Source organism: Canis lupus, chromosome 4 (genome assembly GCF_003254725.2).
Source record: "Canis lupus dingo isolate Sandy chromosome 4, ASM325472v2, whole genome shotgun sequence".
Classification (NCBI taxonomy): Eukaryota; Metazoa; Chordata; class Mammalia; order Carnivora; family Canidae; genus Canis; species Canis lupus.
This window is the reverse complement of record NC_064246.1, coordinates 5564619-6141334: the sequence shown is the minus strand read 5'-3', so window position 1 is coordinate 6141334 and position 576716 is coordinate 5564619. Positions and strand designations below refer to the sequence as shown.

Below are 576716 nucleotides of genomic sequence, written 5' to 3'. Positions count from 1 at the left end.
CAGGCAGAACCACGTTGAAAACCAAAGTTCGGGGCACGTGGGTGGCTCAGGGGTTGAGCTTCTGCCTTTGGTTCAGGTCATGACCCCCGGGTCCTGGGATTGAGTTCCACATTAGGCTCCGCGCAGGGGCCTGCTTCTCCCTCTGTCTATGTCTCTGCCTCTCTCTGTGTGTCTCTCATGAATAAATCAAATCTTAAAACAAAAAAGAAAAAAAAAAAAAAAACAAAGATTTGTAGAGAAAGAGCATGATGCTGTCGCAAATGGCTTGAGTTCATTCGGACAGTCAAGGGTTGGCCGGTCCCTCTGGTAAATATGGGGATCTTCTAGTGATGGGAGAAAGGTAGTGTTTAAACATACCTTCCTGGGGTACCAAATATGAGGTGGCTTAGTGGTTGAACGTCTGCCTTTGGCTTGGGTGGTGATCCCGGGGTCCTGGGATCGAGTTCTACATAGGGCTCCCTGCAGATAGGGTGTTTTTCCTTCTGCCTAAGTCTCTGCCTCTCTCTGTGGGTGTCTCATGAATAAATAAATAAAATATTTTTTAAAAATAAAAATAAAAAATAAACATACCTTCCCCAGTAATGTTGTTTTTAGAGAGTAGGTTACAATGACAGCAAATATTCAACCAAAGTTTGCCAAAGGTATCAACATTTTTTATCAAGCAGTCATAGAAACATCAGACCTTTCCTGTAAGTTCAGCAAAGGCCTACTCTGTTTCCAAGCACTCTCTAGGCATCTTGTGCTAATTGTTCTGAGGCAGAGGCAGCAATATTCTGAAGGTAGGATCGGCCAACTTTATGCTCATATCAGGTGCAGTCATCCTTCACTGACCAGCAGGAATTCAGATTTCCAGCCCTATTCTGAACGTAGTAGGCTAGAGGGCCTGCCTACTGTTTATATTTGTTCTTCATGTATAGGCAGGACCTGGAGAAACTTTTTAGACCATCAAATGTTTTCAGCACCACCTATTTATCAGTAGAGAAATTATTTCTGATATCCTTTCTTCCAATTATCAAATCCTTTGAATATGATTTTTTTTTTTTTTTTGGAGACAGAAAGAGAGAGAAAGTGTATGCACTGGTGGCTGGGAGGGGCAGAGGGAGAGGGAGAGAGAGAATCTCAAGCAGGATCTATGCTCTCTGCAGAGCCCAGTGCAGGGCTCAATCTCATGACCCTAAGTTCATGACCTGAGCTGAAATCAAGAGTTGGAAACATAATCAACTGAGCCACCCATGCACCTCTTGAATATGATTTCTATAGCTATCTCGGAAATACCTAAGCAAGCACCTATAGTCACCATCAATTGTGATCAGATTGTGGGCTTTCTCAAGGCAGGTGATTTAATTTGTTTCATGCATTGGTCTATCCCCAGTTCCTAGAATAGTGTCTAAGTGATTTTATGCAATCCACATTTGATATTTGAATGAATGAGTGAATGTTAATTATGGTTAGAGTGCTTTGCATGCTAACTAAGTTAAATCTTCACATCCAGATGAAAGCTAATTTGCATACACACATCACATATTTATGCTAAAGAATTTTAAAGTAGTTACCACAGTGACAATATAGCAGCAGCACTGTTCAGGAATGGCCTCAACATAAATGGGTAGTGATATGATAGTAGAGATGAGAAGAAAAGCTCCCTGACTCTGCACAGGCATTAGAATTTTATTTATATGCTTTATATCTGGATTATCACTCACTGCTTCTCAGACATGGAGACATTTTTATAATACTGTGTTTAATACCTGTACGTAGTTCCTGCAGGAACCCTTGAGCGATTCTAAGAATGGATCTTCCCCAATCCAATCCCTATTTCTGACTAATCTCTTAAACCTTCAATTATCTGGGATGCCTGGGTAGCTCAGCAGTTGAGCGTATGTTTTCAGCTCAGGCTGTGATCCTGGGGTCTGGGATCGAGTCCTGCGTCGGGATCCCTGTGAGGAGCCCGCTTCTCCTTCTGTCTATGGCTCTGCCTCTTTCTCTCTCTGTGTCTCTCATGAAAAAATAAAATCTTAAACAAAAAAACACCTTCAATTATCCACATGTGTTCATATTCAGCAAAAAGTTGATAACCATTACTTCTGATATTGTTAGTTCTTCAAAAGTATAACTTACAACTATTTTTAACACAAATGTACTGTATTCCTTGTATCCTGTGTTTGGGCAAAAGCTCTTCAAAATCATCTGAAAAAAAAGGTGTGCTTATCACATGCATTTTGGTTGATTGACACTTCTCCACCTACGCTTGCTCGTAATTATTTTGAGAATCTGTCAAAAAGAGCATTTCTCTTCCACATGCTTAATCTCTCTGTTTGCAACTGAAAAGCTGATTCCACTATTCCATGTATTCCAGAACCATCTATCTCATTTTATTTTAACAAGATGCATGCTAATTAAGCAGGAACAGGGCCAGACCGAAAATGCACAGCAGCTTAACCAAAGTGTCGCCAGAGAGAGGCTCCCCCAAGGGAACAGCACCATACATCCCAAGTAAAGAGATGGGCTCCATCATAGTGAGCACCTGACAATCCTGTTCTGATGTCTCCAACCCCAGATCTCTCCATCTCTCACCAGAAGCCCCCAATGGGTAAAATGTGTTAGATATGTGCCGACATAATGGTGAGTATTGCTTTTGTTCATCCGTCTATTCATAAGACAAGCACTTTTGAGCACCCATTTTGAGCACTGCTATGAACCAGCCACTCTGAATCAAAAATAAATAAAACCCAGTTATAGCCCTGAAAAAACACAAGGTATAGTATGGGGGAAGCACATATACAGTGTGTGGTGACAGAGGTATCCATAGGGAATTATGAGACCAGTGAGGTGAGCCACAAAACCAGCTTGAGGAGGCAGGGAAAGATGCCCAGAGGCAATAAAAGTGGTACTTTCCGAAGTTATAATGTTTTTTATTTCATGGAGATGACACTAATGAGGGGACTGTCAGGCAACAGGAGAGGTAAGTTGAGTAAATATTTCAGAGAGATGGGGAATTGGGATGACTCTTATATCACAATATTTGAGTGGTGTGTCTTCAGCACAGAAATAATTCTTTTGAACTCATATAGATCCACAAGAATTGTAGATTCTCTGTTAAAGGAATAGAAATTTCTCAGCATGAGGTGTTTTTTTGTTTTTTTTTTGTTTTTTTTTTTGTTTTTTATCTCAAAGCTGAGCTGGGTCCACAGTAGTACTGAGCTCTTCCCTTCCCAGCTTGGTAACCAGCAGGCATTTTATTTTATTTGCTCCTTTCTGTCTGGCTTGCTGGGACCAGACAGCAGTCTGCTATTGCGATTGTTCTTTTCCAGAGAAGCCCGTGACAACATGCCCTCTGATGGAGAACCAAGGGTGATAATGGCAAACACACCCCAGGTCAGCCCGTGAGCAGCACAGACTGGGGAAGACCATGGTCATGGCATCTTTCAACACCATAGTGCTGCCCCTGAGCTGGGTGCACGCCAGGATTTACACGTTGGCACTACTTGTAGAGAGATTCACTCCTTAAAATTTGTGTTGTTTTTATTGTTTTCTGGGGAAAAAAGTAGTTGTGGTAGGGTTACCATTTTAATCCTAAATTGTGTGTTCCTCTGAGGATGCAGGCATGTCAGATAGATCTAAGAGGCTGGTGACCAGGCATCTGGGTGGCTGAGTCAGTTAAGCATCCAACTCCCAATTGTGGCTCAGGTCATGGTCTCAGGATTGTGAGATGGAGTCCTGCATCAGGCTCTGCATTGACTATACAGCTTGCTTAAGATTCTCTCCCTCGGGGGGCATCTGCGTGGCTCAGTGGTTGAGCCTCTGCCTTTGGCTCAGGTTGTAATCCTGGGGTCCTGTGATTGAGTCCCACATTGGGCTCCCCGAAGGGAGCTTGATTCTCTCTCTGCCTATGTCTCTGCCTCTCTCTGTGTGTCTCTTATGAATAAATAAAATCTTCAAAAAATTAAAGATTCCCTCTGCCTTTACCTTCCTAAACAAATTAATTAATTAATGGCTGGTGATTGGGGCCCCAAAGGGCTTTATTAACGTGATGCATAAAGAAATTGCTTGAGAAAATGAATTACTTTAAGACACTTGAGGGCAAAGGTATTGGAGTTTATGATGGAAGGAAGCATGAGAGTGAAGGATGATTTTGTAAATAGTATAATCTTTGATAAGAAGAATCTCAGGACAAGACAGCTACCAAAATAAAATGTGTGACTTGGAAACAACAAAAACAAACAACCCCATTAAAAGAATGGGCACAGGAATCGAGCAGACATTTCTCTGAAGATACACAGATGGTCAAAAAAAACCACGAAAAGATGCTCAATGTCACTCAACACTAGGAAGATACAAATCAAAACCACCATGAGATAGCACCTCACACCCATCACAATGCCTACTATTGAAAAGGCAGAAAAGAAGTATTGGCAAGGATTGGAACATTTGTGTACTGTTGGACTGTAAAATGGTGCAGCTGCTATAGAACACAGTAGGGTGGTCCCTCAAAAAATTAAACATAGAATTACCATATGATCCAACAATTTCATTTCTGGATATGTACTCAACGAATTGAAAGCTGGATCTCAGAAAGATATTTGAGCACTCAGGTTCATAGTATTATTCACAATAGCCACAAGATGGAAACAGCTCAGATGTCCATCAATGATGAGTGGATAAACCGATTGTATACATACAAGCAAAGGAATATTATTCAGCCTTAAGAAGAAGAAAATTCTGACACAGGCTACAACATGGATGAACCTAGAAGACAGGACAATAAGTGAAATAAGCTAGACACAAGAGGACAAGTACTGTATTCCACGTATGAGGTACCTAGGATAAGCACATTTATGGAAACAGGAGGTAGAAGGGTGGCTGCCAAGGGCTGGATGGAGTGGGAGAATGCAGTTACTGTTTGATCAGGACAGTGTTGCATTTTCCAAATGTTTCAGGTGGTACATTTTATGTTATGTGTATTTATGTGAGTAAAGATTAAAAATAAAATTTTTGAAAGGTGGGGGAAGAGAAAGAAAGCATAGTAAATGCATATATGTAGTGAGTGAAACATGAAGTATCCACAGTGATTGGGGAGCCATGGGCAGGACACACCACACTGATTCGGATCCCAGCAAGGAACCAGCAGACCCTAGATCATGTGGCTATTAGGTGAGTATATCAGGTATGCAAAAAACTTTGTTTTCGTAAAATCAAGTACATTTGCCTTCTAGGACTGTCACCTCCCACATGGCTGCCCTAACCCCAACCCAGGAGGGAAATTCAGTCTCAGTGATTACTGCTGCTCCACCCATGCCTATCCTCCACCCATGCCTATCCTTGGGGCCTGCAGGTTTACCTAGCCCTGTCATTTCTCTGGCCACCCCCCAGGCCACACTGAAGAGATTGCGAGATTGCAGGAGCCCTGCCCCACCCTTGGTCTGCCCTACATGATCCTTTCTTATCCAGAGGCCCTGCCACTGCCCAGCCAGGCTCCAAGAGGCAGAGTTTCTGGCAAAAGTGGGAGTCCCATAACTGAATCTGATTTCCCCTGGGGATTATTCCTTCTCCCCAGAGGCCTTGTCCCCTTGTAGACACATTGCCAGAGGACCTGGAAAATATCCCCATTGATCAAGGAGCCTGCAGATCTCCCTGTCTATTCCTTGTTATTTTGCTTTTCAGAAGCATTTTTGGATCAGGCTGCTCTTGGCTTTCCAAAGCGCTCGAGTCTCTGAGGTAAGAAATTCCAAAGCCTGGTTGCTTACTTGGTAAGGGGAGAAAGGGGCAGGTGTAGGGAAAACAGTTGGGCTTCCCAGAGAGTCAAGATTTCATGTCACAGGAGGAAGGGGCGATAATTCAGTTCTTAAGCAATGTTGAGGACCCCTCCCCTTTTTTCCTAGGATCTTCCCCCAAGGGGAAGCTCAGTCGACTTCAGAGATATGGCAGGAGAAATTGCCTTGTCAACAGGATTACTTCGAATCTACCACTGATGGTTCATTCAATATGGTTAGGATACCTCCTGTGTTTCAGGATATAGACTTACTTCTAAGCAAATAACCTTATAAAATGGAAACTCCTTGTGCTAAAGGACCACTTCCCCGAAGCCTTCCCCAGAGATACCATCACTAGAGGATAAGAAGTCTCCTCCATTAGTGAACAGGAATGGCTCCAGTGCCGCCCAGCTGCTGGCTGTGCCTTTATTGGTGACTGTTTTTAGATATTCAGTATCTTGCCAAAGAAAATCTGAACCTCAAGAGTACCTATCCCTGTCCCTTTTGAATCTGTCAGCACTAAAGAAGTATTTGATGAGTGAAGTGAATGAAGGTCCTTAGGGTTCATGCATTTGTAATTCTATTCAGGCTCCTTATCCTACCTTTCCAGACAGTTTCCCAGAGCGAAAAGAGCCTCTCTGCCTGAAGGGATCATTAACTCTCTCCTTTGATCTGATTTTCCCTCCGGAATGCACAGTGCTAAGGACAAAATCAACCAGCCCCCGGCTTGAATGTGACATGGATCCTTTCCGCGCTGGCTGCCTGGCAGACTGTGTTCCCGCTTGGCTCATCTGCAGAGTAAGAGGGTACCTCCCAAGGGCCCCTGTGATCCAGTCATTGGGATTCTGATGCTACAAGGAAGCATTTTGGATGTGCTTAGGAAATCTCAAAATTTTGGACATTTGGTCCACAGGCAGAAACCTGGCAAGTATCTGTCCCCATCCCTTCTAGACAGTCATGAGGCCCCTACACATCTAGATGCCCCTAAGCTGCATCTTCTAGTTTGCCTGCCACCAGCACCTTGATGTTCTCTAGGAGGAAGGAACTGGCTAATAGCAAGTTATGGTTCCATGGTTCAGTACATGAGACAGTCTGTTCTGTTCACACAGAGGAACGGTTTGCCATGCATGCCTAGGACACAGGTGTTCCTCAGAATCTGGTAGTGCCTGCCCTGGGGGAGGCCAGGGCACTTCTGCACAGTGGCCCCGTCTGCTGGTCATGGGGCACTGCTCAAAATGCCATTTCCCCGCGTGCTTGTCTCTGTCTATATGACTCTACACAACTAACATCTAAATCCCTCTGAGTTCCTTGAACTCATAACAACCATCTACTATGTGCTGGGCAATTCCTGAACCCTTTCCATGTTCTTAATTCACTTAATCTTTAGAACAACTCTAGGAATGAGTGTTATAATATTGTCTTTTCTATTACATAGAGCTAAGTAACTTGCCCCTTATCTCCCCAATGATGGACATGGGGTTGAATGAGGCCTCTAGATACCAGAGCTCAGGCGCAATGAAGCCCTGCCTTTCCTACCTGTGTTTCTTTGTAAGTTACAATGTATTTAGTCCCATAAGGCAAGTGGAGGAGCATGTAGCACACATTTTTAACCTTTTTTTAAAGAGTTATTTATTTATTTATGATAGAGAGAGAGAGAGAGGCAGAGACACAGGAGGAGGGAGAAGCAGGCTCCATGCACCGGGAGCCCGACGTGGGACTCGATCCCAGGACTCCAGGATCGCACCCTGGGCCAAAGGCAGGCACCAAACCACTGAGCCACCCAGGGATCCCCTAACCGTTTTTGTTTTTTTAAAAATATTTTATTTATTTATTTGACAGAGAGAAAAAGAGAGAGAGAGAGAGAGAGAGAGTGCACAAGCAGGGGAAAGGGCAGAGGGAGAAGCGGACTCCCTGCTGAGCAGGGAGCCCAATGTGGGGCTCCATCCCAGCACCCTGGGATCGTGACCTGAGCCGAAGGCAGATGCTTAACCAACTCAGCCACCCAGGCACCCCCATTTTTTACGTTTATGATCAGCAAGCTTTGTCTACCATGGTAAAGATGCTTGAACACTGTGCAGTTCCTAATCAGGTTTTTCCCTTTATCCTCATACCCAGCTCAACCCCTTGGCTTCTACAGCCACTGGTTTTCCCCAGCTTTTAGGGGTGAGCCATGAGATAGACTACAAGACAAAAACTAAACTGAAGAGAAGTAACTGTCTATTTCCAGTTTTTGCCACTACCTAAAGGGACCGCGAGAAGTGATATGTAATGGTCCAGAGCAGCTCTGCCCAGAAAGTCTGCTTTACAGCTTACAGGGAACTGGGTATCATTAGGAATGATCTGCCCTTTCTTTGCAATGACCCATCATTTTGTGACAGCATCCCTATTTTGTGTGGTCGTTTCTCTTCCCATAGTGACACCCTTTTCCCTTGAGATGCCTTGATACTCATAGTGACACCATGACATGGGCTCCCAGGTTCACTTTGTCCATAAAGCCAGGTTAGCCACTCCAGCCTGCTTTCAGGGTTATATGGTGGCCTGCAGGGCACTTATGTGTAGAGGCAACATGTACATGATTAGCTGTGGTCATTCTCCATGCATATGTTACTAATGATCTGTTTTGATTCCAAACAGGTCCTTGAATCCTCATGTAGTCCAGAAAAGATGATCCTTTGCCCTTGGCAGTGACTGGCAGGTCTTTTCAGACACTCGGAACAGCCAAGATTGCATTTTTAAAAGTGCCACTCTATATTTAGCATGCCGAACTATCTAAGGCTCATTCTCCCTTTGTATTAGCACCACCTAAAAAAAGCTCACCTTCACATGCAAGGTCATACAGATCGGACACACATTGATTTCGCTGCCCACGGGACCCAGAATAACTCCGCTATGGGAAATGCCATTCAGGGGGACCAACTGAAAAAAAAATGGATGCCAACCCATTCAATTCTGGCAAAGCATGGAGCAAAAGAGAATTTTAGCAAGGTTAGTGCAGAGAGGTCCTGGCTTACCCCGGGGAAGAGGATTCCAAGTAGATGTCAGGCCAGAACCAAGTCTCAGGATCAGCCTGGCAAAGTGCCCTGGAGCTCCCATTGCAACTTTTCTATCTCCTCTTGTAATCTCTTATTTGTCTTTTATGATTGTCCTCTTCTTATGTTCTCCTCCTTTCTGTCCTCTTTCTCTTCCTTTCTTCCTCCCTCTTTCCCTCCTTCCATTCTTTCATTCCCTTCCTCCATACCGTTCTCATTTATTAAGCTTTACAGTACTTTGTGGACCAGTATTATTACCAAAGGTTATTAGACCAGACATTACTGTGCCCACTGCAAGAGCAGACACAAACAAGGTAATATGGCCCAGTAACAGGGTGCCACAGAGGGAGGAAGGGCACTCAGCTGGCCTCAGAGGTGCCAGGGAAGGCTGTGCTGTGAGGGAGACACCAATATGAGTGACTCCTCACTCCAAAGGATAAAACCGGTCCAGTCTTTTTTTTTCTCTCTCTTTTTAAGATTTTATTTTTATTTATTTTCAAGAGAGCAAGCTAGTGGGGGGGAGGAGCTGAGTGGGAGGGAGAGAGAGAATCTCCAGCAGGCTTCACACTGAGCGTGGAGCCCAATATGGGGCACGATCTCACAACCCCAATACCATGACTGGAGCTGAAACCAAGAGTTGGATGCTTCACCAAGTGAGCCACCCAGGCACCTCAAAACTGGCCTAGTCTTACATCATCAGATGCAGAGGGGGAACACCTCCCTTACTTCTCCTTCTAAACCCACAAGGTAAGTAAGAAAGCAATGTTAGAGACACTTATCCTGCCGAGCCCTGTCTCCAGCTAACTTCCAGCTTCCCTTCCACTCCTCACGTTCTGGCCTGTGGTTGGAGAACTTGCCCCTTTCCTTAGAGGTTAAGAGAAAGTCTAGAACTCAAAAATCACAGAATGAAAAATAGTCACACTCCATTATATGAGAAAAAATATTTTAAAATCTATTACCTTCATTTTCAAAGAACGAGAGCTCTGAGGGCTAATGGTGTGCCTCATGGCTGCAATAAGCAAAAACCTGTTTAAAGGGTGAATAGAGATCTCTAGTACTAAGTAAGCTTTTTTTTTTTTTTTTTTTAATACAGTGAGGCTTTTAAATAAGAGAGTTTGCCCTTGGCTGCTGTCATGAAAATTAGAAGATGTCTCAGGGTGTCTGTACACTTAGATCTAGTGTTGATAAGAACCTGGGACCAGAGTCTCCCACATCTTGTGATTCTGCTAGAGAATTACTATGTGGATTATCACACACATAGACAAGAACTTTATTTTCTGAAAACGAAGTGTACTTAGGTCTGAAGGCCCCACTTAATTCTGCTTGTTCAAGGAGATCTTTCAGGTTAGATCTCCAGGGTTTTCAGTTCATCCAGGCTTTAAACTCTATCAAACTCAAGTTCAGATTCTCTGCGATTTCTGTTCTGCCCCAGTCTCCCAGGATGGTTTCTACATGAAGGGGCGCCCGGTTTGCGTGCGTTCACCTGGGTCCACTGCCTAGACTTCAATGCTTGATCTTTGCAAGGGGGTCTCTATTCCTACTGCGTGTGCCATGGACCTCCCCAGTCCCACCTGGCCTCAGTGAGATGCCAGCACCTGCTGCTCAGGTCCCTTTCACTGCCATATCTGGCAACGTCTTCTTACCAGCCCCAGGTGCCTTCTAATGCCTAGCCCCTCTCCTGACCTGTGATCTCCACTGGGCATGCAGGAATATCTGCATCTCCCATATGGCAGGGCACAGGGTCTAGGGTGCATGCCATATCAAGCCTTTTCTCTCCACAACCCACCCTGCTGCCACTGTCTGAACCCATGATAAGATTGGGGTTCCTTCTGAGGTGGTTCTCTTCCAAGACTTCTGAATAAGAAATAGGGGGCACTTGCTCCTTACCCATTTTCTGCCACCTCCACTCCATTCACACACCTACCCATACAGACATGAGGGTGGGTCAGGCACTGGGTCTTGAATCTCTTCTACATCCTTTCCAGGCCAGGAATGGTTTGCACGTCTTCCTTTGAGCAAGGGAGGTTAACGTATTTTATCCCCATCTTCATTACCTATGATTCAGTTTATAAACCTAGACCCCAAGAAGTCTGGCCTCACTAGATTTGCAGATCCCCTTTTCACCTAGAAAAGTTTAGTTTTACCTTTTTGCAACTGTTGTCTCTGAAAAGGGCTTCAATGGCATTTTTCGAAGGCACAAGGCACATTCCTTTGTTCTTGTTTGGATCTTGTCCTTCCTCCTGAAGCAGAGGAGGCTGTCTCAGTCTCAATGTGTGGACAGCCTCAGGGCTGCAAAAGTGCCAAGAATGGAAAATGCTCTCAGATCATATATCAAAATATCTGTCAACTGCCTGCAAGCTCTCTATGTGCTCCCCCTCTATGGCTGGGTGACCCCTTCCTCTTGTCCCTTGACACCTGCTCCATGGCTTCCCAGCCACAGGCAGCCCTCCATTCAAGGGAGAAATGGCTGTGGTGGCAAATGTCCATTCCTGTACTTAGCAGTATTTCCTCCATCAGAAGAGGGAAGGGAGTGTCAAGGAATGTCATTCTGCCACTGTCACAGTTTTTATCTAGATCAAAATTATATCTGCCTCCCATATGTGAAGGCAAAGTTCAAAAGAATAGGTTTGATAGAAAGCTTGTTTGATTTAACTAACCAATGGGTGGGCCAACAGGAAGAGAAATAGGGATATATATACTCACTTGAGATAAGAATGGATAAATGAGATCGCTAAACTAGATACAAGTTAAAAAAAAAAAACTCTGGTGGTAACTTCTCTAACAGGTAATCAACATCTATCTTATCTTTTCCTAACAGGCTATTAACATAACTCTTACCTTTCCCTGAACTGAAGTAAGCAGTAAGTGTCTCTGTCAGCTGGGAATTGATACACAAACATATCTTGACAATACAATGAAATGCCACTGGACTATTAGATGATGGCCAATTCACAAACAGGAAAATCCCAGTTTCTTCAAAGTGGCTTAATCTAGCATGGTATGAAGCAAAGAGTTTTTCTTTTTTGTAAGTTTAGTTAACATATATTATCTATCTATCTTTATCTCTATATTTTCCTTCTCACATATATAAAGGTTGAATCCCTTAAACATAATGAATCTTACTGTTGAAAAGAAGCAAGTTACAAGCAGACAGATGTCACCCTTCTGAACCTGCACATCTCAAAAATCTCTTTTGATCGGTTCACTTTGAAAGAACCCTGTGATGGTCAGGTGCTGATTTGTAAGTCAGCTCTCTTTTTTTCTTCTGGAAAATTCTCCTTCTTTTGCTCCAAGCACATTGATTTAGTGGGAAGGAAGAGAAGAGGGCTAAGAGTGCATGACCCACTCCAGGGCAGAGTCCTGTTCCAAGGTTTTCCAAACTGGAGCCGGAGAAAGAAATTTAGTCTCTCTGGGGATGAAGCTAGGAATCTTCACTACTTTTCACTACTTTTATCTGTGTAACCTTGGGTGAGTTGCTTAACCTTTCTATACTTCAGTTTGCCAGTCTATAAGGATAATAATAGTATTTACCTGATAGAGTTGTTGTGAAGTTTAATTAGTTAGTACATCTAAAATGTTTAGAAATGTGCTTGGCATATAACAAGCCTACAATAAATTTTGTGGGAAGTGAGAGTTGCCAACATCCGTGTTCCTTGACTATTGGAGAAAGACAGCTCTAAGAACATGACATATCAGATAAAGGGCTAGTTTCCAAGATCTATAAAGAACTTATTAAACTCAACACCAAAGAAACAAACAATCCAATCATGAAATGGGCAAAAGACATGAACAGAAATCTCACAGAGGAAGACATAGACATGGCCAACATGCATATAAGAACAGCTATAGGTAGAGAGAACAGCAGAAGAAAAGAAGGTAGAAATAGTCCACAGGGTCTCCTGAGTGCCTGGATTTGCTGTTCCCTGAGGCCAGGCTCATGACTGTCTTTTGTGAGGCTATTACTGGACCTTCCATAAATTTCTGCTTTTGCTAAGGTTTGCTTTTTTCTTTCTTTTACTTTGAGTCTACTTTTAACTTCCAACCCTTTTAAATATGTCAGTATTTCTGGTGGGTTTCTCATAGGCAGCATATAGTTGAATCTTGCTTTTTTTTTTTTTTTTTTTTTTAGCCTGTAGCCATAATGCTACAACTACCTAATTGTTCTTTTATACTATTTGTTCTATGAGCTTGCGTACATACTCCTTCATTTGATCAGAAGACCAAGGCTCAGAATATTAACTGGTTTGCTGAAGAATTTGAGCTTATCTTAGTGCAGCTAAGACTAGAACCCCAGGGCTAGAAACGCCATTTGCTCTTGTGTTTTCCCAGGATATAGTCCTTCTTAAAGAAAGGGTGCCTGGACCTTGGAAAGCAAAAGTTATTAGGTAGAAACCAATGGCAAAGATTCCAAGAGGAGTTTACTTCCATCAGGAAGAAAGGTGCCACTCATTTAGTCTCTCTAGTTCTGTCCCACACCTGGGAGAATAATCCTCACCCTTCCCTTGCTGGCTTCTATGTGCTAACTTTTGTATCACTGGGCCCAACATACATGTTAAGCAAAGATCAAGTCATGTTCATTGTGGAGCGTGTGGAGAGTTTTTGGTGCTGCTTATGTTTCTGCGCCATATCCACCTCTGCCCCTGCTTTTCTGATCTCAGATATGCCCACCAGGGATTCCACCAAAGAAGAAATTATAAGAAGTTCTTCAAGACTATTCAAGAAGCTAGGTATAGTTGGAATTGTCCTTGACCTGCAAATTAAAACCATTCCAGGAAGATTCTGGCATTTCTAACTCTTGCCCCCTGGCTAACACTTCTGTAAGAATGATAATATTTTCATTTATTTTCCCCACTCATGTTAACTGAGTACCTGTTATATACACCAGGCATATTCCAGGCACCAAGGTACAGGAGTGAACAGGAGAGATATGGTGCCTGCCCTCACTGACTAGGTTCATGCCCTATTTAAATAAATATTTAATGAACTACAGTTCACTCAGAAGTGTATTGAGTATGTGGTGCCAGGCACTGGTTTAAACTGTGGGAATACAACAGTGGGCAAACAGTCCCCTCCTGTCACAGAGTGACAGTGGTGATAAGCCAGCAGGGCCAGGAACAACACAGCACTTCTCTGCCCCCTGCCACCCCTGTGTTCCTCTCCTGCCCACATCACCCAAGCACTTGGAAAACTACCTCTAAGAGTTGAAATGAAAAAAAAAAACCCTTTCCAGGGTTTACATGGTCACTAAGGATGTTTAGTAGGTGAAGGGGGAGGACTCTGAGAGCATTTAGTCCAATTCTTTCATGTTACATTTGTAGAATCTGAGATTCAAATGGGTTGTAACTTGGCCCTAAATCATTACTGCATGGTGCAGCCAACACGAGGACTTAGGTTGCCTGATTTCTATCCTTGAATTCATTCTACTTGGTCCATTGTTTGTGTGCAAACAGCTGATGATCACTGTATTTGTCATAAATGATCAATGATTAACCTTTAAAATAACAATGGACTTTTTTTTTATATGGAAAAGTGTTTTTGACCAAAAATTAATGAGGTGTAAAAAAGGTGAAAGTTTGTAGAAACACTGTTATCTCTAGAGAATATTAATAATCAAAACTTACAACTTGAAAATCATCATGATTGGGACGCCTGGGTGGCTCAGTGGTTGAGTGTCTGCCTTTGGCTCAGGTTGTGATCCTGGAGTCTGCAGATCGAGTCCCGGAGGGAGTCTGCTTCTCCCTCTGCCTATGTCTCTGCCTCTCTTTCTCTCTTTCTGTGTCTCTCATGTATAAATAAATAAAATCTTAAAAAAAGAAAAAGAAAATCATCATGATTTAGACTGTCTTTTGTAGTTGTTAGTTGGTTGCAGAAAGTTTAGACAGGATATATTTTCCGGAATTAGGTCATTGCCAGTAAAAGATCAAGCCTAGTATTAAAAATTTGCAACCTAATATTCTTGGGTTTGGAAGGATGTTATTATTTGTATATTTATCTACTCATTTAAAGAATTATTTTCCAACTTATTGAATTCAGAATTGGTACAGAAATCCCTGGAGCATCCTTACAGCCACCTAGAATTACAACAGCAGCAAGAATCTAGCATCATAACATGTAGACGAAAGAAAATGGGCTAAGAGGGGCACCTAGGTGGCTCAGGGGTTGAGAGTCTGCCTTTTTTTTTTAATAAAATAATTTTTTATTGGTGTTCAATTTACCAACATACAGAATAACACCCAGTGCTCATCCCGTCAAGTGTCCCCCTCAGTGCCTGTCGCCCATTCACCCCCACCCCCCGCCTTACTCCCATTCCACCACCCCTAGCTCGTTTCCCAGAGTTAGGAGTCTTCATGTTCTGTATCCCTTTCTGATATTTCCCACACATTTCTTCTCCCTTCCCTTATATTCCCTTTCACTATTATTTATATTCCCCAAATGAATGAGACCATACAATGTTTGTCCTTCTCCGACTGACTTACTTCACTCAGCATAATCCCCTCCAATTCCATCCACGTTGAAGCAAATGGTGGGTATTTGTCATTTCTAATGGCTGAGTAATATTCCATTGTATACGTAAACCACATCTTCTTTATCCATTCATCTTTCGATGGACACCGAGGCTCCTTCCACAGTTTGGCTATTGTGGACATTGCTGCTAGAAACATCGGGGTGCAGGTGTCCCGGCGTTTCATTGCATTTGTATCTTTGGGGTAAATCCCCAGCAGGGCAATTGCTGGGTCGTAGGGCAGGTCTATTTTTAACTCTTTGAGGAACCTCCACACAGTTTTCCAGAGTGGCTGCACCAGTTCACATTCCCACCAACAGTGCAGGAGGGTTCCCTTTTCTCCGCATCCTCTCCAACATTTGTGGTTTCCTGCCTTGTTAATTTTCCCCATTCTCACTGGTGTGAGGTGGTATCTCATTGTGGTTTTGATTTGTATTTCCCTGATGGCAAGTGATGCGGAGCATTTTCTCATGTGCGTGTTGGCCATGTCTATGTCTTCCTCTGTGAGATTTCTGTTCATGTCTTTTGCCCATTTCATGATTGGATTGTTTGTTTCTTTGGTGTTGAGTTTAATAAGTTCTTTATAGATCTTGGAAACTAGCCCTTTGTCTGATATGTCATTTGCAAATATCTTCTCCCATTCTGTAGGTTGTCTTTGAGTTTTGTTGACCGTATCCTTTGCTGTGCAAAAGCTTCTTATCTTGATGAAGTCCCAATAGTTCATTTTTGCTTTTGTTTCTTTTGCCTTCGTGGATGTATCTTGCAAGAAGTTACTGTGGCCAAGTTCAAAAAGGGTGTTGCCTGTGTTCTCCTCTAGGATTTTGATGGAATCTTGTCTCACATTTAGATCTTTCATCCATTTTGAGTTTATCTTTGTGTCTGGTGAAAGAGAGTGGTCTAGTTTCATTCTTCTGCGTGTGGATGTCCAATTTTCCCAGCACCATTTATTGAAGAGACTGTCTTTCTTCCAATGGATAGTCTTTCCTCCTTTATCGAATATTAGTTGACCATAAAGTTCAGGGTCCACTTCTGGGTTCTCTATTCTGTTCCATTGATCTATGTGTCTGTTTTTGTGCCAGTACCACACTGTCTTGATGACCACAGCTTTGTAGTATAACATGAAATCTGGCATTGTGATGCCCCCAGATATGGTTTTCTTTTTTAAAATTCCCCTGGCTATTCGGGGTCTTTTCTGATTCCACACAAATCTTAAAATAATTTGTTCTAACTCTCTGAAGAAAGTCCATGGTATTTTGATAGGGATTGCATTAAAGGTGTACATTGCCCTGGGTAGCATTGACATTTTCACAATATTAATTCTGCCAATCCATGAGCATGGAATATTTTCCCATTTCTTTGTGTCTTCCTCAATTTCTTTCAGAAGTGTTCTATAGTTTTTAGGGTATAGATCCTTTACCTCTTTGGTGAGGTTTATTCCTAGGTATCTTATGCTTTTGGGTGCAATTGTAAATGGGATTGACTCCTTGATTTCTCTTTCTTCAGTCTCATTGTTAGTGTATAGAAATGCCATTGATTTCTGGGCACTGATTTTGTATCCTGCCACGCTACCAAATTGCTGTATGAGTTCTAGCAATCTTGGGGTGGAGGCTTTTGGGTTTTCTATGTAGAGTATCATGTCATCGGCGAAGAGGGAGAGTTTGACTTCTTCTTTGCCAATTTGAATGCCTTTAATGTCTTTTTGTTGTCTGATTGCTGAGGCTTGGACTTCCAGTACTATGTTGAATAGCAGTGGTGAGAGTGGACATCCCTGTCTCGTTCCTGATCTTAGGGGAAAGGCTCCCAGTGCTTCCCCATTGAGAATGATATTTGCTGTGGGCTTTTCGTAGATGGCTTTTAATATGTCGAGGAAAGTTCCTTCTATCCCTACACTCTGAAGTGTTTTGATCAGGAATGGATGCTGTATTTTGTCAAATGCTTTCTCTGCATCTAATGAGAGGATCATATGGTTCTTGGTTTTTCTCTTGCTGATATGATGAATCACATTGATTGTTTTATGAGTGTTGAACCAGCCTTGTGTCCCGGGGATAATCCTACTTGGTCGTGAATAATTTTCTTAATGTGCTGTTGGATCCTATTGGCTAGTATATTTATTTTATTTTATTTTATTTTATTTTATTTTATTTTATTTTATTTATTTATTTTTTATTGGCTAGTATCTTGTTGAGAATTTTTGCATCCATGTTCATCAGGGATATTGGTCTGTAATTCTCCTTTTTGGTGGGGTCTTTGTCTGGTTTTGGAATTAAGGTGATGCTGGCCTCATAGAATGAATTTGGAAGTACTCTGTCTCTTTGTATCTTTCCAAACAGCTTTAGGAGAATAGGTATGATTTCTTCTTTAAACGTTTGATAGAATTCCCCTGGGAAGCCATCTGGCCCTGGACTCTTGTGTCTTGGGAGGTTTTTGATGACTGCTTCAATTTCCTCCCTGGTTATTGGCCTGTTCAGGTTTTCTATTTCTTCCTGTTCCAGTTTTGGTAGTTTGTGGCTTTCCAGGAATGCGTCCATTTCTTCTAGATTGCCTAATTTATTGGCGTATAGCTATTCATAATATGTTTTTAAAATCGTTTGTATTTCCTTGGTGTTGGTAGTGATCTCTCCTTTCTCATTCATGATTTTATTAATTTGAGTCTTCTCTCTCTTCTTTTTAATAAGGCTGGCTAATGGTTTATCTATCTTATTAATTCTTTAAAAGAACCAACTCCTGGTTCCTTTGATCTGTTCCACAGTTCTTCTGGTCTCGATTTGGTTGAGTTCTGCTCGAATTTTAATTAACTCTCTTCTTCTGCTGGGCGTGGGGTCCATCTGCTGCTTTTTCTCTAGCTCTTTTATGTGTAAGGTTAGCTTTTGTATTTGAGTTCTTTCCAGTTTTTGAATGGATGCTTGTATTGTGATGTATTTCCCCCTTAGGACTGCTTTTGCTGCATCCCAAAGATTTTGAAGGGTTGTATCTTCATTCTCATTAGTTTCCATGAATCTTTTTAATTCTTCCTTAATTTCCTGGTTGACCCTTTCATCTTTTAGCAGGATGGTCCTTAACCTCCACGTGTTTGAGGTCCTTCCAAACTTCTTGTTGTGATTTAGTTCTAATTTCAAGGCATTATGGTCTGAGAATATGCAGGGGACAATCCCAATCTTTTGGTATCGGTTCAGACCCGATTTGTGACCCAATATGTGGTCTATTCTGGAGAAAGTTCCATGTGCACTTGAGAAGAATGTGTATTCAGTTGAGTTTGGATGTAAAGTTCTGTAGATATCTGTGAAATCCATCTGGTCCAGTGTATCATTTAAAGCTCTCGTTTCTTTGGAGATGTTGTGCTTAGAAGACCTATCGAGGGTAGAGAGAGCTAGATTGAAGTCACCAAGTATAAGTGTATTATTATCTAAGTATTTCTTCAATTTGGTTATTAATTGGTTTAAATATTTGGCAGCTCCCACATTCGGGGCATATATATTGAGGATTGTTAAGTCCTCTTGTTGGATAGATCCTTTAAGTATGAGATAGTGTCCCTCTTCATCTCTCACTACAGTCTTTGGGGTAAATTTTAGTTTATCTGATATAAGGATGGCTACCTTTGCTTTCTTTTGAGGACCATTTGAATGGTAAATTGTTCTCCAACCTTTTATTTTCAGGCTGTAGGTGTCCTTCTGTCTAAAATGAGTCTCTTGTAGACAGCAAATAGATGGGTCCTGATTTTTTATCCAGTCTGATACCCTGTGTCTTTTGATGGGGTCATTAAGCCCATTCACGTTCAGAGTTACTATTGACAGATATGAGTTTAGTGTCATCATGATATCTATTCAGTCCTTGTTTTTGCGGACTGTTCCACTGAACTTCTTCTTAAAGGGGAATTTTAAGAGTCCCCCTTAAAATTTCTTGCAGAGCTGGTTTGGAGGTCACATATTCTTTCAGTTGCTGCCTGTCTTGGAAGCTCTTTATCTCTCCTTCCATTCTGAATGAGAGCCTTGCTGGATAAAGTATTCTTGGTTGCATGTTCTTCTCATTCAGGACCCTGAATATATCCTGCCAGCCCTTACCGGCCTGCCAGGTCTCTGTGGAGAGGTCTGCTGTTACCCTAATACTCCTCCCCATAAAAGTCAGGGATTTCTTGTCTCTTGCTGCTTTAAGGATCTTCTCTTTATCTTTGGAATTTGCAAGCTTCACTATTAAATGTCGAGGTGTTGAACAGTTTTTATTGATTTTAGGGGGGGATCTCTCTATTTCCTGGATCTGAATGCCTGTTGCCCTTCCCAGATTAGGAAAGTTTTCAGCTAGGATTTGTTCAAATACATATTCTGGCCCTATGGCCCTTTTGGCGCCCTCAGGAACCCCAATTAAACGTAGGTTTTTCTTCCTCAGGCTGTCGTTTATTTCCCTTAATCTGTCTTCATGGTCTTTTAATTGTCTTTCTCTTTTTTCCTCAGTTTCTCTCTTTGCCATCAACTTGTCTTCTATGTCACTCACTCGTTCTTCCACCTCGTTAACCCTCGTGGTTAGGACTTCTAGTTTGGATTGCATCTCATTCAATTGATTTTTAATTTCTGCCTGATTGGATCTAAAATCTGCAGTCATGAAGTCTCTTGAGTCCTTTATGCTTTTTTCTAGAGCCACCAGTAGCTGTATGATAGTGCTTCTGAATTGGCTTTCTGACATTGAATTGTAATCCAGATTTTGTAACTCTGTGGGAGAGAGGCCTGTTTCTGATTCTTTCTTTTGAGGTGAGGTTTTCCTTCTAGTCATTTTGCTCAGTGCAAAGTGGCCAAAAACAAGTTGTATTGGAAAAGGAGAAAAAGAGAGAGAGAGAAGGAAAGAAAAGAGAAAAAGAAAAAAGGAAGAAAAAAGGAAAAAAGAGAAAGAAAAAGAAAGAAAGGTGAAAAAAAGGGCGGGGGAAGCAATCAGAAATCAAAAAGAAAAAAGAAAAAACACGGGGGAGTATCTTCTGCTTCTGTATACTTTAAGTCCCTCGACTTCCCCTGGAACTTGTCCGTCTAGCTGGTCTTCTGGGGGAGGGGCCTGTTGTGCTGATTTTCAGGTGTTAGCACTTGGGGGAGCTGCTCTGCCCCTGCCTGGTGCAGGGCTCAGTGGGGGTAGTTTACCCCGTGAGGCTGCAGGAGGAACAACCCCAGTGGCTGCGGCAGCTCTGGAGCCCTGGATTCAGCTCCCGCAGGAACTACTCCGTCTGCAGGGCCTGGAGGCTCCGGGGCGGGGCCGCTGCTCTGCTCAGCTGGGGCAGGAGCGTCCTCGCTGTCCTGGGCCCTCCCGGCTCTGCCTGTCCCGGGGGAGGCCGGATCCTGGGCTGTGTCCCGGCGCCCTGTGCTCCGGGGCCTGCGCTGTTGGATTCGCGCTCACGCACCTCAGCCCCCTCCGCGGAGCCGCCCCCGAGCCCCCCGAGCTGCTCCCGCCCCGCAGCCCCCTCCGCGGAGCCGCCCCCGAGCCCCTCCGAGCTGCTCCGGGTCCCGCGTGCGCGCTGCAGCCCTTAGGGAGCTCGGCGCACTCTCCCGGGGCGCAGGTGCCTGTTAGTGTCCCCGGGAGCCCGAGGGCATCCCCGCCCTCCTGGATCCTGCTCCAACTCCCTGCGAGCCCCTTTCCGCCGGGAAGGTCGGTGCAGCTCCTGCTTCTCCGGGACGGGGCTCTCCTGTCCTGGGGACACTCGCCCCGGCCTCAGCCCGGCTCCTCGGGGCCCCTCTCCCTTGGAGGCCTTTTGTTTCTTTATTTCTTTTTCCCCGTCTTCCTACCTTGATAGAAGCGCGAACTCTTCTCTCTGTAGCGTTCCAGCTGGTCTCTCTTTATCTCAGGCCGAATTCGTAGATTTTCAGGATGATTTGAAGGTTACCTAGGTAATTTGGTGGAGACAGGTGACTTGGGGACCCTACTCTTCCGCCGTCTTGCCCCTCCTCCGAGAGTCTGCCTTTGGCTCAGGTTGTGATCCCGGAGTCCTGGGATCGAGTCCTACATCAGGCTCCCTGCAGGGGAGGTTTCTCCCTCTGCCTGTGTCTCTGTCTCTTTCTGTGTGTCTCTCATGAATAAATAAAATCTTTTTTTTAAAGGGGGCTAATAGAAGATAAGAGATTGGCATATGTTTCAGGCCTCATCTCTGGTTTTTGTGACATCAGGGAAACCATTCTCAGCAGAGATTTGCCTTTCTGGGGAGATAGATAATAAACACAGCAAATGGGAGTGATTGTGGAGCTGAGCTGCTGAATGACAGTGACTGTGGTAGAAGTGTAGTGTGTGAATGCTCAGGAGACAGTGTCCTCTTCTCTGTATCTCAAAACATCTGTCCACTTCGGGGGGTTGGCATCCTATTCTTCTCAAGCCATTGACTCCATTTATGTTGCAAGACAGAGAATAAGGCACAAGTAACAGATTTTAGTAATTTAACTCTTTAACATACAATGTTTAGGAGTCTAATTGAAATATAATAAGATGCACCCATCTTGTACCAGTGAATTTTTGCCACATGTATACATCTGCTTAGCCACTATGCTGTGAAGACTAAAACATTTCCAGAAACTTTCCTCTCCAGTCTTTGCATTCAATTCACTCACTCGAGTCGGTTTCTGTTCTAACGATATAGCTTAGTCTTGCCTGATCTAATACTTTTTATAAATTGAATCAAAGATGGACTTTTTTTTTTTTTTTTTGGCCTGGTTTCTTACATGTGGCAGGACGTTTTTGAGATTCAACTACATTGCGGTAGCGGTGAATTATTTTTCACTGCTGAGAAGAATTGCACCTGAGGCCTAGTCACTTAATGTTCACTGAGGTGTTCTCTAATTTGGGGCCATTATGAATAAAGCCGCTATGACCATTCTTCTACAAGTCTTCTCAGAGATGTGTCTCTTTTTTTGAAGAAATATCCAAGAGCGGAATTTCTGGGACACGGGGTACATATGTAACTTTTTTTGCTAATTGCCAAAATTTCCAAGTGGTTGTGTTAGTCCGTGCCCTGGCCAGCCATGTATGAGGGTTCCGTTCGCCCTCTCTGCAGCCTGTCAACTTCTGCTGTCAAGGCCGAGTTTCTGCTTCGGTCTCCCGCCCTTCTGGTGGTCGGGTAGTACCACCTCGACGTCTGCAAGGCAGCAAAGAATCCCGAGCCTCTTTCCTTATGCTTATAAACATTTTCACGGTCTTTTGTGTTTAAGTTTTTGTTCAATTTGGATTGGGTTGTTTCTTTAAAAAAAAAAGATATTTTAATATGGTGAAGTCCAATTGTCCTTTTTTTTATGGTTCCTGTTTTTGATGGCCTAAGAAATCTTTAACCTAGGGTGGCACAAAGGCCCTGTCTTAGTGGTTTCCGCCCCCTCCGGGCCCGCCTACCCGGCGTCCGCGCCCCGGGCCGGTATCCGCAGCCCTGACTCCGCCGCCGCCAGGGACGCCCCAGAGCCCGAGGGCGTGCGGGCTCCGGGAAGGTTCTGGGCCCTGCCGCGGGCGCGGGGCGCGGGGCGCGGGGCCTGCTTCCCGGCGCGGGGCGGGTGGGCAGCCAGCCTGAGTCTCCCTCGCAGACGCCTCTTCCTTTGTTGCTTCACTGTATTTTCTTTTAGGGACTTTATGGCTTTATGCTTACGTATAGGTCCTACCCCAAGTTAATAATTTTGCATTAGTGTAAAATAGGAGTCAAGGTTCATATTTTCTGGTGTTTATTCATTATTTCAGCTCCATTTGTTGAAAAGACTTTTTTTTTCATGAATTGCTTTGGTTTCTTTTGGAAAATTATTTTTGAATATGTGACTCTATTTCTGAACTTGGTTTTTTTTGTTTGTTTGTTTTGTTTTGTTTTAAATTTATTTTTTATTGGTGTTCAATTTACTAACATACAGAATAACCCCCAGTGCCCGTCACCCATTCACTCCCACCCCCCACCCTCCTCCCCTTCTACCACCCCTAGTTCGTTTCCCAGAGTTAGCAGTCTTTACGTTCTGTCTCCCTTTCTGATATTTCCCACACATTTCTTCCCCCTTCCCTTATATTCCCTTTCACTATTATTTATATTCCCCAAATGAATGAGAACATATAATGTTTGTCCTTCTCCTACTGGCTTACTTCACTCAGCATAATACCCTCCTTTTTACACCGGTACCATTCTGTCTCAAATATGTAGATTTTAATGAGTCTTGGGATCAGAGTTTGTTTTCAAGATTGGTTTAGGTGATCTAGGGCCTTGGGCCTTGGCATCTCCATACAGACTCTAGAATGAGCTTGCCAATACCTACAGAGAAGCTGCTGGGATTAAGTTTGTGTTGAACCTGTAGATTTGGGAAAAGGGACGTATTAAAAATACTGTCTTCCAATCCCTGAATATGTTATATATGCCCATTTCTTCAGAACCTAAAAAAAAATTCTTTCTGCAGTTCTGTGGTTTTACTATATAGATCTTACACTTCTTTTGTTAAAGTTATTCCTAGGTGAAATTCTTTATAAACGTATAAATTGTATTATTTTAAAATTTTATTGTAATTACTTATACCCATTACGTAGAGATACAATAGACTTTTTGTAGGTTGACCTCATATTATGCAATGTATGATGCAAGGTTCACTTATTTCTGTTGATTGGTTTGTAGACTCCTTATGTACATCATCATGTCATCGGTGAATAATCATAGCTTTATTCTGTTTTCTAATCTTAATACCTTTCATTTATTTTCCTTGCCTTATTGTGTTAAGATATCCAGTGCAATTTGAAGAGAAGTATATTTGCCCTGTTCCTGATCTTCTGAGGAGAGGGTTTTGAAGGGTAGCAGAATATGCATGCCACTTTGATATATGAGTCTTTTGAGCTGTAGACACTTGAAAAACAGCACATGCAGGGAGATGCTTTTTTCTGAACTCCTCTTATATGCCTACAGACAAGTCCTCTAAAGGGAACACAGGTGACATAAATGCCTTCCTTGGAGAGTTTCTTCATCCAGGAAAGATGGAGTCTTGTAAGAGTAGAGGAGACTACAGGTCAACACCACCCCCAAACTGTCATACCTACTGTCTGTTCTTCTGCAGGCCCATCCACCTTTCCTAAAAATCATTTACATCCCCTTAATAAGCCTATATCCCTCCTCCTTTTTCCTTATTAAGATGGTATATAAATCTAAATTCTGAGACAGAGAGCTGCTCATTTTTCCTTAAGTATCTCCCATGTATACATGTTAATAAACTTCTGTTGTTTTTCTCTTGGTAATGTGTCTTTTATTACAGGTGTCTCAGACAAGAACTCAGAACAACAGAGGGAAAATTATTTTCCTCCCTTACACCATTTTGTGTGTTGTAGAGTGCTGTAGAGGCAGGTCCTTTAAAAGAATGAAGAGTCCTATCCCTGTTTGCTAAGGAATTTCATTATTCTCTACGAGAATGTATTTTTTCCCAAATGACTTTTCCTGTACCTGTTGAGATTATCCTATGATTTTTTTCCTTTATTCTCGTATTTGGTATGTTAATCTGCCAAGTTACATTGATTTTTAAATGTTTAATTAATCTTGCATCCTTCAAATAAATCCCATGTGGTGGTGATGTATTATCTTTTAAAAATACTTTTTTTTAATAGTTATTTATTTATTTATGATAGTCACAGAGAGAGAGAGAGAGGCAGAGACACAGGCAGAGGGAGAAGCAGGCTCCATGTACCAGGAGCCCGACGTGGGATTCGATCCCGGGTCCCCAGGATCGCGCCCTGGGCCAAAGGCAGGCGCCAAACCGCTGCGCCACCCAGGGATCCCTAAAAATACTTCTGTATTCTTTTTGCTAATATTTTGTTGAGAATGTTTGCCTCTTGTCGTGTCTTCGTCAAGTTTTGGTATCAGGGTTATACTGACTTTAAAAAATGAATTGGAAACTTTTCTTTCCTCTTCAATTTATGACTTTGTGTAACTCTGGTTTTAATTCACCAGTGAAACCATTTGGTTCTGAAGTTTTCCTTGTGGAAAGATTGTTTATTTGATTAATTGATTTTGATTACACATTTAATTTCCTTACTAGATGTAAGACTATTCTGGTTTCTGTCTCTTCTGAGTCAGTCTTTGTGAGTTGTGTTGTTTGGGGAATTTGTCCAATTCAACTAAAATGTCTAATTTTTTGACATAAGTTTTTCATTATATCTTCTGTTATCCTTTTAAGGCTGATGGGTTCACAGCCCCTCTTCATTCCTGATATTGGTAATTTATGTCTACCTTGTTTTTTTCTTAATCATTCTAACTAAAGGCTTTTAATGTTATTGATCTTTTCTCTTTTGTTAGTTCTATTTTCTGTTTCATTGATTTTTGCTCTTATCTTTAATGATGTGCTTTCTTCAACCAACTTTGAGTTTCTTCTATTCTCTCTTTTTTTAAACTTCTTAAGATGAAAACTTAGATTGTTAAATTTTACCATTTTTAAAAAATATGGACATTCATGCTATAATTTTCATTTCAGGCACTGTTATAATTGTATCCCCCCACATTTTGATATATTTTCATTTTCATTTATTTCAAACTGTTTTCTAATTTCTTGTGTGATTTATTCTTTGACTTATGTGGGTTATTTAGGAATATCTTGCTTAATTTTTTTAATATCCTGCCATTTTCTGGATATCTTATTATTATTAGTTTCTAATTTAATACTGTCATGAGGAGAGAACATAATTTTTGATCCTTTGAAATTTATTAAGATTTGTTTTAGAACCCAGCATGTAGTCTGTCTTGGGGAATGTTTCAAGTGGATCTGAAAAGATTTTCCAGTTGTTAGGTATAACATTCCATTAAATATCAATTAGATCAGGGTGGTTGTTACTGCTATTAAAATCTGTTATATTATTACTGGTATTTCTGTCTAAGTGTCCTATTAATTATTGAGATGGAAAATGTTTTAAAATATGTAATTGAGGGGACCTTGGGTGGCTCAGTTGGTAAAGGGTCTGACTTTTGATTTCGGCTCAGGTAGTGAGATCAAGCCCTGTGTTGGGCTCTGCACTAAGTGGGGAATCTGCTTGATATTCTCTCTCTCTCTCTCTCTCTTTCTCTCTCTCTCTCCCCCTCTCCTTCTACCCCTGTCCCCCATTCATGTGCATTCTGTCTCTCAAAGAAATAAATAGAAAATTTTTAAAAAGCTATCCAATTGCAATTGTGTAATTGTTTCTTTCTCCCTTTACATCTGCTAATTTCTGCTTTATACCTTTCATATTAGAAATATGTACACAGAGAGTTTTTGTACGTTCTTAATGAATTCAACCTTTATTATTATTAAAGACCTCTCGGGATCCCTGGGTGGTGCAGCGGTTTAGCGCCTGCCTTTGGCCCAGGGCGCGATCCTGGAGACCCGGGATCGAATCCCACATCCGGCTCTCGGTGCATGGAGCCTGCTTCTCCCTCTGCCTATGTCTCTGCCTCTCTCTCTCTCTCTCTGTGACTATCATAAATAAATAAAAATTAAAAAAAAGACCTCTCATTGTCTTGAATCTTATAAGATTTGGTTTTAATATAGTTATATCAGCTTTTTTATGCATTGTTTGCATGGAATATTTTAAAAATTTTACTTCTGGGGTTGCCTAGGTGGCTCAGTCAGTTGAACATCTGACTCTTGGTTTCAGCTCAGGTCATGATCTGAGGGTCAGAAGATCAAGCCCCACATTGGGCTCCCTGTTCAGCAGGCAGTCTGCTTCGGATTGTTTCCCTCTCCTTTTGCCCTTCCCACTCATGTTCTCTCTTTCTCTCTAAAATAAATGGATAAATCTTTTAAAAATTCATTTTTTTCTTGTGATTTCTTCTTTGACCCATGGGCTTCTTTTTTTTAAAGATTTTATTTAAATAAATAAAATGAATAAATATTCATGAGAGGCACAGAGAGAGAGGCAGATACATAAGAAGAGGGAGGAGTGGCAGGCTCCATGCAGAGAGCCAGATGCAGGACTCAGTCCAGGGACTCTGGGATCACGTCCTGAGCCAAAGGCAGATGCTCAACTCCTGAGACACCCAGGTGTCCCGACCCATAGGCTTTGTAAAAAAGGTGTCAATTTCCAAATATTTGGAGATATTTTGGTTATCTTTATGTTACTGATTTCTAACGTAATTCTGTTGTAGTTAAAGAACATAGTCTGTATAATTTCAGTCCTTTGAAATTGCTAGGACTTGTTTCATAGCCCTGCCTATTTTCTCTCTTAGTGATAGGTTCGTAGAGGCTCTTGGTCTTGTGTAGGCTCTTGGGTTTAGATTTTGTTAAAGCAGGTATCTTTCTTGTTTTTAGTGGTAGGGTAAGGAAAACTACTCCTGAGATATGATCCTTATTCCTAAAGCATGGCCCTTCTGGTGTCCAGTGAAAGCAAAGTGGGTTTCCCATGCCTCTCAAGTAGAGCTAGACCCAAACCCAAACTCAGTTAGTATGGCGCATTACTGAAATCTCTATGCAGCCATCTCAGCCTTTCAGGGTAAATTCTTTGATTTACCCCACACATGTGCAGTTCAGGTATAGCCAAGGACTGGGGCTCTTCTTATTATCATTTTTTCTGTTCCAGGATTTAACCTCTAACTTCCGTCTCCTGCCCCCTCAGACCAATATAACTAGGTCTTTCTACTTGAGTTCTGTTAAAGATTATGCAGACCTGGAAGTGTCTTCAGGGGAAAAGCTATCTAAATGTGCATTTCATAGAAGTGGTTCTCTTCTTTGATTGCATGATCTCCATTGTCAGCTTGCTTTCTTTGCTCATCAGTGCCTTCAAGTATTGTCTTCAGTTTTTTATCCAGCATTTGTAATTGTTGTTTACTGGAGGGTAGGTAAGTATGTTTTTATTAGAAGTCTGAACCTGTGATTTAGTTTAAAACACAAATGGAGTATGGATACTGCATTTGGAATCTTGATCTAGACCATCTGTGTTTGCATCCTGGCCCTGTCACATTACCTATGGCACCTTGGCCAGTCTTGCTGCACTCTAACATTCTTACCTGTAAAATGGAGGTGATAATAGTCACAAGGTTGTTGTGAGAATAAAGTGAGTTAATTCACACAAAACTCTTAGAACAGTATCTGACTCTGATGTTTAATAGTTATTAGCCATATCTTTTTGGAGGCTCCCTGCTTTTCCATTATGAACAGAAAACATTGTATCTTTAGCTACTTCTCTTTGACTTAATTCCAGAATGTGATTCCAGTTAATTAAGGTCATATTAAATTCTACAACTTGGCCGGTTGTCATTCCAGTGTATTGCACTTGAGGTAAATTATATTTTATATATACTTTTCATGCCAGCAGAGCTCTTATTAATGATGTAGGTAGTTCAGTGATTTCTTTTATAGACTGAAAACTTAAGATTTAGTTTCCAATTGAAAGTATATTTAATGTGCTTTTCTCTTCAAAATATGTATTAAAAGATCTTCAAAGCTGACAGTTTATAAATAGCATGCCAAAAATAAAGGAATGATCATATTTTTGCTGCCTCATTTACTTTTAAAATAGAATCAAGGTAACGTTTTTGAACTCTATTATCTCAATGCCATGTTGGGATTTTTTATTTTTATCTCCAAACAAGCATTTTTTTTTTCTTTTGGACCAAACTTAAGTAGCAATGAGTCACCACACTAATGGAAGCAAGCTCTAAATCCAGTTGGATAAGGCAACAAAATACGCTAATGTGGTAGCATGTAAGCGATAGTTGGATACGTCGTTCCAAAATATGGTTGAAGGAGTTCAGGATGTGCCACCCCAAAATATGCTGCTTTGGTATATTGATTATTTTGAACTGTAGGCACTTGAAAAACAGCAAATGCAGAGAAAAGCTTACCTGCTAAAGACAAATCCTCCTCAAGGAAGTAAATTGTCATAGATCCTCCTTGGGGAGTTTTATCAACCAGGAGAGATTGCTTCCTCTCACATGTGAGGGGACTAGAGGTCAACACCACATGCAAACTATGTCCCAAACTATCATACCTCCCATCTGTTCTTCCGAGGGCCCACTCATCTTTCCTAAAAATAATTTACTCTTCTTTAAGAAGAATTTATTTTTACTTGAGTATAGTTGACACACAATGTTACATTAGCTTTAGGTGTACAACATAGTGATCTGACAAGTTGATATGTTATGCAGTGCTCAGGGCAAGTGTATCTACCATGTGTCACCTAAAGGAATTACTCATTTTCTCCTGAGTATCTCCTATGTAGACATGAAGTATATGTGTCAATGAATTTCAGTTTGTTTGTTTTTTTCCTTGTTAGTCTATTATTACAGAGGTCTCAGCCAAGAACTGAGAAGGGTAGAGGGAAAGTTATTTTTCTTCCCTTACGCATATAAATTATGTCTAGCTAGAAATCAATATGAAGTGCCTTGTATTTGACTATTTAAACTGCAAAACTCATGGGAGGGATTGTCTTTTTACTTTGCACATTGGAGGAAGATATCAAGAAGGTTGTAGAGATCTGGTGATAATCTGACAACCCACCATAACTGGCTATGGCAGGCATGAAATTGTATGTGTGGAAGGATGCTAAGTGAAGATGCTTCTCTAATGTATCCTCTGACAAATTGGGAACTCACCTTCCCTAGGAGCCAGTGTGGTCAGATGGAGAAAGCCCCAGACTGGACATTAAGAGGGAGTCCCTTTGCTATATGATATAATATTCAATATATATATTAGGACATTCAAACTGACCTGTAATGACTTCAAGATTGATAATAGAAATTAATGGATGCAAAATAACTTCTCATAAGACCTTTGTGAGGAAAAAATGAAACAGTAGACACAGCAGGTACTGGGATGAAATATAAAGCCCAGTGCAAACATAAGACAGTGTAGTTACTCATAACTATAAAGCAGTAGTTTCTACTTTAGGAACTGGTCTCATTTCACATCTTCATCACTGTCTTCTGTTACAAAATTGTGCATAGTCATGTCCTAATATCTGGAAAAAAAGTTAATCTTCCTAAGTCACAAAAAATTTAGTCATAGAATCAAATATACCATGAGATTTCTCTTTCTAATGTCTAATCCTTTCACTCCACTAATTTTGGTGGTGATTTGTAATGTAGAAATAACTACTTGGTACAAAAACTGGTATCCAGAAATGAAGTGCTGCCATAATAAAACTCTAAAATATGAAGCATTGGCTTGAAGACTGTTAGACCAGTGATCACTCTTTTTAAAAAAAAATTATAAAGATTTTATTTATGAGAGAGAGGAAGCACTAGCAGGGAGAGAGGGAGAAGCGGTTCCCCACTGAGCGGGCAGCCCAATGCGGGGCAGGTCACCAATCATCTTATAACTCTGAGTACTTAGAATAAGCCAGGCCTTGGAAATTGAGGAAATAAGTAGCTGACTCTCCATCTCTACTTTCCCTCCACAAAATCTTCTTCTGAACTTATTATGATCACATATAACCCATCCTTCCAGAAATCAGCAGCTAGAAGGATGAATAAGAAAGGAAAGGCCTCTGGAGTCACAAAATTTAAAAACCAGCATAGCAATGGGATTTAATTAGATTGTTTTCCTAACATGTAATATAAAGGTGCAGGGTGGCTAGATCAAACCTGAATGAAAGCTGTCATGAGAGGAGGTAGAGACTGACCAGCCAGAAAGCAACAGTACTGCATGGACCATGAAGTAAGGAGGAGAGTATGGTGGGCACCAGGGAGCGAGAGATCCAGAATGGAACATGTGCATGTGCCAGACTCAGGCATTTTTCAGATCCCATCTGCTCTTTCTGTCCTCTGCGTCCTGGCATGTTCTGGCTGGAGTGGTGAGGTGACCATATGGGGAGGAATAGACCACTGTTGGAGAGCTGGCTGTGTGCTGTTGTTTAACCAGAAGCCAGACAGGAGACCAGCAGAAGTCCTGAGCCTAGCCATTCTTTGTGCAGCTCTGCACTGACAATTGGTAGGCAGAACCTGTGTTTATGGGGGTGGACTGTGAGATGAGGTCATCAGAAATAAATTTTTCTCTAATAGCAAGTATTATCTCTGTCTTCTTTGTTATCGTGGAAATCACTTTCTAGGCTACTTGTTTGTTTTTCCTTGAGGTTTTCCTAGAAAATTTTAGATTCCTCTTTGCAATCTTGGAAAAAGGTATGACTCAACAGTTTTGTAAAATGTGAACCCAATTGTGTCTGTGGAATCTGTCCCTGTGATAAATTCAGAAACAATAACAAAAAGGTAGGCCTGAAGGATTGACAGTTTATATGTCCATTTGCCCCAAAGGCTTTCAAGCTAGGAAACGAGTTAAGATCTTTCGCTAACATAGCATCAGCTAAGGTACAAGAATGTCAGATTCCAGTCAGATGCTTCATGTTTGTGGCTTCTGGGCCCTGTTTTTGCAACAGTCTCTGTTATGACCTCTCTTTATCCTTTACTTACCCAAATGAAATTGGCCATTTCCAAGAAAGTCAGGTCCCAAGCTGGCTCAGAGCTTTAAGAAGGAACATGCATTGTCATACCAGGCAAAACTCAGCAAAACGGGGCATCCTCCTGGTCTGTTTTTCATTGACTGCATTTTCAATTACTTCCATTTTGCATCTAGTCCAAGTGGAGAGGAAATTAAAATAAATATAAATCACACTACTGTAGTTTTAGGAATTAGAAGAAATAGCAAGCGTTTCATTATAGCTCTATGTCTGTAAAAAGAGCAAATTCTCTCAAAGCACAGACATTGTGATGTCTTTGATTCTGTAAAATAGTAATTGATAATAGCCTAGAGAAAAATTTGAGAATGAAGCTCAGCTCTGATTGTGCTTGCTAGAGGCTTAATGTGACAGCACAAAAGCTATAAAGTGGATTTAAAATCCTAAGACACGTGAAAAGTATGTTCAGTGTTATTATTTTAAATATACTTCCGTTGACAAATTCCTATATGCATCATATGCAAATCCACAAACCTGTCAAATCCCAAATTTGTAGAATGCATTTGTATTCTCATTCTAATGATGCCTGGTTTCTGAAGGTTTGGAAACATGGAATGTTTTTGCAGCCTAATAATTTGCTCCTAACAGTGGGAATAAATACAAGTTCTTTTGGGCATACACCTAGGAGTGGGATTCCTGGGTCATAAGGTTCTTTGTTTCAGAATGTCCTCATTTTGAGGAATTGCCAACATTTCTCACAACAGCTGCACCATTTTACATTTCCAACAGCAATATGTAGGAGGGTTCCAATTTCTCCACATCCGTGCCAACATTGTCGTCTGTCGTTTGATTATAGCCATCCTAATGGGAATGAAATGAAGTCTAATTGTACTTTTGCTTTGTAGTTTCTTCATGACTAATGGTATTGAGCATTTTTAGGGGTGTGCTTATTGACTAGTTGTATACGTTCTTTGGAGAAATGTCTGTTACAATCCTCTACCCAATTTTAATTGGGTTATTTATCTTTTTGTTACTGAGTTTTCTCAATTTTTCACATATTCTCACTATAATTCTCTTATCAGATACATGGTTTGCAAATATTTTCTACCACTGTGTAGGTTGTACTTTCATTTTCTTTGTATCATTTGCAGCACAAAGCTTTACATTTTTATAAAGTCTAATTTGTCAGATTTTTTTTGTTACTTCTGCTTTTGGTTATTTGTGCTTTTGCCTAAGGCAAGATCATAAAGATTTACTCCTATATTTCCTGTAAGAGTTATAGTTTTAGCTCTTTACATTTACATTTACATTTACATTTACATTTACATTGATATCTGTAATCCATTTTTCTGTGTGTGCCATGAGAAAAGGGTTCAACTTCATTTTTGTTTTTCATTTGGGTACCTACTTGTCCCAGAACCATTTGTTTAAGAGGCTATTGTCTTGGCACTCTTGTTGAAAATCAGTTGACCATAAATGCAAGGGTATATTTTGGGATTCTCAATTCTATTACAGTGGTTCTGTATGTCTGTCTAGCCTTAAGTCACACCTTGTAGTCTTGGTAACTGTAGCTTTATAGGAAGTTTCCAAATCAGAAAGTTTGAGCCCACCAACTTTGTTATTTTTAAAGACAGTTTCAACTTTTTTGTGTCCTTTAAATTTCTATATGAATTTTAGGAACAATTTGTCAGTTTCTTCAAAAAGGGCAGCTGAGGGTGGCGCAGCGGTTTGGCGGGGTGGCGCAGCGGTTTGGCGCCTGCCTTTGGCCCAGGGCACGATCCTGGAGACCCGGGATCGAATCCCACATCGGGCTCCCGGTGCATGGAGCCTGCTTCTCCCTCTGCCTGTGTCTCTACCTCTCTCTCTCTCTCACTGTGTGCCTATCATAAATAAATTAAAAAAAAAAAAAAAGGGCAGCTGAGTTTTTAATAACTTCAAATTGCTTTTAATCTGTATATAAATTTGGGAAGTACTACCATCTTAATAATATTAAGTCTTCTGATCCAAACATCTGAGATGCTTTCTGTTTATTTAACTCGCCTTCATTTTCTTTTAACATTTTGTAGTTTTCAATGTACAAGTTTTACACTTACTTAAACTTATATTTTTTTCTTTTTGGTGTGATTATAAATGCAGTTGTTTTCTTAATTTCATTTTCAGGTTGTTCATTGCAAGTGTATAGAAATAAAATTTAGGGGACACCTGGGTGGCTCATTTGGTTAAGTGTCTGCCTTCAGGTTAGGTCTTGATCCCAGCCTTGTGTTGGGCTCCCTGCTTCTCCTTCTGCCTCTTCTCCCTTGCTCCCCACTCATGCTCTCTATCTCAAATACATAAATAAAATCTTTTTTAAAAAAAGGAAAAAAAATTAATTTTATATATTTATCTTATCTCCTGCCATCTTTCTGAACTTATTTCTCAGGATTTTCTAGGTAATAGCCTGTGATCTCCAAATTGAGATAGTTTTAATTCTTTCTTTCCAATTTGGTACCTTTTAATTTCTTTTTTTTTTAATTGACCTATGAAAAACCTCCAGTACAATATTGCATGGCAGTGGTGGGAGCAAATATCCTTATCTTTTTCCTGATATCAGGGAGAAAACATTTAGTATTCTGTGGTCTTGTAGATGCTCTTTATTAGGCTAAGAAAATTTCCTTCTATTCCCACTTTGCTCTGTGTTTCTATAGTGAAAGGGCAAAGCCTCATGAAGAAATGTTCTTGCTGTTTGCATGCCTTCTTCTTTCTGCCTATAACTTGGATTCAATGCTGGAGTTACAGCAGCTATATTTTAACAATGACCACAAAGGCTGAAAGCTAATTTTTTAATTTTATTATTTAAAATAGGTGGAGCCCAAATACTTGATGGCATTTTTGAGCAGTTGCACTTGCCCTAGATGATCCATCTCTGAACTTCAAGCCATGATAGAAAATCAACTGGAATCTGAAACTCTTGGTAAGATTGGTTTAAACCCTTAGTAAACCCTTGGTAGGGTTGCTTTTATTCTTTATTTTTTTATTTTTTAATTTATTTAATTTTTTTCCATCATGATAAATGTACTCTTTAATCTCCATCCTCTATTTCCCCCATCCCCCAACCTACCTCCTGTTTATTCTCCATAGTTATGAGTCTGTTTCTTGATTTGTCTCTTTATCCTTTGCTCATTTTTTCTGTTTCTTAAGTTCTACATATGAGTGAGATCACAGGGTATTTGCCTTTCTCTGACTGACTTATTTTGCTTAGCATTATACTCTTGTTGCAAGCGGTAAGATTTCATGTTTTTTTATGGCTGAATAACATTCCATTATATATATATGTATCATATATATATATATGTATATATATATATATATATATATATAATCACTTTATACATTCATCTATTGATGGCTACTTGGGCTTCTTCCATAGATTGTCTATTGTGAGTTAGTGTTTTCATTTTCTTTGGGTAAATACCCAATAGTGGAATTACTGAGTCATGGTATTTATATTTAAATTCTTTGAGGAACTTCTACAGTGTTTTCCATAGTGGCTGTTCCTATGTATAGTCCCAAAACAAGAGTTCCTTTTACTCCACACCCTTACCAACACATGTTATTCCTTGTCTTTTTGATTCTAGTCATTCTGACAGGTGTGAGGTGATTGTGGTTTTTTTTAAATGATTGTTTTTTTTAATGATTTAATTTATTTATTCATAAGAGACACAGAGAGAAAGCAGAGACACAGGCAGAGGGAGAAGCAGGGACTCCATCCCAGGACCCCGAGATCATGACCTGAGCCAAAGGCAGATACTCAACCACTGAGTCACTCAGGCATCCCTGATTGTGGTTTTGATTTGCATTTCCCTGATTAGTGGTGTTGAGCATCTTTTATGTGTCTGTTGGCCATCTATATGTCATTGGATGTCTATTCAGGTCATCTGCCTGAATTTAATCAGATTACTTGGGTTTTTTTATGTTAAGTTGTGTAAATTCTTTATATATTTTGGATATTAACCCCTTATAGGATATGTCATTGGCAAAAATACCTTCTTCCCTTTAGTAGGTTGCCTCCCTGTTTTTTGTTGATGGTTTGCTTTGCTGTACAGAAGTTTTTATTTTGTTGTAGTCCCAATAGTTTATTTTTTCTTTTGTTTCCCTTGCCTCAAGAGATATATTTAGAAAAATGTTGCTGTAGCCAGTGTCAGAGAAATCACTGCCTGTGCTCTCATATAGGATTTTTATGGTTTTAGGTCTCACATTTAGGCATTTTATCCATTTTGAGTTTATTTTTGTGTATGATGTAAGAAAGTGGTCCAGTTTAATTCTTTTGTAGTTAGTTGTCCAAATGTTACCTTCTCTTGATAGAAAGGTTAATGCTTCTTGGGAAGAACTGGTTGAGGCTAACTTAAACTTTTTATGTGTTTTGCATCTTTACAGTGGAATAGAAGAAGCAGTAGTGACTGTGATTACTATAAATTTGTTTTTATGAATTGAGGTTTTGTTTGTCAAGCCATAATTTATCCACCCTTTTCCACAGTCCTGCATTCAAGGCCCTCCCCAGGGCACCTCATTAAATCTTTGTCATTGCACTGACACATGAACCTATGTTCTAGCCAACAAATACTCTCTACTCCTTTCCCAAGTGCCCACCCATTGCACATGATACCTTCACTTTCCAAATTCATGTCTATCTCTCTGTCAGGTTGTTAGACCATGAAATATTTAACCATTAGCCTGAAACACCTAGCAGAGTACATTGTACATAACATTTGTTTAATAAACACCTGTTAAACGAAAGAATAAGTGAATGAGAGATTTCTAACTCTTCATTTATTGTCATTCTATTTTTCGCATATATATTCATATAAATAATGTTTTTAAATTAAAGAAAACCTGATCTAGTTTGTTCACTCACACATAGTATATATAATAGGTTAAGTGTAAATTGAATAATTTCATTCTTTAAATCCCTTTTATATTCATACATCTGTTAAAGGAAGTCTACAATCCAGTTAAAACACAATTTTTGGTTTTGATATAAAGAAGGACGCACTTTGCATGGCAAAATATCCTCAAGATACAAGGTTTCTTTTTTTAAATATTGTGCAGACAAGCATTAAATGGACAACCTAAAGTTTCAATGTAAGAAGGTAGAAAAAGAAGAGCAATGTAAACACAAAGGATGTACAAGGAAAACAGTAATGAAGAGCAAAATTCAACACAATAGAACACAATCAACAAAGTCAAAAAAGATGGTTCTTTAAAAAGATCAGCAAAATTGATCAACTCCAAAATAGATTGATTTAAGAAAAAAAAAAGAGAGAATGCAAATCACCAATATCAGGAATGAAAGAGAAGCTGTCAATCTAAATTTTGCAGACATTAAAATAAGTTAAAGGAATATTAAAAACAGTTTTAAATCAACAATGTGATGAATTAGGTGGACAAATTCTTCAGAAACTAAAATTTACCAAGATGAAAGAGAAAATTTAGATAGTAAATTTAAAGAAAGAAAAATTGAATTATCAAAAATCTTTCCAGAAAAACTGTAAGTCATGAGTTTTTCACTACTAAATTCTATCAAATGTTTAAGGAGAAAATGACATCAATCTTACAAAACCTCTTTTAGCAAATAGAGGAACCTTTTCCAACCCATTTTACGAGACTAGCATACCAGTACCACATAGCAATAGTTGACAAAGACATCATAAAGAATAATAGAAAAGAAAAATAAAATTACAGTATTCCTAGTATCACTCAGGAACAGAGAAGGAAAATTGCCTCAAAAAAAAAAAAACACATACCAAATCAAATCAGAACATAAAAAGAATAATACATCATCACCACGTAAAGTTTGCTGCAGTTATAGAATGTGGGTTTGATGCTCAAAAATTAATCAATATAATTCATCCTATTAATAGAATAAAGGAGGAAAATCATATCATTTTAATGGATACAGTAAAAAATGATGAGCAAAATACAGCATCCTTTCATGACACAAGTGCTCCGTAAACTGAGAATGCAGGAGACCTTCCTTATTCTATTAAAGATCATCTATAAAAGTGTATAGCTGGGGCACCTGGGTGGTTCAGTTGGTTGAGCTTCTGACTCTTGGGTTCAGCTCAGGTCATGATCTCAGGGTCAGACTCTATGCTCAGCATGGAGTTTGCTAGAGGTTATGTTCCTCCCACGGCCCCTTTGCTCCTCCCCCCATTTACACACTCTCTGTAAAATAAACAAATAAAATCTTTAAAAATGTACAGTTAACATCATACTTAAGGGATGTCAACCTAGATGAATAGGTAAACTGAGGCAGTCTTGAATTACTAGGAATTGAGTTTATTCAAGAATAGCAGAGGAGGGTCAGCCCAGTGGATAGAGTGTAGAGTGTGCAACTTTTGATCTCAGAGTCATGAGTTCAAGCCCTACGTTGGGTGTGGAGCCTACTTAAAAAAACAAAAAATAAGAGAATGCCAGAGGAATTGCAATTTGGGAAGTGCATGCTGTAACAAGTTGTAGGCAGTTCTGTTGATGGGGCAGGTTATATTTATGGGCAAGGGGAAGTCCAGCCAGAGTCCCAGGGGTAAATTCATTGGCTTGAGGATGGGGAGAGATTCTTTGTGGATGTTCATTGGTCAGGAGATAAAGGTATTCTGTAAATCAGGCATTTTAGGAAAATTAATCTCAATTCTTAAGTTCTTTTCTTCTGAGGGCATGTGTATGAGATTCTCCATTTGAAGGTCCACTTTAGATTGAAATCTTTCACATGGTAAAACAGTGAACCTTCCCCCTAAGACTGGAGACAAAGCAAGAATGTTCGCTGTGACTCCTCCCATTCAGTGTTGTGTTATAGGTTCTAGCTGGTGTGATAATGTAAGAAAAAATAAATAAAAGACATGAGAGTCAGGAAGAAGTAAAAGAAGTGAGGAAGGGTCAAGCCTCTATTTGCCTATGGCATCATTGTTTATACAGAAGGGTCTAAGAAATTTACAAAACAAATAGTAGAACCAATAAACGAATTTAACAAGGTTTCAGGACACAAGGTTAAATGTATTTTTATATGCCGATAGCAAAAAACCTAAGAAATAAAATTGAAAAATTATCTTCAAAAGAATTAAAAATTAAATTACTAAGGAATACATTGAATAAAAGATGTGCACTGAAGACTGTGAAGCATTGTTGAGAGAAATGAAAGAGGAACTAAGCTAATGGGAAGATGCAGCATATTTATGAATTAGAGGACTTAATACTGTTTATATAATGGAGGTCAGTTATTCTCAGCAACACAGACCTCATACATTGTTGTTGGGAGCGTAAAATGATACAAACCCTTTGCGGTTTTATAAATCTTAATATATTTCAAATTCTATCTTATGTTTTATCTAAGCGAAGTGAAAATATATATCCACAAAAAGGCTTGTACAAGAATATTCAGAACAGCTTTATTTGTAATAGCCCCAAACTGGAAACAGCTTCAATGTCTATCAACAGCAGAATTGTTATAAATTCATACTATGGAATACTACTCAGCTGTAAAATGGAACAGGCTACTGATTGACACAACAGTATGGGTGAATGTCAGAAGCTTGCTGAGTGAAAGAGTACTTCTTGTATGACTCCGTTTATATGATGTTCTCTGATAGGCAAAACTATTGTATGGGAAGAAAAAAATTAGAACTTTGAGGGAGTGGGGTTGGAGAGTTACTGGGAAGGCATAGAGGAATCTTTCTGCAGTGAAGTTAATGTACTGTATCTTTATAAGGGTTCAAGGTTCAAGTGAGAAAAGATTTGTGCATTTTATTTATATCAATTTACCTCAAAAGAAAAAATATGTAAGCAGATATGGAATTCTAATTAATGATATGCATGCTGGAGCATTTTGAGGAGGAATGTCTGATGTCTTCAACTTACTTTGAAATGCATAAAAATAAGATGGATTGATGTTTGGATAGAGTGATGGAGAGATGGATAGATCTGTAATAAGTCAAGGGCAGAAAGTTTAGTCGTTGAATGTAGGTGGTGGGTCTTCAAAATAAAGTTATTTCAACTTTCCTGTATGTTTGAAAATTTTATAATAAGATAGATAATGCTGGGATGGTAAAAACTACTTGGGTATTTAGATTCCATAGGATATAAAAGATAATGTAATAATTATTTCTTAAAATGACAATATGCATAATGCTCCAGAAATTATAATCTTTTTAACCATGTACACTTAAAATTTTGTTGTCAATCTCACAACATGCTAGGTGATGGATTTTTTTCTTTATTTATTCATGAGAGACACACAGAGGCAAAGACATAGACAGAAGGAGAAGCAGGTTCCCTGCGGGGAGCTCGACATGGGACTCCATCCCAGGACCCTGGGATCATGACCGGAGCCAAAGGCAGACACTCAGCTGCCAAGCCACCCAGGTGCCCCAAGGTGATGGATTTTAAACATCTTTCAGGGGCACATAGGCAAAAGAGTTGTGAAGACAGGTACGCAAAACCCACCTGTGGCTAGTTGTGTACATTCACCATCACGTCTGAACCCATTCCCTCTCTGCAAAATTTCATACCTAGGCTATCGACCCTCCTGCCCAATTTCTATTACCTCAGGGATACATGCTATAATATAGCAGTTAATGCATTCAGTGTATGAACTCATGCTGTGCCGGTGGCTCTTCCAGGTAACATGCATGTTCTGCTATGATGCTGTGAAGAAAATGTGTTATCCAAACCAGTGACTCTAAGAGTGGAAAGCTAAAGGGTCTTGGAAACCAGTTGGGGGAGATTCTCAGGGCCAGGCGGAGCCCAGAGAAGGCTGGTTACATCAGTGTGTAGTAGAAATGTGCATGAACATTTCATTGTCACAATCATTAGGGACTCAGGTAGGTATCAGCATTTAGATGTAGGTCAGGAATGCTAAGAATCCTTCAATGCATGGGAGGGTCATGCTCATTGAAGAGTCTTCCCACACATCCTACATGATTGTCAGTGAAAATCTGACCTATGTTTATGTAAGTGCATTTTATTTGTAAAATTTCCTTTGGTGTATAAACACAAAGTATTTTGGGGGAGGGTTTAAATTTTTTTTAAGAATTCTGCTGTAAGATTCAGGAGTGATTTCTGGTTTCAGAAAATTCTGTTGCTTCCATCATTGTCCTCTTGCCATGTGATTTGCTAGTGTAATACACACCTACACACTATTTATGTAGCTGCTGCATTCCTGGTGACTCAGCAGAGACGTGCAAATATCCAGAGGCTGCACCACATCCTCTAGCGTGCTCATACCTGAGCATTTACAAGTGGAAAGATAGACCATTTTATTACAAGTGACTTTCCTTCTAGTTTAACTTATATTGCAATTATAATGGTTTCCTTTATTGAAATTCTATGTGTAGGTGGTAATATTATTTATAGATTTCATTTCCAAATAATAAGGAGAATGTGACAACTTATTTGTTGGAAGAAGGGAACACTGGTCCAATAGGATTGAGAGAGTCTGGCCTGTAATGCCCCTGGAATGTGGCATACCACACTTCGTGACCCTCAAGATCATCGCTTCACCAGTTCATGTACTCAGAGTAACAACCATATGGTGGTTGATGGTTCTTGAAGGATTTCTTTGACGCCCCTGCAGGACTGTGGGTCAGTGTGGTCAGCATTTTTGTATCCCTGCCCCCTCCTATATTCATATGTTGACACCTAACCTCCAGTGGGATCCTGTTAGGAGGTGGGGCCTTTGGGAGGTGGTTAAGTCCTGAGAGTGGAGCCCCTGTAATGGGATTATAGAGAAGACAGGAGACCCTGCTTCCTCTCTGTCTGTGAGGACACAGCAAGATGATCACGTGCAAATGAGGAAGCAGGGCCTCAGCAGACAGGGATCTGCTGGTACCTTGATCCTGAACTTCCAGCCTCCGGGACTGTGAGAAATAAATTGACGTCTAAACCATCCAGTCCATGATGATCTGTTATAGCAGCCTGAACAGACTAAATGGGCTTAAATCCTGTGATGCCTTTTTGGCAGCCTCTGCAGGTGCTTGTAATCTGAAAGAAAGCCAGAGAAGTGCTTTTCAGCACCAGTAAGGCCCTGAGAGCTGGAGCCCAAGATGGTAACAGTGCATGAAGTAATGCAACAATATGCCAGCCCCCAGGCACAGGCACGCAATTCCCAGACAACCCAGTGAGGCCCACTGGGAGGGAAACAAACATGCAAATACAGAGCAGTAGTAAACACAAACACATCTGCTTGTGGAACTTGTGACAAAGGCAGCCAGGCAGCAGGCTGTCGTCTGCGTGTGTGTACAGAGAACGCAGGGTGAGGAAATGAGGGAAATGTTTGATCTTATTATGCTAACCACTTGGCCCCCCGCCAAGCTCCACACCATAAGAGAAAACCAGGTCACTCCTACCCGGCAGCTGTGACCCAGGGTTGAGACTGAAGTGAATGAATCTGGGGACCTCATGAGAATCGTGGTGCCATCTAGGGGTGGAGGCTGAGTAGTCCCTGGGAGCCTGGAAGCCCTTTGTTCAAGTTGTCCAGGATCTTACGCTGCAGTATTTTGCTTTGCAAGCACTATTATTAGGTTTTGCTCACATGAACTATTAGCTCTAATAGTATTACATGTTTCACTGTTTTCTAGTTTTTTTTTTTTTATTAATGCTATTTGGATAGGTAGTACTCATGCATGGCATTAGATGTAGAAAGTAAAAAAAAGATATCAGAAGACCCCCTTAGCTCTCTGGTCCTCTAGCTGTGTGTGATTCTCCTATCCAACAGTGTTTTATGTATTTTTTCAGAGTTTTGCACAACAGTATAACTATTTTTACACAAATCATTGCAAACTATATATACTGTTCTTCACCTGTTTCCCTCTTCCCCTCCTCCATTTAAGAAGATATTTCAGAGGAGTCTTAATATTAAAAAAAAAACAAAAACTAGAAAACAGTGAAACATGCAATACTATTAGAGCTAATTGTTCATGTGAGCAAAACTTCTAACTCTGGGAAACGAACTAGGGGAGGTGGAAGGGGAGGAGGGCGGGGGGTGGGGGTGAATGGGTGACAGGTACTGAGGGGGGCACTTGACGGGATGAGCACTGGGTGTTCTGTATGTTGGCAAATTGAGCACCAATAAAAATAAATTTATTATTAAAAAAATAATAAAATAAAAAAGAAGATATTTCAGAGATGACTCTGTGTCAGAGTATATGGAATTGATTTGCTCTTTTTAATGATTACATGGAATTTTACTGAGTCATCAAACTGTGATTTATTCAACCCATCCAATTTGGATGACTAAACAACCTAAATAGGTTATACCAAGTATTTTTGTATCATAAACGATGCTGTGAATTATATTCACATCTTCTCTGTGTGCGTGTCATTTTGCACACGTGTACAAGTATGTCTGAGTACACAGTCTGGGGAATGGAAGTGCTAGGTTACAGGGCATGTGTCTTTGCAATTTTGAATGCTTTGGCCAAAGGTTCCTTCAAGGGAAGTGGTAACAGTTTGCATTGCCAGGGGCAGTGTATGTGAGTTCCTGTTTTCCCAGTCCCTACCAGCATAGTGCATTATCAGACATTCTTTCTTTCTTTTTTTTTAAATTAAAAAAAATTTTTATTATCATTCTTATCTTTGCTAACATGATCAGTGAAAAATACTATCTCCATAGGTTAAATTTCATTTACAAGATACCATTACAAGCACCTGTCTCTCCTAATCCACATCACCACCCTGTTAGATACATGTAATTTTATTAATTTTGAACATCTTACTGATGAGAAAACCAAGGCTAGACAGGCTGAATGATTTGTAGAAGGTCACATAGCTAGAGTTAGAACACAAACCCAGAGGTTCTGCACCCAAATGCAGCTCTTCCCACAAGGCCAAAGTTGCTTCTGGATAAAGTAGCTATGGCCCAGGAAGCAGGGGATTTTGGTTCGTTAAAAAAGAAAACCACAGGCCCAGAATGGCGTCATTTAGGCCAAGTGAACAAACCAAGACTTAATACCTAACCTAATTGTAGCTTCAACCTCCCCCAGAAATGTGGTCTTAAGCCACCAGCCTTAAATCTTCTGATGGGCACCAAAGAGGGAATATGTCACTTGGCCCCCTGCTACCCCACCAGAGATAATCTGCATGGTAAGACCTGAGCCCTTCCCTCTTGCTTTTCTTTTGCTCCTTGCCTCACCCTTCTTCCTGTAAAAACCTTCCATTTTGTACACGCCTCCGAGTTTCCCTCTACATGCTAGATGGATGCTGCCTGATTCAGGAATCACTTAATAAAGTCAATTAGATCTTCACATTTACTAATTTGAATTTTTGTTATTTAACGGGTTCTTGCTGGAAGAAAAGCCTAGATGCCCCAGTGGAGACACAGGTTATAAAAGCGAGAAATTGGTTTCTGGAAACAGTCTTCTGAGACCTAGGGACTACAAGCTCTACCCACAGCCCCAGGACACTCAGACCCCGGCATCCATTTACCTGAGTCAGAGGGCTACACAGATAGCACTCAGAGAACATTGAATACTTCCCGGGGAGCCAGCTCTCTTCAGGAGAGGATCCCCCTCTCAGAAAGTAGAGATTGAAAGATTGTACGTTTTCCAGAAGTGAGGGTGCAGTAGGAACCTGGAGACCTCTGAGAAAACAGATCTGCCTCTACAACTTCTTGTTGGAGACTTAATTGCCACTCTGCCCCTGTTGAGACCTCTGGAAACTCCTGTAGTAAGAAGATATGATGGCTGATAAGGAATTGCCAGTGCTAAGGAGCTGGGGTCAAGTGTTGGCTGATCTTAGTCCAGTTTCTGCCACATGATCCCTGAGACAAGGGGCTTAAGTGCAAGTAGTTGTCTTGAGAGATACAGAGAAGACCAGGAGGGGAGTGGGGAAGTGACCTAGGGATGAGAAGATGGCCCCTAAGGGGGAGTTATTAAACCAACTCCATCTGCATGGATGTGGGGGACTCTCCATCCTTTGGAGGGGGACCTCTGGGAAGCTGTATGAAAAACACATCTCAGAATTATCCCAACTCATGGCTGAGGAAGCTTGAGAATACACCAGTTCTCAAGAGTCGCTGGTCAAGGTCTATTCTCAGGGAGGTGAATTCCCTAATGCTCTGGGCTCACGGTGCAGGAGGGCAGTATGACTGCCTACATTCCAGTAAAGGGCCTAGACATGCCAATCATGGCAGTTGCCAACTGGCAGGAGTGTATGGAAATGGCCCTGTGAGGGACAAGGGTGGGGCATAGACAGGGCTGCAATGGCTGTGCTCTGTACTCTGCACCCCTGTCCTGATCAGGGTTGAGCTGAATCTCTGTTAGCACAGTTTTCCCCACCCCTCATCTCTACTCCAGACTTAACCGTTCCTGTGAATACCACTGTTGAATGTTCACCCTCAGAAGCTCATGAATCATTTGCGAATTTGATGAAAGTTAAACTTGTGGCCCACACAACATTTTGAATACAATTGCAAAGGTTTCCCCAGAAGATCATCTCTGGATCCCTGGTAGGTCCTTTGGAACCTGAGATCTAGATCTACCTTCCATCTGAGTGTGGCACCTGGCCAGTCTAGTGGCCATGCAGACCCTCGTTCTCTTTCCTCCTTGTCAGACACTCCTGATTACCTTGTCCTTAAAGTTGATGACAGTTGGATTGAATTGCAAGGTGATTGTTTTGAAAGGTTTTTATTTTTTTCAGTTTCACAATACAATTCTCGATTTCCACAGTTTCATTGGGGGAAATTAAGAGCATTTATGCAAAAGTTCAGCCAGGAAATACATGACAGCTTGTAATCAGATGTAGTCCTAGCAGTCAAAGACTTGAACTTAATTAGTGTTCTCCTGTTTTGAATTTTTGTAATGTGCATTTGGGCATCTTTTTTTTTTAAATCATCTGTGCTCTAATTATGCATTACTTGTGTTGATTTAGGTTTTTCTTTAGTGCCCATGTCACTACAATTATTAATCAAGGCATGTGAACTACTGATCTTCTAAGAATTTATTTACTGGAATAATATGCTAATGCTGTAGTGCTACTGTGCATGAATAATTACTGGATTGCCGGAATTCCCTTAGCGTGCATGCTGCACCTCAATTTCTCCATCTGTATGTATGTATGTATGTATGTATGTATGTATGTATGTATGTATGTATTTGACAGAGAGAGAGCACAAATAGGCAGAGCAGCAGGCAGAGGGAGAGGAAGAAGCAGGTTCTCAGAGGAGAGCCTGATGCAGGGCTCAATCCCAGGACCTCGGGATCATGACCTGAAGCCACAGGCAGACGCTCAACCACTGAGCCACCTAGGAACCCCTCTCCATTTGTAATTCTGGATGAATACTCGGACTTAACTCTCAGGAGATTTAATTAAATCACTTTTTAATTTTCAGGCTGCGTTTTCTGGCCAAATCAAAGAAAGTCTGATTTGGAAGAAAAAACTAATTATTGTAATGTAAAGCCTTAATCATTTCCCATGTTCCACATCTCTCCTGAAATTTGCCTCTTCATTTTTTTTTCCATGGAGCCCACTGGGAACTTGGAGGGAAGGCAGGGACTAGCTGGATTCTGTCTGAAAAACAGTGAAGATAGAAGCAGTTCAGATTTCAACCTGGGGCATGGGTCAGGGATACAGACTGTACACTGATTTTATCATTTAGTAGGCTAGCCTTTGAAGGGGATAGTGGATAGTGTAAAGCTGGGGAGGAGGGTGAGCAGGTATTGGAGTAGCAAGAGTAAAAAAAGCCTGGCCACATGCAACCCAGACTAGATCATTGTTCACAGTTCCCACTCCTGGGGACTGAGAGATGGGAAAAAATAATCAAGCATTTATCTCATTGGAGGATTTGTTTTTGGAATACAGAATCCTAGATTATCCTATAAGTTATATTGATTTTAACTCTGTATCCTTTTTGGTACTACACAGAAGACTTCAGTTTCTTCACATCATTAAGGAATTAAGTAATACCTGAACATGGCAAATGATTCTCAAGACTGTGTGGAAGAGAAGATGCCTAAGAAGAGTAAAGACAATTTTGAAAAAGATACCCTGTGATAAAACTTGTCCAATAAGATGTCACAATAGATTATAAAGCTAAAGTAATTAATGAAATGTACCATTGGAATAGGAATAAAATAATGGATAATGGAACAAAGTAAATGGTAACACGTGGTTCCCTGCATGTTGAAATGTTTTTCCTTATGTTTAAAATGAAAATTTTCATCTTTACAATATGCAAAAAAAAAATCCATTCTGTACAGTAAAGTTCTAATTTTATGGAAAAAATCATAGAGAGTCCTCTTATGGTTTTTAGGTAAGAAATTATTTTTAAATTAAAAAGTAAGGATCCAAAATACCTACAAAATTCATATAAGTCAGGAGAAGGACAAACAATTTAGGAATATATTGGAACAAAGTTAAGAATCAAACATTTCACAAAAGAGGTTACCTAAATAACTCAAAAAATATTTGAAATCTATGCCCAAACTTACTAACAATTCAAACAATGCTAATTATGACATTAATGCTATTAACAAAGTAATGACTATTAAACTTATGCTTCTACTCAGCAAATTGGATAAAATGAAGAGAATGTTCATGGACCATGGACAAGTCCTGTGATTCTTGAGACAAAAGAAATACAGTGATCCAGTCATACATCCACCCTGTCTTTCCACTCTGTGTCTGGAATGGTGGCTCCAGGAACTAGAGTGTGAATGTAAGAGTAGTTGGTAGAGAAAACAGAGATAAAATTTCAGGGGACTTGGAAGTTCTGACTGCTAATTTCAACAAATGTATTATCTCTGTTTCTGTTTCAATTTTTTTCCCGTTATTAGTCACATTTTATGGCTTCATTGCTAGTAATTTTTTTTATTGTAGGCTGTTATGAATACTGCATTGTTGAGAACTGGATTTTATTGTCTTCCTATAAAGAGTGTTGAGGTTTCTGGCAGGCAGTCAATTTGCACATTGGTGTGATCCTACAGAAGTCTGTTCTTGGGCTTTGGTAGGTAAGTTCTAGAATAGCCCTTACTGTAGGTCTGGGCATAACCATTACTAGGTCTCAACAGAATACCCAGAGTGTTCAGCAAGCTCTCTCTACTGAGACTGTTTTGAATTCTAGTATCTCCTTGGATTTAGGACCTCAAAAACCTCTATCCAACTCACATCTCCTTACTCGCTGTTTTCTTCCAAGCTTTGCCCTGTGTTTATATGGAATAGTAAGCCCAAAGATGCAAGGATATTTTATACAGATTCCTGTAGTTCTTTCTGCATATAATTCCTTCTTTTTGGAACCCTGACTTGCAAGTTCCAGCCACCTTAGCACCACTGAGTTTTGAGTTCAGAGAGGGCAGGCAGGAGAACTGAACTATGTCCACAGAAAAATGTTCAAATTTGGCAAATGTAAGTATTGAATGCATGAGTGTTGGTTGTGAATATCCTCTTTTGTTTCTCCATTTAAATTCTCTAAAGATTTGATTTCTTGATTAACAATATATTTTCATGGCTCATAGTTCAAATGATGCAATGTCATATAGTAAAAATTTTATCTTCCAACTCTATTCCCTGGCCACACGTTTGCTTCCCTGAAGGCAACTAGTTTTACCAGTTTCTTACCTATTGTTCCAGAATTATTCTGTTGCATGTTCAAGAAAGCTATATGTTTATCTCATTTTATTATTTACACAATGCATAGGATTTTATATGTTACTTTGTATAATTTTTTCACTGTAAATTATCTTGGGGTTTATTACATATTTGTACATAAAGAACTGCCTTATTTTTTATTAGCTGCATAGTATTCCATTTAATAATGACAATAATGTATTTAACCTAATTATGAACTTTTAGATTAGCTCTAATATTTTTCTATCCCAGAAAAAGGTATAATGAAAAACTTTATACAAACTCATTTCATCTGCTATATGTGTGTATATTTGTAGGATAAGTTTGTTTTTTATTTTTAATTGAAATACAGCATTATGTTAGTTTTAGGGGTACAACATTATTATTTGACAATTATTTATGTTATGAAATGATCACCATAAGTGCAGTGACTGTCACCATACAACATCTTACAATATTATGGACCATGTTCCCTATGCTGAACTATTCTTCTCTGTGACTTACTTGTTTTAGAACTGCAACTTTGTTCCTCTTACTCTCCTTCATCTGTTTTGCCTATCCCCCTACACACCTCCCCTCTGGCAACCACCAGTTCTCTGTATTTTTGAATCTGTTTCCATTTGTTTTTTAGATTACACATAAATCACATGGTATTTACATTTCTCTCTCTGATTTATTTCACTTAGCATAATACCCTCCAGGTCCACTCATGTTGTCACAAATGCCAAGATTTCATTATTTTATATGGTTAGTATTCCATTGTATATATATGCACCATGTTTTCTTTATCCATTCTCTATTGTTGTACACATAGGCCACTTCCAAATCTTGACTATTGTAAATAATACTGAAAAATACATAGCGGTGTATACATCTTTTCTAATTAGTATTTTCATTTTCTTTGAGAATGAAATGATTACTGAGTGAATGAAATGAATAAATGATTACGAATCATATGATAGCTCTATTTTTTATTTTAATTTTCATGGTGTTTTCCTAGTGTGAAAGCACCAATTTACATTCCCATCAACAGTGCATGAGTGTTCCCTTTTCTCCACATCCTTGCAAACACTTGTTTCTCTTTTTGATTCTAGCCTTTCTGACAGGTATGAGGTGATACTTCATTGTGGTTTTGGTTTGCATTTCCCTGATGGTTTCTTTCCATCTTTCCATATATCTTTTGGCCATCTGTTCTTTTTATAGAAGAAGGTCTATTTAGGTCCTCTGCCCATTTTTAATTGGGTTATTTGTTTTGTTGATGTTGAGTTGTATAAGTTTTATTTATATTTTGGATATTAACTTCTTATCAGATATATCATTTGCAAATATTTTCTATTCAGTTGGTTGCCTTTTCTTTTTTTTAAGTTTCCTTTGCTGTGCAAAGCTTCTTAGTTTGATGTAGTCCCAATTATTTACTTTTTATTTTTTTCTTTTGTCTAAGGAGACAGATCCAGAAAAATATTGCTAAGGCCTGTGTCCAAGAGTTTACTGCCCATGTTTTCTTCTAAGGAGTTTTATGGTTTCAGAACTCACGGTAGGTCGTTAATCCATTTTGAATTTATTGGAGTGTGTGGTGTAAGAAAGTGGTCCTGTTTCCTTCTTTTGCATGTGGCTGTTCAATTTTCCCAACATTATTTTTGAAGAGACTGTCCTTTTTTCATTGTATATTCTTACCTCCTTTGTCATTGATTAATTAATCTATACCATACATTTCTAATTATAGAATTGCTTCACTTAAAAGATATGAATTTTGAATTTATAATTCGTAATTCATAATATCTATGGATCTACCAAGTTGCCCTCCTTAAAATACATACCTGTTTATATTCTCATTAGCAATACATGAAAATGCCAGCTTTCCTTTGAAAAGCAATAGCTACAATGGACAAGATTTGGTAACTTACTTTAACATATGACATATTTTATCATTTATAAAATCAAAAGAATGGAAACCTGCATTTTCAAAAATAGAAAATGCTTTAAAGAAATTATAATATATCCCTCTAACGGTATGTCATACAGTGATTAAAAATCAAGCTGCTAAGAAATATATCTGATAATGAGAGAATACCCATAAGGAAAGCTAAACACAAAAATTGGATACAAAACTGAAAGGAGATCTCAATTTTGCAGTGTTACACCAAAATATTTTTTAAGGAAATTCACTGAAATATTAACACCATTTTATTAGTTATCTGTTTTCCTGAATGGTTGAATTATAGATCATCTTAATTTTTGCTTTACATATTTCTAAATATTCTAGACATTTTTCACAAACATACCATTTTGTATGAAGGAAAAGCTGAACGCTTACATTAAAAGGATGAGTTTTGGTTTGGTTTTGTTTTTTAAAAGATTTTATTTGTTTGAGAGAGAGACAGAGAGAGCATGAGGGGGTGAAGGAGAAGCAGACTCCCCACTGAGTGGGGAGCCCAACTCAGGGCTTAATCCCCGGACTGGAGATCATGACCTGAGCCTCAGGCAGACGCTTAACTGACTGAACCACCCAGGTGCCCCTAAAAGGATTATTTAACAAGAACTGCCAATTCCAGTTTGATATCTGTGACTTTTAAGTCATGGCTATTTTTACTTATCTGTCTTCAAAGCTAGTTTATCTGTAAGATTTTCTAAATATAGTTGAATTATGTTACCTCTGGAAAAGTGATTATGGTACTTGTACAATGCAAGGCAATAGCCCTGCTTGATGGAAAATAAGTTCTGGAAGTGATGGAAATAAGTTCTGGAATTATATATAAGTACTCTTAAAAAGCTTTCCAAAAACCCAGACTGTTTAACTCTTTTACTCATTGAACCCAAACCAGTTTTGATTCTCACTGTGTCTGTAATTGCACAGACCCACCAAGAATCTGATTTATTGTCTAAGACACATTAAGTGAAAGCATTCTGAAAAATCTGTTTTTATTTAAAGTTTCTGCATTTATTTCCCAAAACTGTTGCAGTATATGTCTTTTTAATGAATTTATATTCAAAAGAAAAAAAAGGCAAAGTTACACTGTTTTGTTTATTATGTCCTTTTGAGATAGAAAATGTGCTTTATGGACATTAATTAGTTAATTCTCTAAATTTTGCTTTAACTGGATGTGGGCTAGTGTTTTTGACTTAAAGAAAGGAAAGAATCATAAAAAAGGAAGGTGACATAAAATAATGGCTAAGTTCAGTAATAATTTGTCCTTATTAATATTTTAAAGCAAAATTTCTTTTAAAAAATTCTTCCTTTAAAAGTTCACCTTATGTTCCCAACAAATAGAACTTTTACTTCCAGATTATAACCATCTTCAATGTTTAACTAATCATAAAAGCACAGTGTTTTGCCCAAGCACTGTTTTTCTAAATAGCAAGCACTTAAGTTACCCTTCTGTAAGTACCCATGACCAAAATTCACGCCTCCTTTTTTCTGATTGCTCTGGGCCTGTTGCTTCTTTCCTCTTCATCTCTGTTGTGCCTTATGGGGTAGCAGCCTTAACTCAGAAGCAGCTGTCAGCTGTAGATGAGAATAAAATATAGCAACCATGTCTGGAAAGACACTCACAGCCTTGAGTTTTTTGACATCTGTTGGCATCAGTGGAAGCCTGGATGGTTTATAAACTGTTGACACCTATTGAGGCACATTTCTGTGTGTGCATGGTTAGATGACACAAGCCATTGTCAAAAGAGAAGAGCCATAAATCATTTCACCTGGGTCTGAAGAGACCACTGTTGCTCTTAATAGGATGTAACACCTGCAGTGAGCCATTTTAGCCAAACAGAACTTATTGCTTGCAGAAGTTAGCCAACTTCTGCAAGCAATACTGTGATTGGTCCCATGGAATGTTCAATATTTTTCATTCTGCTCTCCTTCCCTCTGGCAATGTAAGAACTTCAGGAGTTAGAATAATATGCTTTTAAGGATATGGAATAGATAGTGATCACATTTCTAGAACTGAAATCTGGCTTTCAGGTATAAAAAAAAGGAATCGTCTTGTAGAATATATAATGCATTATGGTATCCTCAGTAATGCAATTAGTAATATCAATGAAACTTTCTTTAAGAACAGAATGACTCAAGAGAAAACGTACAATTATTGTTAATAGTCCCTGAAAGTATGCCTCTCAGAATGTGCTGAGCATTTAGAAGAAAGTTTTGGTTCTTTTTAATTTTCTTTTTTTTCTTTTCTTTTCTTTTCTTTCCTTTTTTCTTCTCCTTCTCTTCTCTTCTCTTCTCTTCTCTTCTCTTCTCTTCTCTTCTCTTCTCTTCTCTTCTCTTCTCTTCTCTTCTCCTCTCCTCTTCTCTTCTCTTCTCTTCTCTTCTCTTCTCTTCTCTTCTTTCTCTTTTCCTTCCTTCCTTCCTTCCTTCCTTCCTTTCTTTCTTTCTTTCTTTCTTTCTTCTTTCTTTCTTTCTTTCTTTCTTTCTTCTTTCTTTCTTTCTTTCTTTCTTCTTTCTTTCTTTCTTTCTTTCTTCCTTTCTTTTTAGATTTTATTTATTTATTTTAGAGAGAGTATGCACATGCAAATGTGCACGTGAGAGCTAGGGGAGGGGTGGAGGGAGAGGAGAGAACCTACCAACAGACTTCCCGCTGAGCCCAGAGCCAGATGCAGGACTCAATCTCACTACACCTGAGATCATGACCGGCGCTGAAATCAAGACTTGGATGCTTAACTGACTGAGCTACCTGGGTACCCTGGTTCTTTTTAATTTTCAAAAGAACAGAACCACCTTTCATTGCATAAGAGGAGTCTCAACAATATTATTCAAGAAGAAAAATTTTTATTTTTTTATTTTTATTTTTTTAAATAAATTTATTTTTTATTGGTGTTCAATTTACCAAGATACAGAATAACACCCAGTGCTCATCCCGTCAAGTGCCCCCCTCAGTGCCTGTCACCCATTCACCCCCACCCCCCGCCCTCCTCCCCTTCCACCACCCCTAGTTCATTTCCCAGAGTTAGGAGTCTTTATGTTCTGTCTCCCTTTCTGATATTTCCCACACATTTCTTCTCCCTTCCCTTATATTCCCTTTCACTATTATTTATATTCCCCAAATGAATGAGAACATACAATGTCCTTCTCCGATTGACTTACTTCACTCAGCCTAATACCCTCCAGTTCCATCCACGTTGAAGCAAATGGTGTGTATTTGTCGTTTCTAATGGCTGAGGAATATTCCATTGTATACATAAACCACATCTTCTTTATCCATCATCTTTCGATGGACACCGAGGCTTCTTCCACAGTTTGGCTATTGTGGCCATTGCTGCTAGAAACATCGGGGTGCAGGTGTCCCGGCGTTTCATTGCATCTGTATCTTTGGGGTAAATCCCCAACAGTGCAATTGCTGGGTCGTAGGGCAGGTCTATTTTTAACTCTTTGAGGACCCTCCACACAGTTTTCCAGAGTGGCTGCACCAGTTCACATTCCCACCAACAGTGTAAGAGGGTTCCCTTTTCTCCACATCCTCTCCAACATTTGTGGTTTCCTGCCTTGTTAATTTTCCCCATTCTCACTGGTGTGAGGTGGTATCTCATTGTGGTTTTGATTTGTATTTCCCTGATGGCAAGTGATGCAGAGCATTTTCTCATGTGCATGTTGGCCATGTCTATGTCTTCCTCTGTGAGATTTCTCTTCATGTCTTTTGCCCATTTCATGATTGGATTGTTTGTTTCTTTGGCGTTGAGTTTCATAAGTTCTTTATAGATCTTGGAAACTAGCCCTTTATCTGATACGTCGTTTGCAAATATCTTCTCCCATTCTGTAGGTTGTCTTTAGTTTTGTTGACTGTATCCTTTGCTGTGCAAAAGCTTCTTATCTTGATGAAGTCCCAATAGTTCATTTTTGCTTTTGTTTCTTTTGCCTTCGTGGATGTATCTTGCAAGAAGTTACTGTGGCTGAGTTCAAAAAGGGTGTTGCCTGTGTTCTCCTCTAGGATTTTGATGGAATCTTGTCTCACATTTAGATCTTTCATCCATTTTGAGTTTATCTTTGTGTATGGTGAAAGAGAGTGGTCTAGTTTCATTCTTCTGCGTGTGGATGTCCAATTTTCCCAGCACCATTTATTGAAGAGACTGTCTTTCTTCCAGTGGATAGTCTTTCCTCCTTTATCGAATATTAGTTGACCACAAAGTTCAGGGTCCACTTCTGGGTTCTCTATTCTGTTCCATTGATCTATGTGTCTGTTTTTGTGCCAGTACCACACTGTCTTGATGACCACAGCTTTGTAGTACAACCTGAAATCTGGCATTGTGATGCCCCCCGATATGGTTTTCTTTTTTAAAATTCCCCTGGCTATTCAGGGTCTTTTCTGATTCCACCATTAGCCATTAGTCAGCCTTATTAAAAAGAAGAGAGAGAAGACTCAAATTAATAAAATCATGAATGAGAAAGGAGAGATCACTACCAACACCAAGGAAATGCAAACGGTTTTAAAAACATATTATGAACAGCTATACGCCAATAAATTAGGCAATCTAGAAGAAATGGACGCATTCCTGGAAAGCCACAAACTACCAAAACTGGAACAGGAAGAAATAGAAAACCTGAACAGGCCAATAACCAGGGAGGAAATTGAAGCAGTCATCAAAAACCTCCCAAGACACAAATGTCCAGGGCCAGATGGCTTCCCAGGGGAATTCTATCAAACGTTTAAAGAAGAAACCATACCTATTCTACTAAAGCTGTTTGGATTGATAGAGATGGAGTACTTCCAAATTCGTTCTATGAGGCCAGCATCACCTTAATTCCAAAACCAGACAAAGACCCCACCAAAAAGGAGAATTACAGACCAATATCCCTGATGAACATGGATGCAAAAATTCTCAGCAAGATACTAGCCAATAGGATCCAACAATACATTAAGAAAATTATTCACCATGACCAAGTAGGATTTATCCCCGGGACACAAGGCTGGTTCAACACTCATAAAACAATCAATGTGATTCATCATATCAGCAAGAGAAAAACCAAGAACCATATGATCCTCTCATTAGATGCAGAGAAAGCATTTGACAAAATACAGCATCCATTCCTCATCAAAACTCTTCAAAGTGTAGGGATAGAGGGAACATTCTTCAATATCTAAAGGCCATTGATGAGAAGCCTACAGCGAATATCATCCTCAATGGGGAAAAACTGAGAGCCTTTCCCCTAAGATCAGGAACATGACAGGGATGTCCACTCTCACCACTGCTGTTCAACATAGTACTGGAAGTCCTAGCCTCAGCAATCAGACAACAAAAAGACATTAAAGGCATTCACCTTGGCAAAGAAGAAGTCAAACTCTCCCTCTTCGCCGATGACATAGAAAACCCAAAAGCCTCCACCCCAAGATTGCTAGAACTCATACAGCAATTTGGTAGCATGGCAGGATACAAAATCAATGCCCAATCAATCAATCAATCAATCAGTGGCATTTCTATACACTAACAATGAGACTGAAGAAACAGAAATTAAGGAGTCAATCCCATTTACAATTGCACCCAAAAGCATAAGATACCTAGGAATAAACCCAACCAAAGAGGTAAAGGATCTATACCCTAAAAACTATAGAACACTTCTGAAAGAAATTGAGGAAGACACAAAGAGATGGAAAAATATTCCATGCTCATGGATTGGCAGAATTAATATTGTGAAAAAGAAAAATTTTTAAATCAATTAGTTTCAATTCATGAATACTGTTGGGTATGTGCTATTTATGTGTTGAAGCATAAAGGGAATGATAACAGATTAATGTTTGGTCTTCACGGAAGCACTTGGTACGTAAACTGAGTAATCTAGGACCTGTCAAGTGTTTTTTTTTTTTTTTTGGAAAATGTTAATATTTTTTAGGTATGAAAATGGCATTATGGATAGGTTCTTTAAAAAAAACCCAAACCTTATCTTTTAGAGATCCATACTGAAATATTGAAAGATGAATTAGTACAGTGTCTGGGATTTGCTTCAAAAGAATCTGAAGGAAAAGGTAGACAGACTTGATGGGGAAGAGACAAATCCCATTGGCCATGAGTCGATAATTGTCAAAGCTAAGAGATGTGTACATGGAGTTCGTGATACTGTTTTCTCTGCTTTTGTTTACATTTGAAATTTTCCATAATACCAAGTGTTTAAAAAAAAGATTTTCTTCAAGACTTATAGCTAGTGACAACTAACTTACAAAACTCTTGGAATGTCAAGCATTGTTTTAAGCACTTTACCTATTTGTGTAACGCTTACAGGAATCCCAGTGAGATAAATGCTGTTATTTACTTCATTTGATTTTAGGGGAACTGAAGGCACAGAAAATTAAATAATTTGCCAAAGGCCGTGTGCTGACTAACTGGCAGAGCAGAGACTGGCATCTTGGCAGTCTAGTGTGGGGATGGGGTGCTTCAGCCTCTTGGTAAAGAAACATTCTGTCTTGTTTGGCACTGATGCATGACAAAGGCCCGAGTGCCTGTATTGAGACCTAGTGCTACACAGCTCCCTCCCGATGCTCTCCTCCTGGGATACTCCACTTCTGCAATCTCTCTTCATGGTAAACTAGTTCTAGTTTAAGAACACATTTTGAAGGACACCTGGGTGACTCAGTGGTTGGGTGTCTGCCTTTGTCTCAGGTCGTGACCCTGGGGCCCTGGGATAGAGTCCTACATCAGGCTCCCTGCAGGGAGGCTGCTTCTCCCTCTATCTGTGTCTCTGCCTCTGTGTGTGTGTCTGTCTCTCATGAATAAAAAGTAAATAAAAATCTTTAATAAAAAAGAACACATTTTGAAGGACTCATTTACAAGGGCTCTATATTTTTATATTTTTTCTGCTTACTTATTTTACTAGGATTTTTTTTTTTTTGTTAAATAAGTCTTCTGTCACCTTGGGTTGTGTTTGGGCTAATGCGTCCTATAGTCCTGATTTGTGACACAAGGTGCAGAGGTACAGGGGAGGAGGGTGGCACTGAGTAAAAGGATGACTTACAGCACAGTGATGGAGAAAAGGCACTGGGATGAGGAAGAGAGGGAAGATGGGCATGGAGGCTGAGTCAGATAGAAGCCGGGGTGTTCATCACAGACAGATGCTGGCACAAAGGAGACTGCAGAAGGTGCCCACATCATTTGACCATAGAGATTTAGAGAATTGGACATGGCAATCACCAGCTTGGAAGGGTCGATGCTGGGGGCTCGAAGCCCGAGGGGCTCATTTGGAGCAACCACGGTTGGCAAGTGCAATGTAAACCGGAAATAAATCTAAGAGAACCAAATGGAATGAGAGGCAAAAAGATCAGCAGGGAAATTAGGTTGGACAGAGATAATGACTCTGTGAGTATCACTAATGGCAGTGGCCACACGTCTCCTGCCTTTTGGACACATCTCCTCTTTGGCTCTCCTTCCCCTGCCCAGTGTGTGATGAGAGTTCACAGATGGTCCGCCTCCAGTGTTTCTTCTCTCGTTTATGCCCTGGGATTTGAGTTATTGAGAAACTCTGGTCTGATGATATCCTCAGTTGTAGGCAGAATCATGCCATCACTGCCTCCTTCCTTCACACAGTAGCCTGCTGTGGCCACAGTTTTCCTCCTCTGATGACCCCCCACCCCCACCTCAGCCATCCTGAGTTCTCCTAGCATCCTCAAAAGCAGAGGCTTGACTGTGTTGGGGGAATCTCAGAGACCCCTTTTTTTTCTATAAGATTTTATTTGTTCATGAGAGACACAGAGAGAGAGGCAGAGACATAGGCAGAAGGAAAAGCAGGCTCCATGCAGGGAGCCCGATGTGGGACTTGATCCCAGCACCCTGTGATCTTGACCTGAGCCAAAGGCAGATGCTCAACCACTGAGCTACCAAGGTGCCCCTAGAGATCCATTTTTGAGAGCTGCTATTTCTTTAGGCTGATAGGAAGGAAGTGAAATGCTCCACCATGTCCATAGCCACTGTCTCACTGGAAGCACAGTTAGTGGAAGGGGTGATGCTACTGTAGATGGAGAAACTAAGTCTCACAAATTAATAGTCACATAACCATTCAGCAACAGATCTCAACCTAGAAACGCCAGATTGCCTGGCTGCTTGTATTATATTTTATTTCTGTTGGTGGTGGTGTTTACTTTACTTTTTAATTTTAATTTATTTCATTTTATTTTGTTTTATTGCAAAAAGGACCATTTGAATTAGAGGCAAATAATAATGTTCTTCAAAATTGTTACTACCAGAGCCAATATTTAACATTTTTGAGAGCGCGAGCTTGATAGAAACTGTGTTCCTACCCTGACTGTAAAGATCAGATTCCCAGGAGCCTAACTAAAGCATTAAGGTTTGCTTTCCTCAGAGCTGCTAAAAATTCAACACTGATTTGCATTTACACAGCTCCCCTTTCTTTTGGGGCCTCAGGGCCTATAACAAACATGCACCCCTCTGGTTCCATGTGAGACAGTGCCCCCCTCCCAAGGTTCCGAAGGCAGTTTGCATGTATTAATCTATCCAACCAACCATTAAAGCAGTGTGGGAGTTAAGTTTAAGGCAAGATAGACTCCTGAGGCTGCTCGAGTTTAGGAGCATTTGATCCTTTAATGTGAGAAGACTCTCAAGCCAAATTCAGGTTAGATTTTCATAAAGGTGTTACCCAAGACAGAAGATCTTGGGACATGGAGCTTGGTGGCACTCAAATAGGGTCAGGAGACCACCCATCTTAGAATTACCTGGGTGCCCAGTTAAAATGCATTTCCTTGTCTCCACCTCAGACCTGCTGAATCAGAATCTCTGAATGGCCGGATCTGGAATCTGTTAACAAGCTCCTTTGATCTTTCTGTGGCTCAAATGTGAAAACCCCTGATCCAATTTATCCTTTTATTTCAAAGGCGATCAAAACATGTCAGCTGCAAGTGGCTGTGCTCATCCTGTCCCTGCTGTCATCACAGTATTTGCCGGCTGAGAGCCTCAGGGACATTCTCCATCTGACAGACAGGCATCCCGTAGTTTACAACTGTCTGAGTCTTTTCCAGGAATTTGAGCCTTGCCATATTCCATATGTGGGGAAAAAAGCCTTCTGCCTATCAAGGTTTATTCGAGCTACTAGAAATTATTATACTTTATTACGGGGAGCTGCCTACAACCTGGCCTGGGCTTACTCACTTTATATGATGGATGATCTCACTGAGGGTTCATGATAAAAATTCTACACCATGGACACCCTCCTCTCCATTTATAAGTTCTTTAGTGAGCTATAGTGAGGTATAGTGACTTATTCTGGAACATGCAACTCTTCGTGGGTAGCTGAGCTATCTATTTGGACGGGACCCCCTTGTTTCTCAGATTCAGCCTTCCTCCTTAAAAGACCTGATCCACTGTGGTGACCACTTGGTCAGCAGGATCTGTCATCGATGGTCACTGAGCACTTCAATTTCTTCATTGAGTTCATCCCTGACCTTCTAATTAAAGCAGCCACCCCCACACAGAAAGGCATGCACCTGTGCATGCATGCATGCACACACACACACACACACACACACACACACACAACACCCTCCTCATTCTCTAGTTTCTCCCTGTTTTGTTTTGTTTTCTTCAGGGAATCTGTCACAAATGGAAATGGACTTACTTATACCTATGTTCTTAGCTGTGCTCACCCTGGAATATAGGCACCATGAGGGCAGAGTTTTTACCTGTCCTGTCCACCATTGTATCTTCTACACTTAGAGCAATGCCTGGCACATAGAAGGTCCTCAGTGAATATTTCTCAAATCAGTTAAGTGAATGAATGCTTCATCTTTGGTTTTAGTGTTTAGGTGCCGGACTTGATCTACTCTTTTTACAAAGGTGGATTTTGACCCACTTTTCATTCCTGACCTTCTAGGAGAAAAGTGTACAGCATTTTAAGAAAGCCCATGTATATGTGATGGTTATCCTCTCTTAACACTTAAGATTGCTATTCTGTCTTCTGAAATCCTTTGATGAAATAGGTACAGCTTCCTATTTGTCTCTTATCCCTGAATTTACAAATGTATAAGTAGGGTAGATTTTGGTATTGTTGTCAGCTGCTCTGGAACCATCTTTAGATCCATAAGAGGAGCCCCTACCCTAAGCCCCAAAGTATAGAGACCTTTTCATGGTTGTGCCTCTTATGTTAGAATGAGGAGTCTGCAGGACCAATGAAGCATGTCCTCCAGGACCCTGTGCTATCCCCACTAGACTGTGCTTCACGTATTTAAAACCTGGGAATTCTCTGCCCAAATTGTTCCTCACCTCATGGCGTGATGAGATCTGCATCTGGATCCATTCTCCTCAAAGTGCACTGTGTTGCTGGCATGCGTGCCACACACCCCCAGGCCCAAGGGGCAGTTATGCACTAGGGGGTGTTCACAGAGCATGGCTGTGCTGCTGAGGAGTTTCACACATGCATGTAAGGCCTTTGCAGGGGAGGAAGGAACCAGAGGTGGGAAGGGGAAGGGCTGAGGCCAGAGGCAGCCAGCTCACACTTCTGAGCATCCTCAATACCAGCCCGGTCCAGATCATCATGAAGGTCTATATGGCGAGGTAAGAGGAGAGAACATATTGTAGTTAAGTTTGGTGACTTAGTTTCTAAATTTTAACTATGGTAGTCTTCTGGCATGTAGTCTCTATTTTTGTCCTTGTTCTGGGTCCTGCAAATCTGAGTAACTTCTGAAAATTATGCTTGATAATAGCAGTATTTATATGTTCCATGTGTGCCTCTTAATTAATTTTTAGGTGCCTCAACTTAATTTTTAGGTGTCTGTGTGTCTTTTCTTGCCTCAGTCATGCCTAGCACTTTAATATTTAATGCCTGCTTCTCCAGTAATGACCAGATCGATGTTTGGGGAAACAAGGGAGCCAAATCCATGGTGAACTGGAAACTGGCCTTTAACGTTCCTGACTCCCAGGTCAGGATGCAACATAACGTTTCCACAAGCAGCAAGGCCGATCATGTGAGAACTCAGTCGTATTTATGTGCCTCCCGACTCATGCCTGCTCGGGGGCGGGGGGTGCCATTTGCAGCAAACACATTTTCTGTCCTCAGTTTTTCAATCATTCTCATCGTGTGGATGGAAATGGTATCACAAATTCATGTGCTAAATGAGTATACAACCCTCTTAATGCAGACACATTTGTACTTATTTTTAAATGTCTTAAAGGATATTTTTGGTTTTGTCAAGTCAAGCAACTTATGGAGCATCGTGCAGGCTCCATTTACAAACCCACAGATGTGGATATAGGGCCATGCCATTTGAAGGGAAAAAGTAATTATCTGGAGGGAGCCCTATAACTTCAGAGAGTCAAGTCTGCTTCAAAAAGTTTGTGTCCCGATAGAGATGAAAATGTTTCCCCCCATCCTCGAATCTGTTGATGCCTTATTTACCACTGAAATAGCTTTGGGACCGGCAAAACATTCCATTGGCCTTTAGATTTACCATATCATAAAGGCATTGTCATATATTTTCATTAGTGTTCAGAAAAGTGAGACCAAAAAAACCTCGGAATCCCAAACTCAAAGACACAGAGAACATATGGGTAGTTGCCAGGGGAGGGTGTGGGGGTACAGTAGATGAAGGGGATCAAAAGTTACAAACCTCTAGTCAGAAAATAAATAAGTCCTGGGATGTAATGTAAGCATGGCAGCTATTATTAATAATGTCGTATTGCATATTTGAAAGTCTCTAAGAGTAGATCTGGAAAGTTCTCATCACAAGAAAAAAACCCTTTGTTAGATATATGTGGTGACGGATATTATTAACTAGACTTATTACGGTCATTTGGTAATATATGCAAAATTGTATACTTGATGCTAATATAATGTCAGTTATACCTGTCAGTTTTTTTTTTTCTAAAGTGAGACCAAAAGGGGGTTAGATATAGTCTTACAAACACAGAGACGCTGATTTCTCTCATGGGATTCCTCCTCTGACTCTCTTGGCCCAGCCTATACATGTGGCCAGTTCCTTCTCCATTTCTTAGGAATAGCTTATTTTCCACATCATTTTCTTAAAGAGGTTGACATGGAAGTGATTCCTAGTTAATATCTCACAGTATAAAGATACTAATAGCTATTACCCCTTGAAGTATGTAAGACCTCATCAACAGGAGTTTAAAAAGAACCACCAGAATCCTAGGCAGTCAATATCTACGGAGGACCTACAAAGTAGATCAAGTTCTGCTACATTGCCTTCTCCTATGTTTCGTCTGGATTTTGAGAAAAGAGATCAGGACATAGGCTATGAGTACTGACCATGGAAGCAATGTACAGTTAATGTGCTGACCTGTGCTCTGCAGTTCGCTGTGAAAGGCTCTCTGTGCTGCTGGAATCTATTGAGGATTCTGTACTTCTGTTTCTAGCAGCTTTGCTGAGGTTTGATTAACACACAATAAAATCATCTAATTTTTTAAAAAATATTTTATTTATTTGTTTGTTTGTTTGTTTATTTAAGAGAGAGAGAAAGAGCTCAAGCAGAGAAAGGAGCAGAGAGAGGGACAAGCAGACTCCATGCTGAATGCAGAGCCAGACGTGGGGCTTGACCTCACATCCCTGAGTTTATGACCTGAGCTGAAACCAAGAGTTGGAAACTTAAGCAGCTGAGCCATCCAGTTGCCCCTAAAATCACCTACTCTTTTAAGCGTTAAGTTCAATGAGTTTAGACACTACGTAGAGCCATGTAATCACCACTGCAATCCAAAATCCAAATCTAGAGCATTTCCATCACCCCTAAAAGTTCCCTTTTTGTCCCTTGCTCTCCCCTGATTTGGAAAGTGGGATAACAGATTCAACATTAATCAGTATTAGGGCTAAAATGGAACCACAGACCTCCATTGCTGGAGTGTAGAGACAATGTTGTTTACCCAGTTCTGTCAATGGGAAAAGAAAGATCACTGCTTCACACTAGAGATTTCTTTCTTTTCTTTGAGAAAATAAACATTAAATGCCAGAGGGCCAGTGTTTTTTTGTTGTGTGTGGATATTTGGGTTTATTTGCAGTGCGTGAAATAGAACTCATCCGAGGTGTTTTGAAGTCACTCTTATCTGGTAGACCCATGGGATCCTTCATTGCTCCACGTAGAGTTATTTTGGTCAGCTGGGCCCCTCAGAGCACCCTGAGGATGAGGTTGTAGGTGGCAGATGGAGCACAGGCCTTGGGAGTCAGGCAGATCTGGGTTTTGGTCCAAACTTTGCGGTCTTCTCTCTATGTGACCTTGAGAAAGTTATTTATTTCCTTTGTTTTCTCCTCTGTGGGTGGTAATAAAAACATCATCTCATTATATTATTATGAGAGCTAAAAAGTTTGACATGAACCTACCACAAGGCCTGGCACACAATACGCCCTGCAAGTTTTGTGTCCTAGCAGATCAACTGTAGATAATATGTGTGTCTCCAGGTGAGGCCACTACCTCCACCATGAAGTCCACCACCCGGGCCATGTGAAGGCAGCAGCACTCAGAACCTTATTGCTGCTTCAGGGGAGGCAGATAAGCAGTGCTCATGCTGCATTTCCAGCCGTGATACCCTTATGTTATCAAGCCACCACTGTCCATCTGAGCCCATCCCTTCACCAAGCCTCTCAAGCCTTTACTACACAGACACCACCAATCACCCAGAGGTGACCCTGGAGATGAAACCTGTTTGTATTCCTGGGCTGACTATGAGTTTTCTGTCTGTGTGTAAAACCTACCATACATTTTTTTGGAAACAAGACTCAATTTCATTCATTTGTGATTTGAAAAAAATACAGTTTCACATGTAGAAATTTACAGAAAAGCACATGTCAAGTGGCTCATGATCTCAAGACCCAGAGGAACCACTTTGATTTAAGGGTGACTCTTTTAGGACAAACCAGCGAGAAAGAGCAGCCAAAATGCAGCAGCAGAGTGCACACAGGATACGTGGGAAACACTTCCTGTGCCTAGTCCTGGACCATGTGTGACCTCTCTTTAATATAGTATGACTCTGAGGCACAGGAAACCTAACAAGCTTTCATAACATGCAAAAGATAGAAACTTAGCCAAAATGACAAGATGGAGGAAATCTCCCCAAAAGAAAGGTCAAGGAAGATATCAGAGCCAACAAACTAGAGTCCAAGGCCTGATGGCTTCCCAGGGAAATTCTACCAAACATTTAAAGAAGAATTAATACGTATTCTTCTGAAACTGTTCCCCAAAATAGAAATGGAAGTAAAAACTTCCAAACTCATTCTATGAGGCCAGCAATACCTTGATCCCAAAACCAAATAAAGACCCCACTAAAAAGAAGAATTACAGACCCTGATGAATTACAGGTCCCTGATGAACATGGATGCAAAAATTCTCAACAGGATACTAGTTAATCATATCCAAAGCACATTGAAAGAATTATTCACCATAATCCACGAAGTGGGATTTATTCCTGGGCTGCAGGGGTGGTTCAATATCCACAAATCAATCAATGTGATACATTACATTAATAAAAGAAAAGATAGAAACCCTATGGTCCTCTAAGTAGATGCAGAAAAGGCATTTGACAAAATACAGCATCCTTTCTTGACAAAAAGCCTCAACAAAGTAGGGATATAGGGAACATATCTTAACATCTTAAAGGCCATATATGAAACATCCACAGCTGATCTCATCCTCAACTGTGAAAAGCTGAGAGCTTTTTCCCTGAGGTCAGGAACATGACAAGGATGTCCACTCTCACCACTGTTGTTTAACATAGTACTGAAAGTCCTGGCCTCAGCAGTCAGACCACAAAAGGAAATAAGCATCCAAATCAGCAAAGAAGAAGTCAGATTTTCACCCTTTGCAGACAACAGGATAACTCTGTATAGAAAACCTGAAAGACCCCACCAAAAAATTGCTAGAACTAATTCATCAATTCAGCAGTCGCAGGATATAAAATCAACACACAGAGGTGTGTTGCATTTCTATGTACCAGAAATGAAGCAGTAGGAAGAGAAATCAAGGAATCATTCCTGATTACAATAGCAACAAAAACCACAAGATACTGAGGAGTAAACCTCTGACCAAAGAGTAAAAGATTTATACTCTGAAAACTAGAAAACACTTATGAAGGAAATTGGGGAAAACACAGAAATGGAAGAACATTCCATGCTCATGGGTTAGAAGAACAAATATTGGGATCCCTGGGTGGCGCAGCAGTTTGGCGCCTGCCTTTGGCCCAGGGCGCGATCCTGGAGACCCGGGATCGAATCCCACGTCAGGCTCCCGGCATGGAGCCTGCTTCTCCCTCTGCCTATGTCTCTGCCTCTCTCTCTCTCTCTCTCTGTGACTATCACAAATAAATAAAAATTAAAAAAAAAAAAAAAAAAGAAGAACAAATATTGTTAAAATGTCTATACTGCCCAAAGCAATCCATTATCTATCCTTTAGATAAATACCTAGTAGCACAATTGCTGGGTCATAGGGTAGCTCTATTTTTAACTTTTTAAGGAACCTCCATACTCTTTCCCAGAGTGGCTGCTCCAGTTTACATTCCCACCAACAGCATAAGAGGGATCCCCTTTCTCTGCACCCTCACCAACATTTGTTGTCTCCTGTCTTGTTAATTTTTGCCATTCTGACTGGTGTGAAGTGGTATCTCATTGTGGTTTTGATTTGTATTTCCCTGATGATGAGTGATGTTGAGCATTTTTTCATGTGTCTGTTGGCCATTTGTATGTCTTCTTTGAAGAAATGTCTGCTCATGTCTTCTGTCCATTTAAAGCAATCTCTATCAAAATAACACCAATATTTTTCACAGACCTGGAACAAACAATTCTAAAATTTGTATGGAACCAGAAAAGACCCCGAATCGGCAGAGTAATGGTGAAAATACCAAAGCTGGGGGAATCACAATTCCAGACTTCAAGCTCTATTACAAAGCTGTAATCATCAAGATAGTATGGTACTGGCACAAAAACAGATGCATTGATCAATGGAACACAATAGTGAACCCAGAAATGGACCCTCACCTCTAAGGTGAAATAATCTTCAACAAAGCAGGAAAAACTATCTAATGGAGAAAAGACAATCTCTTCAAAAACTGCTGCTGGGAAAATTGGACAGCCACACGCAGAAGAATGAAACTGGACCACTTTCTTACACCACACACACAAAAATATCCAAAATGGATGAAATACTTAAATGTGAAACAAGAATCCATCAAAATCCTAGAGGAGAATACAGACAGCAACCTCTTTGACATTGGCCGCAGCAACTTCTTGCTAGACACATCTCCAGAGGCTAGAAAAACAAAAGGATAAATGAACTCTTGAGACATCATCAAGATAAAAAGCTTTTGCACAGCAAAGGAAACAACAAAACTAAAAGGCAACTTATGAAATGGGAAAAGATATTCACAGGTTGCCTATGAGATTAAGGGCTAGTATCCAAATTCTATAAAAAATCAAACTCAACACCCAAAAAACAAAAAATCCAGTCAAGAAATGGGCAGAAGACATGAGCAGACATTTCTCCAAAGAAGACATACAAAGGAAAAAAAAAAGAAGACATACAAACAGCCAACAGACACATGAAAAAATGCTCAACATCACTCATCATCAGGGAAATACAAATCAAAACCACAATGAGATACCACTTCACACCAGTCAGAATGGCAAAAATTAACAAGACAGGAAACAACAAATGTTGGTGAGGGTGCAGAGAAAGGGGATCCCTCTTATGCTGTTGGTGGGAATGTAAACTGGAGCAGCCACTCTGGGAAAGAGTATGGAGGTTCCTTAAAAAGTTAAAAATAGAGCTACCCTATGACCCACCAATTGTGCTACCAGGTATTTATCTAAAGGATAGAAACAAAAAAAAAATATAAAGGATAGAAACATAATGATCTGAAGAGGTACATCCACCCCAATGTTCATATCAGCAATGTGCACAATAGCCAAACTACGAAAAGAGTCCAGATGTCCATTGACAGATGAATGGATACAGAAGATGTGAGGTGCACACACACACTCACACTGGAATATTACTCAACCAACAAAAAAAAATGAAATCTTGCCATCTGCAACAATGTAGATGGAACTAGAGGGTATTATGCTACGTGAAATAGGTCAGAGAAAGACAAATACCATATGATTCCACTCACATGTGGAATTTAAGAAATAAAACAGAAGATCATGGGGGAAAAGAGGGAAAAGTAAAATAAAATGAAATCAGAGAGGGAGATAAACCATGAGATTCTTAACTATAGGAAGCAAACTGAGAGTTGCTGAAAGGGAGGGAGTGAGGGGGTGGGGTAACTGGGTGATGGGCATTAAGGAGAGCCACATGAAAAAAAAAAAAAAAAAAAAAAAAAAAAAAAAAAAAAAAAAAAAAGGAGAGCCACATGATGGGATGAGCACTAAGTGTTATATGCAACAGACGAATCACTAAATTCTACCCCAAAATTAATAATATACTATATGTTAACTGACTTGAATTTAAGTCAAACCAAAGAAATGGGGTGACTCTTTTTTACAACCTTTTCTGAGAGTAATTTGTACAAGTATATAAACAATTCTTAAATCATTATATGTTCTTTTAAAGAAACTATAGTGGTCAATCAGTTTAGTAAATGTTTTTTCAGTCCCTGACTCTGTATTAAAAACTCAAAGGAATAGAAAAATCCAGAAGTCTTGGTCCTCCCTGCAAGGAAGTTGGAATAAGTGTCAGGGAAGCTGTCATGACACAGGTCAGAGACAAGCAGAATGTGATAGGAGCTCCAACAGAGCAAGACGGGCATAGAACGTGGACATATTAATTCTAAGTTGATGACATGGTGGGGCAGCTAAGTAAGAATTCCTACAGGAGGTGACATTTGAGCTAGATCTCAGAGTTGGGTAGAATTTCACCAGGGAGTGAAGGGAAAGAGAATGTGGTAGGAACATAAAGGGGACAGACAAACACAATGATATGGATTAGTCAGTGTGCAGGCTGGGTTTGGGAAAGCCACCTTGTCTGCTGTGGTTCCAGAAGAGGGTGGGGGGAGTTTGGCAAGAGGCAAGGCTGGTTAGAGAAGTTGGGGAGGCCCCTAGGAGACAGAATGTGATAAGGAGAGTCACCTGAAGATATGCACAGCTTTACATCATCACCCGGCAGTGCCAGAAGAGACCAAATACTTTGATGCGGGGCAGGACTGTGAGAATGTGTGTATATGAACAGAGTTCCTTTACTGCTATGCACTCTGTTATTCACTGGGGCGGGGGAACATCACTGAGGCAGAACAGCAAGTGGAGGTCATGGGCAGGTAAAAGAGGAGGCACGTGTCCATATGTGGCCAGGCGGTGAGTGCAGAATTCTGCCCCGACCTGTATCACTTACCCTGCCTTGTTAATGTCCCATTGACTGATCATCTTGTCACCTGAGGGCCTGTGGGGTCTAGCCTTCCTTTCTCTCTTCTTGTGTGATTGTTCTTTTGCAGTGTTTCCAACCCTCCCCTAAAGGGAAACACTGAATTAAATTTATTTATGTATTTATTAATTTAATTTCTATATAATGAGGGAAAGTAAATGCTAAAGAATAAGACTTTTTTGGGTAGAGTTGAGCTTTCACAGGTCACAGACATTATTATAATATCAAAATTTTTAACCTCCCCCCACCAAGAGCCAGTTTTCATCACCTTGGTGGTGATATCACCCTCATCAAAATGCATGTCCTTTTGAGTGTATGTGCGAGTATAAATAAACAGACACATATTTTATTATAAACCATTCTAAATTTTTCTAGAAATAACTTCAGTATAAATTATAATCTTCATTTATGACATCGGTGCAATAAGCTTTCTTAAAGCAGAGGCTGAATTTGAGATACTAAACTTAGCCAGTGGGCTCATTTACAAGGGTAACATTAGTCCGGGAGTGATTTATTGCCCGCGGGGGGCTGTGGACCTTTATTTCTTAATTGCTCCCATACAAAATGTTCTGGGACTTTCAAAGAGCATAACATAAAAATAAAATTTTAAAATGGCAATGCCATTTTATAGGGAAAGCTGGGATGTATATCGGTAATATGACAGTATGAGCTGCTGATCCAAGACATTGGCCTGAAATTCAGTGAAATTAAAGGCAAGGATAAGATGAAAAATCATTACTTAATGAGAATTTCCAAGACACTTCTAATAGAAAAAATTTGAGTTGGGATTCTTTAACTCCAGGAGAAACCAAACGGAGCTTCTCTGCCATGTGAAACCCATGACATGACTTAGTTCCAGAGCTCCTGGACATGAAGACGTCAGGGACTTTAAACTGAAGGATCTCAGTGTAAAAAGGGTGTTTTCTTTGCAGACTGCAAGAATTAATGGTTTTTTGCATGCATTTGTTTTGACTAATTTTTTCTTACTGTGTTAAAATGTGCATAACATAAAATGTAACTGTCTCAGCCATTTTTAAACGTATAGTTTAATAGCATCAAGTACATTCACACAATTGTTTACCCACCACCACCATCCATCTCTAGAACTCTCGTCATTTTGCAACACTGAAACTCTGTATCCTTTTTTAAAATTTATTTTTTATTTCTTTTAGAGAGAGTGAGTGGGGCGGCGGGGGGGGGGGGGGGGGTGTGCAGAGAAAGACAGGGAATCCCAAGCAGACTCCATGCTGAACACGAAGCCTGATGCAGGGCTTGATCTCAGGAACCTCAGATCAAGACCTGAGCTGAGATCAAGAGTTGGACACTTAAGGTACTGAGCCACCCAGGTGCCCCTGAAAATCTGTACCTACCTGCTCCCGGTTCTCTCTCCTCTCAGCCTGTGATCATCACCATTCTACTTTGTTACTATGAGTTCACATATACATATACATGTAATTCTTCTTTTCCACCCACAAAGAAGTGAGACCCTAGCAGTATCTGCTTTTCTGTGGTCTGGCTTATTTCATTAGTATAATGTTCTCCAGGTTCATTCACGTTGTCACAAATGGCAGGATTTCCTTATTTTATTTTATTTATTTTATTTTATTTTATTTTATTTTATTTTATTATTTTACTTTTAAGTGGGCACCACGTGGGGTTTGAGCTCAAGACCTGAGCTGAGATCAAGAGTCAGATATATAACTGACTAAGCCACCCAGGCGCCCCTTGAAATTGTTTTTTAAAATTGTATGAGCTGAGAAGTCTAGTTTTATATTTTATAAATGTATATGTTTTCCCCAAGAATTGAGCAGTTCCCCTAAATCTAAATATTAATCCTCTCTTTTCCACATCTGCTCATTCAATGTTTGAGAATTTTAGTTATACCACCTTTTGAATTGGCTATTAGTACTTCAGATGAGTTAATTAAGTCATACGTAATGTTATACCTTCCCCATTGAAGACTCAAGTTCCGGAAAATGATTTGACCTAAGATTTGGAGGTTGTTTTTGTTTGGAATGATTCATAAAAATTTTCTTCATTTAAATACCAATGAACCTGGACGTGGTCAAACCAGTGACCCAGTCATCTCACCTTTGAAAGCTTCTGGAAGCCTAAAAGAACATTTCTTGGGCAGCACAGGTGGCTCAGCAGTTTAGCGCCGCCTTCAGCCCAGGGTGTGATACTGGAGATGCGGGATCAAGTCCCCCTTCCGACTCCCTGCGTGGAGCCTGCTTCTCCCTCTGCCTGTGTCTTTGCCTCTCTCTCTCTCTCTCTCTCTCTCTCTGTTTCTCTCATGAATAAATAAATAAAATCTTTTTTTTTTTTTTTTTTTTTTTTAAAGAACATCTCTGGGATCCTTGGGTGGCGCAGCAGTTTAGCGCCTGCCTTTGGCCCGGGGCACGATCCTGGAGACCCGGGATCGAATCCCACGTCGGGCTCCCTGCATGGAGCCTGCTTCTCCCTCTGCCTGTGTCTCTGCCTCTCTCTCTCTCTCTCTCTGACTATCATGAATAAATAAAATCTTTAAAATAAAATAAAATAAAATAAATAAATAAATAAATAAAATGAACATCTCTTTGTTTCTTGATACCAATAATACAGCCATTCACATGACTTGGTGCATGCTCCTTAAATCCTCCACACTGGTTTCTTCCCTTGTAAAAAGAGGGATAATAAAGAATAGCCTAGGGGCATCTGGGTGACTTCAGGTCAGGTCAGGATCCTGGGGTCTTGGGATGGGGCCCCATATTGTCAGGCTCCCTGCTCAGCGGGGAGTCTGCTTCCCCCTCTCCTTCTGCCCTTCCCCCTGCTGGAGCTCATGCTCTCTCTGTCTCTCTCTGTCTCTCTCTCTCAAATAAATAAAAATCTCAAAAAATAAAAAATAAAGAAGAATGGCCTGCTTTTTTATACTGTTGCAAAGACTAAATGCATTATTCAGAAGGCATCTAGTACTGGGCCTAGCTGCTAGCTGTGATTAATGCTTATTAAATTTCAAAATCACCTATAAGTTAAGACAAAATTAATTAATAAATTTTAATTTAAAAATATTACTATTTCATTACTAATCAATAAAATTTTATACTTAAGGCCTCAGTAATCTCTAGCTGAAATCCATGCTCCCATCATACTAAGCTACCTGCAGCTTCCTCAGTGTGCTTAGTCTTTCATAGCTCAGCATCTCTGGACATGACCCTCCCTGTGCCTGCGAGGCCCCATTCTGCCCCTGCTGCACCCTCTTCTTCCTGGACCCCCTGCCTTCCAGCCATCTTTGAGGGCTCAACTCAGGTCTGACCTCCTCTGAGATGCTTTCCCCAAATTCCCCCCAGCACCTCCTCTCCCCAAAACTTCCCCTCAGCACCTTGTACTTCCTTCTGTTATTCATTCACTTACTCATTCGTTAATTCATTCATGTAATAAATATCTATTGAGGGGCTATCATGTGCCAGACACTTCCTGTACCACCGTACTACCAACCGCTGACTCCTGGTGGGCATGGTATGCAAACTGGCATATTAAGAACTCAAGGAATGATGACTACATGACAAGATTCCTTCCAGTATATATTCTTAAATTTTGTTTCCTGAACTCCGTTCTTTACTCCATCAAGATCCTTTTGGGGAATTCTAAAGTACTCTACAGTCTAATTTGAGCTTAAGAAGGAAGGACGCTTCTTACTAGGAAACAGATGAGAAAGCGATAATGTAACTTGGACATTCTACTATCTTCCTGGGAGAAATAAATTACTTAATCAATTTCGCTAAATGAGTACAGACAGTACTTCATAGGAACCAATTTTAGATATTTTAAAAAAAGCGTTCCCTGCTGCCAACCTCAATGGAAAACTCTTTGTGATTATTAGGATTCCCAGCTCCTGATCTGGTAGGAGGCAGTGGAAAGAATTCGACCAGTCAGAACCTGTTTCCTGCCCTGGAAACACACACACACACACACACACACACACACACTCCCCTTTCTGTAGCCCCTCTGTCCCCATGGGTGCTTACCTGGATTCTACATCAAAGAACTCACAACCCCTGCCCCTGCTCAGGGAAAGGGGCTTGGGAAGAGGCCCTTGTTGAGAGCTGTGCATTTCTGGATGCTCTTGCCCTAAAGCTCCAAAACTAGGGTCAAGTCTGGTATCTTCCTGTCTTTCTCTGGAGTTTCTAGGAAGAGGATGCTCTATAATGGGAAACATTGTCTTCCTGGTCTTATGATTAACTACCTCGCTTAGTGGTTTTTCAGCACAGACACCAGGATGGAAGCCTGTGCCGTCCTCCCGAATGTAACTGCCTGCATCCTCAGAGGCGCCGGGCTCTGGGACCCGCACGTTAGTTACGTGTGCTCCCTCTAGTGGCTCTGCAAGAGCACAACACAGGTGTTCACGTTGCAGTACGTGGCGTTTTTTTCTTTTTCTTTCTTTCTTTTTTTTTTTTTTTAAGATTTTATTCGTTTATTTGAAAGAGTGCAGAGGGAGCAGAGGAGGAGAGAGAGGAAAAGAGAAAGAATGCTAGGCCGATTCCCTGCTGAGAGAGGAGCCCGACACTGGGCTTGATCCCAAGACGCTGAGATCAGGACCTGAGCCGAAACCAAGGCTTGGATGCCTAACTGATTGAGCCCCAGTCCATGACCCTAATGCACTTTGTTTTCCTGGTTGGGGTGAGCAGGTGTTAAATTGTTGTTTATTTCAAATTTTAAGGACAGCAGGAAAACCACACCTTGTAATTTAACATTGAAGAATAGTCAAATTTAGTTTGGGCTTCCTTCTTAAAAAGATTTCACTTTTAAAAAGTAAAAGTCATAGGGTACCTGGGTGGCTCAGTTGATTAAACATCTGACTCTTTATTTTGCCTCAGGTTATGGCCTCAGGGTCCTGGGATGGAGCCATGCATCCAGCTCCACCCTCAGCACAGTCTGAGATACTTTCTCCCTCCCTCTGCCCCTCCCCTCACTTGAGCTCTCTCTCTCTCTCTGTCTAAAACAATAATAATAATTAATTAATTAATTAATTAAAAGTCATAATTTGAAAATAATGCATACAGTGATGCAGAAATTCTCATTCATACCCTTCTCTCTGAATTTCAGTTGCTCCAGAATACAATACAACCTGCTTCTATAGTATGCTTTGAATAAAGTGTGCCAAGGCAGGAGGGAGCTGTCATTTTCGGCATGGCAAACTGACACACTACATAGGAACAGAGAAGTTGAAATCAATGCTCGGTCAGAGCCATGCTGAAGCTCCGAATGTGACCATGAGTGAGTCCTCTGTTCCTCCACATGTCACTTGCTGCAGAATCTGTTGCCTTAAAGGCAGCCCAGCCATGCATCCTTGATGCCTCCTGGCCTGGACAATAATAAACCAGCAAGGCCAGCAATGGTTCCTGTGCCATAAGGTGGCACACTTTATGGTTCTGCCCTCCTTGTTGTCGTGTGATTTATCTACCTCTATGTACTGTGCACTGCTTGCTCCTTTTATTACTTTGCAGAGGTTTGAAAATAAATATACTCTTCCCCAAGCCAATTGCCACCACACAGATGGCTGGCCTTATCGTACAGCCTTTAGCAGTTTGAGCAGGGCTCACACTACCTATGCAGTGGCTACTTTTATGTAGCAACTTGACTGGGTTAAGAGAGCTCCACATTGCCAGTAAAACACTGTTTCTGGGTGTGTCTGAGAAGATATTTCTGGAAGAAATAGCATTTGAATCTATACAATTAGTAAAGAAGATTCACCCTCAGGGGCACCTGGGGGGCTCAGGGGTTGAGCGTCTACTTTTGGCTCAGGTTGTGACCCCGGGTCCTGGGATCAAGTCCCACACAGAGCTCCCCAGAGGAAGCCTGCTTCTCCCTCTGCCTGCATCTCTCATGAATAAATACATAAAATCTTAAGAAAAAAAAAAAAGCATACAACTCAGAAACAGCCAGATGGAGGAGATGAATAGAGCATGGTCTGGGAGTGGGGTTGCTCAGAGCTTCCATGTCCTCTCCCAGGGGGCCATTCTCCCCAAATCTCCATGTGTTCAGCTTCCTGGAAACTCTCCAAACCCTCTCCTTTTGGGTTTTTATGGAAGCTTCATTACAGAGGCATGATTGGCTAAATCATTGACCATGAGTGATTGCTCCAATCTTCTCTCTCCCTAATCTCTTCCCCAGAGGTGGGGGTGATGTGGGACTGAAAAAATTCAAACCTTCTAACCATACGGTTGGCTCCTCTGGCAACCAGCCCCCATCCTTAGATACTTTCCACAAGCCACTTCATTAGTATAACAAAAGACACCTTTTGGCTCACATCAATTAGGAAACTCCTAGGGTTTTCAGAGTACTGTCCTAGGAATAGGGACGAAGACCCAATATATATTTCTTCTTGTAACTCACAATATCACAGGTTTGTTAAGAACTTCTTTACAAAGTAGCAGTGACTTTAGTAATTTAAAACTTTTGGAAAGATTGGTGTCACTTTGTAGAATAGAAGGTTTTGGACACAGTGGATTGTGTTCTGAGACTCAGTAGGACTGGTGGTATCTGTGCTCTCATATTCAGATCCCTGCGTGAAAGGGCAGAGTTAATTAGAATAGAGCACATAGTAGTAGAATAGTGTTAGTGGCATTTACTGAGAGCTTACTGTCTGCCAGCCACTGCTCTCACTGCTTGAAATGCATTAGCTGCTTTCGCTAACAGGCCATGAGCTGGGTGCCTGACTGTCCTTTGACTGTCCTCTGCCTGACTGGAGCATGGAGACTTCAGTTTCAAGGTCACACTAGTGGAGATCTCAGGATTTGTACATAAGCTGTCTGGTCCTAGGTCCTAGGATCCTAAGAACCTCCCATTTGCACCCCAGGGCCTCTCCCAAGGCAAGAAGAATCACTGACTTTGGTGTAGTGAGGACATCTGGTCTACCTCCTCAGAGACCAGGGCAGGAATGATTGCTTTCAGAAAGTTTGCTCCATAGTATTGTGAAGTCCTGCTTTACTAACTCCATCTTTTGGGCTTTTGCAACTTCTTTTCTTGATACTGGTATTAGGATAACCTTAAAGCATTTTTAACTCAGTGGTATCTCCTCTTTCACCTGCAGGAGAGAGCCATAACTGTGGAATGGGCCATACAGCAGTTTAAGTGCTTGATGTTATCCCAAGGATTAAGACGTCCCCTCTGAGTGCATAGCTCTCACCTCCCAAGGGAAGATCAATGCCATTCTGCAGGCACACTGCAAGGTAAGATGCATCTAGGCTTGGTTAATTTCATTTCTCTAATAGATGTGATCTCAGAGAGAGAAGCAGCCTGAGAGAGTGAAAGGATGTTGAAGTTAGTCTTTGAGCCCCGTTTCAACTCACCTGTTTACATAATGACATGACACTAGCAGGACCATTAATTTCCCTGAATCTGAGTTTTCTCAGAGCTATGCACTGCTGGGCCTCTGCTTGCCCCATTCAGCGCAGACCTCACACAGGAGAGGTGCTCAGTGAATATTTGTGAAATGAGTGAACAAATAAATGGTCAACATAGAATACCTGGCAAGCATAGGGTACAGTCAATGGATGATGGTGACCTTCACTTTTCTTCCTGCCCCTTCTTTGGTGTCATTCTCCCCTGGTACCCTTCAGGGGTCAATAGAGCCTGCACCGACATTCAGAGATGATCTTTGTTACCAACAAGGTGAGTTGTACACAAGTACTCATCCAAGTTGAGGAGCCATAGCCCTTACCAAGAGGCCAAGTATAGATGCTCCAGTTTGTGTCTCTCTGAATGCCACCAGGCCTGGTTTGGGCGAGGACTTGGCTGTCAGGGAGAGGAAAATCTTTGCTGAATCCCTGTTAGGTAGCTCTCCCAACAGGGACACAGAAAGGCAGGTTTTCCTACCTTATAGTAGAAGTGCCCTAAGAGGGCCATGCTTGTACTCTTTCCAGTGAAGGGGTAAGGGTCCTGTCTCACAGCCCTCCAGCTCCCTCACCCACCATTAGCATTTGTCAGCAAGAAGACCCACACTGATACCCACCTGCCCTCATGGGTTGGCTTCAAAGGCTGCTGCTCACTTTAGAAAGCACGAGTCCATTCTGTCTTCCACCCAAGGTGGTTCGCTTTCGCAAGATGAAGCATGGTGAGGCCCATGGTTGGTATGGAGATAACACTGAGAAGTTGTAGAGGGAATGGTCAGTAGGTCAAGATTCCTGCTTCCCCTGCCTCCACAATACATCAGACTCTTGGGACATAGCTTCCACAATGAAAAATGAAAAGTGGCAGTAGTTGCCCTAGCTTGCTTTGCTTCTCTGTGTCTTGAAGAATGTTAGAGAGCTATTAATTGCAAAACACTTAAGGCTGTTTTAGGGACATGTGCCTGATGCTCTTTCCACATAAACATTTATGATTTGGGAGAATTTATTTTAGCCATGCAAATTTCAACTGGCCAACAAGAAGTTAGGGGAGGCTTAGACAAAGTCATTAAAATCCAGAATAAAAAAAAAAATCCAGAATAAAGCAGCTACTTGGTTCTTCTCAGATTTTTAATTGCCTCTTCCTGCCATGCATCCCATCTGCATCTCTCTGCTCAGGGCCACCATCAGGGGCAGCTGCTCCCAGGGGTGGGGTCCCATGGGCTGAAGCATCTTAGCACTCCTGCATAACTGTGCAACTCCTTTCCCAGTGGCTTCATGGCCTTTCCCTTCCTCCTTTCATGTTCTCAGCCTCGGAAACATTTCTCTTCCATATTTATGTCTTCCTTCACATTTCCTCCCTCCTCCCAGATTCATTAGTCACTGCAGAGGGCAAGCCTGGCTGTGTAGTAAGGCGTAGCTTTGCCACATAGGTGCCTTTAGTGCAGGGGCGAAAGGCAGGAGATCTAATAGTGAGATTTTGTGGTACCATCGAATGATCTAGATAGGTGTTGGGAGATGGATGGAATCCCATCACAAGGATACTTCCCATGTCCTGTAAGACTGAACTACTTTCCAGGAGTGGTGAAAACTGGGTCAGGAGTCCAGACCTATTCTTAGCATCTTTCCTCATGGTACATTGGCTCCTCACAACCTGTGATCTTTGACACTGAGCCTCCTACTGTAGTTAATAATATTTCTTGTTTTTTACTGTGGCCTTGTAAAACCACAATAGCCATGGATTTAAAAAGCCTTGAATAACTGTATGTAATCTGGTGACACGGTATAAGACAAAACAGAGACTTTTTTATTTTATTTATGTATTTTTTAAAAGATTTTATTTATTTGAGAGAGAAAGAGAACAAGAGAGAGAGAGAGAGAGAGAGGAGAGAGAACTAGCTGGGGGAGGGGCAGAGGGAGAAGCAGGCTCCCTACTGAACTGGTAGCCCAACATGGGGCTCAATCCCAGAACCCTGGGATCATGACCTGAGCTGAAGGCAGATGCTTAGCTTACTGTTGGGGCCCCAACTGATCCAGGGGTCCCAAAATAGACTTTTTTTAAAAAAAAAACCTGTAATAAAGAAAGACTTAAAAGGAATCATACTAAACTAGGTGCAGCCCAATCTGTTCCTAGACTGGGGCTTCTGAGGCTGACTACTTCTGGCGTGGGGACATGTGTTGAAGTTTGGTTATTGCAAGATTGTTTTGTTAGAGCAGTCCTTGGGGGTGTGTTCAGTATTCCTGTGGGGGTGGTTTCACACCACCATTTGTTCTGGAAAGAAGTCACTGTTATGCCAGAAAAGAAGCACTTAGGGGGCCACTCTTAGACTACAAAAAAAGGAAAATCCTCCTCCTTTATGTGGCAGTTGGAATCAGTTTTGCCAGAAATCTAAGTTAGGGGGGTACCAGGTGCCCTTCGGGCCATGAAGGTGTGAGCGCTCCTACATCCAAGAGGAAGGTGAGTGAAAGCAGAGCAGACAGTCCTCCTGAGAGGGGCCCTGAACTTGTGGCCCTTTGTAGCAAGTGCAGACTTACTCTGTATTGTAATTCCCTTTGGTCACCTTTTATTTAGTGGTTAAAGCCAGATATATCTGACAGCCGCAGTAAATCAAAGAGAAGAACTTCATTCTGTGGAGGGTGGAAGGAAGGCTCTGTGTTTTTGTAGCATTTGCCAATGTCTCTGGTATAAATACTCCCACTGTGGCCTATTTCAAGCTACCAATGGTTTAATGTCTGGCTTCAGAATTCCTCGTTACTTAACAGCATGTCCTTGTGAGCCAGCACAAGTCGAGCAGGGTCACCTCCTCCTGACTCCCCTCATCCCCGCCTCTCCATGCCTGCCAAAGTAGACACAGCAGGAGTGTAGGTAGGGGGCAGATGGGTCCAGAGGAGCAGCCCCTCATGAGGGTCATTGTTAGGGGAGACAGCAGAGTTGGTCTGAGATGAGGAAGCTGGAACAGGTCACGATTCTGGACAGTAGAACTGTTGGGAGCTCATGACCCCGGCCATACCCAGTAGTGAGCTGTCACTGGCTCATACCAGCTCCTGAGTTTGATTGTTAAATACTTTAAGGAAGAACTCTGTCAGCCTGTGCATGTCACATAGGTAGCTTAAAATCAGTCCTCGCTGGAGACCTCACCTAGACCTGGAAGTCAACAAAAGCTACAAAGTAAGGCCTTTCGTTCCTATGAACACACTGCTGCCTAGAAGGCAGGTAGAGTGGATGGAGGATGTGGCTTCCCAGGAGTCACGGTGAGATAAATATCCGATGAACAAAAAGTATCTCTTGCACACGAAAGAACCACTTCACACTTGTATTATTCCCTTTAATCCCTGCAACAGTCTTGTCAGACACTGGGAGAAAATATTATTTTTTCCCATACAAACGACTAAGGAGTAAGAAGAGAAAAAGAAAGGATGCCAAGGCTTTTTAGAAGCCAGCTTTATTAAGAAGAGTATAGAGCTCAGGTGGAGAGAGGGGAATAATTGGTATAGAGCTGGTAACAAGCAGCAAAAATGGGAGAGGTCTGGGGTGTGAACAGATGGGGTAGGAAATGATTCAGTGGGAACTAGGTCAACCTGAAAGCTTGGAAAGAGAAATGCTGGAGCCTTGTTCAGGAAGCACTACAGAACACCAGGGAGGGTCCCCCAGCTTGAGCTCAGTATCACAACACGTACCTGGGAAGATGCCCGGGTGTTCCCTCCAATCTCCTCTCACCTTCTATGGCTTAGAGAGGGCCCTGCACTGATTTTCTGGGCACTGACTCCGTGTTTTCTCCAGAGCTCTGCATGGTTACAGTTCAAGTCTGGAGAAGTGGGGACATGGTGGCCTCATGATCAGGACTAACACAAGTTTATTAGCACACTGATTTTTGCAAATCATCCTAAAGCTTCATTAATTCAGAGCCACTAATCTGGACTTGCAGGATGATTTAGCCAGACGGAGATTGGCCTTATCCCACTGGACTTTAAGGAAGTGAGTGAGATCATGATGGGGAAGTTTCACTCGAGGATGTATTTTAAAGAATGTCAGTGATGCACATTCCGACAAAAAACCATCAATGTGCAGAATACACTTTCCGTAAAACAGGCTCAGAAACCGTATGAGCTGAAAGCTCCTGATCTGATGATAGATATTATGTAAAAAAAATTCAGTTTGAAATGGTGCAAAGGACATCTGGGTGGCTCAGTGATTCAATGTCTGCCTTCGGCCCAGGGTGTGATCCCGGGGTCCTGGGATACAGTCCCGCATTGGGCTCTGGAGCCTGCTTCTCCCTCTGCCTGTGTCTCTGCCTCTCTCTCTGTGTCTCTCATGAATAAAATCTTTTAAAAAATGATCTGCAATTTGAATTCTCACCATTTCTAGCTGGCCTTTTCTAACTGCTCAGGCTGGATTCAGTTTAATCAGTAGATGTTAGAGCTAAGAGAGCCCCCACAAAAGCTAACAAATGAGTCCTGCCTATTTGAACCCTTACCTGTATTGATCGTGAACATGTCTTAAACCTCTTCTCAGTCTTTGATCTGTGATTCATGTTTTCTCCCAAGTATCTTTAATTCTTCATTGGTAAAATAGGGAAAACTATGAAAAAAATTACTAAGAATTTTTTTAATTTGTACAGTATGGCACAAAGAATATTTTAATCTGTGGAAGTGCTGATTGACTATAAACAATGGTTGGGAAAACAAACCCTTCTTTCCTTGAGAAAGGTGTCTCATGGCAAACAATTATGTACTGACTGGAATCTGATCTCTTGTAAGCTCCAAAGGGAACTGAGAGAAAAGAGAATTTAATCTTTATTCATGAATTTCTTTCTGTGAGGGAAAAAAAGGTAAGAGGAACCGAGATGAAATTTGTCTTCTGGGAATGGTTCAGTACGATGAGTCAGATAGGAGCTCTTCTTTTGAACATTGAGGCTCTGTTGCCTTAAAAGCACTGTACTCTTTACCTGGACGGGAACATGAGTAGGTGGGCCAAACGTTTATTGAGCAGCTCATGGTTATTTTCCTTCACACCATTTCAGAATCAGAGTAGTGGTTGGTAAATGGATTCTGGGCATTAAGGACAAAAGGGATCACAGTTTGGCATGTCTGATAGCCCATCTTCAGGATCCAGCATGGATCCTCATTGATGATGCAGCTGCCATAATGAATGGAAGGCCACAGAATCTTCCGGGTCTCACATCCATTGGCATCCCCAGCAACCTGTTCATTTCATTCCACTTCACAGCCCCAGTTAAAGAAATGCTTATCTCTCCAGATTTTATCACTATCATCAAATATTTCTTGAGGAAACAGGCAGGGTCTGCCACTTTACTAAATTGTTTCCAGCAGAGATCCTTAGGATTTCTGTTTCCTGGATTGCACACGTACTGTGGGAGCTCATTTTGACCAGAGTTTCTTCTCTTCTTCCAGAGAACATCCCTTTCACAAAGATGCTCTCTGAAAGTTTTACAGTTTAAGTGAGAAATATAGGATTTAGTCCTTGGTTGGTAATGAGAACTGCTTGCCTCTGTTTGAGCTCCACATCTTCCTCCATTACCTGCTGCACATTTGCAACAACTGTATCGTATCTGCTCTCATAGTTGCTTTGCTGACTACTCTTCTTCCTGGGATCTTCCACATGATTCTAGAAAAGCTGAATCTGGATAACCTGACAGACAGAATGGTACTACTTCCCAGGTCTGACAGTGTGTCTTGGACTGAGTGATGACTTGCATGCTAAGTTTTGCCTGTATTTGTCAAACAGTAAGCAGGAAACATTACCTTAATGCTGTAACTAGACAAAGATATTATAAGAAAGAAAAACTGTAGGCCAATATATCCCATGAACATAGACTAAAAATCCTCAATAAATGATTAGCAAATAAAACCCAACAGTTTATAAAAGAATTATATACCATGACCAAGTGGGATTTATTCCAGGAATGAAAGGCTCCTTCAACATTGGAAAAGCAATTAATGTTATTAATCACATCAATAAGACAAAAAAGAAAAATCATTATATAAATGGATGCAGAAAAAGCTCTTGACAAAAATCCAACATCTTTCATCGTTAATAAAAGGTATTATAGGTTGAGAAGGTCAAATAAAACTGTCTTTGCAAATGGCATGATTGTCTATGTAAAAAATCCCAGAGTCAATGAAAACACTTTTGGAACCAAGTAAGTAATTTAGGATTCAAGATTAATATATAGAAGTCAATTTCTTTTCTATATACCAACAATGAACAATTAGAATTTCAAATGAAAATCATAATACCATTTATATTAACATCAAAGAAAATGAAAAACCTCAATATAAATCTAACAAGAATAAGATCTTTATGAAGAAAACTATAAAACTGATGAAAGAAATCAAAGAACTAAATAAATGGATAGCTATCCCATGTTCATGGATGAAATGATTCAGTATAGTCAAGATGTTGGTTCTTCCCAGTTTGATCTATAGATTCAGTGCATTTCCACTCAAGATCTCAGCAACCTGTGGATAGGGACAAAGTGTGTATGCAGATGTATTGATATGTATATTTCTAGGAATTTATTTATTCTAGGTCATCCAATTTGTTGACATTTAATTGTTCAGGTGGTCTTTTATGATTTTTTTTTATTTCTGTACTATCAGTTATAACATGTCTTTAATTTCTGATTTTATTTATTTGAGTCCTCTCTTTTTTTCTTGATGAGTCTAGCTAAAGGCTGGTCAATTTCGATTGTTTTTTCAGAGAATCAGCTCTTAGTTTCATTGATTTTTTCTACTGTGTTTATTAAATCCCTAATTGTTTTATTTCTGCTCTAATCTTTGTTATTTCCTTCCTTCCACTAATTTTGGGTTTCATTTACTCTTCTCTTTCTAGTACCTTGAGGTGTAAAGTTAGGTTCCTTATTTGAGACTTTTCCTGTTTTTTGGTTTGTTTGTTTGTTTGTTTGTTTTGAGGTAGGCATTAAATTGCTATGAACTTTCCTCTTAGAACTACTTTTGCTGCATGCCACAAATCTTAGTATATTTCTATTTTCATTTGTCTCAGGGTGTTTTTATATTTCTCCTTTATTTCTTCTTTGATCCACTGATTGTTCAGTAGCATGTTATTTAATCTCCACATAACTGTGAATGTTCTAATTTTCTTCACATAACTGATTTCTAAGTTTCATACCATTGTGGTTGGAAAAAATGCTTGGCATGATTTTAGTTCTTATTAAATTGTTTTGTAGCCAAACATATGCTCTATCCTGGAAAATATTCCATGTGCATTTGAGAAGAATGTGTGTTTTGTTGCTTTAGGATGGAGTATTCTGCATATATCTGTAAGTCCATTTGGTCTATTGTTTCATTTAAGGCTGATAATTCCTTATTGATTTTCTGACTGGATGATCTATCCATTGATGTAAGTGGGGCATTAAAATCTCCTGCTCTTAATGTATTACTGTCAATTTCTTTCTTTAGGGCTATTAATATTTGCTTTAGATATTTAGGTGCTCCTATGTTGCATAAATATTTACAAACATTGCATTCTCTTGTTGAATTGATCCCTTTATCATTATGTAATACCCATCTCTGTTTCTTATTATAGTCTGTTTTAAAGTCTATTTTGTGTGTTGTATTATTACCCCAGATTTTCTTTTGGTTTTCATTTTCATTTTCATAGAACCTTTTTCTCCCACCCCCTTCATTTTCAGATTATATGTGTTCTTCATCTAAAGTCAGTCTCTTATAGACAGCATATGGTTGAGTCTTGTTTTTTTTTTTAATCCATTTGGACAAAAATGGATTTTTGGATTGGAGAATTAAGTCCATTTACATTGAAAGTAGTTATTGATAAGTATGAACTCATTGCCATTTTGTTAATTGTTGGCTGTTTCGAGCTCCTCTCTGATTCTTTCTTCTCTTGCTTTATTATGATTTGGTGTCTTTATTTAGTGGTATACTTGTATTCTTTTTCTTTATCTTTCCAGTGTTTATGATAAGTTTTTGCTTTGTGGCTACCATAGGGATTACATACAACAACTTATATCTGTAACCATTTAAGTTGACTAGTGATAAAGTTTGATCCCCTTCTCACACTCAACATTTTTACACTCCCCTTCAATGTTTTATGTTTTTGTTTGTTTGTTTGTTTTTAGATTTTATTGATGTATTCATGAGAGACACAGAGAGAGGCAGAAACACAGGAAGAGGGAGAAACAGGCTCCATGCAGGGAGCCCGATGTGGGACTTGGTCCTGGGACTGGGGTTGCACCCTGAGCTGAAGGCAGACGCTCAACCACTGAGCCACCCAGGTGCCCTTACCTCTAGTGTATTTTTCAGTCAACTCTGTGACTTCTGTTTGGTACTTTCTTTTTTTTTTTTCCAGTTCTTTGTTGAAGTTCTCACTGTGTACATTCATTCTTCTCCGCAGGTTGGTGAGCATTGTTATGACCATTACCTTGAACCCCTTATCAGGTAAATTACTTATTTCTGTTAAAGTTTTTCCTGAGACTATTTTGTTCTTTTATTTGGCACATGTTCCTTTGTTTTATTTTGCTTGCCTCTCTATGTTTGTTTCTGTATAGTTAATGAAACAGCCACCTTTCTCAATCTTAAAGGAGTAGCTTTGTATAGGAGATAAACCTTGTCATTAAATCTCACCTCAGCTCTTTGCTACCTCTCAAACCTCTGTGCTGGTCCAAGCGGTTTGTATTTTTAATAGCATCCAGTAGTCAAGGATGTGCCAAGACCTGTCAGTGTCTCTAAGGGGAGGGTCTCAGGACCTAAATTCAGATAATCTGGAAGCCAGACCCTCAGGCAGCAGCTTTTAGTAGCATGCTTATGTAAGTGAAAGAAGCCCCACTGGCCAAGCAATCTGGTTGTATCCCCTGGGCTGCAGTTCCAAAACTTGGGGCTCCAGGTGGATACAAGTGTTTCCTAGGAGATGAGTGGGAGCAAGGTGGTGGAAGAGCTCCACGTTGGCACCAGGGCCTGTGTTCCTTGAGAGCAGTCCCATGGTCCACTAGGTGTGCACCAGATCTGAAGCCTGCCCCTCAGGCCAAAGCTCTAGGACAAGCAAAGAGGCCTCCTTTACAGAAAGACCTGGGGGCTTTGCTTCAGTCTGCTGTCTGCAAAATGCTATTGGGGTGGCAACTTGCCACAAATGTAAGCCCCATTGTCCACCAGAGCCAGGCCATCTAGAGTTGTTTCTAGCAGCTGCTGAAGAAATCAGGGCACCTGACAAGATATGAGCTCCTTCCTGAGTGACAACAATTATTATGGTTACATGGGAACAGGAATGCAAAGTTCCTCCCTGGCTTCCAGAGCCAGGCAGTCAAGAGGTGTCCCTTAGGTGTCATCTACAAAGATCTGGGCACAGACTATGTGTGAAAGCTTCTTTCTCAGAAGTACTGGTGTTCTGGAGCATGAAGCACCAGGATAGTGCCTACCGGTCTTCTTCCTGAAGTGTTCCAGCAGAGATATGTGTGCAATTAGTCCCTAAGGGCAATGTTTAATATAAGCAAATGAGCTTCCCCCACTTTAAGTCTGGGCACCATCCATCTGAGCTGGGCCTTGGGGTGGGTGAGTCCAAGCGTGCAGGAACTTTAAGGGCCATCTCACAGATTGCTCACAGTTCTGAGGGTCTTGGGATGTGAGCCCTACTTGTTTTCAAAGTTAGGTGTTTTGGGGACTCCTCTCTCAGGTACAGGTCCTAAAAGTTGATGTGCCCAATATGGGGTTCAAACCCTTCACTCCTCAGGGAGAAGTTATTGGTTTTGAGTTTTCTCCCAGTTGTGGGTCACCATGTGGGAGGTGGGGTTTATGGTTAGATTGTGTCTTAGTCTCTTCTACCCACTTTAGTGTGGTTTTCTTCTCATTTGCCCAATACGTAGCCATCTCTCAGCCAGCTTTTGGGTTTTGAAGAGGAAACTGTTCCATATGTATAGCTATAGACTCAGCATGTCAATGGGAGGAGGTGAGTTCAGGATTTTCCTGTGTTGCCATCTTGAACTGAAACCCCATCAAATTTATTCTAAATATTATATGAAAAGCAAAAGATCCAGAATAGCCTACACGATATTGGAGTTGATGAGCAAAATTGGAGGACTCACATTACCAGATTTCAAGGCTTGCTCTAAAGCTGTGGTGATTAAGATAGTGTGTATCGGTGAAAGAATAGACAGATGGATCAGTGGGACAGAATAGCAAGCCCAGAATTAGACACACACAAATATAATCAACTGATCTTTGACAAAGGAGCATAAGAACTTCAATGGAGAAATGATAGTCTTTTTAACAAATGATGCTAGAACAACTAGACATTCATATGCAAAGAGGTCCAAACCTTATATCTTACCCCCCCCCAAATTAATTCAAGGTGATTCATAGACTTAAATGTAAAATGTAAACCCTGTAATTCCTAGAAGAGAACAGAGGAGAAAACCTCGGTAACCTAAGGTTTGGTGATGACTTTAGATACAATAACAAAAGCATAATCCTTGAAAAAAAAATCATTGATAAGTTGGACTTTCATTGAAGTTAAAAGCTTCTTGAAATTCTGTTGAAAGATTTCACATTGGGAGACGATTTGGTAAAAAGAAAAAGGGGGGTGGAGACAGTTTGGCAATTTCTTACAAAACTTAAGAAAGATACTCTTAGCATATAATCCAGCAATTGCATTCCTTTGTATTTACTCAAGGGAGTTGAAAACTTGGGTCCATACAAAAACTTGCACACAAATATTTATAGCAGCTGTATTCATAATTGTCAAAGCTTAGAAGCAATGAAGGTGTCCTTTAGTAGGTGAATGGATAAATAAACTGTGCTTTAGACAATGGAATATTTATTGAACACTGAAAAGAAATGAGCTATCAAACCATAAAAAGACACGAGGGAACCTTAAATGCATATTACTAAGTGAAAGAAGCCAATCTGAAAAAGCCGTGTGCTGTGTGATCCCAACTATAAGGCATTCTGGAAAAGGCAAAACTGAACAGTAAAAAGATCAGTGGTTGCCAGGGGCTCATGAGTGGGGAGAAGGAAGGGATACATTGGTGAAGCAAGAGAATTTTTAGGGAAGTGAAACTATTCTGTATAATACTGTAATGGTGAATATAGGTTATTATACATTAATCCAGACTAGTAGAATGTATGATATCTAGAGTGAATCCTAATATAAACTATGGAGTTTAGTTAAGAATAATGTATTGGGGCACGTGGGTGGCACAGTTGGTTGAGTGTCAACTCTTGGTTTTGGCTCAGATCATGATTTCCAGTCGTGAGATAAAGCCCCGCATTGGGGTGCTCAGCAGTAAGTCTGCTTAAGAATCTTTCTCCCTCTCCCTTTGCCCCTACCCCTATGTGCTCTCTCTCAAATATATAAATAAGTCTTTTAAAGAAAAAGAATAATGTATCAATATTTGTTCATCATTTGTAACAAATGCACCACACCAATTGAAGATATTAATAATAGGAGAGATTGGAGGGGACAGAGGCAGCTTGTGGGGGTGCTCTGTACTTTCCACTGAGTTATTCTGGAAATCTAAAATTTCTCAAAAAAACAAAATCTACGAGACGAAGGAGATTGGTACCTAGTCCTTATGTATCGCTGTACCTTTCATGCAGCCCTTTGACGATTATATGTACTTTTAATCTCTTCTGCACACACAGATGTAATCCTCCTCACTGAAATCATGTTGCTGCTGCCATTTTTACTGATTATATCAGCATTTCCAATAAAACAATAGAGTAAACCAGCACAAATAATTTTTTGTGCTTTGTTAGGCATGAAGTAACCCCTGTGTACCAGCCATCATACATGTTTTCTTGTAATCACTGTGATGTCTCCTTCCCAGAGGTCCAGGGAAGGCATTCAATCTCTAGGATGATGTTTCTGAACTTTCTTGTCTCAGTATATAGTGAGAAATGCAAATATTACCATTCTCCTTGCCCTGGGAACTTAAATATGTCTGTAAGTCCCCGTAGCAGGGAGTCTGATTGGAGTGTGCCAACAGACAATCCTGTTTGAGTTCATTCCCCCAAGAAAAGGCCTTGTTTTTTCATGGAGAAATGGAATTAATATTGGAAATAGAGTTAATAATCAACCATGCCTTCATGAGGAAGCCTCCATAAAATCCCAAATGTGCAGGGTTTGGGGAGCTTCCAGGCTGGCAAACATATCCATACCTGGAGGGAAACACATCCCAACTTCATGGAGACAGAAGCTCCTGTACTCCGGGCTCTCCCAGACCTCACCCTGCGTATCTCTTTACCTGGTTGTTCATCTGTATCCTTTATCACATCCTCTAACATACTGGTAAGTGTAAAAAAAAAAAAAAAAAAAAACCCAAGTTAGTTTCAGCCTTATTGTTTAAAAGCTGATATGGGGCAGCCCCGATGGCCCAGTGGTTTGGTGCCACCTTCCGCCTGGGGTGTGATCCTGGAGACCCGGGATCGGGTCCCATATAGGGCTCCCTGCATGGAGCCTGCTTCTCCTCTGCCTGTGTCTCTGCCTCTCTGTGTGTGTGTGTGTGTGTGTGTCTGTCATGAATAAATAAATAAAATTTTTTTTAAAAAGCTGATATGATCTTTTTATGTGTGTCTATTTTTAACTTTTATTGATAAATGAATACCTTTCTTTTCTCCTCTGCCTACAGAAGATCTTTTATTAAAGACCATTCCTGACTAGACCTGACTAGATCTTAAAACTGATAAAGGGCTAAGATTGTTTTTATAAAGTATCTTTCAAGAGATGAGATTCAGTTTTTTTTGTTTTAATTTGTTTTTTGCATTTTTAAAAAAGATTTTTCTTTATTTATTTGGGACAGTGAGAGAGAATATGAACAGAGGAGAAGGGCTGAGACTTCCTGATGAGCAGGGACCTGGACCCAGGACTTGATCCCAGGACCCAGAGATAACACCCAAGCCAAAGGCAGACATTCGACCGACTGAGCCACCCAGGAACCCGTTATTTTTTTGTTTGTTTTACCGTTGCCTCCCTTGCACTAGAGCTGGAGATAATAGACTGAGAATCTTCCCTTTCACCACAGAGTTGTAAATTGGAGGAAATGGATAAATGGATGAAGCAAGAGGTCAGTGTCTAATATTCTAAGCAACAATTGTACTGTTTTCCCATTTGTGCAGATAGAAATATCATGAAAAATCTTGCTCTTCAAAATATCACTGAAGGGCAATGGATAACAGAGAAAACACAAGGAGAAAAGTCAAATGTTTACAATGAAACAAATAAATGAACCTTGTAGAGTGCAGCTTATGGGACTCTTTCTCCAAGGTTCTACTGCTTTTATTTCTGTTGCATCTGATCTGGGGACTTACCATGGCTTGCTGTTTCATTTTTAGTTGTTTAATATCCAAAAGATGTGATCTGTACAATTCTTGACTGAGAGCTATGTCTGTGCTACTGGTATATTCCCTGAAGCCCCTGGCAGAGCTCATGTAGACAAACTCTGGACTGACTAAAACCATCTATTCAGTGTTCAAGCCAAGTCTGATTATCTGCTTCAAAGAGGAGAATATAGCTGTGAAGCTGGAGCATGGGGAGAGCTGGCAGGTAACAAAAGGTGCTCCTCTCTTTTTCTTTTTCTTTCTTTTTCTCTTTCTTTTTCTTTTTCTTTTTCTTCTTCTTTTTCTTTTTAAAAAAATTCTCCATAAGGAAATCTTCCACCTACCCTTCAAAATGCATTTTAGCTGTCACCTTCTCTGAAACCTTTTCACATCCCCAGGTAAAGAATTTGCTTCACACTTCTGTTTTCACATGTAACTCTGTTCCAGCACTTTTTATATTGCATTGAAATTATTCTGTTCAGGGCACCTGGGTGCTCAGTCTGTTAAGCATCCAACTCATGGTTTGGACTCAGGCCATGAGCTCAGGTGGTGAGATCGAGCCCCATGTCCAGCTCTGTGCTCAGGGTGGAGTCTGCTTGTCCCTCTTCCTTCCTCTGCACTCCTCGCCCACTTGTTCCATTCGTACTCACTCTCTCAAATAAATAAATAAAATCTTTTTAAAAAGAAGTTATTTGTATTCAAGTTTGCTCCCCTTCCAAGGTAAGTCATTCATCTTCATGGCCCTCATAGTAGCCCTGGCTTGGCACGAACAGAACTTCACTGAAAGCCTTAAACTAATGAATAAAATAGTGCAAATTCTCATCAGGACCTAGGAAACAGATTTCACCATCACATGACCAGTCTGTCTTCTCTACACCTCAGTTACAGACTGTGCCTCCAACCCTACATGTTCCTAACTGCAACCAAGTAGCTGGTATGCATTCTTAAGAGATTGTGTATTTTTCACTGAGAATCTGTCAACACTGCTGAAAAAAATCAACAAAAACCCCCAACAAAACCCAGTATTGACAAAAGACAGCAGCGATAAAAATGTTGAGTGAATGTTCTTCTAAACGACAGATCAATAGTGCCATCTTTATGGAAGCAGAACAGGTTATACTATTTATTTAAACAATCAAATAATGTTGCAGAAGATTGAGTGATCCTCAGTTCTTCAGGACTTCCCAGACTGTGTGTAAATTCCATTAAAATGTCACTGCTTCCTGCTCCCACTCACCATTGTGGACATCCCTCCTCTTCTCAAAGTCCCATGAGGCACTGCTTCAGGTCTCGAAATGCACCTGTCCTGTCAGGCCCTATGGTGATGTCCACACAGGAGGAGTCCCTGGGAGCTGGTGACCAGCTGCACTGTTGTGGAGGCCATTTGTGGAGGCAGCACTGACTCCCAGCCAAGGGCCTGTCCTCTGAGGTCACCAGTGGCAACCCGCCACCCCCAGTGTCAAGGCAAGGCCACACTCTCTGCCACCTGCTGGGACCTGTATCCAGGTGGAGAGATTTCCCTGCCCCACATGCATCATCCCACCTTTGTCCCCTGGCTTCACTGAGCACCTCTTGAAACTCTTTGACTTTTGCTCACCTCTTGCTGTGGGGATCATTAAATAGTTTGTGGAGAAAGCTGGGAAGCAGGGGGATATAGGTTCCTCTACAGGTCTCATCTCTGTCAGTGGGAACTCGTACAACATTCATCTTGGAAATAATTCTTCTTTTTTCAAGATTTTATTTATTTATTTATTCATGAGAGGTACAGAGAGAGAGACATAGTTAGAGGGAGAAGGAGGCTCCCCACGGAGAGCCTGATGCAGGGCTCAATCCCAGGACCCCAGGATCACATTCTGAGCCAAAGGCAAAAGCTCAACCTCTGAGCCACCCAGTTGTCCCTTGGCAAGACTTATGACACCTAAATATGAAACGTCTTTTGGCTGCTGTCATGTCTGAATCCCAGTGTAGTCTCCATAAGGACCTCTGTGACAAACAGAAAGTTTACTATGTCCTTATGTTGGAATGTATGGATTTGATACTCCTAGGTGTCATAATCTGAATACAAGCAACATACAACTAGGCCTTGTGCCTCCAGCCTTGAGGCTGGTCTCCTCCTGGTGTGGCACCCAGAAGGAGCACAAAACAGACCTAAGAGGACTACTGAGAACCAATCTCTACCTAAGATTGCCCTGTGAGGAGTGAAGAGAGTGTCTGCACATCACCCACCAGGACATCTAGAAAATCCACTTTACACAGCTCTCCTTCTTCCCAGTTCTCCTCATGGAAGTGGTTGTCTCTCTACTCTGGGGCTGGGGCTGGGGCTGGGGCTGGGGCTGGGGCAGGCTGTCACCTGCCATAGAGCTGGCTCTCAAAACAGGCTCACGTGCTTTGGCATAAGCAAATGAGGAGCACTGAAATCCCTTTTTTGAAAAAAAAAAAAAAAAAAGAACCTTGGTAAAACTATACCTTTCTTAAAATCACTAATCAGTTTCCAGAAACCCCACCATTTAGGTGGAAAGTTGTTAATTATTTTTAAACCCCAAATTTCAACAACACAAAGTATGGTACATTCCATTCCCATCCAAGATACCCAAACAATTTTCACAATATAACAAATATAAATTGCATACCGAGCCTGGGTAGCTGTCTTGGGAAAAACACACTGTGGAGGGTTCCTGGGGGGAGCTGTGGGTGTCTTTGCCTGCTTGCAGGGGCTAACATACTGCCGGAGAAGGATGAGGTCTTCACAGAGTTCTTTCCACATGGATACAATCTGCCACCAGATGTTTCTTGTCATCAAAACCATGTCTGGTACAAGCGTATATCCATTGTCCAAGCCCCAAGTGGTGTTGAGTTGCTTAGTAAACACATTCCCTGAGTTCTAGGTCCAGTGAGGCACCACAGGCTTAGTGCTCAGATGTTCATTATTACCTCCATCACCTGGAAGCGAATCAGAGGCATTGTGTATGATCCAAACCTGAAGATGGGGGTGAGGTGCAGGGAAGATGAAGAGGGAAGGAAAGAAGGAGTAGGAGAGGCACTGATTAGGGCTGGGAAACACTCTTACTGTCACTTCCCTTTCAGGTCTACACTGCCAGTTTGGGCTCTAGTGTTGTCATTTGATCTTATTTTCTGAACATAGACATTGCTATCTCTATCTAAACCAGTTTTGCTAGTGTCTAGAATTCACATGGCTCTTGGAGAAGCTTACATTTTTAAAATAACTCCCTGGGGTGCCTGGGTGGCTCAATTAGTTAAGCATCCAACTCTTGGTTTGGTTCAGGTCATGATCTCAGGATGGTGAGATCATGCCCCACATCGGGATGCATGCTGAGCATGGAGCCTGCTTAGGATTCTCTCTCTCCCCTCCCCTTGCCTTTTCCCCCTCCCTCCATCTCCAAAAAATAAAATAAAATAACTCTGGAATATAAATTGCTCTTACAGTAATGTGATACAGACATGTCTAATGTTCCACGCTGGTTCTAAACCTGAATCACCGCCCAGGCAGCACAGTGGTGGCCTCAGCTAGGATACAGAGCAGTGGCCCGAAGGGAGTCAGATACCTCTCCCCTTCTTATGAAGTATTCAAACCCTGTAGAATTGTGCCTCCCAGAATTTGGGTGAATCCTGTGAATTTGTGAGGAATCTTAAGCCTCTCCCAGTCAGAAAGGGGCAGATTCATGTGAAGGGTTGGTTTCCTGTGATACATGCAGGGGTTCATAGCGTGTTTTCCCCAAAACTGTAACTGAACTCAGCGTAGTTTCCTCTGCTGCTCTTCTACTGCGGTATTCCAGGGGTTGAGGCAGATTGTGCTCGTTACACCCTCAGGCCCCTCCATGCACCAGTCCGGCACCTGGGAAGTTATGAATTCACTCTCTTGGCTCACTTCTAGGTTGGGGTTCCAGCCAAGGTATGATTAGGAATCTAGGCCCCAGTTCCTGGCTGGAAGTCCCCCTCTGCTCCTGTGCTGAAGGCAGCCTGTGCATGGAAGAGCATCCGGAAGACACAACATCCAACACCAGACAAGCATTGCCAAACATTGGTGTTCTCGGAAAGTTTCTTGGGGACGTGCAGAGAGCATGAAAGTGAGGTGGGGGTTTCCATCATAAGACACATGAGAGGCTCATGGAAAACCTGTTTGTCTCTTTCTGCAATAAATCACTTATGTTGAGGACTGTCCCCAATACCTCTGCCCCCAGACCCTTCCAGGGCTCTTCACTGCTTGCTCATGGTTCTCTCACTTTAACTGAGCTTCTCTCAGCCCCTCCACACCTTTCAAGTTGTTGGTGGTGGTATTTGCCCTGGGAATCTGTTCTGAGGACTTTCCTTCTGCCAGCCCAGCCTTCCACATTTCCTCTACCTCAAATGCTATCAGAGAAAACAAGACTAGTGTGTGAGTGGGGAGAGAGCGAGTTCTCCTCTGGAAGACTCATAGGAGAGTAAGGTTGAGGCCACCAGTGGTCAGCATCCCTGTCCCTGTCACACAGTCAGATTGCACCTCAGTGGAGGGCTGGTAAAAATGCTCACAAGCTTTTCTTTCCCTTGGGTGGCTCACTCTGTCTTGCTGTGTCTAGCTGATGAGAAATAACATTCACCACACCCACCCCCCAACTTGGCAAAAGAAACTTGCCCAAGCACTGGTTTACACTTTGCAGCCCTCAGCTCGCTTTCTGCCTCATGCTTTTCCTACCAAAAAGGATGTAATCAAGTGTTCTGGTTGGGAGATGCACTCTGAAACTCCTGCCTTTCTTTCTATGTTCCATAGGGATGTACACAGGGATGGAGGCACCAGAAATCACGTTCCTTGAGAAGTGGAGCTGAAAATGTTACATAGGAGGAGACAACAGTGTTCGCAGTCACAAGGCCAGAGCCCAGGAAAGAAATTGTGTGAACGTGGAGTTCCATATGTCATTTTGAATGCAGCTGGGATGCTGGAGGGACCTGTTAATAAGGGCCCTCTGGGATTCCATTCGGACATCTTTGTGGAGGTGGGTTTTGATTACTCTCTCAAGGAAATAACATTGTATTTTTAAAGAAAGAGATAGAAACAGGGTTTCAAGGTAGCTGTGTCCACCCCACCTGAATACTTTATGTAAAATCTCTACATCTCCCAGAATGACTGACATGTAGGAGGTGGAGGGGATGATCATTAAGGGAAGAGATTAGTCCCTGGGATTCCACGTGGTGTGCTGATTATTCACCCCTGCTCCTAAAGCTGACAACTACCAGGTACAGGGATAAAGGAAGAGACATTCCAGGAGGGACTTTTGATAACTGTGCCAATGCCAAGAAAGCTTCTAAATTAAACATATTGCCTGTTTATCTCACCTCAGAGGGACACTTCCTTGCCCTCGAATGCAACTACTGAATTCTTAACTTTCTGGATTTCAAGACAAGACTTTTAGAAAAGGAATGATGTTTAAGAGGTAAATGTGAGGGCAGCCCAGGTGGCTTAGTGGTTTAGTGCCGCCTTCAGCCCAGGGTGTGATCCTGGAGACCCAGGATTGAGTCCCACGTCAGGCTCCCTGCATGGAGCCTGCTTCTAAAAAGAAAAAAAAAAAAAAAAAAAGAGGTAAATGTGAGCGATGGAAGTAAGCGGAAGCTTGTGTGGGAAGTGGGGTTGGGTGAGTTAGGGAGAAGGGATTGGAGGGAGTTTGGTAAAAAAAAAAGACTCTGTGGCCCATTTAGAAACTCAGTACTATAGGCTGCTTACAATTTCCTTCTGGCTTCTTCTAAAATATTAGTGTTAGTGCCATATCGGTACAACTATTTCCTAATAAAGAGAGTAAGAATAGAATATTGATGTAGATAAATTTTGTTCAGCCTTTGCTTTCTTTGCCATATTCTAATTATCTAGAATATTTCAAGTGTTGATAAGGTGATTGGTGATATTCACATTTCATTGCATATAATAATTTTGGATACAATCATAAAGTGGGGGCACCTGCGTGGCTTAGTTGGTTAAGCATCCAGCTCCTGATCTTGACTCAGGTCATGATCTCGGGGTGATAAGATCAAGCCCCACGCAATCAAGCCCCACGCATCGGGCTTGCACTCAGCAGAGTCTGCTTGAGATTATCTCTCTCCTTCTTCTGACCCCACCCCCAGTTTTCACTTTTTCTCTGAAACAATAGATAAATAAAAGTAAAATTAAATAAAGAATCATGAGATAGCCTATGGGTAATAAGGAAAATAATGAGTGTTTTGCTGGATGCTACATAGAGTCTGTGTGTGTGTGTACAGTTTGGAAATGCACACACAAGTCAGCCTATGTGTGGCGAGTTTTCAAGGAGACATTTTATTGCTGTGGTTATAGAGTTGTCAGTTACTTGTTTTCCTTTTCTTTCTATTTTCTTATTATGAACCTATTGGAGATTGAAACTCTTTCCCTTAGATGTGATTTTCCCCTCCTTACCTCATCTTTTACACCACACAGAGGAAAAACTAGGTCTTTACTTGCATCTATGTCTGTTCCTGTCCCCACACCAATCTGCATCCACGTCTGCACCCATCCTTACTGCTGTGGCTCACAATGAAAACTGTTATCGGAGATAAAAAAAATGCTGCTTTTATCTTCTCACATTTCTACATTATTACCCCAAACCAGTAATCTGGTGCTACCTCACCCCTTTCAAACAACCTTAGCTTTCTATTGTTCACTCTTGAGAGTGTGCCCAGAAAAAACACTAAGAAGGTAAAATCTGGAGCCAAGAGCTATAGATGAAAGCTCACTGAGTCTGATTGACAGTGTGGCAATAAATGAAGAACCACCAAATGAGAAGAGGCAAAGGCTGTTACTGAGAGCTTGCTACAGCAAGGGAGTCAGCCATCACTTGCGTTTCGGTAGAGACTCAAAGGCAAGCAGAGGAGTGGGAAAACTTTGCAGTGAACATAATGGAAGTTTCCACGTATTCCTGGAGTGGATGCTGTCTTGGGGTGGTTGGAGGTGGGCTAAGTGGAAGCAGGACATCCAATGTTATTGGTTAGGGAAACATACTCGGCTTTCTCTGGTTGGTCCTCAGTCGGAAGCAGGAATAAAAATTAAGGAAGCTGTCAGTTATTATTAGTCAAGTCCTGGCCACTTGGGGCCAATTGTTACAGGGATTATGATCTGGCCCCCTGGATTGTTACTAGAGATAACAGCCTGACTTCCTAGAAGTCTGATTTATAGCAGGCTGGCTTCCTAGGTTGTTTGTTGTACATAGGGGTCAGTTTCCAGACCTGGTCACTGCAGTTTATGGGTCAGAGTTTTATTTTTTTATGCATGCTCTAGCTGTCGCCCATTTGCATTCAGTCTCTCAGCAGTACTGCAAAGAGCTGGAGGTAGAGCTTGGCTGAAATTTCTGAAGGCACAGAAACTCAGTCTGGATTATTCACCAATTTATGTCACCTCATGTATCAGCAACCAAAGCACCACTGAGGCTTCAGTATTGGGATCAAGCCCTCCCATTGACTCTGCCATCCCAGACAATTGCTGGCGACTGTGGGCAGGAATTGTCTCTGAGCCACACTCCCATGCTATGTCCTGGGTCCCTTCTAGTCATTGTGGCAGGAGCAGAGAGGGAACACTCCCCTCCCTTGGGCTGTAATTGTTCAGTAAGTTATTCAGAAAGAGGGCACTGTGTACTCACCATGCCAGACAGAAGCATCTGAAAAATATCTGCAGACAGTGGGCGTATTAAATTTGGCTCCTGATATTCCCATCCATCTGCATGAGGTCAGCGACAAAGTCCAGCTCCCTGAAAATGAGACAGTGAGCTGGGGAAGCTGTGGTTTTCCTTCCTTTCTTAATTTGATCTGACCTACATCTTCTTCATTCCATGTCAAACTCTGGGATTCCAAGGTTTTGAACAGTAAAAGCAAAGGTCCTTTTGGTGCTGGAGATTGAGGATCTGATCAGATGGCTTCTTAAGGAGCAGCTGTGAAGCAGCTGATGAGAGACTCATTCAATAAATGACTGAATGGAGAATGGAGTGAAGAAATGCTTGAGTTAAAATCCATCTTGAATGTCACTGCCTCCAGGAAGTTTGCCACGCAGCCCTGGTTGGAGTGCTGCTCTGTGGTCTGCTCCCCAGCCACTGGGTCCTGTACCTCATGCAAAAGGACTTGCCCAGTTAATGGTGATGATGTCTACTACCTCCTCTCTTACTCTTTAAGCAGCTTGGGGTGAGGACCATCCTTACCTCTGCCCTCCAGCACCTGTTACTGGACCTGTGCATAGCTAGGACTTTCCTGGTATTCACTGAAGGAACACAGTATGAGTATGAATACCCCACAAGAGGAGGTTGGCATTTCGGGAATATTGGAGAGAATGTTCAGAGTATCATCATTCCTGTGCTCTTTTCCTTTAATGATCAGCCAAATGTTTTTAAAAGTTTTAGTCTAGCATGCATGAACTATTCATAAAAAGTTACCAAATGATACGATATTACCTCATCTCTGTGATGCATTTGGTCTGAGCACAGAGTCAGACTACGTTGATAGATTTAATCAGAATTTGTGCCCAGTGAAGTTCCCACATAATGAGGCAATTGTCAAGTAGTGAGATGTTTGAATGGTGTGGGTGACAAGGGGGTTTCTAGCAGAGCCATCATGGTGGCATCCGAGGGACTAGAGAATAAAGGTTATGTTATGGGGTTTGGGCAATGACAGCTTTGGGCATGGTGAATTGGAAGTACCTACCAGACTTCCTCCTAAGTGGGACTCAGGAGAAAGGTTCACACTGAAAATATTGATTTGGGAGGGATCAGTAGCACAGAAATGTAATTGAAATCTCTGAGTGAATCCTGTCCAGGTACGGTGAATAGTAGTAGAAAGATTAGGATCATGCCCTGGAAAACATACATATAATGGACAAGAAAAGAGAACTTCCAAGAATACAGAGAAGTATCTAGAGAAGTAGGAGGAGGTAGGAATAGAAACCAGGTTGCAGAATGTGTAGCTACTGTGAAGGGAAAGACTTGGAATCATGATTTTTAAAATGTCGGAGGTCAATCCTGACCCTTATGAAGAGTTACTTATATAGGTAACTCTGTGGAGAGAAGAGAAATGAATGTCTTCTTTTAAAAAATATATATTTTATTTATTTTTTCATGAGAGACAGAGAGAGAGAGAAGAAGCAGAGACATAGGCAGAGGGAGAAGCAGGCTCCCTGTGGAGAGCCCGATGCAGGACTGGATCCTGGGACCCCAGGATCACGACCTGAGCCAAAGGCAGATGCTCAACTGCTGAGCCACCCAGGTGCCCTGAATGTTTTCCATTTTGAAGCCAGAGAACTTTTCCAAAAGCCCAGCAGACGCAACAACAGAGACGATAGTTTTGAGAATAGATGGACATACACAAGTTTTCCTTGCTTGCAAAATAATAATAAATAATAATAATAGCAATCACCTTGTACTTCCAAGGTAACCTATCAGTTAAAAAAGATCCTGTTTCTTTTTAAGCCACAGACAATAGTACAAAGTATCTGGCACCATTTCTATAAACATGATTAATCCAGATATTTTGTTAAGATCCAATGGTTTATGACACCCATACTGCCTGTAAAAATTGTGTTTCCTCAATTCAGTTCAGAGACTGAGTGATGTTTGCCTGGAAAAAAGGCTGACCCAGAATAACATCCTGGTGGAGGCAGAAGTCTTCTCCTATGTCAGGAAGCAAGGAGGAAAGTATGGAGGAGGGTACAGTTAGGATTGGAGGTGTGGTAGTAAGAAGTCCAGGCATTGTTTTACTGAGAGCTTCTAGAAGGGGAGGTAATTTACTGAGAATGAGATAGGAGAGGAATGCCAGAAGAGAATATTTGGTGGAGAACAGAAAGGAAAGTTGACTAGGGAATGCGCAATCTCCAGGTAGTTAGTTTTGGATGGGCACCCCTTTAAACGTTCTTTTTTTAAGAAAAAACTATCCTAATTCCTTTTATCTGAAAGATCTTAATTTTGTCTTTTTTTTTTTTCAAATAATAGTATAATAGTCACATGTGCTTCCATTTACGAATAGCCCTTCTGCCAAGGCACCTGTGGCTTCCTTCTGACAGTTCATGATGCTTTTCTTATTTTGAGCACCTTCCCAGTACTGCACAGCCTGGTGCTTCTCCTCTTGCAAGAGCTCCCAAGAGATCATAATCTTAATGATTGTGATACAATCTGTCCCCACAGACAATATGCCACTCACATCTTCCATCTTTGGGGGCCATGATGACTGTCATGATTCCCTTTCCATGTACACAATAGTCTGTTACTTGTTCTGTGTATGCCCCCCCAAATGAACTGTGAATGAATCAAGAGAATTCCATCCTTAGCTATCATTTGCTAATCCAAAATCTCTGTCACTTCACCTTGGATGCTTTCTCAAAGATGTTCAGTAATCTTGTGACCTCACAGAATGCTCTGTTGGCTTCCATCTGGAATCCCACTGCTGATGTCTGCTGTTGTTGGTTTGTGGAAACCATTCAAGTGTGACAAGTCTTGTCTATAAGGCCACACTTCTCTTTTCATTATAAGGACTCTCTGTAGAGCTCACTTCCCATGGATTATTGCTTGAATTAAAATCAATAATTATCACCTGTTTTCCACCTTTTTGAGTCCACTAAACCCAAAAGCAGAGAATATCACCATATTACCAGAAAACATAATCCAGCTCTTCTCAAAAGTACCCTTCCTATTAGTTACTGACCAGGAACTGATGACTTTGACCCATTGTAGATTACCCCTCAGTGTCTTTGTTTGGGGCTTGCTCAGAAGAAACAGGGATGTTTTACCTGAAGTAGTCTACTCTAGCCTTCAGTGACCTCCAGGGATGTCACCCCCATTGATCTCCAACTTTCTTCTCCTCCAATTAGAGAGTAAGGTGTTTTGTGCAAATTAGGCACATGGGAAATAACAATAGCCACTGCTGTGAAACCAACAGCCAATAGGGATCACATGCTTATATGTTTCCCTGTATAGTCCATGTTCATTCATTAAACGAACATGCTTCGAGCCTGCTTTGACACACAGCAAGGGAAGGGAGTGAATGAAATATGGTCTGTCCCTCCACCTCTGTCCCAATCTAAAGGACGAGATGCCATTGTGACATTATCTAAACCATTTGGCAAAAGCCAGAGTAGCAAGTCATCCTTTAATTTAGAGTGATAGGACAGCATCACAGTGTAGGGGTGTGAGACTGAACTTGGCCATGAAAATTTAGGGGAGTTAGGACAAAGGAAGGATCTAGGGAAGACCATGTGCTCCCTGGGCATTGGATAGTGCAGAGGGAGGCACAGGGGTAGGTAGATCAATGAGAGGTGAGTTAGGCAGGCTATGTTGGGTTGCATTTTTTTTTTTTTTAGTGGCTTGATTTTTATGTTAAGGAATTTGGTATTTTGTGTAAACAAATGAGTAGCACTTAAATATTTTTAAAGCAGAAAGTGATGAGGTTTGACTTGGGTTGACAATATTGAGGTTCTTTTATGTTTTCCTTGTGTTGTTTATGTACTTCAGTGTTGCCTGCATTAATCTTAAATCAGCTGGCAGCAGGAGCTGGATATGTGTGACTTGATTTCTACAGGGCTTAATAGAAGGTCAGGCACTGATGTTTGCTTTATTTCAGTATCGTTTGATGGTTACTTCTGGAACTAGATGATCTCTCAGGCTCCTTTCAGGTCTGAAGTTCTAGAAGTCTAAGACATTAACTTTTCATTACTGTATTATGGTTCTCTAGAACCAATAGAAGACATTTAGATAGAGAGATACAGAGGTACAGAGTTAGAGATAGGTATGTATAGAGAGAGACAGAGAGAGGGGGGGAAGAGAGAGAGAGACAGAGACAGAGAGATAGGGGGAAGAGGGAGAGAGAGAGACAGATTCATTTTAAAGAACTGGCTCATGGGATTGTGGAAGCTAACATGTCCAAAATCTGCAGAGTTTTCCAGCAGACTGGAGAACAAAAAAAAGAGGTGATACTGCCGCTCAAGCCCAAAGCTGTCCGCTGGCAGAATTCCTTCTTGAAGGAGGTCAGTCTTCTATTTAAACCTTCAACTGATTGGGTGAGGCCCACACACATTATGGAGGACAACCTGCTTCACTCAGCCTACCCATCTAAAGGTTAATCTCATCCCAAAACACCCTCCCAGAAACACCTAGAATAATATTTAACTGAGTATCTGGGCACCATGGCCTAGCCAAATTGACATATAAAATCAGCTATTATAACTACCCATATGTGAAGAACAATGATATTATGTTGATTTCATTTTATGTAAAAATGAATCAAATATGTTTTGAGATTTAACTGGAGATTTTGGTGGTATATTGTTCATTTCTATTTAATATTGTAGATAAATGAACCACATAGTTGTGAGTATATTTCTGTTGATATCTTCCACAATGCTGCACTCAGGGAGCACAGAACACTGAATGATGATAACAGTGTTGTCCTTGCCATTTTGAAAATCATTCAAAGAGCAGGCAGTATCAACTGTGAATGCAGAGAACTTTCACTTTTAAGATGGCATGTAACTGGTGAATCCTTTGTGACCTCTCTCATAACCACACCAAAGTGCTTGTAAAAATAGAGAAAGGGAGAATTTTTATTAACTGTGAAGTTTAACACCTATCCTCAAGCTGTTGCCATTGTGTTTGATGCAAAAATGAATGTAAATTCTTAAAAAGTGTGAATTAGTAAAACTGAATCAAAATTAAACTGGAAATCTAAGCAGAGAAAAATGTATGAAAGATTTGGAGGAAAAGGTAAGCAAATTTTTCCTTCTCTTCTGGTCTTTTCAGTATTGAATTTTCATTATGTTTAATATTTTATGTATACTATTGAATCTCCATGGTTGGTTCAGCACATAGATTTCACAAACTTAATTTGATTTCAAGAATCCATTGTAGAAGCTGTGTTCATGAGACAATTTGGAAAATTCTAATATAGATAAAATTTTACTATGGATATATATAGGGCAATAATAAATAAAATGCTAGGAATTTAAAGTATAAAATACTTCAGAGGTGGTTTGATGTTAGGCAATCTATGAAGTCATCACTTCAATTGGTCCAACAAAAAATTATATGATAAGCTCAATATATTGTCTAAAATTGAGTAAAGTTTAACATTTATTCAAGATTTTTAAAAATCTTTAGAAAATTAGGAATATAATGACATATTTTTCTGTGTTCAAGAGCTTTATCTTGATCCAATAATCCATTTTGTTCTTAACTATGAAATATTGGAGTCATGTCCATTGAGATCAGGAGTAAGTCAAGAATACTTTCTAGAACCATCATTATTTAATACTGTTTGAAAAGTTCTGGCCAATGAAATTGTGTATGAAATAGAAATGAGTAACTCTGGGGGTGCCTGAGTGCCTCAGGTGGTCAAGTGTGTGACTCTTGATTTTGGCTCAGATCATGATCTCAAGGTCATGAGATCAAGTGCCATGTTTGGCTTCATGCTCCGTGGGGTTTCTGCTTGTCCCTCTCCCTTTGTTTCTCCCCCACTCAAACTCATTCTTTCCTGTCTTTCAAATAAATAAATGAAATCTTTTTAAAAACAGACTGCACCTAAAAAAAGAAAGAAGAAAATTTAATTTTCTTACAGCTTATGCAATAATATATCTAAAAAACAGAAAGTCTCCTAAAAATAGCTTATAAGGATTCAATGAGTTAGCTGAAAGGGCAAAGCACAAGCTAAATATATAAAAACAAATAGTTTTTCTTTATATTATTAATAAATTATTAGCTGACATAATGGAAATATATTTCTTTTATCGAAGAAACAATGAAAAATGCATCGTATATCTAGAAATATTCTGTAAAAGAATAGGTTTTTTTTAAAGTTCTCACTTATAGGTAGAATTTTGAAGAAAAAAAATTATAGAATAGATTGGTGGTTGTCAGAGGCAGGGGGTGGGGGTGGAAGGGGCTCAAAGATACAAACTTCTAGGTATAAAATAGTAAGTCCTGGTGACATAAAGTCCAATATGGTGACCATAGTTAATAACACGGTATTGTATGTTTGAAAGTTGCCAAGAGAGTAGACCTAAGAAGTTCTCATTGCAAGAAAAAAAATTGTACCTGTGTATGGTAACTGATATCAACTAGACTTATTGTGATCATTTCACAATGTATACAAATAGTGAATCATAATGTTGTACACAAGAAACTAATATAATATTATATGTCAATTATGTATCAATTTAAAAAAAACTCCTGAAAACTCTAATAGACATTTTAAGTAATTACCCCCTCTTCATATAAAAAGCTTTCATAAATAATTAAGAAAAGTATTCATATCCCAGTAGAAAAACTGGGCAAAAGCCATAAAAAAAAACTCATCAAAGAAACATAAATGTTTAATAAATGTAATAAAAATGTTCACCCTATTAATCAGAAAAAATAAAAATGAAAACACGATGTCTATCAAATTAATATAAATTTAGATAATTTAAATTATAATACTCAATATTGTGAAGGTAAAGTAAGAAGAGCATTCTGTTATACTGCCAGTGGAATTATACATTGGGACTACTTCTCAGGAAGGAATTTAGCAATGTAAATTAAGAACCTTGAAAACTTCCTAACCTTTGATTAGTCATAACTACTTCTAGCAATCTGTCCTAAAGAAACAGTGAAGGATGAAGCCAAAGAGTTATTTGTCATTTCTAATAGCTGAGTAATATTCCATTGTATACATAAACCACATCTTCTTTATCCACTCATCTTTCGATGGACACCGAGGCTCCTTCCACAGTTAAGCCAAAGAGTTAAATGCAAAATTTTAATTGTAATATTTATGACAAGGAAAACTGGAACTAAATGAATATACAACAAAGGAGAAATTATATAGTAAGTTGAGATACATGCAAAAATGTAATATCATGTAGCCATTATAATTAGGTTTCTAGGGAATCTCAGTGGAAATTAATATAATTATATTAAAAATTGCTATATAAAGCCATATAAAATAATATATTAATCAAAACTTTATTCAAAGAGCATATTTGCAATTAAAATGTTAACTCTTTAGCTAGGACAGGAAATAAGATTTAAATTATATTATTTTTATTCTTTATACTTGTCTGCACTGTATGAATTTCTAGAAGCACATGTAACACTTTTATATAAGTGGGAATGTGAACTGGTGCAGCCACTCTGGAAAACTGTGTGGAGGTTCCTCAAAGAGTTTAAAATAGACCTGCCCTACGACCCAGCAATTGCACTGCTTGGGATTTACCCCAAAGATACAGATACAATGAAACGCCGGGACACCTGCACCCCGATGTTTCTAGCAGCAATGTCCACAATAGCCAAACTGTGGAAGGAGCCTCGGTGTCCATCGAAAGATGAATAGATAAAGAAGATGTGGTTTATGTATACAATGGAATATTCCTCAGCCATTAGAAACGACAAATACTCACCATTTGCTTCGACGTGGATAGAACTGGAGGGTATTATGCTGAGTGAAAGAAGTCAATCAGAATAGGACAAACATATGGTCTCATTCATTTGGGGAATATAAAAAGTAGTGAAAGGGGAAAGGAGAAAAATTGAGTGGGAAATATCAGAAAGGGAGACAGAACATGAGAGACTCCTAACTCTGGGAAACGAACTAGGGGTGGTGGAAGGGGAGGTGGGCGGCGAGTGGGGGTGAATGGGTGACGGGCACTGAGGGGGGCACTTGACGGGATGAGCACTGGGTGTTATTCTGTATGTTGGCAAATTGAACACCAATAAAAAATAAATTTATTAAAAAAAGAATTATATAATACAATTTTAAAATATTGAAATAGTCATACCTCATTTTATTGAGCTTCATAGATACTATTTTTTACAAAGTGAAGGTTAGTAGCAAGTCTACTTGACATCATTTTTCCAACAGGATTTGCTCACTTCGGGTCTCTCTGTCATAGTTCGCTAATTCTTATATTATTTCAAACTTTTTCAATATTATTATATTCATTACCATGATCTATGATCAGTGGATATGACTTGCTGAAACAGATGTTGATTAGAATTTTTAGCAATAAAGTACATTTTTTATAAGAAAAGTATTTTTAAATTAAGGTATATATCTTATATTTTTATTTTTTAATTTTTTTATTTTTTTAAATAATAAATTTTGTATTGGTGTTCAATTTGCCAACATACAGAATAACACCCAGTGCTCATCCCGTCAAGTGCCCCCCTCAGTGCCCGTCACCCATTCACCCCCATCCCCCGCTATCTTATATTTTTAGACATAATGCTGTTACACAACTAAGAGTCTCCATTGTAGTGTAAACATAACTTTTATATGCACTGGGAAACCAAAAATTTCATTCAACTTATTTCATCACAATATTCACTATATTGCAGTAGTGTGGGATCAAGCCCACAATATCTCTGAGGTATGTCTGTAATCTATCTAAAATGAGATTGGGAATTATAAAGATGGCTCTAATCTGTCAAAGAACTAAAAAATAGATAAATGTAAAATGAAAAGGCAATAAGCTGGGGGAATTAGCTTTAAGACTGTTAAATGTATATTTATATAAGAAAACAATGAAGAAACAGAAAACATATTTCACTATAAGTACAATAAAAAACTGATAAAAATCTGTAATAAATTTATTTAAATCTTGTGAAAAAATACCAAAATTGTATTAACATACAAACCCTTGAAGTGTTGACAACTCACAAGGCATATAGTTATATTATAAGCATGAGAAATTATTCTCTTTTTTAAAAGATTTTATTTTTTATTTGAGATGGAGAGTGAGCGTACAAGAAAGCACAAATGGAGAAGGGAAGGGCAGAGGGAGAGGGAGGAGCAGACTCAGCACTGAGTGGGGAGCATGACTTGGGGCTCAATCCCAGGACCCTGAGATCATGACCTGAGCGGAAGACAGCCACTTAATTGACTGAGCCATCCAGCCACCCCATGAGAAATTATTTTTAATTAATAATTCTTGTGTAATGTAATTTTGAAAGCCTGATTTGGTCTTTACAAATACATTCATGACCATTGCTACTAAGAGACAATTTCTCCATGCTGCTCACACTGTCCCTCTGTCCTATGGGATACAATTATAGATGTGACAAAAACAAAACGAAATCAAAATCAACAACAAAAAAACAGTGGAAATATTTTATCAAGTCATAGCATTGTAAAGATTTATTATTTCTATATTTTTGCGGGAGGTATGTTGCCATGAGAGGTCTTTTCAGTAAGAGCCCAATTTAAAGTATGGTAACATTTCTATATTACATTTAAAGAATAAGTATGTGTAGAAAAGTGACTGAGAATTAGCCTGATAAGAATATAGTATCTCCCTGTTTGTGGCCTCACATTTTTACCATTTGTTTAGGTCAGAATACAGAATGAGTAATTCCATCTATGGGCAGACCAAAATAACCAAAAATTTTTCAGTTGTATAAAAAATGTTTATTCATATGTACAGAATCACTTCAAATATCACAGACATTCAGCACCACTGAACCTTATTTAGATGATGATTATTCTAATACCATTAGAAAGATTGAGACAAAGTCATGTAATGACTTGCCCTGCCCTTAAACAAAAGAGCAATATGAAAAAATATAAAGAAATTATAAAAAATATTTTCAGATATCTTCAACTACTTATATAGTTAATGATAAAATGAATGCCTAAATCAGTATCTTTTTCTCTTTTTCCATTTTGCAAAAGCAACAATGAGGAAAAAGAATTCTACAAATTCACTGAAACAGCAGTAATTTATGGATTCAAAAATATGTCTAAGGATACAAATGACTGACACTGGTTGGGCTAAATCTGTGCAGATAGGAATAAAGAAAAGAATTATGAAAAGCAGCAGGGGAATCCAGAGGAAGTGGCATACAAGTGATCAAAGATAAAAGTAAAAAAAAAAAAGAAAAGATAAAACAGCCACATTTTCACCAAAAGCAAAAAAGAAGAGAAAACAAATGTATAAATAACATCTTTAGTGTACTCGAAGTAAAAAGCAAGCAATCTAGAATTCTATATCCAGTGAAAACATTCAGTAAAAATGAAGGTGAAATAAAAAATTCTCAGTAAAATTCTCAATAAACAAAAGCCAAGAGAATTCTTCCCCACCAGATCCACATTGAAGCAAATGCTAAAGGAAATAGTACTTCAGGCTAACAGAAAATTATGTCACATGGACATTCAGATTAAAAAAAATGATCTAAAAACAAATAACATCACTGTATATAGTAAATGCTATGTAAATAAGTATGAGAGACTTTTTCCCTTTTAATTTCTTTAAAGGGTAATCATTAAAACCCAAAATAATATTGATATATTGTAAGGATACATATGTAGATGTATGTATGTACATATGTTCTCAACATATGTAGAGAAGTTAAATAGAAACACTATTCTTACAATATATGTGAAATTATTTAATATTTCAGTTGAATTGGTAAAAATTGTAATCACTAGAGCAATAAAAAAATAATACAAAGAGTTATTAGCAAAATACTAATAGATAAAATAAAATGGAATCTTAGAAGTGACTCAATTATTCCCCCCACCCCAAAAAAGGGCATAAGAAAGGAGGAAACATATTTAAAAATAGCAAGATTGTAGATCTAAACCCAATATATCAATAATTGCATTAAATATAAGTGGAATAACACTCAAACTAAAAGGAGTACTTGTTGAGTACAAATCCTTAGATTTGTTGCATAAAAATGCATGATGCAACTATAAACTGTATACAAGAGATACACTTTAAATATAAGGAAATAGGCAGATAGAAAGTAAAAGATAGAAAAAATGTATACCAGCATCATCCAAAAGAAATCTGAGATGGCTATACTAACAATCATATGAAGTTGTCTTCAAGAAAAGAAGCATTAGAAGAGTTAAAATTTTCCTAACGGTGAAAGGATGGATCAATCAAGAGGATATAACAATTTAAAATGTATAAAACATCCTAACGAACTCACAAAAAGCCTATTAGAGCTAATGCATGAATTCAACAAAACTACAGAATACAAGATCTGTATGCAAAAATCATGTGTATTTCTTTACACTAACAATGAATAATTTGAAAATGAAATGAAGAAATCAAATCCATTCACAATAGCACCAAAAGAATAAAATAGTTAGGAGTAAATTTAACCAAAGAGTGCAGGACTTTTACACTGCAAAGTACAAACTATTCATGGAAGAAATTAGTAAGACTTGAATAAATGTTAAACTGTCCATTTTCAGGAATTGGAAACTTTCACTTTTTAAGAAAGGCAATACTATTCAAAGTGATCTACAGATTCGGTGTAATTTCAGTCAAAATCCCATTTGTCCCTTTTGTATAAATGTAAAAGCTGTTTCTAAAATTCATATGGAAGGGCAGCCCCGGTGGCGCAGCGGTTTAGCGCAGCCTGCAGCCTAGGGCGTGATCCTGGAGACCCTGAATCGAGTCTCACGTCGGGCTCCCTGCATGGAACCTGCTGCTCCCTGTGCCTGTGTCTCTGCCTATCTCTCTCTCTCTCTGTGTCTCTATTAATAAATAAATAAAATCTTTAAAAAAATAAAATTCATATGGAAGAAACTGATTATGTACTATTCTATTGGCTAATTGAATTTAAATAAAATAAAATAAAATAAAATAAAATAAAATAAAATAAAATAAAATTCATGTGGAATAGCCAAAACAACCTTGAAAAAGAGGACTCACAGGTCCTGATATCAAAATCTACTACAGAGCTACAATAATTAAAATAGTGTGACACTTCTATAAGGACAGACATTGATCAAATAGAATAGAATCGAAAGTCCAGAAAGAAACCCATGCGTCTATGGTATTGATTTTCCACAAAGGTGCCAAGACCATTCAGTTGGAGATAGAATAGTTTCTTCAACAAATGGGTTGAGCCAACTGGATATCCACATACAAAAGAATGAAGTTGGTTCCCTTCCTCACACCAAATATAAAAATCACCTCAAAGCAGATGAAATACTAAATATCAGAGCTAAACCCATAGAACTAGTAGAAGGAAACATAGGTATAGATATTCAAGATCTTGAATTTAACAATAGATTCTTAGAAATGATACCAAAGCACAAGCCACAAAAGAAAAAAAAATAGTTAAATTGGATTTCATGCAGATTACAAATTTTTGTGCATTAAAGTCCATTATTAAGAAAATAATAGTCTACAGAATGGGTAGAAATATTTGTAAATCATATATCTGGTAATGATCAATTATCCAGAATGTATAAAGAACTTTTACAATTCAACTACAAAAAGACAAAGCACTTTATGCCTATTAAGATGGCTAAAATAAAATAAAAATAAGTGTTGACAAGGATGTGGAGAAACTGGAACCCTCATACATTGCTGTAGTCATGTAAAATGGGGTACCCACAGTTTAGCAGTTTCTTGAATATTTAATTATACATTTATTATATGATCCAGCAATTCTTAGGTGTCAATTCCAGAGAAATGAAAGCAGATATCCATACAAAAGTTTATAAACACATATTCTTGGGATGCCTGGGTGGCTCAGAGGTTGAGCATTTGCCTTCGGCTCAGGGCGTGATCCCGGAGTCCTGAGATTGAGTTCCACATCAGGCTCCTTGCATGGAGCCTGCTTCTCCCTCTGTCTCTGCCTCTCTCTCTCTTTCTGTGTCTCTTATGAACAAATAAAATCTTTTAAAAAAATAAACACATATTCTTAGCAGCTCCCTCAAAGACTGTGATGGAGAGAGTGTATGCAAGACTATTACCCAGTTGGAGGCTTATGGAACATAATGTAATCACGGGACTGCAGTTCCATTCTCTATTCCATCAGGAGAAGCAAGTTGTAGGTTCCACTCACACTCAAAGGATGAGGATTACACAGGGTGTGAACACCAGAACACAGTTGGGTACACAGTCCGGTGCAGTCACAGCAGGATCATTAGAGGTCACTTAGTGTCTTTTTCTCCATTTCCTTCCCAGAAAAGTATTCCTTGATTATCAGATCATGACTCCTTTCTACTCCCATTCATCAGATTCTGTCCCTTCATCTGTTTTTTTTTTTCCAATTACTTACTCAGTCATTTACCTGACATTGTACATATTTATTTGCTCCTTCTCTTTCTCCTTATGCTGGACTGTAAGCTCCGTGGGACAAGGGCCTTTTCAGTGTAATGTTGTATTTCCATCACCTATAAAAGTGCCTCACATGTGATAGGTACTTCATAGCTGTGAATGAATGAATGAATATGGGTAAAGGCAAGATTTTTTAATTTTTTATTTTTATTTTTCTATTTTTTAATTAATTTCATTTATTTTATTTTTTTAAAGAGAGAGAGTACATACATGTGTGAACTCAGGGGTGGGGGAGCAGGGGCAGAGGGAGAAGGGGGGAGAGAATCTTAAGCAGGCCTCATGCCTAGCACAGAGGAGGACTCCGGGTTCCATCTCACCACCCTGAGATCACACCCTGAGCCAAAATCAAGAGTTGGACAGTTAACCAACTGACCCACCAAAGCAAGATATTTTTAAAAGGAGAATGGCCTTGTGTAAACTTATTTCAGGAACAAGACTTTGGCTCCATGAGGAAGGAAGAGGAGAGGCTGAAGGTGGAGAGATCAGTTGTGTGCTGTCATAGCAGGCCTAATGCCTGAAGCCAGGGTCTGAAGAGAGCGGGATCCCAGAGAAAGGCAGTAGACCAGAGACATGACAGAGGAAATAGAGTTTCATGGGTCAAGTTCATGAAGAGAGGTGGACAGAGGTACCAGAGGGGGAGTGGGGTCTTACTGCTCTGAGGAGGTCTCAGAATACCCTACCTCAGCCCTCCACTTTTGCTTCCTCTCTTCCCTGTGACTGAAGGCACAGCAGCTGTTATAGTGAGAAGGAACCGCGTCATGGTAGGTGAGGGCCCTGGTGCCACACTGGAAGAGTTCTACATATTCTGCCCCTCTGAGGACACTGTAGACCTGTGACTAGTGAGGGAAATGAATCTTTTTGTGGAGAGAATGTCTCATGAAGACAAAATCCTGACTGGATGCCTGCAGCCACCTAGAAAGCATTACAACTTGATTAAAGCATCAGACCAGTGGCGGCAATGAAGTCATGGTTCAGCAGGCCAAATGCAGTCAGCAGTGAGCATTTATCATATTTACGGGCGAGGGCCTGAAGCACCATCATTTCATTAGCAAGGCTTGATGGATATGTAGTGACTTCATGAGTCCAAACTGTGATGGTCCCTGGCACTCAGCAGCCTTAAAGCTGCTTGAGACTCCTTCCTCCTGAAGTTTAACCAGACCCAGAGAAGTGGGTAAACATGCCTGAGTGTACTGGCCTGGCAGAGAGAAAAGAGATGCATGGGGAGGGTGGTTAGAGGCCTCTGCCATTCAAAGGCCTACACTGCCCAGGACTCAAAGCCCCCAAGCCTTGTGATGTTTTCATGTGCTGATTGTTATGTTCCCACATGACCCAGCATCATGACCACAGAGCAAAGTGCACTTTGGAAGAGCTTTTCCAGTAGAAGATTCAGGGCATTTTAAGGGCTATTAACCCCATACCCAGCGGCTTATTGTACCTGCCTATTCACCTGTAGCTAAAGATATGTGTGTGAATGAGAAGAGGCTCCCACCAGAAGACAGTGTGAGGCAGTGGTCAAAAGGAGTCAGCCCACATGAGCTTGAATCTCAGCTCTGCTGTTGATGAGTTGCTTGAATCTCTGCCATTGATTAGTTGCATGACTTCAGACAAGTTCCTTAATTTCCCTCTGCTCCACCAATTTGTTTTTAACTTCAAAATCAGAATGATAATAGTAATCCCAACTTCAAGGAGTTGTTGTGAGAATTGGGTGCTTACAACGACCCTACATACCTTCCTAAGAACAATTTTTTTAAAGATTCTATTTATTTATTCATGAGAGATGGAGAGAGAGAGAGAGGCAGATACATAGGCAGAAGGAGAAGCAGGCTCCCTGCAGGGAGGCCGATGTGGGACTCGATCCCAGGACCCTGAGATTACAACCTGAGCCAAAGGCTCAACCACTGAGGCACCCAGGTGCCCCTTAAGAACAATTTTAAGTGCTTAGAACTGTTCCTGGAACATGTAAAAACAGCAAAGGTTAGCTATTTTAATAAGGGTCTCAGTTACTGTAAATATTCCAGAACTGAGAAGAAAGAGCTAAGTTAGGTGCTATACTAATTTCATAGCATTCATAAGAAATTATAGGGATGAGAGTCTATGTATTGCCCCTTCCTTCCTGGACTCTTAACAATAGATCCAGGGGTGCCTGTTCGGGCTTAGTTGGTTAAGCGTCTGCCTTGGGCTCAGGTCATGATCCCAGGGTCCTGGGATAGAGCTCCACATCCCAGCAGGAGCCTTCTGAACAGGGAGCCTGCTTCTCCTCCTCCCTCAGCACCCCCCACCTCTGCTCATGCTCTCTCTCTTTCAAATAAATAAAATCTTAAAAAAATAGATCTAGGGGCAGCCCGGATGGCTCAGTGGTTTAGCGCCACCTTCTGCCCAGGACGTGATCCTGGAGACCCTGGATCGAGTCCCACATTGGGCTCCCTGCATGGAGCCTGCTTCTCCCTCTGCCTGTGTCTCTGCCTCTCTCTCTCTCTCTCTCTCTCTGTGTGTGTGTGTGTGTCTCTCATAAATAAATAAAATATTTTTTTAGAAATAGATCTAGATCATAAACACAGGATCTAGGGGACCCAAAAACCTAGTTTTGTCTTGTCCTGACAAAGCCATCCTCACTATTCCTTTGCTGTCTGCAGAGACGATCCTAGACTTAGCTTTGCAGTCTACCTCATGATGCAGTCTTTGCTCTCATATTCTCTCTGGACATATCCTCTGATTTACTGGTCTTTACTTCTTGAGAATTGACTCCAAGGCTTCTGCTGTTCAATATATCATAGCGTCAGGTGAGAGGTGCTGGGCCGTGGGACAGAGAATGCAACCATTCTCCCTCTGATGGGGGAAGAATTGGACAGATAGAGGCTTGAGGTATTTTTCATGTTGTGAAGAAGCTGAAAGCCAGCTTCTTAATGCCTTCCATTTTTAAGACATTGAAAGGCAACCAGTATATATCAGTAAAAGGGAGGATGTATTAAAGAGTTTTATAAAGATTACTCTAGAGAAAGTATATACAATGCTTATAAACCTAAAATGTTTGAAAGCATGCATTATTAATTATTTCAAATCCTCTATTTTCGCATTTATGTTTTGAGTAGCATTGTCAAAGACTTGATGGTAAGGCCTGCCTTTAGATTTTTTAATCTGGGACTGAACCTTAATGCAAGCTTGTACATGGTTCAAAAGCAAAATCAGACCAGCACTCAGACCCAGTTAAGTATTTTAATGTCACAAATCAAGCAAATAACTGTCAGATATCTCTTTATGCCTCTGCATTGACAAATATACCTTTTTAATGACTTAAAAAGCCAAATAGAACTCACAGAGGTTCTCATCATCGAGATTGGAAGGTTGGAAGAGGTTGGAAGTTCTGTCCCACATCCCTTTCCAGCTGTGGCTCCATACTGCATCACGAAGACTCACCAGTATACAGGCCTTTAGGTGCCCCCTCTACATGCCAATTCACCAAGGTAGCTCCCCTTTGGCTACCTCTCAATCCTGGGGTGCATATGTTGGCATAAGGGGCTGTCCTTAGGAGACTAGACCTTGGAAAGGTCTATACAGGTCCTGAAAATATGCATGGGGCCAGTGGAACAGGGAATTCCTGGGCCATAACTCCCAGAGTGTGACCTAGGTCTGGCCTCCAGAAAGACATGCCTCCTTGGTCTGGTCATCTCTTTACCCCAAGACTGGAGGGGCAGAGACAAGAAGTGTCCAGATAATGGAAGACAAGAGCAGAGCACACGTAGAGGAGGATGCTACTGGTCTTGGCCAGGTCTAAAGAGTATTCAAGTAGTGCCTTAACAATTCTGAAAGTTTCCCTTTTTAATTTGTCCTGGTATTTCTAAAAAATGTTGTTTTATATGTATTTCACACTACGGTTTTAATGCTTAAGCAATTAGTACAGTTATGTCATACTGGTAATAAAAATGATAGGGTTTTCTACTTGATAAAAAGAAAAACAGTATGTAAATTGATTTGATTTTGAAATTCCAAGTAAGGATAGAAAATGCTGGATCTGATTTTAGGTCCTATGTTAGAGATTATCTCTAAATCTATTCCACAATTCTAGATGATGAAGGTACAATATTATTTTTCACTTGTCTATATTAATATTATTATTGATAAACCAAAATATAAAGGTCATGCATACAATTAGAAGGCCAGCCTTCCCCCATCACCCACACTTAAGTTCTATTAACAGCAGAATTTGTTATTTTTACATGTGCTTGCAGTAATAAAGTAACACACCTCCTTTTTGCTTCTGGAGTGGGATCAGAAATAAACAGCTAAAACAGAGGTTTAAATAAGATTCAGAGTTTCAGCATAATACAAAAATGTCATGGTTTCAATAGAAAAATATCTTACCATACTGAAAGCCAGTAAGATCTTAAACGGAATGAAAAAAGACACCAATTAGAAGACAGAGATTGATGGAGTGGGTTTAGAAAACACAACCCAATTATATGCTGTCTATAAGAAACTCACTTCAAATATATCAGTACAGGCAGGTTGAAAGTAAAAGAAGAGGAAAAAAGATGTATCACACAAACATGAACCACAGCAAAGCAGGAATGGCCAGATTAATACCATATCAAGTTGACTTCAGAGCAAAGAAAATTACTATAGACAGAGTGGTACATTATGCAATAGTAAAAGGGTCAACCCACCATGAAAATGTAACAATCCCTACATGTGCATGCACCACACCACCAAGCTGTAGTATGTGCGAAGTAAAAATTGGTAGAAACTGCAAGAAGAAATAGAGTATTCTTGCAGACTTCAACACCTTGCTCTCAACAATTTACTGGACAGCTTCAAGAAGGTCAGCAGGGACATGGAAGAACTCAAAATCAGGTTCAACCAACAGAATCTAACTGACATTTATAGAACATTCCATCCAACTGCAACAGAACCCACATTCTTTACAAGCCTTCTATTAGTAGAATGAAGATGGGCTGCAACTTAGGAGGAAATATTTGCAAATCATATGTCCAACAAAAAGACTGCATCTAGAACATACAAAGAACTCTCAAAAATCAAACATTGCTTAAACAAACAATCCAGTTGGAAAATGGACAAACAACTCAAAAAGACATTTCACTGAGGAGAGAACAAATAAGCACATGAAAAGATATTCAAGATCATTAGTCATCAGGGTTAAATGTGGTTAAAACCACAGGAGATGTCACTACACATCTGTTTAAATGGGTAAATTTAAAGAATAGTAGAAACTCCAAATATTGGCAAGTATATAGAGAAAACTGGATCCCTCAAACATTGTTGGTGGAGATGAAGTCATAGTCACACAATGGCCTGCACACAAGTGTCTCTAGCAATTTTATTTGTAGTAACAAAAAAAACAAAACAAAACAAAACAAAACAAAAAACCCAACTGGAAACAACCTAGATGTCCTTCAATGCATGAATGGTTAAATGAACTGTGGCATATCCTTACCATGGTATATCACTCAGAAATAAAAAGTAATGAGTTATTAATAAGTACAACAACCTGGATGAATCTCCAGAGAATTATACTGAATCAAAAATAAAAGGCCAATTCCTGAAGATTATGTAGTATATGATTCCACTTACATAACATTTATAAAATGATAAAATTATAGAAGTGAAGAAAAGGCTAGTAGTTGCTGAAGTGGGAAGGAATTGTGTATGCCCATAAAAGGGGCAGCATGAAGGATCTTCTTGTCGATAGAAATGTTCTGCACTCTGACCAGAACCGTGTCAGCATATTGGTGTGATAGTGACCATGATAGTGTGGTAGTTCTGCAAGATGGCGCCATTAGTGGAAACTGCGTAAAAGGTACATGGGAAGTCTGCGCTGTGTGTTATTTATTACAACTGCATGTGAATCTACAATTATTTAAAAATAAAAAGGTCAATTAAAAAAATATAACTTGCTCCAGCAAAGTCCAGCTCAAATTTTGTAGGCCCTAGAAAAATTCACCATGAAATACAGAAGAAGTGTAAAGAGTGTTTTAAGTAATTATTTTATTTTTTTCTTGTACTTTACTTTTTTTAATTTTAAAAATTCAATTTATTTAAACTGAATAAAAAACAAAAACAGTTCATCTCTCTCCCCCACTTTTGGCAACTACTACTCTATTCTCTGTCTCTGTAAGTATATATACATAGAGATAGATATAGATAGGTATAAATTTCACATATGAAAGGGATCATATGATATTTGTCTTGCTTTGACTTATTTCAACTAGCATAATGCCCTCAGAGTCCATCCATGCTGCCACAGATGGCAAGATAGCATTCTTTTTTTGGCTGGATAATGTTCCATTATATATATCACAACTTATTTATTCATTGATGAACATTTAGCTTGGTCCTTCCTTGGTTGTTACTTTGACTATTTTAAACAATGTTGCAATGAACATGGAGGTGTTCATATCTTTTTGAGTTAGTGTTGTCATTTTCTTTGGATAAATAGTGGAAGTAGAATTCCTGGATAATCTGGTATTTCTAATTTTAAGTTTTTGAAGAACCTCCATGCTGTTTTCCATAGTGGCTGTGCTAGTTTGCATCTCCACCAATGGTGCACTAGTGTTCCCTTTTCTCCACATCTGCTCTAACACTTGTTATTTCTTGCCTTTTTATAATAGCCATCCTAACAGATGTGAAATGATATCTTATTGTAGTTTTAATTTGATGATTGATAATGTTGAGCATCTTTTCATGTACCTGTCAGCTATCTGTGTGTCTTCTTTGGAAAAATGTCTTTTGGATCTGCCCATTTTTAAATTGGATCTTTAAAATTTTTAAAAAGATTTTATTTATTCATGAGAGACACACAGAGAGAAGCAGAGATATAGGCAGAGGAGAAGCAGGCTCCCCACAGGGAGTCTGATGTGGGACTTGATCCCAGGACTCCGGGATCATGACCTGAGTCGATGGCAGACACTCAACCACTGAGCCACCCAGGTGCTCCCTCCTTTTTTTTTTGCTGTTGAATTGTATGAATTTTGTACGTGTTTTGGATATTGACTCCTTATTATATACATAATTTGCAAATATTTTCTCCCATTCAGCAGTCTGCCTCTTCATTTTTTTGATAGTTTCCTTTGCTGTACAGAGCTTTTTAGTTTGATGTAGTCCCATTTATTTATTTATTTGTTGCTTTTGCTTTGATGTCAGATTCAAGAAATCATTGCCAAGATTTATGTCCAGGAGCTTATTCCTATGTTTCCTTCTACAAGTTTTAGGGATTCAGGTTTTACATTCAAGTCTTTACTCCATTTTGGGTTGATTTTTGTGTATGATGTAAGATAGTGATTAAGTTTCACTCTTTTGCATGTGACTGCCCAATTTTCCTAGCACCATTTATTGAAGAGATTTTCCATATTGTTATTCTTGGCGCCTATGTTGTAAATTAATTGGCCATATATGTGTGGGTTTATTTCTGGTCTCTCTGTTCTGTTCCATTGATCTAGGTGTCTCTTTTTATGTAATACCATACTGTTTTGATTACTATTGCTTTGTAATATAATTTGAAATCAGGGAGCATGGTATTTCCAGCTATGTTCTTCTCTCTCAAGATTTCTTTGCTCTTCAGGACTTCTTGCGGTTCCACACAAATTTTAGTAATTATTTTATATTACTTTAATGACTTTTTAAGTGACCTTTTCCCCCCAGTGGAGCGCAGAAAGCCATGAATGATTTTTAAAAGTCAGAAGATCTTTATGAATACAGAATCTCATCCAAGCCCCATGTTAGAAAATCACCCTTGAAATCTGAGCTTTATATCTTAAGTTATATTTTGCATCCCATGGATTTTAGTCACCTAGCAATTTAAATGATATGCAAATTATGCATGTAGTTTATAGGGGATTAAAATACTAAAAGCTGGACATCTTTCTTCATCTGACATTAGCACTCTGGACATGAAAATAAAGTCAGCTCTTCCTAGCAGATATTAAAGGTTTCAGTGGGATATGAATTTTAAAAGTCTTGCTTTTTATCCATCTATCATATTATGGTCATTTATAAACAGACATCAAAGGCAATATTCTCATTTATTGCTCATTGAACATTTTAATACCTACACTTGACTCTATACTGACTCAAATTAAATGATTAAGTTATTTATTTTCCTCCCAGTTCAAAACCCTGTTAAAATTGACTGTACTTAATAAGCCTGTAATGGCAGAGAAATTGAATCTTTGATTTCAAACATCAGGCAAAAGTGAGCTTGCCTACCAATCAAGATTTCTTGTCTTGGTTCTTTCATACTTTTGGTAACTACTGCAGTTTTCTGAAATCCATGCAATTATTTTACTGCCCAGTTTGTATTCATTAAGAATGCCATAATATAGAGATAGAATAATGAAACTCAGGAAGGAGTGACTTCTAGTCCATATCTCATGGTGACTTTGCAGTCAGCTACTGAAAAAAAAAACATTGAAATATTGATAAGCCATATCTCTGGCAGGAAAGAATGTTTGTCCCCTAGGGTCATGAGCTTTTTATAGGTAATTTTTCAAGTTCTGCTTGAAACTCAGAACAGGAAAAGCATATTGAAAAAGCATATAGCATATCACTAACTTCATACAAATTAAAATTTTTTAAAACCCTATATCCTTTCCATCATTCTCAGAGTTAGAATGCTCTTTATTTCATGATTGATTGATTGATAGGGCTTTGGATCATAAAACAGAGGCAGTTTTAGAGTTAGTATTCTCTTTGTTCAGTAATACGATCAATTATAAATAAGGAAAAAATAAATGTGTGATTTGCTTCCAGATACTTCTGAATTTTCTCCAAATTTGTAGTTCTCATCATGACTTTAGACAGATGCACGTGTACACACACAAACACACACACGCGTGTGTGGTATTAAACAAAGCTCCCTATGTAATTCTGATCTTCCAACTCCCTTATTGACAACCACTATTATGACATGTATAGCAAAAGAAATTCAGATGTGCATTATAGGAGAATACTCTGAATATTAAGTATCAAGACATATGCCCTAAGAAATGGTTATTGTAATGATTAAATTGCAGAGTAAAATCTTGCAACTAGAAAATAATTTCAGTGCTCATGAAGACATTCATTTTTATAGGTCCTCCTACCAAGAGTTTCCATAATGCTCATCACAACTTTGCAAACTCTATGATAAAGGGACCAGCTCTCTTTATTGACAAATGAGTACCCAAAGCATAGCCCTAGAGAGTGTCTGGCATATAATGCATGTTTGGTAACATTTTTGGAAAATGAATAAGGCAAATGCCCAGCATGACACTCAGGTTTCTGGTCTGAAGACCTAATTGAATGCTGATGACAATAACTTATAGAAAATGTAGAGTAGGGACAGAAAGACTGAGAGGGAGAATGGATTTGAGGCAGCTATGGGAATTAAAAGTCAAAGTCATTGCTGGTGAGCAGAAGGATGTTGGTTATCACGGCAAAAGCATTTTCAGAGGAGAGATGGAATAGAATTCAGCTCTACACTCTCCTAAATTCTGGCACAACCTCTACAGCCTACTGAGATATTCTTTTCTCCATAGCACTGATCACTTCTTATTTATTAATTTATCTGTTCCTTTATGGAGTCAAGCAGAGCAGTCCAGCTAGTCCATTGTGAGCTAGCTCTGCAATGTCTGGCAACAATCCAGCTGGGACTAAGGGCTGGTCCTTCCCCCGTTAGAGAGACTACACACGAGCTCAACTTCCCAGGGGACTAGTGGCTCCAAGGTCTGGAAGTCTTCACCTAAATAGCTGGCATCTAAGCTCATATTGTGTGGTACCTGAACCATAAATGTTTATTCTCCTGTGTAATGTTAATCTCATTTCTACCTGATGAAAAGGAGACCAGCAAGAGTCTGGGTGGTCTGTGCTACAACACTGTCCCATGGTGCGTCACCTGTTATTTACCCAAACATTCTTGTCTGTAGGATGTTGTGAAGATGAGGGACAGGTAGCCCTACTGCTTGTGAGTTCCAAATGGCATCAAGTGATAATGGCCCAAGTCGCTGTATGACAGAGAGGCTGTTGAAGTAGGGAAGAAGTTACTTTCCCCCAGAGTCTGGCAGAAGGCCACTTTGAGATGGAAGACATCACATAGGCAGCAAGAGGAGGTTACTGGGAAGGCCACTTAGTGGAGGTGGGATCTCGTTATTCATGTCCACAGGCTCTCCTGACTAAGCATGGTGACATGGTATCCATGGGCCACTTGAGCCTGGAGTGAAGAGGAGTGATGACCGAATCAAGTGATGACCAGGAGACCATGGTTGCCTAGTCTCAGAGGGGCTTCCCATGAAGCCAAGTGGCCACCAAAGCCTCAGTGTGGGGAGAACTGACAACTAGATTTATGGACCTCCAAAATCTACAATCAGTTAGGTCCTTCCTTCAGAAGTGTCAGAGCAGGAGATTCTCCATGGAGAAGGAACCTGTGCCGATGAGGAAACTGACCAATCAGAAAGGGTGGTGTACCCAGCCTATTCTGAAATTGGGTGCCACCGAATTTGAGCTCACTGTGAACAAGGGAGGGAGATGTCTACAAAGTCATAACAAGGTGAAGCCCCCCTCTAGAGCCCGCACCAGGTGATGCCCCTGGTGTTCACTCTGAACCTGTTGTGAGACACTCAAGACATCAGCTCCACAATAATGACAAGGGGCCTTTCTTTGGTTCCTTGTTTCATTGCTGCAGCACTGGGTGCCTAGAACAGCTGCTGGCACAGGTAACTGCCCAGTAAATATTTGTGGAATAGAAAGAATGAATGAATTTTTTGAATTGAGGAACAAAGGAGAATTAGAGAAGTGAAACCAAAGAGTGCAGTTCCTACAGCAGAAGAGTAGTACAATTTCTTTTGATGGCCACTTTACTCTTGGTTTAGCAATTAGGTCATGAAGCCATATAGTGTGTGTGTCATCCAACCATGGTGCATTGTAGTACCTTCTTAGAGTTCACCTTATCCTTTTTAGCACCGTACCTTACAGAATTGAGTTGGCTGTGCCCCTTACTTCACACAAGGCCCTCACTTCCTTCTGTATTACATCTTCAACTCTCATTCCCTCTGAGTCAAGCTCACTTGAATGCCCTGCACATATGCGTTCACCATCCACATTCTAGGCGTACACTGGTATGTAAACTTGGACTGATGTTCCATGGCATGCATGGGCATGGAATTCCAAAAGGAGCCAATTTTGATGGATTGGTGCTCATGGCACATGAATTTTATCTATTTTAAGTATTTCCCCTGTAAATAGCCTTGGAAAATATATAATGCTCATTTAAATATGCTTTTAATTTTTACTAACAATGTTGAAAATATGTGTCTCTGTTTCTATTTTTTCTTCATTCTACTTTTCCGTTCTTGTTTTTGCATGCATGCTGCTCTTACTTCTGACTGCTACAAAATGTTTCATTGCAAGCACTAACATTTTGCTTATCCACTTCTCTAAGCACAGACACAAAGGTTACCACCTTCCCCTTGCTGCCATCAGCGCCAGTGTGGTTAGGAATGTCCTACAGCATCTTTTGTTATGGAGCTGTTTGTCAAATTTTCCCCAAATATATACCAAGGTGGATTCACTAGATACAGTGGTATACATGTCTAATTTCATTATATACTAATAATTATTCTCTGTTGAGATCATCTTCATTTACATTTTCTCCAGGAGTGCATGAGGATTCTTGTGTCCTCTAATGATCTCCAGAATGTGGTATTATCTACCTTTAAAACTGTCAACGATAGTGATATTGTAGTGTTGTTTTAATCTCTGCATCTTTAAATTCTAGTGAATATGAACCTGTTTTTATTTTTTTGAACCTGTTTTTAAATAGCTGTTAGCTATTCAGCTTGTCAGTTCTGTGCTTATTCATATTCTTTGCCAGTGTTCTAAAGGGCTTCCTGATTTTTCCTATTTATTTTCATGAGTTTCGAATGTGCCAGACACGATTCCCTTGTAAGTTTTTGGAGCCTGAAAAAAAATCTTTCCCATCCATTGATATTGCTTTCTCAGTATTTTTACAAAGTGGTTAGAGATCCAGGTACAAGATCCTATTAATACTTGAACATCTACCCCCCTGGGAAGTTGGCATCTAAAGAAGGGGACCCAGAGAGTACTTGTTCATCGAGCCTATACCAGACATCAAGGTCCCTGTTTTGGGCCAGCTGCTAGTCTAAAGGGAGAGAGACGTAACAAACAAAGACTCATCCAGACAGTGAAAAACATAGGGAAAAATAACCAGTGCAAAGTAAAGTGATCACTTGACATATCTCCCTCCCCAGCAGGCCAATAGATCTTTGAAATAAGCAGCATCCCTCCAATAAGTGCTGCGGGCATAGTGGCTCAGGATTAAGTAGTATAGTGTCATGTTGCTCTAGAATGCAGCTTGTGGGGCCAGGTCCTACAGACCTTCATACACGAAGGTGGAATTCGTTCCTCTGGGCATGATCTTCCTTCCACCACCTAGAGGGTGTATTATTTTCTGGAAACCAGCTACACTGTTCTTTGGCTTGTCCTGCACAACTCTTATGGAAGGAAGCCTAGGGAGAGAGTGCAGAGTCCATTACGTGCTACCTAATTCCCAGCTCCTCCCAGCGGGAAGCCAAGTGCCGGGGACTGTCCATCCATTTGTTGCTTCTTCCTTTAAGCTTGTTCTAAGCAGGTACTCACAGAGGCTTATCTTGTTTCATCTTCCAACCTAACATGTAGTCAGAGCCCTTTGGGCTGAAATGAAGGACTAGAGTACATACTTGCTTGCTTACATTGTAATATTATGCCAATTCTTCTGTACACACCAATACCTCCTGTTAAATATTGTAAATGAAGATAGCAACTCAAAGAGATTTTCTATTCCTTCTCCATAATTTCCTTCTTACATTACCTTCTATCTTTCTTTCTTGTTTGCACTTCCTAGAGGCATACAGTCAGCTCTAATTTTTAAGGAAATAAACACGAAGAATGTGTGTTATCTAAACCTCTTGTTTCACCCCTCCTCCTCCTCTGGCTGGTCCCTGCCCACTGTGGTCATGGATATACTTAGAGGGCAAAGAGCAGTAAGGAAACAGAAAAATGGGTTCACTTTATGACCTTTCTGTATCTTTGGCTTAAAAACAAATGGGGAAAAGGACAAATTAAAACTGTCAAATAATATTTGAGATTATCTGTGAGTTATGAATAGCCATGGCCCCCATTACCTTATAAACAAATGGTTAATTTATTACCCCTTCTTTTCTTCTTAGAGTATGTCTTCCTAGATCTTTATTATGAGACTTTCCTGGGAATTCTAAGTTGGAGCTAACTCAAGAGTGGTGCCTGTGTGTAGGTGGGCAAGCTATGGTATATGGGGATGAATCTGACCAGAGCCAAAATGGAGTTGTTTTTTTCTCAGTCTTCATAGCTCTTGGCAAAGCTGAACTGAATCTGTATTCTTGATAACACTATCAAGATTCTAAAGACATTTTGAGTTTCCAAAAGTACCAAACAAAGGAGATTCACTTTCTCCAGTCTGTGGCCTGAAATCTCTCTTTGCTTTCTTCGTCTGGCCATTGTCATGGGAAGATGTATTAGTAGGATAGAATAAGAAACTCCAACAGCCATTTGATTAATCTGAGGCTGATGGCAAGTCATCATCTAAGGAGGAATCAGGCTTCAGTTGTAGAATAAGGAGAATAGACTGACTCTTATCTTAGCAAAAAACCATGGGTTGTAAAATTTACTCTTCCTCCTTGAGAAGGTACACAGTCCTTAGGATTTTAGGGTCAAAGGAATGATATTTTGCTATACCCAAATATAACAGACTCACTCCTTACTAGAGTTTTCTTTCTTATTTTATTTGTTCAATATACCTTAAGGAACTAGAACCCTGTTTCTTAACCCTAGATACACATTACCTACCATTGTTTGGTAAGTAGTATGTGGATTTTTTTTATCAATGCTTGTTTAATACCCTTTTAATAATTCCCCTGCTGAAGAAAACAAAAAGAGTGTTGAAATGATTTTTACTTTCATTCAGTTAATCAGAAAATAGAAGAATTACCAGTGTTCTCCAGATTAGCTCCAGAGAGGGTTGACAGATAAAATACAGGATGCCTAATTAAATTAGAAGTCCAGATAAACAAAGAATACATTTTTTTAGTATTATGTATGTGCCAAATACTGCAAGGGACATACTTACACTAAAAAAAAAAAAAAACATTTATTGTTTATCTGAAACTTGAGTTTAACTGGGAATCTAACATTTACCTTTAACTAGACATCTTATGTTTTATTTGCCATCTCTGGAAACCTAACTCTAGGTCTGTATTTAGTAAACTATAGATTAGATCCAGATTAGTTTTTCATTGTAGTTTTTTAAATACATTATTCTAGGGACACCTGGGTGCCTCAGCAGTTGAGTGTCTGCCTTTGGCTCAGATCATGATCCTGAGGTCCTGAGATCGAGTCCCACATTGGACTCATTGCAGGGAGCCTGCTTCTTCCTCTGCCTGTGTCTCTCATGAATAAATAAATAAAATCTTTTTAAAAATGCAATATACTATTCTAGGCAATGAGGTGTGAGTGTTTCCATGCATGGGGAAGGCAATTTGGCATTGTGGAAGACACAGGTTAGCACCTGGGAACCCCAATGTTGTATGGGTCATTCCCTGGTTGGTTGTCCTTGGACAAGACACATGACCTATCTTAGCCCCCAATTCTTCATCTACAGATTAGGGGGCTTGTACTCTAGCTTCTCTCTAGAGCCCTAGGTTTTCACCCGAAGCTTTCCTGAGCCCCTTGGAGAGAGGCAAGCGAGCTCAAAGAGCTGGGCTTCTGTGTCAGCATTAGATATTGCTTGGATATCATGTTTGGAGGCTTAAATTAAAAAACAAAAGATCACAAGCCATCAGTATAGATATTTCCAAGGATCCTTCCAGTTCTAAATGTTACAGGAATCCTTAAGGGACGCTGCAGAGAAAAGAGAGGAGTGGGGATCAAGGGTCTGACAAAAACTAAAAAAAAATGAAGCATGTATTGACCTTGACTATCACATTCTGCCAACAAAACCTTATTTGCTTCTCTTTTCCGTGTGCTTTGTATTCCTCTTGTGGGTAAATTGGTTATGTCTCCCCCACAGTGAAATACCCCTCCAGCAGAAAAAGCTCTGGCAATGCTAAGGAAGCTTTATGGATAGCCAATTTGAGGATAGAAGCTAGACAGAGAGGAGAATGTGCAGGTATCCCAGGATAGAGCTTAACTGGAGACAGAGAGATTTTTCTAAATAGCATTTCTGCTACCAGGTTATTGAATACTTTCCAAAATAGGAAAGACTCATCCACTTCTGAAATGTTCTTTCTTGTTTTATTTATTCAGTACATTTTCAGGAGCTAAGAACCCTGTTTCTCAACCCTGGATCCACGTTACAATCTCCTGGGAAGCTTTTATTTATTTGTTAGTTAGTTAGTTAGTTAGTTAGTTAGTTAGTTAGTTAGTTTGTTTATTTATTTATTTATTTATTTATTTATTTATTTATTTATTTATTTCAAAGCAATCTCTACACCCAACATGGGGCTCAAACCCACGACCCTAAAGGGTCATATGCTCTACCGACTGAACCAGCCAGGTACCCCATTTCCTGGGAAGCTTTTAAACAATGCTGGTGCCAAGGCCTCACTTCCTATGGTTGTGATTTGGTCAATGTGAAGTGAAGTCCAGGCATGAGGCACTCCAGAAACTCCCATTTCCCTCTATTGTGCAGTCACAGTTGAGAACCACTTAGGATATGTGCAGATCTGTTCTGCGTGCTGAGAAGGGACCCCCACCTGCTCAGTGTGCCTCATCTGTGCCATCAACTCACCCTTCCCTGCTGAGACAAAGGAAGACAAAGGCCTCTGTCAGGGCTAAGGCCAGTTTCAACAGTGAGCAGTGGGTCCCATCCTCCCTACAATCAGAAAATAGCAGCTTTCCTGAGCCCCTAACTTTCTTATGTCATCATAATCTCTCTCCTGACGATTCCATTGACATTCAAGCATGGCGATAATAGACTTGTCTTTATAATCATCTCTCTTGACGCTACATCTACCTTCAACCACTGCCCAAGTTTTTCATTGTCTCTTAGATCAGAGTTCAAGAGTTCTCTGCACTTGAAGTTTACACATCTTTACCTCCCAATCTCTTTACATTTTATTTTGATATACTTTATACTGATAACAGAACAGGAGTCTCATATGTATTGATCATGAAGCCTCATAATAAAACAAATGTCTGTTTTTACTTTTTGAGTTATTTTTGAGTTGAATGGGTACAAAGGATTGTCTACAATATTTGTGCCAGGCAAAAAAGGTATGAAGAGTTACAAAAAAAGTGGACATCCATGTACATACACTATGTACGTGATATGACGTTCCCAGTCTGAGTCAGCTCTGGGACTCCCAGTCCCATCTTCTTCTCCCAGCCTAATTATGTACTTGGCTGAATCTTATATTCAGCATTCATTTGCTTTCCCTAGTGATTTTGTGACAGTTGTAACCTTCAGCAATGTTTAATTTGGCTTTTTTTTTTTTTTTTACACTTTATCCAAGGGCCTCCTTGATTTCACTCTCCTTGAAGACCTAGGACGTGTGTTCTCCTGGTCTTCCACCCACCTCACATGTGCTCCTTCTCACTTCACTTTCTTAGATACTTCTCTATTTCCCGTATGTCACATACTGGAATACCTGGAACTCACTCTTCATACTTCCTTCCTAGCTAAACTCACTTCCCAGGTGACCTCGACCAGTTCTGTACTCGTACAAGCCACCCGTATGCTGATAACCCTGAATTTCCTCTCTTCTGAGCTGCAGTTTATTTAGCCAAAAGCCTCCTTGACATTTCCATTTAGATGTCTAATTTAATATTAGTGTGTCAAAGATATGTTCCTTCGTTTTCCCTACCAAACTACTTCTCTGCCTAGCCTTACCCATTTCAGTAAATGGCATTTGCATTCTGCCAGTTATTTGGGCCAAAATTCTTGGACTCCTTCTCTGATCCTCCTTTTTTTCTCAAATATCACTTCTAACCCATGGCAAATCCTGTGAGTTCACTGTTTGGAACCCATCCCGAATGTGCCCACTTTTCACTTCCCCCACCACTGCCATCTAAGTGAAAGCACCTGTTAGGTCTTGCCTGGATCCTGCAAAAGCAGCCATACCGGCCTCCTCTCTTCCATCTTGCTTGCCTTCTACCCACTAACATTCCAGTCAATTCTCTACACCCCAGTCAGAATGATCATTTTAAAACATTAATCACACTGTTCTATTTAATGCTTCTTTAGTCATGTTGCTAAAATAATAACTCACACTTCATTATAAAAAACACACTCATCAGACAACTGTGCAATACATATGACAGTTGTGATACATATGTATGTGTAATACAATACATATGTTGTAATACAATACAGTTGTAATACATATATACATATGTAATATAATACATATGTTCAAGCCCTCCAGAGACTTCCCATCACACTAAAACCCACATCCAGGGGTGCCTGGGTGGCTCAAGTGTTGAGCATCTGCCTTCAGCTCAGGTGTGATCCCAGAGTCCCGGGATCGAGTTCCACATCGGGCTCCCAGCATGGAGCCTGCTCCTCTCTCTGCCTGTGTCTCTGCCTCTGTGTGTCTCATGAATAAATAAATAAACTCTTTTTTTAAAAGTAAGTAAAAAATAATACATAAATAAATAAAATAAAACCCACATCTAGCCTTTCCAACCCTGCTCCCTACCTAACTTTTCCTTGTTCACTTCACCTCTCCACTTTAGCTTCTCTTCCTCAAAGGCCAAACAAATTCCCATCTCAGAGCCTTTGCATTTATTATTGCTTTCAATAGATTATCAGTGTTTATTCCCTGATCCTTATCAAGTTACTGCTCACTTATCTTCTCAGAGAGGCCTTCCCTAGTGATCTTATCTAGAGTATATCATCCAATATAAGCATTTTCCATATCTTGTTCACTATTGTCTTCTAACCCCCTATACCACTTGGTACCTAATAGGTGCTTAATAAATATTGGTCAATGAATGAATGAATGATGAGTAAGTGAATGAAAAATGGCATGTTTCCTGCTGTCAAGGTCTTAAGAATGAAGTTGTACTCCTTCATGCCACACACACATTCATTCTACTAATTAGGAATTTGGTTTCAGAGTACATAAACAGATTGGAGCCATTTTACATAGGAAAGGAGAATTCATCATAGATGTAGGAATCTATCATTGAAGCTAATGGCAAAAATGCAAATGGATTTCTCAGTAAGAGAGAGACTGAGGGTGGAGTTAAAGAGATGTCCACCTTCCATCTCCCACCATCACTCCATGCCACCGTATCCCTGATGACCCATTCCTCCTGTTGAGTGGCTTCACAATGGGTGAGGGATGTCCAGTCCATAGTTTTCAAGCAAGCTTTGTCATCTGTAGAAAGAATGATTCCTTTCTTAAATTCTCTTCAGAAGAAAACCTTGCTTGGCTAGTGGGTGTGAGGTACCCCACCGTGGCCAGGAAAGCAGCATCACTGTGTACTGGAAAGCTTCCCTGGTCCATCTCAGCTAATCGGGAAGGGAGGCATGGAGGAGTTCGTGGGGATCGAGGCAGACATTTTTACAGGATAGCCATGACCTGTTCAAACTACAGTCCCAACCATCATATGACATGGCTTGCATTTTCATCTATCTTCTGTATTACATTGTCAAACATCTGTTGTCTTTATACTTTCAAGTCAAGAAATGAACACATGCAGGAGGTTTGCTTATGACTCCCAATGGTAAGCTACCCTCGTGAGGTGATTTCTTTCACTGGGGCTAAAGCAGAAAGCCTCAACTCTGAGAATGTTTGATTGACATCAAGATAAGCAGTCATTTTTCTCTCCTTTTCTTTTTATAAAAATGCTTTGCAACAGCAAATTTTGAACATTATATTTAGGAGCGATGCATTAGAGCAACTATTAAAGTGATCTGTAGTTTAAAAGCCATTTGGGGGCCTTTTCTCTCATCTCTGATCTTATTTTCAGCTTTTACCTAATCATTATGTTCTTCAAGTAAAATAAAGTGATTTTGCTGACTTTTTTGGGGAGCTAAGCTGATGATGGAAGCAAGGGAATTGGCCAAGCAGGGGAGATAAAAGCTGTCCCAGGACAAAGGGAAGCACAGCTACTGGAAGGAACTGAGCCAGAGGGAAGGAAAAGGGTTTGATTGATATGGTTGACATGGGCCAACCTGGTGAGGCCTGACCTAGGGGAAATCTTGGAGCTATTTTAATAGAGATAATTTCCTCTTGCCTTTTACATTTGTCAAAAGTAGTGCCTTAGTTTGTTGCTTACCTCTTAGTATTGTGATGTGTCTTTAATAATTGCTATGTCTTGCACTTCCTCTATGATATGGGCACTATTAAAAGCACCTTGTATACATTATATATTATGTATCATGTTTAAGCATCCAATTAAGCCTATGAGGAAAGTAGTTTTACTGTCTTCACATACAAAGGGATTTACACTTGTGTCTATGATCATACAATAATAGGTGATAGAAAGAGAGTTTAGATGGAAGGAGTTTGATTCCAACTCCTAAGGCTACCCTGTGCTCTCCACCGTGGTATAACCAAATTGCTACATTCATGCCAGCAACCAAAGAAAATAATTTATTCTGTATATAAATTAATTGATGTAAGTGCCACACAGACTTTTGCTCTATCTTTGTCTTTAATTTGTGCATGTATATTTATCAAAAGAAGTTTTAAATTTTTGCAAAAGATTTATTTATTTATTTTAGAGAGAGAGAGAAAGGCAGAGAGAGAGTGCATGCAAGCATGGGGCAGAGGACAGAGGGAAAGGGAGAGAGTCTCAAGCAGACTCTCTGTTGAGTGCTGAGCCCAAAGTGGGACTGAATCCCATGACCCTGAGATCAGGACATGAACTGAAACCAAGAGTCAGACGCTTAACCAATCATGCCCCCCAGGTGCCCCAGATGCTTTTAATTTGTATGTGGTCTAATTGGCCACTGTGTTCCTTGAAAGCTTCTGAGACTTGAGCTTTGCTATGGATACTGAGTTGTAGAATGAGCTAAGGACTTTCCATGATTCCCAAGCTACCATTTCTAGTTCTTTCTTGGCCTCTAGTTTCAACTCTTTAGTAACTAAATCTCTAATCCAAGTCTCAACTTTCTCACTTCCCAATGAGGATGAGGTTTCCTCTGTGGAGGTCATCATCTACAAAGTCATCATCATATCCAAGGTCATCTATATATTCTCCTGTGTTATCTTCCAGGAGTTTCATAGTTTGTGTTTTATATGTAAGTCTCATTTCTTTTTTTTTTTTGTAAGTCTCATTTCTTAACCCAGTTTTCCAATTTACATACATTGAAAAAAATTGCCTATATTGTCTAAATTTTCAAATTTATACTTTATATTATATTAAATGTGTAATTTACTGTTTTTCTAGTTATGTCTCCTTTTTTGTACTTAGTATTGTTTATTTGTACCTTTTTCTTTGCTTTTCTGGGTCAGATGTACCAAAAATTGTCTGTTTTTATTGATCTTTTAGAGAACCAGTGTTTGGTTCTCTTGACTAATTCTATTTTTTTTTCTTCTTTGATTAACTTGTTTTTAATCTTTATTAGTTCTGTCTTTATACTTTTTCAGTTTATTTTTGGCATCCTTTCTTTAGCTCTTTGAGATAATGCTTTGTTACTCTATTTTTGATATATTTTACTTTTTAATGGATGCTTATAAGACAAGAAAATTTCCTCTGGGTATCACTTTGGATTATATATGAGCTTTGTCACATAGTACTCTCATTTTCACTCATCTCTGCTTATAATTTCAGTTTTGATTTTTATCTTAGAACAAGAGTTGGTTAAAAGAATATTTAAATTTTTCCCAAGGGGTAGTTTTTGGTTATCTTTTCATTTTTAACTTATATTATCATATTATGATTAGCGAATGTGCTTGGTATTATCTGGTTTTTGAAATATATAATTTTTTCTTTACATCTTAATACATAGACAGTTTTTATTAATGAGCTATAGTTATTTGGGAAATTGAAAAGATTTTTGATTTTTGGGTAAGTGAGGTCAAATGTGTTTGTATGTGCATGTATGTGTGTATGTGCATGTGTGTGGGTATATATGCTTGTAAGCTGATGGTTATGGGTATGTATTAAAACTTAATTGAATTATGTCCATGCTTAAAATCCTTAATCTAATTTCTAAGACAGACACTTAAAAAAATCTTGTTATGATTGAAGGGCACCTGGGTGGCTCAATTGGTTAAGCATCTGCCTCCTGCTCAGATCATGATCTCAGGGTCCTGGAATCAAGCCCTGCATTGTGCTCTCTGCTCAGCTAGGAGTCTTTTTTGTCCTTCTTTCTCTCTGTTTGCCCCTCCCCCCAGTTGTGCTCTCTCTATGTCTCTCAAAATAAATACATAAATAAATTTTAAATAAATCTTGTCATGATTGTGAATTTGCTAATTTTATTTGCATTCCTGTCCATTTTGCTACATGTATCTATTACTTTGTTAAGTGATCAAGGATCATGACTGTTAAATCTTCATTGAATGAAATTTCTTCAAATGAAATTAGCTTTTTGGTCCCATTTAATGCGTTCTCTTTTAACAATGTTTTGCTTTTTGTTATAGATTTTATTTTTACAATTTTCATGGCATGGTTTCTTTTTCATTTCTGCATTTCAACAATTCTGTTTTTATAGTTTTTAAAATTTATTTGTTTTAAAATATCTCTTGTAAATTGGACTTTCTTTGATTTTTTGACCCAATTTTTAATCTGAAAATTTAATTTCTTCATGTATATTTTCTTTATTGATATGCTTTAATTTATTTTTTTCATTTTATTTTTTCTCTTCTTTATCAATTACTTCTTTTTTGTTCCTTTCCTATTTATAGACAGGTTTTCATTTAATTGTGGTTTTAATGTTTCACCTCCCCCCACACATATGGAAGATATGTCTTCTGTTTCTAATCCTCTTCCCAGTTAAGCGCACGTATTCAGATACAAATTTTTTTCAGATGCTAAATAAATCATTCACGTCTTCCCTATTAATATGAAAATAAAAGAACTCACTCATCCCCTCTTCTGTGATGTGATGATTTTACTATGAGATTGTGATTAACTCGTTTTTACCTAATGATTGATACTTACGTTAACTCAACTTTGGTTGTTCAGTACTCTTTCTTGTATCCCACAATTTTGTCTTTCTTGAGAATATTCATTTGGCTAGAATATGTATGTTTTCCAGTGACTTTTTAGAGAGAATTCATGGTTAGTTTATTTAGACTTTCTAGTGAATATGATCTTTACTTCAGCCTTACATGTGACTAATAATATAGCTGGTTATAGAATTTTAGGTTCAAAATCTGTTTCCTCAGATCTCTGATGTGATTTCTCCTGCTACACATTATAGCCAGTGAGGCCTGGGGCCCACCTAATTGCCATTTTTCTGTAGTGTGATGTTGCTCAATAAACTGCCTGCCAGCAGCTATTCTACCCTCTCTTCTTCATATCATTCAGATTTCCTTTTGTGTATCCCCTTCTCTCCCTCATACTCTGAATACTTTCTCCCCTAACCCTACCCACTGTCACAGCTTTAGGGCCCTAGGTTAGCATCAATACAGCCCATTCTGTAGGCCTCTTCACTAGTCCAGTGTGGGCATATGTCTTACAAAACTGCAGTAGGGCCAATCTCAAGTTCTTGGTTGTTTTGAGAAAAAAGCTTGCTCTCTCTTCTTTTTCATAAACAAAGAGGATGTATTTCTCACTAAGAATGGCAGTCAATAGATAAGCTAGTTCTAGAAAAAAGAAAACTAATTCTGTGTCTAGCAGAACAGAGATGGAGGGGCACCTGGTGGCTCAGAGGTTGAGTGTTTGCCATTGGCTCAAGTTGTGATCCAGTGGTCCTGGGATGGAATATCGCATTAGGCTGCCTGCAGGGAGCCTGCTTCTCCCTCTGCCTATGTCTCTGTCTCTTTCTGTGTGTCTCTCATTAATAAATAAATAAAATCTTTAAAAAAGAACAGAGATGGAAAGAAAATGGTTCCTTGGCTCCATCATTGAGCTACCAAATCAACCAACCCTAGACAGTGGTTTCATTACTAGGCTTTTTTTGTAGGTGCCAATGCATCCCGTTTATTCCTTAAGCCTGCTTGAGCTGTGTTTTCTATTATATTTCAGTAGATTGAGTGAACAGCATATTACAAGAAAGTAACTTGTTTTCCTCTTCCTAGAAGTTTTAGAACTCCCTCTTCATCTTCGGTGTTATTAAATACCATTGCATAATGATTTTTCCTTCTTGCATCCAGCCAGAACTTCTTGATCCTTTTTATTTTCATGATTAATTCACTCCTTTGGTCATTAAACAAGTTTTTATTAAATACTATGTGCCGGGCAGCCCTGGTGGCTCAGCGGCGGTTTAACCCCACCTTCAGCCCAGGGCCTGATCCTGTCGACCGGGGATCGGGTCCCATGTTGGGCTCCCTGCATGGAGCCTGCTGCTCCCTCTGCCTGTGTCTCTGCCCCTCTCTCTCTGTGTCTCTCATGAATAAATAAATAAAATCTTAAAAAAAAAATAAATACAATGTGCCAAGTAGTTTTTATAAAGCACTAGGGATGCAGCAGGGGCTATGATAAAGTCCCTATCTTCATGGAGAGACAGTACACAAGAAAATGTATGATATAATATATAAAATATAATTGCGGGTGTTCATTACGTGTTGTGAATTGAAATAAAGCAAGGTAGGAAAACAGACTTGCGGAGGATGTTGCTACTTGGGTATCAGAGAAGGCCACTTCTAAGAGGTGATTGGAGCAGAGGCCAGAAATGACAAGAGAATGAGTCCTAGCAGATGTCTGACAAAGTGGTCTTAGGAGAGCAGTGAGCAAGATCCTCAGACTGCAATCAGTTTTATATGTTCAAGGAGAAAAAAGAAAACTGCTGTGATCAGAGAAAGGGAAAAGGAGAAATTGGTAGGAGAGATGGTCAGATAAGCAGAGGTTAGATCATTAAAGGCTTATAAGCCATAGTGAGGAGTTCAAACGTTAACATGAGCTTCATAGGAAACCATGGGGATAGAAGGGATCAAGTGAGCAGAGAAAGGACAGACTCTCATTTTAACAAAAGAAAACAAAGCATTCTATCATCTGAGTGAAGAACTGACAGCATCAGGTACTACTTAATGGGAAGAGTGGAAGCCTGAAACAGGTTATTGCAGGTGGGCTGGGATGAAGACTGCTTGGATTTACATGACAGTGGCAGGGCTCACAAGGCTCCCTGTGGTTTGCTGTGGCTAGTAAACTTCACAGGAGATGTGAGCATGCTTGGTATTTCTGGTTTACCCATGGTACACTTGTTTTAAATCATCCCTGTTGATGGATTTTGTTTTCTTTTGACGTATCTATTTTGTCATTTTAAAAATTTCAGGTGGTATAAGTGACATGTACATTTCTCAGCCTTCTATCTTTCTCTAATAATAAGGTCTATTTTCTAAGAAAAAAAAAACACATGAAACACCGACAATTTATCTTTTACTCAAGTGGAACATGTAGAATATGATTTAGTAAGATATCAACTATTTCGTAATAATTAACAAATGTTTTAATAGAAAACTCAATCAGTTTTCCATAATAGCAGTTCAGCTTTTCTGCATACTAATTAAATTTTCTTTGATTTTTCAACTCTCTAATTTCATGAATTGCTTTAAAGTCTGTGCTTTTGTCTCAATCCCTGCTTTACAATGTTAAAATGTATATGTATTCTTAGCACAAAGATTGAGGGTTTTTATGGTGCAGTAGAAACATCTTCCTAAGAGACACCAGCAAGCGTTAAGCCCTACTCTCATGGAAATCTCCATGGTCAGAAAGAAAAGAAGGTATTTATTTCTTCTTCCTTATCTGAGGAAAGGGATCAAGCTGAAAGCATCTCCTTATCTTCCTCTCTCAGGAAGTTGGCAGAAGGATGTTTGGCTAATTGCTATCTTAAATTTAACATTATGAACGTTAGCATTGTATCAAATAGGCATTGGAACAATGGATTTGTCTAGCAAATGCGCTTAAAGCTGGTGAGGAGGTGCGGTGTTGCATGTCTGTAGTAATGCTGGCAAAATGGGAAAGACATTGCCCTCACTTGATCATTCACAGCACATTGAAAAGGTGTGCTGAGGGGTGCCTGGTGGCTTATCTGCCTTTGGCTCAGGTCATGATCCCAGGGTCCTGGGATGGAGCTTTTGGTGGGGCTCCCTGCTCAGTGGGGAGTCTGCTTCTCCCAATCCCTCTGCCCCTCTCTTGTTCTTTCTCTCTCTCAAATAGATAAGTAAAATCTTAAAAAAAAAAAAAGAGAGAGAGAGAGACAAAGAGAGAGAGAGAAAGAAAGAAAAAAGAAAAAGAAAGAAGAAGAAAAAGAAAGAAAGAAAGAAAGAAAGAAAGAAAGAAAGAAAGAAAGAAAGAAAAGAAAAGAAAAGAAATGGTGATCTGAGAGTGGGTCACAGCGTTTGCTCCTCTACGTATCCTGTGCTCCTAAACCAACGACAGTATAATTGAAACTTCAAGTCCCCCTTCTCTACCCTAATACCCTCTACCCTGTGTCTCTGGCCGCATCAAGACCTTTCAGTTCTCAAATACCTTTTTTATAATAACTTCTAAAATTGAAGACACTTGTTCCACATTTGTGCACCAAATTTCAGTGAGCTCTTTAGGTGAACCGTGTTTTTGTTGTCCTTCTAAAACTGCTCTGTTATAAGTGCTAGACTACAGCACACAATGGCTTTCTTTTCCACAAACTGTCTGGCAGAATCTGGTCACATTTCATTTGGGATCTTCCATGATGTTCTATGTTCATCTGGGGTGTGAAGGTGAGCAGGGGTGGAGAGGTAACCTGCACTGCTTTGGTATCTGAAAGCATTCTTGGAAAAGAGGCAGTAGTTTTGTTTAATGTTATGCCAAGGAGGAGGCAGATACAAGAAGGAAGCATAGAAAACCACAGTGAAGCATTTCTTGGGTGCCTGAAGCCAATATCCATTTGTTTCCAAGCGAATCCCTTTTTAATTACTTTTCATTTAAATGCATGGGATGCCCAGCAGCATTCATTCATGGCTAAGAATGGACAAGTGCTAAGGCAGACAAGACTCCACAGGTCCGGGTGCAGAGCTCTGGGCATTGGGAGGACTGCCATCTGCAAAGTGCCTTTCATGCATGGGCTGAGGTCCCTGCCCCTTCGGAGGAGAGGGTACCGGATGGTTGATTAAATTTAATTCTACAGATATTTATTAAGTACCTCCCTTTACTAGGCATAATGTGGAATACTGAATATATGTCAGAGAATACAACAGACAAAATTGCTGCTCCCAATGGCTAGACAAAGAACATAAGAGGCCTTGTCTCCAGAGGATGTCAGAGTTTTCAAAGGGCAGCAAGGAGGCTGGTATGGCTACAGATCAGTGGACCTCCATAAGGAGAATAGATAATGAGGTTAGAGAGAGCAGAAGGCCTTTGCAGCTGCTAGAAGGTCTTTGGTTTTTACTTGATGGAGACAGAAACCATTGGAGATTTCTAAGAAGGGGAGTGATGTAATCTGACTTGCATTCTAATAATTACTCCAAATCCTGAGTTGGGAATAGACTTTAAGGAGCAGATGATAAAGATAAAATCATGGAGAGTAATTAGTAGCTCAGTGCAATAATGCAGCAAAAAAAAGCAGTAGTTGCTTGGAGTGGGGTTGAGGGGGTGGCAGTAGAAGTCATAAGAAAGTAGAGCTAATATGTGAGGGGGTGAGTGAAAGAGGGGATTCAAGAATGACTTCTAGGAAGCTCAGTTGGTTAAGCATCCGACTCTTGGTTTCAGCTCAGGTCACGATTTCAAAATCCTAAGATCAAGCCCCTGCTTCAGGCTTCTCGCTCAATAGGGAGTCGGCTTGAGATTCTATTTCTCCCTTTCCCCCTGCCACTCCCCTGTTTACATGTGGTCTCTCTCTCTCTCTCTTTTTCATTCTCTCTCAAATAAACAAGTAAATCTTTAAGAGAGAGAGAGAGAGAGAGAGAGAGAATGACTTCTAGGATTTTGGCAGGAGCTAGAATGGCTATTAATTGAGAGGGCAAGACTATAGGAAGAGTTGGTTTTACAGAGAGGGGGAAGATTGGGAGTTTCATTGAGGAGGGCATGCTGAGCCTGAGATAGCCATTAGACATTCACAGTAGAGATGGCCAGTGGAGAGGTCTGGGCTGGAGATACTCATGTTAGAATGTCAGATGGGTAAGAAAGTTCCCTCTTCCCTAAGCCCACTCCTTTCAGAAGGGAAATGATGGTTTTCCTGTTCCTAAATCTTTAATCTACGCACCACACTCCCTGACTCCCACCCCAGGCTGCCTCCATGCTGAAAGCTCAGCTTTTCTCTGATTGATGAGTTAGCAAATTTTATGTTTCAGTATCATCTCTGCCCATCCTAAGTGTTAGGTATTCTCCATTTCTTGCACTCAGGATGAACATCTAATCAAGATCTTTCCAGGTGTGTACTCTGGATGGATCCTTGAAGAGATCTTGGATTTGCAGCAGCAGTAATTACAAGCTGATTTTTCCTTTGTGGCTTCAGAAGCAGAGAGGAGGGGTAATGGAGACATATGGCAACATTAATTGTAGACTTCTGCTGATAAAACATTGACTTTCCAGCATGGGAAATGATAACTACTTCAAAGTGAACTTTTAAGTTCATTTAAGTTGAATGAGACAATGTCTAGGAGCATGTCTTTATAAACAAATGTGAAGGATAATATATGTCTTAAGGTTCAATTCCTTTCACTGATATTCTGAGAAATAAAACCACTGGATAAAGGTCTTAAAGCTGTCTCATTCCAGTGAAATCTCTGGTCAGCATCTCCTGACTTTCAGTTCACTGCTCCGTCTCCAAGGCCAAATGGAAAATTTCAGCATGCACAACAGTACTTGTACTTTTAGTTAAGGCAAGTATGAGTGCATATTGCTGCATTTCAGGGTACCAGTGAGTAATTGTTAATCAGAAAAAGGAATTCACATCAAATTTTGAATAAAGTTAAATCAATTTGCCAAGTAGACAGTTGGCACGTTAAAATAAGTATATGAGTAAAGAATATCAAATGAATGTTTTTGATTGTCACAAGGAGGTTTTTGGACAGATGTTGCTTGAAGTAACTAAGTCTTCATTTTTACTCAAAGCAATAAAAATAGATAAAGGTACAGACCCATTGCACAATAAAATGTTAATAGGTGTAGAAAGTATATACTAGGATGGGGTTGTGAAAAGAATAGTATCCTGTGAGTTCAAACATTTGGTTCTAGAATGTGCTCCTTCTGAACAGCTGAGTGATTTGGGTCTTCTCTGGTACCATCTGCAAAAGAATGAGTTGTATGAGGCGAGTATTTGAACCTAGAATATTCTATAATACTCTAGGGACATTTACTGGTAAAGACTGTGTGCTTCATTTGGGTAACAGTGAGAAAAATGGGAAGAGGATATTGCATGGTTCATTTTATGTGTTAACATGATTGGACATGGGGTGCCCAGGTATTTGGTCAAATGTTATTCTGGGTGTTTTTGTGAGGGTGTTTTGGATGAGCTTAACATTTACATTGGTTAGACTGAGTAAAGCAGATTGCCCTTCATAATGTGGGTGGGTCTCCTCCAATCATTTGAAAGAAGGGAGAATTCTTCAGCTTTCTGGCCTTTGGACTCAATGCAGGACATCAACTCTCCATAAATTGCATGAGTCAATTCCTTATTGTAAGTGTCATTCACAAACTCGTGAGGAAATGCCCAGAGATGAAGCCAGAGGATTTTTGGTTTATTTTGTTATTTTGAATATTATCTGAAAACAAAAGCTAAGTTAACATTAGAAAAATTGCAATGTATTAGAGATTCCAGAAAACATATGTGGCAGAATTGGCAAATGACTTACTGTCCATTTATTTCTTTGACACAGTGTATTATTTATATAGATTTCACCTCCTATCATCAAACAGTCCGGGAGAATTATTGTGTAAAAACTGAAGCATCTGAAAGATTCTGTAGAGTGGAAGAAGATTGTACCATGACCCTGTGATTTGCTTTTGTCTCCTGACAATTCTCCAAATGAGTGAATATTTGGCAAAAAGAAAAAAAAAACACCTAAATTGATTTTTACTTCAACTTAATCAACCACATTTTAGCTAGAGTTTGCTCCAAATGACTTTGGACTGTTTTCCAAACCTAAAGCCACCCTCTATGAATAAAGATTACTACCACAGAAACATTGAAAAGTTTGTGCTGTAGATTCTAAAAGCCATTTTAAAAGCAGAGTTCAGAAAACCTTTGGAGCAATAGAAGTGGGATTGAATTGACAGACTAACTCCCTCAAGGTAGACACTGAAGAAATAGCACTTATTTGGGTATGTATGTTATGGATACATATATACATATTTGTATTTATACAAATACATATTTACATGAGCCTCCCTCTATATACAGCCTTAAGTCATGTATGTTTTCATTGTATGATTGTTCTGTACCCAAATCACTGATATCTGAGGTCCCAGAGCAATAGGTAGAAATAACAGTGATATGATATTTGTACAACATTCATCCTAGTGGGCACAAAACATGAAACCCCAGAGAGGCAGTACATGAAACTCAGTGCCAGTGTCCCAGTGCCCTGAGATGGGAGGATGTAAATGGCTTTTAAGTAGTGGAAACATTTTTTCAGGAGCCACCCAAACTATATGGGTTTCTCTTTCCACTAGCAGCCATGAGACTTCTGGTCTGTTTCCCATGGACAGAGTGAGAAAGCCTTGTTGCACAAAACTGGGTCAGCTATAGGAACAGAAATATATGGGGATCTCGAAATGCAATTAACAACCGTGGTACTTGGAAGTCTTAACCAATTCAGGACAAAAGCTCCCAGGAATTTCTGTAATTAATTAGCATATTGGCAATGACAGGTGAGTGACCAGGTGGGGATGAATGGGAAGCATGGACTGGAGTGGTCTTCAGAAGAGTTCTGAGGCCAGTTGACAGAGGGAGGATGCCTAGGTAAGATCATCACCCTGGACTGCCTTGGCTGGGGGTTCCATCATGCCTGGTAGCACATGACACAGGGTTACAGCTTATAGCAATGTTTTAATTTGTTACATAGGTATAAATAGATATTGATGCATATTTATATCCTTAAATTAACTGTTATGTAATCCTCAATCTTTTGAAGTCTAATATTCATAATATCTGGAATAACAAGAACCTCTTTTGCTATTACTAGATGTTTCAGACCCAGGTGAGCCCAGGTGGCAAAGCCAGGAGGGTAGAGGTGGTGGAGTGAACAGTGCCCTTTGGCAAAGCATCCAAGCACATGATGAGGGCTATGTGCTGCCCTGTTATAGGCTTTTATTTTGCCCACTGGGGCCTAGACATGAGGACTAAATTGCCTTGTTTGAAACACTTTTCTCTACTCTTTTATCAGAAGTCAGAGCCAAGAATTATGACTTCCATGGCTTTGTATAGATGCTACCCTGATGGGTGACACTTCTGCCTGTGAAGCAACTTCACAAAAATTCTTCAGGACTGTTCTAACTGGACATCTTTCTCAAGGTTATCTTCCTTCTCAGAACCTGGTCCTTCCCACCTCTCTACAGTTGTGCTCCAAGAATATGATGTGCAGAGTTTTTTCCACAGCTGCCCCCTGGTAGGATGCATCTTTACTATTCAGTTCTGTGTGGCTCCCTTCAACTTAACCAAAGTTCTTTATCTTTTTATTAACTCTGAAAATAAGACCTGCTTGCAGAGCTATTTTGTGGCCAAAGAGTCAGCCAAATCATGTCATTGTTAGAAGAAAACTGCTCTGAGAGATCATAGAGAACTAGGCCCACCCGTGTTTCTGAGGGGCTATCTGAGCTGGAGTGACATGTAGGCTCAGTCCTGAGCCTGAGCTCTCCAACGTTGGGACTTGTTCACGTGGTTCACATCAGCTGATTTCATACCTTCATTCACCCTTGCCATCCAGACCATGGACATGAAGACACATTTAAAGTGGGGCTCTGGGTTAGCTCAACTGGTTGAGCCTCTGACTCTTGGTTTCAGCTCAGGTCATGATCTCCTGGGTTGTGGCATTGATCCCCAGGTAGAGCTCCAGGTCAGGCTCTAAGCTCAGTGGGGAGTCTGCTGAAAGATTCTCTCCCTCTGCCCCTGCCCCCATTAACTCGCATGCATGCACGCTCTCTCTCTCTTTCAAATACATAAAATCTTAAGAAAAAAAACCCACAAAGTTGCATAAAAATTAGTTTATATTTATGACAATACTTAATGCGATTAAAGATTGGGTTCGGGCAGCACAGGTGGCTCAGTGGTTTAGGGCCGCCTTCAGCCCAGGGTGTGATCCTAGAGACGCCGGATCGAGTCCCTGTTGGGCTCCCTGCATGGAGCCTGCTTCTCCCTCTGCCTGTGTCTCTGTCTCTGTCTCTCTCTCTGTGTCTCTTATGAATAAATAAAAATCTTAAAAAAAAAAGATTGGGTTCAATGTCTGTGGATTCTACCTCTGACCCTGCACTAAGGTGCAATTGACCTCAGCATGTTTTTATCCTCCGGAAGTGAGTTTTTGTAAGGATATTAGGTTGTTCTATTTATCAAAAAATCTTAATTATTCAGAGGCTAATTATTTTGCCTCTGCAATGCCTTGGTTATTCTTCTTCTTGGCTGCCCATCTCTGGCAGTCTTTCCCCTGAAGATTAGTAGAGTAGGTCACAAATTTTCCACCCTGCCCTCTGTTGTGCAGAGAAAACTGGCTCTGGTAATCATTTCCCCTCCTTTCCACCTCACTGGGTAGACGGGAAGCTTAAACCTGCCTTTAAACAATCTGTCTTTTCTAGCCTAAACAGTCTCCATTTGTGTTATAATGATTGCTTTCCGAATTCGGTATCTTCTCCTTCTTCTCTAATGAAGTATCTTAGAAAGTTTTGACAGTCAGTTGACCAGTGTTCCTGATTGATGCAGGGTTCTCTGGATCCCTTCTGGTCTCTGTTGCAGAATAGCAGGCTGGGCTGGGACCACCATCTTCTGAGATGCAGCTGGCTCCATTGGTCTTTCAGAATGTGGTGGCAGCCACAGTCACTGACCACTGCCCCTGCCTTGCTTCTAGTCATTGATAGTGCCATCCCCAATGTCCAGTGGTCTTCTCAGTACTGGGACTGGTAGCCAGCATTGGGCAGAAAGGGGCTAATGCTCGGGCATGCCCTATCTCAGTCTTTCACTCTGGTACAATGTTCTTTTTGTTTCAAAGGGCACTGAAGCGTTTTTAGAAGTTAATGGAATTACCATCTAAAATTATATAGAAATTTATCACCAACATTTCCAAGCCTACCATGGGTGAATCTCGTTAATGTCATGACAGGGAGGGTGGCAAGGGTGTGCCAATGAGAGATGAATGTAATAAGACTTGCTTTTTGAGGGAGCTTGTCATACATTCCACAATGGTCACAACTGTCTTTCAAGATGCTACCCATCTTGTCTCATGAGTAGCACTTCTCATCAGTGATATACATGACACACTGCTCTATTAAAACTAGATGTATGTCTGTTTCCCTCTCTATGGTCTGTGTAGGGACAGTGTTCTATTCATGTCTGACAAATGACCAATGCCGAGTTTGGCCTGAGTCAGTGCTAAATAAATTCCTGAGAATTTGTTTGAATTAAAGACCCTCAATTTTGCTGTAAGACTTGGATTCATCACTTGAGATTCATAGGTCTCATTCAGAGGATCTGTGACTTTCTTGAAATGATGTTCAAAATTGTAAGCATGTGCATTTGTGTACTTATATACGTCTCCCACTGTCACTCAGAGAGGTATTTCAGTTTTCAGCAGTAGAATCTCAAAGAGGTTGAAGGGCCAGTGTAACAGAGGAAAAACTGTGCTGTATGGAGTGTCTCACCAGTGTCCCCCAAAGTCCCGCCCTCCCTGGAGGTCCTGAGGGACACCAGGGCCTGAACAGATAGAAATTGGAAAGCCTCCAAACAGAAGCCTTGGCATAACTAAAGAGAATGAAATGGTTCTGAGTGATCATGATGGAGTGAGTGGAACTCCCCCGGACCTAGAGGATAGCAAAACAAATATAAATCACCAATGAAGCCAAGAGCAGGAGGCACCAGGGTGTGATGTCTTTATTTGTGAGCATAAGGGCTCTGGACAAATATGAGCTGGTGTCATTCCTTTTTCTTTTTGTCTTTTTTCATCTGAAGATTTATGTATTTATTTTAGAGAGAGAGAGATAGAAAGACAGCATGCATGCATGTGAGTGGGAGAGGAGGGGTGGAGGGAGAGAGAGAGAGAGAGAGAGAGAATCTCAAGCAGACTTCCTGCTGAGCATAGAGCCTGATGTGGGGTTCGATCTCACCACCCTGAGGTCACGACCTGAGTTAAAACCAAGATTCAGATGCTCAATGGACTGAGTCACCCAGGCACCCATCCTTTTTCTTTCTAAATAGGAATTTGTTTCTCTTTACTTTCTATAACAACACTTCCCCGATGAATCACTGAGGAATTGTTACAAAAAAAAGTTAAACAGGTCTGAAATAAATGTGATTTATCTGCTGAAATTGATAAAAATGGAGCTAGGTTTTGAGTTTTCCATTATCAGAAAAACCTTCTTTGAGAAGGCATGAGATTTTGGACATGGGGGTATTTAAGCAGAGACTAGATAGATTTCTCCCTTTCAGAGATGCCACAGAAGAGGTTTCTCACTGGAAACAGAGCAGGAGTAGCTGCCTACTCAAGTCTTTCTAGAAAACCTAAATGTATTTAATTCTTAGGAAACTTACCTTGATTACCTGTGTGCATAGAGGCAAAGTAACAAAGTATATAATACTTAAAGAACTTTTGTTTGTGGGATTTGTTTTTGAAATTATTTTTCAGCTCCTACTGATATCTGTTCTGTTAACACTGGAATTGGTTTAATCCCTAGAGTCCACATTCAGATAGGAGTTGACAGTTCTGATACACAGATGCTGGTTAGCAGGCAGGAATCAGCCTAGGTTTTAAAATCTGTAGTAGATATTTCACAGAGCAGGGAAAGTGCATGTCCAGGGGATAAATAATCTATCAGGAATGGAGGGAGGGGCATATTCAAAATTTTAAGAAAATAAATTAGAGCCATGGGTTTATTTTCATTTAATTTGCAATATGAGAAGTAATCATTTTGGCCTCTAGATTCTTACAGAACTTTGTTTGTGTCTAACTTAAGTACCCTACACTTTTTACTTTTTATTTCAGTCATGTCTGTATGTGTCTTTCTTCTACTGCTTTGCAATTTCTGGAGGGCATAGCTTTCAGCTTTATATCATTCAGTGTTTGAAATATAGAAAAGATACAAGTAGGGGTACCTGGGTAGCTCAGTCAGTTAAGCATCTAACTCTTGGTTTCAGCTCTGGTCATGATCTCTGGGTTGTGGGATTGAGCCCTACATAGAGCTCCACACCCAATGGGGAGCCAACTTTTTTTTTTTTTTTTTTTTTTTTTTAGTTTTCTATGATTAAACAAAGATGCCAAATGCAGGAACTATCCAGCTAAGAGGAAATACAGAGCTAAGTGAAAGGTGAGAGGAGAATCATTGAAAATTTGTGCTAGTATCCTGTATTAGTCAAGGTAAGCAAATCAAGACAATTCTTCTATACTGTGGTAACAAAGAAATTTGGAAATGTCAATGGCTTAGTGGATCTAAAGACTATATTTGTATTTTTCAATACAACTAAAGTTTTGCTTTTTGCTTGTGAAATGTCCAAAAGGGATGTTCCTAGTTGGGTGGCTCTCCAAGACAGGTGTCCTTCAAGTGGAGACTCAGGGACCCACGATTCTTCTACCTAGTGACATCATCATTCCCGAGCACCAAAATAATGGGAAAACATGTAATGTATTTCTCAAGAAGTTTTAGGGGGCAAAGCTGGAAATAGCACACATAACTTCTCCCCATATTCCATTGGCAAGAGTGCAGCAGATGGGCACACTTTTCAGAGAGGCGGAGATATGAAGTCTTTTTATGTGCCCCGGTTAGAACACATAGAATAGATGAAGTAGGGCTGGCAAGCACAAAGCATCGTTTGTCATAGTGGCCTAATATCCATTTTTTTACAAGATGAGTGTATAGAATATGTTCACCCTTCCCTTAAGAACACAGCTCAAACTCCCATGGAGCCACTGCCTCCAGCTTAAAGTCCAGGATCTCTCAGTTATCTGTTAATTTTTCAGTTTTCCTTTCCCTCAAATTCAAATGTGGCTGCTTAAAGCAATCTCTGACAAGTTATTTGGTTCTCTCCACACACTCAAGGTACAATAGTGGAATAGAGACAGGGTGACAGCAACACATACTTCCTGACAAAGGGGTAAGATGAATACTATACAGAAGTCATTGGACCATGGCAATGATGAAATCCTGTAGAAGAGCCATTGAGTTGGCTGTCTTCCCTGGGGTGGGGTGGGGAATTCTTGGACTAAATCCTGATTATGCTCTTCAAGAGGAGGTCCTTTGTCTATTTGTCTGGCTTTTGGCTCAGTCCATGGATAAGTTCATCCTTTCAGATATCTTCTCTGGCTAGAACTGGAGTCAGTGTTGAGGAGAATGCTCTCCTTGAGGTCTGTTAAGCTTTTCCAGCTTGCTTCCTGTTCTCAAGTCTGGACCAAAAGCTTGTAGGAGGTATCTAAGAGCCAATGGACTTTTTAATTGGGATTTGTGTTTTTTTTTCCCAGTGTTTGTTTGCCTTAAAATTTGATCTGTTGGCTTCCAGTTGATATTATGTGCTATTAACTATACCCAGAATTCTTTCTTTAGATGAAGTTTTCATGTCTCCTTTGTTTTCTGGCTTCCTCATCCACATCCTTATCTTTCTCAATTTAATGGCAACTACTCTGAGGCTATTAGGGCCAGGAATGCCACATACATTAATCTGAGAAGATTCACTGGATCTTCATTTTTCAGAGTCTCCAAAGTCCCTTTTCTTATTCTTTGGGGTCTAGAAGCAAATGGCTTTCCCAGTTCTGGGAGATTCCAAACTTCTAGAGTATATCTGTTTTGTTTCTTTTCTCTTACAAATCGATATTTTTACTTGAATTCATCTTTATTATAATGCCTTGTCAAACATAAATAGAAGCTAACTCAGAGGAAAACTTTGAAACACATAGCATTGTCTTTGCTACGTTGAAATATAAATCCTGAGGATTTTGGTCTTAGCTGGTGTGATCATATTTGTGCAGGACCAGAGTAAAGACTTCCTTCCCTACTGTATAATGTATAACATTAGAAATCTACTTCTCTCTCATCGTGCTTTCGGTTAATCCAACCACAGCATTGACTTAGTCATTGAGCATTGGAAGAGTTAGAAAATAAGTGAAAGACATGGCCCCTAAATTAAAGAGAGTTACCATCTATTGGGGGTAAGTATGTGGGTATTTGTCCTTCCTTCCTTCCTCCCTTCCTTCCTTCCTTCCTTCCTTCTTCCTTCCTTCCTTCCTTCCTTCCTTCCTTCCTTCCTTCCTTCCTTCCTTCCTTCCTTCTTCCCATCTTTTTATTCTATCATCTATCATCTATCTATCATCTATCTATCTATCTATCTATCTATCTATCTATCTATCATCTATCTAAAATGACCCATTTATCTTCCATAAGCATGTCAGAGACATTCATCACAGTGACTAAATTTTCTGAACCCCAAATTAGAACATATTGTCTAACAATAGGAGCACATTTTTGGGAACAATGGAATAGGATATTTAAAAACAAGACCAACTTCAGACATTGTATTGCTACACATATTACCTGGGTTGAAAAATTAGGATTATCGAAAGGCTGAAAGAACCCCAGAAGAGAGACTGGTAGGGAATTAGTAGTAGAAATCACTCCCCTGATAACTTTATAATCTAGTTTTAGTCTAGAAATGGGAACTGACATGAACAAAAAAATGAAAATTTCCAAACTGTGTGCAATATATTTCATACATATATTATTGTCTCATTCTTTCATTTTTTTCATTTTCTCAGTCATTTAAAATTTTTTATTTATTTTTTAAAGATTTTATTTATTTATTCATGAGAGACACAGACTGAGAGAAAAGGCAGAGACACAGGCAGAGGGAGAAGCAGGCTTCACGCAAGAAGCCCAATGCAGGACTTGATTCCGGGACTCCAGGATGACGCCCCGGGCTGAAGGCAGGTGCCAAACCACTGAGCCACCCAGGGATCCTCCAAATTTTATTTTTAGAAGAACCTAACCAGGCATTCTGTTGATAAGAGGGTCATGAGGAAAGCAAAACAATCTATGCCTCATATAACTTTTAGCCAAGTAGGGAGACAGCTTTTAATCAAATAATCTTACCAATTAATATGTAAGAAAGCTCTAATAAGGGTTATAAAAGCAATTATAGAGTATGATATGGTTGCATAGGAAGGACCTAGACAGCTTGGAGAGGGTCAGAAAAATACCTCTTGGAGGAAGAAAGTCTGAGCAGTAGATGAGAGCCAGTTGAAGGAACTGACAAGGTCATGGAGGTAGGAGGTGGATAGGCAGAGAGGGTATCTTGTGTAATATTCTGGAGGCAAGGGCAAATAAAACAAATTATGTGGGTTCTATGAGGCTGGTGTGGATGGAGAACACAGAGAGCACAAGTCAAGAAGCAGCTCAGGTGGGGCAAGTTTCCAGATTTGGGTCTCTAACTTAAAGAAGTGAGATATCTCTCACTGAAAGGGTTTAACAGGAAAGCGACATGACCAATTCAGACTTCAAAAGGCTTCCTCTGGGGTAACTGGGTGGCTCAGTCAGTTAAGCATCCAAATCTTGGTTTTGATTCAGGTCATGATCTCACAGTTGTGGGATTGAGACCTGCATTGAGCTCTGTGCTCAGTGCAGAGTCTGCTTCAAATTCTCTTCCCTCTCCCTCTGCTCCGATCCGCTCATGTACTTATCTTTCTCTTTCTCTCTCTCTCTTTTCTCCCTCTGTCTCTTAAATAAATAAATAAATAAATAAACAAACAAACAAATAAATAAATAAATAAATAAAATCCTTAAAAAAGAAAGCCTTACTGTAATAAGGCGGTAGAAAGAAATAGATGTGGCAAGACCAATTAGGATGTTACTTCAGAATTCTTGGAAGCAGTAGCAGTGGCTTTGTTTACAAAGTTCTTTAATTTGACCCTGTCTACCTCTCCATTCTTATTACAGCTTATCCCCAGTCATATTGTTCCCTTCAGACAGGTGGCTGTCACATATTTCCAGGACTTTGTACCCATTGCTTCTTCCTTCTGTATCTTCTTTTCCTTCTCCTTCTCTTTTACTCTCTTCTTCTCCCTTTTGTCCTCTTCCCCTTTCCCCTCCTCCCCCTCTCTATATCTTTCTCTTTGTCCTTCTTTTCCTGGCTAATTTCTATTCATTTTTCAAAACTAGTTTGTGTATTAATCTAATCTAAGAAGGCTTATCTGACATGTCCCTGATGCTCCATCTCCTGTCCTGCTCTTCCCCCAGCACTGGCTCAGAAACCCTTCCTACATGCTTCCATAGAATCATTTGTATACATCAGTCACGACCCATATTACACTATATCACAACTGTTTGCTTATTTGCTTGTTTGTTTACTATACTATGGGTTTGTTAAGAGCAGAAAATGTCTGTCTTGTTTATACTATTAGCTTTCATCATAGAACCTGGCACATGGTGTACATTCAGTAAATATTTGTAGAAGAGATACCTAAAAATCCTAATTTTTAGGATTCTTCACTTTTGTGAAGAATACTTAATTTCACGTCAAAGAATCATGTTTCTTAATAAAGTAATATTAAAAAGTTAATGATTTAAACTTCATCTCATGTTTTTTTAACAAGCTATAGAAACATATATGAAGAATATATATTTTTATTAAGAAGTAGTAGTTGATTAGCTTAGCCCTCAATACAGGACTGATTTTGATTAACTTACTCATCGAAGTTTTATTATGGGGAGAAAATGAAAAATATATAACCTCATTTAGGAAGTGACTAGAGTTGCTTCTAACACAGCATAAAAATATATTGACTGATGTCAATACTGTAATCTCACAATGGAAATCCTTCAGGGGCACCTGAGTATTGCATTCAGTCAGTTGGGCATCCAATCTCATGGTCCTGACAAGCCCTGCATCAGGCTCTGTGCTGAGCAGGAGTTTGCTTGGGATTTTCTCTCTCCCTCTGTCCCTGCCACTTGTGCATGTGCTCTTGCTTTCTCTCTTTCTATCTCTGAAATAAATAAATAAATCATTCAAAAAATGAATAAAATATCAACTAAGCAAAAATAAAGCCAGTGCATGATCATTTCATCCTGATCCTTTTCCTTCAAATTGGCCCAGGAACCAAGGGAAGCCAGCTGAAGAAAATGAATTTCAATGTATCAAAGTGTAGCCTGATAAATATGTTAGCTTTGATATGAAGACATGGTTGCTTTAAAAAAGAAAAATAAATAGAGGTGCCTGGATGCTGCAGTTGGTTAAGTATCTGATTCTTGGTTTCAACTCAGGTCATGATCTTAGGGGTCGTGAGATCAAGCCCCATGTCATGGTTTGCATTCTGCACATAGTCTGTTTTGGATTCTTTCCCCTTCTCCCTTTGTCCCTCCCATTCGTGCTCTTTCTCTTTCTCTCTAAAATAGATAAATCTTATAAAAAGAAAAATAAACATCTATAAAAATATGTATCAGGAAAACATCGACATTTATTTAGGATATAGCAAGTCTTGCATTTAGGTAGGATGCAGCAGGTCTTGGCAGATCAACACTTTCACTGCAACAACTTGAAAAGCCAGGTAAATAATATTTGTAAAGGTATCAGAGAACTATGAAAAGAACAATAATTAGTTGAATTTATATTCCTGAGAAGCAAAACTGTTCTAAGTTAGCTGATGGTCACCAACTGTCTTTTCCTCCAGGTGTATGTGTCAATTCTGTGTATAAACTGGAGGTTGAAAATGGCCTTGGAAGAGGGCATCTGCCAAAGATCAGTGAAATCAGCAAAGCTTTTAGTGATTGAAGAGAGCTGGAGGATGGAAACTTGAAGAACCAAGTTTTCATGTGAAATGTTTGCTGAGTTCTGAGTTTACATGGGAGGCTTGGAGCTAGGTCAAAAGCTTCTAAAGGAAGAAGGAGCTCTAACATAGTCACTTGGAGAGTAAGCCACAAAGATCTACTAGGAGAAGGGGCTTGTCTAAAGAACACTCACAATTTCTTCTTAAGATATTCAGCAATTTTGGGATGCCTGGGGGACTCAGTGGTTAAGCGTCTGCCTTTGGTTCAGGCTGTGATCCCAGAGTCCCAGGGTCGAGTCCCACATCCGGCTCCCTGCATGGAGCCTGCTTCTACCTCTGCCTGTGTTTCTGCCTCTCTCTCTCTGTATCTCTCATGAATAAATAAATAAAATCTTATAAAAAAGATATTTAACAATTTTAAAAACTGTGTGGTGGGAAGCTGGAGATCTGGGTTGAATCTAGGAAGGGAAGAGGTGAATTTCCTGCAGTTTTTTTAAAACTCAAGAGATTAATACTTGCAAAGCTTTCAATCAAAAGTCTGGGAAGACTATGCCTAGGAGAAGGGAAAAACAGTTGTGGATCTTACTAAATTGCAACCTAATCCCAATTTAGTATAATTTATGATTGGATTTTGGTGATTAATTCCTCACTCTACTTAAGAGAAGAAGGAAAACCTTCTTTGGTGAGAGATGTGGTCACCTAGAGGTTCTATGGTGGTTCAAATAACAATGTCTGGAATACAGTAAAAATTACCAGACACGTGCATAAGAAAAAACAATGATTGACAATCAAGAGAAAAAATAGTCAATAGGCACATATTCACAGATGATCCCATATTGAAGCTAATCTAATATGTTAAAGAATCACCAGAAAAACTGTTTTAAAAAATGTTTATATGCACTCCATACATAGAAGTTTCTTGTTGAAGGATCTGGAGAGAAACCTGGAAATTAGATTCTTTTAAATGCTTCCACATGGTTTTGAGGCAGTGTAATTCACTGATTATCTTCATCAGCCTCTTTGAGGATGCTCATTAAAATGCAGATTCCCAGGCTTACTGGGAGGAAAACACCTCACTATGAGTCCACATTTTATTTTTTTTCTAGTTTTATTGAGATATAACATAATTGACATAATATAAAACATTGTATAAGGTGCACAGCATAATAACTTGACCTATGTATATATTGCAAAATGGTTACCATAACACATTTAGATCATTCATAATTTCATATAATTACAAAAAATATTCCTTTGATGACAACCTTTAGGATTTACTTTCTTAGAAACATTCAAATATTCCATACAGAATCATTATAGTCACCATGCTGTAATTACATCCTCAATACTTACCTATTTTGTAACTGGAAGTTTGTGCCTTTTGATTATTTTCACCCAATTCCCACAACCTCCTCTCATCCTTCCACTTTGGGCAGACACAGAACTCATATCCTTTTCTGTGAGTTTACTTTTTTAAGATTTTACATTTAAAGGAGATCATACATATTTTTTCTTCTCTACTTGACTTATTTTGCTTAGCATAATGCCCTCAAAGTTCATCCATATTTCAGTAAATGGCAGGATTTCCTTCTTTTTTTGTGGCTGAATAATATTCCAGTGTGCGTATGTGTGTGTGTGTGTGTGTGTTTGACATTTTATTAATTCATTCATCTATTGATGGACACTTAGTTTCTATAACTTGGACATTATAAATAATGCCACAAAGAACATGGGGGTGCAGATATTTCTCTGACATGGTAAAATCATTCCTTCAGATACATACGCAGAAGTGGAATTGCTGGATCATATGGGAGAGAAACCTCCATACTGTTTTTGATAGTGGCTGCACCAATTTATATCCTAACAGTGCATAAGTGCACATCCTCACCACTCTTGTCTTTTTTATGATAATCATACTGACAGGTGTGGGGTGATATCTCATTGTGGTTTTGGTTTACATTTCCCTGTTGAGTAGTGATGTTGTGCATCTTTTCACATATGTGTTAGCCATTTGGTTATCTTCTGTAGAAAAATGTCTATTCAGGTTCTCTGCCCATTTTTAACTGGATTATTTGTTTTTTGTTTTATTTGCTATTGAGTTGTATGCATTCTTTATATATCCTGGATATTAACCCCTTATCAGAGATTGGTTTGCAAATACCTTCTTCCATTACATAGATTGCCTTTTTATTTTGTTGATTGCTTCTTGTGCTGTGCAGAAGCTTTTTTTCCTGGATATAGTTCACTTGTTTATTTATTTATTTTTATTTTGTTATTTGTGCTTTAGGAGTCACATCCAAAAAAAAAAAAAAATCACACAATGGAATATTACTCAGCCATTAGAAACGACGAATACCCACCATTTGCTTCAACCTGGATGGAACTGGAAGGTATTATGCTGAGTGAAGTAAGTCAATTGGAGAAGGACAATCATTATATGGTTTCACTCATATGGAGAATATAAAAAATAGTGAAAGGGATTAAAGGGGAAAGGAGAGAAAATGAGTGAGAAAAATCAGAGAGGGTGACAAAACATGAGAGACTCTTAACTCTGGGAACCGAACAAGGGGTCGTTGTAGGGGAGGAGGGTGGGGGGATGAAGTGACTGGGTGATGGGCACTGAGGGGGGCACTTGATGGGATGAACACTGGGTGTTATACTATATGTTGGCAAATCAAACCTCAATAAAAAAAAATACATGTAAAAAAACCCAAAAAAATCACAGCCAAGAACTGTGACAAGTTCTTTCTCTGTGTTTTCTCCTAAAACTTTTATGGTTTTAAGTCTTACAGTTAAGTCTTTAATCCATAGCACCTGAAGCAATTCTGAAAAATTGTACATTTTTAGAACCACCAGTACAAAGATTTTTTAAAAAATATTCTCATGGTTACTTTTTGTAATTCTGGATGTTCTCAGATATCCCAAACAGAACTTGTATCAGGATCTCACTTTCATGCCTAGAGTAGCCAAAAGTCCTTTATATACTGCTTTGTAAATGATATATTGCAAACTGATCTAAGACAATGAGTTCATGCACAGCTCTTGGGCCCTTTGGGTGGATAGTGTTAGGAAATGCATTTTTTACATAAATGGGAAAGTAACACTCACTCCAGCCAGAAGGACAATATTCTAGAGCTGGATTCCATTACCCTTGTAGTTATCATCAGGGAACTCTAAATCCTTATACCTCTTGACTGGAAAAAGAATGGCAAACTTTGGATACCATCTCTAAGGATAAACATTTATTGGTTCACAGCCCTGTGAGTTTCCTGAGTGAAATCGGAAACTGGTCCTCATACACAGAGAGCAAGGGAAAACCAGAAAGAGAGCACTTTAGATTGGTAGGTAGGTGGCAGGTTTAATAAGCAAGGGAACATGAGGCTTATTTGGGTGGCCACAAAATGAGTAAATCTCTGCATCTGCCCATTAGAATTTTAAAAGTTTATATAGAGGGATCCCTGGGTGGCGCAGCGGTTTGGCGCCTGCCTTTGGCCCAGGGCGCGATCCTGGAGACCCGGGATCGAATCCCACGTCGGGCTCCAGGTGCATGGAGCCTGCCTCTCTCTCTGCCTGTGTCTCTGCCTCTCTCTCTCTCTCACTGCGTGCCTATCATAAATAAATAAAAAAAAATTAAAAAAAAAAGTTTATATAGAGGCCTTAACTGGGTTCAGTAATACACCTTACTCTCTCAAGACTGCCTCCTTGAAACAGCTCGTACTGTGTGGGAACAATGGGTAGAATGTCCAGTCAAGGAAGGGGAAGTGGGAAGGAGCCTCCAACCGCCTGGGTGGAGCTCATGGGCCAGATGGCACTCATATCTTCTCAATGACCTCCCCCAACAAGGCTACAAATCCTACATAACCTGGATCTTTGAAATACTGTATCTGATCCACATACCTTGAATTGCTATAATTCTCCAATGGGAGCCCATTCTTAACCCCTATCATGCCAAGGGGTTAAGCAAGCAAGTAATTTCACCAGTGATAACCCCCTTCTGATATTTACTGTGCCCCAAAGCAGAGCTTCAGGTGTTGAATGACATGGGTGACAGGAGGGCCTGTAGAAGCTGTCTCTGCATGTGGCCTTTACTGGATAATGCTGGTTCACCACCACACCTGATTGGAAAGGTAGTTTGCTGGCCCTAATATCGACAAGGGAAGCTGCACATATAGTATCACATTGCTCCTGAAGAAGTATTTAATACCAGTTACAGACCTCAGAACAAGATTTAAAGAGGACTGCTTATGGAGGTGAGAGGTGCCCCATAGTACTTGGTGAGGTGGGGGCAGTGATTGCAGTGGCTGACAAAGTTACCAGCCCAAATACCCTGAGATGTCACAGCAGTGACTATATCTGACAGCGTAAATATTAGAGAAGTGATAATAATTGTCCTGGCTAATATTTATTGAACACTAAAGCCTGTGCTAAATTCTTTTTTTTAAGAGAATTTAAATATTTTATTTATTTATTTAAGAGAGAAAGAGCACAAGTGGGGGAGAGGTAGAGGTAGAGGGAGAAGCAGACTCCGACTGAGCAGGAAGCCTGGTGCAGGGCTCCATCCCAGGACCCTGGGATCATAACCTGAGCCAAAAGCAGACGCTTAACAGACTGGGCCACCTAGGCACCCCATAAAACCTGTGTTAAATTCTGAATGTACTTGAACTTATTTAATCTTTTTATTTTTTTTTTAATTTTTTTTTATTTTTTTTTATTTAATCTTTTTAATAACTATTTGAGGGTGATGTGCAAAAAGGAGGCTTAAAGAAGTTAAAGATCTTTCCCAAGGCTATCTAACTGGGAGTGGAGAACCCAGTAGTTAAGCCATTTTATCTTACTCCAAACCCCATGCTATTTATATAAAAGTTGGTGTGGGGGACATTGTGTGGCTTAGCCACTGCACACGTGAGCATTATATAGAGATTTTAAGCAACATGAACATGGATATGAGTCAGCAGTTTGATGTGGCTGTCAAAAAAATGATTCAACCTGTAGCTCCATTGCTAATAATAGCTCATATCTATTAAGTACCGGCCCTCACCACGTGTGAGGCCCTATTCTATTCTAAGTACTTCACATGTTTTAACTCATTCTGTCTTCGCAGGAAGCTTGGAAGGATCATCTCCTTTACACAGATACAGGAGCGGAGCCTTAGAAAGGTTAAAGATCTTGCCTTGATTTACAGCAGCTAGAATGTGATGATTAAATGGGGAGTGGCCTCTGTCCTCTTCTGACTATGCCCAGAACTTCCCTTGAGTTCAGTAAATGTGTCTGTAAAAGTAAGGTGGGGGATTCAAAGTTCACAAAACCTCAAGCATTGTTTACATGATTGGTTCTTGGTGTGCAAAGTGTGCAGAGGGTGTCCACCTGGGGATTTCAGTGAAATGAGAGAGTTCCCATGCCCACACTGAGAAATGATTCAGAGTCAGCATTTTTAAACAACTGTCTTGAGTGATTTTGACTTTAAGCGGTCCTCGGAGGATACTCTAGAAATACCAGTTGAAGTGTTTTTCATGGCAGTCCAAGACTGGCTTAAGATGAGATATTTCAGTTACTGGGAAAAAAGATTCGTCCCAAAGAAGAAGGGATTATTATTTTTTTAAAGATTTTTATTTATTCGTGAGAGAGAGAGAGAGAGAGACAGAGACAGAGACACAGGCAGAGGGAGAAGCAGGGAGCCTGACACGGGACTTGATCCCGGGTCTCCAGGATCACACCCTGGGCTGAAGGTGGTGCTAAACCACTGAGCCACCCGGGCTGCCCCAGAAGAAGGCATTAAAAAGAAAATATACACACATGCTCATGGAGAGAGAGAGAGAGACAGAGAGAGAGAGAGACAGAGAAACATGTTGTTCCTAATGCTTTCACAAAAGAAAGGTTAAAAATTATGTACAATTATGTGTACAGTTATGGAGGATGTTAAGTTTTTATTTATATACCTAGGTATTTCTTGTTGCTTTTTTTCTTACAATGGCTTTGTTACTTTTATGGTCATAACAGCCATAAAAATGTGTGTACGGTGAAAGTAATATTTTAGAAAATATTGTGATACTGGAAAGCTGCATAATTTTTAAATGAATAAACTTTTTTTTAGAGCAATTTTAGGTTCACAACAAAATTAAGGAAGAAATACAGAGTTCCCAAATCCCTGCCACCCCCACATACACACACAGCCTCCCCACCAGCATCAACATCCTGCATGATTGTAGTATGCTTGTTACATACATCATTAACCACTATAGTCCATAGTTCACACTAGGGTTCATTCTTGGTGTCGCACAATCTATAGATTTTGACAAATTATTATAATGATATTAAAATGGCATGTATCCACCATTATAATATCACTCATAGTTTCACTGACTTAAAAATCCACCCCCCAACTTGTGCACACTCATTCATCCCTCCCTTCCTACCACTACTCCCCTTACCAGGAACCCCTGGTGGCCACTGATCTTTCTACTGTCTCCGTAGCTGTCATTTGGTGGGAATCATATAGTATATCACCTTTTGGGTTGGCTTCTTTCACTTGACCATATACATGTAAGGTTCCTCCCTGTCTTTTCATGACTTGAAAGCTCATTAATGTACCTTTGTACAAATGTATCATACTGTTTGCCTATTGAAGGACATCTTTGTTGCTTCCATGTTTTGGCAATTATTAATAATGATGATTTTTTTGTGTGCAGGTTTTGTGTGGACATCTATTTTCAACCTAATTTACAAAAGCACCAAAGCATGAGTTTGCTGGAGTATATTTGGTTTTGTAAGTTTTGTAAGAAACTGCAAAACTTTTGCGTTTCCACCATCAGTGAACAGGAGAGTAGCCTATTGCTCCATATTCTCAACAGCATTTGATGGTGTCAGAGTTTTGGACTCTGTCCATTCTAGCAGGTGTGCCGTGGTATCTCACTCATTGTCTTAAATTGTAATTGCGTGATGACATATGTTGAGAATCTTTTCACAAGCTTATCGGCCATCTGTATATCATCTTGGGTGACATGTATGTTAAGATATTTTGCCAATTTTTAAATTGGGTTGTTCATTTTCATATTGTTGAGTTTTGAGTATTCTTATTTTGGATAATAGTCCTTTATCAGATATGGCTTTTGCAGATTCTCTGTCATTCTGTGAATTGTCATTTCATTCTCTTGACTATGTCTTTTGGAGAGCAGTTTGCAATTTTAATGAAGTCTAAATTATCAGCACTTTTTCATGGATCGTGCTTTTGATTTTGTGTTGAAAGTCTTCACCAGAGGTGCCTGGATGGCTCCGTTGGTTGAGTGTCTGCCTTCGGCTCAGGTCATGATCACAGCGTCCTGGGATGGAGCCCAGCATCCAGGTCCCTGCTCAGCGGGGAGTCTGCTTCTCCCCTTCCCTTTCCCTCAGCCCCTCCCCCCACTCCTGTTCTCTGTCACTCACTCTGCCCTCTCTCTCTCAAATAAATAAATATATAAATAAAATCTTAAAAAGTCATCACCAAACCAAAGGTTGTCTAGATGTTCTCTGATGTTATTTTCTAATAATTTTTATGTATTTTCAATTTATATTTAGGCTTCTGATCATAATTTTTCATCCAGATGTCCAGCTGCTTCAGCATCATTTGTTGAAACATTATCCATTCTCCATTAAATTGACTTTGCTCTTTTGTAAAAGATGACTTGCTTGCATTTATATGAGTCTGTTTCTGAGTTCTCTATGTTGTTCCACTTATCCCTCTGTCCATTCTTTCACCAATCCCACATGGTATCATTTACTGTTGCTTTATAGTAAGTCCTGAAGTTGGGTACTGTCAGCCCTCCAATTTTGTTCTTCACTACTTTGTTGGCTAATCTGGGTCTTTTGCTCAGATGAGAATTTGCCCAATTTAGAATCAGTTTGCTGATAACCACAAAATAACTTGCAGAGAGACTGGTTGGGATAACTTTGAATCAGTACATCAAGTTGGGAAGGACGGACATCTTAATATTGGGTATTCTTGCCAATGACCATGAGATATCTTGCATTTAGGTCTTCTTTGATTGTTTTCATCAGAGCTTTGCAATTTTCCTCATATGTATCTTGCACATATTATATTGATGCCTAAGTATTTCACTTCTGTGTGCTAAAGTCGGTGATATTATGTTTTAAATATTAAATTCCAATTGTTCATTGTTGGTATGTAGAAAGTAGATTGACTTTTGTACATTAATCTTGTATCAGACAAACTTGCTATAACCAAGGCTTGTTCCAGGTTAATTTTTGTTCAGTTGCTTTAAATTCTCTCCATAGATGATCATGTCACCTGTGAACAAAGACAGTTTTATTTCCTCCTTCCCAAAAGATACACTCTTTCATTCTCTTTTCTTACAGATTATATTAGTTGGACTTGCAGTCTATACTGAAAAGGAGTAGTGGGAAGAGACATCCTTGCCTTTCTCCTGATCTTACTCAGGAAGTTCCTTTCCGTGAAATCCGGTATTGGCTGTCGGCTTCTGTAGATGTCCTTTACTAATTTAGGGAAGTTCCCTTCTATTCCTAGTTTGCGGAGACACAACAGAATTTTAGTATAAAACATTATACAATAAATAGTGTGTACAATTGGATTCTGATTTTGCGAAAAATGTATTTTATACGGGTAAAAAAGAGTGGAAGGGAATACACTTATAATTCAAAGCAGTCATCTTTAGCTGGACGATGAGTATTTTCTTTACACGTTTCTTTATTTTTTAAAATTTCCCCCAATGAGCCTATGTTGTTTTCTGTAACAGAAAAATAAGAAAGTATTGAGGTGTTCTGGAGGGAATGGCTTGCGGACAGAAAAACGGATAGAGGCCAAGTAAAATGGAAATCTAAGGAGACAGACCTGATTTAGTGGTTGCGTCGTCATCGACGAGAAGGCAAGCCCTCTGAGGGCCGGGCCCCACTGAACTAGCCCCACAGCGCAATACTTCGTTTTCACCACCCGGGGCTCGGCTTGGCCGAGGAGACGCTACTTTTCATTTGGCATCTGTCTGGAGCAGCGTTTTCGTGCACACGGAACCAGGTTTCTGTTTCTGCAAGTAGTTTTGCCTATTGTTTTAGAACGAGAAGGAGCTAGAGGGAGAAAGTGATTGATGGAGCCGGGAGCAGAGTGACCCGACAAGTCGCGGGAGGGCGCGGGGAGGAGGAGGGGGAGGAGGGGGAGGAGGAGGAAGAGGGGGAGGAGGGGGGGAGGAGGGGGAGGAGGAGCAGCAGCAGCAGCAGCAGAAGCAGCAGAAGCAGCGCGCCCCGAGCCCGGGCCCGGAGCGCTGCCGCGGGGTCCCGAGCCCCGCGCACAGCCGGCAGCGCGAAGGGGGCAGCAGCGCCCCCGCCTGGCTGCGGCGCTCCGGGCCGAGCGCCTCCCGCCGCCCGGGTGCCTCGAGAGCGCACGCAGCTCTGGGCGCTCTCCCGGGGGCCGCGGCTCCCGCGCCCGCGTGTGCTGGGGCGGCGGCGGCGGCGGCGGCGACAGCGAGGGGCCCGGCCCGCCCCGCCCCGCCCCGGCCGCCGGCGGCTGCAGCGAGCGCCGCGGACCGGCTGGAGCCGGGGAGCCGGGAGCCGGGAGCCGGGGAGCCGCCGCGCCCGCGTCGCGCCGCCTGCCGCGGGGGAGGCGCTCGGGGCCGGCGCTGCGGGCGCGCACGGGCGGCGGGGGGCGGCGGGGGGCGGCGGGGGGCGGCGGGGGGCGGGCAGCGCGCCCACCTCGCCGGGGCCGCGGCTGCGGGCGGCTCGGGCCCGCGCGGCCCCTCCGCCTCAAGTCTGGGGGCGCCCGGAGCCAGGCTGCCGCTGCCCATGGGGATCCGAGAGTTTCCCGGCGGCGCGCCCAGGGGCAAAAGCATCGCCGCGTGAGTAGCGCCCGGGTTCGGGGGCGCGGCGGGCGGGCGGCGGGCGGCGGGCGGCCTGGGGCCCGGGCAGGGGCGGCGCGCGGCGGAGCTGCTCGGGAAGTTTCGGGCGTCCCCTCCGTCGCCCCGATCGGCGCTGCCCCGAGGCTCCCGGGGCCGCGAGCGGGACACGGGACCCGACGCCGAGGCTGCCGGGGTCGCCGCGGTGAGTGGCCCGCGGCGGGCGGGGCGGGGCGGGGCGGGGAGCGGAGGGGAGCGGAGGGGAGCGGAGGGGAGGGCGCCGGCCCTGCGGCGGCACCTGCCCTGCGGCCGCACCTGCCCTGCGGCGGCACCTGCCCTGCGGCCGCACCCGCCCTGCGGCGCCCTGGCTCGCCCTGGAATCTGCCCCTCACCGGCACCCCCTTCTCTCCCTCCCCGCCCACCTGCCCGCGCGCGGCCTCAGTGGCATGAGGAGGTCACCGGACGTCAGCCCCCGGAGACTGTCGGACATCAGCCCCCAGCTCCGGCAGCTCAAGTACCTGGTGGTGGACGAGGCCATCAAGGAGGATCTGAAATGGTCGCGCTCCGTGGAGGACCTCAGCAGCGGGCCGCTGGGGCTCACGTCCATCGAGGAGCGGATCCTGCGCATCACCGGCTACTACGGCTACCAGCCCTGGGCAGCGAGCTACAAAAGTAAGATCCCACGTCCGCCTCGTCTCCCCCGCCCTCCGTCGGGGCGGCCGCCCTGCCCGCAGACACAGAACCAGCTTTGCAACTTCTAGGGGAGCCCGGAAGCGGAGTTCTCCAGGACCTTTGGGAATCTCCGATCCGTTCTCTCACGCGCCTCCCCTTCCCACACAGGCCCCTCTGCTCTAATCCCCTCGCTCCTCAGGTGTCGCGGTGGGGAGACAGACTGGAAGCTCTGTGTCCCCTGCACTGTGCCCCCCCCCCCCCCATCCGAAGTGTTATCGCCCCGGGTGGGGCTCAGCTGGCTCAGAGACTGCAGACTGCGGGCCTGGATTTTAACTCTTCCCGTTGTCTCCTGGCCCTGATGATAGGGGAGGATTCTGGGGCCTTGATGTTAAACCCCTTGGCTCCCTTTGCCTCCTGTCTTTATCTGTCCTTGGTGTAGAGGTTCTGTCTGGATCATTCTAGATAATGGCATGTGGTCCCTGAGAGATAAACGGTTGGTGCCAGGTGGAGCAGCTGAAACTTTTCTCTGCCAGTGGGCCCCAGCTGATGGCTTTGGCAGTGCTGGGATCGGTTGTACAGATCGTACCTGTGCCGGCAGGGCTGATTGGATGGGCATTTGTTTCTCTCACTTGGAAGGAAGAAGTTGGCCACAACCAACTCCAGGTACCTTTAACTGTAAAACCGTAATTCTTAGGTGGCCCCATCCCTGTCGTCTGGCATAGCAGAAACATTGCCGTTTACCACCCCAGTGAAGAAAGGAGTATTGCCTCGTTCCATGTGTAGTAAAGACTAACAGCTTAATGATTTTGAGACGTTTTCCCCCTTCGTTGCTTGAAATTGAAACAGTTTATTGGCCCTTAGGAAAAAAAAAAAGTCAGGCTTTTGTGAATTAGTCGTATTCAGCTCTAAAAATATGTCTCATTTTCTCCAAAACCCTTGATTCCAAGCCAGAGGTCAGCTGTATGCTAGCAATTAGCTGGTTACTTTTAAGGTATTTGCAGGTATAGGATTTTAATGTTTTGTTTTCATGCCATTACTTGTTTTTAAGGGACTGTGGTGATTTTATTTAACTCTATAAACCTTTAAAAGGTTATCTGTGTCTCCTCTCATCTCTTCTGCTGCTAAAATTGTAGCTAATAAATTGGCTTTGGATCCCAGAAGGAACACAAGGGACCAAGTTCTCTTTTCAGCAGAATACTGGGCATAGAATGAAACAGTACAAAAATAATGCAAACCCATTGGAAACCATTTCTCTTATAGGTGAAGATAGGACAGCTCCTTTTTCTGCTTGCTGAATTTCTCTCACAAATTTCCTAGATTTCTTAGTTCCATTCTTTGCTTTCTTAACAAGTATTACTTAGACGATGGTGTAAATTACAGCCTTCGTGGAATCATCTAGTCCCTAAAATCAGCAAAAATTTATCATTGTAATTTTATTTGCGACCTAGCCCCATGTGCTTTGTAGAAATTTCACCAGGGATTGTGACTTTGCAGGGAGGCAGGGAGCCACAGCAGTGATGACTGTGTTTGGTACAAGCACACTTCATAATTAAGACAGGAGACAGGCCATATGGAAAATGAGTTTCTTGTACCACCAGTAGATTCTTAAATATCCTCTCTCTGAAGCTTCGTTGTTGAAGGAATAATGTTAATATTAACAGACAAGGCTACAGAGATCATTGTGATTGAGTAAAGTCAGCTCACTCCCCTCTTTCTTATTCCTATGAAGATTCTTCTTTATTCCAGTGTAGCTCCTTTTTTCTAAAATGCTTTAGGTGACAACTGACATTTTGATGAATTAATTAGATTTTAAGTTTAAATTTAGAGAAGCTAATGTTTTATTAATATAGTCAAAGACATTTTAGGGCTGTCCTTTGGCTGTTTGCTATTTCTGTCAGAGCAGAAAGAAAAGAGGCTTGTCTATATGTTAGTATCAGTTCTTCTGTTGTTGGTTACTAATCATACTGAGCAAGCTGGGAGACATGATGATTTCAGAATAAATATTATTCTTATGGTCTGCAGAGCAGGCTGTGGGCTGCTGCACGCCTAATCCTTGGTTTTATTAGGTCACCTTTCGACCATTTTTCAAAGTGGCTTTTCTGTGTCTCTACTGAAGGAGACGCCAGTGAGGATTTCTATTTGACAGGTGCAAGTGAGCTCCCTTGGTAGCAGCAAACATTACTAGAATAACCATGTATTCATTCTTCATTTTTGGTCTTTATTTTGGGTGGCTAAGGTAAATGAGGTAATTGTCAATGGTGCAGAAATGACCTTTGCTCAGTAATTCCTACCCAATCAATGAGATGAACAAGTTTCCAGCCAGACAAGGGACTTATTGTAAGGAATTGTTGGAAAAAAAAAAAAAAAAAAACTCCTAAAGGCCACTGGGTCTGAGAGGGTTGGTGTGCGTGGAGCAGTCAGCCGAGAATTAAAGTAGAAACCAGCAAGCCGGAGGGGTCAAGCTGTTCTCTTATCAGTGGTTTAAGTCCTCCAAACTCCACATTCCATGTTTCAGAACCACACTGCTGGGCAGTATTCTTGGGGGATTTCTTGGATTCCTAGCTGTGAGTGGATCCAGAGCCCAAAGAACAGGTGGTCCACAGCAGTTGCTTAGTAAATGTTTGTTGAGTGAGTGAGTGAGTGAGTGAGTGAATACTGTCTGAGATACTGACCTCCAGGAGAGAGAACTAGACTAGACCAGAATTCCTGATGGCATGCTTTGGTTTTGCCCAGGGTTTCCCAAGCTTGACGCTATTGACATTTTGTACTGAATAATTCTTTATCCGTGGGGGCTGTCCTGTGCATTGTAGGGAGCAAAGCAGTGTCCCTGGCCTCTGGCACTCCAGGGCCAGTCCCCCTGCATTGCGACAATGGAAAATGTTTCCAGACAACACCACGCGTCCCTTGGGAGTGTACCTTTAGATAAGAAACCCTGGTAACCCAATGCCAAATGTATGCTCCAAGTGAACTCTTCTGTTGACCAGTAGTGCCAGCTTGAAAAGCCTGCCTTCCGGATTCCTGACCTCCTGTCTTCCTTCCTCCTGGACCACTTCTTAGGTTTTTGTGATGGGCTTGGTTAGAATAAACAACCTTCTGAAAGAGCCTGTTGCCTTTTCAGCTGACATGATTTGGTACCCATTCACCAGATATTGATACCCTGTAGAAAGTACTTTCAAATTCAAAACAATGTGCATAGGTGCATGGTGTCTCTCAATGGCTTCCTTTCCCCTCCCATCTTGTATAACTGTGGGAGAGAAATGACCAACTGGAGTATCCTCTGCTGCCCCCTTGTTTTCTCCTCTTTCTGGTGTAGACCACTTAGGGAGGAGTGGGGAACAAAAATCAGGAATAAACCATCAGTATAATGGTAGCTGGACCTGACACAATGGGGACCAGTGGCATTTTGGCAGAGAGATGATTGAAGTAACCTACTTTACGGATCCCAGATGGAGACTCTTATGCAGGATGAAGGGCATTTATAAATGCTTATTTTCACTTACTCCTTATTTTCATTTACTCATTTAACAAACTTTTCTGGAGCACTTACTAAATGCCAGAATACAGTGATCAGTGATGAGAGAGGAGACTCACTGCACAGATGTGCACAGATGTGCCTTTGTCAAGAAGCATAGACCCAACAAATGCATGCATCTAAGAAATGGATACACTGTTTACAGTTAGCAGGGATGTACTTTTTAAAAGATTTCCCTATGGGTGGATTCAAGTAGTGAGTTCTTGAATATTTTTCTAGTAAAGCAACTTTTTAGGAATAAGTTAGTCAGGGGTGTGTGATCATGTTTATTGCTTAAAATGAGGTACAACTGTCTTTTGAGCAGATTTATTAATATCACATGGTGCTGGCACGTCCAGATAAAGATGATTTTATTTTTTGGAAACAATGCTGATGGGTTTAGTTTTAAGTCATTTGTAGAGAGGAGGGTGGGCTAGTCCCAAATGACCCCCCCTTCCATGTCTAGCCCGCTCCGGCCTGCAGTTGGCAAGTTGAGCCAAAGTTGGGCACACGGGAATTACTGAGCAAAACCATCCATCTAGTGGGGTGGAGGTTTTATAGTGCAAGCTGGGAAAGAGGTCACCAAATAAGTCTCCTGGTAATGACGCAGTCTCATGTTTTGGGATCCTCCAGGTTGAAAATGTCAGAAAGGGTTTGTGAGGTAAGAGGAAGTAGCTGGTGGAGAAAAACCATCTTTCTACTCTGTGTGCTATTTCAGCCAGAACCTGTGAGTATAGGTTGCTGACGTTACCAGCAAGAACTGGAACGGTGGCTCATAGTATAATTGAACTCATGGTGAGCAACTTCTTTTAGGTCCTCCCAAAATAGTAAAGGTCAGGTCAGCAATTCAGAAATGACCCACTTGTAAGAGATTTATAATTTGGTTGTAAACGTTTATCCTAGATTGGGAGCCTGGCATATTGAAATACTAGATCGAAAAGATTTTTAAAGGAAAGGAAAAGTTGGAGGTGGCAGGGGTGGGTTGCAGTGAGCAGCGAGCATAAATAACATTTTCTCACGTTTCAGAGAGTCCAGTTTATTCCTGAATACGAATATGTGTTAACAATGTAGTAAATGGTTTTCTGAGATTCGGAAGAATTAAAGAGCAGAACTGTTATCTTTTAGGGAAACGCAGTGCTCCCCACTATGATTCAGTCATAGATGGGGGAGTTGTATTAACCCTTTGCATCTGGTTGTGAAGGGCACATGGTTCATGTTCTCACCTCCAGGGAAGCAGAGCCAGAGCAAGGAGATTTGTCATTGTTCTTCAGAAATCTCTCCTGGTTCTATTTGCAGGGCACTCAATCTAAAACATCAGTAGTGAACATTTGTCCATTCCTTAAGCAGCTGAAAAAATTCAGGTTAGTTGAGTTAAAAAATTAATAAACATGTGGATGAGCCATTGGGCTCTGATAAGCATTTTTACCCAGTGTCGATAAGGCTGCTCATTTGAATTGTAGCCCTGAGTGCAGGCAGGGCAGCCTCAATATCCCATGTTCTTGGGAGAAGCAGATGAAATGGATTTCAGGCAGCTGCCTTCATATCCTGGCTTTATCCCTTTGGAGCCCTGTCACTGCTGGCAAGTCACTTACCTCTGTGAGCCTCTCTTTTCTTGTCTATAAAATGGAGGAATGATAATGTCACCATTCTTGAAGGGTTGTATGAGGAGTAAATGAAATAATGTATATACAGCATTTGGCCCTTTGCCTGGCATATTAAATAATCCTCTATTTTCATTTATTCATTCGCCAAACTTTTTGAGCACTTAGCGTGTGTGCTGGAATCTAGAGAGAGGTGACATAGTCCTCACCCCTGGGTCTTCCAGACTAGAGGGAGAGAGTGAAACCTGAAGCTAGCTGACACAAGATGAAGACAGGCTTAGGAGTACTTTGAGAGTCCTTTCTCACAGTGGGGAGTGTGGTTCAGTAGCTGGAGGGGGAATAAGCCACAGGAAATGGATAGAGGGGAAGTTTGCCTTCCATGCAGATGAGTGGCATATGCACAGAAATGTGCAGGCACCACCCCTGGAAGGTAATACGGCTTGGCTGTAGCCACTTGTGAGTGCCAAAGATGAAATTGGTCTGCTAGCAGAAACTGACTCCAGTGCATTATGCTCCATTCATGTGATGTGTGTCATCAGGAGGGCCACTGATGCCTGTCCCCTTACCCACTCAGTTCCCAGGCTAAGTGTCACTTCTTCCAGGGAGCCTGACCATCTCAATCTGGTGAAGTATTCTTGCCAGGGGCTCCACAGTGCTGCCCCTTCATATACGTGTTGTCATGGCTGGTTCAGGCGTGTGGCAGAAACTGACAGATGGTGAGCCCTGTGGGGGCAGGGCTCATGGCTGCATCTCTAGTCCTCAGTGTGGCTCTTGGTACCTAGACTGACTCCAGTCCCCAATAACAGAGTATCTTTGGCACCTAAAGCAGTAAATGTTTGCTAAATGTATCAATGGAAGGTCTCGTACACACATATACACACACACGGCTGATATATATATCTACATTTCTGTGCTGTGGGGTATTCCAGAATTATCCTGAATAGAGCACTTCTGATTGCATTTCTCTGTCAAGAAATGAGCCTTCCATTGCTCACCGTCCTGGCTCTTCACCTTGACTCAGCTGAAAACACTGACAAGCAGTCTCACTCCTCTGGCTTACGTTAGCCAACGTCCTCTCAGCATGTTTAGTATAGTTTTGATAAGCTCATGTTAAAAAATGATATGGAAAAATGAACAGAGCCCAGGGAAGAAGAGAAATGGATCAGTGGGAATTGAAAATGTGTTCTAAAGGCAAGAGTCAATTTTCAGGGGAGGGAGAGGTGAAACAGGCCCATAACATATCTTTATGAGAACAGTTGGAGTTGACACCTTTGGGAACAGTCTTCCTAGCTCTCCATGGTGCCCTTCACTGTCTGGCACCACATCCTGTGGGTGGGCTCTTAGCAGCCAGACTTGTATCACCTGCGTCCTGGGCACCACGGATTAGATTGGCATGGACTCTTGACACATACTGACTCAATCAGTGTTTCCCTCTTGGAATTCCACCTTAAAATCTGAAGGTTATAGTCTAGTTTAGGGTGGTCTTTCAAGTGGAGGAGATGCTATGAAGGGTCTCTTTTGGCTTCTGTGTGGATGGCAGGCAGAGAAGGCTGATCTACATAGAAGAGTCAGGCAGGTGTGCAGAGTGACCCAGAGGGACCTGTGGTGATTTTCAGGACTCCCTGCTGGGTGCTCTTTCCCTCTTAGGTCAGGGTCGTGATGCAGCTCATTCTCTGAGCTCCAGGAGACACCACTGTGGTAAATAGCCCCTCGTGCTAAGTGAACATAAGCTGAGTTTTGTTCCCTGAAACTGCAGACTCCCATCTGAATAATATTTCTGAGCGACTTCTAGTCAGGCCCATACTAAAGAATTTTCCGTTGGATATACATATCAAAGAATTTTCCATTAGAAATAAGAAATCATGTCCTGACTGCTGAGATAAAAAAGATTATGGAGCCTCCGCCACTGGAGAGCTTCAGAAAGAGGCACTCAGTAACCTCAGCTGGATTGTTTACTTATCCTGTGTTAAGGGGATGGAGAAGATTTGTTTTTTGATTTTTTTTTACATGATGTCTTTTAGTTCAATGGTAAGTGTGCATTGATCAATAGAGTAATAGACCAGTTTTGTTTCCTTACCTTATTGCTGAGCCTAGAAAGGAGCTTGTCCAATTAGGAACATGGTAAATTCTTTCCGTTACTGACAGTGACAAGACCTTGAACAGTTGCCTAGGACATGGGCACACACTTTTATGTAGCTTGAGGTAGCCTTAACTTATGACAGCATTAGGAATTATAGGGAATAAATTGCTCCTCTCAGGTGATTTGCAGTGTGGAAGAGAGGCTATTTTGAACTCCTGAGACCGAGAGATTCAACGGAACTTCTCAGAGCACTGTTCAAGTTTTGACAAATGTTTTCTGTGACATTCAAATTTTCTGCCTGTCAGGCTGCTATGTATCATCTACCATACGTGACTAGCTAAGAATCTATTAGGAAATTATTTTTATCTTTTTTCATCATCTACTTTGCAACAGCGTTGTATAATAAAAATTTGGGTATGTCCTCAAAGCTTTATCCACAAGGGTGAGAAGAGAGATGATTTTTTTTTTTTTTTAGATTTTATTTATTTATTCATAGAGACAGAGAGGCAGAGGGAGAAGCAGGCTCCATGCAGGGAGCCCGATGCGGGACTCGATCCCGGGTCTCCAGGATCACACCCCAGGCCGCAGGCGGCACCAAACTGCTGCACCACCGGGGCTGCCCAAGAGAGATGATTCTTGATGGACTTTGCTTCCTTATTTTTCTTCTTAGAAAATTGAGTCTGCTCAGGTTCAATGAATGTATATTAAGATGTCCTCTTCTTAAAAAAATGAATATAATTACAATGCGAGGTACAAAACACTTGGGTTTTCTGCAATGTTCTCATGCCATGTGCATGTGGGAGTTGAAGAAACACTATTCATTGAGCAATGCATTACACCAGAGTGCAGTACCTAGGAAGGACTCGAAATCCCTACCTCTGTACATTTCGTTTTAAAGAAGAAAATAGTTTGAAGACTATTTAAATGCTATAATCCAGAGCAGCAGATTTCAAGGGCTCATCCAAACTCTTTGACTTTAAGTCAGCATTTTGCTTTATTAAATATTTAACATGCAAAAGCTTTTATGTGTTTATCTGATTTTATGTGGTGCGTATGTTTTCAGTTATGTGTAAATAAAATTATGGAATTAGAATTTGTTCTAGAAAACATTAGGAAGACTTGGTACTGGTGTCTCTGTAATTGTGCTTGTTGTCTCTGTAACCTGCCTTGTATCTTGGGATTCTCTCGGATGATATTGAGGACTTTCAGTGTGGTGGCTGAAAGGTGGAGGAAGGGTCACTTTCAAACTAGACCCCACTGCCACCTACTCCCTCCTGAGATGCCCATGGACCGGGCAGAGGCTTCAGAAAACCGCTGCATAGGATTTCAAACACTGCTCACAAAGGCATTTATTTGTGAATGGTTTGCAAACAGATCAAACAATTGAACTCACCGTGAATATGTATCTATCCACCCCCCACCCCTAGCCCAACCCCCCATCCACCCGGTCCTGCATCCATTCACTCATTCGGACATCAGATAGTTCACTGCTTCTAAAGGGCAGCAAATATATACATATCTCTAACATAAACATAAATGGGTGGTGTAGTTACAGTTTTCTGGAAAATTATACAGTGGGGAGATAAGATAGACACTTACCAATCTGTAAAGTCCCATACTCTCCTTGTCTTTGGGCCATCTTACTACATGCGTCTTTTTGGTGTTTCCCTAACCTTAATAACCCATACCCTAAGTGCCTTGGGGTATTTGGGATCAGTATTGAGCAGCCTTACACTAAGCTCTGTATTATATACATGATATTGCACGAGAAATGCACGAGGCACGAGAAATGGTTCATAACAGGGTAGTGAGCCACAGTGAACTTCTTTTTCTGTCCTTTTGGAAGCTTGAGCTCTGCAGCCATAATCAGAGTTCTTCTATTTCATTTATTTGATGTATCCCAGCCAGTCAATGCTTTTTTTCCCCTCTTTCATGAAATCATGCAACAACCAAGATTTTTTTAACAGGGTTGATGAGATTAAGCCACTAACCCGGTACATTTCTCCCTTAATGCTGTATGCTTCAGGCATTCTGGTTCTTTCCAGCGCTGAAGTAAGCTGGCCTGAGACCTGAGACATTCTTCTTCCTCTGAGTAGGGGCCAAGCAGAGAAACAGGGGCCTGGAATTCAGAAGAGTTGGGATTACTGTCCAGCTCTCTCTGCTCATTCCATCTGTGTCATTTGTCCAGTACCTGCAGGAGAAAATTCCTGTGTCCACAGAAATTCTTTTCTACAACTTCTTCCCCTGGCTCTTTAGCTTAAAAGTCACAGCACTCTCGCATTCATGTAGCTGTGAAGGGAGTGATGTTTCTAATGGCCGGCTCTACTTTTATACACTAAGAAAAATCCGAATGTCCTGATTACCGTGACTGTTATTGTACGTGACCGCAAGGATGGTGAAGATCTGGAGTTCTGCTCAGCGGCTTCTTGAGCTATTGGTTCCCTCCTCTCATGTGGATGAATCTAAGATTCAGGGATGCACGATGCACTTAGATTGTTGGAGGACATCGTGTGCTCCCTTCTCTCCCCCTGTCTGGCTTGCCTGTCTTTGACACTCACTTTTTCTTTATGCTGAGCACGCGAGGTCTGAGCACCAACAGAAGGCTGTGTGTCTTTGGAACTGCTAATCCCTGATGGTCAGCAGGTGGCCCAAGGTTACTCCAATCGATGCCTGGGGTCCTAGATTTCTCTACTGCTTTTTGGTTGATGTGGCTCCTGCAGGTGAGGGAGGTGACTTAAGCAGCTAGGGCCCTTGGCCGCCTGGAATCTAACCTGAAGCCAGGATGTGACAAGATAATAGTTATCTCGTAGTGGCTTGGCTGTCTTGTCTCCAGGCTGGCAGCAGTGCCCTGGGACTGCCTTGTTTTTTATCTATAGGTGTCTGTATTGCTTTTGGGGGAAAGACCATATAACAAAACAAAACAAAAAAAAGACACACTAATTTTCCATTGCTTTACATGCAACTTCTCTGTAGAGTGCTTTACTTCTGACATTTCTGGTCACCAAATATATAGTAGGTTTTTCCATAGGAAACAATCCTGCAGAACCAGCTAGATATCTGGCAGTTTAACTCAATTCTAATGTTATATGCATGGAGACAGCATTGGATTCCACAGGCCAAGGGCTCCATCCTGCGAAACTGTACCCACCTCAGAAACCAGTCACAAGTCCAGGTTGTCACTGGTGCTTCTAACCTCCTGACTGTGATTTGGAGGTTCCCCCAACTCCCTTCTCAGGTTTAATTAACTTGCTACAGTGGCTCCTAGAAGTCAGGAAAGGAGTTACTTATGAGATTATCAGTTAATCTTAAGAGGGTGTAGCTTAGGAGCAGCCCAGTGGAAAGATGCAGAGGGCAGGGCAGGTGGGAAGGGGCACAGAGCTCCCCTACCCTCTCTGGGTGCAGCACCATCCCAGCACCTCCATGTGCCTGCCAGCCTGGAAGCTCTCCAAACTCCCTCCTCCAGGGTGATCGTGGAGGCCCAAGACAGAGGCGCGAGCGGTGAAATCATTGGCCATTGGTGCTTGGTTCAACATCTATCCCCTTTATTTGCCCTGGAGGGGCAAGGACTCAAAGTTCCAACCCCCTCCTCACATTTGGTTGGTCCCCTGGCAACCAGCCCCCATCCTGAGGAGTTCCAGAAGTCACCTCATTAACATAAACTCAGAGTGGCCCAGAGGGGCTTCTCAAGAATGAATGAACAGCAGAAGAGACTCATTTCACCTTTACTGTTCCTATCACTTAGGAAATTCCAAGGGTCTCAGGAGCTCTGTGCCAGAAATGGCAATAAAAACCAAATATATATATCTTTTGTTTTTTTAATCCCAGTGTAGTTAACATACAGTGTTAGTTTTAGAACTACAGTATAGTGATCAACAGGTCTATACTTTTATTCAGTGCACTGTACTCTCAACCCTTGTCCCTATTTCCCCCATCCCCCATTCCTACCTCTCTGGTAACTATCAGTTCTGTATAGTTAAGAATCTGGTTTTTGGGACACCTGGGTAGCTCAGTGGTTGAGCGTCTGCCTTTGGCTCAGGCTTCTCACAGGGAGCCTGCTTCTCCCTCTGCCTATGTATCTGCCTCTCTCTCCATGTCTCGCATGAATAAATAAATAAATTCTTTAAAAAGTCTGTTTTTTTGGTGTGTTATATGTTTCTTTTTTTTTTTAATTTTTTTTATTTATTTGTGATAGTCACAGAGAGAGAGAGAATGAGGCAGAGACACAGGCAGAGGGAGAAGCAGGCTCCATGCACCGGGAGCCTGACGTGGGATTCGATCCCGGGTCTCCAGGATCGCGCCCTGGGCCAAAGGCAGGCGCCAAACCGCTGCGCCACCCAGGGATCCCCTGTTTCTTATTTTAAGTCACAGTACCACAGATAGATATAAATAATTTTAGAGACACTAGGGAAAATTTGAATGTCTGTTGTTTATAAATTATTTTATGGACTATTATTTTTCTTGAGCTTCATATTAGTGTGGCTATGCAGGGGAATGTCCTTATTCTTAGGAGACACTGAGGTATTTAGGGGCACCTAGGTGGCTCAGTAAGTGAAGCATCTGACTCTTGATTTCAGCTCAGGTCATGATCTCCCGGTTGTGGGATCAAGCCCCATGTCATACTTTGCACTCAGCAGAGTCTGCTTCTCTCCCTCTCTTTCTGCCTCCCCCCCCCCCCCCCGCCACACACATTGTTGCTCTCTAAATAAATAAATAAAATAAAATAAAACAAAACATACTGTGGTATTGAGGCGTAAAGTATCATTATGTCTATAATATACTTTCAAGTAGTTCAACGAAAGCAAGGGTAGGCAGGCAGATGCAATGACAGGTGACTGAAATGTGGCAAAATTTTAATATTTGGTGAAGCTAAGTGATAGGTATATGTGTGTTCATTTTACTGTCTTCTCAACCTTTCTGTAAACACGAACATTTTCAAAGTAAAAGATGTCATTGTTCCAGCCAGTGGCATAGCACAGGCCAGGCCTCAAAGGATTGGGTTAGACTCACATCAGAATCAGAATTTAGCCAGAAAGTAGGGAGGATTCTCTGAACTTGGCCAGGTCATCTCAGAGAAGGTGAAGGTTCAAAGGCAGCTTCCAGGCACACTCAGCATTCAGAACCACCTTCCAGATTGTACCCAGCCTAAGTGTTAGGGTCTGAATGTTCATGTCCGCCCTCCCCAGCCTCACATGTGGAAATCCTAACCCCTAGTGGGAGGGCAAAGGGAGATGTGGGGCCATCGGGAGGTGATTAGTTCATGAAGCAGAGCACTCAAGAATGGGAGAAGTGCCTTTATGAGAAGAAGACAGAGAGCTAGCTCACTCTCTTTGTACCGTGTGAGGATATGAGAGCCCTCAGAAGGGCTCTCCTCGGGGCCCAGCCACACTGGCACCTGATCTCAGACTTATGGCCTCCAGACTGTGAGAAATACATTTGTGTTGTTTATAAGCCACTCGATCTGTGGTAGCCTATTACAGCAGCCCAAAAAAGTTAAGGCACAAAGGCTGTGTTTGCTTTGGTTTCCCTCTGCCACCTCCAGCTGCGTCACGGTCCCTCACATGTGCTCATCATCTGGTTATGTTTATGAAAAAGAATGTGGTGGTGGTTTTGTGGGTGTATACCCATCTCCACACTTATCAGGTGGCATACATTAATGAAATGTGTATAGAATTTTCTATGTCACTCATACCTTAATAAAGTGGTTTTTAATTAAAAAAAAAAGACGTGTTCTTTGCTATGTGGGATGTGTTTCAGGTTTCTGAATTCTTTTGATGAAGGAAACCTACTTTTTCCAGATACTTAGATTTCTAGCCCATTTCTCTAAATGCTTTAGCTTTGTACCCTATAAAATAAAAACATACTCGAATCCGGGGACAACTGGCCTTTGAGAGTGGATGGGTAGCATTGCATCTGAGTTTGCAAAACAGGCTGTTTTCAAAGGATTCATTGGCCTGTAGGGCAGACTGTGTTTCCAGAGCTGAGTCTGGCAAGACTCAAGAATGCTGGCATCTCATCTCTGGTTATATCTTATTCCTCTCTGGACCAACTCTCATTTATGCTTGAGCACTTTGTCTTTCCTCTTGGCTCACAAGGATTAGGGTGAGGCCATAGAGAGAAGGCCTTTTTTTTTTTTTTTTTTTTTTTTTTTGACAGATGATCCCAAGGATATTGTTCTTTCAGCTGCTACCTGGAGAAGGATGCTCTGGTGGCAAGAGCAAGAGAGAGAGTTAGTTTCCTGGTTTCCATGGCTCCGCATGCACACTACAGATGATTAAGAATTGCCATTTGCCATTCTTGGCAGAACTCATCTTGTAGGATCCCTAGGAAGGCATCATTATTGCTTTTAGTAGCTTGAGAAATGAAAGCACAGACTAATGAACAGACCACACAGGGATAATACTACTTTTAGGGTCTGAATGTTCATGTCTTCAAGGTGAACACACGAGTTTCAGAGGCCATCTGATAAGTTACAAGGGTTTCTGTGTTCAGAAAGAGATCTGTTCCTTGAGAACAGGGAAAAGGGAGACCCTTTTTGGAATTTGCAATGGAATAGAGAAAGCCCAGATGCTACAGTGTGTGGAGAAAGTATTTATCACACTGGGAGTGGGAATAATTGATTGGTTTCAGAATAAGGTATGTGCAAGGTCAGAGAAAGGGTATGGAGCAAAAGGCAAGAGTGGGGTTTTGAATCTCAGACCATACTTGTGAGAAGAAGCACATGTGCTAAAACCAAGGAAGGAGAGATGACAGCTACTTTGTAGAGGAGCTGTGAACATTTTGTAGTTGTCCCAGATGAATATTAGCACTCACATCTGTTGGATACGTGCCCTGGGATGGAATTTCAGGGCTGCATAGACAGGAAACTGACTTTAGACCTTCTCTGTCCCTTGCCAGCCTCAGTGAAACAGTGGGAGGCCCAAATGGCAAAGAACTGCAGGTGGCCTTTAATAGTTGAGGGCAGTATCCAGCCAACAGCCAGCAAAAAACTGAGCTCTCAGCCCTACAACCACTAGAAAGTGAATGCTTCCAGCAGCCATGCTGGTGGAAAAGCACATCCTTCTCTAGTTGAACCCCTAGATGAGAGCTGGTCCCGTTAGCATCTTGCTTTCAGCCTCTTGTACAGAGACAGTAAAGAATAGGCTGATAAGCAGTCTATCACAAGGGTAAAGAAACAGAACCAGACAAGAGGATACATCTGGATTCTGGCGTTGGCTCTTCTATTTCCTAACCGGGGTATCATTGACCAGGTCCCTTATCCAGCCTGGCTATCCCTTACTTCTTATGTTCAATGAAGGGATTTGGCAAGATTACATCCTCAGTCCCTACCAGCATAACATTTTGAGGAGTCTAAGATTTCTCTCCAACAGCTGAGGAACTCATGTATTCCCAAATGAATGTTTATAGAGGTTAAAAAAAAAATTAGGAGGCTAACCAGATTTGTGTCCTATCTAGAAAATTAGCCCAGTCTGAATCACCTCTGCAGTATGTAGTGGTGTAGTGGACAAAGCCTATGTAACTCCACTCTGATACTAAGTCCCCGGAAAGGGAAACACATGGATTAGAGAGCTCTTTTGATTCCACCCCTCATTTTCTTATTTCATTTGGTACACTGACCAAAAATATACTGACTAAATCTTCTTTGATTATGTTGAACACTAAAACATGGTATATGTGGTGTTTGCATTTCAAAGCTCTGAAAAACAAGAGAATAATAACCTAGGTTTCTAGTGAAATCCTTGAAGAATATGAGGATTACTTTTGGGCCATAAGAGCACCTGTCTTTGGGTTACATCTTTCACAGATAGAAGGAATGGCCTGGAGACTTACCACGGGTTTTGTTGTTCCCATAAGATGATTACAAGGCTTTGAATAAGTTCCCTGAGAAAGAAATTGCACCACTGTTGTAGCCACTTGAAATCTCAGTGGGTCTTTATGGTGAGCAGCTTTGTGGAGGTGTTTTCCATAGAAGACTCTGGCATGAAGCTGTTCTTGGAGGGGAGAGTAGAAATGGAAAAAGTTTGAAAGGCTGTTGACAGAACCAGCTTTGGGGAGCTGCCCCTTTGAGAACAATTGATAAAGGAAGCTCCGGCACCCCCTGATCTGGAGAGCTTTATCCGACCACGGGCAGATCCTAATGCACAGAGTTGTCCCTGGGAGCATCTTAACAAGTGTTGAACTGAGAAGGACTCAGCCCTTCTTCTGTGCTTTGCAGCAGGACTTAACTTTGAAATCTTGGGGCAAAGTTAGCTATGATTATCTTTCAATTTTCTCTCTCACTGTAAATAAGGTATTACAGTTTTCCACCCAGGAAGCTCTGGATGTTAGAAGGCTGGCATTGGGACTATAGAACAATTCATTCATTGTATCATTATGTGCTTCTTATCCCAACATACTATATGATTCCATCTATATAAAGTTCGAAAATTAGCACAATTGATCTGTGGTGATTAAAGTCAGAAGAGTGGTTACATGTAGGGTGTGTGGGCTGGGAAGGGTCACGAGGGAGCATTCTTCCTGGGATGGTGGAAATATTCTTTTTTTTAATTTAATTTAATTTTATTTATTTATTTATTTATTTATTTATTTATTTTATTTTTTTGGTGGAAATATTCTCTATGGTAGTTTGGATGGCAGGGCCTATGCATGTCAAAAGGTGTGCATGCATATAAAAAGTCACCAAGTACTTTGCTGTACCTTATATATACCTCAATTTAAAAATCTTTGTATAAAAAGTGGTTGTTGGGGAGAGAGACTCCTCCATAGAGAGACATTGGTCCCTGGATGAATCAGGTTATTTATGGAGGATGATGACCATCTAGGACCCGTGGAAATCACAACTTAAAATTAGCACTATGGTTCCTTTGTAGTCCTTGTTGCTGTTCATTGAAATCCTGAATAGCTGGGTAGGTAACTTTTACACATAGTCCCATCTATTTTAGACATCTAGATGTTTGTAAAGAGAAGTGTATCTCATTTCCCTTTTTTGTAGAAATGCTGCCTCCTCTTTTTGCATATTCAATTCACTGATTTACCTACTGCTTTACTGCACTGGAAGTTCTGAAGAAGGTATGCTTAAAGAAAAGCATAGGTTTTGGCTGTTTACATAATAAGGACACTGAGACCATAGTAAAAATAAAAGGGATATTGTGTATGACCTTCTCTCTGTACCATTCCTTGCCATTTTATTTCTACTTACTAGTTTTCTTCCAGATGATAGAGGACGTACAAGAATGGTAAAGCACAGTTGGCCAGCTTAGAATTTCTGTCCATTTTTAAAAGATTTTATTCATTTATTCATGAGAGACACAGAGAGAGGGGCAGAGACACAGGCAGAGGGAGAAGAGGAATGCTGGACTCGATCCCAGGACCCTGGGATCATGCCCTGAGCCAAAGGCAGACACTCAACCACTGAGCCACCCAGGTGCTCCAGTTCTGTCCATGTTAATTTTGAATTTTTATGAAGGAAGTGGCCCAAACTAAAGTTGGAGTGTTTCTCCTTATTTAAATTCCCATGCTTTCACTAATTCCAAATAGTCCAACTTATTCTTGGCCTTAATGTTGAATACCATCATCTCTGTGACTTTTAGTCTTCAGATGATTGCCGGTGCGAAGTAGAAGTTCATTTGAAAAAATATAGTCTATCAGCCTGTGATATTTAAATTAAAAAATTACAAAGTAAATTCAGTACTTACAACCACACTTTTCACATAAGAGGGGTAGAGCAAAAGATTTGTTTCCCAAACCTAGGGACTGGGAAGTATTCTAATCTGAGGACTCTAAAACAGGAGACAGCATGCCAGAGACCAGGAGTAGGAAAGGGGAAGAGGAGCTAAGAAGGGGTGGGGCCAGCCTGGAGGGAATGGTGTCCTGGGTACGGTGGGGGTCCAACCACATTTAGAAACCACATAGAGATCATCTGTGGTTTTGATACTATTCATTCCTTTCATCCTACTCCATTGGAACAAATGGTCTCGAGTTCAGCATAAAGTGCTTTATTCCCTTGGAACGTGATTGTGTAAGCCATTCACTTCCTTCACATGCTGCCGAGAAAGGTGATACAGGGCATTCCGCTAAGTGAGTTCAGGTATGTCCAGGCTATTAAATGGGTGCATATTTTATCTTTCAAATTAAAAGTGGTCTCTGCCCATATGAGCTTCCCTGAGTGAGATTTCAAAGCAAAGTGAATGGCCCAGGGACCAATGTCTCATTCCCAATTTTCTAAGACATTTTTGCTGCTTGTGTTTCCATTATATCTGCTACTAGATCTTTTCTGTGCTCTTAAGTTCCTTATTCCCTTATTCCAATTTTAATTTTTTTTTGAGAGAGAGAAAGAGAGAAAGGGGGAGGGGCCACTGGAGAGGGAGAGAGAGAATCTTAAGCAGGTTCCATGCCCAGCACAGAGCCCGATGTGGGGCTCAATCCCTCGATCCTGAGATCATGACCTGAGTTGAAAATCAAGAGTCAGGTGCTCAACTGACTGAGCCACCCAGGTACCCCACGTTTTTTATTCCTAAAAGAAGTCTTCACAAACCCACTTATGTATTCCAGAACATTTCCCTAATAATAACTAGTCAGCTAAATGGGTTGTATTGGTGAATTGTATAATCCATATGCATTTAATTTGCTTTAAAAGAAAACTACCCTTAGACAAGAAAATAAATTCTTACTTGAAATATTTTAATGAACTATTTTTAAAATATATTCTCATTGGAGTAAATATGCATAATGAAACGAATATAAGTTGTAAGTATGCAATTTGATGAATTTTTACAGAGTGTATATACTCATGTTTCCTGTATCCAGATCATGAAATAGAATATTACAGGCATGTAGACTATTTATTTTTGCCACCCATATAGGAGCTCTGCCCACTTAATTTTAAAATGCTCCACTCTGATGCAAAAGTAGCTAGCTTCCTACAGAGGCAAAAGCCATTTCAATGAAAATCTAGCTGTGTCCTGTCCTTTTAAAGGAAACTGTATCTGCACAGATATTTTGTTGCAATGATCCAGGTATCTTTCTTGCATCCTAATGAGAAAGTCATGTGAAAAATGGGATCACATCATGCCTCTTAGAAACTTTATGTTTACCTCATAATTTTCATGTCCATTTGAAAGAACTGTATTCCAGAAAGATCTCTGCTGCAATGCCCATCTATTTATGCATGTTTGTCTATCTGTTTTACTAGATGCCTTAACATTTAATCATAGTTATGTTAAAGTTCCTGTCTTTAAAGAACTGATGTCTGGTAGTCTTGGCATATGATTCTATTGATTGTTTTGTTTCATGACAAGGGGTAGGGGTTTCCCTTGCCTTTTTGTGTGTCTCATAATATCCTATTGGCTACTGGATATAGCATGTACACAGAGTAGACTGTTATATATTACTCATGCCCATGGGCACACATCTTTTTGTCAGGCCATTAGTGTGGGAGGTTGAGTCAATTTAGCTGAGTTTGGGTTTTCTTGGGTTTTCCATTTTAACCCTCCTTCAGCAGCAGTGGATCTTTACCTGCATTGTGGGGGCAAGGTGATTTTCTATTTTACCAACAGAATGAGCTGCCTTTGCTCCTATTTCTACACCAGAGGCAATAGATTTTTTCCCCTATGGCTCTGGGATAAAAGAGTTTGCTGCCCAATGGCTTAAGACTTTTGCTTTGTAGGAGGGCAGGGTTGAGGAAGTGGACAGGGTGCTATGCCTGTCTCCTAGCAGCCCCATCACGTGCCACAAGTCTATGCTACCCTGAATGGCTCTTGATGTCTCTGGCCATGCCCCCAGTCCTCCTAGTGAGCTAGTTGGTGGAGGCTCAGTGTAAGAGCTTGTGAGTGGGTGCAAACTCCCTCTGTGTCTGAGACTGTTAACTCTTGCAAATTGGCATACTAGTTTACACTTTGCCTTTAAGAATTCATTAAAAACAGCTGATTTCTTCTTACCCACTGGGATGGAAGCCTCCTCTTTCTTCCCTGTTCTGCTAAAGGTAAGACAGATGGTGTGTTTCATCCCCACTTGTCACTCTTTGGAATTCAGTTTGTCTTTGCCCTGTGACCTCTGCTTTCTGATAGGCTCAATAAATATTATAATTTTTAGATTTTCTAGCTCTTCCTCATTGTTTGAGTAGAGTAAAATTTTCTTGAATCTTCCTACATGCTAGCTTCGTTTTAAGTTCTAAATTAATATTAATTATGTATTTATTTTTGGTGTTGGTAAATATTACCAACTTACCAAGAGGTAGGAGTTTCTTAGTATTACTATTTATGGAAATCCTTCCTTCTTAGTTGCTGTGGCTTCCTTGGAGTCCCAGGTTGGCCTAGTGAAGACAAAAGCTACCTGTCTCAAGAAACATTATTGATCTTTAGATAATTATATGTAAAAAGGAAGCAAAGTGACATTGCTGAATGTCTTATAGTCCATGCCTGTCATTATAAAAACCCACGTCTCAGCACAGGAGAGCAGGAGGTGAGCGAGCAGGTGGTTCTTCCCCTGTTGGGTCCCATCCAGTGTCGCTGTCTTCTTATAGACTCTGGCATTTTTGTAATAACCATACCTGCCACTTAGCATTTAATAGTCTCTACCCCTTCTCCCATCAACTCCCATGAGTCCAGTGGTTTATAATGTTTGGCACCAGATACGTTCACTACATCAAAACAAGACATTCTATCACCCCAAGTTTCATAGAAAAAGGAAAAATAAAGAACCCCACCTTAATATAGTAAGCGGTAGGGAAAAGCCGTAAATGAATTCGTATGCCACTCACGTGAGGACCCAGCCTTAGAAAAGGAGATGAGGGTGTTTTAGAAAGTGGCATCTTCAATAAAGGCTTTAGCCAGGCTATAGAAAGTAGCTGAATGCAAACTAAATGATGAAGAGGGTTTAGGATACCCATTCTATTTAAAATTCAAGATGTGATATACCTTTTTGATTTAAAAAAGGATAAGCAGAAAATCGTTTAAGACTGTCTGTATATCTTTGCTCCTGCCAAGTTAGCAGTAAAGACACTCACAGCCCATCTGATCAGCTCTTTGTCTATGCTTTCCCACTATTGTGAAGTTTAAGGCTTTTTTCCCCTACAAATTGGAAGACATCAGTTATTTTATGGTCACACCAAAGTGTCCTGTTACAGTAGTCTGATGCTTTGGAAGAGCAGGTTTGAGATTCTCTCATGTAGGTGAAGAGCTTTTGGCATGGTTGGCAAAGGGAAGTGATGGAGTCACATCTTCATTTGGGAAAATCTATCCAGAAAAAGAATGGAGGCTGAAAGCATCACCTGGTTTGGAAGCTACATCCTGTTGTGTAGGCAAGAAGAAAGGAAGGTGATGAGTTAGGCCAGGTGAAAGGGCAAGCAGAAGGCAGGCTAGAGGGGAACACAGTGAGGGGTAGAAGTGATGGAGTTTGAGGTTGATGGCTCATATGGTGGGTGCAGGAGAGGGCTGGGAAGGGGATGATATTCACATTCTGACACGGCCACTGGTTGTGGCCATTGGCCACAGAGACCAGCATTCATCAATTATCTGGAAGTAGTTTCCAGAATTCAGAGAGAGGTTTGGGTTGACTCTCCTTATCAAAGTACAGGACACAAGAATTAATCAGTGCCATGGCTCCCTTTGATAAGTCAGGGTTCTTGTTCACAAGAAGAAGATAGACTATCTCTTAATCATATGCAGAAAGGTAATTTTTAAAGAGCACTGAAGATTCATGTACACCATAGGAGGGCAAATAGCCTGGCCTAAAAAGTGGGCATGAATGGGGCTCCCATTCTTTGTTACTTGGGAAGCAGAGCCCATGGCAAAGCACATACCTAAGAAGAAAGCCTGCAGTTGGGTCCTCTGTCTTTGCTTTGCTTGCTCAAGATTTACAGGCAATGATTGGCTCAGTCTGGGTCACATGAGCTTCCTCTGGCTATGCTAGAAAGTTGGAGAATCTTGTGCCCCTGGCTTAGGTGGTGGGAAGCTGCGGTGGGAGGCAGGCTCAGAATATTGCCTTCTGTCAAGATTATAAGCAATGGGAATTGTCCCCCTAATGGACTTTGGGACCAATAATCAGAGCAGATAGATGCTGGGGGACAAGAAAAGGGTCATTAGACCTAAGAAAGGTATGGTCAGTGAAAAAAATTAGGCTAAAAAGTGGATGGATGGACAGACATATGGATGTGAAGGAACTAGCATGGGAAAACGAAAGAGCATCAGAAAGACAAAAGGAGAAGAAGGAAAAGAAGGTAAGGGCACAGAAACAAGGGAAAGAAAAAGCGATAAGAAAGTAGGACTGGTGAACATCAAATGCAACAGAGCATTTAAGGAACATGAGGACTAGAGAGCAGCCTTTGGGCTTATTAGTAGAGTGTTGGCTCTCTGAGCACCCACTCTCCATTATCCACTGTAGAATTTGGGCTGACAAGCATATCCCTGCTTCCCATTCTTTGTTACGATGCTTCAGTTTCTTTCGGCTTGCTAGGATCTCAAAGTGGTAGCTAGTGCTTAAGAAGATCAAGCTAAATAAATAATACTTCCTGTCTAATTGGCTTCGACACCGATGTAATTAGGTATTGTTGAGAACTCTGTGAATCCCTAGCACAGGGAAGAGGTGGAAGTCTCAGCTCCTGTTAGAAATGTCTTCTTCCCGTGGAATAAAGAAGAGCGTGCGTCACAGAGATTTGAGGAGTGGCTTTGCCACAGCTCAGAGATGTCAAAGTGCCTTAATCATAGTCATTGCTCAGTCCCTGCTGCTGACACTTAGGGCTTCTCCCGCAAGTGAGCCACTTACAGAAATCAGCGGGAATCCTGTTTAGAAGAATGGCTTACTTAAAGTGCTCTTGGGACTGAACCTTTTCGGAAGCAAGGCTGAGCATGATAAACTCCCAGGAGGAGGAGAAGCCCAAAAGCTATGGAAACCATCAAAAGCTTAGAGGTCAAAGGTCATAGTGCCCCCCCTTTTAAATTAAAAAAAGGTTTTAATGGGGAAATATTTTATGAAAATATTAATTTTAATACATATTAATGATGTTAAATATGAATATTGAAATATTCATTTTAATTGTTGAAATATTTTTTGAAATTCAAGCAGAGCGCACAGAGGATAACATACAATAATTACTTCCACCCAACTTTCTGAAACTACCTTGTAGAGGTAACTACTGTTTATATGTTGGTGAGGCTAATGAATCTACGCTAGGCATCCACATGCAAATACATACATTCACACCTATATTTTTCGTGAGGATGGGATCATAATTTGCACACTGTCCTGCAGCTTGCTTTTTTCGCTTAGTAATACACATACACATGATATTGTTGATATCTTTCAGTGCCAGTACTTGCGAGTCGTAGAGTGAAACAGCGATGCATGAATACCAGACTTATTTTTCCATTTCATTGTTCTGTGTTTCCATTAAGGAGACACAGAAAAAGGAAAACAAATACAGAGGTGCACACAAAGAGGACAGGAATGAAATATGGTGTTGGCGGTTCCGTTCCACCCAGTGGTCCCTTAGGAGCTCTCAGTCTTCTGCAGAGTTGAAAAGTGTGCTTCCTTGGTGCCTGGGAGCTCAAGCCTCTCCTTCAAAACTGGGTTCCAAGGCATAAACCAGCTCCTTCATTTGATACTCACCTGAGGAAGCAACAGTCAGATGTGATTTTGACTACATCAAACCTAACTCCTACATGAGAGGTCTTGCCATGGGCCCCCTTTTGCACTATGCTGTGTCATCCCTTTGAGCCTCTCCCCGTTAAGGGGCAATTAGGTTTTTTTTTTTTTCCGATTTTTTACTCGTATTAAAATTTTTACAGTAACTCTCCTGGCACATTTATCTTGTAGATTTGTCTTTGGTTTCTCAGTGGGTAGCTGCTGGGAAATGTTGGCTAAAGGGAATGCACATTAATAGTACTGATAAGATACTCTCACTACAGAATGCTTTCCAAAACGCATGTACTGATTTTCAATACTTGCCTAGTTCCTCATATACCGGATAGGCCACAAGCTTATTTTCCGTTATTTTTCTCCATTTGCAACCCCTAAGAATCCTTTGACTAGCTGCCGCATTGTGTTTGCAGTGAGCGTAGGCAGTTGGAACAGTTAGGGAAATGAACTGTTCTCTTTCCTCACACCTTATATGGTTGTAGCTAAGATGCCAAGTCCCCGTGAGCACGCCTTCCTCTCATTTTTGTAACTATGGTTCTTCTGCCCCTCGTTGATTCTTCTGATCTTTCATTTATTCCTCACAGTACATTAGGATCCTTTTTTCTAGAAACCCATTTTATCTGAGCGGTTGTGATCTTGCATCATAACTTTGTTACTGGAATAAATGTATAGATTTAAAATCTCATCACTAAGTATGCCGAGAAGAGATAAGAGATGTGTCTTTAACCCCACGACCTAACAACTGTCACTGACTATGTATTTAGTGTGAATCCCTCTCATTAGACCAACCCCCCTAGGGGAGCCTGTGAAAAGGGAGGGATCACTGTGCTGTGCTTTTTTGCACCCTGATGTCTGGAACAGTATTTGACACGTGCTCTATGCTCGCAACGTATATGTGAAATATCAATCCATTGAGTAAAGCTTTGTGTGTTGGAAAAAGCCAATTAGACCACAAATTTGGACAGAAATGATTACTACAGCTACACAGTGGTCATGTTGAGATCCATCAGTAATTATGCCAGTGCTGCCATTGCTCAGACTATTTTTAGAACTCCTTAAAGGGAGTTTCCTTTGTAAATTGCATTAGAAGGATATTCATCTTTTGAATATCTGCGGGGTGGCAAACCATAACCTTTGAGGCTAGGTTTTGTTTTTGACAGCTTTAAGGAGGGGATAGTTGATACACACACAAAAAAACCCCATACATGTTTAATGTGTATTATTTGATGAGTTTCAATATGCGCGTATACCCGTGAAAATGTCACCCAATGTACTTGACTTACCTATCCTCTACCCTAAAAGTTTCCTTTTGCCTTTTGTTTATTTTGTTTTGTGGTAAGAGCACCTAACACATTGTTAAGTGCACAGCACTGTATTGTTAACTATAGGTACCATTTAGAACTTACCTTTTATAACTGAAACTGTATACTCACTGCATAGTAGCTCCCCATTTCTCTCGCTCCCCACTCAGCTCCTGGAAACCATTCTCTGCTTCTCTCCATTCTCTGCTTCTGTGAGTTTGACTATTTTAGATAACTCATGTAAGTGGAATCATGCAGTATTTGTGATTCTGTGCAGGCTTATTTGACTTTGCATAATGTCCTCCAGGTCCATCCAGGTTGTCACAAATGGCAGGATTTCCTATCATTCACAACAACCCTACAATAGGAAACAACTCCTATTTCCACAGATGGGTGAATGGAGGCTAGATTTTTTTTTTTTTTGAGGCTAGATTTTGTTTTAGAAAATATCCAGGCATCATTCTGAGGTAATTTTAGCAGTGAAAATGGGAGGCTATAATAGAAATGCTCTGTAACATTCAAAACTATTTATCTCATTTGGCTCTTTAATAAACAGATTCAAAGTGGTCTGCATATGTCCATCAGCTATCAGTAGTCCAAAGGCAATTTGGTGGTTTTCTGAATGAAAAGTAGGGAAATAATCTTGTTCACAAATATTTCCCCAACTTGCAAAGATTCTGGATGGTTTTGTCATAGTCTCATTAAATTCTTAATTTTTTTTTTCCCAAGGCTCAGTTAGCCAATGCACAAATCACGTTTAGTTAACAAAATGCATGTAGACTTGGCCAACATTTGCATTTTTTACTGTGTTAGTTCTGTAGTATTAGGTCACTAATATAAGAATATGGGTGAGTGGTGGTTCCTCCCAGTGTGGAAGCATGGATAAAAGAGGAACATATAACAGTTTAGGAAAACCTCTTGAATTTCAAGAATGCCAGGGGCTCCAGTGCAGAAAATGAATAAATCGGTATCTGTTAATGTGATAACTTGGCATAAGCCAGTGAAAAGAAAAGCCAAAGATGAACCTCAGTGAGTAGCTAAAAATTGGAATTTTTTGGTTAATTAATCCATTTATAAATAAAAGTTTACAAATATTGAATTTTTTAAAAAATTGAGTTCATGGGGCACCTGGGTGGCTCAGTTAAGTGTCCGACTCTTTATTTAGACTCTGGTCAAAAATGGTCTGGTCTCAGGGTTTTGAGATTGAGCCCTGCCCAGTGTGAAGCCTGCTTAATTAAGATCCTCTGTCTCCCTCTGCCTCCGCCTTTCCCCCAACTTTCCAAAAAAAAAAAAAAAAAATGTTTGATTTTAATTTTTTCCTTTATTTTTCTTTGCAATTTCCTCCATAGCCTATTTTGCCTTTTTTTAAGCTTCTTCAGTTGAACATTTGCTTCAGTGTTTCTAGGATCTATTCTTTCTTAATTTATGTATAAATGCCCTTGGTACCCATCTAATTGCATTTCGTATTTTGGTATGTGGTCTTGCGTTGACATGCAACTCCAGATCTTTCCTAATGTCCATTGTGGTTTCCAGTTTTCAATTCAGCATCTGGGCTCAGGGCTCGCACATCTAGGAGAGAGTGTGACAGCCGGAGCCGTGTGCCCTCACTGGCGCCGCGCAGGGGCTGCCGTTCCTCCTGGGTGACTTTCTGCCGTGGTGTAGGGCAGGCATCCAAGGTCTGTGTAGGTCAGCTTCGAGCAAAGTGTGCTGACCTCTTGTAAGCCGAGCGTTTTCGGAGAAAAGCAGATCCAATTTTCCAGTATGAAAGGGCTGAATTTTGCTGCTAATGGCAGAGAAGAGATCAAAGCTGGGACGCGTCATTAATGCCCTCCTGGTTGCAGAAACAGGTACAAGTCGTGCCGTTGCTGAGGAGCTTGTAAAGCCAGCTGCAAAGTTAATGATAAATTATGCTTTTATGATTGCGGAGGGAACAGAAAGAACTACAGCAGAATTCCTTAGCTAAGAACAGTGTTGGAACTTCTGTGACGTCAGTGTGTGACTGCGGGACATCGCTGCCAGGGTGCGTCCTCGGGAGCGTTTGGCCATGAAGTAGTAGCCCTGCTTGTGCCCAGGCGGCGCGAAGGCCGGGTGGGGGTCTGTTGTCCTGCTTGTAACCCAAACTCCATGCAAGTCGAAGAGCGTTTCCGTTCAGTGGGTAACTGCGTTGTGGCCGCCGATGCACAGCAGAAGTGGTGCTTCAGGGTGGTTCAGGGGCAGTCCCGGAGGAGCACAAGTGAAGTGTGCAAGCAGAAGAGCCGCTGGTTTTTGAGTGAAAGTCTTTGCCGCTGACAGCAGGGCAGCACGCAGCTTGCTCTCACGGAGCACAGCCCGAGGTCCACAGCGGGCCTCCAGGATGTGATTCAGCGCGACGGAAATAGTGAAAAACTCATTCGCTTACATTATGCACAAGAAATACACCTGTGTTCAGAGGACGTTTCAAAAGAAAGAAGCAGCAAGCATAAAGCTGTTCTTCCATTATGCTCCTTGCTGGCTATTGAAGGGAAGATTTTGTTTTCTTTTACTTTTTGACATGATACTGCACCTCCCACCCCCACGCCCCGGCTTTATTGAGATACAATTGACATAAAACCCTGTGTGGGTTAAGGTGCACAGCATGATGATTTGATACACATATATATTGTGAACTGATCACAATAAGGTTAATTAGCACATCCATCACCTCACATAATTACAACTTTGTGTGTGTGAGGTGACATTTAAGATCTGCTCTCTTAGCAGCTTTCAAGTACATAATACAATATTGTTAACTGTCATTAGATCCCTAGAACTTACTCATCTTGTAACTGGAATTCTGTCCCCTTTGGCTGACATCCCCTTATCCCTGGAAACCACCTTCTACTGTTTTGACATGGGGATGAGGTAAAATGCTTCTTCCTGAAACCCAAGCCTGGGAAAATTACGTTCCTATGATCTCAGGTAGCTTGCTCAGGCTGCCTATCTCAGGGATATACCCAGCATTTTGAAGAGCCTGGATCTACCATGTTGGGGCCAATATATGATAACTTTTAATGTTGAAGATAGGTTTTCAGAATTTCTTTCTTTTTGGTTTTCAGAGTTTCTTAAAGAGACCAGACTGTGGCACATGCAACCTGATTGCTAAATGTTTGACTTTTCCGGAAATCATGTTTTCTTTAATAGTTGAAGTAAGAAGTCTGTGATCATACATATGTGCAGAAGAAATAATGGACAGAATGACTTCACTCCAGCACATCAGAGAGTAGCTAGGAGTCTGTGGGCAACTCCCAACTCCAGCTGTTGAAGGGTACTGGCTATTCTGGTGATATAATATCTTTGAAACCAGGATTTCTTCAGTGAGACATCTCTATAAAATTCAGAATCCATCTTCAGTTTGAATATCCTGGACTATCTGACAGAGCCAACCTATTCTTGCTGACATTCAAAATGGCCTATAATTTTTTGACTTTCTAATACAATAGAAATAAAAATTAAGAAAACATACCTGATAAACATAGTTCAAGCTGTCAGTCTTGGAGACAAATATATTCATGAATAGTTGCAAAGAGTGTTTGGAAAGTGGGAAACACTTGATGGGAAAGTGTTATTGTCATTTTATTTTTATTTATTAATTTGGGAGAGAGAGAGAGAGAGAGAATGAGCAGGAGCAGAGGGAGAGGGAGAAGCAGACTCCCTGCTGAGCAGGGAGCCCGACCAACCCACCCGGGCTCCATCCAGGACCCTGAGATCATGACCCAAGCCAAAGGCAGACGCTTAAATGACTAAACCACCCAAGCACCCTGTCATTTTTGTCATCTCAAGTGTTTTCTTATTTAAAATTTTCCGTTGAATCTTTTAAAACAGTTTAAGTTTACTTAAGACTAGTGGCCCATGTGGCAGCACCTCTTAGTGGTCAGTGCATATGGGGAATTTGGAAAGCACTCTTCTGAGGTACTTTATGGAGAGAATTGCTAAGAGTGTGTTGAACAGTGGTAACCACTGAACCATGTGCCCCAAATAGTGGCTATGGTAGGTGGCACATTTAGCAGGTGCAAGTTCATTTAGAAATGGTGATGTGACCAATGCAGTAAAACAGGGGAGCCTGTGTTCAAATCTTATTAATACTGTTGCCCAGCTGTGTGATCCAGAATATGTCGCTTATCTCTTCATGGCTTAATTTCACTGTCTGTGAAATAGGAGACCTGGATTAAATTGTGGGCAGGATATTCAATATAGTTGGGAACCAGGTAAAGTAAATGACTGATATGGGTCATCTGCAAGAATAATTTTTGCTTCTACAAAAAAATTATTCTTCCCCCACTTGTAGTGAACCTGGAGACTCTGTACTCTATGTTGCTGCTTTTGATGTACTTATGGATTCAAGAGATACTAAACTTTTCTCTAAAATCTGCCCTAATAAAAAGAGCAGTAGAAACACAGTGATAAGTAGAAACTGAAATCTGGCCTCAGTTTTGGTAAGGGAACCACAGTAAGGTGTGGTAGGGACTACGGTAGCCTGGACAGATGTGCCCTTCTACTGAGGACACCCTCTACTCACTCCTGCCATCTGTCACCATGGCTAGATGTTGGAATTTTCCAAAAGAAGCTTAAAAGTAGTGTTTTTGGGTAAAAAAAATCATAGAATTTTATATTTGCAAGTAATAAAGTCTTTTAAAAATACTTTTCAAAACCTCATGAGTCATAAAGAACAATTCTGTGAACTGGATGCTACCTAAGATCTACCAGCTTCTGATTTTTGATAAATGATCTTAAAAGTCCATTCCAATTAAAAAATATTTAATCTATGAAAATTTATCTTATTAGTTAGCTGTGTTTCATGTTGGAGACAGGATGATCTGAATTTTAACAGGGTATCCTACATAGCATACTCCTTGGAGCAGTAAAAACAAAAATGGTATAAAGATCTGCCACTTGAAACCAAGTACAAACACATAGCAAGATGATTGGTTCTCAGTGCTAAGAGCCAAAGAGAAATCTTGGTGGGTCATTAAGTTTATTTTTCCTCCAGAACCATCTTTGGTTCTGTTTGGCCTCAGGAGAGGCAGTTCATCTCTGGGCAATGTCTTACAAAGTTAGAGGCTCAAAAGGGTTTCAGGATAGTTTAGCTGTGAAGGTTAGAAATTTAAGACACGTTACAGGTGAGGCTAGGAAGAAGTGGAAAGTTAGCTGAGGTGCTTCCATGATAGACTTACTTGCATGAATACAAGCCCAGCCCAGCCTGAGCATCTAAGATGTCTAAAATTTCTCTCCCCCACCCACTGATTACTGAGCTCGTTTTCCTATAATCTCACATTCAGACTTTAGAGGGAATGTGCCTGCCTTCCTTCATTCCCTAACTTTTCCTCAAGGATCTTGTCTTCTTTCCCTTTTCTCATGTTGGTGTCTCTGCCTTGGGTTCTCAGCCTCCACCCTCACCTTGTGTGATCCCTGAGCACACACAGCAGCCAGGGAGAAGGGGTGAGGGTCCCAAATCCCACATCTTCCCACAGTCTGCCCAGATCTCCAGGGCTAGGGATAAATGTGGCAGGTATTTTAAGAATATTGAAGTTCATGGGACAGGATGCTACGAATGAAATGGCCCAGGGTGGAGGAGGACCAGTGAGGCACCACGGTGGGTTTGCTCAGGTAGCATTTTGGGGGCACGAAGGACAGCCATCTATTTCCATCATTATTGACCCATCCTCAGAGGAAACAGTCTGTGGTGGAAAAAAAGAAAATGAGGCAGAAAGTGGCCACCAGTCAAGAAATATTTTCATCCCTCCCTTTCTCCATTCCTTCTTGTTGTAGATGGCATCTCAACCCAATATGGCACAGAACAGACTTTTCTTGGAAAGAAATGGTCTAAAACAGCATTTCCTGCCATGTTTATCCCTTTACTCCCTTGACGCTATGCTATTCTGTGTCTTTATCTGCTGATCTGTGTGTTGCCTGTCTTCCTTTCTCCGAGTGGAAGCATTGATTTGTTCACTGCAGTATCTCTGTGATTCTAGGAGATGTCTGACTTTAAGGACAGACCGAACAATCCTCGCTTTTAAAGCAACAAGCTCTAATGATAGTAACTCAGAATAAGGAAGTAGGAAGGCTTTCCAGTAGGCACATTTCTGCCTGGACAGTTTGAAGTGGGAGGAGAAAGAGGGAGTGGGGACAGATTTCTTGGAGAGAAGTGCTTTTCATGTACATGTTCGTCCTCTGCAATGTGAGGTATCTCTTAGATCAAGTATATCTAGATAATGGAACATCAGGCTTTTGAAAGAATACAATTATAAAGGACAATACATTATTAGCTTTTAAGGCATGAGGTATAAGGTACCCCAAGCTGCAGTGGGCCCTACGTGTCTGAACAGAGACTTGAGGAGGTCTATTCTCGGGAAGGTTCCCCATTGTGAATGGGTGGGATCCCCTGTCTCGTAGAAACAGTAAGCTCTCAAAATCTTGGAAAATAGGGATTGTTAGGGTCATCCTTTCCAAAAAGAAACTGCTCAATCACCTCATTCATTCAATTTTCTATGTATTTTGGGGTCTGGGCACCTGGACCTAAGATGAGTTTGAGGCAATGAGGCTCAAGAGTCATGGAAAAGCCTCCGGATGGAGTGATGAGTGACCTGGGCTCAGGTCGTGATTGTGCTGCTTCACGGTCTGGCCTGGTGCAGGCCTAATGGTCTCCCTCTCACTGTGGCCAAAAGAGCCCTGTGCTGTCCCTAGTTGTACCACCTTTATTGCTGGCTCTGTCACTTTCCTGTGGCTGCCATAACCAATTACCACAAACCTGGTGGCTTAAAACCACAGGAATTTATTTTCTCTCAATTCTGGAGGCCAGGAGATCAATAATCCATTTCACTGGGCTGCAGTCAGAATGTCAGCCCAGTGGCACGTGCTCTGGGGTCGAGTGAGTGAGAATCCAGCCTTGGCTTTTTCCAGCTTCTGGTGACTACTCCTGGTCAATGACAGCATGGCTCCAGTCTTGCCTCTGTGGTCACACTGCCTCTTCCTCCTCTGCATGGTGTCTGATCTACCTGTGCCCCTCTAGCAAGGATGCTTGGGATGACTTTTAGGGCTCACCCAGATAATCTACGAGAACCTCTTCATTTTGAGAGCCTCAACTTAATTGCAACTGCAGAAACTTTGCTATAAAAGAGAACATTCTCAGGCTTCAGGAACCAGTAGGCAGTGACATATCTTGGGGGATCCATTATCAGCCCACCTACTCTTGGATCGCCTCAGTCTCAAACTAATACACATTCATTGACGTTCTGCGATGTGCAAGGCAATGTGCTAATATGAAGTAGAAACCAGTGCGTACATACAGTCATATCCTCAGGGAGGATGCAGTAACCCAACTGAGGTGAACAAAGACATGTATGAATGAAGGACATTTCGGACAAGGAAAGAATGAAAAAAAGTAGGAGTACATGACATGCGGGAATTGAGTGGATGGTGGTATTGCAGGAGTTCATAAAGGAGATGCCTGCAAGACCAGCGGGGGTCTGTGAAAGCTTCAGGAGTCATGGAGTGAATCTGGAAGCCTGGGTGGACAAGAAAAGGGACTTGCAGGTTAGAGAAGGAAGCTTAGGAGCAAGATAATAAGTGAATTGCCGGGGTGGAGGGTAGACCGCTCTGGTGACAGTGTGTGTACGTTGGAGGAACATGAAAGGGGGAGCTCTGGGCTTGAAGTGTCCAAGTGAGTACTCAGAAAGCTGTTTATCTATTGGCTAAGTCATTCATTCATGTGGCCCTAGATTCTAAAGCACCAAGAGAACATATGCAACTATTCATTTATATGGTTCTTACCCGACGTGAGAGCTATGTTATGTTTATGTCTCACATACAACACATACACAGATGGTGGTTCATACATTCACATGTAATTAATCTCCTTGGTCATTTTAATAACTGCCTGGGATCCCTCTGCCTAGCAAAACCATAATCTCTTTCACCAGCTCCTGCTGATTTACAGTTAGATTGTTTCCAGTCTTTGGTTATCACAAGCAGTGCCGCAAAGAATAGCCGACATGGATTCTACTCCCATGTTAACGAATACTTTTGTGAGATGTATGTCTGGAAATGAAATTGCTGGTCAGAGAATATCCATTGGTAATATTGATAATGCCACATCGTCCTTAATAAAAGCCATCCCGATTGCTATTCCAAACAGAAATGAGAGTACCTTCTCTCCCCCCACCCTATCGTTGTCAAAATGGTGACGTCTCACGGTGCTTTGCCAATGTGATTGGCAGGAAAAGTAGGACCTTTGGTGGATGTTTAATATGTATTTCTCCTTTGTTGAGTGGGTTTAAGTGTCTTTCCACCTATCTAATAGCTATTTGAATTTCCTTTTCTGTGAGTTCTTTCTTTGTATTCAGTTGATTGCCTTTGTTTTTAGTGATTTACAGGCATTACAAATATATGTTAAATGTGTGATGGGATTAAAAATTCCCCCAGAGTTACAGTTTTTTCCCCTCTAGTGGTAGAGCCTGTTTCTTCATGCCTTGAAATAGGCCTGGTGTGGTGACTCACTTTGATCTGTAGATTGTGGGGGGAATGATGTTGTAGGACTTCTGAGCAAGGTCTCGGAAAGACTTGCAGCTCCCTCAGTCCCTTGAGAGGGTCATGGGAAGAAATCTGGCTCACCTCTTCAAGGATGAGGGACCATAAAGTACTGCTAACTGTGAGGCATGTGAATGAGGTCATCTGGCATCATGGAGCCGTTCCCGCTGCCGGCAGACTGCGTCTGTAAGAGTGTCCCCAGGAGAGACTGAGCAGAACGGCTTAGCTGAGCCCACCCTGAATTGCCACCTCCAGGAATGTGAGCAGATAAATGATTATTGTCTCACATCTTTAATTTGTGGGCTTCCTCTCCCCCTCCCCAAAATAGATTAACTGAAACAAAAAGGAAACTATTCGTTTGTAATAAAAATTACAGATCATTTCCTTAGTTAGTCATAGATCTTTTGATTATCTTTGTGGCCACGGAAAAATTTTTGTCATGGTCAGATTTATGAGTGCTCTTTTGTTTTTTGGCTTCTGAGTTTTGCGTGTGAATTAGAAAGGCTTTTTTCACTCCGTGCTTCAAAAGGCACACACCTTTGCTACCTGTAGGTCTTGGATGCATCTGAAATTTTCCCGGCGTTGAGTGTGAGGCATGGATCTAACTTGATGTACTTCTGCGTTGCGACATTTGCCATCTGTTCCGTTTCCTGAAGTCTCCGCACTTGTTTTAGCCTTGCTCTGAAATAAATCTGAGGCTCATTCCCATCTCTCCCTCTGGCAGCGCCTTTATCCTATCCTAGGTTGTTGGAAGACTGTCTTCTAGTGCTTTCCTCTAGAAGGGATGAGGGCGCTATGACTTCACAGTTAGGTTGGGCTATCCCTTTCCTCCTTGAGGACTGTGTACCGCTGGTCCCATGGTGTTCTAGAACTGACTGTTGCTCTGGAGAAATCTGAGGCCAGCCTGAGTTTTGTTTCTGTTCTAAGCGGCTTGATATTCTTTGCCTGTCTGCCCCAGAAGTGGTTTTATGTTGTTTGTTTTCCAGCTTTTCGAAACACAGGAATTGACTATTCTGTGTCAGTTTCTCCTGGGACATACCGTATCCTTCCAGCGTGTAGATTCACATCCTCTTTATGACGAATGGATCTTGAAGTATTCACTCTGTAGTATTGTCTCAGGGTCCATCCTCTGAGTTATTGCTGTTATTTACATATTTAAACAATATATATGTGGGCTCTCCTTTGCCACCTTTCTTTTTTAGTCTTTCTTTCTATTTATTAATTGAGTCATATTGAGTATATATTCTTTTCTTAATTGAGCTAGAGTTGGCGCACAGTGCTCTAGTGGTTTCCCGTGTGCCACAAAGTGGTTCAGCTGTGCCATATGTTGTGCTGTGCTGGCTGCAGGTCCAGCTGCCATCTCCCAGCATGGAGCCCCATTACGGGCTCTTTGACCATACTCCCTGTGCTGTGCCTTTCATCCCCAGGATTTACTCATTCCAAAGCTAGAAGCTTCTCCCTCCCACTCCCACTCATCCAGTTTCTCCAGCCCCCTGCTCCGGCAGCTACCAGTTTGTTCTCTGTATTTACGAGTCTATTTCTGCTCGTTTTTCTTCCTTTGCCACCTCTCACATCTATCATTTCTCTCCAGTACCCTCAAGTATTCCTCTACTTTCTTCCCATTTTGCTTGTTTTTTCACTTCTAACCTCTGTTACCTGTGCCTCCAGCAGGTTCTTCCCTGCGTTTCTTATGGTTTTACCTGCGTTTCTGTAACAGTTTTGTTTCTCCTTCTGCTTCTTCCCTGCTGTCAAAGATCTAACTTCAGAGGTGTTGTTTTTTCGTTATGTTCTTCTAAATGCCTGGCACTAGGGGCACATTTTTCCGTCCGCTCTATGGAAACATTTTTGGTGACTGTTCTTTATCTGCCATTTGCTTTCACCACATGTTTGCTCGCTCTTTGATGACTTATCAGCAAAGCAGGTGACGTTCTCCTAGGACAGTCCTGTTGTGTGGGAAGCTGGGGTGATGTGGCCATGGGCCATGGGCCAGAGTGGCTCAGAATTCCTTAGCATCCAGTGATTTATGGTTAAATTCACTTAGATTTTATTTTCACCTATCCAGTAGGACTAAGCTCTGGGATTTCACTGTGACAACACTCTCTTCCCCACCTCTTCCACTGAGGCAGATTCCTTCTTGTGTTTTCTCCTTTATTCCTGGACCCCGTCCATCCTGCAGTGACACCTGGCCCGGGGTCTGTCACTTGCCATACCTCTCCGGGACACACGGAGCACTTAGGTGTCCCACTTCAACAAATGCCTCTCACCTGTGATAAATATATTCTGTTTGCTCTTTTTCATCCCTCTGATTCCTCACTCCTCCTTCCTCATTCCCACATGCACCCCTCTTTTCGTTTGCCATTTATTTAGATAGGCTTTCTTTTTTTTTTTAAGATTTATTTATTTATTCATGAGAGACACAGAGAGAGAGAGGCAGAGACATAGGCAGAAGGAGAAGCAGGCTCCATTCAGGGAGCCCAATGTGGGACTCGATCCCGGATCATGGGATCATGCCCTGAGCCAAAGGCAGACGCCCAACCACTGAGCCACCCAGACGTCCTCATTAGGTAGGCTTTCCACCAATGTTTGGAATTGGGGATTTTAACTCTTAGCTTTATCCAAAACGGAGGTATCTTCTCATGCTTTTTCATTGCTTTGGAATGATTTCCAAGAAGATAAGGGGAACATATTGACTTTACGCCACTTAAAAGAGTGGTCCTCCCAAATGGAGGGCTTTGACCTTTAGCCTACAAGTGATGGATGACCATTAAAAGGCTTTGCAAAGTGGAACAAAGTGAAGAAAAATCTTGAGGATTAATAGTGTGGCTGTACTGTGAAGAACCATTTGAAAATAAGTAAACACTAGAGCCAGGGGATAAGCCTAAAAACCTAAGGTGATATCCAAGTGTGAGACAGTCACAGCCTGAAAAGAGCGGGTGATAGTATGGCCAAGGTAAGAAAAAAATACAAAAAATATTAACAAGGAAAAATCAATAATACTTGAGGGCATATTATATTTGATGGGGGGTGAGGAGTTAAGAATGATTTAAAGCTTGAAAGTAAGTGAGAAATAGAATAAATGAGACTGTGGAAAGATAGCTGGGGTTTCACTGAGGATTCATACTTTTGATAAAAGAGAAATGAGATTATCTTTTGAGAGTGAACTTAAACATCAACACAAAAGTAATCACAGTGGATCTGTACAATTACCTTAAAATGATAGATTAGAGACAGAGAGAGAGAGTGCAAGGTGTTGCAAATGCCCTTCAAATCACATTCCAGAGGAGTGGAGTTGTGGCTAAGCATCCATCATAGCTCTGCTGTCCCCATGCTGTCTTGGCTGATGGCATGTGTCTGGCAGGCAGTTTTCTCAGCAGAAGTGAGGTTTAGGAGAGAGGTGGCACCTACACAGATACAGGTGATAGGTAATCTGTGAAGTTGCACAGGATAGAATGAGACATCGGTGGCTAAGGCCGCATCCTTTGGGAGCAGTGACATTTACAGAACGGAGGGAGAAAGAGGACCTGGATCAGAGTCAAAGTCAGGGAGGCAGGAAGAATGTCGGAAAGGTACAATATCAAAAGCGAAAAAATATGCAAATAATGTGAGCCAACAGCAAGACATGGCTGCCGAGAAAGCTCGGGCAAGCCTGAACCGAGTTCCAGAAAACAGTGCTTCCAGACAGTCCTGATAGGTAATAATAAATCCATCGTATTTGTTCAGTATTAGGCTCTATCTGAACCCAGCTCCAAAATAGAACCTCTTGTAAAGAAAGACACTGAGATTCTGGCAAAACAGGGTGTGCCACAAAGGGATGGGGGCGGCCACCAGATGGTAAGCCATGCCCTGCATCGTGTGGAAGTTAGATCAGGGAAAGAGGGTACCAACGAAGATGCATTACAGGAAGCCTCCTCCCTTCCACCCATGCTGGGGAGGCTGTATTGGCAGGCAACTCCGTCTCTAAGCACCTTTATGCTAGAGGCAGACACGTGCCACGGTTTCGGGCAGCGAGATATTCATGGGAGGGCCTGAGGGGCAAGTCCCTTAATACGTATAGAGAAGCCTCCCTAGGAAAAAGCATGGTACCCTTTGCCCTTCCACCTCACACTAGGATTCGGACCCCATGCCGTGGCCCTCTTGCAACCATAAGGCTAGAAGCTCCCTGATGAGAACAGCAGACCAGGGAGGTGGAACAGCCTGGATCTTGGCTGACATCCAGAAGTAGCCACACCAGTTCAGGACCATGTATTTCCAGTCTTAGCACATAAGAAGCTGTATCTGTTTCAGCCACTGTTGGATGGATTTCTCTGATGGCACCTGATTTTGTTTTTAACTGAGAGAATTGTCCTGTTCTGAGTTGCAGGAAGGACGACGTGAATTCAATCAAGAAGGCCTTTCTGTTGATCAGAGTCATGCAGCTATAGAATGGACGTCCTTTATCTCAGTCTCTGAAACAGCTCTTCCTCCCCGTGACCCCCACTCATGCCTCCACTTGAGGAGTCCCCACTGGCTATCTGGCCACCCAGACCAGAAACGAGGAGTCAGCTTCCATTCAGCCTCCTATAACCTGTGCATCTAATTGGGGGACAGCTTAGATCAGTCCTGTCTCTGTAGCACATGTGGGTCCTGATCAGCAGTTTCAGCAGTTTACAAACGATGACAACACTTGTGAAATGTGTGATGTCATTTCATGCCACCCATGCCTCTCCTCCCTCTGACTACCTTGGTCCAGGCTCTTACAGACCCTTGTGTGTACTGCTAAGGGCATTCCTTCCTTCCTTCCTTCCTTCCTCCCTCCCTCCCTCCCTCCCTCCCTCCCTCCTTCCTTCCTTCCTTCCTCTCTCTCTCTCCCTCTCTCTCCCTTTCTTTCAGCCTTCCTTCCTTCCTTCTTCCCTTTCTTCCTTCCCTCCTTCCTTCCTTCCAAGATTTTATTTATTTACTCATGAGAGACATGGAGAGAGAGGCAGAGACATAGGCAGAGGGAGAAGCAGGCTCCTCGCAGGGATCCCAGTGCAGAAGTCAATCCCAGGACCGCAGGATCACACCCTGAGCCAGCCAGAGGCAGATGCTCAACCACTGAGCCACCCAGGTGTCCCGCTAAGAGCATTTCTAACTGGTCTTGCAGCCCCTGCTCCTTCCTGTTGATGTTAAGTAAACCCTTCTAACTGCACGTCTGTTCCTATTCCTCCTGTGCTTGAAAACCCCACAGAGTACCTCTCTACCACCCAAACTGTTAACATTTGTTTAGAAGTGAAAAGTTGCATGTGGCTTTCCTGTGACCCTGGAACGGCCAACAGAGTCTGTATTTTAAACAAAGTTGGCAAACATTGAGGCCAGAGTACCTCGTGTCCCTCCTTCCTCATGCTCAACCCGCCTGTGGCCACCCAGCTGGCCATGCTCCAGTGACCCGCTGCTCCGGTTTCCCCAGGGAGGGGACCAGGGTATGCCTCCTGGAGCAGTTGTCCTCACTCCAGGGGAGGGCTCTGTGCTGAGCCTTTCCATTCCCTCCCTTGGGTCCTTCCTTCCTCCCCAAGTCAAAAGAGGGAAGAGAAGCACTACAGGAGAGTGGACATCTGCTTAGGTGCTGAGCCTACTTGGGCAGGATAAGAAGGACTGGAAAGATGTGGCAGGGCAGAGAGGGGAGCAGGGGGGCAGCGACCCTCAGGTGTCTGTACAGTGGTTGATGAGGTGTGAGTTTTCCATGGAAGGTAACTTGACTTGAGACATCCTGCCAGTACTCACCCCACCCCCACCTCTGCTGCTCCAAGGAGGCTGCCTGCTGTGTGTGTGGGGGGGGGGGGCGGGGGGGGGCTCCAGCACCTACCAGCTGTGGACGAGGTGGCTGGGGGGCTGCAGGGCTCTGTGTGGTAGGAAAACTTGCAGGGTCCCTGGGACCCCAGGAAGGCGCCCCATAGCAGAGACAGCACACAGAGGACATCAGCCACTTCTCCTCCCCACAGTGACTGACCAGGGCCAGGTTCCAGCTACTCTGGGCTAAGGGAAGAGGCCTTTGCCTGTGTCCTGGCCTGCTGTCCTCTCCTTACCCTGAAGGACTGAGATGCTAAGAAAGGTGGGTGGGAGCACAGTAAAAGAGCCCCCAAGACTTCCAGTTCACAGTCCAAATACCCAAGTGGGAGGAGGCTGTTGTATATTAGACATAAAGCTGGAGTTTTAAATGGGGCGAGTTTACTAATGAAAGGAGGCTGGCGAGAGGAAGATGGCGCGTAACGCAGTCAGTGCGGTGACAGGGAGAAGCGAGAGGACTCCCTCGTCATCCCATTAACAGGATGTGGTCTGTCACCTCTGCCTCATTTCCTTTCCTCCCTGCAGGATACCCTGCACCCAGCCTCACAGAAGCAGGTGATATTTTCTAGATGTTTCACTGACCTATTGCTGCATAACAAATCACGTCACAACTCAGTGACATGAGACCGTCACCACTTGGATGATTGCCCATGGCCTGTGTGTTGGCTTGGCCCTGTTGGGTAGTTCTGCTGCTGTTGCTGCTGCTGGTGGTTCTTTGGTCTCTTGGGGTTGTGGTCAGGTGGCTGGGACTAGACGCATCTAGAAGTTCTTGGACCTGGACCTGGGTGCCAAGGACACGGGGTCTCTGTTCCAGTGTTACAGCCTCTCACTCCCCATGGCCTCTTTGGGGTCACTCGGATATTGCAAAGGGGGGAGATTTGCTGCCTGTCATAGATAAGGCTAGAGGTGTGTGTAGCATCACCACTGCTGAATTCATCATCCTGAGTGCTATTACATTTCTGTTTTTTTGCTTATAATGTTTTTTTCTGACAGGTATGTCCTACTAGATTCCTAAGCCTTCTGTGAATAGCACATATCAATTTAAGGTAGGTCTGATCACTTTCTTTAATGTGCCTTGGACATAGACTTTTGGGTTAGTTTCTACCTTCCTCTGAGTTGGGCTCTAACTCCTGAATGGTCATGACTTAACTTTTGTGTCTTTAGTGCTGGCTGCAGGGGCTAACAGATGTGGGGTAGGCATGTGATAAGTTCTTACTTAACAGATGAGTGAATGAATCCATTCATACCCACAAGGCCTTTTCTAGCAGGGACCATACGACCATCGTAAGGATTTTTGTAGGATATATTCCAGCAAGGATGCCTGGGTGGCTCAGCAGTTGAGCGTCTGCCTTTGGCTCAGATCATGATCCTGGAGTCCCAGAATCAAGTCCCTCATCAGGCTCCCTGCATGGAGCCTGCTTCTCCCTCTGCTTATTCTCTGCCTCTCTCTATCTCTCTGTGTCTCTCATGAACAAATAAAATCTTTTTTTAAAAAAAGGATGTACTTCTGCAGTTTCAACCAGGTGACATCTGAGATCCTTTCCAACTCAAAGGTTTTATGAGTCTTGGTCAAGGGAGGGAAGAGTTTCAAGGTAAGAGTGAGAGGACATATGGTGTGAGGTAATGCTGCATGAGGAGGTATTTTTAAAATTATGAAATACAAAGGCAAAATGTTGTTAGACCATCAGTTTCAACATACCATTTGATAACAGTGTCATAGGACTTCAATGCAAGGTTACCCCAGAACCTCTGGAAAGGAGTGAGTTAAAGATTAGTTCTGAGTTACAGAATATAAAATAAATATACAAGCAAGTATTCAAACTCGCTGGAGTTTTACTTGACCTTTAAATACTGAGCAGACGCACAAGCTGCTGCCCTAAACCTTACCCTTTTTTCCATAGCAGAAAATAGAAAACCATTTCAAAGAATTGTTTATGTTATTTTTTTTGAACTGTGGATGTGGATACGATTAGGTACCTCCAGATGAACGAAAATAATGGAAAAAAAAAAAAAAAACACCACAATGCTCTTGCTTCCTAACTGGTTTACTTTCCATTTGCCATTCATTCCCAGAGGCTGTTACAAAGCAACACATGTTTGAGTAGCTGATTGAATCATTTTTAATGGGGGGGAGAGAGAGAGAGAGAGAGAGAGAGAGAGTGAGACTAAAGTTTATGCCTATTTTCTCATCACCTTATTCCCACATATAAAGCCGTATACACTAGTTGTGCATTAAAGTTAATTATCGCTGAGTTAGGTACTTTTTAAAGAGAAGGCAGCTGAGCCTTATCTGTAGTTCCAACATTGACTAGTTTGACAGCCAGATATTTCAAAACTACTTAAACACTTTTTGCCCTTAACTACAGCTGCAGAAAACAGGGGAAAAAAAAAAAGGCAATAAGTGCACATAATGGAAATCTCTCCCCAGTGGCCTTTTCATTTCCTCTAAGCCCAGGGGAAAGCATTTCACTGGGGAGTGGGACAGGAGGGTTAGCAGCAAATGCTGTAAAAGGGGAGATAAAGATATAAAAATTTTTTTTCAGTAGTGAGTCGCACTGGGGAACTTGGGTGGGTGCCAAGTGAATATGGGGTCTGATCCCTGGGACTGTGAACATCAGTCACCTTTTAAAACTAATCAGGTATAAGTAACTATAGGCTTTAAAAAGCTTCATGGAGAGACGCCTGGGTGGCTAAGTGGTTGAGTATCTGCCTTCAGCTCAGATTGTGATCCCAGGGTACTGGGATCGAGTCCCGTATTAGGCTGCCCGCGGGGAGCTGGCTTCTTCCTCTCTCTGTGTCTCTTATGAATAGATAAACAAAACCTTAAAGAAAAATCTTCATGGAATAATAGAACATTTATTGCTGGAGGAGACCATAGAGATTGATTTTGTCCTGTTCCACATTCTCACTGATGCCCAGAGGTTGAGTGACTTGACCAGGACTATTTGGTTGGTAGCAGGGCTGGGACCAGATCCTTGGTGTTCAACCACGCCTGTGCCTCGAAATCACCAGGGAGTTTCAGAAATACCGAGGCCTGGGTCCACTCCAGATAATCTGATTTAATTGGTATGGGTGTCCTGGATGTTGGGGACCTGGATCGGCAAACTTCTGCTGTGGTTTGTTTTCCCATTGTGGTTTGTTTCCCACAGCATTGCTGTGTCATGGTGCATTTTGTGGGTGGCAGGATTTAGACATACTTGCTGCAGTGTTCCCTCTCCCACATGCATGTGCTTTCATACTCCATTTCCTTGCCTTTAACAGACTCATCTCTGAGTCTGGGGCCTGAACAAGATTATCAAACTCTAGATCACCACCTGTTTTCTTGGTGGGAACCCTGCTCACACGCGAGTGTGTGTTTTGTCTATGTGTGATGTGCTAATTGGTACACAGAGGTTCACTGGTGCTGTGCCCCCTGCTTCTCCCTCCTTCACCTGAATGAACAGTTGTACCTTCATCAGTACCTTCCCCCCTGAGCAGGTGGCCTCACTTCCCTCATCCCTGACCTTGCCAGGAGATGACAAAGTAAGAAAGCTCTTCCTTGGTCTTAAGGTGATGTAGCTATTGTCTCTCTCTCTTTTTTCTTTTTCCTCCAATCCGGAGAACCACTTTTCTCCCCAGGCAGGTAAACCTGTATCACTTTAAAATAGAATTTAGCATTGGAAAGGTCCTTCAAGATCAGCTGGGCTGATGTCTGTTTTGGCGGAAGGCCTGGCAGATGGCTCTCCAACTTGGGCTTGGATGCCCCACGGTGAAAGGAGTCATTTCCTCCCACCTTGGCCCATTTAATTGTTGGACGATGCTAATTATTAGCGATCCATCTGAGGTTAGATAATTTCTCGCATTACCCTAGCATATTTCCCTCATTTATTTATTTATATTTTAAAGATTTTATTTACTCATGAGAGACACAGAGAGAGGGGCAGAGAGAGAAGCAAGCTCCCTATGGGGAGCCCGATGTGGGACTTGACTCCAGGACCCCAGGATCACAACCTGAGCCAAAGGCAGATGCTCAACCACTGAGCCACTCAGGTGTCTCGATTTCCCTCATTTAAATTCCACCATTAAGTCCTGGGTCATGCTATGCTTCCTCAGGGAAGACAGGCATAGAAGACTGACTGGAAGGGGGACCCACTGCTAACATCCTTTTAGGGGAACAAGGATATGAAGCTTGTCTAAAATGCTTGTCATGTGGACGTTCCTTTGACCTTGACCTTGGGTGACTCGTTTTCTACTTGCCTGGGAGCTGCAGCTGCTTCCCTTGTAGGAGCAGGGTGGGGAGGTTGCTACAGTGAGCCCCATATCTCTCCGGCCCCACACACCTGCACCGCTTACCCAAGTCCTAGCCTAGACCACAGCCACCCCACAGAGGTGTGCCTGCTTCCCCACAGGACCGCGTGTCCTTAATAAGTAGGACCAGTCCAGGCACTATCTGTCAACCTCTGTGTTCCCACAGGAGGCTGTCTGTGAGAGAATATTCCATGGAATCCTTCTTCAGAAAGCTACAAATGCCAACAGTGGTTTCTAGGTTTTTGCCTCAGCAGTAGATGAGGCTCCAGAAAGAAAACCCATCTGGCCTGTGGGTATCAGGACAGGCGTGGATCTGAGAAAAACCGTGAGCCAAGTGTAGTTTAACTTCGAAAACTCTCCACTCCCTTCCCCACCCCATGTTGATTGCTGTCTCTGACACCTACATTCTTCCTTCCCAGCCCATTCCAGGGACCCATGTCTTCATGTCTTCATGTCACCCTGACTGTCTGAGCTTTAGTGGGCTTCCTCTGTGTGCCTTGTACCCTGGTGTGGGCTGGGCAGCCCCTCAGCTCAGGCTACTCCTGGGAGCTCCAGCCTGGGCCCCACTCAGACCTCCTGAATTCAAATCTGCATCTCAGTGTCCTGATTGACACTTTGGGAAGCCCTGCTCTAGTGGTCTTTCACAACACTTGCCCTGTCACTCGGGGTCCCCATCTTGGCTTTCTTATAGGACCAGCTTTCTGCCAGGCGGTGGCTCTCCAGCTTACTATGATAATGTGTTAGTACCCTCCTGTGAAGGCCAGGTGTGTTTTAACAGGAATGGAGTTTCTGTCTTAACCCAGAGCAGTGATAGAAGCAGTGTGACAAAGACGCAGGTGGTGATGTGGACATAAGAGCTTGCTGGCATGTTCCAACCAAAATTTATAGGGATGAGGCTACAGAATAATCATTCTTGAAATCCTCATGGAGTTGTTCCTTCCTTCCTTCCTTCCTTCCTCCCTTCCTCCCTTCCCCTTCCTTCCTTCCTTCCTTCCTTCCTTCCTTCCTTCCTTCCTTCCTTCCTTCCCTCCTCCTTCCTTCCTTCAAGAGTAAATATTGATCCTTATAGCAACGTGGTTAAACACAGAAACATATGTGTCAGAAAAGTAAAACCATCTATATTTCTACCACACAGAAAACCATCATTAGCATTTTATTTTGGTGCATATTTTTACAGATATTTTTCTAGGAAAAGCCTATGCTTTATGTAATATGGGATTCTGTTTAATTTTAACATAATGTCTAGATCAGTTTTTTATCCTTAGTTATTCTTCAGGATGTGATTTTAAATAGGTGCATTGTGTACGTTTATCAAAATATGCTTATCCATGTCCTTATTGCTGGAAATTTCATTTCTTTTATTCCCAGCTCTCCTGTGTAAGCACATTGCGTTAAACATTCATGTCCATGAATCTTTGAGTGCACATGTCACATTTATTGAGCTCCTACTGTGCCTAATGTGGCTAATTGGTAGTCAGGCAAAATGAAGCCAAAGGGACCTCAGTCTTTGTAGGGGCTTCATATCCAGAATTTGGAGTAAAGGAAATTGAGCTCTCTGGTAGTTTCTACAGGAGGTCAGAGTTGGTATGTTAGTGTTTTTTTTGAGCACATCTTCCTTGTATATCTTATGCTTTGAGGACTTGCTTCTTTGGATGTTGTACAGGTGACATAGTCCTTAGTAAGTAGGCAACACTGATGATCACTCATCGTTAAGCATACGGTGTTAACGTCTCACAAAGGACAAAAGGTTACGTTTTTGAGATGTTCTCAAACCTCTCCAGTGCATCCCCTTTCATCCGTGAGCCTGGTGACTAAGAAGGGGATGGAATAGAAGTACTGCATGTTTTGGCACGGTAGTGATGAATTAATTGCCACACCCCACACAGGCCTCATAATAGAGCTGTAAAGAGCATAGCAAATGGCGTAGCATTTTGGAACAGCCACGGTGAATTTGGTGCATAGCTGCAATCTACTGTGAATTTGGTGCACAGTGATGGGGATGCTGTCCCAAATCCTTAGCTGTGGAGAGCTCCTAGAGCACAGAGACAGAGAGTAGCCAGATGGCTCTTTCTAGCAGTCTGTGGTCCTCTCTGCTTTTGCTCTTTCAAACTTGCGTGGGTATCATTGGAACTTCTCTTCCTCCATCATAAATGATGGACCACTAATAGTGGCGGCCACACCTACTTGAATCACTTCACCCACTCTGTCTTCCTCTCACCCCCAGTGTGGAGAGCCTTTCAGGGAGAGGGGTGCTTCTGCCAACCACGAGGGTGCCCTTTGGTGCAGGCCAGCTGCTGTAAGGGGAGGTTGCCAGAATGAGGGCAGAGTTTCACAGGCTAACTAACACAGGTGCCTGCAGGCCATTTGGCCTTACAGATTTGGGGAGGTGAAGGTCATATTTTGCTTCATACTGCTGACAAATCCAGAACTATGTCAGAGTATCTTCTCTGTGTAGCTAAAAGTTGGTCATTTACTATAACCCAGTTACTACCCCACGTTTGCACCAGAAGCTTGCTCTCCAGGTCAGCTAGAGATGCCTTGGGCTCAGAGCCTTACTTCTGCTGTCAGGTTGGCCAAGACCCATTGTGGCCCGTGCCCCAGATCTGGACTCCCCCACTGTGAGGAGGGGTTTTCCCACTCAGGGAAGATTATAGGAATTTCCATAATGTATAAAGAGTTTAATGCAAAAACAGTGCCCCTTGCTGTATGAATATGGCAGTTAAAACTTCTCAGAGTGTACTGGACACATCTGGCAACAGTCTGAGGAATTGTTCCTTATACATCTGGTAAAGCCAATGTTCCAGCCCAGTGAGCAAAGTGATTTGTCCTGGCCCACGTCCCAGAGGAGACCACTGGTCAGGAGACAGATACGGGATGTGGCTCAAAGTAGGTGCATCAGCACTTAGGAGCTACTGCCAGAAGTTCTTGCTGAAGTGGCCTGGAACTGGATGAAGGTGCTGGTCCACTCACATGTTCATTTAGAGATGCTCCCTGGGAGCCTTCTGTGCCCAGCACAGCCTTCTGTGCCCAGCCGACCACGTGTGAGGCTGATGTGTTGTTTCAGGTGAGGGGAGTCCAATAACAGCAAAAAAAGTAAGGAGTGAGATTGCTTCGAGGGTCATGGAAAATGCCATGAAGGCAGCAGCATATCAGGAGACAGGAGAACCAGAGATTCAGGAGGGCTGCTTTGCCTAAATGTGCAGGGAAGTCTTTCTAAGGAGCCAACATTCCAGCTGAGACCTGGAAGATATGAGAAATCAGTTGTGTAAAGGATCAGGAGACGAGTACCAAACAGAAGGATGGAGAAGTGGAACAGCTATGTGGGTGCATGATGTGAGTCCTGCTGTAGTGCCCCGTGCTGTTCAGATACATCCTACATCCCTCCCAGGTCTGACCCACACTGGCCATCATCACTGCTTGCCCTGCCTTTGCTCTGACCGTGATGTTTCCCACCTTGAGAAATGATACTCATCCCAGCAGGTGAGATTTCAGAGGACCACACCAACATTAGAGCAGGGTGGAGTTACACTAACCTTCTGTGGAAGTGAAAGGAAATTGACCTGCCACCAGGATTCTTACCAGTAAAATTGTATCCAACCCCCTATTGCCACCAATGTTATGATAACTCTGGCCAGTGGGGTGTGCAGAAATGTCCTGGGACTGGAATTGTTTTTAAAAGAACCTTTGTCTATAGCCTGGTTCCATTCAACTACTATTCCAGGCTCTAGGCATGGGGTCCTTCTTAAAATATATAACTAAATGAGTTCTGTAAGAGCTTATATCCTTTTAGAAGGTTAGTAAATGTTTGTTCATCAAAAATTTGACTCAAAGAAGACTCCAAAGATATACAGGTATTCTTTAGTATTGTTTCTTTTACATTGAATTCAGAATAAAATGTTTAAGTAGGTTCAGAGCTGGAGGGCTGAAATTTTGATCCCACCCTCATGGTGCTTACCTCTCTGCTAAATCTCTTCTCCTTGAGTGTGGGCAAGAGCTACGATATGTTTCTAAACAACAGAGTATGGCAGATGTGATAGATGTCACTTCTCTGGTTATGTTACATTAAGCAAGACTTTGTTTTGCTAGGTGTCACTGGAGAGACTCTCCTTGCTGGCTTGCTGAAGTAAGCTGCCCCATTGAAGAAGCCCATGTGAAAAGCTATGAAAGGTGGCTTCTAGGAGCCAAGGGCAGCCTCCAGCCTTGGGCCAGCAAGAAGCCATGTCCCTCATTCTTACAACCTCCAAGGAAATGAATCCTACCCATAACCTGAGTCAGCCTGGGAGTAGATTCTTCCCCAGTTGAGCCTTCATATGAGAACACAGCCTGGATTGAACTGTGATTGCAACAGAAGCTACCTTTCAGCTGTGCCCTGATTCCTGACCCACAGAAACTATGACAATAAGTATGTGCTGTTGTAAACCACTAAATATGTGCTATTCTGTTATAGAGCAGCAGGAAAAGATGAGAAAAAGTGTTCAGTAAAGAGATCTGGATCTGTTAGACCTAATCTGAATGGGGGATACACACCCACTGCCACTTTTTGACCAGCTGAGTAGCCTGAAGAAAGCCCACTCCAATGATTTCTAAAGATTCTTTAAGAGAACCATCTCTGGTACTCTTAGGAAAAAAAAGTAAAAACAAAAAACAACTTATCCATTCAGAGAACAACTTTAGAATTTCCTAAGTCACAGAAAGCCTTTCTTTGTGTGCAGGCTAATTTTATTTGGGGTCAAATGCAGATTTATGGGAGTGGAAGTGGTTCTAGGAATTCTATAGAAAAGCTAAGGAAATTCATGATTATGCTTCAGTTCCTTTGTTTTCTTTAGAGAGAAAGTATCACTGCTGGCCTTGAATGAACAAGTGTCAGCAAATCTCTAGCTCTGTAAGATATTGTACTAGTGTTGCCTTTTCCTGGGTCAGAAGCTCCTTTGTAGTTGTCCATCTATACTTTTAGAGTGGGGTTACTAAATTTAGAAAATAAAAATACAGGGTATTCAGTTATATTTGAATTCTAGGCCAAAACCAAACAATGTCTTAGTATAATTTTGTCAGATATTGCATGGGACATACCTATTCTCAAAAAATTTATTGTTGATCTGAAATTTGAATTTTATTGAGCATCCTGTATTTTATCTGGCAGTCTTATTGTAGAGGCATTTCAGTTGAAAATGAGATCCCTGTCTCAGGGATATATTTTAAACACTCTTTTAGGAACAGTATTTTATTTTAAAAGTTTTTTTAAAAAAAAGAGATATGAGGGCACTCTGACTGCAATATCTGTTACCCTGTTGATAGGGTTGATGCGGCTGATCCTACTGGCTAGATGGGTATCCTCTTGTTCCCTCACCATTATGTGTGTCCCTCATGAAGCTGTATGTTTGAAGAGGACAACCTTCCCTGATGGAGGAGGACCATTCTTTGCTCGAGGGTATACAAATAGCTGTACTTCCCTGCTAGATCCTCCAAACAAGGTCCATTTGTAGGAGATGTAGGGTAGTCAAGTTTCTAGATTCCAGACACATCCAAATGAGGTACTGCATGTGGCAGTCTGCCTTTCTAGAAAACAAAAAAGTGACAGAGAGAGAGAGAGAGAGAGAGAAAACAGGATCATTATAAGGAATTCTGAGCATTTATAGGTAGTTTTAATTTTAGGTAAGAATTATTTTTTAAATACTATTTTTTAGATAGATGAGCTGACCAATAGAATATCATGAATGTTAATAGATTATGTCTTATAGTACCTGTTCTTTAATCTCTGTTTACATAGGAAGGAAATGTAAACTTCAGTACATGCATGGCTGCATCTGTTCAATATGGTAACCGTATTTTCATGATTACACTTATGCTAATCATTAATGTGATAACATTTTATGAGTTGAGACCAATATGGAACCCAGTCAGAAGAAATTTTATGCCAGAAACTACACATAGGTGCTTTTTCGCTTAAAGTATTTTTTCAAAGCAGATTTAATCTAGTCTTAGAAACTACAGCCCATGTTCAATAATTTTTTTCATTTGGGAGTATTAAAAGGTATTTATTTATTCTGAAGCCTGGGATAGGCTTACCTGCTAATGAAAAAACTAAGTTCTTTAATGTTTCCATTTTAAATTTGTGTTTTTTTCCTTAAAAATAATAATAATAAAACTTTGCTGATAAGATGAAACTATAATTTCACTAGTGAGTAGAAACTTTTAGGAAGATAGGGGTGTGTTACTTTCCTAGGGCTACTTAACCAAGTACAAGAAACCAGGAAGCTTAAAATTGCTAGTAGAGATTTATTGTCTTCTACATCAGGAGGCTAGAAGACCAAAATTGTGGTGTTGGCATGGCTGGTTCCTCCTGGAGGCCTGAGGGAGAATCTGCCACAGGCCTCCATCCTCATTTCTGGCTGCTGGCAATACTTGCTGTTCCTTGGCTTTTAGACACATCCCCTGGTTCTTTCTCCATCTTGCCATAGCATTCCCCCTGGCTGGCTTCTCATAAGGACACCAGTATGCTGGATTAGGGGCCCCTCTACTCTACAGTGACCATGTCTTAACTAATTGCATCTGCAATGATCTTGTTTCCAAGTAGGATCAAAATCTGAGTTACTGGGAGTTAGGACATCACAGGTTTTTCTTGAGGACACAGTTCAAACTGTAACATAAAGTATATACATTGCAGCTGAACCAAACTTAACAAAATGTTGTTGAATTATCCTTCCTTTGGGCAGTGTTCATCCTGGATGGATTTCTCGTGGAATGTTTATCCTTCCACAAACACTATTCGATTCAAAGGACATATGGGGAGGGCCCCTCCCACCCCACAGTGGGACAGAGTTCTTTACGGTGGCTGTGGGTGTAATCCTAATCGGCACTGTCCGTGAAGAGCTGGTGTACTTTCCATTAGGAAGCACGGCTCAAGGATTGGCATAGATGGTGCCTCCTAAGCTTAGCCTTGCTCTCTGGCCTGCCCTTCCTCCTTCCTTTCTTCTCCCCAGTGCCCTTCCTGCCTGTCTGTGGCCACCTCCTGTCCTCCCTCCTGGTGTTCCTACACCTCCTCTTTGACAGTGGGAGGAAGATGAACTGTGAAGTTTCTCTGTGCAGCTTTCCTGCTTCTTCAAAGAAAAGCTGTCACATAAAAGCCACAACTAATTAAATACTCAATGTGGAGAACAGCACAGGGCATTGGGCCTGGTGTCAGAAGGCAAGGCTCTTTTTAACACCTTTGTTAATAGAAGCCTGAAATAGTCACTTAGATCGGCATCTATTTTTCGCTCACTTAACGTGAGTTCCAGAAATATGCCATTCAGCATTGGTAAGTGCCATGATACCACGAGGCTCAGGCTCATCCTATCTCTCTGCCCCACCTTTGCTGATGCTGATTTCTGTTGTCTGGTCATCATGGCTGCACCCCAGACAGGAGGAATGGCCATAGAAGGAGGGGGGCACACTCCTTTTGAGGTGGCCTTCCTAGCACAGCTCTCCTGGGCTTCTGCTTACGTCTCATTGAACCACCCCCACCATAAGGGAGGCTTGCAAATACATTTCTAGTGGGGCAGTTTACTACTTCTTAGCCACACAAGGGTCCTGCTAGTAAGGAACTGGGGAAGAGTGATGGGTTGAGGCTGGTGGCCTCTGCCACAGTTTGACCCACCCTTGTAGCAACATGGGGACCAGTCAGGATACCACTGATCCTCATCGTTGGCACCCAGCCACTCCCCAGGGGTGCTGGGAAAAGGAATAGTGGTGAGGGTGCTTAGCAAGCTCTTTCAAAGAAGCTACCTGTTTCAAGGGTCTATACCCTAGAGAAAGATAAGACCTGTGGCCTCAGGATGAATCCTACCTCAGGTTTTACCCACATCTGGTTTTGATGAGGTCTTAGACTTCAAGTTGGTGCCAAAATGGGGTAGGACTTTCAGGACTTCAGGGATGTGGTTCAGTGTATTTTGCATGTGAGAAAGACATAAATTTGGGGGCAAAGAAGGCAGAGTGTTATGGGCTGAAATGTGTCCCCCTCAAATTCATAAGCTGAAATCCTAACTGCTATTACTTCCACGTGTGGCTATATTTGGAAACGAGGTCTTAAGAGATCTGATGAAGGTAAAAGGAGATCATTAGAGTGAACACTAATCCAGTCTGATAGTGTCTTTATGAGAATGGGCAGTTAGGACACAGACACATGGAGGGACAGCCACACGAGGGCACAGGGAGACGGTGGCCATTTGCACATCAAGGAGGGAGGCCTCCAGAGAGACCTACCCTGCCCACACCTGGATCTCAGACTTCCAACCTCCAGAGAGCTGTAGGAAAATAAATTTCTGTGGTGTAAGCCCGCTAGTCTGTGGTGTTTTGTCATGGCCCTCCTCGTAAACCAAGAGAGGTTTTTGGATTAGATTAGATCCCTAAACATGCTCGCTGATCTTTAGCTGGACTTGTTCAATTTTTTTCAAGATTTTATTTATTTATTCAAGAGAGAGAAAAAGCATGAGCAGTGGAGAGGGGCAGAAGCAGAGAGAGAAGCAGGCCTCTCCCTCATCAGGAGCCTGACACAGGGATCGATCCCAGGGAAGCTGAGGCCATGACCTGAGCCGAAGGCAGATGCTTAATTCAGTGAGTCACCCAAGCACCCCTGGGCTTGTTCATTGACACTTAACAAGCAGAGTTGTTTTGTTATTACCTTCATGTACATGGTTATTCTCTTCCTCATGTCTAGACCCCAGTTCAGGAGCAGACTGTCTAAATCCAGGACATTAAGGGTGATGTTCGGGATTTGACTGCTTAGCACATCCGGGTCACACTGATGTCCACGGTGCCTTCTAGTCCAGTTATAGACTTGCCAGCCGTGAGAAGGAAGAGTCAGATGCCCAGAGAGAAGAGCTGCCCCTTTCCCATACCTGGCGCATCATGGTGCCCTCTGACTACAACCGAACATCAGAACAAAGGGGAAGAACCACTTCTGAGAGCTGTTGGCAAACAAAATCCTAATGTAGCATCTGGTGACAGCAATATAAGAGAGGAGGAGAAAACTGTTATTCTGTCAAACCCTCTGATAATAAGTAGAGTTGTCAGAAGATGCCCAGGCCCCTCTGGTGGCTCCATGTTGTAAGCCAGGCCACAGTCAGTCTTGGACCAGGCCTCCTGAGTCTGGGGTATGGCTGGGTGAGATGAGACCCGGGGCATCCTGCAAAGGACCAGTCATCCACTGATACCCTGATGTCCCAGGCCTGACACCCCAGTGGGAAGGGACAACTCCCACTGCCCCAAGAGCTTGGTGGGAGCCCAGGGACCACATCCAGCCTCAGCTTGTGTCTGTCACATACAGGGGGCAGTAACCCTGAGTGTGAGGAGCTCCTGGCAGCCACAGCTGTCAGCCTCCTCCTAGCCGTGGCTCCCTTGGCAATGGTATTTGAAGCAATGTATTAAAGCTCTTTGGCTGGGGGCACCTGGGTGGCTCAGTGGTTGAGCATCTGCCTTCGGCTCAAGTCATGATCCTGGGGTTCTGGGATGGAGTCCCACATTGGGCTCCCTCCAGGGAACCTGCTTCTTCCTCTACCTATGTCTCTGCCTTTCTTTCTGTGTTTGTCATGAATAAATGAATTAAAAAAAAAAAAAAACACTTCTTTGGCCATTAACATCCAACGTTGCCAGCTTCACATGTGTGACTGAGTTCTTGCCATGGAGGTCGTGTGGTGGGTGGTTAAACCATGAGCTTTGGCATCACACTGCCAGGCTTCAAATCCTGCCTCAGTTTCCCCAAGAATACACTGGAAAATTGTAATACCCACATCAAGGACTTGTGTGAGGATGAAACAGCATAATATGTCAGAAAGCATTTTACATAATGCCTGACACAGCAGCACTCAACGTGAGCTCTTTATTATGGTTTTTATTTTTAATTTTTTAAAAGATTTTATTTATTCATGAGAGACATACAGAGAGAGGCAGAGACACAAGCAGAGGGAGAAGCAGACTCCATGTGGGGAGCCTGATGTGGAACTTGATCCCAGGACCCCAGGATCATGACCCAAGCCAAAGGTAGATGCTCAATCACTGAGCCACCCAAGTGTCCCTTTATTATTGTTTTTAAAATCTCTTCCCTCTTCCCAAGGTCGTGTGAAAAGCAAAGCAGTGATTAAGGGCACCATCAGGTTTGACCTAGTAGCCCTGCCACCATCTCTGTGCCTTGGCTACCTCATCTTGCAAACGTGGATGCTGCTGAAGTGTTGTGGCTGCTGAGAGGAGAAAGTGAGCCGAACATGCCATGTAGTGAGCTCCGCACACAGTGTGCATATCCTCATACCACAACAGAGTGAAGAGAGAGGTGGCGATGGACAGGAAGGATGTCTTTCTGGTTTCTCTGTTCAGGCATGTTATTTCGGTGGGTTGGGTTATTGAATGCAGCATCCAGGTGATTTACATGCATGATGTAATTTGTCACCAAGCTCTTACGGTTAGCTCTTAAGACCTGTGACCTTATTTTAGAGATGAGAAAAGTAAGGTCCAAACAGTAGAGCCATTTAGCCATGTCACAAAGTGACAGAGCTAAAACCGAGCAGAGAGTGTCCTCACCCCTGCTCTCTGCCAGGACTGCAGGAGGAAATTTGGGCTTAACACGTTTCCATAGCCAAATCTTACTGCCCTTGTTGCTGGCATTGAATGACATGGCTAGGACCTCAAGACATAGTCATCTTGGGCCACCATACACTTGTGTGGTTCAAGGGCCACAACTTTAGGCCCATTAGTCATCAGAGAAGCATGATTCCCATGTCTCCTGTCGTACCTAGACTAATACCTTTTTGCTGCTGAAATTGATAGCGTGCGAGATTCCTAGGTTGGCGTCCAACAGCCATAGGAGTTGAGGTCATAGTCTGGGTGTCTTGGGCTGAGAGGAGGCATCATGGAAAAGGGAGCAGATACCAGGAGAGATGGCAGGTGCTCTGGGCCACCCAGAGAAGTGGCCCCAGGGGGATCATGTCTATGCATGTGAAGTGGACAGCCAGTCCTGTCACCTTGAATATCTTGGCAATCACACCTAACCCTGCAGAAGGGCACCTGTCATCCTCAACTGTGACCTCAAAGGATCCTTCAGAAATACCCAGATGTTTATAATTCTTCGATTACATCTCAGATTCTTGGGCGGAACTAGGGACTTAAAGTCCTGTGTGGGTGGTTCCTGTTGTCAAGAAGCTTCTGAGTTAGATTGAAGACAAAAGAGAGGACGGCAATACAGACAGGAGAGCTAAGGGGGCCCCAGTCGCTGTGGCCATGTGGATGGCAAAGCAGGGTGGAGGCTCTCTTCCCTTGGGATGGGGAAGAGGTGGAGAAGGAGGTGTTCACATGCATGTGGGCATGCTGGCTTGGTGGCAGAGCTACGGCAGTTTTGGTTTTGTCCTTTTTTTTTTTAAAGCTGGCACAGACTGTCCTCTTATTACATGGTTGATGCAAAAATTTTCAGAAGTCTCATTACAGGCTTGGCTAGACAGTCAACTCTGAAGAAACATTTTAATTCCTCAACACCTTCATTCTGATTTTTAATTTTTTTCAGAGAGCCTCTGAAAAGCCTCTGGCTAAACTTAAATCTTGTCTTATGACTCAGTGTGTTTGCTCACTACAGAAACTTTTTCTGATGGCAATGTGCTCTTAAAAAGTGAGTTTTTCAGGAAAACATTTGAACCCATTCTAAAGGCAGTGATTATAACTTTGCAGGGTATGTTTCTGTTTGGTTTCTAAGAAAACTAACTTGAGTGGTTATCCTGTAAGCCAGGCTGGGCTCTTCCTCCTTACACAAAACCAGGGCACCACATAGTTTCCCCATTTTTACCCCATGGTTCTGTCCTGCTCATTCCCTGACTCAATGTTCTCGATGTAGGTGTCCATGAGGACAGCATGTGTTCTTTCTCATTTCTTGCCCTTGTTGACTCTTGGAATGAATTTCTGTATTTTTTGAGCAGAACTTTATGCTCTCCACAAGCATGTTCGTGGCTTTAATAGATCGAGCATCTAGCAAAAGCATCTGTTTTTCCAGGAGCCACAGTTGAGTTCATTCTGTGTCTCAGATAAACTCAGTAAAAGGCTTAGTGTTGGAGAAGTGGATGTCATCGGCTCCTATCTGTGTGGTGCAAGTGGCAGATGGCAGACGGTTCTGAGACAAGATGCCAAGATGGGCTGGGGTCGCTGTGGAAAGAGCGCTGAGGTGTGGAAGGTGAGCCAGCTGCAGAGCATGAGGTGCTGAACTTCTGTGAAGATGGTCGTCTACAGAAAGGCTGAGACCAGGCTTTCCAGGCCCCATTCCAGAGATCAGGAGTCAGGAAGTCAGGGTCAGTGCCTCGGAGTCTGCATGTTAACAACTGCCCTCACTCTTCTGATACATAGTTTGAGAAATACTGCCGTAAGAGATAGTTAAAGGGTTTCTATAAGTGAAGAAGATAAAGGAAGACATTTTGATGTTGAAAGGAAAGCACTCCACCCAAAGCTCACAGGCAGGTGCCAAAGGCATGTGTCTGTCCTCATGGGAGGTGCTTCTGCTGGAGCCCCCCCGCGTGAGTGACTTGGGATCTCATGAAAATAATTCAATTATGGAATATCTGAGCAATACATGGCTCTAAGAGACTAAGATGACCTTTGTCAATCACAGTCCCATGAGTTTGGAGGATTATGTGTTGCAGGGGAATGAGGATGAAAGTCTCCCTCTCTCTCTCTGTCTCTATTTGACAAATGAGGCTGTGGCAGTGCCAGTAGAGGCCACCGTGACTGTGTATTAGTGATGGACATGCTATCGGTAAAGGGACTCAGAGCACAGGGGCAGTAGGAGGGCCTCCAGCTCTTCCTTCTGAGCTGCCAGGGTGATGGTTGGAAGGTAAGCAAAAGCTGTCGACTGAGGAAGTAGTCAGGGGCTGCTGCTCTCAGGGCTACAACACAAGCCAGAAACTAGACCAGACACAGGAGAGACTGGAGGTCCTCACGAACAAGCTCACATGTTCAGTTTGAAGGTATTGGTTGCTAGCAGGGATGGCTATGGCATCTTTCTTCTCTTGTGTCTGCCAGCTTCTGTCTGTAAATGGCAGCTCCATCTCACTCCCAGGGACTGGAAGGGTGTGCATCGATAAATGACATGCATATATATGCGTGCATTGTGTTTCATGTACGTGGGAGATAATAGAGATGGAGCAGCATGAGCAAGAGAAAGGAATAAGCCAGCCGTGAGAGTTAATGTCATTACCATCCATGAGCCAGAGCAAAAAAAGAAAATATATGGGGTTATATTTTTCTTATTAAAAAAAAGAAGAGGAGGAGGGAGAGGGGATGAGGGAGAAGAAAATACAAGAGATCTTCAAGAAAATGTCAATTTTTATAGCACAAATTTTTAAGTGGCCTGGCTTTTTATTATAAATATAATATGGGCCTATAGAAAAAAATGAAACTGCATGTAAAGATAAATAGGAAAAAATAGAAATCATCACCAATCCTCCAATATTAAACACAGTCAACATTTCACTGCATTCGACAGCTCGTTTCAGTTTTTTTTTTTTTTAACTTTCTATTATGGAAAACTTCAGCCTTTACACAGAAGTAGAGGGTGGTGTATCTATTTCTCATGTCTCTGATTTGGAGCAGTTGCTGGTGTTCTGCGATGCCCTTGTGGCATTTTAAGCTTCAAAGTGTATATGAAGGTGCACTTTTTGTTTTTTCAATTAATGTCTTATTGTGAGTTGCTTTTTACTCCCATGTTACAGGAAGACAAAGCTAAACATAATGTGTAACACTGGGCATTATTTCCAGGTATGGCTGCCATTGAATTATAAAGAGATGTTATCATCCAGATGTGATGCTGGGAACATTCTGAGAATTGATCTGACAACGTCACGTTTACAGCACATATAACAGCCAGCTTCCTGAGACCTTTTCTGGAAGCATCTTTGCAAAGGGGATAACCTTCAAACTCACTTGGTGGAAGGGCCACTGCGCATGCCCTGTGGTTAGTCCGGCTGTGTGCGGTCCGCCTGCCTCCCTGCGGGTCTGGGAGGTGGACCTGCCCCCCCATCCCTGCACCCTGCTTCTCTCGGGGCTTGTCCTGGGGCCAGGATGCTTGCCCTAAGTAGTTATCAGGATGCTTTTCCCTTCCCACAATAGCTGTTGTGTGCAAGTAACTTTGTTGGAAGGTTGAATAAATCCTCCACCTCGAGATGCCTGTGGGATTCCGAGTTGCAGTTCTGTCCCTTACGGGGGGAAAATGACAGTGAAGGCGGACGTTTGTCGTCCCAGCTCTGAGATGGAAACAGCGCGGGACCTTCAGCCCCCTCCCCGCGCAGCCTGCCTTCCTCACCTGATGGGGGAGCCGCACTGCACAGGAGGCCCCGCTGTGGGATGTTTCCTCTGCCGCAGTGATGTAGCGCCTGCATTCCGGACAGTTCTGAGGTCTGCTCTGCACTCCGCGTTTCAGGCACTGTTACTACGTGCTGATAAATCATGCTAATATCATCCTTTATGAAGCATTTTTAGCCAGTGGCTTGCATCAATAAAGGCACGGAGCCTGCCCTGTGCCGCAAGCCATGGGAGGTGGTTCAGTTCCTCAGCTATTAGGGGCAAGCCCTGGCCTGAGCTCTGGATGCAGGTGCAAGTCCTGTAAGACCGGGGCGGAACAAGAGGTTGTCGAGCCGCGATGTCTGGCTCGGGACAGCGAATGCTTTTTGTTGGACGTTGAAAACAAGAGGGACTCTGAAGACCTCAGCTGCCAGGAGGTGGGGAGGGGACTCCGTATGTGCTTTATGCAGGTTCAGAGACCGGAAGGCATGGCAGTCCTTAGGTTTCCTTCTCAGTTGTCCTGCCAGGTGTCCCACAGGATGTCCACATTTCCAGCATCATCCCACGTGGACATGGGATGTACTAGACTCTGGGGGAGCTGGACCACGGTGGCCAGAGGCTAGCAGGTATCTGAGGGAGGAAAGAGGTGGAGAAAGAGGGGGACCAGAACGAAGCAACGAAACAGGACACCTGGTGGCTGCTGGGACCTTACTCCTTGCTGGCCACTGCCAGTCTGCACGGCCCCTCCCACGCTGGGATCACCGTGGCTCTTGTATTTGGAACTACTGCTTCATTAACCAGTGCAGAAACTGTAGCTTTCCTATTTTGCAAAAAAGCTTTCCATTAAAAAAAAAAAAAGATTTTATTTATTTACTGGAGAGAGAGAGAGAGAGCACGTGCATGCACATGAGTGAGGGGATGGGCAGAGGGAGAGGGAGAAGCAGACTCTGCTGAGCAGCGAGCCCTATGTGGGGCTCGATTCCAAGCCCCTGAGATCACGACCTGAGCTTGACCAGATGCTCATTGACCAGATGCTTAAATGACTAAGCCACCCAGGTGCCCTGCAAAGAAGCCTTCCTAAGGAAATACGTAGTGATGGGGCTTTTGGTGCCCCATTACCTGTGCAGAGATTGTGTGTGGAAGAGCTTAGTTCTCCAAAGCACCTGATTATTACCATCCCTCAGTGTGAAAGTCACTGGGTAACTCCCAGACAGAACCTCAGTGGTGCTGGGATGGCCATAGCACGGTCCCTGTTGGGGAGCAAGTGCTCCGGGGGGGGGGGGGGGGGAGATTTGCAAATGGTTTCATGTCACCAGACTCTGCTCCCAAGGTCCTGCCTCTTTGTTCTGTCCACGATTTACTTGGGTTTGTGATGTGTAAGGGACATCACCTCTGTTTATTTCATGAGGAAGTGGGGGCCAGGACCGATCTGTTTTGTTTTGTGTGGTTGTTGAGAAATAAGCAAAATGGACAGTGTAGTTCAGGGCACAGGTCATGGGAAGCAGTCTCTAAAGACGGCTTTGAGTCCTTACTCAGCCGGCCCTTGTGTGCGCCACCAAGGACCCCAGAACTCTCAGCCTTGGTTTCCTCATCAGTGGGAGGAAGGAAGTGATTCCAGGTGAACTTCAGGTCTCCCTTCACCTTGGATTTTTAGCTTCACCCCCCCCCCCATGATTAGAAAAGCGATTGGAGTGTAAAAAGCCCACAGGAATAATAGAAGTGAGCATATGGTGAATTAATTCAGGCCACACAGAAGCCAGGCCTGTCAGGCCGCACGATCTGAAGAGGAAGGACGTTTTGTCCTGATGACCGGCAGCCTCGCTTTGTTTCCTCGCCTCTGCAAATGACAGCAGCAGGCTCACCTATCTTCCAGAGACCTTACCAGGGTGGACAGGTGTTGAACAGTCTGCTCTCCATGGTTAGCCACGTGGTCTTGTCACCAGGGCAGTGAGGGCAGGGTGGTGTGACCCCCAAGCAGCTCGGCTCCCTGCACCTCACTGAGCATGTTGGACGTTGGTGGCAGTTCGAGCTGAGACCTTCTCTCCAGGTTCAGGGGGTTAATGCATCTGGACCACCTGCTCCTGGAGGTGGGTGGTCGTGGCTTCTGCAAGGTCTGCCTCCCCTGACACGGGAGGTGAGGGGAAAAGTGAAGGGATCCCCTTGTGCTCTGGTTTGATAGATGAGGAGACTTGTTACCGTCCACCTCAGCTGACCAGAGTGGCTAAAGTGGGCTCCCAGAGCACACGAAACTATCCCCTCCCATCTTGGACCCACTCATTGTGCCTTCTCCCCACATGAGTGTGCTCCCTAAGGTGCTTGAGCTCCTTCACATGTGTAAAGGAGTGTGCCAGCTTTGCCTTCACACCCGTGTCATTGGATCCGCACGAGGGGCACATGATTTACCCTTAAAGACAGGTAGGATTTTGCCAATTGGAGGGAGTGTGGAGGGCATTCCAGAGCTTCCACTCACCAGGTATTTATTTTGCTCTTACTTCCACACCAGAACCTGTGGTAGGTTTAGGGATCGAAGTGTGAGCAGCCTGGCCCTGTAAAGGCTTATGATAAAGTGGGTTCGATGGCCCAGAGTCACCCCGGGATGCCTCCTGAGGGAAGATGAGTCACTGGCAACCATGGCTCAGCCTCCACCTCTCTGCTCCACATCGTGCTGGCTTTTGCAGGGCCTGTGATTCCCCAGCCCACATCCCTGGCAGATTCTTTTGACTGCTCCTTGTGGATCATGCTGGAGGTCATTGCTTTTCTCCTACAACTCTCTCTTCTTCTGAGGAAAGCAGTGGATCCAGGCAGTGGATTCTCAGCCTATTTCAGCCCACATTTCCAAATGGAGTGAAATTGTGTGGTAATCATCATACCTGTGTGAAACTGATTTTTTTTTTATAGTGACTGATTTTAGGTGATATACCAAAATAAGCTGGGCATTTGAGCTCCCTTTGCATCATGCTGTCGATGTCACAATGATAGTAGTCATTATTGTAATGAGATGATAATAGCTGACATTCATTGGGCACTTAATTTGTGCCAAGCATCGTCTTACCATCTTTTTTTTTTTTTTGTCTTACCATCTTTTATGCACTAACAAATTTACTTCTCATGACAAATCTACTAAGTAATACTATTCCACCTATTTTGAAAGTAAGGAAATTAAAGCATAGATCAGTTACTGTTCTCCTTCCAAAACCCATGTAGCTGGAAAGGGGCAGGGATAGGATTGGAACTCTAGGCAGTCTGCCTGGAGAATCCAGATTTTTAACCATTTTCTATCTTGTCTCCTTTTAGATCTAGCTAAAGATAAATTTAATAATATGTATCACTTCACTCTACTAAGATTGCCAAAAATAAGAAAAATAGTAATGCACAAAGTAATATTCTAAAATAAAAATTTTATTTTGCATGCATTTAAATTTTTTTTAATCTGTCCTTTAAAACAATGTAAAACTGCTGTCTTTTTTTGAAGAAGAGCTGTCCTTTATTTTGAGATTTTATCCTTTCTATGTTTTTGGTGTTAAATTTTTTTATTTTATTAATATATAGTCACTAGAGAGAGTAGTGAGTATTTTGAATGCCTTACCTGGCAGAATGACATGATGTGAAGTGTGTTGATACCCAACATGTTGGGAGGGCTGTGGTCTGAAAAATGCAAGCCGCATGCCTCCATCACCAGGGCTAGGATTGACATACTAAAGATCCAGTAGTCAAAAATAATACAGTTAGTTCTCATTATTCTCAGTATTATGTTCTGTAAAGTCATTGTGACCACTGGATTAGTGAATGCTGAACCACTGCTCCTGGTGGAATTTCGGAGTCAGGCTCCTGAGAGCCTCTGGTCACCTTTGGTTAATCTATCAATGCATCATAATCCTGTTTTGTGGGTTATTTCTTGCTTTAAGATACCTTAATATATATATTATTTATTTGTTAATTTGAACTCACAGCCATTGGCTCTAGAACTCATGCCCAAATGAAGCTTATCTACCGTCCATATCTTCTCTCTGAGGCACACTGCAGTCTTGTACATTTGGGAACACGAGATAGCATTTCAGCACCATGCTTGGGGACCATTTTGAACAGCAGTATTGCCAACAGAAAACACAAAAATGTGAAAAATGTGGCACCAAGCTGATCGTTAAAAGGACACCTGGGAGCTGAAAAGAGAAGGCGGAGTGTTGCCTTGTTCCCTGGTTGGGAACATGAATGTTGGGTGATTTCGAATTTTTCACTACTCTGCATGTGTCTACAAATGACCATGGAACCTGCAGATTTGAGGTTATAAATCAACTATAGTTAATTAGACAAATTCACAAATATGTCATCTTCAAATAATGACAATTTGCTATATTTTAATGTACTATTTTAAAGAATCAAAATTAATGCCGAAACATCCATGAGGAATAAAATAGAAAATTTTAAATAAAGAGAGGGCTGGTATTTCTGAGTTTTTCTCCTGCCCCCATCTCTGGTGTGGCTTGCATGGACCCTGCTTTCTCTGTCCCAGTCACTTCCCAAGCCCTTACCAGACCTCCTTTTCTGGAGTCTCACTCATATCCTCACTCTCATCCTGGTTCAGAGTTTGTGTTTGCTTAGAAAAGCATGACAGGGTCACCCCTGAGAGTGTCTGTATAACTTCTCATAGCACCCAGGGCCCTCCTGAACATGAAATGCCCTGTGAAAACTAATTACAGGGGTTAATGGATCTTTCCTGGATATAAATTGAGATGCAATGAGGTGTGATGTCACCTTGCCCTGACCCGAGCTCTCGGGCTCTGACTACCTCTATCCAGAGGTGCTTGCAGTGCTCAGCAGACCCTTGGGAGCACGTTGATTCAATGATAACATCTGTGTCCTTCTTCCCAGCCACAGCCCTGCCGTTGCCCTGCTTGGCTCATGTTCCCCCCCATTAGCCCTCCTATGTGGGTACCTCGTTCATAGGCCGGGTTGCTCGCCAAGGATGCTGCTTTTACTCTGAACCTGTAGTTTCGCTCCCCACATTCATTCATTTTTACATTTTCCTCTTGAAATAATTTAAAAAAGACAGGAAGGTGCAGAATGAGCACAAGGTGTTCCTGGACACCCTTCATGCAGTTTCCCCTGGTGGTCACATCACGTATGACTGTAGGACATTTCACACCCAGGAAGTGGACACGGGTGCAGTGCACAGACCTTTATTGGATTTTACCAGTTTTACATGCACTCTGTGTGTCTGTGCGTGCATGCATGTATGTAGATTTGTGCAACTACCACCATAATCAGGATATAGAACTGGTCCCTCACAAAGGGGTCTCCCTCACGAGACACCATCATAGTCATACTGGCTCCTCACCACCATCCCTAACCCCTGGCCATCCCTGACCTCTTCTCCATCTCCACAATTTTGTCATTTCAAGAATACTCTGCAAATGGAATCTCAGAGTACCTCATCTTTTGAGGTCAGCTCCTTTCGCTCGTCATACTGCCCTGGAGACATATCCAGGTTGTTGTGTGTTTCATGCCTGTGTCTTTTTCCCACTGAGAGGATTCCATGGTGTGAACATGGTATAGTCATGTGACCATCCACCCATCCAAGAACATTTTGGTCGTTTTCAGATTGGGGCTGTTAATAAACATTCATGCATGGATTTTTATGTGGACAGAGTTTTTCTTTTCTCTGGAATAAATGCTCAGAAATGCAACTGCTGGGTTATTGGTAAGTGTATGTTTAGTTGTTGAAGGAACTGCCAAACTTTCTAGAGTGGCAGCACCACTTTACATTCAACAGCTGTGCGTGAGGGATCCCCCTTCTTTGTATCTTCATCAGCATTTGGTGTCACCACCATGTTTTCCTGTGTTCTGATGGGTACATAGTGACATCTCCTCATGGTTTTACTTTGCATATTTCTAACGACACACGATGTTGAACATCTTTTCATGTGTTTATTTGCCATTCATGTATACTCTTTGATGAAGAATGTGTTCATCTCTCTTGTGTCTATTTCCTTTTCTTTCCATAATGCTAAATTTTGTTGGTTAAGGTTGAGTTAGGAATTTTATATCTTTAACTAACATTGCTGTTTTTTTTTTAAATTTAAGTATAGTTGACATGCAGTGTTATATTAGTTTCAAGGGTACAACATAGTGATTTGACAGTTCAGTATGTTACACTGTGCTCACCATAAGTGCAGGCATCATCTGTCAGCGTACCACGTTATTACAATGTGACTATATTCCCTACACTACTTTTTATCACCGTGACTTACTTGTTTTGTAACTGGAAGTTTGTACCTCTTAATCTCATTCACCCATTTCACTCATCTTCCCACCCCTCTGCCCTCTGGCAACTACCAATTTGTTCTCTCTATTTATGGGTCTGTTTTTGGTTGGATGTGTGTGTAAGTGTGTTTTATTTTGTAGGTTCCACATATAAATACGGTAAATGTCTTTCTTTGACTTATTTCACTTAGCATAGTAGCTTCTAGGTCCACCCTCATGAATGGCAAGATTTCATGCTTTTCTATGGCTAAGTAATATTATATATATATATATATATATATATATATATATATATACCACATCTTCTTTGTCCATTCATCAGTGGACACAGGTTGCTCCAAATCCTCCATATCTTGGCTATTGTTAATAATGCTGCAGTGAACATAGGGTTTGCATATACTTTTTTGAAAACTAGTGTTTTCACTTTCTTTGGGTAAATACCCAATAGTAGAATTACTGGATCATATGGTATTTTTTTTTTTTTTTTGAGGAACCTTCATACTGTTTTCCACAGTGGCTGTACCAATTCACATTCCTACCAACAGTGTACGTGGGTCTTTTTTTCTCCACATCCTCGCCAACACTTGTTATTTCTTGACTTTTTTATTATTTTGTCCATTTTCTCATTAGATTGTTTGATTTTTTTTTTACTATTTAATTTGAGGGTTCTTTATATATTCTAGATTAGAATCCTCTGTCAGATAGCCACATTGATTTTTATTGAGAATCGACTATATGCAAGACACTGACCCAGGACCCAGGGATTTAGCAATAACAAATGCTATTGTCCCTACCCATAGAGAGCTTATAGTTTAGTTGGGAGGGAGATTTTATCAGTTATTCACAGCAGTAGAGATTTTTAGCTGGTGTTATGAAGGGCCATGATGGAGGACTGCAGGGTCATTAGAACACATGGTGGGAGAGGAATTTGCCAGGCCTAGGAGCCAGAGGCTGAGCCAGGATCTGGAGGGGCAGGTGGGCTGGGGGCTTCCTGCAGCCCTCCAGGAGGCTCTGCATCTTCCCAGCTCCTGTTGGGAGCTGACTCATAGTCCCTGTTGAGGAACAATGAAGAACAATAAAGCCATCATAACTCTGCTGCATACTCCTTCCCCTCTGAGGGCAGATCTTGCCCCACCGCTCTGTATCTCCATTGTTCAGCCATCAGAAGGTACATTTCAAATTTTTGCAATCATGAAAACGTGTGATGTTAAGATGAAAAATTGGCAAGAGCATGATCAACCCAAAAGAAGTATTCTTTATTCCTTTTATTACCTGATCCTTGATTGAACCTGGGAACAAGTGCCCCATTACAGGAATGAGGTGATAAATTCACTTTGAACCGAATTGGATTCATAAATAATGCCCCTCATACAAATTTAATGTTTGAAAATCGAGTAATTTCACAAACCACCTACATTCTGTTTGCTCAGTACCTCCGTAGGAGCATAGCAGGCTTCCAGAATACAAATTTGTAAGACTTTGATTTTAATTCAGTTTATTTCTTAGCGTTTATGCCTTCCTTTACAGATAGAATTGCTCCCAGCGTATCCTCTTTCCTGCCTCTTAATTTACACACAATAGCCAAGGTTGCTGGCTTCACATTTCCCTTGCAGCATTCCTTACCAACCAGCTTCTTCAGAAACTGCTTCACCAACAGAAATGAAGAGTCCTCATGTAATATACTTAGCTTGGGATAAAAGCACAAACTCCCACTGGTTTCTTCACCATAATAAGCAATAAATAGGGCTCATTTCTCTCAATTGAAATCTTAGAAGCAAATAAAAGAGTCTCAGGAGGTGGACTTATCTAAACATGTGTGGGTTTCCTTTAGATTTGGAAACACTGCTTCGTGAATGAAATCAAGACTGTGTGGCCTGACACCAGGACACGGTATAACCATGACTGTGGCAGTAAGTTCAGGAAATAGGGTGACCGTGCTCAAGACATTTGACTTGCTCTTCACTGTCATTCACTCCCATCCCTCCTTGGCCTTTGCTCAGGCTGTTCACCCCTATATACTGTCACCAATAGAAATGAAGTCAAGGTCAGGTTCATAATGCTCAGTGGCAGTGACGTGTTATTGTTTTTCCTGAAAGTGAGGATTCAGAAAGCTACTTGACTCTTGTCTCTTGGCTTCTGAGCTCACCACACCATGGACAACCCTATCTATGTCACTGCCATCTCTCCATAGATTTAAGCCAAAACCCAGGAAGAAGAAAAAAAAGAAAACAAAGAAAAAAAAAACATGAGATCAGGAAGAGTGTATATTTTGAAGAGTGTAAAATGCCACATGGAAGACTATTAATGTTGCCAGTGCTCCTGGGGTGAGGTCAACTCAACGGCACATGAAGGGTAGGAAGAATTCACTATGACTTCGATGAAGCTGCTTTCCTAGGAGATCAGTAAGACCCCTCAATGACACATGATATCGTGTCTTCTGATTCCAGATGAGCCTTCATGTCAGAAATCATACCACTTAACCAAACAGCACACAGTATAGCTTGAGGAGACAAATCAATCGACCAGATAAGACTTGTGCTCCCTGGGGATTCTTTTTATGTGAGTTAATTACTGCCTGCATGATGCAATCACTTTTTCTCCTTTCAGATGTTCTACAATGATTGAGTCTCTATTGGAAGATGCTATCAACCGCTTCTGGAAGATTGACTTAACTCTTAATTTTCTTAATATTTTATGTGGACGTGCAGTCCTTTTGTGACCATGAAGAAAAAAAATCCCACTTTGATTCTTGCACCTTCTTGAGACCCACACAATTCTTTGTCCTCCTACCTCTTATTAGAGTCACTGCTACATGTTGTAACTTAATGAGAGTATGTTTCCAGCAATATGCCTTTCTTTAGGCATTCTGGGGGTGCCTTATTGAGACTTTTTAAATGGCCATGCTAGATTGCTCTCAGCTAAAATCATGCATAGAAGTATAAGGCAGAGAATTTTGCAAACACAGCTGCCCAACAATTTTTGTGTGGGCAAAGACCCAGAGCTGTTCTCTGAGAAGCCTCTTGGTCCTGCCTGCAGAAACTCGTTGCAGAGGTGGATGCACTTTTAATCAGACAAAATGTTCTCAGTATGCCTTTTAAATATCTTCCTCTCAGGATAGCAGGGTGGTGAAGAACGCAGGCTCTGGAGCCAGGCATGCAGGTTAAAATTCTGTCACTGCCTCCTAACTGTGCAGCCTTGGGCAAGCTACTGCAGATTTCTAAGTCTTACTATCCTAGTCTAAAAGTGGGGGTTTGAATAATAGCGCCTACCTCTCATAGGGCTTTGTTTGGGGGGTAGAGAATAAGTTGATATATGTAAAGTGCTTCAAACACAATAAATGTGCAGAATATGTTAGCGTTTCTGCTTTCATCCTGTCCTAAGTATTCTTTTTTTTTTTTTTTAATTTTTATTTATTTATGATAGTCATACAGAGAGAGAGAGAGAGAGAGAGAGGCAGAGACATAGGGAGAGGGAGAAGCAGGCTCCATGCACCGGGAGCCCGACGTGGGATTTAATCCTGGGTCTCCAGGATTGCGCCCTGGGCCAAAGGCAGGCGCTAAACCACTGCGCCACCCAGGGTTCCCTGAGTATTCTTTTTGTTTTTCTTTAGTTTGTATTTTTATCAAGAATACATATAGCTTTTAAAAAATGCAAATCTTTGTTTGAGGCTTATAAGACTCTCCCTAGATTCTCTCCACTCCTGTTTTCAACTTTTGAGAGGCTGCCACCTTCCATTCTTTTTTTTCTTGTTAATTACTTCCACTCTGAATATTTGTGTAGTTTTTAAAATGACTGTTTGATTTCCAAATACAGAAAATAAGGATTTAGCTTTCATGCTCTCTGCATTCTCTAGATATCCAATTAATATGTAGACTTCGTATGAGCTTGGCTCTTCTGTGTATGTGGCTGAGTTGTCCTGTGTACTGGAGGTGTGTTTCCTTTATTGTTTACATACTTTTCCTTGAGTTTTAGAATCGAATAATTTTCAGCAATTGCTTAGTTTTTATTTACATATTACTGACTGAGCCCATACTCTCTTGATGGGTTCCAACATCGAAGTCACTTATTTGTTTTATTTGTTTCTTGGAGACTTGCATCCTGGAGTCCTCTGCTCTGCTCCAATCTGAATCGATTACTCTCTGGGCCTCTGGGATTGTCCTCCATCATCATCACCATCTCAGCAATTCTCTTTTGTATTGGATCCCCTGCTTCCTGATCTCATGTTTTTTTTCTTTGTTTTCTGCCCTCTCTTGTAGAACCACATCCTTCAGTAGCTTCTTGAGAAATTGGGTAAGATTGTGGTATGCCTGTGTGGCTAGGGAGTTGAGCATCTGCCTTTGGCTTGGGCGGTGATCCCAGAGTCCTGGGGCATCAGGCCCCCTGCAGGAAGTCTGCTTCTCACTCTGCCTACGTCTCTGCCTCTCTGTGTCTCTCGTGAATATATAAATAAAATCTTTTTAAAAAGATATAAATAAAAAAAAGATATAAATAAAAAGATATAAATAAAATCTTTAAAAAAAAGATATAAATAAAATCTTTAAAAAAAGAAAAGAAATTGGGTAAGATTGGTGCTGTTTTTGTGAGCTTGTAGGTAGGAAGCTTTCTTTCTACAAGCCTCTTCTTTACAAAAAGATTTGCTAAGTATGGAATCTTAGGTAGGAAACCATTTCTCTCTGAATTTTGAAAGCAGTTCTCCATTGTACTCAAATTGGATCATGGTATTGCTGTTGAGAAGTCTGAAGCTATTGTGACCCCTCATCTTTCAATTTTCATTTATCTTTTCTCTCTGAAACCTTTTGGGATATTACTTCTGTCTCCGGTATTTTGACACATTACAGTAATATAACTTGGTTGTGAGACTTTTAAAATTATATTTGCTAGTCACCTGGTGGAATCTTTCCATCTAAAAACTCCTATCCTTTCCAATTTGGGAAATATCTTTGTTGTGCCCAAGGTCGAATCCGAGAAACCACCGAGGAGCCGACACCGATGCAAGTACACGAGGGTTTATTAACAAGCTTGAGCTTGGGTCTAAGTGTACCCGACACAGCAGGGACTTGGACCCCGAGGTTAAGAGGCCTAGCAGTGTTACAGGGGCCAGTGGTCAATAGGATAGTAACACACATAGAAAGTTGCATAGTCATGTCGGTCCACAAGCAGGTGGCCAATTGAATTACAATTTACCCTATAGTGACCATTTGAACTGGCCTATCACTCTGGTCAGAATTGGCGCGCAGGTTTGGCGGGCACAAGGCGAGGTTTACATTCTTTGGCGGTTAGGGGTTCCGCATTCCTATATGAGCCGGTTCGGTAAGGGTGTGCTCAGTGGCTTGACTAGGGTGGGGGAGGGCCTTAAGCAACAAGCAGGTCCTATGGGGGTTTTACATGAGATGGCGGGTGTAGCACAAAATGGAGTTAGTCCTGCTCTCCTTGTCCAGGGGTAGGGGATTTTTGTTAAATTCCTTGGGTCCCACATATTAATAGTATTTTTTTGATAATTTCTTCCCCCTCGGTTTCCTTTTTAAATCTTTTGAGGACATCTGTCACTCAGATGGTGGAGTTCCTGGATTATTCTTAAATATCCCCTTACATTTTATGTCTTATCTTCCAAATGTCTGTCTTTTAGGGAGAGTTCTTCAAATTAACCTTTTACCTCCTCTATTAATTTCTTTCTTCCTTATATTTTAATTTTGAAGAGCTCTTGTATATCACTTTCAGTTTCTTCCCATTTCTCAAAGTCTTGAAGTTTACTAATTATAGAAATCATTAAAAAAAAAAAGATTTTATTCATTTATTCATGAGAGACACAAAGAGGCAAAGACATAGGCAGAGGGAGAAGCAGACTCCCTGCAGGGAGCCTGATGTGGGACTCAATCCTAGCTCTCAGAATCACGACCTGAGCCAAAGGCAGACACTCAACCGCTGAGCCATCCAGGCGTCCCTATAGAAATCATTCTTGTTTTCCTTTGTTCCAAAGGGTGCCTGGGTGACTCAGTTGGTTAAGCATCTGCCTTTGTCTCAGGTCATGATTCTGGAGTCCTAGGATCAAGCCCTGAGTTGAATTCCCTGCTCACTGGGGAGTCTGCTTCTCCCTCTTCCTCTGTCCCTTACTCCCGCTCATGCTTTCTAAACTAAATAAATAAAAATCTTTAAAAAAAAAGTTTTCCTCTGTTGTCTGTGTTGATTCTTTTTCTTCCAGAGTCCTTCCTTTGTTGTCTTGCTTTGCTACCTTTAATGTTAGGATTTTTACTCTACTGTCTGATTTTTGCTATTCATTCATACTTAAGACAGACACACAAAAAAGGTCATGTGGGAGCTCCCAAGTACACGGGTAGTGTTTATCAAATGGTGAGCTCCACTTCGAGGTTGTTGGCTAGGGATCAGATGGTTTTATGAAGGACTCCAAAATCATTAGTAACTGGAAATCTTTTTTCTTGTTTGGGTCAGTTTCTCTAGAAAGCAGTCATCTAGTGTGTTGCCTGAAAAATATGGATATGGCTGCTACTTTTTTTAGTAAAAGAGTAGAGAAGGAGGTTGAGCAGAGTCTTATCACTTGATATGTAAGCTTGAACTTAATTCCTCACTTTTAGTTGAGCAAGCTGTCCGTCGTATCCGATATCTTGCCTGGCTGTACAAGGGCTCAGGTCTAACAAGAACCTTGCACAGACTTTCTACCAGTTTCCCATTTTCAAATCCCTCTGCACCTTTGCCTCCAGAAGTACTTGGTGCCAATAATGACTGAGGTCTTCGGGGGTCCTGGCACTTAGAATTACTTGCTTCCTTGCTTACGGCCCTCCCTACCCACACACTCTCTCTCTCCTCCCGTCACTGGCAGATGTTCAGCTTTGGTCTGCTAAGTCAGTTACCATTTATCATCTGCTTTTCTGCTTCTGATGATGAATGGATAAAGAAGATGTGGGATATCTACACACAAAATATATATATATATATACGTTATATATACACACACACACACACACACAAGCACATACATGTATACACACACACTAGAATATTACTCAGCCATAAAAAAAGAATGAAATCTTCTCATTTGCAATGACGTGGTTGGGCCTAGAGAGTATTATGCTAAGTGAAATAAGTCAGAGAAAGACAGATAACACATAATTTCACTCATGTGGAATTTAAGAAATAAGACAAATGAGCAAAGGGGAAAGAAAGATAGAAGTAAACCAAGAAATAGACTCTTAACTGCAGAGAACAAATAGATGGTCACCAGAGGGGAGGTGGGTGGGGGATGGGGGAAATAGGTGAAAGGGGTTAAGAAGGGCACTTGTCATGTGAGCACTGGGTGATGTATGGAAGTGTCAAATTGCTGGATTACACACATGAAACTAATATGCTCTCTGTTAACTAACTGGAATTTATATAAGAACTTAAAAAATAAAATTATATAGACATCTGACTGTTACAGGTTTTCTCTCCTATTCTCTCTGTCCTTGTGGAGTTTTGCTCTTGTTTCCCTTTTACTACTTCAGTGCAATTTGCAGAGAAATTGAGGTAAACCATGGGTTTACTCTGCCAAGCCTTATCAGAAGGCTCCCCTTGATTTTCAGAGGAGAATTTCAACTCTGCTCTTTGCCTGGCTGATTGTCAAAGCAGGGCAGCAGAGTTGATTGGGAGGTAGTAGGACATGGTGGCCTAGAGCGGTGGTCTCCGGGAATGGAAATACTATTTTAGGGGGTATACAAGATGGTCCGTTGATGTCAGGGAGATAGTAGAATTTCCATTTATATTTTTAATCTAAAAAAAATAAAAAAAAAAAACCCTTAGGCTTTACTGTTAATAGTGTAAGCTTAGCACTTGATACTGGTTTGATATGTTTGTCAGATTGCTCATGGGTTATATACATGGTGCACAGGACTTCCTGATAACGAAGGGGATAGGGGAGTTCTACAACCTGGCAGGTGGACAGTGGGGCCTCCTTTCTTATCTTTTGGAATACTGAACTGTATTGGCCTTTGATAGTACTACCTGGCTAGTTTTATTTAAAAAAGAGAGATGAAATAGTATATTTATTGTACTTTATAATGAAGTATAAAAGTTCCATGAGAATCATCCATTTCATCCTGAGATTCTCTGGTTTCTTGTAACACAGTACTTAGCAATGTTATCAGTCTTAAGCATGTTACACAGTCATGTTTTCCTTTTACAAAAGGCAAGCAATGTAAATTGGGCCCTCTCTGTTACAACAGGGGCTATTGGAATATGATACTAAGCGAATATTACAAACAAACACAGTCCAATTAAGGCAAAAGTAATGTTTTTACAATGAGAAAATTAAGTATATTTGGAAAAGGACCTGCTTGTCTCTGGGGAGCATTTTGAGACTAAATGTTTTGAAATGTTTCGTGAATATTTCTGTTGAATACAAGGTGTCACATATTAAACTCATACCTATGTATTTAAAAGAAAACTTGAAACCAAATCTTCTAACCAGTTTCAAGGTATTCCAAATGAAGAGTTTCAGTAGGTTTTGAGCCCATTTGTGAAAAATATGAAAAATCATACCGTTTGATTAGTTTGTATCTGAGTCCAAGAAAAATGGAAATTTTCTACCTGCATTATAACAGACATTTTCCTAACTTGTGGATGAAACTAAAAAATAAATATCATTATTTAATAAGAACAAAAATATATCTACATTTTTATCATTGTATATGTGTATATTTTACAGTCACCAGTGTCAAAACATCAAAATAAGCTTAATTTATAGCTAGCTCTTGGATCACTGTGTCATAAAGTAGTAACACAAGGTTTTTAAAAAGTCATGATGTTTTGTTCACAATTATTAGTGACAGCAAAAGATTATACTGGTAATAAAGTAAAAAATTTAAATATTGTTTATTTCATCTTAAGCTAATGCTTTAAAATACATATTTTTAGCAGTTTTATAATGGATAAAACAATATTTATTTATTAGTGTATATAATGTATTTTTAAAAGTGTGCAGATACTGAAAGGTGTACTCAAATTCTGGTTTTAGTAGTGGAGGTGTATAAAATAGGTAAAAAAAATGAAGATTGAATTTAAAGCCAAGAATTTGTTTGAGACTGACCTCAGTTCAAAGCTCAGCTCTGTTACTTATCAGCAATGTGAAAGTGGGGATATTAGCATCTAATTTTCTGTTTCTTCAACCCAAACAGTATATACACAGTTTATATACTGTGTATATTAAAGTGCCTATGATTGACTGCCTGGAAACTAGAAACTGCTCAATACCTGATCTATTCATAATAAGGAAATGTTGATGATGTTGGTAGTGATAATGATAATATAGCATGTGGACCTGCTATATTACGTGGTATATTCCAGGCCCTTGCCATATGTGCCATATATTCCAGACCCTTGGCAAAATGAGGATCTCGAATGCGCTGGTGCCTTGCCTTTATCAGAAGCTGACGTGTGTTAAATGGTGTGGGTCTCCTAAAGAGACAGACAAACTTTGGGCTGAATCCTGCTTTTCTCCCTGTACTGGGTAAATTAGTGAGCCCTAATTTCTTGGGAGCAGAACCTTGTGATGGCCTTGGAATCCTTCTCCAAGGAGCCACTGTAGTGAACTTAAGAGTTGGAATCCAGCCGCCAACCTCTGACCCAGAGTGTTCAGTTTCTCCTTACTTTCTGGTTTGTCTATCTCGTTGACCAGCTGTGGTCTTTGTCACATCATTCAGCCCCCTTGTGCATGGAATATCACTAAGGAAAAGTTGTGCTGACTTGTTTTTTACATATAGACTCTACAAATTCTTTTTACTAGTTACATTTTCTTCTTTGCTCTGGCAACTGGGAAGCTCAGCAGCTAACATAGTCCATGCTTTATAACTCTACAGAAATCTTTCAGTCTGTATTTGTAGGTCTAAACTTGGTCTGCACCTACTAAAAAAAATAATAATAAAAAAATTAGATTTTTCTTTGCCCTAATTTCCTTGTCTATTTAATTTAAATTACTATATTATGTACCTTTATGAAAAAAAAACTCGAATTCTGTTTTTGGAACGAAGTTGAATAAAATAAAAATGTAAATCTGTTATTCTCCCAATATGAAGTAAAATAGCTGATGGATAAAGCTTTCATTGTACTGGCAACTGGAAACATTGTGGACAATAAATGAAAGAATGTAAAGTTGGTTGGAGAACAGAAGACACCTGACCCACAAAGCTGGTGAGCGATCCTCCCAACTCGAGAAGCCAAGGTGCTCCTTGAGCAGGAATGTGAAAGGACCGGTATGTAGGCAGAGGGCAGGAGGGGCCCTCCTCTGCTACTTCCCTGGAGATTGTCTGCCCCATCACACTAAGTAAATACAGTCAGTAAATAATATTTTATTTGGCATAGGAGCCCATGGCTGACAGTCCAGTGATGCAGCTGTTCTTGGGAGAGTTCGCGCAGGTGGACGCTACTGCATGTCTGGGAATTCCAAGAGCATCTGAGAACCCAGAGCATCTGGCGTGGGGCTAGGGATGAGGGAGAGCAGGCAGGTGGGAGGAGAAGAGGGGGCTCATTGGGGCCCCAGAGAAACCCTGTGAGCCACAAACTTCAGGGCCGTGCTCTCCATGCCATGGAGGCTCTCACTAATCCACTGTCCTTCAGACGCATGTGATCAGCCTGTGCCTTGTCTGATGAGCCATTTGCTACTCACACGGGGAGTTCTTAGCTCATCAGAGCCTGAAACTAACTTCAGGTGAAAGAAAAAGACAGCCAAAAGGGTACAACTGATCATATTGCCAAACTCAGCGAGCACAGCTTGATCAGTTTTCCTGGACCAGTGTTTGAGAGCAGCCTCAGCCTTGGAAAAGGACTCCATGTACTGAATTTGAAGATCTTCTGTCTTTAACCTTGTGAAGAGCTTGTTTGGAAGCCCTAACCCACTACCAAAGTCGTGGGTTTGTGTATAATAGATTGAACAAAATCTCTTAAATCTGAAAGGCTCTCTGTAATGGATTTTTCCCATGTAAGTAGCCCTTCTGACTTAATCAGACAGATTTAGAGCTAAGAGGCCCTTCGAGACATTCTCTACACCAATACCCTCATTTTACAGACAAGCAGAGACCCGGCCATTAAATGACTTGTCTAGGCTTGCCCAACTCAGCGGGGGCACTTGAGAACAGAGCTAGCCAGTCCCGTGTTTAAATCATCAGCGACATACTTCCTCCTACAAAAGCTCTTCCCCCGAGTCAGCGTGGGGTTCATCTGCACTGAGGGTTTCTGCATCTGTTCTTAGCTTAGCCTAATACCTGGGGAATGATCAGTGGTTCTGCTAAAAACCAAGGTCCCTAATTGTACCTCTCAGGAAGTACAGATGACTCAGCTGCCCGACCTGCTGCCTGCTAAAATGAATCAGAGTGAATGAAGCATTTGGAACATTTTCATTGTACAAAAAAGACTGTCAGTTGCCTGGTTACCAGAGTGACAAATAAAAAGTAATTGTGCTACTCAATGGCCATGGAGGAAGGGTATTTAATTGTCCCCATGAAGTCTGAGAAGTGGAGTCAAATAGCACCGTCCCTGACAGATGTGAAAATTTGTTTCTTTTGTTGAGTTTGTATGGGCACATGTCCACAGTGCTGTGCAGAGACAGGCCAGTGGAGGTTAGTAATGATGATAATAACAACGATAAGCTAATTTCTTTTAGCCTTTGCCGTGGACAGAAATGGTGCTAAGGGCATGATCTTTGAAACTATAAAAACACCTTGAGGCATCCATTATCCCCATTTTACAGATGAGAAAACTGAGGTGGAGAAACATTATCCAAGGTGGCAGACCTCATAAGAGGTAGAGTAATAATTTATATATAAATTGATGTAACTCTAAGTGCAAGCTCTTAACCACAGGCACTATTCAGCCTCTCCGTAAATGTAGCAGGATGTGGTGTGTTTTAATTCATCTTCCCGTGCAAGCCTATGGCCTATTTCCTAAAACCTCTGGGCATGAGGAGGTTGTGATCCAGAGCAGAAGTAAGCTGCCTGATTTCTTCTTGGCTTTCAATTGAAGAGTCTGTTCAGCCAGTGGGAATTCAGCAGGCCTCTTTAGCTATCTTTGTCCTCATCTCATGATGTAGTGAAATACTGTGTCTGGAGAGACTCCCCAATAAAAAGTACTTTGTGGGAATTAAGTGACTGAGTTGTAGCCCAGCGTCAGTCACGGATGCTGATGTGACATTCGAAAAGCAGTTCCCTGGGCCTCAATTTTTTCATCTTAAAAATGAAAGATTTTTGGGGCACTTGGTCTGGCTCTTGGTCTTGGCTCAGGTTGTGATCTCAGGGTCATAAGATGGAGCCCTGTGTCAGGCTCTGCACTCAGTGCAGAGTCTGCTTTATTTTTTTTATTTTTTTCAGAGTCTGCTTTAAATTCTCTCTCCTTTTGCCCCTACCCTCCCTGCTCAAATAAATAAATATAAATAAATAAATAAATAAATAAATAAATAAATATCTTTTAAAAATAAGAATAAAATAAAATGAAAGATTTTCAAAGAGCTTATTTTTAAGGTTCTTCTCGCTCTTAAAAATAACAATCACCACCCAAATATAAAAGTACATCATCACCTGTGGGCAGACCTCAGGCTCCAGAGACAGCTCACTTTGATTTGAGACCCATACCTTCACTTTCTAGTTGTGTGTTTTTGTGCAGATTTCTTCCTATGAGCTTCAGATGTCACATCTATAAAAATAGGAGGACTAGACAGGGTGTAAGATGTGTAGCAGGGCACCGGCCACACAGCAAATGCCCAAGAAATATTAGCCACCACCATCACCATCACCATCACCATCACCATCATCATCCCTATCACCATCACCAAAGGATAAACAATAGTCTAGAACTCAGTACTAAGACTGTATCTAAAACATAGCCATGTGTGCATTTTTCCATGTGATGGAGCCAGACGTGGAGATATAGAGGTTTGCAGGGAAGATATTTCCCAGGTGTTTCTTAGTGAGAGCAGAGGGCAATATTGGGAGGAGGAGGAAATGGAGGGAGAGAGAGGGTCAGGCAGCGGGCACCTGGCAGCAGGTACCAGTGGGAGGGACTGACCATGGTGGAGGTGAGAGGTGGGGACCCTCCTGTGAGGACAAACCTGCACCTGGCTGCAGTGTCGCCTGCATGTAAACAGGAGCACCCTATAATTTAAATGAATTGTCAGCTGTGCCCGGAGCCTCCACTGTGTTAAGATTGACTGCTGGTCTTTGATGGGGAAGCTGCTCTGGTCTGTGATAGAGTCGGCCAAGTGGTGACCATCTGGGTTGTTTTTAAATACTTTCTGGTGCCCTGAGAAGGGAGGCTTTTCTTTGGCAAATCTCAGGGCGTCAGCAGCAGAGGGGGCTGGTTAAGGTTCCCTGCTTTTCCTGCATGTGGCATATGGGTAACAGCAGATATGCCTGCAAATCCCCCACCCACTGGGTCCCTGAGTCCTGCAGGGGACCCGCTCCTGCTGCACCTCTTCCCCAGCGGGGAGCAGTATTGGAGCAGCACCAACACAGGCTGATGAGGCCCTGCTTCTGCTGAACCCAACTTCTGCAGCCTCTTGTACCCCCTTCTTGACCACGTGTGCATCTTTCTACCCAGTCTTTCTGGGTCTTTTTTGTTTTGTTTTGTTTTAAAGATTTTATCCATTTATTCATGAGACACACAGAGAGAAGGGGAGAGACACAGAGAGGAAGAAATAGGCTCCCTGCGGGAGCCCACGGTGGAACTTGATCCCAGAACTCCGAGATCACGACCTAAGCCAAAGGCAGACACTCAAAAACTGAGCCACCCAGGCGTCTCTCTTTCTGGGCTCTTTAGGGATAGCATAGCTGGAGAGAAGTGGGAGGCAAATGGAGTTTCCCCTGTCTCTATGCCAAATGCCTGCTCAGAGTTTGCTGCTGAACTAAATTGATTTGTCTTCACCTGTATTTTATTGTCATCTTTGATCAGATGGAGCATTTTATGAGTAATACGTACATGCACACACAGTATTCTAGTGCTCAGCAATCTAGTGGAAATTTGGAAGGATGGGTTATTTAGCTAAGTATAGGTGAGCTAGGAGAGACCCTCAGGAAGATAAGAACGTGGGGTAATTTGTGGCCTCCCTTGCACACCATGCTGATTGCTAGAACCTTCCCTTTCAGGCATGTATCAGCACCAGGCATTTGTTTGCTAATGTGGTGAGCATTTTTAACCTCCTAAACTATTTTCATGCACACACAGGGCTTTTCTGAGGATGTTTCACTCTACGGTGATTGATAATGGCTCATCATCACTGGGGACTTATGAGCGATCCAAGTTCTGTGCTGAGTGGCACTAATTTGGATTCTCTCATTAGATACTGACAGCAAGCAGGTAATCTTTTTTTTTTTTTTAAGATTTTATTATTTAGAGACACAGAGAGAGAGGCAGAGGGAGAAGCAGGCTCCATGCAGGGAGCCCGATGTGGGACTCGATCCCTGAACTCCAGGATCATGCCCTGAGCCAAAGAGCCGCTCAACTGCTGAGCCACCCAGGCATCCTGCAAGCAGGTAATCTTATCTCATTTTAATAAGGTGATAAGCCAGATCAAATTAGTTAAGAAATTTGATGGAGGGGGTTTGAGTGTCTATGGGTGAGCCTGCAGCCCACGCTTGTGTGTCCACCTCCGTGCGTTGTGGTGCTGCTTCTCCTGGTCACGATTATTCCCTAATCTTTGGAGGCTTTAGGGTTTGTTTGTTTTTCAATGAAATTTAAAGACTGTACATTTAACATCTAAATTTACAAAACGTTTTATGAATGTTAGGCACATGCAGAGCAAGACCAACACTTGTGTTCAGTTACTTAGCTTCTCAGTGATTTCCATTCTGAGGGAGTCCTTGGGGGTTCATACATGGAACATACATACATTTTATACAGTTCGTACATTTACATAATTCTTCTTTTTAAAAGATTTTTTTTTATTTGAGAGAGAGAGAGAGAGATCTTGCATGGACAGGGGGAAGGGCAGAGAGAGAAAGGGAGTAGCAGACTCCTGGTGATCAAGGAGCCCGATATGGGGCTTGATCCTAGGACCCTGAGATCATGATGTGAGCCGAGGTAGATGTTTAACTCACTGAGACACCCAGGTGCCCCAATAATTCTCTTTTTTTAACTACTAAGGAAGGACAAGATTCCATCTGATCTAAAGCACTCTATTTGCAGCAAAACTCCATTAAGCATTTGCTCTGAACGAGCTGCTGAATGAGGCCACTGCCTTCAGGGTTGAGTAAGGCAGCAGCAGAGCAGGATCAGTTGCTTCCAGGGCAAACGGACATGTTGGTATCCTCTCCTGACTGCTGCACAGGGATGAATTTTGCCAGTAGTCATGCCCTTGCAAAATCTCTTATGCCGTCTGGGCCCTAACTGCCCTCCCCCCATTTTGTTATGTTCTTGCCCTTGTGGAGCTCCCAGTCTAGTGGACAAATGGCATCAAAATGGCAAATGTTATATAAAGCAGAATTTCAAAGCTTTGGTATCAGTGTGATCCAATCCAGACACAGAAAGCACACAAGTGATTCGAACAGGGAAGTGTCGTGTGGTGACAGAGTGACTCTGAGATAGTATAGAGAGCTCTCTGGGATGCTTTAGAGCTGAGGGGGTGTCCAGAGGAGGACAACCTGGAATGGAGACACCTCCCCAAGGCTGGGGACCACACCTCGTTGGTGAATGTTAGGCTGCTGCCCCCTGGAAGGCAGAGAAATGTGCTAGTTCTCCAGGGCTACAGGTGCTCTGCAGTCGGTGGGCAGTCAGGAAGGCACAGGCTCGCTGCTGGCACTGGCATGGGTTTGCAAAGGGAGTGAGGGCTGGTGGGAGGCCTGGCACACCTGGTGTCTGAGTTGAGAAGCTGCCTGGATGGGGACAAGCAGGCAAGGGGAGTCAGGGCGCTGATGCAGTGGGAACCGCAGGCAAGAGGTCACCAGGCTGGGCCAGGGCCGCGGGGTTGCAGTGAGGCTTTGGGTTCTGCAGGATGCCAGAGACAGAGCACCTCATCCCTGCCATGTCCTCACTGCCAGTGTCCCTGACCGCCGGCATGACCCTGGAATCAGGGAGAGAGGCCCCTTCTTCCTGTGGGTCTCAGTCCCCAGTGCTGAGAAAGCTGAACCTTGTGCTCATTGCAGCACAGAATGCTCCCATGAATCCAGAGTGAAGGGTGAAGTGGGAGCCCAGAGACAGTAACTGGCATCTCTGTGTGGAAGTTAATTCCAGGGCCAGCTTGGCGGTGGCCTTTTGAGTGGAACCTTGAAAAGATTCCACTAGGCACCATCTCCAGTCTCACTCAGCTTGGCTTTCCTCACCTCATCTGCTCCAGACCCTCTGACTTCCCAGCTGCTGGGTTTCATGTGGTGTGAGCACTGCTGGAAAGGCAGAGGTGCACTGTCTCTCCAGCCTTGCTGGACCCCATGGTTGATGGTCTTTAAGGTCTTGATTGTGATAGCCCAGCTGTCCTGCAGCCTAAAATGCTTCCATAGCTCCCCACTACCCACGGGGTAATGGACCAGATGTTTAGGACAGTATTTAAGATCCCCGGGACCCAGCTGCTAGCTGCCTCTGCAGTACCTTTTGCCACCCCCACCTTTCTGCTCTGCTTCTGGCCAGGCTGAACTGGTGTTTGCCCCCCATATGCCTGGTCTTTGCTCCTGCTGTTGGCACCCACTTGACTTGCCCATCCTGACTCCTTTCCAGCGGCCCTGCCACTTCACACCTTTCCTGATCTTCTTGCCCCACAAGGACCTGCCTGCTCCTTGGTCTGCTGCATGCACACCATTCCTTCGTCCTCTCTGACATGGAGGCCTTTGTTTTATGTTTCACTTACTGCTTTTATTTTGGAAAATATAGTAGCCTTCATTGAGAATGAGTAACTGCTCACATGTTCATATTTGCTCCACGCTTGCTTTTTTTTTTTTTGAAAAGATTTGTATTTATTTATTTGAGAGAGAGAGAGCAGGAAGGGAGAGCATGAGTAAGGGGAGGGGCAGAAGAAGAAGCAGATTCCCCGCTGAGCAGGGAGCCTGACATGAGACTCGATCCCAGGACCCTGGGATCATGACCTGATCCAAAGGCAGCTGCTTAACCGACTGAGATGCCCAGGCACCCTACACCAAGTGTGTTTTTAATTAAAAAACAAAACTACCTTACCAACACCTAGGGGCACTGGGTGGCTCAGTCAGTTGAGCACCAGACTCTTGATCTCAGCTCAGGTCTTGATCTCATGGTTGTGAGTTCAAGCCCCATGTTGGGTCCCATACTGGATGTAGAACCTACTTGAAACAAAAAGCCTAAAGCATTGTGAATAAATATGTTTATCCATAAACAAGATATACCATTGTTTCGTGTCTTTAAATTTTTTCATGTATCACAGTGTAAATGTTGTTCCTAAATTTAATTTCTGCCTCAATATTTGCTTCTGTGATGTGTCCATGTTGACATCTGTGGTTCTGGTTCAATCACTTACACTCCTAGAAAATTCTAACCAGTGAATACACCACCATTTGATCACTTTCCTACTGAGGCAGTTACTTATGCTTTGTATATTCTCGGTATCACTCTTTTGTTATATGTGCTGCAAATATGACAACATCTAATTATAACTAAATATTTCTTCTTTGTCTGCTAGCCTGTAAACCCCTTTCAGGGCATGTTTGACTTTGTGACTTTGCTTTGCTTTAATGAGTATGATACCTAATGCAGAGCAGATGCAAAACAGTCATTTGCTAAAATAATGTCACTGGGGTGAGATGCAGAGGGATCTTCAGATGAGATGCTCTCTCTGGCCAGGCAGTGACTTTCCAGTTAGGGAAGTGTTTCTCCTAGGAGATCCTATGAAATTATGGAGCAGTGCTGTCCAAAAGAACTTTTTGCCTTCATGAGAATGTTCCGTAATTCCACTAACTCAGCAGCCACTGGTCATGTGTGACTCCTGAGCACTTAAAATGTGGCTTTTATAAAAAGATTTATTTATTTATTTACTCATGAGAGACACAGAGAGAGAGAGGCAGAGACACAGGCAGAGAGAGAAGCAGACTGCCCACAGGGAGCCCCCACACGGGACTCAATCTCAGATCCCAGAATCAGACCTGAGCCGGAGATAGGCGCCCAACCACTGGGCCACCCAGGCGTCCCAAAATGTAGCTGGTTTTATTGAGAAACTGAATTTAATGTTTCATTTGATTTTAAATAAGTTTAAATGGACAGCTTTAGACACAGGAGTTAAAGAAACATCTATTCATAGAAAGAGAAATGCCACATAGTATTGCTTGTATGTATCAACTAAAAAAATTGAACTTATAAAAGCAGAGAGTAGAATAGTTGTCAAGGTAGGGGAGTGGATGGGGAACTGGGAGACTGATCACAGAGTATAAGGTTTCAGTTACCCAGGATGAATTATAGCACAGTGTCTCTGGTTAATAATACTGTGTTGTATACATGAAATTTGGGAAGAGTCTAGCTGTTGAGTGTTCTCACCACACAAAAAAAGATTACTATATCAGGTGGTGAAGATGTTAATTAATTCGGTCATAGTGGTCATTCCACAATGTATGCATATGACAAAACATCACATTCCACATCTGAAATATATATAATTTTGATTCATCAATTGTATCTTAGTAAATCTGGAAAACACAAATTAATTTAGAAAATACATGCTAAAATTTATAAAAATAACTAATATCTGCTGATAATGGAAACTACAGTGGTTTTTGTGGATAGGTTCTCAAATGACCATTTTGCTTATGAATGAAGAGTAATTTAATAGATATTTAGCAAAGATAAGCAGAAGCTTATCTGGGTGCCAGACAGTTTCTTCTTCTATAGAATGAGACCCTTGTTGCCTATTTGCTAGGATTATGGATAGAGTTAAGTGAGATAATTATACAAAGCCTTTTAGTGTACTGCTCATTTAAAGATGGCACCTCTTAATGTTTTCACTATTACATTTTTTTTTAAGATCTATGTATTTATTTTAGAGACAGAGTGAGTGAGTGTGTGAGGGGGGCAGGGGGGATAGAGAGAGAGAGAACTCAGACTTTGCACTGAGTGTGGAGCCTGACGTGGAGCTGGATCCCAAGACCTGAGATCATGACCTGAGACAAAACCAAGAGTCAGACACCCAACCGACTGAGCCACCCCGGCGCCCCTCATTATCCCATTCTTACCAGGCATTAGAGGTTTGGGTATGACTTAACAGTTCCTGGCCTCAAGTCTGGGGAGAGAAGACAGGATGGATGCAACTCATGGTACCCTCTTTTATCTGAGCTGTCTTCCTGGGCAAGTTGGTGTAATCCCCGTTTTCCCACTCTGAGTCACGTTGACCCATTGGCTTAGAGTGTGAGCTTCAGGATGTTTGAGCACCAACTCTTAATGATCATTCCAGGCAGAATATCCTTATTCTTCTAGGACTTCCTTTTCTAGAATCTTGGGACTTGTCACCCTGTGTCCATCTCTTGCCTATCCCATCCATCCTTAAGTGTAGTGGCAGAGCACTTTCCCTGGAGCAGCTATGATCATGCTCCTTCATTGCTCCATACTTGCCGGGAGCCGCATCATTCTTAGAGGCCAAAGCTTACATTCCTTGTATTGGCACTCAGTGCCATCCCAGGCAAGTCTGTTTTTCCACGTGTGGTTTCTGTTCTCTAGCTCAGCTGAGTGCGCTTCGCTGTCATTTCAGCACGGCTCAGCTTTCTGACCTTGTGCCTTTGCTCATTCTGCTTCTTGTCTGCAATCACTGCCCTGCTCAGGGCATCTCTTCTCCCTCCTGAGACTGCCTCCCAGAGCCCAGCTCAGAGGCTGCTTCTACTGTGCAGGTGGCCAAGCCCTCCTGTGCTCTTCTCCCACGCTTGTTCATACCTCTGTTTGTGTGCTTGCACTGTCCCACAGTGTCTTTATTTGGGTACGTTTCCTTTCTGGACTCTGAAATCCATGAAGACAGAGATGGTGCTTTTATCTCTCCGTGTCCCTCCCAGCATCACTGTACCAAATAAGGCAGTTGTTGACAATGAGTTGAAATGAATGATGCTTTAACAGAAATATTGAAACACTTATGATTCTCCTTTTAAAGCAAAGTCCTTTTATAATGAGAATAATCCTGGTATACTCAAGATGCGACAGTTGTCCTTGCAAAGCTCTTTGTCTCTAAGGTCACAAAATACATCCTTTTAATCACAGAAGCTCAAATCCCTATATAACAAGGATATTTAAAGATATTTAAAGTGAATATGTACACCCACAGTGAATGACAGAGGTTCTAACCCAGCAAATAATTTGTACATGCAAATAGCAGGAAATACAGGCTGCTTTTAATTTCTTTGGTGAAAAGCAGCTCCCTGTTTCTGGTTTAGTAAGTGTCTATATAGTTAAGTAGGATTGCAGTCCAACTCAGAAGCTAAAGATAAAAATTTAAGGCTTTGCCTTTGTCTTTGTTTTAGATTTAAGTTTGGTGTGGTCATTAATATGGAAATAGCCTACCTTTGTTCCTAGTTTTAGGCCCTGGCTGGGGACATGTTGCTGGTTAGCTATGAAAGCCTGTATGAAATTGGCAGTCTGTGTATTGACATCCTGATGTGTGGGGCCCGGTACTAGGTGCCATAAAGAATTATTAGGAGAGACATGGGAACACCCATCATGTCAAGAGGAGATGGTTTTATAAGCCATTGCTCTGTATAAGGAAAGCTATTGATTTCTAGATTCAAACACAAAAGCAACTGTTGAGTGCCCCTCTGTGACCAAAAACGGTAATGGAACAGGAGCTATGAAAGGTCTGAATTCACTGCAAATGGAAATTTAAAAATCCAGCTGTTCTGATTTGTTTTTTATAGGAGAAAAGCGAATTAGCATATTACCGAGCTTATAAATGAAACCGCACAGTTAGACCTTTGTCGAGCCTGTGGGGCCCAGGCCAGAATGGGTGAAGTGCTGCTGGGGAAGCTAATTTCTTTATTCAAGGAGAGCTGCGCCCCGCCCCCACCCCCCACCCCCCCGCTGTTGATGCTGTAATTGGCAACAAGGGAGGACGCTGCTACTATTCTACAGTGACAGTGATGTTCCCCTTGAGGGCTAATGCTTTAATTTGTGAAGAAACAAAGAGAAGGAAGGAGCCTTAAGCCGAGAGGCAGGAGGCAGAGAACTTGATCCTTGCTGAGGTTGGCTTCTTGAAAGGAGAGCCCAGGCTGGAGAGTGGGGCTGTAACATCTGTATGGCCACACAGAGGACAAAGCCCTGGGAAAAAGCGTGGTCTCCCGAGGGTCATGCCCACGGTTAGCCCGCCGGACCAAGACAGGCAGGAAGGCAGAAACCTGCCAACCCGACAGTGTTGGCACTTTCAGAGGTTCATGACGTAACAAGACCTTAAATTATTTTGTGAGCATGTCCCTTAGTGTAAGAGGGAAAGCCACTAATGCACATGGTATCTCCTCAAGCATCACTTGATAAACAAGCAATACTTACTGACTCAACTCTGCAGAAGAGAGGCAGGGCAGTAGCACATTGCTGCCTATTTAGCCATCCCACGCATAGTAGAGATTGCACGAGAAATAGCGTTGGATGAATGGCTCTTGTCACAATTGTTACCAGCTATGCCACTGGAAGTTTTCATGTGGACTGTGCTTCGTGAGCCCCCAAGCGTGTTTTAGTAAGGAGTCCTCTGTTACCCAGCAATAACCCTGGCCGCAGACTGGGAGGGCGCCATTCCCATCTGCTACTCAAGAAAATGGAGGCATATAGAGCTTCTCAGGAATATCACTGATACAGTAGAGATACTATCACTGCCGATAGCTTTTTCGAGGTCCCAGGGTTTAAGAAATCTTTTTCCCCATTCTGTGGAAAAGAGTTTAGTGAGGAAGGTAGCAAAACCCTATATTGATGGCACTCTGCGTACTGTGGTGTATATTTGAAGGTTCCTCATGAATCCTCTGGTTCTCTACCTTGGGGGTGCTTGAATGAGTGCTGAATTATTGTTATTTTGGCCTGTGCATCATCTGCCCCACCGGCTCTCATCATCTAGCCATCCTGAATTTCTAAAGGCTTGGCAAGAGCAGTGGAAGGGCAAGCCAGTTTAAATAAATGTGTTGGCTCCAGGTGCTGAAAAGCGCACATTGACTCATCCTGCAGGAAGGCCTCCAGCTTCTGCTCGGGTGAGCTGTGTGCCTGGTGATGGGGTTTTCAGCCCATCAGAGATGTCACTTCATGAAAAGATAATCTTACACCTCTTCATTTTCTTAAATAAGCTTTTTTATTTTAAAATAGTTTTAGATTTATTTACAGAAAAGTTGTGTAGTACACGGAATTCCTAGATACCCTTTCCCCTCCTGTTAACATTGTACATTACTAGCACAGTACTTTGGGCACAATTGAGGAACCAGTAATTATTTTTAATGTTAAGTCCATCCTTTATTCACGTTCCCTTAGTTCTTTCCTCAAGTCCTTCTTCTGTTTCAGGGCCCCGCCCAGTGGACCACATCACCTTTAGTTGCCATGTCTCCTTAGGCACCTCTTGACGGTGACAGTTTTTCAGCCTTGTGTTTGATGGCAGTTTTGTGGAGTACCAGGCAGACATTTTTTAAACTGCCCCTCAGTTGGAATCTGATGAGAGTGCAGTATGTGGCAGAGTTATGTGGTGGAAATCATTCTCATTACTTCACATCAAGAGTATATGCACCAACGTGACTTCTCAGTATTGATATTGGCCTTGATCCCCTGGCTGAGGGAGCGTTTGTCAGGCATCTTCACTGAAGAGGTGTGTGCTCTCCTCTGTGGAAGGATGTTACTGTGTGCAGCTCAACTTGAGGAGTGGGGAGTTGTGCTCTTCCTCCTTGAAGGCAGGAAGCATTTGGATTTCTTCTACAAGGGAGAGCTTTCTCTCCTCCTCCTCCCTTTTATTCATGTATTCAGTCATTTATTTACATCACTATGGACTCAGAGATATGTATTTTGCACATTGGGTCATGTTCTGGCACTCTTTCTTTGCTTGCTCAGATTGTCCTGGCTTTGTCCATTGGGAGCTCTGTCAGTTAGCCCCCATGTCACTGACTTTACTCCACCATCGTGTGCAGGATATTTATTGTTAGTGTTTGGTTTTGAGCACTTGGCTTCTTAGCACTACAAGGTGCTATGGGCCCATTTTGTAGATTTCCTGTCCTAGTCCTGGAACCAGCTGTTTCTTCAAGGATCTGTAGCTATTTATTGGAGAATAGTATTAGAAACTAAGGTGAGTCTCCATTTTTAATAATCAAATATTTATGGGGAACAAAAAATAAAGCATATAAAATATTATGGCATTTGTCTTTATGTTTTAATATTGGAGAGTCATGAAAAATGTTTAATCCATCTGATTGTTCACGTTAGAACTTGAGACCTTGAGAGGGTATGCTCCTCTAACAGATGACTCCCATAGTCAGTGGAAGAGAAGAGGACTTCTTTCTTTTTTTCTTTTTCCTTTTCCTTTTTTTTCTTTCTTTCTTTCTTTTTTTTTTTTTTTTTTTTTTGGCTATGGGAGAGAAAAGACAGTATATGATTGATGGCTTTTCCAACAGGTGGGAAAGAACAGATTAATCAATAAATGGAATTTTCCAGTGTGTGAGCCTTAAAAAACAAAGTAACATTAGAATTCATCCACAACGAATATGTATATTCCATTGAATTAAAGACCCAAACGTGGGGGATAAAAAAAACCTTTAAATTAATTAGAAAAAAATGTGGAAGGACATCTGTACAACGTTGGAGTAGGAACTGCTTCTTCAACAAAACACACACCAAAGGGTAAAATCCCTAAGGGGCAAATATTGTTACATATAACTAGACCACGCATTTAGAACTTCCGTATCCCAAAAAAAAGTGAAGCCAGATAAAGCCTGGGAGAAAGTATAATGGAAGATATATAAGGAATGCCTACAATTAATAATAAAGATAAAGCAAGAAATGGCAAAATGAAAACTGTAAACATTGAGCTCCCAGAAGAGGAACATCAGAGTGGTCAAGGAATAAAATGCTGACTAGGAGAATGCAAATTAAAACACAACAGCAAATTGTCAAAGAACTTAATGATATGAAAATATGGTGACTTGGCGAGGTCGGGGGAAGCAGTAATCACCATCCTGCTGGAGTATAATGGAGAGGACTGTTGGATAGAACGTACTAACACTGTAACTCCTTTCCCTATGACTCAGATACTTAGCTTCTGTCTGTTCTAGAGAGATGCAAACATAGACTCATGTAGATAGGTTGAAAAAGAATGCTCTCTATATTAGTATAACAGCAAAAACTTAGGAACAGCCTAATATCCATCCCTAGGAGGATGAATAAATAAAAGGTAGAAGATGCTTATAATGGAAAAGTAAACAGCATTGTAAAGGAATGACTGAAATCTATCTTACTTATTTGCTATCTTCATTCCAAAATGGATAGATCTCAAAAATAATTCCCATAAAAAAATAAGTTGCAGAGTGGAACACAATAGTAAGTATAAATATAATGAAACACACAGAAGAATGCAATGTACTTTCTATGTATATCCATATGGATATAAAAGTATTTTTTAAAGGTGAGTAATAATTTGGGGCTTGTGGGTAGCTCAGTTGGTTAAGCATCTTACTCTTGGTTTTGGCTTAGGTCATGATCTCAGGGTTGTGAAATCAAGCCCTGCATCGGGCTCCACGTTGGGCATGGAGTCTGATTGGGATTCTCTCTCCCTCTCCCTGTGCCTCTCTCCCCTGCTCTCTCTTTATAAATAAATAAATAAATAAATAAATAAATAAATAAATAACAAAAGTGGGTAACAACATTCAAAATAGCATGGTATGGCTGTCATTGGGAAGGATGAAGGAGAATGGGATGGGGAATGCATATCAGGATGCATTGTGTTGGTCTAATTTTGAATAAAGAGAATGTATTTCTGTATTAATGGCAAAATTAAAAATTGATTTTGGAAAGGAAAAAATACAGAAAGAAATTGAAGAAAAGGTAAAAAACCCAAAGTTACCCCCTTAATAAATGGAAGTGTGTGGTTTTTTTCCCCAAATACATATTTGCCAAAGTTCCAAGAGCTGTCACTTATTGCTTAAGGAAAATATCTCTCTTAGTTAGAAATCAGGTAGTTTTCTAATAAATACACCTGTTTCATGCCCATAGTACATGAGTCACTGTAATTTTCCTTCCTTATTCTCATGTGGCTTTTCTGTCTTACAGTTCCTGAATTATCCTCTCACATGCACGTTTGCACCTTGTTAGGTATGCATTAAGATGGAAAGTCATTAATCCCAGAAGCAATAATCTTCAGATAAAAGGAATTTATTTAAGAAGATCCTACAGAAGGAATCTTTAGCAGGAAATTAAAAAAATTTTTTTGGTCCTGATTAAAAGAATAAAATAGCAAAAGTAGAAATCCTTGAGACTTTTCTAAAATTGTTTCACTGCAGATTTGTATTTCTCATTGTGTTATCCAGACCTGGAGTGGACCTCCAGAGGTCGAGCATGATCAGGCTCCTAAGAAGCTAAGCTCAAATCATATATGCCATTTTGTAGGTCTCTGGGAATGAAGATTTGGGTCATCCACATGTTCTAAGACAAAACAAGACTAATGATAAAGAAGCAAGCTTTTCTTGTGAGGATTAACTAATCCAGTTCCTATGGAGAAACCATTTCCTTGAGTTTTGTCTCATATGGTGTAATTCATAGGCTTGTAGGGATTTGAAAGACCCTGGGGAAAGCTTGTGCCAGCCCCTGAAGCACACAAAGGTTGAGTTGACTTGGCACATTGGCACAGTGAGATGCAGAACTGTGTCACTATGTAAGTTTGCTTGCTTAACAGATCACTGCATACTTGGAAGATTGTTCCCTGCCTCCTACAGATCGAATTCTGTTTTTTTTTTTTTTGTGTGTGTGTGTGTGTGTGTGTGTGTGTGTGTGTTTTGTTTTTATCAGGTGGAATGAAAATGAGTACGTCTGTTACTGACATGATCATGATGATTTGATGATGGTGGTGGCAGCAGTGGTAATATTGTAGAGCTGATAGGATTTTTTTGAATCCCCCTTTGTGACTGTGAAACAAATGTCTGTCTATAGGCATATGATGATTGGGATGCATGGCTAAGCTGTTGCCAGATCCTGTTGGTACAAGGCCTCTGTGGGCAGGAGGCAGCTTCTTAGCCTGAACCTTGAAATGGAAATTATAGGATTTGCAGTTCCTATCTCTAAAAAGATGGGATTGAGGGATTGGTCATTGAATAAGTCTGTGGTTTCTGTGTGAAGATAGGGATGTGTCATGGGCAGAGCACAGCCCCCAGAGACAGGAGATGAGGAGACTCAGCCTGACTCTGCCACCAGTGCAGTCTGACTTGGGACAAAATTTTGAACCACACGATCTCTGGGAGATGAACACATTGGCTTAGATGGCATCCACGGTTACGTTCTTTCTACTACTACATTCTAGAATAATTCCTTGATTCTGTAAGACTTGGAGAGGTATCCTCAGTCCTTCAGAAGAAATCAAACTGAAGCGCTTTCCTCGCTCTTCTCTTTGAAGGTATCAGAGGTTTGAGTCTGTGAGTGCCAGCTTCTTCTCTCCTCGTCTGAGACTGGGATCAGGGATATCCCTCTCTGGAGGCTTCCCCCTGGAAAATCTTGTCTGTGAACCAGGCACTGAGACACAGAACCGTATAAAGCCACCTATAGGGACGCCTGGGTGGCTCAGCGGTTGAGCATCTGCCTTTGGCTCAGGGCGTGATCCTGGAGTCCTGGGATCAAGTCCCACATCGGGTTCCCTGCATGGAGCTTGCTTCTCCCTCTGCCTCTCTCTGTGTCTCTAATGAATAAATAAATAAAATCTTTTTAAAAAATTAAAAAAAAAATAAAGCCACCTATACTTACAGGAAGGGGCCAGACAAAAATTAAGAGCCCTGATTTGGTGGCTCGTGCTGCTTCTCGGTGTCATGGTCATGTCATGTCATGGTCACGGAGCCCTCTTTTTTACTTGCTCTCCTGGTCAGACTCCTTATCCCTGTGTTTCCCAGCCTTGAGAATATATGTACCACTTTTTATGAGGAAAAAGATTCTCATAAATACCCAGTGTTTTCTTAATTGGTATAAACCTAAAAGACACTCACTGCTGCTAATCAGAGCTGTTTACTTTCCACATGTGATTTAAGGTGTTGTGGCATGGTGACTCCATTTTCTCTATATAAGTTACCAGACATAAAAACAGACATCAGGGGCAGCCTGGGTGGCTCAGTGGTTTAGCGCCGCCTTTAGCCTAGGGCGTGATCCTGGAGACCCGGGATCGAGTCCCACGTTGGGATCCCTGCATAGAGCCTGCTTCTCCCTCTGCCTGTGTCTCTGCCTCTTTCTGTGTGTGTGTGTGTGTCTCATGAATAAATAAATAAGATCTTAAAAAAAAAACAGACATCAGAACAGAATTCATAGAAATTCTTTCTACAAATGTCTATTGACTGCTTCCCACATGAGAGGTACTTGGGATACATGAGTGAACGTATCAGTTTCTTGTCCTTGCAGAGCTTATATTCTAGACCAGGAGTTGGCAGGCTTCTTCTGTAAAGGGCCAGAGAGTGAATAGTTTCATCTTTGTGTGCCATACAGTCTCTCTCACAGCTTCTCAAGTCTGCCATTGTAGCATCCAAGCAGCCACAGATACTGTAACCACCGATGAATGAATGTGTGTGTGTTCCAATGAAACCTTATTTGCAAGAACACATGGTGGGCCAGATTTGCTTCCATAGCTGTAGTTTGCTGGCCTCTGTTTAATAATAAAACTAATAAAAAGGTAAATTATGGTTAAAAGATAAATGCTGTGGAAAAGAAAGCATTGAGCAGGGTAGAGATGAGTGGAAGGGCCGAGGGAGAGAGGGCTGCAGTTTTAAGTAGACTGAGGAGGTGATGCCTGAGCTGAGTTTTGAAGAAGGTGAGCGAGCCGTGTGGCAGTCTGAGGGAAGCATGCTGGGGGCAGAGGGAACAGCTATAGAAGAATGCCTGGTTGTGAGTGAGACCCCAGCATGGCTGCAGCAGAATGAGGAAGCTACTGGAGTGGAAGCTGAGATGAGAGGGGGAGACAGAGCAGGAAATGGATCCTGGTAGCAAACTTCTAGATGGTGGTGAGCCATCTGGGTGTCATTTGGCCTTTGCTCGTGTAACTGTTCACTTGTGTACTATGTTTGCTTTGGTTCCTTTGCTCTTAGCAAACTATTAAAAAAAACTGTAAGGAATAGCCTGGCTTGGAACTTACAGGATTGTACACTCAGATATACAATTGTACACTCAGATTGTACACTCAAAGATGCTGCTCTTTGAGCTTTTTGGTTAGTGGGTGGTCATGGACATACTCTGAATCCAGTTTCATTATTGTATTGAAAATGATCATCAGGGGTGCTTGGGTGGCTCAGTGGTTGAGTGTCTGCCTTTGGCTCAGGTCATGGTCCTGGGGTCCTGGGATCAAGTCCTGCATCAGAGTCTCTGCAGGGAGCCTGCTTCTCTCTCTGCATGTGTCTCTGCCTCATTCTCTCTGTCTCTCATGAATAAATAAATAAAATCTTTTTTAAGAAAAGAGAAAATGATCATAAAAGTGAAAGCATAAAATGTTTAAAATCTGTCATAGAGAATTCAGAGTCCCGTGGAATATATCCATCCAGCAATTTGACTGCTTTGCCCTATTACATACTTTCTTTTTTTTAAAAGTTTTTATTTTAATTCCAGTTAGCTAACATACAGTGTTGTATTAGTTTCATGTGTACAGTATAGTAACTCAACACTTCCATACATCACCCATTACTCATCATGACAAGTGCCCTCCGTCATCCCCATCACCTGTTTCTATCATCCCAGCTCCCACCTGGTTACCATAAGCGTGTTCTCTGTAGTTAAGAGTCTGTTTCTGGTTTGTCTCTCTCTTTGTCTCTCTTATTTTTTCCCCTTTGCTTTTTTATTTCTTAAGTTATATATATGAGTGAAATCATGTGGTATTTGTCTTTCCCTGACTCATTTATTTGGCTTATCATTATACTTTCTAGATCCATCCATATCATGCAAATGGCAAGATACCATGTCTTCTTTATCCATTCGTGTATTGATGGACACTTGGACTGCTCCTGTCTTGACTATTGTAGATAATGCTGCTGTAAACATACGGGTGCACGTATCCCTTTGAATTAGTGATTTTTTTTAAAGATTTTATTTATTTATTCATGAGAGATACACACAGAGAGAGAGGCAGAGACAGAAGCAGAGGGAGAAGCAGGCTCCAGGCAAGGAGCCCGACGTGGGACTCAATCCCCGGTCTCCAGGATCACGCCCTGGGCCAAAGGCAGGAGCCAAATTGCTGAATTAGTGTTCTTGTATTTTTGGGTAAATACCCAGAAGTGTGATTGCTGGATCATAAGCTAGTTTTATTTTTATCTTCCTGAGGAATCTCCGCACTATTTTCCACAGTGGCTGCACCATTTGCATTCCCACCAACAGTGGACGAAGGTTCCTTTTTCTTCAGATCCTTGCTAACACGTGTTGTTTCCTGTGTTGTTGAGTTTAGCCATTCCAACGGGTCTGAGTCCTGTCACACACACACGCGCATACACACTTGCTCCCTTGAGGCTTTATCAGAAATTCAGGTTGTAGACTGGAGACATCTAGGGACATCTTCAGTTAGGGCTAAGTAGATGAACATATTTAGTGAACGATCAGGCTTAATAGTTAAAAATTGATCAGCATTATTTTTTCCATGTTCTGAATTCCAGAGTTCTGGGAGCAGACGCCCTAGGTGCTGTGGTTGCTTTTGAATGGGGAAATGGCTAGGAATACCCTTACTTCTTCTCTCTCACCCATTTGGTTCCTCCCCAAAGGCAACTTTCAGCAGCCTTTGCTTCCATAGCTGTAGTTCGCATTCTGGGGGTCACTCAGTAAATGCCAGTAGAGGATGGCAGGATCCCACGTGTACAAGCCCAGAAAGATGAGACACGGAGCCACACATCCTGAAGCCCAAATACCATTTCAGGCACCAGTTTGTGATATGCCATCGATTGTGTTTTCCCTGGAAATGTGCCCCTTTTGAGGACTGCCCATTCTGAGCAAAAGCAAGCACTTCTCCCAGCCAGAAGCAGGCCCCATCTGGTCAGGGCTGTGCAGATTGTTCACTCTTTCCTCTCTCCTCTCCTGCGCATCCTTTGGGTCCCAGCCATTTGTTTATGAAGCTCGCTGTCAAGTTCCCTCTGCTCCAGGCTACGGAGAGCGGGTCTCATTCCCCTCACTCAGACCCGCACGTTGCTCCTAAAGAGACAGAGAACCTGGCCTGGACCAGCCTCCAGGTACAGCGTCCCTTGGAGAAGGAGCCCACGGCGCCCTCCTTGCTGGCTGCTCTTCATGTCCCTAAGATGGCATGTGCTCACGCAGCCGCCGCTGGCTGTCACCTAGCACCCTCGGGAGCCCTTCTGGCACATCCGATCTCGGTCACCCCAAACCACAACTCCACTCTCCTGCAATGCTGCCTACTTGATTTCTCTTTCCAGTTTCTGATGGACCAGGAAGTGAAGGATGGGAGCGAAGTCTTCCCTGAGTCTTTAGACCCATTCCTGTCTCTCTCCTTCCCTTTTTTTTATGGAGGTAAAGAGTAAAAGTATATTTTTTCTCACAGCAAAACACTTGCCTACACAGTTTACATAAGGTAAGTATTCTAAAAAGTTTTTTTTCCTTTGGTTTTAACTTCACCATTGGTTTTTCATGACACAAAAATTCACAGAAACCCAGATCCATTTCTGTATTATTCCCCAGATTCCTGTCTATTGAACAAAAGCAGACCAGAACTATTCATTTCAGTTTTTGAAGGGGAGACATTAAGTAAGAAATGGAAACAGGCTTTCTTATCTCAGTTTTTTTAGATGTGTTTTGCAAAGCACTCCAGCCTTCCAAGCTGGATGCCACTGGCAATGCTTTGTTTGCCGATGCTTGTGGAAATTAATTTTCTTAGATGCTTGTTATCAATTTATTTTATGTTCAAGTTGATTCCAAGTGCAGTGCTAATAATTCCATTAAGTTTGTTACTGTTCTCACATTGGTCAGAAGGATGACATGCAATCATACAGGGTTTCCGCTAAGCCAGAATTTCCTTTTAATTTGCTTATCTCAGTCTCAAATTGTTTTCTGCCTTTTTGATCAGGCTAAATAAATCAGTGCTCACTCCTCAGCCCCTCCTGACAGGGGAACAGTGTGATCCTGGCTACCTCCTTCTGCTTTACTGATAACCAGACACAGAAAAACACCAGAATCACGTGGTTTATTTTTAGGGGCTTACGTACCCAAAGAACCCATGCTTATCTGTGGGATGCATGTTAACTCTGTATTGGTGGCAGTCCACAGAAACTGCTGCCCTTTAAAAAACAGTCAGCCTCCACTGTGAGAAATTGCTAAGGGTCTGAGTTACCATAATAGGTCGAGAACCATGGCGTGGACTCATGTGTGCTTGAGTTTGCTTACAGATACCTCCACCCTGTGAATGGTGCATGTGCCTTCAGAGGTGGCTTCCTCATCTCACGTGCAGGAAAGAAGGACCTTGCCCAGTTTGGCCTCTTTCCCACTGCACTCTTTTTTTTTTTTTTTTTCTTTAGAGATTTTTCTTCACTTATTTGAGAGAGAGAGAGAGAGAAAGAGAGAGAGAGGGAGAGAGGACACGCAGAGGGAAAGGGCAGAGGGAGAAGCAGACTCCCTGCTGAGCAGAGCCCAACACAGGGCTGGATTCTAGGACTCTGGGATCATGATCTTGAGCCAAAGGCAGACACTTAACTGATTGAGCCACCCAGGTGCCCCCCAACTACACTCTTGATGTTATTCCAGAAATCCTTGTCAGATCCTGAAGTTAAATAAGTAGGACATCCCTCCCAGCCTACTCATTTCCACCACCTAGGACATGAATTAAAGATAGAAAAAGTGATTTCTGAGCCAAAGGATTTCACCAGCCTCTTCATCAGATATGATGCTAGCTGGTGCAAGGGCCCTAGAGCAAGTGTTCCATGTAAAGATGCATAGGAAGAGGGAGTGTGTGCTGGGCAGGAGGTGCTGGAGGACACAGGCTAGTGTGCCAACTTGTAACTGAAATGTAGTGTTGCCTTTGTGTTGGATGTTTGCAGACAGGAAAGTGATAATTACATTTTAGTAATTCAATAAATATTTCAATAAAATTGATTTCTTTTGTCATCCTGTGTGCTTTACAAGATTAAAAACATTTTTCTGGAAGGGAGTCCTTAGACTTGCCTTACCAGTCTGCCAAAGGAGTCTGTGGCACAAGGAGGTTAAGAAACCCTGGTCTGGTATCTCTGTAGCTACTCACCAGCCTCTGTGGCCCTCACGTCCATACTCCCACCCTGACAAGACTGGGAAGATGGGTGATAGGCAATCAAGCTCACAGAGTGTCTGGAGACACACTGTCTGGGCTCGAATCCTGGTCCCAGCAGTTACTGGCTCTTTGGTCATTTAATTCTGCTAGAGAGCATTTCCTCAGTTTGCAAGTCTTAGCCATAACAGCCCATACCCTACAGAGCTACCAGTGAAGATTAGGTGAAATACGGGCTGTTCTCATTATTCATGGTAGTTATTCTCCACAGTCACTGCCAACACCAGAGTGCAAGCACCAGGGCCAGGATTGGGGATGGCAAAAAAACTCAGCAGTAAAACAAAACAAAAAGTCAGTTCTCATTATTTGCGATAGTTCTGTTTCATAAAGTCACCATGAACCTAGGATCAGGGAATACTGAAGTATCACTCATAAGAGTAATATAGAGTTAGATTGCTGATCAATAGATAACCTTCCTTTCTGTGAGTTTTCGTGTGAAGACACCTTCTCTAATGCATGTTATTGATTCATGAACACTGAACACCCTGCCAACAGCATGATGACGTATGCCTACTCAACGCTCATGTAACTCATGTAAGGAACATCACAGCCTTCTTGCATCCAGGAGGAGTAAACTGTACTTTGGTGTGATGCTTGAGGATCATTTTAAACAGTCAACTTACCAGGAAAAGTACAAAAATGCCAAACACGTGGCATACAGTAGAGCACAAAAAGGATGTCTCTGTATAGTATCAGGGCTGAAACAAGAAGGCCTTTGTTCGAACTTGGCTGGGAGCATGCTGTACCTGGCGACACAAATATTTTACCTCTCTGTGCATGTCGGCAAATGATTGCAGAAGCACTTTGAGTGTTAATTTTGGAGTTAAAAATAAATGTTAGCAAGTAGGTGAACTTGCAGAAACGGAACCTGTGATGAGGATCAGCTGTACTTGACATCATAATTTCTAGAAAATATTTGTTGTTGTATTACTCTCATTACTTTAAGCTCCCAGAGAAAGACAGGGACCAGGACTGAGTGCTGCTTCCCCACCCTCCACTTAGCTGGCTCTGCAGGGTGTGTGGCCAGAAATGCAGGAGCCAGTAGGGGAAGGATCATCCCCAGATTTCTCTTTGCTGACCATCCCTCATTTCCCCTATCCATATATTCTCCCTCTTCTCCATCCTTCTTTATATCCTTCTACACTTCTTACCATGTGTGAGGATCAGCTGAGTATAATACTGAATGCAAGGACTGTTAAGACATCACCTCTTCCCTCAAGGAATTAGAAGGTTCTGGGAAGAGAGAATGCCAGGAGCCATGTAGCCAGTCCAAAAACTTTGCCCAGTCTAGTCAGAGCTCTCTAGATCCATCCTCCTAACCTGCCTTCCTGTGCTTATGAATGAGATCATTCGCAGGAAGCAATGATTCATGTATCTTCATGAATCACTCCAAAAATTCGTTTGAATCGGCATTTCTTGGACACACCTTATCTTGACAGTATGGTCCAGGGAATCATTGAGGAAATTCTTTAACTTGCCAATAAATTTATTTCAGCTCCTGCTTTTTTTTTTCTCTCTCTAATAACATTTCCTCATCTGTTGTCTGCACCGATTGCAGGCTGTCTTTCTGGGAGGAATCCATTGCGTGCATGCATCAGTTACATTGATAATTCAGGTAACAGTAGCTAAATGTTTGAAGATGAAAGAAGACCAAAATAACTTCCATCTGGCACTTGTTCCAACCTGACCTGATGGAAGCAGACTTCCATGTAGCCCAGAGGAATTGCCTGGTGTATGTTTGCCAGAACCAGAATTGAGACGAAATAACAGATGAATTTTGGCCAAGTCTAAGAGGAGACTTTCTTGGCAGCTCCTGCAGCCTTCACGAGGTGGTGACCTGTGATATATACATGCACGCGTGCGCACGTGTGTGTGTGTGTGTGTGTGTGTGTGTACATATACAGAGACTGAGAGAGAGGTTTATTTTAAGGAACTGGTTCAAGAGATTGTGGGGATAGGTAAGTCCAGAATCTGCAGGGTAGGTTGGCAGACTGGAGATCCAGGGAAGAGTTGTAGATCAAGTCCAAAGGTAGTCTAATGGCACCATAGCTTAGTCAGGTGGATGCCTAATCATTATAGTCCCTTCCTCACTAGATATCTTCAGACCCAATACCCATAGCTTACCATATGTGATTTAAAATCAATCCTCAGAAAAACCACATATTTCCACTGTCTTGAGCATGTAGGTTCCCCTGAGGGGTTGAATGGTTAAAATTACAAATGTGAAATCTGCAAATGCCAAGAGCCAGGGGTTAATCAGTTGGCAGATTCTGGTGGTCTATTTAAGGGCAAGTGAGCTGCAATGTGGCCTGATAACTGTGGCTCCAAGTAGTTCATGAGCAAGAATGTGAACGTTTCCTCTGGTGATAGCAGCAGAGACAGCTTAGCACTGATGATTCTGTGTTCTGGACCATTTCGGTGGCCACGTGAGTCAGCTCCTGCTGGTCTGCCGCTCCATTTCAAATGAAAGAAATTTGAAATCCCAGTTTTGAAGAGGATGTTTACTTCATTGTTATCTTGGGGGGTGGCTTATCATGTTGTAGTTTTAGTCATTCTGACCTAATTTTTAACATTTTGTGTTCCTATTCATCATTTCTTGGCTTTTAAAGATTTCACATTTCATTGTATTTATTCATTTACCCTTGGATAGATTCTCTGGTATGACATATTTCTATTTGCATCGTAAAATACTCTGCTTGTACTTAGAAATCTAGATAAAACCATGGACAAAGGCGAGTTATTATCACAAAGTCCTTTGGTCTTCGTGAAGTTCAGAATCAAATATTCAGGCAACAGACTACCTTTCCCTTTCCTCTTTCCCTTCCTTCCTAACTCCCTCTTCTCTTTTAGAGACTATGCTTTCCTACATTGTAAACTGGCCGTAGGAGGAGATTAGCTTGCTGAATGTTTGCTGGTATTCAGACTACTCTTTCGAAGCTCATTCTTTCTCTTTCTGTACCTCCTAGGAACCTTAGGTTTTAGAAGATTCTAATTAGCAGCAGTTCTTTCAGTGCGACAGAATTTTTTTGTGAATTATTTTCTTTCTTCTGAGTAGAATAAGAGGCCGGGATTATAGGCTGGGAAATGGCTTCAAAAGCTGCACACTGGTCTCCAGCAGCCACTCCTTCCCCAGCCTTGAAAATTCACCGCAGTGTTTCTAGGCTTATCCTCCCTGAATAAAGGCATTTTATAGTTCACACTTGAAAGGTGCCATTTAGCAAATGGCCCCAGAGCATTCAGTGGCTACTGCAGGATCCTAGAAATGCAAGACTAATACAGTAAATGAGCAGCTGGTTCTCAGAAAGCCTCATAAAGACATAGTTATGAAGATTGTAGATTTTAGAAAGAACCTCTTTCCAGCCTTTCTTCTTGAGGTGAGGAAATTGAGGCTCAGAGACACTTGCCCTGCCTGGCAGAACAGGTCTTCCAGACAGGTCTTCAGGTTCTAAGACAAAATTTCTTTGTTGGTTGGCCCTACAAGACACACTCCCATCCAGAGTACCCTCAAGACTTCGGATGTAAATGTCACCACTGAGGCTGACAGAATACCCCAGGCTCGTGCTCTGGGAAGATGGGTTCCTAGGATCAGACGGTAATGGAAGGAAGCAGGCAGCAGGGGTGAAGTAAGGGATTCTGCTTCTGGGTTCTTTTTTTTTTTTAAGATTTTATTTATTTATTAATGAGAGACACAAAAAGGGATAAAGATAGAGAGAGAGAAGCAGAGACATAGGCAGAGGGAGAAGCAACATCCCTGTGGGGAGCCTGATGCAGGACTCAATTCCAGGACCCCAAAGGCAGACTCTCAACCACTGAGCCACCCTGGAATCCCCTTCTGCTGGGTTTTGTCATTCTCTGGACATGCTCACCTACCATCACTAATGCAGAACCCCTAACTCCACACAGTATTCCTTCTTTGAAATGAAAAAAGTAGAAAATCTTCCACAAGAACTCTACCTTTTGAAATATTTAATCTACCAACTGGGGATCCCTGGGTGGTGCAGTGGTTTGGCGCCTGCCTTTGGCCCAGGGCGCAATCCTGGAGACCCGGGATTGAGTCCCACATTGGGCTCCCGGTGCATGGAGCCTGCTTCTCCCTCTGCCTATGTCTCTGCCTCTCTCTCTCTCTCTCTCTCTCTCTGTGTGACTATCATAAATAAATAAAAATTTAAAAAAAAATTTAATCTACCAACTGGATTTATTGAGTGACTAGTTGTTGCCTTCTTGTTTGTGCACAGTTGTAATTACAACTATTGACTAGCAGGATAACCAGGCCTGGCACCCAAAGTGACATGACTCACCCTGACATGGACACTAGATATTGTAATTAGGCTATGATGCTTTTGCATCTCTTGAAACTGTAGAAGAGAGCTCAAGGACTCTTGTGATCTTTGGGAATCTGTTGGGTGTGGTGGAATCATCCTTTGGTCACTACTGACCTTGCCCTTCCATGTGTACTATTCAGGATTTTATTTTTGGTTATGTTATTCCCATTGTAGAGCCATTTCTCAAGCTTTTATCTATCAAAAAATGATTTTTTTGACAGATGTTGCTGGAACATGTAATGTGACCTACCTCACATTTATACTGTCCTAACTGTGTGTATTGTGCCCAACTTTTCACTCATAATACAGCACCCCAATGAATATAAGTCTTGATCCTTACATTGAGCATGGCCATCAACAGCTGGCTCAGGCAACTCTCAGAAGTGTTTTAGCAGTGACAGTGCTCATTATTCCCAAAAGATCAATGGAAAACATCAAAATATTTTGCATACAACATAGTGAGACATGTATTAATGCGTTTATCAAAAAGAAATGTTTAGTGATCTTCTACCCTATGTAGGCCTATCTAGTGTCTGACTCTTTCTTAGAAGCCATAAACTCTGTCTCTGCCCAAAAGTAGCTCAGTCCAGTGGAGAAGTCAAAGAAGTGAGCACATTAGTACAGTACAGTGTAGTAAGGGGTGATGAGACCATAGAGCAGGACCAAATATTTTGCCTTGGGAGGGAGTTAAAGAATTTCCCTGGAAAAGGAGGTACTTTCCCTGAGTTTTGAGGATGGTGAGGAATTATTTTGGCAAGGAAGGGGGATGAAGGATGATGGGAGGAGGGTGTCAAAGAGGTAACCCATGGAGGAAACACAGAGGTGAAATACCACAGAGAACACCCAGTACTTGGGTCATGATTTCTAATACCCTTCTCCAATAAGAGGAACCAGGGATTCTTGGAGACATACCGATTTTAGGACTGGAGCAGAAATGTGCCAATGAGCCTGGAACATCTTATCGTGCTAGGAAGTGAAGAAGTACTCAAGCAAATAAACAGGCAAACACTGTTGGGGGTATGTCATAAGGGCACAGGAGCCACCTGAAAGAATTTCCAGTGGACATTTGGAATGATTTGAACAACAACAAAAGAAGTAGTATTTAATTATAACACAAGGGATAGAATAAATATACATGAGTCTATCCTGATACAAATAAATGATTGAATACGTTAATAAGTAAAGACAAATAGACAACTCTGCCTTACAGAAAAATTCCAAATAATTTATGGAGACACTCTGCTCTCAAAGAGGTGGAGTATATTTCCTCACACCTTAAATGAAGGCTGTACCTAGTGGCATCCTTCTGAGGAGTAGAGTATAGAAGAAGGGAGAGGAAAATAACTTGACAGAGAAACCTGACAGACACTACCTCAGCCAAGTCAGTGGGGTCAGCGTTACAGCAATAAGTCATGTTGGTGGCATGTACCCTTGACATGATGTGATGAGAAGGGCACTTTACATCTAGAGTCTTCCTTCCCAAACTTTTAACATGAGAAAAACATCAGGCAGATCCCGAATGAGGGAAATTCTGCATGATACCTGACCATACTTCTCAAACCTGTCAAGATCATCAAAATACAGAAAAACCTAAGAAACTCTCACGGACCACCAAGAGGAGTCTAAGGCGACATGACCATTAAGGACAATGTACTGTCTTGGGTGGGATCCTGGAACAGAAAGAGGACATTGGGTAAAACTAAGGAAATACGAATACTATGGATGTTAGTTAATAATAATATAGCAATATTGATTCATTAATTATGATATGTATCAAAGTAATATAAGTTGTTAATGATTGAGGAAACTCCATGTAGGATGTATGGGAATCCACTGTACTATCTTTTCAACTTTCCTATAAATTGAAACTATTTTAAAATAAAAAGTTTGTTTCAAAAAAGCATGGGGCATCAGGGAAACTTCAAATGGTTCAATTTAGTTGGAGCAGAGAGAGGGAGGTGGAAAGTGCTAAGAAAGGGTGCTGAGAACAAGAGGGGGGCTCAGGTCACAGAGGGCTGTATATACCAAGTTCAGGGCATCAGGATACCTAGGATAGATGAGGGGAAGCTATGGAAAGGCTCCAAGCAGAGCAGGGACATGATTAATCTCATGTTCCAGTCCATCTAATAGTGATATAAGGAATGGAGGATGGGGTATTAGATTAGCCATAGGTTGACTAGAAGGCTTTTCTCTTGGCAGGAAAAAGTGAAAGACTGAAGTACAATGGTCACAGATGATGGAGAGAAAGGAACAGATGTGAGAGATATTAAATAAAATTGATAAAACAGTGACTAATTGTTTAGACAACAAGAAGATTTTGTTTATTCATTTATAATTCATTTATTTAACAAGCATTAAGTGAGAACTTACCATTTTTTAGCTCTGAGTATTTAGCAGTGAAGGAAAAAAAATATTCCTCCACTCACAGCTTGGATTCCAAGGAAGGGAGATAGATAGTAAAAGAATAATCTGGTACAAAAGCAAGATAGTTTCAGATGGTGATGGCATGCATGTTGAGTAAGCAGGATTGGTCAAAGGAGGAATTCAGAAGGGGAATCAATCACATAGGAATATAGTATCAATTGGGCTAGCAGGAGGAAAGAATTAAGTTAATAAAGTCAGTAAAACTGTACAGGTGAGCTATAGCATATGAACAAAGACATGATAAGGAGAGACAGCAGGCAGAGCTGTCTGGAGCACATCCTTCTGAACGTAAACATGAAGACTGAGAACACAATGAGGATCAAGAGACATGGGGATGGATGTCAGTCAGGGCTCCAGTACTGTCCTTCACCTCTGCTTGGGCTGGCCATGGCCCTGCCTTACTCCAGCTTCTGATCCTAGCAGCATTTCGATCAGATGAACTTCCGTCAGTGAAGGAAGCAGTAATTAGAGCTGGAGACCACTGTGAGGTGTGGGTAGCTCTGCTGTGAGGTAATGGTCAGGAGGAGTTGGGAAAGGCTTTGTGGACCAGATAATTAATGTGAGCTTGTGAGCCTAAGAGACTTTCCCGATGCTGTAGTTTTCCCCAACCAATGAATAAAAACTCTGAACCTGAGTGTCCACATGGCCTTGCCTGTTGGTATAGACCCAAGGGCTGGATGAGAGAGGAGACTTACTGTCCCCATGTCCTACAATGGAAGGGGGGCCAGAGACTGGGGCAAGTGGAGCTCCCCTGTCTCTACCAGCCCCAGGAGGGTTTGAGTGGGGAATTGGGTTTTAAGAAATGAGAATGTTTTTATGCAGAAGGGGGAAGAGCCATTACAGAGGCCTAAGACACTATACAGAGAAGAAAGGCCACTGGCTAAGTCAAAGGAGGTGAGTTTCAGACAGCAGGTGAAAAGACTAGCTGTAAAAATATGGAGCATCTCTTCTTATGAGAATGGAAGACCACAGTGTCTGTCAGTGTGAGGGCAGGAAGGAACAAGAGCTCATACCAGACCACCTCAGTTTTCTCTGGGCAGTGGAGTGAGAGGAATGTTGCTGAGGCAGGGGGTTGGGGCCGGGGCATTGGGCAGGCTGGAGTCAGAAATGTAAGGCCATAGCAGTGGTTTGGGAGAGGGAGTGACTAGGATCAAGCACAACAACTTGTGGGGTGCTAAGACCAGCCAACACTACAATGAGTTCAGGCCTGTGAGACTTACATGGAACTACTGGAAGCATCTTACTTTTTATAAGTTGACTCTGAAAAGCTGCCTGTATATAACACATTGACACATTTTTTCCTTTGTGTTCCATTCAAAAAACATTTGTTGTCAATTTAGGACAAGGGAACATAATGGGGAAAGGATGGTCTCTTCAACAGATGGTGCTGGGCAAACTGGACCCTTTCTAACACCATACATAAAAATTCACTCCAAATATATTGAAGACTGGAAAGTCAGACTGACAACATAAAACTTCTTGAAGTAAACATAGGTGGGAAGCTCCCTAATGTCATCTTGGCAGTGATTTTTTGGATTTGGCTCCAAAAGAAAAGACAACAAAAGCAAAAAAACAAAACAAAACAAAACAAAACAAAACACGTAGACTATATCAAACTAAAAAGCTTCTGCACAGCGAAGGAAACCATCAACAAAATAAAATGGCAACCCACAAAATGGGAAATATTTGCAGAGCATATATCTGCTAAGGGGTTAATATCTAAAATATGCAAGGAGCTCCTACTACTCAAATAGCAAAAAGTGGATAGACTCATTAAAAAATGGGCTCAGGATCTGAACAGATATTTTTCCAAAAAAGACATACAGATGGCCCCCGGGTATGTGAAAAGATGCTCAACATCATTAATTGTCAGGGAAATGCAAGTCAAACCCACGATGAGATATCACCTCACACCTGTCAGAATGGCTAATATCGAAAAAAAACAAGAAATTACAGGTGTTGGAGACGATGTGGAAAACAGGGAACCCTCCTGCATTGTTGGGACTCTTAAGTTGGTACAACCACTGTGGAAAACTGTGTGGGTGTTCCTCAAAAAATTGAGAGTAGAATTACCATATCATCCAGCAATTTCACTTCTGGGTTATTTATCCAAAGGAAATGAAAACACTAATGCAAAAAAGGTACATACACCTCCATGTTCAGAGCAGCATTATTTATTAGTAGCTAAGACAGGGAAACAACATGAGTGTCCATTGATGGATGAATGGATAAAGAAGTTGCAGCATATGCATATAATGGAGTATTGCTAGGCCATAATAAAGCAGGAAATCCTCTGCCATTTGTGACAACATGGATGTACCTTGAGGGCATTATGCTAAGTGCAATAAGGGTAAGACAAATATTGTATAATCTCACTTACACGATCTCACTTACATGTAGAATCAAACCAAACTCATAGATATGAAGGACAGATGTGTGGTTGCCAAAGGCAGGAGTGTGGGACTAGGATTATAGGCAAAATGAGTGAAGGGCATCAGAAAGTACAGACATCAAACCAAAAAGTAAGTAAATCTTGGGGATGTAATGTAGAGCATGGTGACTGTAGTTAATAATGTTATATTGTATATTTGCAAGTTGCTAGTCTTAAAAGTTCTCATCACAAGAACAAAAATTTGTAACTATGTGTGACCATAGATATTAACTGGACTTATCTGGTGATCATTTTGCAATAGATGCAGCTAGCAAAGCATGTTGTATACTGGAAACTAATATAATGTTATATGTCAATTATATTTCAATTAAAAAAAAACAACATTTCTTGTTGTGTACCTGGTTGTGCTTGGGGCTGGGCAGTATCAGTAAATAGGACACCTGGACTCCAGCCTTGTGGACAGGCTCTCTGTCTACGGAGGAAACAGATGGGCAATAAGCAGACCCGAGCCTGAGGGTGGAGCATAGTAAAGTGATGAGGACTCCGAGCCTTGGAAGCAAAGTGGAGGATGTGCGTGACTGCTCTGAGCCCCAGGTGCCCAGATCCACAGATCCTGCCCTGCCAGAAAGCCATGTGTGCAGTTTGGAGACTCCTGACAAACAGCCAAAAACCCACGTTCCTCTATTTTATTGGAAAGAATACAGTAATTGAGATCAATATGGGAAAAAAAAATCTTTCTCTTCTTGCTATTCCATGCCCCCCTTTCTTAGCTATGTCCCTGTGCTGTCCATTCTTTTTAATTTCTGAATCTGTGCTAAATTTCTTCCTCTGTCTCTTTCCCTTTATTTTCTAAGAAATAGTTTCTCTGTCATGCTCCGTAGCCAAAGAGATTTTGGCCAAATATTCCTAGAGTGCTATTTAAATTATATTAAATAAAATGAATTAAACAGTTGACATTAAATGTAGCACTTGGCTGTCACTGTCCTTTTTCTTCTGAAGTCTGATTCAGCCAGACAGAATACATGATTCTCAAAATGATCATCAAAATGATCTTTTATTATGCTATTAAGCATAATAGCAAACTATTATGCCTACTGGATTCTAATGAGAAAACAACAAGAACAACAATAACAAAAAACCACCATCAGACCACTCTCCCCTAGGCCAGCTCTGAGCTGCATCCCGTGGACGCACGTCCCTCGACAGCGCTGCCCTGTGCTCTCACTGTTAGTTTGGATACAAGGAAACAGTGAGCCTGTTTCCTGGTGATTCGTGGCAGCATCAAATAGCAGCTGAGAAGAAGAATGCACCTGCAGGTCCCCATGGCACTGCCAGCATGCAGAACTGCCCCGACATGGGGTCTACCTGCAGACCCTCGGGCCATAGACTACAGGAGCTCACTGCTTCTACACAACTCTGTTCTTTAGGGCTAGTTGATTATTTTACATTCAGTTGGGAAAGTGCAATTTTATAAAGCACTAGCTCCCCCGAGGCTCATTCTTCATCTATAAAGTGGGATTAACCAGTCTAACACTAATTCAGAGGACTAGCATGAGAATACAATGAGACTGTTAGGTTCTATAACATGAAATTGCTGGTATTTGACGAGTTGTTGATGTTCATGTGGCTCACCTGATACACACACGCACCACGTATGCACCCATGCTACGTGGTACTATATAATTCTAACACCTACAGGATCATGCATAAAGGCATCAACTTCCTGGAATTTTAGCAAAGGAACTTGGAGTTGGAGACTAGGAGAAAGATGGATGGATGGAGTCTAACACTTCCTCTCCTGATAGACATGCCTTTCAAAGTTTGCCATTTTTAGGTCTGACCTCTGATAGCAGAGCAAGGCAAACTAAATCTTACTTCTCTGACAGTTTTCTGCCTATGTGGATGGGAATAGATTATCAGTGTATTGCTTTCCCAGCCCGTGGCCATCATTTGTGTCAATGGAGGCAGGACGAGAGAAGAAAAGCAAGTACATACATGAGAATTTGCTGGGAGTTTACATCACTTGCACCCAAAGATCCACAGATGGGTATCTTCATGCTGGATCCCCTCTCTCATTCCAAATGATCCCCTTCCTACAAGCCCACCCACTTTCTTGGTGTAGATGATCTTTCCCATAGTCATATGAATGCTCAGGCATACCACAGGGCTCATTCAAAGCCTGCTATGTTCACAAGACCATGGTTCTCACGCTGTATTGTGTGTTTCATTGTTTCTTTGGAGAGAAGAAGTCACCCCCCCATGTGTGAACTCAGAAAGGACCGAAGTCTCCTCTGGGCCCGTTGGACCTCCTTTTTGAATCCAGGCTGCATACAGGGGAGGAGCATATGACTGTCAAAGCCATAGAAGGGTCCCTTGGAAGAGTCACAGGGGAACAAGTGCCAGAATGACCCTTCTCGTTCTCTAATACTAAATTTCAGCTCTATCCGGGATAAGCCACTTGCTTATTTCCTGCTTTTTAAAATTTATGTTTCATGTATGAATGCACACGAGTCAAAGAGGTTCCATCAGGTTTATAGTCAGAAATAGCAACCCACTGAAACGCTCATCCATTTTTCCCATTCCTCAGGGCAGTCTGTTTCAGCTCTTTTAGTTGATTCTTTGGGTGTTTAATTCTGTATTTCTAAATAGAATACTTGCATTCATCATTCCTAAGTGTTCCGCCTTGGGCATTATCTGTTGACTTTGTACTATAAAAAGTAAGAATTTAGCTGTCTTTTCTTCCAGTGTTCCCAAGCACCCTGCCCAGCTGTCTGTTCTCCTGAGTCATTCAGATCATAATTTTTGAAGATCATTATTCCTGTTTCTCTTACTTAAATCCTGTTTTCTCTTGAACTTATGTAAGGTGTGATTACCATTCTTTTCCTGAGCAAGCTTTGAGTTTTCCTGAAAATACTGTATTTTTTGTTTCTTGCGTTTTAACTATCTACCAATTTTTTAAACTTTGCTTGGACATTTAGGGCACATAAGCATTCCAAAAATTTTATCTTCTTAGAGAAACCTTTTAGCGTTGGCCCTCTGTGCCTAATGCATAGCTGTCCTCTCATTCTGGGTGTTCACTCCCCTCCCGCCTGAGTCCTACCTCACAGGGAGTCCTGTACCTCCCCGTGTCTTAGCCCCCCTCCCCACCTCCCACACTTTTCTTTGGTGGAGCACATCATCTAGAAGCATGCAGCAAAAGGGTACATGGGAAGGAGATGTTGAGATTGTGCACTTCTGCATGTGCCTTTAATCTGTATTTATATTTAAGTGATAATTTGGCTAGATTTGGCAGTAATGATCCTTGCGAGTTTGAAAGTCTTGCTCTTCTGCCTTTTAGCTGCCAAAGCTGCTGTTGGAAAGTCTGAAGCAAATTTAATTCCCGAGATGTTGAGTGCAGCTTTTCTTTTCTGTTTTTGATGTCATCCTTTCTGGAAGCTTGTAGTATTTCCCGTGTTTTAAAACAGTATGCCTCAATATGGGTTTATTTTCATCAATTGGACCAAGCATTCAGAAACTCACGTGGTTCCATTCTACTGAATTTTCTTGAATTGTATCACAGATAATTTCTTCCCTTGTCCTTTTCTTTTCTAGAACATCTGTTATTTGAACATTGGGTTTCCTAGCCTGGCCCAGGTCCTCTAATTATCTTTGTTTTTCTATTCTATTTTCTACGTCCTTGTACATTGACTCTGCCTTCTGGATTCCTCAACTTTATTTTATGATCCTTTCACTGAGCTTTAAATTTCTGTCTGTGCTGATGTCCCAAAGCAGGAGTGGGCTTGGCTTATTCACAGAACAGAAAGGAAGCCCCTGTGTCTGGCAAGAGTGGCAGGGGATGAGGGTACAGATCAGCTGGGTCAGGTCCTGCAGAGATGTGTAGGCCAAGGTAAGGACATATTTATTTGAAATATGATTGGAAGCCATGAAGGCATTCAAGGGGGAAAGGGATGAGATTGGGTTCAAGTTTTAAAAGGACCTTTCTGGCTCTCTCCCAGAGCTCTGTTGTGTGGCAGTTATGGTATCCAAACAGGAGGTGATGGTGGCTCGGATTGGTGGATGGGATAAGGAGTGCTCAGACTCTGGACGGTGACACCCACAGGGTGTTCTTAGAGTTAGAAGTGGGGTATGCAAGACTGGCATTTAAACAGCAAGGTCTCAGGACTGGGAAAATAGAAGAAAAGCATTCTAGTTCTCAGGTGGGAAGATTAAAGAAGAAGCAAGTTGTAAGGAAGTCCACTCCTGGTGGACATAGGAGTTTGGCTGTGCTCAGAGATACCCACTAAACAGTTAATTGGAGGTGGGTGGATATTTTGAATATTGATGCTTTGAGCTCAGGGAAGAAGTTTGTGCCAGAGACATAAACTTGAGGGACATTAGCTTCTAGAAGGTCTTTGAAGCTCCAGATGGGAGAAATCATCTGCAATGTGAGTTAGACTGCAGAAGAGAACGGATGAGTAACTCTGGGGACCTGAGAGCAGCTAATGATAGAACCCAGAGAGTGGAGTGTCCAGAAGTCAAAGAATAAAGTCTTTGGATAAGGAAAATGAGCACATCCCCTGCTCCTAAGGAATTCACAGTTTGGGTGGGAAGATGGGCTTTCAAACAGATAAGTGGAAGTACAAGTTGATAAATGCTGAGTTCTGTGGGAGCCCAAAAAGAAAGCTCTCCCAACCTCAGGGAAGTTGGGGAGGCCCCACAGAGGCAGCGTCATAGTGTTACCAATGTTGCATAGGAACAACCGGGTGAGAAGGTGGTTGGAGGGCATTCCCCATCAGGGGACAGCAAGTAGTCCTGAGTCACAGTTGTGTAACTACAGTGTTAATGGAAGGGACAGCTTAGCTAAAGGAAGTACGGAAAAGACACACAGGTACTGTGTTGACAGTGAGGCAGCTACCTTCAGGCTTTTCTGTGTGGTTTTAGCTGTGGGGAATGCTGTCTTCCTGGGTAGGGGCCGGAGAGCCTCATGATGGTAGGCCTGGCTCTCCCCTGAGGGACACAGCAGCATATGAGCCTTTGGTCTTTGACATCTTTGGGTTGTTAACCCTCTGGGACAGGGTTGCCCATGGTCTGTGCCTAGGAGGACCTAAGGAGGTGCAGTTCTAGGGAGATGCTGGGGGATGCACACTGTCCTGGGGTCCACCTGAAGAAAGGACCTGAGAGAAACAGTGTGTGGGTCTGCTACATAGAAGGCACCCAGAAATTAATTCAGCCAGACTCTGCAGCTGCAAACAGACAAGACAGTTACTGGTCATACATAGTGTCCCTCAGAAGAGCTGACCGAATAAGACCTTGTAAGGTATGCATAACTTTCCATGGATAGAAACACGTGAGCCATCTCTTCAGGGGTCTATCCATCTGTAATTTTCATCTGGGTAGCTCAGGAAGATAGAAGCTTTCTTTTTGGTGACGGCCGTCATCAGCATCATTAGCCAGAGCTCACCTTGTGTAATCATTCATGAGTAACCCTGGATCTCAGTGGCTTATCTATTAAAGGTTTGTTTCTTGCTCTCATCATTGTGAACCCTGGACTTACTGGGTCTTGTTCCTACATGTTCCTCAAGGGCCCATGCTTCTTCCATGTTGAACTGCATGCCGCCATGATCTCCATGGAAGGGAAACAGTATGGGGGAATATTCTTCCAGACCTCCAAGTGTTGGACATTCATGCATACTTCCAGCCTAAAATGCAAAGGAGGCTGATGTGTGCCCTGTAATCTTGCTTGTCCAGAAAGAAAAAAGGGGATTTGAGAGCATGCATCCAGCTACCCATTGAGTCAGTCTGTTTGTCTGTCTTTCTACACACATATAATGGTATATCTACATGACAATAGCAAACCATAGCATGTTTTATAGTTGTTCTTATAAATGCCCTTCTAGTCCCTTGCCCATTTTATATCAAAGCTTCTGCTTGCAAAGCAAAGTGGCATTATAGCTTATTTGAGGGTGTAGGAGATTGTATTCTATTATACTTAATAATTCCTGTGAAGCCTTGGTTTCCATTATAAGTACTTCGTATCTGGCACTGTGCAAAAATACATAGGTGTTCAGAAGTCATATTGATGAGTAGGTCCTTGGACGGATGGATATAATGGGTGGACAGAACAAGTTAGCGATCGTATTTGTCATTGTTTGAGAAAAGTTATATGACCTCCTCTGTGGTCTGGGTAGAATTCTCTCATATGGCCTTTTGTAATCAGTTCTCTGTTATTTACAACAAGAATCGGATCCAGTAGTGTGTGTCTTTAAAACTTTGTTCCGCTTGGCCCCGTGTAGTGGATTGAATGGCAAACCGCCCAAACTCATGTCCACTTGCACTCTCAGAATGCAACCCTATTTGGAAATATGTATGGTCTTTGCAAATATAGTAAATTAAAGATCTCCAGATGAAATCATCCTGGGTTTAGGGTGGTCCCTATGTGCAATGACTGGTGTCCTTATAAGAAAAGCAGAGGACACAGATAAGGCCATATGAAGAAGAAGACAGAGATTGAAGACATGCAACTCCAAGCCAAGGAAAACCAAGGATTGCCAGCTGCAGCCAAAGCCAGGAGAGGTTTGGCTCAGAGCATCTAGAAGGAACCAGCCTTGCAGACACCTTGATCTTGGGCTTCTCACCTCTTGAACTGTGAGACAATACATTTCTGTTGTTTTAAGCTACCTACTTTGTGCTAATTTGTTTTGACAGTCTGAGGAAGTTCTACAGTCTCTGACCACCTAGTGAAATGTTCCTTTTTTCCCTCAAAAATTCTTTACTTTTGATTCCATGTGTGGAAATTCTTTTTTTTTTTTTTCAGCCTAACCTAGACACACTATAGTAATGGTCCTTTTAAGTTTTGTCCAAATAAGATCTCCACATCTACCTTTGGTGGGGGGGGGGGGGGGGCTTCCATGAAACTGTCTTCCCTTAGTTTATATGGTATTCTGGGAGTCATTCTTTAGATGGTCCATGTTAAAGACAAAACAAGACAGAAATCCCATGGACCTTTTCCTGTTACCTGTGCTTCTCATGATACTGGGGAGGGAGTCCTGGTCATGGTCCTCTGAGCTCAAACTATCATCTTGACGTATGTGCATGTTCACCTTCTTTGCTTTGGTTCCTGCACACAGAGCCAGGCCAGCTGCTCCCTGAACCCCTCCTCATACAATGTTCTGATTTTACCCAGCAAACAGCTGTCACTGACACAGAGGAAATGGTACATAATAAAGGATACAATACATAGTTCATTTGAACCTCCAGTGTGGATTATTATCAAGTTATTTATATCAGAATTTATATTTGATTTAGCATGATTGTAAGAGAACACTGAAAGACATGGTGCCGTGCTTAACATGCTCTGATGACATGGAACCAATTTTGTATTATTCCACGAAGTTAATTGCATCTCTAAAGAGAGGCTCCTACAGTTACAAGTTAAAAAAAGAATCTATTTGTGATCATAGTCTTTAAGGTATAAAAGGATGGCAGTGATGTAAAAAGAGCCCAAAGAATAAAAGAAACCCAAATGAAAGCCATCATAAGTTTCTTCCTCAGGAGAAAAGAATACCTCTACATCTTTTCTTACATTGCTAATTTTAAAAATAATCTCATACTGTATAGACAATACAACTATGTTACAGAATATATGGTAATGAAAGGAAATTTATCCATAATCCCAACATCCTAACACAATTGTTTCTTAATTCTACTTTCTTTCCAGATTTTACTCTCATCTATATTTTTTGCATAGTTCATGTAGTTTTCTCCTTTTTTCCATTTTCCTTTTTTTTTAAAAAGGTTCTATTTTTGTGAAAGTGTGGTGGGTGTGCACAATAACAAATGAAGTAGCACAAAAGAACCTGCTATGAAGAGCAGTCATGTCCCATGCTGCTCACCCACCTCTAGTCCCACACCCCACTGGAAACTTCTTAACTATTGTGGCTGTTAGTATTTCTGGTAATTACTTCCATCAGCCTAAGTAATATGCTTATGACTTTATTGCTCTTCATTATGAACTATTTTCGATACACCAGAAGATACAAAAATACAATATTACTATCACCCAGTGCTATTGAATTCTATTTTGCTGTTAAGTAAAAAATGTTGCAGATGCATTTGAGTCCTCCCTCCCCCAGATCCCATCACTGTGTCTATCCTTGCAGCCCTGGAGTAACCAGAACTTTGAACTTGATGTTTGTCTCTCCTATATATACTCTTATACCAGAAATTCTCAAACAATTCGGCCTCAGAATCCTTTTGTGTTCTTTGAATTTATTGAGGACCCCAAGTATTTTTCTTGGTATGGATTATAACTATCAAGATTTACAGTGTTTGTAACAAGCACAGAAACCTTAGTGATATTTATGAATTTATTTTAAATTATAATGAACTTATTATACATTAATAGAAATAACATTTTTATGAAAAATAGCTACATCTTCCAAAGTAGAAGAGTGATGCTGTTTTGTAAATTTCTTTATGTCTGGCTTAGTAAGAGACAAATGAATTCTCGCATCAGTTTCTACATTCAGTTGTTGTGATGTCACATGTCCCATGTCAATAGAACATTCTGTTGTACATTTATGAGGGAATGAGTGAAAACAGTGTCTTCATATTATTATGGAAATAATTTTGACATCACAGAATCTTTGAGAGGGTCTCAAGGATCCCGTGAGAACTGCCATTTTGTGGCATAAGTAGATAATTTAAGCATAAACTCCATGAAATTATTTTGTTCTGTTTCAGAACTTATGTACTTTGTATTCTCTACATAGCATCATGAAATTTATTCTCTCGGGATCCCTGGGTGGCGCAGCGGTTTGGCGCCTGCCTTTGGCCCAGGGTGCGATCCTGGAGACCCGGGATCGAATCCCACGTCGGGCTCCCGGTGCATGGAGCCTGCTTCTCCCTCTGCCTATGTCTCCGCCTCTCTCTATCTCTCTGTGACTATCATAAATAAATAAAAATTTAAAAAAATAAATTTATTCTCTCAACATTAAAGAAATTTATTCTCTCAACGTTATCTTTTATATTTATGAACTCAAAACACAAGCTCAAACTAATTTGGTTTAACAACTATACAATATGTAATTCTATGACTATATCATACTTTTCCTAGTCTTTTGTTGATGGATAATTGGATTGTTTTTAGTTTTTCTCTTACCAAGAAAGTTGCAATGAATATTCTTGTTCTTGTCTTCTTGTGAGATTTTGTAGCACAGGGAGTTAGATGGAGAATTGTCCTCTTGAAAGGAATATGTGCTTGCTTTCTTTCTTTCTTTCTTTCTTTCTTTCTTTCTTTCTTCTTCCTTCCTTCCTTCCTTCCTTCCTTCCTTCCTTCCTTTCTTCTTTTGGGATTTATTTATTTATTTGTGTATTTATTTGAGAGTGTGTGCAAGGAGTGGGGAGGGGCAGAGGAAGAGGAACAAGAGTCTCAAACAGACTCCATGCCAAGTGTGGAGCCTGATCTGGGGCTCTATCCCATGACCTCAACATCATGACCCATACTGAAACCAACAGTCAGACACTCAATTTACTGCACCACCCAGGTACCCTTGGCTTTTTTAGATATTACCAGATTGATCTCCAAAGTGGCCATGCAAACTTACACATCTCCTAGATGCCTGAGAATTTCTGTTCTTCTACCAGATTGATACTTGTTATCATCAGATTTTCAATTTTGGGCCAATTTAATGTGTTGTTTTAATTTACATTTCCTAAATTACCAACACAATTAATTTCTATTTCCTTGTCTCTGCATTTCCTATTCATTTTTGTTGCCCATTTTCATCATTTATGATTTTTTTATGAATTTGTCAACCCTCTTTATAAATTCTAATTTTGACTCCTTTTGCTGGCCATATGGTAAATATCATATATTTTTAGAAATGAAATATTTATTTAAGAAGCATATAGAGATTAGGAGCATAGACTCTGGGGCCAGACTGGTTTACATCCCCATTTGTAATTCTTTGTATATTCTAAATCCACTTCTCATTTGCCTGCACTGCAGAATCTTTCCTCATGAGTGACGTTGAGCAAGTCACTTAACTTCTTTGTGCTACAGAGTTACTGTGAGATCTGAATGAGTCACCATATATAAAGCATTTAAATAGTGCCTGCCACATTAGGAAGCATCATCTGTGTGTTTGCTCTCATCACAGATTGTTGAAGTGCTCATTGGCATCCTTTTAGATCTCATTTCTCTCTCCCTCTCCAGAGGTAATCAATGTGCTAACAGGTATTAACCTCACACTTAATATTTCCTGTATTGACCTTAGAGGTGTACGTTGGTAAACAATAAAGCTTGCATAAACAGAATCAGCTTATTAATCCATGACTTGTGTTTTAATGTTAACACTTTTAATGTATTTTAAATCTCATAGCAATAATGTTTATGGAGGGCTTACTGTATGATAGTCCCTAAGGCTAAGTGATTTTGTTACATTAACTCATTTAATGTTTGCAAAGATCCCTAAAGTAGGTACTATAATTATCTTTGCTTTATAGGTAAAGAAACTGAAGAACAGCTTATGTAACTTGCTAAGATCAAACAGCTATTAAGTGTAAGAGCCCAGATTCTCAAACAGACAGTCTAGCTCTAGAACTTGGCTCTCATCACCGTGAGCTATGTACCTAGAACAACATACAAAGAATAGTAGTAGACAAGGCATAATGAATGTATAGGAATGCACCATCCAGCTTAGTGAAAGCCTTCCATTGTGCCATTTTCATTGCAAGTATTTTTATTTTTTATTTTTGGAGGATTTTATTTATGTTTTTATTTGATAGTGACAAGTAGATGGAGCAGCAGGCAGAGGGAGAGGGAGAAGCAGGCTTCCCACTGAGCAGGGAGCCCAATGTGGGGCTTGATCCCAGGACCCTGGGATCCTGACCTGAGTGGAAGGTAGATGCTTAACTGACTGAGCCACCCAGGTGCCTCACAAGTATTTTTAAAGAAATAGGATATTACAGATATGACTGAGGCTTTCCTACATCTCCAGAGATAATCACTATTTCACTATTGCAAACTGAATGTTTATCATTTCCATACATACTTTATGTTTTACCATATATTGGTAGATGCATACAAGTTATATAGCACCATTGTGCATGTTTTCAAAATGTATATAAGTACTGTGAAACTACACTAGCATTCAGCAACTTCCTTGTTCAACTAATATAATTTTTTGTATTTATTAATGTTGATATGTAGCTATGTCTCTATCTCCATGGTAGCTGAATAATATATTGTGTTATCCTTTTCCTATTGATAGACATATAAGATATTTACCAGCATTTTACTACTTAAAACAGCACAGCAGAAATCATTTTATGTATGTTTCTTTGTGCATATGTAGAAGAGATTCTCCAGGGTGCGTACTGCAAAGTGGAATTCTGATGTCAGAAGTTATGAGCATATTCACCTCTTAAAAATATTGCTAAATGGCTACTATTTAATTACCAATACCAAATTAGATAATATCTAATAATATCTCATCAGTGTTTATACAAATCTAAATTTACACTGGGAATGTATAAGCATGTATAAGGTTCATTATTCTGTATCTTTACTAACATTTGGTCTTGAAGACTGGATTTTTTTTTTTTTTTTTTTTTTTTTTGCCAATCTGATGCTTATGAAGTGAATGATATCTTCTTGGGTTTTTAGTTAGCAATTCCCTACTTACTATTTTCATACACATATTGGCCATTCAGATGTCCTCTTTGGCAAATTGTTGCTCTCTGTTTACTCACTAGATTGCTGGTTTATTATAAAGGATATTAAAGGATATGAATGTATAGCCAGGTGAGGAGATACATAGGGTGAGATTATGAACAAAGGAGCTCCTGTAGAAACACTCTGGTTCACCAACCTGGAAGCTCTCTGAACACTCAACTTTTCGCTTTTCACAGAAGCTCTATTACATGAGCACAATTGACTAAATCAAGCCATTGGTGATTGTTTCAACCTCCAGCCTCTCTTCTCTCCTGGAAATCAGGGGGTGGGATCGAAAGTTCCTGTTTGGTTCCCCTGGCCACCAGCTCCCATCCTTAGGAACTTTCCAAAAGTCTCTCATTAACAAAAACCCAGTTGCAGAAAGGGGCTTGTTACGAGTAACAAAACTTCTCATTTCAGCTTTATGGCTCTGAAAAGATGCCAGGAACTGAGGACAAGAGACCAAATATTATAACAATATATAACAATGTATGTTCCCATTGCTCTTATTGCTCAGGAAATCAGCCAGGAACTGTGGACATGAAGACCAAATATTTAGGAGAAATATACTTTAATCATCTGAATGACCAAATACGTATTTCTTATGAATCACAACATTCACATAATCACAAGATTATGAAGATACTCTTCTACACATTTTGAAGAATCTAAAGATTTTTTTGTACTTAGTTCTTTAATGCCTAAAATTCATCTTTTTGCATAGTATAAAATAGACACTTTTTTTTTCAGTGTGGATACTCCTAGCACCATTATTAGAGTCCCATTGACTATAATGCCTTCTCTCTGTTTTCAATTCTTCACATATCCCTTGTACCTCAGCACCACACATCCTTAATTACTCCAGCTTTGTTATAATTCTCATCTTAAGTCACATTCCGTTTTTGGTCTTCTTCTTTAATCATGTCAATAAACTCATCCATTGTTCTTTCATGTCAATTTCAGGATCGTTTTGTCAAGGTCTGTGGAAACTCTTGAGATTTTGATTAAATGTGTCTTGATTTTTAAGATTATTTTGGTGGAGCAGTCAACAGGTTTATGACAGTCAGTCCTACAATCCATGAACATGATATGTCTCTCCTTTATTCAGTTCTTTAATGTCCTTTCTGATGATTAATTTTATGTGTCAATCTAACTGGGCCACAAGGTGTGAAGACTTTGTTTAAACATTCTGGACGTGTCTCTGAATGTGTTTTTGATGGCATACTTTTTATTTTTTTTTATAATAAATTTATTTTTATTGGTGTTCAGTTTACCAACATACAGAATAACACCCAGTGCTCATCCCTTCAAGTGCCCCCCTCAGTGCCCATCACCCATTCACCTCCACCCCCCGCCCTCCTCCCCTTCCACCCCCCCTAGTTCGTTTCCCAGAGTTAGGAGTCTTTATGTTCTGTCTCCCTTTCTGGTATTTCCCACACATTTCTTCTCCCTTCCCTTCTATTCCCTTTCACTATTATTTATATTCCCCAAATGAATAAGAACATATAATGTTTGTCCTTCTCCGATTGACTTGTTTCACTCAGCATAATATCCTCCAGCTCCATCCACGTTGAAGCAAATGGTGGGTATTTGTCATTTCTAATGGATGAGTAATATTCCATTGTATACATAAACCACATCTTCTTTATCCATTCATCTTTCTGTGGACACCGAGGCTCCTTCCACAGTTTGGCTATTGTGCACATTGCTGCTAGAAACATCGGGGTGCAGGTGTCTCGATGTTTCATTGCATCTGAATCTTTGGGGTAAATCCCGAACAGTGCAATTGCTGGGTCGTAGGGCAGGTCTATTTTTAACTGTTTGAGGAACCTCCACACAGTTTTCCAGAGTGGCTGCACCAGTTCACATTCCCACCAACAGTGTAAGAGGGTTCCCCTTTCTCCACATCCTTTCCAACATTTGTGGTTTCCTGCCTTGTTAATTTTCCCCATTCTCACTGGTGTGAGGTGGTATCTCATTGTGGTTTTGATTTGTATTTCCCTGATGGCAAGTGATGCAGAGCATTTTCTCATGTGTGTGTTGGCCATGTCTATGTCTTCCTCTGTGAGATTTCTCTTCATGTCTTTTGCCCATTTCATGATTGGATTGTTTGTTTCTTTGGTTTTGAGTTTAATAAGTTCTTTATAGATCTTGGAAACTAGCCCTTTATCTGATATGTCATTTGCAAATATCTTCTCCCATTCTGTAGGTTGTCTTTGAGTTTTGTTGACTGTATCCTTTGCTGTGCAAAAGCTTCTTATCTTGATGAAGTCCCAATAGTTCATTTTTGCTTTTGTTTCTTTTGCCTACTTTTGAATCAGTGGCCTGACTTAAGCAGACTGCTCTCTCTAATATGGGAGGACCTAATCCAGTCAGTTGAAAGCCTGAAGAGAACCAAAAGGCTCCTCTCTAAGTAAAATAATTCTTTCTGCCTTGTAGCCTTTGGACTGAGACATCAGCTTTTTTTTCTCTTTGGACTTGACCATAAACATCAGCTCTCTCTGGGTCTCAACTCTGCCAACTTTTGGACTAGAATTACATCAATGATGGTCCTGGTTCTGAGGCCTTTGGATGCATTCTGGAACCACATTGGTGGCTTTCCTGGGTCTCCAGCTTGCTGACTACACATCTTGGAACTTGTTACTCTCTGTAATTGGGTGAGCCTATTCATTATAATACATATTTTTACATAATCACAACCCATTAGTTTTGTTTCTTTGGGAAACCCTGATTAATGCAGATCTGGCAGTGAGCAGGGGGCTGCTGCTGTTACAAATGCCTAAAATTGTGGGAGTGGCTTTGAAACTGGGTAATGGGTAGAGGAGGGAGGAGTCTTGAGGTACATGTTGGAGAAAGTCTGAATTTCTGTGAAGGGCCTTTTGATGGAAAGATGAATGTTAAAGGTGATTCTGGTGAGGTTTCAGATTGGAGAGAGGAGAGCTGTACAGAAAGCCTCTATCTTCCTAGGCAATACATAGATAGTAAGAGAGAAAGTTGGTAGCAATGTGAGAGTTCTGGTGAAGTCTCAGACAGAAATGAGAAACATTGCTGATTCCTCTCCTAAGGTAGTAGAGCACTTGGCTGAATTATTCTTTTTTGTGCAAGACAACTTTCAAGCAGTGAAATCAGTTATCTGGTTTTTAGTTGGGTTCTAGTATTTAGTGGAAATCTCTAAGCAAAGTATTGAAGGAGTAGCTTGGGTTTCCTACCCACCTACAATAAAATGTGAGGAGAGAGATACATTGAAGGGATTGTGAAGTCCAAAGGAACCAGAACTTGGAGATTTGGAAATTTTTTAACCTCACCATATTACAAAAAATGAGGATGCTGGTTCTGGAGAGAAAACTAAGGATGTGGTTGGACAGTCATTGTGTAAAGAGGTTACCCCAGGTGTCAAGCAGGGGCCAGGAACAGAGGAGATTATTTTGACAGATACACTTCCAGTTTGGACCAAAGGGAACAGGACCAACAGTAGAGGTCTTCAGTCATAAACATGCATTGTCTTTACAGGGAAGGGGAGATTGATCCCAAAGGTGATCCAGAGATCATTAGGGCTGCCATTTGCACCAGAGGCCTGGTGGGGCAAAGAAAGCTACCTCTACCTCAGTTTCAAAGAGCAGGGCTCTTTGAAACCATCATGGTTTCAATAGGTGAGGCTGCCACTGCCTGGAACCTTGGGATTGAACCTGTCTGGAGCCTTGGGAGTGGAGGCTTGGAGACTAGCCAGCAGGGCCACCCAGCAGAGCTACAGGTATGGGACCCCTGACCGACAGACCTGCCTCAGTGTGTCCTGAAGACAGAACTGCCACCCCAGTGGACCCAGGAGGTGGGATATTAAGCCGAGAAGGATTATTCTTGAGCCTTTAAAGCTTAACAGAATTTGCCTTGCTAAAGATTGAGATCCCCTCAATCTTTCAGATTTTCGTAGGACCTATCACTCCTACCTTCCTATTTCTCCCTTTTGGAATGGAAATGTCTATCCTATACCTACCCCACTGTTGTATTTTGGATGCACATATTTATCTGGCTTCACAGCTGTGGGCCCCAGCTAATCACATGAATCATTAAAAGTAGAGAGTCTGTCCCAGCTGGATCAGAGAGAGATGACAGCACAAGAAGGACTTGACACCCTGTTACTGGTTTTGAAATGTCAGAGACTATGTGCAAGGACTAGAGAAAAGCTTCTAAAAGCTGGGAAAGACAGAAGGACCAGATTCTCTCCCTTGAGCTGCCAGAAAGGAATACAGCTCTGCTCACACCCTGAGTTCAGTCTAGTGAGACCCTTGTAGGACTGCCACACACAAAACTGTACAGTCATGTTCGTGTGCTAATGGCAACATTAGAAAACAAGTATACCTTTTGGTATCTGGAGGTAAGGTGCTCTGTAACATACTTAAAAATGTGGAATGGTTTCAGAATTGAGCAGTGGAAATAGATGGAAGGGTTTTGAGGAACCCAATAGGAAAAGCCTAGATTGCCTTGAACAGACTGTTAGTACAGTTTGGCATGTTAATTGTAGCACTCCTGAGGACATAGAAGGAAAGAGAAGAACATGGAGAAAACCTAACCACCTTTCCAGAATGTCTGAATTGTCATGCACAGATTGTTATGCAATAGCAATGTGAATGCTTAAGATGCTGCTGACCACGGCTCAGGAGGAAATAAGGAATGTGCTATTGGAAGTTCCTGGAAACCAGAGGAAAGGAGATGTTTGTGGCAGGAAGATTTTTGTCCTGCTTTATGCAGAAAGCAGAATTCATAAGCAGAGACCTTGCATATTTATTGTTTTAGTAGTAGCTTTATTTTTTAAAAAGATTTTATTTATTTATTCATGAGAGACACACAGAGAGAGAGAGAGAGAGAGAGAGAGAGAGAGAGAAGGGCAGAGGGAGAAGCAGACTCCATGCAGGGACCCCAATGTGGGACTCGATCCCGGGACTCCAGGATCATGACCTGGGCCAAAGGCAGGCGCTAAACCACTGAGCCACCCAGGGATCCCCAAGACCTTGGATATTTAGCTGAGGAAATTGCCAAGCGAATATTGAAGGTTGAGATGCATTAAGAGGAAAATGTGTTCTGAGAAAAGCCAAAGGTGTGGCTGTACAGCTTTTTGCTGAAATATTAGAATGATTGAGAGATCAGATTATTCAGCCACAGGAACGGCTCTTTGAATAGATCAAGGGTGTGACTTGCCCATCCCCTCAATCTTAGAAACTCAGCCAAGCAAAGTGAGAGAGGAAACAAGGAGAAAGAGAAATGAGAACTTCCAGCTTCAAGATGAAGAAAGAGGATAAATTCTCTGTGAGAGACATTTCTGAAGTGTGAGGGGTCTGACTTGTCAGAAAAAGTATGTCTGGAAGTTTGGGAGAAAATTAAGCTAGGATAAAGGCACAAAATAACATAAGGAAAAGTGAGACAAGGTATAAACTTCAGGAAAAACACAAAAGAAAACTATATAAGACTGTTGTGGTCCAAAAGAAATAAACTAAAGCGGGGCATGATTTTAAGCAGTAGATTAAAGGCAAAAAAGGAGGGAGGAAGGAAGGGAGGAAAAAGAGTATTTTTTTTTTATGAGTGTTCTTTTGATATCAAACTGGAAACATTTTCTTCACATGCCTCAGGATTTATTACATTGAGCCCCACCAAGAAGCAAAGTATATTAAATATGCTTCGTGGCCATGAATTGAATAATAATGTTTACATTGCTGCAATAGAGTTTTTTCTCTATTTATTCTCAGATTTAAGCATCAGAGTGTGTAGTCAAAGCTGGAAAGATAGGGCTGCAGGTCAGAAGGTAAATGTCACTAGACTTGATGTTACAATAGTAAGGGTGTGAACTGACAGAAGTGGGGTATGCAAGAGGGAGCGAAGGGATGGGGTCCAGTGTCCTCATCCTGCATGTCAGGAATCAAGAAATCAAGAGGTGCTAGAAACTGATGGGATAAAATGTAAATTTAGGAATATCATTTAAAATTAATAAGGAAATCAGGCAGCCTGGGTGGCTCAGTGGTTTAGCGCCACCTTCGGCCCAGGGTGTGATCCCAGAGACCCGGGATCGAGTCCCACGTTGGGCTCCCTGCATGGAGCCTGCTTCTCCCTTTGCCTGTGTCTCTCTCTCTCTCTCTCTCTGTGTGTGTGTGTATCTCTCATTAGTAAATAAATAACAAACCTTTAAAAAAATTAATAAGGAAATCATTATTTATATATACATATATAAAATGCATATGTCTTACGTATATAAAGTATATATATATCATATTATAATATATACAAATTGTATATATATTCTTTTTTTATATATTTATTCATGAGAGACTCAGAGAGGCAGAGACACAGGCAGAGGGAGAAGTAGGTTCCCTGCAGAAGCCCGATGCGGGACTCGATCCCAGGACCCTGGGATCACAACCTGAGACAAAGGCAGACGTTCAACCACTAAGCCACCCAAATGCCCATGTATACATATTCTTATATATAAACATTAAAAAAAGGAAGAAAAGGAAGCTATAAATAAGTTTATATCTTTCAGACTGAGGGAATGATAGGTATAATCTAAAGTTGATAAATCTGGAAACACAGTTTTGGTCAAAATGCATCTGCTGTGCATTTATGCTTTGAAAGACTTCCTCTATTAATCATACTTTTATTTTATGTATTTTATGGTATTTTGACATCTTAAAAAAACTTTTTGGCAGGGGTGTCACTGGCCCTTCCTGGGCTAACCAATCCTTTGAGTGACCAGTGGGCTCAACTACAACATGTGTTTGATTTGCAAACAACCCAGAGCCATCCCTCCTGTGTCTGATGCCTGCAGAACACAGAACAAGGCTGAAATCCAGAGCCTGGGTAAAGAAGATGTAGTGTGTGCGTGTATGTGTCTGTGTGTGTATACATATACATACATGTGCATATACATATATACACATACACATATAAATGTGTACATATGCACAATGGAATAGTACTCAGCTGAGAGAAAGAAGGAAATCTTGCCATTTGTGACAACATGGAGAGATCTTGAGAGCATTATTCTGAGTGAGATAAGTCAGACAGAGAAAGATAAATACAGTATAATATCACTTGTGTGTGGAATCTAAAAAGCCGAACTCATAAAACAGAGTAAAATGGTGGGGTTGGGAGTGGAGAAAATGGGGAGATGTTTATCAAAGAGGAGTTAGAAGATTAATTAATTCTGGGATCTAATGCACACCATTGTGGTTGTAGTTAACAATATTGCACTAAATACACGGAAGTTGCTAAGAGAGTAGATCTTCTCACCACAAGAAAGAAATGGTAATAATTTAACATGATGGAGTAACAGGTTGTAATTATGTAATGAGATGGAGTTATGTAATGCTGTGGTGGTAATCAATTCCCAGTATGTAACTGTATTAAATTTATACATCATACAGCCTAAACTTAGGCAGTGCTCTATTCCAGTCCTATCTCAGTAAAGCTGGGGGAAAAAAGCCAGAGACTGGGATGGAGAGGTTCTCCCCAACCTCATTGCCCATGAAAGAAAAAAACAAGGCAGTATATGTACTGCCAAGAGCTTTATCAGAAATGGTAGGGTCAGGGTCTGGGTGGCAAACGTAGTCAGACAAATACTTAAGCTCTTAAAAAGGAGCTGAATCAAGCCACATGGTGGCTGTGTTGCATATCTAAAATATGCCCAATATTACAATGAGGTAGGAACTCCAAAATGCCATTATAAGACCTAATTTGGATTAAGGGCCAAACTGTAATCACAAAGCATCTCACTGAGGGGCACCCAGGTGGCTCAGAGGTTGAGTGTCTGCCTCCGGCTCAGTGTGTGATCCTGGAGTTCTGGGATCAAGTCCCACATTCAGGCTCCCCACAGGGAGCCTGCTTCTCCCTCTGCCTGTGTCTCTGCCTCTCTCTGTGTGTCTCTCATGAAAAAATAAATAAAATCTTAAAAAAAAAAAGAACACAAAGCATCTCACTGAAATATAGGAAAGAAGAGAATGAAAAAATGCAAAAATTAAGAAAAAAAAACCCTCTCTTCCAAAATTAGTGTGCTGGTCAAAGCTGCAAAATAAATGAAGAAATCTAATGGCAAAACAGACAAAGAAAGCAATAAGAATATAAATTCACAGCTGATGAAATTAATTTTCTAGAGCAGAAAAACAAAAGCCTTTAAAATAAATTTAAAGATATCTCTTCAGGGATAAATGATAACAGAACTTCCTTTTAAAAGCACAAGAATTTATGGGGGAAATAGAGATAAAACAAGAATAGGTAGATGTCTTATTACAAATCTTAAAAAGGAACACTTCTGTCATTGAGATAAAGAAATGCAATAGATGAGAAAATCTCTAGACTAGATGCAATTGAAGGCAATGATTAGTAATACGAAGATAGTACTGAGGAGCTCACATGAAAGCCACACACCAAAAAGCAATTCTTAGGAACTGGAGGTAGTAGTAAAAGATAAAGAGAAAAGATTCAGAAAAGAAAATTTACCATTCAATTAACAGGAGTTACGGAAGAAAAAGGAATAAGAGGAGAGCAATATTTAAAGAGAAGACAACCAAGAATTACTTAGAATTGAAGACGGAAGTGCTCTCAGTGCACACTAATTCCTGAGCAGATCCACACAGAAACTCCTCATACAGATCAAGACAGAGATGCCAGAAAGAAAAGATATATTTTGGGTGTGTGAAAAAAAAAAATCTTTTTTTTCTGATCTTACCTTCACAGGTATTTGGATATAGAATTTTGGTTAGAAAATAATTTTTCTACAAACTTTGAAGGAATTTGTCCATTTTTTTCCATGTCATTCAATACTACATTCTAGAATGATCTTTCTCCCTTTGAATTAACTTCCCCCCCGTCTTTCACTGGAAGCTTCTCAGCTTTTTAGAATCCTTAGGCTGACATATTATAAGGCTGTGCTGACTCATAAATTTTGTTCTTTTAGGTTTTGTTGTTTATTTGTTTAAATTCTTTGTGCTAGGAATTCTGTGGAGCTGTTAACGTGAGGATTGGTGCACTGTAGCTCTGGGGAAAATGTTCTTTTTTATTTTTTTTTCCTCCTCTCTATTCTCTGTATTCTTTCACTTTCAACTCCTATTAAATTGGATCTCCTGGATTGATTCATGTCACTTTTCGTTTTCGTGTTTTCCCGCTCTGTGTTTTGCTCAAGATTCTGGAGGTGTTACTTTGATTTATTTTTCACCTTATTGACTCATTTTATTTCCTGAAACTTCTTTTTTGTTCTTTTTCATTTTTATAAAATAATCTTGTTTTACATAATGTCTATAAATCTCCCAGTTTATTAGATCTCTGAGGATATTGATCACAGTTAACTTTTTAATATTCTGTTTCTTGAAACATCTATTTCTAATAGCTTTTTGAGATACAACTCACATATTGTGCACATATGTCACCATTCAATGTACAATTAGGTGGTTTTTAGTACATTCACAGATAAGTGCAGCCATCACCACAGTCCACTTTGGAATATTTTCTTGACCTCAGAAAGAAACCCCACACACTTTAGCTTTACCCCTCATAGCACCTAGCTCTAAGTAACCACTAATCCACTTTCTCGCTGTACAGATTTGCTTATTGTGGAAGTTTCATGTAAATGGAATCACAGGGTGCCTGGGTGGCTCAGTCAGTTAAGAATCTGCCTTCTGCTCAAGTCATGATTCCAGGGTCCTGAGATTGAACCCCGCGTCTGGCTCCCTGATCAACCAAGGAGTCTGCCTCTCCATCTGTGCCCCCCACCTCCACTTGCATGCTTACATGCACTTGCTCTCTGTCTCTCAAATAAATAAATTATTTTAAAAAATAAAAAAGAATGGAATCGCATAATATGTGGTATTCCGTGACCAGCTTCTTTCTTAGTGTAATATTTTGTTTCAACCAATTCATTTTTCTCCTTTTGTTGCTGATACTTTCTGTGTCATATCTAAGAATCCATTGCCAAATCCAATGTCATGAAGATTTATCCCTATGTTTTCCTCTAAAAGCTTTATAGTTTTGGTCTTATATTTCTTATATTTAGGTCTTTGATCCATTTTGAGTTAATTTTTGTATATGATGGGGTAAGGGCCCAACTCCTTCTTTTTCATGTGGATATCCAGTTGTCCCAGCACCTTTTGTTAAAAAGACAGTTTTTTCTCCTTTAGATGGTTTTGGCACACTCACTGAGAATCAGTTAACCATAGATGTATGGGTTTCTATCTGGACTCTCAATTCTGTTTTCCTGATTCAAATGCGTATCCTTATGCCAGGACCACAGTGTCTTGATTATGTTTCTTTGTATTAACTTCTGAAATCAAGAAATGTGACTCCTCCTATTTTGTTTTCCTTTTCGAAGATTATCTTGAGATATGGGTCCCTTGCAATTCCATTGGAATTTTAGAATTGGTTTGTCAATTTCTATCACAAAGTTAGCAGGGATGATGATAAATTGCATTGAATATGTAGATCAGTGTGGGGAGTATTGCCATTCAACAATATTAACTTTTCTGATCCAGGAACATGGGTTGTCTTTACATTTCGATCTTCTTTTATTTCTTTCTACAATGCTTTGTAGTTTTTAGAGTATAACTTTTGTATCTATTATATTAAACTTATTTCTAAGAATTTTATTCTTTTTTATACTTTTGTAAATGGGATTGTTTTCTTAATTTCATTTTTGAATTGTTTATTGTACAGTATAAAAATACAATTGACTTTTATATAGAGATCCTGTGTCCTACAAACTTGCTAAACTCACTTATTAGTTCTAATAGTTTTTATTTATAGAAGAATTTATTATTTTGGAGAAGTTTTAGGCTCACAGCAAAATTGAGAAGAAGGCACAGAGATTTCCCATTTATTTACCCCTTTCCCCTCACACACATAAAGTCTTTCACCTTATCACAATCACTCAAGATGGTGTCTTTGTTATAGTTAATGAGCTTCCTTTTGCAATTCATGATCACCTGAAGTCTACAATTTACATTAGGGCTCACTCTTGGTGTTGTACATTCCAGCGTTTGAACAAATTATAATGGCATATATCCATCATTATAATGTTATACAGAATATTTTCACTCCTCTAAAAAGAAGTGGAATTTTTAATTCCCACCAGCAATAAATGAGAGTTCCTATTGCAGTGTATCCTCACCAGCCTTTGGTGTTGTCAGTGTTCTGGATTTTGGCTATTCTAATAGGTATGTAGTGGTGTCTCATTGTGGCTTTAATTTGCATTTTTCTGATGACATGTAATGTGGAGCATCTTTTCAGTGCTCATTTACCATCTATAAATCTTCTTTGGTGAGGTGTCTATTAAGATCTTTGGCCTATTTTTTAATCAGGTTGCTTGTTTTTTATTGTTGAGTTTTAAGAGTCCTTTGTATATTTTGAATAACAATTCTCTATCAGGTTTTTCTCCCAGTCTGTGGCTTGTCTTCTAATTCTCTTGATACTATTTTTAACAGAGAAGTTTTTAATTTTAATGAAGTCCAGCTTACTTATTTTTGTCATGGATTGTGCCTTTGGTGTTTGGGTTGTGCCTTTGGTATTTAGAAAGTTGTTTCCATACCCAAGTCATGTAGGTTTTCTTTTATGTTACTTTCTAAGAGTTTTTGTTTATTTGTTTGAGAGAGAAAGAGAGAGAACACACGCACTTGGGCGGGGGGCAGAGAAATTGGGAAAGAAGCCCAACCAGGCTCCATGCCCAGCATTAAGTCTGATGCAGGGCTCAATCCCATGACCCTGAGATCATGACCTGAGCTGAAATCAAGAGTCGGACATTTAACCAACTGACCCACCCAGGCACCTCATTATATTGCAAGAGTTCTATGGTTTTCATTTTATGTTTAGGTCTGTGATTCATTTTGTGAGAGTTTTTTTGAAGGGTGTAAAGTCTATGTCTAGATTCAAGTTTTTTGCATGTGGACATCCAGCTTTTCCAGCACCATTTGCTGTAAAACCCATCTTTGTTCCATTGTATTGCTTTTGCTCCTTTGTCAAAAATTAGTTGATTGTGTATTTCTTTCTGGACTCACTATTCTGTTCCATTAATCTATTTGTTTTTTCTTTTGCCAACGCCATATTGTCTTCATTACTGTAGCTTTACAATAAGTCTTGAAGTAGGGTAGCATCAGCCTTCCAACTTTGTTCTTCTCCTTCATTGGTATGTAAGCTATATTGGGTCTTTTGCATTTCTATGTAAACTTTAGAATCCATTTGTTTATATCCACAAGGTAACTTGCTGGGATTTTTAGTTGGATTGCACCAAATCTAAAGATCACGTTGGGAAGAACTGACATGTTGACATTATTCGTGAACATCAAATATCTCTCAATTTATCCATGAAAATCAAATATCTCTCAATTTATTTACCTAAATAGTTATCTAGGTTTTTGTAATGGATTTCTTAAGATTTTCTATATATACAACCTCATATCATCTATGAACAGAAAAGAGAAATTTTACCTTTTCCTTCTCAATCTGGATGCTATTTCCTTTTCTTGTCTAATTGCCTTGGCTAGCACCTTCACTACCATGTTAAATATAAGTGGTAAGGATAGATATCCATGTTTTATATCTGATCTTAGCAGGAAAGCATCTAGTCTCTCACCAGTAAATATGGTATTAGCTCTAGGACTTCATAGATGCCCTTATCAAAGTGATGAAGTTTCCTTGTATTCACAGTTTAAGGAGTGCTTTTATCATGAAAAGGTGTTGAATTTTGTGAATTTCTTTGCACCTTTGACATGATCATGTGGTTTTTAATTCTATTGTTATGATGTGTGTTACATTTATTACTTTTGGATGTTAAACTATCCTTGCATTCCTGTGATAAATCACACTCAACAATGATGTATAATGGCTTTTAATATATGTAGCTATATTGTTTCCTAGTTTTTTGTTGAGTCTTTTGGCATTCATTTTCACAAGAAGCATTGATCTATAGTTTTCTTTCCTTGTGATATCTTTGTCTGATTTTGGTATCAAGGTAATGCTGGTCTTGTAGAAGGAGTTGGCAGGTCTTCCTCCTATTTTTGAAGGAATTTATGAATAATTGTATTGATTCTTCTTTAAATGTTTTGTAGAATGCAGCAGAAAGATGTATAAGCCTGGCCTTTTCTTTACGGGTAGTTTTTGGGTTTTTAGTTTATTTTTACTAATTTTTTAAAAAATATTTTATTTATTTATTCATCAGAGACACACACAGAGAGAAAGGCAGAGACACAGGCAGAGGGAGAAGCAGGCTACATGCAGGGAGCCTGATGTGAGACTCGATCCCAGGTCTCCAGGATCACACCCTGGGTTGAAGGCAGCGCTAAACTGCTGAGCCACCCTGGCTGCCCTATTTTTACTAATTTAATCTCTTTATTCATAATAGTTCTATTTAGATGGTCTGTTTCTTCTTGACACAGTTTCAGTGGTTTTTGTCTTTCTAGGAATTTTTCCATCTCATCCTAAGTTATCTAATTTATTGATATACAGGTGTTTTTAGAATTCCTTAAAAATCTTTTTTTCCTGTAAGGTTATAGGAATAACCTTAGAGGAAATTAGTTTTATTGAGTTTATAATGAGTTTTATTTCATTTCTAATTCTAGTAATTTGAGTTTTCTCTTTTTCTTCTTCTCTAGCTAAAGGTTTGTCAGGGTTGTTGGCCTCTCCAAAGAAACAGGTTTTGGTTTCACTGTCTTTTTTTTTTTTAGTATATGTGCTCCAAAGCACAACTTTTTCTTTAAGGATTTTATTTATTTGAGAGATAAACAGAGGGAGGTCCAGAGGGAGACACAGACTACCCACTGAGCAGGGAGCCCAATGTAGGGCTTGATCCCAGAACCCTTGGGATTATGACCTGAGCTGAAGGCAGACGCTTAACTGACTGAGCCACCCAAGGTGCCCCTCATTGACTTTCTCTATTGTTTTTCTGTTGTCTGTATCTTTAAATTCCACCATAATTTTCATTATTTTCTTCCTTCTGATTGTTTGAGGTTTAGTTTGTTCTTCTTTTTCCAGCATTATGGTGGAAGATTAGGTTACTGGTTTTGATATGCCTTCTTTCTTAATATGAGCATGTATAGCTATAAACTCTTCTCTAGGCACAGTTTTAGCTGCATTCCATAGATTGTGTACATTTTCCTGCATCTCAAAGTATTTCCTTTTTGACTGCTTTGATTCATTGGCTATTTAGGAGAGTGTTGCTTAATTTATACATCCTTGTGAGTTTCTCAAATTTTTTCCTTGTTATTGATTTCTAGTTTCTAATTTCATTATATTGTAGTTAGAGAGCTTACTTTGTATTATTTCAATACTTTAAACCTCATCAAGGTTTGTTTTACAGTTTCATGTATGGTCTCTCCTGGAGATGTTTAGGGTACACTTGAGAATAATGTATATCCTGTTGCTATTGGATGGAGTATCCTATAGATGTCTGTTAGGTATAGCTGGTTCATTGTTTTGTTCAAGTCTTCTCTTTGCTTGTTGATCTTGTCCTAGCATTTCTATCCATTACTGAGAGCAGGGTATTCATGTCTGTAATATTATTGTTGAACTATCTCATTCTCCCCTCATTTCTGTCAGTTTCTCTTTTGGTAGTCTGTTACTAGGTGGGACTTTTGACTGAGAACTTGTGTTTTGGATTATCAAATGTTAGAATAAGAAGGGCTTTTTTCAGGGTTTAATGTTTAAGAGACCAAATATATATATATATCTTGTGTTAGCTTTCATTTATTCAGCAGGGTTTTAGAAAGTTCCTCTAAGATCTTTTACAATGGCTTTATTCCATGATTCATGAAGTCATCACAGTTCTGCTCCAGGATTGTAAGTACTAGATGTTTTCCCCAGCAGGTGTGTCATATAAGATATTCCCCTGAGGGATGTATGGCTCAACCCCAACACATTAATCACATGCATTATCTTTCTTATAGTACTTGTGCTATAGCCAATTGTACCCATTTTATGTAATTAAGTCCATATAGGATTTTAATATGTGCTATTAAGTCAAGTTAATATGTGAAAATCATTGACTTAACTGCCTTAGAAAACTACGTTGGTTAAACATCTGACTCTTGACTTCACTGCCTTAGAAAACTATGCCCCAACAGATCCTCGGGTAAATCATGTATTGTTTAGGAATTATATTATCAGAGGAGACGCATTACTTGTTACCAGCATTTCTGCTCTGCTCACAGAAACCCACGACAACAAGGAATTATGTGTATTTATCTCTGTCAGTTTTGGAAGCAGAAACTCAAAGCCAGAGTAGGATATTAGAAGATCAGTATCAAAGTACTGACGGCTTTATTTTACTTTATTGGAGAATAAATTAAAGAGAAGACAGTGAAACATAAGGCCAGTTGCCTTAAGTAACCTGAAGATAGAAAAGCATGGAGAATGTCTATGATGAGAAGGAAGGAGATTTCTGGCATCATTGGGATGTGTCTTTGAAGGGGTTTATTGTACAGTTACAGCACTCACACTCGTGGGTGTGGAAAGGGAGAACATGAGATCTCAGCAATGTGATGCATTCAGCAATGAGATCTGCCTATACAACGTGCTTATTTTTTAAAGGAAATTAGCTTCTGACTTGACATTTACATTTTCAGGTCTGGGAACATTCAGGACCTGAGAATGGAAAATTAACACACATATATATAACTTTTCACTGTTGTTTTTAGGAAAAGGTTTTATACACAATATATGAGTTTGCTCTGAGTGTTATGAAAAAAAATATATCATGTTCTTCTTTAGTGGACACGTGGTTATTTAGGAACTGTATGTATGACCCTTGCAAAGAACACATTTCTGACTTTTGACCTGACCACACCTTAACAACAGTTGTTTATTGAAGCCCTACTCGAACATAGCCTTTCAGTTCCAAAATTGACTGTTTCTCTAGAGGAATAAGAGTTTAAATAAGTGTGCTTCCATTTAAGGAAATTGAATGGGGGCGTGGGTGGTTCAGTCAGGTAAATATCTGACTCTTGATTTTGGTTCAGGTCATGATCTCAAGGTTGTGAGATCGAGCTCTGCACTCAGCATGGAGTCTGGTTGGGATTCTCTCACTCCCTCTTCCTCTGCCCCTACCCTGGCCCTTGCTCTCTCTCTTTCTTTAAAATAAATAAAAATTTTTTAAAAGAACATCCAATGAATAACCATTAAAATTAAACACTATGTTAATACAGTAAAACTTCGCTGTACCTGGGGCCCAGAAATTTCAGTTGCATGAAACACAGGTTCACATTACTGTGAGACAATGAAATGAGGGAGGTGACCCCAACCAAGCAGTAAGCCTGTGGCGGGAGGTCAGATGTCCTCAGGGATGATGAGCCAAATCCATTCCATCCAGGCTTCACCTTGGCACCACCTGGTGGCACTGTTCTGCTTTGGCTTAACTATTGAGGTGATGATTTGAGGTCCTTCAGTGGGCTGGGGCTTAACTATAAGTAATCCCAAGGGATTGGTGCTTCCACAGTTTCTTTAAGGACTTATAAAGAGAGACACTGTGACCTGCTAGGGCTGGGGTCTAACTACCTGTTCCTGGGTTTTTCCCCCAGCATAGCAGCTGAAGTCAGGTGAGATCCATTCTTTGCTGGGGCTCCTGCTGTCTCACTCCTGCCCAGTCCCCCAGGCCCTTGGGGTCGGCCACCCACACCCCTGTCTCTCTGGCCTCACATGGAAGCCCTTTCTCGTTTTTCCCTGCACTCCAGCCCTGCAGGCTTTCTTGCTATCCCTCAGTCCCACTAGGCTCCCCGCTGCGACTCTACCTGGTAGCAAGTCCAGGAATTGCCATGTTTGTTGGCATCAGCTCTTTCAGTGACCCCTAAAGCTGGGGATGGGAGGACACTGGGGACACAGAGCTCAGCCTTCCTGGGCCTTTCCACTTCCTGGGCTCATCCTCCTGCATTCCTCTCCCACCTCTCCCTGCCCCAAGAGTTTGTCTCCTGCTTCACTTCCTACTTAACAGGTGTGGTTGGAGGCAAAGCATGGAAGCCAAAGGCTCGCTTTCTCCCTGTCTCCCTCTCTCTGTCTCTTGGTGTCTCTCTCTCTCTTTTTCTCTTTCTCTCTCTGTCTCTTGGTATCTGTCTCTCTCTCTGTCTCTCTGTCTCTCTCTCTCTCTCACACACACACACACACATACACACACAGTATTGAAGTTTGTGTTCTCACAGGGTTTCATTGTTCCTCATTCATGCAAGTCACTAGGGAATGCATAATTCATATGAGTTAATTGTTGTGTGAATACAGCCAGCCCTTTAAAGCATTAAAAATTTCACAAGTAACTCAATGAAAATATTTTGAAAGTCACTATTATGAGGCCCTTGGGTGACTCAGTCAGTTAAGCATCTGACATGGGCTCAGGTCATGATCTAGGTTCTGCAATCAAGTCCTGAGTCTAGCTCCCCCCTCAGCAGGGAGTCTGCTTCTCCCTCTCCCTCCCCCCACTTGTGTGCGCACACACTCTCTCTCTCTCTCTCAAATAAATAAATAAAATATTTCAAAAATGTGCTATTCTACTCTGCTTCTTACAATTTTTGATTGTCAAAGCTCATCATTATGTGCTCTAGGCTGTTTTAATAAGGATATAAGGGTATTTCAGGGGCATCATGATTTCCTTACCTGCCTACTATAAATAACACCTCTGTTTAGGCTTCTTGAAACGTCAACTTAGGCTTTTGGAATTGCCTTTTAATTTTTCTTACTCTGAAGCTTTCAAATGGCTATCACTGGTACTCTTAGCATACCCACCATTAGCAAACAAGCCTACTGACAATTCCCACTTACTATATTAGAATAATGTACTATGGGCTGAAAAAACAAATAAAAACTGTATTATAATTTTATGTAAACACTAGTCAGAAGTCTGTGAATGAGGGTGTGGTATACTGTTCACTAGCATGACCATTGCACATCCCTTCCAGCACACCCAGGAGCTGTCTTTCCCTAAAGACTGACCCCGATGTGTTCAGGGGACTTGCATGGATTAATATGACAAAAGCGACACTTTGTGTTTTTTGGGCCTAGACCACAAGTAGTCTTCCAGCCTCTGCCCTCACTGTCAGTACCCTGGGACCTCCATGTGAGGAAGCTTAGCTCCTCTTGTGGAGGAGGAGAAATCTGGTGGAGAGAGAGACCCAGCCAGTAGCCCAGGGCCACATGGCACACATGTGCATGGGGACGTATTAGACTCTCCAATCCCAGCCGAGCTTCCGTATCACTGCAGGCACGCGTTTCACTCCAGGCAAAGCCAGTGGGAAACCTGCACAGATGAGTCCAGCCCAGATTGCTAACCCACAGAATCACGAGCAATTAAATTGGTTACACTTTCAAATTTAGGTAACTAATACAGGTGACTTGTGTCATTTATCTGCAAGTAAAGTACTTGGACATTAGTGCAAGGCCTTTGAGATACTAGTCTGGCTGCCAGAGGTGGGCTTTGCTTATTCCTGAATGGTGGCTGGGTTTCAGGTAACAGGAGCCTCTAAACTAGGTGACATTTACTCACATTATAAAAATTTCAAGGCCGTCCTAGGGATGTTGAAACATTTTAAAGATAATTAACAACTCGTTATGAGATTGGAAGGGAGACAGATGAGCTTAAAAGCGGTAGGAGCCTTTGCCAACTGAAAATCAGAAATGAAAATGAAACCTTTCTAAATGCGGAAGGCCAGCCGTTGTGAGCGCGAGATTCAGGGTGCCGAATTCTGCACGAACCAAACCTTCTGAAATCGTGAAAGTCCTCATGTCCCTGCCTTCTGCTCTGTGGCTCCTTTCTTGAAATGTATGTTGATGGAACTTCATGTGCTGTGGGTCCGATGCAGCCAGAATTGCTGTGAAGGATGCAAAGGGGAGGAAGTCCGCCCCGCCCCCGGGTAATTAACCGAAGCTGCCTCTAGCTAGAATGGAAGCCAGAATAGCACCCCTGAAATAGAAGGAGGCGCCAACAGGAGCTGGAGCAGGAGGAGGAGCAGAGTGCTTTAGGAACACAAGACCCAGTAATCATATTCCCTGGGAAGGTCAGTGAAGGACTCCAGTGCCCCAGAACTCTACTGCTTCTCCCCCTCCAGGCTCCCCAACACAGCCAGCCCCAGCGCTCAGTCAGTACAGCTTCCTCCTAGCCTGTTGGGTGTTTAGGACCGCGCCTCGGTTCTCAAGGCTCCAAAGGCCTCTGGAGGAAGAGCATCCTGTGTCAAGCCCCTGGGCTGCACCACTGCACCAGATGTGCTGACCCTCAAGATTCACCCAATCAAAACCAGAAGCAAGGAACAAGCAGCCAGAACCACCAGGATCTCACTGACAGCTCACCCCAGTGCCCTCAGGACTGGTTTCCCTGGTCTCTGAGGCATTCCCCTCTTGGGTGTCAGTCACCCTGGCATTTGTAACCTTTCCCTGGCATGTCTCACAGCTCGGTCTTGCCTTGATTGCATTGCAGACCAGCTTTGCATGGCTTAGGAGGCCTCATTCTGTGCTCTGGGAGGACACCCTCTTGCCTCACCTGAGCTAGCTTTGTTCTGCAGGAATCAGAGCAGCGTGGCCTTGTGTTGGGCTCTGTTCCATATAAAGTCAACACAATTATTCTTCCAACCATTCCCTTCACCAAGAGACTGGCCTCCATGGCTGGGAGAAGGCATGGAGCCAGAGCGTGGTTTGAGCTGTGCACAGCCGGCTGTACTCCAGACCACCCCCTTTCCTGTCCAGCACTGCGGTCCGCCTTGGACCTGTGTACTGATGTCAGTCTCCTCCTCTTGAAAGTCCATTATTGGGCATTTCCTAGAAGTCTCTGCCCTTCCTTCATGCAAATAGGTCCTGGAAGGCTGTTGTGGGTGCACGCTGGTGGGCCCCTAAGGGACTGACAATTCCAACGTGAAGACACAGTCACGAAAATAGAAAACATATCCTTCACGTCTTCATGTTCCAGCAGAACTTTGACATTATTTGTTTCTTCTATGTACTGAAGAATCTATCCCTGTGTAGTCAAGATTTTTTAAAAAAGAAGCCCATATTCCAAATACTGTGTCCTGGTTTCAGATCATGTGGACTGATTTCTGGTTGAGATAATACGGTCACCATATCCATGTTAATCCTTTTCCATAGACAAATACGGGTGTGTCCCCAGTTTCTTTTTTTCATTAACATCCTAGATAGTTTCCATGTGGATTTCTACCTAATCAGGTCCATAGGATTGGTCTGACAGTCCACACTAATTAACATCTTTCCCTGTTTTACCCTATGTAAAGAACATGTCTGTTTCCTGTACTGTTTTTGGCAATGTTATAACGGACATCTTTTTTATGTAACTGCATGACCATTGAGTTCGTTGTAGCTGTTGCATATGATGGCTACTTAAAAAGAGACAATGCTTCTCTCAATCTTCTGTATTTGTGCATAGAGTTATACCCTACAGGGTGCTGGGCAGGACCCAAGAGCTTATACTCAACCTCCATTCTGGGACATGAGGGAAAGGGTGCAGAGAATTACCTCTCCCTCAAGAGGCCCTGGCTGCAGCCCACTGTCCTCTCCTGACTCTTGTCAACTCTCTTGTTGCATACAGGGTGAATGGATTGCCCCTTAGGGACTTCCCTTCAGAGGGGTTGTTGTGCCTCTGCCCTGTATAGAGGAGCAATATGGTGGAGCCTAGAGATTCAGCAGCATAACAGCAACACGCGAGCATAGGCTAGCTGCCAGGAGCTGTTCAAATGCTTTCTTTATTCACTCAACAAATAGCCACTTAAAAACGTGTATGTCAGGCACTTCTCAAGGTGCTTGGGATAGCTCATTAATCAGAGCAATCAAAAATCTCTACCTTCACGGTGATGACTTTAGAATCATTTCCAGACAGCTTGTTCCCATCAGGGCTTTGTGAGGGCAGAGACGCCTTCATCTTGCTCTCCATGGTGTCCTGGCGGAGAGCCTCTGAGTGCTCGGGTGGATGAACTGTCTTTAAATTACCGAATTCATGAGTTTCCAAATCTTTGCCATTTCTCTTACCTCCAGTAAGAATGGAGCATTAACACGACAAGTAGAAATGATCAGTGTAATAGATGGGAGTCCATGACTTCCACTCTGATGGTTGCAATAAATACCATTTTTTCAGAATATTTAATAAACATCACATATTATGCAGAGCCATGAGTATACAGTTTTTCACGGACTAGATAAAGCCTCAGGAAGAAAAAGAAGGATTCTTTAAAAGATTTATAGCTTCTGAATCAGATATATTAGTAACAGCAATAGACTTTCTGAACCTATTCCCCCCTCCCCCGACTCTGTATCTCCTCCTGGTATTCCTCATTAAGATGTAATTAATGGCCATGGACCACCCTTTCTATTCTTAACATGGTAGACTCGTCTAAGTTATGGGAATTCAAAGACTCTACTGTCTCTAGGAAAGAGAGTGTCATTATTTTCAAAGGACACAGTTTTTGGCCCTGGGCAGAAAAATGAATCAGGAAGCCAGAGAGAGTACAGTGGCTCAGATTGTGAACCAAAGAACTTATGGCAATATATTTTTTAAATATTTTATTTATTTATTTGAGAGAAAGAGCACATTCAGGGGGAGTAGCAGAGGGAAAGGGTAAAGCAGTTTCCCCCTGAGCAGGAAGCCAGACATGGGGCTCAATCCCAGATCCCAGGTCATGACCTGAGCTGAAGGCAGATGCTTAACGGACTGGGCACCCAGGTGCTCCTAACTTACGACAATATACCTGAGTGCAAATAATTGCTTTTAGGGTCAGATTTATGTTTCTGATGCCTGAAATTCATTCAACAGCCATAGACATTGGAGGCAGCTTGACTGTTTTACGTGCTATTGCTCATTCCAGGGACTTCTGGACTAATAGGACAATCTTAATACTGCGAGTTTATTTTGTGTCACCCCCATCCCCCCGCCGTCTTTTCTAAATAGCCTTCCTCTGAGTTTGCGTTTATTTATCTCTGAAGAAGTTTGAGCTTAAGGAAAGGAGCTTATTGTGGCCATATGCTTTCTTCTGCCTTTTTTTTTTTTCCCAGATATACACATAGAATTTCTGTTAGTGACAGTTGCCTATGCAGGTCATTTGGGCCCTTAATTCATTCAACAAATAGTTTAAAAAAAAAAATCTGGCTTATTTGAGAGAGAGAGAGAGAGCAAGCATGGGGGTGGGGAGCAGCAGAGGGAAAAGCAGACTCCCCACTGAGCAAGGAGCATAACACTGGGCTGAATCCCAGGATCTTGAGATCATGACCTAAGCTGAAGGCACACACTTAACTGACTGAGCCACCCAAGAGTCCCTCCCTTCAGCGTCCTCTTGATCAAGGTCAAGATGGCTGGTCAGTGGCAAAAGCTTATAACCTGACTGCTAGTCCAGTTTTCTTTTTACTGCCCCTGTGATCTCTTCTGGACCTACTTTTTTCCCCACGGCCAAGTATTTTCCCTTCTGACTTCATCGCCAGTTAATGATGGAACTCCGGGCACTCGCAAAGCAATGGTGGAAGAAGCAACTACCTACAGGAGTTTGTCATATAAGGGAGGGGATCATGTATGAACTTGAAACACAATGACAGAATATGTAACCATCGCCAAGACAGCTCAATCTGTGCAGATGTACAAGTGAGTCCTGAGTGTCCAAGTCTGTGGGAAAATGAAGGGTGGTGGGATTGGAATGACTTGTGTGGGCACTGGAGTCCCAATAGGACTAGTCAGAGCAGGCAGGTGAGGGGTGGGGGGAGCCCAAGAAGAATTTTAGGAGGAATCAAGGCTCAGGATTTCTCAGAGGCAGGAAGCAATCCTTTTTAGAGGAGTAGAAAAGTTCAGAGAAGGTGGAGGAAGCTGAATGTTTATCTAATGGAAGTGGAAGTCTTGGGAGCCAAGTGAGGGAAGGCAAATGCATTTCAGGTGTGTGATACAGTTTGGTGTCCTGGGAACGGCAGTGGGTAGCCACTGAGGGAGTGTCAGAAAGGAAACACACATGGCACCAGGGAAGAACTTCTCTTACTACCTCTGGGAAATGTGACCTTGTTCTAGGAAAGAACACATATTTTAGAACACACACAACAGCGCTTGCCCAGAGACATGTCTGTAGTGCAAGTTAATGGTACCATGCCGATAACATGCTAGAATGTTGAGAATGGTTATCTTGAGAAGACTCCAGATAGAATGTGTAGGAGCACTTTCCATCACTCATTCCACACTGAAGGCGTTAAGTGCGAGGAGCAAGCTATCCACGTTGTGCAGCAATAAAGAATAAGTGAAAAAGAGTTCATTGTAGATGGCAGTGGGCGGAATCCAGAGAACATTGAAAGAAGGTTGGAAAGGTAATAATTTCAATAATTCACTACTTGATTTTTCTTTGATAAGCAAAATGCAAAATATGAGCTTATATTTGTCACGTGTTGCTGCCAGGTGGTACCAATGGTGGGCCGTGTTTTAGATGTATTATCAAAGTGGCAGCATCATTAGCTTTGACAGGAAAGGTTGGGGCCTGAAGGACGTTTTCTTGGGGGCGGTGGGGGGAGTAGTAGCTCAGCAGTTTTCTTCTGTAAATGAAGGGGAGGGGAGAGAGTCTGACAGGGGTGAATCCTGTGGTGGACATGCAGAACTGTGGTAGTTAGCAAACACTTGTGAAGGATGGGTGTGAAGAATCCAGCTGACTGGTAGGTTGGCCACATCAGAGTCCTGTTGGCTTCAGCCAGAGTGTGGAAACATGTGGCCTGCCTGTGTGGGGTGCAGCTGCAGGAAGTCCCCAGCCCAGTGCATTGGGGCCACCATAAACTCATGGCCCTAAGCCCCCACGTGGCCCCTAGCACCGGCTGGCACACCTCCCAGGTTTCTCCACTCAGCTTTTGCACCTGCTTTCCATGAAAAACTTTCTTCACAAACCCTCCTTTCTCTAGCTCTCTCCCTTCCCAGCAGATGACTGGTGGGTTTCTCCTCCTAGAATATGAAAGCTCTAGAGACAAAGTACTTCAGCTTTCTACCACTAAATCTTAAACCTGCCTGCATCCTCCCGCACCGTTTCCTCCTTTCGCTCCTGCTGCAGAGGGATAGTGTCTTCCATCTAAAGCCAGTCCCTTCTCCTGTGGCCTGAAGACCACCATTCCTTTCTGTCTCTCAGTACATTATTTGGCCTTTTCTCTCCCCAGTAGCAGTATCCTTTTCCGTCCTGGCTCCTCTCATTAGCATTTAAATGGGCCTCAAGTTTCTCAAATTCAAAAAGCAAAATCCTCTCCACACCTTCTTCCCCCTCTCCCATAGCTACCATTCTTTCTCTCCAGTTTTTCAAAATAGCTGTTCACCTTCCACACTTCTATCCTCTTACCTCCTGCTCATTCCTCAGACCTGTCCACTCTGGCTCCTGACCCTGGTCCTCCACCAAAGATGTTCTCACTAAGACCCCCAGAAACCTCCGTGTTTTGCAATCTTCATTTAACTCAAGTCCACAACATCCAGCCCTGTTGGCCCTTCCTGCCATTCTGAACCAGTCTCCTCACTTATGGGTAGAGTCCCTCCCTCTACACTTTCCTGGTTGTCCTTCTGCCTCTCCAGAAGCTCCAGAGAAGGAATCTTCTTCAGATTGCAATGCATTCCATTACATATTTACATTCCTTGGGACTCTAACCTAATTTAATAAGATTTTTTTTCTTACTCTTTCCTCTCTCCCTGGCTAACCCTCAAAATAGATATTTAAATTTTTTATAGTTCATTTACATATGTTTTAGAATGCTGGAATTTCATATTTGGAGCTTAGAAACCAAAATCCAACTTTACACACCAAACACAGACCCACTGAAGGAAGTCATACCTGACCTAATAGGTCAGAACTGATGTCTCTTCATTTCCATTTAAGTGTTCTTTCCCCCTCCCTGTGTTATGACCTACAAAGAGGGCTTAAAACAGCCTCAAATTCTGACTTTCTTTTCAGGAAAAAAAAAATCATAGCTGATCCCAATATTCACATGGAAATGCAAGGGACCACATATAGCCTAAACAATCTTGATAAAAAGAACAAAGATGGAGTTACCAGTTTCATAACTTACTTCAAAGAAACAGTAATCAAGACAGTGTAGGGCTGATGTAAGAATAGATTTATAGATCAGGAGAGTAGAATTGAAAATTCTAAAAAAAAAAAAAAAAAGAAAATTCTACTAGAAATAAACCCATATATCTTATAGTCAAGTGATTTTCAATAAATGTGTTAAGACCATTCAATAGAGAAAGGATAATCTCTTCTGAAAATGTTGCTGAGACAAATGGATATCCACATGCAAAAGAATGAAGTTGGATCCTTATCTCACACTGTGTATAAGAATTAATTGAAAATGGATGTAGGAGCTAAAACTAAAACTCTTAGAAGGAAACATAGACGTAAATCTTCATGATCTTGGATTATGCAAATTTTCTTAAATATGACACACAAAGTACAAGCAATCAAAGAAAAATAGAGAAATTATACTTTATGAAAAATAAAAACTTTTGAGTGTTGAAAGACACTGTCAAGAAAGTGAAAATGCTACCAGGAGAATTGAGGAAATATATCTGCAAATCATATATCTGATAAGAGTCGAGCATCCAGAATATATAAAGAACTCTTACAATGCAGCAATAAAAAGCCAAGCCAATTTTTAAAGAGGAAAAGGATTTGAGTGGACATTTCTCCAAAGAAGATATGTAAATTTTCCATAAACACATGGAAAGATGCACAACATCATTTATCATCAGGGAAATGTAAATCAGAATCACAGTGAGTTGCCATTTCACACCCACTCAAGGATGGCTAGAGTAAAAGTTTTTAATAAGCAGAAAATAAAAAGAGGGAGGATGTGGAGGAATTGGAACCTTCATATTTTGCCAGGGAGAAGATAAAATGGTATAGCCACTGTGGAAAATAGGTTGGCAGTTTCTCAAAATTCTCTATATAGATTCTATTGGGGACTTATGTTCACACAAAAACCTGTACACAAATGTTCAGAACAGCCAAAAGGTGGAAACAGTCCAAATGTCCACCAAACTGATGACTAGAGAAACAAATGTAGTCTCTCCGCACAATGGCATATTATTGAGCCATTACAAGGAATGCTACAGTGTGAATGAATTATGCTAAGTGAAAGAAAAGGCACATAAAAAGCCAGGAATTTTATGATTCCAGTTCTGTGAAATGTCCCAAATAGGCAAATCCGTACAGAAAGAAAGTGGATTGGTACTTGTCTGGGGTGTTGTGTGAGCAGAACCATGAGAGACAATGGAAATATTCTCAAAGTAGACAGTGGTGAGGGTTTCACAACATTGTAAATACACCACAGTCCACTGAATCATATACTTTAAAATGATGAATTTTGGGACACCTGGGTTGAGTGTCTACCTTCAGCTCAGGTCGTGATTCCGGTGTCCTGGGATCGAGTCTCACAGGAGGCTCCCCACAGGGAGTCTGCTTCTCCCTCTGCCTATGTCTCTGCCTTTCTCTGTGTGTCTCTCATGAATAAATAAATAAAATCTTTAAAACAAAAATTTTAAAAATTAAAATGATGTATTTTATGTTATGTGGATTTTATTCAATACAAAATATGCAAAAAAGGGAAAGACTTTCCGAGTAATATTTAATACCTCTACCTCTCTGTCTTCCCCACCCCCTACGATTATTCACTCATATGGAATTAGGCTTACTTGGCAACATCTTAAATTCCTTCCCTTCCCATTCTTACTGCCACACATTTAATGATAATACTTAAATGGGCCCCCTTCCTCAATGTCTGGCATTTCACAGTCAAATTCATTTGAGTACACTTCCCCCTCCATCCACCCCTCACCCAAAGCTCTTAAACCCTATGTGAACTCATGCATCAGCCAGAATATTACAGGCTGTGACCAATTAACAAATGGCGTGCAGGCCAAGCATCCATCTATGACATGGGTAGTTGCAAATCAGAACACATTTATACCATTGAGACCATAATGCAAGTAGAGAGGGGTTAGATCCCCAGATAACTCGTAAGAGCATATATAATCCTCAGATAACTGGCACTAGAGAACAGAATCCTAACACAATGTTATTCTGGGGATTTGTGTGCCTGGCACCAAGCTGCCAGCACTGGCTCCATGACCAGAGCGAGGACTTGGTAGAGAGGGCTGGGGTTGGAGTTGCTTGCAGTGAGCCTCTGCGATGGGGTGGGCATCCTTTTGTTACAACCACAGATTGTGTTTGGAGTTGCCCATTCACTGCTTTTCCGTACACTGCCATTTCTTGATGGCTTTTAGCTGGGATTTCTGCCCTTGCTCTGGGCCACTGTAAAACCACACACCTTTAAGTCTGGGGCACCATCCAGGTCTGGGCTCCTTGGGCAGGCTGGCAACTTGGGACCTCTTCAAAGCAGTGCTCTCTATATTTGTTCTATGAGGCCAGGGAGGAACTGGTTTTTATATTAATATACACAACAAATTCACGTAATACATAATCTGTGTCTATCAGCAGAAGTGTCCTTATAAGATTTGATTCATAGGTCACTTTTCTATAGCTTTCATCCTCTTCTCAGGTTCTTCTGTCATTTTTTTGAACAATTTCTTGAAAAGTATATCTCCAATGACTTTATGTGTAAATAAGAATGCCTATAAGAACCACTACATCGTGCATTATTGAATTCTAAGATATCAACTCCCTGCCTGCCCAGAGATGAAACTAATTGCCTGTGTCACAAAAACTCAACCAAGACAGAGCAGCAAGATGAAGAGTGTTTGGTTTTATGTTTGCTTTGCTTGGTTTTAATTCCCAGGCTAAGGTGGTACCCTGTGGTTTATATAAGCATTGTGTGTGCAAACCGGAGTTAATTGATGTTCTTTTGTAATATCTGTTCCAGTAATATTTTAACTTACCCAGATATTTGCACCTGGGGGAGTCACCCAGTGGCCCCTCTTAGCCCTAATCTATCACCTGACCATGAACAATCAAAGAACTTTGGGAAGCTTGTCTAAGAATTACTATTTTATTTTTTATTCAAATTACCTCTTGGGTGGGAAGAGGAAAAGAGATAAGACATTTTCATTCTCTGTTTCCACCTTATCTCTTCTTCCTTAATTCTGTAGGGAAAAATGAAGCCATGCTGGTAATAATGTGGGCTTGGGCAGAAGTCTTTTTTTCTTGCTGCATCTAAGCTGGCAGCTAACTTTCAGTGGTTATCTGGCTATCCAGTGGTGATTTTTTCATAGGTTTAAAAAGCAGGAATGCTCATTTGCAGAGCACTCCTTGATAGGGTGTTCTGGTTAACTGTTTTCTCACTTAGGCTCTTACATGCTGGTTTCCTATCACTTGTTCTGCTTTGTACTTCTTTATATCTTCTGTTTGTTTTTGACATGCGGTGGAATGTTATTAGCATCTGTCCTGGCTGCTCACTGTTGGACTATCTTATTTTCCTGCAGCCACATGCATTCTACAGTGTTTCTGACACAAAAGGTTCCACACACGGTGGCAGTGATGAGGAATGCCCTCTTTTCTGTCCAGGTGTCTCCTCTGACCCCATTGTCTTCATTCCAGCAGGGCTTGTGAGACAAGGCTGCCATCAGATTTCCAATCGTTTCTTAGGAAGATTTGAATAAGCTTTGGACTTCCTCCAAGAAATTTCTCATATGTATGTCTGTTCCAGAAGCACTTCATTCTTGCCATCAGAATAGCTGCCTGCTTTGGGCTGTGGTGGGTATACATTTTGAGTGGGGAAAGCATCATGAGGCAGGAGGTGAAGTAGCTTTCTAGTACAATTAAATTTTTTAAAAAGTGATTATCAACAATAAAAAAAGAAAAGAAAGTAAGTATCACTCTGTTGAACCATTTTCTCTAATTATTGATCACAGTTATTGCTCAGGAATATCTCCAAAAAAAATGTGTGAGTGGAGAGGAGAGCAGGTTGCTCACAAACAGTTTTTTGTCTTGTAGATATTATACATACCTATGTGGCTAGGCCTTCCAGTAGATCCCGCTCAGCTGTGTCTAGGATGCCAGTACAAGGCACAGAATCCTAAGGCACACAATTGACCAGTTCCAAAAGCCTAGTCCACATAATGAAAAACAACATATTTTCCCAGGCCTAGAACCAACTAACTTTTGTGGCCTCAAGTACATGGCCTTAAGACATATATATTTTTAAAGAAACCATTCTAAAGAAATAGTATGCTATAAGAGCTTCCAGAGAACATCTGAGTTTATTTATGGCAGGGAAATTAGCAGAGAACGGAGGGAAATTCTTGATGGCTGAGTGAAACTCCCAGCTTCTAGACTCTTCCCAGACCTTTCAACTCCAGGACTTCAGGGGTTCTATGGAAGTACAAAAGAGGTTGTCATATTTTTAGAGTCTGAAAGAAGTTAGGTGGAAAATGGATTTTAGAAGAGGCATACTGCCTAACCAACACTGGTTGTTCTTGATGCTGGTTGGACATATTATAGGATCTTCAGATTGGAGCACCTTCCTGGATTTTTTGGGGGTGTTTTTGCCCTTAGTAGGACCAAAGGGCCATATCAGAAGTAGACTTTCTAGACTCAGTCTAAATCCTAAATGTGTATGTCAGGAGCTCCAGGGGCAGAGAGTAAAGAACACCAATGACCTTGGGTTTCTGACTGTGTCTTGTGGAAAAGCACCAGTTCTGTGCTTATGATGAAGGTTTTCCTAGGCTTCCCCATATTCATAAACCAATATTCAGTCTTTAGCTGAAGAATAGTCCCATGTCTATGACATACAGCTGCATGAAAAAGCAGGAGGCAGTGGAGATTTCCCATCTAGTGATGGTAATTAGAAATTATGCATACCCAGATCTTGATGGTCATCTTGGGCCTTCAATAATAATTGGGTTTTGTTTTCTAATTCATACTGAGATTTTTGGGTAGCCAGATTTGAAGATAAACATTCTCCCAAGAATTCTTATCCTATGGCCCCTATTTCCCTCCCATCGTAATTGGAATGGGCTATTACTGTTTGACTTGAGTTCTGGACTATCTACCAATTTTAAGGTGTAATATATACCCAGGCCATCTAGTACCCAGACCTCAATATCCCTACACGTTAGAGATTTGCCCTTATTTGAAGGCTATAAAGGTTATAAGCCTTCTACCTCTGTCAGTGATATTTCCTTGAGTAGGGCTCTCACTGTAAGCTCATTGTGATTATGGCTGCTCTTTGAGGGTTTCAGGTGCTGTCTGATTCTAAGAAGGAATAATTTCTGATCCTTAGTTGAGAAATCACCTGGAACTAGGTGATGTTTAGCATAACCGTTGAATTGAACCATATGGAAACCCCTATATTGTAGGTCAAAAACAGTAAAATAAATGTCAGCAATTCTGTATGTTTCTATGACAAAGAGTATAAACTTTTTGAGGTCAGAAGGTATTGTGTTCATTGTTGTTTGTACCCTTCATTTTGTTTGTTGATACACTCATAGCATCTTAGCTGGTGCCTGATAAAATTATTGGAGAAATTGAGTGAGTGAGTGAGTGAGTGAGTGAGTGAATGAATGAATGAATGAATGAATTTGGTCCTTATTTGAATTGCTTTTGTCTGACTCGGGATCTCGATATATCCCTATATGCTACATCCATCTCCTTAAAATCAGATGACCCTTCATGACACCTGAACCAGGTTCTGGAAATGGCAAACTGTCCTATTTTCTTCAAGTCTGTGGTGTGTGCTGCTGACTGGGGAGAAGGCGGACATTATGAAGGGCTCTGAGAGTCAGGTCCAGAAATTTAAACCTTCTTCCCTAGCCAACTGGGAGTTGTCATTGCGTTTCGAAGCAGAGGAGTTAGCTGAATACATCTGTATTTTAAAAGGAAACAAACAAACAAAAAAAGGAAATGCTTTTCTTAACTCGAGGGACAGAATGCTAATATTGAAAAGAGAGATATATTTGCCTCTAAGAAAGAGATAATTTATGTGCATTCAATCCCATAGCATCTTTCACATAACACAGTATAAGCTTGATTACACATGATTAATCATTGCAGATTGCTGGAGTGCTGGGTTTTCTGGCTGGGATATATTTGTAGATCATATAAGATTTATCCAGGTTGCATAACCCTGTGTCGGCTGAAGAGTGGGTTGTTGTTGTTGTTGTGAAATGTCATTACATTAAGATGGTTGGTGAGATTTCGGAGACACCACCTGGGCTGCTGGAAAATGGACAAGCCTGGTGGACAACCTAGAGATTTACTATGGCCCTCACTCTGCCCACGCCACAGCTTTCTCTTGCTTCATAGCGATGTCTGACCCATTGTCACAGCATTGTCAGAATGTGAGGTAGACTCCTGGAAGGACTGGCAGTCAAATTTCTTTGGGTGTAATAAGTTGCCCCTTCCTCTGATCATTTTATTTCATATGCTAAGTCCTTTGGGAACTCTTTGAGACTGACCTGTGAACCTGACACGACCTGTTTGAACTTCTGGGCAGGGCAGGTGCTTGACAAAGGCATGAATAACAGGAAGTTTCTCTCCTTTGCTGCCCACTTTTCTGGCCACCAGCCCTCCCACCCCCCTTGTTACCTCTAAGCCTTTGAATGTGCTATGCCCTGTGGGGGTGGGGAGAAGGATTCCTCTGTTAGTTGGTCATACAGGATAGGGATTTCTGTCTTACCTGTAGAGCTTCTAGAAGTTTACCGTCTCTTGAGCCAGGGTAGCACCAGAGATTCTTGACTTTAATCTACAACTCTTTTGAGCCATACTTTCCTCATTCTGTTCATTAGGCAACAGCTTTCCTGAGTCCTTCAAGTATAAACCAAACTGAATCATCCCTCTGTTAAAAATCCTTGAATGGCTTCTCAGCCTACCTAGAAGCAAATCTATAGTCCTCACCTGTGACCCAGCCTTCTCCCACCTCATCTCCCTCTGCCTTCTTCTGCTCACTCTGTCGGAGCCCTGGGGCTTGCTTGGTTTCTGGGGACACACCCAAGTCATCCCTGTCTCAAAGCCTCTGCACACATTTGTCCTGCCTGGACCGTGCCTGCCTTAGATAATGGCCTTTCTTCATTCATTGTGCAGGGGCCCCACCTCCACCAGTGCCCCCTCATTTTGATGTATTCTATAGTTATTTCTTTGCATTTTCAATCCTACTCCCAGTCAAATGTAAGTTCCATGAACATAAGGACTTTATGTCTTCCTAACCATTGTATTTCTGGCATCGGCAACAGTGCCTGGAGCATACAAGGAACTCACTAAATGTTTCTGAGTAAATGAATGACTGGATCTGCTGTAATAATATAGAAGCCATGGATTAAATTTTTTAAGTTTGTTTTGTCTAGTACTTTTGGAGGAAGCATTTTGTGCTTTACAGTATTTTATGTGTCTCTGTTCATGGGGAGCTTACGGGTTCCTTAAGGAATGCTCCAGGTCCGTAGATTCCACATAATTGTTCGTGCACATGGAAAGCTGGTGGCCTTCAGTCAGGAGGTTTTGACTATATCTTACAAGAATATGGGCTCGAAAATCCCACACACTGCATTCTCTTCCTCACTTCTGTGTAACACTCAGCCGTTTAGGCCTGTGTTACCTGGTCAGCCCCTGAAGGCACCTGAGTATGCATGACCTGGAAGTCAGCATGGGCGTGGGGATTGAGAGAAGGCAGGGTTCGCGGTGGAAGAAGGTGACTAGAGAACCCTTCCTGGGAATTGAGGGTGAAGCTATGGGGTTCCTGGGGGTGCCAGCCATGCCCAGCCCGTGGAGGTGGAATGACCAAATTCGATGTGGGACCGTCACATGGAGGGTGTTGAGTGCAAACAGAAGAGAAGATACACTCCTGGGTTGTCTCCTACCAGTCACATGGTGTTTGGGAAGGGCAGTGGCCTAATGCATTTCAGAAGGTTCTTCCACCACCTACAGGGGAGCCAGGTGTGGCCTGGGTGGTCAAGCCTTGGGATAGATGGAGCTCTCTGGCATTTGTACCTCAAGGAAGACATAGAGAGTGTGTAGGCACACAGGGTGGGAGCGGATGCATCTGCCTCCAGAGAGGGTGGCTTGGGCCTATGACCACTCAGAGATCAGTATCTTGGCACCTCAGTCACCATGTGGCAGTGAGTAGAAGCTGTGTGTAAGGTATAGAAATAAAGGAGAGGAGACACTGGTTTCCATATGAAAGCATGAAAGATAAAAAAGAATGTCAAAGCTCCACGTGCTCAGGTCTTAGAAGCCAGGAGAACTCCTTCTGAAAGAATGCCTTCCTTTGTAGATCATATATACTTTCAAAGTAGATGGAAAGGTAGAGTGTATAAACTCTTCTTTAAAGAGCCTTGACATGAAGCAGTTCCTAAATTATCAATAAGTACTCTGGTCCAAGAGTTTGGCACTGTGTTGTCAGTCACAGGGCCACCTGACATCACTGCCTCTTTTGCCCTCAGTCTCCTGGATGACCAAGCATCAGCCTCGCTTCATGCCTTTCATTCACTCAGCAAGCATACCAGGTGCCAGGCACTATGTGCTCTGTGCTAGAAGTAAGGATTTGAATAAGACTTGCATCCAACCCACAAAGCCCCCATAGTCGAGCAAAGAAACAGGCAGGCGCACAAGCCTTCACTTTAGAATGGGCGAGAGGGATGCATACAGCAATAACACAGTGAGGAAAGAAGAGATTTTCTTCCATGGGTCCTAACACACTGTGGAATTGTTCAGGCCTGGAAAGTCCAATGTGCAGTAATGACTTTGCTTTAGCTTTGGTTTTGTTTGTTTGTTTGGCTTTTTAACTCTACAAGTGATAAATGAATATGTTTGCATCATAAAAGATTCACTCGATACAAAGATACATGGAGTAAAAAGCAAAAATATTCCCTTCATGCATTCCTACTAACCAAACCACTACTCCTCAGAAATAACCACTGTTATTAATTTGGTTTGTGATCTTTCAGACCTTTCTCTACTCATTTAGACCACATAATGTACATCCAGACATAGTGGATTCCTTGTGGGGGAGAGGGTGTTTATATTTACATGAGATCATTCCTTCTTTCCATATTATTTAGTAACTTGCTTTTTTCACTTACTCCATCTTAAATTTCCAGGTCTCTCCATATCTATCTTAAACTATTTTGTTAGCATCCTGTGGGACGATGGGGTTATATTGAGCTTATCCTGCCTGACTTAGTGCTGCACACTGATTTCTCCGAGCACCATGACTGCCCATCTTGTCCCCAGGCTGCCTGTACTGGGCTTGCCCTGGGAATGAGCTTTATGGGCTTCCCATAATTAGGAGAAACAAGATTCCCCTCCCATTAATGCCCAGCATGAACTACTGTTGCATGCCCTATTGCCACATCACAAAGGGCTCAGGCATTTAGTTTTCAAAATCCTGCTTCCAGGAGCAGTAAGGCAGCCCAACCTGGTGGAAAGAGAGCTCAGCCCCTCCCGGTAGAGGACAGGTCACACCCAGAGAGAGAAGCTCCTCCTTGAGATTTAAGTTCCAGGGACATGCTCTTTAGGAATTCCCTTCTGTCAGCCTCTCTCTCCACCTTGCTTTATCTGCAGGTTAGTGTGCAGAAGCATCAGCAGGATTTCAGAGAAGCAGTGGAGTAAGGTATTAAGAGAGAATGGAATGTTACTCTTGGAGTCTTTCCTTCCCTCTGTCACCTCCTCTGGAGCTCTTAGACCCACACGCTATTGTGCAGTTAAGGGAAGCCCCCCACCTGCCCCTGAGGTTTCTTGCTATTTCTGAATACTTGCAGAGACTGTGTTGTTATAGAACGTGATCTTGGGATCAACACAGTACTGGGAAGACTTGACCTGATGTCTAGGCTACAAACCTGTTTTGTCAGGGATGCAAAGTGCTGCATGTAAAAGTGAGCATCAGGGAGCTCCTGGCTGGCTCAGTCAGAAAAGCACGTGACTTTTGATCTCCAGGTTGTGAGTTTGAGGCCCATATTGGATGTAGAGATTACTTAAATTAAAATAAATAAATAAATAAATAAATAAATAAATAAATAAATAAATAAAAATTAAGCATCAGTCACTGAGGAAGCATTGGTGCTGTCAAGGTGGCAGAGTCTCCACTGCTTCCTGTCTGCAGTGGACCTGGCTTCATCTATGTATGCTCCCAGGCTAATCCCTACAGGCACTGAGTTCACTTCCCTGTGGATAAACTTCAGAGTCTTGGCCTGGCTTTGCCACATAAAGTTTCTGGATTGTAGGAAACTCATTTCACATCTCTGGGCCTCAGTTTCCTAATTTGTGAAAAGCTTCTCAGGCTTTTATGTGAAGTCAGCATGAGATCATGTCTGTTTTGGCCCCCGTAAACTGTAAGGCCCCTGTAAACTGTAAGGCCTCCATAAACTGTAAGGCCTCTGTAAACTGTGAACATGAGGGACAGTTGTAACTCTTCCCAGCATGCCCCCCGGCGCCATACCTTTGCCAGAACACATGTTTGAGACCAAGATGCTTTATATGACCCAGGATGGAGCTCTTCTATTCCAAGATAACTTTCCTGACTTCTTCCCACCCTGTTCTGATGAGATGACATACCTACACAAACACTCACCCAGGCCCTGATGGTGCCCCTCCTGTGCAGTTCAAAAGGGAGAATCAGTCCACCTGAGCAAGAAGGAGAACACCAGCCTCTAAATGTGCTCCAGGCAGGGATGAAGATGAGTGGGCCTGCATTTTGCCATAGCCCCTGCGTATGTGGTGGCAGGAGTATCAAAATGAACTGGGAAGGGCTAGAAAAACTGGAGCTGTTAGAAGGGGAATCTGCAGCTACTGGATGTTTTGCCAGATGTTGGCCAAGGCCAAGGACTGCTCCTCACCATAGCTGCTCTGAGCAGGAACAGCAGAAGCAGACCACCCAGGCAGTGGGGCCCCTGCACTCCCTGCACACATGGGCTGCAGCCAGCTTGCACTCAGGTGTCAGATCAGAGCTCTAGGGGATAGGTCAAGCCAGGGGCTCCCTCATCTGGTTTCCTAAGATGCAAACTTGCTTTCACCTCTGGGGGCTGAGTGGTTGCCCAGAATTTGGTTCTGTCTGTTTCTGGCAGTGACTTCAATTTAGAGAGGAATCTTAGAAGCCTATTATTCTGAAGACAGATGAGGGAGTCTGAGCTGGTTTCTTCTCTGCCTCTGTTCTGGAGGGGGGCCAAAGAAATGATATTCAACCTCGGAACCCAACTGGAACTGGTAGGAAATTGATTTGCCTTTTAAATCCTCTACCTTCATGCTTCGTGCAGTGAATGATTTGAAGCTGGGCTTCAGAGAGCAAAAGCACGATGTGCTCATGGCAATTTCCTAAGCCAGCTGTGCATCAGAGGAGGGGCGAACTGTTATCATAGAGGCCGTCGTGGGTGCTACAGGCACTTTCTGGTTGATGCCTGTTTGTGCTAGTGAGCGGTTTCCATAGAAACAGCATGTAATTGATGGTTGGTTTCTGGGGACAGCATTCCTCAACCCTTAGGGCAGCTGTGAGTTGGTCTGAGGACCTCTGACTTCCAGACCTGTCTCTGTCTAGGCAGTTCCTAAACTTCATGGCAGCATGGGAATGGGGAGCAGGGGTGATGAAGCATCAAGGAGGCTTGGTGGGCTTTGTGGCAATTGTGGAGGTAGATTTTTATCTAAAGGGAGCAGGAATGGCAAGTACTTTGCCAGAACACATGTTTGAGACCAAGATGCTTTATATGACCATTAAAAAATGGTAAGCTCTTTCATTCTCTCTGTCTACATGTGTACACAGATCTACAGGTATATAGGCCTATGTATCTCCATACGGACATATAATAGGCACATATGAGAAAATGTGCCTCCTTACCTGTTACAGCTCTCATTTTTGTAGCTGGTCATTGCTACTAGGACTCTCACGTCTCACTATGCATCACACTTTGCCTTCACCCTCGGCCGGGTACTTGGCGGGTTGGGATGCTTTATCTGATGGGGCATCTCAGAACTACATTCCCAAAAGATATGAACTCTCAGTGGTGCTGCCATTTTTAGTTGCCATGGTTTTCCATTAACTTTTACTGCTGTATCTGAAATTACCCCCGGAAAAGAAAGGAGTGAATCATCCAGACCTAGGAAGCTGTAGGAAGATTCTGGGATGATAACCCCTTGAAGTTATTGATCTTTAACTTAGAGTAGGCCAGCCAGTATGGCTACATGCAGCGAGTTGGATTTAGCCACATTTGGGTTTTGTGTGGTGAGTATGAAGGAAGGAGAGGGTGAGGGAGCTGTGGACATATCCGAGAATGTGTATATCACAATGTGCCAAGGTGTTCCCACTGGCTAAGGATGGAAGAGCAGGCATGACAGGGGAATGGAATGTGGAAAGGTGGTAAGACCACTGGAGCCCAGGTCAAGGGAAGTGATGTGACTTGTGTTATTCCACAAATCCATCCATGCAATCCATGCATAAGTCTGATCTAATAATTTGGAGACTATACGAATTTCTTAGGCAGATTTCATTTAAACGAGATGATTTGATGCTTAAGAACGTGGGACTCAGTATCACAAAGGGCAACAGATTGTCGTAGGTGATGGTGGCATCCCTGGAACCCAGCTGCTTAGGGGCCCATCACGATTCTGCTGCTTACTGGAGGAATTCTGGCCAGTTATGAACCTCCCTGTGCCTCAGTTGCCTCCTCTGTAAAAATGGGAATAGCAGTAGTATCTGTCATAGAGAGTTGGTGAGAACGAAGGAGGTAATAGATGTGAAGCGCTTAGAAATGTGGGTATCATACATAAGAACTCCTGAAATATTGGTATAACTCTTGCAATCTGTCTCATGGGGTGGGTTTAGTCCCAATTCCATCCTGAAATAGGTGGAAGATTCTACTTAGATTTTTTTATTCATATATGTTTGTGTCTACCTAAGCAAGAAAACAAGTTTCTAGCCCCAAACCTGGCTATCTGTAACACAACATGCAGTTTATATTTACAAAAGCAGGACTTCAGCACCTTTTTCTCTTTCTAACATTTTGTGTGACACTCCATGTGTTCTGTAAATATTTGCTTTCCCCTTCTCAGTGTTCCCTCTGAAGCTTTTAGTGTCTGCAGGTTCTTCCTGAACTCATTTGTGTCTTTAGGAATCAAAACGTTAGCAGAAAATGGCTACCTTTCCTTTCCCACAAGCACCGTCACCTCACTCTTTCCAGCTTCCCCGGGGGAAAGAGCCACCCCTTCCCTCAGTTTGACTACAGATGAAGAACCAGTTGTAAACCCTCCTTTTACATGGAAGGAGAAGGATCCTTTTAGAAGGTGACGGTGCATGACTCTGGTCATGCTGTGGAGGGTGCTTCCTGTCTGCTCACCTCCTGGCTCATCTCCACTCAGCCAGCTCTCTGTCATGTAGAATTATAGAGAGGGTAACTCCAGCTTTGTTTTAATGAGTTTGAATCTCTCCACAGCCAGGACGTGAATAACTGTTTGTGGGACATTGAAGGAACTACAAATTGTTAATCGTGGCTGGAACAAAGGACCCCATGGGCTATGGTGGGACACAGGACCAGAGAGGTGGGGGGCACCGGATCCTGAGTCTAGAAAAACAAGCATCATTGAAGCATTTATCTTGAGATGTAAGATGAGCCGATTCTGCCCTTTGCAAAGTGCCCTCTCATAGTGGTGTGATGCAAGGAGCCAAAGGTGCTGAGCCAGTGTGGTCTTGGGGAACCCAGTTGTAGAGTATTTCACAAAGCTCATCATACAGTGATGGAAACAACATTTTCTGTTTGTTGAGCACCTACCTGGTACAGAGCACTTTGTATACAACATTACCACATCTAATCCTAACAACAGCCAGAGCTTCCAGTATCCCTGGCCCATTTTAGAGAGGAGCCATCTGTGCTCAGAGAAGTTATGAGGTAGCACCATGTTCAGGGCTGAGACTTGAGCTAAAGGCTTCTTCTTTCAGCACCACATACTACCTAACATCAGTAGTCTCCCCAGTCTGTGGATAAACGGGACTTAGGAGAACGGGACTCACTCGGTCAGTGGCCATGGGAATGGAGAGGAGGGTGTAGAATGGACTTGGTAATGGATTTGATGTGGAAGAGGTGAAGGAAAAGGAGACCAGTGTGACTCCCAGAGCTTGGGTTTGCCTGACTGGCAGATAATAAAACTATTTATAAATATGGGCCCTTATAGGTAATGCAGATTTGATGGTAAAGAGAATTTATAAAAGAGATGAAGAGACTAGTCAGTGCCTACACACTCAAGGCACTTGCCAAGCAGAGCTGATGCCATGGTGATGATGGTGGTAAGGGTGATATTATAGAGTAGTGATGGATGGTGGTGATGGTGGAGTTGGAGGTGAAGGTATGGTGTTGGGGTGACGGTGATGATGATAGTGATGGTGGTAGGAATGATGGTGGTGGGGGTAGTGGTGATGGTGGTTGCAGCTGCATAGAAGCAACAGCTGTAAGAGTAGAGACAAATTATTGTCATTATTATAATCCTTTCATACTTTCTACTTTTTCTGGTTGAGAGGAAAAACATATTGCCAGGGAAGGCAGAAATCAATTCATGCGCACAGTGATTGAGGTCTGAGTCTCTTACTGGCAAGCTAAAACTGAATCCACTACATTATCCTTACCAGTGCTTTCTGCGAAGCAACAAAGAACAGATATAACATAATACTTAGGGTGATATGGGTTTGGCTCTTCTTGAGACAAACTTTGAGACACCAGAAAAACCCCAGTGACACTTCAAAGCAGGTTTTGCCAAGATGCACTCACTGTGCCTGTGTTTGAAGAGCAATACCAGGATCCCTGGGTGGCGCAGTGGTTTAGCGCCTGCCTTTGGCCCGGGGCACGATCCTGGAGACCCGGGATCGAATTCCACATCGGGCTCCAGGTGCATGGAGCCTGCTTCTCCCTCTGCCTATGTCTCTGCCTCTCTCTCTCTCTCTCTGTGTGTGTGACTATCATAAATATATAAAAAAATTTTTTTAAATGAAGAGCAATACCGTTAGAGCACGGAGTGGTATTCTTTCCAACACACCTATGTCCACAAATAGTGTCTTTTCTCCAGGTATGAGGCACCTTGACCTGTGTGTGGAACAAAGATGAAGTTCAGTAACTCTTGGATGACTTGGAGGAAGTGATGGGAAGATGGTTCCATTTTACATCCTGCACCTTTGAGTTGATGGGAGTTTGTTATCACAAGCCTAAGTTAGAAATATGGACTCAGTATGGAACAGAGCCTCATAGAATTCTGTTAACAATCCAAGAAAGTGGTAGGAGTGCTAGCAAGCTTTAAATAACAACTGCTTTCTATCGTACATGGCAGTGGTAGGACATTAATATCCAACATCTTCTGAATGATGAAGGCACGCACCGTAGTTCTTAATCAAGTAGATACAGATTAGGTCTTGTGCTGGTCATGAAACATGGTGGCTAGATAACCCTCAAAAGAAGAGACAGGAACAGAATGGAAACAAGCAAAGAGCATCATCCTCACCATCACACCCTTGTTTTCCCTAAACATTCTGAATAAGACTTCTGTGTCTTTCTCCAGCATTCCCAAGAAATAATCCCCCAGTCTCTGCTGCAGTATCTCCAATAATAGTTGGGGTACTATTATGTGTATGTATACGTATCACCTTCTCAATACATATACATTGTTCTGCAAGTGGTATGTATGTGTGAACATCACTACAAAAAGTAAGATGCCCAGGAAGCTGGTGGTGTTGGCTTGCAGACAGATATTCAAAAAAGTGTGGTGAATATTCTGCTTTCTAATACCTGGGAGTTTTTGATCGGCTCCTCTGTGCATTTTCCACAGAAATGTGCAGAACCTTCCCTAAGTCCGTTTGTTGTTATAACGAATCTAAACAGTCCTTGAACAACTTGGCTATCTGACTTAGAAATAAATAGATTAAGAATGTGGACACATACACACATTTCTTTCTGTGGAAGGGAGACAAGACAAGACAAGAGGGTGTGGAGGGACTCCTTCTATCTTCAGCCTAGGCTGGTAAACGGAAACATGGTCTCCCCATGGCACCAGAAGTTGATGCCTTATGCAGGGGTTGAATTATGTATGGGTTTCTTTCTACAGAACATGTAACTTCTGCCAGAAAGAGCTGTGTCAGGGGTGGAGCAGGGACACCAGCTAAGCCACTTTGTTATTCATGCTCTTTGTTGCATGTCCTGTATGTGTCTTTTGGAGCCTGTCTTTGGTGACGACCTACCTCATGAGCCTCCTCTCTCATCCTTCTTCATTCTGCTAACTCCACTCCAACCACTTGGGTCCTCTTCCAGTCCCTGGAGTGCTGACTCCTTCCTACCAGGTGGTCTTCATCTATGCCTTTCCCTCCGCTGGGAATACTTTTCTGCCTAGCCTTTCCATCCCGAATTAGCTAATTCCTTATCATCCTACATGTCTCTGAAAAGGCATCCCTGAATCACTGAATAGGTCTGAGCCTCTGTACTTCCCAGGACCCCCTGTAGTGGCCATTCATTCATTAAACAGTTGTGTTGCTTTCCTTTACATCCTTCGAGCTCAGTGTAGGCAGAGAACCTCCTTTCCTCACTTGGTAAATACTCTTCCTCAATGAATACCTACTGTTGATTGCATTTATACAAGAAACACGACATCATGTTCTTGGCCTCAACACTCCTTGGAACTGGAATAAGGTAGCAGTAATAATAGAACCTCCACCGGGTTGCCATCTCACTGTCATGCCACTCTCTCAACCCATTATGTGTGCGGTTAGTCTCCTTCAAATTCAAGTGCACTTGGGACATATGACAAACACATTCTTAGCAAAGTCACTGTGACTTTGTATGGGTTGTTGTGAGGATTAAATGAGAAAATATATGTTGAGAATAGTTCTTGGCACACAGTAAGTGCTCAGTATATGTTGGTTATTTTCCTGAGCTGAGGGAGGATCCATATAGTGCTCCGACCAATCATCTAATGCCTAGTGCTTTCAACTGGGGGAGCCCAGGGCTGCTGTGACACAGATAACTGCTATGCAAATTTCTGGATTCGGCTCCCAGCCCTTCAGAAAGTATCAGTGCCAATGGCTACACAGCAAGAATTTACTCTTCCCCCTCTCCATGTGGGAGCAAAAGAGGAAGCTCATGTCTCCCAGAACTGCCATTGCACTCTTGAAAACTTGAGAACAAGATCTCAGTCCAGATTCATATCTAGACTCAATTTGTTTGGGATGTTTTGGTTGCTGTTGTTTGTTTTTTACTCTTGCTTCCTGGGTTTGAAGGAGACAGAAAAGCCGATCAGGGAACATGTCCTGGGTTATCTGAGCAAGAAAAGAGATAGGAGGCCTTTTCCAGAAGAGGCCAACTGTGTGCAAGATCCAGCCTTTCTGCAACTGTGTTTTCTTAGTCTGTACATTGGGAACATTATTTCCTCCCCATGGTGGGTGAAAGGTGGATGAGGGAGTGGCTGAGCTCTGATGCGTCTTAATGGCCAAGACGTGAGTTTGAAAGCCTCAGAAACCTTAAACATCATCCTGCCGTGTGACTCCTGCCCAGGACGTGGTCAGCTCTCTCATCTCCTCTCCGACTCCCTCTGCAGTTCAGACCCCCAGACAGGCACAGAGGCAAGCTGCCCAAGCAGCTGTCAGCTTTCCACATGAAGACTCCAAACCACAGCAGCTGAAGCCTGAACTTCTGAAAAAGTTTTTGGCAGGAAACACATGCAGATGGCCAAACAAGCTCATTTATCTACTTGTAACTGAAATAGAAGCCAAACGAATGGGAGAGAAGTCAAGATGAACAGGACAGAGCACGGGAAATTCCCTGACATCGGGATTGTCTTCCTATCAAATCTACAGTATGGAACATTATATGTCACACTCGATATAGCCATTCAAGTGCTTTGGGAAAAAACCCTCCACAAAATATATATGTAAAAGTAGCCTCACTATAAATAAGTTGGTGGAGAAGTAGAAAAGATGGGTGCAGCTTTAAGGGTAATATTTGGAACATGGCCCTTAGGTCCATACATGATAGAGACCGCAGTGAGCTGAGGTTCAGCTGGCTGTTCCTGGAAAGGTGACCAATCAACGGATGTGCTTTTGCCTGCCTTGATTATTCCCCTTTCTTAATGATTCCCTGATGTTGCCTTGGCAATCCCATGTCATTATTATTCGTGAGGGAAATGCACTGCATCTAAGCATCTGCCTTCAATCACAAGTACATCTGGCTTTCAGGGACATCCTCCAAGGCCATGGGTCTCAGAGTGTGTGGGTATGGGATAGTGTCCAGTCCTCAGAGTTGTGCATAAGCAAAAGTGCTCAGGACTCTGCAGCCTTCAGAGTCATGGGCCTCCATGGCAGTAACTCAGAAGCATCATCAGGCTGCATCATGGTTACAGGTAGAGATATACAGTGTGTAAACCCTGATTTTTTTTTTTCTTTTATGTGATACAAGTGTCTGGCTCAAGTTTTTTGATTGCCGAGGCATTCATTTCAAAGAGGCATGCACTTCAGCTAAGGCTCTCTGGAATAAAACCTTGCCAGACACACAACTAGATCAAGAGCCAGGCTGCCTTCCCCCACTGAAGCTTCTTTGCTTCAGAGATCTTGTTTGATTTAAAAAACTGACCATTTGGGCCACATTTGAGGTATTTTCTCTCCCATATGCTTCTGTACCCCAGTAAAAGCAGAACCTCTGGCCTGTGAGCGAGCTGCCTCTCTCTATACCAGTGACCTACCTGTGTAGGCCCAGGGGTAGGATGTAATTTCTAGGTCTTGCAAGCAGCAAAACTTTTATTTTACAGTTTCCCTCTGGCTGTTGCTGAAGGGCATCTTGCAATCATATGAAGAACCACAAGGATCGGTCCACTTGTAACATTGGTTTGGAAAGGAGAAAATGCAGCAAGATAGTCAAAAAGGAACAAAGAAACTACAGAATATCCAGAAGACAATAAGATGGTGGTAGTAAGTCCTTACATATTTATAATTATTCTAAATGCAAATAGATCGAATTGTTTAATCAAAAGTCACAGAGTGGCTGGATGGATTTTTAAAAAAGACCCTTCAAGGGACTCACTTATATATACAAATTACAAAATTCTAAAGACTCCATTGAAAACTTTTGAAATGAATAAATGAATTTGGTGAAGTTGCAGGATGAAAAATCAATGAACAGAAATCAGTTGCATTTCTGTACTCTAACACTGAAACATCTGAGAAAGCAATAAAAGCAGTCACCTTCATAATAGCATGAGAAAAAAAGATCTATAGGAATAAATTTAACTGAGGTCAAATATCTGTACTCTGAAAAATACAAGACATTGATGAAAGGGAATTGAAGAAGACACAAACAGATGGAAAGGTATTCCATACTTGTGGATCAGAAGAATGATTATTGTTAAAATCTTCATATACCTGAAGCCCACTATAGATTTAGTGCAATCCCTATCAACATTCCAGTGTAATTTTCACAGAAATAGAAAAGGAATCTTCACATTTGTATGGAGCCACAAAAAATTGGAATAGCTAACTCAATCATGAGAAACTAGTGGCATCAAAACTCCTGACTTCAAACTATACCACAAAGCTATATTAAATCAAAACCAAATGATACCACCATAAAAACAGACACATAGGTCAGTGAAACAGTATCAAGAACCCAGAAATAACCCCCCATATATATGGTCAACTAATATTTGACAAGGGAGCCAGGAATACCTCATGGGGAAAGAACAGCTTCAATAAATGGTGCTAGGAAAACAGGATATGCAATGCAGAAAAAAGAAATTGGATCCCTATCTGAGAGCACTCACAAAAATTAATTAGAAATGGATTAAAGACTTAAATGTAACACCTGAAACTATAAAACTCCCAGAATAAAACATAGGCGAAAAGCTCCTTGACATTGGTCTTAGCAAGATTTTTGGACATGCCACCCAAAACACGAGCAACAATGGCAAAACTAAACAACAGCAAACTGCATAAACCACATAAAACTAAAGGGCTTCTGCACAGCAAAAGAAACATCAACAAAATCAAAAGACAGCTTTGAAACAGGAGAAAATTTTTGCAAACCATATATCTGACAAGGAGTTAATATCCAAAATACGTAAAGAACTCATACGATTCAGTAATAACAAGGAAATCACAAACACTCTGATTTAAAAAGGGCAGAGGCATTTGCAATGATGTAGATGAAGCTAGAGCGTATTATGCTAAGCGAAATAAGTCAGTCAGAGAAAGACAAATACCATATGATTTCACTCATATGTGGAATTTAGGAAACAAAACAGATGAACATATGAGAAGGGGAAAAAAGAGAGAGAAGCATAAGAGACTTGATAGAGAACAACTGAGGGTGATGGAGGGAGTGGAAAGAGGATGGGCTAGATGGGTGATGGGCATTAATGAAGGCACTTGTGATGAGCACTGGGTGTTGTATGTAAGTGATGGATCACTGAATTCTACTCCTGAAACCAATATCACACTATATGTTAACTAACTAGAATTTAAATAAAAATTTGGGGGGAAAAAGTAAAGTGAAAACAAAGTTAAAAAAGAAACTACCAAAAAATATTACTACAGTTCCCAACAAAAATACTGGCTCTGAAAAAAAAAAATAAGCAGAAAGTCTGAATAGACAATTCCAGAGAAGACATACAGATAACCAAGAGGTACCTGATAAGATGCTAGATATCCTTAATTATCAGGGAAATGTGAGGCAAAACCATCACAATGAAATATCACCTCTCACCTGCTAAAAAGGCCATAAAAAAGACACGTGATAACAAATTTTGGCAAGGATGTGGAGAAAAGGGACCTTTGTGTACTGTTGGTGGGAATACAGATTGGTGCACCTGCTGTGGAAGACAGTATGGAGGCTCCTCAAAAATTTTAAAGAAGAAGTACTATATATGATCCATTTCTGGATATATATCCAAAAGAAATTAAAACAGAGTATTAAAGAGAACTGTACTCATGTTCATTGTACCATTATTCACGATAGCATGATGTGGAAACAACCTAACTTATTCATCACTGGATTAATGGACAGAGAAGATGTGGTCTTCATATACAGTGGAATATTATTCAGCCATGAGGAAGAAAGAAATCCTACCATTTGCAGCAATAGAGATGATCTTTTTTTCCCAATATACTTATTTTTATTTTTTAAAGTTTTTATCTTAATTCTAGTAAGTTAAGATTCAGTATTACATTAGTTTTAGGTGTACAATATAGTGATTTAGTGGTTTCGCACATCACCCTGTGCTCATCACAAGTGCGTTGCTTAATTTCCATCACCTATTTCGCCCATCCCCTCTGGTAACCATCAGTTAATTCTCTTTGATTAAAAGCCTTTTTCTTGCTTTGACTTTCTCATGTTTTTTCCTTTGCTTGTTTGTTTTTGTTTCTTAAATTCCACATATGAGTGAAATCATGTGGTGTTTGTCTTTCTCTGACTTACTTCACTTAGCATTATAATCTCTAGCTCTATCCACATCATTGCAAATGGTAAGATTTCATTCTTTTTTGTGGCTGAATAATATCCCATTGTATATATGTCTATTGTGTATACACACACATACATCTTCTTTATCCATTCATTACTTGACACACTTCCAGCTGCGTTAGTATCTTGGCTTTTGTAAATAATACTGCTATAAGCATAGAAATCCATGTATCTTTTTGAATTAGTGTTCTTATTTTCTTTGGGTAAATACCTAGAGGTGTGATTGCTGGATCTTATGGTATTTCTATTTTTAACGTTTTTTGAGAAACCTCCACACTATTTTCCACAGTGGCTGCACCAGTTTGCATTCCTACCAACAGTGCACAAGCATTTCCCTTTCTCCACATCCTCACCAACACTTGCTGTTTCTTGTGTTGTTGACTTTAGCCATCTGACAGGTGTGAGAATTGTAGTTTTGATTTGCATTTCCCTGATATTAAGTGATGATGAGCATCTTTTCATGTGTCTGTTGGCCATCTGGATGTCTTCTATGAGAAATGTCTGTTCATGGCCTCTGGCCTTTTAAATTGAGTTATTTGGGTTTTTTGGGGGTGTCGAGTTTTTTAAGTTCTTTATATATTTTGGAGACTAGCCCTTTATCACATAGGTCATCTGCAAATCTCTTCTCCCATTCCATAGATTGCTAAATTTTAGTTTTGTTGATTGTTTCCTTTGTTGTACAGAAGCTTTTTATTTTGCTGCAGTCCAATGGTTTGTTTGTTTTTTGTTTTTTGCTTTTGTTCCCTTGCCTCAGGACCCCTATCTAGAAAAAAAATATTGCTATAATTAATGTCAAAGAAGTTACAATATTTAGGGTTTCAGGTTTCACATTTAGATCTTATCCATTTTGAATTTATTTTTGTGTATGGTGTAAGAAAGTGATCTAGTTTAATTCTTTGGCACGTTGCTGTCTAGTTTTCCCAGTACCATTTGCTGAAGAGATATCTTTTTCCCATTGGATATTCTTTCCTGCTCTGTCAAAGATTAGTTGACCATAGAGTCGTGGGTTTACTTCTGGATTTTCTGTTCTGTTCCATTGATTTATGTGTCTTTTTTTGTGCAAGTAACCATACTGTCTTGATGACTACAGCTTTGTAATATAACTTGAAGTTCAGAATTTTGATGCCTCCAGCTTTGCTTTCCTTTTTCAAGATTGCTTTGGCTATTTGAAGTCTTCTGTGGTTTCATACAAATTTTAGGATTGTTTATTCTAGTTCTGTGGGAGATGCTGTTGGTATTTTGGTATTTCATAGTTAGCTATGAAAACAATATTTGTTCTTCCAATCCATGGGTATGAAATGTCTTTGCATTTATTTGTGTTGTCTTGAATTTCTTTCCTCAGTTTTCTGTAGTTTTCAGAGTATAGGTCTTTCACCCTTTGGGTTAGGTTTATTCATAGGTATCTTATGGATTTTGGTACAGTTGTAAATGGGATTGTTTTCTTCATTTCTTCATTATTAGTGTCTAGAAATGCAATAGACTTCTGTACATTGCATTTTTTGTATCCCATGACTTTACTGAATTAGTTTATCAGTTCTAGCATCTTTTGGTGGAGTCTTTCAAGCTTTCTATATATAGTATGTCATCTGCAAATAGTGACTGTTTTACTTATTCCTTATCAATTTGGATGCCTTTTATTTCTTTTTGTTTGATAGCTGAGGCTAGGACTGCCAGTACTATATTGAATAAAAGTAGTGAAAGTGGACATCCTGGTCTTGTTCCTGACGTTAGGGGAAAAGCTCTCGGTTTTTCCCCATTAGGGAAGGTGTTAGCTGTAGGTTTTTCATAAATGGCCTTTATTGTGTTGAAGTATGTTCCCTGTAAACCTATTGTTAAGGTATTTTTTAAAAAATCATAATTGGATGCTGTACTTTCTCTAATGCTTTTCCTGTACCTATTTTAATGGTCATATGGTTCTTATCCTTTCTCCTATTGATGTGATTTATCACATTGATTGATTTACAAATATTAAACTATGCTTGCTACAGGGGACAGAGGAAGAACATAAAATGCCATCATGAGAATATAATCAGCAAAATCCAGAAGAATTTCCACAGAAAACTAACCAGTTTCTTCAAAAAATAAACTGCAGGGACAAAAAAATTAAGAGGGAAGGGTACTCACAAATTAGAAGAGAATGAAAAGGCTTTGTCGGAATACTGATTTGAACAAACCAACTATAAAACTCAAACCACTTATGTGATATACTAATGTCAAATCTGAACATTTACTGGATATTTGATGATATTATGGGATAAATGTTTATTTCTGGATTTAATAATGATACGAGGTCATGTTTAAGAAATATGTTTAAGAAATATCATTTTATGTGATACAATGTCTGGAATTTGCTTCAAACTAATCCAAATGTGTTGGTGGAATGTGGGATGGGTGAGAGTATAGATAAAATAAGATTGGACACATACTGAAAGTTGGCGAAGCTGGAGAATGGGTATATAGGATTCTCAGGTATACCTTTATGTTTGCAATTTTTCACAATATAAAATGAAAAGAAAATTTGTACAATAAGGGCGAATAAAATCTTAGTGCATGTAAATATAAAAAATAAACCATGCCTGCAACCCAGGAGTAAATCCCAATCGATTGTGGGTAATGATTTTTTTTTAAGATTTCATTTATTTATTCATGAGACACAGAGAGAGAGAGAGGCAGAGACACAGGTAGAGGGAGAAGCAGGCTCCATGCAGGGAGCTTGATGTGGGACTCGATCCCGGGTCTCCAGAATCATGCCCTGAGCAGAAGGCAGCGCTAAACCGCTGAGCCACCCAGGCTGCCCAATTTTTTTAATGTTAAAATTCAGTTTGCTAGTCTTTTGTTGAGGATTTTTGCATCTATGTTCATCAGGGATACTGGCCCATAGTTCTTTTTTACTGGTATCTTTATCTGGATTTGGTATTAAGGTAATGCTGGCCTCATAGAAATAATTTGCAGCATTCCCTTCCTTTTCTATATTTTGGAATAGTTTTGAGAAGAATAGGTATTAACTATTCTTTAAATGTTTGGTAGAATCCACCTGTGAAGCCATCTGCTCCTTGACTTTTATTTGTCTGGAGTTTTATTACTGACTCAATTTCTTTGCTGGTTACTGATCTGTTCAAATTCCCTACCTCCTCCTACTTCATTTTCAGAATATATTTCTAGGAATTTATCCATGTCTTATAAGTTGTCCAATTTTTGGCATATAGTTTTTCATAATATTCTCTTATGATTTTATTTCCATTTCCGTTTATTTGGAAATTTCTATTTATTTTCATTCCCAATTCCATTTATTACTGTGGTATTGGCTGTTATCTCTCCTCTCTCATTTGTGATTCTATTTGCCTATTTTCTCTTGGTAAGTCTGACTACATGTTTATCAACTCTTATTTTTAAAGAACCAGTTACTAGTTTCATTGATCTGTTCTATTTTCTTTTTAGATTCTATATTATTTATTTCTCCTCTAATCTTTAATATTCCTTTCCTCCTGCTGGTTTTAGGTTTTGTTTGCTGTTCTTTTTCTAGCTCCTTTAAGTGAAAGGTTAGATTATTTGAGATTTTTCTTGTTTCTTGAGGTAGGCCTGTATTACTATAAACTTCCCTCTTAGAACTGCTTATACTGCATCCTAGAAGTTTTGGATCACTATGTTTTTGTTTTCATTTACTTTTTAAATTTCTTCTTTGATTTCCTGATTGACCCACTCATTGTTGAGTAGCATGTTATTTAACCTCCACGTATTTGTAGTCTTTCCTAATTTTCTTCTTGTGATTGATTTCTAGTTTGATAGTGTTGTAGTCAGAAAATATGCATGGTGTGATTTTGATCCTCTTGAATTTGAGGTTTGTTTTGTGGGCTAATGTGTGATCTCTTCTGGAGAATGTTCTCTGTGTACTTGAAAAGAATGTATATTTTGTTATTTTAAATTTGAATGTATGAATATATCTGCTAAAGCTGTCTGGTTCAGTGTGTCATTCAAAGCCATTGTTTCCTTGTTGATACCCTGTTTAGATCATCTGCCCATTGATGTAGGGGGACATTGGGGATCTCTGGGTGGCTCAGTGGTTTGGTGCCTGCCTTCGGCCCAGGATGTGATCCTGGAGTCCCAGGATTGAGTCCCACATCAGGGTCCCTGCATGGAGCCTGCTTCTCCCTCTGCCTCTGTCCCTGCCTCTCTCTTTCTCTCTTTCTTTCTCTCTCATGAATAAATAAATAAAATCTTTTTTTTTTTAAGGGGGAGGATGTTAAAGTCTCCTACTATTATTGTATTATTATCAGTTAGTTCCTTTATGTTTGTTATTAACTATTTTACATATTTAGCTGCTCCTATGTTGGGTGCATAAATATTTACAATTGTCGTATCTTCTTGTTGGAGTGTCTTCTTTATTACTATAATAATAGTGTCCTTCTTGTTAGAGTCTCTGTCTTAATGTCTATTTTGTCCAATATAATATTGCTATTCCAGGTTTTTTTGGACATTGTTATACATGATAGATGTTTTTTCATCCTCTCCCTTGTCTCTCAAGGCAGCAGCATATAGATAGGTATTGTTATTTTATCCACTCTACCACCCTTTGTATTTTGATTGTAACATTCAGTCCACGTACATTCAAAGTAGTTATTGATATATATGTATTTATTGTCATTTTATTGTTTTGTGGTTATTTCTGAAGATTTTCTCTGATCCTTTCCAGTCTTTCTCTCTTTCAGTATTTGTTTATTTTCCTAAGTGATTTATTTGGATTTCTTTTTTTTTTTTTATTTTTTAGAAAGAGAGAGAGAGGCAGAGATACAGGCAGAGGGAGAAGCAGGCTCCATGCACTGTGAGCCCGACGTGGGATTCGATCCCGGGTCTCCAGGATCGCGCCCTGGGCCAAAGGCAGGCGTTAAACTGCTGCGCCACCCAGGGATCCCCTGGATTTCTATCTCCTTTATTCTTTGCCTCTTTGTGGGTTTTGATATATGGTTACTGTTAGATTTTTTATAAAACCTCTTCTGCATAGTGCAGTCTATATTAGGTTGATGACCATTTATGTTTGAACTCACTCTTTTCTTCTTTCCTCCCCATATTTTTGATATGTTATTATATCTCGTATTCTTTTTTGTGAGTTCCTTGACTGATATTTTACAGAAATACTCATTTTTACTACTTTGTGTTTCCTACCTCTATGTCACTTTTGGTCTCTCCTTTCCACTCAAAGAGTCTCTTTTTAATATTTCTTGCAGGGCTGATTTAGTGGTCACAGACTCCTTTAGTTTTTGTTTGTCTGGGAAACTTTTTATATATCCTTTTATTCTGAATGATAGCATTGCTAGATAGAGTATTCTTGGCTGCAGATTTTTACTATTCAGTGCTTGGAATATATTTCTGGTTTGCAAAGTTCTTGTTGAAAAATCTCCTGTTAATCTTATGGGTTTTCCCTTGTATGTTAATTACTTCTTATGTCTTACTGCTTTTAGAAGTTTTTCTTATCTCTATATTCTGCAGATTTATTTTTTTTAAAGATTGTGTTTATTTATTTATTCATGAAAGACACAGAGAGAGGCAGAGACATGGGCAGAGGGAGAAGCAGGCTCCCTGTGGGGAGCCCGATGCATGATTTGATCCCAGGACCCCAGGATCACAACCTGAGCCAATGGCAGACACTCAGCCACTGAGCCACCCAGGTGCCCCTATTTTGCAGATTTAAGTACAGTATGTGTTGGTGTTCATCTTCAACAGAAATGGATCTTGAGGACATTATGCTAAGTGATAGAAGTCAGACAGAGTAAAACAGATAGCATTTGATATCAACTCCATGTGGGATCTTAAAAAACGTCAAATTTGTAGAAACAGTAGAATGATGATTACTAGGGTAGATGGGATGGGGAATTGTTAGTCTAGAATACAAACTTACAGTTAGAAGATGATTAAGTTCTAAGGACCTAATTGACTCTAAGTAACAATGCTGTACTATATAGTTGAGAATTGTTAAAAGGGTAGATCTTAAGTCCTTTCAGCACACACACACACACACACGAAGAAATAGCTACTATGTGACATTATGGAGGTGTTAGCTAACACTATAGTGGCAGTCATATCACAGTATATGAGTAGTCGTATCAACACACTGTGCGCCTTAAAATTATACAATGTTATATGGCAATTTTATCTCAATGAAGATAGAAAGAAAAGGCAACCCTTGGACCCCAACCTTTCATATGTAGGAAGTAGGCTAAGACTGTGCCTCAGTTCCCAAAGAGGGAATATCCTCCAATGTTCTTTTCAGATTTGGCCAAAAAAGAGTTTTAAAAAGGACTTTCTAGAGGATAGAGTCATTGGCAAGGAGACCCATACTGGAGAAGCTGCTCCCACAATGTAAGATCAGGGCCTCATCAAGGAACACCCTCTGTCCCTAAGGCAAGGATCCTGACCTATCTGCTCAGTTGGTCTTCAAAATAATTATGGTCATTGGTTAATCTATGTATCCATTTCTTCCTCATTCAAATGGGAATTTTGGTTGAAGGGATTCTGCTCCTACCATCAGGTATTCACATTGTGTATCACTTTAGGGTGGGGGAGGGACAAGAGATGGTCTTCCAATAAAGAAGAGTCATATATGTAACTCTTGCAAGATACTAGTAGGCATTACCCAGAGACTCCTGCATTTTGACCTGGAAAGTGATAGGATGGGCTTTTGGGGCTACTTCCTTTGAAGGAGGAGAATGAGGGTATTCTGCACGTGGAAAGAGAAGGAAGTATATATGATCAGGAAAGCAAACTTATTGATTATATTATTTTTCACAAGGATCATTTCCCCTTCTCCCAGGGAAAGATTGTCTTTCCTTGCCTTATTGCCATCAGGATTAGCCATGAGGTTTTCCCTGGGTAATGAAATGTGGGAGATCATCCATGTCAGTTCTGAGCAGAAGCCATACAGCCAGCTTGAGATTTCTCCTCTTCTCTGTTCCCTCAACCACGAAATCAACCATGTTCCAGTTTCAGCCACGTTCTATGTCCCATCATCCTGGGTATCAGAGCAAAGAAAATAGAGTAGAGTTGTAGCCAATCTGTAGTAGATAATGCCACATGACTATGCAATAAGCCTTTGTTGGAAACCACTGAAGTTTGTAACTATAGAGTATCCTAACTTGTTCTGAAGGATATACACCCTAAATTTGTTTGGGAGGCAATGTTCCCAGTCCTAGGTGATTCATCATGAATGATCTGAGGCAATCATGGCAATACTATTCTTGTTTGCCAGTGATTGGCCTGAAGTGGTCATGTGTCCAGTCTGCTGGAGTCTGCTGGGGAACTTCTGGGAAGGATTTTCCTCAGTAATGAGAGAACAATATAAAAGAAGCCCATTTTACCTTAACTGTCTTGGTCTGCTAAGGCTGCCCTAACTAAATACCACAGGAGGCTAGAAGCCCAAGGTCAAGATTCCTGCAGAGTTGGTTTCTTGGAAGATCTCCTACGTGCCTGTAGATAGTGCGTTCTCTGTGTCTTCCCCTGGTTTTTCCTCTGTGTGTGTGCAAGTACACAGAGAAAGAGTGAGCTCTGGTGTCTCTTACTCTTCTTATTAGGATACTAGTCCTATTAGATTAGGTCTTTACCCCTATAGCCTCATTTAACCTTGATTACCTCCTTAGAAATCTTATCTTCAAATACAATCTCATTGGGTTAGTGCTTCAACATATGAATTTGAGGAAGAGGGTACAATTCAGTCTATAAGAAGCACCATTGGGATGCCTGGGTGGCTCAGTGGTTGAGCGTCTGCCTTTGGCTCGGGGCAAGATCCCAGGGTCCTGGGATCCAGTCCCACATTGGGCTCCCTTCAGGGGGCCTGCTTCTCCCTCTGCCTATGCCTCTGCCTCTCTCTGTGTGTCTCTCATGAATAAATAAATAAAATATTTTTAAAAATCATCACTTTTCTTTCTCTTTGCAATGCTAGCATTTGAAGACACAGTGCTTGAAACTGTTGCAGCCATTGGGCTCCCATGAGTGGAAGCATTGCTAAGATCCTTGAGACAGCCAAGCAATAGAATGAAAAAGAATATGTGTCTTTGTTAACACTGTGGATCCACCAAACTAATCCTGGAACTCCTGAACTCTATACATATTGCCGTGTGAATTTATTTAAACCATTCTAATCCATTCCAATCATTAATATTAACACAAATGATGCTCTCTAGCAAGCAACCTCAAAATCTCAGTGTCTTACAACAGAATCATTATTCTCACTCCTGGATCTGAGCCTGGCAGATCTGTGATGAGCCTGGCTGAGTGCCTCCACTATACATGGGAAGTATTTGAGTTTGACCCTGGGCTGTGGGTTAGGTTCTACTGGGCTCCACTTGCCAGTCATCATCCTTGGACTGGGATTCACTCTGCATGTGTTCTCTTGGCAAAGCAAGTCAGTGGCCAAAACCAATTATGTTAATGGGTTGGAAACGTGTTCTCCATCCACAGTAGGGAAGATACTGCAAAGGTAGAGGACAGGCTATGGGGAGCAAAGAGCTGGGACCCAACAATGTAACATACCACACCAAGTATTATATTATGTACAGCAGAGAGCATTTTAGTTGATTCAGTAGTATGTGTATGGCTGTGAAATTAAGCATAGTAGGAGAGAAAGAACACAGACCTATTTACATAGACCCGGGGTCAAACCCCAGCTTCATGCATTTCTATTTGTCCTCAGTCGATTTACTTAGTTCTCTGAGCCTCAGTTTTCTTGGCTATAAAAGAAGTTTTACAAATTAAATGAGAAAGCATACAAAGGCAATTTGCAAAGGCCCTGGCTCACACTAGGTAAGCAATAACATGGTTTCTCTTCCATCCTTTTATTCATGGCAGCAGAGTACAAATTATAAATAAATATGACTGGACTGAGCGAGCAGCTCTCTTTATGTTCCCTATTTATAGTATTTGGAAAATCTGACTTGCTTATTTGGACCCTTCTCTGTCAGAACAGTATCGATAATTCCTTTTCTTTTTTTCCAGGTATGAATGATGGGTGTCATAAGCATAAACTCCTTAAGAAAAAAAGACTGCCTTAATGTTATTATTTCCTAAAGTAAACGAAAGACTCCTAATCTTTAATTAAAAATATTGTTCACTTCCAATACAACCTCATGTTTGTGTCCAGAAAAATGAACTACTTTGTTTTTTGGCTTCTTTTTTTTTTAACAGAGGAAAAATATATAATCCTAGTGAGGCCCCTGAATGCTTTCTGTAACCAGGCATTTTGATTTTTGGATTTCTCCCCATTGCCCACAAGTGATTGCTGTAGCAGTTACTAGATGCATGGACACTGTTATCCTAATTGTCTATGGACTTTATTTCGGGTAACAGGTGTACTTGACAGAGACTCCTTGCTTGAGAAGGGTTTGAAATACCTGTCAGAAATCTCAGGGGGAAAAATATTCTACTTGAGAAAGTCATTCTGCTCTGACCACCCTGCAGTAGGGTGACATAGGTGGTTGGCACACACCAACGTGATTTTCTTTGCAGAAGGCAATCTGCTGGGAGCAGTCTTCCTTTGATCATCACTTGCAGTAGGAGTGAGTCAGGTCTTTGGCTAGAGGCTGGGATCAGGAGATCCTCACACGGCCTAGGGACTTCTGCAAGAAAGAACATTCCTGCTAAAGTGGCTTAGGGCAGGAAGGAATTTTCGAATGTGTAGGTGTCCTCTCTGGAATTTTTGCTTTAGAGCCCACAGGTTAAACCTCCCTCACCCTTTGGACATCATTCAAAAGTCCTAGTCTGAGAGAAAGAACGGAGATGCAGGTGCGTCCTCTGAAGTTTATCTCTATGTGGCTGAAGGGTGGCACTGCAGCTGGGCCTCAGAGACCCCTGTCAATGAACTTGAGCCTCTCATTGCTATTTCTCTCTACATTTGCAGACTGACTTCTCTACATGGCCTCTGGCATATTTCTTTGCCGGTACATTTCTTCATTCATTCTTTGGGCTAGCATACATTTATGGAGAAACAGCTGTATGCCAGGACTGTCTTAGGTGACAGGACAAAAATGAGCAAGTCACTCTTGGTTCCTCAGTGGTTGCATTGAGGGAAGGTGGACAAGGAGAAGGGGACGGTGTCCTTTGGGCAGGCTGGGGAGGGTGCAGTGGACACCACCTGGGTTCCGAAGTCGGGAGTATCCGTGCCATGAGACCAGGGATAGCTTCCTGGTGAAGGAGGCATTTGAGCTGGGCTTTGGCCTTGGTAGGCAGAGCTATAGAGAGATCACATGGCCCAGGGCACCCTCTGCTGCAAAACAGCACAATTCAGAGTACAGCAGCAAGGTCAGGTTGGCAGTCATGCAGCATGATGGGGAAGGTGATGGAACTAAGACTGGAAAGGTAAGATGGTTCCAGAAGTTCAGAGGCCTTGGAGCTCAGGCCAGGGAGTTTGAGGAGAAGGTAGAAAAAAGGGAAGGATTTCTGAGTAGAGGAAAGATAGAATATTGCAGCAGATAGCTTATGTTAGATACATAGTAGGATACCACTTTAGGCCTTATAATCCTTGCAAGAGTTCTTGGGTGCCTGGACAAGAGTTGGTGGCCATGGGAACAGAGAGAGGAGGAAAACTCTTAGAAACATGGGATCCAAGGTGAATTTCATAGAATGTGGCTCAACATGATGTGTGCTTCAAGATCATGTGTTAGGTTTTAGAGCAATGTCTTATATTTAGTAGGTGTTCAGTAGACATTTGCTAAGTGGATGGACAGGTAGGTGAACTTATGTTTGAATACATAATTAATGCATAAAAATAGACAGTAAATTCAATCTTTCTAGTGATCAAAAGAACCAGTAAAGACATACAGGTTTTTGACAAGTGACACAGAATAAAAAATGCTCTGTAAATTGCATCAAACAGGCAGTTTCATCCATAGCCAATGGCAGTAGGAGATGGAAGAGCTTTTAGCCATACAGATCATATACCCTTAGGCACAGTAATTTATTTCCTGTAATTTGTCCTGAAAAAATAATTCTAATTCCAGAACAATCTTTTCTTAGCATAACAAAAATTTTAAACACTCTAAGAAGGGTATTGATCAAGTTCATTGAACTTAACATCCATATAATAGAATTGTGTAGCCCCTTAAGCCAAAGTTTGAAAGACAGAGACTCTTATTTTTATAATTCTGCGAAAAATCTGGTATAAATTCAATTGTGTGAGCAGTGGTTATCTCTGGATGGTGTGCTTTAAGAAGAAAATAATCTCCCTATTTCTTTTGCAATCAGAGGAAAGAAAGGCACCATTTATTTATTTATTTATTTAGCCAAGAGTGAATTTAACTTTGGGAACTTAGCTCCCTCTCCGCGTTAATAGAGCTTGTTTGAATGTGATGAAGGAAAGGCTTCCTGGCTTTTCACCGGCTTCTTTCTCGGGAGCCCCTGCCTGCACTTGCACACCGTGGGACCCATGCGCCCTCTGCTGGCTCAAGCAGACCTTTCCCCAGACCAAGGCCTCAGAGCAGAGAACCACAGATGGTTGAGAATTTATTCCAAGGAAAAATAAAGTCTCCGTTTAAAAGTAAAGGAAGCAGTGAAAAGGGGCTGTGAGAACATACTGACACCTATAGGGGGAGGTTGACTTTGTCCACCTGTGTCCCTGGAATCCCCATCAGGATTCTGGGAGAATCCAGTGCAAGGGAGGAGGTCTTCCTGGAGGTGGGGAGAGAGGTGAGCTAAATGCAGACCATCCCATTCTGCAGCGCCACCCTTGCAGGACCGGCTGGTTAAATCTGCACTTAGACACACAGCGGTTTATTCCTGTCATTAAAATAACAACTCTATGGTCAACTAATATCTGGCAGAGCAGGAAAGAATATCCACCGGAAAAAGGACAGTCTCTTCAATAAATGGTTCTGGGAAAATTGGACAGCCACATGCTGAAGAATTAAACTAGGCCATTCTCTTACACCAGACACAAAGATAAACTCAAAATGGATGAAAGATCTAAATGTGCGACAAGAATCTATCAGAACCCTAGAGGAGAACACAGGCAACACTCTTTTTGAACTTGGCCACAGCAACTTCTTGCAAGATACATCCATGAAGACAAGGGAAACAAAAGCAAAAATGAACTATTGGGACTTAATCAGGATAAAAAGCTTCTGTACAGCAAAATAAACAGTCAACAAAACTAAAAGACAACCTACAGAATGGGAGAAGATATTTGCAAATGACACATCAGATAAAGGGCTAGTATCCAAGATCTATAAAGAACTTATCAAACTCAAAACCCAAGAAACAAAGAATCCAATCATAAGATGGGCAGATCACATGAACAGAAATCTCACAGAGGAAGACATAGACATGGCCAACAAGCACATGAGAAAATGCTCTGCAACACTTGCCATCAGGGAAATACAAATCAAAACCACAATGAGATACCACCTCACACCAGTGAGAATGATGAAAATTAACAAGACAGGAAACAACAAATGTTGGAGAGGATGTGGAGAAAGGGGAACCCTCGTGCACTGTTGGTGGGAACGTGAACTGGTGCAGCCACTCTGGAAAACCGTGTGGAGGTTCCTCAAAGATTTCAAAATAGAACTATCCTATGACCCAGCAATTGCACTTCTGGGAATTTACCCCAAAGATACAGATGCAGTAAAATGGCAGGACACCTGCACCCCAATGTTTATAGCAGCAATGTCCACAATAGCCAATCTGTGGAAGGAGCCTCAGTGTCCATCGACAGATGAATGGATAAAGAAGATGTGGTCTATGTATACAATGGAATATTCCTCAGCCATCAGAAAGGATGAATACCCACCATTTGCTTCAACATGGTTGGAACTGGAGGGTATTATGCTGAGTGAAGTAAGTCAATTGGAGAAGGACAATCATCATATGGTTTCACTTATACCAGGAATATAAGAAATAGTGAAAGGGTTTATAAGGGAAAGGAGGGGAACTGAGTGGGAAAAATTAGAGAGGGAGACAAACCATGAGAGACTCCTAACTCTCGGAAACAAACAGAGGGTTGTGGAAGGGGAGGTGGGCAGGGGGTTGGGGTAACTGGGTGATGGGCACTTGGTGGGATGAGCACTGGGTATTATACTATATGTTGGCAAATCAAACTTCAATAAAAACAAATGAAAAAAATAACAGTACATAGAACACCTTGCTTGCCCTTTTCCTACGAAAATTCTGTCAGAGTTTATCTTCTACCCTTTCCGTCCAAAAGAAATCTCAGGCAACCACCCTCTAGCATTCCATCTGGGAGTTCTCCTCATCTCCAGGACTGTATGACTTGCCTTCTTAGTGGCTGGTTCCAGGAATAACCACCTCTGCCATTGCTTAAAGTTTCTGAGGGAAGCAAAGAAGTCTTATGAGCATCTGATGATCCTCTGTATCCAGCGCAGATTAAATTGTCCCGGTCATCAAGAGAAGCACTTGGCCTTACACCCAAGACACAAAAGAATGAAAATGGAGCTGGCGAAAAGCTGGCAGTCTTCCTGGAGATCCACCTACACTGGCCTTTTGCTTGCCTTCCCAAGAAATTTGTATTTTGCGGGGAGAGAAACTCTGAGTGTCCTCATTATAGGCTAATATTTACAGTCCGTTAGTTTATGAGAAATGTTAAGAAAAGATGATAGTTAAGACAGACACTGTTACATGTAGATAGCATTGGAAGATGTAATGGGATTAACTGATAGTTAGCGGTTTCATTATAGGATGCCCTAAAATGAAGTCTTTCTCTATACCAAGGCTCTAATTCATGGTGCATGGTGATGGGTAAGATCCTGACAAGGCGTCCCTCCCATGCCCCATGTAGCGCTGTGCTGGTGCACATTGCACAGCTGGCTCTCCAGGAATGGACCTGGGGGCCCTGCGTTGTGGCACAAGTCTGTTTCCATAGTGAAGTTGCTCCCACCGTAGCTGATTTCAAACTACCAGTGTGACATCACTGAATGCATATTCAGGAGGATATGCCCACAGTGGTCTTAATGAGCCAGCATGAGTTGGCTTGAGCACATCATGCATACCATTACTAGATCTCTACTGTTATTCTGGAAGGCGATAGCGTGCATATTTACTGCCGATGAAGTGTGCATATATTGTATCTTGCCCAAGTTTAGAGATGAAACAGATTTGAATAATATACACTTGAATATCTTTGAAAGGCTTATAATTTTTTTCTTTTTTAAAAAAGATCGTGTAGGGGTGTCTGGGTGGCTCAGTCAGTTAAATAAATATCTGCCCTCAGCTCAGGTCATGATCCTGGGATGGAGCCCCACATAGGTATCCCTGCTCAGTGGAGAGCCTGCTTCTTCCTCTGCCCCTTCCCCCTCATATTCTCTCTCCTCTCTCTCCCTCTCCCTCTCTCTCTCTCTCTCTCTCTCAAATAAATAAATAAATAGATGGATAAAGTACGAAACAAATAATCTTTTAAAAAGATTGTGCATTTAAAGGGAATATAAGGGAAGGGAGAAGAAATGTGTGGGAAATATCAGAAAGGGAGACAGAACACAAAGACTCCTAACTCTGGGAAACGAACTAGGGGTGGTGGAAGGGGAGGAGGGCGGGGGGTGGGGGTGATTGGGTGACGGGCACTGAGGGGGGCACTTGACGGGATGAGCACTGGGTGTTATTCTGTATGTTGGCAAATTGAACACCAATAAAAAATAAATTTATTTTTTAAAAAGAAAGATTGTGCATTTGCTTCTTTAAATATAAAGAAAGGAAAATCAAAAAAAAAAAAAAAAAAAAGAAGGAAAATCTGTGTAATTATAAGCTGATATAATAAAGAAAGGAAAATCTGTGTAATTATAAGCTGATATATTTATGAGAGGTTCTTTATAATTAAGGACTGTTGGTTTGAGAGGAGAATTGCAAAATACTACGTGATAGTTAAAATATCTGGGAGTGGTGACTGACTTGGTTTTGTTATTTTACTTTGTATACAACCATAAATCTCTCCTTTGGATTCATGAATGCTTGCCATTGAAAATGATGCCCTTGTTTGCTGATTGATTTAAAGTGTTAAAAAGAAAAACAATTAGCCTCAGAATAAGAGAATTAAAGTCCCTAGCAGAATTTTAGATTGGAATGAGAAGAAATGTCTTATTTTAGGTGTCTGGGGAGAATTGGGACGAGTTTTTCATCACAGAAATATGCAGACACAAGGTGGTGCTAAAGGAGTATCTTTTAAGTCTTGTTCCTTTGTTTCAAAACAGTATCTGGAAATGAGTAATTTCTAAAGATGTGCATTTTTGCCACATGTTGAGGTTTTTAAAAGTATCTTCCAGGGGAGATAGCTACTGAGTTAGTGGTAGGAAAGTGCTCCTAAGGTCTATAAAACAAATAGATCAAAGTGAGGAGGTCATCAGGCTTTATTTACCTCTGTTGCCCTGACTTCCTGTCCGTCCAGAGAAGCACGTTGGTCTCGCCTGCTTTTGCTTGCGGCTGCCTAAGTATCCTGTCAGTTTCTGCTCCAATGGGAAGAGTGCTCGACTCTCCTGGAGGAAGCATGATGTGCAAGGGTTCTGTCTACCTTGCGGGAGCGCTTCAGAGCTTCCTTTCTGAGGACCCATTCCACCTTTCCTTGTCCCTAGCTCTGCCTCTTTTCCCCACTGCTGCCCATATATCTGTTTATATAAGATGCCTCAACTTGTGGTGCTTTGAAAATTTGTCGTTTTAATTTATGCCTTGCTTTGTTCTCTGGTCCCCGCATACATGCACATAACGGACTGCTCAGAGGACCAGAAATCCTGGTTGCTTTCTGATGGCTAACCCAAAGCATTTACCTCAGACTACTCCTCTACTTTTTCTTTTTTGGCCTTGTATAAGGGCTTAGAACCCCAGTTTGTTGCCCTAAATTACCACCCACTTCCAAAGTCCGAATAATGGAGAATAAGGTAAATCTAAGTTCCAGTGCTAACCCCTACTTGACAGGTACTGTTATTTTGAAATAAGTTAAGACTTATGAAAAAAGTTCTAAAGACAGTAAAAGAGCTGTCATATAGTCAGATTCCCTAAATACTTATCACTTACCATGCTGACTTTATGATATTTTGCTCTTTTCTGAACCATTTGAGAATGAATTATGGATTGAATGCTTCTTTTTCCTTTACTTGTGAATACACCAAAGAAAGACATTCTCTTACATGACCGTAATACTTTCATCAACATCAGGGAACATCGGTACGATGTTATTCTCTCATTTACACATCCTCCAAATTTCACCACCTGCCCGACTAGTGTCTTTCATAGGAAAGGAAAATGTGGTGTTGGTACAGAACTTCATCCAAGGTCACAGAGGGCATAAGTTGTCATGTCTCTTTAATGTCCCCTAATTTGAAACTGTTCCTCTGCGCATCTCTGTTTTCCATGGCCTTGACACTTTTGAAGAGGCCATTTGTTTTGTCGAATGTCTTCATTTGCTTTGACTGATCTTTCCCCCAGTATTAGCTGCAGGCTACGCATCTTTGTCAGGAACACAACAGAAGTCTTGCTCAGTGAGTCAGATCAGGATCACCACCTATGTCAGTATCCCGTGGGAAAGTAGTGTTTACAGTTCTCTCCAATATAAAGTTGCTTTCTCTTATCCTTGTGATTAATCCGTATGTAAAAGATACAGGAGACTGGGTTAATATCCTGCTTGTCATCAGTCATTCATTTAATTTTGCTCTCCTTTGATGATTCATATCTGAAACAAGGATTTTTAGGATCTTTGCCAAACAGCAATTTTTAAAATGCCATCATTTCTTCTGAGTAGCTTTCAACATCGAGGAAAAGTTTCCCTTCCTCCTCCCCTTACTTATTCATTTAGTTCTATTAGTGTGGGTTCGCACACTCTCATGATTACACGGGCGATAGCTTATTACTATTATTTTTTCTTCCCTGCTTATATTGCCCCACATTTGGCCAGTGGAGTCTTCTTTTAAGCTTGGCATTTATGTTCTTTCAACATATTCCAATCATTCTTTGATTAATTATTTACTTACTGTTCCAACAAGAAGTTCTAGGCTTCCCTGGAACTTTCTCAGCCGCAGCTCTGCGGTCAGCCATTTCTCCAAGGAGTCCGGTTTGTTTGGTGAAAGATGATCTTTAGGAACAGAGATCTGGGAACTACTAGAATTATCCCAAGGGAGACTGCTTTTTTTATAGCCCATCTTCACTCTTGTCATCAAAATCAGAACAAATTGAGTAAGAGAAAGCGCATTCATATTTTTCCCTGGCTTTATCAACGTATTCTCTGCTCTAGAATTTCTGGGTTCCTCTAAATGCGAGACTCGAGTCCTCTGTTGGGCTTACCTCTCCTTCCAGGACACCGGGCGTGACTCAACTCTGAGTGCTAAGTTCAGAGGTTGATCCCATACAACTCTGGTTTGAAGGGCTTTGTGCAAGTATCAGATCTATACAATAGAGAAGAAGCCACAGAAAACTTTGAGCTCCGCAGAAGGAGCCCAACCTACCCCCAGACCCAGAGTTCATTTCACTATGCCAGGGTATGATAAAACATGGGATACCCAAACTCTATTGAAATGACTGGTTGACATTTTGTGTGGGTTTGGTTTGGTTTTCACTTAAAGAGTATCTAGTTTTCCAGAAGATAAAATAGTTAAGAGTGCCATCACTTCATGTGTCATTATGAGAAACGTTAATTGCATGGTAGATGTGAAATAACTGAACGTCATCCTGATTCGGTGTTAACATTGGTCCATGCTTGTCCTAATGCACTTTTCATCCCAAATTCCTGCTGACTCCAGGCAGGGCCTGGGATCATATGTTTTCTGCAGTGAGTTTATCACCTGATTTCCACCACTCCCCATCCCAACCTTTGTGCACATTAATGATCCTTTCAAATGTCAGGGTTAGCAAAATATGGCCAAGGGCCCTGATTTGGCCCAAGGTCTGCTTTTATATAACCAGTTAGCTTTTTGTATAACCAGTGAGCTAAGGATGGGTTTTTTAGTTTAACTGTAAACTGTAACTATATAAACTTTAAAGTGTGGATGAAGGAGGAGGAAGAAGAAGAGGGGAAGGAGAAAAACAGGAAGGTGAAACAGTGGCAGAGACCAGACGTGACTTACAACTCCTAAAATATTGGCTACATGACCCCTTATAGGAAACATGTCCCACTCTGGCTCTGTTTGATCCTCTTAGCAGCTATGTGAAGTAAAGAGCCAAGAAATTCTTATTCTCATTTTTAAAAGGAGGAAACCAAGACTCGTGGAAGTGAAGTGACTTGCCTAAGGTCACACGCAGATACTTGGAAGAACAAGAACTGGACAGCTCTTCTGACACCCTTTTAATATATTTCTTCATTTCTCCTTTAGAAGTGAACATCGTTTGTTCTTCATTAGAGGAGGTTTGAGTGAGTTGTCTAAGTCATACTGTGTTTGGCTTGGCTGCAGAGGGCAGAGCGAGAGTTGGCAGGAACCAGTGATAGCGCTGGAACTTTCTGCTCGGATGAGGCACGCGTTTTCTCCATGCACATCAGTTGCTGCCCATCCCATGACTGAGCTCAGATCACTGCATAGGGGAGTATTGGCTCTTTCCCTGGGCTTCACAGAAACCACACAACAGGGGCTGGGTGTATCATGTGCAGGGAAGGGGGAGTGCATCCTTGTGAAGGATGACACAGCCTGCTACATGCACACAGTGCTATGCTGACTGGGCCTTGGACACTAATCTTGTATCCTTTCTACAGCTCCACAGAGCCTGCCAATTCATGCTGCACATTTTTTTCCTCAAAGGGTTAAAACAAAATCTCTTATAGAGATTTTCACATGTCGTGAAGACATTGGGGATGAAAAACCAAATAACCATGGAAAACTCTGACTCGTGGCAACCTGTAGCTAATTAGTTAGGAAAAATGTTTAGAATAGCGTGATGGATCAGCCCTTGCATAGAAGTTTCTCAGTTTTGACCGTAACATCTCCAAAGCTCCAGTGTAGGGAAAGGGAAATTAAGCTCTGGTACTTGCCATGTGAGCTTTTCACCTATCATTAGATAATCTCTTACATTCACTTCTGGTAGATGTCATCCTCTGGATCCCGTATCAGGTGACTTGCTCTTCTAATCTGAACTATCTTTAAAAAATATCTGAAGGAACTAGTATCATGGTGAGGATATGAACATAATAGCTGAAAGAACTAGAAAGGTAGTTGATGAGAAGCTGAAAAGAGCACAATCACCTGTGCTTATATTCCTTATATAGGGAATGAAGTTCCATTAGGCAGTGACATGCACAGATTTTCCTTCTTTGAAGCCCTGTCCTCAACAATTTCCAGAGCAGAACAATTGTATTTTCCTTCTGTGGTCTAGCCTGTAACTGGTGGGCTGCCCTTGTGAGAAGTACCAGCCCTGTCCCTGTGAGGGCTTTGCCAAATAGAAGCCCTGCTGTGGGCTTGCAGCATCTTCCCCTGTGGCTGGCAGCAGAGGGGACAGCTCACGCTTTGCCTCACATACTTGGTAAATACTGGAACTCCCTCTTTCCAGCAGTGGGCAGGGAGGACTGCAGCTAGAATGGTACATTAGGTGGCCTCTCTGAGTTTCTTGGAGGTGAAATGCAGTCAGTGAGAAAGGCTTAGTGGCTCTCTGCTTGTATTCTTTCTGCTACTGAGTGGAAGGTGTGTATGGGGATTCCATCTCTTATGGAATGAAGATGAATTCTCAACTTCTTCTCAAAGTATTGAAAGTCTGTGCTGACAGCACCAGATTAAAACTATACTAGGGTATATTGTTCTGGGAATCATCTTATTAATAGCAGATCAGCTAACACTTGATGGGCATCTTCTGTAATCCAGGAACTGCACTCAGCACGTTGGCACATAAATTTGAACCCTCCTTAGAACCCGAGTTCCTATGAGCCTCTAGAACATATGCACTGTTTCCCCTTCAATTGTCGGATACAGCCAAGCATTCAAGTCCAAAGAGACAAAATTGCTCTTGCCACAAGCAGTCAAGGTCCTCTGCACATCTGGAGCCAGTTCCCTAGAAGGACACAAGGACACCTGGCTTGGCGAATGTTACTGGTCTCATTTTGCAGAGGAAAAGTCTAAAGCTTAAGGCTGTCACTGTTCTCCTTCTCCTCAGCCAGAGAGAGGCAGAGTCAGGGCATACCCATGGCTTCTGTGAATCATACCAATGTTCTCTGCAGGCCACCTCATGGCCAGAAACTGTCCATGAAACTGTCTGTTCACATTTTTCTACTCAAAGTGCTCATCAGCTTTGCTCATAATCAAGGTTCCTTTAAGCATTTACTAAATTTAGCAATTGCTAAATCTAATACATTCTGCCAAATGCCCTAAAATGTTTTTGGTGTGTCTTGGTATCAATTTCCAGCACATTCCTAGTAGTTGGTCTCTTTGGGTTCAAACATGGGATGGCATATATAAGAAAAACTTAGACACTAAACCTTTTGAGGCTTATGCATATTTACAGCTCTTCAGTAGGAAAAAAAAAGCATGTGACAGGTTTCTTTTTCTTTCATTTCTGTCCATCTTATGTTCATCAGTTATGAAAATGAAAGAATACCTTTTTTTTTTAAGAGAGCACGAGCAGAGGTTAGGGACAGAGAGAACTTCAAGCAGACTCCACGCCCAGCATGGACCCCAACATGGGGCTCAATCTCATGACCTGGGTATCATGACCTGGATATCATGACCTGAGCTGAAATCAAGAGTTGGATGCTTAATCGACTGAGCCACCTAGGTGCCCCAAAAGATGACTTTCTTGATGGCAGGGCAAATGTCATGTATTTTTGAAGAGAAACCTGGAAATGTCAGTACTTGCTGAAGCTTAGTAGTAATTAGCAGTATTGATTAAAATAGTTTCATTTTGACTTTAACATTGTCTTTACAGTAACTAAGAATTTTGCAGGTTAGTCAAAAGCACTTGTGTTGTAACAATACATCAGAGAGCATTTGCATATGACCAGTTACACTCTTTCTTCTTTTAGAAGTTGTGTGCTCCACATCATGCTTACCAGAGATGAGAGGTACTATTTTACTAGTACTGATTTTAGAAAAATCTTACTTCCATAGCCTCATATATTTAACCCTTGGGCATTTTTTGCAGTGTCACAACATTAGTATGCATAGAACTGAACACTGTTAGTCCAGAGCTTCTTGCAATGACATTCTTTCCATCTGTGCAGGGGAATTAGGAAAAGCAAAGGAATTAAAAAAAAAAAAAAAAAAAGGAAGAGCAAAGGAATAATGTGAGAGAAGAACAGGAAAGTCGACCTTTGAGCCTCCAGATCTGGAACTTAGGAAGTCAGCCCATCTGAGGCCTGGTGTGCAGCTTCTACAGGTGTGATTTAGGAGAGTATTTGGTTTGAAAGACCCAGTTCGATTATTAGCGATTTGAGTTAGCTAAGCAACCAGCTGAGTCTCGGTAACAGTTGGTTGTCTTGAGGCTGACCTCTCAGATGTGCTCTCTGCAGGTAGCATCTGGGAGTCGGACTTCAGTATTTGATGATGTCACAGGGGAAAGAGCCTGCAGCAGAGCATAGGTGTAATAGAAGGCATAGAGTTTTCCTACTGAGGGTCATCAGGGCTAGTTTTGCCAGAAACTTTGCATGCTTACTGGACACCAGCCACTGAGCTGGGCACTGGGGATAAAAGATACAAAGAATGCAGTGTCAGTGAGCTAGAAGCCTCGTGTGGGGCAGCCAGCTGCTGGACAGTTCCCGAATGCTCCCTAGGCAACTCAGTCTTCTGGGCTAGGGCAGCAGAGAACAGCATTCTGACCAAGACTCAGAATTTAGAATTATTAATCAGATACCTTTGATTCAATATTCCTGCTGAAGTCCACCTGCAGCTCATGTTTGTACAACTTTGAAGGTAAACAGGGAAGTCACCTCTGACTTTTTTCTCCCTCTTCCCCCACCAAACTAGAATCGAGCATGTTGTCCCCTAGAGCCTGAAATAAGTTATTACCCGATTGTACGATACACAGGTGGAAGATAATGAAAACAGATATGAGGGATAATTCTAGAGAAAGGATGAAGTGACAGAAATTGTGAATCACAAGACCCACAATTCTGGTGGTGGAGGCATGTGTGCTGTGCATGTATGTGTGTGTCTACATATGTGCCTACATGTGTGCACATGTGTGTATGTGTTTACATGCAGCTACTGGATGTAGGCATCTTTTTCCAGCTCTGTTTTGGTTCATAAATGAACCCCTGGTGTTCTCCAAGGTGGCAATGCCGCATTTCAGATTGTGGGCATTGTGTATTTTAGTTAATCAGTTCTACTGAAATTGAAATAGAATGTCTCAGGAAATAATCTGGTGTGACACCTTTATGTCTCATGCCCACCCTCCCTCATATCCTGGGTACAGTGTCAAATGATGAGACCAACACTGCCACTTTTTATGGACTCACACCTGGCCTGGCTACATTATCCTTCTTGTATCACTCAGGATTGCCTAGTTTATGCTATAGTGACAAATGATCCTCAGATCTCAACAGCTGACAACTATATAGTTTGTTTCTCACTTAAACTGTGTGTCCATTTTCAGTGAGCTTCAGCTCTGTTCCATATCATCTCTGTTGCAGAACCCCTCATCACATTTCAGATGACTCCACTTGGCTTCATGTACTCAAAAGTTACTCTTCCCCCTGGAGACGCATGATTTGTCCTATAGCTGTACCTGATGTCCGTGGGGCAAGGAGATATAACCCATCCAGGCAGAAGCAGTTGATGTTTGAGCAACAAGACAATCGGGCATGATGCTCAAGACTTCCCCACCTCCTAACTAAGCAGTGACTGCGAGACCCCCCTCTCTGGTCTTTTCTTATTCCCAGACCACCTTCCATGATGCCAATGAAATGATTTTCCTAGAAAACAGGTCTGAGCATGTCACTTTTCTTCAGAAAGATTTTTCATCATGTTCACTACTCACAAATTATAATCAAAATGAGCACAGTATGGGAGCTTCTGGGTGGCTCAGTTGGTTGAACATCCAACTCCTGGTTTTGGCTGAGGTCATGATCTCAGGTATGTGAGATCGAGCCCCATGTCAGGCTCCATGCTCAGCATGGTGTATGCTCGATATTCTTTCTCCATCACTGTCTGCTCCTCCCCCTGCTTGTGCTCTTTCTCTCAATCTCTCTCATAAATAAATAAATAAATAAATAAATAAATAAATAAATCTTTTAAAAATTATCACAGCACTCACAAGCCTTCTCAGATCTGGAAGCAAGCTGTCTCTCCATTCCCATCTTATACCACAACCCACAGCACCCTTACTCTGATTACTCAGAACTCTTTAGCTCCTCTGGGAACGTAAAGTATGGGGCTAGAAGCATATGGAGTTATATGGCTCTGGGCCCAGAGCCCTGTGCTTCTGCTTGTTGGTAGCATGATCCTGGGCAAGAGCTCTACCTTCTAAGTCAGCTGTTGAATGAGAATGATAACAGTATCCATCTCACGGGGTTGTGTGGTCTGAAATGATTTAAGAATGACGAGCTCTGTGCCTGGCCTCGATGATGCTCAATAAATGGAAACCATTATTTCTGTTGCTGTGATTGGTTTTATTATTACCATTTCCTGACCACATCTTTAAGGCTCATGCATCTCAATTCAATATCTTCCTCCACCTTGAAGTCTTCTCCTCCCACACATCCCTTCACACACTGACTCATCTCTACCTGTTAAAGTCCTGCGTGTCTTTTTAACTGAATTTTTGACTGAAATTATTGTAAATTCTCATGCAGTTGTAAGAAGTAATACAGAGAGATCCCATGTACCCTTTACCTAGTTCCCCTGTGCTGACCCCTTGCAAAACTCTAATAAAACATCACAGCTTGACATTGGTGCAATTCACTGATCTTACTCAGATGTCACCAGGTTGACTTGTACTCATTTGTTGTGTGTGTGCACAGTTTGCATGCATGTGTGTATTTAATTCTGTAGAGTTTTATTGTTTTATTGTGTATGTAGGCTCATGTCCACAACCACAGTCAACATACAGAAGCTCGAGAGTGACTCCATCACCTGTGTCACCGTTGTTACTTTTTCAGAAGTACACCTGCCACAACACCCCCTTCTAATCCCTGACAGCAACTCATCTGGTCTCCATTTCTGTAATCTTGTCATTTTCAAACCCTGCATAAATGGAATCATACAACTGGCAGCCTTCTGGGATTGGCTTTTTCCACTCAACATAATTCCCTGGAGAATCATCCAAATTATAGGATGTATTAATAATTTGTTTCTTTTTATTGCTGCCTGCCCATCTTCTAAATTCTTCCATGACACCTTCTCAATGCCCTGGATCAGAATTACTCACTTCTTCCACGCTTGCTTCCCAATCTTCAGCCCTTCTCTGTGATTCAGAACTATTTAATAACCATGTCTTATATTTGCATAACTCTTTAGGGGTTTTAAAGTACTTTTGCATGCATTATTTCACACACTTTCATATAAATGTCACTCGTGTCATTGCACACATCTTGATGAAATAGAGATGTGCCCTCTCTCCTCACTTCGTGAACATGGAGTGCAGCGCCTGTCACACCATGGCCCCCAGTAACTGCCTGAATGCCGAGATCCTTTCAGACATATTTTTATAGAAAGCCATCTCCTGGGCATGATTCAAGCAGACTGGATAATGCTGTCATTTCGGTGCAGCTGAAGGGGCAGATGTTCCTGGCCCCATGTAAAAGAAAAATTGTAGAATAAGGAGCTTTTTTAAAAAAGTAAGATAATATCATAAATAGACTGATTTAAAATCCTCCTTTGTGGGATGATAACTTAGGTGTTTCAATATACAAGTATTACCATAATAAAAGCAGGGTATTAAAAATATGATGCCCTAGATTTTCTTTGAAGGGAATAAATTAAACACAGAAGAGATTTGTAAGCATGACAGTGTTCTTTTTTAGCATAAATCTGGAAAGATTATATGTTGCCTCAGAATGCACCAGAAGTGTCTAAATAAATATTGCTTAAATATCACATATACACAAGCACACACATGCATGTTTATTAGCTAAGGTCCTAACATGGCATGAGTCAGTATACCTAGTGATTTCCAGCATGCTTTTGAGAATCATCTGTCCGTTGCTTCCTCAAAGGACCAGAGCACACCCTGAGGGCTGATGGTTCAGAGGGGAAAGATGGTTACCAGGAGTTGGAAAGCCAGGGGGCAAATGTCGAGCCCAAATTGGAGAAAATGAACTGGCATCAAGTCCAGAAAGAAGAGTCCAATCTAGGAAGGCCAGGAATGAAATCTCTTCAGAAAGACATCGGAAGTTTGGAAGGAAGTGAAGATCCAAGATATTTACTCTTCAAGGAGGTGGTGGGTCTGGAGGTGTTTTGATTGGATTTCCAACTGTTTGATGAACATTTTACCTTTTGCTGTCTATATTACCTGGCTAAAGGCAATAGGAAGGTTCCAGCACTGAAAACCACAGTTTCTAAAATTGACAAACAGGTTATAAAGTTTATAGCAAGAAATGTAGACTAACCAAGAATAAATCTACATAATGATACTACCAGATTCCAAAAATTACAATGCTATGCTGATTAAGATGGTGTAGAATTGATGTTAGACTAGACAAACACACAATAGAAAGGAATATATAGTTCATAAATATGGCAAGTCATGAAGCCACTTAATTTTTCATGAAGGCACCCATGCAATATAATCTGGATGCTGAAATGATATGGAACCAGCTGGATATCCATGAGAGAATAATGAGCCTTGACCTATATCTCTCACCATGAACGAAAATGGATTCTAGCTGAACCATAGACTGAAATGTAAAAGCAAAAACTATAAAACTTCTGGAAGAAAACATAGAAAAATAAATTGATTACCTCAAGGTGATATTTCTTAGAAAGGACACAAAAAGCACTGACAATAAAAGAAAAAAGTGAGAAACTCACATCACCAAATATAAATACTTGGAGACACTATTAAGAAAGACAAGATACAAGTGCAAAAAAATTTACAATGTATACATCTGACCAAAAATTCACCCTGTTCAGAAATTATTCTTTCAAATTAGTGATAAGAACTCAAACAATCAACAGATTGGACAAAAGACTTGAGTAGGTGTTTTACAAAATAAATTCTCCAAATGGACAATAAGCATATGAAAAGTTGTTGGACATCACTATCAGAGAAATACAGATTAAAATCATAGTTTATCTCACCTAATGTTTCTGCATCCAGTTCCAGTGTGGTTTTTTTGTTTTTTATACCCAAACAGTCAGTTAATTCCATTCTGACCATGTCTACCTGGAGATAGCATCACACCCAATAAGTCAGGGGCTCAGTGTTGCAAGTCGGCCTTCTCCCTTCCAAACCCGCCCACCATCTCCAATCTCAAATTCAGGTCATCACCCGTGCTTCTGACCAACCAGCTGTAGATTAGAGGTTTCAATGACCCACCTCTTTGGATTTGAGTAACTTGCTAGAATTGCTCACAGAGCTCAGAGACATATTTACTAACTAGGTTACTGGTTCACATCATCACACACCCACTAAGTAATCGAAATTGTAAAAGATGTTCAAGACCAAGTGTTGGCAAGGATGTTGAACAAATGAAACTCTTAGACACTGCTGATGGGTGTGTAAATTCAGACACTCACTTTGTAAAAATGTTTGGCAGGATCATTAAAGATGAATGTGCTCATGCCAGATGACCCAGCAAGTCTGTTCTGAGGTATACAGCACCAGAAATGTGGGTATATGTGGGCCAAAGACATGAGAAAGAGGCATTCCCTTAACAGCCGGAAATATGGAATCTGTTCACATGTTTAGCAACAATGCAATGGATAAATAAATCATAGTATATTCATATATTGGAATATCACCCAGCATGAAAATAAAGAAATACTGTTAAAAGCAATGTGAAAAAAAATTCTCGCAAAAACATAGCCTACAATTCCATGTCTATGTATTTCAAAAAGAAGCAAAATGACTCTGTGGCGTTAGAAGTGAGGATATTAGTTAACTTTGAGGTAAAGGAGGAAATGGAGATGAGGAGCATGCGGGGAGTTTCTGGGTCCTGGGATCTTCTATTTCTTGATGCGTGCACTTATGATTTGTCACTTTTCAGTGTATGTATTATGCTTGAATAAAACATTGATTAAGACATTATTATCTCCTTAAGAAATGTTTAAGAGTTTAGAAAATATGGAAAAGTAAGTGAATATTTGCACATCTGTGTTTCTGTTTTTTGACCTTGGTGCTCTAAGTGAAGGTCACAGACAGGCTGTTGGCTGCTCCCCTCACCTCCCCACTCCTCCCCCGCTTACCCAGCTCCATGCAACATCCTCCCTCATCCTGCTTCCCTCCCCCCCAGCCCTGTCTCAGCAGCAGAACTCTCCTGCTTGACATCCTGGGGGGGGGGGGCGGGGAGATGTTGATGCCATACAGTGGATGTAGGAAAATATCAGCTAAGATAGAAGGAAATCAGAGATAGAGCTGGGATTCCAGATGGTGACTGTCATCCCCGACACCTCTCTAAGCTCCCAGTCGCAAAGAGCAGGGGGCCACTATCCCTCAGTATCGATGCTGCTAGACTCTGAACACATTCAACAGTGCTGTCCACCCAGTATCTTTCTCTTGATTGTAGAGAGGAGCCTGCGGGGGGGATAGTTTTTAATAGACCCAAAACTCAGAAGCGTTTGGCAGGTGGCTGTGTTCCCGAGAGCCAGGCACTTATTAGTTGGATTAATTTAGAACAGATCACTCGTTGCTTTTTATAAAGAACTGTTGATGCTAGGCAAATAATAAGTAATAATAATAAGGTTCTCCTGTGAAAACAAAGTTTTTGTTTATTCCAGACTATGTATAAATGTTGGGGTGAGGGGGTGGGGGTGGAGGAGAGGCCAGGCGGATTTTTTCCCCCAGCGGCAGCTGGAATGGGGAACATCACATACATTGCCTAAACACGGAGGTCAGAAGGAAAGTACGAGGAGAGGCTTCGGTGCACCTAGCCCATGGACTCCCTTCATCTCACAAGATGGAAGTCAGAGAGGATTGCTCAAGCAATCAGATTGTCCTGCTGCCTTTATGTCTGTCTCTCTGTCTCTATTTGTCTCTCTCTCTCTGTCTCTCTCTGAGTGCCTGTGTTATAGCTTTTTTGCTTATCATGAAATTAATCCATACCCAACAGGGAACATGTCAAGTAAGACAACCAGAAACAATATACCTACCACACCTCATTGCTCAGAAATGGCTCCTGTTTTTCCAGTTATTTCTTCTTCTTTACAAAACGGGTGCTTTTTATAAAACGTTCCTGTTGTGCATCCTGTCTATTTCTTTATTCACTGAAAAATATGTTTTGAACATTTCTCACATTATAGAACACGCTCCTTCAACATCATTTGTAATTGCTGCTGAGGAGTTTGCTAATTGAAATTATATCTTTTTGTTATGTATATTTCGGTTGGTTAAAATAGTTCCTTGCTCTAAATAATGCTTTAATGAGCATTGGTAGGTATCTATAATTACTATCCTAAGATAGTTTCTGGAAGTGGACTTGCTGAATCTTAGAGGACAAAAAATGTCAAGGTTTTGGCATATATGACCAAGTTGGCATCCAGAGATCACAATTTCTGGCAGCAGTGTGTGAGCACACTTATTTCCCTGCATCTCCACAGTGTTTGCATTAGATTTCACCAAATCTTTGTTTTTGGTTTCAGAGAGGAAACATTACATACTGCTATTTAAGTATTTATATTTTCTTGGAACTTTTTCATGTTTGGACCATACTTCTCATTTATCCCTTAACTTTTCTATTCCTTTGCCCATTTTTATAATGGTGTTAATGTTTTAATTGTTGTTTCAGTGGAACTCCTTGTATATTAGAACTGCATCCTGTGTTGCAAAATTTTTTCTTCATTTTGCATTTGTGAGTTTTATTCATGATGATTTATGATTTCAATCTGGAGTGCTATACTTAGGGCATACTATACTTCCTGTTCCAATATTAGATTAACATATTTCTTTTAGAACTTGAATGTTTCCATTTTTGCACTGAATTTCCAGTGATAACTAGAAATTTCTAGCAATCACTAACAATTATTGCATGTTAACTTCAAGCTAGGTGTTGTTTGAAGTGTGTTACATGTACTGACCTATATAATCCTTATAACTGTCTACAAGGTAGGCGAATGTTATTGTGCCAGATTTATAGAGGAGGAAAGTATGGCACAGATTGATTAAGTAAATTAAGGACCCAAATCCAGGAAGTGACAAAGCTTGAATTCTAATGTCCTGAGTCCAATTCTGCGCATAATATAATATCATCTTCAATTTTTTTGGAGGGAATGTCTTTTCAAAGAATTATAGCAACTCCCTTTTTTACGTACGTAAAATTCACCCCAGAATAGCTGGAATAACTTGTAATATGATCCTGTTTGTTCAAAGATTAAAATGAAAAAGACCTCATATACATTCTACAATAAGAAAATCAATGTAAGTTTTTGGGAGACCCACAGTAGTGAAATGTCCCTTAAATTCCTCAAGGAGCCTTCATTTGGCTTGTGTTTCAAGCATCTGGAGACCAAAGTGAAAATTGTGCACACCTCAGAGCTGTACTTGATGAAGCACTCTGTGCCACAGGGGCACCTGCAGGGTCCCCAGCTCTTCCTAATCAAGTTCCCTTTGGCACCTGAACAACAGATAAAGTTGATGTGGGGTTCCAGTAGTGCTGGAACTCCCACTTTGACAGCCTGGGAGACCCATTCTTGCCACCAGTGTCCCAACACTGGCCCAGCTGATCAAGAGTTAAACGGAGGAAAAGCAAGGCATGCATCAGGCAGTGATGTCAGTCCTTGTAACTATTGGCAGTTTTAATCAAGATTCTGAGCTAGGAGTGAGATAGTAGCTGCAACCCTCTCTTCCAGTGAGCTATTCATCCAATGGCTTAATTGAAAACCAGTGGCTTAATTCAGTGGCTTAATTATCCTTGCTCTGAAATGTGGTTGATTTTATGGATCCAGGATGCGTTCAGTGCAGCTCAGAGGCTGAACACCTGCACTGAGTCAACCATGGTGCTAAGAGAATCCTGGGAGACACGAGACCTCCCATCTCATAGAGAAGGCAGGAGGATATGTGCTCCAATGGCTCCAGTACAAAAAGACCAATAAATATGAAAAATAAGGTGGAACTGAAATAGTCCACAATGGGTAGGGTGTATACGAGAGAAGGGAATGAGAACAGGACAAGTTGTCTTTTTCAAATCATGGGAGAGCTCTGAAGGCCATACTAAAGAAAATAATTTGTTCTTTCATTTGACAAATATTTGCTGAACGTCCATTATATGGCAGGTGCTGTTCTAAGCACCAAAGACATCACAGTGAACAAAAGAGATCAATTTCCTGCTCTTATTAAAATATATTTTTTTAATTTAGAAGACAGGCAAAATTTTAAAAACAAATAAATAAAGAAAACTTACCATGTAACACTAAGTGTGAAGAAGGAAAATCAGCTAGAGTAAAGGGGTACGTCTATAGTCCTCAGCCTCAACTTTGCCTGCATGCTGAAATCACCCAGGAGGTTTGGAACACAATGTGCCCAGACCCCTTACCTGAAAACAAGGGGATTCAAACCTCACGGATTAGTCCTGAGCTTGATACAGTCTAATATGCAGTCAGGGTGAGAATGACAACTGTACCCTCTAGAAGGGCTGCTCAGGGAGTGCCTGATCGAGAGGGAAGGAATAGGCCCTGCAGATCCTGGGAAAAGCTGTACTGCCAGCACCTAGCCCTACTTCTGGCCCTTTGTAGGCATGAAAGAGTGAGTGAGGAATGAATGAATGAATGAGTGAACTGCATCAATGTATGGAAAGGTAGCGGAGAAGCTTGTTTGGAGAAGATTAAATTAACAGGGTACCTTATGTTGGTGATCCCCCAAGCCCTCCTTGAGATTGCACGATTTACTAGGATTCACCATATGGTCATGCTCACGACTATGGCTTATTGCAGCCAAAGAACACAAAGCAAAATCAGCAAAGGGAAAAGGCACATGTTACAAGATCTAGAGGAAACCAGTTGCAAGCCTCCAAGATTTTGCCCTCAGTGGAATCCCATAGGACATGCTTAAGACACAGAGCAATGAGTTGTGACATGTGTAAAAGATCATCTACCAGGGAGGCTCATTAGGAACTCAGCATCCATGTTGTTTTGGGGATGCTGGTCCTGTAGCACCCTCTGCCTCACAAGTACCAACGTTCCAGACTCTAGAAGGAAAATAGATGTTCAAAATAAACCACATTTTTGCCCAAAGGCAATTTGATTTAACCCTCAAGTTGCCAAGGAGTCATCATTCCCGGGTTGACAAAACAATTTACTGCACAGAAGTCTCTTTGGAATCCCTGATGGGTGGACTTGGAATTTCAAAGAGAAAATGACAAGAGTTGTGGTCAATTTGAAATTTGAAACCAGAGTTCATAGATGCCAGCCAAGGACCAACCAGGTGAACAGGACTTTTTTTTTTTTTTTTTTTTTTTTAGGATTGTATTTATTTGACAGAGAAAGAGAAAGAGCATGAGCAAGGGGGAGGGGAGTGAGGGAGCAGCAGATTCTCCACTTATCAGGAAGCCTGGCATGGGCCTCGATCCCAAGATTCCACTCTAAGACCATAACCTGAGCTGAAGGCAGATGCCTAACTGATGAGCCACCCAGGCACCCCTGAACAGGCCTTTCTAAGGAGAGCAGTGTTAAACCTGTTGTGTTAATAACTCTTGTTCTGCACAATGCCATATACTACGGACCAGATGGCCTCTTTATATTCCTTTAACAACACTATATAATCTGAAAGTGGCCATTTCTTGTAAGTTGTTTAAGAGTTAGTGGTCACAAGACTAAAATCTATTACTATATTACTATGTATAGTTCATATTTTTCCTAACTGGAGACATGAGGACAATTTTTGAGAAATGTGTAATGTAACCTCTGATAACTCTTACAGTTCAGCATCCAGTTCAGGTTCTTTTGTAAGATGTAAAAGGCTCAAATGGGCAGTAAAAACTATAACTTCCTGAAACAGTGCTGTATATTCTAGAAAGAAAGGTATTTTACACTTAAAAAAAAAAAAAAAAACCACTTCCAAATGGAGGCACTGTGGTATTCTATGGAAGTGTCATATAGGACGCACTTGCATGCTTATAGTTCTTATATCAGCTTTTTATATCAATATGTCATCTTTTCAATGAATAAAGAATAGTGAGATACCAGTTTCAGAGATACAAGTTATAATGAAATGGGTAGGAAATATCAGAAAGGGAGACAGAACATAAAGACTCCTAACTCTGGGAAACGAACTAGGGGTGGTGGAAGGGGAGGAGGGTGGGGGGTGGGGGTGACTGGGTGACGGGCACTGAGGGGGGCACTTGACGGGATGAGCACTGGGTGTTATTCTGTATGTTGGCAAATTGAACACCAATAAAAAATAAATTTATTATTAAAAAAAAATGTCTCTCTGCTCCCACTGATCTGCCTCTCCCCATCCTCTCTAGATTTTAGGCTTTAGCAAGTCATCCAGAAGTTCAGAAGTGATAGATGAGCACTCAGTGAGATATTCATGTTAAAAACTCAGCCAGGAAAGCAGTTTGATGTATTGGCTTAGCCATCTTTTCTTTGTAAATCTTTCATTCAAGTCCCAGGAAAGTTACTGAGCCTCCTTGCTTAACATAAAACATAAGAATAATAAGTTTGACCCTGTCTGTCTCACAGGCCTTCTTGACAATTTTTGCCTAAAGGCAATTTGATTTAAGCTTCGAGTTGCCAAGGAGTCACCATTCCCCGGGGTTGACAAAACAATTTACTGCACAGAAGCCTCTTTGGAATCCCTGATGGGTGGACTTGGAATTTCAAAGAGAGAAGAATGACAAGGGTTGTTGGCAGCTATTAATTGGACTGAATTAAATGTATCACCGGGCATTTTGCACAGGGTGGCAATTTAATTATGGAGCTACCATGCGGTGGAACAGAGATTAGTTTTTAGAGCAGTCACTGAGGACGGGCCTGGCGGACTGACAGCTCAGCGCTTTCTTGTTTGCTATGCTGATGGCAGCGTCCTCCCTGGCATTTTTGCCAGATAATATATTATCAGAAGAAGGCCAGTAATAGATGAGAGAGTAAAACTTGAGTTGATTATGAAGTTTTATTAGCTGGTGACTGATGTCCTCTCCAAAGCCTTTGGGGTGTTTAGTAGGGCTCTTGCTGCATGTGGTGGAGGTGGAGGCGGAGGACCAGGCTCCACGCTGCCCCTCCCTGGCCCTGCACGTTAAGCAACTCACCTCTCCTTTGTCTGTGCTTCAGTGGCTCCACATTGCCTTTCAGAGAAATTCCAAACTAGGTCAAAAGGATCTTCATCACTGGATGTGGCTCACCAGCACTCCAGCTCATCTTTGGAGGAAACCCCTCTCCCTTTGCATTCCAGGTTACACCCATTGAACCATTTGCTAAAGCCTCTATGATTCCCAGGTGGAATACTCCTCTCTCCCCCCCCTCCCCTTATGCCCTCAGCCCTTCTAGCTTCGATAGCACCTGCTCACCCTTTGGGCGTAGGCTCCGTGTCATTTTCCCACAGTGGCCTCCCTCCTCTCCTGGGAGCTCCCAGAGTCCCCTCAGTTCCTCTCTGTGGTATCATTCATTTCACTGTACTGCAGTTCTCTTTTGGCCCCATTAGATGTAAGCCAAGCCACACCAAAGACCACGTCTGTCTCATCCTCCAATCTGTGCCTTACTGCCTGCCACCAAGCCTGGCAAATGGCCCTTCGGTAAATATTCATTGGACAAGAAGAGCATAGATTATCAGAAGAATAAGCTCATGCTGCTAGAAGGCAGAGTAAAGGAACAATTATAGTCTGACATGGTTCTGAATGCCTAAAAGAGGCTTGGAGGGGGCATCAAATTTGACATAGCACTTAGCAGTTCTGTGCTTCCAGGCTTCATGTAGGGCATGATGAAAGAGAATGACAACTAGAGCTTTGCAAAAGGAGGATGTGGGACACCTGGGTGGCTCAGTCGGTTAAGCATCTGCCTTCGGCTCCAGTCATGATCCTGGGCTCCTGAGATCAAGCCCCACAATGGGCTCCCTGCTCATTGGGGTGTGTGCTCCTCCTTCTGCTCCTCCCCTTTCATTCTCTCTCTCTCTCTCTCTCTTCTCTCTCTCTCTCTCTCCCTCTCTCTCTCTCTCTTCCCAAAGGCTCTGGTGAGAAGCTCTTCAGGAATCAAGAACAGGGAAGGTGCTCACCCCACAGGACTGAGCAGCTTAAGGTAATAGGAATAGATAGAGGCACTGCTGTCTGCATCAGCACTGGTGCAGAGGGCCACCCTGGTGAAGGAAGTGTCTAAGGAAGGCTTCTAGGTCCAGAGGCAGACTGCTGGAATCAGGCATGGTGCTTGCTCCAGGAAAGGAATCCCTTTTCAATTGAATGGGAGTATTTACCGCCTGAGGGCATATGGTAAAGAACAGTTTAGTGTTGGGAAGTGAGCCCAGGCTCCTGTGCCTTTGATAAAAATTTCATGCCAGCCTGGAAAAGAGAGCATGAGGCCTCACTTGGAATGTGGGACCCTCGGTATGTGGTTGGAAGCCTTACAAATACATTGTGGTCCAGCATACTAAATGTGGGCCCTTTCTCCAGCAAGTTGGTCACCATAGTATTTACCATGTTCTGGATTGTAGGTATCTGACCTCATCATGGTTGCTTCTGGTCCTATGTGTATTACTCTCATTGAGAGATCAGTGTTATGTATCTGATACAGAGGGACCTCTTGTTTACAGGGGTCACGGGATGACACTTGAGCAGTGCCCTGGGGTTGTGGGGATGGTTCAGCGGCTCAGGCTAAGCAGCTAAGAGAAAAGGTGCTCCCACTCCTCTCCACTGGACCTGAAAGATGGGCCTCCATGCCCTAGAAATGGAGATCTTAAGGAGCAAAACTGAGCCTGGCAGGAGAGATGGCCCAGGATAATCCAGAGCACATGCCCATTCTGGAGTGAAGTTGTAAGCTTCCTGAGCTCCAAGTACTACTTATAATATTATTTTCACAGCTCCCTGCACCCAAAATACAGAGGTGCCCCATGGTTTCAAGTTGAATGTTTGGATGTGCAGAGCTGACTTCAGCATTCCTTCAGTTTTCATAAAGTGGGAGCAGGGGCTTAGTGGACATCAGTGCCTCTCTTAAACACAGAGTTCCTCAGAGGAAAATGTCCTTCCTGCCTTCCCAATGACAGATCGGTGTTTCTAGTCTATGATTCCTTGCAGCATGCTATCTGTACCTCTGAGCAGTGGCTTTTGTCACCGGATCTGCCACACTTGTGTATGCTTCTCTACGTGTTGTTTTTGCTTGGGTGAGTGTTTATGGTCTCTGGATTGTTCAGAGCATTAGTTGAGTAACTATTTCCAATCTTGCAATTCTTGTAGCAGTTAAATACAGAATTTTCCTTTCTTTAATTAGTCTCTGATTCACTTAGTAAATATTTACTAAGATCCTCCACTAGAATCCAAGAATAGAGAGATGAATCGATCAGGGCCTCCTTTCTTATGGAGCTCAGAGTCTGGTGGAGGAGACACACGTGAAACAGATAAATGTGATAGAGCACAAGTATAATGATAGGGAGGTATCCAGTAAACTGTCTAGTGAAGAGAAGGATGGTCAATCAAGAAGATGGGGAATATACAGTGTTGGAATGAGAGGGCATGCCAGGAGCAGGAAATAACATTTGGAAAGGAGAGTCAAACTAAACTTTGTAATAATCACCATCCTCGCAGTACTGATCTTTCTGTGTGATTTTCACTGTGCTCTTTTTAAATAAGATGGTCATAGCATTTGCCAGGTTAACAAAAGTAATGTTAAATAGCACCAGACTGGGGACCAGCCTCCATCACAGCAGTCTGGGAGGTTTTCACTGTATCCTGAGAAAGTGACTGGGAACCTCATGGTGACACTAGATATGATGCCCCTAACACACTGTAGTGCTGTGAGTGGTGCAGTGTTATAATAAGGCTCTTCTAGAACTTCCAGGAGCAAAATCCATTTGGATGACATCCTAGATCACCCCCTATTGAAGGAGTTTTGGACTGAAATGGATCAGGCTTTGGGGAGCTCTAGAGCATTTTGAATTTAACCAGGTGTCCACACAGTCTTCAGATCTTCAGTACATCTGCTCATTTTTGTCTGTTTGTTCAGCTTCTGAGAGCAGTGTCGTAATATCCATCTGCATTCTCCCTATGGTTTGGTCTATTGCTGCTTTGCCTGCTTGCAGGCTGAATTATTAGAGTAAAGGTGTTTATGTGGTTATATGACCTTCGTCTTTGTTCCTTTACCACGTGTATCGTCGTCTTGTGTATCTTATGATAATTATGGTCTTTAGTTGTATTTGGTAGTAAGATTATACCCCAGATTTCTTTCTAATTTTATTTGGATAGGGTCTCTTTTCCAAAATTTTAAATGTCAGTTTTTTAATGTCATTTTATTTTAAAGTGAGCCTCTTACAGACATGTAGATGTGGGGTTTTTTTCCTTCTTCTTTAATTTATCTGGTGGTTTCTATTTGTTTTTTAGTTTAACCATTTAAATTGATGACAATAACTATAATTTTAGAACAGGTTTCTGTAGTTTTATGTTGTATTTTTCATTTAATGCTTTTTTTCTATACCCGAATTCTACTGCATGAATGAAGTTTTCTTTGGTTTCTTCTGATGAAGTATGTCCCCCTGGTAACTGTCTCTACATTTAGAATGTCCGTTGAGTCTTTAAATGTGTCAATGTCTATCTCTTCCTGCAACAAGACAAGTATTTAGTCATATCTAACATCCCATCTGTCTTTTCTTTTTCTCTTCAACCCAAGAGTTTGCTATTGCCTAGATTTTTAGTTCTTAATTTTTATGGATACACTTTATCTTTTGCCTTTTCTCTGATCCTATCTTTTTTTTTTCCTTAAAGCTAAAATAAATGTTAACAAGTTTCTTTTTCACATGCCTTCCCATAGCATCAGTAGCATCAGTAGCATCAGTTTGGTTTTCTTCTCTTCTTATTTAAGGCTATTTTTGGTACAAGTCATAGTGCAAGAAAACTTCCAATACATTTTATGCCTGAAAGAGTTTTGCTACATATTCATATGACAGTTTGGCTGGACATAAAATTCTAGGTTCCAGGATCCATAAAGCTGTTACTCCATTGTCTTCTTCCATCTAGTGCTGCTAATGTAGCTTCTGACATAATTTTCTCCCAGTGCTTTTGTAGATAATCTGTTCTTTTTCTAAAGAGACTAGAAGTTTCTCCTGTCTTTAATGTTAAGTTTTACTATGTTTAACAATGGCTTTATCCTTATAGCTCCTCTTTGGCACTCTTTAATTCTAATAATTAGTAACTTGCACTCTTTCTGTTTTTTTTTCTGCCCTCCTGGAATTCATAGTATCCAATGTTGGTACTTCTGCCTCCATCCTCCACATATGTTAGCTTTTATTTTATATATTCTACATCCAACTTGATTTTTATTCCGTCTACTGTGTTTTAATTTCAAGTGTTATGTTATCCATAGCTAATATTTTTACTTAGTTCTTTGTTATGGTTCCATATTATTGCCTCACATTGATCTTCCTAAATACGGTTTTCATATGTACTTTAAAACTTTAAAATTTTTCTATATCTCTTTAATACCTCTCCTTTGCTCCCCCGCCCCTCCAGTTAGGAGTCTTTCATGTTCTGTCTCCCTTTCTGATATTTCCCACTCATTTTTTCTCCTTTCCCTTTCATTCCCTTTCACTATTTTTTATATTCCCCAAATGAATGAGACCATATAATGTTTGTCCTTCTCCGATTGGGGTGGGGGTGACTGGGTGACGGGCACTGAGGTGGGCACTTGACGGGGTGAGCACTGGGTGTTATTCTATATGTTGGCAAATTAAACACCAATAAAAAATAAGTTTATTTAAAAGAAACCTCTCCTTTGCATGGTGTTTATTGTTTAGTTTTTCAAAGTCTTTTTACAGCTTACACTCCTCAGTTGTTGAGTTATTTTGATCTGTAAGCTCATGTTTCCTTGGGAGATTTGGATACTCTGGTAAAGATTTTGATAAAGGGCCCAAGGTCAGCTTAGGGCAGGAGAATTTAAGGAGGAGATTGAGGAATAAACCTCAAGACCACCCAGGTCCTGAGACATCACAGAGCCACCCTTGGTCATGCTCAGCCCTACTACTCTCCTGCTCAGGGTTTTACTTAGAAACCCTTTGGGAAGTGGTTTCAGACTTCTGCTTGCTTTAGAATCAGGTGACGAACTTGTTACAGATTTCTGGGTCCCACCTTCAGGGCCTCTTGTGTGATACGGCTGGAGTGGACCTGGTAATCTGCATTTCTAGCAAGTACCCTGGTGATGCAGATGCTGCTGCTCTAGGGACCACTCTTTCAGAGTGATGTCTTAAGGAGATGCAGCAGTGAGAGCAGACAGGCACTCTGAATTATTACTCACTGGTTCTAAGGGAAGGGAAGAGAAAGGAAGAGGGAGTGATTGCCATGGCTAGCTAACCAGCACTCACCCACCTTTACTGAAGGTTTACCCCAGCAGGGGTAAGTCATTACATACACACACCCCTGTGGCCTAAGCTCTTGCCGCAGACATCTGTAGTAGGGGACCCCCAGTAATGATTCACTTGAGGTTGTGAGGGAGAAAGGCAAGAGCAGGAAAGGCTTTCCCCTGACTGCCCCCCCTGTGGTCTCCAGCTACCCTCTCAGCACCTCACACATGGGTTCAGGACTCTTTAGGGACTTCCCACAGCTTTGTTTCCACTTGTGTTTTGGTTGTGAATTCTTCGCACTCATCCTTCAAGAGCTCGTTTGTAGAGAGGGAGTAGCAGTCGGTGTAGCTCACCAACTTGAACTCCGACACTGTCTCCACTAAGAAATCTTGTTTGACATTTTCTTCTTAAAGTTTAACTAGTGAGAGAAAAGCCACATGTTAGGAGGAATAGGAGGTTAGTGATATATCACATCTAGGGAGAGCCATGTTGCATGGGTCCTCCAGGATGGATGGGCTTATATTCAGTGTATTAGGAGCCTTGACATGTAATTAGGAAAGAGTCATCACCTGGTTTACACTTTAAGAAGGTAACTCTGGCTGTTTTGCAAAGAATAAATGATGGTTTGGCGAAGAGTAAAGCAGCGAGACCAGTCAAGAGGCTAGCATGGTAACCTAAGAGAATAGTGTTTTGGACTATGGTGGTCAGAATGAAGGTAAAGAAGAATGAATTGAACATATATATTGGTGAATGGATAAATAAATATCAGTGTATCTAGATAATGGAATAATATTCAATGCTAAAAAGAAATGTGCTATCTAGCCATGAAAAGATGTGGAGGAACCTTAAATGCATATTTCTAAGTGAAAGACTCCAGTTTGAAAAGCCTACATACTTTATGATTCTGAGTGTATGACATTCTGGAAATAGCAAAACTATGAAGACAGTTAAAAAGATCAGTGGTTTCTTGAGGTTAGAAGAGAAGGCAGGATGAATAGGTGGAGCACAGAGCATTTTTAGGACAGTTAAACTATATTGGATAATACTATAGTGATAGATTCATGTCACTGTACGTTTGTTAAAGTAGAATCTACAGCACTAAGAGTGAACGCTAGTATGAGCTGTGAACTTTGAATGGTGATGATGATGTGTCAGTGTAGGTTCATCAGTTCTTTTTTTTAAGATTTTATTTATTTATTCATGAGAGACACACAGAGGGAAAGAGGCAGAGGGAGAAGCAGGCTCCATGCAGGGAACCAGATGCGGGACTCGATTCCGGGACTCCAGGACCACGCCCTGAGCCGAAGGCAGGCGCTAAACTGCTGAGCCACCCAGGGATCCCCAGTTCATCAGTTCTAATAAATGTACCACTGTGGGGGATCCCTGGGTGGCGCAGCGGTTTGGCGCCGGCCTTTGGCCCAGGGCGCGATCCTGGAGACCCGGGATCGAATCCCACGTCGGGCTCCCGGTGCATGGAGCCTGCTTCTCCCTCTGCCTGTGTCTCTGCCTCTCTCTCTCTCTCTCTCTCTCTCTCTCTGTGACTATCATAAATAAATAAAAATAAAAAAAAATAAAAGTTACATTTAAAAAAAAATGTACCACTGTGGTTGGGGATGTTAAGAGTAGAAAAGCCATACATAAGTGGGGGCAGAGAGATGATGGGAAATCTCTGTACTTTATGTTCAATTTTGCTGTGGACTTAAGGGCTCTAAAAAAATAAAGCCTATTTAAAACATATATGTATTTTGGAAGTAAGTATGATAGGATGAACTTATGAACTGGATATGGAAGTGAGAGGGAAAAAAATAAAGCAAAATGAATTCTAGGTTTTTAGCTTGAGTAATAGGGTGGAGACCAGTGCCACTTCTTGGGATGGGAAATCTGGGAACCAGTAGGGATGTGAGGTAGAGGTAGGAAGTAGGGTAATATGCCCTAAACAGAATCAGGAGTTCTGTTTAGGGCATATTATGTTTAAGATGCTTAGTTATCCGTGAGGAGAAGTTAGATAGGTGGCTAACTGTACTGGAGCACACAAGAGTCCAGTTAGAGATATCCATATAGGAATCCTTTGCACACAAATGGATGACATCATCTAAGGAATCTGCGCAGATTGGAAAGAGAAGGGGACTAGTTCTGAGTCCTGGGGCAGTTTGTATCTTTGCTGATGCTCAAGCAAAGCTGGGTAAACACCTGTTGAGGGCACTGTGGATAGGTTTCCAGCAAGAAGTGGGAACTTGGGCAAAGTGACTTTCTGGTCTCAAGCTTCTAAGGGTTTTTCTTTTCCCCAAAGTCCAATCTGAATTCTTAATCTTTCTTTATGGCATTGACATTTTTAGTTATTATGCATCAAGGACTTAGTAATGGCTTCAGAGCCTGGTGATGTGCCTACCGATTGTTATGAGATATTCCAAGAGGCTGTGATATTATGACATTTAGATGAATGGCTCCAACACAGTAATTCAGTCTTAAGAATTCACTAACAGCTGTATTCCCTCCCTCCCATCCATCAGCTCATCTCTGATGACTTCCTTCAAGAAGCAAAGAAAGACATCCCTGATCCTACAAATTCTAGGAATCCATTTCTTGTGCTCTTTTCTTCCTCCCCTTTAAAAACACCCCTGAGAATTACATTCTCACAATTAATATTCCCCAAGGAATGTGAGCTGCCTCACATCATGGGCCAAATCCAGTAGAATCAGGAGCAGGCTGTGTTATTTTGTTTTGTTCTATAGGAAGTCTAATAGAGACACACTAAAAATGTACAAATAACTAAATACTTTGTATTTTGCCATTCACACTGTATTATAAACTGCCCAGAGGAGTCTAATCTCAAACAGACTGGGTGGTACCTAGAAACCAAATCCTTTCAACAGAATGAGTGCCGCAGATGGCATTTTATGCCTTCCTTCTGAAAAATTCATAGTGCTGCTTCTCTGCCATAGAAAGGTTCCAGAGCCACCTGGGATTCCCATACATCCTGATCCCATGGGCTTTGGCTCTCACACCAGCCATGTAACCAGCAATAAAACCTCCTTCTGTTAGTACTTTGCTTACCTAGACTTCATACTTGAAACAGCAAGCTCTAGGGAACTAGATTTATTCTCTAACAGTTCAACTAATAGTCTGCACTTAAATTTACTCCAATGTAAAGGGTAATTAATTATCTGTACTTCCACCAAAAAAAAATTATCTGTACTTCCTAAGGCAGAATATATATGTGAATGTAAACTCATTGTAAATGAAGCAACTAATTTTCTCTGAGTTTCTTAAAGAACTAGCCTACTTTGGTGACCCAAATTGTAGGGAAGAGTGCTACTGGTTTTAAGGCCATGGGTAGGAAGGCCTGGTGACTGTATCTCTTTCTGAGTGTTTCTTTATCTCCAACCAATGCTGTACCATTATCTCATACATTTTGGTCAGTTCCATATGTCTGTACTTTGTATGATTCTGTGTTGTCAAAGTATACTTAAAGGATCTCTATGTGATCCCAAGATTTTTTTAAAATATTTTATTTATTTATTTATTTATTTATTTATTTATTTATTTATTTGAGAGAGAGATAGTGCACACACAAGCAGGCAGGGAGGGGCAGAGGGAAAGAGAGAATCCCAAGCAGGCTCCATACTAAGCACTATAGAGCCCAATGCAGGACTTGATCTCATGACCCCGAGATCATGACTTGAGCCAAATCAAGAGTGAGACACTTAGCTGACTGAGCCACCCAGGCATCCCCCACCAGGATTTAAAAAAAAAAAAAAAATCGTTACTCATTTTCTTTCTCATTCCATTCCCCTTTCATATCTTACCTGATTGGACAACCACATTGGAATATATCTCATATTTGCCAAACTGAAATCCACCACTGTTTAAAGCTTAGCCAGATAAGGAGAGGGTTCCAAGGCAATGTTAGCAGTGGCAATATAGCTTTCACCATGTCTTCATCCCTGCATTAAAGCAAGTAACTGGATAGCAAAGACAAAAGCCTGTGGACATTTGTAGTGGAACTGAATGAGAAGATACCCCCAGGATCCCAGAATGCACAGGTGAGATGGACCCCCAACAAGCCACCAGTCATTAAGGTATTGCTATCTGAAAGAAAGAAGCAATGGAGCTGCAGCTGATAGACCTGAGAACAAGAAGACCCTGAATAGCCAGCAGGTGTTCCCTGGAAAGAACAGTCCATTTTAAGAACCACACTAAAACTGGGTGGAATTTTGCTCACTCCAGTTCCAGGTCCTGGCAAGAAGGGCCAGATCCATTGAGTCCCCAGGATGCCAGAAAGTCACCCAGGGAGTGCCCCCTAGGACAGGACCCACACAGGACGGACTGCTGGGAGGGATCAAAATTGAATACGACGACGACGAGGGTGAACAGGGAGAGGAAGAGATATTCCAGGCTACAGCCGGGGAGGAAGACAGAGTCAAGAATTCCCAGAGAGCAAGTTGCTGTATGTGCAAACTACACAAAACAACAGAAAGAAGTCCTGTGAAATGAGAGACACGTCCTGAATCCCATTTCATTCTAAAAATACAGAAAAACAAATTTCAAATAAAAATGAACAACAGAAAAATATTGAAGTAAAATCCCAGGCAAAGTTATTATAAGACAAAAGAGACCATGGAGCAGAATAAAAACCCTGCGTAAAAGAAGTGTGGTGGCCAGACATGTCCACAAACATCAAAACTGTATCCTGGCATTTCAAAATAGTAGAAAATTATATCAGATATGAACAAACAATATAAATCAGGACTAATAATACTCAGAAATGAGGAGATATAATTAAGGAAAGAATTAGAAATAAAATTTATTTCAGAAATTAAGCCTAATCTAGGGGTACCTGGGTGGCTCAGTCGGTTGAGCAGCCAATCTTGATTTCGACTCTAGTCATGATCTCAGCATCATGGATGGAGCCCCATGTCACGCTCCACACTCAGCAGGGAGTCTCCTGGAGATTTTCTCTCTCCTTCTCCCCCCACCCCTGCTTACTCGATTGCCTCTCTCTCTCTCAAATAAATAAATCTTTTTTTAAAAAAAGAAGGAATTAAGACTAACCTAGAAGAAACATAGGAATAAACATAACTTATGCCTTAAGAGAAATAGAAGGTAAAAAAAGAGGAAAATGTCTAATTGTTTAAGTTCTTTATATATTTTGAATATTAACCCCTCGCTGGATATATCATTTGCAAATATCTTCTTCTATTCAGTAGGTTCCTTTTTTTGTTGATTGTTTCCTTTGCTCTGCAGTGTTTTTTATTTTGGTGTAGTGCCAACAGTTGAATTTTGCTTTTGTTTTCCTTGCCTGAGGAGACATATCTAGAAAAATGTTTCTACAGCTGATGTCAAAGAAATTACTGCCTCGGTTTTCTTCTAGAAGTTTTATGGTTTCAGGCCTCACATTTAGGTCTCTAATCCATTTTGAGTTTACTTTTGTGTATGATGTAAGAAAGTTGGTGGGGATGCAAATTGGTGCGGCCACTGTGGAAAACAGTATGGGAGTTCCTCAGAAAGTTAAAAATAGAATTACTATGTGATCCAATAATTCCACTACTGAGTATTTACCCAAAGAAAATGAAAACACTAATTTGAAAAGATATACACACCCCAAGTTTATTGCAGAGTTATTTGCAATAGCCAAGATACAGAAGCAGCCTAAGTGTTCATCCATAGGTGAATGGATAAAGAAGATATGAAATATTACTCAGCCATAAAAATTTGAGATTTTGCCACTTGCGACAACATGGGTAGACCTAGAGAGTATAATGGTAAGTGATAAAAGCCAGACAAAGACAAATACCATATGATTTCCACTCATATGAGGAATTTAAGAAACAAAACAAATGAACAAGGAAAAAAGGAACAAACAAAAAATCCCAGAATCTTAAATACAGAGAACAAATTGGTGGTTACCAGAGGGCAGAGGGAAGACACTTATTGTGATAATCACTGAGTAATGTATAGAATTGTTGAATCATTGTATTGTATAACTGAAATTAATATAATACTATATGTTAATTATACTTCAATTTTTAAAAAGACAAAATGTTAAAGTCAGGAAGAGATGAAGAAATAAGAATTTGAGAGAAAGTCGCAAATGTTGAAGATGGGCAAAAAAAGATAGATCTTATGGCTTACAGGAGCTCCCTAAGAAAGAAAAAAAAGCAATGGGACATAAATACTGAAAACTGTAATTAAAGAAAACTTTCTTGAAATAAAGAAAAAGTGAAGCACATATGGAAAGTATATACTGTGTTTTTGAGAACAATTACTCCAGAATAGCTAACACCAAGACATTTTCTTGAAGAACAACTGGATTATAGAGAAAAAGAAAATAAATCCTTTCAACATTAGAAGAAAAAAGAGTAAGTGATTTAAAAGGGAAAGAATAATAGGTTATCAACTTTTTCACAGCGATTTCAGAGGAAAATGGAGTAACATATTTATCTACTCAAGTAAAGAAAGTGTGCCAAGGATTTTATATCAAGAATAAAGGACATGAAGGAGCCTCGGTGTCCACTGAAAGATGAATGGATAAAGAAGATGTGGTCTACATATACAATGGAATTGCCATTAGAAACGACAAATACCCACCATTTGCTTCGACGTGGATGGAACTGGAGGGTGTTATGCTGAGTGAAATAAGTCAGTTGGAGAAGGACAAACATTACATGGTCTCATTCATTTGGGGAATATAAATAATAGTGAAAGGGAATAAAGGGGAAAGGAGAGAAAATGAGTGGGAAATATCAGAAAGGGAGACAGAACATGAGAGACTCCTAAGTCCAGGAAAAGAACAAGGCGTGGTAGAAAGGGAGGTGGGCGGGGGGTGGGGGTGACTGGGTGACAGGCACTGAGGGGGGCACTTGATGGGATGAGCATGGGGTATTATTCTATATGTTGGCAATTGAACACCAATAAAAAAAACTGAATAAAAATTAAAAAAAAGAATAAAGGACACAGCTCTTATCAACGTATTAGAATTCAGGGGATGTTGTTCCCATGAGCACTTCATGAAGAATCTTCCAGAAAAGTAGCTTCAGACAACCAACTGACTGTAGAGACATTGACATAAGGACTTACATTGAGCATTAAACTAAGCCCAGGTAGACTCAGAGGACATAGTGTCTGCTCTGACAGTGCTGATATAGCTCGAATGTAACAATGGGGGCAAAGAATGGGAAGTGCTTACCCCCAAAAAATGTGTTAGTGTTTTCAGTAATCACATGGGTAGTAGTATCAGGATTATTATTCAGGGACTGTTACGTGTGCACTATAAGATAAAGTAGCATGATACAGTGCATTTTAATTCCATCATCCCCTGCAGTCTTTGAAAACCCACATTCTTAGTGTGCAAGAAAGAGGACCAGATAGAGCAGGAGAAGTTAAATAAAAGTCCTGAAGTCTTAGATTTGAACTGGAAGTCTCCATATGAACTGATGATGTATTTTATGTTTGGGCCCATTTATCTATCTGCATATGCAATTATTTCCTCATTCAGTGGCCAGCCTGATAGCAGTGAGTATCCCTTGCTCATTTTTAGAAACCTGCGCCCTTTGAAAAAAAATATCTCACTTCCAGATCTGGGCAGGAAATATGAAAAATGAACCTGGGATCTCTTGTAATACCAGATAGTGAGGAAGCGATGAAAAACCACAGGGGCCCTACGGGGACTCCAAAAGCAAATTTAAGGAGAACAAATTTGATGTTTGGCATTCTTCTTGTCCCCTTAAAATCTAGCCATCATAATTAAAATTTTAAAAATCAGATCTCTGAAAGATTTCCTTACACTTACTTTAATCTCAATAAAATTTATTTTCATACATGGGGATGAGGTGCCCCCATAATCTTTTTAGGGCTTAGTGTTTCTGAAGGTTTTAATCCAGCCTCCTTCAGCCTATCCATGAGCCCTGACCCAGCATTAAGAGGGGGCGAGATGGGGGCGGGTTTGTGGGGTGGGGTGTCCCTATCTGCTGTAATGACAAAATAAATCCACCAGAGGGCAAAATAGGCAAGTATAGGTAAAATTGATATCCCTGTCTGTTTTCTGTCTTCCTTTGTTTTTTGAGACAACTTTATTTCAGGGAGAATTAGTACTTTGGGACAGACTGTCTAATAAATATTTCTCTTGGGGCTATTTTCTTGTTCCATTCTTTTAAAGACTCTTGATGAACCTCCCTATCCTTCTAAATGAAAAATGCTCTTCAGTTGAGTATTATTTTATATGGTGAATGAAATCGTTGGTCGAGTCCTGTGCTTTATCAATTATGACCTTGTACACACCCAAAATATCCAAGGTAAGTGATCAGAATTTAAACTGGAGTCATTTAATTGGAAGCAAGTTCTATCGCTGGCAATAATAGATTTTGAAAATTGTTAGTCTGTTCTTAAACTGACCCAATTCTGGGTTGTAAGATTTTAAAGGATTTCCTTTCTTTGTTTTCATAATTCCACTAATGCCTAGCGTCTGTTCTCCTGCCTACTTTCAGAGGTCAGATCTCTGTATTTACATAGTTGATTAACCATGTCTTAGGTGCAAGAGTATTGTTCTAGCGAAATTTCTTGGGTTCTTTCCTAGCCCCTAACAGAAAAATGTATGTGTATCTCAGAATTGGGTAATCCATTGAGTTTTACAGTCCATTCCTTTCGCATCTATAGCAGGGAGTCCTAGACTGGGGATCAGTGACTTGTGGGGCATTTGTCCCAAATGCTGTTCTCTGCAGCCTGCTTTGCCCTAAGCACTAAGGGGTTTGAGAGCATATCAGCATATCTTCACACCACCTGAGATTCTCTTACAGTCTCTAGAGTAAGACCTAATGTCAAGTGCTTTCAGAAGTTCTCCAGGTGATCAATGTGAGGCACAGCCAGCTTTGCAAACCCCTTACCAGGTAACATGACTGGGTTGGAAGGGTCCATGAACCTCTTAAAGTTTTCTATTGTTAAGCTGGTTATGCGTGCATATGCACGTGCATATCTTTTAGACAGCAGGGGCTATAGTTTTTATCAGATTTTCAAAAAACTGATTAGCCCACAAAGGGGCACAAACCACTACTGTATCAGGAATCCTCCTGCCTCCATTGTGCATCTATCCTGGGTGCACCAGAGGACTGATCACCACAGTGATGACAAGGAATGTCTCCCTTCCACGGAATTCTAGCAGTTAAATTTCCAGTGCATTACTCAGGATCCTTGAGTGGTTCTGGTTATGCTTCTGGTTAATAAAGTCTGCAGCCGATCAGGCACTTGATGGCAAAAAACAAGAAGACATGAAGAGCCTTATGAGCCTCTTAATTACTTGGTTTGCAGCATGCTCTTTGAGGGGTTTGCTTGAACATGCTCAGAGAAAATACTAAAAATTCTCATGTCTGCATTTTGTATTTTTTCATTTGAGCTACTCATATACTTTAAGTAGTTGGCAGATTTTTGTTTGGCCATTAATCCATAAATATAAGTGTGGGACCTATTTTATGTGGAGTTGCCAAAATGATTTATGATTATGTAAATAACGACTAGAAAAGTGATGGTAATATAAATAGGAGGACTCCAATTTCAGAGTGGTCAAGGCAATCTATAATCCCGGCTCCAAACAAGTCGATTTTTTTCAGGGGCACAATAGGATCCTGTGAGTCTTGGTTCTAAATTATGGCAAACACAGCTAAATAACACTTAAAGGTAGTTAAGTATCATTTCCTTGTCCTCCAAATGGCAGGACTGAAGACCAAGGCCTCTCTTCCTGGGAATGGCAGGGCTGGAGTGGAGTGGGAGAGTGGGAAGGGCACAGAAGTACACCCAGGCCACCACCACATGGTCCAAAGCACCCCCCACCAAGGGTTTATGATAAAGCAGACAGCACTATAGCATGCAGGAAGGACCCAGGCCACCACCAAATCCGAACAGGCTAGCCCGAGAGAGAAAACTTAAAGCAAACCTGTTAGATAGATAGATGTAGAAATTCCAAATTAAAAAAAAAAAAAAAGGCAAACCAAAGCCAGCAGTATATTAAAAAAGGATAATGTAGCTCGGCATGGCTGGGGTGAAATCCCAAAATGCAAGAACCATCTGATATCATTATATGAATATACCAACAGTACAAATACATATGATTCCCTCGTTAGTTGTTAAATAGCATTCATTGGTCGTAACTGATTCCTGACTTCAACAAAAACAGTTCTCAGTAAACTGGAAATCAGCAGCTACTTCTGTACAATGATGATGTATGTATCTCAGACCCACAGCCAGCATTGGATCTTGTAGAAAACAGTAGAGGCATTCCCAAAAAAGTCAGAAGCAGCCAAGAACTGTTGGTGGGCCAAGGGTGCCCACTATGATTGTCCTTATTAATGTCTGAAAATTCTGGCCAGTGCAGAAACACAGCAAAAAGAAGAAGCATATATTGGAAAAGAGCTGAAAGATTACTCTGTGGGCAATATGATTCTCTACCTGGAAAACCCAAGACAATCAACTAAAATCTATTAGCATAATAGGCAGCGATAGCTTTTCTAGCTACCGAAAATAACCAACAGGAAATACATTAATTTAAAAATCCTATTGAAAAAAAATAAAATAAAATAAAATAAAAATCCTATTGAGCCCAGCTACAAAATATAAAAAGTTTAAAATGAACTGAAATGTGTAAGATCTGTGACAATAAAATAGCAAAGTAGCCAAGAACCATTTAAAAAAAGAGAGAGAGAAAAAAAATGGAAAGTTCTCTCACCCTGCATTGCAAGATTCCATATTATAAAGATGGCTGTATTTACCCCAAGTTAATCTGATTTAAACTGTGTTACATTTATAGATTATCAATGGAATTTTGCAGGGAAGAAACTGAAAAAAATTTAAAAATTCATTTCAGGGCAGCCCGGGTGGCTCAGCGGTTTAGCTCCGCCTTCAGCCCAGGGCCTGATCCTGAAGACCCGGGATTGAGTCCGACGTCGGACTCCTTGCATGGAGCCTGCTTATCCCTCTGCCTGTGTCTCTGCCTCTCTCTCTCTTTGTGTCTCTCATGACTAAATAAATAACATCTTTAAAATAATAGTAATAATAATAATAATAATAATTCATTTGATAGAAAATCAGGAGAAAAGAATCAGGAAACTTTGAAGAGGGGAAAATCCTTATGGGAATTTTTGACTAAACAGATTTTAAAATAGGTTTGTAAAATATGACAACTAAAATATTGTAGTACTTTTTGAATATCTCTAGTTTAATGGAAAAAGAAAGTAAAGAAAGGGATTAAAAAACATACAGGTTAAATAAATGCTAACAGTTGCCTGACAAATTGGTAGGGAAAGGATGGATTATCGAAAGATGAAAAAATTAGAGATCTACTTCGTACCATATTTTTTAAAAAACATACAAGAGAATTAGGGTAGAGTAATTTTTAAATGTGAAAATCAGAACATAAAAAGACATGAGAAACAATTTTTTATATTTATATGTTCTTGTGGGCAGACTTTTCTAATCAAAAGGTACATCACAAATTGGATAAATTATCTGCAATTTATACAATAAAAAGTTACTGCCCTTAATGCATGAAAATTTCTTAAGTATAAAATAATGGATAACCCCAATGAACACATTAAACTATATTTCAGATTAACAGTAAGTCAGAGAAATATGGTAAAAACAGGAACTATCTTTTTTTCATATTTAAAAAATTAAAAAGAATAGAAACACTGCTGGTGAGAATATGGTAAAATAAAAAATCATACACTCTCTGTGCAGTTACAAACTGGCACAACCTCTATGGAAGATAATTTTGCAGTATATATCTGAAGCCTTTTCAAAAGACACACACTCTGACCCAGCAGGACCACTTCCAAAAATGTACCCTACAGAGATAATCAGGGGTACAATATGGAAATACAAAAATGTCCAGAATTAAAAGATAATGTTGGCAAGAATGTAGAGAAATTATAACAATCATGCAGAACTAACATAAATGGAAATGGAAAGCAGGCCTGGCAGTTTGACAAAAGGTTAAACATGGAGTTACCATATGACCCATCAATTGGACTCCTAGGTGCATATCCAAGACAAATTAAAATGTATATCCACAAAACAATCTGGTACATGATGTTCATAGCAGCGTTATTCATAGTAGCCAGAAAGTGGAAACCACCCAAATCTCCACAAGCTGATGAATGGATAAACAAAATGTGGTATATCCATACAATGGACTATTATTTGGTAATAAAAAGAAGTATACAGTATGGCATGGGTGAACCCCGAAAACATTATAGAAAGTGAAAGAGGTCTGTCACAAAAGATCTGAATATTGTGGGATGCCATTTATAAGATGTCTAGAAAAGGCAAATCCATAGGGACAGAAATTTGGGGGAGGATCATGAAAATGTTCTAAAATTGATTGCAGTGATGGCTGCCTAACTATAAATATGCTAAAAACCATCAAAGTGTGTTTTTAAGTTTGTGAATTGTATGGGATGTGGCTTATATCTCAATGCAGCTCTTAGGGAAGGAAAAGGTTTGAGATGATTTTTCTTATAATAGGGGAACATCTACTTGTGTTTTCTCCTCATCTGCTACCACCTCGGCCACAGTCCTCTCGTGCCTAGAGTATTGCATGGCCTTCACATTAGTTTTCCTTTCCATATTCTTGTCTCCTGCAAAGTCTGTTTTCCACACAGAAGTCAGAGTGATCCTTGTAAACACCAGCCAGGTCCTGCAGCTTCTCTGCTCAGAACTCCCCCAACACTCCCATCTCGTACAGAATAAAAGCCAGAATGCTCACAATGGCCCTCTAGGTACTTGTGGTCCAGCTCTTACCTTTCTGACATCATCTACTTTTGCTATATGTTTGACACTCTTCTATAATTTAAAAAGAAGAAGGAGGAGGAGGAGGAGGAGGAGGAGGAGGAGGAGGAGGAGGAGGAGGAGGGGGAGGAGGAGGGGAAAACAGAAGGGAAGCACCTACTTCCATGGTATATGTTTATGTCAGGAGACCCTGATTCTGAAGACACCGAGCAAAAGCATGATTGCTTTCTCCTGGGATAGATTCACTGGTCATTTTTTTTTTCCCACTGGTCATTTTTAACATCGATGTCCTTACACAGCATCCGAGCAAGGGGGCCTGTTTCCTCTGCACATCATCTTTTCCATGTGGTTTGTTCTGAGTTTGGGTTCTTGACTTCTTTGGTCTCTTTGTTTCTTGCACTGAGAAGTCATGATCCAGATTTCAAGCAAAATTCATGCATTTGGACCAATATAAAGTAATGTGGGCAAGGGGGATAACTTTATGTCCTCCACTCTATTGACTCATATTAATCCTTCAGACCATCTTATTTCTTCTAACTAGGCTGAGTACTTATTTCCACTGACAGAATTACTTAAGAATAGCTTTTATGGTTTTTTTTTGTTATAAAACTAATACACATTCATTTTAAAAGCTTGAGATACCATGGATAAACAAGTTTACCTATAACTCTACCCCAGCAATGTGGTATTTGTCTATCCTTTCAATATTTTCCTATGAATTTGTATTTTTACTTATATTAAACATTGAGATGATATTCTTATTTCACTGAACAATATATCTTGAATATTTTACCTTAGATGTATAAAGAACTGTATAGCATGTGTCTATGTGTCTGTACCATAATCTATATAACCATAAACCCTAATCGTTGGTGTTTTAGGTTACTTTGAGTTTTTCATGACTGGACATAAGCTTTGTGATGAACATCCTAGTGGTTCAATATTTGTGCATATTTGTGATTTCCCCAGCATCATCTCCTGGACATGGAATTGGATTGTGAAAAAGCAAGCACACATTTGCAGCTTTCAATACATTTGCCAAATAATTATCTTTATTTTTTTTTCAATTGAGTACATTACCTGTGGTGGATGAAAGTTCTGGGGACAGTGAATTGTTCCCAAAACTTGGGAAAGTTCTGGGAACAGTGAACCAAGGAGTCTGTGTTTCACTGCTTTATAAGATATTAGAATAGAACCCCCTCCCCCACTTTTTTTTCTTTTTTTGCAGGTGAAGAAACTAAGGAACAGAGAATATTTTTCCCCCATGATATCCCATACTTCTATACAAAAGGGAAAAAATAAAGTTAGAGTTTCCTGTTAACCAGTTGAACCTTTGGGCCAACATATCACTATTTTTTAATGGAAGGGGACCACACTTCTAGCTGGATCATCCCAGTTCCACTGTATGCTCAGGCTGCATGTGACCTCTTATACCTAGAGCATCATAGAAGTTAGAGAAATTTCTCACCCAAGGACTCTTCATGCACCATGGGTGTGAAGCTTAAGAGAAGATGTGTGATGTATTTGAGACAAACATTTATTGGCTTAGACTTGAACCTGCCCTGAGGATCTCAGGATCCCTGAAAAACCTTCAGCCTTGCTGGAGAAACAAGCAGTTGTAAGAACTGCTGGCACTGGGGCGCCTGGGGTGCTCAGTCAGTTAGGCATCCTACTCTCGATTTTGTCTCAGGTCATGATCTCAGGGTTGTGGGATCAAGCCCCACATCGGGCTCCAAGCTCATCAGGGGGTCTGCTTGAGATTCTGTCTCCCTCTCCGTCTACTCCTCCCCCTACTCATGCATGCTCGCTCTATCTAAAATAAATAAAATCTTAAAAAATAATAAAATAAAACTGCTGGTACCTCAGACACTTCCAAACTGTCAGATCTCCCTAGACAGGAAAGTTTTGTAAGTTAAAAAAAAAGAAGAAAAAGGGCATTAAAATAATGTCACCTTAGGAACTGCCCAGCACATTTTGTAAAGCAATCATATCCCCTTGTATGTTCATCTCACCCCCTTAATGACCCTCTTTTCGTATCTTAATCAGAATTTTGGTTCAGTTCTAGAATTTCTCTTCTAGAACTTGGAGACCTGTGATTCCTTCCTTTCTCCAATCAGCCACACACCTGCCCACACAGTCTAGGTGGGGAGGTTGATTGAGCACCACACAAAGTCATGGCAGAGGTGCATGTTGAGGCTCGGGGAGCACCTGGTTGTCCTCGTGAGTCTGGACTGATTTGTCTTAGAATTTCAGATCCAGTTGAGTCTCAGAAATTCTAAAATCATTATTATCAACTAGGAGCTAGATTTGAAGCCTTCTATTTCCCCTTTAAGGGCTCAGTTTCTTGCCACACAGGGTGTGAGAATTGCCATGACAACTCAGGATCCTCATTAAGCAAACTTGATTATTTGTAAGATAGAATAGGTTCATACAGAACAACTTATAAAATACGATCCCTGCCCCCCTGCCACTTCCTTTAGTGCTGGAGCAGATACACCAACATCAACACAGAAGCCATGAAAGATCCAGGGCGGTCAGAGACATCTGCTGGTGGTCGCTGCTGACTGCCATTGCAGGGGACAAGGCTGCTCCATGCTTTTGTGGTAGAAGCAATACCAGTTCTAGAGCCCAGTACACAGCATCCAGAGGTAAAGCTCATGCCTAGAATAAGCATTCGGGCTCCCCGTGTTGACTTTCCTTTAAGAGCTACACATAGATCATCCACACTAGGGTACAAGTGAGAGTGGAAGACACCGTTAATATTACAGGGAGGCGATCAGCAGAGACCAGGACTGTCCCAGGCAAACCAAGACACATGGTCACCTTACTTATAGTGATTCCCAGACCTTCTCCCAATGTCCCAGCCAACCAAAAATATCCAGAAGCTCAGCAACTTGCTAACACGTGTTTCAGTAGCTTTCCCTACGGCTGTTTCCTGCTCTCTGACATAATTTCAGCCACATTCCTAATATACGTCCAGGCTGACAAGCTTCTATTCCACAGAAACATGGGTGCTCTTCCTCTGTGTGTGGATCAACAGTTATCCTTGACAGTGCAGATGACACCTCCACGTCTCCTGGGCCCGGCTTTCCTTGCTTCTCTGCACTTCTGCAACCATAGTGACAGAGGCCCAAGCCCCGGACACCGTGGGGGCCGCCTCGCTGTCCCCCTTGCTCTCTCGGCCTTCACCTTGGACTTCTGCTGTCTGTTCCACAGTCAACCAGAGGAATGACCGGCATCTGCTCAGTCACCTTTAACTATTTAGTCTGTGCCAGGCACCAGGCTGAGTATTTTTTAGTTAGTATCTCACTATCTCAAAGATAGGAGTAGTATGATCCCAGGTTTGCAAATGGAGAAACAGCATAGATGTGTTCATTGCTGGCGCAGGGTCAAACTGATAGTAAATTTGGAGGCTGGGATTTGACTCCAGATGCATCTTCATCCAGGGGTGGAGCTCTTAGGACTGCACTACTCTGCTTCCCATCATTTAGGCCAATGCTGCCTCTTCCTGGGAACTGGCAGCAACTGTTGGTGGTGGCTCTCTTCTCAAACCCAAACACCTCAGTTTGTAATAAACTCCTGGCCTCCATTCCCTTGTATCCTTTCTGGACCCACTGCTGAGTCGAGGCTCTGATGTGTGCCACCCTCTCTTCCCACCCCACCCCCTCACCCCCAGAGTAGTGGCAACCTGACCCAGCACTGCTATGTGCAGTGCCTTCACTCTGTCTTCGCTGCTGTCCTCATCTGATTGTTCCTGGCTTTCTGAGACCCACAGCTGCCTCTTGACATTCATTCATTGCCCTGTGAGCACAGTTTGCCATTCCTGGGGGCAAGCTTTGAGAGTGGCAACCCAGGCCCTCCCCTGATGCCGACTCTCCGGCCACAAACTCCAGGGTGCTCCCTGGTCTGTGGTGTAGATGCACAATTACATGCAGCACCAAGCCATCCTGCAGTGTGAAGTGAGCTTAGGAATGTAGGCTATGTGTCCTCCTCCTCATGGGGCATACAGTGCTTTCTCTCTCACCCACTCTCAGCTCCCCAAGGTCACAATGAGGAGGGGGCTTCAGGGATTCCAGAAATTTGTCTGGAAATCCGAGGTCTCTGGCCTCGGATTAGGAGAAGTCTTCAACAGGGCAGGAAAAGGTCCCAAGGGGAATCTGAGCCCACACCTTCTGGAGTCTTCTTCTTCTTCTTCTTCTTTTTTTTTTTTTTTTCCAGCATTTTATTTATTTATTCATGAGAGACACACACAGAGAGGCAGAGCCACAGGCAGAGGAGAAGCAGGTTCCCTGCGGGGGAGCCCTATGTGAGACTTGATTCCAGGCCCCAGGATCACGACCTCAGCCAAAGGCAGATGCTCAACCACCGAGCCACCCAGGTGTCCCTGGAATCTTTTTCTTTTTGAAGGAAGGCTGTTGCCCAGATCAACACTGTCTTCTGGTACTGCTCTCTGAACACATTTCTGCTCAGAAAGGGCTGACATGGGTCTCGGAGTGAGCAGCTGAGGCCACTTCTGCCCTCTGGACCTTTGGGGAAAAGACCATTTCTCTCAGGGTCTCTACTTGCTCTTTCCAGCCACCGAGCCTTAATTGTTCAAAGCCTTAGAGATAGGGACACAGGACGTTGGAGCAAGAACATCACAGAGGAACGATCAAGCCCAGAGCAGCTTGCTGAGAAGATACAGAGGATGAGTGGCCTCAGCCCTCTGTAATTAGTAAGCACTGTCTGTTTGCCTGCACGTTTCTCCTGGAACCCCAGGCATGGGGACAGCCCACCATGGCCTGGTAAATAGTGAGGTGTCGGGTGGTCTGCTTTTCTTGGGGTTCCATGGAGTGCTGGGTGCAGTAGCCCTCTACCCAGAGCCGATTCCCCGAGAATGGGAAGGGTCCCTGAGAACTGTGACCCAGACCCTGCTCAGCACAGACCCTGGGCTCTCCTCTGCAGCCAGTGCAGCTGTTTGCACCCACAGCTCTGCCTCTTGGGGAACATGTCCCCAACTTACAGGGCCTGTGCCCCAAAAGCCTGTCCTATTCTAAGGCCTCACAATGTTTTGAACTTCCATCAGGTTTTTCCCCACTTGAAATATTCAATATGTCTACCACCAATCACCCCATGTATTTGGGTGTTGATGTTAGCACCTTCTCCCCTCCTGAACACCCTGCACAGGTCAGGCAGCATGCCTCTTGCTTGTTGGCCCCTGGGGGTTAGGGAGAAAATGCCAGAAAGCCATGTGGCGGGTGGCGCTGGTGGACAATGCAGGCAAGGTAGGGGAAAGGAAGACAGAGAGGTGAAGACTGGGGGAGATGCCCGGTAGGCAGGGCCTGCCTTGCTGGGGCAGAAAGGGCAAGGGACAGTGTGCTTTTTGGTCGAATAGGGGAGAAAGGCAGGGAAAACAAATGCACCTGAATCCATGAGGCCTGGAGCAGCCCCCACTGTGCAGTGGGTGGGAAATACTCTCCTCTTCGTAGAGCTCCCAGAGAAAATTCTTCCTGTAGAGGAGGAAGCTGTGAACCGAACAGATTTTTGTAGTGCCCCCTCGAACAGATGGCCTTATTTTTAAATTCATCAACACAACTTGGCAAGGCTCTCTCTCTCTCTCCTGAGCCACCTTGTGAACGAAACTGGTTCCCTTCCAGCCCAGCCGTGCCTTGCTCTGCAGAGGGCTCCCCTCTGGCTCAGCAGAGCTCTACAGCTAACATCTTCCCTTCTTCCTGTTGCTCAGAGCCCAGGAGAGAAGGAGCTTATCCAGAAACAGTCTGCTTTCTCCCCTCAGTTCCAAAAATAAAAGTAATATTTCTTCTCAAAAAGAAAGAAAAAGAAAATCTCTCCTTTCTAATGCAAAAAAAAAAAAAAAAAAAACGATTAGAATGCAGAGGAGAGTGTAGGAGAGGAATCAGGGATTATAGAAATTTCCCTCATCCCCTCATCCCCAATTCCCCTGCCCCAGGCTCATGAGTCACATCTGACATGTGCCCTTGACCACCTGCATCCTGTCAGGCATGGCAATTAGATGGAGAGGTTGGTCCTCTCTCTGGGGCTCAGACCCACTACAGGGGCTGGTGTGGGAGCCACAGACCACCTCGTTCTTCATTCTCCCTCCCTCCCTCCTCTCAGTTCCCCGATGCAGATCATTCACACCCTCCCAGCGGTTCAGTCCAGCTGTACCTAGAATCACAATGAAAATAACAGCTCACAATTTCTAGCTTCCTGCGTGTAGCTTTCTCTACGTCATTACATCTCATTCTGTCTCTCCTCTGAGAAAAGTGTGAGTTACATCTCTACCTCAAATGAGAAACTGAGGCTCAGAGAGGCAAAGGTTGGAATGCCCGGGGCTCCCCGGCTCTCATGGGCTGGAGCCCTGATGGGAAGGTGGACGGCCCCGGGCTGCCCAAGGACGGTGCCTCTGCATTCTGATCGGTGCCGGGAGCCAACAAATCCCAGAGGGGCACTGTGTCCAGATCTGCGGCTGGGCGTGCTGCTCCATGACAACCAACCCATCCGGAACTATTTTGATTCCCCCAGGCGGGCGGCTCCACATATCTCAAGAATTAGACTTGTGGTAGAGCCTACAACCACAAAACACCTTTAATTTTCAGAGCTCTCCTATCTACTGTAAAGTTATAACCACTTTTGTCACAGTCAGGGCAGCCATCACAAGCTCCATTTCACAGTGAGCAGAAGCAAAGATGAATATTGAATACATCCCTCATGCCAGGAAATCCCATCATGTAGCCCCCCCGCCCCCGCCCACACACACACAGAGGCAGGTAGGACGGGTCGCATTACACAGAAGAGGATGCCGGAGTGTGGGGAGGCCGGCTTCTTACAGTTCAAAAGGAAGTTGTCCTGCGGCCCAGCCCCCTTTTCTGGAAAGGACCTGATGGAACAACTTAAAGCTTTGTGGCCAGTTGGGCCCCAGTCACGACTACAGCTGTGCTGTTGTAGCTCAGGGCAGCCAACAACAGAACCTGAGCGAATCGGTGTGGCTGTGTCCCATGGACATGGCAAGCCATGTTGGGCACTAGCGCCAGCCCTGGCCATCCTGTTGTTTGGAGTCGAAGGCCTCTGGTATAGATGGCTGTACTTCACTCGAGCTGGACTGACCTTCCAGGGCCAGAATATGACTTTCAGATGATTTCTGAAGGTCTGTTCAAGATTCGTTGCAGCTTCATGTCCTTGACCTTCTCAGGGAACTGTGATGAACAAGGGGCCCCCTCTGGGGTCTGAGTGGCCGGTGGCCCTCTAGACCCTGATGGCCTACACATCACCTTTCCCCCATCACAGCTAGGCTGCAGCTGCCTTCCAGTAACCCCCAACCCTTGGTATCCTCCTCCCATAATGAACGAGGCAGGAGTGCAGAGCCATAGCTAGGACCACCCTATAAGTGCCACTGCCCTTCTGGCTGGCATGCAGCAGCAATCCTCCCTGATTGGCATTGCAAGTGGACAGGACAGGACAGCCTGCCAGAGGGTCACCGATATTTACAGCAGTAGCTGTTAATGGCTCTTGGCATGTGGAGCACAGTGTCTGATTGTGCTGCTGACTGCCTGCCAGGAAGTGTGGAGTGAAAGTTCAAGGCTAGAATTTGCCATTCCTGGTGGGCGGCTACAGATGAGGCTTCTAGGCCTGAGAGATGGCTTTGGGGTCTCAGGGACTTAACCATGTAGAAAGTAACCTCCCCATGAGGACTCCTTCCAACCTGCTTGCTCCAGGCTAGAGCAGTCACATGACCAAATCACCCCACCCCTGCCTCCCTGAGTTTAGGATTTGGTACAGACAAAGGAGGCACAATAGCCCACCGATTAGTGGGCTCTGCACCTACACACACAGCACTGGGACCTGGGGCCGGGGTCTGGCCAGGCCACCTTAAGCACAAAGGAAATTCTCTGAGAGGACCCAGATATTTCAGGCAATCCATAGACTTACCTGACAGCCAGTCTAGAGAGAGGGTAGGACCCCTTTGAGGTATGACCTACAGCATGATATCATGGCATGGGTTGCCCTCTCAAAGCTTGGCCCTCAGGAGGCCCAGTCTCTATGTCCTGCCCCTGTGATCCAGTTCACAGGAGAGGGAGTTAGATTGGGCTAGCTTTGGTCAGGTGTCTATCCTGGATCATTACCTAGAGCTGGGACAGATGCCACTTCATCTCTTCAGATGTGTCTGCAGCTTGATGTAAGAACCATAGTCACAAGGCCTGGGCCTTCACCAGAGCTGTGCAGCCAGTTAATGATGCAACCTTAGGCAAGCCATTCCCCTCCCAGGGCCTCACTGTTCTTCCCATCAGGTCCCGTGAACTCTGACATTCTGTGCTTCTATAATGATGGGCACCTTAAAGGACAGTGGCCTCTACCTGGAAGCTTCGTTGGGTCCCCAATGTGCCTGGCTGTGACTGCCTGAGAATAACGTTCTAGGAAGGGGTATTTGTGCTCACAGATGCCTTGTGAACCATGGGGCCCACAGAGTCATTTCAGGAGACAGGCACTCACCTGCTGCACAGGGAGTCCAGGCTCAGAGGCTGCCAGCCTCCCTGGGCTCTAGGGGATGGATACAGAGGCCCCCAGTGCCCACTACTGAAGGTGAAGCACATCCTCCTGGGTGGACATCATAAACCTTCATGTGTCTGCTCCAGCCCTGCTCCCGCTTGGCCTCTTTGATGATTAATTTTATGTATTCACTTAGCTAGTCTAAATAACCAGATGTTTAGTCCAACACCAGTCTGGATGTTGCCCTGAAGGCACTTTTCAGATGAGATTAACATTGAAATCAACAGACTAGGAATAAGGTAGATTACCCTCCATGATATCAGTGGTCCTCATCCCATCAACCAAAAGTCTCAACAGAAAACAGATGACCTCCCTTAAGAAAGATGGAATTATGCCTTTAAGTAGTTTTCAACTCAAGCTACAGCACCTAGCTGACACCAAAGCTATTTCTGCCTCACCATGCCACCTTCCAAGTAGGTACTGAAGCTGAGTGGCCAGTACAAAGGTGAGAATTCAGCCATGCAGCCCACACATCTTGGGCAGATGTCCTTAGCAGGCTCCATGGTAGTAAGGTCACCAACTGAATCAGTCAGAATCCAGGGTATGGAGTGCCCATTCTGACCCAAGACCAGTCCCAAATGGCCAATGGACTGCCTCCCAGGTATCCATCCTCTTACTGGGCATGGAAGCAGAGCTTCTGGCTCCCTCTGGCATCCTCCACCCTTTCCCTGCAGCCCTGAGCATGTCCTGGCTCCCAGGGGTCCCCAGCCTCCAGAATTCAGCTTTATAGATGCAGGGTCCACAGCACCTATAGACCAAAAGCCACTGAGATCCAGAGTTAAAAACCACACTACAGGGAGTGCCAAGGAAGTGTATTTATACCAGGCACTTCCAGTTGTAACCAAGCATCATTTCCTTTCCACCCAAGTCACTTTGATGTGATCCTGCCATGGGGACAATAGCCCTCTCAGGCTGTTGGCAGGCCAAACCAGTCCTTATTGGGTGAAGCCAAGAGTTCAATTAAGAAATTTCATTTGCAAACTCATGCTTAGCTCACTGAAGAGGAATTTCTGTACACCCTGTAATAATATAAATAGGCTAAGTATCTCTTCATTCTGCTCACTCTTCCCTCATCCAGTGATTCTCAGAGTATGGTCCTCAGCCCAGCAGCATCAGCATCAGCTAGGAACCTGTTAGAAGCACACATTCCCAGGCCTCACTTCAGACCTCCTGAAGCCTGGGTGAGGCCCAGAGACCGGGGTTGTGGTAAGCCTTCCAAGGGAAGGCACACCTTCCTGGTGTGTGCCTCCCAGACTTGGCTTGCTCAGTGTGATCATCTGGGGGGCTCTGATGAGTACTGATGCTCCAGCCTAGCCTCGGAGGCCTCAATTTTCTTGGTCTGGGAGCAACTGGACATGAATACTCTTCAAAACTCCCCTGGTGATTCTAATAGGCAGCTGGAATGAAAATTACTACTTCTGAGGGTTTTGCACAGTGGAGTGACACGATGTGATATATGTTGAGATAGATGGAAATTCCTTATGCAGAGGGGAGGAGGCCTTCCTGCACCTGGTTTTCACCACAGCATCAAGAATGGGGCCTGCCACTGTGTTAACCATGTATGCATAGTTACCAAGAGAACAAATTAGTGTATTGATTTCTGACCCAAACTCTCTAAAACAAGCACTTTCTGTGCTAGAACCTGATGTTTTCTACTCAGAGTTCTGTTGCTCCAGGAAAGAAGGGATAGAAGAGACAGAGTCTCTCACATTTTCAGGGGTGTGATGGGGGTGGGGGTGGATACTGTGTCCAGGCTAATTTAGGAATCAGGTACTTGTATGTTTGCCCTTCAGGACTGATGACATGGAGCAGGGGAAGTAATCCAGCAGAGTCTGGGCTGCCAAGGATACAGCTAGCTGATGGATGTACCATTGTGAGATACCCAGATTGGCAGTGAGAGTCCTCACCTGGAAGCCTGTGTGTTTAAAAGCAGGGCCATCCACTTTCTACTTGTGTGGTCTTAGGAAACTTGGTTAACATCTCTGAATCTGTTTTTTCATCAAAAGCATAGGATTCTAGTCTCTGCTTTGTCCTGACATTTTGGGATGAGTTAATGCTTCATGCTACAAAGGCCTTGGAGTGCCCTGTGGGGGTATTCAACACATAAGCAATGCATGATCCATACATCTATTGCTTTTTCATTTAAAACACAATCCATCATGAGCTTGGGCAGCTCAAGCAAATGTACCCTGCTCAAATTACCCCCCAGGGAAATTAATAAGCCTGAATTTTAGGATTCCAGAAGCTGAGAAGTTGAGGAAATTGAGGTCCAAAACCTATGGCAACTCTTCTCAGACTATGATTTGTGTAAAAATTACCTGGAAAGCCTGTAATGAATGCCTGTTCCAGATCTGGACCCTCCCAAAGATCCCCATTCTGTGCAGCTGAACTGCATCACAGAAATCTGCGTTCTACAGATGATTTTTAAAGTAGATGGCCTGCCAAGCTCAGTTTGAGAAATGTAGGCTCAAAACAGCCAGCTGCCCTTAAATGCCCACTTTCATTTCAGAATACAGAGCATGGATATATTTATTTCTTAGGGATGTTGTTAAATTTGTTGGCTTAAAACAACAGAAATTTATTCTCTCATAGTTCTAGAGGCCAGAGGTTGGAAATCAAGGCATTGGTAGGGCTATACTCCCTCCAAAGTCTCCAGGGGAGAATCCTTCTTTGCCGTTTTCAGCTTCTGGTGGCTCCAGAAGTTTATTGACTTGTGACAGTAAAGCTCCAATTTCTGACCCAGTCCTCATTTGGCTGTCTCTCTGTGTCTGTCACTGCATCTCTTCTACTCTCTTATGACAATGCCAGTCATATTGAATTAAGGGCCTTCCTACTCCAGCATGGCCATATTTTCACTAATTGCATGTGCAATGATCCTATTTCAAGTCACTTTTGAGGTGCTGAGTGTTAAGACTTAAGCATATCTTTTTGAGGAATGTGATTCCACCCCAACAATGGAGCAGGTTTGAGAAAACGCTAAGTGTTCAGGTGGGGGAGGGCATAAAGGTAGTAGGAATGGAGGGAGTGAGAAGCCTGACATCCCTAGAGTAGAAGTAATTCTTACCACCCCTTCCTCAGTGCTAGGACAGGAAGTGGGAGTAGGTGCTGGCCTGATGGACCCTGAGCTCTTGCTCCCTAGGCTCCTCCTTCTTCTCTCCAACCCCCCATTCTCTCTGTGAAATCTCTTGGCCCACTTATCTCTTGTCTGCAGAGCAGACAGCCCTGCTGAGCAAGAGAACAAAATGACACCGACCTCTTGTCTGGTCTGGTTTTTATTGGACAAACCCCAGCCACTCATGTTCCTCACTTCATTCCATCTAGACAGGAGGACACCAAAAGCCATTCATTGTAGAGCTGGGCAGACCTGGAGCCATGCTACCAGCTCTGACCCATGAGGAGGGCCTCAGCATCCCCTCCCTATGTCATTCCCTCAAGGGGTCATTCCGTGGCAAAGCTGTGTGTGGCACATGCAGGGCTGCACCGACCTGCAAGCACCTGGAGAAATGGTGGAATGGGGCCTCCACCTCATTCTATACGGAGCCATCATTTCTCCATTCTTAACTTTTCTTCTTCCTGAGGAGTGTGCAAGTTTATAAGCTTCTGAGCCCGAGTGGTATGGTGTCAGGCAAGTTAGAAGTCCAGTCCTGCCTGAGGGGCCTGGTTCTCTGCAAGCACCAGGTCAGACAGCCTCCATGAGGGTGGCCAGGCATTCAGCAGCAGTGCCTACTGTCCCCTCCTCAGCCAGCCTTGACAAGTGCCAGAGGTTGTCCCAAGAGGCCCTGGGCAAGTGTCTGTGTTCTCTGGGCTGAGCACTCCTCTCTGCCACCTTTGGTCCCCTCCAGCCTCTACTTGAGTCAAAACTAGGGTAGTAGTCACCAAAAAGGCAATCAGGGCCATTTTTTTTTCACTCAGCAAGTATCTACTGAATGCAGATTTTGTGCTAGCCAACTAACAACTCTTTGTTCCTGTAGCAATTCAAGCTACCCTGAGAAAGCTCTAAAAGAATTCAGTCTGGAACCTCATCCTTGGCTACCTAGTACTTGGCCACCTCCTTGGAAAGACAGGAACATTTTGGAATGTCTGGGGACAATTTTGGTTCTCACAGCTGGAGGGGAGGACGTGCTACTGGCATCTAACCATAGAGGTCAGGATACTGCTAACTATCCTACAGGCACAGGACAGCCCTTACAGCAAAGAATTATTGGCCCAAATATCAAAAGTGAGGAATCCTGGTTTCGAAAATGCCTTTCTTTTTCTTTTTCTTAAAGATTTTATATATTTACTTGACAGAGAGAGATAGAGTGAGTACACAAGCAGAGGGAGCTAGAGGGAGAGGGAGAAGCAGGTTTCTGGCTGAGCAGGGACTCAGGGCTTGATCCAAGGATCCTGGGATCATGACCTGAACTGAAAGCAGACACCTAACCAACTGAGCCACTCAGGTGACCTGGAAAATGCTTTTCCACACTGTGTTACTGCCCCCCTCCCTTGCCTTGTCCACTGTGCTCTAGCCTGTCAGCCTTGTCCAGTCTTCAATGCCAAGTTGTGTCCATCTTGGGACCCTGACACTCACTGTATCCTCTACCTGAAAGCTCACACTCTAGGAAATCTCCCCCAGAGTTGTGTCTTCTTGTTCCTTGGGTCTCCACTTATGAGCTACCTCCTCAATGAAGCCTTCCCTGACCTCCTAGTTTGAAGTACCTCAGGCACGCTGTATCACATCACCATATTTTTCTCTGGTCCTGGCACTACCACTGATGACCTTCTGTTATTTACATATGTGTTATGGGGCTCAACCTCTAGAAGGGAAACTTCATGAGAGCTGGCCCCTTATTTGTCAGATGTCCTTGGCTCTAGTTAAGTGTTGAAATGCTAAAGCAATTAGTGATCCAATCAGATAGTCACATGGCTTTTCTGTTTAATGATAGGCTCAGAGTGAGCTATTAAGGGGTGTCTCATTCAATGACACAGTCAGTTGAGCATATGACTCTTAGTTTCGGCTTAAGTCATGGCCTTATGGGTCATGGGATCAAGCCCCATGTTGGGCTCCATGTTCAGTGGGGAGTCCACCTGGAGATTATTTCTCTCTTCCCCTCCCCCTGTTCTCTCTCTCTCTCTCAAATAAATAAATAAATCTATTTAAAAACTTAACTTCTAATCCTGTCTGAAGCAAATAAGCTGCAGTGTCCTATCAAACACACTGGGTTACTGCACCACCTGCAATAACAGCATCCTCCTGTGCTTGAGTTCACCTAGACTCCAAAATCATCCTCAGTGCGCTTCTGTCACTCTCTACCTTGTGTCTGTGACCTGGGTTCTCCTCCTACCCCAGATTACATGACTGAAGGAACCAGTGATGGACCCTCCCCAATGCAGAGTAATAAGGAATGTCCAGTCATCTCTCCCTTAGCCCACAGGTTTGCCTGGACAGTTGCTTTCATAGAGTTCTGTGTCCTCACCTTTCCTGACCTTTAGCTCCATGCTAGCCATGAGCATCCATCTTTTTATTAATGTCCAGATTCCCACCTGCCCTCTTTCTGCTCCACCTGGTTCTTCTAGCTAGTTCCTGAGCTGAGATCTCAGATGCTTTGTGTTATGGTCAGTGCCACAGCCCCAGAAACACAGCAGTCACTTTTTAAAACTATTTATTTTTTAATCATTTTAGACTCACGGGATATTGCAAAAATAGTCTGAAAGGTCCCATGTGCCCTTCATCCACTTTCCCCCAATGTTATTTGACCATAGCAGGAAATTGTCATTGGTACAATAATGTTAACTAGATTGGAGACCTTATTCCAATTTCACCAAGCAATGATTTTTCAGGCTTTTCTTTTATATATATATATATATATATATATATATATATATATATATATATATAATTAATTTTATTTAAATTCAGTTAATTAACATATAGTGTATTATTGGTTTCAGAGGTAGAGGTCAGTGATTCATCGATCTCAAATAATGCCCAGTGCTCATTACATCAGGTGCCCTCCTGAATGCGCATGACCCAGTTATCTCCTGACCCCACTCCCTTCCAGTGACCCTCAGTTTGTTTCCTGTGATTAAGAGTCTCTTATGGTTTGTCTCCTGCTCTGATTTCATCTTGTTTTATTTTTTTCCTCTCTTCCCCTATGATCCTCTATTTTGTTTCTTAAATTCCACAAATGAGTGAGATCATATGATCTTGACTGGTCTTGACTTATTTCACTTAGCATAATATCCTCTAGTTCCATCCACATCATTACTTCTCTAATGCCCATGCCCATTCACAAAGGGTTCTGATATCTAGCTTACCAAGGAATGGAGTTCCTTGTCCAGAGCTTGAGGAAGTGGAATTAAAAAACATGTCTTTCAGCTCCCACTTGAAAGCTCACACATGAGAATCATAAAAATATTTTAAAATTATGATGTTATTACATGCCAGGCATGGTTCTTCGCACCTGATATGTATTAATTCATTTAGTCCTTACAGAGGCCTCAAGGGGTAGATACTCTTATTATCATCCCAAGATTACAAATGAAGAAAGAGAGGCACAGAAAGGCAAGTGACTTATCCCAAGTCACACAGCAGTAAGGAAGGGAGCCAGAAACTGAGCTAGGCAGCCTGGCTATGCCCGTTTAATACTGTTATGCCCACCTTTCCCAATCAGGGACACAGACTGTCTGGGGTCACAAGGTGGAAAATCAGGAGCAGGGAGGACAAGAGCAGAGGCTAAATATGGTGCCAGATTTGAGGGAGGTAGAGTACCTATTATTGCAACAAAAATAGTCATATTAAGGATGACAATGCAAAATCCTTGGAAACTTTTAGGATATGATATGAGATTTTATTTTATTTTTTAAAGATTTTATTTATTTATTTATTTATTTATTTATTTATTTATTTATTTATTTGAATGGTGGGGAGGGGCAGAAGAGGAGGGAGAGGGACAAGCAGACACTGTACTGAGCATGGAGCCTGACATGGGGCTCCATTTCATGACCCTGAGATCATGACCTGAGCCAAAATCAAGAGTTGGAGGTTTAACCGACTGAGCCACCCAGGTGTCCCTAGATTCTTAAATAAATCTTGCTGTGACCATGAACCATTCTGATCATAGCCCCTTTCTTCACCCCCTTGGCCATATTAGGATTCTCCCAGCAGGAGTGTAGGGGAGTGCTACCTTAGGTCACTGTCCAAGCATGGACTTCCTCTTCTCTCTTACAAATTCATCAGATCTAAGAGCAAGATGCGCTCAAGAGCAATTTCCTCCTCACCTCTCCAGACACTGGGGGAGGTTCTCCCCATGCCTGCTGGAGAAGGAGAGGGCTTCCCTTCCATTCTTACAGCTGCTGCCAGCATCTAGGATTCCACGCAGAGTAGAACAAGAGGCCTCTTCCAGAACTGTGCTGGGTTGGGGTGGGGAGGGTGGCTTGGCAAACAGAGCCTGGGCTGGTGTTGTCCCTGCCCATCCATCACCCTGGTGCATCCCAGTGCAGGCACAACCTGAGCAACTCCATATAGAGGTCCTATGCTTCTGTTCATGTGGTGCCACAGGGAAATGCTTGTCCACATAGTGGACACTTCCTTTGCCACTTTATTGCATGTGTGTGACCAGGAGGTAGGACCAACAAAAGGAGGCTCCTGGGATACCTGCTCACCCCATGCACACACCAAAGCCAAACAAGCAAGGCCTGAAACAAGACCGAGGAGAGATTGAGTCCATAGAATGCCCTGTCCCTGCTGCACCAGCCTTCTGGACGTTTATTACAACCTGACCTCACATTAGTAGTTTTACCCACTTTGGATACATAATGATTATGATAGCTTCTATTTATTGAGCACCTACTGTGTGCCAGATAGTGTTTTATGTTTATGTGTAAGGACACCTCTTATTGAATTGTACTGATTTCTCCTTGAAAGGGGTTTATAATCCCCATTTTGCATGAGGAACCAGAGATTCAGAGTAGTCATCTGCCTGAGGACACACAGCAAGCAGGTCCTGAAACAAATTCTACTCTACTATATTGTACGCCTATGAGCATCTGTGCCTATGCATACGCTCACACCTCCCAGCCAGAGATCCCAAAGAAACCACATCACAGAAAAAAACCAAGGTATTCATGACTAGGAGGCTGGAAGTTCTCCTCTATGACTCAGAAACCTTGGGAAACATTTGCATGAAAAGTCGTCAGTGGGATCCCTATAAACCTGACTCAGGAACAGCCCCAGTGCTCATCCCTCAAGAACAGTGTTTTGTTTTGTTTTTTTAACTTAACCAAACAGGAAAAGTGTTCATGGTCAGGGAATGAGGGAGAAAAGGCTGAGGCCCTCGTCTGACAGAGGCCTGTCCTAAAGGAGGCTCTTACTGTCTGAGATAGCAGCAGACCTGGAGGAGGATTTTACTGCTGCTTACTATCCTATATTTTTCAAAGATCTGTGAATTTCAGTTTTCTTAGGCTCAGAAACAGGCATGCAGCTTCTGTATCTTGAGTGGGGATGTCACCATAGTTACCCTGCCCAATAAACTTTTTATTGAATGCCTCACTTCATTGGAATCTTTGCAATTAAAGTAGTTCTGTAGTACCTTCCCTGGGAAAATCTTTTCATTTTGATCAGAAAGAACCATATTTATTAACTGTTTTTCCCCTCTTATCATGTCCAGAAGAAGTAGGACAATTAATTGTTTTTCATCCTTAAGTACCATCTTAATTGCCTCCTGTGAACAACCAGCAAGAACCATTTCTGCATCTTCTGGCAAAAAAAAAAAAAAAAAAAAAAAAGAAGAAGAAGGATACTGAAGATAGAGGAAGTAGTTAGTTAGAACTGCCCTGCCAACCCACCTTTCCACACAAGGTCCTGGAAAAAACAATGGCTTCACACCTACTGGCTAGAAGTCTTGATCAGCCATTGGGTCTGAAAGTATGTCCATGGTTTCTTAACAACAAGGAGCCATGGCCAGAGCCCAGCCGTATGCCGAGAGCAGATGCGCAACTGGATGGTTTGTTCATGGGTTCTTGACACCAGGGGGCTGTGGCCAGAGCCCAGCTGTATGTAGAGGACAGACACGGGAATGAGTGGTATGTTCATGGTTTCTTGACAGCAAAGAGCCATGGCCAGAGCTCAGCTGTCTTCAGAGGACAAAGGAAGGACTGGATGGTTAGGTGGGCAGCAGATCTCAGAGCCTAGAGATACCAGCAAGAAGGAAGAACAGCCCAGGGCCAGGTCAGGAGTATAGGAACACGGGTTCCTATACTGATTAGACCCAGACACACCACACCCTCTTTTCACACAATCTACTCTCAGTACTTGCCTCCTTTCTGCCTCATGCCTCTCCCTCCCCCAGACACTGGGGAACCCTATAGGGAGTCCATCCCTCCCCCCAAAGGTCCCCTAACTTCAAAAATACTTCCCAAGAATGAGCACCCCATCCCCATCCCCAACCAGCCCAGCCCTTCAGCCAGAGATTGGAGGGGCCTAGAAGGCAGAACCTGGTTGTTTCTCTGGGATATGATGGATCTCCTTCCTGAGCCATATGCTGGACTTGTGTGTGTATTAACCACCCTGGGCTAAGATGATCTGAAGACATCACACACACTCCTGCTTCAAATGGCAGTTGAGGAGCCTTTACCAAGAGACATCAATTTCACAGTGGTTGTGGATTGCTTAGACTTCAAGTGTTTTAAGTAGTTAACTTTTGAGTAGAACTGAAAGCTGGTCCAGCTCTTCTTAGGGTGTCAGGATTCTACTGCACACTGTGGAAAAAAGCAATTTTTAAGCAGGGACAAAGAAAAACGTCTTACAGTTTTTAGTGTGATATTGAGAGGAAAATCGGTCATAGGAAGTCTGGGTTCCACTTGTGAAATTTTGAGGACCGTGCACCCTGTTGGCCATGAATGGTGTTTCAGGCCTTCCTGATTTCCACTTTTGTGAAAGAACAGCATCCCCTTCAGAGCCTACTGAAAATGCCTTCAGACAGTACAGTCACTCTTAAAAGCCACCCCCCCATGCACTCTGATAGCCCACCAAGAGAGAACCCAGCTGGGGGGCTGACAGGTAGCTGAGAAGCAGGCTCTCTCTGTTATGAATCATCTACTTCAGAGCCACCAAGTCTCCACCTGGGCAGTTGCAGAAAATGCAGTTTCCTGGGATCCAACCCACACATACTGAATTAGAACATCCATAGTGGAGACCAGTAACCTGCCTGAAAATACTCTCCTAGGGGCACCTGGTGGCTCATTCAATTGACCATCAGACTCTTGGCTTCAGCTCAGGTCATGATCTCAGGGTCATGGGATGGAGCTCCACATTGGGCTCCATGCTCAGCACAGAGTCTGCTTGAGATTCTTTCTTCCCCTCCCTCTGCTGCTTCTGCTCTTTCTCTCTCTAAAATAAATAAAAAATTTTTAAAAAAATAATAGTCTCCCAGGTTCTTGTTATGTTCCCCAAACTCTGCTGACTATTGTCCCAGAGGTTCCAAGTTGGATCTTGCCCACTACAAAATGGCTCCATCACTGGAATTTGCAATGTCTTTGCAGACTGATTCTAGGGGGTCTTGGAATGTTGGCTGGAAGCACTGTCACACCAGGTCCTAATAACAGATGAGCTTAGGTAGTTAATGTGGCATGTCTACTTTGGTGGTTTTTCCATTGTGCAAGTCAAAGTTTAGGTTTTTTGAGTATCGTTTCTCTTTCCTTTCTCATAGCCAAACAAGGAAGCCAGCTCATGGGAATACTCAAATAGGATTCTGGAAGCTTGTTCCACAAGAGGAATTCCAAAAATGTTGGAACAGTGATAACAATTTAGTAATACGAGCACCATCCCCCAAGTCTTTCATCCCCTCTGAAAGACCATGGGTATCCATTTCCGGGTGAGTTCATAGTCCCATCCAGCGCTGGGATGTGCTGTTGATCACTTGAAGTAGGAATGAGAGAGGCAGCCTCCAGCCCACACTGTACCGGAGCTCCTACCTCCTTCACCTGCAGTCAATTGGAATAAGATTTCTTTTTTTAAGATTTTATTTATTTATTCATGACAGACACACAGAGAGAGAGGCAGAGACATAGGCAGAGGGAGAAACAGGCTCCCTGTGAGGAGCCCAATGCGGGACTTGATCCCGGGACTCCAGGATCACGCCCTGAGCCAAAGGCAGACACTCAACCACTGAGCCACCTAGGTGTCCTGGAATAGGATTTCTTATTAAGACTTTTAATAATAACCACAGTATACATATTTATCTCCCCATTTTCAACTGTTTGTATGGTTTCTCTCATAGTTCAAGGGGAGAAAATTTCTTTTTTTTATAATTTTTTTAAAGGGAAGAAAATTTCATCTCAGCAATCCTATTAGAACACTTCTACCATCTCCTTTCTCTTAAAAAAAAAAAAAAGAAAAGTAGACTTTCAGGAGTGCCTGGGTGGCTCAGTCGGTTTAGTGTCTGACTCTTTATTTCAACTCAGGTCATGATTGCAGGGTCATGAGATAGACCCTGTGTTGGGCTCCACATTTAGTGGGGAATCCACATTGTAATCACCCCAAATCCATAGTGTCCATTAGGTTCACTCCTGGCATTTTACATTCTGTGCTTTTGGACAAATGCATAATGATATCTGTCCACCAGTGGACAGGGTAGTTTCACTGCCCTAAAAAATCCTCTGTGATCACCTGTTTATTCCTCCCTCCTGCTCATCCATGGCAACCACTGAACTTTTTGCTATCTCTATAATTTTGCCTTTTCCAGAATGCCATATAGTTGAACTGGCATCTCCTTCTAATGGACATGGAGACTGAAGCAGAGGGGTGTGTGGTGGTGCAATGTGACATGGCCAGAACCTGGATCTTTGGGCTTCTGGCCCCACACTCCCTCTGTGGGAATGCTGCCTGAGAATTCCCTTCACTGTGATGATTTCAGACCTGAGTGGGACAGAAGTAAGGTGATGATTTCAGTGAATGGAAGAATTTTAAAGGAAGTTCTGATTAGATAGAAGGTCCACATTCTTGAGTCCCACCTGAGAGAAGCTGAAAGGTGGGAGCTTAAAAGCATTTTAAAACCAAGGCAAAAAAAAAAAAAAAAAAGACACTGTGGTAAAAATCAAACCTTAATTCTTGAAACAGCAAGCTTAAAGAAAATGTTCAGAAATTCCTTCGTTAATACCTGTTTTCTTATCAGCACCAAGTTGAAACACACCCAAGGGAATCAAGCTTTTGATGAGCCCAAGAGCACGGTGTTCACTCTCTTGAATTTTTACGAGTTATGTTAAAAATAATCGCACAGTTCCAGTTCAATTAAAGAAGAGAATACATGGAGTGGAGGGGCATGTAGTGGAACAAATACATGCATTATCTGAGACTGATTGCCAAGGCGGCTGTGACTTCAGCAGTGGAATTCAGGATGCTTTATTAGAAGGAAGCAAAAGGGGGGGAAATTGCTCCCCCTGACTCCGTCTTCTTCCTAAGCTCTGTGACTTTGGGTTGTAACTTAGACTCACTGCAGAAAGACATTTCAGCAATTCAGCAGTAGGACAGGACACATAGAAATCTATTCTAGAATTGTTTGGACTTGATTTCTAGATAAGATGTTTTTCACCCCTTGTCAACCTCAAGAAAGCTCAAGAAAGTGAGTGCAAGTGATGGGAGCCCATGGTTTGGGAGTATCTGGCTGTAGTTCTAGGTTGGGACATCTGTTGCTTCTGCACATGACCTCAGATGATCATTTCAGTGCTCTGGGCCTTTCTCTGATATCTATCCTTTCCAAAAGGAGGTGGCTAATTCTTCATACTTGATCTTGAAGACTCCTGCATCGTCTAGGGGTCAGTGCCTCCTGTGGCCTTTTCTTGTGCACGAGGTTAGGGCTTAGTGAGATAGGGACAGGGGAATGGCTGTGTTGACCTTCAGGTTTTTTTAAATCCTTTTCTAAAGAAGGAAGGAACCAGGAGGATGAAAGACATGACTTCTACATGACTCCTTAGTGGCTCAAGAAGAATACCCATGCCCCATCAGGACTTTAAAGTGCACACACACACTCTCTCCAAATGCCTGGTTAGGTATGAGTTTAGAATCATCAGGTCCATTTAAATAAAGTCCTGGTTCTGGGGACTTCACTCACCTCTCTTTAGTTCCTGCATCTGCCATCTTGTACTGCAAAGTCACCTGAAAGCTGATCTCAATTCCATGAAGTTCACAGAGTTCTTGGAGTAAAGAGTTCAAGAAATAAAAATCATCACACACCCAGGCAAGGAAGGAGGGTAGACTTAGGAGACTATTATTCTTTTTGTAAAATTTTTCATTTCTTATTTATGTTTTTTATTATGGAAAATGCCAAGTATACAAAGTGTAAAGAACAGTTCAATGAGCCACCATGTACTCATTATCCAGCTTCAGCAGTTAGCAGCCATTGACTAGTCCTGTCTTAGTTGTCCTCCCATCCATTCTCCTCCCATCATATTGCTTTGAAGACAATTCCGGATGCCATATCATTTCTTTTGAACTATTTCTAAATGTATGTGTTTCTAAAACTAAAAATAAGTGCCCTCTTTTTTTTAAAAAAAAAAAAAACCTCATATCATATAAATTACTAGTGTTCAGATTCCCTGAATTATCTCATAAATCCTTTTTTTTTCTTTGCAGTTTGTTTGAATAGGATTTTTTTTCTTAAGTTTCTATTCAAATTCTAGTTGGTTAGCATACAGTGTAATATTAGTTTCAGGAGTAAATTTAATGATTCAGCACTTCCCTACATTACCTGGTGCTCCTCACAATAAGTTCTCTCCTTCATCCCCATCACTTGTTTCCCCCATCCCCCCACACCTCCCCTCTGGTGACCCTCTGTTTGTTTGTTCTCTATAGTTAAGAGTCTGTTTCTTGGTTTGTCTCTCTCTCTCTTTTCCCCCCTATGCTCATGTGTTTTGTTTCTTAAGTTCCACATATGGATGAAATCTGACAGTATTTGTCCTTCTCTGACTGACTTATTATGTTTAACATACTATTCTCTGGCTCCATCCACATCATTTCAAATGGCAAGATTTCATTCTTTTTATGGCTAATATTCCATTGTTATATAGGCCACATCTTCTTTATCCATTCATCAGTGGGTGGACATTTGGACCGTATCCATAATTTGGTTACTGTAGATAATGCTGCTCTAAACATTTGGATGAGTGTATCCCTTTGAATGAGTATTCTCAATCCTTTGTGTAAATACCTAGTAGTGCAATTGGTGGATGGTAGAGTAGTTCTATTTTTAAATTTTTGAAGAAGCTCCCTACTGTTTTCCAGAGTGGCTGTATCAGTTGCATTACCACCAACAGTGCATGAGGGTTCCCCTTTCTCCACATCCTAACCAATACCTACTGTTTCCTGGGTTGTTGGTTTTAGACATTCTGACAGGTGTGAGGTGATATCTCATTGTGGTTTTGATTTGTATTTCCCTGATGATGAGTGATGTTGAGCATCTTTTCATATGTCTGCTGGCCTTCCCAATTAGGGTTTTTTTCTTTTTCTTTTTAAAATTTTTTCCCCTTGCAATCTATTTGTTGAAAAGAGCAGTTTATTGGTCTTGAGAGTGTTCCACAATTTGAATTTTTCAGATGACGTCTCTGTGGTGTCATTTAGCATATTCCTTTGTCCTCCGTATTTCTATTAGGTATAATAGAAAAAAGCTGGTTTGGATTCTGTTCTCATTCTCTGTGTGCTTTTTGTTTTTTGTTTTGTTTTGTTTTGACAGAATAATTAATATTTGGTTTTGTGTATTTTCATCACAAGATACATATTTTTGGGTTATCTATATATTAGCAACAATTAATGAATTGACTAAATCCAGTAATTCATCAGAGACTGCAAAATGTGATATTCTATCATTTTCTCTTCATTTTACTCACTGGAAAACTTCTGCAATCAGAAATTTCCCTTCACCAAATATTTCACTTTCCTGGAGTATAGTTCATATAGGAGTGGTGACATAAATTGTTTTCTGTTTTTTAATTGTTTTTTTTAAATAATAAGTTGGCTCCATTCTCCAAAGATAGCCAAGAAGTTTCTTTCTAATGAATTTTTTAAATAAACGAATGGATTCAAACATGTTAATATATGTTTGAATCTATTTCAATCTTTAGCTCTATTGACATTCTATTGTCTTGTCTTTGGCCAGAGGAGTCTTGTGTCCTTTTGACTTGACACTTTGATAGCTTCCTTCCTTCCTTCCTTCCTCCCTCCCTCCCTCCCTCCCTCCCTCCCTCCCTCCCTCCCTCCCTCCTTTCTTTCTTTCTTTCTTTCTTTCTTTCTTTCTTTCTTTCTTTCTTTCTTTCTTTCTTTCTTTCTTTTCTTTCTTCCTTTCTTTCTGCTATTACAGTATGTTCCAGGATAGTCTTGCATATTTATTGCTCCAAACTCAGAATCACCCATTTTTTCTAATGAGCCTTGTGCCTTCTAGTGGGAAACAGTATTCCGAGACCCCAGGCAAGGTTCAGGGAGTGCTGTTTGCTTTCTTCAGGGGCTTCAGACTCTGGCACGTTGATCATGGCCTGGCTTATGCTCTGTCCCCTAGTGGTGAACATTTGTGTACTTTCCAGTCTTGCTGTTTCAAATAATGCTGCAACAAATACACTGTGCAAATGTCTTTGGTACCTCTTGGGATTGATTGCTAGAAGTGGGATTATTAGAGCAAAAGGTAAATACATACATCATTTTGCTGGATGATACCCAGTGCCCCTTCATAGGAACTGTACCATGTTACATCTCCACCTGCTATGATTAATAGTGCCTGTTTCCCTGCGGTCTTGGCAACTGCAGTACATTGTCAAACTTCTGAACTTTTGCCAATTTGATAAATGATGAATAGTGTAGTTTAAATTACAACACATGAGGTTGATCTTTAAGTGCTGCTTGCATTTCTTTTTTTCTCCCAGTTTTATTGAGTTATAATGGATATAATAACATTGTCCAGGTTTAAGGTATATGATGTGATGACTTGATATATGTATATATTATGAAATGATCACCATAAGTTTAATTAATATCCATCACCTCACACATAGCTACCATTTTTTTCTTGCATTGAGAACTTTTTTTTTTTTAAAGATTTTACTTATTTATTCATGAGAGACACACAGAGAGAGGCAGAGATATAGGCAGAGGGAGAAGCAGGCTCCCTGTGGAAAGCCCAACGCGGGACTCGATCCCAGGACCCCAGGATCATGACCTGAGCCAAAGGTAGATGCTCAACCAGTGAGCCACCCAGGTGTTCCTGTGTTGAGAACTTTTAAAGTCTATTCTATTATCAGCTTTCAAATACACAACACTGTATTATTAACTATAGTCACCATCTGTGAATGACATTCCCAGGACATATTTATCTTATATACATTTCTTTATCTATGAACTGTCTGATCATATCTGTAATCCATTTTTTATAAGATTGTTTGGGTCTTTTTCTATTTTCAGAACCTCTTTTATATTAATGATATGAACTCTTTTGTGTTATAATTTACATAATTATCCCCACATATTTATCTTTCTACTTTGCTTAGGGTTTTTTTTTAAGATTTTATTTATTTGAGAGAGAGAGTGTGTGCACATGAGCAGTGGGGATAGTGAGACAGGAAAGCATACTCCCCTGCTGAGCAAGGAGCCTGATGTGAGACTTGATCCAAAGACCCTGGGATCATAACCTAGGCCAAAGGCAGACACTCAACCAACTGAGCTACCAGATGCCCCTAAGGTATTTTTCTTTAAGCAATGCAAACACTTTTTTTTTTTTATGTAGTCATATTTATCAGTCTTTTCCATGATTTTGTCTGTTTTTCAGAGAAACCATTCTCTTAAGAAAAATACATATTTTGTATACAAATACTTCAGAATGATATATTTTAACTTTAAAAAGGGAGTTTTCTCATGTTACTATCATTGTGAAAATCTAAGGCACCCAGGGCCTGACATGGCACTGGTAGTAAGTCAGCAGTGTCTATACCAGAATTTAGTCAGGTAAGGACTAGCCATACAATGTAGGGCTTGTTATTTAATGGTGATTGTGGCCATATGACTATGTCTGTCTCATATTTATATAACTTCTAATTTAAGTGCAAAACACCACATTGTGGGCCCACCTGCAAGGCTATGAGCGTGCCCTGCTTATGCCTTTATCCATCCATCCATTCATCCATCCATCCATCCATCCATCCATCCATTCATTTGTGGTTAAAAACATTGCTTCATTGAATATCTACTATGCCCTGGGCACAGGCAGAGCAGTTCACAATATATTATTTTTATCTGTTAACTTGCTTTCATTGGCATTATGAGAGGTATGAGCTACAACAAAAAAAGGATACTCAGTTCAAATCTATATTGGTTAATGATTGCCTATGTGTTAGATGTTATGAAAATACATCTAGATGTTTGTAAAGGCAACACTTTTCTAGTTCATGCTCTGCTACCACACAACATGGTTTGATGCATTATATATTGCTGTGTCATGTATCATCAGTAATTGGGTCATTCCTGAACCGTAATGGTCATCCTTTGTTGCCATTGTTTAGCTTATTGGTATTTTCTGCTTTTTATGGGAAATAGATCTTACTAAGTAAATATTCAATCTCATAGCAAAATAGTCTGCCTCTGAGTTAGTTTGGTGTCTTAAGTATTCAAGTTATTTTGCATGCTTTGTGAAGTCTACAAAGCATAGTGACTCCTGTGATAGAACATACACTGAACCTACACAAGCTATCAGACCTATGACTTTAATTTTTAGTCCTGATGGAGAAAATCTGAGAAATGAATCTCTAATGGGGAATAGATTTTGCTATTTTGAGATTTTTAAGGCCTAACATTTTGTCTCTTTTTTCATCGCCACATCACATAATGCCCTTTGCATATTGTTTGGCACATAGAGTGAACCCAGTAGTGCAGCCAGCAGGCTAGAGCAGATGGGATCAGAGGACATTCATGCCCATCCTGGCTAAAGGATGATCCTTAGGCTGATACTCGACTTCCAGGGCCTGTGCTCATTTGTTCCTCAAAGGGAGCTGAGGCCACAGCTCCATGGGCCAGATGAAGGATAAGAACAAAGCACATAACAAGTAACTATTTATTCAAAGTCTACCATAAGCCAGGTTGTGCCCTAAAATGAGAGTCCCTTGCTACTCAAAGTGTGGTTCTCTGACAAACAGCTTTGCTATCCCCTGGGAGCTTGTTAGAAATTCAAAATCTCAGGGGCCTCTCCCAGATAGACCTACCGATTCAGAATCTGCATTTTAACAAGATCCTTGGGTGTTTGTTTTACACATGAGGTCTGAGAAGCATTCTCCAGAGAACCAAGATGGACATGACCCAGTCCCTGCCTCAGAGGACCAGGAAAGCAGTCCCACAATAGGAGGCAAGCTGTGTAATCCTCCTGTATCTAGATATAGATGGTGGAGAATATGAGACATAAGTGGGACTAATTGGCAAACTGGTTCACAGGAAGGAGGAACTCTTCAGGCCGGAGTGCTCAGGATTGGCCTTCTGAGGAGATCCAAAATGGTTCCAGAGTGCTGGGTAGGAGTTAAACTAATAGAAGGCAGAGAGCATTGCTGGAGTCAGGACCACCACTGCCAGGGCAGGAAAGGAAGCCCCAGACATGTCCCAGGCTCAGTGAATTACCAAATGTGGTTGAAGACAAATGTGTAGCCAAGCAGTTTGTGGGATTCCTCACTTCATAGAATAGAGAGAAGTAGCCCTGAAAGATCGTGAGTGTTTGGGGGGGGGGGGGGGAGACTAGCAAATGTGTTTCATTTTACAACTTTAAATTAGGCCATTCTAGAGAATGCATCTCTATATTATTCACTTAGGTTGAACTTGAAATATTAGTTCAGCTCTGAAGTGGAACTTTTGGCTAGAACCTCCCCCCAACTTGGCAGGGTGTGGGTCTGCTCAGGGAGCCCAGCCATGGAGCCACCACATGGAGAGCCACTGGAGTGGCTCTGTCCTGGAGGCTGAGCGCTACCCCCAGGGCTGTCCTGCCTTGGAGAATTGCTGGGGGTTATGATGAGGACTTTAAAGAGGATATTTAGAGCATCTTCCCATGTGCACCTAAGGTGTTGATTCTGAAGATATTTAATGCTTTGATTCCACGGATCGCACCAGCATCCGAGTACTTGCTGAATTTCAGGTCCATGCCTATCGTGGCTGTATTCCATGTTTACTCTGTCAGTACTGTGTTAAGATGAGATTATTCCTTTTGATTCTAGCACTGACTCTTTTATCCCTCTCCTGGCCAAACAACTGGGGGTGTCCTGCTGGTTTTAATTTCCACAGTCTGTGAAAAGAAGACTTTTAACAAAGCCTCCTATTCTACATTCTTGCTAACATGAGTGCTGGATGGACACTGCGTGAGGGCAGCATTTTCCCGGAGGTCCCCACTGACAGATGAAAACAGGCACCAGGGAAGGGCCACTGCAGTCCACTCAGCCATGGGGAAGCTGCCAGCTAACGCTCCCACCTGCAGGTGTTCGGTGTGGGGCTCACGGGCAGGGCGCAGACAACTAAGCAGGCACCTTGCCTTCATATTCCTGACTTCCTCTAAAGCACTGCTTGAACGTGCAATTGCATGGCATGGCCGGAATTCTGTTCCTGGGTTTGGTTGTTACCACTAAGCAAACTTCAAACTGACTGGCATTTGGTTTTCAGACATGGCCAGCAAGCATGGCCAGTGAGAGACTGAAGCCACATTTCAGGGGGTGCTTAGCGAGATCCAAGCACAGGCCTGACTTGGGGCCTCTGCTCAGAGAGTGGGCCAGGCAGGGTGCCATCTCCTAGCCCTGCTCTGTCCTCCTGGTCTTTCTGATTCTCTCCATGGGCCAGCCTGGCACCCTGTTTAAGCTTAGACACAATGTCAAAAGACTTGGAAGTGTCCACTGTCAGGTCCAGAAAGTGGACATGTCATTGGGATCACTGGCCATGGCCTTGACTCTTTCCAGTAGCCCTGGTCTCAAACTTTCTGTTCTGTTGACAAAACTTGAGTGCAATCATAGAGCCCACCATTTTAGCAATTACTTTAAATAACAGCAGTAACAGCAGTGAAACTTACTAGTCCAAAGTGCTGTGCTGGGTGCTTTATGAACATGTCTCATGTCAGCCTCACGACACCCCTGCCTTGATTAGACAGGATGGCAGGGGGCCCGGGATGAGCCCCTGTGAAAAGCACATAGGCTGCAGAGGCCTTCCCTTGTGCTTAGCTCCTTGTGTGCTCTCCCTCTGCCCTCTGGGCTGGCTCTAGGTTCCCCTTCCCTGTCATTCCTCCTTCCTCCTCTCATTCCAGCTCTCCTCCTCTACCTCATGTGGCCACACTTCTGGCTTTGGATTCCAGGGGAACTGGCCTGACTCACAGAGCAACTGTCCTACCAGGAAGGAAACAACAGTGGTGGGTCCTCATGTTCTGATTCCAGGACTCTTGTCCTTGCTGTCACTTTCCATCGGCACCACTGCAGGGTTCTACATGGATGAAGAAGCAAGGTGCCAACCACCACACCAGGTTTTAAATCAGATGCTCTACCTAAAGTTTCCAGCTGCCTGAGTAGAAGGAAAACCAGTCAGCCTCGCCCACATAAGCATAGTGTTGTGAAGAAGCAACTCAGTGGAGAAGAAAAGAGGATTCCAGGCCAGAACAGAAAATCAACAAGGAGCCCCTAGATACCCAGAGGGTCAGCAGGACCCCTTCAGGGCTTGGGAATGGATGAGAGCACCAATGTGGAAGACTGTTCAGACATCCCCAGACCCTGTGATAGAAGGTGACTCGCCTCCTTCCCCCCACACCCTGATCTCAGAATGTTCCACTTATGGTGACTTTTAATCTGTTTCCCTGTTCCTGTCATGGTAGCCTATCCCATGCCCAGTTCTGCAGAGGAGTGGTTAGAAAGAGAAAGAACAGACTTCTGTGGGTCTGGAGGAAACACATATTCTGGAAGCCACTCTTGGCCCCAGACACTTCTTTTGGAGTGGGGGTACAGCAATGGCTCAGCATCCCTGCCTGTGAAAACTGTACACATCCCTGAGAAAGGCAGGGGAGACCAACCACACCTTAAAAGCAAGTGAACAGGTGGGAAGGAGGGGCCAGAGGACACACGTGGTTAGAGTGCTTCCACTGTCTGCGTCTCCCTTTGCCCCATCACTCTGCAGGCCAGACCCCCTGTGAGCAGTTGCCAAGACAGTCTTTGTCAGAGAAGTCCCAAACCATCTTGGCTTCCATTTCCTCCAGCCACAGAATGATCCTGACGCCACATTACAAATTCATCTCTTGCCTTATTTCCATCGAATTTTTGTAGCACGATTTCTTGATCGAAGCTTGACTTTATTCCACCTGATTTCCCTGTCTTGGAGCTCCCAAGCATGAAGCTGACAAGGAGCAGAGGAAAATCAGGGAACTTTTTTTTTTTTAAGATTTTATTTATTTATTCATGAGAGACACAGAAAAAGAGGCAGAGACATAGGCAGAAAGGAGACATAGGGAGAAGCAGCCTCCCTGCAGGGAGCCCGATGTGGGACTTGATCCCAGGACCCTGGGGTCACGACCTGAGCCGAAGGCAGACACGCAACCACTAAGCCACCCAGGCATACCAGGGAACATTTTTTAAATCCAGATTTATCAAGGCCTCCAGTCCATGTGACGTGGGTTTCTACCTGCTTTTCCAACCTCATCTCTCAATGTGCTTCCTGCTCACTCCATTCCTGTGAGTGTCCTCATTTTCTTGTGTCCCCACTAGCTGGAGTGTTCTTCAGCCAGCTCTTTAAAGCCTGGCTTATTCTTTCAGGCTTCAACTCAATTTTCGCATTCTCTAGGAGACCGCCTCTGACACCCACAGACCTAGCACATCACCCCTCCTTCCTCCTTTCACTTTCTCGTTGTTCAGCTCCCCACTCAAATGCAAGCCCCACCAGGGCAGATGCTTTAATTTGTCAAAGATAAACACAGCAAGACATTAGTTAAAATGGATTTTATTCAGTGACTGCTGCATAGGGGAAAGTGCTGAGCTCCATTCCAATCTGTACAGAGGTGACAGCTATTTAAAAGGAGAGCGAGGTGGTGGGGAGGGAGGATGGTAGACCAGAGTCAAGGAAGGGGAAAATTGCAAAGAGCAGGACATGAGGACATTGATTCATATGAAACTCATTGGTGTTTGTTAACTGGCACTTATCAAGTTAGGTTCCTACTCTCCCATAGAGGCTGAAATGGGAGCCATATCTTCGAGTGTTGGCTGGAGCAAAGAGTAGATTCTTCTGGCAGCCTTGAGTCTTCTCAGATAGGCACTTGAAGGGGGGCTAGGGTCATCCCAGTGATGGAGGCTTGAACTATTAGAAATTATGTTAGTGTTTGTTCAGGTCTTCATAGCCCAAGATCGAGGCCCCATTGAGGGCTCGAGGAGACTGGCTGGAGCTTAGGTAAGAAGGGAGTCTTTGTTAATCCTTAACCACCAGTACAGTACCTGGTATATAGGAAGTGCTCAATTAACGATTATTGGATCAGTGGACAAATGAGTGAATAAATAACAGGAGGGGATGTGGGTAGAGGGGTGGGTACAGAAGTTCTCTCACCCATGAAGGACCCTAGGGTGGAGGGTGACAGCTCAGCAGACCTTCAGGCTGCCTGTGCCTGCTGTGGCTCTCCCACAGAGTACTGCAGTCCCTGTAAGATGAGTGTTTGCAGAGATGCTTCAGAATCTTCATTGACCTTGACTCAGTATCATTGATTTGAGGGAAAAGAAATTTCAAAAGAACCAGCATCAGGCTTTAATGTGAGCATGTTTGCAGCAATAACACATCTGTTGTGTTGAAAGACCAACCAGAAAAACAGAGGCAGCTGAACGACACCCACATTTTTTTATCCTTAACAAGCTCAAATAGATCTATTCCTCTGATAAGCCACACAAACCAAGGTGGGAATTAACACCGAGATGCCAGAAATCCCTGCCAGGTCTTGCCCTCACCTGTGATATACTGTAAATATAAGTACAAGAAGCTGTGTTGGCATGTGGAAACCCACTGGGACTCCAGGAGCATTGGAGAGATTTGTAGCAGGTGGTTAACCTGTTGGATATCAACTCAGGCAGCTGAGTGATTTCAGAGTAGAAAGAAGAAACATGTAGGACAGCTGCAGGCATCGTGTTGTGCATTACATCTCTAGTACTCATTGATCTTATAAATGAATTTTGTGCCTTTTGACCAGCTTACCACCACCCCTGCTCTGTCTCTGGTAACCACAAACCTGATCTCTTTTCCTATGGGTTTGGATTAGTTTGATTATTTTTTTTAGACTTTACATGTAAGTGAGATTGGAACAGTATTTATTTTTCTCTGTCTGATTTATTTCACTAAACATAATGCCTGTAAGGTCAATCCATGTTGCCGTAAATGGTAGGACTTATTTGCTTTTTTATGGCTGAATAATATTCCAACGTGTGTGTCTGTGTGTGCGTGTGTCTGTGTGTGTGTTCCGACCATTGTTGGGCTAGGCAGCATATTGTTGGATCTTTTTCTCTTTTCATTTGGTTTTTTATCCATTCAGCCATTCTGTGTCTTTTGATTGGAATTTAATTCATCCACATTTATAGGAACTTTTGATAGGTAAGCATTTATTATTGCCATTTCGTTAATGTTTTCTGGATGATTTGTAGTTCCAATTCTTGTTTCTTAACCTGCTGTCTTTTTGTTGTTGTTGTTTCGATGTTTGATATCAGTATGCTTTAATTTTTTATCAATTTTTTCTTTTGTATAATTATTATAGGATTTTCCCACATGGTAACCATGAGAGTTACATAAAATATTTTAAACTTATACCCTATTTTTTTAAAAGATTTTATTTTAGACAGAGAGCACATGCATATGCAAGTTGAGGGAGGGACACAGGGAAAAGGGGAGAGAGAGAATCTCAAGTAGATTTTGACCTGAGCATGGAGTCTGATGCAGGGCTCAATGGTACGACCCTGAGATCACGATCTGAGCCAAAATCAAGAATCAGATGCTTAACTGACAGAGCCACCCAGGCACCCCTATAACACCCTACTTAAAACTGATAAGTTCAATAGAATTTGTAAACTTTACACTTTGCTTCCTCTCCCCCTCACATTTGAAGTTTTTGCTGTTACAATTTTGCATATTTTAACTTAAAACAGATTATTGTAGTTATGTTTTTTACTTCATTTTTTTAACATTTAAACTAGAGTTGTAAATGAATTATGTAACCACTATTACCATATTGCCGAATCTAACTATGTATATTTACCATTACCAGTGAGATTTACATGCCTTTTATGTTGTTAATTAGCATTCTTTTACTTCCACATAAAGAACTCCCTTTAGTACTCCTTGCAAGGCAAGTCTGGTTGTAATGAACTCCCTCAGCTTTTGTTGTTTGTGAAAGTCTTTATCTCTTCCTTGTTTCTGAAGGACAACTTCACCAGATATAGGATTCCTGGTTGAGAGTTACTTTCCTTCAATGTATTGAGTATATTATTTCTTACTCTTGTGCCCTGAGAAATCCACTGCTGGTACGGGGATTCCCTTGAATAGAACTTCTCTCATTTCTTTTAAAATTCTTTGTCTTTGAGTTTTGACAACTTAAATATATGTATCTCTGTGTAGCCCTATGTAGGTTTAGTCTGTTTGAGATTCTTTGGACCTTATGGATCTGGATGTCCATTTCTCACCCCAGGTTTGGGAAGTTTCTAACCTTTATTGCTTTAAATATATTTTCTTACTCCTTCTCTTTCTCTTTTCCAACTGGAATTCCCATAATGCGAATATTGTTTATATGCAATGTGTCCCGTAATTCCTGTAGGCTTTCTTCACTTTTTTATTCTTTTCTCTTTTTGCTCTTCTGACTGGGTAATTTCCAATGTCACTATTTCTTCCGCATGGTCCAGTCTTTTTGGAACTCCATTGAATGTTTTAGTTCAGTTATGTATTTTTCAGTTCTCAGAATTGTTTGTTTATGATTGCTATTACCTTATCAAACTTCTCATTTTTTTCATGCATTGTTTTCCTAATTTCATTTTGTTGTCTGTTTTCTTGCAGTTTACTAAGCTTCCTTAAGAGGATTATTCTGAATTCTTTGTCTGACAGTTCATAGTTGTCCATTTTTTTAGGGTCAGTTATTGGAGCATTATTAGTTGCCTTTGGGGGTGTCATATTATAAAATCATATCAGACTTTTCATGATCCTTGATCCCTTACATTAGTAAATGTGCATTTGAGTAATGGGGCTCCTTTTCCAGACTTTACAGGTTTGCTTTGGCAGAGACTGATCTTCACTGGTCAGCTCAGTTTGGGTTTCTGAGTGTTTCTGCTGGCAATGCCCTTGGGCAGGTGGGGCCTGCTATATGGTTGATTTTTAGGTGAAGCAAGTGTTTGAGCACTGAAGACAAGGATAAGGAGGTGGGGAGCGCCACTGGCTGAGAACAGTTGGATAGGACTGCTCTGCCCAAGTGAGGCTGTAGGATGGTCTCCATGGTTGCCTGGATTCTCTGATCAATCTTACTAAGTATTCAGAACTGGATACTATATTCAGGAAGGGGGCTATAAATTAGCCTGCCCGTCCTGGAAGGGTAACAGGCCAGGATTCAGGGCCTGTGCATCTCCTTGTTTGGGATCCTATATCAGTCCAGCGTATGCACTGAACTCCCTGGTCAAGTGAGGCTATTGGCCTTTCGGCAGATGGAGAATGCTGGGAGCTATGCTGTGTTCAAGTGCCATTGTATGTAGGGCTATTGAATGGGCTTCATAGCTTCCCATGTGCTCTGGTTAGGGTCCCTGATCAGGTATGCTTAAGGCTGCCCAGCATTCAGCCATGAGCAGGGCTATGAATTATATTCTCTGTCTAGACACAGCAGAAGCAGCAGCCCTAAAGCTGCTACAGTTTTTTGTTGTCTTAACTCAAACTGGCCTATACTCCCAAGTTCTCTGGCCAAACAGGGCCACTGGTTTTGCTCTGCAAACTATCAGCTCTATCCATTTGCCTCTCTGCTTGAGTGTCACTGGGCCATAGAACTTCTAGAATTTGTCTCCAGCCCTTCTGGTCAGATGGGGTCTGAAAATACTCTGCACAGTGGGTGGATGGGGCTCTGTCTCTGGGTAGGAAGGGGAGGGGTTGCTCCAGGCTATTCTTAATTTCGCAAACAGGCTTTTCAGTTGGGAGGGGCCAGGAACTTCCCTCAGCTTTGGCTATGAATAATCCCTCTGCCGGTACAAAGCCCAGGAATGCTCTGTGCTAAGTACTGGCTTTATGCTGGGGGCGAATAGTCCTGACTGCCGCCTCTTGGCTGGAGTGCGGCTAAACTGCACAGCTTCCAGGATGGGAAGATGGGGCCTGGAAGGCACTCTCCACAGCAGGTGGGGCTGTGACTCAGCACTCTGCCTGGGCGTGGGCAAGGGAAGAGCTCTAGGGTTGGCAAAGCTCTCCTTTGAGGATCCGGATCTGAGGATCTGATCAGGCAGATCTATACAGTGCCAAATTCCCCCGCCAGGGGATGGAGCCGGCAATAGGGCTTAGGTGAGTGCTTTTGGTAATCACAGGTGAAGTCCGTATAGAGGTATTTTTACTATGAATGCCATTACATCTGCTAGCCATAGGGAGACGTTAGATTGAGAGTTTGGTATCCCCCACCTGATTCTGCAGATGAACAGAACCACCAGTTGGGATGACTACATGAGCACTGCAGGTATGAACTTGGCCTGCCAAGACCTCTGTGATGCTTGTCCTAAATCCCTCCCCCCTTCTCCATCACCCGGATCCTCAATGGTTGAGCCTCACAGATTCACCTGCAGTCTCCATGGTACATACGAAATCAGAGTAGTGGCTCCTGCACAGTGACCCATGATCCTGGGAGGGACTGATTTTTCCTCCTGGGTTCCCACTGGAGGAACCAGTTAGTTGCTCAGGGGAGACCTGTCTGCATGGTGTTGCTGGCCTGGGGTAGAGGCAACATGGGCAACATGTAGTCATTTCTTTTACCCTTGTAACACAACCAGTGTTAGTCTCTGTAGTCAGGGGTTGGAGGGCGGGGTGGTTCTTCAGTTTCAACTCCACATTGAATATTTTCAGTGGTGTCTTGTTCTGGAATAATTGTTAGTTGTTTTTCTTGGGTTGGGGAATGAAGTCAAGAACAACCTATGTCATTGTCTTAGTGACACCAGAAATCCCTTTCTCCTTTCCTAATGCCTTCCATCAGTTCTTGCACAAACATTTGAGTGGCCCCCTCCACACCTTGCATCCTGTAGGCAGTAGAGATTGGTCCTGTCCTCCTGGAGCTTATTCAGACAGAGCAGGAAGACCTAAGACTAAAGAAATATGTGCCTAACGGCCAATTTGGGGAGAAAGCAAGTGTTACGGACAGGTGACCACCCATGAGTGACTGCCAGCATGCTGACCTGACCAGGGGTGAGGGCCAGAGGAGGCATGCTACAAGAAGTGACACAAGCCAAGGGTCAGAGATAGAGTAGAAAGAAACAGGTCAGAAAGAAAATGTGTTCCAGCACAGGTGAAGGCACCAAAGGAAGACGAGCATGTCTGCAGGGAGGAGGCAGGTGGGTGATACACAGGGATTGGATCACCTGGGCCTGGAGGGCTGACACTTTAGAAAGACCCCTCTGTGGCAGTGAACAGTGAAGAGAGGGTAGGATTTGGTGTCATGTGGCCACTTAAGACACTCTAGTAATAGGGCTGGCCAACGTGCATTGGAAAATGAACTGGAGTTGAATTAGAATAGACCCAAAGGAGACACCAGACTGTTTAAAACACATGTATGAGAGAGAATCAGCAGAATTTAATGAAAAACAACACTGGAAGAAAGAAGGTTTAAGCTACACTAGACTAGCAGTTGGCTCCATTGCACACTGCCAGGCCCAGGGTGCTTGGCACCTGACAGACCACAGATTGGCCTGGCATCAGTCTGAGGACCCCGGTAGGCAGCTAGGATTAAAGAAATCTATTTTAGTTGATTTACCAATCCCCTTACTGATATGTCCTCAGATTCTGATGCTGCAGTTGCTGAACTGGGTGGTCTAAAATTTTATTATCATTTATGCATCATTAAACTCACATTGATAACTTGAAACCATCGTATTTACATCAAAGCAATGAAAAAATGCTGCCAATCAGGGCTTTTATTTTCATAACTGGTGTACCGCTTCTCAGGATATGTAGTAAGCCATCTACATTGTACTGTTTGGCCTTCAAGGATTTGAACAAAGAGGCACATACAAGATTCTTTTTAAGACATTTCTTTGAAAAAAAAAAAGACATTTCTTTGTATGTTTGTCATTAAAACTTCATCCTCTGTGGCTCTGACGAACTAGTTCCCTCAGGAAGCCTCCTGCTTGGTGACTGAAGAGACGTGGACAGAAGGTATGAGTCCTACTGAGTTTGACTTCAGCTTCTAGGAATCTTTATGAAGGGGTGGATGTCCCAGTTCCAAGAAAGACAAAGTAGTAATTAGGCTATAGAAAATCTTGCACTGTAGGGGAAGGGAGAATGGGTCCTTATTTTTTAATTATCCTCCCCATATTGGCACTTAGGGAAAATACACAGAGAGACAGGGAAAATATAAAAGTTTGGTTAAATGTTGGCAGGAGAACACTTGTTGGAAATCTGTGGAGCCAGATACTGCAATAATGTCAAAGCCTAAGGGCATGCATTAGCATGCCCAGTGCACTGAACATCTGGCAGGTAGGTGCACTGAACATCTGGCCTGAAAGGCTGTATGTAGTCATTTGTAAAACTGGGCCAGCTTCTTTCTATAACATTTTTAGTATATGTATACTTAAGAAAGATCAGTCCAAAAAAAAAAAAAAAAAAAAAGGAACAAAAGCAATAATTTTAAAAGTCACCTATGGTACCACCAAACACAATTAACTACTAATATTTTTGTGCAAAACCCCATTATTGAATAATAGATCCCAATAGCTATACATGACCATAGTTCAGAACAAACTTTTTATCTTCGGTTTTAAGAAGCACATGAGTTTTTATTGAGCTATGACTAAGAAACCACACAACTCACCTACTTGAGTACAACTCATTGTTTTTTAGTATATTCATAGAGCTGTGCAACCATCACCACAATTAATTTCAGAACATATTTATCACCCCAAAAAGAAACTCCATAGGCATTAGCTGCCACCCTCAATTGTCCCCTTCTCTCATCCTCTAGCAACCAGTAATCTACTTTCTATCTCTATAGCTTTGTCTTTTGTGGATATTTTATGAAAATGGGATCATACAAGATGTATCCTTTTGGACCGATCGATGTATCTGGCACCTTTTACTTAGCATAATGTTTTCAACACTCATCAATGTCATAACATATATTAGTTTTTTGTTGTGGCTGAATAATTTTCCATTCAGTGGATATACCGTGTTGTCTGTATTCATTTATCAATCAATAGACATTTGGGATATTTCTGTGTGGGGCTATTATGAATAATGCTGCTATGAACATTCATGCACAAGTGCCTGTATATGTTTTTTGTTTCCCTTGGGTATTTACCTGGACAGAGAATTTCTGGGTCATAGTGCAAGCCTATATTTAACCTTTTGAGAAACTGCCAGACTGTTTTCCAAAGTGGTTGCACATGTTACAGTTCCTCCAGCACTATATGAATTTTTCTTCTCAGGTCTGTCCACATTCTCCCCAATACTTGCTATTGGCCAACATTTTGGTTCTAGCCATCCTAGTGGGTGTAAAGTGGCATTTCATCGTGGTTTTGATTTGTATTTCCCTGATGTCTTGTTGATGTTGTGTATTTTTTCACATGCTTACAAACCATTTGTGTATCTTCTTTGGAGAAATATCTATTCAGGGCATTTGCTCATTTTTCCCCCATTTTTTAAAAGACTTTATTATTTGAGAGTAGTTTTGGTTTTGAACAAAATTGGGAGGAAGGTACAGAGATTTCCCTGGCCCCAAACATGCATGGCCTTCACTATTACCAACATTGCTCACCAGAATGGCATTTTTTTAAAGATTTTGTGTCCTTGGTGGGGGGGTGGCAGGGGGGAGAGGGAGAGGAAAAGGGAGAGGCAGATGGAGAGGGAAAAGCAGCTAAGCAGGGAGCCCAATGCAGGGCTTGATCCCAGGACTTCAAGATTGTGACCTGAACCAAAGACAGATACTTAACTGACTGAGCCACCCAGGCACCCCCAGAATGGTACATTTTCTTCAAGGATTAACCTATGTTGACACAACATCATCACCCACCCAAAGTCCACAGTTTACCTTAGGGCTCACTCTTGGTGCTATCATTCTGTGGTGTGGACAAATGTATAATGACATACATCCATCGTTATAACATGATACAGAGTATTTTTACTGCCCTAAAAATGCTCTGTTCTCTGCTTATTCATCTCTCCCCCTTTTTCTCCCATTCCTGCCCCTGATAATCAGTGATCCTTTCATGGTACGTACGATCCTTTCCATGGTACGTACGAAATCAGAGTAGTGGCTCCTGCACAGTGACCCTCTGTAGTTTTGCCTTTTCCAGAATGTCATGTATTTAGAATCATATATTATGTATTTTTTCAGATCAGCTTCTTTCACTTAGGAATATGCATTTAAGATTCCTCAATGCTGTTCATAGCTCGATAGCTATTTTTTTAGCACTAAATAATATTCCATTGTATGGATGTACCACAAGTTCTTTATCTGTTCACCTACTGGTCCAAAGTTTTGGCAGTTATGAGTAAAGCTTCCATAAACATCCATGCGCAGGTTTTTGTATAGACATAACTTTTCACTTCCTCTGGCTAAATACCAGGGAGCACGATTCTGAATCATATGGTAAGAGTATGTTTAATTTTGTAAAGAAACTGCCAAACAGTCTTCCAAAGTGGCCATACCATTTTGCATTTCCAGAGCAATGAATGGCAGTTCCTACTGCTCCACATCCTCACCAGCATTTGGTATCGTAAGTGTTCCAGACTTGGCCATTCTAATGGGTATGCAGTGCTACTTCTTTGTTGTTTTAATTTCCATTCCCCTGGTGATATATGGTGTGGAGCATCTGATGTGTGCATTTGCCATCTGCAGATCTTCTCCAGTGAGGTGTTCCTATGACCATTGGCCCATTTAAAAATCACCTTTGCTGGGCAGCCTGGGTGGCTCAGCGGTTAAGTGCCACCTTCAGCCCAGGGCCTGATCCTGGAGACCTGGGATCAAGTCCCACGTCAGGCTCCCTGCACAGAGTCTGCTTCTCCCTCTGCCTGTGTCTCTGCCTCTCTCTCTCTCTCTCTCTCTCTGTCTCTCATGGATAAATAAATAAATAAACAAACAAATAAATAAATAAATAAATAAAATCTTAAGAAAAAAAATCACCTTTGCCTGTTTTTTAATTGGGTTTTGTCTTTTTCTTACAGTCAGGGAGCTTTATATATTTTGGGAAGAAGTCCCTAATCATTTATATGACCTATAAATATTTTCTCCCATTCTCCTTGTTGTCTTTTCACATTCCTGTGGTGAGAAACATACAAGTTTGCTATGTTGCCTGTGCCCACTACCTTTGTGACAGAGCCATCACAGAGCCTAACCTGATGGAGTTAGAAGCACTCACACTGCCTTTTATTTCTTAAAGTTGAGGGAGTTTTTTGGTTTGTTTCCCTAGAGGCACAACAACTTCCTTTCCTAAAACCAAGGAGTCACTTTGAAGACACTGTAATTTTCCTGCATTTGGCCCAGAGTTTAAAAATGAAACTCAAGAAAGAGTGGCCTCTTTATTTCACTTTCTGAAGAATCTCTGAAACTCAGGCAGGTCCCATCCATCTGAAATGCTCCTGGCTTCAAAGCAGCTGCAGCTGTGAGATGGACCTTGTGACGAGGTCCTTGTGCACTCCTGGAAGTATATTTAGAATACTTCTATTTTTTTTTAAGATTTCACTTATTTATTTGAGAGAGAGAATTAGAGTAGAGGGAGGAACAGAGGCAGAGGGAGGAGACTCCCCACAGAGCAGGGAGCCTGATGCGGGACTTGATCCCAGGACCCTGGGATCATGACCCCAGGTGAAGGCAGATGCTCAACCAACTCAGCCACCCAAGTGCTCCTTGAATACTTCTATTTAGTGTTCCCAGATAGCCATATCTTTTTGTTTCTCATCGTCCTCTTAGTTTTATTTTTTCCTGGCCCAAAATAAAGGTGATGTACTAGGTGATTTCCAAAACTCTTTCCACCTTGCAGGGTCCATGCTCTTAAACAGTGTCCAGGCCCTCCTTTGCATGGGCATGTAGTTGTGTTGCCTGCAAGCCATATCCGAAGCCTACTAGCAAGCAGGATTGGACTGTCACCAGAACACACCTCCCTCATGCCATAGCTGTGAATCCCAATGTGATTTGATCACCACTAGCCAAATTCATAGAGAAGTTTCCTACAAATTAAAACATCTAGATGAAGATAGTTAGGCTTACCTATATCATTCCTAGGCAGAGTTGTAGATAACTATTTTGCAGTGAAAGTGGTTTTTTTAATCCTAGTTTATACTGACACCTTAGGTTTACATATTTGTTGTCTTCAGTTAGCTCCAAGGACAATTGAATTGAACCCTTTGTGGTTTATTTCTCCCTTGTCATTAACAAATCAAATAATGCTTCAAGGGCTATGGGTGAAGGGTGCCTTAAATTCTGCAGATGTCACTGATGGAGACAGATTTTCAAGCTACATTCTTTGTGTCTTAGATGTTTTAGGTTATTACTGATCCCAAATTAGAATTCTGCTATCAATAGAGCATTTGATGCCAGCTCACTTTAAATAAGCAGTCAAGGTTAAAACAAAGATCGATGAGCTTGTATTGTGAGTATTTCCCATAAGCTAGCCTCCTCACAGAGCTGTCACCACGATTGGCCCTCTCCCCAGTGAGCAAGGAGTTCAGGACTTGAATGTATTATATGTACACAATGAGTATCTTTTGATGGTGTGTTTTTTGTCTTCTGTTTTCACTTTTGTAGTTTTGCAGAAAGAGTGGGCTTAGAATAGAGGGTAAGGTGTAGATAGAGGAAGCACACTTCAGGCAACAGATTGAATTGTGTCCCATTTGGTTCATTTGAGCTTCCAGGAAGTAGAGAGAACATATCAGACCAAAGAAATCCTTGCTGAGAAGTATTTATATGAATACAAAACATGGAATTGGTGTGCAAAAATCCACTAATGGAAACTACGCCTAATCATTACCTGTGCCGACAGGCGTGGAAGCAGTGCATTGTGGGGCCGTTCTGTTTTTCCCCGCCATCATGTCAGAGTGCGGGCCTCCCTCATGGGCTGGAGCCCTCTGGGTTTCAAACACCTGCCACTGCAAGGTGCCCGGGGCACCACAGAGCCAACCAGGGCACAAGGAGATGGCAGTCCTCTCATCTAAGACATACTCTACACAATAGCCCTTTCATTCATGCACACTCAAGGCAAGATCTAAAACTACCTATAAGCAGGAGGGAAGAGAGAGATTAGACAAGATTTCACTGAGGTTGGAGTAAAGACAGAAGCATCCTAAGGAAACAGTCTGAAGGGGAGGTGCTGGTCCTTGCCTCCCCCAGGGGGACTCTACCAACTCAAAGCTTTTGGGGCATGTCCCTTCACTCTTGCAGCAAGAAGCCAACACTGCTACTCATTCTCTCTTCTCTTTCTTTCATTACGGGCATCTTCTAAACATTTACACAGCAAGGATATAAGGATATTAAAAGGATGTGAGGAAACAAAATATTCAAAATATGGAAAACAGAACTGTATGTTCCTTTTGCTGTTGGAATAGACACTTCTATGAAGACAGAGGAAAAGTGGCTTTAAAAGCATGGGTCTAAATGACTTTTAGAAGAAAAGAAATTGTCTAAATATTTTAAGAGAAAAACCATTTACAGGATTATTTTATACATCCCTGTACGTGAAGACTTCCTATTTTATTAGCATTTGTATCTGCTTACAACAGACACCTTTTCAGACCCTGTAAACTATGCTCAGGCGTCATTATTGGTGTCAACCTCATCTACCACCGAACTGAGCTTCGAAATGTTGATTAACTTCTCCTTTAGAGAAGTCTCAAGGAGAAAGTAAATGAATCCATATTTTTGTGGTAGTTAGGAAAAAAACAAAAAATGGCAGCCTATTTAGGTTTTGTCTGAATATATATTATATGTGTGTGTGTGTGTGTGTGTGTGTGTGTGTGTGTGTGTATGTATGTGAATGATATGGCCCACATATAAAACAAACATGTAATATATATAGAAATCATATTGGACATAAAGTGCATGCCTTGTTTTCTCTCCTTAGCATTTTCCCTATTATTGGAAGCTCATTTTATTGGCTGCATTACACTCTCTTTTTTTAATATTTTTTTACTTATTTATTCATGAAAGACAGAGAGAGAGGCAGACACATAGGCAGAGGGAGAAGCGGACTCCCCGTGGGGACTCTGATGCAAGACTTGATCCCAGGACTCTTGGGATCATGACCTGAGGCAAAGGCAGACGCTCAACCACTGAGCCACCCAGGTGCCCCTGCATTATACTCTTTTGTGTAAATACACCAAACTTTATTTTCCATTTTCCTGTTCCACTTCCCATTTGGTTGTTGCTAATTTTTCACTTATTCATAGTAAAACTTGGATGGACATCTTTTTTGATATATCTACATTTACATCAGATTATTTCCTGAGGAAATTCTTAGAAATGGAAATAGTGTGTAATAGGCCATAAACACTTGTATTTTTTCAGAATTTCATATATATTGCAAACTTTCAAGAAGGGCTTATCAGTTTTACTCCCATCAGCAGTATGTGAAATTTCCAAGGATCATCATCTTCAAATCGAAATGGGGATTGATCAAAAAATCCCAACAACAAAGTTTGACTACATCATTTCAAAAGGTTCCCATCAAACTGGAAAATTATTATGGGGTTGATGTGCTATGGCAAAGTCAGTCAAGCCTGGTTTTCTCAACAATGAGTGCTCTGGGCTGGTCACTCGGTGTCACATGGCCCCAGATGCCCCACTGAAGCACTGACAAGACCATCTTTGTCAAAGTGACAAGAAGCTAGTGTCAGAAGGTAGTTTTGGAATCCATGAGATAGAAATATTCTGACACCAGTAGGATAATTTTGGGGAAGAATCATGCATACATTTAATCCTTCAAACCTGACCAAGAGCTTTAGAGAATTCTTGGGACTTTTTCCCTTGCCCTACACTAGCCGGTCATTTTGGGGAAAGGCATGACTAATAGCTTCAATTAGGAGCAGGGTAGGTCAGACCTCTGGTTTCTCCTTGCTTTTGTCCAAAATTTGTGGGATCTCCTCTTTGAGCCCTATAGCAAAAGCAATCTTTGCCTTAAACAGGATTTTTGTTTGCTTTTGGGAAAAAGAAAAAAAAAAAAAAAAGAGGTGTGTTCCTCATATCCAGTTAAATTGTAGAACATCTCTCTCCTCTGGCCCTACCCCTCCTTCCTCCAACGAGTACTGCAATTTCCTATGAACACCCGTGCCTACACATGCCCAGTGTAGCTCAACTAATGTCTTGTGCAACACAAGGAAGAAGAGTGAGAATTCTCAAGGCTTATTTTTAGGAAGACACAATCGTTTCTCAGGAGCGTTTTGTATTTTTTTGGCCAACAGGGTCATCTGGTAACCCCTGACGTGCAGAATGTTTACTCTCACCCAGTGAGTTCCCAGAGAGTTATATGGGGACTTGGTCAGCTGTGCTGTGAGATCATAGTCTCAGTATGTCCCACATGGAATGTTGCTGGTCATTGTCCCTGAGCAAGAAGCACCCCTTGGGAGCAGAGGGTAAGCACTTAATTGAAGGCTTTCAGTGAAGTGGTGGCTGAGGGTGAGTCTAGGGGGCAGCTGGCACCAGGCCTCCTGCCATCACACTCTTGCTGGCCTCCGCCAGGGTCCCAGGTTTCTCTGAAGACAGCCCGTGGTGGCAGGAAACAGCCAGAAGCCAGAGGCAGTGCCTGAGGGCTTCTGATGACAGTAGTTTAGCCAAGAACCAGACCCACAAATGTGGGCAAGTTGGTCTGTTCTTGGGACTAGGGAAGCAGAGTGCACCAGTATGCTAAGGATAGTCCCCTGTAGGGGCAAAGTAAGCCCCAACCAAGATTCAGGGAAACAAGTCTGGCAGGAAGGAAGCTTTAGTCACTGGAATGCCAGAAGGCTTTCCTTCTAGTCCACATCAGCAGAAGACACTTTGTAGGAGGTTCTGAGTGACCAGAAGGACAATGAGCCTGGAGCCTGGACTCTGTGAGCCATACAGGGTAGAGGAAGGAGAAGATGAGGGTATCCTGTGGATGGGGAGGCATAAAGAAGCTTCTGGGTCTAGGAAGATGTGGAAGGTAAGAGGTATGTTAAGAATTTTCAGGCACCTGTGTGACACTGTGTAACCACCCCACACACCCCTACAAGAAAACACATTACACAGTCTCCATGGTCCTTGGAGGCTTCTGGTGGTTTTAGATTACACAGAAAAGCAAAGCCAGGCCTGGCATCATGAGGACCCAGCTATTTCCTAGATCCAGCCTACCTGGGGAATGAAGGACAATAGCCAGATTCTACGAGGAGGAAAGAACCCATGGGGATCAGGGTCACTGTGAAGAGTGGGGTACCCAGACAGGGTTTGTGCTGCCTAGAGCTCCAACAGATGGGCAAGACTTTCCTAACTCCTGAAGGGGCTGATTCCAGGGCTAGTTCAGGAAGCTGATCCTGACAGTACTTGCCCCCACAGACCTGCTGAATCTGCTTCTCTGGATTCAGCTTCTTGTCCACTTGTGCCACTGGCAAGTTCCTGCTTCTTTCTGCCTTAGTGATTTTCATTCATTCATTCATTCCTCCATCCATCCATCCATCCATCCATCCATCATTCAGCAGTGCTTTTTGAGGCCCTGTTCAGGGGCAAAGTCTTTTTTTTTTTCTTTTTAATAATAAATTTATTTTTTATTGGTGTTCAATTTGCCATCATACAGAATAACACCCAGTGCTCATCCCGTCAAGTGCCTCCCTCAGTGCCCGTTACCCATTCACCCCCACCCCCCGCCCTCCTCCCCTTCCATCACCCTTAGTTTGTTTCCCAGAGTTAGAAGTCTTCATGTTCTGTCTCCCTTTCTGATATTTCCTACCCCTTTCTTCCTCCCTTCTCTTCTATTCCCTTTCACTATTATTTATATTCCAGGGGCAAAGTCCTGAACTGACAGTGCTTACAGGCCAGCAAGAAGCTGAAGCAAGTACACAGGTAACTCTAGGGCAGGACAGAGGTGATCACTGCCTTCAGAGAAGTGCAAAGAGCTCCCTGACTCCAAAGGAGGCCTTGCTCCCAGAGATCAGGACTTCTGAAACCCTATCTGCCTAACTTGGAACCTCTTGTCCTCCGTGAACATGATCCTTGCCTGCTGATCCTGGCCTGTCCTGTGCTTAGGAACTAAAGTGTAGAGCAGGCGCCTTCCCAAACCTATACATCTTTCTCATTTTCAAGCCAGTCTGATGGCCAATCCCCTTGATTCACCCTTGGAAACAAATACTAGCCAAGGGAGTCTGTTGCTGGCATTGACAAGGATCCGATGTAGGTCAGTATTCTAATTCCCACTCCACAGAGGAGAAAGAGCAGAGGAATCAGACTGGAGTCCAGCTGTGGTCGATGAATCATCCGGAACACAGCAAGCAGCTATTTCTGAACTAAATAGCATCAGATCTCTCTCCTCACCTTGAGTCCAGTGTCCTGGTCTCCAGAGCACTTCCTCTGGGATGAAGCCAGCGAGGGGCAGAAAGCCTTGAGCAGAATGGAGTTGACAAGCTTGGCTTTGTCACTGCTGTTCCCATGCAGGTACAAAGGGATAGTCTGGGAAGCAGTTGAAGCACACAATTCTAGAAAACTCCAGAATTCCAGGTTCTATGAACATGCCCCTTGCTTGCTTGCTTCCTTCCTCCCTCTTTTCCTCCCTCCCTTTGAAGCTTCAAGTCTCAAGCACTTGCTTTGTAAGCTGTGTATGGTGCTTAGCATCTGAAATGCAACAAACCAGAGCCCATCCCCATTAAAGAACCTAGTGGGAGAGTCTGGAAATAATGACTCTGTGTTCTGAGTGCTGCCTTTCTGCCAGGTGCGCTTCTGTTTAGGTTACATGTGTTACTTATTCTAGTCTTTGCAACAATGCTGGAGGGTACCCGATACTATTATCTCCATTGTAAGGATAAAATGTTGAGCAGAGAGAGATTAAACAACTTGCCCAGATGAAACCATTGATTAAGCCGCTCCCCCTTTGCCTACTGATCCACAGTGTTGGAAGGGATCTGTGGAAGCTAGCCTGTTCATTTCCCAAAGTGGAAGAGAATGATCATTTCTTGAGTAACTTCTGGGGACCAGACATCATGTAGTTTCTCTATATTGATTATCTGTGTTGGCATCTAGGTAGGTCTCTGAAGATCACAGGAATGGGAGCCCCAGCCTACCCCTGGTGTCCTACCTAGCCCTGCTGCTCTCTCAGGCAGCTGCCCTTTCTCAGCTCCCACCATTCCACCATGCCAAGGCCTGATCCTGCATAGGGCCACCCTGTGGTGTCTGCCACTGGACACAGGACAGGCTTCTGACTAGGATAGACAAAGGAAGTGAAGAGACATCCCATTTCCATCTCTGTGCCTGTCTTTTTGTTCATCATGATCCTGACTCTGGGCTCAGAATGGCCATTAGCTGTTGTCTGGTCACCATGGAGCAGTCATGGAGGTGCCTGGAGGGGTGTCTGCAAAAGCAATCTTGACATTTCTTTCTAGCAAAAGAGGAAGAATCCTAGTGGGACACTGATGAGCCTGAGCTTGTCCTGGTGATGCACAATGCTGAAGAAGGAACATGTGAAGATGGGAAAGGCCACCAAGACCAAGTGATCTAATGGTTCTTGTTTCCCTGAACTTACACATGGAGTTATTGAAAAAAAAGTTATCAATTATTCCTGCCAGATCAGGGGAATGAGCTGCCCAATGCATGGAGTTAATTTCCTCGATCATTAGATCTTCTGTTCTATTGGAAATACCAATGCATGCTCTACTTGAAAGCTTCTAATGCTACAGACTGATTTATTTGGGTAAAACTCCATTTCTGGTTCCTGGAACTACTTTAAGTGATTATTTTTAAACATTGGTAACCACAAAAATAATTTTTTATTCTTACTATTTAATACTGTGAAGGACTATCAAATAGTGTTAATATTTCAGAGTAAATTAATTGAAGTGGTCTGTTTTCTGACTGTTGAAAACCTTAGCTGAGTTTTAAATCTTTTATTATTTATTTTGAAGAAGTAAAGTTCTCCACATAACTTAAAAAGAATGTAATTTTTAATTGTATTCTTCAAACCACATGCATTATGCCCCACAAGTGGATCATACTAAAACCAACTTACTTGATTACAATCTGCATTTTTTTCTTTGCAATGAAAGAACAGAACAAGATAAATTGGAATGGAATGGAATGAATAGAATAGAATAGAATAGAATAGAATAGAATAGAAGAGTTCATGCATGATAAGGGTAGTATTTATTAAATATTCAAATCAGTTATATATGTGTTTATATATATACAAAATATTTTTGCCAATTTTTAAATTGATATATAATCTACAAACAGTAAAATTCATCCTCGTTAGTGTGAAACTCTATGCATTTTAACAAAGATAAATTTATTTCTGACTATGTCAAAAAAGTGAGAAAACCACTTAAAGCAAGAGTCTACTTAACTAAATATTCATTGAAGGATACGATTCTTTTAAGATCTTTGGAAGCAGTGATAACTGTCTTATCTTGGAAGATAATTTCACACACTTCAAATTTTAAAGCCAAATGAGACCTGAGAGATTGGTCAGTCAATGATTTTCAAAACGTTCTTTTTACAGTGATAACTTTTTTATAAACTAAATCTAACATGGAACCCCAACATATAAAAGTAGAATTGACTTGCACAGAGACCATGAAAAACAGTTTGAAAACTACGAATGAGGTCTGTCTTGTGCCCAAGCTGGGAAACTGAGGCCAGAATAGGCTGACCCCTCAATGTTGGCCACTCTTTTTGGCAGAGCTGGAGCTCAAACTCAAGCTGTTGTTGGCTGTTATTCAGGGCTTTTTCATGTCTCTTGGACTCAAGAGAATTATGAGTATTACTTAACTCCACTAAGGGGATTGGGTGGATACCTTTTTGGAATAGTGCAGTGTGTCTGTAGATACTCACATACATTACAGAAGAAAGGATAGGCCAATGATCACCATGGACAGCAGAAGTATGACTCAGTCCAAGAAGACCAGAACAGGTTGTTTGGGCAACATAAATTATTTAGGGAAGCTAGAGCCTGAATATAGAGCCAGGCCTGGGAGCCCAGTACCAGAAAGAAAAGTCGTAAGCCTCCAGAACTTGAGGAATCAGCCAAAGCCTTAGAGCTACCCACTTCTGATGATTCATCCCTGGGTTGTCTGCCTCTCTCTTCCTAAAGGGCCATGATGAGGCCCCCACCTGAAGTTGCAATTTAAATGTAGCCTCTTGGTCATACAAGAAACTGACTGATTTGTCTTCTTTCTTATCTGGGACTCCTCTTTCACTTCCTTACTCTTTGGTTTGTGAGTGGGAAGTGGGGGGCAGGCAGAGAGGCTGTTGTGGGCAGGTCAGGGAATATAACACTCATACTCATGGTATGTAAGTTCTGCATCATAGGCTTATTACTCTCTGTATGTATTCAGTGAACTTGCTTCAGTGTTTGGACCATAATGCTTTAAGAACACAAAACCCACCAACTCTTTAGAGCCTGCTATACCAAAATGCCACAAATTGCCATTAAATATCCTACCTCCCCAATGTCATCGATGAAAAGAGAAAAAGAAACGAAAGAGAGGGGTTAGTGACAAAGAACATTCTTCTATCACAGCAGATACCATGTCATGTACAGCTGAGAAATGCCGTATTTGATGAGCAAACCATTGTACCATACCTTTTAAGAAGATGACATTAATGAATATGACCTTGAAAAAGTCACCCCAGTTCCTCTTTTCAGATAAATTCCTAGACAAGTATCTACCAAATGACATCATTCAGTTACTAGCCCACCAACATTCTCCAAAAAGGAACAGGGTCAAGTGAACCGTCCTCTTGCCTACTACATATACAGGGTTGTTTCCATTGATATGTAGGGATCATCTCTCTCTCTTTCTTTAAGATTATTTATTTATTTATTTATTTACTTATTCATGAGAGACACCGAGACAGAGGCAGAGACATAAGCAGAGGGAAAGACAGTCTCCCCACAGGGAGCCTGTTATGGGACTTGATCCCGGGACTCTGGGATCATGACCTGAGCCAAAGACAGATGCTCAACTACTGAGCCACCCAGGTACCCTCATGTCTCTGTCTTTATTGAAAGAATTATTAGCAACGTTTTTTGTGTGTGTAATTTGAGATTTGAGTTTTTAAGTGAGGAACTTCTGTGATTTTCTAGGTATTCCTGAGTTAGATTAGGGTAGCCTCACTCTAACATAGTGTTTTAAATTATTGGAATTCTCAAAATACTGGTGTCTGATCATATTCCAGCACACAGTTAACATTCTAGAGTAATTTTCTTTATGTGAGTTTTTAACTATGCAGCCTCATCACACTCACTCCCAACAAAGGTGTACACTGAAAGTATCACTTCTCATATGGTTAAACAGCGGGAACTCCTGTTTTAAAAAGGACTATAGGGAATATTGGTGGGGGGGGGGAAGGGGAGATTTTTTTGGCTGAAATAGTAAGTGTGAGCTGATTGAGTTGAGTGTAGAGGACAAGAAACAGGAACAGCTGGGTGGCTCAGTGCTTACGCATCTGCTTTTGGCTCAGGGTGTGATCCTGGGGTCCTAGGATAGAGTGCTGCATCAAGTTCCCCGCAGAGAGCCTGCTTCTCCATCTGCCTATGTCTCTGCCTCTCTCTGTGTGTCTCTCATAAATAAATAAATAAATAAAATCTTTAAAAAAAAAAAGAAGAAAACAAAAAACAGCATTCAGTTCTTAAAATTAAGGAGAGGAAGTTGAGATAACAATAAGTACCTCCTCTTTGATAAGCAGAAGTTGACAGACACAAGGAGGTGATGTCCTCTCAGGTATCAGAACGTTCTGGGGTGTCCTGTAGGGGGAAATGGGTTGAGGTATAATTACTTAAAGAGTGAAGTCAATGACAGGAGTATTTAACAATATTTAATCATCTATTTAACTTACACATGACGTTGCAATAAATGGAAAGCAGGTATATTAAAAAAAAGACAAATATTTATTGGGCACTTTTGTTGTGAGTTTCCCAGTAGAATGTGGACAGGTAATTTGAAGTGCTGGGAGTGTTTGCTTTGGCAGCACATAGGCTAAAAATTGAAGTGCTGGGGAGACTCAGACTCTAGGAGGTACAAGAGCATGATGAAATCAATCAAAACCATGTTCAAGTGAAAGGAAATGGATTATGGATTATTTGACTGGTATCTCCCACCTGAACTGGAATAGGTAAGTGGGATGTTTGCATTTTGCATCTATAACATAAGAGAATTGCATGGCAGGCTTTTGTAAGTGTATTTAGTGAGTTCGGTTTTTTGATTCATTCAGGCTGGGATTTGAATCCCTGGTTGGCCAGTTACTCAGTCTATGACCTGGGACATTTTATATGACTCCTCTTAGCCTCAGGTTCCCCATCTATAAAACAAGGTAACCAGGATCTCACAGACCTTTGTTAAGTGAATAATCAAATGACTTCTATAGAATAAATCAACATGGAACTTGATGCATACTAAGTACTCAGCAAATAGGTATTGTTCTCTGTGGTATCTGTTTTAGTTACTGTTTATATAATAAATGTTGATTGATGAACTTGGTGAAATATGGTGTATTACAAAGGTCCTCTTTATATAAGATGAAATTCTTTTCGCTAGGCTTTATTTTTTTTATTAAAAAAAATTTTTTTTTTTACAAAGAAGGGAATAGCTTCTTGATTTAAAGTGTCGTTTCTAGGGGTCTTGGGACAAGTTCCTTGAGAGAGGCAGATAATGTAGAGGCTACCACTAGAGGGCTCTGAAGGGACCCTAACATCCTTCCCTTGGCTACAGTGATGAAGAGGAAGCAACTTTGAGAAGCCCTGGCCTTTCAGAAACCAGGGGCCATTCTGTTCATCGTGGATGTTCAAGAGGGCAAGTAATAACAAGCCAACTTGCCACTCCTGCCAGGCACCTAGGGGGATGCCGGTGGATGTCACCAGAACCTATTGCTCTACTGTCACTCTCTGCCTCTACCACTCCACTGATTACCCTTCTGGGGGTTGAGAATCGCATTGTACAATAGAAAATCAACTTTGAGACAGGAAACCAGGTAGAGTGGAAGTTTCTCAAACTGGGTAAGGATGTAACAAAAACAAAACCCATCTTGAATGACCACTGAATCTTCAGTTTCCCAGAGGAGGCTGGGACCCAAACTGATGTCTGGGCAGGTCTGAGTAATATGTCCATAAAGCCTTGTAGACTTCTGGGACTGCACAAGCCCTGTGCATCCTACCTGCAGGGTGGTGGCAGGGCACCTTTAACGAAGCATTATCATTGGGTAAACGCCCTGGGACTTGGTCATTTAAGGATCACTCCGGCCAGTGATGCAATAGGGATGTCATTGGTTTTCTAGCACGCATCATTGGCCAGTAGCTTGCCGTTGGGTCTGGGTGGGAGCACTGAGACTAGTGCCTACAGAGGAAGTGCCAGACTGGCGCTGAGGCTGTACCTGGGAGCTGGGCAGAAATGACATTTTCTCCACCTCCAGGGAGCTGGATCTTGCTGGACCAGGCAGTGGAGGCAGGAACAGAAATCTCAAGCCTTGGTTTTCTTGTTGCCACATTGCTGTATGGACTCTGCATCTCCTCCGCCCCCCTCCCCCCAAATCGTTGTCCACTGAAGCCAGACAAAATAATGTGCTCCCCAACTCTTTCAAAAAAGTGGAACGCAAGTCACGGGAAGCTTTGCTTTTCTTCTGACTTCTTCCTGTAAACCAGTTCAGGACTTGGTGCAGGAAGAGTCAGCTCTCAAACCGAAGCCAGACCTTGCTTTTTAACCCCCTGGGACACCGGGGCTAAGTTCTCCGCTGTCCCCTCCCCTGGGCTGGGGGTGTGGTGTCGGGCCGAGCTGACCGGGGCCGGGGGCCGGGGGCCGGGGGCCGGGGGCCGGGGGCGGGCCAGGAGGGAGGAGGGCCCGGGGCTGCGGGGCTGCGGGGCTGCGGGGCTGCGGGGCTGGGCGGCCGGGGCGGGGGGCGGAGCAGGTGAGCCCGGGGGTGGGCGTGGGGAGCGCACTTTGTACGTGACGTTGGAGTTGGCAGCAGCCGCCGAGCAGGAGGCTGTGGGCGTGCGTGCGGAGTGGCTGCGCGGCCGGGAAGATGCGCTCGGAGGGGCGGCCGCAGTGAGCCGCGGCGACGGGAGCCGGGCCGGCAGCCCGGGGGCAGGGCCTGAGCGCCCGGCCGCTCGCGCTCTTCCGCGGCCGAGGCCGCCGGGACCGACCCGACAGGCGCGCCCGGCCGGCCCCAGGATGTAGGCGATCGCGGCGGCGCTCCTGCAGGCGGACGGCTCATCATGAAGAAGCACTCGGCCCGGGTGGCCCCGCTCAGCGCCTGCAACAGTCCGGTCCTTACCCTCACCAAAGTGGAAGGTAACGGCCCGGGGCGGCGGGGGCTGGCAAGAGGTCTCTGCGCCCGGCGGGGGGCCGCCACCCTGCAAGGGCTGCCCGGCCGTGGGTGCGCTCGCTCCCCAGGAACAGCCGCCCGCAGTGCAGCGCCCCATGCTGCCTCCGGGGGCTGGGGGGGGGGGGACAGCTCCGTAGCTCCCGGGCCGGGCTGTCCCCGTGCTGTCGGGACACAGGGCTGGCCCCTTCCTGCGCGGCCCCTAGCGCATCTGGCAGCAACAGTGGCAGCGGTGGCCTGGGCTCCTGCCCATCCTGTCCTGAGGCACCTGCCAGCTGGGGCCCGAGGAGGGGTCTTGCAGACACTCCCCAGTGCTCTCCAGCACCCCCACCACACATGCACAGTCGTGCACACACACACACACAAACCACTTGAATCCCCTGGGTTTGAAGCAACCCCTCCAATCGCACCCCCACCCCCCAGGCAGACCAGAGGTATTGCTCCTCTGGTGGGGGCAGGAGATACTGCCGGAGGCCGGGTCCTCTCTCCTGCCCCTCAAGCCTAGCAGCCCACCAGCAATGTGACTGCCCAGCAACCTGGGAATGGGCCGGCGAGCAGGTGAGCGAGAAGCCACCAACAGCCTGTAAACAGGTCCTTTCTGGGACTCAGGGGAAAGACACAGACACTCAGACACAGCTGTCATTCTGTGGTAGTAAAGGAGACCTTCCTTTCTGAAGGGGGTGCAGGGGGTTTGCAGAGACAGAGCACTCTTAGTCCTGAACTGCTTCTAACAGGAGGTGGAATGACCAGTCTCTGTAGAGCTGGCCAGTTTGGCCAAGCCAGGGCTGGGAAGGGGCCACCAGCCAGTGGGGAGAGGAAGGCAGACCCCCTCCATTCCAGACCCTCTTACCCTGAACTTACAGAGCCCAGGGCAACCAGTGTGTAAGGGAAAGCCCGGCTTCTGCCGTGCTCTGGGACTACAGCCTACAGCCCAGACCTGTATCCCCTTGCAAGCGCCTATTTTTACAGTGAGACAGAACCAATAAGAACAAGATAGAAGCTAGCAGGACAGTTGTGTGCTCCACATGCAACCCATCCACTGAGGTCTGCCAGGAGCCATACTGGTACCATTACCCCATCCTGCACATGAGGACTGTGACACCCGGAAAGCTTGGATTGACTTGTCCAAGACCTATCACTAATAGGTGGTGAAACGGGGATCCTAGGCTCTCTGATCCCAAACCCATGCCTTTCAGAACATTATTCTGCACTACTTACTCTTTTCATCATTTTCTGTGTATAGAAGGTTGATATTTTCCCCCTTCATGTAGCTGTCTCTTCCCCTCCCCCATCCCAATCTCAGGAGAGACTTGGTATCTGTCACTTACACCTGAATTTAGTGCATGTGCCAACTTTCCTAAGGGGCTTGGCACTTCCAAGTCTTCTCAAGGATAGCATCCAGATGTCCATCTGGACATCTAAGGGGGAGAAGGGGTAGATATGTATTTCCCTTAGGGGAGGTGGCATTGTCTACTCACTCTTGGGGACTTTGTGGGAAGTCACCCCACCTCCACCTTCTAAGTAAGGCAAGTCAGGCTGCTCTCCACCAGCAGTGCCACTCCTGGTCATCCCCAGCCCATTGTGCAGGATGGGTCTGAGCTGCACTTGGAGTTAGGCTGGACACAGATGGTGAGGTCACCCAGGCTGGGTGCCGTGACCCCCAGAGGTGCTGCAGGAGGCAGTGAGTGACATTCCAGATCCAGGTTCACTTCAGGGAATAAAAATGGAGATACCTTCCCCGGTTCCCTTAGGGCTGCTGTCAGGTGAGCTTTGAGATTCCTGTCCACGCTGACAAGGTTAGCAAGCCATGGACTGGGTTTTCTTAACCAACAGGTGCACGCACATGTGTGTGGTTAGTGGACAGAGAATCAGACAGATCGGGGATCAAGATTGTGCTCTTCTTCCTGTACAATTGGACTTGTGTAAACCATAAATGCTGAGCCTCCATCACGTAGTTTGAGCCCTGGTAAAACAAAAGTAACAACCTACCTCAGCTGACTTTTGGGAATGCACTGAGGTAGGAGAGGTGATAATACCCAGCACCTCTCTGGCACACAGTAAATGCTTAATAAATTAAGCAGTCCTCCTGTCACAGATTGTCTTGCGCCTTCGACAAATACCTTCTTGCTGTTCTCAAGGAGTACATGTGTGGGGATGGTATCTAGAAGCATCTACATAGTCTCAGTGAAACTAGAAGGCCCCCAGTTCCTGTTTTGTATGGGATCCCTAAGTGTATGTCAGCAGAGGTCTTCAGTTCAGGGCCTGATAAAACCTGCCCTTGGTATGCCTGGGCACATGTGTAGCACTTTTTTCTCTGCCTGTTTTTTTTTTCTTTCCTTGATGTTTTTGTTCAGTTTGGATTTTGGTCTATTTTCTGAAACATTTGCATCTCGTGTGCTTGCTGTGGAAGTGCTGAATCATTTTGTTTTGCCTTGGATGCACAGGGCAAGGTGGTCCCCACACTGTAGCTGTTTCTGTGTGGATGGCAGACAGGCTACAGTGACAGAACACAGCCAACAAGGAAGATTTATTAGGTTTTGGAGTGCGTCTTCTATGGGGAGGCAAGAAGGCACCAGCATGCAATACGTATAAAACCAAAATAGAAAATGCAGTACTTAGTTGAACTTCAACACAGAAAAATGGACAAGATGACTTCATTTACTCAACAAATACCTCATCCAACCTTACTCCATCCTACTTCATGTCCCTTGTCTATTTAGCAAGGCCCTAGAATTACAAAGATGGACATTAGCTTCGTTCCCTTAAGGAAGTTTTAGTCTATAAAATAAGAGACATTCAGACAGATGTATTTTCTCGTATAAGACAGTAAGTTCCGGTTCAAAGGTAAGAGTAGAGTGTCACAGGGATACTGATAATTGAGTAATGTGAGGAGGCCCTCCTGAGAAGGAGGCCTTCTTGAGGTGAAGACTTTCCTGAGCAGGAGGACTATCTGAGAAGGAGGCCTCCTTGAAGAGAAAGACTTTCCTAAAGAGGAGGCCTGTCTGAGGAGGAGGCCTTTTTGAGGAGAAGACCTTGTGAGCAGGAGGAGGCCTGTCTGAGGAGGCCTTCTTAAGTAGAAGAATTTCCTGAGCAGGAGGTCTGTCTGAGGAGGAAGCCTATCTGAGGAGGGGGCATTCTCCAGGAGAAGACTTTCCTGAAGAGGAGGAGGCCTCTTTGAGAAGGAAGCTTTCTGAGGTAGAAGTGTTGTAATTGAAGTGAGAAAACTTGTTAGGCACAGAAGGGCGGGAAGGCTGTTTCAGGCAGAAGGAATGGTGTATGCACAGGCTTGGCCAGGAAGCATGAGGAGAGAGCAGCTGGGCCCCAGTTAGGGCTTGAGTCTTGAAAAGTGGTTTCCAGCCAGGTTGATGGCATCTGTCCCATCTTACAGTATATCTTGTTCTCATATCTTTTTCCTCTCCTTCCCATCGGACTCAGACACTGAATATCGATCAGTAACACATCTCTAGTTGAGGGATCATCTATGTTCACCACCAGCTAATCCACGTTCAATGCAGTCACATTCAGTAGGAATCAGTAGTTGAACACAGTACAATACATTTCCCCAAGAGGCAGGCAGCAGGTAGTAAGATGGGAAGAATGAGGGCTTTGCAATGAGATAGACCAGGTTTAGTGCCCGCCTCTCATGCTGAGCCACGTAACTTTGGCAACTTTGGCGAGTGATTGAAGCTCAGCGGGAATGTGTTCTCGCTTATGGAAATGAGCATGACAAGATAGTCCCTCTACCTATGAGAATAATCTTTTCTGCTGATGAGCCTACCATGTTGCAGGCACTTTGTTTGGGGAGATTGCTACCCTATTGCTATTTCTCCCAAAGGAAGGATAAGCACCCCAATTTACGGACAAGGAAGCTGAGTGTCGGAGAGATCATTCATGCAAGGTCAGCAAGTGGCTTCGTATCCGTATCTACCTGGCTCTGAAATGTTGCAACACCATTGTACAACTGCATTCCATTTGAGGAGCAATGAGAAGTACATCTGCTTCTGGCACTTTGCAAGTGCTGAGGAAGTTTGCTCACTGAAGCTCCCCCACTTCAATATGATGTAGAAGTCTGGATCGCCCAGGGGCTCACTGTTTTGTGGGCTCATCCCCATGGCTCCCTGCTGTTGATATTCTTAGGACCTCTGCTCCTGGGCCAGTTGGCCTCTCTCAGCCACCTCCGGTAGAGGTGTGACTGCTTTGTTTCTATTAATGGGGTAGGGCTGTCATCCTGGGATGCTCCATTATTGTGTAAGTGGAGACGAGGCCTGTTAGTCCAATCGGAGAGGAATCTTGAAAAATATGCTGCCAGAGTGTTCCTGTACCCAAAAATGTTTCCCAGGTTGGATTGTCCTAGACCTGAAACCTCAATAGCAAAAGTCACTTACATGTTGAACAAATATGTTACCTACTCAGATATTACTGAGGATGAACCAGATATTATTGAAGATGCCCGGGGGAGTAAATAATAATCTTTGACTCAACAGAGCTTCCAAAAGGTGAGAAATGTCACAAATGCATACAAATAACAATTACATGTTGGAATCTTTTTTTTTTTTTTAATTCCGTGAAAGGGTTGTAAAATAAATGGTGTGTTTCAGCAGAGGGCGAGCTCACTTCTGGCTGGGACACAGATGGCCACTATGTAGCTCCCTTGCCACCATTCCCCTCTGTTTTGCCAAAAAGACATCATCAAACGACCATCTTTCCTACTAAGCCTGGATGTGGCCTCAGCATCCTCCTTACCACCAAGATCCTGGTGATGGCTATATGTTCTTTGGAATGGGACTTCCACATGATCAGGGTGGTGTGCTAGAGGTTTTCCTGTGCCCTCAATGTCGTGGGCGGGAACTATGCATGCCTGGCAGAGGCAGCCCATGGACACAGGTGCAGAGCCGGAAAGGGCAACCTGCCAGCCGTCTGCTGGGGCCTGAACTCCCATTATCTGCAGAAGTTGGGGGATGAGGGAAGGGGCCAGGGTTCGCAGGCCTCCTAAATGCTGGGCTTGGGAGAGTAGACTGAAGCAGGCCATAGAAGTGGGGAGAGACTCCATCAAAGTCTGGGAAAATTGGACAGTCTTCTCTAGCTGCCGTGTTCCAAATGGGTCATAAAGTCTCTTTCAACTGTCACAATAAATATTCTTTTAATAAAGGATGTTTAGGATAGAATCAAAAAGACCAAAGTGTCTCCCAGATAGAGTTGCAGTTGGAGCCTGGAAAGGGAGCCAACAAAGACAAGTTCTAAAGGTTAAGCTCAGGGAACAGAGTTGCCATTAACAGCAACTGTAACCACAAGGGTGGGAGGGGAAGCACATCGGTGAGGGAGACACTGGAAGTCAGACTTAGATAGGCTGAGCCAGAGCCTTGGGCAGTGGCTTCAGGTGCCCCTGTGGAGCAGGCCAAGAGGTGGAGGAAGAGGTGGTTAAGGCCAAGTGACTGATGCCATGAGAGATGGCTCTGTGGAAGCCAACGGGCAGCCGCAGCTTCCTGACAGCCGCAGGTGACCCGGAAAACAGGGCAGGCAGGAAAGAAGTCTGATAGGCAGAACCAGAGGACCCACATCATATGGCAGCATAGAAACCACGGGAAGAAAGCCAAGAAAGAGGGGAGTGGGATGTGGTGTCAAATCCAGCCAAGGAGAGCGGTTTTGCAGAAACCATTTTTTTTTTAAGATTTTATTTATCCATTCATGAGAGACACAGAGAGAGAGAGAGGCAGAGACATAGACAGAGGGAGAAGTAGGCTCCCTGCAGGGAACCCAATGTAGGACTCGATCCTAGGGCCCTGGGATCATGACCTGAACCAAAGGCAGACACTCAACCACCAAGCCACCCAGGTGCTCCTGCAGAAACCATTTTAAGTGGGTGCTGGTCTGCAAGCCAAAGGGCAAAGGGTGAGTGCTGGGTGAGGGAGAGGAGCAGCAGTTGTGGATAGCTGGTTAAAGTGTTTGGAAGTGAGAGCACCTCTACGGCTTCAGAGTTTTGAGAAAGCAGGCATTGCAGCAAACCAGAGGAAGCAGATTCCAGCCCAGGTGTGAGGCTGCCCTGAGAGAAGGGTGGTTGACTCAGCAGTGTGCTAGGAAGGGGAGAGGGTAAGGGGCATCGGAGGGGTAGGGGGGATGCCTAAGACTAGAGAAGGGGGTGGTTGGCTTTGAAAAGGAGAGTAAGAAAATGATGGATGAAGACTCAGAGAAATGTGGACATGGTGGGGGAGGGAAGTCAGGGACCTGACGGCTTTGATCTTTGTAACGTAGGAAGTGGAACCATCTGCCCAAAATCCTGGATGAGGACTGAAGGCCTGCAGAGGTGGGAACAGGTTCAGGAAAGCTTCATTGGAAGAGCCAAGAAGAAATGTAATTCTTAAAAGCTTTTTTGGCGAGGGATGCGTTTTCACTGGTTAAGACACTGTGTGACTTGGGAGAAGATGTGCGGGGGAAGAACGCTGGGCGAGGGTCAGGAGCCTGACCTTTCCTTTCCTGTTCCCCCACTTGCTAATTAATATACCAGACATGTCGCCTCACCTCTTGGAGCCCTGCCTTCTCTTCTCCGAAAAGATAGGAGATTAGAATAGATCTTCCATCGGCTCTTTCACAGGAAATACTCTGAGTCTATTAAGCAGCTTACTCATTAACAGAGATGGGTTTATCTGATTAAAACCCTTCACTGGCTATCCTCAGAGTGCAGAGCTCTGAGAAAAAGAAACCCGGGACAAATAAGAAATTTGGCCTGTATGTGTATTTCCCCGTGCCCAGTGCATGTGTGCATGTATGTGCGTGCGCGAGCACATCCATGCAGATGCACATACTTTCAGAGGTGACTTTGCATTTGAACATGGGGAGGCAAACCCAGCTATGTGAGTACAACTTGCCGTGATTCTTCAGCAGCAGGCATCTGATGGCACCCAGAGAGGACTCCCAAGTGATAGGGTGGTGCAAAAAAAAAAAAAAAAAAAAAAAAAAGGTATTGGAAGACCTCAGAGAGAAGCTGCAACTTCCAAGTACTGCCCAGGGCAGGCCTGAGTGTTTTCGTAGAAAAGCCTCCTGACCTGGGGATTAGCTGAGCGACATCAGCCTCAGTTGCTGCAGAAGGTAGAAGATAAAGCTTAGGATGAGGAGTTTCATATCTTAAGGCCGATACCACATTCATCCTCGTTGGAGCACATTTGTCCTGCCTGTGTCTGACCCTGCTGAGAAGTTGGTTCAGAAAACAGTGCTTCATTCTTCCAGATTAACTGAATAAGCATCCATGCCATCAGTTAAAATACGGCCCTGTTGTCCCCCTATCTGCCAGGGGAGAAGGCCCCAGGGCACTCCCCTTCCTTCCTGCAGAGCTGCAGTCTTCCTGGAAACGATGGCTTTCCCTGTGAGCCCCACCAGCCTGAACCAGCCTGAACTCCAGTTCACACACAAGTCCAAGGAATCCTCTAACCCAGGAAGAACCTCAGCAATGGGGATTGGTGTGTATTTACCCGTGTTTGTGTGTGGGTCATTGGTAGCTCACAATATCACCAGTTTGTGAGTACCTGCTGTGCGTATGGAGGCACTGTGTCCCAGATGGCAAGGTTCCTGGGAGCTGCACAGGCCATGCCTGGCAGGGCACACAGATCAAAACTGGCGGAAACACACCCCTTGCTTCCCTCCCAAGGCAGACATCGACTTTTCCTTCCCCAAGGCACACACAGCTTTATTTAAAGCTTACCTGTAGCCAGTCATTTTCTCACATGTCACATTTGCCTGAGGCTGTGTACACGCCAGGATTGTCTTAAATCCGCTACATCAGGTGGCATTGTTTGGACACCTGGGGATTATTGGGGGACCTCCAAGGAAATGGGGAGTGGGGTGCAAATGCCTGTGGGATGTCTGAGATGTCATTACTGACATGGTAGTGATGGCAGGGGCAGCCGGCCACCACCCCACTCCACCCCCCAAAAAGCAGCTTTCATTCACCTCCCAATTCTGTATCCACACTCAGCAAATAATTCAGGTTTTTAAAAACAACTTGGCAGCTGCTGTGTGTTCTGTCTCTGCAAACTGCCTCCAGGACTCACTTTCCAACAAAGGCATAAGCAATGCATGGGAGGCACATACATGTGAGATAGTATCGAATATTTAAAATTTAATCATTGGTGTGGTTATTTCTCCTCCTAAAAGGTTATCGAAATAAGTACTATGTCATCTGCAGCTTGTTCCCACATCCTGCACAGTGGTGCTCACCGTCTGTGCCTCACACCCCTACAAGCACAGCACACACTGCTGGGACATCCCCAGGTAGTCTTCTTGGGCTTCCATAAGTAAGTACCACAGCCTGGGTGACTTAGATGGCAGACACTGATTTTTCTCAGTTCTGGAGGCTGGAAGCCCAAGATCAGGGTGTTAGCAAATTTGGTTTCTGGAGAGGTTCTCTGCCTGGCTCGTAGATAGCCACCCCTCACTCTGTCCTCATATGACCTTCCTTCCAGGAGAATGAGCTCTCTGCTCTCTCTTCTTTTAGGCCACGCCAAGTATCAGATCAGGGTCCCACCCTTAAACCTCATTTGACCTTAGCTACTTTCTTAGAGGCTCCATCTCCAAAATGCAGCCACACTAGGGGGTTGGGACTGCAGTGTATGAATTTGGTGGGGAGGACACAAATGTCCAGTTCCTAACAACCCCCCATTCCAGCATGGAAACTCGTGGCTCAGAATCCCACACGTTGTCAGACTCCTCCAAGTTTAAAAAACAGGGTCTGTCCTCTGGAAACCTGAGATCCATCTTTAGTGATCTGTACTTCTGAGTGGGGTGTTTGGCACCATGACCCTGAATCCACTTTTGTCCAGGAGAATAAGGATGCTTTCCCTTCCTGCTGATTCTTTGGAGTCAGACGTGCTTGGAATTGCATCTCAGCCACTCACTAAGCTGTGACCATGGAAAGTAACTGTCTGAGCCTCGGCTGTCCAATCCACAAAACAAGAATACTCCTACTGATCATAACATGATGACAGGTGAAAAAAGATCCATGAAATCTCCTTGCAGAGAGCAAGACATGTATACTGGGTATTTAACTGTCCCTTGTCCCTTTGCTTCCCTGTGCGTGCCCTCCCTTCCCCCCTTACTCAGGGTCAGCATCCAACTTTAATTACCTGTGTATTCTATGTTTTTCCTGTGCCCAGTGCTAGTCAGGAGCATGATCGGGGCCTCACCATGTCTGAATAATGGGAGTATTTTCAGACCCCGAATCCAGAATCCCAAACAGATGGTCTCACAAGTATAGGTGGGCATAATGGGTCAGGATATGAGAAATGGGGATTGCTTTGGGACATCCAGTGCCTGTAGTGGCCTATAGTGGATAGCTGCTTCTTCCCTCTTCTCCAAACCAACACAAACACACACACACACACACACACACACACACAAAAAAAAAACAGGGGCACCTGGGTAGCTCAGTGGTTGAGTGTCTGCCTTTGGCTCAGGGCGTGATCCCGAAGTCCTGGGATTGAGTCCCACATCAGGCTCCCCACAGGAATCTGCTTCTCCCCCTGCCTATGTCTCTGCGTCTCTCTGTGTGTCTCTAATGAATAAATAAATAAAATATTTTTAAAAAACAGTCATATGTAAATTCACTGAGCAAGTATTTAAAAAGTATATGAGCTAAACAAAACCAGAATTTTAGCATTTTTAGGAGATGAATTACACTTGCAAACGGCCATGAACCAAAGCTTTCTACTGGGCTCTTCATTTTACAAAAGCTACTTAGTTGGGTGGCCTGGTCCTGAACTGGTGTGTGCATCAGTGATCGATAAATGGGAAATGTAGGCCATCTTCCCTAGGCAGTCCAGGAAAAAACAAAAAGTAGGCTCTAGTTTCCAGAGCAGCTCTCCACCGGGTCCTGTTTGGACAAAGCTAGAGGCACTGAGCCTTCTTAGACATGGGCATGCAAGCAATATCATGTGTACTCAATGGAAAGTGTCAATAAATATTAGTTGGATAAGCAGCCCCGAAACATAACTAGTCCACTCAGGAGAAATGAAAACTTCAGTCATACCGAGAATGCTATAAAAACAGCATTCACTATGAATGCTATCAGTGAGCATTCCTAGCAGCATTATTCACAGTAGCTAAAGACAGGAAATGATATATATTCATCAACTGATGAATGAGAAGTGTCCATACAGTGAAGTACTACCCGGTCATGAAAAAGAATAAACAATTTTTACATGCTATGACATGAATGGACCCCAAAGACATTATAGCAGATGAAAGAAGCCAGATGCAAAAGTCTACATATTTATATGAAATATCCAGAATAAGCAAATCTGTAGAGGTAGCAGCTTTGTGGTTGTCTCGGGTTGGGAGTAGAGGTGGGTAGTGGCAGGTAGAGCAACAGGACTCACTTTGATGTGATGGAAATGTTCCAAGCATGGATAGTGGTGATCATTTCACAATTATCTCCTTTCTTCTGGGAGGCTGGGACTAGGCCAGCCAATGGGCCTTTGATCCCAGCTCTGAGTTCCTTACCCCTAGGAACCCAAGACATCACTTGGGCACTTTCTAAGTGCAAACTTCCCAGATGCCTTTTCAGAGAGTCACCAAGGACCTACTTATTCCTAGGGGACCTCAAAAAAAAGGTTAGTGTCTCTTGGGAGTTTGGAAGAGCCATTTTATGTGAACTTTAAGTTAAAAGTAAATGCTTTTCTAATTTTTCTTGCTTTCTCATTATAGAAATTGACTTTCACTAAACATTAAAAGCCCCTAATTCATTTTCTCAGGGAAAAGCAGTAGACAGCTCATGAGACAAAGGACTTGCCTTGGTCTCAGAATGAGTTGGTGGCTAAACCAGACCTCCAGCTCACCCATTATGCCCTAGAGTTTCCTCATCCTGAGCAGACACTGTCTCTAGTTGCTGCTGGTACTTGACCCAAGTGAATGCTTTCTAAATGCTGGTAGGAGACTAGCATTGAGTGTGATTTTGCAGGTGGTAGGGCTGATGAATGGTTTCAATGAGCGCAGAGCTCAAGATGGAAGTTCATGCATGGATACGGTTACATCTCACCATGCCATGGAGTACACATTGTGTACAAGAGAACATTTCTCTAGCACGTACACACCTTTTTCTAAAATGGCCAGTGGAAGCAACTCAGGCAACAGAATAGGGAAGACCCCCCCACCTGTCAGCCAGTGCTTCTGAATGAATTATGTGGCATAACCAAAAGGAGATGCTTGACTCCACCCTTACAGCTTATGTCTGTATGACCATTGAGCCACAGTGTATAATCTACTTTGCATCGTTCCCAGAACTGTTAGCTAAAGTGCAAGGTTAGAATGGAAGGCACAAGGTCATAAATAGAGGGGTAGTTAGTGGGAGGGAGTGTTGGGACAGTGAGGGTGACATAAATAGCATTCCTAGTGCTATAATAATGGCCAGAGGAGCTGGGGCAGGAAATAAGCGTGAGGCTAATTCAGCGGTGATTTCTTGGAGGCAATCTGGACTTCGTCTTTAAGCTGCTATACTAAAGGAGTGAAGTCAGATGCTGAGGAATCGCTTGACTTGCAATTCAAGATGGGAAGGAAAGTCAGCAAAAGTTTCCACCACTTGAAGATTTGAGAGGCTTTTGAGAAGGGGCACTGCCCCCCGACTTCACCCCCCGCTATAATTGCTCCTTTCTGAGACCCAAGCGTAAATTGGACAATGCATTGAAAATGACCCTGAGGATGGTGCATGATGTGGGACGCCTATGCTGCCTTTCAAATAGTGGAGAATCAGCACACCTGCAAACCAAATCTATTACATCACTCTATTCTTATTCCTTGACTCATTTTAGGTGTTTGTTATAGACACTAGGGCACATACTTCCTAAATAAAATAAGACATCCGAATTTTCTCCAGTCCTTTTGGCCAATCTGGCTGAATGAGCAAGGCAAGATCAGGTGTCCCAGTGGGGCAAGGCAACAGTGGCTCTCGGATCCCACTGCATCACTCGCTGCCCCTCAGCAGACCATGTATATTCCCGACTCTGAACTTTGCTTCCCTTTTTACTCAGAGTCTATTTTCAAGACCCAGGCCACCCTTCTGCTTCATCTGGTTTTTTTTTCACTGTTATCACAGCCCACACTGGTCATGCTTTGTTCAGGATTTCCATTACAGCCAAATCTGTTTTGCACATAATTGTTCTGTAATTCTTTCATAGGTCTGTTTTGTCACTCCCAGACAGACTGTAAGTTCCTGAAGAACAGTAATCATGCTTTATATTTATTTTATTGACTGCCTGGAGCTCTTGGCCCAGGGCAGATGCTTCATGGCGGTTTCCTAGCCAACTGAGATGTTCCTACGATATGTCACACTGTAGCCCTCTGAGACTTACAAAGCCCGTGCCTTGCATTCAGTTAAATGAATGCTGGATGAAATAAAATACGATCCCAGTTTTGCTGTGTGTGTGTGTGTGTGTGTGTCTGTGTGTGTGTGTGTTACAAAGACACAAAAGACTAGGGAAAATGCAGCAAAATCTCAGTAGTATTATCTTTGGGATACTCAGATTAGTATGTATTCCTTATTATTTATGCTTTTCAGTACTTTTGTAAATAAAGAATATTTTTAGTTTATGTGAAGTAGATCCACTCTATCAGAAGTATTAGGAATGAATGAGGTAATGAAGTTGGTAAATAGTTATTATTATCATAATAAGCTCTGTACAGTGAAGTGAAAAACTTGCAATGAATTCAGTTTGGATGCCTAGGATTCTTTGTGGGTCTATTCCAGTGTTTCCCAAAGTGTGTTCCAAGGAACACCATTCCTACCACAGGTGTTACATTTAAATAGTATGGAAAATAGGGGCGCCAGGGTGGCTCAGTTGGTTAGGAGGCCAACTCTTAATTTGAGCTCAGGTCATGATCTCAGGGTTGTGAGTGCCACGTCAGACTCTGTGCCCATCACGGAGTTTGCTTGAGATTCTTTCCCTCTCCCTCTGCTCTTCCCCTGACTCATGAGCACACACTCTCTGTCTCTCAAATAAATATTTAAAAATAATATGGGAAACACACATTCTGTAGCTGTGGAAATTCACAATGTCCATTAACCCTGCTATTCCTAAAGCAAAAGAACCTGGCTCTGATCTACATAGAGTTTTCCAAACTTTTCTGATCATAGAATCTTTTTTCTTATAGTGCCTGTTAACATGTTGGGAAAGCATTGTTCTACCTGATTTTTAAAGAATAGCATATATTTTTAGTTTTGAATGTCTTTATATTGTTTGTGTATTATTAATTTTCCCTTGGTTAAATGATTCAAAAGGATGACAAAGTTAAAAGTATAACTTCTTTATTCCAAATCTATCACAGTATCACGTGATTTGGTGACTTTTTCTGTCATCATAACAGTACACAACATCTGTCATCGCTTAATGCTTTAAGTTTTAAAACTATATCTACCACTAAATGAAAAAAAAAAACAAGCCACAAGTCTGAATTTACTCACCCTCCTCCAGAGTCCATCTTCAGTAGGAAGTTACCCGTGTGAAACTGTATTTTATTTTTCCACAGATTTTTCATCATCTCCATAATCATCTTTTCCATATGTTTTTGGTAGTGGTAATGATAGTTGAGAGATTACCCCCAGCACTGCTGGGAAATTATCCCAGTAATAAAATGTCGCAGGGCTAACCCACAATGTCAGGTAATACAGTGTATAAATTGAAATGTGTGGCTTCTATCTGAAATTAAATGTGCCTGAAGTTGTGGGGATTCACTGGGAATGAAGACAAGACATCCTAGTGGGAGGACGTAATGCAGAAGGATGGGAATCTGCTTTGCTTTTGCCCTTCTATGGTTCTCCTGTCCTCCAGTCCATGACAGAAACGTACAACTTGCTGGAAGCTTGGAAGGCACTTAGACATTTGATTTTCCAGATGCTTTCTGGCTATCATATATACTCACATGAGAAGTAAGAGGAAGAGGGAAGTTAAACATTAAAAAAGCAGGTAAGGAAGCACAATATAGGTAGTGTCAAGTAGGATTTGGGCTAGTAAGGACATGATCTCCCCTTGACTAGCCATGTGAGGCTTGGGCTAAAACAGGTACAGCTGGGCTGGCAATTCATAATAGGATTAGCTAACACCTGTATAATAGGCTACTCTAAGGATTGTACCTCATGGAATTATTTTGTTTTAGAAAGTATGATATACAAAGCTCAGTTTAATGTCAAACAAAATATAAAGAGTATGTTTGACCCCAGTATATTTTACACCATCCCCCGTACCCCTGTGGTGGAGACAGCCTGTTAGCACTAGGTGCCCCTGTTTAGCCCAGTGCCAGGGCAAGTGCATGATCTCCTGGAAATTTATGTCTGTCCCTGGTTACACCCTATGCAAGTTTCAGTTCTGTTTAAATTTCCAACTGACTGACATGCACACACAATCATGAATGAAAACCAAACAGTGGAAAATAACATCTCACCTCCTCATGGTCTGTGGGAACAGCACTGCCGCAGAGCCCCACCGCGGGCTGCTGCCTGGTTTCCAGAAGTCACATGGCTTGGAGTGGAGTGTCTGAGGCCTTCCGCAGCACCCGCTGCCAGAGGCTGTGGTTTTTAAGTAACACTTGGAAGTAGCACTGAAGGCCATCAGCAGGAAGATGAAACAAATAAAGGGATAAGAGAGGAAAGTCTGTTTTGGCTATGCACGCAAAATAAGATGAGCTTCTTCACTCTTGGACCTTTAAGTAACAGGCAGGAGGAGCTTCTTTCAGTGTCCTGGGAGCTTTTAGAGGTCAGGGCCTAGGACCTTCTCCTGCAGGAATCCCCAGCTCCCGGGATGCCTGGTGCCTTACAGCACAGCAGGACATGTGAGCTGACACAGACCAGAGTGAAAATATTTCAGCCTGTGTGTGCTGGAGAAGCATTTCCTGAACACAAGTGTGTACGTAGATCACCTGTTGAAATGTAGCTTTGGCCTCTGCACTTCTGGAGTGAGGCCTGGGATGCTCTGTCTCCAGCAAGCTGGGGGGTGGCTGCTGATGCTACTAGCCCATGGACCACACTTTGAAGGTCAAGATCCTGGAGGATAACAAAACCAGCGAAATGTCTTCTGTTTAAGTTTGATTTCAGAAAGCTGCCTCCATAACCCCTCATCCCCTCCCTGGGGTGGCAGGCCATGATCCTGGCAGTGTGCTCAGGTGCCTTCTGGCTCCTGCTCACCCTTTGGTCTGGGTCACCAAGGAGAACGTGTGGCGCCCCCCCTGGTTAACCAACCCCTTCTTTTCCCCCAGGGGAGGAGCGCCCCCGGGACTCCCCGGGCCCGGCGGAGGCCCAGGCGCCGGCTGGGGCAGAGGCCGGCGGGAGGACGAGCCACCCCTGCTGGAGATGCTCCCGGGCGCAGCTCAAGAAGATGTTCTGGGGTGTGGCGGTGGTGCTGTGCGTGTGCTCCTCCTGGACAGGCTCCACGCAGCTCGCCAAGCTGACCTTCAGGAAGTTCGATGCTCCCTTCACCCTGACATGGTTTGCCACCAACTGGAATGTTTTATTCTTCCCATTGTACTACGTGGGGCACATCTGCAAGTCCACAGAGAAGCAGTCTGTGAAGCAGAGATACAGGTAGGCACCTTCCAGATGGGAGGCCCTGCTCTGGGCTGCTCTCCTGAGCACTGGTGCTGCTGTGCTGTCCTGGCAGCTGGTGCTCTGTCGGGTCGGTGGGAGCAGTGGTGAGAGTTCACAGTGTCACTTGCTGTCTGAGTGGGGCAAGGATCAGGATTCTCCCCCAAACCCAGGATTCTCCCCTGCTTCCTATGTCTTCTGCCCTAGGAACTCCTTTATATGAAACAAAAGGCAGCATTTTTTAGAGAAAGGCTGTGATAGGTTCCCAGAAAGTGTAGAACTGGAACAATTCTGTCCCAGGAGTAGCTCTGTTACCACTCCTCAGGCTGGGGTGAGCAAAGTGAGCCCATGGAGCCGGGTGATGTGGCTGCTTCCTGCAGCTTACCTTCCCTCATGGAAATGTTCACTGCAAAGAGTGGATTGCTCATTTTCTTTCCAACCCAAGACATTGCCTCCTTTCGTTATGCGATTGCATGGGTCTGATTATCTGGCAGTGTGGTTCTCAAAATCAAAGCAGCATCTGAACTTTGTTGACAGCACTTTCTCAGATGGAGTCTATTGGTGTGACCTTCCTTTCACAGAGAAGCCAGAAATCCTGACAAACCTCTTCAGAAGTCAAATCATTGGTGTTGACTTTGAGTCCTTACCTTACACCAGTTGCAGGATCTCATGGTTGCCCTAATTGGGGGGCCCTCTGTGGATTGTGTCAAGGGTTTCCTGCTGCCCCAAATCGGATCTACTCAGAAAAGAAAAAGGAAAGAATGCTGGCCAATGTGACTCAGTGGGCCCTGGGAACTTAGCTTTGGTCAGCCCTGGTGGTGGGGAAAAGATTTGAAAGTTGAAAGCTTCTCACTCCTTCCCCACTGCCTTTTCTCCCACTTCACCCCACCTCACCAGACACATGCCCCATAAAACCACCATGTCCCCCGTACCATCTGCTTTAAGCTTCAGCCCTATTCTGGAAATGAGTAGAAGTCACAAGATAAATGAAACATCACAGGTCCAAGGAGCAAAGAGTTTGGGGGAACAGAGGTCTAGACTCTGCTCGGGATCTGTCTGTGGCAATCTACCATTAGATGTCACTGTAAAGTTACAGGTGGAAGTGTGAGGTGCCCAACTTTTTTCACGGTTCAGACGGAACTTGGATTGGCTCCTTTGGAAGAACAAGTTGTAAGTCAGACTGCTGATTATAGAGGAAGGGGCTCTGAGGAAGTATGGACTGAGTCATGAGGCAGCCTCACCCATCCCCTTAGTGGAAAAGACTCCGAGCAATGTCTGGGAACAAGACCTGGTGCAGGAGCAAAGATCCTGGAGCCCAGACCTGGGGCCCAGGCCTGGGGTGTTCTCAGGATTGAATTAAACCAGTGGCTCCCAGGACCAGCCAGAAATTACTAAAGAGGCACTTAATGCACCTCTCCTGAAGAGCAGCCAAGAGCCAACTGAAGCAGATTTAGAAATGTTGATAAGGCCCATGATTGTCCCCAAGGCAAGAGGAACATTAACGGTCCACTTTTGGTCACAGACAAGAACAGATCCTCAGTAATCGGATGTATTTAACAGCCGTGGAGCTCTGAGCATAGTTTGTAATTAGGAGTTTGCCTTTCTTTAAACCGACTAGAATATTGAGCTCCTTCCTCTTAACAATAAGCTGAAAGTGAGCCTAGGTGCCCTTTCTTGAGGGAGAATCACTGGCTGAGAAGATGACATGTTTTTCCTTGCCCCCTTCTCCCCTGCACACTGAAACAAGGGCTCCCCTAAGGGTAGCACTGGTGGCCATCTGGGACCCATGTCTTCCACATGACGTGGCTCACCTACCTCTGGACAACGCATGCACTGTCGGCCCCTGGGGCAGGCCCTGAATCCCTTAACCGACTGCCAAGAACAACCCAGAAGGAACCATGCTTGGTGGTGGTTAAAAAGTCCAGGTAGGAAAATAAAGAGGTCACTGAAGTGGAATTAGTTCAACACAGACGTCGGTCACCACCACGTCAGCTCACTGGCTCCCGGTAGACAGTGTCTGGGAAGGATCATGAAAAGGTTATGAGGCTAAGTGGGCTGGAGGGCAGGGGAGGGCAGGGCCGGTAATCACAACAGGGTCAGGGAAGCCAGCTGAAACCCTGCCCATTTCTACAATAAAGCTTAGCTCCACCTCTTAAAAAAAAAATCTTTCTTAAAACCTTTTTAAAAATCAGCTCTAAGCAGAGCTGCTCATTTACCACTGAGTTACTGGGTAGCTGGTCAAGCCCAGCACACCGCTGGAGGGGCACAGGAAGATTCTTTCTCAGGAAAGGGAGAAAGAATGAACATCACTGACTTCACTGAAGAGGTCATAACTCTGTCACAATCACATTGGGAGTCCCCTAAACAGACTCAGGGATTCTCAGAAGTCAAGGAAAACCAAAATTACATCTCCCATTTTTGTGCTTTTATCAGAATTAGTGCCAGCAAAGGAAAGATCTAGAATCAACTGAGGAGACCTGTCTGTCTGCAATTTTTCAGCAGGAATCTGGGCAGGAAAGGGCAAAGGTCTCTTTCTTAAAGAGAGGGAGGCAGTGAAAGGAGCTCTTCAGGCTCTTGGGAAGCAATCAGATGGGAGTTTCTTTTCCCCAAGGCCTGTGCTGCTAGGCTTCTTCCCCAGTGTGATGCTAGAAGAGTCAGCCAGAGCACAGAGGAAGGCATACATTGCCGGGCACAGAGCTCCTGAAACCCAGCCAGCTCACGTGGGATCTTGCTGAAAGGTGGATGCTGACGTGGTAGGTCTGCATGGATCTGAGATTCTGTTTTCCTAAGGAACTTCCAGGGGTATTGGTGCTGCTGGACCACGGGCCACACTTTGACTTGAACAGCCTGGTGTTGTGAGTCTTAGCTACAGGCTTTTAAATGCTGCCAATCTGACCAAATGGAGGAACCAAGATTCATGGTACCACGTAGAACTGATGAGTGACTCACTTTGGGGTCCTGGAGATGTTTGAGCCCTGGTCGTGTGCCACTTTCGAGGGAGGAGAGGCTCCCCCGGCAATTGTTTAAGCTCTGGGAGCCTCAAATGCTCATTTGTAAACGGAAGCTGATGACACATGCACCATCCTGCACAAAAGATTGTTGCGTGATTAAATGAGACACTGTATATGCAAGTGCCCTATAAACTGAGATGCCATTAAAATGTTAGGAACTGTCACTGTCCTGTGCTGTCCTCTGTGGGTTACATCCAAGGATGTAGCCCCTGCTTCATTTAGCGACTGCTTCGTGATCTATTTACATGACAGGAGTGGGTCTTAGAGCAAGGGCTAACTCAGCAGTGTCATGCAGGTGTTATTGTAAGCCTTGGGGAAATTAGCTCTAGGCCCTGCTAGCTGCACAGGGCATCCTAGAACTGACCCCAGCTTCTCATGCTCAGGCACTGTCATCAGGAATTAAGAGTGTGAATGTGAAAACCCCCCAGCCCAACCATCGTGGGTTTTCAGTCTCATGGCTGTGGTCCCCTGTTGCCTGCTGACAGCGGGCCACGTGAATGCACCAAGGAAACAGCAGTGCCAGGGATCCAGATAGGCTCTGGCCATGAAGATGCATGTGGGTGTTATAGATACTGCAGACGTAATCGGAAGAGGGGTCCCAGGAGTCTCCTACTGAGCTGGGCACCTGGCGGGGAGGCTGCATGAGGTCCGTGCTCTCGAGGGGTATGGCTTGCCATGACAAGAGGACAGCTGCTCAGGTCCCAGGGGCTGCCACAAGCAGCAGAGAGCAGCCAGAGCAGATCTGGGGCTCCTGCACGCTTGTCAGGTCTTCCAGGAATTTCTACCGGTAGTGACCTCTTTTCATGAGCAAACGCTAGAGCCTTCTGCTGTCATGCAGCTGCCAAGAAAGCAAATGATACAGTGGTGATAGATGTTTTTCTCTGCCTTCCATAGTTTCAGGCTACTGTAAGCTAGCCAACTGATTCCGTTTCAGAAACACTGAGAAACATTCTGAGCCCAGAAGGGGGAAAGGGCAGTTTTGATGCCATGCCTTTCATCTCAAATTCTACCAGGGCCCAGTGTGTATGTAGCTGCACAGACGTAATGCAGGAACCGTGTGTGGTCTCACAGCTCTGATATCCAAGGTCTAGGAAGCAAAGTGGAGCAGTGGTCCTTGCATTCTGGAAGTGGCACTGCATGTCTTCTCTGGGTGAGGCATCAGGGACACACAGTGATAAATGGGCGCCCGGTGTGGGAGTCAGACAGGCAAACAAGGCTGGGGGGGCTATGAGCAGGGGAGCAGAGAAAAGGGGAGAAGCCAGGTGTGTGGGGCCCGGGCCCGGGTGGGAAGGCTTCTTCAAGCAGACAACTGAGGAATAACCTCCCTAAAGAGAAACAGATGGTACTGGACCCTGGGCAGACAGAGTAGCACGAGGAAGCAGAGGCTGCAGAGAGCATGTGAGGGAGGGAGCTCGACTTGGCTGTGGGAGGTAAGTGGGGTGGGGGAAGTTGGGCAGGAGCAGCCCCTGGTGACCCTCCCACACCTTGCAGAGAGGTTTGAATGCTGGCATGAATACTGGTGGGGGGAAGGGTGCATGGAAGGGTTCTAGGTCCAACAGAGAAGCCATCGGATGGAATCTAGAAATACCAGCAGTGATGTGCTGCAGAACATGGAGTGGAACACAAGGCTGCAGGCCGGTGCAATTGAACAGACTCGTTGACACTTCTCACCATAGGAGCACAACTGAGTGGGACAGAGACCCACATGGAAACCAGGCGAGCTGTAGGGAGGAGGCAAGTGGGAGGGTGGGCAGCCAGTGGCTGCAGCGTGGGTGCGTGGACAGGGCAGGGTGGATGGGAGAGCTATAGTCAGATAGTGGCCCAGACCCGAAGGGCTTTGGGTGCTGCTGGATCAAGGGCTTTGTGCCCTAAGCAGAGGGATCCTTGGGGATGTTTTGAGTAGAGGACAGATAGCATCAGAGCTGCTTTGAAAAAGCTTCAAATGCTTATTCCACAACTGGTTACGGAGTATGCCCCATTTCACATCAACAGTACACTGACTCTCGTGTTTTCATTTTTTATTTCTTGTAGGATTCTTTTAGGGATGGGGAGAGAGAACCCAGTTCCTGAGAGAGGCCAAGATTTTGAGTATAAATCTTGAAGTATTGCAAAGCCAGATCTCTTGCTTTGGATGGTCACTTCTTAAGCCTAAAGCAAACCTTTATGTTGGTGAAAAGCATTTCAGTGATCATTTTCTTGCCAAACTCAGGCATTCTGAAAACGGGGGAAATCTTCTTTCCAGGAAACTTTGGCACATGTTTGTGGGCCCAATGTGAATGCTAAGGCATCATCATGGCAGCCCTAATTAACAATGCCCCAGCACATTTCTGGCCTTCCTGGTGCCATAGGGCCTTCCATCTGATGGGAGCTGGTGGGCCTCTCTGCTTGCCCTTTCTTACCCTGAGCCCCAGACATGCTCTGGCCTGTTCTCCTGTCACCAGCTCTCTAAAGGGTGGAATCATGGCAGGAGGGGACTTCCACTCTAGGAGGTTGTGGCTATGCCTTCGGTCATTCTACAAAATCGGCCAAGTTTCTAGGTGCTACAGATACCACAGTGACCAAAACAAGTGAAAATCCCTGCCTTTGTGGAGCTTACATTTTAGTGGGGAAGCAAACAATAAGTAAAATAATGATAGGTCACGTAAAGCAAGGCTGGAGGTGCTGAGTGGGGAAGTGATGGTGTCAGGCTGGGGACGCCTTTGTCTGTTGAAGGGACCTGTGGTTACCCCCAGCATCTCCCCACAACACCCAGATCCAAATGCCTGGGTTAGCCCTGCTTACCCACTGGCTTGTTCATTCTTAATTCCTACAAGCATTAATCAACAAGCTTCACCAACTGCCTGCTCTGACCCTGCACCATGGGGCACAGGGGAACGGAAGTTCCAAGCACGTTCTTGCCCTTGAATTGCTCATAACCCAGTGGGTGAAGCTACCTTTGTACCCCTGTATACAGGGGCAAGGAGGCCTCCACTGGGACTCAGGAGCCCTGGTTAAGCCACCAGCTCAGAGGGCCTGAGGGAAGGAGGGAGGGGCAAACTGTCCTGTGCTCAGCACATCCCTCTGCCTTCACCCTTCCTCCTGGCAGTCTTGTTTCCTGTCTTATTTTCAAGAATCGTCAACCCCAAAACAGCGATATGTCCAGAGCCTTACAGTTGATATTTGATGTTTTGTTGTTTGTTTTTGTAAATGGTTTAGAAAAAAAATGGGCAAAATTGGGAAACTTTAGTTTTTAATTGGCCTGTGTCTTCCAGTTGGTGACAAATAATGGCAATGGCATATAACCATTTTTATGCCAGGAGACTTTGATCAGGCTTGCTGCTGAGGAAGTGCACCTTCTCCTTAACCCCCCCCCATACAACACATGCACACATGTACATACACACACATACACACATGCTCACACACCATCACTCACGTCACACACGTGCACACGTAGCTGTCTGAGCACACAGGCAATGGTCCAGGTCTAAATGGGAAATCATAATGGATCCTAGTGTCAGCAAAAGAAGAAATGAGATGGATGTAGCTGATTTAGATGTAGATTGTCTCTGCCTGTTTTAAAATATCATTTCAAATATTCAAGGATATATTAGTGGAGAAACAAACACAGAGCATTGTCCTCATGACCCAGATGTTGACGCCCTCCTGTTTTTCCACCAGGTCTCCCGGCTCTACAAGGTCCAGCCCTGTGTCCTATTATCACGGTGTGCATAGTTTAGCTGATTTGCTTCTCCTTACATATGATCCCCACCTCACTGATGCATCTCAGCTAGACAGCTGCTGGCTACATCCCAGGGAAATGCAGTGACAGCCAGGGTCTCCCATACATGAGTCCAGAATATACCACAAGTGATTCTTCAGCTCTCACTGAGGCAAGAAGGAAATATCATATTAGCTCCTAGTCTCCTCTGTTCCCGTGTACTCCAGCTCCCATTCTTCCCCTGGTTATCTGAGGTCTTTGTTAATCCCTGAAAGGATATCAAGGATTTGTCATTGAAGTTCAGCAGTTTATGGAGAGTATGCAATTGTGTCTTGTCCTTTCAGTACAGGATGAATTCAGCTGTAACAATGTTATGCTTTCCCAAGTGGCTTCATGGAAGTTTTGTAAAAGGTCAGATCCAAAGCTCATGCTTGTGGGATTTGAAGAATAGCAGCCATTTAAGTATGTGCCATGTCAGTGTGATTATGACTCTTTGGCGGGTCCAGAAGCCCTAGGCTAGACTCATCAACAAGAGATAAAGTAAAATTGTCAGCACAAAATGCCACGGCCCTTGTGAACATTTGCAAAATCTGTGTTGCACAGCAGGTGTAGAGCAAGGAGGGGTGGCTTTCCAGAGTGAGAATCCTGCAGCCAGTGGCTCTTGTGGAGCAGTTAACATTGGCACAAGTCAGACGATGGAGAAGAGCCCCTGTGCATGGAGGCAGGAAGGTTCAGAGGGGCATGTGAAGTGGGTAAGGGCTGCCGAAGGGTGCATGCAGCTGATGTGTATGGGAGACATAGACCCCACCCCATCCTACCCAGGTAGTGTTGAGCCATTTCTTACTTTCCATGTGATTCTTAGTTGTACAGTCAGGGCTAGTAAGCCAGCTCATGGGCATACTGAAATTTAAAAATTTCACCACATTTAGGGGAAAAAATCATCTGCGTGGAGATCTCAAAAGGCACTTTGAGGATTCTCTGATCCAGCTCATCCATATTATCAAAGAGGCCACAGATGCTTAGAGAGAGGGCATGAGACCTTTGTTCTCTTCAGCTCCAGACATCTGCAGAAATACTGCTAGAAAGGAAGTAGGTCAACACTCTTTCCTCCTAGGGAAAGAACATGGAGGCAGTGCCCGGGCAGGACGGGGCAATAGTGAGGAATAAAGCCACCAGCCAACACTTGGGGCACAGTGATAAAATGGTAAGAATGCAGGCTTGACATTGGACAGCTCAGGTTCAAAGCTCAACTCTGCCTTTATTTTGCTATGTGGCCATAGATTGGGCAACCAAAGGCTCCAAGCTTCACTCCTTCTCTGTAAAACAGAGCCCCTAATACTCCACCTCTGAGGGTTGCAGTTGAGATCACCCTTCCTCTGGGCTCTCAAAGCTCTTGTCTAGAGCTTGTGCTCCAACTGCTCAGGCTTAAATATGATAGGATGTTTAAAGACCTAAACTGCACTTGGTCCAGAGGTGGTGTATCCATCTTCAACTGACTTCAAATGTGAATCCCCAGACTCACACAGACCATGGTCCCTGCTCTCTTCAGATTATAAGATGATGGTGATGGTGATGATGAAGGTGATGGTGATGTTGGTGATGGTGGTGATGATGATGATGGTGGTGGTGATGGTGATGATGGTGCTGTGATGATGATTGTGGTGGTGATAATGATGGTGGTGATGATGGTGGTGGTGGTGGTGGTGATAATGATGGAGAATATTCCAACCACAGATAACTGAATCTTTCTCTTCATGAATATTCAGATAAGCCATGTAGCTGGTGTGGAACCCACAGCAGAGAGACCAGTATCATACCCTGTCATTATTTTGGGCTGTCAGGATGGAGGCATTTCTTGGCAGAGGTGAGCTTGGAAGCAAGTTTGACAGGCAAAGGACAGGGAACTATGTGGAATCTGAGCTGAAAGCCAGACAGAAATTCAAGGTGATTCATTTGTCAAAAAGCAATGTCCTGTCAAGGTCTTGATGTTTTTTATTTTTTTATTTTTGGAAGCTAAAAAAGACAAAGGGGGGAAATGCTGGTACTGTGCAGAATACTAAAACAGATGCATGTCATTTTTCTTCCACTGGTACTACCTAAGCCTTTATTGTACACGGCTCTCAGCTAAAGTGGAATGGCCACCCATGCCCCTAGGAACAGACATTATAATGGTTTCCAAAGCCCTTGACATTCTTCCTGCCCCATACTAGCGTGCACTTAGTAGTGTCATCCCACACCAGGCCCCAGGGATACAGGGAGTTAACAGGGCCACATGGCGGAGGGAAGGGACCCCATGCACTGGAGTCAGGCTGGTTCACGTTCTCAGATCCACCACTTACAAACTGTGTGATTTAAAATAAGTTGTTTATAAGTGCTCCTTTTGCTTCAGCATTATCATATTTAAGAATGGGGGATGCTGGGATGCCTGGATGGCTCAGTCGGTTAAGCATGACTCTTAGTTTCTGCTCAAGTCATGATCTCATGGTTGTGCAGTCCAACCCCACATCCAGCCCCATGTCAGGCTCCATGCTCAGTGGGGTGTCTGCTAGAGACTCTTTTCTCTTCCCTCTCCTTCTGCCCCTCCCACTTATGCACGCATTCTCTCTCTCAAATAACTATTTTAAAAAGAAAAAGCAAGAAAGAAATAGGAAGGAAAGAAAGAAATAAAAGAAAGGAAGGGAGGGACGGAGGGAGGGAGGGAGGGACAGGTGGGCCAACGAAGCCTGTTTCCACAGGCTGATTGCAAGGTTGGGGGCACTGTGCACAAATCAGCTTGCCAGAACTTGGCCATCAGTTGGTGTTGAACTGATGCAGTGGTTACGCTCCCTGTACTGCTGGAGCGATGGTTGCTGGGATGATGGTGGTGAATTTGCATCCTCTGCCATAAGGGCCTTACCACACCTATCATATTTCTTTCAACTGTTTTCTTTCTAATGGGGCCACAGAGCAAAGGGACTTTGGGCACTTGCATTTTCTCCTGTGTTATTTCTTTATATTATCTTCCACATAGGCTTTCCTCAGCTGAGGAATCGGAATCCTGTGGGCAAAGCAGTCTCTGAAAATTGTTTTGCACAATTCTCAAAGCAGAATCAAACCAAACTCTCTCTGTGGACAGTGTCCATGCTGAGTGCTTCACAGAGGCAGCCCCCTCCCCTTCAGCAAAACACACATCACCCACTTGGTGCATAAGCCAGAGCAGACCAGGCTACACGTGCAGACCCTGTCAGGCCAGTCCTCCACCTACCTACCGCCCAAATCCCTACAGGTCTGGAACTGAGAAGGTGGAGTCTCTCCCACAGAGTCCATGGGAAACTTCACATGCCTTTTCCAGCCTGATCATGCTCCAAGTTACACCTCAGTGGTTAGTGGCTTCCCTGTGCCCTGGAGCTGGTGAGCCTGGTCCTGTACACCTTTCAGTCATTGAGAATGAATATTGGTTTGGTGGTCACATCCCAGATGATCTATTTGGCTTTGTCATAGAAGATGGCAGATCTTGGCCAGCTACCTTTTTTGATGTTTGCACAAATTCTATTCTCATGCTTCCTGGACATTTTAAAATAGAATTATAGTAATTACATTTACCTTCTGAGCTGTTCTCTACTTTAAGTACACAGTAAACAAAATGATTTATATACTTAATGTAACATTTAGGAGCCCATCAGGATCATTTCACACTTTTCTTATCTGAGTGCCTTACTTTATGACACTTACATTTAATGAGTTACTCTCCCATTACAAATACATTATTAATTTATAACACAAAATAAATTAAAAGCAATGGAAACTAAAGCTCCCTTGTTGCAGGAAGACATCATTAGAACCATTATATTATGCTGCTACATGCTTCTCTAGGAGGGAAATGGAAGAGAATTTTTTCAGAGAAAGGCTTTAAGTTCTCCACCAACAGAATGGGGACAGGCTTCTTAATATTTTGTTATGAAGCAGTGTTGAGGGGATTTGGGTATTTTAAATGTTTATTGGTTGTTTCTTATGCATTTGCTTTTTTTTTTTTTTTTTTGCATTTGCATTTGCTTTTATGAAAGTCAGTGTGTTTAAGCCCTGCTTCGAGAGTGTCCTTGTTCCTTGGTAAAGATGTTTTCTCCCATGTAGATAGCAGAGGGAATTGACAAGGTACACATTTTACAGAATCCTTTCTGTAGACTTGTGGGGCTTTATAAAGGATATTCCCTATGGAGATGGGATGAAGCCATCCACCTAGGTTTCCCAACTAAGCCCCCAGCTCTCAGGAGTCCTAAGCAAGCCACTATCATTCTCTAGTGCCCTGGCACCAAGGTAGACTGAAGTCATCTAACAGCAGGGATGGGGGACCGCATGACAAAGATCCCTGCTTCTCCTGCAGTAGTATAGGGTGGTTGCAAGGAGGGGCCATCCAGCCAAGGATTGTATCACCCTGCCTCCCTTGGCATCTAAGTTGAGCCAAATGACTTCTCTCCAAAGTGATATGTGTCAGCCAAGGCAGATAAAAAGCAACCAGGTGGGGCAACTTGGTGGCTCAGTGGTTGAGCATCTGTCTTTGGTTCAGGTAGTGATCCTGGGGTCCCGGAATCGAGTTCCACATCAGGCTCCTCGCACAGAGCCTGCTTCTCCCTCTGCCTAGGTCTCTGTCTCTCATGAATAGATGAATGAATGGAATCTTTATTTATTTTTTTAAATAATAAATTTATTTTTTTATTGGTGTTCAATTTGCCAACATACAGAATAACACCCAGTGCTCATCCCGACAAGTGCCCCCCTCAGTGCCCGTCACCCATTCACCCCCACCCCCCGCCCTCCTCCCCTTCCACCACCCCTAGTTCGTTTCCCAGAGTTAGGAGTCTTCATGTTCTGTCTCCCTTTCTGATATTTCCTACCCATTTCTTCTCCCTTCCCTTCTATTTCCTCTCACTATTATTTATATTCCCCAAATGAATGAGACCATATGATGTTTGTCCTTCTCCGATTGAAAAAAACAAAAGCAAGCAGGCATTTCCTCTGTTGCTCCACTTCCTTATTCCACTGGCTACACACACAGGGTTCCCAGGCTCCAAGGGACACCAGAGCTATCAACAGAAGGAAAGTCACCAAGTGGAGAAATGCCACCTGTCTTCCAACAACAGGAATCAGAATTGAACTTCTGTTGTGCCAAGCCTCTGAATTAGGGGATTTGACAAAGCAACCAGCATCATGCTAATTAATGCAGTCCCAATCCTTGCACCCCAGCCCACAGAGTCAGAGTTGATCTGAAAATCTATATCCTCAGCCACGGACGCTTGGATTTCCTTACTACCCTTGAGCTTCCATGTGGCTTTATATATATATATATATATATTCTGAATATTTTTAAAAATTTAAGTATATCTAAGATAAAAATGGCAGCTTCTAAACACAAGGATAGGGATTATGTCTCTGTTTTGCTCACCTGACTGTCCCCAGCACCTACCTCAGTCCCTAGCTCAGAGGATACACGTACTGGATGCTGAAAAGAGGGAGGAAAGCAAGGGGGGGGGGGAAGGAAGGAAGAAATGATCACGTGGCCATGTCAGGGTTGTCATCCTCCCACTCACTGTTGGAGTAGACCTGCTGAGACAGCTCCTAACAGACATTTTCCAGAGAGCGGCCCTGGAAGTGACCCTCTATCCTGACAACAAGCGATTTCCTTATTGTCCCAGAATGATAAACTGATCCCATCTTGAAAGAGCTCTCTAATTATAAAGCAGTTTTAGAAAAAGAAGTGCTTGATTATCAGACATGTTTTGGAATTAGTCTGGTCTGAAATGAGTAGGCTCCAGCTCAGAGGGTGCTCCTCTGTATGGTGTGATTAAAGCCAGGATACGAACTCTCCCTTGTGGAGATTCATCTTGGCATTCTTATTGGCTGGAATTCCAAATTCTCTTAAAACTACATCCTCACAACGAGTGGAGGAATTTAGAGGATGTGTGCCTTTAGAATCTTAAAAGTGTTACACACATTTTAACCTGCTAGGAAATCTGAGATTTTACATCTGTTCCAATTACTGTTGCTATTTAACAAGATACCCTAAAACTTAATGCTATAAACACCCTTCTTGTTAAACCACAGGACTCTGTGGGTCAGGAATTGCAACAGGGTATCAGAGATGGCTCTCCTCCACTCAACAAAGTTGGGAGCCTCCACTGGGAAGATTTGCTGGGCTGGAGGAGGGGAGTGACTTGACAGCTGAGGTCTACAATGATCTGGGCCGTCTTTCCTCAATGTCTGGCAGTTGTTGCTGGCTGTCACCTGCTACCTCAGCTGGGGCTGTCAGCTTGAGCACCTTGACGTGGCCTCTGTGGTGGCCTGGACTTCCTCACAGCATGGTGGCTTAGAGAAGTCAGAGTGCTTCCATGGTGGCTCAGGGTCCCAACAGTGACAAGGGGCCTCGTTCTTCTTAGCACCTAGCCTCAGAAGTCACCAGTGACATCTCCACCATCCTCTTTCTGTCAAGGCAGCCACAAGCTTGCCCAGTTGCAAGGAAGACATAGACCCCACCCCTCAACTGGAGGGTGGCAAGATCCCTGGAGAATGAACACAAAGATGAAGAGGTATTGTTACCACCAACGTGGAAAATAATGGTCTATCACAACATCTAAAGCACCATGGTACATGAGGGAGAGTGGTAGGCCTGGCTCATCAGAAAGAGGTGATTCTGGGCTCCACGAGTCTTGGGGTGTAGGAGGCAGAGGTGGATTCTACAAGGGAAGCAGCTGGTCCCGAGGAACTCCTCTTGTCCTGAAGTGGGAGAGAGGTCAGAATGCGGGTTTGCTCCAGAATCTGGTGGATGTGGGCCTGGCTAGCCCTCCAGCGCACGCGAACTCGGTGGGGTCTCTGGGCCAGGTATCTGCTTGCTCTCCACCCCAGGCTTCGGCAGCTGCCTCAGCCACTCCATTCCCCAAGAAGTGCAGCCTTTATTGTAAAGTAGAAAATAATGTCAGCTTGAATGAGAAGGCTAATAGAAGTGATAATAGATGACTCAGAGGGTGGAAAACTGCTCTAGAACTGCCAAAGTGTAAGAACAGAGATGTGATGTGTGTACTTTCCGGGTGTCTCCTTGATCCCTGTTTCCATACTGATTTTTCCCCCTGCTAAATATGTTAATTATTTTCATGCAAATGGTGTTCAAGGACTACAGCATTCCAGGCCACTGTTCACACAGTCATTTATAACCCAAAGCACATCCCTTTATGCACTGAACTGCCAGAAGACCTTGCATTAGCAAAAACCACAGAGAAGACAAAAAGAGCCATATGATGAGTTAAGGCATGAATAGAAAACTGATCCGAGAAGCAGCAAGGACAGCAGAGCAGAGAGTTATTGCAGCTCTGTGGGATTGAACACTCTTGAGACCTGGGAGTCTGTGTTGGCTGCCCTGTGCGTTCAAGTCAGGTGGTATAAGTAGGGCTGGTAAGGCCGTCCTCAGACCCGGGCAGGGTGCAAGAGAGGTGACAGGCACGGCAGGATGGGGTGCCTCAAAGGAGCAAAATCCACAGCCAAGTCCAAGATGGTAGCAGCTCACAGAGCTGGAAATCAAGGTTTGAAACCAAATGAAGTGTAGCACAGGCCCCAGCAATGGCTTCCTGAAAAGTTCAAGGCTAAGTGCATGGGGACACTGGGTGCTGAGTGCCTAAAACAGAAAAGAGTGGGAAATGAGGGAGGAGGCAGTGGATTTAATCTTTGTTTGACAGGTTGCTTAGTTAGTTGCTCGATTGGTAGATTGGTTGGTTGGTCAGTTGGTTTGGTCAGTTGATGGGTTTCCTTGGTTGATGGCCTAGTTGGTTTTTGTTTGGAGGTGTTTAGCAGAGAATAATAAATCACACAGGGAAATGCAATATGGAAGAGCTGTTCCAGGGGCACCTGGGTGGTTCAGTCATTTAAGCGTCTGCCTTTGGCTCAGGTTATGATCTCAGGGTCCTGGGATCGAGTCCCACATCAGGCTTCCAGCTCAGCCTGGAATCTGGAAGTCTGTTTCTTCACCTCCCTCTGCCCCTCCCCCTGTTTGTGTTCGCTCACTCTCTATCTATGTATCTATCTCAAATAAATAAATAAAATCTTTCTTTTAAAAAAAAAAAGGAGTATTCTGGCTGTATGGAGAAGGCACTAATCTTTCTCCCAGGCACATTTCTGTTCTTAATCTTCGTATCTTAATCAGATACAAAGGCCCAACATACAAGTCTGTTCCTGCCAGCAGCACGTCACAGTCCAGAAACCAGACTGTCCTTTGCTGCCACTGAGGTGAACAAGATGTTTTCCCCCACCCTCTTCCCGAGTTAAGGACCTCACTCAGAGTGGAGGCCAGCTGTGCAGCCCTAGTAAAGACTTTCAGATGCATGTGGGGTGTATTCCAGGCTTCTTCTGACAGAATCTCTCGCTTGTTCTTGTATCAAGAGGACAGGAGAGTTGCTCATTATGTGGGTGAGTCTTTGGGAACAAGCCTTGAGGAAGCACGTAGTCACGGGTAAGTCAGTCAAAATTCCTGAGCACTTGCAGGGAACTGCTGACTGGCACGATTCCCTGCGCATCCTCCTGGAATATCATATCCCACTCCACCCACTAGGGCCCAGAGTCTCCTAGATGTGCCAGCTCTGGTGCCTGCTCCTCCTAAAAAGGTTCGCTTCTCCAAGCACAGAGAGCCTCATCCTCATTTCCAGACATGAAGACTCAAATTATTCTATTCCATTTCCCTCTTCCTCCTTGTATATTTGTAGCTTCTTTCCTAGTTTTTCCCTCTATCTCATGTAGAAGTTTCCATCCCTTAACTAGAAAGAAGAATCTCTCACTTCCGTTTCCTTCTCTAACAGAGAGGACAGCCCGCATGCATGCCTCACATCACTGGGGACCCCTCAGCCAGGAGAGGTGCCTCCCTCTTACCTTGTGAGTCTGAGATGATTCCTTTTGGTTTTCACTCCTGGTGGCACATTTGGTGAGCATCTCAATAGGAGTCTCTTGCCCGCCCCCATCCAGCACCAAATACATCTTGGCATGGAGGTTGCAGTCCCTCGGGTCACCCATCTGGCATGGATTTAGGGTAACAGGCTTGTAGGAAGGGGATATTGACTATCCTGCTCTGGCCAACACTGTCATATTTATATTCCACTGAAAAGAAGAGTAGGTCCTGCAAATTCCGTAGCCATCCTGAGGGTAAATAAGCAAATTTGAATTTAAGTGTTCTCTCCCAGTTCACAGTTCATAAGTGAACTTGACACTTGAGCCCAGGTAGATAACTGAAATCACAGGTGTCCCCAGCAGAGTGACTCAGGCAGACCCAGGAGCTTACTGTCTTAAGGCACCCTAAAGTGTGTTCCACAGAATGTGAGTGGCACAGGGAGTTAATTAATTAGGCTTCTGTGGCCAAATCAATCTGTGAAATGTGTAGGGTTGTTTGGGTTTTTTTACTGCAGAAATTCTCAGTCTTTATTTTTTTAAAATATTGTATTCATTTATTTGAAATAGAGACAGCACAAGTGGGGAGGAGAGGGAGAAGCAGTCTCCCCATAAGCAGGGAGCCCCATGTGGGGCCTGATGGCAGGACCCTGGGATCATGACCTGAGCCAAAGGCAGATGCTTAACCAACTAAGCCACCCAGGTGCCCAGAACTTCTCAGTCTTTGAAGTGTTAATGTCCTAGGATCTTACAAGTGGCATAAGTATGGAGCACCTCCAACATAGTCGTAGCACTCTTTTTTGTACTGAATATCATATGTGCACTAGCATTCTCAGAAGCAGGATTTTAAAGATAATATTTAAATAATGATTCCAAGTAGAAGAAGAAATTGTTGGGATCATACAGTAAAAAGAAATGCACTGTGTGGCATAAGGTAAGCCTAGTGGTAGATGAAAGTAGAGTAAAGGCAAAGAGGAGGACAGGTGGAGCTGGAGCTGCCCCCACCCCCAACAGAGGGAGGCTACGAATGAAGCCTGCTTGGTACAGATTACAGTGCCAGCAATCCACTGGGAACAGGCAAGAGCAATGGGCTTTTTCAACGTCTTGACTGTCTTTGGATGCTGTGTTAAGTTAAACTGTGGTCCCCTCATGAATCCCTGACACACTTTAGGATAATTTCATCACTCACGAGGGAAAGGAAATGCCTAGAAGTGGTGCTATTTGACTAATAAGGAAAGACAGCTTAGTGGGTGACGTTTGTGGAGACACGGGGGAAAGCAGAGACAAGCATGTGTTCAATGAGCAGGCCATTTAAGTTGGGCCCTTTGCCCCTAAAGCCTAATCACAGGAATAGCAGCCAGACAGAAACTGTATGGAAGAAAAGAGCCCATCTACAAGCTCAACCAAAACAATTCCAAAGCCCTGGTTAGTGCTATAAACACGATAGAAATTTATAGGACCTTGATGAGGAAAAATTTAAAATTTGCCTGAGACTCAATGACATAAGAATATCAATCCTCCCGATATTCATTTATGGGTGTAATTTTATCCCAGTTAAAATTAGGTTTGTTTTAGGAAGTGGGCAAGGAAACTCTGGAAAAGAAAAGCAGGAAGGAGAACTAGCTGTTACTAGCTGTTCTGAAAGTTAAATACGTGATGAAGTCTCAGGAATTGAAGCTGCGTGGTCCTGACACATGTTCAGACGAAGACCGATTGAAGGTAGTAGAATATCCAAAGTAGATCCAAACACGAGAATTTGAATATATGGTAAATGCGGTCTCTCTTCTAGGAGAAGGAACGATGAACTCTTTAGTAAGTGATATTGGGACAAGGAGGGAGCCATCTAAGGATAAAATGACTTAACCTCCTGCTGTAAGTTTAGATAAATTCCAAATGGAATTTAGGTGTAAAATCTGAAATTTTATGAGTACTAGATAAAAATGTTGGATAATCCCTTTATCCAACATTTTTCACTGTGATACAAAGCCTAAGAATCATCAAAGGAAAGATTAGTAAGTTATAAAGTAATCTACATTTTTTAAAAAGTCTAAAGTCTAGTCCTTGGCAAAAAAATAAAAATCACCATAGACAAAGTGAAAAAAACAAACTGGGGAAGCTATTTGCCATTCATGTAAGACACAAAGAAACTCTCTAATAAATAAGAGCCCTTGGGCAACCCGGGTGGCTCAGCAGTTTAGCGTTGCCTTCAGCCCAGGGCCTGATCCTGGGGACCCAGGATAGAGTCCCATGTCGGGCTCCCTGCATGGAGCCTGCTTCTCCCTCTGCCTGTGTCTCTGCCTCTCTGCCTCTCTCTCTCTCTCTCTGTCATGAATAAATAAATAAAATATTTTATAAATAAATAAATAAATAAATAAATGCTTTATAAATCAATATAACCAACAATTCACTGGAAGAAATGTGCAAAGTATATGATGGATAGTTCATAGGAAAGGAAATGCAAATGGTCTATAAATGTATGGAGAAAATGCTTAATCTCACTCATTATGAGAGAAATGTAAATTTTTTTCAATAATAAATTTATTTTTTATTGGTGTTCAATTTGGAGAAATGTAAATTAAAACTTTTTTTTTTTGCTTGTCAGATTGACAAAGAAAAATAAATGACTAAAAAGATTTGATAATATGCCATGTTGGCAAGACTTTGAGGAAACAGTAAATTGCTCATAAGGTGTAAATTAGTAAACCTTACGTAAGTGATTTTGTATGGTAGTTTTATCAAAATCACAAATTCAAACCCGCTTTGACCTAGTACAGCACATCTAGGAATTTGCATTACAAGTAAGTATGGATCATGAAGTATGAACAAGATATCATTGCAACATTGTTTGTAATTAGCTAAAGATTAGAAATAATCTTTCATCAGTGGGGAACTAGATAAAGAGGTACACCCTTACAGTGGAATGCTATTCACTATTCAACTGTAGATAAAGAGCAGGTGCTTCCAGCCCACGTCAGTCAGCTAAAACCCCTTCCTTTTCCTTTCAACTCATCTTTCTTTTTTTTTAAGATTTATTTATTTATTCTAGAGATGGGGGGAGAGAGAGAAAGACTGCACACATGCAAGTGGGGGGACAGGGGGAGAGAATCTTCAAGCAGATATCCCACTGAGCATGGAGCCCAACACAGGGCTCCCATGAGATCATGACCTGAGCCAAAACCAAGAGTCAGAGGCTTAACCAACTGAGCCACCCAGGCACCCCTCCACCCATCTTTCTGCCCTGTTTTCCATCCTCTACTCTGACACATTCAGTAACCACCCATCACAGATGCTGAATAAACTTGACTCTTATTTCAAAACTTTTCACAAATATTAGCCTTGCTTCTATTTGTCAGGATGGGGAGAACAGCAATGACTCTTACACAGCAAAGATCAAACAGTTTGATACCCCAGAGTAAAAGAATTTGGCAGTCTCATATGCTATGGGTGACAGGGTAAACTGGTACAGTAATTTTGGAGGACAATTTGACAATATCTATTGAAATTTTATTATTTTTTAAAATTTAAATTCAATTTAATTAATATGTAGTGTATTGTTTGTTAGTTTCAAAGACAGAATTTAGTGACTCATCAGTTGCATACAATACTAAGTACTCATTCCATCAAGTGCCCTCCTTAATGCCCATCATCCAGTCACCCCATCCCCCTATTCACCTCCCCTCCAGCAACCTTCAGTTTGTTTCCTAGAGTTAAAAGTCTTTTATGGTTTGTCTACCTCTCTGTTTTCATCTTATTTTTCTTTCCTTTCTCCTATGTTCATCCGTTTTGTTTTCTTAAATTCCACATGAGTTAAATCATATATTTGTCTTTCTCTGATTGACTTATTTCACTTAGCATAATACCCTCTAGTTCCATCCACCTTGTTGCAAATAGCAAAATGTCATTCTTTTGATGGCTGTGTAATATTCCATTGTGTGTGTATGTGTGTCTGTGTGTGTGTGTGTGTATCTTACATCTTTTTTATCCATTGAAATTTTAGGTGCCCATTAACCAATCGATTCTGCTTCTAGAAATTATCCTGGTGACACCTGCGTTTAAGAGGACACTCAGTGTGTGTTATTTAGCTTGGCTCTAGGGATTTTGGGTCACTGTTGATTGGCAGTAAGAAAAAAGGTCCTAATGCCTTTATCTGTCAGTGGCTCATCTCTACCCATAATACACACTAGTCTGTGTAGCTAATATTGCTATCAGATTATTGATTTTACAGCAATAGATGAAACGTCAACTGCTGGTCAGTCAGTAAAAAAGAAGTGTCCTACCTTTAGAAACCAAACCCCCTTCTCTAAATTCAGTCCTGTCTCCTGTCTTTCAGAGTACAGTCTAGAACACTAGTAATGATAACCAGGTGGTATCGCCAGGAGATTTGTCATGGATATATTACATTTGACCTAATTAACTGAAGATATTTCCCCAAGAAAAAGTAACTGTCGAAAAATAAAAGAAATTCATTATTCTATTGAAGTAAAGGTGTGCCTGCTGGCTTGGTTGGTTAAGTGTATGCCTTCAGCTCAGGTCATGATCTCAGGGTCCTGGGATAGAGCTCCATGTCAGGCTCCCTGCTCAGTGGGGGGGTCTGCTTCTTCCTGTCTTTCTGCCTCTTCCCTGGCTTGTGCTCTCATGCTCTCTCAGTCTCTCACTCTCAAAAATAAATAAATAAAATATTTTGTAAAAGCTCAAGTAAAAAGTAAAAGACTAGTAGAAACAAGGACACTTGGGGTGTTGCTTTACAGTATAGCCCAAAATTTTTTGATATTCTTTCCTTCAAGAGATAGAGCTTAATTTTCCCACCCTTACATCTGGGTTGGACTTAATGACTCTTCCAGTGAATAAAACATGGTAGAATTGATGGTGGGTGACTAGGTCATCAGAGACACATGACATCCTCTTTTGCTTTGTCTTGGATCATTTGCTCTGGGAGAGGTCTGCTGCCCTGTTGTGCAGACAGTCAGATGGCCTTATGGAGAACCTATGGAGAACAAAGCAAGTAATTGAGGCCTCCTACCAGCCCCCACTGACATCTTGACAGCAAATACATGAGAGATTGAACCAGAAACATCCAGAACTATTCCCAAGTTCCTGGCTCTTAGGAATTGTAAAATGATAACTGCATTTTCCCTTAAGATGCTAAATTTGGGGGTGACTTGTTATACAGCAAAAACTAATACAAAGAAGGAAAAAGCAGTTTCAGGTTAATAAAAAAAGTGTTTCATTAATGAATGTTCAGCCCATCCCATGCTCAGGGAATGTCTTAATTAAGCCGCATTTTAAAGATGTGTCATAAAGGCTCCACTATGGCAAACATTATTACTGTGGTCAGGGTTGACCATTAGCTTATGGTATATAATTTGGTATAAAAGAATAATCTGAAGAAATCTAAGTTACAAGAATCTTCTGATGCTTTCCAGATAGTACTTGATCCCTCTGTATTTTACCTTAAATTTTCACCTCTCATATCCTTAATCACCAAAAGACTGTGATCATTGACATTTTACATTACAATTTCATAGTAAAGCCTCATCAATTTAAATAAAAAACCCAAACCTTTAACAAATAAATAAATGAATGAATGAATGAATAAACAAACATCAGGTGCGATTACAATGATAAAATCTCCAAGAAATATCGTTCAGATAAAATCTCCAAAAAAGCAAAGTATACTACTATTGTATTTAAAAACATAAAAATAACAACAAAAAAAGAATAGACACATATATGACTTGAATATGCTTTAAAAATTTCTGGAATGATAAATGAGAAACTAAAAATACTGATTACCAGGGGCACCTGGCTGGCTCAGTCAGAAGAGCCTGTGACTCCTGATCTCAGGATTGTGAGTTCAAGCCCCATGTTGGGTGTAGAAATTACTTAAATAAAAAAATTAAAAAATAAACCAGTAAAATGCATTATATAGTCAAAAAGACATAACACATTTTTAAAAAATTAAGCAAATAAAATGAGAAGGGGCACCAGAAACATGAGTATGAGCATTCAGAGTGCTGTCTCATTGAGCTCAGATTTTTTTTAAAAGCAGGTACAGAAATTAGGAAAGGCTCACAACCAAGACTGGATGCCAAATAAGGGCAAGAATAACCCCCAGGATGAGCTAAGCCTCATGAAAGATGTCTGGCACAACTATTTTTGGTTGTTCCACGTGAGAATGTAACAAGAAAGGCTCATGCCATCACTGCTGGGGGAAGATGGCAGGATGCTAATTGGTGACAGGCAGAAAGTAGAATTGTTTTCCTGTTATGACCCTACTGCTTCTTACATGTGAAACTTTTAAGCTCTACTTGTAGGTAGGCCTTGTAGCTTCTTCCATTTCCAAAACCAGGCAAAGGCTGCTCGTGCATTATTAGAGCAATACTGTCAAGCTCAGAAGGTACCCAGATGATTCTCCCCCGTGTGGCTATCTGAGTTCTTGGACTTATGCAAAGACTGGCCTGGGTTGTTTCATTTCATTTTATTTTGTTTTGTTTGGCTTAATCCCTGGGAGTACTGTATTTGGCATGCCCATGTTCCTGTGGACTGATTATCCCCTTTATGCTTTTGGCTCCTTCAAAGCCAAAATGTGTGCCTTCTGTATCCTTGAGTGCTCTTCACACTTCTCTCTGGTATTGACCTCATTCTGAAACTCATTTTGGCCTCTGAGCAGTTACATCGGACCCGCTGAATCAAACATGAGTGCCTCCCCTGGGCCCTGCCTCTTCTTTCTTGAGGCCACTAGTAGTACAGGTGTGGGTGTCCCCTTTCGGGTATCAACCCTCAGACAGAAGTGTTTCACCATCTTCTCCAATCCAAGGAGAGTTTTCAATTAGAATAAGAAAAGTGAAGCACAAACTATGTGGAGTTAAAATCTAAGAAAGGAGACAAGGGTGATAAAGTACACTTAGTCAATTCTAAATAACTTCAAGTCTTTCGGGCCAACTGAGTTCTACCCCAGGGTAGTGAAAAAGCTTGCAGACATGATTGTGGAAGATATTATAAGATAAGGAAAGACATTGGAAGATCATTCCTCACTTTTCCAACTGATGGGAAAAAAGACTCTTTACCAGCTAGGCATAATGTTGGCTCATGATAAAATTCAGGAATTAATTATTAAATGCTTTGTGAGCACTTTAACAAGAAGAGCATAACTAGAAGGCACCACAATTCACTTATAAAGTATGCCAACTGAGCTGTAGAATTTTGGTCAACACCTTTTATTTATTTATGGTTGTTGTTCCAGTATAGTTGACAATGTTTCATTAATTTCAGTGATTCAACGACTCTATACATTATGCAGTGCTCACCACAAATAGAGCTACCCACCTGTCACCATACAATGCCATTATAGTACCATTCACTATATTCCCTATGCTGTGCCTTTACTCCCATGGCTTATTCATTCAGCAACTGGAAGCCTGTACCTTCCACTCCTCTTCACCCTTTTGCCCATTCCCCCACCATCCTTCCCTCTGGCAACCATTAGTTTGTTCTCCATACTTACAGGTTCTGATTCTGCTGTTTGTTTTAGATTCCACATATGAGTGAAATCATGGTGTTTGTCTTTCTCAGTTTGAATTATTTCACTTAGCATAATACCCTCTAGGTCCATTCATATTGTCACAGGTGGCACAATCTCATTTTTTATGGCTATGTAATATTCTGATGTGTGTGTCTGTGTGTCTGTGTGTGTCTGTATCACATCTTCTTTAGCCACTTTATTGATGGACACATAGGTTGCTTCCATATCTTGGCTACTATAAATAATACTACAATGAAGATAGGAGTGCATATATCTTTTTGAATTTATGTTTTCATTTTCTTTGGGTAAATACCCAATAGTGGAATTACTGGATCATATGGTAATACTATTTTTAATTTTTTGAAGAATCTCCATATCATTTTCCATGGTGACTATACTAACTTACATTCCTACCAACAGTTCATAAGGATTCCCTTTTGTCTACATCCTTGCCAACATTTGTTATTTCTTGTCCTTTTTATTTTAGTCATTATAACAGGTGTAAGGTGATACCTCATTGTGGGTATGATTTATATTTCATTGCCAAAACTTGGAAGCAACTAAAATGCACTTTGCAGACATAAAGAAACTTTAAATGTAAACTGCTGAGTTTAAGAAGCCCATTTGGAAGAGCTATATACTGTGATTCCAACTGTATGCCATTCTGGAAAAGGCAAAACTGTAGATAGAGCAAAAATACAGTTCAGTGACTGGGGATGAGGGAGGTGAATAGAGGGACAAATAGGTGAAGCATTGGGTGTTTTAGGGCAGTGGGACAATTCTGTGTGATATTGTAATGGGGGATAACATAACTATGCATTTGTAAAAAACAAACAAATGAAACCTTGTATAATACGGAGTGACCCCAAGTTTAAATATAGACTTTAGTTGGGGTGTTGTTTAAGAGTCAGACTCTTGGTTTCAGTTGAGGTCATGATCACGGGGTCATGAGATCAAGGTCCCCAGAGGGCTCTGTGCTCAGTGAGGAGTCTGCTTGAGATTCTCTCTTCCTTCCCTTTACTCCTTCCACCCACATGAACTCTCTCTCTCTCTCTCAAAAATAATAAATCTTTAAAATATATATAGACTTCAGTTAATAATAATGTATTTATACTGGTTCTTCAGTTGCAACAGATGTACCACCAGCACAAGATGATAGTAATGGAGGGGAGTAGAATATGTGGGAACTCTATACTTTCTTCTCAATTTTTCTGTCAACCTAAAACTTCTCTAAAAAATAAATTCTATCCATTTTTAATGTCAAAATTAAAAGTAGAAACAATATTTGTTTGGGGACTTCTGAAAATGAAACTGAAATTATGAAAATAAGCTTTCTTAAAATGTAGTTTATAGGGGCACCTGGATGACTCAGTTGGTTAGGCGTACAACTCTTGGTTTTGGCTCAGGTTATGATCTCAGGGTCATGAGATCAATCCCCTGTGTCAGGCTCTGAGCTCAACACAGAGTCTGCTTGATATTCTCTCCCTCTCCCTCTGTTTCTCCTCCCACTGTCTGCACTCCCTCCCTCCCTCCCTCCCTCCCTGCCTGCCTCCTTCTCTCTCTCTCAAATAAATAAATAAAATCTTAAAATGAAATAAAATGTGGCTTATAAATGCTGCAGTGAATTAAAATGAACCAAAAGTGAATCAAGTAGGTTTTGGGAGTAATGTAAATGTTCTTTATGTCAATAGTGGCAATACTATCATGGTTGCATAAACTGATAAAAAATTGTGGATATTTACAACTTAAAATGTATTCATTGTATTGTATGTAAGTTATATTCAATGAAGTTATTTTTTTAGTGAGGTGAGTGATTCATAATTTAATTGTTATGCCAAAATTATATGAAAGCAGTGCATTATCATCCTTCATGTTATGTTTGACTTTGATGGAGTGATCCTAAAGAGAATTATTTTGATGGGAGCCTAATCGGTTTTTTGCAAGTCTCCTCTAAATATTCTAATACTCAGTCCATTCTCTTCCAAACCCTCTGTGAAGTCACTGTCCTTGTTAGTCATCATCCACTTTAGTTGCTAACTCTTTCAGTTCCTCTGACCCTCATTGACCAACAGCATAGTATATGACCTTACCTCTTCTCCAGCACCACTACCATGCTGGTTTGTTTTGGTTTGGGGATTTATTTTTTGTCAAGATTTGCCATTTATTTTGTAACTAATCCAGGATTAGTTTTGCACTCAGCAGAAGAAAATAGGGATATTGTATCAAAAGATGAGCACAGGGATCCCTGGGTGGCGCAGCGGTTTGGCGCCTGCCTTTGGCCCAGGGCGCGATCCTGGAGACCCGGGATCGAATCCCATGTTGGGTTACGGTGCATGGAGCCTGCTTCTCCTTCTGCCTGTGTCTCTGCCTCTCTCTCTCTCTCTCTCTCTCTCTCTCTCTGTGACTATCATAAATAAATAAATTAAAAAAAAATTTAAAAAAAAAGATGAGCACAGATGTTAGCATTGATTAGGGAAAGATACTTGAGTAGGAAATATTTTTATACTGCACTAGAGTTGGTTCATTAGGGAACAGTTTCAAGTTGGGATAATTTTTTTTAGGATAATTTTTTTGACAGAGAAGGAGAGAATGCCAGAGAGCACACAAGCAGAGGGACTGATGTGGGGCTGGATCCCAGGACCCTGAGATCATGACCCTAGCAAAAGGCAGCTGCCTAACTGACTGAGCCACTCAGGCACCCCACGTTAGGATGATTTTTGCTTTCCCCTACAACTTAGTAATCACAGAGACTGCAGTAATAAAGGTGTGAGAATGCCATAGTGAAACAGAATGTATTTTTTTGAGAGAGAGAGAGAGAGAGAGCAAGAGAGCTTGCAAGCAGTGGGGAAGGGGCAGAGGGAGAGAGAGAGAGAATCTCAACCAGGCCCCATGCCTAGTGCAGAAGCTGATGCAGGGCTCAATCTCACAATGCTGAGATCATGACCTGAGCCAAAATCAGGAGTCAGACACTTAACTGACTGAACCAATCAGGTGCCCTCAGGATGCATTTTTTAAATCAAATTTATAGATGAAACCAAGCTGAACTAATGGCTGAGACATTAGTGGATGACCCAGTCTGGATTCAAAAAGATATTGACAAGATCAGCTTAAACCAGCAAATGGAGATTTAAAACAAATTACCTGTAATACAGAACCTATTTAAGTTTAAAATGCTCATTTCAGGTGTTCATTGAAGATCACATCTGTGGCTTTTTTTGCACCTATGCTGACAGAGCAAGTCTCGCTCTTAGCTGGTGTCCAGACGAAGACAAGCCGACAGCATCACACAGCCCCATAAGAGGCTGGTGTCCTTTTCATCTGGACTAATTAAAGTACTCTGGAACTAAAAGCTATTTTACATGAAGAACGGTTGACAGAACTGCGAATATTTATCCTGGGCAAAGCAAGACTTTAGAGGGCTTGTAGTTGCCTCCAGACATTCAAACTGAAAAAGAATTCTGGTATTTTGCTGTAGGATGAGATGACCTCTAAGTGTCCTTCCCTCTGGAAGATTCTGGTACTTACTGTTGTGTTAAATCTTCTGATTCTTATTGTTGTGTTAAATCTTACTTTAAAAGACCTTGTCTCGTACATTCTAATTCTCCCTGCAATATTCCATGTCAGCCTTAAACAAAAGCATATCACTGCAGTTTGGTAGCAAGCTAATCACTTCCCACCTCCCATTAGCTAATTGAAACCGACAATAATAGGAGGGAAAGAAAGAGAGTTTTTATTCAGTGCAAGCTGCCGCACACATAACTGAGCTTCTGAGTACAGTTTCAGAATGCTTTCTCCAGATGCAGGGTGGGGATGCTCGGGCTCCTCTGGGGCACAGACACTTCAACATAAAGAAGCCATCTCCTGATTTATGCTGACACCCTTGTCTAGGCAGAGTTGGGCTATTTTTATTCTCTCGTGGTTGTGTTCCTATTAGTCAGACTGCTATAATCAGTGATATCTTTGTTTGGATGCTGATGCCCTTACCCAGTGAAATCACAGCCTCAGTACAGCTAAATCTTATTAATTCAGGCATCTTTAGTTCAGGATTAATATTGGCAGAGATTAAACTGCAGTATTTTGAGCTACTCTCTGGTAATGGATAGTGTACATAAGTGGGGAAAGGAGGGCAGTGTTGAAGTGAGAAAAAAATGAGCAGTTTTTTTGCATCTGTTTGAAACAGCCATTGACTTGGGGTGCCTGAGTGGCTCAGTTGGTAAGCATCTGACTCTTGATTTCAGCTCAGGTCATGATCTTGAAGTCATGGAATCAAGCCCTGCAATGGGCTCCTGCTGGGTGTGGAACCTGCTTGAGATTCTCTGTCTCCCTCTACTTTTACCCCTCCTCTGATCACACTCTTGCTCTCCCTCTCTCTCTCTCTCTCACCCCTGTCCAGAAAAAGTTTAAAAAGAGAAAAAGAGCCATCTACTTGGAATGAGTTGGTATGATAATTTGAATATTCTCTCTTCTGTACATCAGACTCTTTAATACTGGTTACTGTGTCTCACCAGTTTGGTGTGTCAAAGAATCACCCAATGAGGTGGTTCAAATGGGATTCCAAGGCTCCATGTCCAGACTTTCTGAGTCCTGCCCAGCATGGACCTGGGGATCTAAATTTATAACAAATGTCCCAGATGATTCCACATTTCATAAAAAGCTGCTGTATATGGGATGCCCGGGTGGCTCAGTGGCTGAGTGTCTGCCTTTGGCCCAGGTCGTGATCCCGGGGTCCTGGGATTGAGTCCTACATCAGCTCCCCGCAGGGAGCCTACTTCTCCCCCTGCCTAGGTCTCTGTGTCTCTCTCTGTGTCTCTAATGAATAAATAAATAAAATCTTTTTTAAAAAAAAAGCTGCTATATGGGCTCAAAAGTGAAAATCTGCCCTTCCATTCTTTAACTATGTTCTCACTTAAAAAAAAAGATATATCAGTTTAGACCAAAGGAGTGAAGTTTTCCCTTAGAATTCAGAAATGAATTTAGTAATAATCTGGAGTTAAGTCACTTGGGGCATTTGTGATTTGTGCTCAGGATCCTGGAGAACCCACTGGATGGAAGTTTTGGTTTTGATTCCAAGTCTAACTAGCCTAGGCTGAGGGATGAAATTCCAGTGTCAGGACTGGCCATATGGAATTCAGATATGAGTACTTCGGGCAGTTTGATTAACCTATTGGGGCCTGGACTCTTACCTCTTGAGCTGGAGAAACCAATCATCTGATCGTAGTAAGGCTAATGTGAAGTTTGGATGAGTTTAAGAGTGAGCACGTGCCTCATGGGAGGAGCCTACCACATTAGCTCATTTTCCCTCACTTCCCCTGCACTGTGATTATCTGAGAACAGAACACATTGCTTGACTGGGCTTCTCCGTGCTTGCTTCCTTGGCTGTAGCCTTACGCATCCACAATAGGCTTTCCAGCAGAGAGAAGAAGGTACAAATCAAAACGTCGATCCAGGCAACTTTTCTTTTTTTCTTTTTTCTTTTTTTTTTTTAACATGAGGCTAAACCAAGAAAAATGGAAAGGTTTATAGACCAAAATTATTTTTCTCTTAAAAATGAAAATAATTGGGGGCTCTTTAATTGCTCAGTTGTCTGCCTTCAGCTCAGGTTATGATCCCAGGGTCCTGAGATTGAGCCTCACATTCCTCTACCTCTGCCACTCCCCCTGCTTGTACTCTCTCTGTGTGTCAAATAAATAAATAAAACCTTTTTTAAAAATGAAAATAATTATATTAAGTACAGTTTTGGTTAACACAATGCCAAATGGGGCTTACTGCTGGCTGACCCTCAGGCTGCCTCCAGCACCTGCTTCTGGGCAGGCCTGGAGTCGCGATGGTGAGCCTGCTGGTAGGGTTCAGGTGTTACTGTTTTGGGGACACTACTGCACCCACCCTCAAGGATATGGCATGGATAAATAGAAAAATTAAAGGATTTACCTAGTGTCCTCGAGCCAGCATATCTGAGACTCAAATTTGGGTTTGGAGGTGACAAATCTTATGCCCTTATATCCTCACAAGGTTGACATCTCTCCAGTTTCTCAAGCTCTCCACAGGACTATCCCTTAGCTAGGTAAGGAGGAGGCTCTTGGTGTTCAAAAAAAGCTCAACTGTCAAGGTGTTCTGTGAAGCAAGGCACTGGGACACACCTGCTGTGGCAATGACTCAATGTATATCTGGCAAGGGACTTACTGAGATGAGGTTCATAGGATTGACATCACAGGCTTATTTGCTGTGATGTAGGAAATAATTTGAGAATAAATGCATTAATAAAGAGTGCATTTAAAAGCCCTAACCTGGTTCCTGGCATGGGTTTGGCACTCAAGAATTGGTTGGTGGTGGAGGCGGTGTTTTATGGTGGTGGCTATGGTGGCAGCTTTCAGGAGTGCCAGGTGGCTTCTCTTCTGGCAGGAAATGGAAACAGCTCCATTTCCTTCCAGGTGAGCTATCCTCATTATCCTCGCTTGGTCCTCTGGAGGTCCCTGGCATTTATTTTGGCAGAATCAGCACCGGAGTGTGCCAAATGTAGCCTCTCTTGTGCCCATCCCATCAGGTCATACCCTGTGGGTAAGCTACGACACATAACAGCTTCAGGTGCTGGTTCCAGAACAAGGTTCTGGTGTGGCTCTGGGGCTGATGGTGGGACCCTCAGCAAGGCCAAAGCATGGGCTCTGATCCCCACCTTCTCCTTCTCACCTTTTCCCCAGCCCCCAGGTGGGGGCAGAACTCAGTGTGCTTTAGGGAAACAGAACTGTTTGTGTTCTAATATTTTAGAAGTTAGTCAAATAGAGTTCAGTTTTTATTAGGCAAATAGCTATTTGACTAATGGGTTTGGCCTTAGAGCAAGAGCAGGCTGCTTACATTTCCAGGTTGCTGCAGTTCTGGGTTACAATTTGTATCTGGAGCAGGTGTGTTCCTGGTCATGGGGTTTTGCATTTGGTTACCTAGCTGATGGAATCAAACAAACACACACACACACACACACACACACACGCAGAATTGCTGGTGAAAGAGAACAGCTGCTGTGTACAATAACTCAAATGATTGATCCTGTCAACCCTGCTCACTGTGCAAGATGCTACCTGCAGGGCAAGGTTGGGTGAGCTCCATCTGAGGCAGGGGAGAGACACAAAGAGGCACAGAAAGAAAATCCCAGAGTCAGGATCTAGAAGTCAGGGAAGAATTCAGTGCCAGTGAGAATGAGCATGCTTAAAAGAGAGGAGGAAAGGGGATCTTGTGTGGTGCATTTGGTTGAGCATCCAACTCTTGACTTCAGCTCAGGTCATGGTCTCAGGGTCCTGAGATCTAGGGCTCCGTGCTCAGTGAGGAGTCTGCTTGAGATTCTCTCCCTCTCCTTCTGCCCCTCCCCCAGTTCACATATGTGCACACGCTCTCGCTCTCTCTCTAAAATAAATAAATAAATCTTTTTTAAAAAAAGAGAGAGAGAAGGAAAATTTTAAAAGAAGAATGTGATCAAGAGATGAAATAATTTTAAAGGGGACCAAAATTTTATATTATTAAAATGTCCATACTTTCCAAATGTCCATACTAAAGGTTCATGCAATCCCTATGAAAATACCAACAGCATTTTTCACAGAACTAGAACAAAAAATCCTGAAGTTTCTGTGGAATGACAAGAGCATTTTAATTCTTAAAATTATCAGCCAGTATGCAACACAAGCCCTCTGATCCACTTCCCATGTGAAATCTTGCATAAAATTTATCTTGCTTGCTTCTATGTTGTTTTTAAAATAACCACAATACTACTGCCATACCTAAAATGATTAATAATTCCTTAACAGTATCAAATATTCAGTCAGTTTTCACATCTCCAATTGTCTCCTAAATTCACTGATCAAGGGACACCTGTGTGGCTCAGTCAGTTAAGCATCTTCCTTTGGCCCAGGTCGTGATCCCAGGGTCCAGGGATTGAGTCCCATTCAGCAGGGAGCCTGCTTTCCATCTGCCCGTCCCCCTGTTCTCTCTCTCTCTCTTTCTCTCGGATAAATAAATAATAAAAGTCAATGTACCTTTTAAGCTTTTTGATCTATAGTCTCTCTCTCTCCATCTCCTCTCTTTCTTGAGTTTATTTATTGAAGTAAGCATTGTTCATTCTGCAGAGGATTCTGTCTGTGATTACTTGACCACTTCAACATGCACCATCATGCTTTTTGTTTTAATTTCAAGTAAATGTGTGACATCATGGATCATTCACCCTCCTTCTGATCCTCATCTCACTTTACCATTTTACCCCTCTCCTTCATTCATTCCCTGACCCCTTTCCCATTCCCTCATCCCCTTCCATGAGCCTCAGTCCCCTCATTCTCTCTCTCTCTCTTTCTCTCTCTCTCTCTCTCGAGAAAGAGAGTGTGCAAGTGAGGTGTAGGGGCAGAAAAAGAGGGAGAGAGAATCTTAAGCACCTCCATGTCCAGTCCAGAGCTGTATGCAGGGCTCATTCTCAAGACCCTGAGATTACGACCTGAGCCTGAGATGGAGTCAGACACTTAACCAACCACCCAAATGCTCCATCACTTAATCCTCATTCTTGATTGACATTCAGGACCATCTACATAATTTGCCAGGCCCAGTGCAAAAAGAAAACACAGGGCCCCTTGTTTAAAAGTATGAAGAACTTCAAGACCATAACAACAGAACACTAAACCGGTATGAGGCCCTCCTAGTCTTGGGGCCATGTGTGATTACTTACATAATGCCCATGAAGCCAGCCCTTTCAGCATCCCACCCTGGACCCTTACTCTGTCCCTAACTACATCCCATTTCCCCTCCCCACCCACTGGAGATGAAGTAAAGCTCAGGAATAGGTGGGGCTCCAGATGACATAAAAATAGCCTTTCCCTGAGGAACTAGAATACTTTGCTGACAGCCCAGAGATGTGGCATGGAAGTATACTGCCTGTCCTGGGTCATAGGTTAAAAAAAAAAGACTCCTATAAAAAAATGGAAATCTAGACTTTCCCATGCTCAGTGGTGAAATCAAAATTAAAATCTGCTGTGCAAACCCAGAAACCAAAATTTAAAAATGCCCAGAACTGTGAATACCACAGAACCTTGACAAAAATGCCAGTAAAACTTCCCTTTAGAAAGTCCACAACCCAGAGGTTCTTGGGTGGCTCAGTTGGTTGAGTGTCCAACTCTTGATCTCAGCTCAGGTCATGATCTTAGGGTCATGGGAACAAGCCCCATGTTGGGCTTCACTCTCAGTGGGGAGTCTGCTGAAGATTCTGACTCTTTCTCTGCCCCTCCCCACTCAGATAAATAAATAAATCTTTAAAAAAAAGTTTACAAGCCCGAGCTCTCTCCTATAGCAAATGAATTCCATGAAGAGAAGCTCACTGCTCTGAGGAAAAGGTAGAAGATGGGAGAAAAAGTTCATACTCCATGAGCTGCAAATAATAGAAACGGCATGCTCAACATAAGTATTTTTAAAATAAGCAAAGACACCCTCTCTAATTTTTCCCACTCATTTTCTCTCCTTTCCTCTATAATCCCTTTGATAAAACATGAGAGACTCCTAACTCTGGAAATGAACAAGGGGTAGTAGAAGGGGAGGTGAGTGGGGGGATGGGGTGACTGGGTCACGGGTACTGAGAGGGGCATTTGACAGGATGTGCACTGGGTGTTATACTGTATGTTGGCAAATCAAACTCCAGTAAAAAATATATACAAAAAATAAAATAAAAAGAAATAAAATAAGCAAAGACATAAAGGAAGAAATCTAAACCATACAACAACAGATATGGTGGGAAGAGTAATGTCACCCCCAAAGATGCCCATGTCCTAATTCCTGGAACCTGTAGATGTATTCCATGACATAGCAGAAGAGACTTCGCAGATATGGATAACCTTGCGAACCTTGAGATAGGGAGAACATCCTGGATTATCCACACCCTGGATGTGGGTCCACTGAAATCAGGTCCTTAAAGTTGGAAGAGAGAGGGCACCTGGGTGGCTCAGCCTGCTAAGCATCTGCCTTTGGTTTGGGTCATGATTCCAAGGTCCTGGGATCAAGCCCTGTTTGGAGCTTCCTTCTCAGCAGGGAGTCTGCTTCTCTTCTTTCCTCTGCCCTTCCTCCCTACATGTTCTCTCTCTCTCCTCCAAATAAATAAATAAAATCTTTTTAAAAAATTGGCAGAGAGAGACAAGGAATGAGTCATAGCTGAGAAGACAGAAGAGACAGGAGAGATTAGAAGTATGAAAAGGATTTGACCTACTTTTAATGGCTTTGAAGATAGAAGAAGAGGACACACCAAATGTGGGGCAGCTTGTGGACAGACTTTGGCTGACAGGCAGCTGGGAAATAGGGACCCTAATCCCATAAATACAAGGCACTGAATTCAGCCAACAATCCAAATGAGCAAGGAAATGAATTTCCCAGAACTTCCAGAAAGTGGACACCTTGATTTTAGTCCAGTAAGACTTTGTGTTGGACTTCTGAGCTACAGAACTGTAGGAGAATTTGTGGTGCTTAAGCTTGTTTTTTTGTTTGTTTGTTTGTTTGTTTGTTTAGTAATGCATTACAGCAGCAATAGGAAACTAATACAGCATATTTTTTGAAGACAGGCTTGGAAAAGTACCAAGAAAAATCTCTAAATAAAATGTGTGATAATTGAAAACTTACACTGAATAAGTAGATTATAAAGTAGATTATACTTGGCTGAAGAGAAGACTCATAAATTCAAGGGAAGTCTGAAGAATTTACTAAGAATGTAGCACAGAAAGATGGAATCAAAGAAACCATGGATGTATAAAGACATTGGTAATAATTATTGACCACAAAAAATTAATGGAGGATAAAAATGAGATGGAATTAAAGTACTGAATTATAATGAAATGAAAAAAATAAGTGGGAATTTCAGAGGGAAGTTAGATATTCTATAGTCTTTCTTATTCAAGAAAAAGCTGGAGATGTTGATAAACCTTTTTAGACTTAAGAAGAATACAAGCGGAGGGCTGGGCAAGAGTAGCGTCCCCAAGTCACCTGTCCCCACCAACTTACCTAGACAACTTTCAAATCATCCTGAAAACCTATGAATTCGGCCCTGAGATGTAAAGAAAGGACAGCTGGAACGCTTTAGAGAGAAGAGTTTGCACTTCTAACAAGTACAACTCATTTTTAGCCACTCTGCACTGAGCAAAATGACTAGAAAGAAAAACTCACCACAAAAGAAAGAATCAGAAACAGTCCTCTCTGCTACAGAGTTACAGAATTAGGATTACAATTCAATGGGAAAAAGCCAATTCAGAAACAGAATTATAAAGCTACTGGTAGCTCTGGAAAAAAGCATAAAGGATTCAAGAGACTTCGTGACTGCAGAATTTAAATCTAATCAGGCCAAAATTAAAAATCAATTATATGAGATGCAATCCAAACTGGAGGTCCTAACAATGAGGGTTAATGAGGTAGAAGAACGAGTGAGTGACATAGAAGACAAGTTGATGGCAAGGAAGGAAGCTGAGGAAAAAAGAGAAATAAAAAAGACCATGAGGAAAGGTTAAGGGAAATAAATGACAGCCTCAGTAGGAAAAAAAATCTATGTTTAATTGGGGTTACAGAGGGATCCAAAAGGGACAGAGGACCAGAAAGTGTATTTGAACAAATCATAGCTGAGAACTTCCCTAATTTGGGAAGGGAAACAGGCATTCAGATCCAGGAGATAGAGAGATACCCCCTAAAATCAATAAAAACTGCTCAACACCTCAACATTTAATAGTGAAACTTGCAAATTCCAAAAATAAAGAGAAGATCCTTAAAGCAGCAAGAGACAAGAGATCCCTAACTTATATGGGGAGAAATATTAGATTAACAGCAGACCTCTCCACAGAGACCTGGCAGGCCAGAAAGGGCTGGCAGGATATATTCAGGGTCCTAAATGAGAAAAACGTGCAACCAAGAATACTTTATCCAGCAAGGCTCTCATTCAAAATGGAAGGAGAGATAAAGAGCTTCCAAGATAGGCAGAAACTGTAAGAATATGTGAACACCAAACTAGCTCTACCAGAAATATTAAGGGGGACTCTGTAAAAGAAAGAGGAAGTCCAAGGAAACAATCCACAAAAACAGGGACTGAATAGGTATCATGATGACACTAAATTCATATCTTTCAATAGTGACTCTGAACGTGAATGGGCTTAATGACCCCATCAAAAGGTGCAGGGTTTCAGATTGGATAAAAAAGCAGGACCCATCTATTTGCTGTCTACAAGAGACTCATTTTAGACAGAAGGACACCTACAGCCTGAAAATAAAAGGTTGGAGAACCATTTACCATTCAAATGGTCCTCAAAAGAAAGCAGGGGTAGCAACCCTCATATCAGATAAAGTTTATCCCAAAGACAGTGAAAAGAGATGAAAAGGGACACTATATCATACTTAAAGGATCTATCCAACAAGAGGATCTAACAATCATAAATATTTATGCCCCGAATGTGGGAGCTGCCAAGTATATCAATCAATTAATAACCAAAGTTAAGACATACTTAGATAATAATACACTTATACTGGGAGACTTCAACATGGCACTTTCTGCAAATGACAGATCTAAGCACAACATCTCCAAAGAAACAAGAGCTTTAAATGATACACTGGACCAGATGGATTTTATAGATATTTACAGAGCTTTACATCCAAACGCAACTGAATACACATTCTTCTCAAGTGCACATGGAACTTTCTCCAGAATAGACCACATACTGGGTCAGAAATCAGGTCTTAACTGATACCAAAAGATTAGGATTGTCCCCTGCATATTTTCATACCACAATGCGTTGAAACTAGAACTCAGTCACAAGAAGAAATTTGGAAGAAATTCAAGCACGTGGAGGTAAAAGAACATCCTGATGAAAGGGTCAACCAGGAATATAGAGAATAATTTTAAAAGATGAATGGAAACTAATGAGAATGAAGATACAACCATTCAAAATTTTGGGATACAGCAAATGCAGTCCTGAGAGGGAAATACATCGCAATACAAGCATCCCTCAAAATACTGGAAAAAACTCAAATACACAAGCTAACCTTGCAACTAAAGGAACTGGAGAAAGAACAGCAAATAAAACCTACACCCAGCAGCAGAAGAGAATTAATAAAGATCCGAGCAGAACTCAATGAAATAGAGACCAGAAGAACTGTGGAACAGATCAACAAAACCAAGAGTTGCTTCTTTGAAAGAATTAATAAGATAGATAAACCACTAGCCAGCCATATTAAAAACAAAAGAGAAAATACTCTAATTAATAAAATCATGAATGAGAAAGGAGAGATCACCACCAATACCAAGGAAATACAAATGATTTTAAAAACATATTATGAGCAGCTATACACCAATAAATTAGGCAATCTAGAAGAAATGGACGCATTTCTGGAAAACCACAAAGTACCAAAACTGGAACAGGAAGAAATAGAAAATCTGAACAGGCCAATAACCAGGGAGGAAATTGAAGCAGTCATAAAAAACCTCCCAAGACACAAAAGTCCAGGGCCAGATGGCTTTCCAGGGGAATTCTATCAAACGTTTAAAGAAGAAACCATACCTATTCTACTAAAGCTGTTCTGAAAGATAGAAAGGGATGGAGTACTTCCAAACTTGTTCTATGAGGCCAGCATCACCTTAATTCTAAAACCAGACAAAGACTCCACCAAAAAGGAGAATTATAGACCAATATCCCTGATGAACACAGATGCAAAAATTCTCAACAAGATACTAGCCAATAGGATCCAACAATACATTAAGAAGAATATTCACCATGACCAATTGGGATTTATCCCCAGGATGCAAGCCTTGTTCAACACTCGTAAAGCAATCAACATGATAGGTCATATCAACAAGAGAAAAAACAAGAACCATATGATCCTCTCAATAGATGCCGAGAAAGCATTTGACAAAATACAGCATCCATTCCTGATCAAAACTCTTCAGAGTGTAGGGATAGAGGGAACATTCCTCAGCATCTTAAAAGCCATCTATGAAAAGCCCACAGCAAATATCATTCTCAATGGGGAAACACTGGGAGCCTTTCCCCTAAGATCAAGAACACGACAGGGATGTCCACCCTCACCACTGCTATTCAACATATTATTAGAAGTCCTAGCCTCAGCAATCAGGCAACAAAAAGAAATAAAAGGCATTCAAATTGGCAAAAAAGAAGTCAAACTCTCCCTCTCTGCAGATGACATGATACTGTACATAGAAAACCCAAAATATATTTGCAAATGACCTATCAGATAAAGGGCTAGTATCCAAGATCTATAAAGAACTTATTAAACTCAACACCAAAGAAACAAACAATCCAATCATGAAATGGGCAAAAGAACAGAAATTTCAGAGGAAGACATAGACATGGCCAACATGCACATGAGAAAATGCTCTGCATCACTTGCCATCAGGGAAGTACAAATCAAAACCACAATGAGATACCACCTCACACCAGTGAGAATGGGGAAAATTAGCAAGACAGGAAACAGCAAATGTTGGAGAGGATGTGGAGAAAGGGGAACCCTCTTACACTGTTGGTGGGAATGTGAACTGGTGCAGCCACTCTGGAAAACTGTGTGGAGGTTCCTCAAAGAGTTAAAAATAGAGCTACCCTACGACCCAGCGATTGTACTGCTGGGGATTTACCCCAAAGATACAGATGCAGTGAAATGCCGGAACACCTGCTCCCCAATGTTTATAGCAGCAATGTCCACAATAGCCACACTGCGGAAGGAGCCTCGGTGTCCATCGACAGATGATGGATAAAGAAGATGTGGTATATGTGTACAATGGAATATTCCTCAGCCATTAGAAATGACAAATACCCACCATTTGCTTCGACATGGATGGAACTGGAGGGTACTATGCTGAGTGAAATAAGTGAATCAGAGAAGGACAAACATTATATGGTCTCATTCATTTGGGAAATATAAAAAATAGTGAAAGGGAATAAAGGGGAAAGGAGAGAAAATGAGTGGGAAATATCAATGAGGGTGAAAATACAAGGTTAGGGCACTTGGGTGGATCAGTGTTTGAGCATCTGCCTTTGGCTCAGGGTGTGATTCCAGGGTCCTGGGATCGAGTCCCACATCAGGCTCCCTGCAGGGAGCTTGCTTCCCCCTCTGTTTATGGCTTTGCCTCTCTCTGTGTCTCTCATGATTAAATAAATAAAGCCTTTAAAAAAGATTTATTTTTTTTTTACATTTAGATTTTTTTTATTTATTTTTTATTGGTGTTCAATTTACTAACATACAGAATAACCCCCAGTGCCCGTCACCCATTCACTCCCACCCCCCGCCCTCCTCCCCTTCTACCACCCCTAGTTCGTTTCCCAGAGTTAGCAGTCTTTACGTTCTGTCTCCCTTTCTGATATTTCCCACACATTTCTTCTCTCTTCCCTTATATTCCCTTTCACTATTATTTATATTCCCCAAATGAATGAGAACATATAATGTTTGTCCTTCTCCGACTGACTTACTTCACTCAGCAATGGCCACGATAGCCAAACTGTGGAAGGAGCCTCGGTGTCCAACGAAAGATGAATGGATAAAGAAGATGTGGTTTATGTATACAATGGAATATTACTCAGCTATTAGAAATGACAAATATCCACCATTTGCTTTAACGTGGATGGAACTGGAGGGTATTATGCTGAGTAAAAAAGATTTAAAAAAAAGAAAAATACAAGGCTATATTTTCATGCTAAAAATGTAAAGATAACTACTGTTAAAAATATATACTTGAAATGCATAGAGGAAATCAAGCCATGAAAACATAGGAAAAGAGAAAGAGAAATAAAATGTAAAGCATGGTACATACAAACAGTAAGATGGTAGAAGTCGTCCCAGACATACCACTAATTACAGTAAATCATAACGTAAACAGATTAAGTTGGTCTATGAGGCATAGAGACTAAAGTTAGATTTTTTAAACTCAGCTGTATGCTATTTTCAAAGGTGGCAAAGTAAAGTTCTTAGGGTTTATGTAGAATGTTATAGATTGAGAGTTCCTCAGGACTGGCACTGTTTACATAGGAAAATGGATTTCAGCCCCAAAGAGAAATGGCTTTCAGCAAGGGTCTCTGTGTGGGCCAAGTGGCTGTCCAAACCAAGAGTCACTTACCTAGCTCTACAGTGGGGAATGTCCAGTGAGCCAGACATCCTTCCAAAAACAAGTCTATAACCCAGTTCTCACATGGCAGATGAGAGCTGTGATCTGTGCCAAGATCTTTTCCATGATACCTTAGAGTGAGGAGACTGTTCACAAATCAGAGTTTCAGAGTCTTTCTTTCTCCAATTTCCTTTTTTAGAAATATCAGTCATGACTTCTGTTTCTGGCATTATAGTCTTGATATCCTCAAAACCCTTCCAAATGAAAATAATGCTGGATAAAACTTTTTAAAAACATTTTTTAAAGACATAAGCCAAAACTTCAGTGACAGCAAGAATTCAGAAGATGAGCCTTTGATGCACCATTAACCTTGAGGACATGGGCCCAACCCAGTAACTGTGAGCTTCCATCCTAGCAACCCTGTGGGATTCAAGGGTAAGGCAACCAATCCAAGGGTGTGCATGGCCAGGAAGGACTTCAGTAGGTTATGAAGTGAAGATTGGTCAATTTGACTACATTGAAATTAAGAATATCTTTCATTAAGAATAAATTGGGAGAAAATATTGGTGACAAAAATGACTGACAAAGGACTAGCATCCCAAATACCATTCACCATGCTCCTATCTGATGCCTACCCTCCAGGTGAATGCTGGAGACCTTCACTTTCTGTCTCCTCAAGGACATCACCCCAGCAGTTGTCGTCACTCTCTCCTGCTAATCAACTTCTACCTCTTTTTTTTTTTTAAAGATTTTATCTATTTATTCATGAGAGACATTCATGATTTTAAAGGTTTTATCTATTTATCCGTGAAAGACACACAGAGAGAGAGGCAGAGACACAGGCAGAGGAAGAAGCAGGCTCCATGCAGGGAGCCTGATGTGGGACTTGATCCCAGGACTCCAGGATCGTGCCCTGGGCCAAAGGCAGGCGCTAAACCGCTGAGTCACCCAGGGATCCCTCAACTTCTGCCTCTTGATGGAGCATTCCTGTCAGCCAGTTATGACATGATAGCTCTGAGAATTTAAAAACTACTCTTCATTAGTCTCTCTGAATACAACAAACTCCCCTGAAGAGTAGTGTATACTCTGCCTCATTGTTTCTCTTAAACACTCATTACTACCAATAAGGTCTTATCAAAGGCATATGTTGCCAAATCCAGTGATCATTTTCAGTTCTGGTCTTACTTAACCTATTGCTTGATCACTCCTTCCTTCCAGAAACACTTTCATCCCCTGGGTCCTGGGACACCATACTCTGCATCAGCCCCTTTCCACCCTGGCTATTCTTTCTCAGGCTGCTTTACCAGTTCCTCCTGCCCTAGCCTCTGAGCAGTCCAGGGCTTGGTGTTCATCTTCTATTCTCAACTCTGTGATATCTACATTCCCTCACTTGTGTCTGCAGGATGAAGACTCCTAAATGTATGTCCTCAGCTGGGACCTCTTTCGTGAATTTCAGCACATGCAATCAACTACCTACCCAACATCTCTCCTTGAAGACATCTCCAATGTAACATGTCAAAAATCACTTATTAATCACCTCCCCAATCTGTTCTTTCCATAGTCTCCTTCCATCTCAAGTTATGACAGCTCCATCCTTGCAGCTACTCAGGCCAAAAATCTCAACATTCTCTTTGATGCTTCTCTTTCCCTCGTGCCTCCATCCAGTCACCAGAGATCCTGTTGACTATGCTTCCACGACATATCTCAAAACTGACCACCTCTCACCATGATTCCCCATTCTCCTTTCCATGCATACCTGCAGTCTGTTCTCAACACAGCACAAAGTGAGCCATTCCAAACATGAGTCCTCTTGTTACTCCTGTACTTACACCCCTACAGTGACCTCCCACATCACTCAGAATAAAAGCAAAAGTCTGCACTCCTGTGACAGAGGCCCTGATTCTTCTCCCACCTCACCCTGACTCCATCCTGAGATTTCAGCTCCCCACATACTTCAGCCTCTTTGTTTCTTGAACCTGACATGGATGCTCCTGTCTCTGAATCTCCACTCTTCATCTTCTGTCTGCTAGGAGACTCTCCCCAGGCATCTGCACAACCTAGTCTCCTAACAGCTCTCTGCTCAAATCCCACCCCATCGTGAGGCTTTTCCTGACCCTACAGCCCAGCACTCCCTATATTTCTCTCTCCCTGCTCTGTTTTCTCTGTAGTATTCAGAAGCCTCTGGTATACTCTATATTTACTCATGCGTTTGCTTATTTATTCTCTCTACCAGGATGTATGAGGAGAAGGACTTTATTTTGTACACTGCTATATCCTAGAACCTCAGATACAGCCTAGCAGAGAGTAGGCGTTCAATTTTTTTCAATTATGGTAAAATACACATTACATAAACTTTACCATCATAGTCATTTTTAATTATACAGTTCAATGGCCTTAAGTACCCCATAGTGTTGTGTGACCATCACCCCCGTCCATCTCGAGAACTTTGTCATCTTCCCAAACTGAGAATTCATTCTCATTAGACACTAACTCTCATTACTCCTCCCTCAGCCCCTGGCTACCATTCTACTCTCTGTTTCTATGTGTATAACCATTCTAGGTACTTCATACCAGTGAAGTACCAACTTCATTTTGTGACTGATTTATTTCCCTTGGCAGTATGCCCCTTATGTTACTTATTTTCCCTCTTAGCACTACACATAATTAATGTTATATTCTCAGGGTTCATCCAGTTGTAGCATATGTCAGAATTTCTTTCCTTTTTAAGACTGAATATTCTATTGGGTGTATAGACCACATTCTGTTTACCCATTCTTCTGACAGTGATCACTAGGTTCCTTCTACCTTTTGATTATTGTGAATAATGCTGTCATGTGCAAATAACCTCTGTGAGATGCTGTTTTCAATCCTTTTGGATTTATACATGGAATAGAGGCATTTGGCCGGCTCAGTGGGATACATACATGGGTTTGCTGAATCATATGGTATTCCATAGTGGCTGCACCATCTTATATACCTACCAAAACTACTTTCTCCCATTCCTAAAATTGCCTTTCAGGTCTGTTAATTATGTCATTTGATGCACAGGTTTGTTTTTTTATTTTGATGTTAGTCCGGTTTATCTATTTTTTCTTTTGTTGCTTGTGCTTTTGGTGTTATGGCCAAATCTAATGTCATGAGGCTTTGTCTTCTGTGTTTTCTTCCATAAGTTTTAGGTTTTGTGCTTATTTATTTTTTTTATTTTTATTTTTATTTATTTTATTTATTTATGATAGTCACAGAGAGAGAGAGAGAGAGAGAGAGAGGCAGAGACATAGGCAGAGGGAGAAGCAGGCTCCATGCACCGGGAGCCTGATGTGGTATTCGATCCCGGGTCTCCAGGATCGCGCCCTGGGCCAAAGGCAGGCGCCAAACCGCTGCGCCACCCAGGGATCCCTGTGCTTATTTAGATCTCTGAATCATTTTGAGTTAATTTTTGTGTGTGGTATAAAAGGAGGATCCAAATTTATTCCTTTGCATGTAGTTTCCCAATACCATTTGTTGAAGACTATCACCTCTCCCATTGAATGGACTTAGCACCCCTGTCAAAATTATTTGATCATATATGCTAGGTTTTTTTTCTGGGCTTTCTATTTTTTTGTTGTTGTTCTATATGTCTGTTTTTATGCCAGTACCACACTATTTTGATCATTGTTGCTTTATAATAAGCAGCAATGAAATCAGAAGTGCAAGATCTACAATTTTCTTTTTCACGATTGTTTTGGCTATTTGGTATCCTTTGAAATTCTATGTGAATTTTAAGATGACTTTTTTTATTTCCTAGAATGTTCTATTCCTATTTTTCTATTTCTTTGTTTTTAAAAGCAAACTTTAAAATATCTAAATATTTTGCATATTATCAAAAAATAATAGAAAATGAGCAGAGTTTAACTTGCGTAGTATAGAAAAGAAAACACATTGGCCAAACAATAAACATAAGAAATGCTAAACCTTATACGGTAATCCTGGCACTGCATATGAAAATCAGTGGGAGATGCCTTTTGTGCCCACTGGATTTGCAAAAATCAGCAAATCAGATGGAATCCGGTAAAGAGAGGACGTGCAACATCTAGAACTTATATTCATTGTTGGAAGAAAGATAAAAATATTTGACCTTATGTACATATACAGACCTATGACCTAGAAATTTCATTCCTGGATTTACACTCTAGAGAAATGTTCACACCTGAGTCCAAATAAACTATACAAAAAAAGGTTTCATAGCAGCAGCAATGTTTGTAATAGCAAAATACCAGAAAACAACCCAACAGAAGCATGGAAGTAATCTGTGGTATACATGTAATGGAAAACTATAGAGTAGTGAAAAGTAAGTGAAATTCAGCACTAAGCATCTCCAAGATGACTCTCTGGAACATCATGTTAGACAAAAAAAAAAAAAAAAAGGCGGGGGGGGGGGGTGGAATCACAGAAGAATATAGTTAGTGTTACTCCATTGATGTGAATTTCAAACATGTAAAACTAAGCTACATATTGTTTAGGGATATGTATGTATATGTGTGTAGGTACTATATGTACATGGATATATATATTACAGAAATATTTACTATAAATAAACATACAGGACAAACCCAGAGTATCAGAAATCTGTTAGGAGAAAGGAAGGACACATGACATAAAAGGGTGGAGGGGTTGGAGTTACTGGAAATACTCTGATTCTTTCTGTTGAGAAATCCACTCTTATGGAGGTTCCCTTATATACTTATATACGACTTTTTTCTTTTATCTTTCTGATCTTCAAATTCTTTCTTTGTTTATGACTTTTGACAATTTAATAATAATGTGTCTTCATATAGCCCTGTTGGTGTTCAACCTATTTTATTTGGGATCCTTTGGGCCTTTGGATCTGGAAGTCTATTTTTCTCCCCAGGTTTCAATAGTTTTTAGCCAGTATTGTTTTAAATATGCTTTCTGGGGGCACATATGTGGCTCAGTGGTTGAGCATCTGCCTTTGGCTCAGGTCGTGATCCCAGGGTCCTGGGATTAAGTCCTGCATCAGGATCCCCACAGGAAACCTGCTTCTCCCTCTGCCTATGTCTCTGCATCTTTCTCCGTGTCTCTCATGAATGAATAAATAAAATATTTTTTAAAATAAAATAAAATAAATAAAAATAAATACACTTTCTATCCCCTTCTCTTTCTCTTTTCCTTCTGCAATTCCCATAATAAGAATATTGTTTCTTTTTAGTGTGTACCATAATTCCCATAGGCTTTCTTCATTCTTCTTTCTTTTTACTTGTTGGACTGGGTAATTTCCAATGTTCTGTTCTCCAGGTCACTGATTGTTTCTTTTTTCTTTTCTTGTTTTTAAAGATTATTTATTTATGTATTTATTTATTTATTTGACAGAGAGAGGGAGAGAGTGCACAAGCAGGGGGAGCAGCAGGCAGAAGGAGAAGCAGGCTTCTAGCTAAGCAGGGAGCCTGACATGGGACTCTATTCCAGGACCCTGGGATCATGACTTGAACTGAAGGCAGACACCCAACTGACTGAGCCACCGAGACACCCATCTATTGTTTCTTTTGTGTGGTTGAGTCTACTTTTGAAACTCTCTATTAAATTCTTCAGTTCCATTTTTGCATTTTTCAAGTCTAAGATTTTTGGTTTTGTTTTTAATGGTTGCTATTTTTTCATCAAACTTCTCATTTTGTTCATGAACTCTTTTTCTAATTTTATTTAGTTGTCTGTGCTTTCTTAAGATTATTCTGAATTCTTTGGCAGTTCATAGATCTTTATTTCTTTCAGGTCAGTTACTGGAGCTTTAATAGTTTCCTTTGGCAAGTTACAGGAACTTTATTAGTTTCCTTATTTTTCATGACCCTCAGTTCCTTGCATTGCTGTCTGCACATTTGAGTAATCAGGTCCCTCTTCCAGATTTTACAGGTTTGCTTTAGAAGAGACTGTTCTTTACCAGTCAGCTAAGTTGAAATTCTGAGTATTGCTCCTGGTAATGTTCTTGGCAGGTGGGGCCTGCTATTATGGTCTATTTTGGAGCAAGCCAAGTGTTTGAGCTCTGAGGATGAGAATAGGGGGGTTGTGCCACTGGATGAGAACTATAGGATAATACTGTTGGCTCGGTTCCCTGCCAACGTGAGACTGTAAGATAGGCTCCATGGTTGCCTGGATTCTCTGGTCAGACTTAATAGATGATCAGAACTGGGTATTATATTCAGTAGTAAAAGATGCTATGACTTAGCTTCATTGCCCTGGCAGGGCAACAGAATGGGACCCAGGGCCTGTACATTTCATTGTTTGGTGACCTGAATCAAGCCTGAGTATACACTAAATTCCCTGGTCAGGTGAGGCCACTGGCTTTGCTCTGCAGTTGGGAGAAGCTGGGAGCTATTCAAGTACTACTGTATGTAGAGCTGTTGAATGGGCTTCACAGCTTCCCATGTGCTGGTTAAGTTCCCTGGTCAGATATGCTAAAGGCTATATTCAGCAATGAAAGGGGCTATAAATTAGATTCCCCACCTGAGCACAGCAGGAAGAACAGCTCTAAATCTGGTAAAGTACTTTGTTTATTGTCTTAAGTCAACTCATACCCCAAGTTCCTTGACCAAACAGGCCACTGGCCTTGCTCTGCAGACTATTGGCCCTGCCCAGCCTTCTCTCAGCTGAGGTAGTGCTGGGCTGCAAACCTTCGTTATTTTTTTAAAGATTTTATTTGTTTATTCATGAGAGACACAGAGAGAGGGAGAGAGGCAGAGATACAGACAGAGTGAGAAGTAGGCTCCCTGCAAGAAGCCCGATGTGGGACTCAATCCTGGAATCCGGGATCACTCCCTGAGGCAAAGGTAGACCCTCAACCACTGAGCCACCCAGGTGTCCCAGCTATTTTTGCCAGCCCTTCTGATCCAACAGTGCTCAGAGCTATGGGGGTAGTGCTGTGTCTCATCTTGCCTTGGTGGGAGGGGAAAAGGCTGCTCCAGGCTACTCTCAATTTTCCAAACAGGTAGGAGGGACTGGAAGCTACCTTTAGCCTTAGATATGAATTAATTCCCCTCCCTGTATATGGCACAGAATCACCCCATGCCTGTTACTGGCTTTGCTCTGGGGGCAATCAGCTCTACTGCCTCTCAACTGAAGACCTACTCTTTATCTAATAAGGATCTCAATCAGGCAGACTTATACCCTACCAAGTTCCTGGTCAGAATGTACTCCCAGACTTGGTTCTGCAGATGATCAGAGCCGCTCTTTGGAGTTACTACATGGGCACTGCAGATATGATCTGCCAAGATCCAGGCGGTGGGTTTGCAAACTACCGCCCATCATTTCTGTGTCTTCCAGAGATAGAACCCCACAGGATTCTTGTGCAATCCCCATGGTGCAGGATCACACTAGAGGCTTCCAGAAAGCAACCCACAATACTTTGGAGGGGCTAGCTGTCCCCTCAAGTTCCCCTTTGCTACTGGTGGAACTTTCGGCTCAGGGAGACCTCTCTGCATGGTGCTGTGCTATTCTGGGGGAGGAGTATTGTCAATGTGTAGCCACTTCTCTTACCTTTCTAATGCCATCTCTCCATCTCTGAGGTACACGGAGATGCTTCAGTCTCATCTCCATGTTCTAAGACTGTTTCAGAGGTGTTTTGTTCTTGAATAATTATTAGTTCTTCTTGTGATAGGGAGTGAATGGCCTATGTTGCCATCTCGGTGATGTCAGAAATGTTCTAGTTCTTAACCTGATTGTCAAGCATTCTATAATTTTCCCTATATATATGGCATTTACTTCTACAGATCTAATAATGCAATATTTTAAAGAAGGAGAATCCCGTTATAAACAATTGGATAGAAATATTTGACAGAAGGAGAACTGTTTCTTGTATAGAACTATTAACAGATCCTCAAAACTGTGGTTGCTGACAGCCAGCATTTGGAGAGACTCTTACAGAGGCAAAGTAGGAAGAAACCAGAGTAGAATAGATCCACCAGGTGGCACATTTTCCAGTGACCCCATTGTCAAGTGCAGGGCAAGCCCATGCTGAGTACACAAAATTACCTATTTTGGCCACTTTCCACCCTTCCATAGTGGCATCAGGCCAGTTCATCCCAAAAGCCACCCATCTCTCCAAGGCTCCCACGCTGTCCTTTTACATTCCTAAAATGGGCACCACCTGGTGAGTTCAGAGGATAGTACATTCCTAACCTTTATTTCTTCATTTAAGTGTGTAAACCTATGCCCATTTTCATGTATTATCTTAGGATAAATTGAGTTACAAGGACTGTCTTCTAATTTTTTTAAAGATTTTATTTATTTATTCATGAGACACACACACACACACCCACACAGAGAGGCAGAGACACAGGCAGAGGGAGAAACAGGCTCCACACAAGGAGGCTGATGTGGAATCCAATCCCAGGTCTCCAGGATCACACCCTGGGCGGAAGGTAGTGCTAAACCGCTAAGCCACCGGGGCTGCCCTGTGTTCTGATTTTTAAATCCCCATTAATGTGCAAGATCTTTCAAATAATACCTTTGCTCTTTATATGTGCATTTGTTTCAGTTATTTCTGGTCATGCAGACTTTTTGGCATCCCTCAACTCATCCCTCGCCAAGAAACCAGTTCACAGTCCTTGTGCTTCTGCCAGAGAGTCAGAAAATCACTGTGGCTTCAGAGAGGGTAGCAGCCAGCCTAAGGGGAAAGGTGTCATCCCATAAACTTTGTAAAAGAGTTCTTAGGTTATCTCAGCTTCTCAGAGATAAAAATAAATAAATCTGTCAAGTTGTTTACATATTGATGGCTGTGCCAGAGTTTGTGGTTGGGGGAATAGTTAGTGATACAAATAAAAAAAATTTAGGATTACTTAACCATTTCACTGGAGTGATCTGTGGCAGCATAAAACTTTCAAAACATAATGCCTGCTGCTCAGATGACAGTCCCTTCACTCTGGCCCTCCAGAGTCCATGGAAAGGCTGATAATTGCCCACAAAACTCAGTGCACATTCTGGAGGCCTGTGATGGTCCAGACTTGCTAATTGTGATAGATAACCTTTCCAAGCTGAGGCCAGAGTAAAGACTCTCTGGGAGAGATTATTTTAAGCTTCACACCTAAAGGTGTTCTGTGTAACAGCTATTAAGGCCAATCGGGGATGCTGCCTGCCTGATGCAGGATCCCATGAAGGTGGGAAGCAGGTGTTATGGAAGCCCGAGAGAAGGAGGCTTGATAAATTGCTCAAAAACAGTACTCATCATGCTTATGGGGGTTTAGTGTGAAGCAATGCTAATTCCACACAAGTTTTAAAATTGAAAAATGTGGCCTCTTCTCATGGAAGAAGGGACCTTCTCGCTGACAACACAGTTAACAGTAGCCTAAGTGCACACTTCTTAGGTTCTTTATACCTTCGTCATTGGAATTTTATTGAAATTAAAAATTAGATAAAGTTCAAATCAGAAGCTTCCTAAAATAGCAGGAGAGTAGCTGTAATTTAAAGAGGGTGGGGCAGGGAGTATATAGGTTGATTTAATGGACTGAGTGACTCTGATGGTTAGCACCAGGATACATTTTCCATCAGGGCTTACATCTACTTTTGTGAAGAGGTCCTGGGAGGGCAAAAGAACTGAAACAAAGAACTGTTATTTTGTACCATGTGCAGAACATCAACAGTGTGATGAGTCATTCTTTATTCTTTTCAGATAGTGAAAAAAAAAAGTTCTTGAAATACTTGTCACTGGAAACTTAACAGTATCAATACAGAAACTGAAGGTATCTACAATTTGATCTTGTTGATAATAGATTCATTCCTGGGATTATTAATAAATGTCTTGTTCCACACTTCTTCCTTTTGAAAAATAGAGATAATGCTTTTTTTCTTCTATCTTTTACTTTATAGCTATTTATGAGGTCCTTTGAGACCCATAGGGGAAAATGGAAAAGATGCTATAAAATTCACACAGTGTAATTTGTTATGCGTAATATTTAAAATAAATCTGGCCTAAAACAAAAATCTCATTCATCAGAGTTTTGAGTCTTAAGCTTCATCATAATATTAATAAACTTTGCTTGCACAAAAAAAACAAAATAGTGCTAGTGAATCCGATGTCATCATCCCAATGAATAATCCAAGTACCAGGATTTTCAATTCAGTGACTGAGCTCTACTAAATAAATGTGTAAGGACCACAAGCAGAGAGTGATAGAAACCATTAGAATTTAAGATTCATTGGTTGGGGGCAGCTGCCCCGGTGGTGCAGTGGTTTAGCGCCACCTGCAGCCCAGGGCATGATCCTGGAGACCCTGGATCGAGTCCCACGTTGGGCTTCCTGCATGGAGCCTGCTTCTCCCTCTGCCTGTGTCTCTGCCTCTCATTCTCTCTCTGTGTCTCTATGAATAAATAAATAAAATCTTTTAAAAAAAAAGATTCATTGGTTGGCCATCCTAATGGAACATTCTAGAACTACGTATGCTTGTCAGAGTATGGAAAATAGGATAAGAGAGCAATGGGTCACTATAGTGAACCTCTTCAGAGAAGACAGATAATAGAACAATGAGGGGTTCTAGGAGAGAACAACTTATTTCAGCATAGATAGACTACAGAATCAGAAAAGTCAAGAAGTAGCACATCAAGAGCATCTTCTACATTACCTTGCACACATAATTTTGGAACAGTTATACCTGTGACCTCTTTGTAGTCCTTTCCTGCATTTGAAGTTATCCTGAGACAGAGTGGGCCAGAGGGTGGGGTGAGGTTTAGGTATAAACATAAGCCAGTGCAACCACTGTCACGTGAGTTGTGAAGGAAATCAAGAAGTGGATGTGGGCTTAGTCCCCATGTTCTTAAGATCTCTTGCACCTCTGAGAGTTTGTATCCTATGACTTCATCACAGAAGTTTTATCACTCTAAAGATGCATGAAAATGGTTTCAGATCTTCCTTTAATCCTACATTTTCCCAACCTCCTTTCCTTTCCATGATGGTGACATTCTTAGATAGATTTGCTTTACAAATGAAACATTGTATGGTTCCATATGCCATGTAGGTGGGGCCTGGGTGACTGCTCCTCTTCATTGTTTCTCTTGCTGGATGGCTGCTTCTCTCCACCAGCTTGGACAGCAGGGATGCTGCCCCTGGTGAGCCAGAATTATGAAATGGACTTTTAACTCCTCATAGCATGGCCACAGCGCCTGGGATTTATTAACTGGATGGGCTGAGTCTAGACTGCGGGACATGAGGTGACTCTGCGGTCAGCACTTACCAGTGCCTCTCTTGCTTTTCCTTCAGCCCCTTCCTTCTGTTTTGTGATCCATTATTTCATCACAGGACCATTATGTAATCTGATACCGCCTGCATTCCAGAGATTTACCAGCATTGGCTCCCTGGCTGCTCCTGCCTGTTTTTCTGTAGATGAACCTTCAGTGCACTGATTCTATTTTCTTTTTTTTTTTTTTTATTTTCTTTTTTTAACTTAAATTCTAGTTAGTTAAGATACAGTTCAATATTGGTTTCAAGAGTGGAGGTTTGTGATTCATAATTTACATAAAACACCCAGTGCTCGGGATCCCTGGGTGGCGCAGCGGTTTAGCTCCTGCCTTTGGCCCAGAGTGCGATCCTGGAGACCTGGGATCGAATCCCACATCGGGCTCCCGGTGCATGGAGCCTGCTTCTCCCTCTGCCTGTGTCTCTGCCTCTCTTTCTCTCTCTCTCTCTCTGTGTGACTATCATAAATAAATAAAAAAAACTTAAAAAAAAAAAAACACCCAGTGCTCATCATAGCAAGTGCCCTCCTTAATACTTATCACGCATCTATCCCATCCTCCACCCGCCTCCTCTATCAACTATCAGTTTGTTCTCTATCCTTAAGAATCTTTCATGACTTGTTTCCCTCTCTCTCTTTTTCCCCCTCCCATAGGCTCATCTGTCTTGTTTCTTAAATTCTACATAAGTGAAATCATATGGTATTTGTCTTTCTCTGACTTATTTTGTGTAACATAATACCCTCTAGTTCCATCCATGTCATTGCAAATGGCAAGATTTCATTCTCTTTAACGGCTGAGTAGTATTCCATTGTATATATGTACCACATCTTTTTTTTTTTTTTTGTACCACATCTTTATTCATTCATCAGTCAATGGGCATTTGGGCTCTCTCCTTAGTTTGGCTATTGTTGATAATGCTGCTATAAACAACAGAGTGCATGTACATTTTGTATCCTTTGGTAAATACCTAGTAGTGGAATTGCTGGATCATAGGGTGATTCTATTTTTAGCTTTTTGAGGAACTCCCATACTATTCTCCAGAGTGGCTGCACCAGTTTGCATTCCCACGAACAGCAATGAGCTGATTTTTACTTGACTTATTTCTAAAGCCAGATATCTGACTTCCAGCTGTGTCTTATTTTTCCTACCCCTGGCATAGGCTGTTGCCTATATGATTTCACAGTCTTAGTGATGGATTCATCTGAGGCCCTTTACAAGTGACCCGCAGAAGGGCTGACACAACTGTGAGTCATAAATTATGTGCCACAGATTATAAATAGTGTAGGATTTGGGGCAGGTCACAGTGAAAGCTGGAGTGGCTGGGGAGGCTTGGAGAAGGGTGTTTGTAGCAATCCTTGCATTGGATTGTGAGGGCCTGAAATAAGGTAGGAATGGGTTGTAGAGACACTTGAATGAACACATGGAGCCTTGAAGAATGATAGCAAATTAATGAAATGATAACTAGAGCATCTGAAGATGTAGTGGGAGAGGAGAAGAGCAGTTTAGAAAGTCCCTTAGCCCAAGAAGTGCCAATAATCAGTTCCTGGAGGCACCAAGGTCCAGGAAAAGTGAAGACTGACTGAGAGTGGTTTTGAACCTCTTATTCATCATATACCATTTAGTAACATTTGTGTACAAAACAGTCTACACTCAAGGGTGTAGAATTCTGCTTAAAAATTTATTTGTATACATTAAAGTCTGCTTTATTTTTTTAACTTTTTATTTAAATTCAATTAGCCAACATATAGTACATCATGAGTTTCAGTTGTAGTTCAATAATTTATCAACTGCATGTAACACCCTGTGCTCATTACATCATGTACTCACCTTAGTGCCCATCACCCAGTTATCCCATCTGCCCAGCCCTGCACCTCCAGGGACCCTCGGTTTGTTTGCTATAGTTAAGAGTCTCTCATGGTTTGAAAAAAACATGAAGTCTGCTTTAAACACACACACACACACACACACACACACACACACACCAAGGAGCACCTGGGTGACTCAGTCATTTGAGCATCCGACTCTTGATTTCAGTTCATGTCATGCTCTCAGGGTCATAGGATCAAGCCCTGGTCAGGCTCCATGTTCAGTATGAGTCTGCTTGAGATTCTCTCTCTCCCTCTCCCTCTGCCCCTGTCCCCATTCATATATGCATGTGTTCACTTGCTCGCTCGCTCTCAAATAAATAAATCTTTAAAAAATTTTAATTTAAAAAGAAAAGGAAAACACAGAGATGAAATCAGCAACCTGTGATACAGCTCAACTCTCTTTTTTAAATATATTTTTAAAGATTTTATTTATTTATTCATGAGAGACACACAGAGAGAGAGAGAGAGAGAGAGAGAGAGAGAGATTGGCAGAGACACAGGCAGAGGGAGAAGCAGGCTCCATACAGGGAGCCTGATGTGGGACTCGATCCCAGGTCTCCAGGATCACACCCCAGGCTGAAGGTGGCACTGAACCTCTGAGCCACCAGGGCTGCTCCAGCTTAACTCTTAAAATTGTTGGTGGTAAAATTTTGATAGTTTTAAGGGATATTTTTATTCTAATTAAAACTATCCTGTTGGCGTTTCTGGGCTGCTAAAAGAACAAATGCAGTCTTAATAAACACTTGCAATGAGCTATGACGTGTGTGGGTGCTGGTGTAGGCATCAGGAAATATGGAAACCCATACACAAAAGACATGGTCTGATACCCCCGGCAGAGTATGATCCCTTTAGGGAAAAAACCGCACATAGATGTATACAATGCTAGGAAGAAACCCAAGAAATTTCACAGGAGAGATCACATAATTTCTAAGTGAGATAGACAGTAATTTTGGGAGAGAGGAATCTGTTTGAACAAGCACACTCAGTCAGGGAGCATTGGTGCTCCCTGCTGTCAGTAGGATGATGCATCTGCTAAGCCCACCCCAAAACCCTAGTATAGAAAGCCACCCAAGACAAAGGCAAGTGTGATCATGCAGACTGCATTTGCTGAGGAAGAACACCCTGGTTGGTGGTAGTCATTGTCTGTCTCGTCCTCCCAAACACTGATCTTTAGACAGAATCCTGCTGTTCAAGGACATCACATCTCATGAGTTGAGTAGGATTCCCTTAGATACCAATTTCATCCCCCTGAATTCCCTACCTTATAGCAATCCTAGTTCAGGGTACACAAATTCTCTTTCAACATTGCAGGCACAGAGGAGTAATCAAAACTACAGAAGCTAGCTACATACATAGGTGCATGGTACATAAATACGTGGATGGATATAGTTGGTAGGTGGATGCATGGAGGGATGGACAGACAGGTGGATAGACTGATATATATACATATATGTGTATGTGTGTGTATATGTAACACATTCACACACGTATATATACATGAGTATATCACAGATACACACACAGAGGTACTCAAGTCACTGGTGTGTGTGTGTGTGTGTGTGTGTGTGTGTGTGTGTAAAGCTGAGATGCTGGCAGCTCTCCTCATGTGCCCAAGATGACACATGTATGTGATAGAAGAGTCAGAGCTGAGCCTAGCTGCTCTAAGCCCAGAGCCCCCTCTCTTACCCCTTCATATATAGACAGCATTTCAGTGAGTGATCATCCCAAGCCTGATTATGGTCACTGTACTGGCATTTTATTACTTCCTCATGGTCAAGTAAGTGCAATGTTTTTATACAACAGAAATCAGAAAAAAAAATACTAAATTCAACAGTCGAAGTCTCTTCTAGTTCAGAAATGCTGAAAGTAGCATAGATTCCAAGCTCTCTGGCACAACGTGTCCTTGGACCCAAGATGAGCCTTCAGTGCCTGTCTTTTCCCATCCACCAGGAGACTAACCCACCAGGATCTGTGGATGCTCACAGCAGAGAAGCTTATGGCCTTAGGAGCTAATGGACAGCAGTGCTTGGAGATCCTCCCAGCATCTCAGTGGTTCTTTGTCTCTACCTTGCATGAGGCACATTGCATACTCTCCCTGACATCACAGCTTACTGCACATGCTTTCTAACCAACTTGTAGAAAGCTCCATGAAGCCAGAATCCAGGTCCTGTTGATCTCTATATATCCTTTGGGACTGGTCCAGTGCCTGAGACTGAGCAGGTAAGACAAAACGAACAACAGTGGGTAAAACACAGGAGAATGGGCAGGGTGAGCCTCGGGCCATATCATTACAGCTCTCCCTCAAGCAGATTAATCCCTGAGGTGGGTCACTTTGTGCCAGTTACTGTTTTATAAATGGCCTCCAGAGCTGGAGGAAGCCAAAGGAGAAGAGAAGAGTGTCATGCAGAATAAAAGGTAGAGATTTTATTTGAATTAAATGAAAAATGACAATGAATCTTGCTTTGGATGTTAGTGGAATCCAGAGAGTACCTTGTTATAAATAACATTTGGTGCCCATACAGGTCAACATCTGGCCCCTTGCCACCAGCATCAATAGTAAAGGCAGGTACAAAGCACAAAGGGGCCCCATGCAGAAATGCCAGGGGCAGTTTCAGGGTGTTTCTGTCCCCCGAGTGCTGGTTTCAGAACACTGGTAACTTAAAATAGCAATTTCTCAGCTATTTTAAGAGGAAGGAATGACACAGGAGCCTGAACTGGGGTTTTTCTGACCTATTGCCCCTCTGCAAAATGGGAGGAGATTCTGAACACCTCCCTTATTTCTTTTCTGCTTTATTTCTTATTCATTGGTGTACTCAACCACTTATTTGGTTTTTTCCCTGGTTTTATTAAGATATAACTGATATACAACTTATTCGTTCTTTCAGCTAATGTTTACTGAGTGTCTAAAATGTACCAAGCACTATTCCAGACCCTGGTGATTGCTTAGCAAACAGGACCAAGTACCTGCCCTCATCAGTGTACATTCGTGTGAAGGTGGCAGTGAATCCACACATGCATACAGGCACACACACATCAGCACATGCACACACACTCAAATACACCTACACACAATGTACACACATATATACGTGCAAATGCATACACAAATACTTGCACGTATAAATGTATATACTTCATATGGAAAGATATATGAAGATATACTTCAGCTGATCCTTGAACAATGTGGGGGTTGGGGTGACAATCCATCATATAGTAAAAAAGTCCACATATAACCATAGACTTGTCAAGAACTTTACTCATACCCTACTATTGACTGGAAGCCTTACTGATAACATAAAGCCAATTAATGTTTATTTTGTTAATCTACATGTAATCTATATGTTATATATTGTATTCTAACAATAAAGTGAGAGAAAAGAAAATGTTATGAAAAAAATTGTAAGGAAGAGAGACCACATGGACAGCACTGTACATAAAGATTCGCATAGGAGTGGACCTGCACAGTTCAGACTCAAGGGTCAGCTGTACACATGTTCATGTGACTTCACACAATGTGGTCCTCTGAAGCAAATCATTAAGGAAGACTCTGGGGCGATAACAGACTTGACAGTTGAAAGGACAAAGCAGTGCCATGTGGCAGAGCAAGGGGGTTGGGGGCGGCGAGAGGGAATGGGAAACACAGGGCCTTGAAGTCTGTGGGAAGGGGCTACTTTGATTCCATCTGCAGTGAGAGGCTGTCACGAGCCTGTGGGGGAGAGGAGGACTTACAGAACTCTGTGTGCACAAATTTGTCAGACTTTCACAGCATGTTATTTTGGAGAGTGTACATGTAACCCAATTCCCTGGTTTTAATGACAGGGAAAAAGCCCAAGTAGGCTAAGCAATCAGCCCAGGCCAGACAGTCAGAAGTGGGACCCAACCTCCAAATTCCCAGGGTTCTTCTGACTCCAGTTTATGCTGTTCCATAGGGAACCACTTGTTCTTCCCACCACGCCCCACCCTGATCCCCAGCCACCAACCAATATTCTCTCCCCTGGGTTAGTTTCCTCTGCTTGTATGGCCACAAGCTTCCCCAGCTCTGGAGTCCCACATGGCAGCTGCCTGGAGCTGTTCACCCAGTGTGGACCCATCTCCCTCTCCCCTATGCTGCTCTCGCTGCTCATTCTCTCTCTCTCACTCTCAAATAAGTAAATCTAAAAACAAAAAAAGAAAGGAAAAGAGATAAGTATATTTCAAAATACCACAGGTAGGCCACATTTGGCCCACTTTTACATCTAAATCTCTTTGGGGGCTCGTTCAAGTGCAGAGTCCTAGATCCCAGCCAGACTCGCTAAATCAGAATTTCGGGGGTCACTTTCTTTGAAGATGTTCTCTGACAAACTCATTTCCAAATTAGGCTCTTTGGTTTCAGCTGTTGAATATTCAGTATGAGCTACCTTAATTAACCCAACTAAATATATTAGGAATTATTACCCAAAAAAGTGCTGGGTTTTGAGGGTTCTGGTAAGAATTAGAGACCCTAATGGTGGGAGACATACATCTTCAGTAGAAGTAGAACCTTATAGATAGATGCTGTCTCTTCCACATCTCCTCCCACAGTAGCATATTGGTCTAATGAGGCAATCAAAGCTCTCTAGACCTATGGCAGCATTAGCACTTTTCCTGAAAAGGGCCAGGTAGTGAATACTTTTGGTTTCTATTGCAACTACTAAACTCTGCCATTAAAGAGAGTATGCAGCCACAGTAATATGTAAATGAATGAGTGTGGCTGTGTGTCAGGCAAACTTTATTCACAAACCATCTGTTGAGCTGGATTTGGCAATGAGCCATGGCTTACAGAACCCCCTGATCTAAGGTATTATATCCTGGAACTAGGTTCAATATTTAAAGACCTAATATACAATTTCCAACAAAGCCCCAGACCTAGAAGGGTATACTCACTGTATTTAGCATGACCATAAGTGCTAATGGTTGCTCAAAATTCTTCACCAGAGTGACAAAATTTAGATCATGAACTAATTGATATCTGTTCACCACTTCTTGAGAATATGTGCAAAAGAGGATGATCGTGATGGTGTTGTGTCTAGAATATATGGTCAGTTGGACCTTGGATGACCCATAGAGCAGCACATCCAATAGAACTTGCTGCAATGGTAGAGATGTTTTGTCTGCACTGTCTAGCAAAGCCCCCACTGGGCACACCTTACTTGCACATGCAAAATATGGCTAGTTCCACTGAGAAGCTGAAGTTTTAGTTTTATTTCACTTTACTTAGATGTAACAAGCTACATGTGGCTAGTAGATACCATACTATATGGCAGACTTTAGGGAGAATTTAAAATGCTTAACTTGAAGAGAAAATTCTGGGAGAGTCTCTCTCCAGTATTTTCAAATATTTGGGGGCATTATCATTTACAAGGTAGGCCAAACTTGTACTATTTTTAAAGTTACTTGAGAGGGCAAAATTAGTGCTCTCCAAGAAGGCTGGATATTACTTGCAGTGCTTATGAATACTGACAGTGGAGTTCAATATCTTGAGTTCAAATCTTGCTACACCATTTCTTAGACTTGTAGTTCCCATAATTATTATCACTAATTATTAATACCATGATGTTGCTACACAAAGGCTCATTAAAAAGGGAATGTCTTAGTCTTGGAGCTGTACAATAGCAAATGGCCTTCCCACCCCCAGAGGGGTCAGTGAGCTTACTGAGCTCCCGCCAACACTGCTAGAGGTGAAAGAGGCCAAGATGAGAGGCAGGTCACCCCACACAACCTCTAAGAGCAGTGATGCTTAAGGCTGAAAGGATCTGAGCAGAGAGTAGCTGCAAGGTGGGGCCTCCCCAGGTGGAATTCTCTGAGTTTAGGGAGCTGGTATCAGCCAGTGAGAGATCGGCATTCCAGAGGGTGTTTGAGGGGAGGAGCAGGAACAGAGGACAACTTGGAATTGCTGGCAAGGATGTTGGTACCTCCAGCAGAAGAAATTCTGGGATGTTGTTAAGCACATCTACAGACAGCACAAAGGGCAAAACTCTATCAGAAAATAAGTGGGACCTGTATTCCCCAGATTGAGGACCCAGAAGGAAAGCCATCTGCTTTCTTGAGGATAGAGAAAGTGAAGAGGAATGCCTTTTTGGTGGTACAGAGGAGATGATGGCGAGAATGAACCAGCAGAAGGGATGGAAACTTCCCAGGATCTGGTCACAGGAGGAGCCTACACATAATACCAGGGATGCTTGGAAGAGATTTTCAGCCAATTGAAGTTGACCCGAGTTGCAGAACATGTGCCAGATAACTCAAATCTATCCATTTTTGAGCTAGCCAGTGCCCTCAAAGTCACAGTGGTTTCAATAGTATTTTAAACTAACAGTGCATCCCTGTGCAGCAGGTTATGAAGGGGATAGGGTGGTGTGAGAGAAAACAAGAAGAAAGATCTCCATCCCAGGGGCTTGACCTCTGGAGAAGTCCTGCCTGTCCCTATGGATAATGTTGTAGAGAGGGAGCAGTGGGCAGTGAAATCATGGAGGTGGAAACAGGACTCCAGTGGGGTTTGGAGGCCACTTGAAAAACATTTGTCGCATGTTGTTGCTTTCTAATTAGGGAACTTTAGAGTGAAGGCAGCTCACCACACACCACATTTTGTTCTGTTGTGATTTTCTAAAGGGGAAGAGGAGGAGAAAAGATCGGATGAGATATGAATGTGGAGGCAAACGCTTTGTGCTGTAACTAGAATCTTGAAGCAAAGAGAATGTTCCTCACACCCAGACACATGGGCCGGCTCAGCCTTCACTCAAAGCCCTATGTGCATCAGTCCTATGTAGGTGGCAAAGCGTTTCCACACTTTTGGCCCTTTGTTTTAATACTCTTCTAAATTACCAGCTTTGGGCTCTAGCCTAAAATCTTATTAAATGCTAATCTCACTTTTCTAAAGAAGAAACAACAGAGGGTACACATGTTGATCCCACCCTCTATAACCTTCAAAATAGATTTCTCTCATCCTTGCCATTATAACCAAGTGAATATGACCTGCCTAAAAAAGATTGTGGCTAGAAGTTAGGACACACAAGGGTCATGGTTTATATTGGTTTTCTGGAAGGCAAGAGACACTACAAAGTAAGGGAGGCAATAGCTGAAGCCAAAGTCATTGACTCTATAAAGGGGACATGGCATCATTTGGAAGAGGGAAAGAGCAGTGCTGGAATGTTGTTGTTTAGGTGTCTTTCTTCTAAGATAACTCTTTGTAGGGTTTGGTTGGATTAGTGTGGTTTTTAAAAATAGATGAAAAGACAGAAGGGAGATGAACTTCTGGATTCCAATTTTTGACCCCTGGCTAGGCTGAGGGCTCCTGGGCCCACTGTGCCAGTGATCAAGAGTCCGAGAGCTAGTGGGCAAGGCTGGTTTTGGGTCAGAGAAGAGCATTCATGCAGAGACCTGCATGGAGAGCAGGAGTTGGGGACCAGCATAGGGAAAGCAGAGGCCAGAGCCCACACAGAAGTAGAAGTGGGCAGGATGATGGGGAAATGTCCAGGCTCCCTGTGGAGGTGAGGTTTAGAACAGGAAGAAAAAATATGGACTGTCTTACAGTTGAGAACAAAGACCAAAAATGCTAATTGTGAATTGGTCCCATTTACAACTGTGCTATCTGAACTTGGCTTGGCTCCATTATGTAAATAAGTGATGTGTTTTTATTTCACAGCACATTAGTTAGACTTTCCTGGATTAGCCAGCATGTCAGGCACCATTACCCAGCTCATCCTTGCTTGAGTAGCAAATGATCATGCTTGACAGTGGCTGTGGGAAAGGCACCTGGCTCATTAACTGGCTCACCATCATTCTGGTCCCTGAGAGTTCTTGATCCTTTATCCACCAGGAGCTACTTCCCTCCAGGATAGAACACATTAGCCTTTTGATGGCCAATATTCTTTATTTGATTCTCTCCAGTGCACTATCAATGGAGATGGCTCTTGCTCATTTTCAGCTCATGGCTTCACGCCAACCCAGGACGTTCACTAGATCACTTTGGGTGACAAATAGACATCCTTCTAGACAGCCTATATGTGATAGTCTCCTCACTCTTGTTCACCATCTCCTTTCAGATGCCTGGGCACATTCACAGTATGGAGAAGAGCGGTAATTAGAGTAACTAATGGCTGTGTTAGCTTTTCTAGTGAGATTCATCATTAAGTGAACTCACGCTGTAGCTTAGGCAGGCTTTGCCAGTCTGTCGCAAGCCAATGGAGGAAATAACAAGTGAATGCCCTTGCGACCAGAAAGGCACAACTCAGTATTAATTGAACCGCAGGCTTTCTGAGAAGGGAGTGGGACAGGAAAATAGTTGGGTAGCACTGAATCAAAGGAAGATGAGAGCAGGGTGACTAGGCCCCTAGATAGTCTGGGATGACCCTCCCAATGTGGAGACATTCTCTTTACTTTGTACATTATTATAAATAGCCTCATCCCTACACACTGGCCAGGTGCCATCATGGTGCTAAGCACATGTACAAGCTTTATGCCATTTCAATCACCCAGTTATCCTAGGTGGTAAGTATTGTTAACATCTCCTTCTTAAAGATGGGGAAACCAAGGCTTGGACAGGTTGAATATTTGTCAGTTTTCATAGGCAAGATTTGAACCCAGTGCAATTCTAGATGCTGCCTTGCTTCCCCACTACACCATCCTCATCCCAACTGAAATGCTGTAGTGCTTTCTCAGTGGCTGGGCCTCTGGGACACTGATAGGAAGCACCTTCAGATTCTGTGTGGCAATTTGTCTTCAGTGCCAAATGTTCTCTTAAAGGCAAAAGTCAACACAGGTCATGGTGGGGACAGCAGAGTGCCTTGCCAGGCTTATGTGAGCATTACAGACTGATCTGTGTGCCCCCAAAATTCAGATGTTGAGGCTCTAGACACTACCTCAAAACAGGCAACCAAGTTCAAACGAATGGGCTATGAACCACTGAAGAATGGTGACCTTATAAGAAAAGGAGGCTAGGATACCAACACACAGAAGCATGGCCGTGTGAGTACAGAGGGAGAACACGGCTGTCTACAAGCCCACCAGAAAGGCCTCAGGAGACACCAAGTCTGCCAGCATCTTCATCTATGACTTCCAGCCTCCAGACTGTGAGGAAATAAATTTCTGTTTCTAAACCACCCAACCTGTGGTAGTTTGTTACAGCAGCCTGAGCCAACTAATCCACATGGTCTGAGGCTTCTGTTTCTTCTTTGTCCCCAGTTGGCAGAGAGAAGAGTGGACATAAAGTCAACCTACATCAACTATGATACTGCATTGGAAAAACAGAGATTTAATGAAGTGCTAAAATAGTCTCACAAAAAAAGCTGGTAGTTTTAAATAGAATCTTTAGACACACATCATGGAATAAGTGTATGCAAACAAAGTAGACAACTCAGGTTTTTTTTCTTGAACCAGAGGGAGGTCTATGGTCAGTGGTAAAATAGCCCACACCTCCAGGGTGACCTTCAGAATGGCTTGACCTTTCACTTGGAAAGAGACACTCTATGTTGTCAGATCCTGCGAAGCAATCATATCAAGTTTGCATGAAAACCTCTGTGTACTTTCTCTCAGGATTATGATGCATTGTGAAGGCCCAACCAAGCACTTTCTCATCTATTATTCATCACATCAAATTACTGTCAGAGCTACTGTGCTGGCCAGGGAGTAAAGAACATGCTTTGGCTGCTGGGCTGAGGCTGAGTTTAAGCCCTTAGTCCTTTTCTGATGCCAGCATTCCCTGGCACATAGTGTAGAGGAGCATTTGGCCTCACAGCCCTATGTCATGAGCAGCTAGGCAGAATAAAGCCCCCTCCCAATATTTGACATTGTTGCACACAGATACATACAAGCCCCAGTTGGTTACTCTTTACGGGAAAGAAAGAACCCTAAATCCTTCACCAGACACTTAGAGCTGTGCTCAATTCTGGAGGACTAAATAAACATTCAGAGGACTCACAAAACTGATGCATCAGTCTCTATTGCTGGCCAGGAGTAGAGCTTCAAATGCTTATTTCATCCACAAGCCTGACAGTGGACCTGTGTGAGCCTACAGGTCTCTTCTGGGTTTTCAGCTTTTTATCCGGGTGAGGTAGAACTGGTGGTATTCTACAATGCTCTTCACTTGAGTCCATCCTTGAAGGAGAGCCTTTTTCCTGGGTCCAGAATAGAGCTTTCCCATGGGTCCTATAGAAGACTGCCTCGATGGCCATCTTCCATCAGGCCAGCTCAGGCCAAAGTGCACATGACCATAATCCAAGCCCTAATTTTGCAGGAACTATTTTGAATAAACTGCCTTACCTCCTTTGACTTACCTAACAAATATTCTTAAAACACAAAAGACAGATATTTTGTGCTAATTCCTGCCATTTTCTCCACAAAAGATTAAGAATAAACAATGGTATGACTCACTTCTAACTAGTAGTTGTGAGTTTACATCTACTTGATGCTTTATTGAAGGTTCCAGGGAATGCAAAATAGCGCTGGAGGCCAACAGACTATTGGGTTAGTCCATTTGTTTCTAAGGCAGATCCTAATAACAATGGGATTGAATGGATTCCATAATGTGGGCCACCACTGAAAGGCAGCTGAATTCTGGAATGCTTGAAAGGGCAAAAAGTCTTTGAAGGGAGAAGAACCCAGTCTTCCAAAGAATATGGGCCTGGAAGTTCAATCCTTTCAATTCTGTTCACTTGCAACAATGTGCAGGCACTCTCCATGGAAGAGTTGATTGGTGGTAAAAAGTTTGTTGTCCAGGCGTTATTGCAGGAGAACAATCACCCTCAGTACCTAGAATTTTTAAGCACACAATAATTGCCATGATTATGGTAACTATAATTGACAGCACTAGCAGTCCCAGATACCATTTTTGGAGCACTTCCTACTAACCATTGACCCTAACTTTTTAAGCTAGGTTATAAACAACAAAATTTTATAAATTTTATCAATGACAAAGTTGAGGCTCAGAGGAGGAAATTGACTTGCCCAAGATCACACAGGTAGAAAGTGATAAGGGCAGAATTCATGCCCGGGTATGTCTGATGTCTCTAAGTCCATGCACAAAGCAACTGTTTGCTGTATGGCACACATTGCCTCCTCTGGCTTGTGTTCCACATAAATGTTTACCTTGAACTCTTTACCTCCCTGTGTGAGTTGTTACTGGAACTGTTAATTTGGTTTCAAATAGAATTCATACAACAAATGTTAATTGAGCTCCTTCTTTCTACGTGCCTGGCTAGTCTCATGGCTTACTGAATGTGGGAAGATGTAGAAGAGAAGGCAGAAGGTCTTTAATTGTGATTCTGTCTCCCACGTTAAAGAATTCAAAATAGGGGCACCTGGTTGGCCCAGTCAGTTAAGCCACTGGCTCTTGATTTCAGCTCAGGTCATGATCTCAGGGTTGTAGGGTTAGCCCTGAATTGGGCTTTGCACTTAGCACAGAATCTGTTTGAGGAGTCTCTCTCTCTCTTTCTCTCTTCTCTCACTCTCTCTCTATGTCTCTAAAATAAAAAAATCTTTTTAAAAAAATAATGCAAAAGAATAGGAGAAAAGAATCAAAGGCCACTGAAAGCCCAGAGTGAGGAGATGAAAGAGTGCCTGCCACCTCTGAACGCAAGTGTCCAGGTCACTTGGACCAAAGGATGATGTTCCAAGATATCTTTGGAATAGCAGGTGAGGTCATGATTCATGTTAGATCTTAGAGAAGCTAAGATCTAGCTAAGATCTCATGTGATCTTAGAGAAGCTCTAGGGAAGAAGTGGAGAGCAAAAGAATAAGGATAGGCAAGGGAAGAAGAAAATCTCGACATTTTCCAACTTGTATGCAACATGTGGCCCCAAACCAGATGCAAGGGATAGTTTGTGAGCCTTTAAATTACCACAAGGGGTGATCGCTAGGAGACAGCCCATATTTTCTAAGCATCTGTCTTGTCAACGGGGTGCCTTTTGTGTGTGTGTGTGTGTGTGTGTGTGTGTGTGTGTGTGTGTGAGTGAGGATTCCTGAGTGGCAGCTCAAGAGTATGTAGTAGATACTGTGTAGCTGAGCTTCAGCAAAGCAGCTTCATTTTATAAGCAGTCTGGGTGAAAAATGGAGAAATAAGGTTGGAAGCAAGACCTGCAAGGGCTAGAATAATTGCCTCCAAAGATGTATGTCTATTAACTATGTCAACTCCAAGGACAGTTTCTCTGGGCCTCTGCCTGGGGTTAGCCCACTGTGTAGTCCTATTTAACATTCTTACCAATGACTTTGGTAAAAATATAAAAGTTATATTTGTCAAATTTGTAAATCATACAAAATATAGGAGGGGTAATGATGTTTTCTTTGATACAATCAAGATCCAAAAAGATCTATCTGGCTGGCTAGAAAGCAATGTCAAATATAATAAGAAATTTAATAGGAATAAGTATAAAGTGTCCTCATGTCCACAAGGAGCAGAGCTGGCTGCAGAGGATGCCGCAACCCAACAGCCACACATGGGAAAAGAACTTCAATTGATTATAACTGTAACATGAGTTATTTGTATGATGAAGTCATCAAGATTTTTATTTAATCCAGATTACATAATAAAGTATAATAATTTGAACTAAGAAACTGACAGTTTTGTCTAATTTTGCAGTGACCAGATTATACTAGTAATGTTGTATTGGGTCACAAAGAGAGACATAAATCAGTGGTAATGTGGGTGGCAAGAAGACCCTAAAATCAAGTCCCACAAGATGTTACAGGAACCAGGGATAATTAGTCAAGAAATAAGAAACCTCCAAATACTTGATTTTCTAATTAAATAGAAAAGGTATGAGGTTGGTTTTAAAAGGTAGAATTAGGATCCATATGTAGTAGTCATATGAAGCTAGATCATAAATCACTATAAAAAGAACATTTCCTCAGAGCTCTCTGGGTGTCCTTAGAAGTAGTGAGTTTCTCATTAGTAGAATAAGTAATATTTATGAAGCACCAGACAGACACTGACCTTTCCCACATACTTTCTTATTTTACCTTCACAGTAATCCTATAAATCATGCCTTATGCCCATACTGGACAAAAGGAAACAGATTCATAGAAGGTTAAATATCTCAAAGGAGTCACATAGTTAATGAACAGAAGAGTCTAGATCTACCCAACACCCAAATCCATGCTCTCCTGGGACGTGTTGCCTAGTGAGCTTTCTTGAAAGAGGGCTTTATATGCCTAAAGTCACTAATCACAATCATAGTGGCTAATGTTTATTGATGCTTACTATGCACCTGGCACTAATCTAAGTACCGTAATCAAGCAATTCATTTAACAACTGTATGAGGGGGAAACTATTACTCCCATTTTCCAGATGATGAAGCCGAGACCCGGTTATGTAACTGACCCAAGTCACTATACTACCCTGGATTTGGACCCAGGCAGTCTGGCTCCAGAGTCTGTGCCTTTAACCACGTTTTTGCTCCATGTCTGCATTACAGGCGTCAATGAAGGGCTGCTGGGGTGTAGTGAAGACTTTTGCCCTAGGGTATAAGACATCAGTACCTGAATAGGATCATTCACTTTGACTCTAAGCTTAAATTCCAGTTCCTTCATTTACATGACTTTGGGGTGAAAGTTGCCTCCATGTTGAGACTGGTATGGGGCAAACCTTTATGTTGCCTAAATGTTCCAGTATGCAGGATCTGTGCCACAGTGTAGACACCCCTTTCCCCAGGCAGAGTATTGTACCCCTGAAAACAAAGGAGGCAGTAAAACTCACAGCGTTAGGAAATTGAGCTGAAAACGGTACAGAACTTGGTAGAAGTTTAAGTGCTCAGATACAAATCATTATACCTTTAGTACTTTTGAAAAAAAATTCCTTGTGAGTTCTGTGGTTTAACGACTATTAATAAAACTCTCTGAAATGCAGTCAGACTAATCACTGTGTCTACTGTGATTTGGTACAAAATGCTAAGGACATTTTTAGTCTGTGACTCTTGGCAGCATGAGAGATTAGACTCAAGCCTCAGAGTCGTTTCCTTAAATTGAAGTCTGTCCTCTTTGAAGGGAGGGATGTGGGGGAGGATGATATATAAGGAGTTTCTACCATGTCAGCCACTTTGGTAATTGTTAAACTCATAATTGCATTTAACCACCACCATGGTCCTCTAAGGTTACTATTAAAATACCTGTTTTTTGATGAGAAAAATAAGAATCATCAAATTCTGTTAAGATGCTAATGGCCCCACTGGTGACAAGTAGTGAAGCAGGGTTTAATCTTCATTTCTCTAGCTTCAAATTTTTTTATGTTTTGTACACCAACTCATTCTCCATCCGTGAGAGGAGACTAGAAACACTGCCAACAAAACCTTGGGTGAGGCATGAAAAACAAGCTGTCCACCCTTGATACATAAGAAGAAAGAGTCACCCACTAGAAATGGGAACCCCAAACTCATGCTACATGTAGATATAGAGTTCAGTTAACATAAACCAAACAGAACCAGACCATGAGCTAAGAAACTAATGAAAAAGCTGCCCAAGTGGTGGAAAACCCATAGGATCTATGCAAAAACAAGCATGATACTGCCCTAGGAAGACATCTCCGTAGTACAGCACACATGGTATTTTTGCAAAAAAAAAAGCTCCCATGTAAAATGAACCCAGAGTCAAAACTTATAAACCACAAAGTAAAAAAAAATAATAATAATAAATAAACAACAAAAGACAAAAGACAAAACAAAACAAAAAAACAACAACAACAAGAACCCACCACAATGAGTGGTAGACTTCACACCCAAGGAACTACTAAATAAACCAAAAGATGTTTATTAAAAGTCTATTTAAAATGTTCAAAGAAGGAGGAGAGGGGGCATTGTAGCTGGGGGATGAAAACTAATTATGTAAACATTCTAGAAATGGATGAGTTAAACAGAAAATAAGATACAGCTGAAAGGAACATTAGTGAATGGGAAGATTTTCTGAGGAAAGCACCCAGAATAAAACAAAGATATAAAGACATGAATAATACCAAAAAAAAAAAAAAAAAAAAAAAAAGAATGAGAAGGGACAGTGGAATGTTAAGAAAATAGGAAAATTAAAAGCTACAACATTCATCTCATAGGGGCTCTAGAAAAAACAAAATGGAAAGTAGCAATTTTTGAAAGAATAATGGTAAGAAAAGCTTTCCAGAAATGATGCAAGATTGTAATCTCCAGATGACAAAGTATAGAAAACCATTAGATAAGCATATATACAATGTCATCAGACTAAGACATTGTAATTCTACTCTGGCAAAATGAGTCCTACAAGCACAGGGCAGACTCCATGGTGCAGGAGAGCCTGAACAGAAGTGATGCCTTCACTGCCCTGTGTCTTGGAGTCAGGGGTGGGGACATTCATCAGCAAGGGAGATCCTGTGGGCCATGTCAGCTTCCTTTCTTCACTCTGATGCTCTTCAGAGACCCCAACTACTGACTTTGAGGGCACTTACCAGGACCCTTAAGGTTAGAAATAAATAAAGCCAGATAATCTTAAGAAAAAAAAGAAAGATAAATTGTATTTACTAAACAGACGTTGTACAGGCTTAGAGACTTGATAAAGGAATCTAATACCTGGCCTCAGGCTGGAATGAACCAGAAAATTCAAGAATCTGGAGGTACTAGAACCAGGAACTTAAAAGCTAGAGCTCAGCTTGGGTTACATGCCTAATCCTTCCCCCCACACATTAATCACTGTGGCCAGAAAGGCAATGGGCTACACTTGCCATCCAATCCAGATGGCTAGAGGAGTGCTTCTCAAATGCTAATTAATGTGCAAACAGATCCCCAGGTTCATGTTAAAATGCAGATTCTGATCTGGAGGAGGAGGTATGAGGTAGAGCCTGAGCTTCTGCATTCCTCACAAGCTCTGAGATGATGCTGATGTTGCTGGTCCTGGGACCACACATCCAGACCTTGGCAGAGCATGGAAGGAGGTGGATTGCATCAGGAGAGTAGCAGTAGTAGTGCTGGCCACTAGAGAAATTTTGTGATTGAAGAAGACCCATAATCAGGGTCTTCTTGCATCCAGGAAGCAGAAACGACTACAGTTAGACCTGGTACTTTCCAAATACACTTTAAGGTAAAAGCCAAAAAGTATCGGGAGCCAGTGGCAGTCCTATGTGTAAAGGACAGAAAGGAGCTCCAGGCTTCAAGACGGGATGAGAGCAACAAGGGAACATGAGGTGAGGAGTGGCAGAGGGTGATGCCAGATGTCTTGGCTCCAGGGATACCATAGCTCACAATCTCAGGCATACCTGCCTGGGCTTGGCTGTAAGTCTGGTGGCTCGTACTTATGCGTCTTGGGATGAGGTAGGCAGGGATTTGTGAGACCTTGATTCATCCATCCTTGTAGACATACCCCTAGCACCTGTCTGCTGCCTTTTGTGCCGAGTTTTGACCACTCAGCACGTTTAGAACCTCGGCAAGCATAACAGTGGTGGAGGCTGATCCCTGCCAAGTGACTGAGGACAACAGGGAAGCCATCTGCTCCTGAGGTCTGCGGGCCTCTGCAGACCAGTGGGGGTCTGGATTCCAGGCTTGCAGGGAGAACATGGGCCGAGAAGATTTGGGTTTGCTAAATCATCTGCTTCCTGAACTGTTACCCAAAGCTGATAGATGGTTGTGGTGCTTGTAGGGCATCCTAGAAGGCCTAGATGGATGTTAGAATTGGACACAAGTATGTGGTACATACCAAAGGCCCCGCACGAGAGGGGAAGGGCCCTGACAGTTTGCAGCATGGGGCCTGAGGTCCACACTGGTCTGGGATTAATATTCCCAGATAAAGGCTCATCACTTGTCAGGGCAGCCCCTGGGATCAGAGAGGAAGGAGCTGTGCAAGCTTGACCCATCGTCCTGCCACGTTGCAGACCAGAGCCTTCTTACTGCAGGGCCCAGACCTCTGCTCCAGGGAGGTATTTCCAGCTCTAGACTTTTGATCCACTAGGATGTAAATCACATATTTATAGATGATTGACTGTAAAAGGATTGTCTGAACTGGTCCCGCATTTCACAGATGAAAAAACCAAGACCTAGAGACATATGGCTTATTAATTATTCAGTGTAAGATTCCTAAGGCCTAAGTTAAAGGTAGGTAGGTTTCGTTGTAAATCATAATATGCTTATGGAAATTTCTTACTTTCTTAGTTCTGTGACTGTAATTTTTCACAATCAGTTTATGATTATGTGACTAGTAATGCTGCTAGGAAAAAATAATGGACATTACCACATGGCGTTCTTTTTTTTCTGTATTTTGCTTTTTTTAAGACTAGAGAGGCAAATATCAAAGATTTTCCCCCTTGTAGGTTATGAACAATTTTTGCTTTCTCTTGAAAAGTGTCGTAACTTTATGCTGACAGATTTTAAATCTCCAAAATCCGCATATGATTATTTTTAATTCTTACTTTGTCTTCTGTCACATAACCATTTAAAAGGGTCTTAATTAGTTTTGAATACTGAAAAGATGATTAGATGGGTAATATGTATTTCACTGAGATGTTTCCATGTAAACAGAATAGTTATTTTAAAAAGTGAATAAAGTAACATTTTTTAGACTGCCCCCAATAGATTAAAACCAATGTGTGCTCCAAAAGCAAAAAAAAAAAAAAAAAAAGACTCCTAAGTTTTATTATTATCAGGTTTCCAAAAAGGGTGCTCAAGCAAGATCCTGCCTCGAGACACCTCTGCCTCCCATGGCAGATGGGCTTATTTTACTTTGAAAACCTTCACTTTCCTAGAAAATGTAGACTGTCTCACACAACAAGAGCTGGCTGGAACTGGGTGCTTGTGGACTCTGGGTGAACAGAAAGGAACCGTAAATAGGAATTACAGTGAGGTAGGAAACAGAAAGGCCCATCAAGAAGCCTCTGGAGTAAACAGGACCCCTGAGAACAACAGCTACTTGGGTGCAAGTCTGAGTCTAGTGTGAGAAGAAACCAGAGCAGGAACTTCGTTGTACCCCAGAGTTTTCTCTAAGCTAGAGAAATACCCCAAAACAAGAACAATTTTCTCTCAGCCATTTTTTTTTTGAATCTCAGGGAAACACCAGTGACTTCTTCAAAGTCAATAGGGCAGGGCCAACCAATATGGATTTAGACAGCTCCTAAGGTCCAATTTAATTTATTTCTGAAAGGATCTATCAGTGTGTGCCATGGATATCCATCCAATTCTAAAGAAATCTCTGCTGTTCATTTGGATCGAACAGTTCTGGCTGCGTGTATAAGGGAGAAACAGACAGACACATGCACACAAAGAGGAAAATAACCTTCAAAATCAGTAGACACACATCCATATACCAGTCTCCTGCTGCCAGCCTCAAAAGGATGCACAGTTAATATAAATCAGCTCTTTCCATGATGGCTCATTATGGAATTGGCCCTAGCCTGTTAGTATTTCTGCTCTTGAGAGACAGCAGAATTTCATTTCAGCTCTTGGGAAAGTATTCTTCTTAGTAAGAACACTGATTTTTTCAGCCCCTCTTGAGTTTGTGGCATCTTTGCTTTACTCTGGGTTCAAGATCAAGAAAACACAGCCTGTTCATCTGACGCTGAATTACACAAATCTTTACATCTCTTCAGTTTGAAGAAAGCTGTTTTTTAAAAGCAGAAATATGTTATAAAGTCAAGAAGGTAGCCTGTAGGCTAACTTCCATGAGTTTTTCTTTATAAAGATAAATTTATGCCCATGATTTTAAATATCTTTGACACATCTCCTGAAAATAGCAAAGAGCATTGCCCATATATCTGCATAATTAGTTGCAGGGAATATACCCTAAATCCACATGCCCATTCCCGCAAAATCCAGAGAGGCAGGCTCTTTGCACTCAGCAATACACACACACACACACACACGCACGCACGCACTCACGTACACACCCTTTTATAGTCACTGAGCTTGAAATGGCAAGGGAATCATTGTAAAAGGCTCTGCGTTGTTTTCTCGTTCTGTCTTGGCCAGCAGGGTGGGTCAAGAGCTACTCATTCCATGATAAAGATTGTCTACTTTACCTGGCACATCGGCCACCACTAAGGTTTCACTAAAATAAATGCAGAGAATGAGGAAGTGAATCAGAATCCCTTGGTTCTAGGCAGAACCAAGTGAATCAGAATCCAAGTGAATCAAAATCCCTTGGTTCTAGCTGTACTAATCAGCTCCCCAGCCCTGGACAAACCCCATCACTACCTGAGCTTGCCTGCATCTAAAATAAGGAAGCTGAGTCTCTTATGTCCCTGCCAGAACTGATAGTCTACAGTTCTACAATAGTCACTTGCTAAACCTTCTAGTAGTATAAATGTACTGGCATTGGCAAAATATGCCTAAATACGAAGAGCTAAGTGATGTGATTTATTCACCAATATCTGTTGAGTACACTTTTGAGTCAGGCGCTGTCCTATGTCCTGGTGGCTGCAAAGGTGGACTAAGATACACGCTCCTTCTTCCAGGTAGAAACCAATGGTCTATTGGAAGAGACACTGATCCAAGAAGTATTATAAAAGACTGTGGAGATGTGAGGGAGTGGGGCCTACAGGGTTAGGGGCACAGATTTTCAGGGTACCTCTGGGGAGCTAGAGGTAGAAGAGGAAGCCCTGGAGGAAGAGAAACCTGGGACCTCCATGAAGGGGACAGCAATAGAGGGTTGACTCTGAACTTCTGAAGCCCATGGAGTGTAGCCCTAAGTAGAATTGAGTCCAGCCCAGAGAAATGCCTTGATTCCTAACAAGGTGCAGCCCCCTCTCAGTGCTTTGCTCTCCAAGCTGGGCTCAGCAACAGGAGCTCTGCCTTCCTGTAGCCAGCTTTAGCAAATAAATTATAGGTCAAGATATTGCACATACTTCTCTGGGAAAGTCCAAGGACAGCAGATAACATGCATGATAAAGGGACAAAAGTCAGGCTAAAGGCCTTTTGGAATCCCCATAGTGTAACTTAGCTATCCCATTATACTATTCTTGAATATCTGTGGAGTGGATATACGAGACAGCTATATAAAATATCTCCTGGTACACTGCATTATTCCCCTGCATAGCTTGGGCTCTGAAGATTGCCATTCTGGCCACTGACCTTTACCAAAATGCCATTGCCTTTCACAATGACATATGTAGAGAGCACTCTGGTTATTGATCCAGGCCTCAGTCTCAAGCCTGGGACTTTCCACTGCCATGATGGGAGACACCTGAAACAGAGAGTGAGGGCTGCTCACCAAATTGATCACATTTTTGGAATTTCTGCCAGTCATCTTTCTACACCGACAAAATCCCAGATACCTAAAAGGTGGTATGGGAGAACAAAAGCAGGTGCAATGTTGTAGTGCCTAGTTCTTCTCTTGTCAAACTATTACTAGAATCTTCTTCCTTGTCATGAGCTAAGTAGGCTTCTTTCTACCACTCCTAAGACCAAAGCAAATAACCACCCACTGGGAAGAAAGTAAGGCTGGCCAGCAGGTGAATGCAGGCCTCTGCTATGGCTGTGGGAGTCAATTCTAGGACTCTGATGGCACCAACAGATTCCATATCAGCCCACGAGCACAAAGTCTGAGCTCCAACTTCTTTTAGAAAGCCAAGAAAAGGTCTGCCAGATATGCCATGCCTTCTCCTCTCTGATAAAAATGCTGTTGGGTCTTGTGTTATAAAAAGTATTCCTGGTTCAGCTTCTGACACTTAGAAAAACTCAAAACATGTCATGCTGCAGTAGAAGTAGCAAAAAAAAAAAAAAAGGTTAAAACCCAGCAGCCATTATTTTCCAGGACCTGTTGAACCAGTGCTTGGTGCTGTGTCCCTCTGCTTCTCAGGGGGACGTGCTTCATTAAAGCAGGTTGACTTTTTCCTCAGCCACTGGTTCCATTTCAGCACTAGTGACTGTCATAAGAGCCCATCTCCAGCCTATTGATCTCCTACCTGCACAGGAGAGAAATTCCATCTTGCCACAAAAGGTCCTATATGTTGTTCTGCTACAGAAAACCTTGTCCAATCTCCTGCGTTTAGTGGGCTATCACAAACCAAAGTTCTCAGAGGAGCTTTATTCCATGCAGCAGATATTTGAATGAACTCCCTCCAGCAGGCAGAAATAGTTTCTGATACTGAGAGCTTTCTTCAGATCGGAAGGAAATGCACAGAAATTCTGAGAGCTTGTCTTTCTTAAGTGGCCAAGCTGCTTCCATTGGCACTTTAGTCACTGCACGCAAATGGAAGCTGTGGGTCGTCCTGTCTCTGATGTTTTGATCTTCACCTTTGGCATGGAATGCAGAATTTCTTCATTCTAACTAGCAAGTTAGCCAGGAGCCATAGGGCAAGATGATGTTTACTCTCTGCACCTCTCAGATACTTCTGCTGTTCGATTGTGCGTGCAAAATACCCAGCTAAGCCCCAAACAAAGAACAGACTCCTGTGGAGGAAGCTGTGAAATTCCAAGTTAGTGGGACATGTATGCAATCTGTGATTTTTGAATATTCCCTAAGATGTGCTTAAAGCTACACCATTCCTAGAAGGAAATCCGAAGACCAAAATTCTTTGTATGCTGTTAAGGCCCTCTATTTATCTTGGATCCCTTTCCCAAAAGGACATTGTCACTAGCATCATGGAAGACTGACTTTTTCTGCCTCTATGTGTCTCAGGCATGTGTTTTTAGAACTGACCAATAATAAGATAAATAGATTAAACAGATGATAGATGGATGATACATAGAAAGATAGATGGATAGATAACTATATAGACGCATGATACAAACTTCTGGACTCACTGGTAGCAAAACTGCTAGTTGCTTAGAAAACCTACATGTAATGTAAGAAATCAAGCTTAATAAAATGATTCAGTATTTTGTTTCTAGTTGTGCTGTAAACATTAATCTTTTTGATTGTTTAGGCAAGTCCTTACAACTTGATTCTAATATACAAGGATACTTTGGCAGAAGCCCAGATCTGCTACCGAAGGGAAGATATGTAACACTGAAACATGCTCATGTAGAATGCAAACACAATTTCACTTACTTATGAATAGTAGTGGCTTACATCGGAAGATGATTCTACTCAAAATTCCCCAAAAGATATCTTAACATTTTCAAAATAAACAAAAGCCTGATTCACAACTTTGGTAATTGGTCTCTGCTGCTTCTGTTACCTTAAAGCTCTAAATAAATGCAGGGAAAAAAGAGGAAATAAACATTTACCCAGCAGTTCACTACTTATAGCTGCAAGCCACTCTAAGTTTTGTCTATTAGGTTTTATTTTCTAATCTCAGAATCTCAAGGTTGAAAAGCATTCAATTTCACAGAGTCCAACTTTCTCGCTAATGCTGGAATAAATATCTTTTTTAAAAGATTTGGTTTATTTATTCATGAGAGACACAGAGAGAAAGAGGCAGAGACACAGGCAGAGGGAGAAGCAGACTCCATTCAGGGAGCCCGATGTGGGACTCGATCCTAGGAGCTCGGGATCACGACCTGAGCCAAAGGCAGATGCTCAACCAAAGCCACCCAGGTGCCCCCTGGAATAGATATCTTTTATGACTACCTTACAATCTGCTTCTTGATACTGGATGAAGATATCAAGTGCCCCCGGTTATATTAATGTGCTCTGCTGCTAGGCCATTCTGCCGTCTATTTCCAATAAAATCCTGCAGTAGATGCTGAAGTCTGGGGAACTACCTCTTAAATAAAAAGTGATCATCCAAGCACACTAATGGGGTCTGGAACCTCATTCCATGGCATGCATGTATTTTCTTTATAATACAGATGTGCCTTAATCATGTGAGGTGGTTGGGAACTTTATAAACACTTGAGTCATCTATAACTCCCCCTAATACTCTATTATGAATACAATTATTCTTCAGGAAAAATTCTAAAATTTGTAGAAAACTAGAAGCATGAAGATATTTTTCACCTTTTTTATTATAATAAAAAAATTGGGAGTAACATAGTATCTAACTGTAGAGTGAGACAATCATACTATATTCACCAGCCCGAATTCTTTGAAGAATATCACCAGAATATCTATGCAGGTATCAATCAGAAGGTCACCAATCCTAGTTCTACACAAAAACAAATCCAGTAGGTAGAAAACCATGTGAGCCCAAGGGAACATTCTTAGGAGGAGCTGTCAGTTAAGAAGCAAGACACGGCCTTGCCTGTGCATAATGCTCACATGTGGGGGAAAGACCTGAAGGAAATATGTCAAAATCACAACTGAGTTGAAATGATTTCATCATGAGTAACATTTCTTTTCTCCTTTCATATTTTTCTTTTATATTGTTTTTTGTTTTAAAAACTTGCTTTAAGAAAGCAAACAAAATGTTCCACAAAGTTAGTATTTTTAAAAGCGCATTGTAGAGAAGAGGAATCCAGCTGGATCATTTCTTGAAATTAAAGTGCAGCCTCCTGTTGGCCCTGAACTTGGATCTTCTTTTATTTAAATATTTGCTTTTATTTCTCCTTCCTCTTCACCAGATAGAGCAGGGACACCCATAGGCACAGCCTGTCCCCCAATGCCTCTATCCATTCATCCTGATTCTTTAAAGGTAAAGGAATTATTTTACATCTTTAATCACACTATGTGTAAGTTTATTATTTTACTGTATAATTGAATTATATATAAATATCTGTGTGGTAAAACAAAAGTATTCACTTATGTTTGACTCTGAATAGGCTCTTCTCAGAAGGCAAAAACCTGTCATGGTGGTGACTCTGAGCAGATCTGGACATTGAGGGCTAGGAGCAGGAGATAGTTAATTTTCGGTTAATTTCGGTTAACTTGTAATCCAAGTTGTTGTTTTTCTTTTCTTTTCTTTTCTTTTTTTTTTTAGCATATAGAAGAAGTTTAAGGATGGTAACTAAGGCAAAGCAATCATTACAATCAGACCCTAGATCTAATTTAGCTCTGACCACAACCCATGACCAGGTTGCAAGTTGGCTTTTCCAATCCCTGGGATGACGTCAGTGTTGGAATGCAGTTTTCCTGTTCTGTGATTGTATCCTCTCACCTCTTCTGGCTTTTGTATGAGGTTCCAGCCTCTGTCTATAAATGTCTCTATGAGAGACTCTTCTGTTTGAGGGCCTGGCTTGCTGCAAACCTAATTAGCTCTTTTTTTCTTCTTCAGTAATGAAGTTTTTTCCCCTCACAGACCTCATTTTGGCTAAAAGAAGTAACTTCCAGGCAAAAAGTCCTACCTTAGAGAAACAAAATACATCTTTGATTTAAGGCACTCCTAACCTCCCTCAACAGTCCTCTACTCCCACAAAACGGCAGCACACCCAAGCTCTGGAAGATGGGCAGAGCTTCCTCCTGGCTTCACCCTTGTTGCTTTCCTGTCTCCTGAGTGAAGCTTGCGAGCTATGGCTGACATCACCTTTAAATGCATTCATAGTGCAGATGCTTCAGCACCTGTTTTGGATTAATCTTTTTGTTAAAAGTGAATGCTGGTAATGGACTAGAAAGTGAGATCCTGTCCATGCTTTCCTAGGGATGCACTGATCTGCTGGTTTGCACTTTGAATGAATGACCATGGCTTAGCTCAAGGACTGTACCTAGAGTACTTGTAGGGTGAAGTGCTTTTTGGAATTCCAGACGAAATAAAATTTTTTTATTTTCTAAAATCTTGATCAATCTGATATGTAAATAGGCTACAGTCAGCATATTGCCTTTCAGACCAGTCACAAAGTGAGTAGGTGTCAAATTTCTTAGTTCTTATAAGCCTGCCCCACCTACTTGGCTTCTTCTGGGATGCCTCTGTTCACATATGAATCACGTAGGTAGTCTTTTGTTCATCTGCTAAAGGCAGGCTATGCCGCAGGTCCTCTTCCAGTGTAACAGGAAAGCTAGCTTCTGTCCACAGGGGTATGTGTCCATCTCATCCACCACATGCCTAGGGATTACGGCATTTCCCAAAGCTCCTTGAGAGGCTATGGTAGAAAGGCAGTTCTGTTCCAAGAGACTAGTTTCCTTGCCCTTTGGTTTCCAAACACCATCTCAGCTCATTGCTGAATAATACTTTGGGAATTTATCCTGCATCTCTACATCCCCGTCTACCCCCTGCCTATCCTAACTACTGCTCTATTGATTTACTATTTTTTATTTTTCAGAATCTATTTTCATTTCTTCCTTATCACAGTTTTCTAGATTTTTATTCCTTGTTTAGCTGCTTGCTTTTAATTCTGCCATTTCTTTATTCTTTTTAATGTGCCAGAGCCCACACAGTGAACTGCCTTTTGCATATCAAATATATTGAAATGACATTTTATCTCAACTGACCATATTCCTTAAGGCCTTGCAAAGGAAGTAGAAAAAAGGTATAACTGGAATAATCGTTCCAATTTTGCTGTGTTATTTCCAAACGTTATTTTCGGTAAATATAGCTTATATTTGTGACCCAAGGGAAGCCCAAATTAGTAATTTAGTTTAATTTTTTTATTTTGTACATTATTCCATCAGTCTCTTTTTCTATCTTTTTATGTAAATCTATATATTTTCGATCTCCTACTATGTATGTGTGTGTCCCTGGAATTGGATAATATATTGTATCACCACCAATATATACTAACATTAATGCAAGTTTATTTCAGTACAAGCCAGGAACAGAGATGATGGGGGTCAAAAACTTGGGCTAATGGAATTATTATTCTCAATGAGCTTGACAGAAAGAACCTAGTACAGAGATTTGAGCCATAGGTACAAAGGCAGGCCAGAGTTGCTCAATACAGAGAGATCCAGAAGACAATCAGTAGTTTTCCTATCCAATGCTCGACTGCATTTGTTTCCTAAAGATTTAAGCTATGTCCTTAGCTTCCTGCCCTGGCACTGAATCACATCTTCCTGGTACCATGCTGTGTTCAGTGGATATCTGCCTGGTTTCAGCAGGCCTGTCCTGCATGTCCTCCCAGGCATTTTAAATTGCCATGGTTTTAACAGTGGGCCCTTTAGAAACTAGCATTAACTTGTTTCTGATCCAGAGGTCCTTACAAAATGTATGAGTCTGCATGCCTCAGGGACTTTCCACATCTCCCAGAGCCATCTTCTTGAGTTGTACCTGCCTCTGCTGACATGAGTTTGTACCAAACTTCTTGGGTTGCTCCTGCCTCTGCTGACATAAAAGTAGCCCAAGTGTTTGCCTCACATTTTTTTTCTTGTTATTTTTCTAGAATGTGAGATCATGGTCATGTTGTCTTTCAGCAAGTACTATCCTAATGGTTTGTATTTGGAGATAGTTTTTGCATGTGAACAAAGTTAAGAGTCTGATTTCTCACCTCAGCATCGAGTTGCCTGGAGTGCCTTAGCATCTGCAGTAGTGATGTTCCCTCTTTCTTAACCCCGCCCCACCTACTTTCTTTAGAGACTGCATTTGGAAAATATATATTTCCATTTCCACTTTCATAAATAGTAGTAGAATCCTCTACTTCAGAAATCCTCTACTTTAGAAATCAGTCATTCTAGATTTTTTCTTCTTAACATAACATGAAAATAAAACACCAAATCGCACAATATCTTTAAGTAGATCAAATAATCAAGTCCTGAAAGTGACAAGATATTAAATAACCTGGGCTCCAATTTAAAGAGCCACATGAGTGGCTCAGTCAGTTAAGCGTCTGACTCTTGATTTTGGCTCAGATCATCTTGTTTTTGGCTCAGGTCCTGATCTCAGGGTCATGAGATGGGAGCATCCATCTGGGTGTGAAGCCTGCTCAGGATTCTCTCAAATGAAAGAAGGAAGGAAGGAAAGAAAGAAAGAAAGAAAGAAAGAAAGAAAGAAAGAAAGAAAGAAAGAAGAAAGAAAGAAAGAAAGAAAGAAAGAAAGAAAGAAAGAAAGAAAGAAAGAAAGAGAAGGTTCTATCTTTGATAATCTATAGTCACCTGGCTTGAAGATGGCATTAGCTATGTCATATTTAAGCCATAGCTGTTTCTATAAAGATTTCCTTCAAGAAATTGTCTTTTCTTCCCCTGCTTTCATTTTAAATATTTTAATACAATGAGCAAGACAAAGACCCATACATCAAGAAAGTAACACATGCATAAATATACATCACAGAATTTGGAACCCCTTTTACATTTCTTTATATTAATTCTCTGAGAATACCACTGTTCCTGGCAAAGCCAGGAATAGGATGACACTTGAAACTAAAGATGGAGGTATCAATAGGTTTGATTGGCTTACATTTGAAAATTTTTTACCTTTTAAAACTAATTTTTTGGATATGAATTACATTGGAGAATTTGGAGTACATACATTTGAGATGGCTGGTAAAAGTGCATATTTCTGGCCTTATGCCCTCAAATTCTAATTCAGCCATCAAGTGTGGAAACAGGAACTCACTTTGTTCACAAGCAATTTATAGAATATTTATGATGCACTGGGCATTGTTCTAGGCTCTGGGGATTCAGCAGTAAGTAAAACAAAGTTTCTGCCTTCATGGTACTCATATTTTGCTAGATAATAAAAACGGTAAAAAATATGACCATATAATATGTCACAGAATGTGAGTTCAAGTGATGAAGAAATGAGGGGTGGTAGAGGTAGTGATGTCACTATTTTATGGAACAGTCTAGGGAGGCCTCTCCCCCAACTCATGTTCTTTCTCTCTCTCTGTCTCAAATAAATAACAAAATTTTTTAAAAAAGAAAAAAAGGGGGTGGAAAATACAAAAGAAGTGTAAGATAGATACAGGGAATAGTAGAAAGGTCTGGTATGTATATAATTGGAAGCCCAGGAACAGAGGGGAATACTGGCCAAGAATTTTCCAAAACTGATGAAATACATCAAGCCACAGATTTAAAGTTTATAAATCCCAAACCAATAATAATAATAATAATAATAATAATAATAATAATAATAAAATACAAGAAACTACACCTATGAACATCGTGGCAAGTCTGTTGAAAACTAAGGTACATATAAAATCTTCAAAGAAACTAGGAAAACTGAGACATTATTATCAAAAGAGCAAAAGACTTGACAAATTAACAATTGATTTCTTAACAGAAAAACTGAAAGCCAAAAGACAATGGAATTATTTCTTCAAAGGCAAGAATGAACATAAATGCCCATCTCAAGTTCTAAATCCAGCAAAAATAGCCTTTAAAAAGTGAAGGCAAAATAGATATTTTCCTACAGACCAGTAGGAGAAGAAACACTTAAAGGGACTCTTCAGGCAAAAGGAATCATATCAGATGGAAGTACAATTCAGAAAAGAATGATAAACTTTAGGAAGAGCAAGTATGTGGTAAAATATAAATGGATAATGACTATATAAATTCATAATCAAAACTATTCAATACTTATCAACTTAAAAATAGGTAAATTATGGTAAATTCATAGAGTTAGACACTATAAAGCAAGTGAATTGCTGCTACCTACAGCTAAAATGTCTCAGATATCATATTGAGTAAAAGAAATAAGACATAAAAAAGTAAATAATGTGTGGTTCTATCTTCATAAAAGAAAAGTAAACTATTGAAACATAACTCTCCATAATTACTCTATATTTAGAAGGGCAGGTAATGACTAAGAGAGGGCACAGGGGAAATTTATGGAGTGCTGGCATATTCTATATCTTGGTAGAGATGGTGTTACATGTATAATTTCTCTTTATAAGAATTAATCAGACTGCATACGTTAAACCTTGTGAACTTAAAGAAATATATTTCATATTTCAATTTTTAAATTTATTTCTAAAAGTGAAAGACAAGAAAACAATTACATTTGTAATATTATCAAAAAGGATAAAATACTTAAAAGCAAACTTAACCAAGGAAGTGAAAGATGTGTATTTGAAAACCACACAGATGTTCCTGAGAGAAATTAAGAAGAGCCAAAACAAATGGAAAGACATTTAGTAGTCATTGATTGGAAAACTTAATATTGATAAGATAGCAGTACCTAAAATGATCTACAGATTTAACACAATCTCTATCAAAAATCCAGGAGCATTTTTTTCAAAATAGAATAATCCATCCTAAAATTCATATAGAATGTCAAGGAATTCCAAATAGCCAAAATAAAGATTGAAATAATGATGAAATATAATGATGATTCAATAATGATGAAAAATAAAAGCAAAATTAGAGGTTTCACATTTCTTGATTTCAAAACCTATTGTAAAGCTATGGTAATCAAAACTGACATGAAGTATGATACTGGCATAAAGACAGTTTTATAAATCAATGGAATAGAATAGAGAACCCAGAAATAAACGGACATATATGGTCAAACAATTTTTGGCAAGGATGCTAAGATTATTCAATGGGAAAAAAACTGTCTTTTCAACAAATAGTGCTAGGAAATTTTATGTTATGTAGATTTTACTACAATTTAAAAAAAATTTTAAAGAAAGAAAACAGAGAGACATAGGCAGCATGATTTTTTGAGTCCAAACTTAGGTGTACATGAGAATCATTTGGAAGTTTTAAAAAATACAGTGCAGTCACATTTTAATGCAAATTCACAACTACAAAATATAAGGATGACTCATGTTTCATTTATGCAAAAAATTCAAATAATGTGGCTCCCTCAAGATTTTAAAAGTTAAACAAGAATCACAATATCAACTCTGGGAGCCCAAGGGAACTAGAAATGCCAGGTGGCGATGTTAACATTAGCTGGCAAACAGAAAGGCAGTATACTATGGGAAAACTAATCAAGATTTCTAAATTGTGATTTAGAAATGGAATGTTGTCAAGAATGTACCCCTTCTATAAACTGCACCATTGTCTATAGGATTCTAGGCCCCTTACTAGACAATTTGATCAAGTGTACCTAGGGTTGAATCCAAGCAATCTATATTTTTAAAGATCCTTGGGAAAAAAAATAAAATAAAAGATCCTTGGAATTTCTAAGACTAATGGTCTATGCATCATTGTTTGAACACCACTGGTCTTCCATAAAGGAATAAGCACATTCATTCTGTTAAAAAAAATTATTGACATACATTACGTCTTAGGCTATGAAGACATAAGGTGAAGCAAAAGTATAATGATCACATGGTGGTTATGCCTTAGAGAAGAAGTCAGATGATTAAATAACCAGTTATAGTAAAGTGCAGTTATAATAGAGGGTCATGTATGTATGATAAGGATTACCGGGTATGTGGGGAGTACGTATCGGGGGCACTTCACTGAAGAGGGCATATGGACTGGGACCCAATGGATGGAAGGACACCAACCAAAGAAAGAGGGGAAAAGTAAGAATGTTTCAGGAAAAGGAAACAGAGAACCCATTGAGACCTGGTGCAGAGGGAGAAAGAGCACTAAATTCACAGAACTAAAATGAGTTCAAGCTGAGGGAAATTCAGAGCAAGGATGGAGAAGTGGTGATACATAAATCTAAGGGTAAAGCTAGATCAGAGAGGACCTGGCACACCTTGTGGAGAGCTTGGCCATTATTCTAAGGGAAAGTAAGTGGAGAGGAGGATCTCTATGGCTAAAACATGGAGAATGTGATGGATTGGATTGAAGAAGAGACAGCAGTGGAGAGAAAAACTCAATTAGGTTTTAGCAGCAGTGGTCCAAGTGAGAGGAGAAGAGGTATGGGCCAGCATAATGGCCATAGGAATGAGATACTTAAGAGAAATAATCTATATGCCTTAGTGATGAATTAGATGTGAAAAGGGAAAAGAAGTTAAGAATGATTCCCAAGAATGCAGCCTGAGCAGAAATATGAATCATGAGTACCATGTTGCAATTGAAGGTGGAGGGGGAAGATATTGCATCCATTTGGGAAGGCCAAATTTGAGTTGTCTGGGATGTCCAGGATGCAGGATGGTATCCAACAGAAGAGATGTCTTAACTAGAGAATCATCAGTTGAGCTTTGAAACCAGAATAGTAGATGAGGTTGCTCAGTGACTGCTTGCAGAATAAAGAGAGGAAGAAGTAGAAGAGAAATCTAGGAAAACACTAAAGAAGTCTTTTGAAGGAAGCTTGTAAGTATGTAGAGGGGTTGGAGGACACCAAGAGGGGTATGTTGAGTTAGAAGCCAAGAAGGATGGATATTTGAGGAGGAATAGCCTATTGGATTTAGCAGTGCAGAGCTTGTTAGTAATCTGTCTAAGGGTTTGGGTGAGAGACCCGAGTGACACGGGGTTAGTAAGCAGAGGAATGAGAGGCAGTCATGGCAGACGTGAGTGTAGACAACCATTCTGAGAAAGCTTGGCTCTGAAAGATGGGATGAGGGAAGACGGGGCTGACAAGATGCTTTCACTTTGGGGTGTATTTTAAGGTTGGTGAGGCTTACACCTATCTAAATGGTGATAGAAAGGATTCAAAAGAGAGGGAGGATCATTGAGGGTTCATTGGGGAGTGAACACAGGCTACAGGTCTGGTTCCACCACTGTCTGAACTTGAGAGCATCATTTGTTCTGTCTGGACTTGCAGGGCTCTGCATCTTTATCTGTAACTTGCAGGGCTCTAAATCTTTGGTTTTTCAAACTGCACTGCTCAGAACTGTCTCAGGGCACTCAGCTTCAGCCACAGCAACTTGATCTCTCTCTTGTGTTTTTAAATAATTTTTTATTTCTAGCAATTTAATAGATGTAAATACTTTGGAAATGCAAAATAGCAGTAAAAGAATCTTAAGAAAAACAGCAACCCCTGTTCACACCTGCTCACTCTCAGCCACTCCCAGTTCTTGTGATATTTATGCCAATTTACGTAAATTAAAGTCTCATCTCCGTGTTTCTTAAGTGTAGGCATCTATTGATTTCTGTCCCATCCTATGCTCACTTGCCCTGACTCTGTTTCTTCCGATGTAATGCTACCCCAATGTTTGGTTAACAGTGTTTTCACTATTATCATCATGCAAATATTGCTCACCAGCTCTGTCTCCCTTTGTAAGCAACCTGTCATTTCTCCTGCCAGTAACATTTGCCTCTTTTGTCTTGTTTGCCCTGATTTCCATTAATGATTGCTATTTTTTCCTGAATGTTCTTCCATCTCAAAAACCTATCAATATACTCCACATGCTGGTGTAATCACAAGACTTCCTTGGAGGCTCCACTCCCAGACACATGCATGGTCTACCATGGAGCCTCTCCCTGGCACTAGCTTTGACTCTTGGCTGTGTTGAAGCCGTGCCCTCTGCTGCCATACCTTCCTCTTTCTTGGTTTATGCCCTTATTCTGGTGCAGCCTGTCCTCTAGTGGCATAGGAGTCAGTGTTTTCGAGTTCTGCATAACTGAAAATCTTTATTCTCCATCCCATTTGATTGATAGTTGGCTGGTTGTAGAATTCTGGCTTGCAAAAAAAAAAAAAAAAATCCATTGAAAAATGGTAAGGTCATTATTGTTTCATTTCTGTTTTCATTGTTGAGATGTCAGATGCTACACAATTTCCTACCCCTTGAACCTATTGGGTTTAAAGCTCTTGGGAGCTTTTTATTTTTGTTTTTATCCCTTCGTGTCACAGGGATGTGCCTTGTTTTGGTTCTTTCTTCATTCATTTGTCTTGATACCTGGTAGGTCCTTTTGTTACAAAGACTCATATCCTACGTTTCTAAAGAACTCTCTCAATTTACATCTTATAATTTTCTCCATTTCACTTTCCCCATTTTCTCTTTCTAGAGCTTCTTTTAGTTTAATATTGGACCTTCTGGCTTGGCCTTCTAATTTTATTCTCTCTCTCTGTCTCTCTCTCTCATGGAAGATTATCTTGGCTTTATATTCCAACTCTTCTACTTAATTCCTTTTACTTATCCATCCTTTATTTAATTTCTAAGATTATTTCCTTTTTTATAACCATTCATTCTTGTTTCATTGGTACATTTCTTCTCTTCTTTCTCCAAGGACATTCTCTCCCCCCCAATCCTAACTATAAATCCTACCTATGCTTGAAGGTTCAGCTCAAAATCCATATCTTGTATGAGGCCTTCTCCAGTCAGTTCAAATCTCTCCACTAAACATGAATTCTATAGCTTTATTACATTCTACACCACTGAATGAATATATGATTATATTTAAACTTACACTGCTTTCTGTTGAGGAAATCAGTTGTATCTCCTCAATCACATTATAATCTCAAGAGCAGGGAATGTTTACTTGTTATTTTTTTAATATTTTATTTATTTATTCATGAGAGACACAGAGAAAGAGAGAAACAGAGACACAGACAGAGGGAGAAGCAGGCTCCATGCAGGGAGCCTGGTGTGGGACTCGATCCCAGGACTCCAGGGTCATGCCCTGGGCTGAAGGCAGACGTTAAGCCACTGAGCCACCCAGGGATCCCCTGTTCACTTGTTCTGTATCAGCCATAGTACCTTGTCTAGAATTGTGGATATAACAAGTGATAAACAAGTGCTTACTGATTTGAAAAAAAATGATTGGCCATCTAAATCCACCAAACCAGGCTATCCTAGTGAGTGTTCTTTAAAAAAAAAAAAAAAGATTTTATTTATTCATAAGAGACACACACAGAGAGGCAGAGACATAGGCAGAAGGAGAAGCAGGCTCCCTGCAGGGAGCCTGATATGGGACTCGATTTCAGGACCCCAGGATCACAACCTGAGCCAAAGGCAGACATTTAAGCACTGAACCACCCAAGTGTCCCTAGTCAGGGTTCTTTAAAGAGTACCAAGAGCATAGGTATTTGTCAAATAATATGTGTAGAACTTACAGATTTTTATAATTTTCCAGTCTTTCACAGGGTTTCATTCATATCTAATTCAAGGGCAATATTTTAGTGACTTACTTTTATTGACTCTTCCCTGAAATGCTCAGCTCAGATTTCATAGGAAAAACACAACTTTCTTTTCTCACTCATATTTCATTAGTTTAGGAAATATTTAATAAATTATGCAATTGAAATAACCAAGAACAATTGGCACAAGCAAGATTGGAAACAAACAACATCTAAAACTTGGCCAAACACATGACTAAGTTGGTAGGAATCAAAGGACTTGGGCATGCTGAAGAGTAACCTACCAGCCTTGGGCACTTAGCTGCCGAGGAAGGAAGGGCATTCAACTGTCGTGTCATTTAAATGGAAATCAGTCAAGAGAGTATCTATTATATTCTATTCTCTGTATAAGAAGAAGAAGTATCTGGAAGAAATGAATTTGTGCTCATCATCTATCTTGGGTCCCCTTGCAATCAAGGGTATATGTGGGCAACCCAGCTGACACAGATTAGTGTACAGTCTTTGGTCTGAAAGCAATGCTAGGCTTACTGGCTCGGGGGCCAATCATCTTTGTCTCCTTAGAACCAAGATCTGCCCACTTGAGCTGTACTCCTCTGTCATGAGCCTACAAAGGGCCAACAGAGCTCTGCTGGGCCCAGAAATCTTACCATTTCCATCTCCAGGATGGATCTCTCTTCCCCACCACTTCTACAACCATCACACATTGGAAGAATCACACGTAGATTCTCAGAGAGGACATAAGGTTGCCCAATTGACTTTGGATGGCCCCTGCCACAGTATGAATCACTTCTTTTTAATATTCTGGGGAACTTGGAAATCCTATATGCATTGTGGTCCCTTAAGAAGGGTAACCTCTAAGTAGAGTAAAAATAGGTTGACATTAGGGGGCACCTGGACTAGGTGTCTGACTCTTGCTATCAGCTCAGTTCTCAATCTCAGGGTCCTGAGTTCAATCCCTGCATTGGGCTCTGTGCTGGGTATGGAGCCACTTTTTAAAAAACGTAAAATAGGTTGACATTAATGGCAGGAAAGATTTGTATTTCCTGTCGATCATGCTGAAAGGACTGGTACCACTTTATAGCTTCTAAAAATCACAAGTATGAAGGAAGCCATCCCTGGTCACTGTCTTTGAGGGAGAGAAGGCACCTGAGAGAACCCCCTATAAAATATTGTATTTAAATTGTGCAGCAAGAGAAATACCAGCCAATCAGATGAGAGTTTTGTCTACATATACATAAACTTAGTGATTCAAATGTTTTCTCTGGTGCTGGTTTAAAGCAACATAGGACTCTGAGTTCAGTGAAAGGTAATGAATTTCCTGTTTCTTCTGTGGCTATCCCACAGTCAGATAATGAACAAAGGTTGATTTCAGTTTGGACTGAAGATAAGAACAAATTAAATTACATTTTAAAAGTACTCCAAATGCCCTTCTACTCTTGTTTTTAATTTTTCTCCTTTCCTGCTGCATTTTAATCTTAAGTGGCAGAGGCCACATCTGTTCTCCCAGACTGGGGTATTTGGCTTATTCTAGTTTTATCTTTTCTTTCACTGACTCCCATCGTCGCTCACTGGTGCATCAGCTGCACTGGGCCCTGTTGTGAGTCTGGATATTGGCAGCCATAGGACCCGCACTCCTTGCCCATCTATCTTCTAGTCTGGCTGTCAGGACAGCAGAACAATGACCTTGGCTCCCCAGAAGTGCAGGTAACTGTCTGTAGACCAAACTTTTCTCAGGAGTCTCTCCACTCTAAATACCCCCTGGTCTCTTCTGCTACCTTCTTCTGTGGGTAGAAGGGTGGCTTTGTTTTTCTGAAATGGTTTTTCGTACACTGGTGGTCCTTTCCCCTGGAGTCCAGAATGGCATCGAAAACATTCCTTCTCTACCTGTTTCCTCTCTGTTCAGATGCTGAACTCTTGGATATGTGCTAAGTTTCTCAGGTGGCATGGAGACCTGAACTTCCCTGTGGTGGAAAAACAGATTCTAAAAACAGCCTCATGGAGAAAATGAACAGAGCATTAACACTAGTTGTATCACAACCAAAACGTATTAGATGCACCCAAGAATTGACTGCCCCTGCCTGATCACAAGACAATTCCAGCTGGAGACAAACTGTTTAAAAATATGTTTCAGTGAGTTCTCTTCAAGTATGCTCCCCCTCCCCGCCCCCGCCCAAAACAGAGGTCTAGTGACTTCCTTCTCTTACCAAAAAAGTGACAATTCCTGTCAGTCGCCATGGAACTGGGTCCTTTTCAGGTCAGACAATCCCAACACTACACTGCTTTCTGTCTAGAACCATTGGTTCCAAACATAGTACAAACAGAAGGAATAAATCTATGATGTCAGGTCACCGTGGGACATTTTCTTCAATGGACTAAAGGAATAGATCAAAGAGCTATTTAATAGATGTTCATAAAAAAATAATTAAAAAATAAGAATAAACAACTCCCCCCTTCCTAATTCGCTTTAAAAATGGGTATAGGGAAAAAAAATGGTCTGTCTCAATCCAAGAATATAATAACACTGCCTCTCTTTCCTTGTTTTAGGGAATGCTGTCGATTTTTTGGAGACAATGGCTTGACTTTGAAGGTGTTTTTTACCAAGGCAGCACCCTTTGGTGTTCTTTGGACACTCACAAACTACCTGTACTTACATGCAATAAAGAAAGTGAACACTACGGATGTCTCCGTGTTGTTCTGCTGCAACAAAGCTTTTGTGTTCTTGCTCTCATGGATCGTTCTCAGGGACAGGTTCATGGGAGTGAGGGTAAGTTCCTTATTATCTGTCTTCCTCCCTCACTGGGTCATGTCAACCAAAACCTGCCCATTGGCTTGCTTAGCTCCATATCATAAGCATAAACTGCTGACCACTCTCCTTCTGATTTGCAGCAGAGAAGGAGCCCGGCTCTCGGTGTGCCTTGCAAACTTTCTTGCTTGCAAACCATACTCGACAAGCATTCATTAAAGCACCTTTCATTTCAAGCATTTCAACAAGCATTCCCTAAAGTGTGTGCCCGTTGGGGACCCAACCTGGGGATGGCAATCCTCTGTGCATCCTCTCCCCGCTCTGTCACAGGCAGCAGCGCCCTGCAGCCCGGAGCTCTGTGCTAATCCTGTCACTCTTTGCTTAGGATGTATGTGAAAGCCTGGGGAATCCTTCTGCATCCACACGGACGCACCGTCTGGGACGTGCGTGAGCTCCGTCTGGACTGTGTGTGCAAAGCCAAAGTGGGCCAGATACGCTTGTGCTAAATCCAGATGGTGGAGGGGCAGGTTCCTTTCCTTCACACCCCAGGCGAGGGGAGAGTGAGACTGTCCTCAAATGACCTCTTGTCGTCAGACTCAGCAAATCCCATTAAAATCTAGTCAAACTCCGCTAGTCAGATTTCCTAACAGTGGTGTGAAATAGGATTATGCGACATATACAGGGACTCACCCTGAATAAAAGGAACGAGGTGACAAGTTCATTTCAATAGAATCCTGGTGACTTCTGCTTGTCTCCCTCTGGTGGCCAGGAGCTGCTACTGCCCCATCACCCCCTCGCCACAAACAGGGACAAAAGAGGATTGGGCCCTGCAGCCAGTTCTCTCTGTAGTCAGGGGGGCATCCCTAACTGCTTCCTGCACTGTCAGGCCATGTGGGCCTGCGACGCAGCTGAGAGCCCTTTGGATGGGCGGTCCCATTCCAGAGAGCTGTGCTGGCACCTGGCAAGGGGCAGACTCCAGGCCCCCTCTTGGGTCCTCTGCTCATTGTCCTGCGAACAATGACATCACCCTGGTGGAGGATTCACACCCACCTAGTTACTCAAACAGCAGTGGGGACATGAGTCAACTGCTGAGGAGTATTTTTAGTTTGCAGTAGGGGGAAAATTTGTTTTGAGGCTTAGTGTTTAATTTTGGAATAAAAACTCACTCACTGTGCTAACCACCCAGAAAAGCTTCCGGCAAATAAATGATCTAATACATCTCCACAAGAAATGCAAGTAATCTTTCCAACAGCCTGCCTGCCTGGACTCTGGAGAGTCAGGAGTTCTGGTGCCCTTTGTGCTTTTATTTGGATGCAAAATGCCAAGGGAATTCATGAAACTTTCAGCAGGACTCTGATGTCCAAAACAAATTCCAGAGGAGACCCTCTTCATAGGGAAGAGAAGTTTCAAGGTGAATTCTGCCTCTAAGCAGGATTTTTTTTTTTTTTGAGGTTAAGAGGAAGGGTTGGAAAATACTTGAAGCCCTCCTAGATTCAGAGAACAAAATGACACACTCCGATCTTTTCTTTGTTGCTCTTCATGGATAAGAGGGTTTTCTCCTGATACCCACGAGCAGTGAGCCGGCCTAGTCATCCATTCCCCTTCCCTGAGGGCCTGAGAGTCAGATAGAAGATGAAGGAGCATCAATATTATGTTTGTGGGAAGAGACTGCACAGAGCACCTGTGTTTACTAAGACAATTACTCAAATCACAAAGGCTGTGGTTTCTGCGAAGCATCAACTGGTCCAGGTCCCACGGACTGACCAAGAAGCAGCAAACATATCTTCTCCTGCTGGAGAGATCCCGGCCAATTACGGCATCAGAGGCAGACTGTCCAAGGGAGCCCAGGTTGGCCGCTGCGTCACCCTTCCACTCTGTGCTTAGATGTGCTCTCCGGGTGTTCCCTGGCTCTCCAGACTAAGGCTTCCTGATGCAATAGGGAGGTGCTCTAGTTTAGAGTCTAGTGATGAGGGCTTGAGTCTTGAATCCACTCTTATAAGCTGTTGGGCCTTGAGCAAGTTACTTAATGTCTCTGAGCCTCTGTGACCTCATGTTAAAATAGGTTACTACTCATTTTGGAGAAGAGTTGTGAGAATAAAATAAAATGATGTATGCCTGGCACATAAAATTTGGTAGCTGTTCTTTCTCAGTGTTATTTTTCTTGTTCCTTCTCCCTTGGAGGGGCCTGTTGGATCAGCCCAGCTCTTTTGGTGAGAGCGTCTGAAGCTGGCAGATGTCTAAGGAGGCAGTTTTGTGTAGCAAAAGTAGCAGTAGAATGAGAACAAATAGAAGTCTGGGGGCATGAAGTATGGCCTCTACTAAAGCCGAAGCCCACCCAGCTGTTGTCAGCAGCTGGACAGAGAAAGGGTGGGCTGGTTGAGACCATCCCTCACCCACAACTCAGGGAAAACAGAAGATGGGAGCCTCTGTTTGCTGAGCAGCTGATCGTAATTGCCCACAGTAGTCAGGGCTTTCCAACCAGGAGGGACTGATGCAGGAGAAAGGTGGCACGCTGAGAGATTGTTCCCATGGGCCCTCGAACCACCCCTCACTCCCAGCACATTCCTGGGGAGCCTGTGCCTTTTCCAGGACCAGTTTCTTTTTTTTTTTTTTTCAATTTTTATTTATTTATGATAGTCACAGAGAGAGAGAGAGAGAGGTAGAGACACAGGCAGAGGGAGAAGCAGGCTCCATGCACCGGGAGCCCAATGTGGGATTCGATCCCGGGTCTCCAGGATCGCGCCCTGGGCCAAAGGCAGGCGCCAAACCGCTGCGCCACCCAGGGATCCTGCCAGGACCAGTTTCTATCTCAGATTCTAGCCCGTGTTTTCAATAGTTACAGCACTCTCATTGTCTCACGAGGGGCCATCCCTGAACCGGAGCTCCAGCGTCTGATCCCCACCACCTTTGTGTTTGACCCCCACCTGAGATGGCACGGGGTGGGGCACAGAGCATGAGGGGAGCACTGGGCGGCTCATGGCTGGCCCCTTCCCATGCTGTGAAATCAGAAGGGTCAACCTGAAGATCCCCAGCAAACTCTAATAGTCTGAGTGGCTAAGAGCAGCCGGGAGCTGGGAGGGGAAGTGTCAGGGGAAGTATATTTAAAATTTGTCTTTTCCATTTCCCAGAATTGTCCTCAGATTGCACACATCCCCAGGGCAGCACCTGGGGCTTGGTTTGGTGGCGGACACGCAGCCCATCACAGTGAGCGGAGAGGGGAGCAGTGCTGTCTGAGAGGTGGTCACACTGTGCGGCGCCCACCTGTCTCTTCTTCCGTGACACCCAAGGGCTTCACCTCCTTCCCCTTAGCCTGACATGGGAGAGGGAGCAGTGTGGCCATGGGGGATGCAGGGCACATCACGGGGTTGCTGGGGCTCTGAGTCCAGAGCTCTGGGGTCCGGGCAGGCTCCGGTGGGTTCGCCATGCGAGGTGAGGCCACCACGCTGGCCTTGGTGTCTCCGGTGCCTACACTTCTTTCCCTGCAACAGAAGTAGACACAGCGGCTCTCACCCTTCTGGGTCCCAGGGCCACTGTGGCCCATCGGTCTGAAACCCCGAGTCCCTGCTTTGAGACAGGTCAATGAGATATGTAGAGGGGGTGGGGAAAGGTGGGAGAAGGGAGAGGCAGGGGGAAATTCAGTTGTTTACTTTTCTTAATTTCCTCCTCAAACTCAGGATTCTCCCCCAGGGACACCCTGATCTAGAAGATGGAGGGGCGTGTGAAACCAGGACGGGCAAGACTGGCCTTCCCGGAGGGGACGTGGTAGTGCAGGAAATAGGCAGCAAAACATTTCCGGGTGTAAACCAAGAAACCCCAATACATTATGATATAAATGTACAGTGTGCGTGTAGTTTTTAATGATAGCACTGGGATCTTGAAAGGAATGTCAGACTTGATGCCCCCCAAACCCATACAGCTCTGCTCTGCTGTCAGGGGCATTAAGGCTTAATGTCTCTAGCACTTTGGGTGAACCCCAGGCTCAGGGCTGCTGGTCCCTGGAGAATGGGTGCCCCACATGGAGCAGGGACTCCCAAGAGGAGAACTGGAGGTGTGAGCAGGACCACCACAGTCCCCTGGTGCCACCTGTCACAATGAACTCTGGGCGCCTGGGCTCCTCAAGGAGGACTGGACAGCTTTGCCTCTTAACCCCTCCAGCCCCCTGCGTCACAGCACAACCCCGGGCGGGGGCGGGCTGGGGGGAGCTTGTAGCCCTTTATTATTGAATCAGTAGAGAAGATAGAGGAAGAGGCTAGAGACCAGCCTTGTAAGTCCTGCGGGGAAAATAAACCCCTGGGTTCCTTCATTTTCTTGAAACTTCAGCCCCAACTTGAGTCCAAAGATTCAAGTTCCTGGAGAGGCACCAAATCATCTGAAATTCAGGTATATTCTTCCCTCCTTCTTTTTTCAATTTTTTCTCTCCATGTGGACCTCCTTTGACTAGCCAGGTTGACCCGTCTCAAGCAGCATCTTTGCATTATATGTGTCCTCAGAAGCCACCTCTTTCCCAACCTGCTTTGTCACTTGCCCCTTCCTTCTCCTGGAAGGAAGAAAAAAATGGTTATTGCCTTACTATCTCTGTTTCTTTCTCTTCACAAACAGTTGTACCTGGTACAGGTAGCATTTGAATATGAAACATAATCAGTGTGTGATCCAGAATGCGGCCTCTAACCAGTGAGTTATGAAACCAAAAAGAACAAGTAGACAGACCCCTGGCCTGGCACTCCTCTAGTAAATGACCATCACCTGCTCCCTCCAGAGCCTCTGTGTTGCATGGGCACATTTATCACTACATGAAAATATTGCACAAGGAATATACTAGAAGTATGTAACCCACTGTGTGAGACTCAACCACATGGCCTTTCATTAACCTGAAAATGTTATGGTTAAGCCACAAAGGAAACCTCAATTCAAACCTCAGAGTATGGTTGGCGGCGGCGTATTATGTGAATCATACTTTCCTGTTTTTATATATATAAACGCTGACTTTGCCATCAGACAGACCTGAAATTCTACATCCCCTGCTCAGCCACATACCGGCTCTGGGACTTTGGGCAAGTGACATAATATCTCTGAGCCAACATTTTCGTGTCTACAAAATGAAATGAATGATAGTATCTACCTATTTTGAGGATCAAGTAAGAAAATGTGACCAATTAGTAAATGGTGGCTCTTTGAGATTGTTACAGGAAGCAGAGGTCAATTTTGAATGATCTATTAAGAGAGATAAAGCTCTCGGTGAATCCAGTAGTGGAAACACGTCCTGGCTTTCCTGTGTTCTGCCTACGGCACCCCCTCCTCACTTCGCACCAGCAACATTGACACAGCTCCATGACCACCTGAGGTTAGAACGTGGATGTATTCTCTGTGCACTTCTCCTTTGCAAAACATTATCCCAAGTAGTTAGCATCCTGTGTAATCGGACAGTTTTACTTTGCACAGCAGCAGGAACGTGTACATCTCCCAGGAGCATCCATTCATCATGAGAAGTCTGTATCTGGACAATAACAGGATTAAAGGGGGGGCCATGGGAGGATGGCTCTGCCACAGCTAAGAAAAGGAACAGTACCCCCAGGGTTAAGACACCGTAGCCCTTTGGCATGTGACACTCACTCCCTCAGAAGACCCTACTGCTGGCCTGTTAAGTGGAGCCAAGATCTGTGCCCTCTCTGTTGAGATACAAAGTACCCAAGAGCAAGATCACATAAGGTGCTTTCAGAAGGTTGGGCAGGAACCAGGGTCATTCCCAGGTTTGGTCTTTCAAACCGTGTCAGGGCCAGATCCCCCTGCTGTTGGCATTATGACCACCTCCTCCGCAGCTTCCAAGAACCACAGAGACCATGTGGAACCACCACATGATGCTGAGCCACAGCACATCTTCTTGCTGCCAACTGTTCCAGGTGGTTCGATCACGCTAAGCTTTACTCAGCAAGAACAGAAATTTGGTTTGTTCTCCAGAGAACTGGAAAGGAGAAGCCACTCTTCCCTTGTATCACTGACCTCTTCCGAGAGTGTCCATCTCATTGGCCCTAAGGTGGCCCGTCAGATTCCTCACCACCTCCCTCACCACTGGTTTCTCCCCCTTCTGTGCAGATTGTGGCTGCCATCCTCGCCATTGCTGGGATCGTGATGATGACCTATGCAGATGGCTTCCACAGCCACTCTGTCATTGGCATAGCACTGGTGGTGGGCTCTGCATCCATGTCTGCCCTCTACAAGGTAAGTGCATGCAGAATAAGCTCTCTGGGGTGGCCCATTACATTTGGGGCATCTTTGATGGCACCCGTGCTTTCAGATGAGCAGCTGTTTTCAGCATGCAGACAGACTTGCCGTGATGAGGCGTGCACCTGCTCTTGGCTTTGGCTCTCTAGACCTTTCCATCAGTGGCCATCTCTTTGCGGCATTGGGGATGAAATAGGTGGGAGAGGGGATGGGTAGCATCAGATTTTAGTGTAGTGGCTTCAGTGTTTGGCAAGGACTGGAGAAGGATCGGGACACCTGGGGGGCTGGCTCAGTATTTGGGGAAATGACTTCCCACCAGGTCTGACACAAAGATTTAAATATCTGGTGCAGCCTTGTCTTTGAAATCTTCTATCACATGGTTTTTGCAGCTACCAGTACCCAGCATGGGTCTGTATGCACTTTAAGCATTGCCCGTAGGCTGAATAAATAAGAGCCCGACTACTGTGACACAGAGATTATAACATATGTTTGACAAAATATTGGGAAACCCTGGAAGGCATGTCCCAACTGCAGCTCTGTTGGCATGGGGTTGGCATGTCCCAACCCCATCCTGGATCACCACCCCCTGCTCCCCTACCGCATCGTGGCACCAGCTGCTCTCCCCTTCTTTCCCTTTCTTCCTCTCTCCTTCTTTTACATCCATAGTGAAGAATGCAAATTTTCTCTGGTTTCCAAGTTGGGAAGCTGACCTGGATGATTCAATGATGAATGAGGTTTTAGCTTTGAGACTTACAGCCCTTCATGGATCCAGACAGTAGGACAGAGGAAATTAGGTGCAGTAGAGTGTTAGAGCGTTAGAAGAAAAGGCACTTTTTTCCAGCTGTATGTGTAACACATTTTGTGGTTTGGGGGTGAGAAATGACTGTCCCTTCCCACCCGTCATCAGCTCCCCGCCCTCACTGCCCACAGAGAGACGCGCACGAGCCATCTCCCTGCTCCGGGACACGTCTCACCAAGAAGAAGTTATAGCCCCGCACCACGCTGAGACTTCAAAGCCATGATTCAAATGCAGAAAATATGATCAGGCCACACTCTGCTGTACTCAATTAGCTGCCTGCTGATGGGAAGCAGGGAGCGTATGGAAATGCAATCCATGGTGAACACCAGTACTTCTGATTTCGACTCCCATTTCCCATTTCCTCCACTGCCCCATCTTTATCCAGAGGGGCCAGTGGGTGGAAGGCCGGAAGTAATTTACTTCTCTTTTTATGCTTCTTGCACAAATGCCCAGAAATACCTGAAAGATTTTTGAAGTGGCTGAAAAAGGAAGAGGCAGGCAAAGGAGGAGGGCACAGCAATGCAGAAACTCAGGTTGGAGTCAAATCAGTTCCCCGGTTGTGGATAGTTTGCTGAACACGAACTATCCCAGCTTCCCAGCCACTCCAGGCACGTCTGTCCCTCTCCCTCTGGGCCTCACACACCTGAAATATGTACAGACACAAACAGGTGCAAGAAATCAAATGGGGGAGCATTCCACTAAAACCCCTGCTGTTTCCGGAACAGAGGAGTGGGATGGAGCAGAGACAGCTGTGAGTGTGATTATCCCTCTACCTTCGATGTATAGAAATGGTCTTTGCAGCCAAAGCTCTTTTCACTAGGGGCGAGCTGTATAGTATGAAGTCAGGGATCCCTAAGAGGGATGTGTCATGCAGCCGCTATTCCTAATTTCTGTGGCTTCCCCATCTTCAGACACTCTGAAGCTGGGGTGTGATGTCATGAATACAACACAGACACAGACAAATGAAGCCTAGTGTGAAAGCCGTGACTCCTGAAGATGCCCTCAATGAGGCCAGAGATCCATAACTCTCCCGTGTAGGCGCTGCTGAGATGTAGATGTTTGTACAAGTGCAGGTAGGGCCGACCCCACCAGCCTTCCCCTGAAGGCCCAGCGAGGTTGCATTTACCTGTCACTGGCCTGCATCCCTGTGCTGCAGCCCAGCCTCAGGTGCATGCCCTTCCCCCATGGCAAGGTGGCTTCTGAGGCAAGCCTTCATCTGCACCTCCTCTGCTTTCTCCCGCAGGTTCTGTTCAAGCTCCTCCTAGGCAGTGCTAAGTTCGGAGAAGCCGCCTTATTCTTGTCCATTCTGGGTGTGTTTAACATCCTCTTCATCACCTGTATTCCCGTCATCCTCTACTTTACCAAAGTGGAATACTGGAGCTCTTTCGATGACATTCCATGGGGAAATCTTTGTGGGTTTTCAGTCCTCTTATTGAGTAAGTGGCAATCCTCCCTGCCAAAATCCCCTCGCCACATCCCCCCAACAGAATCCCCCTTCCATCAGAATCTCCCCCACCCCCATTCAGAATCCCTCTGTCAGGGACTCCTGGGTGGCTCAGGTCATGATCCTGGGGTCCTGGGATCAAGTCCCACGTCAGGCTCCCTGCATGGAGCCTGCTTCTCCCTCTGCCTGTGTCTCTGCCTCTCTCCCTGTGTCTCTTATTAATAAATAAATAAAATATTAAAAAAAAGAATCCCCCCCCATCAGAAGCCATGGCTGATGAGCAGGACCTGGGCAGCTCCAGGGACATCTGGAAACCCAGGCCCTGGAGAAGAGAGGTGTTCCATTGTTATCCTTAACTTCCCAGCGCTTCCCAAAAGTAGTCTCTCCAAGTAAACCCTTGTAATGATAACCCTGGATTCTAATTCCAGAACCACAGGCACGGCAGTGGTAGCGATGGTCACTGCCGCTCTGAATAGTACTGTGTGTGACCTATTGATGACAAACAGTCCTTACAGGACCCGGAGGGAGCTGGCAAATTAATGTGCACAGAATTCTTAGAACATTGTCTTTAAGAGTGCGAGTAAAATGTTCTGTACAGTGCAAGTCAGTGTTCAGTAAATTTTATCAGTTATCATGACGATGAATAGAGTCACCACCATGACTTGCAGAAGGCTGGTCCAGGCAGGGAAGGGAGTCAGGGGTGCCTCCCCCACCTTCCATCTCAAAATGCAGAACCCAAAGCACCTGTCCATCCTCGTCCCAGCATCACTGCCAGCAGCAGAGAAAAGCACAGTGTTAGTAGATGGTCCCCGTCCTCTTTTCCAGTGCCTTCTCACTGACAGCCTTGTCCGAATTTCGTGCCCCTTCTTCAAAGCTCAAGGAAGAGAGGAAAGCTGATTAATCTGGATATTTGTCCCTAATCGCTGCCCAAGCTCCTTGCATCAGAGCAAAGGGCAGTAGTAGTAACCTCAGCCTCCCCTGAGAAGCTGGGGAGGGACAGAGCAGAGAGGATGCCAAATCCAGGGCCAGTAACGAATAATGCCCCTTTTCTGTTCTTTATTTCAGCATTCAATATTGTATTAAATTTTGGAATTGCTGTTACGTATCCCACTCTGATGTCTGTTGGAATTGTTTTCAGTGTCCCTGTGAATGCAGGTAAGCCCGTATAGCCTTCTCTCTCTCTGCTCCCAAACACACACACACACACACACACACACACACACTCACTCACAAACCTGTGCCGGGGCTTGCGGATACACATACTCACTCGCACTCTTGCCGTGCCTGATGCGGAAAGCACGTTTGACCTTCTGTGTCGGAAGGTAGCACTTAGGTAGAATGTCGGGGTATGTTAAATCAATGGCATTTCTCCAGAGTGCGTTGCTTTTCACTATCACCCCAAGGTAGAGACGGTCTAAAGCCATCTCAGTTCTAAGTAGTGCAGGAACCAGAGATGAATGTCATTAATGCTAGGACTACGTAAGGAAAATTAGGGAGCAAGAAAAAAGTTTGATTTCATTAGTGACTTTCCAGGGGAGAAAATGGTCTCAGGGTGTGACAGGGGTAGCGTTTGCAAACTGAAGAAGCATAAACATTATTCTCCACTTCCCAGAAGAGCGGGAGCCCTTTGGCCAGTTACTCGGGACCTTGCTTTGTTTCTGCTTGGGGACTCCTCAGTGCACTCACTTGGCAGCTCTTCCAAAAACTTGTCAGCTGCCTCTCTCACCTCCTTCCTTTTCCTGGCTTATTCTGGTGTTGATTTTGGCTTCTCTTCCCAGAGCCCTTTCCTCACACCAGGTAGCCTTGCTCTCTTAGCCAGAGAAGGGTGTGTGAATCAGTTCTCTCCATAGCACTCACTCTCTTGGCCTGGCATAGCCCTCTCCCCCAAAGCCATCTCCAGAAGCCTCCTACTCCCAGGGTTTTAGAGGATTCACCTCCGAGGAATGGCAAACGCTTATCTTATTCAATGTGGCATCAATAAGGCAAAACAGCTCTCAATTTCCTAAGCCTTCTCCTTTGATTGGTTCCTCACCCATCCTGTTCCACATGTTCTGTGTATGCCTCACCCTGGCCCCGGACTCTTCTAGGGGTACCTCAGTGCCCCGGGGCATCGGGGCACTGTGCTCAGGCCAGCATTGAGTGCCCCCAACTTATCACTCCTCTGGGCCTTAGCTTGTCTCCCCTAAAAGTGAAGGCACTCAACATTTCAAAATTCTGAGAGCCCTGGAGCTCCTGAAGAGCTGGTAAAAAGTGGTACAATCTGCCAGGCTCCAGACACCGCTGCCTTCTGAAAAATAATTTATCAGCTATGCCCTATACCTTACTACAGCTTTATGGCCACAGCGATCTCATTGCAAGAAGGCATATGGCAGGTAGCTCTTAGGTGGATGCTCACTTTGTATCGCACAGCCAGGTGTTTGAGAGATTGATCAGAACCACTTCTTACTACTCACCTGCAACATAAGAGGTTTAATTATGTGTCAGAGAAAAGAATCACATTCAGTTCCCAACCGGAGCAGAGTCATTTTGTGGCTTTCCCACTCTCTGGTGTAGCTCACGTGCCCTGCTAATTGACTATCCACATCCATTGAATTAACAGAATGTTCTGTCATTATTAAAAATTCAAGTATTTTGGGACGCCTGGGTGGCCCAGTGGTTGAGCATCTGCCTTCAGTGCAGGGCATGATCCCAGAGTCTTGGAATCAAGTCCCACGTGGGGCTCCCTGCGTGGAGCCTGCTTCTCCCTCTGCCTATGTCCCTGCCTCTCTCTCTGTGTGTCTCTCATGAATAAATAAATAAAATCTTTTTAAAAATTAAAGTATTTCTGAATAACAGTGAGATAAAAGAGGCACTTTGTTTTTTCTTTGAGGCTATGATTTTTATTATTTTTTGTAGATTTTATTTAAATTCAAGTTAGTTAACATATAGTGTATTATTAGTTTCACGGGTAGAATTTAGCAACTCACCAGGTGCATACAACACCCAGTGCTCATTCCATCATGTGCCCTCTTTAATGCCCGTCACCCAGTTACCCCATCCCCCCACTTCCTCTCCAGCCACCCTCAGTTCGTTCCCTAGATTTGAGAGTCTCTTATGGTTTGTCTCCTTCCCTGTTTTTATTTTATTTCTCCTTCCCTTCCCCTACATTCATCTGTTTTGTTTCTTCAATTCCACATATAAGTGAAATCATATGATACTTATCTTTCTCTGCCTGACTTATTTAAAAGAGGCACTTAATTCCACAAAAGGGCTGCTAACAACAATTTTTTTCAGGTTTAACTTTTCCCGCTTTCTCTTTCTCTGCCCACCCTGTAGACAAGGAGAGAGTTAGGAAGGGGGGGTTAGGGAGGCCGGGAAGGTGGAGGACCATCAGGGAAGGACAGAGCCAGGCCACATCCTGGGCTGCAGGAGGAGGCCCACCCTGGAGACGCTGGCGGACAGCTGGCCAGCGAGGCGGTTTGCACAGTCTGCACACTCCAACTCAGCAAACTCTCTTTCACAAGATGATCGAAAAAGAAAAGCAGTTGGTGCCTTTTCTACAGAAGGCAGGCTCCCAATTTGTTTTGCCTGGCTTAATTAAGAAAACAGGGAAATTAAAAAAAAAAAAAAAGAGAGAGAGAGAGAAGGAAAGATGAAAACCTTAAGATCCCCAATGGTTTTGACCATTTAGCTAGGAAGAGAATGCTGAGGGGGATTTTTATTAACTGACATTAATCCTGCTTCTCATGTTGTTGCCTCACCTGGTGTGAGCCAAGGCATGAGCCATGTGCCCCGTGGACCTTTAATAAACATTAATAGTCAGGACCCAGGTGGCTTTAGAGCCTCGTGCTAATGATGTCCTGGGGCGGAACAAGAATTTATCTTTATTAGCTTCCAAAAACCAGGTTGAGTTTGGTCTTCAAACCATATATATGCATATATTGGGAAATAATGCTTTTAAATTATAAATATATCCCTGATGGCGATATATGAAATGCAGAGCATTTTCTCATGTGCTTGTTGGCCATGTCTATGTCTTCCTCTGTGAAAGATCTGTTTATGTCTTTTGCCCATTTCATGATTGGATTGTTTGTTTCTTTGGTGTTGAGTTTAAGAAGTTCTTTATAGATCTTGGATACTAGCCCTTTATCTGATAGGTCATTTGCAAATATCTTCTCCCATTCTGTAGGTTGTCTTTTGGTTTTGTTGACTGTTTCTTTTGCTGTGCAGAAGCTTCTTATCTTGATGAAGTCCCAATAATTCATTTTTGCTTTTGTTTCTCTTGCCTCCATGGATGTATCTTGCAAGAAGCTGCTGTGGCCAAGTTCAAAAAGGGTGTTGCCTGTGTTTTCCTCTAGGATTTTGATGGAATCTTGTCTCACATTTAGATATTTCATCCATTTTGAGTTTATCTTTGTGTCTGGTGAAAGAGAGTGGTCTAGTTTCATTCTTCTGCATGTGGATGTCCAATTTTCCCAGCACCATTTATTGAAGAGACTGTCTTTCTTCCAGTGGATAGTCTTTCCTGCTTTGTCGAATATTAGTTGACCATAGAGTTGAGGGCCCATTTCTGGATTCTCTATTCTGTTCCATTGATCTATGTGTCTGCTTTTGTGCCAGCACCACACTGTCTTGATGACCACAGCTTTGTAGTACAGCCTGAAATCTGGCATTGTGATGCCCCCAGCTATGGTTTTCTTTTTTAAAATTCCCCTGGCTATTCGGGGTCTTTTATGATTCCACACAAATCTTAAGATGATTTGTTCCAACTCTCTAAAGAATGTCCAGTGAGAATGGTGAAAATTAACAAGGCAGGAAACCACGAATGTTGGAGAGGATGTGGAGAAAGGGGAACTCTCTTGCACTGTTGGTGGGAATGTGAACTGGTGCAGCCACTCTGGAAAACCGTGTGGAGGTTCCTCAAAGAGTTAAAAATAGACCTGCCCTATGACCCAGCAATTGCACTGTTGGGGATTTACCCCAAAGATACAGATGCAGTGAAACGCCGGGACACCTGCACCCCGATGTTTCTAGCAGCAATGGCCACAATAGCCAAACTGTGGAAGGAGCCTCGGTGTCCAACGAAAGATGATGGATAAAGAAGATGTGGTCTATGTATACAATGGAATATTCCTCAGCCATTAGAAACGACAAATACCCACCATTTGCTTCGACGTGGATGGACCTGGAGGGTATTATGCTGAGTGAAATAAGTCAATCAGAGAAAGACAAACATTATATGGTCTCATTCATTTAGGGAATATAAATAATAGTGAAAGGGAATAAAGGGAAAGGAGAGAAAATGAGTGAAAATATCAGTGAGGGTGACAGAACATGAGAGACTCCTAACTCTGGGAAATGAACAAGGGGTGGTGGAAGGGGAGTGAGTGGGGGGGTTGGGGTGACTGGGTGATGGGCACTGAGGGGGGGCACTTGACGGGATGAGCACTGGGTGTTATGCTATATGTTGGCAAATTGAACTCCAATAAAAAAATTTTTTTAAAGAAAAAATAATAAATTATAAATATAAAACGTCATTGTAGAAGACGTGAAAAGTGCCAAAAATATCAAGAAAGCAATAATGTTTTTATCATCCTGCCACCCAGGGCAGCCCGGGTGGCTCAGCGGTTTAGCGCCACCTTCAGCCCAGGGCCTGATCCTGGAGCCCTGGGATCGAGTCCCACGTCAGGCTCCCTGCATGGAGCCTGCTTCTCCGTCTGCTGGGTCTCTGTCTCTCTCTGTCTCTCTCTCTGTGTGTCTCATGAATAAATATCATCCTGCCACCCAGAGGTGGCCAAAATTAAACTTTGGGGCATATGTGTCTGTGTTTATTTTATATATATATAATATATATATATATTTCCAACTGCCTGTTTGTTTTGTCTTTCATGCAAATCAATGTCTGAACTAAGGTGCCCGGTCAGTTGGGGAAGTGAAATGAAAGTGCCAGGCTTGGGATCCCTGGGGGGTCCAGTCGATGAGCATCTGCCTTTGGCTCAGGTGGTGATCCTGGGGTCCTGGGATCGAGTCCTGCATCAGGACCCTGCAGGGAGCCTGCTTCTCCGTCTGCCTGTGTTTCTGCCTCTGTGTGTCTTCCATGAATGAATAAATAAATATATATTTTTAAAAAGCCCCAGGCTTCACACCAGAGCGGTGTTGTAAAATTCAGAGGCAGCCCCTGCCCCCAGAACGCAGCCGCCCCAGGAGGGTTCTGGTGGAGGAAGACCACAGCGATGCGGCGCGCCTGGCCCCGCCGCCAGGTAACCCGCCGCCCCCCTCTTTCCCGCAGTGGTGGATCACTACACCAGTAAGATCGTCTTCAACGGGGTTCGGGTCATCGCCATCATCATCATCGGCCTGGGCTTCCTCCTCCTGCTCTTGCCCGAGGAGTGGGATGTCTGGTTGATCAAGCTGCTCACCCGCCTCAAGGTGAGGAAGAAGGAGGAGCCGGCGGAGGGCGGCGCAGACCTGGGCTCGGGGGCTCAGAGCAAAGCCAGGAGAGCGCGCCCCTCCTTTGCCCGCTGACCTCGGCTCCTGCAGAGCCCCGCGGCGCCCGCTCCCGTGTTAGGGACCTGGAGGTCTGGTCCCGACAGGGGACCCTCAGTTTGGAACGGTGTGTACATACCTGTACAGTTCCGGTAATCTGCGGTAAGTTATACGGTATTTATTGGCATGTCCAATTTGCTTGCACTTTTTCCACATCAGACCTTTCACCTAAGGGTACCAATTCAAAAGGAAAGAGGAAAGAGGAGCCTCTGGGCCCTTTTGAAATGAATGTAAAGCCGGTTAAAATTATCCTTGCGTAGAGTGTTCGGGATGACAAGAGGCGGGGCAAGTGGTTTGAAACTTAGCAACTGCAAATTACATTGCACACTGTGATTATTTTTCAGCTATGGTAGGTCCTATTTTGTTTTATACCAGAGCTGTACTCTTAATTTTAAGGGATTTCAAAGAACCAAAAGATAACTGTAAGTTAATTTGGGTGGATGGAGGGATGGAGGGATGGAGGCAAAGAGGTGAAGTAGAAAAGCAAAGAGGACTTCAGAACCCACCGACCGTGGCTAACCTGGGGTGGCAGGTGGAGAAGGGCAGGCCCGGCCAGGTTACAGAAAGGGAAGGAGGAGTCCGAGCCCCCCGCTGGCCTGCTCTTCCGTGTGTGCAAGATCGTGCAAGAGAAATTACAGTGCCTTCTACAGAATTTTTGTCCTTACCTACGTGAAGCGAGGTGACATTATAAGTCACTGGCGCCGTCTTATCATTTCGATGTACAAATCTTTAGAAACAAAACTATATATGTGTGTGTATGTGTACAAAAACGACAAGCTGATGACCAGTGTAACAGAACATGGTTAGCAGTGTGCAATGCACATACAAGGTAGACTACGCAGGACGTGAACTGCTGGTTGCTTTTACTCCATGACCACGATCGAAAAATTATCTACTGAATCTGTACACCTTTTTATGAAACTTTTAAAGCACCAGGCTGTTTACTTATACAATTTAGATCTGCCAGAAAATTCTATCTGTGATAGATCTGTCAAGAGGGACACAGGGGGTTAGAGTTTACTATTTTTGAAGTTTACATTGTTACATATGAAATGGAAACCTTATTTTGAAATGTTGTCATAACCCAATGGTGCACTCTGTAACCATGGAGTCTTTCGTTTCGTAGGGGGAAGGGGCATTCCTGACCTGAACTTTTTAGCAAATTATTATTCTCAGTTTCCATTACCTGTTTGGCCAAACAGATTAATAAACTATTTAAAAAAGAAGCATTTCGAGCTGTGTTGGTGGCCACTTTGCTGCAGCCTTGCTGTGCCGCTTTGACCCTCGCCTTACACTTTGCTCCCAGCAGGTCCCACCCTCCTGCACCTTCGTCCAGGCACGACAACCCACCCAGCCACCCTAGGGGAAGAAATTCATATTGTAACAGCAGTGGTGACTGTCCCAAAAGTAAAATGCAAAAACGGTCAGCTGGGCCTCATAAAAGAGTCTTGAGCGGCATTTCCCTCTACTGTCTTCTCATTGTCTCCCTGTCCCTCCCTCTAGGGGCTTGCCTCACCCCCAGCCCCTGCCACCCCACTTGGCTCTGGGTGTTGCTGCTGTGTCTCATTCTTCCGCACAGACTGGTTCCTCAGCTCTGCTGGCTCTGGGGCCCTCAGAGCTGCCTCCAAGTGGCAGCCTCAGTCCCGGCGTTGACATGGTCCTCCAGCTCCACCCCGTGCCTCCCTTCCACCTGAGCATCCCAGCCTAGTTCTAGCGCTGTAGAGAATTTGGGTAGCAGCCCCAGTAGCATGTACACTTCTGTTCCAGGCAGCTGCAGCCAGAGGCTGGGAGGCCCAATGTTTCTCATCCTGCAGCTGCAAACAGCAGCGTTCTCTAAGTGGGACGGGGCTGAGCAGAGAAAGGACGGAAAGCCTCTTTTAGGGACATCTCATCCTTCCAGCCACACCTCTAGCGACCAAACACCAGGCATCCCTTGCTACATGGGGTCAGAACTGGTGAGCTGAGCTGTCCAGAGCAGAGAGCTCCCTGCCTGGTGTGTCCAATGTGTGCTGTGAGGGGGATCCTCCCCCATCCCCTTAGTGGAGCCTGGATGAGTCACCTCCATGACTCTGTCTGGGTTCTAGACCCCTCCAGTTACCTTGGGTGGGCAAACAAACATCCCCTACGTAAGCCATGACATGAAAAAGTTTGGAAACCGTATGCCCGAGTAGGTGTACCTCATTCTCCTGTTTGGCATAAAAGACATAAAGGCATAAAAGAATTAAAGAATTGGAAGCAGAGCTTCAAAGGCATATTTGTACACTCTGATCATAGCAGCCTACTCACAGCAGCCAACAGGTGGGGGCAACCAAGTGTCCATCAGCGGCTGAATAGATAAGCAAAATGTACACATAATGGAATGGTATTCAGCCTTTAAAAAGGGGGGGGGATTTCTGACCCCATGCTACAACATGGATGAATTTTGAAGACATAATACTGAATGAAATAAGTCACAAAAGGCCAAATCTATGATTCCACTTATATGAGACATCCAGAATAGTCAAATTCATAGACATGGAAAGTAGAATGGTGGTTACTAGGGGCTGGAAGTGAAGAGTTATCATTCAGTGGGGACACAGTTTTAATTTCATAAAGATTAAATGTCCTGGAGGTGGACTGTGGTGATGGTTGCCCAACAATGTGAATGTGCTTAATGCCATTGAACTGTATGCTTAAAAATGCTTACATGGTAAATTTTATGTATATTTTATCATGATAAAAAATACTTGGAAGGTAAGGAATGTGAAATAAAATGGTTAAAATTCTCAGAATTGGTTAATGTTCCTTTCAGGAATCAGGTAGGGGAGATTTGAGAGATTTCTTTCCAGAAAGGATACAAACCACAACCTCCCACCCCCACCCAAGGCAGGTTTCCAGGACTGGGATGAGCTGTGGCCAAGTGGAAAGTGATCTCTGGAGAGAAAGATCCCAGAAAAGAGTCCCTCCCAGTGGAACCATGGGGTGACTTGGGGAAACAGCCTCCATCCCCGCTCTGTCTGGGGAATCGTCTGCCCTCTAGAGGCCAGTCTGGATAGCAATGAAAGAATTCTATTTTTACTCCTTTGAGGAGTCCAAATGAAGACAAAGGTACAAAGAGGATAAGTGGCCTCTGCTGCTGACCAAGGTGCCAAAGACTCACGGAGCCTCCGCTCCTACCTTCTTTGTCAAAATATGGTCATTTGGAGCCAGAGGACGCGAAATGACCAGCTGCCTTGCCACAACCAGTCAGAGCTGACTCTAAGGACTCATACCTGCTCACATCTGCTGTGCAGATGCTCAGGATAAAGAGACTCAGGATAGAAGAAATTGTTGCCAGAGACCTACCACCCTGTAGAACAGGTGTGTTTCCAAATCTAGCCAAGGATGCATAATAGCGAGTTCTTCATATTCAATTTTGAAAATAAATGATTTGTTCTAAAATTGGAATGTGGTGGTGGTTGCACAATTCTGTGAATATTCTAAAATCCAATGAGTTGTATACTTTAAATGGAGAATTTCATGGCGTGTGGATTACGTCTCAATAAAGTGGTTTAAAAAATAAATAGATAAATGGTTGCCCCACACAAAATGAGTTAAAATCTTACAAGCAGAGAGGACATTTCCTGGGTCATTGGCTTGTTTTGGCTGCCCAGCATGTGATCTCTATTTGAAACAGCATGTTCCATTGTTTCAGAAGCTGGAGGGAACAGATGCTCCATCTCAGACCCACCACAGTCCAGAGGAGGGAAGGAGGGTTTCCCTGCACGTGGCCAGCAGGCTGCAGTCCCCCAGGACTTTGGTTCTGGAGCAAGAGATGCCAGACCCTGGAGGGCCGCACTGACCAGCCTGTCCCCAGGTTTTCTGCCAGTGCCCCAAGCCCCTTCCAGTGTGGAGATCGGTGGTTGCTTCTCCTTTCAAAATAGATCTTTCCAACTCGCACTCCCACAGATCCTTCCTATGCAACCAGGCTTATGATAGCCCAGCAAGACTCCTCGGTCAAACTGCTTTAAAGAATGAATAGGAATGACCTATAAGAAATGCATCAATGATATCGAAATAAAGAGGATGTAAAAATTCACAATGCTTAAAACATTTTAAAGAAATTTTGAACTATAATATTTTTTCTTACATATTTTCTCATGTATTCAGCTTTGTCAAATTCTTGAGAAAACTCTTTCCTTTTTTTTTTTTAAGTAATGTCTGCACCCAATGTGAATCTCGAACACAAAACCGTGAGATCAAGAGTCACATGCTGCCCTGATTTAAAGCAGTCAGGTACCCCAAGAAAACCCTTTTCTAGAGTTAAAATACTTGGCCAAGTAAACATGAGCCAAGGTCAATCTTTTTTAAATTATAAAAAAAATGAGTTACTTAAACCATAGGAAATGAGATTTCATGTAATTACATTGTAATGAGTTGTGGATTTTAGTTAAGAACAAAAAAGGGTAATTTTTGTTTTTGTATTGGAAAAAAGAATGTTTCCTGGGAAAATTTGGAAATACCCATGAAGCCTCGAGCCAGCAATAATGCAATAATACAATAATGTGGGTATATCAGGAGCCTCAGTAACAGTGATAGCAGGAGCCCTGTGATAGAGAAGAGTGGCCCCAAAGGGAACCCTCAGGTGCTTTCTCTCTGAGAGTGACATGAGGACGTAAGAAGCTAAGCGTACCTACTTGGCTTTTGATTTGTCTTTGTATCTCTATAGATAGGCATCCTGAAGAAGAGGCTCTTCACCATAAGAAAAAAAATCAGAGGAACTTAAAAACCGCCAGAAGGACATTCCAGGAATCCCCAGTGTTTGTTCCTTATTAGAAATAGAAGACCAGCTGGCCCCCTAATGCCTTCAATTTCTTAGGAATCTACCAAATGCTGATGATGTGGGGAACATCAGAGACTAGAGAGAAACTACAGTTGACCCAGGGTCTTCATAGGACCCCGTTTACGCCCACCTGCGGCAGTATGCCTGAGGGGAGAGGTGGCACTGTGTAACACCAGGTGCCATCGTATACATGCCTGCTGAGTAGCCCAAACTCCTTCATGTCCAAAGTATATTCCTGGTTGCCAGAGAGCTCTCCCCTGAGCAGTGACTCGGACCCAGACCCCTTCCGTGTGGCTCTTCATCTTCAACATGCAATTTTAAGATGGCAAAGCCCATCAACAGGCTAGAGAGGAGAGCCCTGAAAGTAGCTAATCTCACTTCTGCTAGAAGTTCAGAAAATGAGTCCATTTGATGGACCAGGAAAGGGGAAATATGGGTACAAAGAAAGAAAAGCTAGTAATATATCACTATGATATTCTTTTTTTTTTTTTAAGTATTTGTATTCGTTTATTTGAGAGAGAGCACTAATCGGGTGGGGGAGGGCAGAGGGAGAGGGAGAAGCAGACTCCACACTGAGCAGGAGCCCCATGCGGGGCCCCATCCCAGGACCTCGAGATCATGACCCAAGCCGGAAGCAGGCACTTAACTGACTGAGCCACCCAGGTGCCCATATGTGTTCTTTTTTCAATTTACACCTCTTTCTCAGGGATTAGAGTTTGTTTTCTTAAATCCCTCAACCACCCTTCTCTTGCACCTCTGTTTATAAGAACTGTAAACTTAGTTATATCAACTAGATGTAACTACTCAGTGTTTCCTCTTCTTCCCTGTTCTCTGATTTCATCTCCATTGAATTTGTGGAACACTTCTTTTATAATCTGGAGTGTGTAGAGCAAGAAGCCCTGTGGGGATGCTGGTAGTTCAGCACCTGTCTAGGATTTCACAAATATCTGTGCTTTGCAGGTAGTCCTGCTGAATGGCATTGCGCCAGATGGTCCCTGTGTGGGTGTGGGTGTGCGTGCACATGTGCACTTGCTACATTTACTATAGGCTCTTGATTAGTACCTCTTTCCGGCAATTAGGTTACTTCTATTTGTTTAAAAAAAAAATTGTGTTTAAATAAATCATCCACAAAAAACGAATCGCTACATAAAAATCACAAATTTTGAATAAATGATACTATTTAGGACTGGATATTGACTCATCCAGCAGCTACTACACAGTGACCATGTATGAAAGCCCTGGTGTTTTTCTCCAAAGCTTAATTTTTAAAAACCAAATCTTACTGTTAGCACCAATTTAAAGTTCAAAGCCCATTTGGACATTTAACTGTCCCTAGATTTGGCTCACCTGAGGACATTATTGCATCAAAGTTTTTACAGGTTAGTTTCAGATTTCTAGACTTCTCCTAAATTCTAGGTTTTATCTGTTGTAGACTATTTGGTGTAATATTTCTAAAAACTTAGCAAATAACCTATGTTCTGCTATCTTTTATCCTACAGGAAATTCTATTAGAATTTTAGATGCCAAAAGGTAGCTTAAAAAATGTGATCAAGACTCTCAGCACAAGATGAATGAAAATATTTTGAAGGCAGAGACAGTAAGGACATCTGCTTCTTAAATGTCAACTGCTAAGATTAATCAAAATACATAAAATGCTATGAAACTCTGATCCTCAGGGTTGTCAGGGATAGGTTTGTGAACGCAACTTGCAATCTGCAGAATGTTCTATGGCTCTAATAAGTAATTATCAAGGGACTTGCCCAAGCCCATGTGGCCAGGAGAGGCAGAGCAGACTGCTTTCCTCGACCCCTCCCCCTTTAGTTTTTGGGGAAACCTCACTTAGAGGGAAAGTTTCTAAGGACAAACTTCTCCGCTGAGTGATTTTGTCTAGGGCTTTCCTGGAAGCATGACAAATAGGAAGGTCTCCTGGGACTTTGAAAGATCTCATTTAGCATGAAAGCTCTGTACAGGCTAGGCATTTTCTACAAATGCCATCATGCCCACAAAGTTCCTTTCTGTAATTGATTTCTAACTGAAGATAATGGTAGGTTTTTTGCCACCCCAGCAAAATTACAAGGCTACCCATCGCTGACGTCTCCTGTCAACTTGTCTGCTGTCATGGACCCCATTCCTTTTCTTTCCCTTCAACTCCCAGTTCTATCTTCTACCAGCGCTTCTGCTTCTGCTCCACTGACTGCACTTCCCTTTGCATACAACAAACACTACAACCCAAAACAATAGCCAGAACAATCACTATTTGTATATGTTTCCGACTCAGCAGGCATTTACAAATGTGCTCACTCACTCAGGCATGGTTCCCATAGCTCTTCCTGGACCTTACTGACCCATCTCTCCCCTCTATGACCCTACCTGTGAGACATGCCCACTTGTTTATTTTTCTGAATACACTGGTATAATACACTCAATCCACCTTGCTTAGAACACTCAGAAATGGAGGTGTGACAACCCATTCATAATCCCTACATTGCCCTGAATGAAGAGTACATTTGTTTGGAAGATTAAATTTGCAACACTAAAAATGTATCATTCAGTCCTATACTTGGATGCATTCAGCACATTGGTGCCACTTTACCATCTCTGTGTCTCTAGTCCTAACTCTCTTTCCCTTGGTGGCTAGTCTTTGTCTTCAAATTCCTAAAAAATAGAAATCTCATCAGGCAGAGGTATAGCAGAAGAATGCTGTGGTTAATAACATGGAATTTAGGGACAGATAGAACTGAATTCAAATCCCAGCTCTACAATTTATAGTGTTGTGACCATGGGCAAGTCACTTGACATGACTGAGCTTTCTCACCTGTCAAGAATAAAAACAGTCAATGATACACTGGACCAGATGGATTTCACAGATATCTACAGAACTTTACATCCAAACTCAACTGAATACACATTCCTCTCAAGTGCACATGGAACTTTCTCCAGAATAGACCACATACTGGGTCACAAATCGGGTCTGCACCGATACCAAAAGATTGGGATTGTCCCCTGCATATTCTCAGACCATAACGCCTTGAGATTAGAACTAAATCACAACAAGAAGTTTGAAAGGACTTCAAACACGTGGACGTTAAGGACAATCCTGCTAAAAGATGAAGGGGTCAACCAGGAAATTACGAAAGAATTAAAAAGATTCATGGAAACCAATGAGAATGAAGATACAACTGTTCAAAATCTTTGGGATGCAGCAAAAGCAGTCCTGAGGGGGAAATACATCGGAATACAAGCACCATTCAAAAACTGGAAAGAACTCAAATACAAAAGCTAACCTTACACATAAAGGAGCTAGAGAAAAAACAGCAAATAGATCCTACACCCAGCAGGAGAAGAGAGTTAATAAAGATTCGAGCAGAACTCAACGAAATCAGACCAGAAGAACTGTGGAACAGATCAACAGAACCAGGAGTTGGTTCCTTGAAAAAATTAATAAGATAGATAAACCATTACCCAGCCTTATTAAAAAGAAGAGAGAGAAGACTCAAATTAATAAAATCATGAATGAGAAAGGGGAGATCACTACCAACACCAAGGAAATACAAATGATTTTAAAAACATATGAACAGCTGTACGCCAATAAATTAGGCAATCTAGAAGAAATGGACGTATTTCTGGAAAGCCACTAACTACCAAAACTGGAACAGGAAGAAATAGAAAACCTGAACAGGCCAATAACCAGGGAGAAAATTGAAGCAGTCATCAAAAACCTCCCAAGACACAAAAGTCCAGAGCCAGATGCCTTCCCAGGGGAATTCTATCAAACGTTTAAAGAGGAAACCATACCTATTCTACTAAAGCTGTTTGGAAAGATAGAAAGAGATGGAGTACTTCCAAATTCGTTCTATGAGGCGAGCATCACCTTAATTCCAAAACCAGACAAAGACCCCACCAAAAAGGAGAATTACAGACCAATATCCCTGATGAACATGGATGCAAAAATTCTCAACAAGATACTAGCCACTAGCCAATAGGATCCAACAGTACATTAAGAAGATTATTCACCATGGCCAAGTAGGATTTATTCCCAGGACACAAGGCTGGTTCAACACTTGTAAAACAATCAATGTGATTCATCATATCAGCAAGAGAAAAACCAAGAACCGTATGATCCTTTCATTAGATGCAGAGAAAGCATTTGACAAAATAAAGCATCCTTTCCTGATCAAAACTCTTCAGAGTGTAGGGATAGAGGGAACATTCCTCAACATCTTAAAAGCCATCTCTGAAAAGCCCACAGCAAATATAACTCTCAATGGGGAAGCACTGGGAGCCTTTCCCCTAAGATCAGGAACAAGACAGGGATGTCCACTGTCACCACTGCTATTCAACATAGTACTGGAAGTCCTAGCCTCAGCAATCAGACAACAAAAAGACATTAAAGGCATTCAAATTGGCAAAGAAGAAGTCAAACTCTCCCTCTTCGCAGATGACATGATACTGTACATAAAAAACCCAAAAGCCTCCACCCCAAGATTGCTAGAACTCATACAGCAATTTGGCAGCGTGGCAGGATACAAAATCAATGCCTAGAAATCAGTGGCATTTCTATACACTAACAATGAGACTGAAGAAAGAGAAATTAAGGAGTCAATCCCATTTACAATTACACCCAAAAGCATAAGATACCTAGTAATAAACCTAACCAAAGAGGTAAAGGATCTAAACCCTAAAAACTACAGAACACTTCTGAAAGAAATTGAGGAAGACACAAAGAGATGGAAAAATATTCCATGCTCATGGATTAGCAGAATTAATATTGTGAAGATGTCAATGCTGCCCAGGGCAATTTACACGTTTAATGCAATCCCTATCAAAATACCATGGACTTTCTTCAGAGAGTTGGAACAAATCATCTTAAGATTTGTGTGGAATCAGAAAAGACCCCGAATAGACAGGTGAATTTTAAAAAAGAAAACCATAGCTGGGGGCATCACAATGCCAGATTTCAGGTTGTACTACAAAGCTGTGGTCATCAAGACAGTGTGGTACTGGCACAAAAACAGACACATAGATCAATGGAACAGAATAAACAACCCAGAAGTGGACCCTGAACTTTATGGTCAACTAATATTCGATAAAGGAGGAAAGACTATCCATTGGAAGAAAGACAGTCTCTTCAATAAATGGTGCTGGGAAAATTGGACAGCCACATGCAGAAGAATGAAACTAGACCACTCTCTTGCACCAGACACAAAGATAAACTCAAAATGGATGAAATATCTAAATGTGAGACAAGATTCCATCAAAATCCTAGATTTGAACACAGGCAACACCCTTTTTGAACTCGGCCACAGTAACTTCTTGCAAGATACATCCACGAAGGCAAAAGAAACAAAAGCGAAAATGAACTATTGGGACTTCATCAAGATAAGAAGCTTCTGCACAGCAAAGGATACAGTCAACAAAACTAAAGACAACCTACAGAATGGGAGAAGGTATTTGCAAATGACGTATCAGATAAAGGGCTAGTTTCCAAGATCTATAAAGAACTTATCAAACTCAACACCAAAGAAACAAACAATCCAATCATGAAATGGGCAAAAGACATGAACAGAAATCTCACAGAGGAAGACATAGACATGGCCAACATGCACATGAGAAAATGCTCTGCATCACTGGCCATCAGGGATATACAAATCAAAACCACAATGAGATACCACCTCACAGCAGTGAGAATGGGGAAAATTAACAAGGCAGGAGACCACAAATGTTGGAGAGGATGTGGAGAAAAGGGAACCCTCTTACACTGTTGGTGGGAATGTGAACTGGTGCAGCCACTCTGGAAAACTGTGTGGAGGTTCCTCAAAGAGTTAAAAATAGACCTGCCCTATGACCCAGCAATTGCACTGTTGGGGATTTACCCCAAAGATACAGATGCAATGAAACGCTGGGACACCTGCACCCCGATGTTTCTAGCAGCAATGTCCACAATAGCCAAACTGTGGAAGGAGCCTCGGTGTCCATCGAAAGATGAATGGATAAAGAAGATGTGGTCTATGTATACAATGGAATATTCCTCAGCCATTAGAAACGACAAATACCCACCATTTGCTTCAACGTGGATGGACCTGGAGGGTATTATGCTGAGTGAAGTAAGCCAGTCGGAGAAGGACAAACATTATATGGTCTCATTCATTTGGGGAATATAAATAATAGTGAAAGGGAATAGAAGGGAAGGGAGAAGAAATGGGTAGGAAATATCAGAAAGGGAGACAGAACATAAAGACTCCTAACTCTGGGAAACGAACTAGGGGGGCAGAAGGGGAGGAGGCCAGGGGGGTGGGGGTGAATGGGTGACAGGCACTGAGGGGAGCACTTGATGGGATGAGCACTGGGTGTTATTTTGTATGTTGGCAAATTGAAAACTAATAAAAAATAAATTTATTATTAAAAAAAGAATAAAAACAGTCTTAGAAGATCATCAAGGTAAAACAAACTAATATTTATGAAATCTTAGCACTGTCTCTAGATGTAAGAACCCAGTAAACGAAGGCATTATCATCACCATCCTCACCCCCACCATCATCGCATGTCTTCCAAGTTTGAACAATGATTTCCTTTGAAGAACACTCCAGCCCATCCTTTTCCATCCAAGTACACCTTATCTTCCATTTTTATCCTTTTGTGTCTCTAATTTTCACCTCCTTGAAAATCACTTCCAAATCTCTGCCAGTCTTCAAATCTGAGTTTTTAACTATCTCCCAGACATTTTTTCCAATGTGTCCTAGCAGCCTCTCTAACATGTCCCAAATGATATAATTCATTTTCTTACCCAGAAAACTATTCCTCCTTCTTACCCTATTGGTGTTAACTGGCATCACTATGATCTTACAATAGCGCATAACATCTTAATACTACTTTTAACTTCTTCCTTACTCTTACACTAGCAATCACTATGCTAATTCACATCCAAATCACTAGTGTTATAACACCAAATCATGTGTAAGCCCTCTCCTGCACCCCATCCCCACCACTACTACAATACTTCATTTCCTAGTACATATCACCCAGGGTATTATGAGTCTTCTGATCTGTCCTCCACATCCTGAGTTGTTTCACTGAGCTGGAGTTGTTTCACTGTCTTACACAAAGATTTTCAGTGTCTTCCTATGCTTTATTAAATAAACTTTTAATCCCTAGCCTGGATTCAAGACCCACCACAATTTGGCAGTAATGAATCCTTCCAATCTCATCTACCACTACAGCCTCTAACATCTCCTGCTCTTCAACCACACTGGACTGATTACTATTTCTCAGGGATATTCTATTGTCTCTTGTCTTGGTACTGCTGTTAATTCTGCATGGAATTCCTCCTTCCCTTCCCTCTTTCTGCCTAGCCAAATCTTACATAGTCTAACACGTCTACTTCAGATAGTTCCTCCTTAATATAATCTTTCTCATTCACCCCTGATGATATATATGCTTGGTCTGTGACCTGCAATTTCTCTTTCTCTTGCATCATACATTATAGTCTAGAAGTCTCTCTCCTTCTAGTATTAATACCCTTAAGGAACAAAGAAACCCCATGTTTCTTATATTGTTGCCCTTTGCACCCAGCAGAGTCCCACATAAACAATAGAATATAAATGTTTATTGAATTGGCTCTTCTCATAAACTTTTAAAATAATTCAATTATGTCAATTCTCCTTGGACGCTATAGGGTAAACATCTCAGGCATCTTATATATGCCATAATCAACATCCTAGAATTCTCCCAGGATCATGTCAAATAACGATTAAGGTTACCTATTTCATCCAAAATGATGCCAATGTTTTATCTAAAATCCTAAAATTCATGAAAATGTTGCTATGCAGTAGACAAAGATAAGACACTTCCTATTCAACGTAAATTGTGTATCCCCTGGACTTCTAGTAACTAGTACACATAGGGTCCAGTTTCCCCATTTTCTGTGGGAATCCTTGTCATTCTAGTTGTCTCTAGTGAATATTAGAAAGGGATCTAATTGGTGTTCGAGTTTGTACTATCACCTAATGCAGAGCTGGCACAGGAAAGACTGTATCTAAAATGATCCTTCCTAAATTGGAGGGATTGCTTAGCTGCTGATGAAACCCAACCTTCAGGTGCTGGGAATGGCTTGGATGTTGTTAGACTTCCTTCAGATCTCTCTGAGTCATTTCAGTTGTTTCCCCAATAAAGATACTAAAGCTCTGCCAAAAAATTCCTACATAATGAAAACTCTGACTTCTGAGCTTTCTGTGTCCAGGCCTCTAAGCCAAACTCCTAGTGAAAGCTCAAAGCTCTCCACATTGAACTTAATGTTGAGTCTTGGCAAAATCTCCATTAACTCTCCTAAGCCTATGCAGCTTCAACCACTCCTGCCCTGAGTATCTCTAATTCTTCTCCCCTGACTCCAACCCACCCCTTATCCCCATCTCACTCCCCAACCCCATCCTTAACCTACCACATGAATTAAATAACATTGAATATTAATCATGTGCAGGTATGAAAGAACCCTTTGAGTCAGAAATTTAAAACTCAGAAGAGAAATGGATAAAAAATATGAAAATGTGAAATAAGAGTTAAACAAACTCAAGAAATAAATTGAAGAAAAAAATCATCTCAGAAATGAAGACTTTATAAAATACCTAGAGAGAATAGATTTGAAAATATAGAGACTGAGTAGAAGAATTATAAAAATCAAGAATATTAAAACAAAATAAATCAATAAATATGAGCAAAAGGATCTGGCAAAATCGACAAATATGTAAAATCAACAAAGAAAACCCAACATTTACAACATGTGAATAACTGAAGTCCCCTGAAAAGAAAAAGAAAACAATGGACCATTATATTTAAATTAGTAATTCAAGAAAATTTTATGGAAATAAAAGAAGATCTGTACATATGTAGAAAAGAACAAATGTATATCTGAGACAGTTGGTCCAGAATGGCCAATCCCAAAATATATTTCTAGTAAAACCATTAGGCTTTAAGAGGGAAATAATGCTGGAACTCCAGCAAAGACAAGCCCACTCACAAAGCTTTAAAAAAATCAGGTTGACATTAGATGTCTCAGTAATGACATAAAAAGCAAGATAGCAATGGAGAAATATTTTCTAAAAACTGAAGAGAAGAAAAGTGTGAACCAATGATGTTATATCCTGCCAAACTGTCTTTCAAATATCAAGCTGTAGAACAACAGTTAGCAAATTTCTCTGTAAAGGAACACATAGTAAAATGTTCGACTTTGCAGATTATATTGTCTTTGTCACAACTATTCAACTCTGTCATTGTAGCACAAAAGATGCCAAAGACAATATATAGATGGTAGAGTAGCTGTGTTCCAACTAGACATTTTTTTACAAAAACTTGCATCAGACTACATTTGGCCCATGGGATGTAATTTGCTGACTCCCTGTGCAGTCTTTTGGGCGTGGCAATAATATGCCTTATTTAAGCAAGGAATAAAAATTGAATTATTCTGCCAAAGCACTTCTACCACTTGCAGTGATAATTAAACAATCCTAAAATACTGATACATATTAAGGTTAACTTATTTTCCCACATGCACATATCATCCTGAAACACTTGAAAATGAATCATCATAAATACAATATAGCAAAACATGTTTGCACTCAACTTTCTGGCTTTGGACATTTGTGACTCCTGGTGTTCTCAGTTTCCTGCAGTTTTTCGCTGTACCAGTCCCCAGATTCTTCATTCCTCAGAGGTTCTTCCAGAGACTTGAAGTTCCCAGATAATAGAATTGAAAGCTTTAGGCTCTCACTCATGCACCATGTTAGCCTAGATGCTCACCAAGATTGCCATATGTGTTCAATAGTTATTTAGCTCTTGTGTCAAGAACTGTACTCTCTTCTAGGCATAAAGGAACTACAAAATCTCAGCTTTCAAGAAAAAAGGACTAGACTGACACCAGCAAATTGGTGGCATAGGCAGCTCCAAGTTTTGATCCCACCCCCTCCCCAAGAAACAGAAAACAAGCAGGAACTGTCAGTACCATCTTTATCCGAACTGTGGAAAACAGTCAAACATTTACAGCAACCAGATGAGCACTGACTCAAGTAGAGGGAATTTCAAAATGGTAGGAAAGTTTCATTGTGGTTTTACTCATCTTTCCCCCATGCTCTGCCTACAGCAGCAATTTCAGCCTTAATGCATCAGTAGTACACACTTCTGGAATGAGACCCTGGTCCCTGGCTCTGAAGGGAGTAGTGAAGGCCTTATTTACAAGTTATTATGTGTTATGGATTTAATCATGTCACCTCCAAATTCATATGTTGAAGTCCTAATTGCCAATGTGACAGAATTGGAGAAAGGACTTTACAGGAAATAATTAGGGTTAACTGAGGTCACAAGGGTGGGATCCTAATCCAGTAGGATGGGCGTCCTTGTAAGGAGAAGAGCCTGTGTGAGAACACAGCAAGACATCAGCCATCTGTAAGCCAGGAGGAAAAACTTTACCAGAAACCAACCCTGATAGCAGCTGAATCTTGGACTTCTGGCTTCCAGAACTGTAAGGAAATAAACTCATCAAGCCTGTGGCATTTTGCTATGGAAGCCTTAGCAGACTAACACATGGTGTATATCTGTTCTAATCTGTCTGGTGGGCACCTGAAGGACTGACGCAAAAGGCATACTCATCTTTGTTTTGCCAAACTCAGAGCTCAGGCCAAAAAAAGAGACTAATATTGCTGAAAACATTGCAGGCTGAACTAATGATCCACAGAAGTCTAAGCCAAGAGATTACAGCTGAAACCTATATTAGACTGCCTAAGGCAAAAGTTGAGGTGAGTTTCTTTAGGATATTGGGATATTCAGAAGCAGCCATGTATGCTGGGGAATTTAGAAAGCATGTCAAGGACAAAACGCATACTCAGAAAAAACCCTGAGCTTTCACTTTGGGTCTTTTCAGTGAAACCCTAAACCTTCAGCTTTGGGTTGATTCCTGATCTCAGCGCAAACCTCTGTAAATCCTGAAGGAGGGCTCTGACACAGATCCAGTCTACAAGGATTGCAAGAGGTGCTTTTTTCTGTCTCTCTTATTGTATGTTTGTTTGAATGCTATGTGTGTGTTTGTTGTTTTTGTTTTTAGCTACTGGCATCCAAAGAACTCTCTGCCAAAATACGAGCCAAACAAAAGATAAGGAACAGACGTTAGTGACCACACATGGCAAGAAATACAGTCTTTGAAATCATAGTTTGGGAAAGGCACTGAACAAATGGACTACTACAGCTTTCAACAATCAAAAACACAACACAAACACAGAACAAAACAGAAAAGGTAAGGGGAGAGAGTATTATTTCCAAGGTTACACATTAGAATATAAAAATGTCCAATTTTCAACCAAAAATCAAAAGAAACATGAAATCATGGCCTATTCAAAGGAACAAAATCAATATAGAAACCATCCTGAGGCTCCAGTCCTTAGATTTATCACACAAAACCTTGAAAACAGGGCAGCCCCGGTGGCGCAGCGGTTTAGCGCCGCCTGCAGCCTGGGGTATGATCCTGGAGATCCAGGATCGAGTCCCACATCGGGCTCCTTGCATGGAGCCTGCTTCTCCCTCTGCCTGTGCCTGTGTCTCTGTCTCTGTCTCTCTCTCTCTCTCTGTGTGTGTCTCTCATGAGTAAATAAATAAAATCTTAAAAAAAAAAAACTTTCCTTTAAAAAAAAAAAGAAAAAAAAAAACCTTGGAAACAGTTGTCTTAGATACACTGAAAGAGATTAAGGAAAACAAAAAAGAAAGAAATTAAGTGAACTATGTATCACAAAATGAGAGTCAGTGAAAAGATACCAGTTATAAAAAGGAACCAACAGACATTCTGGAACCAAATAGTACAATAGCTGAAATGAAAAATATACTAGGAGGGTTCAACAGTACATTTAAGCAGACAGAAGGGAAAAAATCAGCAAACTTGATTATAGGACAATTGAACTATCAAGTTTAAGGAACAGAAAGAAAAAAATGAATTAAGAAAAGTGAACAGAGTCTAAGGAACCTATGGGACACCAACAAGTGGACCAATATGTACATTATGTGAATCCCAGAAGAAAAAGAATAGAAAGGGACAAGAAGATTATTTTTTAAAATTCTCCAAATTTGAAGAAAACCAAGACTCTAAAATTCAGAAAACTCAATGAACTGCAAGTATGATAAACTCAAAAAGACCCACACCAAAACACATCATAACCAAACTATTGAAAGACAAAGGATCTTGAAAGAAGAGAAATATAAAAGCAAAAACTTTAAAATGCTTAGCAGAAAAGGTAGGAGTAAATCTTTGTGACTTAAATTTGGCAATGATCCTAAAAGCATAAGGAACAAAAGAAAATGTAGCAAGTTGGACTTCATCAAAATTGAAAACTTTGGGGCAGCAAAGTACATTTTCAGGAAAGTAAAAATATAACCTACAGAATGGAAGAAAATAATCAAAACCACAATGAGATATCACCTCACACCTGCCCAAATGGCTAATATCAAGAAGACAAGAAATAACAAGCTCTGGCCAGGATGTGGAGAAAAGGGAACTTTTATGCACTGTTGGTGGAAATGCAGATTGGTGCAACCACTGTGGAGGACAGTATGGAGATTCCTCAAATAATTGAAAATAGGGGGACACCTGGGTGGCTCAGTGATCGGGCATCTGCCTTTGGCTCAGGTCGTGATCCCAGGGTCTTGGGATTGAGTCCTGCATCGGGCTCCCTGCAGGGAGCCTGCTTCTCCCTCTTCCTATGTCTCTGCCTCTCTCTGTGTGTCTCTCATGAATAAGTAAATAAAATCTTTTTTAAAGGTTAAAAATAGAAATACCATTCAATCTAGTAATTCCACTGCTCAGTATTTATCCAAAGAAGGTGAAAATGCTAATTTGAAGGATATATGGAGTCCTATGTTAATTGCAGCATTATTTACAATAGCCAAGATGGGGAAGCTACCTAAGTGTCCATAGATGAATAGATTAGGTGTGTATATACATAATAGAATATCACTTCACCATAAAAAAGAATGAGATCTTGCCATTTGCAATAACATGGATGAACCTAGAGAATATTATACTAAGTGAAATAAATACGAAAAAGACACTATAGGACTACACTGATATGCAGAATCTAAAAAACAAAACAAATGAACAAATGAAGAAAAAAGAAACAGACCCATAAATACGGAGAACAACTGGTAGTTGCTACAGAGGGAAGGGGGACAAGGGATGAGTGGAGTGAGGAAAGGGATTAAGAAATACAAGCCTCTAGTAAGTCACAGGTATGAAAAGTACAGCTTAGGGAATACAGTCTATGATATTATAATAATCTTACATAGTGACTGATGGTAACTATGTTTATTGTGGTGAGCATTGTGTAATATATAGAATTACCGAATCACTATGTTGTACACTTAAAATTAACATAACATTATATGTCAACTATACTTCAATAATAAATGTTTTTCAATGAGGGAAAATACTGGAAAATCATATATCTGATAATGGTTTAATATCCAGAATGTATAAAGAACTCCTAACACTCAACAACAAAAAGACAAACCACTTGATTTAAAAATGAACCAAAAATTTGAATAAATATTTCTCCAGTAAAAATAGACAAATTGCCAAAAAGCACATGATAATATGCTCAGCATCTTTAGTCATCAGGGAAATGCAAATTAAAACCACAATGAAATACAACTTCATACCTACTAGAATGGCTGTGATAATTATGTGTATCTTTTTAAAGCAGAAGGTAAGAAGTGTTGGTGAGGATGTGTAGAAACTAGAACCCTTATACATTGCTGGCAGGAATGAAAATGTTATAGCTGCTGGGGAAAACTTTTCCAGTTCCTCAAAAAACTAAACATAAAATTACCATATGACTAGGAATTCTGCTCCTGGGAATATACTTCAAAGAATGGAAAACCAGAATTAAAACAGGCACTTGTACATCAATATTCTCTGAAACATTATCCACAATAACCAAAAGGTAGAAACAACCCTAGTCCTTCAAAAATGAATTAATAAACAAAATATGATACATACATGCAATGGATTATTATTCTGCCAAAAAGGAATGAAGTTCTGACACAGGCTACAACATGTGTAAATCTTAAACACATTATGCTGAGTGATATAAATCTGTCATAAAAACACAACTACTGTATGATTCCACTTATATAAGGTACTTAGAATATAAGGTACACCATAGACTTTCTGTCATAGAGAAAGTAGCTTTAAGGTTACTGGGGCCTTGGGTGGGGGGGAGGAGGAAATGGGAGTTATTGCTTAGTGGGCACAGGGTTCTGTTTAGAGTGAAAAGTTTTGGAAACAGATAGTAGCAGGTGGTTACATTAACAGCCTGAATGTGATTAATGCCACTGAATTGTATGCTTAAAAAGTGTTTAAGATCTATTTTATTACAATCTCAGGGTTGTGAGATTGAGCCTTGCATGGGGCTCTGCACTGCTCATAGAGCTTGCCTGAGATTCTCTCTCTCCTTCTCCCTCAGCCCCTCCCCCTCCTTGCTCACACACATGCATACATGCATGCTTGCTCTCTTGCTCTCTCTCTCTCAAAAAAAAAAAAAAAAGTAAGCCAAAAGTTGAGAATTAGTGACATCCAAGTTGTCTTTTATATATATTGGTGACATACATAGTTGTTTTATTTGCACATTTTTCATGTTATTTATAGTTTATTTTCTTTTTTCTGATTTTATTGAGATATAGTTGACATACTGTATTTGTCAACTATATCTCACTGTATTATCAGTATAAATTATACCATGTAATGATTTGATATATTTACATATTGTGAAATGATTGCCACATAAGTTTAGTTAACATCCATCACCCCACACATAGATACACTTTTTTGTTGTTATGAGAACTTTCAAAATCTATGGTCTTAGTCACCTTCAGATATGCAGTATTGCTAACTGTAGTCTCCATACTGTATAAGGTAGTGATTCCATTTCCTTCGGATATATTCCCAGAAGTAGAATCCAGTGTACCCAGTGGAAGCTGGATCATATGGTTGTTCTATTTTTAATTTTGTGAAAACCACCCGCCCCATACCATTTTCCAAAATGATTATACCAGTTTGCATTCTCTGCATTTACTACAACAAAGGCATTTGAGCCAACATTTTAAATTGGGAGATTTCACGTAAAAATATGGAAATCTGATTTCCCTTGAATAACTTCTCTTGAAAGAAACTTCCAACAATATTAGGCCTGCATTTCATAGCAAAAATTAGCCAGCCCTACCTGTGGCTACACCCTTTGGCCTACACACTAATCATTAGTATTTACATCTGTAGTTGTGTTGGTCTTTGCTTCTTTGTATTACTTACCTGGGCTCTGTGCGCCTTTGAGATTGCTACTTATGCTGTATAGAGCTGGGGGATGTAAGTGCATAAGATAGAGAGCTAGGGGGATCCCTGGGTGGCACAGCGGTTCGGCGCCTGTCTTTGGCCCAGGGCGCGATCCTGGAGACCCGGGATTGAATCCCACGTCGGGCTCCCGGTGCATGGAGCCAGCTTCTCTCTCTGCCTGTGTCTCTGCCTCTCTCTCTCTGCGTGACTATCATAAATAAATAAAAATTTAAAAAAAATAGATAGCTAGGTAAATACAGATGAGGCGTATATAGACACATACATAAACCGTGCATAAAGTGTCCGTTAATATCTGTAGCAAAAGATAAGGCTGTAGAGATAGGTAGAGCCCAAATCATGAATAATCCCTTCAAATACCCACAGTTTTCTGGCTAATACAGAGGAAGTTCTGGCTAAAAGGAACTTATGCCAAGCATCCCACTGCCAGTGGGTCCCTTTCTCACAAAGCACCATGATGGAACTCCAGGAGGGAACAGGCCAGAGACATCTATCTAAACAGTTTACAAAGAGCAGAAGTAGGGGCGATTTCACACTGTCAGAATAGGTGGAAGCAGGCCGGTTCTAGAATCCCATCTGGGACTGCACATGGGCGCCAATGCTCATAAAATCAGCTAATGGAACTGCTTTCAATACAGCGATGTGACCGGATCAATCCAGCAAGCAACAACACAAACTGCAAAGAATCAATAAGGAGGGTACTTCAGTGTCCTGGCCAAGGCCTGACAGAGAGGGTTCAGTGTGGATTTCTGATGAAAAGCAATCAAGCAGGAAAGGGAAAACTAAAAATAGAAGCTCTTTTAACTTTTATGGGAACTCAGAAGTGTATGCTATATGGATGATTTTATTAACACTAGAATTAATAATAGATGTTTGCAGGAAACACTACATATTTCCAAACAGCTCAACCATAGAGAATCCCAAGACTCTTAGGGTGTTGCCAGGAGGTTACTATATTCTTCACTTATGAGAAACCCATTCTCAAAATTCTGTATATATGAATGAGCATGTTAAGGACTTCGTACATATTCACCCTTTCATCTGTACTAGTCTGTTACTCTAATATATGAACCTGGGAAATGTTTTAAACATTTAATAATAAAAACTAGAAACTAAATTTCTTCATCATCTAAGATGGTTTGTTATAGTGGATTACGTTTGAGCTTTTACTAATTAAATTCAGTACGCAATAGAGTTCCAGTTTATGGCCACGTTAAGAAATAGCTACAATTTCTACTATTCGATTAACATGTCCTTTTCAATCCAGCCTCTACTAAGCCTCTGAGCAGCTCCCTGAGTGGGGTAATAGAAAAGACTCTTTAGATATAGAAAACCCTGATGGACTGTAACTCTTTTGAGGCATAGCACACCAGCTCCAGAAAAGCCTTCTTGAATTTCACAACCAGTATTTGGAACAGGCTCTCCACTGAGCTCACAGAGCCCATTGTTTAACCAGAATATGTTTCAATGACCAGCCACCAAGTCACCTAATAAGCCCCTGAAAGAATGGGACATGGGATGGCCAGGCTTTTCTCTTTAACAGGTATTGCCAACAATAATGCAGTATTAAAAATCCACCTTGCACTCAGTAGCTTAACAAGCAAGTGTTTGCTCACGCTCCCAGGTCTGCAGGTGGTTGCACTTGGGCTGACTTAGGCTGGCTCAGCTGAGCTGCTTGGCAATGGGGCTGATGGCGGGGCTCAGGGATGCTCAGGTCTATTCCATGTATGTAGCCGCCCTTGCTCTTTATGGCTTGGGTTTTATGGTTTTAACTAAGAATTTCATATGCTTCCATTTTCTCTCCTTTCTTAGTTTATCAGTGATACTTACTTTAAAACTTTTTTAAGCAATTGTCCTAGACTTTTCAATGTACACTTGCAACTAATCCAGCTCCTTCCACATAAAGCAACTCCATGTCGTGTGTAAAGTGAGTACATTATTGTAATAAAATAATCTGAATTCTCACCCCATCCCTTGTGTCATTGCTGTTATTCATGTCCTTTATGTATAAGCATACAGAAGCACATATAGACACATATATAAACATATGTACATAAGCTTACGTAATCAAATACATTGTTGCTGTTATTATTTTGAGCAAACCACTATCCGTTAGATCAATTAGGAATAAAACAAATAGAAGTTTTTATTTTATCTTCACTTATTCCTTTTTCTGTGGTCTTCCTTTCTTTATGGAGATCTAAGTTTCTGACCTATTTTATTTTCCTTCCCTCTAAAGAACTTTTAACATTTCTTGCAAGGTCAAGTCAACTGGCAACAAATTCCCTCAATTTTTATTTATTTCTCCATTTTTGAGGGATAATTCTGGGTGATTCAGAAGTCCAGAATGGTGGGAGTATTTTCTCCCACTTCTTCAGATTTTTCACTCCTTCCCTTGTCTGCATGGTTTTGAGGAGAAGTTACCTGTTTCTCTAGGTAAGATGATTTTTCCTGTGGCTTCCTTCAGGATTTTTTCTTCATCTTTGATTTTCTACAGTTTAGAAATGATATTCCCAGGTAGTTTTTGTTTGTTCTGTTTTGCCTTGTTGGCACTTACCATTTCATGTTCTCCAAGCTTCCCAGATCTGTGGTTTGGTGTCCAACATTATTTGTGGGAAATTCTTGATCATTGCTCTAAATGTTTCTCCAGTTTCCTTCTCTCTTTCTTCTCTTGGTGTGCCCATTATGCATGTTACACCTTTTGTAGTTGTCCTGCTGTCCTTGGATATTCTATTCTGGTTTTATTCCATCTTTATTCTCTTTGCTTTCCAGTTTGGGAGGTTTCTATTGATACATCCTCAAGCTCAGAGAATTACATCAGCTGTATCTTGTCAACTAAGAGGCCCATCAAAAGCACTCTTCATTCTATTACAGTTGGGTTGGTGTTGTTTTATCATTACACTTTCTTTTTTTCTTTCTTGGAATTTCCATCTCCACTTAAATTGCCCATCTGTTCTTGCATGCTGTCTACTTTGTCCATTAGAGCCCGTGGCATATTAATATTGTTATAAATTCTAGTCTGGGGGATTCCTGGGGGGCTGAGTGAGTGTCTGCCTTTGGCTCAGGTTGTGATCCCAGGGTTCTGGGATTGAGTCCTGCATCGTGCTCCCCACAGGGAGCCTGCTTCTCCCTCTGCCTGTATCTTTGCCTCTCTCTATGTGTCTCTCATGAATAAGTAAATAAAATCTTAAAAAAAAAAGTCCTGGTCTGGTAGTTCCAACATCCCTGCCATGTCTGGTTCTGGTGCTTGATGTGTCTCTTTAAGCTTCATTGTATTTTGTTTGTGTGTTTTTGCCTGTAGGTATGCCTTGTGAATTTTTTTCTTGATAGCTAGACATGATGTACCGGATAAAAAAGGAAGTGCTATAAATAGGCATACCTTTACATTACAAAACAATGGTGAGGTGATGGTGAGGTGTGAGGGGAGGCAGTCTATTCTATAGTCCTATAATCATGTCTCTCTCCGTCTTTTGGTGAGCCTGTGCCTCTGGACTGTAGACTCAAATGAGGTTTAGATTTCTCTCCTCTTTTTATTTAATAAAAAATTTATTTTTTATTAGTGTTCAATTTGCCAACATACAGAATAACACCCAGTGCTCATCCCGTCAAGTGCCCCCCTCAGTGCCCGTCACCCATTCACCCCCACCCCCCACCCTCCTCCCCTTCCACCACCCCTAGTACATTTCCCAGAGATAGGAGTCTTCATGTTCTGTCTCCCTTTCTGATATTTCCTACCCATTTCTTCTCCCTTCTCTTCCATTCCCTTTCACTATTATTTATATTCCCCAAATGAATGAGACCACATAATGTTTGTCCTTTTCCGATTGACTTATTTCACTCAGCATAATACCCTCCAGGTCCATCCATGTCGAAGCAAATGGTGGGTATTTGTCATTTCTAATGGCTGAGTAATATTCCATTGTATACCTAAATTGAAGTCAAACTCTCCCTCTTCGCCAGTGACATGATACTCTACATAGAAAACCCAAAAGACTCCATCCCAAGATTGCTAGAACTCATACAGCAATTTGGCAGCGTGGCAGGTTACAAAATCAATGCCCAGGAGTCAGTGGCATTTCTATACACTAACAATGAGACTGAAGAAAGAGAAATTAAGGAGTCAATCCCATTTACAATTGCACCCAAAAGCATAAGATACCTAAGAATAGACCTAACCAAAGAGGTAAAGGATCTATACCCTCAAAACTACAGAACACTTCTGAGAAATTGAGGAAGACACAAAGAGATGGAAAAATATTCCATGCTCATGGATTGGCAGAATTAATATTGTGAAAATGTCACTGTTACCCAGGGCAATTTACACGTTTAATGCAATCCCTATCAAAATACCATGGACTTTCTTCAGAGAGTTGGAACAAATCATCTTAAGATTTGTGTGGAATCAGAAAAGACCCCGAATAGACAGGTGAATTTTAAAAAAGAAAACCATATCTGGGGGCATCACAATGCCAGATTTCAGGCTGTACTACAAAGCTGTGGTCATCAAGACAGTGTGGTACTGGCACAAAAACAGACACATAGATCAATGGAACAGAATAGAGAATCCAGAAGTGAACCCTGAACTTTATGGTCAACTAATATTCGATAAAGGAGGAAAGACTATCCATTGGAAGAAAGACAGTCTCTTCAATAAATGGTGCTGGGACCTTTGGACATCCACATGCAGAAGAATGAAACTGGACCACTCTCTTTCACCATACACAAAGATTTCTCCCCTCTTATGTGGGAGAGGCTGGCTAGCATGGGCTGGAGTTGAGTATTTCCCTTGCCATGTGAGCAGGCTACAACTAGCTATAGCTGGCTACAATTTCCCTTCCTGCTGGTCAATTAGGCTCTGATAATAATAGCCTGGCGGGTTAGGCTCTGGTTAACTAGTTTCTCCTAAGGACAAGCCTTGTTAAGACCAGCAGAGTGCCCTGATATATTTTAAAATGGTTTCTTCTCTCCTCCTGCTGCCGAAAGTATGAGGAGAATTTTCTCTCTGATATTTATTGTGAGAACCTGGTCAAGATCACAGAGGTCAATTTCACAGTATTGTGCCCACTCCCAAGCCCCCCACCCCCATGATGGGGTCCCCCGAAGCTTTAACCCTGGGCGTTGTCTGCACTGAGCCTCCAGCAATCTGTCAATTCAGTTCCAGTTTTCCTACCCCAGCCCTGGTTCCTGTGGTCCTTTCTGCTTGCTGGTCGCTGCTCTGGTCGGTCTTCATCTGTCTCCCTAGTCTTGGGAGCAGTGGTTTGCCTGTGTCCTTATCTCTCTAACTGTTCCTAGAATAGTTATTGTTGTTGTTGTTTTAGTCTGTTTAGCTTTTTATTTGTTATGAGGAGGGGGTAGTGACTTCCAAGCTCCTTATATGCGGAACTGGAGACCAGAGGGCTTCCTTTACTTTTCATAAGTAAGTAAGTAAGTAAGTAAATAAATAAATAAATAAATACTTTAAGAAAGACCGAGGTGAGGGGAAACATAAATGATTACAGAAGAAACAAACTGCACCAACATAGATACTTCTTCCGCTGACCCTCTGATCCCTCAGTGACAGGGCTGCTGGGCTCCATAGGCTTCAGGCTGCCCCTCGCCCTCCTTTCCTGGATGCCTCTCTCATGGCTTGTGTTTGACCCACAGGTCTTCAGCCTAATTCCCATGGAGGTCACCCCTCTGGTACTGCCATCCCTATTCATGGTCTCAGACTGTCCCTCACAGCCACCAATATGTTTATTTCCCAACATAACCAGGAACATAGGATTTGAGTTCCTTGGTCCCTGGAGGTCCAAGAATGTGTAAAGATTTAATCAGATTCCGGAGTGAGGGATGTGCTGTTATCGGGGCAAGGTAAGTAATAATATACCACCATGTAGGTGAAGCCCTTTCCTTCCAACTCTAAGCTTATTTTATCGCAAACCTTTAAGCATTCAATAATCAGAGTCCATACACAATACCTGCCTCTCATCTGGATAGTATAGTGTATGTTTACATTAGCTTTTGGTACCCACAGTATTTATGACTTATTCTACTTAGAGTCAACTGAGACTCCTATGATTTAGTTAGATGTTCATTCTATCCTATTCAACTAAGATGTTTTGTTTTGAACACAAACAGAATTTCACACTTAACATTTATTTATTTGTTCCATAAATATTTTTAAAAACAGAATCTGTGTAATGGAAACAGCCCCTGTCTTTAAGAAACTTAGAAATTACTAAGTGGACTGATCAAGGTCACAAGACCTCTAATACAAAGCAGTATGACACAATTGACTCTCAGTGTCAGATTTTGTGCTATTCTGATCTGGAGGGATTGGGAACTACTTCATGAAGGAAATCACTTTTTGACTCGAGCCTAACAAGATGAATAGGATTTTCAGAAACAGATGGATGACAAGGCAGTTTGGATGAACACAAAACAGAAAGAGAGGCGGAACGTTAAGGATGAGATCTGACAACAGCAGACGGCTCAGAAAAAGAGATAGACATCTGTAGAAGAGTGGTAGAAGATAAAATCAGAAAACAGGTAAGTCCCAATGAGAGGTCTTTGGTACTATGCTGAGACACTGGGTCATTCATCAGCAATAGAAAGTCACTGGAAGTGATTAAGGAGAACAGTAGCATTACACATTATCTTGTTCATTCCACCCCATCAGTAGAGTCTGTCAGGATCTTTTTTTTTTTTGTATATTTTTTGTTGCAGTTCTATTTGCCAACATATACTATAACACCCAGTGCTCATCCCATCAAGTGTCCCCCTCAGTGCCCGTCACCCAGTCACCCCATCCCCCCGCCCACCTCCCCTTTCACTACCCCTTGTGTCAGGATCATTTTAATCTTGACTTTGTCATTAAAACTATGAGCTATTTCCTCCAGCCCCAGATCCCATGAAAGTTTGATAAGCATCTTGAATATGCTTCTCTAATTTGACTACCAAATGTACAAAAGTTATAGCACTTGTCATAGCCCTAAGAGTACGACTTTCCTCTAGACTGATGAATACTCAAATTCTTTGAGCTATGCATGTTTGAACATGTAATACCCATGAATAAAAGCATTCAGCCCACAGTTCTCAATAATGGCAGATATTATTGATTGCTATCAATATCAATACACATGATTTACATTTATTACCTTATTTAAACCTTTCGCTAACCCTATGAGATGAAGCTATCCACACCATATGTTTCCTTAAACTACAATGTCTTTCCTTTCCCAGACACTTGAATCTCTGTTCCATTACTTGGTTTTCCATCAACCTCTAAAGAAAATAAGGACTTAAAAAAAAAAAAAAAAAAAAAAGAAAAAGAAAAAAGAAAATAAGGACTTTATCGAATAAATTCTTCATAAAACCTTCAGGCAACTGTAACTCCTTTAATGTCTATCTGGTGGGGCAGCCCCGATGGCTCAACGGTTTAGTGCCGCCTTCGGCCCAGGGTGTGATCCTGGAAATCCGGGATCAAGTCCCACATCAGGTTCCCTGCATGGAGCCTGCTTCTCTCTCTCTCTCTCTCTCTCTCTCTCTCTCTCTGTGTGTGTGTATGTGTGTCTGTCATGAATAAATAAATAAAATATTTTTAAAATGTCTATCTGGTTATTATAAAGTTGTAGAACTCACAACATCAATTAGAAACTTCATTTTTGTGTTTACTGGGCTAAATTAAAAGTTTTAAATCTGGCACAGGGGAATAGTCAAATAGAGCTTTAGTTTAGCCAAAAAGGATGATTTTTATCTAAGTAGACCTGAATTTTCTGAAAATTTTAAAATAATCTAACACTGCCAGCACGAGCGTTTAGTTGTCTAGGTAATAAGGCAGGTTTCCATGGAAACCTGTGGGTCTGTACCAAAGAAACCCCTTGAATTTTAATGGTATAAAGGAGTATCATCTAAGAAATACCAAATTTTAATTGCTAACTGTGATTTCTTGGTAGTGATGGTGAGCCTTCTATGCTCATATCTGTTAAAAGCGGTGGTTGTTTTCACCAGAAAAACAATCTTTAGATGTACCAAGAATTGTAATAGCTAATAGTATGTTTCCATATCTCTGTGCACCACAGAGTTTCTCTCTCCTCATGTCTTTTGACCTTTACCATAGAGAAAGAAATGGGTTGTTTTCTGATTATTTTATACTTTTGCATTAAGTATGATGAGTTAAGTTATAATACTTTTCTTACCAATTCTCACCAATGAGATTAATAAATGGTCCCCAAACCAAACTATTTATCCTATGATCTTTTTTCTAAGTACATGAGACTAAGAAGGGGTGAGGACTGGGTTCTGTTTCAGAATATGTTTTCTGTCTTATTGACCGATTCTCAGCATGCCCTGCTTCCTATTCAGGGGGTGTTCGGGGAACACCTGTTAACTGCAAGCTTTTCTCACATTGCATTGATGGCTATTCCTTAAAAGCTAATCTTCAAGGGGATAGAGCACCAACTATAGATTTCCTTGCTACAACTCACAGCCAATAAGTACAAAGAGATAAATAACTTGGTAAAAGTCGCATCACTACTAAATAGCAGATCTAGGATTTGAACCTCTGAAGTCTATTATAGAAAATAATAACAAGTACACAGCTTGAAAATTCTTTACATGTGACTATCACCCAGATCATGATATAAAACATATCCACCATCTCCAGAAAGCTGCCTTAGCCCCTTTGCTCATCATACCCTCCTCCCACAAGAAGGAATCACTATTCTGACTCCTACCAACATAGGTTAGCTTGGGCTGTTCAATTGTCATATAAATGGAATTGTACAACATGTACTATTTTGTATTTGATGTCTTTGGGTTTTTTTTAAGAATTTATTATTTATTTATTTATTTATTTATTTATTTATTTATTTATTTGAGAGAGAGAGAGAGAGAGAGAGAGAAAGAATGAGGTGGGGGAGCAGGAGAGAGAAGCAGAATCCCTGCTGAACAGGGATCCCGATGTGATGTAGGGCTCCATCGATCCCAGAACCCTGGGACCATGATCTAAGCCAGAGGCAGATGCTTAACTGACTGAGCCAATCAGGTGCCCCTGTTGTCTTCATTCACCATGATTTTTAGGAAATTTATCTATGCTATTGCATATGTCAATAGTTATTTTTTTATTGTTAAGTAAAATTGCATGGTATGAATACACCATAATATCTTTCTGTGCTGTTGTTAATGGGCATGTAGGTTGTTTCCAGTTTTTAGCTATTATAAGTTAAAGTTCAATGAACATTGTCTTATAAGCCTTTTTGTAAATGTTTGCATCCACTTCTCCTTGCTATAAACCCAGAAGTGAAATGCCAGTCATAAAGAGGTATATATTTATTAGAAATTGCCAGTTTTCTGAGGTAGTTTTTTACATTCTATCATGAGAACTCAGAGGCTCAACATCCTTATTAAAACTTGATACTGTCAGTATTTTTTAATTTTAGCCATTCTGGTAGGATAATAGTATCTCATTATAGTTTTAGCTTCCTATTTCCTAATGAATAATGA

The 576716-nt window shown here is 42.0% G+C and overlaps 1 protein-coding gene and 3 long non-coding RNA genes across 8 annotated transcripts in view; 2 read left to right on the top strand and 2 right to left on the bottom strand.

The window, feature by feature from the left end:
* The window catches only part of LOC118354568 (uncharacterized), a 17552-nt gene extending 6497 nt beyond the window's left edge, over window positions 1-11055 (bottom strand). The window contains exon 1 of the long non-coding RNA XR_004815339.2: window positions 10924-11055. This is a non-coding gene — a long non-coding RNA (uncharacterized LOC118354568). The remainder of the gene's footprint in view (window positions 1-10923) is intronic.
* Window positions 11056-155777: 144722 nt separating this feature from the next.
* LOC112660769 (uncharacterized) lies at window positions 155778-163792 on the bottom strand. Of its 2 annotated transcripts, XR_003137199.3 has the most exons (3): window positions 160544-163792; window positions 159035-159240; window positions 155778-158930 (listed from the first exon to the last, which is right to left on the bottom strand). It is a non-coding gene; the product is annotated as an uncharacterized LOC112660769 (long non-coding RNA). The 2 variants fall into 2 exon arrangements; XR_004814863.2 differs by having other exon boundaries at window positions 155778-159240.
* Window positions 159878-549833, top strand: SLC35F3 (solute carrier family 35 member F3). Of its 4 annotated transcripts, XM_035714944.2 has the most exons (9): window positions 159894-160028; window positions 160468-160697; window positions 443156-443480; window positions 451958-452055; window positions 531877-532096; window positions 538166-538291; window positions 540337-540529; window positions 541603-541692; window positions 546806-549833. In XM_035714944.2, the coding sequence occupies exons 2-9, from the start codon at window positions 160579-160581 to the stop codon at window positions 547039-547041; spliced, it is 1407 nt and encodes a 468-aa protein (XP_035570837.2). In that variant the 5' UTR covers window positions 159894-160028; window positions 160468-160578; the 3' UTR covers window positions 547042-549833. The 4 variants fall into 4 exon arrangements, with proteins under 4 accessions (XP_025304248.3, XP_035570837.2, XP_025304251.3 ...); XM_025448463.3 differs by lacking the exon at window positions 451958-452055 and having other exon boundaries at window positions 159878-160028; XM_025448466.3 differs by lacking the exons at window positions 159894-160028; window positions 160468-160697 and adding an exon at window positions 427641-427896.
* LOC118354431 (uncharacterized) lies at window positions 199874-218973 on the top strand. Its single transcript, XR_004814865.2, has 3 exons — window positions 199874-200069; window positions 200157-200209; window positions 217212-218973. It is a non-coding gene; the product is annotated as an uncharacterized LOC118354431 (long non-coding RNA).
* Window positions 549834-576716: the final 26883 nt, after the last annotated feature.

Excerpts from the sequence above, each read along its gene's own strand:
- SLC35F3 (XM_025448463.3), top strand. The coding sequence starts at position 159,976 with ATGGGGATCCGAGAGTTTCCCGGCGGCGCGCCCAGGGGCAAAAGCATC. Across the intron at positions 538,292-540,336 it reads CCATGTCTGCCCTCTACAAG|GTTCTGTTCAAGCTCCTCCT; the intron begins GTAAGTGCATGC and ends TTTCTCCCGCAG. Across the intron at positions 541,693-546,805 it reads CAGTGTCCCTGTGAATGCAG|TGGTGGATCACTACACCAGT; the intron begins GTAAGCCCGTAT and ends TCTTTCCCGCAG.